Here is a 572,284-nt window from a genome sequence, read left to right on the forward strand (position 1 = left end):
GTGACATGGGTGTTGCACCGTGAAAGGCAGTGGCATTGTGACATTGGGTTGGTACTGTGACATGGGTCTGCACTGTGACATGGGCATGGCACTGTGACCTGGGGGTGGCATGTGACATGCGGGCGGTACTGTGACCAGGGGGTGGCACGGTAACTTGGCAGTGGCACTGTGACATCTGGTCGAAATGTGACATGGGTATGGTACTGTGACATGGGGGCTGCATTGTGACATGGCGGTGGCACTGTGACATTGGGGCGGCACTGTGACATGGGGACAGCAGTGTAACGGGTGTAGCACTGTGACACGGGGGCAGCATTGTAACATGGGGTGGCATTGTGACATGTGGGTGGCACTGTGACATGTGGACATTACTGTGACAGTGGGGTGGCACTGTGACATGGAGACGGCACTGTGACATAGAGATGGCACTGTGACATGTGGGTGGCACTGTGACATGGTTTTAGCACTGAGACATGGCAGTAGCATTGTGACGTTGGTTTGGCGCTGTGACATTGGGGTGGCACTGTGACATGGTGGCAGCGCTGTGAAATGGGGGAGGCATGGGGTCATTAGAGTTGCACCATGACATGGGGACGGCACTGTGACATGGGGAGGGCAGTGTGTCTTGGGGGTGGCACTGTGATATGATGACGGCACTGTGACATGGCGGTGGCACTGTGACATTGTGGTCACACTGTGACATAGGGATGGCACTGGGACATGGATATGGCACTGTGACATGGGGACGGCACTGGGTCATTATAGTTGCACCGTGACATGGGGACGGCAGGGTGACATAGGGATGGCACTGTCACATGGGTGTGGCACTGTGACATGGGGACAGCAGTTGGACATGGGAGTGGTACTGTGATGTCGCGGTCGAGACGGTCATGCGACAATTGATAATTAATTAAGAAGTAAAAGAAGTGGAATCGTTTATTGCTCTTTTACATCCTTTTTTATATCTTGTACAACTACCGCAAGCTCTAACATAATTGGCTAAGCCCATAGCAACGGTACACCCATAGCAACGGTACATGATTGGACAGCTTTCTTAAAGTTTTTACTTCTGAACATGACTCACGCAGTTCCTTATCTATGCTCAACAGTTTCACGTTTCTTGTTGCAGCTGTTCACTATCCTTGCTCCTTATCTGTGGTATGCTCTCCCGCATGCAGACTTCTCACGGGTACGGGATGATCTGGCCGAGGTCGAACCCCATCTGCTCTGCCAGGCGTTCAGCAGACCGCTGCCTACCCCGACAATTCCCCCTTCTTGTATTTGTGCTACAAATATTGCATGAGCAGCCTTCTGCAGGGCCCTTTGCACAAGACTGATGATACATGGCAACATTAGGAGCACAGTTATGACGACTAACAGGATCATTCCAGTAGTTCTGATTAAAGAGATTAGTCAGCCCGATAACTCCCATCCCTTAAGCAATTTTGTTAGTCAGTTAAGACCATTATTTTCTGTTAAGCGATGCACTCCATCTTTCAGCTGCTGAATACTGTTGAAAATAGATTCAGAATGATTAGACAAGTTCATACAACACATCCCTTCAAATTCGTCACAACCATGTCCTTGTGCTAAAAGCAAAAAGTCAGTCGCAGCCCTGTTCTGTAAAGTAGCATGCCTAACACTATCAACATCAGTTAAAAGACCACTTAAAGCTATAGAGGTAGCATTGGTTTGCTTGTTAAGCCAACAGCCTAATTTAGTCAAAGTTCTTAAAGCATGTGCAACACCAACAATCGGGGCTAAGAGAGCAGTTGCTATGATTTCGCCTGAATTCCAAAATTCAGCATTATCGTTGCACTGACTGTTAAATGAATGAACAGCTCTCCGGGCCCGGTTATGCCTCCGAGTCATGTTTATAAGCTGTGATAAACTTGGTGTCAGCAGGGTAAGGCGACCAAGACTACAAGGTCCGCCGTGCAGTGCTGATGGGATACCACTCCAAGCTCTGTCTCCACAAATCAGAAACACACCAGGGGGTAGTGCTAAAGGTATGCTAAAGGATAGGGAAGCTTCGGGTGCAATATAATTGCACCATGCTGTTGCATTGCGATAGAGAGTGCTGATTGCATTAACATTCTGGCCTTGACGAGTAGGATTAGCATAAGAATAATTAAAAAACACACATGCATCCGTCATAACAGATCCCAACAATTCTAACTCCTGAGGCTCCTGAGTAACTTGCGGGAGGTATGCATACACACCATCCCAATTGTTTGCACAGGTTTTTGGAGAGTCACAAAGAGACGCAACCGGCACTGGGTTCGGCCATGTGTCTACAGGTATTCTTACCAAGCATGTGGAAAATGGATTTTCAGGGGTTGCAGTGGCAAGACACAGGGTATCCTGTTGTGTCATGTTTGCCAAAGTTACCCATATATTTTGCTTTGGTTGCGGCACTACCCAGCCTTCACCCTGATGTAGACTCCAGTACAGGCCGAACACACCGAGCAGGAACCCAGCGAGGACCAGCATCTGTGGAGACACAAGCGTAACCCCTACCCCAGGTTAATAATTCACATGGTCCACTCCGTTGACCAGAAACTAAATCCTTTACATGTACTTTAACACCCTCTTTCACGTTCTGTTTCGAAAAAAGAGAGGAAAAATGTTGCAATATAGGAGGTGTGGAAGCAACATCTCCATAATGAAGGAAATTAAGAACATAAACTGCTTTATCTAAACATGCCTGAGGTGGTTCCCCAACCATTCCCCCTTTTTGTTTTTGAAGTTGCTTTTTCAGCGTGCCGTGTGTGCGCTCGATAATTGCTTGTCCTGTTGGGGAATGGGGGATTTTTGTAATATGAGTAATATCTCATAAATTAAAAAATGTTTGAATCTTCTGTGAAACGGATGTTGGATTATTATTTGTTTTAATTTGATGTGGTACTTTAAGGATAGAAAAAGTTTTCTGTAAATGTTGGATTATATTCTTATTTGTTTTTCCATTATGTGTTGTTGTCACTAAAGTATGTGAATAAGTATCAACAGAAACATGAACATATTTCTGTTGACTAAACTTAGGTATATGAGTAATATTAGTTTGTTAAATCTGTAAAGTTTGAATACTTTTGGGATTAGTATTAAAATACGCTGGAGTATGAGTTCTTTGATAATCAGGACAAGCAGCAACAATAGACTGAGTCTCAGAATGAGACAAACCAAACTGTTGTTGCAAAGCTTGAAAACTTTGATGAAAAAATTGATGTGATAGAATAGTTTGTTGTTTTATATTAGGAATAGTACTCAAAGTTATTGTAGAGATAAGAGTATCTGCTCTGGTATTACTTTTTGTGTAAAACTCAGGTAAGGTGGTATGGTTGTGGATGTGTATGATAAAATAGGGTTTTGTGTGTGACTGAATGTTTTTTTAGAGTTTTCTTAAAACTTCAAATAACATTTGATTGCTTGACAAAGTTAAGACTACTTTGTTCAGTCGGGAAACTAAGTTAGTTATATAAGTTGAATTAGTTATAATATTAATAGGAATAGAAAAGGTAGAAAAAACAAGGGTTATTGTATGTAATTCAACAATATGTGGAGAATCCTCTTGGTAAACAACTTTGTTATTTTAGATATCATTCTTATACTATACTACTGTTGTTTTACTAGGTTTTTTTTTTGATTTATCTGTAAATACGGTAAGGTCTTTGACAGGTTTTGGTTGGCTTAAGTGTTTTTGACTGAATGGTATTTTTTGAGTAAATTTTAGTAGTGGGTGTGATGGAAGATGATAAGACACTTGTTTTTGAAAGTTTGTTAAGGTTGTTTGTAACTCATACTTGTTTGTAAGGTATTCCTTAAAATATTAGTTTTGAATAGGTAAAACAATTGTACTTGGATTATGGCTTGTTAATTTCAAACAGTGTTTTCTAGTTTTTATAATTATATTAGTAATTAACTTAAATAATTTAGGAGTAGTTTTCTGTGGTTTAAGTGGTAAAAATATTTATTCTAAAATGTGTAAGGGGTTACTTTACTTAGGATTCTACTGTACTAGGGTATTAAATGGTATAGTTTTGTCAATTAGTATAAAGAATTGTATTAATTGAGACAGATTTATTCGAGAAACAGATTTTTTGTGTATAGATTGTTTCACAATATGAATTGTACTTAGTGTTTTTTTATTTAATGTTTTGGGTTCTGTTGGATTACTGGAATTACTTAACAATTCTAATAATGGTTGTAGCTGTGAATTGGTCAGTCCGAGGTAAGGTCTGATCCAATTCAAAGATCTTATTAATTTTTGTACATCATTGAGTGTCTTAACCTCGAGGTCAAGTTTTACAGGTTGGGGAATAATCTGATTGTTAGTAACTGTTATTTTTAAATATTTCTATTTTTTGTATTTTTTTAGGGGTAATAATTAATCTATACTGTTGTAATGATTTTCTAGTCAAATTTTTTATGTTACACAACTGCTCCTCGCTGTTTGATGTTAATAAAATGTTATTTATATAATGATAACAATAATTGGTGGGAAATTTCTTCCGTATAGGTGACAATGCTTGTGTCATAAACTATTGGTATATTGTTGGAGAATTTTTTATGCCCTGCGGCAACACTTTCTAGTGGTATTTTTGTATAGGTTTTGTATGATTAATAGAAGGTATAGAGAATGTAAATTTTTTTTTGTTCTGAGAAGTTAATGGTATTGTAAAAAACCAGTCTTTTAGATTTATAACTATGATTTTTTAATTGTGAGGGATCATGGTAGGTGAGGGCATACCTGGCTGCAGAGCCCCTATTGTGGTCATAACAGCATTAACTTGTTGCAGGTTATGTAAAAACTTCTATTTATTTGATTTCTTTTTGATTACAAATATAAGAGTGTTCCAAAGGGCTCTGAGAGGGTTTGATGTGTTCAGCAACCAACTGGTTTTGTATCAATTCTTGTAGGGTCTTTAACTTTTTAATTGGTAGAGGTTACTGATCTACTCACATAGGGTCAGTTGTTAACTAGGTTAATTCTAGTGTAGGTCGTTTAATGTTTTGTAGAATAGTGACTTCTGTTAAAAATTTGTAGTAATCTTTATCTTTTATTGTGACAAGCAATTTCGCCCCCATAAATTGAGAGGGGCAGCTGTCACATATGGTTTGATAGTTGTCTGTTGGTTTTCAGGATTGGTAACAAGAATTGGTGTGGTTGCTGTTTTAGCTTGTGTGGACCCCCCCAGTCTTAGTACTCCTGCTCTTGTATCTTCCGTTGGCCAGGTCGGTGGCCACAGGTAATCGGCAATGATAGTCATATCAGCTCCAGTATCCAGGAGTCTAGTAAGCCTTACTGTGGTCGGCGATCGGTCACGATTTGATAGTGTACACACCATGTGTGGTCGGGACGATGACAAAGTTTGTGATTAGTAGATTTGCGGAGGTCCTGTAGATCCGAAGCTGTTGTCTCCACGTAGGTGTTGTTCTGCTTTTGAAACAGAATTCAAAAATGGAACAAGTTGAGTAATGCGAGTACCTTTTGGTATTGTTATTGGTGGAAAAAGAGTTGAAACTATGGTACAAATCTGTCCTGTAAAATCTGTATCAATAACTCTAACATGTACTGTGAGTCCATTTAAAGTGTTACTGGATCTTCTAATTAACAATGCACTTAGTCCTTGCCCTATGGGCCCAACAGCCTCGAGTGGTACTTTAACGATCTCTTTAGTAGTTATTGTGACTGTGTCGGAGGTGGATACATCCAGCCCTGTGGAGCCTGCTGTGGCTGCTGACAGGCGTTCATAGAGAGGGGCTGTGGTGTCAGGGTATTTGCTGTCTGAGCGCGCCCTCTCGCGCTCTTCCTTCGGTTTCTTGAGATTGCATGCCCCTGTGCATGAAACTTTGATCGACACAGTTTAGTATAATGACTAAGTCTGTTATATCAGTTACAAATTATGACTGATTGAGATTGTTTCTCAGTAGCTTTATTTGGGTAAAATGTCTTAATATGCTCATCTTTTCCATACGTATGGCAGTGTCTTATTTTCATGGCAGTAGCCAATGCTGCCATCTTATGTTTTATGGTGCCGACTTTCGAACATGCTGTTATCATTTCTGGTACCGACGGATCTCTAGGGAGAGTTTGAATGATCTTTTGACAGTCTTTATTAGCATCATCTTTCGCTAATTGTTTACACATCATTTCTTGCAAAGTGTTATTCTGTACTTGTTTTTTTAAGGCTGCAGAAATTTTCTCCACAAATTGTAAAAATGGCTCTCTGGGTTCTTGACGAACGGTAATATATTTTGGTTTAGGAGTAGCTATTTCCATGGTTTTTTTCAAGGCTTCTAATCCTACTTTCTGTGTTTGCTCAAGTACAATCTGTGGCCAGGTTGCTTGCAACTGTGGGTTGCTAAAAGGACTTTTTCCCATTAATGTCTCTTTACTGACACCTAATTTGGGATCTGCTTGTGGTAGGCGCTGGTTAGTCATTGCAGTGGTTCTGGCCAGCTGCCTTTAATTATGAAAAAATACTTGTAGTTGAACAGGTTGAAATAGTATTTGTGCTAGATGGGTAATATTATAAGGATATAGCAAATCCGTGCTGATTATACGGATCAGTTGTATCACCTCTGGTGAATTTATTCCAAATTTCTGTGTCTTATTTTGGAGATCTTGTACGACTTTCCAACTAATCGGGTTATGATCATCATGCTGATTAGTACTAGGAGTAGCTTTAAAAACAGGGAAAGCCTGCGTTTGTAGTTGAACTGAATGGGAGGAGGACAGGAGGGAAGAACTAGGAGTGATTCGCTCTACTAAGTTCTAGTTACCACTCTCAGCTGCATATTTACGAACACCCTCCCAAAACTGCTCTGGGGATCTAGGAAGGACAGTCACAGTGGCTGGAGGAAGTGTCCATGGCGAAGCTTTTTGTTCTGTCTGTTTATCAGTCAGATTCAACGCTCGCAAACTGTCAGTAAGTTCTTTAGTGCCAGATTCATCACTCTCAGAGTCTCTGTCAGACTCACTACACACTGCTGGCTCCTCCGGGGGAGCTGATGGTGTCACGTTTATCGTATCAGAATCCTGCGAGGGGGAAGCTCCTCCAGGGTCTTCCTGTATCGGCACAGGGGGAGGTGGACAAGAATGCCCCCTGCTTTTTTCTGTCAATGGTTTTCGACCCGCTACTGCAGACAGTGTGGGATCACCATAACTGAGATCAGGACCAAATGAACTAGAGGCAGGAGTGGATTCTTTCTTTCCTTCAGCATTATGTTCCTTTTTCCACTCCTTCAGCGTCTCAGCACGCGCCATGTAGTTGCTAGCTCACATGCCTCTTTCTGTCCTTTTGAAACTTCATCCCACAGCTTTTTGCCTATTCTCTGCCACACAGTCACACTAAATGCAGTGGTTACGTTAGCTTCAAAGCCTTGCGTCTTACTCCGTATTAACATTTTCTTCAGGCTTTGTTCTGGGGTTTTAACCCCTTTTCTTTTTAAAAGGGCTTTCCAGACAGACAAAATTGTCTCCTCCTCTTTAGTTAATTGCTGCCCCATATTATATCTTAATAAGTTTTCCCTGGTGGCTTACTTTGTACGAAGGTGTCAAAATGTCAGGTCCGGACCAGGCAGAATCTCCTCTGCTCTCAGCTTCACCGGTCTCCGTCTCCGCTGCACCTCGCCCTGCAGCTCATAAAAAATCCCCTGTGTTCCACTTGTATCATATCACGTCGGGGTCACCAATTGTCGCGGTCGAGACGGTCATGCGACAATTGATAATTAATTAAGAAGTAAAAGAAGTGGAATCGTTTATTGCTCTTTTACATCCTTTTTTATATCTTCTACAACTACCGCAAGCTCTAACATAATTGGCTAAGCCCATAGCAACGGTACACCCATAGCAACGGTACATGATTGGACAGCTTTCTTAAAGTTTTTACTTCTGAACATGACTCACGCAGTTCCTTATCTATGTTCAACAGTTTCACGTTTCTTGTTGCAGCTGTTCACTATCCTTGCTCCTTATCTGTGGTATGCTCTCCCGCATGCAGACTTCTCACGGGTACGGGATGATCTGACCAAGGTCAAATTCCTTCTGCTCTGCCAGGCGTTCAGCAGACCGCTGCCTACCCCGACACTGTGACGTGGAGGTGTCACTGTAACATGGCGGTGGCACAGTGACATTCTGGTGGCACGGTGACACGGGTACGGTGCTGTCGCACTGGGGTAGCACTGTGACATGGGGCGGCACTGTGACATGGGAGTGGCATTGTGACAATGGGACAGCACTGGGTCATTAGAGTTGCACTGTGACATGGGGACGGCAGTGTGACATGTGGGTGGCATTATGACATGTGGGTGGCACTGTGACATGTGGGTGGCACTGTGACATGGGGACGGCCTTGCGACATCGGGGTGGTGCTGTGACATGGGGGTGTTACTGTGACATGGGGACGGCAGTGTGACATGGGGGTGGTGCTGTGACATGGGGATGGCACAGTTACATGGGGGTGTTACTGTGACCTGGATGTGGCACTGTGACATGGCAGTGACACTGTGACATTCTGGTGGCACTGTGAGATGGGGTGGCACTTTAACGTAGGGACAGCAGTGTGACATGGGGGTGGCAGTGTGACATGGGGGTGGCATATTGACAAGGGGCCTGCACTGTGGCAATGGGGCAGCACTGTGAGATGGGGGTGGCACTGTGAGATGGGCGTGGCACTGTGACATGGGTGTGGCACTGTGACATTGTGGTGGCACAGTTACATGGGGGTGACATTGTGACAGTGGGGTTGCACTGTGGCATGGGGACAATACAATGACATGGGGATAGCACTGTGACATGAGGACAGAACTGTGACATGAGGGCTGCATTGTGACATGGTGGTGGCACTGTGACACTGGGGTGGCACTGTGACATGGATGTGGCACTGTGACGTGGTGTTGCACAATGACATGGGATGGCACTGTGACATGGCGTGGCACTGTGACATGGGGACAGCACTGTGACATGGGGACAGCACTGGGACATGGATGTGGCACTGTGACATGTGATGGCACTGTGACATGGGGACGGCATTGTGACATGGGGTGGCACTGTGACATGGGAACGGCACTGGGTCATTGTAGTTGCACTGTGACATGGGGTCAGCAGTGTGACATGGGGGTGGTGCTGTGACATGGGGACAGCACTGTTACATGGGGGCGTTACTGTGACCTGGATGTGGCACTGTGACATTCTGGTGGCACTGTGACATGGGAGCGTCACTGGGACATGGGGGTGTCACTATGACATCGGGGTGGCACTGAGACATTGTGGTGGCACTATGACATGTGGACTGCACTGTGACATGGTGGTGTCACTATGAAATGGGGGTGGCACTGTGACATGGTGATGGTACTGGGCCATTATAGTTGCACTGTGACATGGATGTGGCACTGTGACATGGTGTTGCACGGTGACATGGGGATGGCACTGTTACATGTGGGTGGCACTGTGACATGGGTACGGCAGTGTGACATGGGGGTGGTGCTGTGACATGGGGATGGCACTGTTACATGGGGGTGTTACTGTGACCCTGATGTGGCACTGTGACATGGCGGTGACACTTTGACATTCTGGTGGCACTGTGACTTCATGTGGTACTGTGATATGGGAGTGGTACTGTGACGTGGGGGTGGCACAGTGACTTCCTGGTGGCACTGTGACATGGGTACGGTGCTGTGACACTGGGGTAGCACTGTGACATGGGGGCGGCACTGTGACATGGGGGTGGCATTGTGACAATGGGATGGCACTGGGTCATTAGAGTTGCACTGTGACATGGGGGCGGCACTGTGACATGGGGGCGGCACTGTGACATGGGGGTGGCACTGTGACATGGGGATGGTGCTGTGACACTGGGGTAGCACTGTGACACGAGGGCGGCACTGTGACATGGGGGTGGCAGTCTGACATGGGGGTGGCATATTGACAAGGGGCCTGCACTGTGACAATGGGGCGGCACCGTCAGATGGGGGTGGCACCATGACATGTGTGTGGCACTGAGACCTTGCGGTGGCATTGTCATATTCGGTTGGTAGTGTGACATGGGGACGGCACTGTGACATGGTGGTGGCAGTGTGACATGGGTGTTGATTTGCGGAGAAATCACTCTATAACTGTGGAGTTACAAAGTAGGTATGTTTATTCAGCGCCGGGCGCATGGGGGATCGCTCCACCACCAGCATGCGCACCGTTTGCAGCTCCCGTCCGGCTCGTGTGTTACAGAACAGTGCATGTTCATAGAACGCCTGGACATACACGGAGTCTACCCTGCCCCCCTCGCTCCTCATGGCAATCGGGTCTCCTCCCCTCGCGCCTGCGCCATGAGCTCTTCAACCTCCCGGCTGGGGTCGCAGCTTCCTGGGGAGGGGTCGTAAAGATGAAGTACCTCTTCTTCCTCGCTGATGAACTTTTCACCGTCGCTCTGCGCAGCCTCAGTTGTGCTCTGGCTTCTGTCCAGACTGCCAGGCCAGTTTGTGCTGGTGTTTGGGTAGTCTGTTGCTGGTGCCCACACCTTCAAGGACCGGGGTAGACTTCTCTTTGAGCTAGGGGTGAGTCGCCTAGCAACGTTATCAGCACCTGCTACGTCTTTGCGAGCAGCCCCATACGCCTCCTTTTGGTTTTGCGCAAGTCTTGCACCATCAATCTCAGACTGTTTAGACTCCGCGTCTCACTAGGAGGTGGTGCAATGTAGTACTTTGGGAAGGACAGGCCAGTGGCTGGGCTCTGGGGGATCTAAGAACCTGCAGATTACTCAGGGTTGATCCACCAAAGACTGTGGCTCACCAGCTGCTTCTCCAGTCAGGAAAGCCAAGAATCATCACACCCCACAGCCTTTTTAAATTGTTGGGTGGGGGGGTGTTGTTTGGGGGTTTTTGGGGGGTTTTTTAATCCTATCAGTGAAATTCATCTGGTGCCCAGATGTTTGCTGGCAGAGGTACATAGAACTGCCTAGTAAACAGGAATGGCCAAGAAGCAGCATGTCCACAGGCTATGTGGATCAAGGCAAAGGCTCGACTCCACACCGGCCAGGATCCCCATGCCCTAGGGGAGCTCTCAGTGAGCAGACCTGTTCCTCAGTCCCTTGTTCAATGGCTGTTTAAATATCACTTTCCACTGGACCGATGAGAGGTATCAGCTGCTTCTGCGTCTTCAGATGTCCTAGTATATGCCTCACAGTACCAGTGAAGAGCTAAAGTAGTGCAGGATAGTCCAGGTTGTTGGAGGTTGAGGTGAGTGCTAGCAGGATCCCTTTGGCTCAGCTGCAGCAAGATAAAATCTTGCTGCCCTTCCCAGAGCAAACCTTCTCATCCCGCATGTGCACTACCCCTGTCCTCCTCTGAAGACCACCTCTTGCTCCTCTGGTCTGTCTCCCACCCTCTGCAAGGCCTCCTCCCCCAAGGACCAGAGCAAGCACAGCAAGGGCAGGCTGCAGGCAAGGCCGCGAATGGGTGCATGGGGAGTGGGGAGCATTCATCAGTTCAGTTAGACCGATGAGCTAGTCCTGATAGCTCTCTCTTCAGAAAGTTCACATCTGCAAAACTGGCTCTTGAGGAAAAGCAGGACAGCAATTTTAAGTGCACTAAGAGACTTTTAAAAGCACAAGTTGTGTTTGGACATCCAAAGCTGCAAATGTTTTGATGATCTTCAGATTAATTGAAGGATGTTGCAGTCTGATTTAGTTTCTTCATTGCCCTGGTGACAAATTGCATATCTCTGTGATATGGGTGGGTACCTTTACGAACTTAATCCTAACTACCGCTAAGTAGGTGTGGGCAGTAATAGTGCCTAGCCCTTACCTCAGGGGGGCCAAGTAATCAGGACTTCACTGACGGGGAGCGGGGGTGATAAAATCGTATTATTTTGGGGCTGGGAAAGCTGACTTCTTAGGAGATTTATCCTGTCAAAAGCCTGGGGCTAAAGCCGGATCCTGTCTATAAGCTCCATTGCCAGCTCGTCAGTTCTGTGAAAAACAACCATAGAGCTGTCATGAATCCAGGGCATTTTGGGGATCTGGGCGAGTGTGGGGCAGGGGTCCTTGTATGGTTCTTATCTTAAATAGACTGTGTCAGGTACCGCTGGCATCAGGCCAGACACAGAATGCAAACCCAGGCATTGCAAACCCCTATGGACCCAAACGGCTGTTGTGCACTGCAACAGCTTCTTCCACGCAGTCCTGCAGAGAGGATGCTTTTAAAGCACATATGGACTCTGATCTTCCCAACTTCTAGGTGACCCCTTGGGGAACTTACAGAGAGTAGGGTTTAGGAAGGTTGTAGAAAACAGATCTGAATATTTCTGGGGGTAGCACAGCAGGGAGTAGAAGATACCACGGGGTTGGTTCAGCGTTGAGGTAGGTGCTCTAGTTGGAGGCTTTAAAATGCTGTTCTGAAATCTGGGAGCGGCCAAGTTCTCTGCTCTGAGGAAGGCTTGTTCCCATCACAGCTCTCTGATTCTTCTGGTGCTCACTTCTGTGCAGGTGTTCAGCATAAGTCTGGGAAAGCTGTGGTGGTATGGGACCTCTGATCATAATGTGCTACATAATCTGTGTTGTAAATTGGTTTCCAGTTCTGGATGCTCCTTTCTCAAATCATGCTAATGGTAAGTAGGGCAGTTGCATGTCCTGGTTCCTGGCTGATTTAGTATGAGCAGGGTTAAAAAAAAAAAAAAAAAAAAAGTGCTAATGTTAGGCAGTTGCATATTCTTCATACAAAACTACTTCTAGAGAGTCTTTCAGAATTTAGATAATTTCTTAACAAGAACTATGTCACTTCACAATGTGCTGTGTGAGTCTAGCATGTATCAGAATACATAATACTCATTCCAGCTGCAGGGCACTGTGGTGACAAGGAATATTAAGATTTTTTAAAAAAACCCCTTGATTAAAAATAACACTTATTGCAAGATCAAGAATTTCAGTGCTAGAAGGAGATCAGATCTTGGCCTTTGTTGAATTACCTAATTAACCTAATGCTCCAACATTTTCCAGTTTTTCCAATGTGATGGAAAACATTTTGTAAACTTGAAGGATTGTGGAAGAGAAATACTGGGCTTTCCAATTCAATTCTGTAATAGGGACAAATAATGAAGGAGAATCAGAAGAATGTTGTGGAATTTGTGTGTTAGAATTAGCCAGGCTTGGCCCCTTTCTCAAATTTGCTGCAATTGCATTAAATAGTTGAAGATGAAAAATGAGGTTGTCAGCCAAGACCCAAGTGCCCTGTCACATTGCAACCACTAAAATAGGTAAATAAACTTTGTATTAAATATGAAAGTGCAGTTTAACAGAGGACAGGAATACTCGGCTGGAGCAAAGTCCCTGACAAAGGAATTGCTCATTTTTCTTTTAACTGTATTTTTGTTCTTACACACAGAAAAATGTATGCATAGGCTTCCGGTGCGATCAGCTGGAGTATCACTGTGTGGAGCCCCAGATGAACATGCTGAAGGAGACAATGCTGAAGAGGGGGAAGCTGTGTGTCTTAGCCAGAGTCATAGAATCGTAGAATCATAGAATGGTTTGGGGTGGAAGAGACCTTAAAGATCACCTAGTTCCAACCCCCCTGCCATGGGCAGGGCCACCTTCCACTAGCCCAGGTTGCTCAAAGCCCCGTCCAACACTTCCAGGGAGGGGGCAGCCCCAACCTCTCTGGGCAACCTGCGCCAGGGCCTCACCACCCTCACAGTAAAAAATTTCTCCCTCTTATCTAATCTAAATCTGCCCTCTCTCAGTTTAAAACCGTTACCCCTTGTCCTAGCCCTACACTCCCTGACAGAGTCCCTCCCCACCTTTCCTGTAGCCCCTTTCAGTACTGGGAGGCCGCTATGAGGTCTCCCTGGAGCCTTCTCCAGGCTGAACACCCCCGACTCTCTCAGCCTGTCCTCATTAGGGAGGTGCTCCAGCTCCCAATCACCTTCTTGGCCTCCTCTGCACCTGCTCAAGCAGGTCCATGTCTTATGCTGGGGCCCCTGGAACTGAACACAGGACTCCAGGTGCGGTCTCACAAGAGTGGAATAGAGGAGGAGAATCAACCCGCTGACCACATTTTTCCTGATGCAGCCCGGGACACGGTTGGCTTTCTGGGCTGTGAGCGCACATTGCTGGCTCACAGTCAGTTTTCCATCCACTACTACCCCAAGTCCTTCTCCACGGGGAGGGCTGTTCTGAATCCACTCATCCCCAGGGGTACCCTCATACCCAGGGGTACTCGAGCCAGCATGTTGCTAGAAGCAAGCATCGTGTTTTCCAGCAGTGGTTCAGAGGGCTATGAAGGTTAATGGGCTAGTGTTAACTAGCACAGCTCCCTAGCTTTAGCAGTACTATGTTTGAGACTGGTTTCCTTAAGAAAGAAATCTTGCATGATCATTACATCTGTCTGGTCTTCCTTCCATTCCAAATAACTCCTGACCCTGGTTGACAAACTTTATTGATCTGATGAATTAGCAGCGTTCCCAGAGTTAATGAATTTCCTACAAATAGTGGGGAAATTACTGGCCAAAACCCCTCCTGATTGACTCAGAAGTTTAGTGCTGTGTTAAGTCAACTGGCCTAGATCAGCATCAAGGCAAGCTGCAGGCTGTGCCCTCTCCAGCTGAAATGGGAGATCAGCTACAAATGGCTTGTGAGACAAAGAGAGAAGCTGGGAGTATTGCAGTGGGGAAAAGTAGAAAAGTTAAAGGATGCAAATGTACTGGAATTAATTCCACTAACCGGCAAATTGGATTGTTAAAGAACTAGAAAAGGAAGGATAAAATTCCCTGTAAATGTTGTGCCTTTCCTGTTGCTGCATTGTCCAAATACCTTCTAGTCCTATGCGAAGTTGTACAGCTCGCTTGTGTGACTTGTTCTGTCTTCAAGTATGTCCTTTCCACCTGCTGTCTCAGGCCGGCCTGCTCCCTGTGTCCCTGGTACACGAGCTGAAAAAAGCTGATGTCCACATTAGGTGGCCTGGTGGGAGAAAGGTGAATCCATGGTGACAGCAAGGGCAGTCCAGAAATGCAGCTGCACAACTTGGTGCATTGCTTTGGTGATGGTTGAAGCTTGTCTTGTTCAGGGGCCCCGAGTTGTGCATTCAGCTTGAGTGGAGCGTCTCCTTTGCAACTATCCATTCGCACCACGCCCAGTGCCACCAGCGATGATGCAAACACAATAGAAACTTGGACCTATAGAAGAGTGCACCCATGCTATCAGTTTTGTTGTGGCTATCCTTGCTCTTTCACAGAGCATCCAAATTCTGTTAAAATGAACTTGTGCTGAAGGACCACGTCGTGGAGAGAAGGGTCTGAAGACGTGGTCTGGCAGTGTCTGTCAAAATCAGTGAAGCCCTGCTGGGACAAAGGTGCGGATGCTCTAGATGTATGATGCTCTAGATGCTCTTGATCCCCGCCCCCCAAAAAAAAAAAAAAAAAAAAAGGATGCGTGTGAATACCTTCTAGACACTGTTTATCAGCAGTGAGACAGAGCTTGGATCCACATGGGTTAAAAGGCCACATGGTCACTACAAGTTCCAGAGAAGACAGATACACTGCAGGACCCCCTGTGGCAAACACAGCAGCTGCTTGGTGCATGGAGTCTTGGCACAGTCATCTTTGCTGTCCCCAACAGGTATATGCACGTATGGAGCTGAGAAGGATGCTGGGAGTCTGCCCAGAGCTGAACTTGGCCTGGTTACACTCTGTAAGGTCGGTACACACTGAACTAGGCAAGAGGGCAGTGGCAATTTACCCAGCAGTAAGTGCTTAGGTATTTGGGACCTCTACCTGTGCAGAGCGAGAGGGGACTAAAGGCATCAGAGTCAGGAGGGTAACCCCTCTACCCCTCTTCTGGGGGTCGTTTTCCAGCAGGAGACTGGGGGGGGGGGGGCATATGATAGCATGAAGATGTGCCTAGGAGGCCATATGGAAGGAAAAGTGACACAGCAACTGGGAGGGGTGTGGCTGGAAATGCAAAGTTAGGCACAAGGCATGGTGGTGGATCTGCCTCATTGCTCTCACACCCTGGTCACTTCTGTTGCATTTTGTTGTGGGATGCAGCAGGAGTTTGCCAGCCTTGAGGCACAGTGGAGTAGGAGGATGACTCATACCTAAAGTATGATAAATTTTGAATTAAAAATTTAAGTCACAGTTGGACATTTGGATTAAAAAAACCCAGAAACTGTTTCAAACTATCTGTGACGGAAGATGTACTGAGAGATACCGCTAGCTGCTCTGTGATTAATATTGATTGCAACTGTTTGAATCTGTAACTTGCTAATTGTGGCTGGCTGTTACCTACCCCTTTTGGTGTGAGTGAGGTGGCCTGCTCTGGAGGCTGGCTCAGGGGATGATGCAGTTGCACCTTTAGTTGGTGCAAGTGGCAACAAGTACTGCACATGGTTGTCATTCCTGCACTAACCCAGCGCCTTGCTACACTGTGGTGTCTCATCCAGAGATGCTCTTTTGTGAGAGTCTGTCAGTCCTCCAAGTTAGGAGATGTCGGAGGGATAAGATGTTTCTCTCCTGCTTTAACAAGACCTGTGCTTCCGTCTCTCAGACAGCTTTTAGGAACTTCAATCTTAGCCCCTCATCTCAGAGTATATAGAGCACATCAACAAAGATTTGGGTTCAGATTTGATGATGTCTTAGGTGTTTCATGAAGAAATATCAAGAGCTGAGTAAGTCCTTCTGACCAAACACTGTTAAAATTTGGTTATTGTATGGATATGTATTATAGGGAGGAAAAGCAGAGAAATGGCAACATTTCAGTTTGGCAGATAAGACTAACATCAAAGCTATGCAAATTCAGATTGGATGCTGAACACACATCTTTCATACTGAGTAACTGTTGGGGTAAAGCGTCCACCAAAAACTCCTTCAGCTCTTGATGTCTTTGCATTACAACTAGGTACCTTCCTTCTGGCAAGTTATTTGTTTTAGCACAGGCACAGTTGGATGATGGCCCGTGGTTTGTTATAGAAAAGGTCAAACTTGATGATCTCTCTGTCTGTTCTGGAATTAAAAATCTTACGGATAAATAAGACTTTTTCTTCAAGTTTTGTTTGCAAGTAAAAAATCTTTAGTGTTAATTAGCATTAGTTTCTTCCCTTTTAGTATCTTCCTTCTGGTATTTTCATGAAAGATTAATCTTTTATGAACAGTATTAAAATAGAGCTGTTAGCATCCTCAGTGATAGCCATCTTTTAAAATTAAACCTACAAAATACTAAAATCTTCCTTGAGAAATAAAAGGAGCAAATAAAGAGCTGCAGCCATACTGACCACTGGTTGTACTCAACAGCAATTTTACTATTCGGCTGTTCAATTTTCTGTCAAAGAGATTTTTATTGTGTGAGTATGCATATCGTGAGGCTGCTGTACAACTTGGGGCCACAAAACTTTGTAGCAGGTAACCAGTAAGGCAAACCAACAAAATGTACCTTTCTGCAATGAAAAACACACATGGTGAGGTTCAAGGGAATTTCAGTTATGATGGGTATTGCCGAGGAATATATATGACATGGGACACACTGGAAATTACTGGAAAACTACCAAAAAGATTCACTTGTGTTGAAGTGTTATTAAGTATGAACAGGCCCATGCTGAAGTCTGTTTGAAAACCTAGGCCGTATGCTGGGTATTGTCAAATCTCAGACTGGTAATCTCTGTTTCATTATAGCAGGCGAGGCTTTCAAAAGATCTCCAGGATTAGGCAACGGGCCCCTCCTGAAAGTAATAGCCAGCATACCCAATTAGCCCAGACCTCCTCTGCAAGGGTGGTTTAGCCCTTTCTCTCAATCATCTCTACTCAATCTATTATTCCAGCCAGGCATCTCTTAATCTTTTTGAAAAAATTCGCTACACCCAGTCACAGGTACTAACATACTTACTGACAACATGGGAATGTGTGTACAAGAGTGAGGGATGCTAAGTGGTCAGTTTGACGCTTGTCATCTGTCTGGGGTACCTTCATCTAACCTCCCATGAGTCTGTAGAGTGCTGTCACTCAGGTTATCACTTCCAGGTCTAGAATAAACCTAGTTTGGAGGGGGAAACTGCCAATTCTTGGGGTCTTGGGCATGCACCCTTCTGCATAAATAGTACTTTTCAAGTGGAGTTGGAGATAAATGCTCTCCGATGATTTGAACAGGTCTGAGCTGTCCATCTGAGTCCTGTGGGGAGGTGGCGGGGATGAGTGTAACCGCTTGTTTGGGCTCTGTTACCCAGGCATTCAGTTTGAATCTCAAATTCCAAAGCACTGCTGATTACTTACACTCTCAGCATGGGTGCTTTTGCTTTGGGGGATTTAGTGAAATGTCATTTCTAGAAATTGAGGGGAGAAGGGTGTTAAATGTCTCTCTAAGGCATCAATCACTGAGGCCTGTTGTTCCCAGAGCATGTGGGCGTGGTACATCAGTACTGACAGGGGCTCCTAAAATGCTTTCCTGCCCAGCTAATCCTCAGTCTATGCTTGCTCTTAAGACTATTGTTGCACAAGGCCCATAATGCTTAGACTGATTTTTAAACAAAACAGCTGGAAGTGGCACACGGGGACAAACTCCTTAAAACTAGCGGTGCAATTATGGTGGAGTTGCTGCTTGCACACTGAATACATCCCTCTTGCTCTGAATGATTGTGGTATTTGTGCCGGAGTACTGGAGCCCAACTTGTAATTCCTGCCTCCCCTCCCTTTCTTTCCTGAGGTGGGCTGGGAAAGGAAGGCACGCTGAGTTAGGTAGGACACATTTTCTTGTGTGCTTCTCAGTCTGGATGATTTCCTCTTTCAGCTCAAAGTTAGGTGTCCTGATTGTTCTTCAGTTTCTTAGGATAACTGAATTTACCCTGTTCCATCAAAGCAATGAACTCAAGCTGACTCCTTCAAACAGCCTGCACCTTTGGTAGGGAGAATTACATTCAGGCTGTCTTGTGCCGTGCTTAGGAGTGAGGTATTATTCTCAAAATAGGGGTATGGAGTTAATTATAAAAATCAAAGAGTTGAGCAAGGCTGTTTTTCAAAAGATTGTGCTGTCAGCTGTGCAGGAGGCTTTCTTGTTTCACACAGAGGCAATGCAGCAATAAGGGTTTTTTTCTTATTATGCACAGTGGGTTAGCTTTATTGTTATACACTGCTTGCTAATTCTATTGAGTTATTCTCCTCCTTAGTTCATCTATTGGAGGAAGTGTCACCGAAATCGGGGATAAAAATAACTTATCGACACCAATGTGATGTAGATAAGCAGACACTTCTTTATTGACGGGCGGACGTGTAGGGGAGTGCTCTCACCAACAACACGTGCCAGGCACCAGGGTCATGCACCTTATGTAGAACTCACTCATACATATTCATTAAGTCTTCATACATAAGCATACAATTTCTAAGTAACCATTAACATATTCTCCTCCCATTTCCGATTCTGCGCAGTAAAGGTTAGAAATGTCCAGAAATGGCTCTGGGGTGTAATGTGAGTAGGTGGTCCATGGGTCGGTGGTCGCGATCTCCCCCGGCTGGAATTACCTTCTGCTTAAGGACACAGTTTTCTTGGCAGGTACCTGCCAGCTGTTACGGTCACTGCCCTCAGTTCCCATTAATCCTGGACCTTGACAGCTACTTGCATTCTTCTAGTCCTATGTATGTATTATAAATCAGTTTACAAATCGCCTCATGTTTTGTTACCTGGGTTCTAACCGTTCTTACTAAACAACTATGACCAATCCCTTCGGCCTTGGTACGGGGCTGTACAGGGGATTTTAGAGTAGCAGTCGGTTGCTAGATTCAAAATACAATAAATGTAAAATGATTTTTACTAAAATATCCCTTAAGTCTATACTTACATTAAAATTAAACATAATTTAATTTCAGTTGATAATAAAATCAGTAACAATGGCACAGTGCAACCACAATGTCACAGTGCCACTGCCACGTCACAGTGCCGTCCCCATGGCACAGTGCCTTCCCGTGACACAGTGCCATCACCTTGTCACAATGCCACTGCCATGTCACGGTGGCACCCTCATGTTACTGTGCCATCCCGATGTCACAATGCCACCCCCGTGACACACTGCCGTCCCCATGTCAGAGTGCCACCGCCATGTCACAGTGCCGTCCCCATGTTACAATGCCAACCCCATGTCACAGTACCACCACCATGTCACAGTGCCACCCCCATGTCACAGTGCCGACCCCATGTCACAGATACACCGCCACATAATAGTGACGCTCGCCTGTCACAGATCCAACCCCATGTCACAGTGTCACACTGAAGTCACAGTGCCACACCCATGTCACGGTACCATTCCCATGTCACAGCGCCACCCCCTTTCACAGTGACGTCCACATGTCACAGTGCCACCAGAATGTCACAGTGGCACCACCATGTCACAGTGCCAACACCAGGTCAGTGTACCGTCCCCATATCCCAGTGCCACACCCATGTCACAGTGCCACACCCATGTCACTGTGCCATTCCCATGTCACACTACCAAACCAATGTGACAATGCCACCGCCAGGTCACAGTGCCACACACATCACAGAGTCACCTCCATCTGAAAGTGCCACCCCATTGTCACAGTGCAGGCCCCTTGTCAATATGCCATCCCCATGTCACACTGCCACCCCCATGCCAAACTGCCACCCCAATCTCACACTGCTGTCCCTATGTCACAGCGCCATCCCCATGTCACAGCGCCACACCCATGTCACAGTGGCCTCCCCATGTCACAGTGCCGTCGCCATGTTACCCTGAAGCCCCATGTCACAATGCCACCCTCATGTCACAGAGCCACCACCATGTTACAGAGCCACCACCATGTCACACTGCCATCCCCATGTCACAGAGCCATCCCCATTTCACAGTGTCACACTAAAGTCACGGTGCAGCCTCCATGTCACAGTGCCACCCACATGTCACATTGCCGCACCCATGTCACAGTGCCGTCCCCATGGCAAAGTGATGCCACCATGTCACAGTGACACGAACATGTCACAGTGCCAAGCCGAAGTCACAGTGCCACCCCCATGTCACAGTGCAGTCCCCCTGTCATAGTGCCACCACAATGTCACAGTGCCACTCCTATTTCACACTGCTACCCCCATTTCATAGTGACACCTCCATGTCACAATGTTGCCCCCATGTCACATTGCTGTACCAATGTCACAGTGCCGCCCCCATGTCACAGTGCCGCCCCCACGTCACAGTGCCAACCCAATTTCACACTGTCATCCCCATGTCACAGTGCCACTGCTTGTCACTGTTCTATTTTCCTGTCACAATGCCACCTCAATGTCACAGAGCCATCCCCATTTCACAGTGTCACACTAAACTCATGGTGCCGTCTCCATCTCACCGTGCCGCCCCATGTCACAGTGCCGTCCCCATGTCACAGTGACACCCACATGTCACAGTGCCTTCTCCATGTAAGTGCCGTCCCAATGTCATAGTGCCATCCACATGACACAGTTCCGTCACCATGTCACAGTGCCACTACCACGTCACAGAGCCATCCCCATGTCACAGTGCCACCACCATGTCACAATGCAGCCCTAATGTCACAGTGCCGCTCCCATGTCACAGTGTCGCTCCATGTGACAGTGCCCTGCCCATGTCACACTGTCATCCCCATGTCACAGTGTCGTCCCCGTGTCAGTGCCGCCCCCATGTCACTGTGCCATTCCCATGTCACACTACCAACCCACTGTGACAATGCCGCCACCAGGTCTCAGTGCCACACACGTCACAGAGCCACCCCCAGCTCAGAGTGCCGCCCCACTGTCACAGAGTAGGCCCCTTGTCAATATGCCACACCCATGTCAAAGTGCCACCCCGATGTCACACTGCTATCCCTATGTCACAGTGCCATCCCCATGTCACAGTGCCACCACAATGTCACAGTGCCACCATGATATCACAGTGCCGTCCCCATGTCACAGTGCTGTCCCCATGTCACAGTGCTGTCCCCATGTCACAGTGCCACGCCCATGTCACAGTGCCATCCCTATGTAACAATGCCGCCTCTATGTCACAGTGCCACCAACGTGTCACAGTGATGTGCCCATGTCACAGTGGAATTCTAATGACCCAGTTCCGTCCCCATGTCACAGTGCTGTCCCCACGTAATAGTGCAGTCCCCATGTCACAGTGCCACACACATGTCACAGTGCCAACCCACTGTCACGGTGCCATCCCCATGTCACAGTGCCACCAGAATGTCACAGTGCCAACCCACTGTCACGGTGCCATCCCCATGTCACAGTGCCACCAGAATGTCACAGTGCCAACCCACTGTCACGGTGCCATCCCCATGTCACAGTGCCACCAGAATGTCACAGTGCCACACCCATGTCAAAGTGCTGTCCCCATGTCACAGTACCGTCATGACACAGTGCCACGCCATGTCACAGTACAGTCCCCATGTCAAAGTGCCACCCTCGTGGCACCGTGCCGCCCTAATGTTACAGTCCTGTCCCCATGTCACAGTGCTGTCCCCATGTCAAAGTGCCATCCACACGTCACAGCGCCACCCCAATGTCACAGTGCCATTCCCATGTAACAGTGCCGCCTCCATGTCACAGTGCCACCAATGTGTCACACTGCTGTCCCCATGCCACAGTGGAATTCTAATGACCCAGTGCCGTCCCCATGTCACAGTGCCACCCCCATGTCACAGTGCTGCCCCAGGCCACAGTGCCACCCCAATGTCACAATGCAGCCCCCGTGTCACAGTTCTGTCCTCATATCAAAGTGCCATCCCCATGTCACAGTACCATCCCCATGTCACAGCGCAACCCCACTGTCACAGTGACATCCACATGTCACAGAGCCACCCTCATGTCACTGTGCCACCACAATGTCACAATGCCACACCCATATCAGAGTGCTGTCTCCACGTCACAGTGCCATCCCCATGTCATAGTGCCACCCCCATGCCATAGTGCTGCCCCCATGTCACAGTGCCACCCACCTGTCACAGTGCAGTCCTAATGTCACAACCCCACCGCCGTGTCACAATGCCACCCCTCTGACGCAGTCATCCCCATGTCACAGTTCCACTCCATTGTCCCAGTGCCACTCCAATGTCCCAGTGCCGTCCCCATGTCACAGTGCAACCACAATGTCACAGTGCCACTGCCACGTCACAGTACCGCCCCAATGTAACAGTGCCACTCCAATGTCACAGTGCCACCACCATGTCACAATGCAGCCCCCATGTCACAGTTCTGTCCTCATGTCACAGTGCCACCCCCATGTCGAAGTACCTTACCCATTTCACAGTGCAACCCCACTGTCACAGTGACAGCCACATGTCACAGTGCCGCCCCCATGCAATAGTTCCACCCACATGTCACAGTGCCGTCCTAATGTCACAATGCCACCGCCATGTCACAATGCCACCGCCATGTCACAGTGCTGTTCCCATGTCACAGTGCCTTCCCCATGTCACAGTGCCAATCCAATGTCACAGTGCCATCCCCATGTCACAGTGCCTTCCCCATGTCACAGTGCCAATCCAATGTCACAGTGCCGCACCCATGACACAGTGCCATCCCCATGTCACAAAACCACTGCCATGTCACAGTGGCACCCACAGGTCACACTGCCATCCCCATGTCACAGTACCGCCCCCATGACACCGTGCCACCCCACTGTCACAGTGACGTCCACATGCCACAGTGCCACCCCCAAGTCACAGTGCCACATCCAGGTCACAGTAACTCCCCCATGTAACAGTGCCGTCCCCATGTCACAGCACCACCCCCATGTCACACTGCCCTCCCCATGTCACAGTGCCACCCCCATGCCAAAGTGCCATCCCAATTTCACAGTGCCACCCACATGTCACAATGCCAGCACCATGTCACAGTGCCGTCCCCATGTCATAGGGCCGTCCCCATTTCACAGTGCCACCCCTGTGTCACAGTGCCGACCCGATGTCACAATGCCACGGTCATGTCGCAGTGCCACCCCCGTGTCACAGTGCCACCCCCATGGCACAGTGCTGTACCCATGTCACAGTGCCACCGCCGTATCATAGTGACGCCCCCATGCGACAGTGCCGCCCCCATGAAACAGTGCCATTTCCATGTCACAGTGCCGACCAAATGTCACAATGACACTGACATGTCACTGTACCACCACCATGTCACAGTGCCTTCCCCATGTCACAGTGATGCCCCCGTGTCACAGTGATGCCCCCAATTCACAGTGACGCCTCCATGTCACAGTGCCGTCCCCATGTCACAGTGCCAACCCAATGTCACAAAGCCATCGCCATGTCTCAATGCCACCGCCATGTCACAGTGCCGTCCCCATGTCACAGTGTGACCCCTGTGTCATAATGCCACCACCATGTCACAATGCCACCCCACTGTTACAGAGTTGCCCCATGTTACAGTGCACTGCCCATGTCATGCTGCCACCACCATGCCACAGTGCCGTCCCCATGTCACAGTGACACCCACATGTCACAGTGCCACCTACATGTCACAGTGCTACTCCCATGTCATAATGTCACCGCCATGTCACAGTGCCAACCCCATGTCACAGTGCCACCGCCGTATCATAGTGGCGCCCCCATGTGACAGTACCGTCCCCATGTCACGGTGCAACTCTAATGACCCAGTGCCGTCCCACTCTCACAATGCCACGCCCATGTCACAGTGCCGCCCCCGTGTCACAGTGCTACCCCAGTGTCACAGCACCGTACCCATGTCACAGTGCCACCAGAAAGTCACTGTGCCACCGACATGTTAGTGACACCCCCATGTCACAGTACCACTCCCATGTCCCAGTGTCGTCCCCATGTCCCAGTGCCGCCCCCTTGTCACAAGGCTGTCCCCATGTCACAAGGCTGTCCCCATGTCACAAGGCTGTCCCCATATCTCAGTGTCACCCCCATGTCACATTTCTGCTCCCATTTCACAGTGCCACTTCCATGTCACAGTGTCGCCCCCATGTCACAATGCTGCCCTCATGTCACAGCGCCACTCCTTGTCACTGAGCTATTTTCATATCACAGTGCCACCCCAACGTCACAGAGCCATCCCCATTTCACAGTGTCACACTAAAGTCACCGTGCCACTCCCATGTCTCAGTGCCACTCCCATGTCACCGTGCCACCCACATGTCACCATGATGCCCCCATGGCACAGTGCCTAGTCCATGTCACAGTGCCACACTCATGTCACAGTGCCGTCCCCATGTAAGAGTGCTACTCCATGTCATTGTGCCGTCCCCATGTCACTGTGCCACGTCACAATGCCGCCCACATGTCACAGTGCCACTCGTTGTCACTGTTCTATTTTCATGTCACAGTGCCACCCCAATGTCACAGTGCCGAACCAACGTCACAATGCTACTGCCATGTCTCAGTGCCAAAACCGTCACAGTGCCATCTCCACCCCACTGTCACAGTATCGTCCACATGTCACAGTGCCACCCACATGTCACAATGCCACCGTCACAATGCCACCCCATGTTACAATGCTGTCCTCGTGTCACAGTGCCACACCCATTATACTGCCGTCCCCATGTCACAGTGTCACCCCATGTCACAATGCCACCGCCATGTCCCAGTGCCTTCCCCATGTCACAGTGACGCCCCCGTGTCACAGTGCTGCCCCCAATTCACAGTGCCATCCCCATGTCACAGTGCCGACCCAATGTCACAAAGCCATCGCCATGTCACAGTGCCACCCCCAAGTCACACTGCCGTCCCCATGTCACAGTGCGACCCCCGTGTCATAATGCCACCGCCATGTCACAGTGCCACCCCACTGTTACAGTGTCACCCCATGTTACAGTGCACTGCCCATGTCACGCTGCCACCACCATGCCACAGTGCCGTCCCCATGTCACAGTGACACCCACATGTCACAGTGCCACCCCCATGTCACAGTGCCACTGCCATATTACAGTGACACCTCCAAGTCACAGTACCACCCCCATGGCACAGTGCCACCCCCATGTCACAGTACTGTCCCCATGTCAAGGTGCCGGCCCTGTGTCACAGTGCCACCCACATGTCACAATGCAGCCCCCATGTCACAGTTCTGTCCTCATATCAAACTGCCACCCCCATGTCACAGTACCGTCCCCACGTCACAGAGCAACCCCACTGTCACAGTGACATCCACATGTCACAGAGCCACCCCCATGTCACTGTGACACCACAATGTCACAATGCCACAGCCATATCACAGTGCCGTCCCCATGTCACAGTACCAACCCAATGTGACAATGCAACCACCAGGTCACAGTGCCACACCCATGTCACAGTGCAACTCGTGCAATAACGTTTCACAGTGCCACCCCATGTCACAATGCCACAGTAAAGTCACCGTTTCGCCCCCATGTCACCGTGCCACCCTCATGTCACACTGCTGTCCCCATGACACAGTGCCGTCCCCATGTCACAGTACTGACCCCATGTCACAGTGCCACCACAATGTCACAGTTCAGTACCCATGTCACAGTGCCGTCCCCATTACACAGTACCGTTCCTATGAAACAGCGCCACCCCATGTCACTGTGCCATCCACATGTCACAGTGCTGTCCTAATGTCACAATGCCACCGCCATGTGACAATGCCACCGCCATGTGACAATGCCATCCCCATGTCACAGTGCCACGCCCATATCATAATGCCACCACCATGTCACAGTGCCACCCCTCTGTCACAGTGTCATCCCCATGTCACAGTGAAACCACAATGTCCCAGTGCCGTCCTCATGGCACAGTGCAACCACAATGTCACAGTGCCACTGCCACGTCACAGTGCCGTCCCCATGGCACAGTGCCTTCCCGTGACACAGTGCCATCCCCTTGTCACAATGCCACTTCCATGTCACGGTGGCACCCTCATGTTACTGTGCCATCCCGGTCACAGTGCCACCGCCGTATCAAAGTGACGCTGCCATACGATAGTACCGTCCACATGTCACAGTGACGGCCCTGTGACACACTGCCGTCCCCATGTCAGAGTGCCACCGCCATGTCACAGTGCCGTCCCCATGTTACAATGCCAACCCCATGTCACAGTACCACCACCATGTCACAGTGCCACCCCCATGTCACAGTGCCGACCCCATGTCACAGATACACCGCCACATAATAGTGACGCTCGCCTGTCACAGATCCAACCCCATGTCACAGTGTCACACTGAAGTCACAGTGCCACACCCATGTCACGGTACCATTCCCATGTCACAGCGCCACCCCCTTTCACAGTGACGTCCACATGTCACAGTGCCACCAGAATGTCACAGTGGCACCACCATGTCACAGTGCCAACACCAGGTCAGTGTACCGTCCCCATATCCCAGTGCCACACCCATGTCACAGTGCCACACCCATGTCACTGTGCCATTCCCATGTCACACTACCAAACCAATGTGACAATGCCACCGCCAGGTCACAGTGCCACACACATCACAGAGTCACCTCCATCTGAAAGTGCCACCCCATTGTCACAGTGCAGGCCCCTTGTCAATATGCCATCCCCATGTCACACTGCCACCCCCATGCCAAACTGCCACCCCAATCTCACACTGCTGTCCCTATGTCACAGCGCCGTCCCCATGTCACAGTGCCACACCCATGTCACTGTGGCCTCCCCATGTCACAGTGCCGTCCCCATGTTACCCTGAAGCCCCATGTCACAATGCCACCCTCATGTCACAGAGCCACCACCATGTTACAGAGCCACCACCATGTCACACTGCCATCCCCATGTCACAGAGCCATCCCCATTTCACAGTGTCACACTAAAGTCACGGTGCAGCCTCCATGTCACAGTGCCACCCACATGTCACAGTGCCGCACCCATGTCACAGTGCCGTCCCCATGGCAAAGTGATGCCACCATGTCACAGTGCCACGAACATGTCACAGTGCCAAGCCGAAGTCACAGTGCCACCCCCATGTCACAGTGCAGTCCCCCTGTCATAGTGCCACCACAATGTCACAGTGCCACTCCTATTTCACACTGCTACCCCCATTTCATAGTGACACCTCCATGTCACAATGTTGCCCCCATGTCACATTGCTGTACCAATGTCACAGTGCCGCCCCCATGTCACAGTGCCGCCCCCATGTCACAGTGCCACCACAATGTCTCACAGTGCCACTCCCATGTCACAGTGCCATCCCATGTCACAGTGCAACCACAATGTCACAGTGCCACTGCCATGTCACAGTGCCGTCCCCATGGCACAGTGCCTTCCCGTGACACAGTGCCATCCCCATGTCACAATGCCACTGCCATGTCACAGTGGAACCCTCATGTTACAGTGGCGTCCCCATGTCAAAGTGCCACCGCCGTATCATAGTGACGCTGCCATGTGATAGTACTGTCCACATGTCACAGTGACGGCCCCGTGACACACTGCCGTCCCCATGTCAGAGTGCCACCACCATGACAAGGTGCCGGCCCCATGTCACAGTGCCGCCCCAGCGTCACAGTGCCATCCACGTGTCACAGTGCCATCCACGTGTCACAGTGCCACCTCAATTTCAAAGTGCCACCCCAATGTCACAATGCAGCCCCCATGTAACAGTGCTGCCTCCATGTCACAGTCCACCAGCGTGTCACACTGCTTTCCCCATGTCACAGTGGAATTCTAATGACCTGGTGCCGTCCCCATGTCACAGTGCCATCCCCATGTCACAGTGCTGTCCACACCTAATAGTGCAGTCCCCATGTCACAGTGCTGCACCCATGTCACAGTGCCAACCCACTGTCAGGGTGACGTCCACATATCACAGTGCCATCCCCATGTCACAGTGCCGCACCCATGTCACAGTACAGTCCCCATGTCACTGCCACAACCATGTCACAGTGCCGTCCCCATGTCACAGTGACACCCACATGTCACAGTGCCTTCTCCATGTAACAGTGCCGTCCCAATGTCATAGTGCCATCCACATGACACAGTTCCGTCACCATGTCACAGTGCCACTACCACGTCACAGAGCCATCCCCATGTCACAGAGCCACCACCATGTCACAATGCAGCCCTAATGTCACAGTGCCGCTCCCATGTCACAGTGTCGCTCCATGTGACAGTGCCCTGCCCATGTCACACTGTCATCCCCATGTCACAGTGTCGTCCCCGTGTCAGTGCCGCCCCCATGTCACTGTGCCATTCCCATGTCACACTACCAACCCACTGTGACAATGCCGCCACCAGGTCTCAGTGCCACACACGTCACAGAGCCACCCCCAGCTCAGAGTGCCGCCCCACTGTCACAATGTAGGCCCCTTGTCAATATGCCACACCCATGTCAAAGTGCCACCCCGATGTCACACTGCTATCCCTATGTCACAGTGCCATCCCCATGTCACAGTGCCACCACAATGTCACAGTGCCACCACAATGTCACAGTGCCGTCCCCATGTCACAGTGCTGTCCCCATGTCACAGTGCCACGCCCATGTCACAGTGCCATCCCTATTTAACAATGCCATCCCTATGTAACAATGCCGCCTCTATGTCACAGTGCCACCAACGTGTCACAGTGATGTGCCCATGTCACAGTGGAATTCTAATGACCCAGTTCCGTCCCCATGTCACAGTGCTGTCCCCACGTAATAGTGCAGTCCCCATGTCACAGTGCCACACACATGTCACAGTGCCAACCCACTGTCACGGTGCCATCCCCATGTCACAGTGCCACCAGAATGTCACAGTGCCAACCCACTGTCACGGTGCCATCCCCATGTCAAAGTGCTGTCCCCATGTCAAAGTGCTGTCCCCATGTCACAGTACCATCATGACACAGTGCCACGCCATGTCACAGTACAGTCCCCATGTCAAAGTGCCACCCTCGTGGCACCGTGCCGCCCCAATGTCACAGTGCCACCCTAATGTTACAGTCCTGTCCCCATGTCAAAGTGCCATCCACATGTCACAGTGCCACCCCAATGTCACAATGCAGCCCCCGTGTCACAGTTCTGTCCTCATATCAAAGTGCCACCCCCATGTCACAGTACCATCCCCATGTCACAGCGCAACCCCACTGTCACAGTGACATCCACATGTCACAGAGCCACCCTCATGTCACTGTGCCACCACAATGTCACAATGCCACACCCATATCAGAGTGCTGTCTCCACGTCACAGTGCCATCCCCATGTCATAGTGCCACCCCAATGCCATAGTGCTGCCCCCATGTCACAGTGCTGCCCCCATGTCACAGTGCAGTCCTAATGTCACAACCCCACCGCCGTGTCACAATGCCACCCCTCTGACGCAGTCATCCCCATGTCACAGTTCCACTCCATTGTCCCAGTGCCACTCCAATGTCCCAGTGCCGTCCCCATGTCACAGTGCAACCACAATGTCACAGTGCCACTGCCACGTCACAGTACCGCCCCAATGTAACAGTGCCACTCCAATGTCACAGTGCCACCACCATGTCACAATGCAGCCCCCATGTCACAGTTCTGTCCTCATGTCACAGTGCCACCCCCATGTCGAAGTACCTTACCCATTTCACAGTGCAACCCCACTGTCACAGTGACATCCACATGTCACAGTGCCGCCCCCATGCAATAGTTCCACCCACATGTCACAGTGCCGTCCTAATGTCACAATGCCACCGCCGTGTCACAATGCCACCACCATGTCACACTGACCTCCCCATGTCACACTGACCTCCCCATGTCACAGTGCCACCCCCATGTCATAATGCCACCACCATGTCACAGTGCCACCCCTCTGTCACAATGTCATCCCCATGTCATAGTTCCACTCCATTGTCCCAGGGCCACTCCAATGTCCCAGTGCCGTCCCCATGTCACAGTGCCACCTCCGTATCATAGTGACGCTGCCATATGATAGTACCGTCCACATGTCACAGTGCCGCTCCCGTGACACACTGCTGTCCCCATGTCAGAGTGCCACCACCATGCCACAGTGCCGTCCCCATGTCACAGTGCCACTGCTTGTCACTGTTCTATTTTCCTGTCACAATGCCACCTCAATGTCACAGAGCCATCCCCATTTCACAGTGCCACACCCATGTCACAGTGCCGTCCCCATGTCACAGTGCAGTCCCCATGTCACAGTGCAGTCCCCATGTCACAGTGCAGTCCCCATTTCATAGTCACACGTCCATATCACAATGTTGCCCACACGTCACAGTGCTGTACCAATGTCAAAGTGCCACCCACATGTCACCCCATGTCACAGTGCCGCCACCATGTCACAGTGCCTTCCCCATGTCACAATGCAGTCCCCATGTCACAGTGCCGCCACCATGTCACAGTGCCACCCCCATGTCACAATGCCGCCCCCATGTCAGAGTTGCACCACCATGTCACAGTGCAACCACCATGTCACAGTGCCATCCCAATGTCACAGTGCCATCCCAATGTCAATGTGGCGTCCCCATGGCACACTGCCTTCCCATGTCACAGTGCCGCCCCAGTGTCACAGTGCCACCCTAATGTCACAGTGCCACACCCATGTCACAGCAACGTCCACATGTCACAGTGCCACCCCCATGTTACACTGCCGTCTCCATGTCACAGTGGCACCCCCATGTCACAATGCCACCGCCATGTCACAGTGCTGTTCCCATGACACAGTGCCATCCCCATGTCACAGTGCCAATCCAATGTCACAAAACCACTGTCATGTCACAGTGGCACCCACAGGTCACACTGCCATCCCCATGTCACAGTACCGCCCCCATGACACCATGCCACCCCACTGTCACAGTGACGTCCACATGCCACAGTGCCACCCCCAAGTCACAGTGCCACATCCAGGTCACAGTAACTCCCCCATGTAACAGTGCCGTCCCCATGTCACAGCACCACCCCCATGTCACACTGCCCTCCCCATGTCACAGTGCCACCCCCATGCCAAAGTGCCATCCCAATTTCACAGTGCCACCCACATGTCACAATGCCAGCACCATGTCACAGTGCCGTCCCCATGTCATAGGGCCGTCCCCATTTCACAGTGCCACCCCTGTGTCACAGTGCCGACCCGATGTCACAATGCCACGGTCATGTCGCAGTGCCACCCCCGTGTCACAGTGCCACCCCCATGGCACAGTGCTGTACCCATGTCACAGTGCCACCGCCGTATCATAGTGACGCTGCCATGTGATAGTACCGTCCACATGTCACAGTGCCATTTCCATGTCACAGTGCCGACCAAATGTCACAATGACACCGACATGTCACTGTACCACCACCATGTCACAGTGATGCCCCCGTGTCACAGTGCTGCCCCCAATTCACAGTGACGCCTCCATGTCACAGTGCCGTCCCCATGTCACAGTGCCGACCCAATGTCACAGTGCCATCGCCATGTCTCAATGCCACCGCCATGTCTCAATGCCGTCCCCAAGTCACATTGCCGTCCCCATGTCACAGTGCGACCCCTGTGTCATAATGCCACCACCATGTCACACTGCTACCCCCATTTCATAGTGACACCTCCATATCACAATGTTGCCCACACGTCACAGTGCTGTACCAATGTCAAAGTGCCACCCACATGTCACCCCATGTCACAGTGCCGCCACCATGTCACAGTGCCACCCCCATGTCACAATGCAGTTCCCATGTCACAATGCCGCCCCCATGTCAGAGTGCCACCACCATGTCACAGTGCAACCACCATGTCACAGTGCCATCCCAATGTCAATGTGGCGTCCCCATGGCACACTGCCTTCCCATGTCACAGTGCCGTCCCAGTGTCACAGTGCTGTCCACATGTAACAGTAACGTCCCCATGTCACAGTGCCACCACAATGTCACAGTGCCGTCCCCATGTAAGAGCGCCACTCCATGTCATTGTGCCGACCCCATGTCAAAATGCCACCCCCATGCCATAGTGCCGCCCCCATGTCACAGTGGCACCCACATGTCACAGTGCCATCCTTATGTCACAACGCCACCGCTATGTCACACCGACATCCCCATGTCACAGTGCCATCCCATATCACAATGTCACCACCATGTCACCGTGCCGCCCCCATGTCACAGAGTCACCCCCATGTCACAGTGCCGTCCCCATGTCACAGTGCCGCTCCCGTGTCACAGTGCCGCCCTACGTCACAATGCCACCCCCATTTCAATGTACCTTCCCCGTGCCACAATGGCAGCCACGTCACCGTGCCATGTCAATGTCACAGTGCCATCCCCATGTCACTGTGTCACCCCATGTCACTGTGCCACCCCAAATGTCTCAGTGTGCAGTGCTAAGGTTTGGACTACCAGCCCAAACCAGAGTTGACCTATAGATGAATCCTGTACATTTTGTAACTGAAACCATTGCGCTAGTAGGTGTTGTACTCAGTTATAACAACGCACTTATGCTGGTGTAAAAAGTGATAAAGCATGGAAGTACTGAAGCCTGAACAACAGGCCCCAAGCCGAAGCTGCTAGCTTAGTGTGTAGTCATGAACACAGTATGTAAACTCGCTAGTGAGAGACGCGGCTTAGACAGAATATAGTCAGCAGTGAGGGGAGAACGTTTCCCATTTTCCTTTCTCAGCCTTCGGCAAGAACCCAGGTATCTGGCCTTGTAAAAACTCCCTTGGTTTCCCCCCCTGAGCCCTGGCCAGGCTTTGGGTGGAATCCAACAGGAGGATGAAACCAGAAATTTCCCGCTCAGAACAGAGGTGCCAGCTGTTGTGGCCTGTCGATCTCTGGTATCTAAGGCCGGGCCCGTTTGCAGCGACTCTGGCAGCCTCAGCTACGGGTGGAGGCACCGCGTAGGATTTCCCCCTTGCCGGGACAGGCTCTGCCAACCCTCGCTGTGAGCGGGGCTGCCCAGCCACTGCGGGGCTGGGGGATGGCAACGTGTGCGAGGGGTGATGTGTTTTTCTTAACCTCCGTTCTCTCTCTCGTGTAGTAATGATTTAATGCATTACCCTGTTTTTTCCTGTTTGCTGCTTTAAGTGCACTATTCTGCTTTTTCTCACTGCGTGTTTTCTGTATTACACTGTTACATTGGTTATCGCCAGTAAAATACGCCTGCTCTTTTCACTCTGGTGTCTGGGTTGAATTGGTATCCGTAATCAGCAGAACAATGCCCAAGTGGAAACCAGCAAGGAGTGGTGTCTCTCCAGGGTCCACACTGGGACCGATGCAGTTTCATATCGATGGAATGGATAGTGGCGTCGAGTGCGCCCTCAGCCAGGTGGCAGGTGACACCTGCTACCACGGGACTGGTTTTTTAGCCCATTTACATTTACCCATCGCTTTGAAGCTCCCCAAGGGTCGGCTGGTGGTTCTTGCTCTGTGTAGGCACCATTTTCGGTGATACACTGTTTTAAACGGGTAAAGCACAGCAGAACACACTATTTACAACCTGCTGAGAATCATCCCCCAGGCATAGCAGGAACAAGGGCAAAGCTTGTCTATTTACAATGTGTTTGACTTACAGCACTGTTAAACATTCACCACCACCAGACATTTCACTAGACTGAAGGCTGACAGCAGTGTACCCGGACAGACCTTTCTGGATGCCCCTGGGTAGAAATCCTAAAGACTTTCTTTGGGCTTCCGTCCTTAAAGAGCTACAAAAAGCTTTTTAAATGAAGTAGAACAAATAAAAAATCAAACAAAAAACAACAGGTAAATCCCTGAGACACTAGTGAGGAACAAAAAGTCTCCCATTAAGTCCGCTACCCTTCACAAAACAGACAGAAGAGATTCTTGCGAAGAAACCGCGGATGGAAGATAACCCTGATAACTGCAGCACAAGTGACCAATGTGGAAACGGCAGCACCGACCCTTCTCCTGCTCTTCCTATGAGCTCCTCACCGGTTACATGAAGCGGCAAAACCAAGGATGACTGAACAGATCTGGGCAGAAGTTTGCCCCCCAATTCAAAACGATCAAGAAGTCTATTTGAAATATGGATTCACATCCACTGTCATGGGTGATGAACCTCGCCCTAAGCACACGGTTGTGCTTTGACACAGGAGTTAAGGACAGTCTGAAGTCACTGCCACAAGCAGACATTCAAAACCAAAGCATACAGAAAACACAAACAAACCTCTACCATTTTTTCAGCCATGCCTCAAGTCCCACAACACTCAACACAGGACCCTTGTCCTCCTGTGTGGCTGGTGTCTTCCCATGGCTCTTCCCCAAGGCAGGAGAAATGACCATCTATTTGGAAGTCTGCACAAGTTCAGAAGTACACTCAGCTCTCCGACAGTCATTACCTGTGGGCCAGAAGTCCTCCCGCAGCCCAGAAGCGACCATTCATCATCTGGCAGTCATTCTGCATGAACCTATCTAAAACAGTCCAATGCTCACCAGAAAGGAGTTGGACCACAGCAGAAGTGACACTGGCCACCAACCTGGACAGGTGTATTAGACCAGAAATGGTGGTTACAAGACAAAAAATGCAAAATAAACCACCAGAAGAGAAAAAAAAAAAAAACAAACAAAAACTAGAAGACACACCATGCACAAACCAGAGGCCCCTATCCAAACCCTAAAAAGAAAATAATCTACAATAGGACTCTCCAAAAACCACCCAGAACTAGGGTGCTAAGCTAAGGCAAGACCCCCAAACAACCGAGGAATCCAGGACCAAAAAGCCTAGATTTTGTCCCTAAAAATAACACAGTTTAATGCTATCCCACCTACACTCTGGCATCCCATAACGCTAATACCCCATAACCCTAGCTCTCTATAAGCCTACAACCCCACAACCCTCTGTGTTGGTTTAGGCCCTGCTGGGACCGGAGACCACGTGGCCGTTGTCCCTCCCCCACCCTTGGACACAAGTAGGGCACAAACCCCAGGTTAAAAGAAGAAGAAATTTAATACAACGGTGTAATAAGCAATCTGAACAACAACAGTAGCAATGATAACAACAATAAACAGTAATAACAGAAAACAAAAGATATACGGAGAAATACCGCAAGGATATAGCTTTTCTGCGACCAAAGCCACAAAGGAAAAAGTTCCCGAGCTGCCGTGGACTGAGGTCAGCATGGTATGAATAACCCGGCTGGAGATCCCTTCCCCCTCTCTGCTGGGGAAACTTAACCCTATCCCACCTGAACCAGGACACCCTAGCACCCAGTAACACTAGCTCTCCCTAAAACTGGTGTGCGATAACCCTGGAAAACCGTTAGGCCGGCACTGTACAACCCCAGCACCCAACTACCGCGAAGTCCCCACAATAAAGGCAATCAGCAGCTGCTGTCCCTGAGCAGCCAAGAAGCCCTCTTTTCACTGGGTGGGGACACCTGCCCCAGGCGTCACCACTGGCGGAGGCCAGTCGGGTGTCACCACCGGGGTCTGACAGCTTCTGGCCAGCAGACCCGCTGCCGGTGTCCCTGCTCACCCAGCCGGGACGCTGCTATTGAGCCTGTTTGTCTCATGACACGGCTCACCCGCGATACGTGAGCGCACAAGGCAAAGACAACCACCCTTTGCGGGGGAACGTGACCAGCGCAGCATGTACCCTCACGGCTACAGAGCTCAGCGGGCAACAGCTTTCCTCTACAAGCGTGCAAGATTCACAGTACTTGCACATTTCCGCATCAGGAGAAAACCTTCTGGGCCAAAAAGCTTTTTGCTGAAGCAAAGGGTGGAAAAAAGACACTTCCTATAATAGCCGATATCCTGATAGAGACACAACTTTTGTTTTCAGAAAGAAGTTTCACTCTGCACCCAGGCAAAAGTCAGCTGAAACTGGTACCTGCTGGCCTTCTGTCTGTCGTTCCTCCGATTGAAAAATGGCAATGATGAACAAGGCAGCCTGCTGAGTTCCTAACCAGACCAATCCTAACAAAGTAGGGCAGCCCCAAATAGGGAGATAGCTGTAAACTTCACTCACCCTAAAAGCTGTGGAGAAAGTCACAAACCATCTCCCATTCTGCAAGTCAAATTCTTGACTATTTTCTCACTGCTGCTGATTTAACTGTAAATTGCTTCAAAATAACACTTATAATTCTTAACTTTTTATACCAGTAAGTTCTTGGTGCCATAAGAGAAACATTGTACTGAGAAGGCACCAGAAACATACTGCAATGTTTACATATATACAGTTTGCCTTCCCTTAGATGAGGTTATTTTGTAATTTGAAACCTTAGTGGAAAGATTTTTGCTTTTATCCTGATCAGACGTTTAAGTGCCACCCCCCTGCTACAGCTGCAGCAGAAGTATTCAAGCAGTTTCAGCACCAAATTAAACTTTCACTTTCCAATTAGCTGTTATTTTTTCCCCTTCCTCTTAATTTTTATATTTAAACAAACAGTTGAAGTATTTGCTTACTTGGGGAAAAACAGTGCTCTCCTTCCCCCGTTACGATAAGCTACTGATCTGAAGGGCAGGAGGCTGAGACCCCCAAGAAGATATTTAGAAGAGTGGGAAGAATTTGAGAGTCATAAGTTGGATGTTCTTTGGCTGGTCAAAACTGAGGAGGGGGAAGAAGACCTACAGGGAGCTCAAGGGAAGCACAAGAGAGCATCTGGGAGCCAACTGTGTGACGGGGGCATAAGGCAGCTGCACTGCCGTGTGTCAGGCACAGCGTTTTCAAGAACTGTAGAGGAGAGAACGCCCCTGACAAGAGCGCAGCTTGTCTGACGTGGTGGCCCTGCCGGTCCTTCACGTCCCAGAAAGATGAACTGTCCCTGGGAGAACTGGCGAGGAGAGCTGCGGGGATCGCTGGGACGTGGGAGGTGGTCATGCGTGATGACGTCAGGAGTGCGGGATTGGCTCGGGCCAGGAAAGCAAGTGGGAGAAGAGTGGGGTGACTCCTGTAAATGCAGAAGAGGGAAATAACACTGAGGGACAAGAGTTACTAAGCTAGAAGGGTGTGAGCACCAGAAAAAATGTGTACTGCCTAGCCCTGAGTAACTTTAAGCTGCAAACTGGAAGAAAACTCTTTAATGCTTAGAAGATTTGGGTTCTGCAACAGCCTTCCAAGGGAAATAAAGAAAGGGGGAAGCAACCAGCCAACCCCTTATGGCTCACTATGGAGCTCAGTAATCTTTTGATGGGACTGGAGATCTCTTCCAATCTGCAGGCACTGCCTTTCAAGAGACGTGTTCCCTCTTCACTTTTTTGTTTTTTGAAACACCGAACCATTGCTGATCAAGTGTTTTGGTGGGAAAAGGTGATATGCTGACAGGATTGTTTCACTTGTGAATGGCGCTTAGGTACCAGTTCAGATAATGTGGTTTCATATAGCAAGAATTATACTTTGTAAGCAGTTAACAAGTATGGGAAGGACTTTACCATGTTTGAACTCTTCTACCATTACCGCTCGTGTTGATGCAGATCCCTTGCGTGTAGAGTTCTGCTGTGGAGAGCCTGGGGCGAGGATCCACATTACACGGGATCGGTCTGAGGGGTTCACCTGGGATGTTAAAACAATGGTGCTTCGCATCAACTTAGGTTGGAAAAAAGTTTAAGGCTTCTGAATTCAATGTTTACAAGCCCTAGGGTCCTATAGTGGTAAACTAAGATTGCTGTCTTTTGGTTGTTTCAGCAATACAGGATTTGGCCATTCCCCATGTTAGAAAAGCCAGCAACTGTCCATCTAAAACTCTGCCATGTAATTCAGGGTAGGACTGAATGTTGTCAACACAAATCTTATATGAAGAACTACCTCTAGAACTGTTACTTCTTTCTGAAATTTAAAATAAACAATAGCTCTTATGATTTTGAAAAAAAAAAAAAACCAAAGAAAAACACCAAGAACTTGTTCACAAGAGCAGAGGCCAAAGCATTTGGATAGAGCAGACATGTTCTTGCTACCAGCATGGTCCAGGAAACCCCACCAAGAAATCCCAGCAGGCTGGAGTAAATGCCATGTCCTAGAGCGGATACACTGCCGTTAGCCTGCAGTCTTTCCATACCCAAGGATATTCCTTCAAATCTGCAGCACCAACTTCACAATCTAGAGAATACTCAGTACACTTCAGCCTCAAAGTCAGTTGTTACTGCAGTGCAACGAAGCCAAAACTGTTGGTCCTTAACAGTGATGAGAAAAAGAATCCTTACCACACCACTTCCCAAAACACTGCTACTCTGAAATTTGCCTACACTGCTACAGCTACGGCTTCACTCCAACTTCCCTTAAGAAAAAAAATTCCACCATGCTTCTAGCACTTGCTCTAGCCACATGCGCAAACAATGCTTTCTTATTCCTTATGGATCAAGCTTTTATACTTAACTTGGCTTTTGTATCACCTGACGTCAGGTTCCTGATAAGCAATAAAGCACCTTGTGTTGTAGGCACTCCCCTCTTCTCCCCATTCTACCCCCATTAAAAACCACACCCACTCTACTCCGTGGACAGACTCTGAATCTAAACTAAAACCCAGGTTTTTGTTTGAAAACTGTCACTGAAATGGCTATCCAAAGCTGAAGTACTTCAAACGGTCGTATTTTTTCAGTGTGAGGTGCCTCTGAGAAGCTTAAAGATTATGAACAATCACCTTACTCACCTTTTGCCCGCCGTTTAATTGCACGGAGCACGAGCCAGAAGTTCTCTTCACTTGGCACTAGATGTAGCATTTCATTGGCAACTCTAAGAAAAAAGTTAAGTACAGAAGTTCCTAGTAACAGGTACAGATCCGTCTGATGCTATGCCGGATCAGTAGCTTAAAATTTATCATTCAAATCTATGAAATCAAGTTTGGATCACTCACTTTGTACTACGTTAAAAATTACAGATTACACCTCTCATTCAGTATCCCTTCAGGTAACTGGTGCCCTCCACCGCTTTGTCATTATTTATAGACTCTCCCCAACCATTTTTAATAAGGCCTTTCTAGAGGATTCTGAAAGCCAGGTTTCTTTCAACAGCCAGGAACAATTAAACCAGTCACTGTTAAATAGTGAACAAGTTAGGCTTCAGGTAGTTTAAATATCTTTTGGGGTTTTTTTTATGAAGTATCACACATTCTTCTCTATCAAGTGCTCTACCTATTCATCTGAAGCAGTTTCTGTGGCAAGCTGGAACAATGCTGATCAAGGAAACATGAAATACAGGTCTATCTCAACAGACAACTCCTTGAAACATCTAAATGTAAGACCACTCACCACCTCCTCAGATCTCAAGTACACAGGAGATCAGTTTATGCACCTTGTACAGAAACTTGAGATGTGGAATGTGCATTCTAGACCAATTTCAGTAACACTTTCTTTTTAAAGACGTGTAAATACGTTCACCATTTAAGGTCCGTACACATCTCATATCCAGGCTTCTCAGATGGCAGTCATCTCCGAGATCAAGATTAATCAGAAACAGTTTGCACAGACGGTCTTGCAAGCACCAGATCAATCTTAAGAGGAAAAAAAGTGTCAACCGTGAGTTAGAATGCTGCTCTCTTTGTGAACAGCACGCTAGTGGGGAACAGTTAGTCAAGTCTAAAAAAGAGTGGTTAACATTTCTATTTAGAACTATACGACTACAGATACATCTCCCAAGAGATTTATTTGCCAAAAAACCTCAAGAAAATTGCTAGAAGTCCCATATTTTATTTACAAAACCTTCATTGTATCCCCCCTTTCTTTTTAAGCTAGGTAAAAGAAGGGTTTTTTTAAACTGAAGACTCCTCTAAACTTAGAATTTCCATTAAAAGGGAACTTAAAATTAATCACAGAATAAAGACGTAAGTTCAATCACCTCAGCTGTACTTCAGCAAAGGAGAGAGCATTTTCTCTACGCAGCAAGCCCTTTTGATCCTGAAGCATCTGCTTCTTGAGGCAAGAAAGTTATTCTGTGAATGTCTGCACCAGACAAAGGCCAGAAGAAGGGCACAGAATAAGTGTCTTCATGAGAGTGATACCAAGCAGTAACTTGCTTAGGTACTACAACACGCAGGTCTCCATTCACTGTACAAGATGTGTTCAAGAAACAAGGATTCCTGCAGCTGACAAACCCAGGCAGGAGTCAAATGAGTATTTTACTTTTTATTTTCCAGATTGCTTGTCTCACGGCCACTTCATTTTTGATTTGCAGCAAAGCATTTAGTCTGCTGACATGATTCACGCAGTGAACTACACCACACTCATCCCTCTGTAGAAATCCAGCTTGTCAGAGCTGGGAGGAGTTAGCAAGGACACTGCCTTTGCTCCCACTCTGCACAGTCCTTGTGAGGTAGGTGCTGTTCAAGCAAGCTACCCTGCTCTACATCGCAGGTTTAGAAAGGGGTGTCCCGGATGGTCCCACGCCTGCCAGGCTTCCTGGGGGCTTATTTTCCTATAAGCTCCCATTTTACTGCAGCGTCTTCTCCTGGGACAGGCTGTGGTCAGGCCGTTCAATTACGGTTTCCTAAGTACACTCTAAGGTACAAATAACCTTGTGAAATAGCACGGTCACAGCTCCCTGGAGAAGTTATCCTATTCCAAAGGAAGAAAAGAAATATTTCGCACTTAAAGAAAAAAAGCAAAACACTTACCTCAACACCATCAAACTTGACAACTGGTACATATGCATCTTCAACTGGCTGTAAAGGAACAAATAACTGTGTAAGAAAACATTTTTTGCTCCTTTCATGTTCTTCCTAAACTGCGATAAACTACAGAATTTACACTGCTAAACTACTCAGTATCAACACTGAGCTGCTTCTGAACCAAAAAAAATGTTAGTAAGCTGCAAGCAGTATGGCCAGTCTAATACTGGCTTTAAAAAGTGACTTAGCCAAGAGACTCAGAGGCTGATCCTGTGCTGTAATGAACCAGCAGTGCACAGTGAGCCACCAGTGCCAGTGCTGGTAAGGTACTTCCCTTGGCAGTGAGGGAGAAAAGAGATTGCTGTAGCTATCTTACTGCTGGTTAACATCCAGAGAAATCTAAAAAGTTCTGTCCACATTTGACAGCATGCCCTAGCCTTCCTTATTTTGATTTTCTACTGTGCCTGAGGTGCTGTCAGGTACCTTATGGGACAGTTTTCAGTGCTGCAGACCCTTGTCAGAACTGTGCCACAGCCCGCTGAGAGCCTGTTCTCAGGTGACAAGTCACTTCAGCAAAGGCTCATTTGCTGTGCACATGAAGTCTTTCAAAGTGCCAGCACGAGGAAGACCAGGCTAAGAGAAACACTTCTCAGGAGTTCAGTTTCACACACAAGGTGTGCAACAGATGCACCTGAGGGTGATTTTACAAAGCAGTTTGTACGTTCACAGCGCAGCCCCTACTCACTCGATGTCAAGCTGACAGCGTGCGGCCCTTCCGCAACGTCTTGGGCCGAGCGGCCAGAGGAACGTGACCAGGGGAGAAGGAATTAGAGGTTCTAAAGAACATCCAGAGGGGACACCATGGCAAAGGCGCTGACAGAAGCCCTTCCACATCACCTTCAGCTTCCTTAGTTTTCAGGCTGCCCCTTCCTCTTCCTGCCCCTTACTAGACCTAAGATTAAAGCAAGGCTCCTAGGGACAACCTTGCTTTCTGATACAGTTGACCCATTCTCAAACCATGGGCAGGGAAGAAGTGTACCACAAAGATCCTTATGTGACGTACAGTCACTGGGGAAAGGAACCAAAAGCTTGACTTCTCACGCTGCAGGAAACACTATTTTAGAAGGTGCTCAGAAACAACGGCTTCTAAATTTTGGCTTGTAAGACATCCACTACCAACATGAGGCTTTAACATGAATATTCTTTTTGTAGAAGTTGCACAATTGTCAATGAGAGAGCTCAGTCGCTCTTAAGATTTTTTTATTTCCTCCTCATGTTTTAGTTTTTCAAAGAATGACTGAAAAGAATCTGATCTTTCTACATGCCTAGGAGCAACAGAAACAGCATCTTTGTCAGCACCTGCAAAGAGATTCCATTTCTTCTGTTACTGCTGGAGGTCACTTTCAAACATTAGAACTATCACCAGACAACGAAAGTTCCACCTTTAGTGTGTACTCCGAGCCAGTAAGATCCAAATGTAAATATTTTGCCGCCAACTTTTGCTACTGCTGAAGGGGGGAGACTCTGTGGGTAGAAGAGAAAGAGTTTACTTTCGAAGGTAAGATACACATTGATCTATGTGCAAGTTCAGGCAGCATACAAGTTATTTAAAAGACTACAACCGCCTCCATAAACAATGTATTCTCACTCCCTGCTGAACTGTTAGTCTAATAGACTGCTACTGTTTCTGAAATGAGTGCTTGCAACTCAAAAAAAAAAAAGAGTAATGTAGCAGTCCTTTCATTAATTCACAGAAATTAAGACCCATTATTAGTCTTCCCCACAGCAGACACACATAAATTAACACAATCAAAGAGCTATACAAAGGGCAAATCTAGGGTAATCACTTCAAACTAGACTGGGTGCTGCAGGCTGTTTGGGGCAAGATTAGTGCCACTGACCATCTGTCTCACCCCACAATACGCTCTTTCAGCTTTGTTAATTGCTACAAGTCAGCGGATAGAGCCACTTCACACATCTATCCAGGGCCCCGAAGATTTCAACATCTTGAAGTGTCTTTTATACCCTATTTCAATGGCAGTTACTACAGCCCCACTCAATACTTAAGAAGTTAAAAGTTGGACTTCAATATCAATCCTAGTAGTATTGCATTTGAAAGAAATAAAAAGGCTTCAGCTGTTTGATAAGAACATAAAAAGAAACCCTTACCTTGCTCTCACCAAGTTTCTGAAATCCATTCATTGACTAAATTATTCACTTTACCAAGAACCACCAGCTTGTAAAGAAAACTCATGTTAAGCTTGCCCTAAAACCCCAAGAGGTTAAGAAATGTGACAGCCTTGTTACACCTGTGATTCAGTTCTTCTCCACCTTTCAATACACCAGATGGCTTCATTGCTTCAACTAGCTTCTGAATGTGGATGCAGTTTCTCTCCTTAGGAGGAGCCAAGCTAATCGGAGAAGTAATTCCATAGTGCCTCTGAGGCTGCTTCTGCACCTTAGAATTACTGTGGGAAAAAAATAAAATACTGAAGACTTCACAGAAGAAAAAAAAAAAAACAAACAACCCAATCTTAGTGGAAAACATCCTTCGGTTTACAGGTTTCCAAATCAACATCTGTTCCAGCATTAATATAAATGAGAAAAAAATTGTCCTGTTTATGATCTTTAGACAACTTGTGATACAGAGAAAAGATTACTTGTTTTGAGATGTATTTACTTCTAGAAAACCACTTAGCAACTTATTTACTTACTTATAGCAAGCTGTAGTATTACTTTTAGTATTTTTAAAATATTGCTAAGAATCCTGCTTGCCCACACTGTTCTGTGGAATTTTACCAAGGACTACTGTGTTCATCAAAACAAAGCAGTTCACTGTGAAAATCTACCAAGGACTACAATGTCCAGCAAAATATTATACTTTTGGCCTTGAGGAAGAGGTGGCTCTAACTAGTTGGAATCTTAGTAAGGAGTAAAGATAGCCATATACAAACGGTAGAAGTTCTATTGGTTCTCTTGGATAAGATAGAAGGAATAAACCTTCTGAAAAACAGAAATTGGCCAAGGGAATCTGCGCATGCACCAGGGAAAAAACAAGGTGAGAAAGACTATGAGCCTTCCACCCAAAGACGCCCACCAGGAGGCAACGTGCAGGTGCAAAGATGACGTACACTGTTGACATCGGCCTTTCTAACTAACCCAGCCTCACTCATGCATGTGGATGTGTGTGTTATGTAACCCAATGAATATGGATATCCACACTCTATCAGTTTTTGGTAAAATGTGCCGTGGGTGTGCAAGCTCTGTGGAGAGATCCCCTTGCACCCCGGCGCCGGAGTAAACAGACCTCCTGTGTAACTCTGTTCGAGTTGTAGAGTCTTTTTTCTGCGAACCACTTGACCTAACTTAGAAGTCACAACTACTTTTTCAAAAATATCTGTGGATGTAAGAAAAGATCTAAGTTGCTACCAACTTATTTGCATTGCTCTAGACAGTTAGAACTGATCACCAGGAAATGAAGAGGTTTGAAATCCATTAAGGGTGACACTACACACAGCAGAAGTTTTGGACACATTTCAGTTTTGTATCAGATTTGATTTAAGGATATTCCCATCAGCTTCCTGCTAACATTAAATAAGACCATTTAACACTGGCTTCTTTTAGTTAAATGTATTTGCTGCGCTTCTGATTCTGGAAGGGCATTGCAGTTAACTGTAGAGGAAGGACATAGAACCAAGTGGTCTGTTAAAGAGCTCATGCAGTAAGTTCAGCATTGCCTTGTTTTTGTTTATGGAAGAGTATGAGTGAAAATATCAACCAGTCTGCACCTAATTTTGCTAGGAGAGCCTCATGCACTTAACACAGTGTTCAACTTTTATCATTCAGAGGCTTAGCTGTACATACACCTGTTTGATCTAAACCCAGGAGAGGTACGTCAGCATACGAAGCAGCATGAATTAAGCTCCGTATGCAGAGGGTGCTCTAACCTGGCTTAGCTAGCTCACTGCCCACTTAGGCTGAGCAGGACACCAGGCACCTGGGTTTGGAGCCCCTGGAACTCCAGTCACAGCAAGGCATAATTTGTGCCTCCAACCCTCTGCTTGCCCTGCGTGTTTAGACTTCTTTGCAGTCAGAAGCAGCACAGGACTGACATGACAGGACAACATTAAATTAAAGGCAGCATTCCCGTTTTTTTTACACCACAGAACCCTTGCTTTAGAAAGGGAAAAACGGAGAAGAAAACCCTGCTTTGCATCACCAGCTGAAACCAGGAGAGAGAAAGGAGCGGGTCAGGAGGGAAGCACTGTACTGAACGGATCAAGGCTCTCTACAGAAACACCAGTAGCCAAAGGGGGAAGACGCACTAAAAGGTCTGTACAACTCATCACAGTTGTCAGATTCTACATCCAGACCCTAAGGCTAAAGGGATTAACGATGCCTTTATTCAACTGGCTCTTTTTCTACTTCACAGCCAACGAGCCTCAAATATTAGATGGGTCAGTCACAGAATCATAGAATGGTTCGACCTGGAATGGACCTTAAAGCCCATCCAGTCCCACCCCCCTGCCCCGGGCAGAGACACCTTCCACTAGCCCAGGCTGCCCAAAGCCCCGTCCAACCTGGCCTTGAACCCTGCCAGGGAGGGGGCAGCCACAGCTGCTCTGGGCAGCCTGTGCCAGGGCCTCACCCCCCTCACAGGGAAGAATTTATTTCTTAAATTTAACCTAAACCTGCCCTCTTTCGGGTTAAAACTCTCACCCCTCATCCTCTCACTACACTCCCTGATAGAGAGTCACTCACAGGAACCCCTTCCCTGCTACCGACCCCCCCACCCCAGACCCAACACACCTGTGACGGGTTTTAACATCGATACAAGCTGCTGATTCTTGGTTTGTTGATCAAAGATCTGCTGGCATCAGAAACATTCAAAGCAATCTCCTGCTTCAGCTGCGATGAAGAATTATGCTTCAGCCGTACAAATGAGCTAAGAGGAAGTGCAATACAACCCCTTTTCTGTGCAAACCTCAGCAAAGCCCAACTCTGACCCCATCTGCACATTTTTACAGTGGAACCGTCCTGACTCTTCCACCCAAAGAGAGTGACTATGGAAATTAATGCAGCAGGATAGAGAAACACCGGGATTGACTCAGGCACTGTGAAAACAAGGAGCCTGGAGCTGAATTCACCGAGGAGACAGGAACTGCGAGACGGCAACTACAGTGCCGCTGAAAAAACGTTATTCAAGACAAAATATGCACTAGCCCAAGCGTCAAGGTCCACAAACGAGTAGCACTGCACACACAGTCACCAGCTCTTCCCTGAGCGACTCCAGGGCAGTGAGAAACAAGCACACGGAATCAAACGCAGCCTGACCTACCCCTACCGACCACAGACCGCTCCTCGGTGTCACCGCTCCGGGCGCTTGGGAAGGACATTTGCGTGTCCGCCCCTCGGTTCACTGCCGCAGGTTCAGGATACACCGGCTGGAAGGGGAAAGGGGAAGGGCACGCACTTCCCTTTGCTCAGGCAGCCCCGCAAAACCGGCCCCGCAGGTCAGGTACTTGCAGAAGCCTTTTCAGCATCCAACTGTCAGCCTCCTCAGGGAAAAAAGCGGTGGTTTTGAGAGGAATGACAGAATTCTCCCTGGCACAGTAACCCGATCAGAACACTCAGGGCGCGCCGCATTCCCCCGTTCGGGCCGGACACGTACCCCGACCCCAGCGCAGAGCCCCGCCGGAGCAGCCCGCAGCCAGCCCCGCCGCCGGGAGGGGGCCGGGTCCCCACGGCGCGGAGCCCGCACCCAGAACCGCTCCGGGCCCCGGGCCGCACACCCGGGGCCGAGCCCAGAGCCCCCAGCCGCGCCCCGCCTGCCCCTGGCCGGGGCCGGGCACCTCTGGAGAGGAGCTTTCCGCGGCGGGGGCAGGGTCCGCCCGGGGCCCCGCCCGGCCCCGCCGGGGCTGCGCGGGAAAAGCCCCTCGGGCGGACGCGCCGCCGCCCGCGCCTCTCCTCCGGGGCGCGGACCCGCGGCTGCCGGCGGCGGGACCGTCCGACCCCGCTCCCCGCCAGCGGCACTGGCAGGCGGCGCTCGCCGGAGCAGGAGCCGCGGGAAACTCTCCTGGGCGGCCGCTGCCCCGCCGGGCCCTCGGCGCGGGGAGCCCGGCGCTGGGGGAGCCTTTGCAGCGGGGCCGGGCCGAGCCCGCCGAAGGGCCCCGCCAGCAGCCCTGTCCTGGCTCCCGCCGGGGGACGCTCCCGGGCCCGGGCCGCCCTCCGCTCCGAGCGGGGCGAGAGGAGAGAGCCGTCACCCTCCGGCCAGCTCCTCCTCACCGGGGTGGTCCCGAGGAGCCGGACAGGCGTCGCCGGACTAACGGTGGGACTGGGAGATCTTCAAGGTCCCTTCCAGCCTGGGTGATTCTGTGACTCCGGCGGGTACCGGGAGCCCTTCGCACAGGCCGTTAATGGCGGCGGGGTTTGAGCACTCGCCGCAGCTCACTGCCGTGGGGATCGTGGGCCGACAGAGTCCGTCACAAGCCGGGCTCTAACGCCACCGAAAGACCCTGGGCTTCTCCGCACCGTGGCGTTTAGATGACAGTGCCCTGCTGACATCCCAGCCTGCAGAAGGTTTAAGGTAAAACCATAATGCTTCTGTAAAGTTGAAGGTGTCTTTGGAAAAAAGCTTGCTTCCCGACTGCCTTGATGTCTTGTCATACCAGAGCCTTTCTCTGAGATTGGCACGTACATCGCTTCTGTACTTTTCTGGGTCTGTAGTGCTTTTGTTGAAAAAAAAAATTTCTCTTGCAAGATACTTTGAAGAAACACAAACTGAACTTTTGTTCTGAAGTTTCAACAAGCTAGCAAAGCCAACATTTGCTTTTCAGACACAAAGGTACTTTCAGCAGGACAGACTTACCTAACCGAATAAAACACCGTCATAGTGTGGAAATATAAAAATTACTATTTATTTGTTGAATATTTGCGTGACAGTACTTATGCTAACGTTTCAAAGTCTTTGAAAATCAGATGCTTCTGTAAGAAGTTGTGGTGGTAAAGCCAAAAAAGAAGAAAGTTTTCAAGCAGATTTCTTGAGAGATTTGTTTTAAACCTCTGGTCATGCTTTTTATATTTGCAGGAGTTCATTATGGCTTTTAACACTTTATGGTCCTCACAGCACTACTGTGATCCTAGAATCGGGAAGAGCTGTTGTTTGTATGTTGCTTCCTGTGCTTTTCTCTCAAGTTGATACCATCTATTTGGTGTGAGGAAAGCACCGGCCTTTATTTTTTCCATTCTAGATGGCTAATTATCCCATTAAAAAAAAAAAAAAAAATCTGTTTCTGCTGCGTGCTTTGGTGTTGCAAGGCTGGCTGTGTTTGCCTACAGATGGGATGGAAGGTTTTTCACGGGGAGGTGATGCCTTTCTTTAAATCATCTACAACCTTTAGGAGGAAATTAACAGCTCTCCAAGCACAGAAGATTTTCCTCAGGTGCAATTCTAATGTTAAGTGGAAATGAAGACCGGTCAAGCTTATCTTGAATCTTATGCTTCAATCACGTAAACTATTGAGGAGAAAAGGCAGGGGGTGCCTGAGATACAAGGGCTGTTAGCGATGGTTGAAGTGAGATGGCCAGGTGGTGAGTTTATACTCCTGACTAGATCTCAAACAGAGAGTTTTTTTTTTTTTTTTTTTTCTGGAGAAGGGACAGTTCTGAAGTGCCATGAGAGCAGTAGTTCAGCAGAAACACTGTTGAACTTTTTCTCGAGTTTGAATTCTAGTTTCTGGTATTATCTTTCTTTATTTGAGAGTGTTTCTTGAAGGACAGAACTGAGAGGACAGATTGTGCTGGCTACTCTGTGAGTAATATGTTTGCGTAGAAAACAAGGTTCTTTTGGTTTTTTTTCGCCAGCTATTTACATAAAATTCTGTCTAAGATGTCACTGCTGTGTTCCACCTCCATTGTTTCCACAATATTATGTGTAGCAGTGGTTAAAACCTATTATGTTTCAGAATGTGTAAGATTTGGGAGGATTTTTTCAAGGTAATGCTTTCCTCTGCTGTGTGTATGAACTTTAAAACAGTTCTGTGTAGTGTCTGGCTTATAGAAAAGCCCAATAACCAATTAAATACTGTTAGTTGGGCCTCTCTTTTTTGGTGTGCATATGTGCTATCCAGATAGCATATTGAAAAAGTGAAATCTGTGTTCTTAGAATCATATAGGGTGGGGGAGTGTTTTGGGTTTGTTTGCTTAGTGTTGTAAACTGCCGGTATGTTCTAAAGGAATATTTCTAATACAAATGAGGTGATACCTGAGTATTTCTAGTCTGTTAGAGGGTATCACTGATTTTATGGAGATGTGCTTTATAAATATATATACATCAGCTCTGTGTTCTCATATGTTACGTTCCGTGCATCTTGTATTTTAAGCTTGTCTGTAGAGTTAATGGTAGGGTGATATGTTTTAGAAAACACTTAGAGCGTGTGTTTGATAAACTTGTGAAATTCAACAGTCTAAATGTTTATTCTTGGCTAAAAGTAATTGTTTATGTACTCGCTGTGGACTTTGCTGTCGCTGTTTCTTACCTTTTTCAGGTGCTGCCCCTGTATGCCACAGGGGATACTTGCTTGGAAATGCCTGTCCCTTTTCAGTAGAAGATGGCAATCTTGTCCTATTTTTCCTCTCTTACAAACTCTTCCTGTCTATTCAGAGCGGGCTAAGGAGCTTTCTGCTCAGTGCACAATTCCTGTAAGTTGTTTAGGCTAATCTTTTAAATTTAAGTCTTTGCTGTGTCAATTTTTGGCTCGCTAAGTCACTAGAAGTGTCTGATCATGTGGCTGTGAGGTCAGAAATACTGACCCAAGGGAAGAATTGTGAGGAGAGAGGAGGAGGAGATGATTTCTTTCGATATCCCCAAGGTAAATCCTGTACCTTGTACAGACCAGATCCTTCTCTCTTACTTAAAGTGTATCTCCATAGAGTAGTTCTGTGGCAATTAAATTGGTGTAACCCAGGCCGAGGGGATTTTTCTCCTTTGGCTGAGCGTCTGTGCTGACTTGGTGCTGAGCTAGACGGGTTTCCTGACTGTTGGAGTATGTGCAGGCTCCTAACGCTGCTGGAGATGCAGGGAGAAGCAGAGCCACAGACACAGCTGTGGAGGGGAGAGGTGGGATGAGAGACAGCAGTCTGGATTTACATTGGTTTACAGTGCACCCAGACACTTGCATCCTTTTCCAGTATATCAGTTAGTTTAAGAAAGCTTCTAATCTCTGTCTACAGTTTCTCCGCTGTTATTCTCCTCCTGCAGTTGTGTGCCCTGTGAAATGGGTACAGCTGGGTGTGCGTGTCTGCCTGTCCCAGCTGCACGCAGGCCCCTGTAACCGCGTCGGTGAATGCGAATCCTGGTGAAGTACTTGGAGCTGCTATATTGGCGAGATAGCTTGAAGGTTTTCTGATGGGGCCAATACGACTATTAGCTCTGTAGGATCAGCTCTTACCCATAGAGGGATGCACATTAATATTACCGCAGGTAAATATTTTGATGATGCCTGTGTCACAGGCTGAACTCTGTATTTTAGGGGTATGGGGAAGATTATATGCTCAGATCTGGGCTTTAACACCCGTCCCATCTATCAGCTGACCTTCCGGCACTGTTGGTTGTGTTTGTTTGAGATAGTTCCTTTACTAAGTGGGGTGTCTCCGAGGGGCTGATATTTATGAGGGAGTGTGTACGCTAACAGTAAGCAATGTGCTGCTGTGAATGGAAAAAGTGTGATATTTTAGTCTGTCGTTTTCTTAGCGTGTAGCTTTTTCTCAGATGAATTGTGTTGCAAGCTTTTAAAAAGAAAAACTTCATCCGGAAGGATTTTTATCGTACTGTATTTGGCAAAGTGCTTCATGACTCTTGTTAGAATGTTAGAATATTAAAATGTAATGATTAAAGGAGAGTGAAACTTTAAACAGATTTTTGAAGGCAGTTTTGAGGAACTTTTTGTATATGCATGAGAAGTCATGTACCAGCTATTGTACCTGAACCTTTCTGCATCAATATACAAAATCTACTGAAAGGTGAAACTGCTGCAGAGCAAATATTGGTGTGATATTCAAATATTATCCCCAGAACAGAGAAAAACTTGTCAAAATTATTTTCATCAGACTTCGGATTTTTCTTACAGATGTGGAGGATCTTATCTGTGTAAGGTACCCTATTTCACTAGAGAGATTTTTGTCAGCAGTAGTTTGTATATATGCATGTAGGCCCTGAAGAATATCAGCTAACAATAACCTGAAATTCCGTACTGGAAAGCTGCCTTTTGTAGTCAGTGTTCTCAGGATTTACCGATACATCGCATTGTGTGGGCAGGTATATGGTAGGAGATAACAGTGAACAGCAGAAGGTGGGGTTGCTGTAGACAGGTTTCAGGTGGGTGGATTTAAACAAATAGTGGTTGGAGGGTTTTTTAGTTGGTTGCTTGTGGTTTTGTTTTCTTCCTTTTATCTTTGAATCTCATCAGTTTACTTAAGGGACATAATTCTATAGAATGTTGGTGTTGGTAACCTAACAAGCTGCTCAGAAAAGCGAATGCATAAGCCATTCATATTTTAAGTTGGTCCAGACTGTCGCTGCTGGAACACTAAGCTTGCCTCGGGGGGCATGACTGGCACTGTGGTGCTCTGTCTGTCTCTGGCTGGCTGGCTGCTGATGGCTCTTAGCTCCTGCGGCCACTTGCAGGGGGCTCCTGGCTTCCCTGCAGTCACCTGGTAGGATTTCAAGCGGCCACTGCATGCTGAGCCAGCAAAACAGTACCTCTGCTCTGCTGCTTTCCCCGGGAGGTCTTGAATGTTTGTGCCCCTCCCTTAGTGGAAAATCAGTCACAGCTCATCACCGGGGCAACGCCACCAAAAGACTCGAGAGAAACTTGCACGGGCTTGTAGGGCAGGTACAGTATCCTCAGGAGGCGGACAGGTTTCACTTCAAACTGAAGCTAAGGTTAATGATGGTGTTACCAGCTTCTAAAGCAGGTTAGTTAATGGGAACTAGCTGCAGGCTTGCTGGAGCAGCGCTAATCTGGCTGCTCGCAATGAAGTGTCTGTCTCTGATCATTTTCTCTCGGCAGGCTGAAAAAGAGCCCCAGTATGAGTGCTTAGTCTACAATCCCGTTGATTTTGCTTTAGGTTTGTCTTTAGCTGTTGGAGATTAATGAATCAAAATGGTGTCTGAGTTTACAACCAGTTCTCATCACTTAGCAGTGTTATTTCTAGCTGTTCTCTGCTTGGCTCCCCTGAGCCCATCAGCTGAAGGACTCTGCTCTTCTGCCCTGGGGGAGTGGGGTGCAGCCTTCAGCGTCTAGGAACTAGTGAGATGATAGCAGAGGGTGTTGAAGCCTTTTTTGCTTTTCCAACTGTGTAAGTACTATTACTGTGTATTTGTTGGAACCATGTCCAAATCTGCCAGTGGCCTTTCCCCTTGTCTTGTTTTTGCCCATATCACAGTCTTCCCTGAGCTCAGAAGAGGAGCCTCCCTTGATTCCACCAGCAGCCATCAGACACAGTGACAGTATGTCGGAGGTATTCACTGATGGGGAAGTGCAGACAGCACCTTAGATGCTTGATAGCAAACCACAAGCAAAGGCTCTGCTGAGGAAGGTCTGTGTGTGCTGGCGTTTGGATAAGCAGCTGCCATATGGATCACAGGTTTCTTCAGTTTCTTGGGGTTTCACTCGAAGGGGAAAGCTAAGGTGGTAAGTTTGAGTGTCTCTCTGAAGTGTTCCTCTCCTGTAGACAGCCTAGATATTTTGGTTCTGTAAAGGTTTGATTTGAACTCTGGTTCCTCCAGAGGTTTTACACACAGAAAATTCTTTGCCACTGCAGTTTACCATTAAGGTGTTTCCTTTGGGGGAAGAAGGTTGAGTGGAAAGTGCACTTGTTCTAGAGAAACAGTGTTCAATCAAAAGAACAGTGATCTCTGCTAGCTAACACCTGAAGAAGGAAAAAACCTTTTGTGGTAGGTGTTGGTTTAGAAGTCTCTTGGGTCAGAAATAGTTGCCGGGAAGGTATTGCCCAAATTTAATGGGATATGCCTCCTGTAGTAGTTCTTTTTTTTTTTTCTTTTTTTTTTTTTTTTTTAATACTGCCTTCATTTTATAGGTAATATTTGTTTTATAGGAAGTGTTGAAGAGGGGGAACTTGTTAATGTTTAAAAACGGTTTTTCTCTGACCTGAATGGTAGTTTCTACAGATGAATGTGTTGTATCTTTTTTTTTGAATAGCTTTAAACAGAGAGCAGAAACGATTACTTTTTTCTTGATAGAGGAAGAGAATTAACCTGTTTAGTTTTATTTTGGGTGTGGACCCAACTCCTTGGACAGCTGCTGTTGTGTAGCGCTGGTATTTGTTCTGATTCGAAAGTGGCTGTAAGACTGGCTGTGGGCATTAAAGCCTGATCCTAATACCCCCGATGCGCTCTCTCTTCTCATGCTGAGGAGTCTTTTCCATTAATTGATTGATTTTGTGCAGAGACTGCGTCTAGTTCTATTGCTTGCAGGGAAACTCTAAAGAGAGGAATGGATACTGATAATTGCTGGAACACCTCAATGCTGTGTGAGAGCTGGGAGAAGTGTTCCTATCCATTGACTTTGTAGTAAGACCTTGCTGAAGTTTTTGCTCGCCTTTTTACACGACAGCACGATGCTTAGCTTCATGCAGAAACTTAACATCTGTCAAAAAATAGTCAGTTTGAATTGTCAACTTGGGCCCAGGGCAGGGAGCTCTCAGCTGGCCAGCTTTACGTAGCTGGTCTCCTGTGCTTGAGGAGGCAGAGGCTCACCCCTTCAGCTGGCAAGGCGCTAGGGAGGTTGTGTAGGTGTGCTTGTTTTTAACCTGTTCTTGATAGTGCCCATTGTTTGAAGGGAAACAAAATAAAACAAATAATTCTGCTCTAACATAAAACACAAGTGAAAGATCCTGATCCTTTTAATAATTGTTCCTTTGATGGCCGTGTGGCTAGGCAGCGCATCCCAACATGGATAAGCATTGTCTGGGTGGAGCTGTGCTCTTGTGGAGACCTGCTGTCTGTTTGTTCACAGTCACTATTTTCCCATAGTCTGTGTGTTCCCATAGTCCTTACCCTGAAAAGGGGAGGGAGAAATGGAAAGGTAAAGACACTCTCCTGATGTTCTCTGTATGCTTGCTTCCATTCTGGTCTTCCCATCTGATATTTCTCTATTTGTGCTGTTCTTCCTGGGTAACTATGAAGGGGCAACTCACAGGGGATACATGAGCTCTATTACAGAATGACAAAGGGGATGAGAGCTTTGAAATATGATACAGTGTGACATAAAGACTGTTTTGGCTTTTCCACTGTATCTGTATCTTCAAATTTAGAGGAAAAAATGCTTAAAATTAACTAAAGCCTACCCCCATATTCTGAAGCAAAAATGTAATTTAGAGTAGTTGGAAAGGAGCTGTAAAAGAAGAGTACAGTCATCACCTGATCTCATCTTCTTTTAGAGAGCTTTGTGATTTTTGACACCTGTACCCAGCCTGGTGTGTTGTTCACGGGGCTTCTTTGTTGTAGTTGATAAAGTAAGCCATAAATAATTGTTCTGTTCTGTTTGAACAGTTGCCCAGTCAGGGAATTGGCATGTGCAAGGTAAGCAAGGAATAGTGCTGACTTTCTCATAAACAAGTCGTTTGGTTTTGTGTTTTTGTTGTTTTTCTTTTTAAAAAACCCCACCTAACTAAAAGAGAAGATGAAGCATAGGAGAATGACAAGTAATGGGCTGAAAAATTTGGAAAAGATGAGCATTACAGAACAGTTATGTAGCTTATGTGAGTATCCTTTGGGCCTTCTCGCCTATCAGTGTTTGTCCATGTGGTAATGCATAGCCATTTTTGCCTTGACGACTGGCAGACAAACGTATGGGACAGAATCAATATCCCATACGAAAGTGCTTCCAATGATGTTAAAATCGTTCTAACGCATCTGTGATGTATTCTGTCAGCTACAGGTAAAACTTGAGTGAGAGAATAGAAAGCGAGAGTGAGAGCAACAAAAATGAACAGTGGAGAAGACGAGCGTGGTGTTCATGCAACTGCTTGTAAGTCAGGCAGTTGAGGGGCTGCCTTCGGGAATGTACTGCCTGGGGTGGGTGTTCCAGGGTGTGGGGAAACACGGACAGGTTTTGAGCGGCTGAATACAGGGTCTATTCTCAGGTACATCAAGTCTACTAAAACACAAAGGGCTTCCAGGTGGTATAAGTGTAATTTACTCCTTTTTAAAGTTTTCTTTATGCTGTGAGAAAAGAAGAAAATGTCAATAGTGCAAATAAACCACAGTCTGTGGGAGATCGCAGTTCTTACTGTATATCTAGCAGTCACATTTATGACTTTATTGTACTTTCACCCACCTGGTTTGTCTTAAATAATGTATATTTGGTCTTTTTCTATTAATAAATTTCATTTTAGTCTGAAAGATCTTCTTTTGCTTGCTGTCTGCAGCAATGTAATGAAAGGGAGGTGTTCAGAGGGAAGACTGCTGTGAAGATTTCAGATGTACTGTGATACTGTCTTCTGAGATGATTGAAAATTGATGCAGTAGGAATTTATTGCCAGACAAGTTTTCCATCTGTGAAGCTCTTGTTTAATCGATGATAACTAGATACGGTAATCCCCTTCTGGGATGGCTCCGTCCACTCTTTGAAGAGAAGTTTCTAGGCAGTGTTCTTAGCTATTTTGTATGGGAATATTTAATTATTTCAGATATTTAGGAAATAATACTACTTTCTTCAAGGTTGCTTTTAATTATGCTCTCATCTGCCAAACTTCAGGAATATTTTATCCTAGTGTGAAACCAGGGACAAGCATGAGCTCAAAAAGTCCTTCTTTAAGGCTCAGTATTACATGATTTGCTGTATCACCTGAGCAAATGACCAGCACTTAAAGAGGTGAAATAGTTACACAGCTAAAATCATACACATCTTGAGAAATAAAAGAATTCTGGTCATTTCAACATGGCCATGAAAATAGTGTGCCATCTTAAGATAACTGAGAGAACAGAAAACTGGCTGAGGAAAAAAACCCCACGTCCAGTTACAACTGTTGGGGGGAAGTGGAGGGAATGGTGGTCTGTGTGTGCCTGTGAATTTGCCAGGCAGTCCCCATAACTGCAAGTATGCTTTTTGTTAAACTCCTGGTTCCTTCCCTTGGGGGATGACCAGCAGGTTCTTAATGTTTCTGGGAACTGTTGCATAATGTATACGGGTAATGACACTGAATGTGCTCTGCAGTCTGGAGAAACACAATTTGTTGCAACGATCATAGAAAGAAGGGGGTACAGTTGAGCAGAAATTTTGTGAATCATCATCATCAGGTTGAGTTAGGTTTTGGTGACAGGTATACTGTGTCTGTGTCGCTTCAGCGGGGTGCTGCTGAAATGCAGGCTCTTGTATAAACTTGAGGCTTATGCAGGGCTTTCTAGTGGGCACGAGATCTTTCTACATGCGCCACCCTGTATGAAGTGGACTCTGCTGTGTCATTCTACATTCTCTCACCTTTCTTTTGCATGTGGTCCTCCTGGCTATGCCATGTATTTTGAGGTCAGCTGCCTGAGGAGCACAGTAAGAGAAGAGCTCAGCTCTGAAGCTCAGGGCTGTGGTCTTGTAGCAGCAAAACCGCAGTGATCTTGCTGCTGTGAGAATTGTTCTCGATGCGGCATCCACGTGTGCAGCAGTATCTATGAATTGTCTGCTTTGGCTTTAGGGTTTTTTCAATGCTCATAATTTCTTGAGGAAAAAAACCCAGGAAGTAACATTAATTTTTTGAAACATAATGTGATTAGGCGTTTAGATGTTTGAGATGTGTGATCTGCACCCCTAGTTAGTGGTGCCTGCAGGAAGCACCTACTGGCCAAATACTTGGTTCCTAACTGTGCTGTGCAAATCTTGTTATCATGCAATGGTCCGAGGTAGAATGCTGCTTCTGAGCGAAGGTCCCTCTGAAAGGCTGGGTCTAAAGTGATAATGTAGGCACGGATCTGGAACTGTTACTCTGCAGCATAATAGTTGTACTCTCAGGTGCCTCAAATACCACATACAACAGTAGCATGTTTCTATCGTTATTTTCATCTGTAAGAAAAACAGACTGGGAAAAGCAAAGGAAGTTTAAATGATCTAAACTCTTTCCAGACTGGAAAGATGAAAGGAGACTCCCAGCATGGGAACACCTCTTTTCAAAGACTGTTTCCTTGAGGAGAAGGTGCAGGAGGGAACAGAAATGCCTTTTGGAAACGGTGTAGGATGAGGGGAGAAGTAGGGTGATATCATCACTGTATTTCAAGAGACAAAAAATAACTCTTTAGCGATTTTTGAATAGAAGTTGTTCTTCTCCCCCGAGTTGGACATGAAGAAGCATAACAAGCCTCCTGCAGCCTTTTCTCTTAATTTAAAGGCATTGCAGAACCCTGCAGCGAGGCTTTGGCCCTGGAGAGCTGGAATAAAGCGCTGGCTACTGAAGGTTTGCTCTGAGGCCTTGTTCGAGCCCGTTCCTGTGACCGCACTGACCCCTAGTGACTGCAGAGACAGTCAAATAATTTAGAGATTCAGTTTTAAAAAATAAATATATATCTTTACAGAACGTCTTGCTTTACAAGGGAGCTTTTATCAGCAAATGTCTTCATTAGGAGGAAATTGTCAAAATCTTTCTATTTAAGCAATCTCTAAATTCTCAGGGAAGTTTTATCCAGTTTTTATTTTACAACAACCAATTTTTTTCTCATTTGGGTGTTGACTTGAGATGGGTTGTGCTACCTTAATAAATAGCTTCATTAAAATATCAGTGCTGCTAAGATGCTGGGGGTTAATGGTTTAAATTTAGCCGTGTAAGTTTGTTCAGGAATGCTGGATCTCAGGCTGGAAGCTTTGCAAACGTGTAGTACAATACAGGTGATACCACTGTTAATTTGTTTGCGATCTGATATGACGCACCTACAGCAGATGTCTGATGACCATCTGGAAAACATTAGTATATTTTAACAGGTGTAAGGTGAGAACAAGAAATCATTTCTTTCCCTTGGGCCTTTCAGCTCAGCAGCAGACGATGCACATGCATATGTAATGCCAAGGCAAGTTCAGCTCTTCTTCAGTAGCCCTCTGCCTCTGATGTTTGGATTGTTATCTCGGGACTCATTTTCAAGTAGTGTGAGTTTCAACGAGTGTGAGGGATTTGTCATGCAGTGAGTATGTGAAAAAACAGATACACAATCTTTAGGGCCCCACTGCATGAAATGTACGATATCTTAAATTTTCTTTGACTCCTCTTTGGGGCTCTAATGACAGAGACAATCAGACAGAAGAGCATTAAGAAATATAATAGGGGATGCACCCATGATCTGGAAAACATGTATGTGTCTTGAATATTTTTGTGGATCTTAGTGCTGTTGAGGCTGACAAAAAGAAATCTTAGATAAGGATTTGATGACACAACGATCCATGTCTGTTCCTCTGATTTAAGTCAAGAGTAGTTAACACCTCACAGGAACTGCTAATATCTCATTGACCAATGTATTTATTGTCCAGTGGTGAGGTACTGGTTAGTACCTATGACTTCCTGGACTGAGCAATTGATGACTCAAGAGAACAGGATTTGTAATTTCTCTCCAGGAAGGTCTAGTGCAGAGGCAGGAGATAATGTACTGAGGTTGTGATTCCACAACCCAGGACGAGCCAAGTATCGTGCCCCATGGCCATGTCCTTCTCCTGCTGCTTTTCTCTCTCTTCGCTGGGCCTCTCGCGCAGCCCGATCCTGTGCTGGGCATGTCGGCACGTAAAGATGCTGGAAAGTTATTTCCTTTGGGCTTTGGCTTGTTGGGGTGGCTTTTCGGGGTAGGGTGGTGGGTGTAATTGCATCAGGAGGCGCTAGTTCTTCATGATCCCGGTTTGGAAAGGCACTGGGCTTGTATAAAGCGTCTTTTCAGATGCTGGTTTTCTGAGATGCCATTTAAAAGGAAAGGAGGACAGTGTAGCTCATGCTACAGCCATTCAGACGCTGGGAGCCCCAAGTTGTGCGGCAGCGAATGGGCCTGCGACTCTGGCCCAGCAGCCCCTGCACCTCCCGTCGGTGGAAAAGTCACCCCCTTTTGGTCCTTTGAGCTCTTAGAGGGTTTTCCCAAAGAAGCCAGCTCGATTTCCTCATTTCCACTGTCAGACAAAAGGGATGTTCACCTGAGAACTTGTTGCTGCGCTCGTAGATAAGGGCTAGGCCAGGCCTTGTCTAACTGGGCACAGTATCCCTCTGCGTGAGATTTTAAATTGCCTCAGGCAGACAACGTAGAAGGTGTTGCCGTGAGGCGTCGGGTCCTGCAGTTGGAAACGGCGATGTCTAATTAGAGGGGAGGAAACATTTTCAAGATGCTTAGTCCTTGATTTCCAAAAAGTGTTTCTTGTCTGTTTTTTGACATGTTCTAACTCTCAGCTAACCCAGATGCTCTAGATTTTTCTATTCTTCTCTCAGATAAGGAAAGCGAGACCTAACTGCATGCATGTTTACAATCACTATAGCCTCTATAAATTTCACAGGATCCCAGAATCGTTCAGGTTGAAAAAAACCCCTTGGGGTCATCGAGTCCAACCCTCAGCCCCACTATGGTGCAAAGTTCTCCCCTGCACCACAGCCCCCAGCGTCTCATCGGAACGACCCTTCAACCCCTCCAGGGATGGTGACTCCAGCCCTGCCCTGGGCAGCCTCTTCCACTGTCTGAGCACTCTTTCTGGGAAACCTGTTCTCCAAACGTCCAGTGTAAACCTCCCTGTTGCAGTTGAAAGCCATTCCCTCTTGTTCTATGGCTCATGACCAGTGAGAAGGGACCAGCACCAGCCTCTGTACAGTGTCCTTTCAGGGAGTTGCAGAGAGTGCTGAGGTCTGCCCTCAGCCTTCTCCTCCTCAAAGTAAACAGTCCCCATTAAATTACTAAATAGAAAAAAAAGGACATCATGACCCCCTGAGGTTTCTGCAAGATATTCTCTGTAAAGTAGGGTAGAGAGCTGTATGAGAGCTGTATTTCTGGGAGAAGGATAGAATTATTTCAGCTCAAAGGCACCCTGGAATGCCCATGTTCTAAACATGCCCATGTTCTAAACAGTCACAATGAAGAAGAAGCTCCAAGGAGGAAAAACACTTGGACATTCCCAGTTACAAGTGCCACCCGGATAAGTGCTGGATCCCAGTGCTACAGAAAGGAGTCTAAAGGGCTCTCCCCCCAAACTGATGATGCTCTAAGAATGACCAAAGGTCCGGTAAACGCGAAAAGGGAAAACGCCTGCGACAAAGCTAGACGTCACATCTAGGTAACAGCTGGGCGTGAGGTTGGCTTCTTCAGAAGGCAAAGTTAAAGTATCCTCCTTTTCAGCCTTCCTCTCACTTTGATCTTGGTCTTTCCCCCATCTTTGCTCCTTTAGTTCAAGATGTGTGTAAAGCCTCTTTCAGTTCATTCGGGGAGTTTTGTTGTGAAGCTCGTTTGGTTCATAACACAGTTCTGCTGCCCTGCTCAGATGTCAGAATCTCAAGAGGAAACTCAGACTGAGCCCCCAAATGTCTGGCAGAGAGCTAAAGGGTCTAGAAATCTGGCTTTGGCACCAAACCAGCTACTTTGTAGAATGCATCGCTCTTGTTGTTTACATGAAAAGTTCTCTGAAACTGCTAAGTGAAGCCAACTTATTTATTCATTCTAGGAATTATGCATTATTATTATTATCATAGTCTGTAAAAATAATGTCATCTGTCAGATTTTCCTAACAAATTTAAACGTAATCCATCTATTGAAGGCTGTTGGGAATGTTCTTGTGTACACATGATTTTTCAGACTTTGTAAGATAATCATCTTTGGATTTTCCACTTGCTAATTCCCTTGTTCTTGTAAATTGAAGTCCTCGCTGCTTCTTTTTCCTGCGTGGAGGCTGGTGGTCTCCTTTTCTATGGACTTGCACATCGTCTTGGCTCTGCGGTCAAAAGAGAGAGACAGAACATTATGTGCGTAATTTCCTAGAATAAAACAACATGCTCTCTCAGAAACCTTTTCAGAAGGACACTTTCAACACTTGTAGAAGCAAGAGGAAAGGAAATAATTTCATCCTAATCTAATTGACCCTCGTTTCCAAAGGTTCCGTTCTTTTTCCTCTAAAACCTTCCCAAGCAGATGCTTGAGAAGCGTGTGGTGGTTGCACAAAGCAAGCAGAAATGGTGGCAAGGCTGGCGAGGGATTCCCGAAGGTGGGTTGAGGTGCTTTGCATCCCTGTGGTGCCTCAGCAGGATCTGCATCTCCGACCGGAGTCAGAATGGCCTAATGCTGCGTGTGGAAGTGCCCTGGGTCAGCTCGGGGCAGCGCTGACAGCGGGGCCGTCCGGGGGGGTCTGAAACAGTGGTGGGCTGGGACCTGGTGCTTTTACTGGAAGGAGGGAATTGTATCAAGCAGTTACCTGAAGGGTGGTTTTCAAGGGAGAGCTCGTTTTTCCATCGGGATTTCTTTTCCTCCCAGCTGTTGAGTTAGAGGCTCCTGATGCAGATTTGTCTGTAGAAAACACACAGACATTGTTTCTTAATGACAGCTGCAATGGCAGGAAAGACTCTCTGAGCCTGAGAGGTGAATTCAGTAGGGGGTGAGCTGACGGACCAGGGAGTGCATGGGGTGAATCCCACACCACCTCTGAAATAGCAGCTAGTATTCAGTGCAGACTCCCTCTGTGGTCGTTTAAAGATCATCTGTAACCTCGTGGCGTTCCCAGGGGGCTCACGGGACCTTCCCAGTGGGGCGATCCCGCCGTGGACATCCTTGACCCGAACAAAGGGGATGTTCCTGTGTTGAAAATCTGCCCCAAGGCATCAATTGCTTTTAGATGAAAGGAGTGCCTAAGCCAATCTCCTGTTCTATCCCTGCTTGTGACGGAAGCACCAGGCGCAAGGCAGCTTTGTGTTTTTGTGCCGGGCAGTTGGTTTTGCATCCGAGTACGCTGCCTAAGGACTAACCCTGTTCTGTAAAAGGGGCTTAAAAATGAATATTATTAATACTCCGGTGTTGTGTTAATTCCATCTTAATTCCATTAATTCAAACTGTTCGATTCCACAGTAATCCTAAAGTTGTCAGGGTGTACGCTACATGTAAGTATTACCGTAGTTTTGCACTTGGCTCCCAGGTCTTGTCTTTGTGTGGAGCTGATTCTTTTGCTCGGGGCCTTTTAGACCACGTGACTCGGGCCCTGCTGAAGAGAAAGGTAACAAAAATGCTGATGGTTGCTCTTAGGACAAAAATGCTGATCGAGAAAGCAAAAGATGTACATTCAGGGTTCCATCCAAAAGAGATTGCCAGGAAGATACAAGACCGGGAATCCCCCCTGTAGGCTTCTTGTCAAGTTTATGACCTAGCAGGTGCTATCAAGAGGACAGTTGAGTGTTTCACAGATGGAAAAGAGGTGAAGGGAAAGATCACCCTGAATGAATGGCAGGAAGAACGAATTCAGTCCTCTGTCCAGCATAAATCATGTGAACAAAGTGAACATGAATCGCAAAAATGTATGCTACCCTTAAATTGATAGCAGGAGTTTGCTGACGAGATAAAAGAGGCTGTAAAAAGTGGGGATCGGTATATTTGTGCCCCGTGGCCCATCCCTGCATCTGACGCTGTTTGTGGGGCAGAGGACTGCTTTCTGCTCGGAAGGTGCTAAATTAGTGTTCGTGCCTATTGTGTCTGACAAATTGTAAAGCTTTCTAAAGCTTCACCTTTCTGTCTGTGGATCCTGCGGCAGTCTGTTGGTGAACGTGATGCCGGATCAAATTTACTCCTGCCCATATTCAGGCATAAATAAGTGAGTTTTCACCTGCAGGGACCGATGGAAAGCAGCACAATCCAGACAGGCACATTTGAGGCATTTTAAGAGATCAGTGTAAGCAGGAGCCCACCTGTAGCTTCACTGAACTTTGGCGCTGGCTTGGCAGCGAAGGCAGGGGAGACGATGTACGCAGACAGTGGTGGTCCTGCAGAGTCGAAAGAAGACTTTCTTCTTGTTTCTGTACAGACATAAAGATGAGAAGAATCAGTTTGACTGCCCTTCCTTTAACCTCTTTGCTGGTAACTTGGTTTTACTCTGGGGTTTGAAGCATGAATTCCTCAAAGTGAAAAAGCAAACAAAACTGTTGCACTGTTCTTCAAGAACTGACATCCTGGCTGGAAAACAAGATGAAAAAGTTGTTCTTTGTGGGTAGCCCAGTCCAAAAGCATTGTTATGTTATTTACCCCATGATGCTCAGCAATGAGAATGGCAGTGCCGTTCCCTGTGCTTACCCACAAGCAGGTAAACCCTTCTTCCTCTTGCCTTTCCAGGTGATGGCAATACGATTCCCACCACACTGAATAACGCAAAAAGAGAAGGAGGGCCTTCAGGAAACACAGTAGCGATTGAGAATATTGGCAGCACAGACGGCAGAGCCTTTGAAAATGGAGGGAATCTCCTTTGGCACTGGCTCCCAGCTCTGGGAGCTCGTGATTAGGTTAGTGCAATTGCCGTTAACCTCTCATGTTGTCTGCTTCTTTCTCTTTGGTTAGTTCTTTGGATCCCGCCGAGTGTAACTCGCGCACCTGGCGCGTGACTGCCGTGCTCTCTGATGAAACACCATCATGCCCAGGTTAAAGAAGACCACGGCTCCAAAGGAAGGCACCGGCCTCAGCCACCTGTTGGTTCTTTGGCTTCTCGCTTTTCAGGAATGGTATTTATGCATCCTACCCGATGGAATATGTGGCGTATTGAAAGGTGCGTGTGTCATCCTTGTACCTACAACCTCAAGAGAACTCACTTGAAGAAATGCTCTGGGGAAGCACCTCTCTCCTTTTCTCTGACTGCATCTCATTAGAAATACAAAAAAAGAAGATTTTGTCCCTGACACTAATGTGATTTTCGCCCCCCCCAATTGAAAGTAGCAGGTGATATTTCTGTGCAGCAATTTCTGATGACTGATCTACTGGTGAGTCCGGTGTGTTTTAAAAGTCAGAACATAATGCTTCCTCCTCAAATGGAATTATACTCTTGCTTATCCAGTAAAAGATCTAATACAGATTTTTTTTTTTTTTTCCAGTCATGCCACTTGCTCAGGAATGAAGGAGAAACAAAATACAGGAGGTAAATATTTCTGAATTGGTATTTCTTTGTCCTGCCTCCTGTTGGATAAAGCCTAGCCTTCCAACCAAAATGGAACTCGTTTCTTACTATCTCTTAGAAGGCACTTGAAGGGGGGATTTATTTAATCTGAGTTTAGTTGGAGAAAAGCTTGATGTGTGGCTGCGTTTCAGCATCTAGAGACCCAAGACAGGCAGCAGAGAGCACAGAGCACCTCTGGGAAAGGGACTCGTCTGCCCTTTCTTTGGCTCTGTCTGACGATGCAATAAAGAGCCCCGTAAGAGTGCCTGCACGGCCTGATGGGGAATGGAAACGGCCTTCCTACCTTAGGGCGGCTAAAACTAGGCTACACAAATCTTGATCCTGAAGAAAAACTCGATGCAAGACCTAAGTAGTGTATCTCCGGAAAGTACACATAGGGTTAATAGCCCATTTCTACCTTTTCCACCTACACTCCATACAGTGACAGGAGAGAGAGAGATGGGGGGGGAAATTCCTGTCTTTTATTGACACTAAATCTAAAAAGTGGGGAGGAGGGGCAAACTCTGTGATAGCTTCTCCCTGTAACAGTAATTTAAAAAGTGGTAACTATTGTGCAAGAAGTTAAAAAGTACTTGCCTTTCTGCAAGTCTGGGTGGGTGGCTTCCACGGGGGACAGCTCTTTTTCCTGAGGCGAAGACACGGTTGTTGTTGAGGGGTGTTCGTGAGGGGGCTGAATCCTGTAATACTCTCCTAAACACAGCCCAGGAGGGAAAAAAAAAACCAACAAAGTTCACTCTCTTGTCAGAAGTGCTGTTTAGGCAAGAGTGACTAAGTTTGTATTTACCAGATTTATAGCATATTTCCTTTATTGCCCTTTCCTCTTCAATCTCTTCAGCAGTCTTGGGCACCCAGTCAGGAACATCTGTAGGAAATATTTTCCAAGGGTTACTAGACAGCTCTACAAAGACCTTTGGCAATTGGTAATAACCAGCCACCATAAGGAATTTCACTTTGGTCAGAGCCCTTCTTTCTTCCTGACTGCAGGCTCTGCTTCTGGCCAGAAAATGGGTTCCTTGCTATGAGGTATTTGCAAGCGCAGTGGACTTGCAGTCACAACACCTATTAAGAAGCGTTTGTTGATGTAAACTGATTCAAAGCCATCTTCAGTACTCATGATCCTTCTTTTCCCCCCCCCCAAAGGAAATGTTGTGATGAAACATGTCAGCGGGGAGTGCTTGTCAGAAACCCTCTGCGCAGAGTTCCTCTCCTGCAGTGTCTGCCAGCGGAGCTGGCGAAGGGCGTGCTCCTTGGCTGTCTCAGGTAAGGCTGCTAAGATGCGCAAAGCTCCGTGTCTTGTATTGTTGAGGTTCCTGTGGGTTCCTGGGACTGAACGCGAGTTAGGAAGCATGAGCAGGCAGCCCTGCCAGGCAGCCTGCAGGGCAGGGGAAAGTGAAGAGCAGCTTGGGGCTGCCTGAGAAGGAGCACAGCGGTTTGCGGAGCGCGCACGTGAGAGTAGGTCGCGCTCCCGCTCTCTGGGAACGTGCAATTCGTCCCTTCCCTGTGAATCTGGCATCTCTGAGTGAGATACATCCAACAGTTTAACTACATTTTAAAAAACGAAAAACTAAATCTCTCTCTCTGTACGTATAGAAACATAGACACAGACATTCAGTTTCTGTGGAGAGTGTTGTATGGATTCTCTTTGCTGGATTTAAGGATAACTTTCTGCAATAACATGAGGCTGCCTACAGAGTTGAGGAAAGCAGTTGAAGGAATTATTTAAGTGGGAGTCAGAGCACTGTCTTTTGTGAACAAACCTGTGACTTCAGCTCTATTTAATGGGAAAAAGAGGAATTATCCTGCTGTTGAACTGTACAGCCAGGCATTGCCCGGGAGTTAGGGAATGTTGCCTCGCTCCCACCTGGTGACTACCGGTTCCAATAACTTGGGGATTAGCTGGAAACTATTTCAAAAACCTGTCAACAACTCTTTTCTACAATTGTAACGGTTATTCGAGTAAATGAGCTGGGAGGTGTCAAACCCCCTCCCCCCCCATTCTACTTCCTTGTAAAAGAAAGAAAAAACTTGTTTACAGTTCTCCTCCTCTTCCTCGTCATCTTCGTCATCCTGGAGGTTTATGATGAGCGGTGGGTGAATTGGCAGTCGAGTGTTGTGTTGATTTCTGTGGGGTTGCTGATGAGGGCCTGGATGCAGAATCCCTTGGTGGGCAGCCTGTTGCAGTGGGGCATCTGCAGAAAAGAACATGGTGTTTCTTTTGTTAGGAGGGAACTAGGATATCAAATGAGGGTTGAGAGCAGCAGGTACAGTTCTGAAACCCTTCTGACACTGAAGGCCTCATTACACAGGGAGGTTGTGCCTTCTAGGGAAAGCCTTCTGCGGAGGTTGGCAAAAGAGCATCTTCCAGCTGCAGGAAGCAGGGAAAAACACAGGTGCCGGCTCCTGCGAACGGAGGGATGAGGCCCTGCTGAACGAAGGCTTTTGAGAAGAGGAACGTTTGGATCATTCTGCAGTCTCTGAGAAAGGCTGGGTATCTCTTCCAGCTGGGGGAGGGATGAATTTCTGTCAGTAACCTTCCTTCTTCCAGTGCCTTTGCAGTTATTGACAACCAGGGAACCCTGTGATTAGTGGTACCCGGGCTGCAGGGAGTCCGTGAGTTTAGGACCCCACCTGTGAGAATATTTGAAACAGGCTGAAGAACAGGCAGGCCTGTCTCCCTGCCCGTGGCATCAGTTCTGAAGCATTTAGCAGCGCTAAGCACAGGTTTACCCATTTGTAGCTTGGAGACCTTTCCTTTCTATCAGCATTTTCTGAATCACACCTCTCTTTCCTGAGTACAACGTGTTGATTTTGAGAAAGACCATGAAGTTCCTGAAGGTAATTTACACTGAATCAGAGGAAACTCATCAAAGATACTCTTTTCCTTAGAAATGTCTGTCTACCCGTGATGTTGGCAGCAGCGTGTGGGTGAGATGCAACCCATTTTCCTAACACTCCTGCAGATCAGATTGGTTGTATCTCATGCAAGAGAAGGTAAGATAGAGCACTTTGACTTGACAGAGCCTTTGTCGGTGTCCAGGCTAGGGTATCATTAGCTCCGGGGACTGTAAGGCAAATCCACCTTGACTGAGTTGAAGGAGATTACAGGAGCACAAAGCACCTGCTTCTGACTGGAGGTCTTTCTGGGCTTCTCTTCCGACACCTGTCTCCAGCTCTGGAGAGGAGGTCCCAGAACAACTCTCTTTTAGTCTGCTTGTTTGTGCTTCTGTGGCAAATCATGCTGACTTGCCTTCGGGCCTGCTCCCGCCCAGTTTCTGACATCTGTCTTGGTTCCCCGCCCTGGACTCTTCCCCTGTTCCAGGTTCCAGCTGCCTACCAGGACTGCCAGTAGGCAAGAGCTCCTCTTAGAAGAGACTGAGGGAAACTTGTGAGGGTGTTCTTTTCCATCACTACTCTGATGACATTGGTACTGCCTTGCAAACTGTGACTGTATTTCAGTAGCCCACGTCCAGTGTTCAAGCCTGAAAAACGCTTTCAGAGCGCTGAACTGGACATCCGTCTGCACACAGAGGACTGTCATCTGACGTTATCTATACAAGGGGTGTCTCATCCGTGTGACGTGTTGTGCTCCATCCACAGCTATTGCTACTGGTGGCCCTGCCAACCTCCCCCCCCGCCACACACGCTACTTTTCATTTCTCTCAAACGATTACCTGCCTACTGGCCATTTTCACTGCTGGAGAGATTTCATCTAGCCAATGCCCCAGTAAAGCAACGTTTTTACTGCGTGGATCTCAGCAACCTAAAGTGCCCCTTCACCTTTCACGTAACTGGCAGCTACGAAGATTTGTAACGTGGCAGCTAAAAAACCCAATGTGGCGACCCCATTCAAACGCCAGGGCAATTCCCTGCCTTGCCTTGGCCTTGCTGCGATAGCAGATCTTACCTGACTGATTTGCCAGGGTGCATTTCTTGACCTTACTCTAGGTTATGGAAGCACTGGAAGGACATTTTTGCGTACTTCCTTAGTCGAGTGAACAAATGGTTGGTAAGGTATTTTTACTCACTGTTAGTGGGTGGCAAAAAAAGTCCGTTGATACATCGAGGTTTGCTGTGATGGAAAGCACAGCTGATCCTCAGGCAGCCTCGGGGTTGTTTTTCCCAGAAACAGGAGATGTTGTGGTACTTTTGCTGCAGGAGAAAAAGAGTTTTCAGGTGTTGTAAATGGCACAATAAAAATGGCCTAAATGGTTTAGTACGTGGTGTACTGAGCTTCATCCCAGCTGAGAGCTGAAAATGCCAGGTTGAGGGTTAATTCTGAATGCGTTTCTGTGTCGTTTTTTGAAGGAAAGCAAAGTCCCCCTTGAAGATGCTTGTGTATTTGAAGGTAAGTTTCACTCGGGTGCAGGCATTAACACTGGGTCTAGGAGCAGCATCTCCAAATCCGGCCACTTTTGGACTGTAGCCAGCACAAGCGGGCCATGCCCTGAGACAGGCTGGGGTCTGGGGCCAAAGCCCGTCTCCCAGGCGTGAATGCCTCAATCCCTGATGCTGAAGCGGATGCAATAACCAAGAGCCCTACAGCCACCCTTGGGTTTTTACTCGGTGGAATAGAACAGTATGTCTTTGGAGGACGGACCCGTTTTGAAGGTCTTTCTTTTAAGGAAGTGACTTTACGGGGATCCAGGCAGTTGCTGTGAGCAGAAGCTATAACCATGCCAGGTTTTTTTCAGAATCAGTGTCATGTCACTTTGTTAAGCAAGCGCTGGGTGATCTTTATGCACGATTTTTAACTTTTACGTCTTCCTTGAGTATCTGAACCCAGCTCACGGGAGGAATTGTCTGTAGCTTAGGTTATCTTTAGCTCTTAGCACTTGCAAAAATCAGCAGTTTGATCTACAGGTGCTGCCGTGACCCAGAGAGAGGGACATACCAACTTCAGACTTGAGATAGTAAGGCTCCCTTTCAGCACGGTCTATCAAGAGAATCAAGGTTACAAAGCCCTGTAAAATCTCCAGCATTTACCTGTGCGTAGGGGGGATGAAAACGGAAGTAGGGGTCATTCCCAAGTGCTCCCATTTTCACCTCTTAGGCTGCTTCTCCTCTGTGCTGCTAACGGCAGGCAATCTTATCCTGAAAGCAGTAGTTCCTCTCAAAAACTGGACCTTTGGAAGCTGGTCTCTGCTTCTTTCTTGAAACAGAAACTCCAGCCAGCAGTGAAAGAGGCTTGAAGGGAGGAGGTGGTACCCTCTGCAGGCTTGTGGAACCAGCCAAGGCAGTTGCTAGGGGCTTTAGAATGTTACCCTCCAGCGGTTGCCAAGGGCACCTCCAGCGTGTGCCGTTAGCACCATGGCCCTCTGTAACCTGTCCAGCTTGAATCCCTTCCTTTTTCTCCCTTGCTCCCCAGTAAAGTCGCAAAATCGGAGCCTTTCAGAGAGTCTCCCGTTCTGGTGTTTCTTTAACGTCAAAGGGAACAAACCCATTTGGCGGGGCTTAAATAGTGCCCCACTTCTTGCCGTAGGAACTCACAGTGTCTTGGAAACAAATCTTTGATACCACAAAGTATTATTACATGTATTATTTGTCTCTTTTTTTAACCCAAATCCTTGCACCCAGTGTTTCTCTTGCTCTCCCTCCCTCTCTCTTTGGATTGAGAATGTTGCTATTCCCTGTTAGTACAGGGTTAGCTGTTAGCTGCTTCCACTGTTGGGGTGCAGAGCTGCTTCTTGCTTCTGCGATGTCCACTGGCAGGGCTAAAGCAGAAAGAAGAGCGTACACCTGTGTCCCTAACGAACACCCGTGGTCCCGTTCAGGTCCTAGGTTGCCCCTGCACAAAAAGTAGCGAGGGGGGGGAAATGGAGTTTTAGCGTGGGAACAGGGTGAGGCATCCTGTTCTCCTCAGGCCGTGGGGTCCCGTTTACCCCACTGACTGCCATCCGTGACTGGGAGATGAACGCTTGAGAGCACTGTTAGGGCGAAACCTGGGAACTTAGGAGTAAGAAGTCAAAGCAAGGGCAGAAAGGGAAAGGCTCCACAACCTCCAAAGAGAGGTTAAAGAGTAATAGGATAGAGATGGAGCCCAAGAGAAGGGAGGGAGATAAACGGCAGAATTCAAGCCAGAGACTAGTGGTTCATAGCATTGAAGCAAAATTTGGGAAAGCAGGTGATGGGCATGAACGATGAACTGTCAGTGGGCAGCAGCAGCAGGCACGGGCAGGATGTGTTAACCCTGCCGAGAGCTTTCCACACAGGGGCTCTTTGTAGCTGGACAGCTGTGCCTGAAGGAGGCACAGAAGAAGGTACGGTCAGGAAGAATTAACTGCGTATGGTGTTTGCGTGACACGGTTTTGATAGCGGAGGGGCTACAGGGGCGGCTTCTGTGAGAAGGGGCCAGAAGCTTCCCCGGTGTCCGGCAGAGGCAATGGCAGGCAGCTCCAGGATGGACCCGCTGCCGGCCAGGGCTGAGCCCATCAGCGCCGGTGGGAGCGCCTCTGGGATGACCTATTTGAGAAGGGGGGAAAACTGCTGGGCGGCAGCAGCCGGAGAGAGGAGCGAGAATCTGTGAGAGAAGCAGCTCTGCAGACACCAAGGCGGGTGTCTTTCCCTTGAGCTGGGCCTCTCGCGCAGCCCGATCCTGTGCTGGGCATGTCGGCACGTTAAGATGCTAGAAAATTATTTCCTTTGGGCTTTGGCTTGTTGGGGTGGCTTTTCGGGGTAGGGTGGTGGTTGCAATTGTCCTTCAGCTAACGTCATACTGAATTCGCCTCTCAGGCTCAGAGAGTCTTCCCTGCCATTGCCGCTGTCATCAAGAAACAATGTCTGTGTGTTTACTACAGACCAATCTACATCAGGAGCCTCTAACTCAACAACTTGGTACTACCCTGATACTCCTAGGAGGATACAGGGGAAATGAATCCTTTTGAAAGTCATTTGTGTGTCTTTCTGACAAAACCAGATGAACCAGGATCTTTCTGAGGATTGTACTGATGCTCATAACCACAGCCCAGATATCTCTGTGGATTCCATCTCGTACATTTGCAGGAGGCTGAGTTCGTGCCACTGCCTCTGTTTTAAGTAATTCCCGTTCAGGGGTCTGTTGCCTGGCTGTGGGGTTTTTCTCATACCCAGATAAACTGCGCCTGTCACTGACCTCACAGCAAGCCTCATCTGATCTGTGAAATGGCCTGCTCCAAGCCACAGTGTTGTCTGGGGCAGAGGCTGCTCAGGACACAGCGGCCAGTTACAGACCACACAAGGGCAGCCAAGAAACCCAAGTGAAAGGAGTTTTTGCATGCAGGTTCCTAGGTCAGGCAGGTGCCGGCTTGACAGATAGCTGTCTCTTGTCATGTATATCTGTGTTTCCCTACAGCTGCAGGCTGGTGTGTCTCTTCTGTTCCAGTTTGGGGCTGGAAGACTTCACTGAAGTCTGTTACACCTGGTGTGGAGTTAGCCACAAGGAAGCATCACAGCTGCAGGTGATACAGATATTGTGCCACTTTCATTAATAGGCGTTTTTATCCTGAAGTCATGTTCTCGTTCTCTAGTAGTGCTGTTGATATAAAGCCACCCTAATCTAGGAAGAAGCGAGCACAAGCTCTAAGCATACAAAACTCTTACTGACCTGACCACATCCACTGCAAGGGTCATACCATGTATTTCTGCTGATGGGAAAGCTGGCACTCTTGATGGACTTCATTTAACTACTGTAAGGTGGTGTGTAACACATCTAATTTACAGTATCCACTGCTGTCAGACTCTATATACAGCCGTGTTGTAATCTTGGAAACAAAGTTCTGTTCATTCTCTATCAAATAATTACCTATAAATTTCTTTAAAATGGCTCTTCGGTGCATGTTCCCATTTTCTCTCACAAGTGTGTGTTTGACTCGGGGAGATTCTAAGCCGCTATGAGTCTTTACAGTTGCATTTATTTGAAGTGAAGAATCGATTTTCCTCAGATGAGTTGGACCTTTATTCTAGGAACACAGGAGTGAAGACTTCCAGCATCTGAACATCAGAGCAGACGGCTGTTGTAACTTGGATGGAGGGGGAAGGAAGGACTGAATACAATAGAGATCTCTGCTTGTGGATTTGTTGTAAATTTGAAATGGAACATGGAAATGGTGGTGTGTACTTATGCCCTACTCAGCCTCTTCTCACGGCGCTTAAGGTCCCGGCTTCTGCAGTCACTTCTTTGGACCCAAGTCGTGTGAGAGAAGTTATGGTGTATGTATGAGTGGAGTCAGAGGTGACTTTTGTGGATGGCTGTGTCAGAAATGAGAAGTAGGAATTCTGCTGGGGTGTCTGAAGAGCTGTTAGGAGGCATGTGCCGAGTGGTGTGGTTGGCAAGACTGCTGCAACTCGTCTCCCTCCTTGAGAAGCTGAGGCATCACTAGTCTGCAGTGGTTTGTCTCTGCAACAGGCTTCTCAAGAGTGTGTGAGAAAGAGAAGGATGGGGTGTTCTTGTGTTGGTGATATTGGAGGGGTTTACATCTCTAAGCCGGTTTTGTTCATGTCAGAAAATAAAAGCACAGCCTTGCTACTCTGCCCCAGGTAAGCCACTCCTCCCTTACGAGGTGGCTGGGTGTGATGAGCAAAAGGGAGGATGGAACTTTCTTGGTAATTTGTGGAAATTACCTGCAGCTTCCTTACTCGGTATCATTTTCCCTGGGGAAATTATTTGGGAATTACTGTGGTTCACTCGGATCAGTACTTTGTATTTGTGAGTAACTGGAAGCTTGTGTTTCTGAGAAAGGGACAAAACCCCTCTGAGGACAGTTATCGAGCAACTGTACAGATGTGAGGCTTTTTTCTTAACTAGACCACTTCGTGATGGTGCTGTGCTTTGCAGCATGTACTTTCTTCCATTAAAAATTTGTAGCAAGTGTTTAGGGATATTTCTTCTCTTCCTGAAAATAATTGCATTAGAATTCATATTTCTGCGCTACTGCAGTGGCACTACTGTTGTTGCTCCCTGTTCCTGTTTGTGGCTTATGGTGGAGGGTGCTGCACAGGCAGGTTGCTATCACTGGTCTGCTGTGTCTCTGCTCTTGGCCGGTCTGTGCTACCCAGTGCAGGTGTGAGCTTCTGTTGCTTCAAATGTGAGAGGAAAGAAAAAAATAAAAGAAGATGCAAAAGATAAAAGCAACTCTACCAGCAGCACGTGTAGGTTTTTTGGGGCCTTCTATAGCTGATTGAGACCCCTGGCTGTTCCGTGGTAGTGCGTTTCCCATTACATACTTCTAAAGATCCAAAAGGTTTGATTAACAACATATTCATTATATATTTTTCCATTAGCACTGACAGAGCTAGTTCTGCAGATGCACACGAGCCAGCTTTCCTCTCCCCCAGATGAAACGACTGGGCGCAGACATCCCCTCCCGTGCTAGGAAGGGGTCTGTGCCTCCTGCCTGCGGGGAAACCCGCCGAGGTGTTGGTGGAACCGACCTCGGGCCGTTGTTGTCTTGTCTCCCGCCGAGGCCCCATCCCAGATCCATGCCCCCGCTCTCTAGGGTGGCTGCGCACCCTCACGGCATTTCGGGGATGTGGGAGCCGTGGCCGTCGGGCAGGAGATGGCCCACGGTGCTCTGTGGCCTTTCCCCAGCGCCGGCCGGCGCAAAGAGAAGAGCGTAAGAAATGGACGTCCGCAGAGAGGAGTGACCCGGCCCATGCGGGGCCCTTGTAGCTTTGGAAAATCGGTAGCTATGCGTTTGTAAAGTCAGGCTGCTTTTCCTCTTTCCTTTTTTCTTGACTGCATGCATGCAAGATGCCTGTTGGTAGAAAACTGGATTAGGCAACGTTGTAAATGGGGTCAAACCATTTGATTTGGCTCCAGTCCTGAATTCAAGATTTAGCTGGCCCAGCAGGCACACGTGGATCTGAGCAGGGATACCTGAATTTGTCTAGCAGATGTAGGCAACTGTGCATGCTGTACTGCATGTGTGTCCTGCATCAGCAGGGGACAGTCATTCAAAATTGTTAACAGGCTAATTTGTAAAAATAATCGTGTGTTATAAAAGCAAACAGAAGAGGCTTTACCTTTGGAAGGATTAATAATTATAAAGCAGTGGCTGAGTTTTCTGCAGTGAATTGTCTTAGAAGCAAACTAAGCGAGCATGGATAAAGCTTACCCTTCTTGAGTATGCTTACCCATTACTGAGAAATGTTTTACATAATTTTAGGAGTATAATTATATCTGTTATTTCCTGGAGTAAACAAGTTCTCAGTAAGACTTTAACAAAAAATCAAAACGGGAAAAGTACCATATCACTCCAGTCTAGTAATGAATAATAGCGGGGTATTCCTTTGCTCTGTTGTTAAAGGAGTTAATGCTTAGATTCAGTGTTTATTAAAGCAAGTTCCTAGTTGCTTGTTAGACCCTCTGCTTTTCTGGAATGTTTTCATTTCCAAGAGAGTTGCTCCATGTGGAAACAACTGGCTTAATTGCAGGTGGACCAGAGAATGGCACCCTGCTGCAGAATTGTTGTGTACAAACACTCCTTAGGAAACAAATATAACGGAAATTTAGACTGAAGTTGTGCGTTGTTTTCCATTCTAATGAAACTTTGTGACATTTGATTTTTTTTTTTTTTTGGGGGTGATATTTTTCCTCTTCTCTGTCAGATCCTGCAGCGCATCTTCTCAGTGGCTTACCTGTTTCTGTGGCATCACTCTGCAATGATTTCTTTGTGTATTTTTATTTCAGAAAAGTCTACACAGAAATATTTACTATATTTCATAGAATACTGCAGTAATACCCCATGCAGCTCTGTAAATATGCAGCTTTATATATACACTCAACTTAATGTATGCAACACTTAAAAATGTTGCTATTGTTGCTGTGTTACTTATCAGCCCAATAACTCCAGGTGTAGCAGAACAAACTCTCTAATAAAACATTCTCTGCTGCTGTTTTACTTCCACGGCAACAGCTCAACCTGCAAAGATCACCCATCCTGAGCTACCAGCTGGAGACTCTTGCATTTTCAATATACTTGCTATCACTATCTGTTATTCCAGGAGATGACAATTCTGAGGGCGAAGGATTCATTTTCAACCATGAGCATCCTCTGGTGAACTGAGTTGCTGGGGTCATTCTTTGACTCAGACAGAACATTCTATGTGAGACGTGATACAAGTCTCCCTTCACCTCGCTGAGCACGTCAGAAATGTCAAACGGAGCAACCTGTCTCTTTGGAAACAGCCGCCTGTCCCCCGCGCAGCTCGGACAGGCCCAGCAGCCGTGCCCCCACTGCGGTGTGCTCAGGGGCTCTGGACACAGCCGCCCCCACGGCAGCGAGTTTTGGTCTCGGCCTGTTCTGAGACCTCAGAACCATTGAGGATCCAGATACTTGAGCGCGGCTGCAGAGGGGACCAGAAGGGCCCTGCAGCCCTTGGCACTGATGCTCCCAGATCTAAGGACGTGTCTTTTTGGGAGAAACTCTGTCTTCACAGAATCACAGAATCATTCAGGTTGAAAAAAACCCCTTGGGGTCATCGAGTCCAACCCTCAGCCCCACTGTGGTGCAAAGTTCTCCCCTGCACCACAGCCCCCAGCGTCTCGTCGGAACGACCCTTCAACCCCTCCAGGGATGGTGACTCCAGCCCTGCCCTGGGCAGCCTCTTCCACTGTCTGAGCACTCTTTCTGGGAAACCTGTTCTCCAAACGTCCAGTGTAAACCTCCCTGTTGCAGTTGAAAGCCATTCCCTCTTGTTCTATGGCTCATGACCAGTGAGAAGGGACCAGCACCAGCCTCTGTACAGTGTCCTTTCAGGGAGTTGCAGAGAGTGCTGAGGTCTGCCCTCAGCCTTCTCCTCCTCAAAGTAAACGGTCCCAGCTCCTTCAGTCGCTCCTCGCAGGATTTATTCTCCAGGCCCTTCACCAGCTTCGTTGCCCTCCTCTGCGCTCGTTCCAGCCCCTCAAGATTTCTCTCATATTGAGGTGCCCAGAACTGGACACAATACTCCAGGTGTGGCCTCACCAAACAGGGTGTCTTCATGCTGTTGTTAATGGTGGCTGTGTATCCATCACTGTGTGAGAAGGGAGCTCTGAGCCGGTGCTGTTGTCCATGGGGCAGCTCTCTGGGCTCCCTGCTAAATGGCACCAACCTGCGCTGGAGCCGTGTCACCACAGCTGTGCTGCCGCTCTTCCTTCTGTCAGGGTAACAGGATCACAGAGGTGTATTTTTCTTAGCTTCAGGTACCCCGTAGCTTTATCCTTCATTGCACTAACTAATTGTATACCCCGGGTATTTCAGTCCTTAGGTGTTTTTCAAACCAACTTCATTGGGCAGAAAATGCATGCATACTTTCCCTTGGATTATTTAACAAGAAACTGCTGATGTGTATATAACCTACAAAATGTCATTTCTTGGCACCATCAGGCAGATAACTTCAGCTTGCTCTCTACTTACTGAAACCTCTGCCTTTGTGGTTCCCCAAACCAGTACAGGTAGCTGGATTTTTTTGGCTCAGTGGGCTGAGTTACTGCAGAGCAGCATAGGAGCTGGGAGAGTTTCTATTTGTTTCCTTATGTGTGGTCTTGGTTCCATATGCATACAGGGAAATTGGTCCATATCTGGAGACATGATTTTTTTGGAAATAACAAATTTTACTGTCTGTCAAATATCCAGTGGCTCGCACTCATCTTCATAACAGCAAAAAGCTCGGTGTTTGTCTCCCATAGAAGAGGATGATCTTTAAATCTTCAGCACAAAACCCACATAGATAAATAGTTGTTTATTCTTTGAGAAGATTTAAAAAATTATACTAGATAGTAATTTTTAATGAAATCTCCTCTCTGCAATATGGAATTGTTTATAGAAGAATTGATGCAAGCAGTTATGTAGCAGAAAGTGCTGAGTGTGTTCAAGAACCGTATTTGTGGAAACCTGAAGATTGTCTTGAGCAGTCAAATGAGGAAAAGTGTAATTGACCTTAATTTAGAGTGGCTGGGGCCATGCTTGGTTGACAGCAGATCTGATACTGAAATGGGACACTGTTGTGACATCCTTGGATTAAAAGTATGTAGGGGGGGGGTGGTGGGGGAGAGGAAAGGACCATCCGTATTCCCCTTGGAGGAAGCAGGGGGGGAAGCAGGGCACAGGTGGGTACTTTTCCTGAGACAGTGGGAGGCTGATGATGAGCTGGCAGCCTGCAATGCAGGATGATGAAGTGGAAGCTTAGAGATGAGTGATCCTGGTACACCTCTTTCTTATCCAGACTGACAGCGTCCTGTCATACCACATGCAGTGCAAACCGGTAGCATTTGTGGGATGTTGAACATTATCCCTAAACCTGCTAAAGTCAGTGGGATCATAAACATTGAACTGTAGTGTTTAAATTAATTAAAAGAGAATCAATAATGACTGGAAATACTCTTCAGAGAATGTCCTGGTGATGTCTCGTCAGAAGGCTGCCAGCATTTTCAGAGGTTAACATACCCACCAGAGCAGTGTGCATGTATGTACGTGCCGGAGTTTTAGATTCCCAGTTGTTGCTTTACGCTTTACGGTGCTACGGAGCTTGGGGTTTTGGAAGAAGTAGACTCCTGCCGTGGGCTTTACAGACCAAATCCTCTCCGAGTGACCTGTAACTAAACACTGTGCAATGTTCTTGCAATCTAATGTATTGTAACCTACCTGACGGTTGTGAAAAGTTTATTTTGCCATTGTGAATAGCTATGGTAGAGAACTCATTGCTACAGTACACCACAGTGGTTATGTATCTGTATGGATGAGGAGATCTTCTGTAGTTAGGAAAGTAAGTATCCATGGTGAACATAACCCCAGGGCCTGGACAAACAAAAAACCAAAAATTCTGTGGTATATCAAGATGTGGATGAGGGAATCCAAAACGTTCAGGGACAAAAATCATTTGGTCTGCAATTAATAGGGGACCTTGTAAACTTCTCTGCTGTGAAAAATGCAAGACAATTCCGTAAGTAAAATGTGCAGTGCATAAATGGTTATGTGATCTCTCGGTACCCTTCGGTAACTTCTTCAGATATTTGTGCCATTGACCGAGAAGCGCCGTAATGGAAGGACCTAGGAAGAAATCTTCCGTAGGCTTGTCCCTTTTGCTTTGGTATTATTTTTTCTTGGTTTGCTTGATAACCTTCCCTAACTGCTTAAAACAGGAGACTTATTAGTAGACTTGGGGGAACTATTAAGCAATAATTAAACAATTCACGCTTCAAGTGTGAAATTACAGGTCCTTACTGGTGGCACCTCATGGCACATAAAAGCCACTGCTGGCTCTGTCTGCTCTGTCTTGATACAGGAATGTAATGGCATTGTGTCGGCTGGGCAGTCTGCAGGCTGCCTTCCTCCTCTCTGCTCTGTAGACTGACAGGCCGCCTCCTACAGGGACAGGGAGTAGAGGCATCAAAGGAGGAGAGAAACCCTGCGCTGAAGTAACCTGTTCTCAGGAATTGTTTCATTGCATTCAGTGGGGCAGAAGTGCTAGAAAAATCTGGGGCTCATGCTTGAGAGCACCAGCAGTAGGTTCTCACACGTGATTTGACTTTGATTGGGATGACAGACTTGTTCTGTGTTGTACAGATTTCTGTCAGTCTTTGGTAGGTGATGTGTGCCAGAATTACCAGGAGGTGGTTCTCAATACCTTAAATTACATCAGTAACACAGGAAAAATGATGGCACTGATCAAAAGCCTCCGAATACAGAAATTATTAGGAACGCCCCCCTCTGTGTGTGTGTGTGTAGTTTGTACATTGTGAGCGTATCTTTGTCATTGATGAAATGACATCTGTGAACTTTGTTTCTTTAAGCTGTTCTCACATAAAATGAAGTGCTCATGTAAAACGTACATTTCTGTCCTTAATTCTTTATTTTTTCTCTTCTTACTTGCATTACAAGGTACAGGAACTAGCTAAGCCAACTTTTGTATGGGATTTAAACTTCTGAATTTCAAAAGGGAGACCACATCTCCTGATTTGTTTTAATCACAAGAAATAGTGCTTCTATAACTATGTGAGAGATGATAGTGTAGCAGAAAAAATTGAATGATTTTACAGTACTGATCGTTCTATAAATGTGTTTTGACTACAGTAGCCAAGGGTTTTTTGGCTAACTTTTGACATGCTATAGTTGTTTCTGGAGGTGCTGGGGAGAAGAAAGGAATGTGAAGGGGAAAACAGGAGAGAAGATGAGTGTAGAATGTGAAAATTTGCATACAGGTTAAAAAAGTTGCTTTGCAACAAAAACTCTTTAGAAACTTGCTTTCTTTTAAAACATCCCCCAGTAGTTCTACCAAGATTTCTGAAGAGAAAAGGTACAACGAGTAAGCGTTTTCTTCCACTTCTGTGTAAAAGAATAACCCATGCCTAACTTCCACAGGAATACAAGTAAAATCTGAGTAGATCTGGACTTCAGAAATTTTGTAGCAACACGGTAGAGCTGTGAGAGGACAGGCTCACCCCACGCTTTTAACACCTCGCCCGCCCACAGCCTGCAGGCAGGCAGAGCCAGAGATGACCAGAACCAAGATGGTCCATATAGTGAGACAGCTGGGCACAGGTGGAATAAGGTTTTCTTTCCCGCGTGCATTACCTATTTTGAAAAACATAAACTCTTCCCTCCTCCTTAATGCTTTCTTTCAGCACTCTCTGCTAGCTACTCACTTGGCCATGTCAAGGCAGCTACAGCTGTGCTTTTTGGAGCAGTCGGGAGGCTGTGTTTTCGGAATGGAAGATTCTGTTATTTTTGTAAAACCTTGTTGGGGGAAACATTATGACATGTCTCCAGTGTAAAAGTTCTCCAAATTACGCTGTGGGTTTGATCACAAGATTTTCTCAAGCCTGGGCTGAGCATCCCTCAAGCCAGGCCACAGTCTGATGTTTTCCCTGCTTGCTCTTCGTGCAACAGCACTAACCACTTGTTGGGTGATGATGTTATCAAGCGTGTAGCCAGCAGGCATGAAGGAAGTGTTTACACACCTCTCTCCAGCACTTCTGAGGCCATATTTGTAGCAACGTGTCCAGCCTTGGACTCCTCAGTACCAGAAAACTATTGACGCACTGGAGTGAGTCGAGCCACCGCAACGATGGGGGCAGGGGTGCACGGGACATGAGAAGAGGCTCTGGGAGCTGGGTTTGCTTAGTCTAAAGAGCAGAAAGCTCAGGTGGGGTCTGACAGCTGATTTCAACTACCTAACGAGAGGTTACAGAGAAGACAGAGCCAAGCTCCTCTTGGAGCTGCACGGCGATCACGAGAGGCAACGGACAGAAGCTGCAACATGGAAAATGCCAATTGGGTTGTAAGAAACTCTTTAACTGTGAGGGAGGTCAAACACTAGAACCAGGGCCTACAGAAGTTGTGGTATGTCCATCACTGCAGGTATTCAGAACTCCTCTGGGCAAGTTCATGACCAACTTTATCGAAATATGAAGTTGGATCTAACATCAAAATTGGTCCAACTCTGCAAGGTGAAAGGAGATACTGAAACTGCTTAACCAAATGACCTCCAGGAGTCCCCTCCAACCTCAATTAATTCATGCCTCTTCCACAGGCATGTCATTGCTTGCTGTCGTTATTGAAAACTAACAAGCCCGAAGTCTTCCACCTTGACTTGCTTCTGGAGTCTAGGAGAACAAGCCCAAATCTGACATTTCTGCTGATGGTTACAGACAATGCTGTGGCAAATCCAGTTGTGTCAGAAGTAGATGTGATTGTAACAGGGCTGTTGTAGCACCGCTTTGTCTGGAAGCAGTGAGAGCAACATCTTTGTTGCTTCAGTCTCTTTTATGCTGCTATGTGCAAGTCCTAATGCTATGGTGTCCTGGTATTCTGGAGCAAAACCAAACCTTCATTGATACGAGGGCATGGTGGTTTTTTTTCTGTGCAGAAGCCACTGTTGAGGAAACTCCAGGTCATAGCACTCAGAGTAGCTGTGTTGTCTTGAGGTATGAATATTTTTCTTCATCCCCTGATTTTCCAGATGAGCCAGTTGAATCTCAGTGGTCTCTCATCGTGGTTGCACCTGACAACTAGGGAAACAGTGAACACTGAGGTTGAGCCCTTTAGCCATTTTTTCCCCTCCAGTCTCCAAAGTCCTTAGTTCCTGGACTGAAATGAAATGTGGGTTCCTGCATGCCAGAAGGGGTTGTTTTACCCGGGTTTTGTGGAGGAGGAAAGGAAGAGGTTCTGAATAGGGATTTAAAATGCACTCAGAATAGCCGTTGCTTGCAGTAGAAGGAATTGGATGCTTCAGTCATTTTGACCTTAGGAAGTAGAGTATGAGGAGGATTTACTCCTGTGTAGAATACTTTTGATTTGTTCACTCTGCATAGATATATAAAGGATATAAAACTGTTCTTAAAACTTTGGTTTGAGGGGTTACAGGGGATAATATGTAATAACCAAATAGATCAGTCTCCCTGGGGACCATTTGCATTAATGAACCACCTGCTACCCTTACCTCCATGAAGTATCATGGGCAGCATCGTGCTCTTTCTGTCGTGCAGCAATAACGGGATATTCAGGTGTCTTTGTAACAGGAGCGTATTTGACTCATTTTTGCTTGTTACTTCTCCCTCCCCAGTGACCGCCTCTTGTCTCAGGCAAGCCGGTCCTGTTGGTTATTATCAATGTGACCAGAGGTGGAAGTAACCAAGATGTCTCAGGTCTCCTTGGCAATATGGTGAGCACGGTACAATGACGTGATTCATTCACAGAGCAGGTGAGTGTGGAGTTGTGAATGCTTTGTTTACGTGGCATTGCAGCATCCAGTCACGTACAGCAGGTTGCTGCTACTTGTGTTGCCTTAAGCATCTCCTTCTGTTTAAAAAAACCTCCACAAACCCAACAACAACAAAGGAAAACCTTAATTCTTTACGGATTCTTACAAGGTCTGAGGCATCTGATCATCCCCTTGCCTCGACAGAGAAGTACGCACACTCGCTGTGCTCAGAGAGGATTATCCTGATGAATTTGCCTATCTGCAGTTGTGCTATGCTGTCCTCAAACACTGTTTCCCTTTCCGAGCAGGGCAAGCAGAAGTGAAGGATTCTTACACCCGTTTAAACAGGATGGAAGTTAATTCTGATTTCTGGGAAGTTATTTTGACTTTACACTGTCTTACCAAGGAGGGAATCAGTCCCAGTCTCACCGCAGTACAGTGACACAGGGAGATCATTGGTTGTGGCAGGGAAAACTTGTTTGTCTATGCATACTGCGCTGAAGCTTAAACTGTGCTTTGGTTTGGTTTCTTTGGCAGCAGGAGATGCTTAGTTATCAAGGGGGCCGTGGCAGGGGAAAAAGGGCCAAACCTTGCAGTCTTGTCCATGTTGGTTTGTATGAATAGAGGCTGTACCTCCTGGTAGTATCAAATTCAGCTTTTTTGTTTTAGCAAAAGGTTAGTTGGGAAGAATATAGCCTCACACAAGACTTCTCTCTGCAGTGCACAAGAACGACAGACCCAGACTTTTATTAAACAGGAAATAGTTGTCTGTTGAAAAATGTCTTCTGCTTAAACACATGATTCTTTACTACTACTTTATCCTGAGGCTCTCCCTTGCCCAGTTTCATCAGTCAGAATGTCTTTTCCAGATGGCAGCTGTTTAATGGTGTGTCAGGTCTTGTGGCTGCAGTGGTCTTTAGTCTTTTAAAGTAAAAGCCAAGTCAGTTACTTAATTCCTTCCTTGTCCCAGTGCATGAATCCTCACAGCATGGCTTTTCTTTAGTAGCAGCTCGCAGGCCAGGTAATAACTGGTAGAAATCTCTGATGCGTTTGTCACTCTTGGCTCGGATGCGTGTGTTTTCAAGGGGAAGCCATCATATGAACGGTTTAAACTACCATTTTCCTGTTTTCCTTCCCCCACCCTCATCCATTCACTGTCGTTGGCCCCTCATTTTGAAAATACTGATAATCAAATTAATAAACCAAGGTAATTAAATCATGAATTCTTTCCCCCCATACCAGCTGTTCTACCATGTTCTTCTTCCTATAGGTGCTCATAAACAGGCAAAACTTCCTGCTATATTAAATATCCATATTGTTGGCGAAAGGCAAAAATCTTGTTGTTTGCTACTACCTGAATATATTAGTCATTAATGAAGAAAGTCAGGTGCTTGCAGGACAGCTGGTGCTCTGCATAGTTGTACTTGCTGGCAGCTATCCCTTTTCTTTCTCTTGATATTGTGCAAAATGAAGTAATGAAAAGGTTAAAGAAGATTCCTCAGCTCTGAGAAGTGATAAACTAGCATTGCAGGAGACTGAGAACAGGATAGAAACTGTAAAGTTTCTCCATGCAGCCTCGTCAATGTCAAATTTCCCCCTCCTCCTCCACCCCCTTGCCATGTTATGTATTTTTTTGAACTATTTGCGTACATAAAGCCTGTTGCTAGGCTCCTGTTGCTCTGGGGAGATTTGTGCCTGCTTATAAAAAGCAGGGCAAGTGTGGCTGGTTCTTGGGGATGAAGCGGGTGCAGGAGGGAGTGCTTGCACAGGCATGTCAGCAGCCGTGAGCTGGGGCTGTCCCCTCTCCGTGGGCACAAGCTGGGGCTGTCCCCTCTCCGTGGGCACAAGCTGGCTCCCGTCTGAGCTGGGGAGCTGTGACAGCGTGGCTGGCAGCTGCTGAGAGGAGGGATGTCTGCCCTGGCACCCCACTGGAGGAGAGGAAAATGTGTCGGGGAAAGTCAGAGAGGCAAGTTAAGGCCTTTTCCTGAGAAGAGAGAATAGCTGAACTTGTGCGATGTGGATGAGGGAGGCTGGGTGTTTAAAAGGTGTTCAGACACCTCACAAAGACGACTCAGACTTTCTCAGTTAACCTCACCTGGTCTTGGGGAGGGCTGAGGGGTCAGCAGGGTTGAGTGTTCAGGCCATATCCTCTCTAGCGATGAGCAGGGTCTGGTGATTCCTCCTCTGACTTCGGGCACCCATTTTGAACATCCCTATCCCCCATCTGTAAATTAGTTAGTAATTCCGGTTTCTTCTGTCTAAAATTCTTCGAGTGGGCAGTGGTATTTCGGTGTGTTGCAATTAAACAGCTGAAGAGAGACTGGTGAAACCTGAAAGTGACCTTTTGCTAATGGTCCTCGAGAGTGTTGGAAAGGATTTGTTTGCTTAGACCGTGATCACTCCCTTGTTAGCAGCTTCAACCTATTGAGTTTAATTTGTCTATAGATGTTATTCTCTTGGCTTTATTTAGTTTGGATGGAAGATGATGAGGGCGGGGAGAAGCTAGATGGGCTACTTCATACCTTTACATCTTCTTGGTTTTTCCCATATGCCAGGGTTTTCCATGCTCTGCAGAGAACATTGAAGTTAAAGTACAAGAAACAGAAGGACAGAGTAAGAGAACTCTGTTTGAAACCTGATTTGGCTGAGATTAAAAGGGAGAGGAAATATGGTTGTCTCTTTGTCTATAAATACCTTTTTTAAACGTGTGTACCTGCTGGGATCTTGGATCACGTTCCAAATAGTCTCGGCATTTCTCCGCGCCAGGAAAGCGCTGTTATCCCTCTTGTACAGGTAAGGGCTGTATGTCGGACTCTCTGGTCTGTACCACCCAGGCTTGGATTTTTGCACTGAGAGTTGGAGAGCCTTTTCACTTGTGTCTCTTGATTTTAAATGCTCTCAAAAAGGTCAGTAACCCTTTCAGGTAGTCAATTACATGGTTCAAGACAGAGAAGAATTAGACCCAGAAAGCTTGTCTGGCCAATTCAACGGTGATTTAACGGAGTGGGGAAGAGGAGAGGCAGGAGGCTGGGCAGTGGATATTCCTCCCTTGGCCATGAGCACACAGTATGGTATGGGGATTTGCCATGCTGGTGTGGCAAACGTCATGAAACCCTAATTCCTTCTTCCACTTGGCTCTGCTTTTAGCCTGTGTCCAGCTCAGCTGGGGAGAAACCCCAGGGCTCTTAACACCCCCCCTTCATAGCCTAATACTCCACCCTAGGTGGGAATCCAGGCCTGTTGCTTGTGAAGGGTGGAGAGACAGTGTTCGTACTGGAAAACTCAGCAGCTGGCACCCCTGAGTTTCATTCCCAGTGCTGCCCCAAGCTCCTCCAGCTGGTTACTCACTCCTTTTGTACCTGTGGAGGGCCCTGCGCAGAGTAAGGCACTTCTGCTGGGAAGGGAACGTCAGCTCTGGGTTCAAGGAAAAGGGGTAGCATGAACACAGGAGAACCTAACCTGCTTGCTCTTCTCCAGAGAGATGTAAGAGCTTCTAGTAATAGTCCTCTCCTACTGAGATTTGATTTTTTTCTTGCCTCATTGCCAAGTTTACACTTTAATTCTGTTTAGTAAAAAAGCCCCATATGTAAACTCGACCTTGGGGACTTCTATGTTGATAACAATGGCTTGTTTGTGTGCATTATGTTTAGCTTCCACTGTAAGGGATGGGGTCAAACAATCTGCAGACAAGGGGATGGATGAGAGAAAGGTCCTGCTTCGTATTAAATTCTGCAGTCAGAGTCAGAACTTTCCATTTATAAACTTTGTTGGTAATCTCAGCAGTCCTTAAGACACAGTGAAGCTGAAGACCACAGATTGACTCCGCAGAACCCAGCCAGTGTCTGTTCCTGTTAATGCCTTACCCTTTTTGAGGGTCCTGTGGCAATCAGATATGTGCTCAGGTTAGATTATTCACGCCGTATGCTGTTGGACCCTGAAATAACTTGATTTGATGCATTAAATATATAATCATGTATTAAAGTTCCTAATCAGATAAAAATCTGCAGGAAATTAAGTAGTAAACACTTTATGCACCTTTTTTTCTGTTACAAAAACTTAACAACAAAATGTACCACATCCTCCCTTTTGTAATGACCGTTCTTGCTTGGGGTTTGTTCTTGCAAGGTGTTGATTGCTCTGGCTGTCATCCAGCAAGACTTAAGCATGTCATTTAACTTTAAGGATGTAAGTAGTCCCACTTTATTGAAACCATTTGAGTGATTAAAGGTACGCAGGTGGATAAGTGCTTTGCTGGATGGAAGCCAGAATGCACAGAATCTTCCAAGATCAAATCCTTAATTATTAAATTGATTTAGAGCAGTTCTTGTATCCAAGGCAACAGTGACAATGAGATGGTCATGTATTAAACTCTCTATACATCTCAGAGGAATTTTGTTAGTTAAATTATGCTCAAATATGGGTGGACATGGTCTGCTGTAGTATGTTCTCCTCAAACAGGCAAAATCTGGCTCGATAATAGCGTGCTGGTGAATACAAATGGAGTAAATCAGTCATGCTATAGGTCCTCTATGTAAATGTGTATGGGGTCTTTTTGTTTGCTTACTGACTTAACTCAAAAACCAGTCTTCATATTACCTCTTCTTCCCTCAATCATTAGGTAATTTGTGTGGATGATTAGCAGGTTTTTTTCATCAGATAGACATTGCTCACCCTCATATGTTATCTGAGAGCTTTTGAAATACGTGTTTCTTTTGTCTCTCCTTCGTGGATTTCATTTAAATGGGGAAGACTGTTTTCTAGCTCTTTTATTCCACAATTTCATTTACCTGTTAATATGCTAAACTATTAAGTAGTCCAGAACTCTTAAAATATTGAAAGACAAGTAAAAAACCCTCCCCCTCCTTATTCTATTTATGTTTAAAGAAGCTCTTGATTCTGGAACCTGTCTCATTAATTTTTTTCAATACCTAAAACTAGGATATCACTAACATCATAGCTCAGACAAACCAGTTCAGACTGAATCAGTTCTTCAGTATTTTCATTCAAAAACTCAGTTGCTTTACAACAGCTGAAACACAGTTTACATCAATGGCCGAGGCACAGAAGAATGCATCCCAGGGTCTTTCATAGGGAAGGAAAGATGGGGGGAAAATTGACGTTTTCCGCAGTCCTGTTTGGTTTTGCATGGTCTTTCCACCATCAGTAAGATGAAGAATAATCTTGTTTAGGGTGAATACGTTGCAAGAATTTACTGTATCTCCTGAGGTTTCTGTAGTGCCAGGTAGCTGTTGATTTACGTCAGTGATGGGTCATTTGTAATCATACACTATGATCTGTGTTTATTTCCAGTTTGCTTTGATACTGTGTCGTATCTTGTGTGACTACATGTGCTGTAGAAATAGCAGACCTATATTTTTTTAAAAAACTAGTAGTGAAGAGAGCAGTCGGTTTCCAGTAAGAATGTCCTTTTGTGTCATTTTGTGATTTTAGGAAACAGAAAAAATGTGAACCTCAGAATACCTCATTTGTGATGCCACAGGGGAGTTCACAGTTTGAGAAACCTGGGCATCAGTTAAAACAGTGCAGATAATATCAGACTGTAAGCTTCTGGAAAACTCCAGGTGGTAAAGGTGTGATGAATTCTTCATCATGTGAAGATAAGTACAAAGATAAAGCTATTTTTCCATGTTTGTGGTCCTACATCACCCTAATTTTAAATTCATTTTTGGTTTAATAGAATATATTCCTACAGAACTTCTACAAACTGTCTTCACTTTGTAGCATTTACTTTGCAAGTAAACCCTGAAGTCCTCATTCTTCCATGCTTTGCACATGGAGCAATGATTCCTGTCGCTGCAGAGGAAAGGCATTTAACCCACACTGGTGTAAATGGTCAGTGTCATGGACAAGGAGGCTGGTTTCTTGCATCTTCCTCTTTGTGTTGGTTCTGCCTGTTTATTGCAAACTTTATAAGAATCGTCTCCCGCTTTGAACTGCTGCAAACTTGATTGCACCCAGGTTTCACCAATGAGAGGGGACCATTAGCAAATTAAAGGAGCAGATGCACATAAAGTAGTTCTGCTTGGGGGCTAATGTAAATACAGTTGAATAATATGAAGCAAGTGTGGTGTTCCTTATCTCTAGCAAATGTTGTGATTTGGTCTGGGCTTAAAATGTTTTGTAGATTAGCTGTCAGCTAGAAATATGCTAAAAACCAAAACAACCTCCCACATCATGAATGAAGAGAGCTGTGTTGGTAGAAGTTCTTGGACGGACATAATTATATTGGCAAAGGGAAGGAGGAAAGATCCCTTTGGTATCATCTGGTCCATCTGCGGAGCTGGCAAAAGAATTAGAGGTGTAGATTACACCTGTATAAACTCCCTCTCCCAGTTTGCCGGTAAACTGGATGGGTAAAACTCAATGTTTGTCAGTGTGGGCTCTTCCGCAGTTATTTATTATCTGATAAAACCCAGCATGTGATCCTTGCACAGCGTTTTGCAAGCTGGCAGTGTTAGGACCGTTCTGTCCATAGCTGTGTGTCTCACACCCCAGATCTGTCTGATGCACTGCTGCTATCGCAGGGCAGCAGGATTTTCTCTTGGAAGCCTGGCACAGTGGCCATGCTGCCGATGCCGCCTGCTGCGGTGGGCGGAGGAAGCAAGCAGTCAATTCAATGTGAATGATAGAGCAAGCTTCAATTCTATTGAAAGAAATCACACCTTATATAAGCACTAACTATAATTATGCACACTAATCATAAATCTATTGGATACCTCTAAAAGGTTACATTATAATATCCCAGCCCCTTGTGGCATTTCAGGTATGTCACAACATCCTCCTTCTTCTGGCCTATTTCCTTCCCAAAGCTGTTTACCATCATAATCAAGGCCGTTCTGTACCTCAGTTTCTCCCTTTGTTAACATAACAGTCCTTTGTTAGCATAACTGTACCCTGGGTTTTTCCTTTGTTTACCTCAGATGGCTGCAGTCAGCTCCTGCACAGACCCATGGCCTTGTTCTGCAAGCCATTCTCCAACAATTCCCCCTTCTTCTTTTTGTGCAGGCTGCACAAGCATAAATTTACTAATATTTCCCATTATACAACTATATGCTATTTTAATAATTACTACAATCAATAATACTATTCCTAGTCACTGCAATAAATTGTCAAAGGTACCCTATGAAGTACAAAGCATCCCATACTATCCACATGCAAGGGATATGACTAAATACTACAAAATAAACAGTAAGGAAAATACGGTACTAACATTCAGATCCGCAATTGCTAGGGAACCTCGAATGCAGTGAGAATTCAGAGTGCCCTTCCTCACAAACTGGAAGTTCTATGCGATGGGTCCATCCGTAGGTGAGGCATCCAACATCGCTGCAAGCAGGTCCGGCCTCTAAATCAACAGGCCAAAATAACTGGCAGTTTTCTTTGAGCGGGAACATCTGATTTCATCCTCCCGTTGGGTTCCACCTGGAGCCTGGCCAGCACTCCAGGGGGAAACCAAGGGAGTTTCTAATAAGGTTAAACACCTGAGTTCTTAATATTGCTAAACAAAGAAAGTTGAATACACACATTCTTACAGCATTTCATCCTTATTAATAACTGCATTTCATCTAAACTACATCTTTCACTAGTGACTAGTAAGCCTATATATCTCATTAAGGAGTTGCAATTACTGTTAGTTGCCAATTCTTTTAAGAGAAAATGCTGTAGTGTTTGTTCTGTAGCAAACATTACCCAGACATTCTGCTTAAATTATCAGTCGAAGAGATTGCAAACAGTTGGTACAGGGGCACCCACAGCACCCACAGCTGGATCCTGAGTGCTGGCTGCCTCTCACCCTCAGGTGTGGTTGCACACACCTTGTCAGTAATCACCAGGGACTGTGACCTGTGACCTCTTCCCCAGGTTATTAAAGGAAATGGTCCTTCCCAGTTACCCCTTTCTACTTTTTTGTTACCATTTGAGCTTTGCTTTGGACTTCTTGTTGATCTGGTATCTGATGAGAAATGACACAATATTGGTGGCACCTGTGAGACAGAGGAATGTTTAAAAGGTTCATGACATATAATGCCTTATTTAGCCTTTCGTGAGGTGTAGATTGATACTGTGCATCTCCCCTTTTTTGTTGTTCTACAGACACTTTAGCTTTAGTGAGAGTACATTTTACTAGTAGTCAATCGTGTCACTTTCTGAGCCCAAAATATTTAAGGAATAGCTGCTGATCCAAATCCTGAGTAATTGCGGCTTTTCGGCATACTATTAGGGGGAGCTGCAGTAAAGTAAGCAAGCTGAACAATTTTTGACCCTTTTGTTACAGAACACAGGGGTTCAGCCCATAATTCTCATTTCCCTCTTCATAACCAGCATCTACGACCCATGTAAGATTGTAGATGACCTTTTGACAATATTTCTGTCAGGCAGATGGTTCAGAGGTGCACTCTCCCCGCAGAGCACGCACCTGAATTCAAGACAACAGTTAACACGGAATGACTGCCTCCTGCTAGAGGAGGTATTTTACCTGTAACACTGAGAACACTGAGCCCGAACAGACAGCAGCACCGATGACTCTCTGCAGCTGGGTTGCGTCTCACACACACGGAACAATTACACAACCACACCAAGAGGCCCCTGACACTTATTACTGACACACATAAAATGACAAGTACTACAATCTTGAGAACATCATTAAGAATATTTAAAGCCGTTGCTGCATGACGGCGTCAGCACCTTCTCTGTGGAAAAACTGCCGCTTTAGTCGGGGGCGGGGGGGCCGAGTGCGCGGTGCCGGGCTGGGCCGCAGGCGGTCACTCCGCGGCGGGGGGGCCCGGGGGAGCCCCGGGCCGCCGCCACCAACTCCATACTGCGCACCCCGACCACTGCCAGACCCCGCGGACTCCTCCGATGCCGCCTCATTCCCCTTCTGACGGCATCAGGTGCCCTTCAGGTGTGCTCAGCTCTGGCCGCGCAGCTCTCGGTTCAGCCCCCGCTGCCCGCCGCGGACCCGGCGGCGTGACTGGCAAAGTAAACAGGTTTTTTCCTGAGCTAACGGGACGGGAGCCGCTAGGGGCGCAGGCATCGGGGGCGGATTGTCAGAATGAGATGCCGCTGCGATCCCTAAAGTCTCTCGGATTTGTTTCCAGAGGGTGCTGTAGCTGCTCACTGCTTTTGCTGATCTTCCTCCATCACTGATTGAATCCCAAAGCTGTTTCCCTGTAGATTCCCAAGTAGATACAAGTCCCTTTTCTAGGCTCCACCTTAAACCTTCCAGAGTGAATATCTTCCCCCTCATAGAGAGGACACACTGGAGGAGTTTCACCACTGCCTGTTCGTCCTTGGCAAGGTAGCCCCATTGCTCCCCGGCCGCCGCCTTTCGCGGGTCTGTTATCTTCAATCTCTCCCTCTATCTCTCCCTTTTAAAGTTAGAGTGTGCTGCTTCTCACCTTCAGACACCGGGGCAGTGTCTGGATATGTCGACCGGCTTTCTCCCCCTCAGACTGCACTCCGACGAGTCCTCCTCAGTGAAGACTTTGTACCAATCTTGAGGCCCCCACCCAGGGACGCCACTTGCGGGAGAGCTGAGCACGCACACGCCCAATGGGATCAAGCAATGCCCGTTTATTACAACTCAGAAAGCCCTTTTATAACGTTCTCCCGCACACGTGAGTAACATGCAGTACAAGTCCTCGAGATGGGACAGTTAACTTAGCCCGCGCTTTAAACCTTCTTACGATTGGATAAAAAGTGCCACATCAGCCTTGCCAGGCTGCCTGCCTTGTGGAACCTCCTCTTCCGTCCCAACCCCTGCCGGGGGTTGTTTGTCTCGTCGAGTTTCTCCCCCCTCATTCAGGGTTACGTCCTTATCGCATTCTTGCTCGGCTGAGGCTCTTATCGGTCTTGTTCTCACGCAGGATTGCTCACATGGCCATTCTCTCGCAGAAAGCTCTCTAGAATCCCAACAGTACCTGGTATTCCTGGAAACTGACAGCAGTCCAGGAGGCTCTCTAGGTCTTAAAATAGAATAGAATCGTTACAATAGGTGGTACTTGCAAAGTAAGTCCAACAAACATGACTTCTTTTAAGTGCGCTCAATTATTCTCCACTGGATGGTATGAAATCTATTTATTCATACAACATGTTTTATAAATTGAAACATATTTAATGTAGTAATTCCATGTATCTGATGCAATTAATTAAAAAAAAATCCACACCTTTCAGATAACTCAGCAACATACTTGTTTCGTCCACCTAGCTGAATAACTTGGCATGCCAAGGGCTATCTAGTTGTTCTGGAGTGTAAAGGAAGACTCGTTACTATAGGTTTTGTGGGTCTAGAATCAAAGCTTCAGTTACGAAACTTGTATCCTTTTCAGTAACAAGCACCTTTTGTTTGACATACTCTTTTCTCGAGGAATCATTCACCCTTTCTAAACCTCCAAAATAGTAAGAAATACAAAGTCATTTTTATTTCCAGCTCAGTACAGGAACTGCCCTAACTGTAATGCTTGGATCCACTACTCTTGGATCACACTGTTGTGAGCGCCCAATTTTCACTCATCTTTAGAGTCAAAGTTTTTGTATTTAGCTTATGTCTGCCTTGGGTGGGTATGCTTTGTGATAGAGTACAGTAGAATAACTGTTGTGGCTGTAGTAAGCTAGACTATTCAGTTCATCTCCCTTTGAGTCCAGTGCCATGTGTCTCAGACTGTGGCTTGTGCTGACTGCATAGCACAGCCCAGGGATCGATAAAACACCGCAGGAAATAAACACATTTCTACTAACAGCTGTAGTTAAATATACAGGCAAATGAGTACAACATTTTTCTGACAAATCAAAAGGTGAAAATGATATCCAGTTTCCCACTGTAATTCAAACACAACAGGATAAATGTGATTGTGTGACCAAAGCTTTTTAACAGGAGTTCACTGGAGGACAGGGACTACTGAGGTCTTGATCAGACAAGAAAGGCCCCGTATCTCTCCTTATGACCATCACAAAAAGCTTCAAGATTCCTTTGATAAAAGTATTTCTGAGCCTCAGTGTGGACCCACTCTCAGTGAAAGCATTTTGTTCTTAGCTTCTGTCCTGTTCAGCGTACGCTTTTGTTTCAGCTTACTTGTATGCCTTTCATCAACTAATTGAGGGAACCTAGTTAGAATAGGTTGATACTTGGAAGTTAGTTTGCTTGAGCAGGTTGAACTAGATGACCTCAACCAATTTCTTCCAACATGAATTACCTTGTGATACTAACTTTGGTGAAAGAAATCATGGCCCAGTCATCTTTTCAGACAGCTCCGATTATTACTTATGCAGTCATTTGCAAGATCAAAAATAGGAACTGTTGCTATTAAAAAAAATCCCAGCAACAAATTGCATTTACTTTCTTCAGTAACATCTGAATGTAAATCACATACAGTTAACTATGCTGACTGAAACCTCTCTCACTGAAAATTAATTCTGAGACCAAAATTCTAACCCAGTTATGTTTTAACTCTGCTAACAAAAAAAAAAAAAAAAAAAGTGTACGAATGGTAGTTGCTTTGTTACCCCTTACCCACATTTGGCAGTTTGGTTTTAAATCTAGACTTGACAGCTAACAGCATGCTAGAAACAGACCTAACTCGTTAAAATATTATTCAGAAACTTTCACAGCTGCTATGACAGCAGAGAAACACCCAGAAGTCATCTAACCCAACATATTATTTAGTTCAATTTAGAGATGTTACCATCTGCATAGCACTGTTTCTGTTCTACGTAGATCTGTGCCAAATTCAGCCACACGTCACTGGTATCTGCTGTTGCCTCTCTCACTTGGGCAAAAACTTCATGAGCTTCACAGAAATATCCTTTATGTGCCAAGACAGCTCCTAAGGGGAGAGTAATATTTACAGTGTAAGCTTCCAGGTTCATGTACTATGTACTCTTACCAAAGAAAACAAAATATTGACGGAATGAGGTTCCCCATTAAAAACTAAGTGGCATAAGTTGCACATGAAAGCCATTTTTTCCTGTGCTCCACTACATAGCATTCAGGCCCTGCAAAAACAATTCTGTACTAAAGCATGAAACATAAGAATATCATCACCTCTGAAGGAAAATTAGTCTAATATTCACGTATGCCATCAGCAGCATACACATTCGTTGGATCACTTCTGAGTACTTGTGTGTAGATCTCTAATGCACCATCTTGATGACGCTTCTCCCGCAGAATGAAGTACCTCAGTTGATCCCTCATGTCTATAATGGGGTATTAAAAGATGTACCCAGAAGTTTGACAGCCTACAAGATGCCAAACAGGCATCAAGGAAAGGCTCTGAGTAGCTAAGAGCCTGCAAAAGTTAAATAAATAAAACACACACAGGACAGACAGACGCCCATTACCTTTTCTCTGTCCCTTGCGGGTTGATGTAGCGTCTGGAACCAGATGTTGCCAAGAGCCAGCATGGCGTAAGTATCATTTTGTGTGGAGGGCTGTTTCAATATCCTTTCAAATTCCTTCTGTACTGGACTCCATTCTTGTTTAGCCAGATGAAGATTGCCAATGAGAGACCAAGCATCTGGATGGTCCTAAATAAAAATGCAATTTGCAAAAGTATTATTTTCCCTTGCAAGGTTACTTTTTCAAGAATAAAATGCTGTTTTCTTAACTAGAATTTTAGAAAAGAACAACAAAACACACAGACAGCAGATTGCAGTAGTTTTTTTCTTCTTCCCCTAGTTTATATGAACAAAATCAAAACGTAACAAAAGGAAAACAAAATTTGAAGGTAGTATTTCAAGTGTTTTAACTGTAAACACTTAAAGGGTTACAAACCAGATTTATCCAAAGTACTTCTTTAAACCACTCAGAAGCCTCATAAAAATTCCCTTTATCCCTAGCCATAGCTCCCAAGCGCAAGTAGCCTAAAAATAGAAATGGAAAAGAAAATAAAAATCAGGAAACAGGTTGAAGTTATCTCAAACAAAGAAAATATTGGCCATGCATGAATTTCAAAAGCAGTCTTTTTCTTGGTGTGCCAAGGACAGCAAACATCGAGACACCATTCATACCCTATTCACCGTGAGACACACCCTGTGAAGAGGAATGTCCATCCACAGTGCTGATACAGAAATCGTAGATTTCTGACAGTTAAAGTAATGTGAATGTTTTTCATTAGTTTCATAACTTAAAGACGACTGAGAAACCTCAAAGAATGGAGGAACTCTCTCTTATCACTTTAAACGGCTCTCCCGTCTCCACAGCCTTTAGGAAGAGTATCAGTTAGCAGGCAACAGCAGAAAACAAACAGGGAAAAGGCTGTAGATGAGGCTGGGGCACGCTGTGTGCTGCAGCTTGCTGAGCGAGGGCTACCACCCTGCCTTTGCAGAAGATACCACAGGTCAGCTACTTGAGGGCAAGAGGAAAAGCAATGTTTTGCGGAGAAATCACTCTATAACTGTGGAGTTATAAAGTGGGTATGTTTATTCAGCGCCGGGCGCATGGGGGATCGCTCCACCACCAGCATGCGCACCGTTTGCAGCTCCCGTCCGGCTCGTGTGTTACAGAACAGTGCATGTTCATAGAACGCCTGTACATACACGGAGTCTACCCCGCCCCCCTCGCTCCTCATGGCAATCGGGTCTCCTCCCCTCGCGCCTGGGCAGTGAGCTCCTTTGGCCTTGTTCGGTGGTCGCAGATTTACGGGCGAGGGTCACATAGATGAAGTATCTCCTCTTCCTCGCTGATGAACTTTTCACCTCGTCGTTCTGCGCAGTCTCAGTTGTTTCCCTGGGCCCTGGCCAAACCGCCAGGCCCGTTTGTGCTAGAATCTAGGATGATTTGTTGCTGGAACATACAACTTCAAGGACCATAAGAAACTTCTCTTTGGGCTAGGGGATAGTCGCCTGGCAACATTATCAGCACCTGGTATGTCTTTTGTGAACAGTCCCATACGCCTCCCCTTGTTTTTGTGCAGGCCTTGCACCATCAGTTTAAGATTGTTTAGACTCCCCGTCTCAGCAGAATGAGGAAGAAAACCAGGATGTGCCATAGAAGCTGTGCTAACACCCTCAACAGCTCTTCTTCCCTGGAGGAGGGCCAAGGTCCGAGATAAAATGATTCTCCCAGAGGGTCTCTGCTTCCACCCACACAGGCAGGGTTGCAAAGCCTGGGTGTATCAAGTGGATGGCCTTGATTGCACACGAGGGCTGAGGTACTAAGGCTTTGTTAGGGGTGGGGCGCAAGTAAGCAAAGGCATGCAAGTCTAGATAAGCTAATTTTGCTAGATTTTTGGAGTACAGTATGATTTACCAAGAATTAGAAGGCTTAAAGCTGAATATTAGACTATAAGGATGATGCAGGCCTTCAAAAAAGGAAAAGGTAGGGAAATAGCATGTAGGTAAGCCCCAAAACTACTCTGAAAAGAAGCAAAGACAGATATAAGGTGACCTGAAGACACTGTAAATGGGAAGAATTTTTGATATTAAAAGGAGGACTGTGAAACTAAAGTACCAAATGTTTCTTACAATCAGCGTAATTGGGATGGTCTCTTAAAATGTTTTTATAGAGATTTTCTGCTTCATGAAATTCAGACATCGCCTCAGATTCTGGCAAGGTTATAGTTCGCTGTTACAGTGATAGCGTTGTAATAATGCTCATCATGTTCAGCTTCTGCTTTTGCACGATCCAGCAATGCCGAAAAGTATTTCTAAAGTATAAAAAGAAAAAAGGAATAAAGCACTCCAGAATATTCTTAAAGGCAACCTTCTAGGTGATCAAGAAACTCAGTTCAGACTTTGAGTAGTTAGATACCTTTGCTTCTCCTAGGTTTCCCAGCCTGAAGTGCAGGGGTTGCAGGGGGGATCTGAGATTCCTGGGGGTCCCAGGGGTACCTGTCCTCCCCCTGCAGGTGCTGCTGCCCCAGGGGTACCCCGAGAGCCTCAGCCCCGACCCCCTCCAGTACCAGTGCTGGGACGCCGTGGGGGTGGGGGACGGTGCCTCCACATCACTGGGGCCACCCTCACCTGGGTGCTGCAGGGTGAGTTCCCCCAATCCCAAACCCCCCCTTTTCACCCCAAAATGGCCCTTGGTCTCCAGATCGATGTTTGACCACCGAATTCCCCAGTTTTACGCCAGAATTTCTGTTTGACCTGATTCGCGGAAACAGACTCTACAACTCAGAGAGATTTATAAAGCACCAGTCTGCCGCTGGGGTGCAAGGGGATTTCTGCACAAAGCTTGCACCATAACAGCACATTTTACCTGAAACTTATGGAGTGTGGATATCCATATTCATTGGGTTACATAACACAAACACCCGTATGCATAAGTGAGGCTGGGTGAGGTCTAGAGGCTGGTGTCAGCAGCTGATGTTCTCTTTGCACCTGCCCGTTGCCTCCTGGTGGGCGTCTCTGGGGGTCTGTTGGAGGAAGGCTCACAGTCCTCCTCACCTTGTACTTTTCCCCGGAGCATGCGCAGATTCTCTTGACCATTTTCTTGAATAATTAGTGTTTTCCAGCTGGTTTATTCATTCTGTCTTAACTAAGAGAACCAGTGGGACTTCTGTCGTCCGTACCTGGCTATCTTTACTCATTACCAGGACCCGACAAGTTAGAGCACTCCTGTTCCCCAAGGACAAAACCATAATATTTTGCTGAACACAGCGGTTCTTGGTAGATTTTCACAGTTTTGATGGACACAGTAGTCCTTGGGAAAATTCAGGGCAAGCAAGATTCTTAGTAATATTCAAAAATACTGTAAGTAATGCTATAACTTGCTATAAGTAAATAAATAAACTGCTAAGCATTGTGCTATAAGTAAATAAGTCTCAAAGCAAGTAATCATTTCTCTGTATCCATTGAGCCAACTTTATTCCCTTCTTTCTCAGAAGAAAACAAGTACAAACCCTGCTTGGATTAGAGAGGATTATGAGCTGCCTGTTTGGGAGTTCATGATTGGGACTTCATGATGATGCAGCTGGGTAAGTGATCTCACTGCAGTTATTTGGTAGGAAACCTTTTGACAGCATCTAAAAGGCTTTGAGTGTTGCAGTCAGTCCCTTCGCTGAACGCTGGAGTTCTTCCTTCATGGGTTAAAACGGGGGAAGGGAACGCTCCCATGGACGGTGTAAGGTGTCTGTGCCAGCACTGCCCTCCTCGCCCTGGGGCCTCACTGCAGCCCTTGTCTTTGCCTTTGCTGCAGCTCCGTGTCCCCTGCAAGACACCAGCTGTGCCCAGTTACTCTGTGGGTTTGATCTGGTGAGTGCAGCGCTTGATGCCAGGACCGATGTTTCTGATGTGCCTGTGTCACCCCCAGGGCTCTGGTCCTGGTGTCCAGAAGCTGGCAGTGCCTGTGCTGGGGCTTTGTGATCCCCTCTCCACGCCCTGGGCTGCCCCACATGTGTCCTCTTGGAGTCAGAAACGCAGGCAGCCCGCAGAGCCAAGTGTGAGCTGGGAATGATGGCTGCAAGCTGAGCTTACTGGTGACAGCTGGACATTGTGCAGGAAAGCAGAGGGAGGTCATGGGGCAGGGAGAGTGTTGGCAAGGGAAGAGGGGCTTGTGGGTCCCTGAGGGAGCAGAGGTGGGTATGTCCCAGCCCAGGAATGGAGAGGGGGCAGCGATATAAACCCCATAGCTCCTCTGACTCCATGGTCCTGAGCATGCACAGTGGTGAAATTTCAGCTTCTGGGCTCTCTTTTTGAAAGCGTGGGTGTTCCCTGGGGGCGATGGCTGATGCTTCATTTTGTGGCTGGCTTGAAAGTCTTCTTGGAACCGATGAGGCCGGTCACTGCAAAGGAGCCTGGAGGAGACTTGGTCCTCCTGCACTTCCCTGTCTCAGCTGCACCCGTGTACCTGGGCAGGGAGCTCCATGAGAGAGGGGTCTGTCTGAGGACTTTTCCATCTCCAGGCATGGTGAGGCCCAGGAGTGGGTCAGAGAGTGGAACGGGGTCAGCGAGGGACTGTCTGTAGCCGCTGCTGCGAGCCGGGGTGACGCACCCGGGGCTGCGGCTGTGCTGGAGCCGGGCGGTGTGCTGGAGGCGGTCTCAGGGCCTTGGCTGTGCTCACTGGGGGCTTTGGGCACTGAGCATCCCTGTGCCCTCTGCCCCCATGTCACAGAGCTGCCCCCCCAGCCCCCATCCCTGCCGTTGCCATGGTGGTGTTGGGGCTGGCTGTGATGCCCAGTTGCCCTGGCAACGGGGGCATCAGCCAGTCTGGCAGTGGGGATACCAGCCAGTCTGGCAGTGGGGATCCTCCCGTGAGTGTGTCCCCACAGCCCCCGCGGAGTGAGAGAGGTGAGGGATGCTGCGGGGCGGTGTCTGCGTCCCCTCCACGGCCAAAAGCCGGAGGGTGGCTCTGGGTGCCGGTGCTGCCCGGGTGGCTCAGCTGCGGGCGGGGCGGCTTGGGAGCTTGGCGGAGCAGGGACCGGGGCTGCGGGGGAGCTCGGGGAGGCACTGACACCCCCTGCCCCACGCCGCGGGGCTGGGGGCATCCCTTGTGCGAGAGGGGGGTACCTGGGGCAGGGGAGTGCCCGGGGCAGGGGCCCTCGGTCCTGCATTTGAAACCCGTAGGTGATTTTCTGAGCAGCAGCTCCTGCGTACATCCAGGGAAAGGACCGGTGGGCTTGGCAGTGCTGGGTCTACAGCTGCCCTCGATGATCTTAAAGGTCTTTTCCAGCTTAAACGGTTCTTTGAACTGTGGTCCGGATGCCAGAAAAAGAGTAAATAAAAAGGGAGATGCAAAGTTGCCAAGCCAGAATAGCAGAGATCGGATGCTGGGAAGGGGAAAATGGTACTGTAATGACTTAAGGCAGGAGCCACAGCAGTAAATGATAGTATGTGGAGCTGGGGACTCTCCATCAGGCTCCTGGAAGGGACCCTTGGTGCATCTCACTGTCAGCTGACAGCTGAAGTTCATTAAATGACAGGAAGGTGTAACACTGGGTTCCTATTCATCCTCTCAACTATGGCAGAGCTTTTGTAATAAATTGCAGGATGACAGTACCAAAGTGATAAAATTCAGAGGGTCTGGAATATCAAGGTGACAGGTGAGGCTTCCTGGGTAGCGAGATTTGATTTAGAAAGCACTCAGCCACTTAGCAGTGGGCTGGAGGGCCAAGAGATTCATCCTGGAAATTCTCCTCCTTTCCTGGCTCCCTTGAGATGCTGTTTATATGGTAATTATAGCTAAGCAGGGGATTCCTAGGCAAGAAACGTGACCTTTCTGCTTAATCCTGAACAGGGCAAGATGATGTAACTGAACAAAATTGTTCAACAGCATCCTGAGTCTCACTTGTAACAGATCTCGTGTCTTCCTCTTCCAGCAAAGTGTAGTAGAAAGGCAAATTAACCAACTACTCCAGAGGGAGATGGTTGATCTTTGTGGAAGGAAGAAGACAGAGGACTGATTGTGCATACTGAAGCAAGATTCAGACACACCCAGTCTGTGACCCCACAAGAGCAGCTGGGTGTAGTGTATTGTAGGGCAGAGTGTGCCCATCTATCCCCAGCCTTTAAGTCTGGAGGGCGATCAGTTGGTACCAGACAGCTCTGAGGCTGGCGCTGCTGCTCCGGCACGAGTGACGTGGGGTCCCTTGAAACGAGAGCTCTGGCACGTGGCGCAGTGAGAGGCACAGGGTCTGTCCAGGCCTGGAGCTGTGCCTCTGCATGGAACTGGCCTCTTTGTTCTTCATGTCCTTTAAGCACTTTGCTGTTTATTCTTAATTTCCCGTCCCTGTCAGCACAGTCTCATCAGAGCTCTGTTCAGTTTTATTGTCCTAAGGGAAGCTGTCAGACACATGCACAAAGGATTTGGGTGCCTTAGGGCCATATCAAAGTGCTCACACCAGCTGCATCCTCAGCACAGCTTTTGCCAAGCCCCCTCGGGCCCTGAAGGCCTTTAATCCCAGCTCTTGCTGCAGCATGGCCTTGTGTCCATAGGACAGGGCTGTGCTCTGGGGTTTCTTGCAAACACAAAAGGAACTGGCAACCTTGTCCTTTCCTGGAACTGTAAAGGTCCCAGTCCTTCGGACATGTGCAACACTGCAGCTGTTCTGGAGTAAAGGAGTGAGGTTACTGCCTTGCTTGCAGGGTGTGTGTCAAACTCGAGGGGAAGGGAATGTTAATCTTTGCATAGGTGGTGTGGAACAGAAGGAAGCGGGAGGGAATATGATCTGTGATTCTACTCAATGTCAGGATGTAAAAAATTGTAGAGCTGTGTTTGAGGGTGCTGGACTTTCACGTCCCAGAAGATAAGTGGGAAAATCCATCTGTTCCTTGATCCAGTTAGCCAGAAAGGGAGGGAAAATGATTTCTAGTCCAGAGTAGTGCTTACTAAATGTTGTACGTGTTTATCTCTGATTTTTGTTGGTTTGCAAAGTAGGAAAGTGGTCTGATTTTGTTAACACTGGGCACAGCAGCGATCCCTGGGTTTAAGGCTGTTCATAATATTCTGAGCACTTCGTAAGGTCCGTCACAAAGTCACGTCGGGTCAGCTGCTCTCGTGAAGTGAAGCAGCTGAGTGACGTTTATCTTCCTTCTGTTCCCACCAAAAAAATGTCAAGAGTAACAAAGGAGAGTTTGGCTATTAATAGCGATTTAGTTCATCATCCCTGTAAATGGGGTTCCAAAAGTCATGGAAGCGGGGGGAAGGTGAGAAGTGCCAGCAGGCCCTGGTGTGTGTTTGTGGCCCGACCGTGGCTCATTTTCCTCTGTGCTCTTGCCAGGCAGCCAAGCCGTCCTGTTTTCCTGGTTGCAGAAGCATCTCTGGCCTTGAAATGAACACAAGGGATTTGAGGCAAGCTCAGCAAGGCCTGACCTCCTCTTATCCCCGAGCCAGCCCCTGCACAAAGGCACTGGGCAGAGGCACTGGGGTGCAGTGCATCTGCCTGAGCAGAGCCCAGGGGGCTGGAGCTGCTGGGTGAGGGCGTGGGGGGAGCCGGGGTCCGGTCAGGAGTTAGTGCTGTGCCTGTCGGGCTGCGCTTCGCAGGGTTAATTTATGACACGGCGTCCCCGAGAGGGACAGGGGTGGTTGTGCTGGTTTGTGCATCGGTGTTTGCCTGTGGCAGGGCTAGGGGCAGGCTGGGAGCTGTGAGGTGGCAGCAAAGCAGCTGAGCTGGTGGAACTGGGATCCGGGTTAGGAGCAAGCGGGGAGAGGGAAGCAGCTCCTCCCTACGGAGTGGAGCGGGGTGCTGGCACTGCTGTGGGTTGTGTGTGAGTGGCTTTGCAGGTGCTTTTGCCCCCCTGAGTGTTCCCCAGTGGTATGTGGCTCTCTCCGCAGCAGAGTTAATTAACCCTACACTGCCCGTGGGCTCACTCTCTTCAAGCTGGGAGAAGCCCTTTGGGTTCTGCCGGGACTGTCTGTAGCCGCTGCTGCGAGCCGGGGTGACGCACCCGGGGCTGCGGCTGTGCTGGAGCCGGGCGGTGTGCTGGAGGCGGTCTCAGGGCCTTGGCTGTGCTCACTGGGGGCTTTGGGCACTGAGCATCCCTGTGCCCTCTGCCCCCATGTCACAGAGCTGCCCCCCCAGCCCCCACCCCCCATCCCTGCCGTTGCCATGGTGGTGTTGGGGCTGGCTGTGATGCCCAGTTGCCCTGGCAACGGGGGCAACAGCCAGTCTGGCAGTGGGGATACCAGCCAGTCTGGCAGTGGGGATCCTCCCGTGAGTGTGTCCCCACAGCCCCCGCGGAGTGAGAGAGGTGAGGGATGCTGCGGGGCGGTGTCTGCGTCCCCTCCACGGCCAAAAGCCGGAGGGTGGCTCTGGGTGCCGGTGCTGCCCGGGTGGCTCAGCTGCGGGCGGGGCGGCTTGGGAGCTTGGCGGAGCAGGGACCGGGGCTGCGGGGGAGCTCGGGGAGGCACTGACACCCCCTGCCCCACGCCGCGGGGCTGGGGGCATCCCTTGTGCGAGAGGGGGGTACCTGGGGCAGGGGAGTGCCCGGGGCAGGGGCCCTCGGTCCTGCATTTGAAACCCGTAGGTGATTTTCTGAGCAGCAGCTCCTGCGTACATCCAGGGAAAGGACCGGTGGGCTTGGCAGTGCTGGGTCTACAGCTGCCCTCGATGATCTTAAAGGTCTTTTCCAGCTTAAACGGTTCTTTGAACTGTGGTCCGGATGCCAGAAAAAGAGTAAATAAAAAGGGAGATGCAAAGTTGCCAAGCCAGAATAGCAGAGATCGGATGCTGGCAAGGGGAAAATGGTACTGTAAAGACTTAAGGCAGGAGCCACAGCAGTAAATGATAGTATGTGGAGCTGGGGACTCTCCATCAGGCTCCTGGAAGGGACCCTTGGTGCATCTCACTGTCAGCTGACAGCTGAAGTTCATGAAAACAAATAGTTGTGGCTCTTGGGACTGCACCCACAGCTAAAGTCTGTTTTGGCTCAGGGAGTTTTTTTATGGAGTTTGACTTCTATGAATCTTAACTCTGCCACTTACCTATGGTCTAATCACGAAACAGTGTGAGGCAGCCTTATGTTCTCCACTTAGGAAGGATGCCACAGCCTGGAGACACAGGTGTATCCTTTGGGTCTGCCGTGAATGGGATTCTGGATTTTTAAAGTCTCACTGTTACTCCTTCCAGATTTTCCTAGTCGTGGCCACTGGCAAGATTCATCAGTCCATGGGATCCCCCAAAATGGCTGATGGACTCCAGAGAAAGGTGGCAGTACGCTGTTATCCGAAGCTGGTCAGAGAGGCAGAGCGGCGTGTGCCTGTAAGTACCTGCTGGGGGCCGGGTAGGAGCTGGGCTAAGGCTCCTTAGGGAAGCTGCCCCTGCCCCTCCTCTGCCTTGCCCTCCCGTTGTCAGGGCGCTGTGGAGCCAGGCACCACTCCCCACCTCTTTGCTGCCGTACTTCTGTTGGAGGGGGCTGTCATGGTGCGGGGGGGTGGGCTGTGTTGCTTCAGGGGAAGTCCAGGGTCTTGCCTGAAGGTGCCAGTGGAGCCGAGATAAAGGAATGTACTGGGCCTTGCACGGGAACAGCTGAAGCACAAATGTGCTGCCTGCCCTCCTCTTTGCTGTGTGGGCAGTAACATCTCCTGTCACAGGGGCATACCTGCCAGTGCTGCCCTGGCCACACCGCTGGGCTGCTGGGCATGTGGTGGGCTGCTCAAACCGCCCGGAGTCTTGAGAGGACACGGCTGTCCCAGATAGAATAGCTTCCAAAAGAGTTGTTTTATGGCATCCCGTGTCCTGTGTGGAGCACAGATGCAGCCCTGCAAACAGCAGTGGGGATTCAGGGCGATTCCTCCTTGCCACCCACAACTGTCCCGTTTGCTGGCTGGAGCTCCCTTCACTGGAGGTGACCCAGTGCTGAGGCTCTGTCAAGGAGACATCTCTGTATCCTCCTGTGGAGGGGTCTGTGAGGCCAGAACAGAGAGGAAGCAAGTGCTGATGGAAAAGAAATAACGAAAACTTGGACCCATTCCTCTCCACCTCTGTCTTGGCACAACACTGCTCGTCTGCTTTCCTCTGACTCACCCAGCAGTGCCATCTCCACCTGCGAGTTGGTGTGAGCACTGTGCAAGGGTGGAGTTAGGGGATTTCTGATAACTCCTCCCCGCTCTCTTCAAAGGTCTCTGGCTCAATCCAGCAAAACTCAAGAGGGGACAAATACCCAAAAAGCAGAAATCCCCGAACGTGTCACATCACCTCATGAAGGAGATGCTAAAGGGACAGAGCCACTTGCTTGGAGCGTGTGTATTCAGCTCTATATCGTTAACTTACTGATGTTAAATATTTCAGCAGGTAATTTACAGGACTTCCAGGACTATCCTAGTGGCTGTGATCACAAATTACTGATCAGTGGTACTTGAACACAAAAATCCTTCCTGCAGAAAAGAAAAAAAAGTAAATCCTTTCTGCTGGTGTTTTGCATTTCAGCTGACTCCCTCTGCCTTCCTGAAGGAGATGTCTCTTACCACGCAGCAGAGGCTGGCCAGCACCCGGGAGATGAGGCGGCCCCGGATTACCCAGCTTCTAGACATGGGAGAAGCCTCCCATCACAAGGTAGCCTTTTCCTGCCCTTTTCCGTGCTGTTTGATGTGACATTTGAAGAGGGTGTGTGTTTGTGACAGGCGTGCCTCTGGCTCATCTGAATACCTCAGCGCCTAGGGCCTGTTGTCTTTTCAAACTGCTGGTGGTGGTGGAGTTCCTTCTGCTGGGGAAAGGTAGAACGTTTTTCCCTGGTGAGAGGTTGGAGGTCCTGATCTGTGCTAAATCAATATAAATAACCTCTGCTGAAGTTGGTGGGTTTTGCTGGAGTTTAGCTGATACTGGGGGAAGGCAGGGGCAGGCCACAAGGGCCCGAGCTTCCCATTTTCCATCCTCCTGGTGAAATAGCCACCTCGTGCTTTGGTGTAGTCACTGTCAAATGCTTGGGGTCATGGGACTCCTTTGACGGTGGCAGCATTGGCCTTTGAAGGCTGAGGGCCTATAGTGATTACTTGTTTTGCTTTGTAAAAAGATTTAACAAAACCAAGTGCATGAATGTTTTGGGTTGGAACAATGCGTGGGACCTTTACAGGGTGTGAGATTTTGCAGGCTGCCAGATATACAGATATCTCCTGTAAATTCTTGGGTTTCGCTTGCTCCATGAGTGCTGGTGGCTCTTCAGGAAGGGCTCTGGAGCTGTGTGACCACGTCAGCACAGGGCTCTGCTGGCAGTAAGCGCTGCCTTGCCTTCTGGAGAAGGAAACCTGGAGGAACACCTGCCAAAAGAGCTTCTTAGCTTGAGCCTGCTTAGTGTGGTCCAGAAACTTGATCAGCTCAGAACAGAGGTGGGGGGCTGTTTCCCTAGCGTGAGCTGTGCGGATGTACTCACCGAGAGACTGTACTCCACTGGAGATCGGTGTAGGATTCTGTCGTGAATCTTTCTGCCAGCAGCTGACCCTCCTCTCACCGCTCTGTCTTGCCTCTCCAGTTCTCAGCAGTTGACCTGGACCAGAGCTTGTTTCAGCCTTTTCCTTCAGAGGTGGTATTTCAGAACTACGTCCCCTTCGAGGTCTATGAAGTGCCACTGATTCTGAGGAACACTGACAAGGTAAGTGCTGGGATGCAGAGGTTTAACACTGTGCTGGGAGAGCCGTGTAATTCCTGTGGTTTACAGCATAACAAGTTATCTGCTGCAGCACAGCACACCCAGAATAACATGTCTCACCACCTTTATTTTGCAAGACGGTGGAAGTCTTCCCATGCTGGGAATCCTCCCCCTGATTTTGGCCACGCATCGGTGGTATCTAACGCAAAGGAGCTTTTCTAGTCAGCGTCCTTCCCCTTGAAAGCCCTGCATTGATGGGGATGTTGAGGGTTGTACAGTTGTTACCTTCTCTCCTGCTTTCTCTCGAGTGTGCACCGTGTGCTGGTGGCTCCCTGGTTAGTCTCGGTTTCTGGCAGGGCACCTCTGCCTCTCGCAGCCTGTTCAGCTGCCTCTGTGCAGCTCGCTGTCAAAGCCCAGGGCTTGAGCCTTCTCCACTTCGTGCTGGAGGAGGTTATGGTTAGTGGCATTAGCACTCCAGGAAGGGTGTTTTGAAGCAGCAGGGGAAACGGACTGATCTAGCAGAAGCGGTGGGAGGCCTTCGGCATCACTTTAGGCTCCTGCTAAGCTTAATGCAGTTCTGCTCAGTTTTCTCTTAGCAGCGTGGCTCTCTGCTTTCCCTTTGGAGAACCGCAGCACATCCAGAGTAATATTCTCTTGAAGGTCTCCACCTTTACTTGAAAAAGTTGTGATCATTTTGAGATTTCCCAGAAAAGTTGAGAAGGGAGAAGTTGAAAAATGTCAGCCATGTTGTTGCACTATAAGGAGGAAAATTTGAATTTCAGCAGGGGAAATGTTTGCTTGAATGAGGCACGTTCCAAGAGCAGCTAGTGGGAAAAGACAGGAGAGAGGAAAGGAGCTGAGTGGGAAAGTGCTCTGGGAGAGAGCATCGTACACACAAGGGTTTCTCTTGACACGTAAGAGTGAGTGTGCTGGAAGCAGAGAAAGTTCCGAAAAAGAAAGGTGTAATTAAAGATACTGTTCTGTAATGAAGAAGAAGATGTGTATGTGAGAGGAGGGCAGGATGGGCAGATGGACGTGTACTTGAGAGCACGTGAATTAATCCCCCTCCAAATCTACCGGTCTTGTGTGAAAACAAACAAGGGGACAAAAAAATCTGTCAGGGCATGTTGCAGGTGGGGGAACAGCAAGAGAAGTCAAAGTATATTCCGAGGCAACGGGTTTTGACAGGGACATGGTTGAAAATGGAAGACCCTTTGGCAAAGACAGTTTCAGGGTGGTCCGTCAGTTATTCCTGGAGAGTCCTGCCCCGTTCCTGGCCTGGTTTAGCTTGGGAGTACTGGAAAGAGCAGCGTGGGTGCCCCTGTCCAAGGGACACCCTTCATGGGGTCCACACTGATTCTGGGCACTCTTTGCTGTAGGTATCCTCTTTCCTAGTTTAAATGTGCCTCAGTTTCTCTTGGTTCCTATGGCTCTGCTTTGTTCCCATTAAGTTTTTGGGCTTCAGCTGCTCCGTTATCCAGAGGCACTTCAAAATATTTGTCGTTGCCAAGTACCAGCCAACAGGCAAACAGTCAGTTTGCTCTGTTCATGCTTCCTCAAGTGGAAAACAACATCTGCATCCGCATTTCTGCTATTCCCAGTAAAAAATAATAAACTTGTGCAGCTGTACCTTGTGATTTGTATGCCGTGTAAAGGGGAGGCAATGTGTGAGCTGTTGATTTTTTCCAAAAGGAATTAGTTTTGAAGCTAGTAAGTCCTCAGCCATTGGACAGCTCTGGTGGAAAAGCAAGATCAGCTTTAAGGGAAATCCTTGGCGTATTGAAGTACACAAACATAGAGATGATAATCCCAAGAGAGGTGCTTATATTCTAATTTTGTTGGCTTTTGGTGATGTCCAGCAACACTGTACTCTGTCTCAAAGTTTTCTCACCAGTTTCACAGATCCCTCCAAATCACGCTGACCTGTACTGCTTGGTCGCCTGAGGTTGTCTGATCCATAAAAAATCCAGCTAACAGCAAAGTGTATATTCCAGATAGAGGCTCTGTAGTCATTCAAATAGAGAAGTGCTCTGCTGTATAGTGACTGCTCTTCCCTGTGTGTTGTAAAATTGCTTTTCTGTCTTCAGGCTGCTCCTCACCACTCTCAGCGATGTTCTCGGTGGCTTTTGCTGAAGGTCTTAGCTCATCTCCCAAGGGTCTTGGTGACCAAAATGTTTGTCTGCAGTGTAAAATGTTCTCCTGGGTCTTGCTGTCCCAGGGCACTGCTGGGAGCAAAGGGTGTTTGGAGATGTCAGGACTGCCTTGGCCGTGGGTTATCGGGCTCGAGCGGGTGGTGAAGAAAGAACCTCCATTTTGCCCAGGCCTCACATGGGTTATTTATCAGTGAAGCTGCTTGTCAGTCAAAATTGCCTGTTTTAGACTTCCTGAGACGAGATTTGGTGCTCAGGCGTTGACATCAGTGTGTTAGAAAACACCTCTTTGCTGTGTCTGTGCTTGTGGTATCCCAGAGGGCAGAAACCTGCAGCAGGGTACCTGCCTGGACTCCTGGCTGTGGGGAGGAGTGCCCAGAAATCTGCCTTGCCTGCACTGGCAGCTGCCTGGCTACAGGCACCAGGCAGCAAGAGCCTCCAGAGAGCCGAGAGTGGCTTTTAACAACGAAACCACACCGTGAGTCAGTGCTGGTCACGTATCTCAAGGCAGAAAATGCCTCTGAAGGCCATAATTGATAGGCCCAGCCTGGGGGGCTGTGTGGCTTTCCATCATTTTTGGCAAGTTGACCGCTCTCTTCTTCTGCATCAGCCTTTCCCTGTAGTGTATTTGGCTTCTCCCTTGCTTCTTTACAGCCCGCTCTAAGTTCCCTTAAGCCATCTCCTTGTTTCTTGTCTCGTTGTCTTCCTATGTTCCTCCTTTTGCTCTCCAGGTTTCCTTTTATTCCCAGTAAGGCCACAGTGTCTGTGGTCTCCTCTTGCTGGTCTGCCTGCGTGACTGTAGCAGTGCAGCTTGATTGCCCCACTCAAACCCAGTATGTTAGAAGTGAATTTCTTCCTCCCCCCAGTATAGCAGGTGCTGTTTTGCCTTCGGGTATTTCATCCCCCTCCAGAGGCGTGACTGCTTGGGTGTGTGCAGGCAGAAGCCCGCAGGTTCTTTGGGCTGGTTGATATGCTATTGTGCCCTGGCAGAATGGATTCCATCCCGGTGTATTCCTCTGTAAGGAACTGAAGGCATTGATGCCTCAAACATTCATCGACACAGAAAACCTCCAGGACCAGCTGTGGCCTTTGGATTAGTCTAAGGAATGTCACCTGAGGGAGCGGGAGTGTATGGAAGGCCGCACCCCCCCACTCCCTTGTAGTTGTGTTGACAAATGCCTTATGTGGACCTCAGAGGGGGGAAACTGAGTGAAACCAAAAGTTTCCCCTCGAGCACCAAGGCCGCTCATCACTGGCCGCACTGTGTAAGCCCGGTACGTGTGGCTCCATTGTGTCAGCCAGACACCATGCTGGCCTTGCTAACGGCCTCGTGCCGTCGCCATTGAAGAGGCGGCAAGGCCTGACAAGAGGTGAGCATTTCTGCCCCAGAAGCAGAAGTGTGCTAACCAGCTGGTAAGATGAACTGAAAAGGGGACAGAAACTTTGTTGTGTCTGCACCCACCAGCCAAGACGGTCGGACCTGAGACAGTGCTGGATCCAGGGGTGCTGATCCGCATTCCTCTCCCTCTCCCTCTCCCTCTCCCTTTGTAAGACACCACATTGCTTATTATCCTTTTCCAAGTTTAAATTGTTTTCTACCGCAAGTAAAACATTTTAACCGGTCGCTTGGTGTCGTTTCACCTTAATTTAACCCAAGGGGATCACAGAACTGTTGCGACTCTCTGGGCTTCCAGTCTGGGTTGTGACAACCTTAAGAGTTAGAAGTGCTTTGGAAAAGTGGTTAAGGAGGGATGTCCCCAGGGCACGGCCAGGTATTTTCTCCTCATGTGTCCGTATGAGTGGCAAAATCATAGTTTCCTGTCTTCCCTGCAGGTTCCTCGGCTGGTGAAAGTTGTCTTGGAGCCGTCGCCTTACTTCAAGTTGACCAGCCCCAGTGGTGTGTGCTGTAAAGTAGCACCTGGCATGTGCTCAACTTTCCGCGTCCTGTTCACCCCGGAGGAGAACGAGGTGAGACTGGAGGTCCAGAGAGGTCGGTGCCTTCAGTGTAAGCTGAACCTGCTGGGCTGGATTCAGAACAGGGCATCTGCTGTGGGTTTTGAGGACTGTCCTGGTTCCAGTGGGGTTGTCCTGGATCTAGAACCAGGGGAAACTCCTTCCCCATGGGGAAGATTATGCTCTCATAGGCTGGAGGCTCTTACATGTTTCAGATCACTTTTGTCCTTCAGTGATGGAACATTTAATGTCATGTCTGCTGGTTTGAGGGATAAGAGAGTGCCGTCTGTAGTGGGGCGGCCTCCCGAGGTGTTGGTTTCTGGTATCTGTCCACTGCTGTGTGATTATGGGTTTGCTCCACTAACGGTAGATACAGAGGTGTGTTTAAAAGTGACTTGTTACTTGGAGGACCTAAAGTGAGCCTGATCAGAGGGAGGACTGCCACCCGTGGAAACTGGAGTCACCTTAATGCCTCGCGTGTTGGCCACGGTAGCGAGACAGCAGAACATTCTGTCTGAAGTCATGGCGGATTTTACGCACTGGTTATAGCCCACAGCCTGCTGTGGGGTCTGCTCCAGGCTGTGGTCGGGCAGTCTGCAGCTGGTCTGTTAGGATGCTGTTAGCTGCTGCAGCAGGGACTGACGGGCTGTGCTTTCCCTCCCTGCGCTTCCCTGAGTGTTCGTGAGGGAAGATGCATGTGGAACTATAGGAAAATGGCAGGGTGGGGTATTGATGTTTGACCATCTCATCCCAACAGTAGGGGTTTAATTATTGTGGAAAATACTAGAGGAACAAATAGATCCAGAGAGCTTTTCTGTTTCCCATCGGGCAGCCACTTCCCTGCCTCACCCTGGACTGGAGCAAAGATGGTGCTTTTCCATCCCCTCTGTTTTCAAGCCTTGCAGCTGGGCTGTCCCTGAGGACACTTGTCTGTCTGCGATGCAGCTGGGAGGCTGGGGCAGAGGGAGCGCTGTGCAGGTGGCAGGGAGCCAGCCTGGCACAGGCACACTGAGCTCTAGATGTCCCTAACTCGGCAGGAGGCTGTTGGGCTGCAGGTGGCTTTGAGACATCTGCCTGAACGAGCACACAGGGGAATAAACGGGCAGGTCCAAGCTGCAGGCAGACACGTTACCCAGAGCCTGCGCTGTGGCCGTCACGCGTGTTACTGTGGCTGCTCTGTCAGCTGGCACCTCTTCCACGCCAAACACGCCGTGCCTTTGCTTAGAGGTTTGCACGTCAGTGCTGTGGCCCTGGCAGGTCTGATTCTCAGTGCTGTGATGTGAAGGGTCCATACTGTTATCTGGAGGCTTGTTGGTGCAGAAGAATTTAATACCTGGCATGGATGGGAGGAAGCACTGCAGGGAAACAAGGACAGGCAGGCTGAGTCCTTTCACCACCATCCTGCTACCTCTTAGCACTGTCCTTCGCATGGCTTTTTTGGAGAGACGAGGCCAGGGGACAGCTTTGAGCCAGCAGATGTTTCTGCACCGGGCCAGCGGTGCAAGATCTCTTTGGGCGTACCTGCTTCTTCATCTTTCACTTGCTCCTTAGATATAATTTAACACTTTGTCCTATCCTCAAACAGCACGGATATAGAAAACTGAAGAGAAAATGCCCTGTGGTCCCTACCTCCCCACGCTTGTGAAATAATCTGTTCCTTTGGAGGGATGAGAAATTATTTCACATCATTAATATTTAGGGTTAAAATTCTGTTGTCCTAGGGCAGTTCTCCAAACTACTCAAGTGACACAAGAGCTTAATCTCATTGAGGTAGGCTTTGCAAAGTACACCGGTGTCTTCAAACTCTGATTTATTCATATTAATTAGTGTACTTTTGGGGGGTGGCAGAGGTATATTGGTGCCCGTGAAGGGCAAAGTGCTGCTCTTCGAGTTTAGAGAGGCAGCAGAGCAACACGTGAACATCACCACAAATACAAGTGGGGTGAGAGAGCCCTCAAGAACCCCCATGTCCAATACTTTGTCCCTTGTCTTGCCCTTGAACTGGCGAGTGTATGGAGCAGGGAGCTCTGCCAGCAGAGCTTCAGCGACACTCCGGTGGTTTCTGGTGCACTGGGGGTTGTGCAGGGCATGGGGAGAGGGATGCCTGCTGCTCAGCGAGGAGCACGTGGGGATTTATACAGCTGAATCAGAATTTTGTACGAATTGAGCATTTTGTCTCATACTTGATGGAGTGTGGGCCAGCGAAGCACCAGAGTGCCGTAGCTCAGCTAGAAACGCATCCACAGCGCAGCCAGGAGGTGCACGGCGCCTTGAAAACCCCTCAGCAAAGAGGCTTTGGGAAATGGTTCTGCAGAGCCGCCTGCGTTGGGCTGGCAGTGGCTTGCACGCAGAACACCTGTGTGTTAGTTGTGGAAGGCTGAGGAGCGCTGCCTTTGAAGAGGCTCTGCCCCTCTGCTGCTCCATCACCTGCAGGGAGGGCGGATAACCCCGTGAGCTGGGACGCAGGTACAAACCCCTCTGCCAGGGCTGGGCACTCCTGCTGTGGAGCTGGTTTGAATCTGTTCTTCCCCGGGGTAAGTCTGACTTCAGCAAAGTCACTCCTGATTCAAGGGAGTAAAATTGCAGCGAAGCCCTAAATAAAAGGACCACGTGAGTTGTTAGTGGCTGAAATGCCACGTGCCATATAGCGCTTGCTTGAAAAATGAGCAATTTCCTATTGTCTTGCAGTCATTTGGGAATGTGCCACAGGATGGGACTGTCAGAAGGTAAATAAAGAGCTGACATGTCTCTGTTTATTGGCACTCTCCTTAGAAATAAGAAATGCTAATTTTTCTGTGGGTCAGCGTTTCCAGGTAGTTACTCTTGCTGCTTCTGTCGTACACATTTCGGGTTTAGGGCTTCAGCTGCGTTATGGTCTGACAGTCTCTGCCTAATTGGAAACCATCGTGGAACTGACTGGCAATAGACAGGAATACCTACCTTTGTGTGTGTCCTTCGGCTTATTAATAGATTATCTTAAAGGAAGAAGGAAGCAAGAAGCATATGAATACATAGCACAGCTTATTCTGTTTTGTCCTCTCGCTCTTTTTGCTGTAGCAATACAATATATTCAAGCAATACACGTTCAGTCTGTAAGGTTTGCCAAATTCACTACTGTTGCTCAGTGGAGACTGAATTAATGCTCGTTAATGTGAATTATGACAGGCTGATGAGTTATTGCATTACTGAAATTAGAATTCAGTCGGGCGCTGTTAGATGTTTGGTAGCACACTGAAGCTATTCCAGGTATCCTTCTAAGATGACTTTTGAGGGGAGGAAACGGGCAGAAAATCAAGGCAAATGGCCCTGTGCAAAATGAACCTGGAGCCAAGTGACCAATTTCAAAGCCTGCTGTGAATTGGTGGCTGAGGAAGGCAGGAGAAGGGCCACCCTTTCTCATGGGAAGCTGTCTTCATCCTCCAGTCTCTCCTCTCTTAATGGCCCTTCTTTTCCAGCCTTTATGATATCCTGGTTTCAGCAGGGAGCTTTCCCTGCGGGACTTGCTACGTTACTTCGTGCTACAAGGATCTCTTCTTTGCAGTTGTCTGATGCAATGGGTTCAGTGAGGTATTTAGGGTTGGTTTCACAGCAAAACCGCCCCCTGCGTTTGCTGGTGTGCTGGGCAGTGAAGGTTGCTGTCACTGTGACAGTAATTAACGTTAACCTGAGCTTGCAAAGAGCCTGAACTGACACCTCTGAGACACAAGCGGTTCTTTAATTTCATTGGGTGAAATTCAAATGCCAGTGGTGATACTTCGCAGGCCAGAGCTTATAACTTATTGCTTCTCGAAGGTGAATAGGAGAAGAGGAACCATCGTACAGTGACAGGTGTTTTCCTTGAAACTGGGAGAGGAGTTGTATGAAGGATGAAGTTGTATTTTCATGAAAATCTGTAGACTGAATCTGGTGGGTCTAAAAAGAAACTTTAAAGTGTGGAAGCGATGCAACCCCTCTCTCACCCAGGCATGTTTGTTTAGAAACCTGGGTTGAAACCGTCTAAGGGTTTGCAGTTGCAAAGTAAAACAAGGCTGTGAATTGGTCCCAGCTGTACCCGTAGACTGTAAGTAAATGCCTAGCAGAGCTGGTAAGGCAGGGCAGTGCTGCAGTGGAGATCTGCAGCCCCCATCTCCTCCCACGGGAGGGTTATTCAGCTTGCAGATGCTCACAGGACTGTGGGTTCACAGCAGCCTGCACAGCCAGCTTCTGCCTGGCACCCCTCTTCCCTTGGCTTTCCCCCGGTTTGGCCTGAGGCTTTGTTCAGCTTGGTGCAAGGTCCCATTCTGGTGGGTCACGGAGCGTGGCTGAAGGTCAGGGCACTCTGAAGAGCTGAGTCCAGCCTTGTACGGGACGCAGCGTCCCAGGGCGTCCCTGGAGAGGGGGCTCGGCACGCAACGTGCCTGTGCGTGAATGGCGAGAGGCAGTTTGCTCTCTCAAGGTCATGGTTGTCTCTGAGGCCAAATCCTTGTTGCTTTAGCCTTGCCTTCATGTACCTGAGATTAGGCACAGGAAGAACTCTTTAAGTCTAGTGTAGAGCTGGAATAGGCTGCTGAGGGCAGGGGTGGAATTGTTAGTGCTTTTAAGTACTTGTCAGGCATCTTGCAGGAGTAGATTGGGTGTAGAGCTGAGCCAGTTCTGCGGTTGGGAGATGGATCAGCTAGCTTTTTAAGGGTGTGTGACCCCAGCCTTGTCCCTATATTGCTCTGGGAAAGGGTAGGAATTACACACTTACCCTAAACTCACCTGACATTAAAACAATTCCCATGTCCAGCTTGTTAAATATTTCACCAAAGACTGAGTGTTGGTCGTGCACGTGGCAAAGTCCTTTTGAAAAGGCACCTGAGCATCCCCTCCCTGGCCAGCATCAGTGAGGTCACTGTGTTGCTGGGATTGGAGTTAGTACTGTGGCACAGTGGGTGCTTAGTGGAGCCTTTGATCATCTGCGGTGGGGATGATCACGGGTTCTTGTTACTGCTGTAATCCCTTCCATGAAATTGCTCTATGTTGGTGCCTCACATGAATCAAAGTATCAGAAAATTTCGTCAGGTTCTGCCAGCTTGCTGTGAAAGCAGGTGAATCAATGGGATTGTTTCTTCTGTGCAAGTTAGCAGCCTTGTTCACACTACAGGAATGAAAGGTCCCTAAGGTAAAAAGCCCTTTGACGTTCCTGGATGCTACTGTTAGAGTCATAGAAACCAGCAGTTTTTCTTCTGCCGTGGGATGGTACAAAATGCACTGTGCTGAGATTGTTTCTTTCCCTGCAGGATTATTTCCACCAGCTCACCTGCATCACAGAAAGGGAAAAGTTTATTGTGCCAATCCGAGCTGTAGGTGCCCGAGCTATCCTGGACTTCCCTGACCAGCTGAACTTCTCCGTCTGTCCAGTCAAGTACAGCTCCCAGAAAACTCTGCTGGTTCGCAACGTGGGTAACCGGGAGGCTCGCTACCGCATCAGCACTGAGAGGTAAAGGAGCTCATCTTCTTTGTGCAAAACACTGTTGCATGATAACACGGTTGGTAACAACAAGGAACCAGAGCATCTGAGCTGCTGTATTGCGGCTGTAGCTGCAAACGGGCAGGACATGTGGGTTTTGCTGTTGCTTGTAGTGTTTTAAGTATGATGGAACCTGTGATAAAACTCTGCGTGCTGCAGCGAGGTTTTGTACTGCAGTGGTGTCTCCAACAGAGCATCTCGCAAGACCGATTCCATTAGACTGAAAGAGCACATGACAGAAGGCAACCTGGCTGCCCTTGGGCTGTGTAAGGTGCTGTGTGGCAGGCAACAGCTCTAGGAGCTCGGTTCCTGTAGACCGAACACAGTGTTAAGAGATGGGCAAGCTGTGAGCTGGGGAGAGAGACATTTACGAATTTACCAGCAGCTGTGTCTTTATATGCAAGTGCCATTAGAAATTGTAGATCAAAGCACTTGGTATTGAGGCCCTGACAAAGGCCAGGAACTTTGTTTTCCAGTAGGTTTGGTCTGGTCCGTGAGACCAAATATTAAGTAGAATGAGCTTTTAGGTGGAGATGAGCAGACACTGGCTTAAAAACTGCACCACAGCCCCAAAGCAGCATGCTAGTGAGGGCACAGGCAAAAGATGCAGCCAGTGTCTGGTGCATGGGTTGGGGGCCTTTTCTTCTAGAGCTTTATCTCTCCCAGATTTCCTGGAGAGTGCTCGAATCTGTAAGTATCCAGCTTGCAACCTCCTGATCCCGAGTGCCTTCTGAAGTGGTTCCATACCAGTGTCGGCCAAAGACAGCCATGCTCTGGGAGGCTGCGAGCACGTGGTGTTCCGGTGGTCCCGAATCAAATGCCTGACATGAGTTGTGTTGTGGACAGCCTGTCCTGCTCCTTCTGGTCTCAGAAGACAGCCCCCGGTTTCCCAGTTGGCTGAATGGGAGAGGGTGATGCAGCTGCAGGGAAACTGGTTCAGCTGGCTGGTAATTCGTGGTGAGTTGCTTGGTCCCGGAGGTCTTGGTGTAGGAGCTGAGGTCAAGAATGCAGCAAAGACCAGCGGTCTGACTTGGTGCACCTGAGCTGCTTCAACTTCTTCTCCAGGAAAACAGGGCTCAAAAGGCCAGTCTTTACTTTTCTCTTGTGAAACATGAGGGTTCAAGAGGAGCTTCCACCAAACCCTGGCAAGGCTATTTAAGCAGGCTTCTAGGATGCTATTTAAGGAGGCTGCTTCTTTTCCCTGTGGAAACACGTAGGCAGGAACTTGTAAATCACTGCACAGTTTTCCTCTGGGATTTCCAGATCTAGCTGTTGCCACCAAAATAAATACTCAGTAAAATCTCAGTAATCATCTTTTTGCAATGGACTCTCCAACTCTCCTGTTGAGTGATACAGCACGTCGAGTCCTCCTTGATACGGATTTTAAGAGTTTCTGAGCTTGAGCAAATATTTCCGCCCAGATTTGCAATAAAGAAATGGGAGGCATTGCAAATGTTTTATTTCAAACTGCACACAAAAAAGTTCTGAACAACTGGACTGCATGTGTACAGGGATGGGAAGCTGATATGATTTCCCTTGTCAGCTGAGGGCATCTGCCATCTCTTCCATTTCATGATAAACTCTTGAAAGCTGCTTTGAAATTTCAAACAGACGATTTAAATCTTTGAATATAAGTAGCATTTTATTCTAATTAAGTTGCCCTGACTTTCATTCAGATTTCTTTTTAAATACTCTTAAAAGAGTATTTAAAAATACATGCTTGCATGTGAGAGGAGGAGGATTAGTGGAGTAGAAGGGAGTGAGAGATCTGTCTAAGCTTATAGATCCATCAAGTGACCTCTGTGTCCTTTATTCTCTATCTAAAGAATTTAAACTTGTGTTTTCTGGCCTGAGCATATTCAGGCTCTTGCCCGTTCACAAGTCAGCTGCAGATGCCACCATTTCCTAGTCCATCGTGCTGCTCCTATCACGTTTCCTCGCAGCTTTTCTCTGGATTTCCTTCTCTGTGGCATCAAGCATAACCTGTCTGCCTTCACCTTCAGTGCATTTCTCAGCCCATCTCCAGTCCTAACCTTTCCCCTCAGCTCTTGCATCTGGTCACTTCGTGATGACTTTCCCTGCCTGTTACTCATTTATTAAAGGCTTTGATGTTTTCTGTTGTGCATTTCCCTCCAGGGAAGAGCTCTTAAGTGAAGCCATGGGGCCAATTCAGCATCCTTCTGCTGTTCCCGTTTGGAGCTCTCCCTTGCCATGGTTTCTACCAGAAGCATGGCCGCGTATTTGATCACTTTTCATGGAGGGAGAAAACCACCAAAGCACTCCCTGTTATGCAGTCTGGCTTCGTGCTCTCCTCCCTCTGCGTGTCCATACCCAGCTCTTAGCTGCATAGCATGGTAATAGAAAGTAATAATAGTATAAATAGAGAAAGTCTCTTCCTGTTGTCTCATTGTTAAGGCAGGATAACCAGTTTCTGCTTCATGACATTCACAGAGATAAATGTCATTCCAGTACATCCGAGTTGAAAAGGGTGTCTGGAAGCAGATCTCAGTGCAGCACTGCCTTCTCCTGACATTGCTGACGTTGTGCTGTGCCATGCTATGGGGCTAGAGGGGATCAGTCTGAGATAAGATCCATTTAGGAACGTCCCCACCAAGCTCTGAAGGCTCAGGAAATTATCCTGCGAGACACAGTGCCTCGAGCCCCCTTGTATCCCTCCCTGTAGTACCCATACGCTACATGGAGGCGTGAGACTGGCGAGTTCCCGTAGGACGTGCAAAGGCCATCCAAGGACATGAAAATTGAGCCTAGGTGCAGTGAAAGAGGGAAATACAGACCTTGCGTGATGCTGACAGGATTTTTTAGCACAGAGATGGAGTCTTGGATGCTTTGACTGTAGCAGACTGGGTTTACTGGAAAAGATATATTGCTTGAGTTTGGTTGTTATACCGTTACTATAAAATAATATATGCCGAGATGAAACTACCTTTTTTTTTTTTTTTTTTTTTCCCTGCAATAGATCTTAGTAGACAGAAGAGGCAATTCAATCACCAGTAATTTTACTGTCTTCCTTGGGTTTGGAGGTAGCTTGTAATGAAATCTATTTTCCCAAACTCAAATGACTTTATAAGGCCCCAGTAGACCAAAGAAAGGTTGGCTGCAGGAGATAAACATGCCACGGCACTTGAAGTATATTGCAGCCTCCTTGCACACTGCGTGTGCCAAAGGTGTGGTTCAGGAGAACAGGCAGCATGGTAGTTTGAGAGCCTGGGCCACAGAACTGCCAGCTTTATTCACTTGTCAGTCGTATTTCTCAGTTCTGTCAGGAGTATTTGGCCTTTGGTATCATCACGGGATGCCCAGCTGTCAAGATGGGGAGCTGTTGCCTGGTGAAAGTCAGCAAGATGTAAATGCCAAAACATATCATGATGAAATTGCTTACGAATCTAGTGTTGCTTTCTTTCTAAAGGGCAATAACAGGCAAGATCTCGGCAAGTACTGATGGGCAGGTCTCTCCTAAGTTGGTGTGGCTAGATATGTTTATACAAGCGGCATAAGGGACTGCAAGGTGCCATTGGGAGATCTGGACATGTGAAAGTCTAGATGTACAACAAAGCAAACCTACAAATGGACATAGTTACAAAGCATGTCAGAAGAAAACGAGCTATTAAAAAGCCTCCAAACCTTATCTTTTCTGTCTTTCAGGAGCAGTAGTGATTCATTAAAAGGGTAGATCTAACAGGATGCAAATTATCCCAAAGAACAGCTCACATTTAATGGGTAAAAAGCCAATGTCTATCCCGCTAGTGCCATCTCTCAGCAGTGGTTTTCATTTGGCTGTGACAGTGTGTCAGGGATGTCTCCTTAGCATCTCGTCTGTAGGCTGCAGACAACAGCTTAGTGATGGTGACTGAAATTCAGGGGAGTTAAGTTAAACCATGGAGCTTGCATCTTTGGGTCTTGGAGAACCAGGTCCATGTGAGGGGTAATGAGCTCCCACTACAGCAGGAAGAGTTGTCTCATGGGTACGGCGTGGGGTAGGATGTAGGACAGGTAGTATCTGATTTGTGCTCCATTTCTCAGCCCTGAGAACTGAGTCCTGAACTTGGCTGGATCCTCCTTTCACAATTTGAAAAGATGAAGGTATCTTCGGGAGGGTTATTCCCATCCATCTGAGGGCAGGAGTATGTAGACATGGGGAAGGAGCAGGAAGGTGATAGGATGGGAGGTAGTGCTGAAGTGTTGCCCAGGATCCCCCTTAACTGGCAGCTTTTCTGTTCTGGCAACATGTCTGAAAGAAAAACAAAAAACAAAACCAAAGAAACTCCAAAATCTCTGCCTTTCCCACACCAGGCAATGATCTCACCCAAGCCCTGGCAGAGACCTGCAGCAGTCCTGTCAGTGACCATCAGTGCGGGTGCAGGACCGTGTAGAACAGCCCGGTTCTGAGGCTGGTGGTGCCTTGTCTTTCCTCCTCTCTCCAGAGTCTCAGGCCCAGCACACAAACATTGCAGGCCCCGTGCTTCGGTGGCAATGCTCCCGTGGTTGTAATGGGAGCAGGTCAGGCCCCTAATTGCAGTGACATCTCCTTAATGAGCAGAAACTCCAGCAATTTCATCAGCTGTCACTACTTATATGAACAAAGTTCAGCTTGCGCATGGCTCCAGTTGTTCTCAGTATTTTTGTGTGTGTTGCATTCTCTAATGATGGTAAAACTCTCCAGAGCATGTTTTTAAGGTGACAAATTGACCACCAGCAAAGCACTAAAAGCAATAACTTTTTGTTTTCTAAGTGGGGCTGTAGAAGAGCCATGAAGCCCAGCTGCAGAAGCATGTTACACCTGGCTTGTCCCTTTGCATTAAAGCACTGAGGTTTGTGTCTGTCAGCCAAGAGCCGTTTACCTGGTGACAAATCATAATTGCTCATATTAAATCCAAAGTACCCCAACACATTTTCATAATTCTTTCCAATGCATTGCACAGAACTTGCCTGGTGGGCCAAGCAAACAGTTACCGAGCTTGGATGACAACCCCGAGTCCCGGATTGCAGTGCTTGTGAATACACAGAAAAACCCCTGTTAAACCCACCTTGATGTGCTCCTGGTAATGGCACTTCATGTAGCCGGGGGTTTAACGGTTCAGGCTGTACAAGGGATCCTCCTGCCGTGTCTTGTTTCCACGTCCTTGTATCGCTCTAATCCGCGTTTGCACTTATTCAGCTTTTTCTGATTGTTCCTTTTCTTAGAGCAGCTTTCACTGTAATGCTGACGAAATGCACCCTTTCTTAGGCTAAACTAGGATGTTTTCAAGGTAAAAAATTGAATTCTGCAAATTAAATCATATTTATTCTCTGGTCTTCAGAAAGACACTTATTCTCCCTCCTGTGTGATTGCTAGGCTGCAGTCTCACTGGGACAGGTAGTGCCCTGACATTTGCATCTCCTGAGGTGGAGTTTATAGGTGGCAGGAAAAGAGAGATTCCCGCGGAAGTCAGTGTCAGGTTGTGCAGGCAGATCGCTCTCACCCTCTCTGTGCTCCTCAGAACCCATCCTCTGGCTGTGCTGCCAGCAGTCGGACTCCTGAGCCTCCCTGCAGAGATGGGGATGCAGAGTATGGGGGAGGTGAGGTCGTTTGACACCACAGGATGTTCGGAGAGCCGGATCTCTTCAGAAGTGAGAGTCTGTAGCGCCATTTCTGATCCTCTATGTTCTGTTTTTTCTGCTGGCTGTGGTTTGTTTGCTTCCTGCTTGCCCAATGAGCTGAAGTGGAGTAGGCTGCAAAAGGAGTGTGGTCCCCGGATCGCCCACAGTAGCCCTGATGTGTCTCTTTCTCTGCGTTGCAGCCCCTTCTCTGTGGATCCCTCCATCGGGACTCTTGGGATTGGTGATGCCGTGCAAGTGACAGTGGAGTTTCACCCGCTGAAGACCGGGGATCATTCCGGTTCCCTGGTAGTTCACTATGACACAGGTAAGTGCTGGGCACTGCGTGGTGCACGCTCTCTGCATCCTTCAGAACAGAGCCCCTTCTAGGCAGAATAACGTTAAACTTGCTTTGCAAACTACTTCTAAAAGTTTTTCTTTCAAAACCTCTGCACGTCTCAGTGCTTAGAAGGGAGCAGTTAAAGGGCAAAGGCTGAGCCTGTTCTGTGTGTCCTGTGTGGCTGTGTGCTGGTCCATCCCTGCTGTCAGCACGGTGTTCTCCCCCCAGCACGCCCCATGACAGTCACCTACCATCATTGCCCGATGTCGCAGCCACCTTAATTCCCTCTCCAGGTGTACCTCCCCTGTCCTTTACCTCGGGGAAAAAGTGACAAATAGTGTCACTTTAAGAGTAGGTGGGAAAAACTCAAGAAAAGGTGTGATGTTAAAAGGCTTCTGTCTGCCTTGGTTCAGCAGAGGTATCTCGTGATGCTGTTCAAGAGACTTCTTCAGTTGCCTGAACGCATTTGGTGTGCATTTTCTCTTGCCTGAAAGAGAGGTTTGTTTTGTCCCTGTTCCTGAACTTCATTCCTGGGAAGTGTCATGTCCTCACCTAGGTGCGACTGCGATGCTTTAGCCCAGCAATGAGCGTTTTATTGTCTTGAGTTTGTAGAAGTTCTGTAAATTCTCTTATATCTTCCAAATGCTCTTTGCAGCCTTCTGAGTTATCACAGCTTTGTTTAATATTTTTCAGTCAGTGACACATTCACAGAAAATCTATGCTCACTCAGAGAAGCTCATTGGTTTGGGTAACACTTTCTTGACAGAACAACTGACATTTCAGAGAACGACAAAAGGTGCCTCATTTGTATGCGTTTAGGGAACCTATAGGATAAACTTCAGAGGGATAGATCTTTTCCTGGGTTGGATGAGGGCTAACAGGGCGGTGGGGTTTATACCATGTGAAATGGAAAGTGCAATTGAAGAATCCAGGGCCGGGATCTTCACAGCTTGCTTGGAAAACCTGAGCCTTGTTCTTACACCTGATCCCTCCATGGGTAATCTTTGCCAAAGTGCTTTTCATGGACAGGCCACGGGGACCAAACTATCTGCTGGCTCTGGGGTGGGCAACCTCCCCGTAACATGGTGCAGCTGCCTGGGAGATGAAGGCAGGATTTGTTCCTGCCTGTCAATACGGCGCTGCAGTTATTTTTTAATAAACCACAGACTGAGAAGGAGAGCAAGGAATAATTAAGGGATTATTTCTCACACTTTGCAGCATACAAAGAAGTAAAAGGCTGCTGAGATTAATTGCTGAAGTGAAACCAAAGCGTTTAATCAATCGGTCTTAAAAGCCGCTTGTTTTAGGCGTAGTGCAGAGCACCAGACCGTGTGACCCAGCCTGGCGGGGAGAGCCCTGGCTGCTTTGTCCTGCGCTGTCAGACTCCCTGCGACTCGCATACAAAAAGCAGCTGGGCTGCTCTTTCAGAGCTGCCAACAGACTGTTTCTTATGAAGCGGAGGCACTAAGAGCAAAATATCAGTGTAGGGTGTTGGGAGGCGTTTTCCTTGCCTTACTGTGTGTCTGTATGGACTTGCTCACAAGTGGCAGTAGTTCTCAGTGAATCCCACTGGTTTTAGTGTGACTGATGCAGGATCAGGTGCGTGTTGCCTGGCTTTAATTTTAATTCAGATCTGTCCCTAGCATTGCTTAAGGAGACACGAAGCTCTTCCCTTTGCCTGCTATTTGGCTGATTAGAATTGTGCCTCCTTTACACTGTCCTGGTTAGGAGTGCAGGTGCTGTCCCCTGGACAGGCTGTCCGCGTGGTGGTAATTGTGTTGCTACAAACTTTACAGGTGAGTGTGAAGAAAATGTCTTTGCTGCTAAGAGCATAATGATTTACAGTGAAAATTTGATCTTCACTGCTTTACATGTCCCAGCTCCTCCATTTCCCCCATGTACATGGGTCTGGGTGTGAAAAAGCCCAGCTCATACTCCATCTGGGAACGTAAACGTGTTGGGATGCTGAATCCTTTTCCTTGGCTGAGCAGGCTTACTTCGGTAACGAGGCCACCCATGCAGGGGCTTGGCGCTGTGTTAGTGGTCCCTGTACACATGCAGGACACTCATGAAATCCCAGCCCTGGCTGTTTATTGCTGTTTGAGGCTGAACAAGTAATGGTAGCGTGGACGTGCCGGCACCTCTGAACATCTCAGCTACCACGAGGATAAAGCATCTGAGAAAACACTGCCTTGTTGTGATAGTCATCTGTGGTTTGGCTTTGGAGAAAGCAACCACCTTTGCAGAGCTCTGCTCTCTTTCCTCTAAGAACCGCCTTTCGACCAAGGGTCTTGTCATCTGTCTTGCAAGGCTGGCATTGCAGTCACTGAGTTCTAGGAACTCGTTTGAAAATGAAATGAAAATCCTATTGATTTAGTCTGTAGACCAAGTCTTTTCCTTCCTCTTTTTTCTCCTTTGTAAATTCACTGATGCATGTGGACAGGCAGCAGGGTTTAACTGAGGTTTAGCCCTTGTTGTGCTGCATTTTCTGTTCCTGAGATCGCTCAGACAAGTTGCTGAGTGTTCTCAATTTGAACTGACTTCAGCCGGAATGGAGGAGGCTCAGTACTTGCCTGAGCAAACTCCCTACCTCGGTACATCCTTGACTCGTCCCTGTATTGTGCAGGATACCAGGGTGGGAATACTAAAACCAGTTTCTGGCTTTAATCTTAGTCTTGTGCCAGTGTTTACAGGGGCTCTGGTGCTTCTGTGAGTAGCGTTAAGCTACTGTTGAGCTAAATTCATGGCAACAGACGGTGAGCTTCTGACGCCCACCGCTGTGTGCCACTGCCACTCCAGTCTGCAGCTGTTCATCTTCATGCACTTCTCCGTTCCTTCCACACCAGGAAGATTTACGGTAGCTGCTTAGAGGTGCTAAGAGGTGGGGAAATCTTCCGCTTCCTAAGCAACAGCCCCTTTTGAATCCAGAGCTTCCCTGTAGTGCTCTAACTGCTGTAATTCTTTTTTATTTTGTGTTTAGTGCTGGCAGATGGTTAGAAACTGACATTATTCTGTGAGTTTTTAAAGAAGATCTTGTTTCCCATGTTAGATCCTAAGGTGTAAGCCAGACTGATGGTGTACAAGAGGCTTCTCTAGATTTTCCTTGGGCTATGAGGCATTAAAAAACTTTGCAAGGGGATTTTTCTTTCCGCCTGTCGTAGGTGGTGAGTGCATGTTGTGCTTTTTTTTCCTTCTCTTGTGAGAATTCCCAGCAGTATGGCTGGTTTCTGTCAGACTTTTATGTTCTCGTACATCTGCTTCAAAGTGAGTGGAGGGAGTCGTATATTGTAGGCAAAAAAGGTGTAAATAGGAGTTTGTGCAATTATATGTTGACTTTGCATCCTAACAGTAGCAGCACTGCAACAGACGGAGGGTTGGTAACTAATACTTTATACAGCCGATTGGTTATATGCTCTTATAGTTCAAATCACTTAGATTGATGGGTGAGTCTAGCTGGTCTCCAGAGTGTTTGTTTCTATCAAAACAGGTAATAGGTAACAACTGTTTCCTGTCTTTGTTTCCCCTTTCCTAGAGCTGCTTGTAATAATGAATTTTTCTCATGCTGTTATTGGTAAGGTTGTTCTGCTCCTTGCAGAGTATGGCCCCTCTCCAGGGCCTTGTGTTTCAGGAGAGCTGATTTGTCACTTTGAGGGTAGATGAAGGGGAGTGAAGTTTGTGCTTCATTTGCTTGAGGTTTCTTTGCACAGCTTTGTAGCTCCACAACTACATAACACCCCTCTGAAGAAAACCCCTGCTCCAGCAACCCATGGAGCTGACTGCGTGAGCACAGACTGGGATGTATGTACTAGGAGGGTGGCTTGGAAGTTAGAAATCTCCTTCTGGCTGTTTTGTTCATCCTCAGGCATGCACAGAAACAGACATCTGCGTGACGCTGCATCCCCCATTTTTAGCACGTGAAAGATTTCTGGAAGAATGTGGTTTTCATCTCTCTGCAGGTCATCCTTGACCACAGCTTGTCTACTCTTATCACCAGTGGGAATCACTGACGTGTTCTAAGTGTCATTACCGGTGGAGGTGTTTCAGGACAGAACTGAACATTCATTAGCTCCTTTCCTTGTGGATCGATCAGCATCTGCTGAGAAGCAGAAGAACAGCTTGAAGGGTGACTGATTTATTAGGTGGTCTATTGAGCATGTCTTTGCCAGGCAATCAGAATGAAAGTTCCTGCACCATTTTCCCCATGGCCAAAAGCAATGTTTCAGCCAGTCGGGTACCCCAGCGTGTCGTTACTGTGGTAGCAATAACGATTAAAAATAGCCAGCGGCATCCTGGGTACGCGGCAGTGGTCTTCCATCCTCTGACGGTTTCATCGTCCTTTTCAAAACATTCTGCAAAGCTCCTTCATGCTGGGCAGGACAAAGCCTCCGTGCTGGCTTCTGGATATTCCTGTGCCGGAGTATTTCATCCTGGAACCAGGCAAACAGTTCTTGCTAAGCACAGTGCAGAGGGGTGCTGGGGAATGCGGTGGGTGCTTGGTCACAGAAGGATGCACGGCGGGAGCCTGACTGCAGGGAGATGGCTCAGCGTGCAGGAGAGCTGTCTGAAGAGCCTGCAGCCTGTCCTGTGGAGCACTGCTGCCTGGTCACTGCTTTCCACCTCCCTTTTCATCTCCATCTGTTGTCTTATGGCTCCTTGCAGGGCCTCTGGGGTAGAGACCCTCTGCTTTCACTGTGCTGCGTGGGCTCAGTGGGTGCTTTGCTGAGGCCGGGGCCACGCTGGGGACTCTGGCCGTTACAGCAACAACTGTGGGCACGGTCATGAGGAGGATGCTCTGAGCTTTGTTGTAGCCTGGGAGTGGTTCTTTAGAGACACCTGTGTTGCCAGCAGCAGTTATTTAGTGGTGAGGTTTATAAAGGAGGTCTGGAGTAAATAACGTGATGGTTTAATGACGTCTGAAGGCAGCTCCTGAACACCGCCTCGGAGAAGCACTTGCAAATGACTGTCGCTGCTCCATGCTTCGCTCTGGGGCTGGAGATACAGGCGTGGGGACGGACAGACGCCTTTCTCAGGCCGGCGGAGACTCGGCGCATCCTGTAGGTGAAGCCATCAGCTTCCCAAGAGCGAAACAGCTCGGAGGAGCGCTCCTGACTCTGATCTGGTGGTAGCTCTGTGGGAGACGCAGCAAAAAGCACATGGTGGGGCGGCTGGATCAGGCTGTAGGTGACTTCTCCAGCTTTCCAGAGATCGCTCGGCCTGGTGAGGTGACTCGCTTCTCCGGCGGTGAAGTGGTAACGGAGACCTCTGCACGCTGCTTGAAAAACAAGAATATGCCGGCAGTGGAGGCAGCTGGGTATGATAGCAGGAGCAGAAGAATTACTTCTCATAGGTCGATATGGGGGTACAGTCACATCCTTTTGAGTGAAGAGCTCTCCTTTCATTGCTTGCTTGTATTTTCAGTGAAAAAGCAGCAGCAGGAAGGCACTGTCTTCTGACAGACTGGGCAAATGAAATTACACTTGCTTTCCATGCTACCTAAATATTCCAAATGTGACTGTCATTCACTTCTAAAAGATTTACAATCCAAATTCAGAGAGCGAATCTCAGAGAGAAACCCAGGGATAGAGGAAGAATATGTCGTGGTGAAGACAAAATGCATCAGGGTGCTGTTTTGTTTCTCTTCAGTCTAATCGACCTGGCTACCAGCTTCCTAATGTTTAGAGCAGTATCAATGAAGGAAAGTACCAGCTCTTGGACACTAGGAATGTGTTCTTCATCAAACCTGAAATTTGTTTCGAAATCTTGTTCAAGGGCTTGCTCATCTATCCTTTCTGTTTAAGCTCAGTTTGTACTGCTCTGAAAATTACTCCCTCTTGTACCAGGATGCTTATGTAGTATTAGAAGAATTCAGAAAGATGCTTTAGCTCTTCTGTAAATTCTCTGTCTGTTTTCCTGCACAACAGGAGTCCCACAGATTTCTCACTTCAAGATAGTGAAAAGTTATCGTGGTGTGCTGATACCTGTGTCTGTAGCCATGTGGATGGATGCTGGGATAAAACACAGAGGTGTTTCTGCTGTGTCAAAGAGCACCACTCAGGAGTGCACAACCCGAAGCATCTGTTCTGCTGCTCTGTAAAAAGTCTAGCGTTTAATTTCAAGTTCAGGCATTGCTTTGTTCAGGTTGCAGAGTGAAAGCTGTGTCCTGCCACCTGTAGGAAATGTATCAGAAGCATGTAAGAATGAGAGAGTTGACAGTCTGCAATAAGATCACGTTGTGTAAATAATGATAGGGCAGACACATCTAGATTCAGTAGATGCGCTTTCATGGCAGCCAAGCATCCCAAACCACACGCCATGGACACTGCCCTGCCAAGTGAAATGCCTAGTGCTATGTCGCTGTTACAGTACAGAGGCGTTTATTGAAAAACAGCCAAGAGTCTTAAATGAAACGTCACATCTGATTTTGACACCCAAGACATGAAGCCTGCAGCCGCCCGTGGCCGACCCTGGCCGGTCCGCTCTCCGTGTCAGCTCATGGGCCTGGCAGACAGATCCGTGGCTTCCTCCTGACTCGCTGGCAGCTGTGCGCGCTCTCCTGGACCCGGCGATTTGTGGGTGTCTGTATTCAGCACGATGCCAAATGCTCTCGGTGGTAGAAGGTGCTCCGGCAAACCCTCCAGCCTTCAGAAGAGTCCTCGGTGCCTGCAGCCAGGAGCGCAAGGGTGGCTGCGTCCCCAGCAACTCCCCCCGAGAGCAGCAGTAGGGGATGTTTAGCAAATTGTGTAGAAACAGGCGGCGCACATGCTTTCTCCCTCGCGGGCTCCGGAGTTAGCATTTTTCTGTGCTGGAGGCTTTATTCTCATCTCTGTTGAATAGCTTCTGATGCCTTTATCTTCTAAGAATTTGTCCGGTTTCTCCCTGGATTTGCAGCTGTTAGCCTCTACAGCCTCCTGTGGCAGTGTGTTCCAAAGGAAGGAATACTCCCTGGAAAAGGACTGCCACTTTTGTGTAATTTCTGTCTAATAACATTATTTCAGGCCCTCAGGTTCCTGTTTTATGACAAATAGTGACAATTTTTTCCTTATTCACATTTCCCAGGCCATCCATGCTTTTACAAACCTCTCCCATCTATTGCCCGTATGATTTCTAGGATGAGGAGTTGTAGTCAATCTTCTTATAAAAGCTGCTTCATACTTGAAATTGTTCTTTCTGTCCTTCTCTATTTAGCTTGAGATGCTTCAGCTTGTTTTTTTGAGATCAGAACTATACCCAGTATTTCGAGACGCACGTGGCCATGGGTTTAGGCAGGGAGACGATGATAATTTTCATGGTGTTTATTTTGCAGTAGTTTGTCATCTTGATCGTTGTAGAGCGCTGGCTCGTGTTTCCATAAACCCAAGCTCGAGGCACTGTGCATGTCTCCCATTTCTTGGCTCCTGGCTCCTTTGCTTGCCAATATATGCCAAGGATTCAGTGGAGGGAGAGGCAGTGCTCATAAAGCATACCCGCCTCTGTAACTCTCCTGAACATCAGTCATTTCTGTATGCCAAGTTGTCCATTATAGAAAGCAGATTGTCAAGTCACTGTAAACATTGCTGCTGTCCTTGCAGCATAACTCTCATCTCTGACCACAAATCCCTACCACTCCATACTCCCTTAAGAGCGGAGAAATTGAGGCTATACAGGCATGAAGGCTGGGTTCTCTGTGTGTGGAGATGAGTGAATGACTCTGGAGAACTAGTGTTTTAAGGGTGAGTCAATCCCCAGTGCCCCCCCAAAAGAGGGGGCTCCTTTTTTTTTTTTTTTTTTTTTTTCTCTGGAATGAATGTGATTCTGCTGTGTTGTGTCTGGCTTCGGATTTCAGGAGTGCACCCAGCACCCATCCAGCGCTCTCCCTGTGTTGTTGCACGGTAGCGCTTTAAAGGCAGGTCCGTTGGCTGGCTGCCTTGCTGTGACCTGTGCAGGGAGGAGGAGGCTCTGCCTTTGCAGAGGGATGCTCTCCAGGCTACGGCCAGGCTGCTGCACTTGTCCGTTGGGGCTGGCTCTGAGGCTTTAAGCGCCACTCCACAGAAATGCCGTTTCTAGAGAGCGTGTCTGACGTTTGCTGTTTGAGTCTCACCTGGGAAACACTTGCCTGCAAGAGGAAGAGTGAGCTCGGTACTGAAGTTTGATCTCAGTTGACTGCCAGGAGTTACTTGGCTGGGAAGAAGGAAGGTTTGAAAACTCTGGAAAGGAGGGAGCCTTTGGTGGGAGTCTGTTTGGGAGGGTGACGTGCTGGCAGGTCCTCCAGCAAGGCCCCAGTCGTTGGTCAGTTGGTGTGCACAGCCAGGGACACTCTCCTCTTCAGCGGGCTCTGAGGTGGAAAGCAAAGATGCCCTCGCTCTGGTCGTTGAACGGCTTGGGAAGACGCAGCGTAGACTTGCAGACTCGGGCATAAGCAGCAGGGTCCCGGCTGAGGAAATGGGCTTGCAGGGCTGTAATGGGCAGGTCGGGGTGGGCCGTGCCCCACCAGTCTCGTCTTGACACGTGTTCACAAACCCACAGCAAGTGAGGGCGCTGCTTCTGCAACACAGTGAAGCTCTCTTCTGTGTCCCATCCTGCCCTGGGCTGTCACTTGTTCCTCTGAACCTCCCTTTCCTGCCTGCGTGCCCCCAGGCATCTTTGGGTGTCAGCAACAAGGGACCAGGAGAGACACAACGCTGGGCGAGCCCTGACTGAGGTGGGACTCCTCAGAGTCACCTGAACGACTTGGATGCAGAATTCTCTATGACTCGAGTGGGATGGCAACCCAAAGGCCACCTGGGCACATCGGAAAAATCTCACTGTAAATACTGTCACCTTGGGGATAGATCTCTACAAATGCACCCAGAAATAAGGTGCTGACGGTGGTGCCATCCTCATTCTGTACACGGGCAGCTGTCAGGATGTGATGAATGTGCTGATCTGTGGAACTGCCAATACAGCTAAAAGCTGTAAGAGTTTATTCTGTTACTGGTGGTTTGCTTTGTTCCTCGTACTTCCATCAGCAAGTGAGATGAGCAAAGACTCCCCTGTGCTTTTTTCCAGGTGAAGATATTCACACCAGCCTCTCTGGGGCAGCTGTAGATGTCAACATCGGTCTGGCCAGGAGCTCCCTGACAGTTGAGAAGACTTACCTCACACTGTCAAACCACAGATCTGTAGTCATCCACAATCGGAGTGAAATCAAGGTCCACTTCCAGTGGAAGGCTTTTTCAACTCAGGAAGAGGAGGATCATCAGAGGCTGAGGTTCGTTTGAAAGATTCATTTCAGTAAGATACACTGCCCAAGGGTAAAACTAACATGTGGCCTCAAGAGGTGTGGTGCATTGAATGGTTTAGGGCAAGTAAACCATCTATGGCATCAGGTTAGGTGTCCCTGGGCTTTAGGGTAATGGAGCTCAGTGCCTCGCATTCCAGCTCCATCCATAGTCCAGCTGAGGATGGCGTTTTGTGGAGGAAAGGTTGATTGCAGTGACTGGATTCCCTCAGAGAGCAAATTTGCATTTTAGGGAGCCCCAAACCACTGATATCCAGAGACCCCTGGGTTATGGGGGGTCCATGAGGCTGAGGAAAGTGTCAGCACTCGTTCCCTGGGACTGCACTGAGTAGCAGCACTTAACATAGCTGCAGGTAGCATAACTGTTGTGATATTCACTGCAGCTTCTTCCACTCCAGCTTTGGTAAGGTGGCAGGCTCCTTCTCCAGGAATGTGCAGGGTCAGGTGCTGTGTTGGCCCAGCAAGTTGAGGCCGTCCTGCTGTAGGATGTTGAATTGCCTTGCACTGTCCCGGTTTCCAGCACAACGAGGTGTTTCTACCCTTCCTCAGAGACTGGGGAGAATTTGGAGGTGAAGGGTTCTGCAGGGAAGGCAGGGCAGCACGGGACAGAGCGCGTTTGGGCTGCAGCAGCCTGTGTCTTCATGGTGCTGAGAGATGGGGCAGGTTCTTCCAAGGGTGTCTGTGGTGAAGCTTTGACATTCCCCTTTCAGGCAGCAGAGACACACTTATAGCCCGGGGGGATGAACTGGAAATGACACTTAAAAGTTTGGGTGATTAAGGGAATCCTTGTGGGACTTTCCAGACTTGCGTGGATGTAGGTGTGTAGGAGTTAGCTCACAGCTGATCAGGAAAGTGCCTTAAACTGGAGCACTTTTTAAAGGCTTCTGAGCCAATAAAGTTCAACATAATTAGGTCAGAAATGCCTTGAAGGCCAAAACTAGTTTTCCACTGTTCTCTATTTTTAATTACACAGTGTGTGACTTCCATGCAAGCTGAATGTGTTGAAAGAAAACCTCATTGCCTTCTCTGGGCCCTTGCCTGGACCCTTCCTTTACCGCTCTCTCCTCACCTGCCTGTCTCAGATTGGACCCTGAGTGATCCTCTTTCCCCTCAGAAGCAACCGGGCTTCCCCACAGTTCACTTCAACCTGATTCATTTCCAATTACATTTGATCTCATGCCAGTTTATGTCCTGAGTCTGACCAGGACGTTCTGTTCTTCCTCCTTGCAATCCCAGGGATGGTCATAGCTCCAGGGCCACTGTCCTGCTGCCAGAGAAGCCTTAGAGATCTCGGAGCAGAGAGGACTTTTTCCATGAGAGGAGGCAGTGCAGGACCCTGCTCTGGGCTGTGACCCCAGAAGACCTGGATCCTTAGGTGGTGTATCCAGGGGTTTGCTGTGTCTCCCTCCTGCAGGACTTTCTGGGATGTAATGGTGGAATTATTGTCCGCTGATGGAGGCTGAGCTGGGGGTTGCTCATCGGTGGCGGGAAGCCCTCCTCACGCGCAGGGCTGTAGGTCAGCCGTGGAGAAACATTCCCCACTGCACCCCAGGGGGGGCGAGCCAAAGCAAGTGCTTTTGGTGCTGGTGCCAGCCTTTGCCCCAGGCTCTGTCTGTGTACAGCTAGTAACATCCGTGACCGTATTTCCGTTGGAACTGTATTTGAATTTAGCTGGGTGATGGTTGCTATCCTGGTTTTACTACATTGCCTTGATCTGCTGCTACACATGGAGCCTTCCACTCATCCCCCCAGAGTGGTCACCTGCTGGTTCTTCATGGCCGGGGACTGGAGTGTGCAGAGGGGACAGCGATGTGCCAGCTAGGAAGCAACTGCTCTGTAGCAGCGCTCCCTTATCTCTTGGTTGTGATCTTTAAACTCTAGAATGATTTCTGCTACAGCTGCCAAGTAAGGGAGAGATGAACTGCGTCATAGCCCTACAGAGATGGCCAAAAAGAGGAAAAAGATAAGGTGGTTCAAGGCCAGACGCAAGGGTTTGGATTCAGAGATGCTGGTCCAGACTTCTTTAGTGGGTGATGCCAGGAAAAGTGCCTTCCCCTCTCAGGGCCTCTGTTTCCATGCACATATAGACATTGGTCTCACCGAAGTGATGCAATGCCTGAATTCATTGGTTTGCTTTTACAGTGCTCTGGGATCCTCTGGTGAGAAGTGGTATAGGGCACAGAGAGCACATTTAGCTTGCTTACCCCTGCAGGTCCAAAGGGGAAGGAAAAAGGAGTGATGCCAGTGGCCTGCAGCTGAAACCCAGCTGCGTCTCCCCCTGCCAGTGAAGCCCTGCAGTGGGTGCTCCTGCATCCTGATCTGGCTCCCCCAGGCAGCTCTGTGGTAGGAAAAGCCAGTTGGGGTGGTCGGTGGATTCTCCATCAGTTGTGGCAGAGGCTTTGAGCCAGGAGGCTCTCGAGGGCTGCTGGCTTTCAGAAACCTCTTCTGAGCTTGTAAGAGTGGAGTAAACCTGCGTGCCGTGGTGGCGGCCAGCAAGTGATAATCTGACCCGTGGGGGACCCCGTGGCTTGGGGTCAGCCCCTCGCTGAGCTGCTGCTGATCCTCCCCGAGCGCTTTGCTGCCCCTGCGCTCACACGAGTCTCTGCAAATATGTTGCTCATTAAATGATCTGCTTGGTTTGTCTCTCCCTGTGGCTGCAGGCTGCAGAGGCGGAAAGGGGGCAAGATGGACCGTTGTCTGAGGGAGTGCAGGGTGGACTCTGCTCTTGGAGAACGCCTTCCCCTTCTCTCCCGCCCCTTCCATAACCAGTGGGCAAAGGTGCAAGGAGACTCCATGCTTTTCTCCGACGATGTGTTCAGCCTTGAGCCAATGGTAAGTGATAGCTGAGAACCTCCCTTCCTTCTCCTCCCTGGCTGAGGTCACTTGGCAGGTCCCTGTGTCAGCTGGCTTGATGGGCCAAGAGATAACACCAGGTTTCTAGGGAGGCTGCGAGAGCTTGTTGGAAAAAGCATCTCTGTGGGCTCCTGGCAGAGCGAGAGGCTGCCTAAAGCTGAGCTCTGCTGCAAGGGCTATAAATTAAGGGCGCTTGGTAAGTGTCCTTACACTGTTGAGAGCCATCGATAACGATGAGTGAGGGCACAGCTTACACATAGTGTGTGGGGATTAACAAAGGACATTAGAGCGCTCTCGGTTCACATATTGACCTGAGGAATGAAATGGTCCTCTGTGGAAAGGAGGCCAAGTTCAACCCAAGTTTGATCAGAGAGATACCAATCTCTTCATATAACCTGGATGGATACCACGGCTCAATCTCCCTTCCAGTGTCATCTGTGAGCCTGGACACAAGGCTGGCAGGTTTAAACGGACTTCCTGAGTTTCATGGCGCATAGGTACAGACATTTTATTGCCTCTTCTGTTTATGCAAGCAAAACCCCATATCCTGCAATCGGCCAGATCCCTGGTTCTGAGTATTTGCATGGTCTGAGATGAAGAATGCCCACTGTCCGAGCAATGTAAAATCCCTTTTCGTCTTGGAGTAAATCCTAGGATAATCTCAACCTCTTCTTCCTTTTAAAATAGGTGAAACTAATTTTTTTTTTTTTTTTTTCAAGGAAGGGGATCATCTCCTCTTCTTAGTTGTTCCTATATCCCATATAAGGCTGAGAGCCACCAATGTTGGCACAGCGGCAGTTTCACACCACTGTAGCTGACAGCAGCATGATGTGACCAAGAGATTGTGTCAGAGCAGTGGGAATGTTGTAGAGAGAGGGAGCTGATCAGCTGAGCATTAGGACCAGCCTGTGGTGTGTCAGAGCTGATTCTGGAGTGTGCCGCAGGGCTCCTGCTGCTTTACAGTCAGACTGTCTCTACAAGTAGCTTAACCTGCTCTTAAGCTCCTGAATGCTTTGAGGTGAGGTCCAGAAGTCTGGCTGCCCACAGCGCCGAGTCCTGGCGCTCCATGTAGTGACATACGGACATAAAGTGTAGCCTGGCCTCAAGTCTCGAGGGGAAACCTTTCCTGAACGGAATGTTACACAGGTTGCTCTAGGACTGACTATAAGTGGGCTACCACATGAGTCTCTCCCCTTCTGTTTTGTCCAGCATTACCAACCTTTTGATTTCCATGAATCCCATTATTGATGGAACAATCAATTTCACATTCACTTTTGCTCATGCCTATCTTTCCCCCTGGCATATGGGTGTCTTTACATCAAATGGTAGTAAGCATTTTCTACTTTTATTAAATGTAGAATCTAAAACTCTACTGCTGCTGGCTTCCACAACCTTCTTTGCGGTGACAGCCCTGTAACTTTTAGCCTGGACAGACACCCTTCGTGCACTGCCATGTAAATCTGCTGGAGAGGCCCCCCAGAGATGGGACCTTATGTCAGTGGACCGTTAGCTGCCAGTATTTTCAGGTGCTGCAGTCTGTAGAAGCTGCAGCAGGTCGCTTCAGTCTGTATAGGGTTTACTCGCTGATGGAAATAACAGAAAAGAGGAGGTGTGATTTTGGAATTACCATGTGGATGAGAACATTCTGAGCAGTTGCCCAAGCTTGTGGGAAACAAGCTGATACGCAGCTCTGACTTTCTGAGCACATCTCAAATTTGGTTTATTTTTGCATCTACACATGATGTGTCAGCAGGGGCAGCTGTAGTAGAGGCCCAGGTGGCTCCCAAGGGACAAAGTCCTTGCTGTTTGCTGCATCCTCCCTGCCCCAGCTTGTCTGTAAGTCCCAATGGAGACCCGTGGGAGCTGACTCCTTGGAAATGGCAACCAGAGGAGAGGGAGGATGAGGACTTACTGCTACACTGACCTTGACAAGTCCTCACTGTCCTGTCCTTGCCTGGTAGTGACTCCTCAGTGTCACGTGTGAACTCTGGGCTGATGGAGGTGGTCGACAGCATGTCCAGGTTACGAAGGTGCTACTGTTGTTGATCCAGAGGTTGGGCCAGGAGGTGACAGTGGTGTTTGTTGCTGCAAACCTGCACCTCAGCTGGGGAACCAAGCTGGTCCCCATCCACATGAGAAGCTACTGCAGAGCACTTTGTTTTTTGGCGGAAGGCACCATCTCCAGTGGAGCTGTGGTCCATCCCACAGTTCCCTGTGGGCTCTGTTATTTATGGAAAGAGGCAGATGTTAGCTGTGGCACTGCCTTTCTCCTAAGTGCCCTGAGCTGAGAGGATGCACTTTGAGTGTCATTTTAGTACTTCTGTTGCCAGCTCTGTCTTGTTTTCTTTGACTGCTTTGAGTGTGATTTCCTTCCATGGATTGCCTTCCCCCTCTGCAAAGCAAAGCAGGTGATTTGACCAGCAGTTGGTGGTGCCTGGCTTTTCAAGACCAGCTTTTTCTGACTCCGACTGGTGGAGATCTAGCAGATCCTCATTATTTAGGGGCTGAGGGAGGAGAGATAGGATCTGCCATGTATTTACGGTTGGGCTCTTGCAGAGAGATCACTTGTGTAGCTGTGAGTGCCGGTGTGCCATCCCCTCCTGTATCACCATGCTTTATGCTGTAGCAAAGCCAGGGTAGGACAGCTGGAGTGGTGGTGCTGTACCATCGTACATCCACCGTCTGTATTTTATGCCACCTGCCAGTTGCAGCCTGTCTGAGGCCAGAAGTGTTTCAGCCAGAAGTGTTGCAATACCATGTTCACAGCACTGCATAGTTTTACATCTGTCCTGGTTACCATCCACGGTGGCTCTCCATGCTCTGACTCCGCTGCCCTCCTATAGAGAACACGTCGCCCAGGCACGGGGCTCGCTCCTGAGGTGCCCCGAGGCTCGGACGCGTGTAGCAGTAGCCTGCAAGGGTGGGTAATGAAGCATTTCCTTCCAAGCAGCAGTTCTTTTTTCCCCTGTGGGGTCGCAGGAATGCAAGGAACCTCTTCAACAGCCCATTTTAATTTCCCAGGAGAAATAACTCACAGTATTTTCTGTGAGTTATTTCACAGTTCTTCCCTCTGTTCTGTTGACTCTGAGCAGGCTGTGCCTTAGGGAATTCTTTGCAGCTGCAGCCCAATAACTCACCATGTCATAGCTCTTCCATTGTTGTGGGGGCTGTCCTTTGAGCTATAAGGGCTAATTCGATGGGAAGTATTATAGTTACTTAATATTTATGCTGCAGGAGTGCCAGAGGCTCCACTCCGTTCAAGGCTCTTCTGGACAAAGCAGCGAGGATACCCAGCAGCATGCAGAATCAAAGCCTCGCTTTGCTGATAGAAAAAGAACTCTGTTCGTCTCCTTCTATAAGCTGATATTTTCCTTCCTTTGTCGAGTGTTATCACAGTTGTCAGAGGTGCCTCTATTTATGTCAACAAACACACAAGGAACATTGGTAATGCTAGGGGTTCAGGGGATGTAAGTGGTGTCTCACTTGCAAGAAGTGAGAGCCTTTAGAACCCAGGCATGCCTCCAAAACTGTGCGACAAGGCTCCCTGGGACTGAGCGCCAGTGCCAGGACTCTCTGGGCGAGAAGCAGAGAGAGAAGACCCCGAGGAAGCAGCAGAGAGCTGCAGACACACTGGTAGCATGGCCCAGACTTAAATCCCTGAGCAAGAGCATGACACGGAAAAGAGCCTGTTGGTTGAAAGAGGTGTGGAGCTGTAAGCAAATCCCATCTCTTCTTCTCTGAGCCTGTGTTCAGGGACACAGGAGCGTGTGCACCTCGCAGAGAGAAACAGGGTGCATCTGTCTCTCAACTCCTTTCCCAGATCATCCGTCAGCTGGAGGAGCCTGCGTGCTGGCTGGCTGCTCACGGCTCGGGGCAGAAGCAGCCGCCAGCGGGCAGGAGCCTGTTCTTCTTCTATCCCCAGGCAGGAGGGCTCGTTCTGCTTGGTGCTGCGTGCCCCACTCACCGCAGTACGTTAAATACTTAGGGGCGTGTACAGGTGAAGGGTATAAGAGGCAGCACCTTTGTAACTAAGAATGGGAAATTCTCTTTGATTTGTTAAATCTCTCCTGACCTGAGTAAAAGTCGTCATGTAGCCATAGTGCTACAGAGATACATGGGAAGGTTTGGAGGCGAGAGGGACCTTTTTCTTAAACTGGCTGGCATCTCTGGAGAAATCCTACTGGATTCACTGGAGCGTGAGCCAGTTTGGTGGCTTCATTATAGCCCTAATTTAACAAAATGCCTCTACCAGATGCCAGTAAAGGTAAGAGACTTAGAAAGTTCTTTTGAAGCTGCTTCCAAACCCCCCTAAATTTTGTTGATAAGTGTTGCTTGTTCCCTGCTCTTCACTGATGCTCTACATAAAGGCTACAGGGCTGTGGTTGAAAACAAGAAATGTGACATTTGAAGCTAAGTGGTTTGCTGTCTTCTTCTGTTTCAGGAGGGAGATATCTGGCCAAATTCTTCAGCTGAAGTTAACGTGATCTTTAGACCCCGAGAAGCCAGAGTCTATCAACAAACGGTCTACTGCGACATCTCAGGTACGGCTCCTTTCTCCTGCTTCTGTTCCCCACCGTGGAGGCACAAGTAGTCTTGCAGCCCCCTCGGTTCTCGTCTAGTTGGTAGGAAGGGTCAGTGGTCAGCAGGGTGCTGGCACGTGCCCACTGCCCCTGCGGTTTCCAGGCGGTCTCCTGTCCAAGGCCAGCCCTCAGGATGTGTGGCTACAAGCCTGGATCACTGATCCCAGAACAACCAAGGCAGTGAAGGGATAAGTTCTCATGCCGTGAGTTTGCCAGCATTTGCTCTGCTGCCAGGTGCCTGTAGAGGCCAAAGAGCTCCAGAGCTAAGCTTCAGTGGGCGAGCACCACGTCCCTGTAGACCATTTGCCTCCAGGAGGAGTCTTTATTACACGGATGCATCATCAGACTCCTGAGGCGGTAGGAGCTGAGTTACAAATGTGCTTCCAGAGCCTGGATCCCCTCTCACTACCCCGACACTGCCAGACCTTGGGTGGCTGAGCCCTGCTGAGCGCGGGCTGTCTGCAGAAGGACACCTCTGGCCAGCACGTGAGAATTGTCACCTTGTGGCTCTGAGTCTGTGGTGCCTCCGGGTACGCTGCGCAGGGCTTGCTGTGCTCAGCGGGGTGAGCGCCCTCCCTGGAAATCAGAGTCCGAGCAGTCTGCTAGGCAAGCTTTATGCTCATCCTGTCTGACAGAAGTGCCATCGCGTCTTTTGCTGGGAGCAGTTATCTCTGGCCCACGTGAGCTGCACCTTCTGTGCCCTGGGAGAGGTGATGGCCTTGCTGTGCTAGCACGGGGCAGGGAGTGCCTGCAGCAGGCTGCGGGGTTCGGGTCACCTCATCCTTCCTCTCTGTCTCTGCGTGGTGCTGCTTAAGGTGTTTTTCAAGACTGGGAGAGCGCTGTCAGGCTTCCTTCCAGGGAACGTGATGGTTTTTCCCCGTCTGAGAGGAAGAGGTGTGAGGCCCGTGGTCCTCCAGCAGCCAGGCGCCTGTTCTGGAGTGTGCTGAAGTCACTAACCCAGCTGCTTTGTCGCTTTACTTACTGCCCTAAGCTGGGGGATACAAATGTCACAAAACAGCTTTTTATTTATACTGTAATTGTGCAGGGTTTACTTGGCAAATGCCCCCTACAGTCATTACCCAGGGCTTGTGTTCACAAAGTGTCTTCCTGCCTCCCAGCTGCAGCTGCTAGAGCTGTGGAAGGAAAGGATCGATTTAAAAAGTTGCGCCTGAGGGATTCCTCGCTCAGTGCTGTGCTTCTGGCTCTGGGATTTTTGCTCTTGTGATGGGGGTGTCCATCATTTTGCTGCAGGCATCTCCAGGGGTTGTGCCAGGAGAGCGTTTTTGTTGCAGAGAAATAGGAAGACTACTTACATGCAACCCTTGAGCTGGTCTGAGAGTTACAGGAAACAGAGATGAGCAAATGATCTGTTTAGAAAGAGAAGCCTGCTCTTGAAAAGGTCCTGATGGACCCTTGGGAGAACTGAACTCCCCCACTGGCTCCTTGGAAGAGAACCTCAAGGAGGTCATTGAAATGATGCACCTAGCCCCCTCCCTTACTAACCAGAGCTGACCCCCTGTATTATCGGGGTGGAAACTGTCCCAGAGTCAAGGTCCCTGAGTGCAAGGAGAGTTTAAAGAAGAGAACAGTGATCTTTAACTAGAGAGTCAGTTACCTTTGCTTCTTGATTCCTCTAAGAAGCGTGACTGCCTTCCTCATGCACTGGCATGCCAGTCACAACGCCTTTGGAGGATGGTTTGCAGAGGGTGTGTGTCCCTTGCTGGGAACGCTTGGGAGCTTTTCCCAGTGCAGCCCCATGAGTTGTGCAGCTGGATCTCATGCCCCTCTGGAAAGGGGCTTTGCTGGCCTCCACTTTTTTGGAGGTGCCTCCTTGAATTGCCAAGCAGATGCTTCTGCATGCAGTGATTTACAGAACTAATCAGCACTGTGCAACTTGCCAAGCTGGCAGTTAAGAAGTGGTTTGAAATTTGCCCTCGTCAAATATTGAATCTCAAAATGAACTTTCTTAGTTATTCATGCAAATAAAGCTGTGGCTCTTGAGTGCTGGAAGGAAGCACATGGTGGGGGCTCAGACACCTAAAATTCAGTTTTAGGTTTGTCTGCACACAGAACTGAACTGGGTTACACCTTGCAAGACCCTTTCTTAAGCCACTCCTGCAGGGAGCAGCAGAATCCCACGTGATGATCAGTCCCTTAGCTTGTGACAGAACTGTCCTGCATCATGTAACACTATTGATGTGGTCAGATGAGAATCGTGTTCAAAACCAGTCACAAGGGACGGGGACAGTCTGTGAGCAAGCAACTGAGTGTCAGAAAGCAGCAGAAGTTAAGGACTTTGGCAGCAGAGCCCCGTGCTGTTGGGCCACCTAGACCCCTATTTATTTGGAAGCGAGGCAGCAGCGCCACCCTGTGCACCTTGTGACCCGCCGCTGCGTTATTCCTGCTGAGATCCCAGTGCTCGCTCCACAGCACCAGGGGTGGGTTTGGGACTGAGGACAAGGCTGTAGCCCCTCCATGCCCTTGGCCTGTGTGCTCGGGGACGTGTTCCGGTGGGAGCGTCCCAGGGCCACAGCCCAGCTGTAGCCAGGCCTTGGGCAAAGGCTGGATGCTCCTGGAAGCCCCAGGGAGCAGGAGGACATACTCTCTCTTTTTCCCTCTCAGCTCTCCTGAATGCTGCCTGCAGTTGAGTCTGCTCCTCCTCCTTTGGGAAAAGCCCGCTCTGCGGTTCACCTGGAAGGAGGAAGAGCAACATTTCTGGGATTTCCTAAAGTTTTAAGTTCAGCGTAGGGGTAGAAGAAAGGATGGTTTCCAGAGACCACCTGGAGAGGGTGAGGGCCTGCTGCGGAAGGGGAAGAACCGCCACTGATTTTTTGATTGCAGTGGCCAGGGAGTGTGTGTCTCAGCATGATCATGGACAAAAGCTTGTCACTTGGAAATCTTTGCCATTACCTAAGAGCTTTGATTATTTAGACCTAGAGTTTTTAATGAAAATCAAGCCACATGTGATGCAAGGTGGAGTGATCTTCTGACAGGTAGCACCCAGTACCGCCTCTCTTATGGTGTCTGGGAAATAGAAATACACAGCCTTCCAATTAATGCCTGAGCTGTGCAACCTGTCATCTCTGCTGTCAGCTGGGCTTTGTCTGGAACCACTTGAAAAATGTTGAATTCGACAAAAGCTCCCACGCTCTTCCTTTCTGGCTTGGACATTATCAAAGGTCCTCATTCCATGGTTGCAAGATCAGAAAGTCAGCAATCACTGAAAGGGCTGTTCCCAGGGAGAGTTTTTTCAAGTTGTGATCGAGTCACTGTGTTGTCCCACCTGGGCTGCTCTTTGCAATAGGAAGTAGTTTTGGACATTCTGGAACAACTATGCAGCAGATTAAAAAAAAAAAATAAAAAAAATCAACCTTCAGTCCCTAATTTTTAATGAATGGTGAGCATTACACAAAAGGAGAGAGGAATATTTCTGCACAAAAGCTACACTGAAGGTTAGATACAACTTCTGGGCCTTTCTTTTCCCCTTGTGCTACTTGCTTTCTGTGCAGAGTAGGATGGGATGGCAGGGAGACCCAAGCCCAAATTGGAGCCAGGGTTCAGGCACTTGAGGCTGCTGCAGTGGTTCAGAACAGCCTTCGGACTGCAGGATCCCACCCTGTCATCTTAGCATCTTCTTTTGGAAGAAAATTATCATCTTGGAGTTTAGCTATAAGCCTTGCCGTCTCGGTTCCCTTTGCAGCAAGGGCTGTGTGTATCAGCAGTATGTTCATGGCTTCTCTGACCTCAGCAGTGAGGTTTTCCATACCTGTTCAGCATGCCTCAGGTAAGGTGTCTTTACAAAGCTGAGCTCTCGGTATCACGGTGGGCACAGGCAAGTGCTGCTCTCTGGAGATCACAAAGCCCTGTCGTATTTAGGTGCCGCTGCAGGAGGTGAGCCCTGGAGCCCCGGGCACGGAGCTGTGTGTCAGTGCTGGGATGCTCTGCCTGCTCTAGGCAGCTCTCAGACGTGCACAGCGCCGTTAGCAGGGAGCTTCGCCTTGCCTGGGCTCGTACTTGTCGGCTCCTGTGCTCTTGTCTCCGATTGCATCAGTACAGATGGCAGATCTTCAGTTCTGTTTCATGAGCTTTGTGCCTTCACTGAATGGATTTCAGAGCTCATCTAAGAACACGGGAAGAAATTCAGATTGTGTTTTAAACTCAGCATCGCTAGCTGATGGCTAAATGAGAAACCAGCCCGAGGGGTTGGTTAGAAATTAGAAGCCAGCCCCAAGGCATATCTCCTGAGGGCAGGGAAGAGTCCTGTGTCTCCTCCTGGAGCACCTAGAGCTGTTCCCATCCAGCCCAGAGTCAGGGAGGAGCACTGAGGCAGCCTGGACAGTCCGGGATAGCAGAGGCAATTACTGTACTGAAGTGGAAATCTCTCCGCAGGCCGCGAGACCAGGCTGCCCCTGCGCATCACAGGGGAAGGCGTAGGGCCTCGGCTCCGCTTCAGCTGTGAGCGGCTGGACATTGGGAAGGTGTTTGTTGGATTAAACCACAGCTATGAGGTGAGTAGTCGGGATTCTGAGGGGCTGGGGGGGATTGTGATGGCTCCCGGGGCAGCAGTGAGCCTCGTGGGCCTGTGGGATTTCTGGCAACTCGGGTCATTGTCAGCAGGGACTGTTTGACATACTAGTCAAGTCTGGGGGCTTTCCCAGATTCTGGATACTTCTGATGGGATCTGAAAGGTGCCTATGCTGTTTGTGAAGTCTTAATCCGTGCTTTTTGGCAACCTTCCTTGGGGATCAGCTGGGAGGCTTCATGTGAAAAAATACCCCCTTGACAGATGAAAGCAACACTGGGACAAAAAGATAAATATTCAGAGGTTTTTGTTTCAGCCCTGGATGCAATGCACCTTTGTACTCGGGCTGTTAAAAAGCAGCTGGAACAAATGTACTGAGTTTGAGCTCCAGGCCATTGCAGCCAGCTTTCGGGTCAGTGCGTGCTGCCGGTCCTGGGAGCTGGAGGAAATCTGTCCAGCCTCTGGCTCAGAGCTGGGTCTGGCCGCGGAACTGGGGGTGCTTCCCCTTGCTGACCAGTCTCTCGCCACTCTTCATGAAGATTTGCTGCATCTCTATGAAGAGCAAAGCATTTCTGGAGATGAGGCAAAGGAACTTTCTACGTATTTGCCTCCCCTGCCAATGGTGTCTTCTGCAAAAAAATGAGATAGGGCAACTGAAAGAGGTAGGAAATGAGGCAATACTTTCAAAAGCTTGACTGGGCAGGGAAGGATGCATTAAGGTGTTTTCTTACCAAAATATTGTGCTCTCTATGCATTTTTAATGGTGATACTTTATTGATTATCTTTTTATTATTTTCATTACTTGAGAAAATGTGACTGAGTAGATGATACTGCTAGTGCTGTGCTGACTGAAGGTAAACCTCAGCTCAGCACAGGATCCCTGAGTGCAATTTGTAACTGAGGTGTAAAAGACGTGAGAGGAGAGAGTAGTTTCCAGGTTAGCCTTGCAGAGCTTGAATACGTGAATATCTTTAACAGCAGCTGCAAAATTAAAAAATGCTTCTGTCTCAATTTTTCTACCAGGTTTTACAAGGACAAAACTTAGGGAAAAGAAATCCGAAGCAGATAGTTAATTCCATGGAAATGGCAGGATTTGACCCTGCAGCAATCAGAAACTTTACTGCTTTGCTTTGGGTGGGTGTGTCGGTGACTGGCAGCAGCTGTGGGCATTGCTCGCCCAACGTGAGAAGAGCTGAATCTCAACAAGTGCTGCGGGATTATGTCACTTGTTTGAGGCAGTAGATCTCTCGAGTGTTCAACAAAATACGGCTTAGTTTTAAATTTGTAGTTTATTCTGATAGTGGTAAAGTCTTAGGTGGTGGCTGTGAATGTTTAGGAAAGAGAAATTCTTTGGAGTAGACGGAGCTGCTGTGCACCGCACGCTCATCCTTTCCTGACACGTCTGTCTGAGCAAAGACTAAGAAAGTCTCCCATTAAAGACAAAATAAGAATCCTAAATGACATACCGTAGGAGAGCTGGGGAGTGCTTCTGAAGTTGGTGATAGTGCTGCCCTGAGGTGTCTTCTCCATGCAGTAAACTTGTTGGCTGCAATGTGTTGTGCCCTCGGCAGGATCGAACTCGTCGGGAGCAGAATCAGCTGTGTGATGATTCACTAGTAAAGCTGCAAGTGCCCTTCGTTGCTCTTAGGGACAGGTCTGAATCGCCTTGGTGATGCTGAGCGGCTCCTCTGCGCTGCAAGTCGAAGTGGGCTGCTCTGTGTCAGTGGAATAAACCCCGAGTGACTGTGTCTATGAAGCTGTCACTGCTTTGCATGAAAAACCCAAAGGCAGAGCTTGTCCTGTTGCATTTTGTTTGGCTTCTGCCAAGCAGAAGGACACAGCATCTTCTGCATTTTACAGATGTTAATTGGTTAATCAGAAAACAAATCAGCCTTCTGTAAGAAAGGAAGATTCCTTATGTATTTCCCTTTTGCTTTCTTGCTGCTGCAGGTGGTCCTGTTTAACAAAGGAGCCATCGACGCTGCCTTCAACTTGGTCCCTCCAGCTACAGCTCTGGGCTCCTGCTTCACCTTCCTCCCCCAGGAGGGCATCATTTCTCCAGACGGGCTCCAGGTCGTCCGGATCTCCTTCAGTTCCACCGTCCTGGGGAAGTTCACAGAAGAATTCAGCTTCAGTGTGACTGGATCCCCTGAGCCTGTGACCTTGACGATCAGGTGAGGAGGGTTATAGGAGCTTGGTGTATGCATCTGTAGCTGTTGGGTAATCATCTCCCACCTACCTCATTTTAGGATGAAACAGAGAAAAAAAGGTGTTGTCTAAGGTCTTAGTCTTGGCTTGGATCCTAGCATCCTCACGCTAAGAGTCAAGGCTCTTTAACCTTGACTCCAGTCTGAACATTGCAGTTGCAGCAGCAAATGAAGCGTAATTATCTGCGAGAGGAAATCGTAGAATTGTAGAATAGTTTGTGTTGGAAGGGACCTTTAAAGATCATTTAGTCCAACGCCTCTGCAATGCGCAGGGACATCATCATCTCGATCAGGTTGTTCAGAGCCCCGTCCAGGCTGACCTTGGATGTTTCCAGGGATGGGGCATCTACCACTGCTCTGGGCACCCTGTGCCAGTGTCTTACCACCCTCACTGTAAAAAATTTTTTCCTTTGTATCTAGTCTGAATCTTCCCTCTTTAAGTTTGAAACCATTACCCCTTGTCCTATCGTGACAGGCCCTACTAAAAACCCAGTCAAAATCTTTCTTACCAGCCCCCCTGAAGTACTGGAAGGCCACAGTAAGGTCTCCCCGGAGCCTTCTCCAGGCTGAACAACCCCAACTCTCTGGGCCTGTCCTCGCAGGAAAGGCGTGCCATCCCTCTGATCCCTCTGGTGGCTTCCTCTGGGCCCGCTCCAACAGGTCCATGTCTTCCGTGTGCTGAGGAGCCCAGAGCTGGACACAGCCCTGCAGGGGGGTCTCACCAGAGTGGAGCAGAGGGGCAGGATCAGCTCCCTCGAGCTGCTGCCACCTGTGACCATGCCTCCTGTGCCCGTTTATCTTTCAAAGTCTTGGGTTCCTCTGGGAAGCAGCTTTGCCTTCATGGTTTGGGCGGGTGGCTCTGTGACTTTGCAGGACGCTGTTTGCACAGAATTTGGCAGCAGCAGGTTCCAACACGTGTCTGTGTGAGAGCCCCGGGGCTTTAAGTGACTACCTGTGCTGGAAAACAGTTTGCCTGGAGGCTGTACAGGAAAGGTGTGGAGATGCCTGCTGCCCAGTCCGGGTACCCAGGAGCTGGAGTGACTCCTTCCTACAGGTAGCTCATTCCCCCTTGGGCCACGTCAGACAGCGGGATGGCATCAGCTTTGGGCAGTAGCTGGTCTGGGCCACCCCCCTGAACACACAGCACGGCCAGCAGGGCTTTGGGGATGGGCCAGCCTGGGTGGCTGCAGCCAGAGGCAGTGTTTTTAAAATCCTCTGTTAATAATCCATCCCAAATGGGCAGCAGCAGCCTCAGCATCACCTCTCATGCTCATGGGTTGGGACAGGCTGTCCTCTTGTGCAGCCAGCGCTGTGGTGGTGCCTCCTCTCTGCAGCCAGAGCAGTGCTGACGGGGCAGACGGGGAGCTCTGCGGCTGGTGCCAGGGCAAGAGATAATCCTCACCAAGCAAAAGGGAGAAGGGGGAAAAAAGCTGATGATAGGAGAGGCAAAGCTCACTTGTCAGGACCGCAGCAGCATGCAAACTTGTCCCAGCTGGTCTTTAACCGCGGGCTGGTGGGATGACGTGGTGTAGGCAGGAAAGCTGGTGCTGGGAGCCCTGGAGCTGTGGGGCTGGCTGTGCCTCCTCGGCAACCAGCCTCCTGGGCTGCCGCTGCTGGGAGGCTCTAGACGAAGGCAGTAAAGCAATGGGAGGACTCTGCGGTCGACTTTACCAATAAAATGAGGGAAATGGATAAAAAAGAACAGAAAGGTTATTACTTTGCAAGAGAAGAGTGGTGAATAGGTCTGTTGAGCTCAGTAGAGAAAGAATTACATTGGCTTTGTGTTTGGAGGGAAAGTGCTGCTTTTTTTTGGAAATCAAAAGGGAACATTTCACAATCAAATAATTTATTCTCCTCTGTTCATCCCCCAAACTGGTCACAGGGTGTTATTGCATGAGCAGCTTTCTCCTTGAGCAAGGGCAGGTTTTGCTGGTAAGGATGCATTTATCCCTTGGATACTGCCTGGAGAGCGCCCGCTGCCTCTGCCTCACAGTGGCCTTGCTCCTGGGGAAGGAAGGAAGGAGCTGTCAGAGGGACGGTTGTGTTTTGGCTTCCCCACAGCCAAATGAAGTGGTCCTTTTTTGCCCAGTGATGCCCTGACTCTCAGTGCCCATCATGCCCTCCCCTTCTCTGTGGCCACTCTCTGCCCTGTTTGGCCAGCACTCCCCTGGGCTCGGTGTAGACCTTCTGTCTCAGTGAAAGAGGATTGCTGGTCCTTTTTTATTCATTTCTTCCCCATCCTTGTACTCCTCCTCCCTGGATGGTGGCTCCCATGCAGCCCATCTGATGGCAGCCCAGCACACCCGCCTGCTCCCATGCAGCTGTCTCTCAGCAGCAATTCCCATTGCAGTCCTCTCCTCCCTGAGATGGCATCTGCCTCCTTGAGCTCTGTCTTGCTTTTCAAGGATCCCTCTCCAGCCCTTCTGTCATTCCCCAACCCCACAGCCCAAACTGTTTGTTTTCAAATGCCCTTGAGATGTCCACCCACCAGGTCCAGCTGAGCCTCCCTCTTCGGAAGGTTTTGTGCACTGGATTTCATCCTCCATGGAGAAAAGCTTCTGGTTCTTTCGAACAGAGGAAAGCTGGCTGGTGGGGCACTGGGATGCAAAGGAAGGAACGGGGATGAGAGTTCAAGCAGTTCCATTCCCACCTTGTGTTGTTATTCTTCCTGCTCTGCCAGGACCCTGATCTCCCTTCACACATGCGTTACCTAATGCTACTGTAAAACACAGTTGTTGTCAAAACCACTGCCTATTCCCCCCTTCTCTTGCAAGCTGTACTGTTACCAGCTCTGGGCTGGCTCCTTGCCTGAGCCTTCTGGGCAGTCATTCCAGTTTAACTTCCCAGAGCACAGATTCGGTGCACTCAGGAGAAGGGGCAGTCATTTCCCCACTCGCCTGGCAAGGCTCATCCTTGGCAGTTTCCTTATGTCATCCCCAGTCGTGGCTGGTTTGGAGGTATTTTTCCATCGTCTCCTGGCAAATGCTGTGATGGAAAGCATATCTGCTCCCTTTGCTCCATCTGGAGTAAGCTGTTAGAGCTTGGGAGGTCAAGTCTGGTTATGTGAGGTCCCTGGAGAGGGAACTTCGCCATCAGCAGGGGTTTGGTACCAGGCTTATTCTTAGGAGCTGATTCAACTGCAAGAATCTAGAAGTAGCGTTGGATTGAAACTCCTGAAAGTCAGTTTTTGAGTGCTCTTTGACTATGCGGTCAGAAGGTGTCAAGACCATAGGTGATTACTCGTTACATGGAAACCAACCTTAGGAGGTGCTGGATGCTTGTTTCCTTGGTGTTTGGAAAGGGATGCTGGAAATGGGACAGCAGGGATGGACGCAGGTCCCTCCCGCGGGCTGCTGGGGTCTGTTCATGTGCAGAACCTGTGGATAATGACAGTGGCAGTCCTGTGAGTAAAATGAGAAGGCACTGTTCACTGTGGCCCTTGATTTTTAACTGAGGCAGAGCTGGCATTGATTGTCATCAACCATGAAGTCAATGTTTGTTGTGCAGCTTCGAGTACGGATTTCAGTGGATGTGAGTGAGTTTTGGAGTTTGGAGCCTGTCTGCTGAGTTGAGGGACGGGCGAGGTGGTGCCCTTGGGTGTGTCAGCTGGTGCACTGGTGACAAGCTGATACTTCCCTCCAAGATCGAACTGTCCTCTGCGTAGAACTGTTGCTGCTCTTCTCAGTGGATGTTTGGGGCTCCCCTGGATTCATGTGTCCTGCATGTGTAATGATTGTGCGCATCAGGTCTTCTGAGAAAGGTGTTCATATACTCTGTGGAAACACCAGTTCCAGCTAAGAAATACCAAAGCAGGGAACCCGTGGCTGGGAAGGCTCGTTACAGTGAGTCCCCTTTTGTGTGGACACCTCTGTCCATCACATGCCGGGTGGGGAAACCGAGGCACAGAGCCATCGCTTGTTCCGGGACCTTCCTGGGGCCAGCGGCAGCCTGGGGGCACACCCTGCCGCGGTGCCCTGAGCCTCAGCAGCAGCTGTCGGGTGCTGACCACTTTGCTTTGGGTGCCTGCTGTCCACATGGGTGCTGTGCTGAGCACGGGGGTGACAGGTTGATTTGAAACCCACCGTGGTTCTGAGAGCAGCTTTTACCCACCCGAGCGGTACGGAAAGCTGAGCGCTTTGCCATTCTCTCTAACCGAGCCAACATCTCCTCTGCCTGTCTTTGTCCTTGCAGGGGCTGCGTCATCGGACCGACTTTTCATTTCGACGTCCCTGCCCTCCACTTCGGTGATGTCTCCTTCGGTGAGTGTGCCCTGGGCTTGGTCCACGGGTTGAGAGCTCTGGGAATTACCAAAATGGAGCATTTTAACATAAGACCATCTGTCACTTGTGCTCCTCCATAGCAGCCTTCAGGGTGTTAAAGCCAGGGCTGCTGGTTGCTGAGGCAGTCCTGTGCCATCGTGAGATCAGTAGGACCAAAGGGATAGAAAGTCAGTATTTTTTGGTGTCCTTGTAGTCTGTTCAGCCCCAACCTCTCAATCCTTGACAGCAGAATGACTGTGAAAGTCCTTGTCCCAGAGGGCCCAGGGGACGGGACTGCAGCAGAAGGGAGTTTAAGGCACATACTGGCCTGTAGCTGCTCTGGGTCAATGTTCCTGTTGCAAGGCAGGGATACCATTTACCCCCCTGACCTTTAGTGCCAGATGTTAATTAGCGCTGTGAGGGCCCCTCGTTGTCACCCACCAGGTAACATGCCCAAGCAGTAGCTCTGAATCAGGCACTGATGTCCTCGGACCACGGGCTCCTCCTTCCCCACCACAGGCCCAGCTCTGCTGACAGAGCCTGGGGCTGAGCATCCAGAGCGTCCCCGTTGAAATGCAGCTTCTGGTTCTCCATCTCAGGCTCACAAAAGGCTTTTGACTGAGATGATCGACAGTTTAAATGTGAAATCCATTGTGGATTGATTGAAGGGCCATTATCATTCTGTGCCCAGGATGCCTCTGTGTTTTCATGCTGTTCATGGACTTTTTAAGAAGACTCATTGCCTTTCCTGAGCTGCTTCTCCCCTCCCTTCATCACCACTCTGCTACTTCTTTATTTCCTTTTGAATAAAACAAGAAGAAACACACCAGACAGAAATGTGGAGATGTAACAGGAGATTCATCCTCCCTAATGTAATTTCATTAATAAGGGCTTTTCAGCTGAAGGCAGCTATTGTATTGTGCTGCTGACTGTTGACCTGCATCTGGCGACTTTGGTCTCATTTGGAACTGTGAAGTCTGTGTTTGTCCTTTTTGTGCCCCTCCTGCCTCCCTGCTGGAGTAACTGCTGGAGGTGGGCAGTGGTCACTGTGGTTGGACATGGAGAACCCCCCCGCTGTGGCTGCAGTTGGTTTTCCTCCCCGTCTGTATTCAAACGACGCTTGGTGAGCAGGCCACGGGAGATGTCTCCTTCTCGCAGAGCTGGCCAGCCGAGCCAGATGTCCAGGCCAGAGCAGGCTGTGGGCTGATGTCCTGTCTCTGCAGAACACCCCCCCAGGTGTGGCTGTGTCACTGCTTTTCCATGAGGGAAGGCGAGTATCACAGCTCAAGTGATGCCGACCTGTGCGGGGCAGTGTCCGGTGTGGAAGCCGTGTCCCGTTTGTTAGGTGGGGTGGAACATGGCTCCTGCTGATTTCTGAGCAAGCATCAGGTTTGCCTCCAGTGCGGGGCCATGAGTTGTCACGTGCTCAGTCTGGTAGCCCCAGGCAGGAGATGCCTTAAGGGTCCTGCCTCGAGAAACTGCGTTAGAGTGCTTTGCGTCATGCTGTTGTTCCCAGTTTCATCCTTCCCTCCTTTTACTGCAGCTTCTCCTCGATGACAATACCCTGCTTTTATATACTGAAAACTGTGGGAGTGTTCCCAGAGTCAACAGGGCATTGAATTTTGAGAATAAATGGTCTATCTGGATGGACACTTGTAAGTGAGAACTAATTGGTGCAGGTTTGGGGGCAGGCGAGAGAGCTCCTCACAGCTAGAGAGAGAGAAACTTCTGGGGTTCAGCATCGCCAAGAGTGGCCATTTCCAAGGAAGCAATCTCTGCGATCAGCGTAAAAGGGAGCTTAAGTGACAATTAATTCCTGGCGTAACTTCTCAGTTAGCTGTACTTCAGATTGAAAAGAGCTAAACTCCAAGCCCGGTTTTATCGTAACAGGCTATTCACATCAGGAATCACGGGACAGTTGGTGCATAAATTCATATTTGTGTTATTTTCCTAGGCTTTCCTCACACCTTGTCATGTCGCCTCACCAACAACTCCTTGGTGCCCCTCACCTTCAACCTTCGCATTCCTGGGGACGGCTTGGGAGAGCCCAGTGTCAGCAGTCTTGCTCAGATCACAGAAAACACTCGCCTACTCCAGAGAAAGGGAGCCCAGCGTCAACTCAGGCCAAGAGAATTCAGCATAAAGCCCCGCAGAGGGACCATCCGCCCCCTGGGATTCCTGGATATCCAGGTATGGGAAGAAGCGGGTGGAGCTGGAGCTTCACTGAGGGATGGGAGGGCTTTAGCACCGCTAGCTCTGAGCGTAACGCGGGGGGGATATCTGCACTGGTGTGGGGCTTTTGTTAGCTGGGTTACTCTGGGGCTTTTCTGGAGGACCACTGCTTTGTTCCCAGAATGGTCAGCTGAAGATCATGTCCCGTATGGTCAAGTGCAGAAGCCATTCATCTGTTTCTGAGAGCTGCTTGGAGCAGTTTCTTTGATTTAAAGTGGGCGAAGGAAGGGTGAGGACAGAAGGTGGCTGTTAAAAAGAGAGATGTCATTGTATAAAGCACTTTGCTTTTCTTCCCGGTCTTATTTATCCCCTCCTGATGAGCAGAATGAGTTGTATTCACTGCCGTGATCTCCAGTGGGGACGGAAAAATCTCTGGCAGCCATGAACTGACAGCACCTGCTGGGCTGCATTTTGCCCTCAGCTTCCCAGTGTAAAGCTGAATCTGTTGAATTCAACAGATTGCCTCTGCATTTATGCTGTTGTAGTTGAGATTAAAAATTAGTCCTTTAATTTTAATACAGTGGGGAGTAGAGCATTAATCTAATCGTGGTTACATGTGCCCTGGTAAGCGCAAGGTGTATTTAACAACGCAGATTTGTCACAAGACTTTTGTTACTCCCAGCAACTGTGCTCTGTCTGTGGACCAGCAGAAGAGTTAGGGCAAAATCCTCCCTTTCCTGCCCGTGGAACGAGAACCAGAGGACAGCACAGGTGGACGGTGGCTTTTGGGAGTGATGAAGTGTTCGATGCTCTTCTCTTCCACCAGGTCACCCTGTGCTCCAACACTCTGCAGAGCTACGAGCTGGCTCTGGTGGTGGACGTGTGCGGTGTTGGCAGGGCGGTGTCGGCGCTGCTCCTCACAGCCAGGTATCGGCGCTTTCCTTGCAGCTCGTCGTCTCTCCTCGTGCATCCAGCACCACGCTGCCTTGCACGTGGTTTGCTGGCTCCATCTCCCAGTGACAAGTGTTGCTTAATGACGTAGTTCTGCCCAGCTAGATGTGAGATGGGCAGTGTTCTGAAAGCAGCACCTGCGCTCCACGGACAGGCGTGGCCCTGAGCCTTTTTCTAAAGGGAACAGTCATTCTATTCATTATTGGCCTGGGTTTTGGTGCTTGAGGTGTAACAAATTTCCAAAGGGCCATCTTTCCTCCTTCCTGCAAGTGGCGGACTTGTGCTGGGTTGCAGCCAAAACACAACATCCATTTGGGCCGCAGCGAGCAGCCTGCTAGAGCTGGTGTCTGGGTCACTTAACGAAGGCGCATGGGAAGGGGAAAGGGGCTTATGGCAGGACTGGTGAGGGGAAGCTCAAAGCAAGATCTTATGAAGGGGAAAATAGTCCTTGATGTGGAAGGTGAGCTCAGGTTTCTCTGCTTCCCTCTGGTTCTTTTGAGCATTAATGTTCTCAGACTTAAGCCAAAAGTTGTTCTTGCTGCCGCCAGATTCAGCCCTGTTGTGCTGCGGTGGGTGTCGGTTTAATTCCAAGAGGGATGAGTTCACTGTGCTGTTCCCTCTCCCAGGCAGAGTCATCCAGTCAGTGCCTGGGCTGCAGTTTTGTAAAACAAGTGCAAATGGGGACAGAGAGTGCACGGCGCCGTGGGGTGCAGGAGCTGGGAGAGGGTGATCCCCCACTGCCTGAGGCAGGGGGTGGCTTGTGCCCTCCATCGCGGGGCAAAGGGCTGAGTTCTCAGGCAGGGCAACAGCGGTGTGGGAGAGGAGGCAGTCGTTCTCACTGAGACACTGGGGTCTTGTGCCCTTTGAGCCTTGGTGAGCACTCGGGGGGAAGGCTGCCCCAGAGCTCACGCCTTGCCGGGACTGTTGGGAGGGTCCTTGCAAGCCTCCTGGGACAAAGAGCGGGCAGAGCTGATCAGGGAGCTCTGGCACAGGGCACCGTGCGCTGCCCGGGCACCTGGCAGCCTCTGCGAGGCCGAGTGCCGGGGTTTGCCCCAGCTTTACAGGCGGTGGTGGAGTCAGAAGCAGTTAAAGGCCATTTATCGCTGTAGGGGTATTAAGTGTCTATTTGACAAATGTGCTATGCTCTGTTTCACGCTACTTGGGGCGTAAACGAACTCCACATTCTCTCGTATCTCTAATTCCCTTTCGGTCCTCTCTTTGCCTAGATGCGTGGTTCCTGCGCTGCGAGTGCTCAACCCTGTCATGATGTTCGGACGGTGCTCTCTAAAATACCCTTACCAGCAGATGCTGACCCTTGTGAATGACGGCGATCTCCCAGGCTGCTACAGGGTTCTTCCTCAGGTTTGGCATTGCATCCGCCTCCTGCCCTCAGACGTTACCAAGGGTTTATTAGGGAAAAAAAGGGTTTTGGATAAGGCCTTGCTGGTTTATATTGAAACCTAAAGGTTGCTGAGAAAAGGAAGCTACCTGAATATAAACTTCAGGAAGCACTTAAACAGGAACCTACCTGAATATAAACGTCAGGAAGCAGTTTAAACTTTTTAGGAAGCAGTTTATATTCTAGTCTTTGGGGTGCTTTCATGCAGGAGAACTTAGAGGGTTGTGAAAAGCTTCTGCAAGGAGGCTGCCAGCACAGGAGTGGGTGTTTGTGGGTGCAGCAGGTTTTGGACCCTCTGAGGATGCTAAGCCCATACAAGTCTTGTATCTTGCTTTGTACTTTTCTGCTTTCTCCTAGGGGTTTTTGAAAATGTGTGTGAATTGCCATTGTGGTAGATGTTGAGGAGTTCAAAGTTTCCCCCAAGGTCACTCCTGTGTGTTGCGTTTGACTCTGTCCCTTACAGGAGCACAAGGAGGACGCTTCTGTGTGGTACTCCAGCCCCGTGCCGTGGGGGATTGTCCAGCCTCGCAGCTCCGTGGAGGTCCCGTTGACGCTGGAGGCCCAGGTGACGGGAGAGCAGGACACTGTTGCTCATGTTGCAGTGTTTGGGAGTGACGGATCCCCTCTGGTGAGTTCTGGGGGACGTGGGCCTTGGTGCGACTCCTCTTGGTGGGGTGTGAAGCCTCAGGCAGGGTTGCTAACTCCGGGGATCCTTCCCGGGAAAACAAGAACTTGTAATATATGCTGGTGCGGACAAGGAAAGAAGGGGTTTGTGGCATACGCAACAGCTAATGTCTGTGAAACAAAGAGCTTCACAGTCAGAATTATGACGGTTCAGCAGGGATTCTTTATTCGCAGCGCTGGGCAGCGCTGGGGATCGCTCCACCACAAGTGCCACAGCTACTAGCAAAGCTCTCTGACTAATATACAGAATTCATTTACGTAGTAAATGAGCGTGCATTGTAAAAATAGACTGAGGGTCTTCTCCCCCCTGGTGGTCCACATCGTCTTCCTCACACTGCCCGCTGGCTGAACTTGAGGTTTCCCGTGTCCATGCATGGTCATGGAGTGACCTCACCATCCTTCAGCTCCTGTTTGTTCCGAGGGGGTTGGTGTAAACCCGCTCCCAGTCGCTTTTCCTGACACTGGCGTCTTCTCAGGCGCTTGTCTTGCGTTCTTAGGTCCCTGTTATCAGGGATGTACTCAGGGAGTTTACCAGGCTGTCCAAGGCCTGTTTTGTCTCCACTAGGCAAGGGTTTACAGGTTTCAAGATGTTTTACAAGTGGGTGAGATGTCAGAGGGTAGTTAGGAAAAGAGTATACATGAAATAGTATACATTGCAGTACAATACAGGAAAAATAAAAGCTAGTGAAACACAAGTGATGGTTAACGTTAAAACTAAGCATCCTACTTTACTGGTTCCTATCCATTAACAAGGTCAGGAGGTCTTGTAATCTCAAGTAGACTTGCAGCCACTCCCCTTCACCTAGAGAAGAGGAAGGATGGTATCATCCCAGGTGGTAATCTAAGTGTCTGACACAGCATTTAATTACAGCTAGGTCAGACAGGATAAGAAGGCCAGTCTGAAGCCCAGAACAACCCCTGGGTCTCGTACTCTGCTGTGCGATTAGATGAAGAGCTCTGGTGCTTCGTTAGGCCTTTTGTTCAGGAGCACACAGGGGCATCCCTGAATCCTGCTAACGCAAGCGCTGTGTAAGAGGCCGTGCTGAAAGTCAGGCCCATCGCGTCTGAGAAACGCCCGTCATAGCTCTTTGCTGAGGGCCCCAGCCAAAGACTCATGAGTCTCCAGGCCGCTTGCACCTGGAGCACAGAGACACTTTTTTTTCTGCCAAGCTTGGAAATGGATGAGGCAAAGCATTCCTGGACTAAAGCTTCCTGAAGGCTGATGTTCACAGTCAGGCATACACAACAGCAGCAATGACCACAAAATGTAGGCAAGAGAATGTTGTCTGTAGTGTCCTGGCTTCATCTAGCTGAAATCAAGATCAAATACAGTTAATTAAGCTTTAATTTAAAAGGATATCAACTTTTGAAGCAGCTGTTTTAAAATGTCTTCTCATCTCTGAGCATGAAAGAGGATGTCAGAGGGTTCCTGTGAGCCTTAAGCTTTCTGTAACAGAAAGAAAGGCTGACATTTTGGAAGTAGTTACAGGGATTTAAACTTTTAATGAAACAAGTGGAAATGATGCTGCTAAATCTCCTGAATGCCTCCTGAATGTTTTTACTGATGTGAGGAGGTGGTTTAGCAAAGGGATCCACATTCCTTCCCCAGTAGTCTGTGACAGTTCTTCAAGAACAGAACTTTTGGGTCTCAGACTGTCAAAAGGAAAAAATACTGCTTGTATTATTAATAATTAATGCCCATTATCCGTATAATACCAGGAATAGACGTAAGTGCAGATCAGAGCAACTAACTTGTGTGATCTCTACTCTGAAGGGCCTGCTTTGCCTCTGGCTGGTGCTGGCTTTCACAGGCGTAGCTTTGGGACTAAAGCCACTGTCCCAGTGTGCTGTGCAGCAGCAGGAGTCAGGGAGGGTGCTCTGGGGCAAGACTGAGCAGTAGAAGGAGTGGGAGCAGGCACAAGGTAGAGGAAGGAGAGTTACCAGTGCGGAGGATGTGTGAAAAAGCAAGCATGGGAAACAGGGTTTCTTTATCCCCTGATAAAGGGAGCTTGTGTCTTTCAGATGGGATCAGTCCAGGTCCCACACTGGCTCCAGGCCTTTGGTTTCAGTTTTACAACACTGAAAACTTCAAACAGCCGTAATTATCCCCCAGTCTAGGAGTACCCTTAGAGCCGTTTAATCATTTTAAACTTTCTCTCTTCTTTTTTTTGATCTTTCCTACCTGCTTTCTGGAGCAGAAAATCCATCTAGTGAGCACTGGAGAAGGACCAGTTGTCTACGTGCATCCAAGCAAAATAAATTTTGGCAGTATCCAAGTTCTGCAAGATGCCTCCCGAACTCTCCACCTCTCCAATCAGAGTGTCATCCCTGCATCCTTCAGGGCAACGATGGTAAGTGTCTGTGGAGCTATTTTCCAACAAAAATGACTGACGAGCAACCTGTGACTTAATTATTATATGCAACATTTGCATATCACTAGATGATTGAGAAAGCAATGTATTCCATCACAATGCAGCAAGAGGAGCCTGGTCTGGGGGCAGTTTTAGCTGGGGGACCCCTGAGTAAAACAGAAAATTTGCGTAGATGCTTGAGCAGAAATGAGTCTGGATCAGTGTTGCAAGTTCTCCCTTTATTTTGTGGAAGGTATTTAGCTCTAAGACTCATGTGTTTGGAGCTCTGAGACCAAGAGAACGCCGTGGCCCTTTGCTCCTGAAAGGGCATGGGTTTCCACACAGTTTCCCTGTTAGATCTGCATTTGCTTTGTGCCGAACTGCTGGTAATGACAGAGACTAGGGTGTGAGGTCTGGCCTCAAACTGCTCGCAGTGAGGTGAGTTTCACACCTGCTGGGTGTCAAACCAGCTGGGTTGTTGCACAAGAACGTACGTGTAATGGTGGTGTACCCACGGTGGAGTCCGTCGCGTTGCAGAGCACCTCTGGAGACTGGCTGCAGAGAAAGGCTCTTTAATCCTGGAGGCTGCGTAGGGTGAGAAGCTGCACGGCCCAGGGAGGGTGGGTTGCTCCTGGCAGGGGGAGCAGGGCTGATGCAGCCAGCGCGGGCTCGTGCGCTGAGGCCGGGTGGGGTGTGCTCCCCACTGGAGGGGGGATCTGTGAGGGGCTTGAAAGCAGGGTTCGGAGGGGGTTTGTTCTTCTCCGTGCCAGGTGGGTCAGGCTCCTGGGGCTGGTTAGCCCAGGCCTGGCACTGTGGACTGGGTGTTGTGGATGGAGCATCAGGCAGTGTGTGAGAGTACAGGCTCAGCCTCCTGGGCCGAGGACGGGGCTGAATTTCCCTCACGCGGCTTTTCCAGCTGTTTGGGGGATAAAGGTAACCTCAAAGTGGGGGATTCCCAGGGCAGCTTGCTTTGATTCCACAATGAAAACCTGCTTTCCATCTCTGCAGAGAGCAAGCCACCTGGGGTGGGTGGTGCTGGTGTGTGAAGGACGGGGTTTGCGTGCTCATAGCAGGCCCTGACCCGCAGAGCTGCTCCGGCACTGCTGTCCGGCCTCACGCCTGCCCTCCCTCCCCGGGCAGCCTGTGTGTCCCGGGGGGCTCGCAGGGTGTCTCTGCCTCTGCATTGCCTCAGGGCCCTAAGGCGTGGGGCTGGGCAATGAGTCCTATCCTGCTTCGCTGCCATCTCTGCAAATATTGTGGCTAATCGATAAATAGAACAATAATAGCAGGGGGGTCAGGGATGGTTTCTTGCCCTGCAGTAAGGGTGGGCTCTGCTGCTCCGTAGTCCCCCCTGCTGACCCCACAGGCTTGACTTACCCCACGGTGAGCATCTCGGCTTCTCAGGACAGCTGCTGCTATCACGGAGGTGTTCAAGGGAGCAGGTCCCGAGAACCTGCTCGATCAGTCGTTTCAGCAAGGGCTCTTCAGACTCTTCATCCCCCCGATGCTGAGCTCCAGGGGAGCAGCACTGCGGCAGGCGAGGTGTGCTCCAGCTGCTCCCTGCCCCCAGCAGCTGCCTCCTTTGGTGCTGCTTTGCTGCCTCAGTTGGTGTTTCGCCCTTTGCTGCTGCCTTAGGCTGCCTGGCCGTTTATTGAGGGGAAGAAGAGAGGACTGAATAATTTTGGAGATAAGATCTGAGATGCAGTCAGGTGCCAGGGTGAACTGCACACGTACCTCTGAGAGCAGAGGCAGTCCCTTAGCCTTGCTGGTGGGTGACTTGGGCATCCTGCATCCAGTTGTGCCCCTGAGCCCAAGTCTTGTGTTCTCTAAGACAGAAAAGCTGCTGCTTTGATTTCCTGCCTGGAGATTGCTGCAGGACGGTGAGCTGTGATTTCCCTGTCTCCTGTTTGATGGCTGATCTCAAAACCGTGGCTGTTTGCAGTTAGGGCTTAGAGATCACGGTCCCTGATCAAAGGAAGGAGCTATGATTGAAATTTTCACAGCAGCATTGCATCAGCAATGTTACAGCACGCTGACTGGCAGCTCAACAAACCGAACAAGATTAATAAAGGGACAGCAACAGGGCAAGTATAAGTTTAGTATCTTGTTCGAAACAGGAAAGGAAAATGCTGTAATGCAGATGGCCATGGTGCCACCTTGGTGGTGGTATTAACCATCACCTGCAAATTGCTGTTCCTGTCAAGTCAAGATTTCTTCTTGCTCTATGGGAGAAAAGAGCATTATCTGAGCAAGGCAAGATGCTTTTTTTGTGGGTAACAGTGCTGTGCCCTTCAAATGATATCTGTAATGCTATTTAGAAATGAGTGTTGAATTAACTTTCCAGGATATGGGCAACACTGGCCCTGAATATGGGGTCTCTTCCAAGGTGAGCAGAACTTTTGAAGATAAGATGCTGTCCTGGTTCAGCTAGGATAGGGTTAAGTTTTCCCCAGCAGAGAGGGGGAAGGAATCTCCAGCCAGGTTATTCATACCATGCTGACCTCAGGTCCAGGCGCGGGAGCGTGGGAATTCTTTTTCCTTTGTGGCTTTGGTGGCGGGGAGCACGGGGCTGTCTGTAACCATTGCGGTATTTCTCTGTATATCTTTTGTCTTGTTTACTGTTATTACTGTTTATTGTTGTTATCATAGCTACTGTTGTTGTTCAGATTGTTTATTACACTGCTGTATTAAATTTCTTCTTATCTCAACCCGGGGTTTGTGCCCTACTTGTATCCGAGGGTGGGGGAGTGACAACAGCAACGTGGTCTCCGGTCCCGGCAGGGCCTAAACCATCACAGCCTTTTTGGCGCACCAACGTGGGGCACAAGAGGGTTGAAATAAGAATCAAAAAAGGGACAGACCCTGACCAGAGTGTGCTAGAGCAATCTGTTGGGTGCAATTTTTCTGTTTGTATTTGTACGGTTTGATAAGACAATGTTTTCAATGCTGGCCCACTTGCTTGCGTGGTGGAGCTGGATTATTCCTTATATCCACTGTGTGTTCCCAGTGCTGGTGTTTGTTATCAGTGGAAAATGTGTAAAGGGTCTTATTTTGCTGTACTGGCTCCTGACTGCTTATAATGTGTTTGTATCGCTGGGGGGGGGCGGGCCGGTACCTGTTTGCCGTTTGGGCTTTTGTTAGGGGTCTCACCCCCTCTGTGGGTGAGCCAGGGGAAGAGATCCTCTCGGTTTTTGAGAGTTTCAGTTATCCTTGGAGCCTGCAGGGCAGTGTGATTGCAGCACAATGCTTTCTGAATGCCTGCCAGGTCTTGTTTTGGCCATGCGGCGCTTCTCTAACAATAGCAGTGCCTGGAAACCTGCTCTGTGGTCAGATGATAGTGAGTGGCAAGGGGTGTGGGAAAAGATGGGCGAAGGCCTGAGTCGGTGGGCACCCCCAATGCTTCGGAACTTCACTCCTGAGCAAATGCAGAGCCCTGAGAAGCTGATGGAGTGCTTAGAAAGGGTGTGTTACCAAACTGGCAAAACCCAGGAGACACAAATCGCTGCAATGTGTTGGGGACTTGCCCATGCCTACCGTGTCCTCTTTAATACCACCCACTGCCCTCAGGGGGGAGAAAAGGCTACAGAACCTGAGAGTGAAGTTACTGGTACAGTATCCAGGCCGGGGGAACAGGCAGAACCAGTGTCAGTCGCCTCCACCAGCACAGCGACTGGGCCAGAGAGCCAGGCAGTGCCAGTGTCAGTCGCCCCGATACAGAAAACAAAATATACCAGAATGTCAGCTGGCAAAGTGGGGGATGGGGATGAGCCAGGCCCAGCACGGGAACAGATGCACAGGCTTAACTCTTTCCAGAGCTGTCTCACCAGAGCCTCATGGTGCTCCAAAAGCTCACCTTTTAGTTTAGGTTTTAAAGGCCATGTTTTGCTAATACAGCAGTACCAATTTGCTGATTTCCAGCCAGTTTGGTCTTGCCAGAGCTGGAGGGAACCATTCGTTGTAGCCACCTGTGCCTGGAAACACACGGCATCAGTCATGAGCAGGGGTCACGGCCAGGAGCGTCAGTCTTGCCCTGGTGACAGGTTGTACCAAAACCTGAGGAAGGTGGAAGGCTGCGTCCCTCCCAGTGTCGCACAGGCTTAGGCCCAGCAGGCTTAAGTCCAGAGCATGTGGCTCTTAGAAAGGGGAGCAGAGGTGTGGAGGAGACCTTGGAAAAGGTGCCTGAAACCTGGCCACAGGGGGCAGTTTGGTTTTTATCACGTAAGGTATCTTCTATGAGTTCATGCCCTTTCAGAATTGCTGTTTTTAGTAATGGAAGAAATTATTATCCTGCTTGTCTAGGGAAATTAAACTTGTCGTATCATGCTGTACCTGTTGGCTAAATGAATTAAAGAAGGGTAGACTCTTCAAGGCAGTTATGCTCCGAGAAGCAAGAGTGACTCAGGAGGGTGCTTTTCCCAAAGGAAAAGCAGGAGGAGTTTGGTTATCAAACCAGGTGGCCCTGATCTCCCCAGCCCAGCGAGGAAGCGCAGATGGGATCTGGAGGGGTGAGCTCTGGACCAGGGACACAAATGGAGACAAGTTTAGTTAGCTCGCTCAGCAGTCTGCTATTGGCTGAACCAAGCTTGACAAGTTAGGCTCTGTTGTCAGTGGCAGTGAGTGCCACACTACTTTTTTTTTTTAGAGGCTCTGCCTTTTGATTTCATAAAACATCCCCTTGATGGTGCTCTGGGGCAGAGGCTAAACCAAAGTGGTCCCCATCCGTGCTTTCGCCGAGGAGATGCTGGTGCTGAGGTGCCAGGAGGCGGCTGGTGGTTGGTGGGAGCATCCAGCCAGCCTCGTGCCCTGACCTCCACCTCCTGCTGGGGCTCGGGGCCGTCTGGGGCTCTCTTCTGCCACTGGCAGTTTGTGCGGATAAAGAGTAGCTTTGAAATGAAGAACGCAGGGTCCCCCACCTCAGGACTGCTGAAACACCCGGGAGGAGGCTCTGTGCACAACTGATGTGGGACGGGGTTTTATTTCCCCTTCATGTGCAGCCTCCGTGAGGAGCGATGGGTCGGCTGACAAAGGTGTGAATGCTCCCTTGCTAGGGCTGTGGCTTGGTAAAGTACAGCTGCATTTTAATACTGAGTTCTGCTTCCACTTTCACTTGTGCAAGGCCAGAATGACCAGATCACTTAATTAACTAGCTTTATGCAGCTTCAAGAGAACTGAGTGTGGTGGCTCCTCAGTCGTCCCTTAGGGCATCCATCCCATCCCAGCCATCAATGCCATTCCATCCATCCATCCATCCATCCATCCATCTCTTAGATGCACAGTGGTGTCTTATATCCAAATTCTGGCAGCTCTTATTCGCAGTGGAAATGTGTCCTGGGAGAAGCTAATGATCTCAGCATTGAGCTTCTTGAGTAAGTGATTGATCCCCACCCTTGCCCAGCACTCAGGGACTCTGTGCAAGCTCCTGCAGGGACAGAAATAGCCACTGTTTTTGTCTATCCAGTGCACAGGGCTGCTGGGTTGTGTTCTGGAGCATTCAAGGATAAGCGAGTAGCAGGGACGTTATCAGAAGTTAGATCGTGGTCTTCAAAGTGGGGGGAATTTTTAGCGTGGCTCCAAGAGATTCCTTGTCTCTGGGACGCAGCCTGGATCCACGCAGGCAGAAGCTGACCTGGAAGCCTGAGTGAGTCTGGCCCGGCAGAGCCTTTTGGTCCCGGCAGGTCTCCTGTTCAGTGGTGCACTGTGCTGCCCCGTGCTGCCCCTTGGACCCACACCAAATGCTAACGGAAAGAATGAGGACACGATGCCATTCCTGCTCCTCTGGAGTGGGCTGTTGGCCCTGGCTCACCCTGGGAAATTCAAAGTCTGGCTCCATCGAGACAGCCTGTCATTATTCCTCAGTCATAGTTTCTTGGGTACAATTTACTGCCTGGCTTGTTGCCAAGCTTTGATAAATGAGCTTTGCCAGATAGCAGACATGCAGGTTCACCTCTGGGGTGGAGCTATCAGGTCTCCTTTTCCAGTGAGCTACCATGAATCAGAGGGCAAAGAAAAGCTAACAGCCACCGGCTTGGTGTGAACGCCTTGGCTGGGTAGCCCTCGGCTGGTGGCAGCGCAGGGGATCCTCTGAGGCTAGTGATGGGCTGCGCACGGGATGCAGGGGCAGCAGAGGAGGGGTGGTGGGATCCTGTGTGAGGCCCCAGAGTTTACCCTGTGCCAGCAACCTTCCTTCATCCCATTCTCATCTTGCTTTTTTAAAGACTTCCTTTTGCAGCTCTAGAGGACAAATTAAATGGAGCAGAGTTGATTGATTTTGCCAGCACTTGGAATAATGTTGATGCCTTTGGCATGCTCCACCTGGGACGCAGGCGTGCAGACCCGACCTGCTCTCCATGCAGGGCACAGCCAGCCTAAGGAGCTATCCTAGCTGGGGCATCCTACACACGCTGCTGGGACGCTGCCTGTCAGCAAGTTTTTGCTTCCCTGGCCGCAGAAAGTCTTACCCTTGCTAGCAGAGGTCGCTTTGGGGGGTTATTTAAAATGCTTCCCAAGACTTCAAAGTGCTGCTTGGTTTTCTGACACTCTTCTCCCTTGGGCTGGCTGGTGTCCTGTTAGAGCTGAGTGCTGCCAGCCTGATGGATGGGAACTCGAGCTAACCTCATCTGGATCGAGCATTTGCTTGGATCGTGTCAGGCCTCCAAGCACACTGTTGCTTTCCATTAAAAAATAAAAAAGGCGGGGGGAAACCTCTTCTCTTACAATACTGCAGGGTTTTGGGCGAGTAGTGCCTGTCACCCCAAACACGGCACTGAAGTGTGGGGTGCAGGCACCACCACCACCGTGATGGACACTTGGAAGCTGTACATCTGCCTCCCTGTGCATTTCCCGCTGGCCAGGGAGCACGGTGTGTGTTTCCTCTCTGCAGGCTTGCTCCCTGGGAACGTGGTTTTAGAGGGGCTGGGGTCCAGCACCTTCACTGCCGCAGCTGTGGAGGGAGGTCCATGAGAAACCAGAGGGAAGAGAGTGCTTGGAAGCTCGGGCCATGCCTACAGGGCACGTGCCTTCCAGTTTGCTTTCTGCTTATTGCTTTAGTGCCCTGCTATGAACAGTTATAGAATTTTCCAAAGCAGAAGGCACTGGGGCACCTCACTGCAGCTGGTGATCAGTGGGAACCGAGTGCTTCAGTTCTTCGGGGGCTGTTGAGAAGCACTGAGTAACTCTTGGGAAAGAAGACGTTGGTGTCAGGGGTTTGATCAGCCGGTTTTGCAGAGTTACTCTTCAGGCTCTCAGCAGTATCCCCCAGCCGTGTGGCTGCTGCAGTGGGATTTGAGCAGTCCTGGCTTCCTCTGGCCTTGAGCCTTTATGCCAGCCCAGCCACCATTGTCAGGAAGCCAGGAGAGGTGAAGTAGCTTCCCTTGGCGTGCACTCCGAAAGAGAGACTGGATGAGGAATAACCTCCTCCTGAGGATGAGCATCCCTTGGGTTGGGCAACACTGGGTTAATGAAGTGAGTCTGTTAAAGGAAGGTAAAATACAGGTTGTAGAAGCTCCTGCATAGTTGTTGTTTCCAGCTTGGATTTAAGGAAATGGAGCCTCTCTGGTTTTTATCCTCGTATCTTCAGCCCTTCCTTTTCCTGCACCCCACAAGAGCCCAGGGTCCGTGGTTTCCATGCTAAGTTAGTGTTCGGCTTGTCTTACAGGCTCGTGAGTGCTCGTGCTGGAGGATTGAACCCAGTGAAGGAGTGATTCCTCCTGAGACAGAGGTGTCAGTAGCTGTCGTAGCAAGCTTGGATGACACGGAGAAATTCAAGGACGAGGTGAACCTGTTCATCGAGAACAGCCACACCTACGTGATCCCCGTCCGGGCTGTTGGCACTGGCACCACGATTGTCACTGACAAACCCTTTGCGCCGGAGCTCAACTTGGGACCCCACTTCAGGTAGGGTATCTCTCAGCTTCTGCCGTGGGCTCAGCAAGGGGCAGTTTTGCTTCAGGCTGGTTGTTCTTCAGCGCTCAAGGTCCTGGCTCTGTTTTCCTGAAGCCCCAGGGCTTCCTTTAGAAACCTTCTGTGGCCATTTGAAAGTTGTTAGATACCCTCAAAAGCCACCAAAATGGAAACCAGTTGTTAAATTGTCACTGACTTGTCTTTAGTTATAATACATCTATTTCCTCACTTGAACAAAAAGAGATTTGGAGGAAAACAGCAGGTCCTGGAAGCCTCTGGGTGGAAGATGCTACATTACAAGTATAAACACATTTCCCTTTGCAATCATGTTGATTGTTTTTCCCTTCCCTGTGGAGTATCATCTCGCAACAGCGGAACGCCTTTGTGGTAGCTTGTTAGCAGGTCCTTGACTAAATTAATGGTGCTGTTTTGTATGCCCTCTGCCCAGCGGTCCTGAGGAGCAGCAGAATTCCTTTGCCCCGTGTCATCCCTCATTTGCTCGCCTTCCCCGTCTCCCCTGCCGGGCTGCTCTTCATCAGACGTAGTCGCTCTTCCCTCGTCTCTCCCACCGGCTTTCCTCGGCGTCACCGCCGCAGCGGAGCCTGAGGCGCGGGCAGGCGAGGGTGGCACTGGACCAGCTCTGGAAGGGAGAGGAGGAGAAGTCCACTGAGTTTGGGCAGGATAAATGGAAGGTGTTAATTAAAGAGCTTGGCTCAAAGGAGGGGGTTCACTGGTCCTAACGCCTCTATCTGACCAGGCCTGTTCCTGTAAATGGGAGAAAAATAAGCCTTTTCAAAGTGCTGCCTGCTTTGTGTTGGACACCTCTTAGGATGAGAAGAACAGTCTTTTTGAGGTGCCTGTTCCTTTCCCTGGCTGCAGAGTGTCCACAGCGGTCCAATCCCTAAATTTGGGGGTAGAAAAAGCAGGTTGATCCTACTCTTTAGGATAGATTTTGGGGGGTTAGATATGCATGCACAAGCCACCCACATACGCAGGGACATTGCAGGGGGTTGGTGCTTGTCCAGCGTGTCCTGTGCTCTGTGCAGCCACAGACTGGCTACCCAACGGAGTGGGCGATGTCAGTGTGGTTTGTGTCACGGTCCTCTGCCCCCCTTCACGTCTTGCTCTGCAGACTCTGGAGTTGTTGCCTTTGCTGTCGGCTGCAGAGCTGCCCCAGGTGAGCTGAGACGGGACCCAGGTAACATCTCAGATGAGTTGGGCTTTCCCAGAGCCACAAATTCTGCATCCACCCAGAGCTTCTCCAAGCTTTCGTCTGTGCTGTCCACCACAGAAACCATTTCACACTAAGCTTGTACGCATCATGTTTTAACAGTCTGTTTCAGCGGCTGGTTTGTTCTATTCTTGGCTCAGGTCTGTGCATTTAGCTGCCTGGGGCAGGCATGCATTTTGTAAGCCGTGTATTCTGTCCTTTTCAAAAAACCAGTAACTGTTCCAGGAACAATTCACGTCCTGGTCATGCTCAGATTTATAGAGGGTAAAATAATTACTCCAGATGAGCCTGCAGTTAGTGTTTCCTTACATGAAGAAATCAATTTCCCTTGAGTATTCATTTTGGTTTATATCTAGCTCTAGTTACTCATCTCTCATCGTTGCTCCATCCCCTCAGCAGCCAGACCTGGTCTTGCTGCCATGTTTGATTTGGGGAAACTTCTGTTGATCCTGTGTTCTCACAGTGCATTATCTTCCTAAACCACAACACCAGCTGCACTGTTCAGGCAAAGGACGATGTGTTGGGGGTGATGAGGTTGGATGCTCCCTAAGGGGCTGGGGGTGCCAGGGCAGGGGCCCCGCCAGCGAGGCAGGGGGTGCCCAGGTCACCGGAGGGTCTCTAGGCTGGTGATGCTCTGTCTGCAGCAGCTGAGATGATGATCTTCATGCAGCTCTTCCTTGCTGTACGCAAACAGAGCAGCTGCTGGATGCTGATAAACTTAGGGGCAACCAAGGTCTGGCTTTTGCTGAAGCTTTGAGCTAGGTCAGCCTTTTTGGAGGTGCTTTTATTGCTGCGTGTGCAGTCGGGTAACGCCATCAGGGTGCTGAAGCCGGGTGACCACTGGGAGATAGCAGCTCCCATGACTTTTTCCATCTCTTTTCCCTTCCAGCCTGGATCCCTGCTGTTACCGCTTCAAGGTAACAAACAAAGGACGGCGCACCCGTTGGCTCTACTGGTCAACAGCAGGTTCTGGCTCGTTTCGCCGGCGTCATCGTGTCCCTGCTGTCAGCACCACCGAGGGCCAAGGTTCCTCCCAGAGCCCCAGACCTGCCTGCCCTGGGTTTAAGGTTCAGCCACTGAGGGTGGAGCTGATGCCGGGCAAGACTACGGAGATGGTGCTGGAATGCTTCTCCAGCACTCCTCAGGTGAGGTCCCCCCCGAGGGCTGAGCCTTCCCCATCAGGAGCAAGTGCTTTCAAGAAACTGTTCTAACAGCACGAGCTACCATGGCAGCACCAGCTTTCCTTGCTGGCCACTGTCAGTTCCTAAGGCTTTTTCATGTTTCCATGGCTACTGTAAACCCAACCTGCTGATACCAAAACACGGACTGAAGGAGATATTGCTCCTTCGGGGGCAAATGGCAGGTTACAAGGTGTCATGTGCTGAGGCAGAAAGGAAGGGCAGAGAAAATAAGTTACGCTTAGACTAGGAGCACAGGCAGAAAGTAAATAACAAAGTGCAAAGTAATGTATTTGGGGGAAGCAGTGAGTAAAACAAAACACCTGTGAAGGGAGGGAGTGTCTGGGAGTAGCATCATTTTTCCCCCGTAGACAAGCATGGGCAGAGGGCTCGTCTAGCACTGAGTCCTGGAGCAGAAAAATGAACACAGTGTGTCAGCTGTAGCGATCGGGTGATGTTCATCCACGTGGGAAACTGTTTGCAGGGATCGTTACAATTGACAGCTTGACTTTGTCAGTATTTCCATAACGGCTCACCTCAGTCTCTCAGCCAGTCCCAGGGTCCCAAGGGCAGCCAGGTCTCGCAGCACCCTTGGATGGCAGCTCAGGGGGAGATTTCAGCAGGGTCACGGGGTGTTCTCCTCCCTGGACTCTTATTTCCAGGGGAAATCCTACTCTGCAGAGAAACTTCCAGCTAACCCTGGTGTGCATTCCCTCTCTCCAAGACTGCTGGGCACAGATGTTTAGGCAAATGTGGAATAAATCTGCATCAAGCTCCTGCTGATACTTGTGTTTTGAAAGGTGTTTTAAAGGGCTGCCTTGGTAGGTAGCTTGAGGAATACTTGATTACTCACCTAGTTGACTGCGATGGGACTGTCCCTGTGCAGTTCGGAGCCCAAAGGTTTTGTTGAAGCAGGGAAAAGAAAGGAAATAAAGTGATCAGGGTGCTGGAGAGGCTGTCCTGCCGGGAAAGCTGAAAGAGGATCTGTGAGCTGAGCTGTGGCTACCTGGCTCCTGCAGTCAAAGCCAAGACCCTGGGAGTGGGCTTTCCACCTTCCTCGGGTCTTGAGAACTTAATACTCTTGATGTCGGTCAGAAGCCCAACTCCCTGCATCGCACATGCAGCACAGATGGTTTTGAGTCTGTAGGCTCTGAGGAGGAGTTGTGGTGTTGTAGCAGAGGGAAGAGTGAGAAATGAAGGGAGGATTTTGGGGAACTGAAACCATGAGAAATCAGGAAAAAGTCTTAAGAGCATCCAGCTTAAGCAGAGGGTTTTCATGTAAACTGCAAGACCTCTCTTTCCTGGGGAGGTTTCTTTTAAAACCAGCTCTAGGAGGGCACAGTACCTGCTAGGAATGGGTGGCCCCCTCTTTACCTGAAGGCAGTCTGGCTGTTTGGGTTTTTCCCATGGATCCTGTCCTCTAAGCTTCCAAGGGAGGGTTTGCTAGCATTGGCCCTTCTGTCACCTGTTTCCCTTAATATAGTTTCATTTAAAAAATTTTTTTTTTAATAAGTCCCTACAGCTTTCTGTAAGTATTATGCCTGGCAGTGGGACAAATCAAACCAGTAATAATTTGGGGCAGGGACTGTTACAATTGTAGGCAGCACATGACTCACGAGGGCTTTTTGTGGATAGTGGGGTGTGGCATTACGGACGTTTGAGAGCAGAATAAATGGGATGCAGCATAAAAAGAAAAGGGGGCTGTTGAGGAGCCCAGTGGCTGTAACTTGATGGCGGTAACAGGGTCTGTGGTTGGGTGGGCAGCAAATACAGTGCGTTTTGGGGACGCCCTGCTGGGCCCCGCTGGGTGACGGGTGACTCCTCCGTGCAGGTGGTGAAGGAGCGGCTGCTGTGCCACGCCGTCGTGGGGAGCAAGGCAGAGAAGGCTCCGATAATGGAAGTGGATGTCACCTGCGAGTTCATCGCTCCCGTCCTGAAAATGTCCTCCAGGGAAATCACTTTCCGGGTGGAGAAGGTAAGTCTCTGGATTTCATCCTGGCACTGAAGAGCATGGCTGGTGACTGAAAGCCTGGTGGGGCGTGTGCTTGTGTTCGAAGGAGGAAGTTAAATGGCTTCTCCAAGTCCCTGGGGCTTTGACTATTGAGCTGAGCGGGACCAAGATTTTGCCATTAACACTGAGATCAATATTTCGCCCCTCTGGGATCGGGAGCAGTCCCACCAGCTGTATTCTGCCTTTTTGATGTGGAGACAGAGTTGAGCTGCTGAGCCAAGGGCACAGGGCGAGATGTGTGGGACCCACGAGAACAGCGTGGGCTTTGCACAGCCACCTCGTGTGCTGGGGCTGAGGTGGGCGAGCAGAGTGCTGCAGCTGAGCGATGCTAAACCCCCTCCTCACCCTTCCTGAGGGGCTTCGTAAAGTAAGCGAGGGTGTTTTCAGAGATGGGACTGGTTTTTAACTTCACCCAAGTAAAACAGAGAGAACAGCTGCTCTGCCGAGGGGGATCATGGCTACTTCTAGAGAGACACCAGTTCCTGTACTCGGGGTGAAGGGAGGCTTCTGGGGATCCTCCGAGGCACGGTGATGTCTGAACACCGATCCTGTAAGGAAGCTGAGAAGAACTGAGATTCCTGTCAGCTCTTCAGGCTGATGAGAAAAACCTGTCATTTTGTCTGTTTGCCTTCTCTGCTCTTGGCATGGATGGTAGCCCTTTGCAATTCCCCAAGCTTCACCTTCTTCAAAGGACCCGCAGACATCCTTCAGCTGCAGTGATGATAACGCCAGCGCAAAGCAGGTGCCCCTTAGCCTCTGGATCCTGACTCCTGCATCACCTTCCCTCTCCCTTGAGGTGTCTGAAAAAGAGAAGATACTTCATTATTTAGTTTCTGTGTTTTCAGGCCTCTCCTCTGGTTCCCAGGCTTCCAGAGAAGCACAAAATCCTGTGAGCAGGCAGTTCAGGTTTAATTAGAAGCTTTTCAGCTATCCCTGATGTCTGCCTGTGGTCTGCTTGATGCCATGTGCTCGGATTTATTGAGTGTTATGACACTGCAGCTGTTTGATATCAATACATCCAGAACAAGTTGCCCAAACACTGTCTAGTTTATATAAACCATGCAGGAAGCCCAGAGCAATGCATAAACAGGAAGAAATAGCTTAGGCAGAGCCGAGCTTTGAGGCTACAGACAGCTTGTCACTGGAGCAGGGGCAGCAGGACACCCGTTGCAGCCCGACTGTTGAGGTTTCTCCTGGCTGTATGTGCCTGTAGATGCTCAAAGCCAACCTTAGGCTGCTGCAGGCTCTCTGCTATGGGCCAAATCCTGCTCGCTTTTCTCCTCTGACCAGCATCACTGCTCTTATGAGGCTACTAGAGCTGACAAGGTTGTAAGAAATGACTATGTGAGTGAAAATCATCTTGTGCCATTCTTCTCGAGAGGATAGAAAATGGAGACAAGTGCTCTGGGTTCACTTTCTGCTATTGGTCTTGTTCATGCAGCTGCCTCCTCTCAGGGTCCTATTCCCTCCTCTGTGTGCCAGAGTGTTTCCCTGTCCCCGGGGGATGCTGTGGTTTCTAAACATGGAAGGATCTGATATACTTAGAGAAAAACCACCTAGAAGGATAGAAACTAACAAAAATAGTAAATAGAGGTGTATGCACTTCTGGGGTTGAAAAACTTGAAATGCATCAGAAAGGGAAGGACTTCCGTGGCTACTTCATGTTGTTTTTTCCCCTTGTGTCCTGTTTCTGTAGCAACCTGGTGATGTCCTAACTCTGCAGCACCAGCCTCTGTCTTTAAGAAACGCCTCGGCCCTGCCACTCAGCGTCGTCCTGGCCTTAGAGCAGCCCTTCTTAATCTGTGACGCGGAGCGGCAGCCCCTCTCTGCAGACGCTCAGGTGAGCAGCCGTGGGCCCTCCCGCTGTGGGGTTTGAAGAGGGGGGTGTGGTGGTACGTTTCTGTTGGGAGGTCCTCTAGCAGAGAAGTTTATTCTTTAGACTCAGCAGTAGACTGGCCTGAACTAAGTCAGATTTGAAGCAAGCTGCTGAAGGAAACGAAATATCATCTGAACTGGGGAGATACATCCTGGCTCTAAGACGTGAGGAGAGGGGAGCAGGCAGCTAGGCCTGGGCAAGCCGTGTATAACGGTGTCTCTTGGAAGTCACTGAGCTCTCCAGCAGCCATTCTCAGACACCCTCCAGAGCAGCTGGCTTTCCTCAGGGGCAGCCCTGCCTCCAGGAAGGCTGAGGAGGCTCCTCCAGCCGCTGCCTGGCCTCTGCCCTGTTGTTGGAGGAAGGGGCTGGACATGGGCTCTGCTAAACGTTGTAGGCACGGCCACCACTTCTGTGCTGTGCCAGTGACTAGCCCCTGCAAGGGCGAGGCTGCAGTGCCATGCTGCTTGTGCTGGGAGGGCAAAGCAGTTCCTCTAGAGCTGGGGCAAAAGGCCCTGGTGTGCCAAATGCTGATTTAGTTGTGTATTTAGCACATCGCTCCTGGGGGTCCCGAATTCAGCAGCAGAATATTTATTTTCCTCGTGTATTGATGCAGAGCACAGTGAGATGAGCCTGAGATAGTCTCAGACAGAGCGTGGTGGGGCTTGCAGTCAGGCACACACTGTGAAGAAAACACAGGATGAACTGAGAAGCCTATGCTGGGGTCAGACGTTGAACATTTCCACGTTTCGTGCTGCCAGACCTTGGGACTTCATCACACTGGTGATTAATACTCTCCATTTCCTTGCAGCCCATGAAGCTGGAGATAGGGGAGGAACTTCTTCTCTCCATCAGATTTAACCCTGCTTATAAAGAGGATTTGTGTAGCCGGGTAGTGGAGAAGGTTCTAAAGATACAGTTTCTGGAGCATCCTCATGAGGAGCAGGTCACCATTCGGGGAGAAGTCTACTTCCCAAATCTCCGTATCCAGCCCACGGCCCTGGACTTCGGCTGCATCTTGAATGACACCAAAGATGTGCGTTACATCGAGCTGACCAACTGCAGCCCGCTTCTTGTCCAGTACCACTGGTCCTTCCTGATGGACAGCTGCGTGAGCCAGATGAGGTATGTGCCCCTTTGCTCTCTCCTTGAAGCTCTTCTCCTTCCTCGTGTCCTGTTTGTGCTTTGCAAAGACCAAGGCTGTTTGCCTGTGATCTGACAAATTGCTTTCAACTTTCCCTGGGGGAGTAACACCTCCCAGCCGTGGTCGGGTTTAGGTGCTCAGGGAATAAGTGATCACCAGTTTGACGCTGGGAAGGAAACAACGTTCTCCAGCCAAGCTGGGGCTGTGAGATGCTACCAACACTTCCTGCATTGTCCATAACCTAGAGTCCTGCTTTATTTCTGGAGCTACAAACCCATACCTAGGCACTGGGACAAGCAGATATATGATTTTTCTTCCCTGCCAACCCTATGTGTTGTCATTTTACACTAAGAACCTACACAGTCTCTTGCTGCTGCTTTACTGTAGCCCCCATACTGGTTCCCCTGGGAAGGAAGGCTGGGGTTGGAAAGCTGCTTTCTCAGACCTTTGTGGCCTGAGGCGAACACCACACTGGTGCAGTGAGTTTTCATCTGTTGAACTGCACATCACATTCCCCAAACAGCCATTTAGTGTCTTACAGGGAAAGGGCAGGTTCTGCTGCAGCTGTGGGTGCAGCTGTAGGCGTTGGTGGGAGCACTTGTCTGAACGTCCTGGGAAGCAGGGCCAGCCCGCGCTGGGCTGTGGTTTACAAGCTCCCTTCCCCGGAGCACCGATCGCTGCTGCTTCGGCGCTCCTCAGGGATCAACGGGCTGTTCAGCCGTGTCTCTGCCGGAGTTTCTCAGCGGGTCTTTCCACGCTGCCCCGCGTGTGTGGGGTGTCCCGTGCCGGGCTCCGTGGGTGCCCCGCACGGCGCTGGGCTCTGTCGGGGTTAGGGCGCAGCAGGCTCCGGGCTCTATCCCTGCTCCTGCCTTACGTGCTTGGAGAAAGCCTCGGGCGTTGCTGCTTGCTTGTGCTGACCTGCAGCTGCGGGTGGTGTCAGGGGAAATATTCCGGGTTAGCACCTGGTGGAGCTGCAGAAGTTCTCGCCTTGGCCCTCTGGGTGGGGGAGGCCCAGTCTGCAGCTGTGGGTGCTTTCAGGAGGGCACTGGCGGCTCTGCACTGGCTTGTTGCTCTCCGGATCTGCCCCTTTGTGTCTCAGGCTCACCTTTTTGCACAGTCTGTGTGTCTCTTCCTTTCCTGCTGTGATTTTTACCTCCCTACAAGGTTTTCACCCGTGTCCTCTTCCATTTCTCCTTGCAACCAGTTGCCAGCTGCCTGTGCCGCCGCTACAGCAGCGTCATCCCTAGGCAGCCCCGTATGCTGACCTGCTCCATCCTGGTTTGGGAGCTGCTGGCTCAGACCCGTTACTGAATTCACACCCGCAGTGCCCAGCCGGGGGCCGCATCCTGCCGAGGAGCTGCTCGTGCAGGCTTCCCTCCCTCCCACTGCAGGTCCACAATCAAAGTCATGTTATTTTCCAGGTTCAGCCCTCCGGTACCGAAATTTTTCACCAAACCCCAACCACCAAAAAAGGAGGGAGCCTGGTCAGAGCGCTCGGTGTCTGCAGGGAGCAGCTGCAGGGATGGAGGTGTGGAGGAGCCAGCTGAAGCCCTGGGAGCCGCAGGGGATCCTGCCCAAGAGCCAGCAGGTGCAGATGACTCCCTGGAAGCAAAGGTAGATTTTCTTGTACACCTACCGCTTGCGTTGCCTCCCCCATCTTGCCACTGAAAAGCCGTACTTGTGCCAGTCCCCCTTTTTGCTGCCCTGCTGTCATGTGCCCTGAGGGTGGGCTGGGCAGCAGGGCCAGCGGCTGGACATGGGGCTTCTGGGGAGGGAGAAATCGGGTAGTTTTGCTTGGAGAAGCCCACTGAGATCCTACAGACCTATGCTGAGTTTGGGGGTTTTTAGCTCGTTTTTACACTGTAAAATGAGCCTTTTATCTGCATCATGATGTGAAGGCTTCCAGTTTCCTTCCTGTATCAAGCTGTGCCAAGTACTGTGATCTCCAGGTACCACCTTCTCACCCCCAGCTGGAGCTGCATGTTTTTATGTCTCTGCCTTCACCCGAGACCTGCAGTATCGCAGGGATGGCCACAGAGCCATCTTTGATAAAATGAGACTTTTCAAGGTCATTGTCTCTTCCTCCTGGCATGAAAAATGGCCTTTGGTCTGCTGACCTTCCTGGTGAACCTCGGTGCTTTGGAGCTTGATGTCCGTGCTAGTGGGAACTGGCGCCTTGTTCTGCATCGTGTGGGACAGAGGCTGCTCCTGGGGCAATAAAAGAGGATGCAAGAAAGCATGGGAAGTTCTGAAAGCACTGGCGTTGACATTAAGGTCAAGGAGAGGGGTTGCACCTGCTCACATCCAAACTTCGGTCATTTTAACATTATAAGGGCACATTTTTTCTGGATCAGGAGAAATGATACCCCGTAGACGTAAAGAATGGCGTGGCTGAATGTTTTTGGATAGAAGCGTGGAATCTTCTTTATTTCCTGCTTTGTTGCCATGTATGCAGAAACAAACCAGAGAAAATCCAGTAGATGTGGCTAAGTAGGATCCAAAAGGCTTCAAAGGATACGCCTGGATTGCAGCTTCCCCTTCTGCTTGTGTGACTGTGTCAAGGCAATACCCACATAACCTCCCTGGGGAGGCGGGAGACCATAGGCCTAGGAAAGGTGCGGGTTAGAATCTTTGGAATAGGCACTTGGCAAAGCTTTGCTAGGCTTGAAAATGTGGAGATGAGAGAAAGAGCATTGAATCTTCTGATTCTGAGCTTCATCTACCGGGGAGATGTAGCCTCTGATTAGGTGTAAAGATGTCCCATAAAAATTCTTGCAGATTCTGCTGATGCCAAGGCCCCAGCACAAAGCCCTTCTTCACGTTACTGAAGAAGCAGGTATTGCCACACTTCCAAAGCACTCACAAAGCCCTCGCTAATTAAATAGGGGATGAGGTTCCTTTTGAAAGATGGCACCGCTGAGGTCAAACACCAGCTCTCAGCTGCTGGGAGACAGAAGAACATCTCTGCCGCCTTCTTCAGGAAGGTGTCATTCAAGAGAGTGACCTGGTGGAGATCCTCAGCTCTCCAGCACTGATGGGTGCGCGAGATGAAACCTAAGCACTCTCTGAAATGGGATACTTGTGCCAAGCCCTTATTTTCCTGGTTTGATACTTCTCGCTTGCAGCTGTGCTCCTGCTTTTGTCCTGAAGAACCTAACCTGTCGAGGCATGGGGTTGTGGGCACGTTCCCTGGGCAGGAGTGAGCGAAGCTGGTCTGGCACAAGGGTGCAAAATGCCCTTGAGGTCTCTGCCAGGACTGAGGGCTGGGTGCACTCAGCTTCCCCATGCACGCTTGCGCGTAGGAAGCGCAGGCGGAGCCCGTGTCTCACCTGTGGGTGGGCTTGGACCCACTCAACGGATGGCACGGACATACCCGTACTTGATTTGCACCCAGGTCCCATCTCAGCTGCTCCTGGCTGGGTGAGGTGGCGGAGCCTGCAGCAGAGTGCTCTCGCCCAGACCAGCCAGGTGCTCGCTGCAGCCCATGGTGCTTGTTTTGCAGGTGCTGCCATCCCCTGCTGAGGAGCTGGAAGGGGCTGTGGAGACACAGGGCCTGGTGGGGATCAACAGACTGATGCAGTCTGTGGAGGCAGGGCCCGTCAGCTTGGGAATGGAGGAGGTAAGTGGGAATCCATCTTGTGCCACGTTTCCGGTGTGGCAAGCAGTTCTGTAGCCCCCCCTCCCCACTGGTGGCCCTCGATGCTGCTCGCAGAGTGGCCTCGCGTCCCTCCAAGCCCATCGCACAGCGCTGCTGAAGCAACCGGTCACTGGAGAGGCCACGCAGGACGTGTCGTAGGGCTGACCTGTGCAGCAGCTATGGAGGGCATTCTTCATCTTGTTGCCAATCAAGTGGTCAACAGGAAATTTCTGTGGTAGCTTTTGCTGTAGCATCTTGAGAGCGCGCAGCATGCGAATCGGAGAGAGTGAAAAACATCAGATGAGCTGGGCTGGAGTCCTCCCCCCAGCTCTGAGAGCTTTCACCTCTGAATACGGTGTTTTGCTTAGGGCAGTAAAAGGTGCTTTTAAAGGCAAGTTCTGCAGTGGAGAGAATTTCTTGCTGCCAGGCGACATCCCAAATTACTTTTAATATGTAGTGTATTAATTAATGAGGGAGCATGGGAGAAGGTTTTCCCCGTGGCCCCTCCACTGGTAAGTGGAATGGGTACAGGATGAGATTAGGATGATTTTGCCTGTGTTTGAGGAAGAGCCCCCTCCAGCCACGTCTGTACTTTGCTCCAAGCCGTGGCTGCTCTTCTGCATCAATTTCCATGCTTGACATCTTGATCTCTCCTCGCCTACCTCCAGGTTTTCGATGTCCTGCCGCTTTGCGGTGTGCTGCAGCCAGGCAAGAGCCAGCGGGTCATGTTCACCTTCTTTGGCCACACAAATATCGTCGCCCACGTCACGGCGCTGTGCAGGGTGGAGGGAGGCCCGACCTATGAGATCGCGCTGAGCGGGGAGGCTTCGCTCATCAACTACCTCCTAGACGTCACGGAGATCGACTGCGGGCTGCAGGTACCGCACGCTTCTCTTGGCAGAGGTCCTTGCCGTGAAACCATCACCGGCGTGTTGCTGCCACCTAGGGCTGGGGCTCTCTCCCCTTCCCAACTACTTTGTTGGCTCTATGGCTTGGAAGTACAACCTTGGAGTGATATGTTCTGCATCCAAGCTGGTTTTTAATAACCATGTCCGCCCCCCTCCATCTGGTAATTCCTCCTCCTCAAGGTAACTAACGCCGCCTCCTGGGGCAGGCAGGGTCCCAGTGGTGATCTCCAGAGGGACGTGCCCCAAGACGTCCATCTGCTGATCCGCTCCTAAAGCCTGAGGTCCCAGGAGGTGCTCTCTTTTAATGTTCTTGATTAATCAGCAAAATAAACCAGGGAGGAAGTTAACTTGGGCTTCCCAGTCACTGTAGCTGGAGAGAATGTCCTAGAATAATCCCCACTTCTTTTCGGTCAAAAACCCCACAGATATTTCCAGCTGTTGGCCCTGTCTCCCATTTTGCTGTCACTGCAGGTGCTTTTTCTTCTGCAGTGTCTTGATGGCACCTCCTTTGTCCCAGCTGGGTGTGAGATGACACACCATGAGGTGCAGAGAGCTTGTCTCCTCTTTGCTTTCCTTATGACTGATCTCTGTGGTTGGCATTGCCCCTCTGCGTGCCACCATCAGTGTCTGTTCCTGCGTAGGGCTAAGGGGTGCCCTGTGGCGGTGGCTTACCCAGGTTAACCAGGGAGACTCAAGTACCCGTATCTCCTCTGCCTCTGCTTTTCTCCTGCGTTGAGTTCATTTGCTCACACCCCAGTGAATGCAGAAGGAGGTTCCCAGTATCAGGCCTGTGCCTTCATCTTGCCACTCCTCTGTCCTCTCTCCAGCTGTTTAACAAAGTCACCGAAGCAGAGGTCACCCTGCAGAACAGAGGGAAGATGGGCTTCAACTACGTGGTGCTAAGTCCCGGCGTGGGGACCGCAGAGAGCCCCCTGCCCGGCGTGCCCCTGGTCCTGCCCAGCACGGTGAGTACGGAGGTGGCGCCTGGACCCTGGCTGTGGGTCAGGCTGCCCAGGAGGGGGTTGTGGGGGAAAAACACAAAATTAAAAAAAAGAAAGCAACCCACAAAAGCAGACGGGAGAGACAGGGCTGTAAGCAGCTGCTGCTGGGGGGCAGGGGTGGTCCAGCAAGCACGGTCCTAACGGCCCCCCTTCACGGCCTTTGCCGGCGGGTGACCCTGCCGTCACACAGCAGCCACTGGCCGGAGGCACCAGCGCTTCGGTGGCTCTGGGGACCCCAACTGCTGAGCGCTCCGGCTGTGCGGGCACCGGGGCCGCGCTGTGCCGGCTCTCCTGGGGGTCACCGTGCCCAGGCTGTGTGATCGGACAGGGCTTAGCCCTTGTCCCTGCCTGTAGCACACCCTGCCAGGCCCCTGCCAGCACTGAGCGGGACTTAAATCCTCTCTCACTTGGGCATGAAGCTGCTTTGGCAGAACTGTAGCAGCCCCTGTGCCGGTCCCCCACTCCCCCAGCTTTGCTGCTCTGCAGGAGCTCTGTGGGGCAGTGAGGGGGCCAGGCAGGAGCAGGGCTGGAACAGCGAGGAGAGGAGTTTGCAGCATCCCACCGTCCGAACTTCTCAGTCCTGCGTGGCTGTCTTTGGGCTGGAGCAGCATTCCTGTCTAGTCCCTTTTTGCAGTGGGAAGAGGGAGCCAAACGGCGTTCACATTTCCTCATGCCTGTCTCCTACAAGGGGTGGCACACTGACGCCCTCTTCCTGCCAGCTTCCCAAGACCCAGCTCTGCTTGGCCCCGCGCAGTCGGTCGCTGTAACAGCCCCGCCGGCGCTGGCAGCTTGGCAGGGCTGGCTTTCGCTGCAGCTGTGTTCTGCGCTGCACCAGGGGCTCAGGGCACCAAGTGGCAGGATCTGTCCCGCTCAGCAGCTTCTCCCTGCAGCGTGAAGGGGAGCGGGGAGCCGAGGGTCCAGCCCAGCGTGCAGAGGGCGAGCCGAGGGAAGCTGCGGCTGTGTCCCGTCACCCAGGGCTGTGTTGCTGTCCGCTTGCATTTGCTCTCAGCCTGGCTGGCGTGAGCCTAGCCTGGGGCTGGGGCAGCCTTTCTGGAAGCCCGGAGAGGAGGTGCCCTGCCTGGCAACACCTTGCCTAGATGTCATCCTAGTCTCTGCTCCTGCCTTTCCGGAGATGCATGTTTGCAGGTCACCATGAGTCCGAATAGGCTCACGCACCCCGGTGTAACCGCACAGGCAGGAGGTGTTTGGTTGGGATCATTGTAAGGGGTCAGGCCCTTCAACACCAGCCTGGGAACCGCTGGTGTGCTGTGGCAGGAGCTGCTGGCCATGCTGAGAGTGTGGGCACTTCCCTTATTTTGTATAGGGGCTGCTAAAAGAGCTTTTATTTCTTCAGTCTGGCTCTTGCTAGCAGAGGGTAAACACCATTAGGGGCAGAGCTGTGCTCATGCTGAGCAGGGGGTGGTCTGTGGGTCTGTCCTGGGGGAATGCATCCCTACGGGCCCTCCGAAGGACCTGGTGTAGGAGACCTCAGCTTCTGTGATTCTGTGAAAGCGAGAAGGCGATGCTGTCTGATACTTTGTTATGTACGAGAACCTGCCTTCTCTTCTCGGCATGTCTGTCGTCTGAGCCGTCCCTCCACCAAACCCTCTCTGGTGCATTCCCTCCCTCTTCTCCCACACCCTGCAGGGTTACGTTGGACCTGGCAAGGAGCAAGTCCTGAAAGTCTACTACCTGCCAGGAGTGCCTGGAGCCTTCCGCAGGACTTTCCAGATCCAAGTGGGTCACCTGGAGCCCGAAGAAATCTCCCTGAAGGGAGAGGGGAGCTTTCCCAGGATCTACTTGGACCTGCCCAGGAACATCAAAGGTGAGCACGGCCTGTCTGCTCCCCAGGAGGGGCCCCTGTTTCTCCCCCATGTCAGATGCCCGTAGGGCAGCTCAAACTGCCTCCACCAAGCCTGGAGGTTTCAGGGCTGTCAGACCAACACTCAACACCCCGGTTGCTTCCTGAAGCTCTGGCAGATGAGCCCGTGTGGGCTTTGCCCCAGGAACCATCCTGCAGAGCTTGCCAGCGGGTCGGAGTCCTGGGAAGGTGATGGCTAGACAGAAATGCTCTGGAAAGCTGAGCACAGGCTGGCAGGGATTTTGTCAGGGTTGGATTTGCAGCACATTGCAGGGGATGAGATGCTCCCATGTGGGGAGGAAGATGGGTGGGAATGAACATCAGGGTTGATAGAGGAGAAGCATCTACTTTCCATACATTGCTTGGGGAGGGTGTTTCTGGGAGAGGCCAGAGTCAGGGGAGTGGGGCTTCCCAGCTTTGAGGGGAATGGCTCTGTGCCCCGCTTCTATTTGTGGATGTTTTCTTCCTTCAGGAAATGAAAAATATGAGAAGGTCCTCAAGGAGGTGATAGAAAAGATGGAGGAAGATGGCCAGAGAGAGGAAGCAGCAGTTCTGGGGGCGGCTGTGGCTGCGGAGCCACCCCCAGATCCCTTGGACGCCGTGGTGAGAATGGCTGCTGCCCCATTTGACGCGTGCCACCCTCCCCCGGTGTCACTGGGTCCCTGGCAGCCCGCAGCAGGCTTCCCGGGGCCCTGCTGGCACTTGGGACCTCCCTGCCCACACCTGCCCATGATCCTGCACAGCTCAGCAGTGCCCCCGGGGCTGCCCCAGGGAGAGATCCTGAAGACCCTGCTCAAGTGATGAAATTTATGGCACTTCGTGATGGGATGTAGGTCATCACTGGGGGATTTGCTGCTCACAACCCAAGCCCTGCCAGGTTTACAGAGCTTAATAGCAGCAGCCTGACTGTGCTCTGGGACTGTGCTGCCAGTGCTGATCTCTCAGAGACAGCAGCCTTATCATGACTCCCTTTACAAGAGAGCTCTTGTCCGAGCTGCTTTGGCACTGGCTGGGGGCAGGCAAAGACTTGAAGCTCTGGAAGGTTCCTGGCTTGTCTGTCTGTCTGGCCAGATCAGCTTTTGTACCAGTGACTGGGCAGGCGAAGTTGCTGGAGTTCGTTGCCCTTGAGATGAGGCCCTGCCTGAGAGAGCAGGAGGTGTCACAGACACTGAGCAGCGAGACAGAAGGACCCCATCACCCCTCCAACACGAGCAGGGGGGAGCCTTGGGAAGGACCGTTGCTAACCAGCCGCTGCCTTTCCTTCCCTCAGCTGGACCCTGGGCTGCAGATGCAGATGGAGCAGCTGCTGATGGAAGAACACGCCCTGGAGCAGCAGAAAGCTCTCACCTCTGGTCCCCCAGAGGCCACTGCCTTTGACCAGCGCGCTCGTCAGAGGCTTCTCAAGTTAGTAGGGGCTCCCGTACCCTGTCTCCAGGTGCCCCGAGGGTAGCACCCAGCAGTGCACCCCTGCTCCTGAGAGCTGGGGGTAGTGGGGACTCCAGAAAGGGTCTGATCCTGGTAGCTTTGCCGTGCTCCCTGTGAGCAGCTGAGTGTCCTCACTGCCACAGAGCCACCCTGAGCTTTGGAGGTGCTCAGCTCCCCACAGGCGCTGGGTCCTGCTCTTAGGGCTGAGGGGGCCAGTGCAGAGCATCAGGCCCTTCCAGAGAGCACCAGCACCGTCCCTGCTGACCAGATCTGAAAGAGGCAACTCAAATCTTTGTTCCGGCTAACAGACCACACTGAGCAAAAAGAGTAGGGAACCGCAGAGGCTGACACACCCTTGACAAATCCGGTGGCTCGCATGCTGGTGGGACTGCAGGGCTTACCTCGGTATCTTCCCTCTGCTCCTCCATGAGGAGGCACGGGCACGGTAGGCTCCAGTTCGGGAAGATGCTCTGCAAAACAGATCACGTATGTGCTTTCCCGAGTGAGATTGCTCTGGGAAAGGCCCCTCCCGTGAATCTTGCAGGTGTTGATTACCGCATTTGTCCGTGCTGCTTTGGGGACAGATGTGGTTGCAGAGCAGTGAAGATTTCCTGTGCAGGCGAATCCCATGACAAGGTCCTGAAGCACTTTCAGGCTGGGGCTGCACATGGGGCATAGCAGTTTCACTGAGACCGGTGGAGGTCCACTGGACTTACCTACAGTGGCTTCCCGTAGCAGAGGAGCTGTGATAAATGATACTCATTTTAAACTAATTTTATTTTAAGGCCCCACTGGTAGCTGATAAAACCTAGGTCCTATGCTCCTCGTGACTTACCAAAGTCTTATTACCAGGTGGTCAGGCCTTGGATTTCATGGTCTTGAGTTGAGTTTTTACAACAGTGAATCCAGAAATATTTTATTTGCATCTTTCATGCTCTTGGAAATGCAGCCAGGCTGTGGTTTAAGGATTGTCCTTACTCCTCCTTTCAGAGCTGAGCTGCCCGAGTACCTCCTGGACTTTGGGTACGTGATTCTCGGTAACACCCCCACGCACGTCGTGAGGATCACCAACACCGGGCAGTTCCCTGTGTCCTTCTGCGCTGACAGACAGGTCCTGCGTGACACAGGTAACCAGTGCTGGAGAGCCTTCACGTGGGCTCGAAGGAGCTGTCTCTGACAGTTTAGCTTAAGCCACTGGACATGGGGAGGTTTTATGAGTGCTTGTATGTATAACTTTTTCCTCCTTGGGACCTGCTGCCTGGTGCTTTAGAGCCTGAGTTCTCCAGGCCAGCAGCACTCAGAGACCCGGCCCGCCTGGGCCTGCCCTAACGCTTCCCTGCAGGGGCTGGGTGGGCTGATCACCTTGGTCACCTCTCAGCATCTTCTGCTCTTGGCTACCATGAGCATCGTCTGATGGGCACTCCGTGAGCTTGTGTTGCAAACAGATGGACCCTTTGTGGTTTGGAAGTGCTTTGTTTAAAGTTCATCATGCCATAGCACTTCTGTTCAGCCTTTAGTGAGGAGACAGCCTGTGAGGTCCTCTGTTGTATCAAAACAGGCTTCCGAAACAGGCCGTGACGGTGCCTGGCCGTGTCTGAAGGGTGATCAGGTGCCTCCTCTAAATCGTTTTTCAGAGAGCACCATGGCATGGGGGAATCTTAGTTGGAAATTCTCCTTTGGAGAGGTCTGTGCATCCTTCCCTGGGATCCCTAGTGAAGGAATGGCTGGAGCTCCTCAACTGAGATGTTTCCTTTTTACCATGTGGGTCTTGGATTCTGGCTGTGAAAACCCTTTCTCCTTGTGCGGTGACAAGGGAGAAGGAGTGGCAGTCTTCTCCACAGGTACAAAGGGGAACTTCACAGAGCTGCCAGCCAGGACATACGGCCTTAACGTGCTTGTGACACGTTCATGTCGATTGTGTATCTCAGCTGCTTTATTTTCGTCTGTTCAAGGTTTCAGTGTGGAGCTGGACCGCGTGAAGCACCTGCCCTGCTGCGAGAGCAAGACATTTGAAGTGTGCTTTGACCCACAGAGTGCCAACCTGCCGCTGGGAGAGGTGGACGTGCTCCTGCCCATCAAGGTACCTGCGGCGTGCTTCCTCGCCCCGCTGTGCCCGTGCACCTCTCGGGGCAGGTCGGGGACAGCAGCAGATGTCACCGGGGCTCTCAGCTGGATGCTCTGTCCTTCCCTAGGTAGCAGGAGGCCCCACGTTCCACGTCCGCCTCCGTGCCAGCGTGGCCATGCCAGCCGTCTGCGTCTCCAGGGACAGGCTGGAGTTCTCCACTCTGCAGTGTGGGCAGTGCCAGGAGGAAACCATCCAGCTCCACAATCAGGTCCAGGTCCCCTGTAACTGGCTCATCACTATAAATGAGCCTGTTAAGAAGGTAAAGCACAGACCATGTGTAACACGTACCTTCTCGGTTGGGTTGTCTTTGCCTCTCTTGCCCTTTCTGCCCTGTGGCTGCGTGAGCACTTGGGCTGCGGCTCGTCTGAGGAAGCTTTGGAGGTACAGAGCAAGGCTGGCTCACCTGGACCTGGGCATTAGCTGGTGCTTCACTTCTCTGCCACCTTCCCCTGTTCCTCCTCTTCTGAGGACGGTGCCTCCCCATCTGCCTGCCCTGCCGACGTGTTTTCCCTCCAGTTCAGGCCAGGGGTGGCCTCGGCTGGTTTGGCTGTGGGTGCCCTCAGCACCGTGACGGTGTCTCAGAGCACTGCGGGGACCGAGGGTCTGTCCTCGCAGACCGAGGAGACCTCACACAATTGTTTTCTGGCTCAGGTGGACAAGCATTGGCCAGCGGGGCTGCATCAGAAGGTGCCCCAGAAGTCGAAAGCCCAGCCATGTGTCTTCGAGGCGCTGCCCTCGGCTGGAACCCTCGCTCCGGGACAGCGATGCCACGTCCGAGTGAGGTTTTCGCCCACCGAAGAGGTGAGATGGGCGAGTGTCACCCCCAGGAGATCTGGCAGGACAGTGTGGTAACGAGAGCCCAGCACGGGGAGGAGGAGACGGCGTCTGCCTCCACAGAGAGCTTTCTGCAAGCCCTGTACCCACTGTGCCTCAGTGTCCCCTGCAGCACACTCTTCTGAGAGGGGCTTTGAAATCCCCCTGGGGAGCTTGCTCAGAGAGCATCAGGGCACGCTGGGCTGGCTGCCTCTTGGTGCATGGGGGCAAATCTGCCTGTTTGCCCTCGTCTCCCCCTTGCAGGCGCCTGTTTGAGGCTGCAGCGCCCTGGTGCAGAGCAGCTGGCGCGCTCACAGGGGATAACCCTGCAAGGGCCAGTCTAGGCAAGTCCTGCTGCTGGTACCAGCAGGCAAAACAGCCACCGGGCACCTTCCTGGGCACGGCAGGACAGTCGCCTGGAGTGGCTGCTGCCAGCAGTCCCTGTGGCTCTGGCTCAGCCTGCCTGCGCGTTCCCAGGCACTCTGGGAGTCAGCTGCAATGACGGGGCGTTCCCAAAGGCAGTTTGCCTGTGGCCACCGTGGCTTGGAAACTGGCAGTGGGTAACAGGATGGACACAGGTGCTTCCGTGCCTGGGAACAGTCCCAGGGATGTTTTAATTGCTGTAGAGGTGTAACCATCTTGTGTCTGGCATTGACCAGAGCCAAACACTGAGCAGAGAAGTCGACCCTTATTTCTAGCCAGTGAGAGCTCACCTGCCTCATTCATCGAGCTGATGTTTGCCTGATGCAGCAGTGCCAGGACTGTGTCTGGGCAACGTAACCCTGAGGACCTTTCTCATGAGCATCACACTCCCTTGTGACTAGGTGAAAACATCTGATAGTGCGTTTTAGATTCATCTGACACCAAAATAGCCAGTTAGACTTCACATTAGGATTCATCCCAGTTCCTCAGAGCCAGCATGCAGATGCTGTAGCCCCTGCTGGAAGTAAACATCTGTTTTCCATTCCCCTTAGAGGTACTGGTGACACCCCTGCCCTGGGGAAAGAGTTGAATTTGAGGCCCTGTCACTTGGGACTTCATGGAGGAGCTTTCTGTGCCTCTCTCTTTTCAGAAGTCCTACAGAAGTGAGATGAAGATTACTGTTTGCCAGAGCAGCCAGAACCTCCAGCTGCAGGTCTCGGGGAGTGGGCTGGAGCCACGGCTGGAGTTCAGCCCCCCAGTGCTCGAGCTGGGACCGTTGCTGCCGCACAGCCGTGGAGCAGAGGGGACGGTGGTGGTGAAGAACCCATGCGAGTTCCCCATCGAGTTTTACTCGCTGGAGTTCGACCAGCAGTACCTTGCTGAGGAGCAGGTGAGAGGGAAGCTCTGGTCCCCATGTGCACGCTCCCGTAGCTTCACAGTGCTCCAGCGTTCCCGGGTTCGTGCCAGGGAGATGGAGACAGTTCCCAGGGCAAAGCCTGGTGGCATTTCAGGGTTAGCCAGCTCTGCTGGCAGACTGTGGAGGGGCCTGGATAGTCCGTGTTGTTAGAAACACGTCCTGCATATGTCTTCTCTTCCCTACATGCACAGGCCCTGCAGATGCTTAAAGATTATGACTGCCGTAACACCTTATTGCTGCCTCCACGTGCCCCGGGTGAGAAGCTGCCCCCAGAGGTGCTGGAGTACTATCAGGAGCAGAAGAGGCTGCAGGATGAGGAGTCCAAGACTGGGGAACCAGCAGGCCAGGACAACGGTGAGGGTTTGGCATTGGCTGTCCTGAGTGTGGACACAGCGGGGAGTCCAGCCCGCACACCCTGAGCTCCCCACGGGAAGCCCAGGCTTTCAGCAGCCACCCATTCCCCAGCTTGGTGGAGGAATTCCAGCGTGAAAGTCTGTGCCTTGTAACACGCAAACTTTGAAGATGTCCAGTCTCTGTCAGATCAAGGAAGAAAGTCCTCTGCTGGGATCATTCACGCTGTCTCATCCCAGAGCTCATCCGTTTTCTCCTCCGTGTTTGATGAAAGCCAGTCCAACGAGGTGGACTCTAAATCTGAACACAGAGGAGAGGGAAGGTGTTGAGAAAAGACAGGGGATGGGTATTGTTGCAGACGGGACAGGGACAAGTGAGAGGCCAGAGAGGTTCTCCCCAGTTTTGCCAAATGAGCACCTTTTTGCCCCAGGAGCTGCTGGGATCAGGGTGATGCTGTTCCCTTTCCTAGGCAGGGCAGCGCGCTCTCTGTCCTGCGTGACACTGCAAGCCGAGATGGCTTTTGGTGACCTCCTAAGGGCAAAGGTGGGAGCTCTTTGCAAATGTGTTATGATGAATTCAGAGCCCAGCTACATCTCCTGGAGTAATATTCCTAAAGCATCCAGCTTTTGGATAGTCGCTCAATGTGCAAATGGAGCCTCTCCCTTGGGACAGTGTAAAATGCCTGGTTCTGCCTGTCCGCCCCTTACTCAGCAGGACCTGGGACCACGTTGACAGGTGACGGGACATTTGGCCCAGTCCTGTTAGGTATTGCCAAAGGCTTGTTCTTTCCTCTTTCTGCCAGCCCATTTCCTATACTCTGAAGAGGCACCTTGACCACCATCTAGGGCAGACCCTGATCTGCACAAGCCTAAAGGAGGGGCATGGTGAGACCTCGGTGTGGTGTTGGTTTCAGCAGAGTCTTCTCTCCCAGGATCTGAGGGGATGGGGAGGATGATCAGGGTCATAGGTAGGCAGGAGGCTGACTTTTCTATCTGGTTCCGCACAGCAGAGCATGGGCAGAGCGTCACCAGCAGCAGGGCGGCCGCGGGAGAAGTGACCGACAGCCCTGTGCATAGGGCCATCGCCCGCCACCTTGGCATCGATATCTCTGCAGAGGGGCGCGCGGCCCGAGACCGCAGAGGGATCGTCGTCATCGTCCATGGGGCACCCCTGACAGGTAGGTGAGCCGAGCCCGTGGCTGCAAGGAGGGCGGGGGGAGCAGGAGAGACACGTCCTGGTGGCCCGTGCTGCTTGATTGACCACTTGAAGCGAAGCGAGGTAAGCCACAGCCCTGCTGGTACATGAAATGGTCCCAGGCCTTCACCAGCTGGGGCAAGTGCTGTGGCTCACCCCGTGTCCACAGAGCCAGGCTATCCTCCCCCCACACAGGGTGGCCGTGTCCCCGTTGCTTGGTGGGAGCACGGTGCCTAGTGCCCAGGTTGCCTCATGGGCGCGGTCCCTCACCCACACTGACCCCCAGCCCGTGCCCAGACGTTGCCTGAGGCAGCGCCGGCCAGCGCAGGGGTGGCGGGACCGGGCTCGAAACAACGTCCTGGCCCAGGGTTGAGGTCCCCACGAGGGACAAAGCGCTCAGCTGGGTGTGAGGTGGAGGTGATCCGCCTGGCTCTAGAGGACAACGCTTCCAGCCGTGCTCAGCTCCCTCCCTCGTGGTCTCCCCTAAAGGGGCACTTGATTTCCCACTGTCCTTGAAACTTTGAAATCCTGTCTGGGGACTTTCTAGAGCCTGTCCCTGAAAATGCTTCACGTGCAAGTGTCACCAAGCAGTCTTCCTCTCTCTCAAGGAAAGACAGCGGCAGCGGTTGCCCTGTCCAAATACTACGGCGCTGCCTGCTTGTCCATCGACGCCGTGGTGACAGAAGCCATCTCGGACAGGAGCAGCTCGGCAGGGCTGCGCGCCCGGGAGCTGTGCATCGGGGCTGCCATCGAGCAGAGCTGCAAGGAGGCAGAGGGTGCCGGTAAGGAGACACGCTGGACCCAGAGCAGCGCTTCAGAAACCCACCCTGACCGTCCGCTTCTGCTTGCTCCAGAGAGGGAGTCTGACAGCCCTTGGGTCTCTTAGGGAACATGGGTGCAGCGTGCAGAAATGCAAAGCCATTTCATAAAGCATTTCATGTTATTAAAGAAAATAATCTCTGTTTTAAGGGCTCAGACAGGGGCACTTTTACTGCCTCTGGGCTTCTCAGCACATACTCCTTTTCCTAGGAGTGGTGAAGCACACCTGAATTTTTCTCAGGGTTTTTTTACATTTCCTCAAAGCTGAATCCAGCTGACTCCTCGTGGCCATCAGGCAGAACTGATGCCCACTTGAACAAGGAAGAAGCCCTCTGAAGCTGCTCGTGAAGCACTAGACAACTGACTTTGAGTGTGGCTTCAGAAACGTGAGAGGAAGGGAAGAATAACCTCCCAGAGTTTCAGATGAGACTCTTTTCTCCAGAGGTTTCCCTATACACGCTGTCAGGTCACACAGCTCGTGCATGTGGTGCTGTTCTGCACCTGAGACCAGAGACTTTTAGAAAACCTGGTTGGGCAGTTGGTGCCCCGAGCTCTGCAGGGTGAGGCCAGACCCTGGTTCTGGTGGGGGAAGTTTTGCATTGCTCAGCTTTGAATCTGGTTGGGTTGGGAGCTGGCGGAAGGAAGAAGGGTCTGGGCCCCAGGTGGGGTTAGCCCATGCGGAGGATTTGGCTCCAGTGGAGATGGGGATGCAGCTGGGGCAGGGCTGCATGTTACCGTCTCCACGTGAGAGTGCAGGATGGGCGCAAGGTACAGAAATGATGCTCCTGGAGGATGGAGCCTTGGCTTGATCCGTAGGAGAGCTACTGTGCGGCGTCACCTGCGTGCACATTTGTGAGGAGGGATGCGGAGCTGTGCCTTAAAAACTCTCTGGCTTTAAAATCCAGTATCAGGTGGTGTGCTTTACCATGCTAAAAAGAGAATCAGGGCAGGAGCTGCTTCTGGAGATGGGTGCTGCTAGTGCCCGGCAGGCTGGGGGACGAGGGCCGTGTCCCTGCCAGGGCACAGGGCTGTGTCCGTTGGGGTGGAAGGTGCCTGCTTGCTCCCCACTGAGCGTCTGTCCCCTCCGCAGGTCACAACGCAGATGAGTCCCTCGGCGAGCAGTTCCACGCCAAGGCCAAGCGCAGCCTAGAGACGAGCCGGTCCAGCTCTGTGGACAAAGTCAGCCGGCAGTCCGTCAGCTCCCAAGGCCAGGTGAGCGCTGCGGCAGGCGAGAAGAGGGATGGCCCCACAGCCCGATCCCAGAAGCAGCATCTGATGGATCTGACAGGCTCCCAGGTGAAGCACGGCCTGCACTGGTTGATGCCTGGGACCTTTCTGTTGCCTCTGAGAAGTGAAGGGGCCGCTTCCAGTGGAGGCTCTGCGTCACCCAGAGCCTGGTGCGGGGGTCTGTAGTGCAGAGAGCCAGCTGGGCAGGCTGGGCATGGCTCGGGCTGGGAATGAAACCCTGGCAGAAACACTCTACGGCATCTCAGCCGTTTGTTGGCAAAGTGCAGTCCTGGCTAATGTGGCTGCAGCCGTGGGCAAAGCTGCGGGATGCTGCGCTGGGGGCTTGCGAGCTTGGGTCTCTGCTGGCCACGCACGCACCCTCCAGCGTGCTCCCCCGGAGCTGCTGGCCTGCAGTTTTGTTCTAGTCTCCTGCTAGTGAGAAACCCCAGCTCCAAGCTCATCAGCTGGAATTGTTTGGGGGTTTCCAAAGCGGTTGATTTTTCTGGTGGCGTTCAACATTGCAAGGCTCATCAAGTTCTCACCTCTCTCCCCGTCCCTGCTTTCCTGCGCAGCGATCGCTGAGCATCGGTAGCAGCACATCAGAAGAGCTGGGCTTTAGGAGCTGCGTGCTGCCCGAGGACCTGCTGGTGGCCATCCTCTCTGACAGGCTGCAGGTACGTGGGGTGGGGGCGTTCTTGCTAGGGAGAGACAGGCAGCGAGGTACAATTCAGAGAGGAGGAGGAGGGCTGTGCCTGCTCTTGGAGGAGTCCTGGGCTGTGTGCAGGGATCCGTGGGTGAAGCTGCAGATGCCATGAGCTGGCAGAGCGCGGGAGAAGATCAGAGCTTGTCTGAGCTGCTGCACTTGGAACTGGGATGGCTGGTGATCTCTGACGACAGGCTTTAGTGACTGGCTGAGAGCCCAATGCGTGCGACAGCTGACTTTCTCTTCCTTTTTGGCTTTATCTGCAGCTGAGCGACTGCTACCAGGGAGTGGTGTTTGATGGCCTGGAGACCCTCTTTGCATGCAACACGGCGTCTGCTCTCCTCTGCCTGCTCAAAGCTGTCAGAAATCGGCCTTACATCTATTTTGTGAACCTGTTCCAGGATTATGCTTCTTGGAAAGCCAGGGAGATGGCCGCAAAAGAGCAGGAAGGTGAGACTCTTCGTCTCCGTAACTCTGACATGTTCTCTCTCAAGCCTTCAACCTTACCCGTGTGTATCTGGGTTACCAGCAGAACTTGTAAGAGGGGTTTTTATTAATCCTTCCACCTTCTGCCTCGGTGTAGCCAGCACTCAGCTCACAGTTGCTTAAAATACAGCAATGCTGAGGCTGACCTCAGTCTCTAACATTAAAGCTTGGGCACAAGTGTAAGCTGCTGTGGCTCAATAACTAACCACCGGCCAGCCGTCCACGGCGCTGGGGCGTGTGAGCCAGGCAAGGCACGGGAACTCACTGAGCAGCGATAGTTTGGGGGCTTGTCTGAATTTTGAAGCGGGGATGTGAGCTCGCCAGTATCTCCTGGCAGGATGATAGGCTGGGTCGGGACAGAGTTGTGAATCCTGGCAGCTCACCCAGAGCAGCAAGCTCTGCTTGCAGGCACTGACGGTTTCTCCTCTGGTCTGTGCTGAAGGACGGGAGCGGGAAGAAGCTGCCAGGAGGGAGAAAGCCCGCCTCTGGGAGATGGACGAGGACGAGTATGATGCCCTCACCGAGGAGGAGAAAATTCAGTTTGATAACAGTATACTGCAAGTCAAGCGTGAGAGGAAGAAGAGGTGTGTAAGCCTTCTATGGGTGCCTCCCCAGGATAGCGTCCCCGAAGGGTTTCCCTGCTCCGGAGACCTTGGTTGAGCTCAGAGGGGTTACCAAGGTCAAAAGCATTAATTACCAGCAGCACAAGGACTGCCAGTTCCACCTCCCTGGTTCCCAGCAGAGGAGGCACCTTCCTCCGGTGAGATGAGAACATCCTCTCTCCGCTTTAGTGGTGAGCCCTTCGGCTTGGACACAGGCTGCAGGGAGCTGGGCTCTGTGCTTGCCTTGCCACTGTGCTTACAGGTGTCTCTAGTTAATGATGTTCATTCTCATCTTCTTCATCGCCCTTCTTCTCCAAACCAGAGGGGTTGTGGTGTGGGTTGGTGTGAGGCACAGCTGTGCTGGCTTGGTTTAGATCCCAGTCCTGGTGTAGGTGAGGCCCTTGCACTGCTGAGCTCCCAGGGTTTTCCTTTACTGAGTGACACCAGCCATAAAGCTGGTTTCTCCTAGGCTCAGCTTCAGCTGCAGCAGCAGGTGAGCCTGGGGGAAGCTCTGATCCCGCAAAGCAGCCCTGTTCAGGAGGATACACAGGATAAGCTTATGGCTCTCTTAACTCCTGCCTGAAACTTGGGGAGGGACTTGCTTAAAGCGAGCCTGTGTGTCAGCACTTCTTTCAGCCCCAGCTGAAGTTTGTTCCCCTGGATCAGCCAGTCTTTGGCAGCATTGCTGGAGGTGTCCAGGTGGGCCTTACTGGAGAAGTAATGCAATTTAGACCTTGTGACAGCAAAGCCTAGATTTGGCTGGCCCTGGAGGTCCCCTCCCGCCTTCCCTCACTTTGGATGTCCCAGCCTCCCCAGGTTGAGGGAAGTCCACAGAGCTGGTCTAACGGTTGTGCCTGGCCTCAGGGTCAGTGAATGAAGTGCGGGACCAGCTGGGATTGCAACGAGCCCAGATTTCTGGCGGTGACTCTTGGGGATGTTTTGTTTGTCTTGCTGAAGGGAGATGGAGCAGCTGGCTCAAGAGCTTGAGGAAAAGCACCGGTGGGAGCTAGAACACTTGAGGGAGGAAGAAGATCTGAAGAAGTCATCTAAGTGGGCCAAGAGAAAGCCTGGGAAAGATAATGCTGCAAGGAAGAAAAGCCAGCCTGGAGTCGGGCAGGTGGGTGGTTGTGTTTATGGAGATGAGTAAAAGCCCTGGGGCCCCTCCTGCTGAGCCGAACCATTCCTGGCGCAGCCAGCAGCCACCCGCAGTGCTGGGGATGAGCACCTGGCCGTCGGTAACACACGGGGCTGTGCTGGGAAACAGCAGCCAGTGTTTGATCCTGCTGCTGCTTCGCCAGGGCTATTTTTGGCTGGGTTTGTTGGGTAGAGCTGCTCTTCTAGGGTCATGCTGCCTTTGAGTCATGGCTTCACATAACTCCGAGCCCTAGATAATTTTAGTCCAGCATTTCTCCCCGTTCTGCATGTGACTTACACCTCTGAGCCCTGACCCGCCAGGGATGTGGTGTCTTTTGCTACCTGTCTGGCAGGAGATACCACCAGGCCCTCTAGGTATTCATTAGCAGCCAGACTTCCCAAAGTGTCAGCCAGACATAGGGATGGATGCTCAGCACACCAGAAACGTGCCCGGAGGACTGCACAGGAGTAAGGAGGTGTCTTAAGTTTGGGTCGGGGAAGCTGTTCTGTTTCTCAGCTGGTTTGCAGGACTCCTCATCAGTCTGACGCTGGGGAGTTTAGTTTCAGTTGAGCTCAACTGGGTACCAGCTGCGCTCTGAATTGGGATTTGTAGAGCACCTAGCACAAGCCTCAGATGAGACATGGGGTGCTATTGCAAAGATCGCAGCTGTCCTACAGCATTTGAGTTGGTGCTTGGAAATGCTCACCGCTTTTTCCTGCTCCTCCTGCCCAGAATACGAACGCATCCACCAGAAACACCAGAGCATCCATTGGCAACCTGTCCAAAGTCACCGAGGGGGGAGAGAGGAAGGGATCTGCAAAGGAGCACCCGGACTCTCTTGCAAATGACAAGGAAGATAAGAAAAAGCAGAGCGAGGCTCCCCTGGCAGATGTCTGCTCAGCAGAGGTTGTACAACCTGCGGACCCGGAACAGGGAGAAACTAAAACCGAGGCGCAGAGCGACAGCGAGAACTTGGCCCTGAGGTTCAAGATCTACGAGGCATCGCAGAAGGATGTCACACATATTTTGTCATCCTGGGACAGGGCTCAGGGTATCCTGCTGTCCCCTCTGAACCAGGAGGTGGTACAGCAGCAAGTCCAAGGCCAGCGCCGTTGCAGGAGCCGAAAGGACAGAGAGAAGGAGCACCAGGAGAGGCTGGAGAAGGAGCGTCTGGAAAAACTGAAGGCTCTTGAGGACTCCAAGTTACCTGGGCTGGAAGGGGAAGGTGCAGAAGGGTCATCCAGAGGCCAGGACGTTGGGGTGCCCTGCCTGGACATCCAGGTGCTGAGCTCTGCAGATGTGACGAGGGCGATCCTGGAGAGTGGCAAGCTGCCAGCGGCAGAGCAGGTAAAGCCCTGTGAGGCTCAGATGCTGAGCCTGCCGTGGTCTGGGCCCTGGTGCATTGTGTCCCGCCAGGTGACAACAGCACAGAGCCTTGTCCAGGCCACTGATGATGTTCCACGATGGCTTCACAGCAGCCACGTGGCTGGGGAAGTTCTTGCCATCCCTCAGGTCGGGCAGAAGAGCGGGGGGCTCTCATCCTCTCTGTTCAGAGAGTTTCCCAGTCTGGAAATCACTTAAAATGGTCCCAGGGCAGGGCAGCTCCTGGTCATTGTTTCCTTCAGCCGAGTCACTCAGATTTCTCTCTAGGTCCCACTTGTAGGTCCTGGCACTGCTCTGGAGCCTGCCCACCCTGCTGGGCATAAAAAATCACTGTACTCCATCTACATAAAAAAAAACCATTGCCAAAAGCTCAGTGTCTTTCAGGGAGTGTGAGGATGAAGGCGACGGGAGCATAAACAGGGTTTTCTCTTACGCTTTAGATCCTGGATGACTTGGGACTGGGTCCCTCGGGGCCTCCCATTCCACCTACGGCTTTCTACTCCGTGATCCGCTACCCGGAGAAGCGGATGGTCCCTGCAGCAGGAGAAGCCCTCGAGCACTTCGCCTTTGTCGTGCCTGAAGGTGCCACTGCAGAAGAAGAAAAGAAGAACACCAGAAGTCTCTTGGATGTGCCTGCAGTGGAGGTGCCAGGGCAGGGTCCAGGCTGGGTGGGGGCATGGGGGGCGGGTGGAATGGAAAAGGATCACTGTGGAAGGGCAGTGAAGACATGACAGGGCCCCATGTCTGCAGGCATCCCTCCTGTCTGTCTGAAAGAGACAGCTCTGCTTGAAACATGGGACAGTTCTGTAAGATGAGAGGAAAAAAAAATCAGCTAAACCCTTCAACTTCCCTTGAGGAGAGGGTCCTGGGCAAGGAGGGGTGTTGTAGGCAAAACAAAGTCCCATAAGGAAGACCAGATCCATGGGCAGAGGTGGTTGGTGGTTTATTCTCTCTCCCGTCTGTTAACAAACCTGCAGCTTTCTCTCTGGGATGGGGGCGTCTCAGGGCAGGTCTCACCTCTCTCCCTTTCCTCTCTGCCTCGGTGTGAAGGTGTCAGAGGAGCAGGTCACGCCAAGCAGGGGCCAGTCGGGGAAGGAGAAAGCCGCGGGCAGGCCGGAGGCTGTGAGGAGGAAGCGGAGCTCCAGCCGGGCGAGGTCTCCAGGCAGGAGAGGTCTCCAGGCGCCGGGCACGGGAGCACCCACGCAGCGCCCCGGGGCACGCCAAAGCGACATGGACACGGCCCCATCCCCGGGGAGATCCGTCAGGTGAGCCGTGAGGGAGGAGGCGATCCCTCTGCTTCACATCCATCTTGCCAGCGGGGTCCATCGTCCCCAGCCCCACAGGGACCCTCTGCTGGGGCCTCCACGGGATGGCGAGTCCGTGAGCCGCCTCCTTCTCTCGTTTGCTCGTTAGCAATGTCTGAAGCCTCCTCTTTCATTGCCAGGCTGAGCAGCTGCCGGTGGATAGTGCCTGCCCACGGCGAGGTGGAACTGAGGGTCCAGTTCAGCTCCACGGTGCCGGGGCAGTTTGATCAGACGCTGCATTTTGAGGTGCTGGGGACGAACCGACAGTACCAGGTGCACTGCAGGGGTACCTGCCTGTATCCCACCATCAGCCAGGACCCCCACGGTAAGGCTGGGGCATGGGAGCCTCCCACACTGCTCCTCCCTGAACTCAGAGCCAGGGCTGCCCCTTGTGCCCCAGCGACCTTCTGGCTCGGGCAGAGCATGCTGCCTGAGCCGCCCAGTGTCTCTTCCCGTGCTTGGAGCTGGGAACCAGTACTGGTACTATGGGAGACCTGGGCTGGTCTGAGGGATCAGAATGTAAGTTTGATACTGACTTTGAGCAGATAACCACGTACCCTTAAGAGACGTGAAAGTCCCGAGAAGAGCTGAGAAGATCAAGGAACTGCCAGACCAGAACTGCCTGACCGCAAGGAGAGGAAGGTCATCGAGGCTGCAACAGAGAAGAGGGCATCCAGCCGTGAACTGTTAGTCTCCACCAAAACCAGTCGTACATGGACACAAACGCTGCATAAAGTCATTAAAAGGCTTGTTGGAACAATAAAGGAGCCATTTTGCACAATTCGGTGTTTGTCGTGTCCATCTCAACGACAAATGGTGGCCCCGATGTGATCCCAACACCGAGGAAATAAATAACGGCGGCAGGAAGAGCTGCGGAGATGGAGCCCAGCCAAGCGCAGCGGCGGGGAGAGCTGCACAGTCCCGACAACCTTTTGGAATTTGACACCGTCCAGGTGAGCGGCTGGGAACAAAGCGATGGGTGCCATCCTCTCTAAGGAGGAGGGTATGATTCTGACAATGTGGAAGTTGGTGCTTCAGCGCAGGGGAGTCAAATTGGATGATGTAGCGCTCCAAAAAATGTTGTCGTGAATCAAAGCGCAAGGGTATGAAGCTGGCACTGCCACTGCATTTAGTGTGAGCAAATGGGAAGAACTGGGACAGAAACTGCTGGAGTGTGCCTCTCGCGGTCATAAGAATGCAACCAACCTCCTTACAACCTGGAGGTTTTTAAAAGAGCCTTTAAAAGACTTTAAGGCGGAGAAAGCAAGCTCAGGGGAAACACCTTATAATCCAGGGGTGTCCTCGGGCCGGGTCCTGGTGGCGAGAGGTCAAGATACGGACCTAGCGGGGGGAGCCCGTCCCAAACGTAGACGCGGTTGAGGGCGAGGGGATTGTGTGAGGACTCCGATGAGGAAGCACAAGATGAGTTGTTTCCTCCACAAAGACGGAATGAGCAGAAAGCCCCTCAGGCAGTGCCCCCTCCACCTCCCATCGTGGAGCCCTCTGCTGCCACCTCCCTCTGACGAGGGGAAAGCCCTGCGCACTTTGCTTATCTGGTGCAAAAGGAATGGGGTCCCTGCTGATGCACGGTCTGCTCTTGATCTGGAAACATGGAAGGGGGCAGGGAGCGCCTTATTCGAGGCGGCCGTAAGGAAGAACACCATCGCTGTGTCATCTTCAACTGCATGGCGACTGGTACAGGAATTCCTGAAACAGTTAAAAACTGATCGGGCTGTGGCGGCAGCTGCATGGCATGGAGCCAAGGACGTTATCCAGGGAGGGGGGGTGGGGCGAGGGGTTTTTAACTGTGGTAACATAACGCTTTTCACTGTCCCACTGTGTCTGTTAAGCATTGTTAGTGTTTGAATTCAGGTGCTATTCCTGTTTTCTTCCCCTAACAAGTCTGTCTTTTGCCCTGACTCATGGGTGCTCGAGCCACCCCTCTCTGTCATTATCTCCATTCCTGAGCTCTTTGCTTCATTTCTCCTTCCCAGCACTGCGGGGAAGGGGTGAGTGAGCGGCTGCGTGGTGCGCAGTTGCCCTCTGGGCTCAAACCAGGGCAAAATTTAAGGATGGTGTCCACCTAAACAGGCCAGAAAGTGAAAATCCCCCAGGAGCTATGGCGATTTGATGTAGCGTTTTTAAATGGTTGGAAATGGCTCGGGACATGGTGTTCGATTTGTCGAGATTTGTAACACTGGTGTAACAGGGGGTTTGTGCAGCGTGAGCGTATCGAGTCCCAGAAGGTTTTGTCCTGCTCTCAAAGCTAAAGAAGAATTTTCCTGCTTCCATGGGAGCAGATGATTTTTGAGAGCTCTTTCTAGTTCGTTAACCGTGAGTCTGGGAACTGATGTTCTGATTCAGCATCTCCACCCAGAGTCATGGGGGGTTCCTCATGCAGTGGGTGAAGCGGTGGAGGGTCAGATCTACACACGGGTCAGGGGCTGCATTGGCCCCCCGCCTCCCGCTGCAGGGATGAGCCCAGGCAGAGGCGCTGTGAAACGCACATCGAACCTTTAATGAAGTGAGAAACAGAGAGATGGGAGAGGGCTGGGGCTGGGGCGGTCGGGCGCAGGCTGCGTGCGGCGGGGATCCGGCTCCACGTCTTCTCTGCCCGCCTGTCGGAAGGGGTCGGGGGGCGGCGGCACTCTGTCCGTGGTGTCCCTCAGGTTCTGGCTCGCTTGCCGGGCACGTGGTCGGCATCGGATGCTCTCCGCTTGCTGCTGCCTGCTGCTGCCTGCCGCCACGCTGTGCCTGTCCGGCTTCGCCTGCCGCGGGGTTTTGGAGTGTTTTCCCACCCGTTGCTCCACCATCTTCCTCCTCTTGGGTGGGATGTTGTCCCGCAAGGGTTTTTCTTGCTTTTTGATGTTTAAGACTCCTTTAAGGAGCTGCTGGACTATGAGATCTGTAATTTTTTGGTTTCTGCTGTCATTTAAATCAACCACCTTAATTCCACATTCCATTTTTTAATTTTTTATTTCTAAAAGCATTGTGTACGAGTAGGAGCAAAATGCTGAGCATGGCTGAGTCCTAAATCTATTTGTAGCTGTGACCTAATCAAAGCAGAAGACCCAAGCTCCTAGAAGTGGCTCCTCTTCCTCCCTCCTGCCACCACCCCAGGGCATATTCTCTGCAAACAAAGTCATACCTCGGTAAATGAAAGGGCTGCTGTGCATTGGCTACGCCCCACTCCTCCCATTCACGGAGGTGATGTCGGATTACTTAGTTGAGAAAAAACTGCCAGCACTGACCATTATCTGCTGAAGTAATTTAAATTAAGCCCAGGATATTGCCACGAAAGATTGTGCCTCCCTTGTTCCTGCCTCGGTTTCTGCAAACTGCCCTGTCTGTAGTGAGACAAGAATGTTCTCAGTGGAATGGTAAATCACCTGTCGTGGTAGTTCGGGCAGAAACTGAATGCTTACATTCCAGAACACACTTTTATAGTACTGATTGTACTCTCCTGTTGGTAGACTCAATAGAAAAATAAAATCTGAGAACTATTTCAAGTTTAATAAGAAGTAGCAGAATGGTAGAAATGGGAATTAAATCTTACTGGAGTTCAGTCATCTAATATCCAGCACAGGTTTGTCTTTTAATATGCATTAATATCACCCCTCAAAAAATTATTCCCAAATCGTAGCAGCAGCTATACCAGCAAAGTTAAAGCCAGCAAGTTTTGGTTCTCCATCAGATTCAATAAAATAAGATAGGAGGTGTGAAATTCAGTATCGAGATAGAGAAATCAAATAACAAAGACAATCTCATTTATCCAACAACATGAGTAGAGGGCTTGGGCCTTAGGTGATATTCAGTCAAAACAGCATTCCATGACACCCTGCCTTTTTTTTTCTTTTTTTTTTTTTTTAATCTTTTTCCTTAAGCAGGAGCTTTGTCTCTCTGCAATCCAAAAATATTCCAGCTGCAGTAGTCCTGTGTTGAGGTAGGGGTATTAGCTGTCTTTTTCTATCTGCCAATCCGCAGAGGTGTGGCGCTCAGATCACAGCTAATCCATGCAGGAGATTATGACCTTCGCGGGAACAAAAGCACAGACGCCAATATGGTGGTTGCTTCTTGTTCGATTTATTAACTGCACAATTGCTTTATATATGCCTTCCCGTACATCGCGAGATCTTTACTTCCCTATTCTTTCTGTACATCGTGAGATCTTCCGAGCGCCTCTCCCTACACTTCCCCCTCCCCATGCTATATAGCTATATTTGTAATAATTGAAGACTTGTTGTTCTATTTCTTCATGTGCAAGGGTGGGTTTTTTGGTGTTGGTTTTTTTGGTGTTGGGTTTTTTTTCCATTCTTTCTCTGTATTAACCACAGCTGCTGCATGCTTCTCTGTAGTGCTTGCCCATATGTTGGGTCTGGGCGAGATGGTTCGTCTAGCAGAAGATCCAAGTAGCCAAAAGCCACAGAAAATCTGCAAAAACTTTAAGAAGAAATGGTTATTTCAGGTTTTATACATCGGGCAGGTATCCATTTAATTAAACCATCTTTTTCCACTGCTGCATACCCACGCCCAAACACTCTCAGTGACCAGCCTGATTCCCACTCTATCGCTCCCGGTTCCTTGACCTGAACCAAAGGATAATTTTTTGTCTCCTGGGTTGGCATAAAGTGTTTCCACAGGGGAGGTGTGGACTCGTTGCCTCTACAAAATGATTTAAAGCATAAAGGGCGTGGGACAATAAAGTCTGTTGCCGGTCTATGGGTATTGTCCCCTTATGACCTTCCCCCTCCCCAAGCTGTTGTAGTTTGGATTTTAGGGTGCGATGCGCACGTTCCACTATTGCTTGCTCTTGACTGCTGTAAGGAAGGCCGTGTACTAACTTGACGTCCCATAACGCACACCATTCTTTCGTACGTCTCGCGATGAAACAAGGGCCGTTATCTGTTTTAATCTCTTGTGGCTTCCCTAATAAGGCGATGACGCCCTCCCAATGAGCAATAATGTGTCTGGCTGTTTGTTTGCAAGCCATCGTGGCTAATATTGTAGAACTCAAGGTGTGAATGGTTACTATGAGGTATTTATTTGGTTTTAATAGGTCAAATTCTGTTATGTCAGTTTGCCATATCTGACTGGGGAAGATACCCCTTGGATTGACCCCTGCTTCCCACAGTGGGCCCTTTTGACAGTAGGGACAAAGTGCCACTATGTTTTTTGCCTGTGACAGAGAAATATGACATGTTTTTTGCTAAGGCTTTTGCTCCGAGGTGTAGAAAGGCGTGTAAATGCTTTGCAGCATCTAGTGACCATACACCCCGTGCCGCCTGGTCAACCTTATGATTGCCTTCTATAATTGGACCAGGTAAGGATTGGTGACTGTTCACATGTGTAAGAAAGGCCTGTCCTACGTGTTGTTGTAGAGCGTCATAAAGCAAAGTCGATACTTCCGTCTGCACAAATCCTACGGTTACCATTTTGTGTACAAGTTTATAAACAGAGAGAGAGTCTGTAACAATATTAATTGGATTCTCTGTTTCCTGCTGGAGTGCCGTCTGGACCGCTTTGGCTTCCAACCATTGTACTGATTTATTAGTCTGAGTCCACAACCTCTTTTCCCAGTGTCCTTCAGCTTTCCATACGACTGCAGCTGTTTGTGATTGCGATGAGGCATCTGTAAGGTATGTTGTACCGTTAAGAGGGCGCACGACTAGAGGTAGTGTAAGTTGTAGCTGAAGTGTCTTCAGGTGTGTAACCCATTGTAGACCCTTTCCAGTTGTCATGGACCCTGGAAAGTCAAAGATGGCACGTTGTAAGTCTTCCGAACGTGTAACCATGTCGTCCCACACTTGCTGCTTCCAGGGGATGAGTATTGTGTCAGGTTCCTTCCCAAAGTGTTGAAGGGTCATGTTGCGTAGGCGTCCTATGAGGTCCGCTACAACAGCGACTGTGGTAACAAAGGCGGCCTTGTTGGTATTTTGACAAGCCCAGGCTAAAGGCACGGGTTTGCCATCCCAGCCAGACTGTCTGATGATACCAACCATGTGTCAGATCGGCTTTTCGTCCACCAAACTATATACATCCCCAGGCCTGACCTCGCATGCTATTCCCAGCTACTGGGGGAAGAGAGCCTCTCAGCTCTAACTCCAATCAAACAGGTCTGAGATGGGTCGGCAGCAGTTGCTAAGCCCAGGCAAAATGCCTGCTGTCCTGATTGATTTTTCCCTGCCACCTTGGCACAGCTCAGCAGTTTCTTATCTATCTTCTGAGGCCTGCTCTTCATCAAAGCCTAGCTGTTTGTCAGAGGCTGTGTAAGGCCGATGCCTCCCAGATCTCCCCTTTCTTGGTTTTTGCAACGGCACCTGCAAGACGTTTGAGAGCTGTATCAATTAAAGGTTAGACAAACTTCAAAAACACAGCATACTTACAATAGTTCCACAGAAGGCTGAAACAGTACAGCAGTTACAATTACTAGTTAAAAGAGTAGGCTAATTTCAGTACTGATAAATAAGAGATATGACTAAATACTACAAAATAAACAGTAAGGAAAGTACGGAATAGCACACTTAATAGAAGTACTAACATTCAGATCTGCAATCGCTGGGGAACCCTGGGTGCAGCGAGAATTCAGAGTGCCCTTCCTCACAAACTGGAAACCCTACGCGATGTGTCCATCCGTAGGTGAGGCATCCAACATCGCTGCAAGCAGGTCCGGCCTCTAAATCAACAGGCCAAAATAACTGGCAGTTTTCTTTGAGCGGGAACATCTGATTTCATCCTCCCGTTGGGTTCCACCCAGAGCCTGGCCAGCACTCCAGGGGGAAACCAAGGGAGTTTCTAATAAGGTTAAACACCTGAGTTCTTAATTCTTAATATTGCTAAACAAAGAAAGTTGAATACACATTCTTACAGCATTTCATCCTTATTAATAACTGCATTTCATCTAAACTACATCTTTCACTAGTGACTAGTAAGCCTATATATCTCATTAAGGAGTTGCAATTACTGTCAGCATCTTCTCTTAAAAGAATTGGCATCTGTAGTGTAGTTTGTTCTGCTGCAGTAGCAAACATTACCCAGACATTCTGCTTCAATGACCAGTCGAAGAGACCACAAACTGTCGGCACAGGGGCACCCACAGCACCCACAGCTGGATCCTGAGTGCTGGCTGCCTCTCACCCTCAGGTGTGGTTGCACACACCTTGCTGGTGACCATTGGAGACGAGACCTGTGGAGACACAAGCATAACCTCTTCCCCAGGTTATTAAAAGATATGGTCCTCCTCAGTTACTACTTTCTAAGTTTTTTGTTAACACTTGAGACTTGCTCTGGACCTCTTGTTGATCTGGTATCTTGCATCTTCCCCCTTTTGTTGTTGTTGTTGTTGTAACAGACGCTTTAGCTTGCTAGATGTATGCTCCACCGTGGCCTGACCGGTCGGTGAGTGGGGAATGCTGGTCAGGTGCTTGACCCCCCACTGTATGGCAGGATGCAAACAGTGCTCCAGAACAGGCATCAGCAGACACATGTACATATTTTAACATTTCAAATGCAGCGGAGTGAGTGACATCAGATTGGCATAATTCTGAGGAGGTGAGTCCCCAAGGGTCGACACCACTTCCCTGCTGAGGAGATGGAGTCTGTCTGGTATTCAGGGCAAGTTGCAGTGATGTCTTTAGCCTGATGCCTTGACAAAGAAAACTGGTTTTGATTTTGCTCTGGCATTCTGGTGGAAAAAAGGCATGTGTTTTTCATCCCACTGAAACAGCGGAGCATATGGCTGACCTGGAGCCAAGATCTCTCTCCCTTTTTGTTTTTGCAAAAGTGCTTTCAAGGTTTGGCGTGCTCTTTCTACGGTGGCTTGTCCCGTGGGGGAATGCAGTATACCTGCGATGCTTGTCTGTTTGAGATGGCGTTAGCTATACGGTGGAGATCTTGTTTTGCTTTCTCTGTAAGTACTCTGGGTGATGTCAGTGAAGGATCTTTTCACAAAATATCAAACAAGCTATGCAGATCATCATGAGTTAGGCCCACACGGCTGTATCCAATTTATGGTTCCTACAGTTTCTGTAAATCTTTTTTAAAGTCTTAACATCAGTTTTAAGCTGTTGCAGGACAATAGTCTGTTCACAAATCCTTCAGCCCAGGTACTGCCTGGTGATGATATCTGTACCTTTTCAAGCGCTATTTGCAACACCATTTGAGATAGCGAGTGCTTGGTTAAAGCCAGAGCCTTTTCCATGATCTCCTGTGTTACTGCTGCTGTAAGGATGTCATCCATATAATGATATGTAACAGCTTGGGGGACCTGGTGGGACTTTTATGTCTTATGGTAAAATAATGCAGTGGTATTGTTTTGCAGGTTCACTAACATCAATAGTGGGAATAGAAAAGGTAATTGTAGGTGCATCGTTCGGATGCAAGGGAATGATAAAAGAAATCAATCCTTTAGATCAATTACTACAAGATGCCAGTTTCAGGTAATCGTTGTTGAGGAGGGCATTCATGGTTGTAAAGTATTTTTATCCTGTGTGGTATCACTAATATGCTGGAGATCATATAAAAGTCACTATTTACCACTTTTCTTTAAAATAAGAAACTTAATCATCCCTGAATTAAGTCATTAAGGTGGCATGACTTTTTCCTTGGCAAGGGCCACTGACCCACCCACACCGGTGACTCCATTTCCCAGGTGAGTTTCAGGGTGGGTTTCAGGGTGGGTTGTGCTGCAGTGGTGATTAAGACAAATTTGATCCAGTTGGAGTTCCCCATTGAGCCACACAGTCACAACCCCAAAACGTAATAGGGGTTTCCAATATAAATGGATGAATATTTGCTACCCAGCTTTCTGGGCCTCTTACATGAGTGAGATCCTTGCTTTGAATTGTTACAGCATGACACCAACCCTGAAAAGCATTTGAGGTACCGGAGCCAACAGCCAGTCTGCTCACAGATATTACGGTCACATCTGCGCCAGTATCTAAAATGCCTGTCAGCTCGACAGATTTTTTAGCTTTAACGAGAGTACATTTTACCAGAAGTCAACCTTGTGTCACTGTCTGAGTCCAGAAATATTTAAGGGGTACCTGCTGATCCAAATCCCGAGTCATCGCGGCTTCTCGGCGTAGTAGTAGGGGGAGCCACAGTAAAATTAACAAGCTGAACAATTTTTGACCGTTTTGTTACAGAGCACAGGGGTACAGACCATAGTTTTGATTTTTCTCTTTATAACCAGCATCTACGACCCCTGGTAAAAAAACCAACCCCTGTCAGGTGGTAGATGATCTTTCAAGAATATTTCCATTAGGCAGGTGGTTCAGAGGTGCACTCTCCCCGCAGAGCACGCACCTGAATTCAAGACAACAATCAACACAGAATGACTGCCTCCTGTTAGAGGAGGTATTTCACCTGTAACACTGAGAACACTGAGCCCGAACAGACAGCAGCACCGATGACTCCGCAGCTGCAGCTGGGCTGCGTCTCACACACGCAGAACAATCACACAACCACACCAGGAAGTCCCCCACACTCCTTACTGACACAACAGAGAATGACAAACATTACAAATACGAAGACTCCATTAAGAACATATAAAGCCTGTGCTGCATGACAGCGTCAGCACCTGCTCTGTGAAAAACTCGTTGCTTTTGTCGCGAGGAGGGGGGGGGCGGGCCCAGCCGCAGGCGGCCGCTCCGCGGCGCAGGGGGCTCGGGGGGGCCCCGGGCTGCCGTTGCCATCTCCATACTGCGCACCCCGACCGCTGCTGGACCCCGCGGACTCCTCCGACTGAGTAGTCTCCTCTGAGAAGCGTTGCAGTCCCCTGTGTGCATCCTTAGATGCACGTTGTTCGGCTTGGGTGGCTTTCATCAATGCATTTGCTTATCCCAAGTCACCAAGTGCTCTGGATTTCCCAATTTTGCCTGCTCTGTTAAATCAGCTTTTATCAGAGGCCAGAGCTCTGACTTCATGCAATCCATCGGCTCGGCCAAAATGCCGAGCTTTAATAACCTTTGTAGCATAGCTCTTAAAGCGCTCGACTTCATGGAAGTCTTATATTGCATTCCCCATGTTTTAAGTACCTTGATTGTGGCCTCCATGGCGCGCCGTGGAGTCTCCCGTCCTGCGTGGAGCTCCGTCACCTCCTGCCGTGTGCCGCCGACCGCCACCGGTCCGCACACCGAAATCACCACTGCCATCACGTCGGGGTCACCATTTGTTGTGGTAAGGCATCAGCTGTCTTTTTCTACCTGCCAATCCACAGACACGTGGCGCTCAGATCACCGCTAACCCTTGCGGGAGGTTAAAACCTTCGCGGGAACAAAAGCACAGACGCCAATATGTGGGTTGACTACTTGTTCAACTGATTAGCTGCGCAATTGCTTTATATATGCTCCTTAAAGGCATCCACCTTAAGCATGGCTGTGTTTTGGTAGCATTCTTCTTTGGCATGTTGATTGGTTCCCTATTCCCGTACATCGCGAGGTCTTCCGAGCGCCTCTCCCTGCAGACCGATGAGCTACACAGCATCTTGAACTAACAGTGCAGCAGCATCCTGGTACCCACTGAAGCATTTGCAAGCCAAACCCCCTGAATTTATGTGGCTCTGCATGCAAACTTTGGGTGTATTACTGCAGGAATTGCTGCAGAGATTTCAGGCAACAGCGTAGAGATTCTGGACGCCCCTGCGTTGTGCTTATAAGCGTGGCCTTGTTTGGGGGGGTGATTTAGATATGTCTGCTTAGTGCTGTCTTGTCACTGCACCCTCTGTTTCTGGTTGGATGGCAGCCTCTCCTCGCGTTGTAATGCTGCCCTGAAATGAGAGGACAGGTGCTGCTAGCATCGTAGACCATGTGAATACCTACATGTGGGGATAAGAAAGAACGGCACTGCTGTTCCAGCACTGACAATGAACCAGGCCGATTGGCTTTCTGATCCTTCAGCTGCAAACATTGCAGAAACAACGGGGAGAGAGGTGAATGTTTGGGAATGAGGAATGTGTGCTGTAACAGCGGAGGGGCCTTCAAAAACGCATAACTCGCCTCGTAGTATGTTCTTCGAGGTAAATGGATGAAGAAATTGCTGTGTGGTAATCTAAAGGGTTTCCTTGGCCTTCCCCACCCTCAGGAGCGGCTGTGTTCGCGGGGCTGGTGGTGTTCTAGCGGTGGGGGAAGCGTGAGCCTTTCTACTTGCCCATAAATTCCACAGCCGCCTTTGAATTGCCCCTGCTCATGGGGCACTTTGAAGTATGGATTGTTTGTTAACTGTATCAGTGGCTGCGTGTCTGATTCGTGACATGATGAGTGGCATGCCGATACAGTTCAGTGAGCATGTGGAACCTCAGCAAGTTTTCAACTGTAATAAACATTTCCTAAAATATTGCAGCATTTTCAAGATTATCTTAAAGCAAATTCTGGCAATTAACACCGTTTTCTTTTGGTTTTTTTTTTCTTTTCTTTTTTTTTTTCTTTCTGTCACAGGGCTCCTAAATCACACAAAATCTTAGAAACTGCTTTCAGGTGACATTTCTACTACTATTTTTACTCAATATAGCCTACGTAACACATGGAGTATTTTGGTACTTTCATGGCTAAGTATGGTAGATATCTGAACACAGTGCTGGGGCTTCCACAAAGGAAGCTATTCCAAGGACTGTGCTGCTGACTGTTTTGTTGTTTCTTTGTCAGACGACTGTTTTCACTTAAGTAAACTTGCACTTCAGACTGTCTAGACTCTCACTGTTCTTTCTAAGAAGCTAAAGTACTGGTACCCGGTATTTGGTACCTATTTGTATTACTAGGGATATACAGATCGGCTAAAGTTGCCTTCCTGTTTTGATGGTTATTTATTTAAGAACACAAAACTGCAGTACAGGTCCAGCTAATACCAGATTTTGACTCCTGTAACAATCCTGTCGTGACTGGTGTGATTCCCATTTTATATCTGACTAAACTCTATTGATTGTCACGTTCTGCCACTTCACCCCAAATCAATACTACTTAGAACTCTTCTTTTTTCTCATCCATAACCCTGCAGAGAATGACTGTTTATTACATTCTGACTTTCTCAAAAGTGGATCTAGCAGAAAATTTGCAAATGAACAAACCTTTCAGCTGTCAATATATCTCATTCCTCCCTGATGTATTTAACTCTGCTGATACCAAATCTTGCATACTTCAGCTTGTGACCTTCATCTAATCATCTTTGTTCATCTTGCTTTTTGCGATAATTCCATAGTGTAGGAAAAAAAAAAAAAAAAAGCAGAAGAAAGAAAATAAGGAAGTAGGAGCAGGGTGGGGAAGGCTCATAAGAGGAGAAATGTGGATGGAACTGATGACAAGTTATTCTGGGCTTTTAAGGCACTGTACAGAGTTCACTGTCAAACCTGTAGTATGGAGATAATAGCTGTGAGAAGATATTTTTACCCATATTTCAAATTCCTGGAGTTATATTAAAACTCTGTGTGTGTGTGTAGGAATTCTGAAGGGAGAGGGAGACAAACAATTCATTCAGTTTTAAGATTTGTTCAGTGGCTGTAGAATTTTGTCCTTGTACACGGAGGTCTCCTGGGCGTGTGTCTGCCGTACTGTCCCAGGGCAGCGGGGTGAGCTCTGTCCTTGTGCAGTGTCTCTGCAGGGCCCCGTGGGGAGGCTCAGGGCTGACACGCGCAGCTCCGTGGGCTCGGCCGGGGCCGTGGGCTCTCGCCTCGTCTGGCCTCCTGGCCTCAGGCAGGGTCAGATCTTCTCGTGTTCTTCTTACAAGGTGTTTGTTCAATCTTCTTAAAAAGTCCCCACCTCTCCTGTAAGCACCCTCTGCCAGCGCTTTATCAGCCTTTACACTGGACAGTTTTCTCTGAGCTCTAACCTGGAGCATCCCTGCTGCTGTTGGAATCTGCTGTTTCCCACCTTGCTCAGGGCCGACGTTCAGCAGAGCTGCTGCTCCTCAGCTTCCCGGCTTTGTGCTGTGTTCCGCCGCTTTGGTCCTCTGCTGCAGAAATGCAGACCCCAGCTCCTCCCAAGACTGGACGGCTCCGTTGGCTCCAAACTTCTCCTAAGTGCCCATCGCACTTTCTCGGTTGCTGGTGGATCAGCCCGTGAGCTGGCCCCCGTGGAGCCGAGTGCCCAGCAGCCTCCTCGGTGCTGGGCAGAGCGGAGGGGCGGCCGCTCGTGCCTCGGAGGCTCTGCTCCGGCTCGGACGCCCCGGGGACCTTTGCTGTCATTTAATGAGACAGGGTGTGCATCCAGCTTCTGATTCCCTGCAGCTCCCAGGCTGTTCCTGCAGGGCTGCTCCTGGGCCAGCTGTTCCCATCCCGTGTTACTGCCGCTTTTTGGCGTTGCAGGCAATGTGCTGGGTCCCTGGTCGCATTTCCTGCAGGCAACATCCCTTCACGTCGGTGTGGGCTTTTAAGATGGGAAGTGTTGTGCATCGTGCGTGATGGTAAAGAAATCTGGCATCTGGTGAAGCCTTCAGACATTATTTTGAACGTTAGTGATACCATGCAGAATAGTGGTGGGCTTTTTTCTAGACCAAAGCTGAATTTTTACTGCTCTGTGATTTTATTGCATTTGGTTGGTGTCTTGGCTATGCCTCGCTTACAGTTCCTAACCACAGCCTTTGGATGTAGTGGCTGCTAAACCCACATCCTTCAGGTTTCTGAGGGCGGGGGACTTGTTTCCTTGGGGTAATAAACGTTTGTGTGTGTGCTGATGGGGCAGGCCCACCATAGGGCTGACTTTTTGTCAACCCCCAGTTGTTTTTGGCAAGAGAAGCCAGCCAAAGATTCCCCATAATTCCAAAGATTCCCCCTAACTGCCTTGCATACACTTTGGGGATCATAAAGAAGGTTTTCTGAAAAATCAGAATGTTTTCTGATGCCCTCTCACTCAGGCTGTAATTAATGTATTTTACTCCCTCCCTCTCAGTGTGTCTGCTTTGCTTGTCAAGCAAAATAGACACTTCAGCCTCGAGTTCTCTGTATATTTGAGGAAATCATCAGTGATTTGGCAGGATTGTTTTTAACCTCCAGCTTATCGGAGAAGCTCAGTAATTGGGAAGGAACAGATTTTTCACACTGTGATCCGATCTTATTCTCAGTCCCAGCTCTGCCCCATACAATCTCCGTTCCCTCTCTGCAGACTTAGGTCAGCAGTTCAGTCCCATTTTGTCAGTGGATTGCCAGTGGCAGGGCCAGTGACACCGTCGGACGGCAGCGCCTCGTCTGTCTTGGTGGCACATCCTTCTGCCTGCAGCCTGGCGAGGGGTGGCCGTGTTTGAGAGATTAATCTGAAATCGGTTCCTTAGCACCCTGCAAGGAGGTTTATCCCTGATTCACCAGGAGATTTGGAGACTGGGGTTAACATCGCTTCTGTTTCGCTCCCTCGCTCCCAGAATCTTTGATCTCTGTGTTAGGGATGACTGCAGCTTTAGAAGGATGAATTAATTACGCTTTGCTTGATTTTCTCATCTGTAAGGGAGAGAAGTGATGTATTTCACAGGCATGTTATGAGGTAGCTTGAGAACCTCTCAAAGGAAATATTACAGGAGTGAGAAATAGGGATTTTAACCAAGTATAAACTAAAGTTTGCCAAAGCAGAAGGCTCTTTAACATTCACTATTTTTATTTGTTATGTGGATTAATAATTAAATATCCTTACCAGAAAGAGGAAGATGTTGTCGCTTTTGACTTTTACAGCTCTTCTGAATTTTTTTCTACAGCGTTGATCGTGTACTCCATTTTTTTCCCAAATATTGTCTACCTCTGTGATTCAATTTTCGTACAACAAAATATACATTGTTAAAAGCAGAACACCTTGCAGTCATGCTGTGCATTTCAGTGAGGTTTTAGACATGAAAAGGGCAACCAAGTGTGGCCAGAATTCATATTTGCTATATCCCACTGCAAATGTGAATGAAAAAGTGGGCTGCGCTTCGTGGTGAACATGACTTAGTCAGAAACTGAGCTCGAGGGATAAAGCACTGTGGTGTGTACAGTTTGATTCAGTAAGTGTAAAAATTTGCTCTGCTCGCGTATTAAGGGGACCGAAGGTCCATGTATCTTACCAAATTCAGCAACTTAACTGTGACAGCAACACCTCCTCCCTTGGTTTTACCAAGTCTCAGCTACTTTCTTCGATGTGGCACAAGCACAGCGTGATGAAACCAGTCCCAGGCTGTCCATCGACTGGATTTCACACCGGAGCGGTTCATAGCAGCAGTTTTTAACGTCCACACTCACCCTCTGGCTGCCTCAGCCCATTGTTTCTCTTGACATCAAGTTTAGCTGCCGGGCTTTTCCTGAACAGCCGGGCTGCTGATGGGGTTTATCCGAATCTGGGTGTTTCTTTCTCCACGTGCTGAAAGCAGTGGAAGAGGTTCTTGGTGCCGTCTGTGCTCATGGAGCTCCTGCAGGGAAAACGTGTCAGACGTGTTTCCACGCTCGTGATGGATGACCCCTGAATCGTATCAGCTTTTAAATTGGGTAGAGTCCGTCCTGGGTTGCTCTTCTGCTCCTCATGAAGGGATTATACACAGCTTTTGCTCTGTCAGGAAGTTCCGGAATTTATCAGGAACATTTCTGTATTAAACAAGCCTTGTCTTTGTCAATATGACCAACTGTAGAAAGTAGTATATAGGGCTTTTCTGCCAGCATCACTACTTACTTTTGAAAAGTATGTGTCATTAAACTCATAATTTGACAAATCATCATGTTAGGTTAATAGTAACAATCGTGGTTAAAATCTGACTCTTTTCATACAGTCCTTCTCATCCATAGAATTCAAAGCACTTTATAAAGGACAGTAAGGTTTTTTATGGGGAAATGACTATAGAAAGATGAAATGACTTAAAGACACATTTCATGTAAGAAACTGAGCTTGTCATAGACAGTGACTATGAGCCAGCACGGTGCACTTGCAGCCCAGAAAGCCAACCGTGTCCTGAGCTGCATCAAGAGAATTGTGGCCAGCAGGTCAAGGGAGGGGATTCTCTCCCCTGCTCAGCTCTGGCGAGACCCCCCTGCAGTGCTGTGTCCAGCTCTGGGCCCCCAGAAGGGGTCCCGCAGCTCAAGAGGGTCCAGAGGAGGCCTCAAAGATGCTCAGGGGGCTGGAGCACCCCCCTGTGAGGACAGGCTGAGAGAGGGGGGGTTCAGCTGGAGAAGAGAAGGCTCCGGGGAGACCCTAGAGCGGCCTCCCAGGGCTGAAAGGGGCTGCAGGGAAGGGGGGAGGGACTCTTGGTCAGGGGGTAGGGATAGGATAAGGGTAATGGTTTTAAACTGAGAGAGGGGAGATTTAGATTAGATCTGAGGAAGAAATTCTTCCCTGTGAGGGGGGTGAGGCCCTGGCACAGGTTGCCCAGAGCAGCTGTGGCTGCCCCCTCCCTGGCAGGGTTCAAGGCCAGGTTGGACGGGGCTTTGGGCAACCTGGGCTACTGGAAGGTGTCTCTGCCCGGGGCAGGGGGGTGGGACTGGATGGGCTTTAAGGTCCCTTCCAACACAAACCATCCTGCAGTTCTCTGAAGGGGCAGTGATGGGTTTGCCAGGTCTGCGTGTAATTCTGCATCTGGGTCTGTTGTGATCTCCTGGGCTGACTGGAGCTGGGTTTGGTCCCGGCTCTGGCTTTCTCCGAGGGCCGGCAGTGGGGCCTCTCGCTGGGTTGGAATGACGGTGACACTGGAGATTCATGGGTTTGTAAATACTCCGAAAAAAGGCAATACAGGCGATCTCGTGAAACTGCAACCAGATTCTCAGCCAGTGAGGAGCGTTCAAGCCCCTATCACCGTGTTTTCCCGGTGTTACTCCACGGGCTTTTCAGGAGAAAGCGCAGGCTGTGTGCAGTGAGGATTGCTGCGATTGCCACCGGAGGCACCCCTGGAGAAATGGCTGTTAGTGGAAGGGGCGGCTCGTCACGGCACAAATTGGCTTCATACACAAGAACAGCCTACCAAGCCTCCAAGCAATTATTCCTCTCGTGGGGTGTGTTCTAGCTGATTTGTAGAAGGGAAAAAAAACCCACACAACAGAAACCACCATACGGACTTATCATGTCATGTTTAAGTGTAGGTTGAAGAGGTGAAATTTATCAAAGTAGAGAAGAAACAGGAGGGAAGATGTTGTCTGGGCTTGCTGCCGCGTCACCCACGCGCGGGGTAGCCGCGCTGTGGCTGCTGCCAGGCTGCGTGGTGCTGCTGGCGTCTGGGCAGGTTGTGAGCGACCCATCTGTCGACAGCCTCGCGGACGGCGTCGTCTCGTGTCCCGCCGCGCTCGGCCTGCTCGACGAGGAGACTGAGCTCGGGGATGGAGAGGTCGAGCAGCTCCGTGGACACCCGGGTCACCTCTGCGAAGTGTCGGAGGATGAACGCGTCGGCTGCGTCTCGCAGGTCGGGACAGAAGTAATACCCTGTGAGCCTCCAGATGCCGATGCAGTTTTCCAAGCAGAGCTGGGATTTGAGGAACTCGCAGCACAGCCCAACGATGCCCATGACATTGAACTGGCCTGCTGCGATGAGCAAACTCTGCACGTTGTCGACCGTGACCGGCGCTGTCCCGGTGTAGGCATAGTTGATGATGAGGCTCATCATGTCAGGTGAAGTGCCGGAGATTTTATATACTGGCTTCTCGGCGCTGTTCCACCCGCTGCTGAACAAAGCCCTGCAAAACCAAAGCAGTGGGGGGGAAGGGGGTGAAAACCAGCTTTGCTGGGTTAAGCCCAGACCCCTTGATCCCCTGGGCTGCCTTCCCCGGGCACCAGCGTGGGCACCCGCAGTAGCCATGCCGGGAGGCCGGGCAGGGGGTTAGTGCCCGTTTGAGGAGCTGGGGCTGTAAAAAGGAGCCACAGCCTCGAGCTGCGGCCAGAGAGCGACAGGGCGAGGGTCCCCTCGCGTCAGCAAGAGCAGCAGCGAGTAACGTCCTGTGGGGCAGGAAAACCTCCTGGCACCGAGGGCAGGTGAGCCCGGCCAGCCACGCTGCCAGCCCTGCACCGCCTCGGGGCTCGTCAGGCACCGCCCCGGAGCTGCTGGTAGGCGCTGGGCTGGGGGTGAGTTCTGGTGCTCAGGGAGGGACCAGGACCAGGGGAACTGCTGGGCGAGAGTTTAGTGCTGGTGGGAGCGCTGGAGATACCGCCAGGCGCTGTGAGCCAGGCCAGGAGCTGCCGTCTGTCCCCATGCCCTCCTGCGTCCAGCACCGACCTGAAATAGTCGCTGCAGCTACATAGGATGGTCTCGTGAGCCTCCAACTCGACACCGTCCACGCTGATGACCACGTCACAGCCCTTCCCCTCCAGGCAGCGATCGCTGAAGCTGGGGGAAGCCATCTCCCTCGCCCGCCTCTCCGGGCGTGAGGACGAAGAGCCGGCGGGCGCTGAGCTGTCACCCCTGCTGCAGCCCAAGGCAGTGCCAGGTGCTGCTCCCTGTGGTGCTGCGGAGCGTTGTTGTGGCCCCCCAGCATCACCCTGGAAACCCTGCCCGGTGGTTCTGGAACCACCCCGGTATGATGTCACCCCCTCACAACGTCACGGACGCGGGGGAGCGGGGCCGGCCGTGAGCTCCTCCGCGGTGATGGGGTCCTGGTCCTGCCGGGCCTGGCTCCATGGCTGCCCTCGGCCTTTGCTCGACCACAGCCCCGGTGACCCGGGACCCCCATTCCCCTCATTTCTGCCCCATTTCTCCCTTAACCCCTCATGGGTTAAAGCCTCCTGGGTGGAGCCTTCCCGGGGCGGGGTCTGCTGTGCTGGGGCGTGGCCTGTCTCCACCTGCAGCTGTGGGATCTCTCCCCGGTGGGTGGAGCGGCTCAGAGGGTGTGGCCTGTTGGTGGGTGGGGCCATCCCCAGAGCCCCGCCCATTATTATTGAGCTGTGGCTGAGGGGGCCTCTGAGGGGGCACAGCTTTCCCCTATAAGGGTGTGGCCTCTCCAGGGGTGTGTCCCACCTCGGGGCGGGGCTTTCCCCACTCTCCCTTGCCATAGTGACGAGAAAGGGAGTTCTCTTGAGGGTGTGGCACCTTCGGGGGTGTGGCCCAGGAGGGGGCGTGGCCTATTCAGGAGTGGCGTGGGCGGGTCCAGGGGCATCATGGTGACATGTGGGTGACACGGTGACATGGGAGTGGCACTGAGACATGGGAGTGGCACAGTGACTTTAGTGTGGCACTGTGAAATGGGGATGGCTCTGTGACATTGAGGTGGCATTGTGACAGGAAAATAGAACAGTGACAAGCAGTGGCACTGTGACATGGGGACGGCACTGTGGCATGGTGGTGGCACTCTGACATGGGGACAGCAGTGTGTCACCGGGGCAGCACTGTGACATGTGGACGGTACTATCATATGGCAGAGTCACTATGATACGGCGGTGGCACTGTGACATGGGGATGGCACTGGGACATGGGAGTGGCCCTGGGACAATGGAGTGGAACTATGACATGGGGATGACATTGTGACAGAGGGGTGGCACTGTGACATGGTGGTGGCACTGTGACATGGGGTCGGCACTGTGACATGGGGAGGTCAGTGTGACATGGGGAGGTCAGGGTGACATGGTGGTGGCATTGTGACATGGCGGTGGCATTGTGACATTAGGACGGCACTGTGACATGTGGGTGGAACTATTGCATGGGGGCGGCACTGTGACATGTGAATGTCACTGTGACAGTGGGGTTGCACTGTGAAATGGGTAAGGTACTTCGACATGGGGGTGGCACTGTGACATGAGGACAGAACTGTGACATGGGGGCTGCATTGTGACATGGTGGTGGCACTGTGACATGGGGATGGCTCTGTGACGTGGTAGTGGCACTGTGACATGGTGACGGAACTGTGTCATGTGGATGGCACTATGACATTGGGACGGCACTGTTACATGGAGAAGGCACTGTGACATGTGGGTGTCACTGTGACATTGGGACGGCACTGTGACATGGTTGTGGCAGCGACATGGGGACTGTACTGTGACATTGTGGTGGCACTGTGACATGGGTGCGGCACTGTGACATGGGGATGGCACTGTGATATGTGGATGTCACCCTGACAGTGGGTTGGCACTGTGACATGGGTGCAGCACTGTGACATGGGGACTGCACTATTAGGTGGGGACAGCACTGTGACATGGGGATGGCACTGTGACATGGGGACGGCACCAGGTCATTAGAATTCCACTGTGACATGGGGAAAGCAGTGTGACACGATGGTGGACTGTGACATGGAGGCAGCATTGTGACATGGGCGCGGCATTGTGACATGGGGGTGGCTCTGTGACATGTGGATGGCTCTGTGACATGGGGGCTGCATTGTGACATTGGGGTGGCACTTTGAAATTGGGGCGGCACTGTGACACTGGGGCGGCACTGTGACATGGGGCCGGCACCTTGTCATGGGGGTGGCACTCTGACATGGGGACGGCAGTGTGTCACGGGGCCGTCACTGTGACATGTGGACGGTACTATCACATGGCAGCGTCACTATGATACGGCGGTGGCACTTTGACATGGGGACGCCACTGTAACATGAGGGTTCCACTGTGACATGGCAGTGGCATTGTGACATGGGGATGGCACTGTGTCACGGGAAGGCACTGTGCCATGGGGACGGCACTGTGACATTGTGGTTGCACTGTGACATGGGATGGCACTGTGACATGAAAATAGCTCAGTGACAAGGAGTGGCACTGTGACATGAGGGCAGCATTGTGACATGGGGGCGACACTGTGACATGGAAGTGGCACTGTGAAATGGGAGCAGAAATGTGACATGGGGGTGACACTGAGATATGGGGTCAGCACTGTGACATGGGGACAGCCTTGTGACATGGGGGCGGCACTGGGACATGGGGACAGCAGTTGGACATGGGAGTGGTACTGTGATGTGGGGGTGTCACTGTAACATGTCGGTGGCACAGTGACTTTCTGGTGGCACTGTGACATGGGTACGGTGCTGTGACACTGGAGTAGCACTGTGACACGGGGGCGGCACTGTGACATGGGCGTGGCATTGTGAGAGTGGGATGGCACTGGGTCATTAGAGTTGCACCGTGACATGGGGACGGTACTGTCACATGGGGGCGCCACTATGATACGGCGGTGGCACTGTGACATGGGGTTGGCACTGTGACATGGGGTTGGCACTGTGACATGGCGGTGGCATTATGACATGGGAGTAGCACTGTGACATGTAGGTGGCACTGTGACATGTGGGTGTCACTGTGACATGGGGACGGCACTGGCATGGTGGTGGCAGCATGACATGGGCAGTGCACTGTAACATGGGGCGACACTGTAACAGTGGGGTGGCACTGTGACATGGTGGTGGCATTATGACACAGGGGTCACACTGTGACATGGGGATGGCAGTGTGACTTGGGGGTGGCACTGTGACATGGCGGTGGCATTGAGACATGGCAATGGCTTTGTGACATGGGGACGGCACTGTGACATGGGGACAGCACTGTGACATGGCGGTGGCACAGTGACATGTCGGTGTCATTGTGACATTTGGTCGGCACTGTTTCATGGGGGCGGCACTGTCGCATGGAGGCGTCACTATGATACGGCGGTGGCACTGTGACATGGGTACAGCACTGTGCCATGGGGGTGGCACTGCGACATGACCGTGGCATTGTGACATCGGGTCGGCACTGTGACACAGGGGTGGCACTGTGAAATGGGGACGGCCCTATGACATGGGGACGGCACTGTGACATGGTGCTGGCATTGTGACATGTGGGTGGCACTGTGAAATTGGGATGGCACTTTGGCATGGGGGTGGCACTGTGACATGGGGAGGGCAGTGTGACATGGGGGTGGTGCTGTGACATGGGGACGGCACTGTTACATGGGGGAGTTACTGTGACCTGGATGTGGCACTGTGACTTGGGGGTGGCACTGTGGCATGTGGACGTCACTGTGACAGTGGGGTGGCACGGTGTCATGGGGGTGGTACTGTGACATGGGGATAGCAGTGTGACCTGTGGGTGCCACTGTGACATGGCAGTGGTTTTGTGACATGGGGATGGCACTGTGACATTGGATTGGCACTGTGACATGGGGACGGCACTGTGACATGGGAACAGCACTGTGACATGGCGGTGGCATTGTGACATGGGGGTGCCACTGTGACATGGGGACGGCAGTGTAACATGGGGGTGGCACTGTGACATGTGGACGTTACTGTGACATGGGTGTGGCACTGTGACATGCGTGTCGCACTGTGACATTAGGGTGGCACTGTGACATTGGGGTGGCACGGTTTCACGAGGATGGCACTTTGACATGGGGATGGCACTGTGACATGGCGTGGCACTGTGACATGGGTATGGCACTGTGACTTGGGTACGGCACTGTGACATGGGTGTTGCACCGTGAAAGGCAGTGGCATTGTGACATTGGGTTGGTACTGTGACATGGGTCTGCACTGTGACATGGGCATGGCACTGTGACCTGGGGGTGGCATGTGACATGCGGGCGGTACTGTGACCAGGGGGTGGCACTGTAACTTGGCAGTGGCACTGTGACATCTGGTCGAAATGTGACATGGGTATGGTACTGTGACATGGGGGCTGCATTGTGACATGGCGGTGGCACTGTGACATTGGGGCGGCACTGTGACATGGGGACAGCAGTGTAACGGGTGTAGCACTGTGACACGGGGGCAGCATTGTAACATGGGGTGGCATTGTGACATGTGGACATTACTGTGACAGTGGGGTGGCACTGTGACATGAAGACGGTACTGTGACATAGAGATGGCACTGTGACATGGGGATGGCACTGTGACATGGGGACGGCACTGTGATATGGGTGTGGCATTGTGACATTGTGGTGTCACAGTGACATGGGGGTGGCTCTGTGACATGTGGATGTCACTGTGACAGTGGGGTTGCACTGTGACGTGGGGACGGTACTGTGACATGGGGGTGGCAGTTTGATATGAGGACAGAACTGTGACATGGGGGCTGCATTGTGACATGTGGGTGGCACTGTGACACAGGGCCGGCACCTTGACATGGGGACAGCACTGTGACATGGGGGTGGCACTGTGCCATGGGGGTGGTACTGTGACTTGGAGGTGTCACTGTAATATGGCAGTGGCACCGTGACATTCTGGTGGCACTGTGACATGGGTACGGCACTGTGACATGGGTACGGCACTGTGACATTGGGGTGGCACTGTGACATGGGGATGGCAGTGTGACATGGGGACAGTACTGTGACATGATGGTGGCACTCTGACATGGGGACAGCAGTGTGTCACCGGGGCAGCACTGTGACATGGGGACGGTACTATCATATGGCAGCGTCACTTTGATACGGCGGTGGCACTGTGATCTGGGGGTGGCATGTGACATGCGGGCGGTACTGTGACCAGGGGGTGGCACTGTAACTTGGCAGTGGCACCGTGACATCTGGTCGAAATGTGACATGGGTATGGTACTGTGACATGGGGGCTGCATTGTGACATGGTGGTGGCACTGTGACATTGGGGCGGCACTGTGACATGGGGACGGCACTGGGACATGGCGGTGGCAGCGTGACATGGGCAGTGCACTGTAACATGGGGCGACACTTTAACAGTGGGGTAGCACTGTGACCTGGCGGTGGCATTATGACACGGGGGTCGCACTGTGACATGGGGACGGCAGTGTGACTTGGGGGTGGCACTGTGACATGGCGATGGCTTTGTGACATTGGGTCGGCACTGTGACATGGGGGCAGCACTGTGACACGGGGGCGTCACAGTGACATGGGGAAGGCACTGGGACATGGCGGTGGCATTGTGACATGGGGTGGCACTGTGACATGGGGACGGCAGTATAATTGGTGTGGCACTGTGACACGAGGACAGCATTGTAACATGGGGGTGGCATTGTGACATGGTGGCATTGTGACATGTGGGTGGCACTGTGACATGTGGACGATACTGTGACAGTGGGGTGGAGATGGCACTGTGACGGTTTTGGCACTGAGACATGGCAGTAGCATTGTGACGTTGGTTCGGCACTGTGACATTGGGGTGACATGAAAATAGAACAGTGACAACGAGTGGCACTGTGACATGTGGGCGGCATTGTGACGTGGCACAGTGACATGGGGACGGCACAATGACATGGAGTAGCACTCTTACATGGGGATGGCACTGTGCCATGGGGGCATCATGGTGACATGTGGGTGGCACGGTGACATGGGAGTGGCACTGAGACATGGGAGTGGCACGGTGACTTTAGTGTGACACTGTGAAATGGGGATGGCTCTGTGACGTTGGGGTGGCACTGTGACATGAAAATAGCTCAGTGACAAGGAGTGGCACTGTGACATGAGGGCAGCATTGTGACATGGGGGCGACACTGACATATGGGGTCAGCACTGTGACATGGGGACAGCCTTGTGACATGGGGGCGGCGCTGTGACAAGGGGACGGTACTGGGACATGGGGAGGGGTCAGCACTGTGACATGGGGACAGCCTTGTGACATGGGGGCGGCACTGTGACAAGGGGACGGCACTGGGACATGGGGAAAGCATGGGAGTGGTACTGTGATGTGAGGGTGTCACTGTAACATGTTGGTGGCACAGTGACTTTCTGGTGGCACTGTGACATGGGTACGGTGCTGTGACACTGGAGTAGCACTGTGACACGGGGGCGGCACTGTGACATGGGCGTGGCATTGTGAGAGTGGGACGGCACTGGGTCATTAGAGTTGCACCGTGACATGGGGACGGTACTGTCACATGGGGGCGCCACTATGATACGGCGGTGGCACTGTGACATGGGGTTGGCACTGTGACATGGCGGTGGCATTATGACATGGGAGTAGCACTGTGACATGTAGGTGGCACTGTGACATGTGGGTGTCACTGTGACATGGGGACGGCACTGTGGCATGGTGGTGGCAGCATGACATGGGCAGTGCACTGTAACATGGGGCGACACTGTAACAGTGGGGTGGCACTGTGACATGGTGGTGGCATTATGACACATGGGTCACACTGTGACATGGGGACGGCAGTGTGACTTGGGGGTGGCACTGTGACATGGCGGTGGCATTGAGACATGGCAATGGCTTTGTGACATTGGGTTGGCACTGTGACATGGGGACGGCACTGTGACATGGAGGCGTCACTGTGAATCCCAATTCAGCACTGTGACAACGGGGGGCGTCACTGTGACATGGGGACGGCACTGTGACATGGGGAAGGCACTGTGACATGGCGGTGGCACAGTGACATGTCGGTGTCATTGTGACATTTGGTCGGCCCTGTTTCATGGGGGCGGCACTGTCGCATGGGGGCGTCACTATGATACGGCGGAGGCACTGTGACATGGGTACAGCACTGTGCCATGGGGGTGGCACTGTGACACGGGGGTGGCACTGCGACATGACCGTGGCATTGTGACATCGGGTCGGCACTGTGACACAGGGGTGGCACTGTGAAATGGGGACGGCCCTATGACATGGGGACGGCACTGTGACATGGTGCTGGCATTGTGACATGTGGGTGGCACTGTGAAATTGGGATGGCACTTTGGCATGGGGGTGGCACTGTGACATGGGGAGGGCAGTGTGACATGGGGGTGGTGCTGTGACATGGGGACGGCACTGTTACATGGGGGAGTTACTGTGACCCGGATGTGGCACTGTGACTTGGGGGTGGCACTGTGGCATGTGGACGTCACTGTGAAGGTGGGGTGGCACGTGTCATGGGGGCGGTACTGTGACATGGGGATAGCAGTGTGACCTGTGGGTGCCACTGTGACATGGCAGTGGTTTTGTGACATGGGGATGACACTGTGACATGGGAACAGCACTGTGACATGGGGACGGCAGTGTAACATGGGGGTGGCACTGTGACATGTGGACATTACTGTGACATGGGTGTGGCACTGTGACATGGGGATGGCACTGTGACATGGGAACAGCACTGTGACATGGGGACGGCAGTGTAACATGTGGGTGTCACTGTGACATGGGGACGGCACTGGCATGGTGGTGGCAGCATGACATGGGCAGTGCACTGTAACATGGGGCGACACTGTAACAGTGGGGTGGCACTGTGACATGGTGGTGGCATTATGACACAGGGTTCACACTGTGACATGGGGACGGCAGTGTGACTTGGGGGTGGCACTGTGACATGGCGGTGGCATTGAGACATGGCAATGGCTTTGTGACATGGGGACGGCACTGTGACATGGGGACAGCACTGTGACATGGCGGTGGCACAGTGACATGTCGGTGTCATTGTGACATTTGGTCGGCACTGTTTCATGGGGGCGGCACTGTCGCATGGGGGTGTCAGTATGATACGGCGGTGGCACTGTGACATGGGTACAGCACTGTGCCATGGGGGTGGCACTGTGACACGGGGGTGGCACTGCGACATGACCGTGGCATTGTGACATCGGGTCGGCACTGTGACACAGGGGTGGCACTGTGAAATGGGGACGGCCCTATGACATGGGGACGGCACTGTGACATGGTGCTGGCATTGTGACATGTGGGTGGCACTGTGAAATTGGGATGGCACTTTGGCATGGGGGTGGCACTGTGACATGGGGAGGGCAGTGTGACATGGGGGTGGTGCTGTGACATGGGGACGGCACTGTTACATGGGGGAGTTACTGTGACCTGGATGTGGCACTGTGACTTGGGGGTGGCACTGTGGCATGTGGACGTCACTGTGACAGTGGGGTGGCACGGTGTCATGGGGGCGGTACTGTGACATGGGGATGGCAGTGTGACCTGTGGGTGCCACTGTGACATGGCAGTGGTTTTGTGACATGGGGATGGCACTGTGACATTGGATTGGCACTGTGACATGGGGATGGCACTGTGACATGGGAACAGCACTGTGACATGGCGGTGGCATTGTGACATGGGGGTGCCACTGTGACATGGGGACGGCAGTGTAACATGGGGGTGGCACTGTGACATGTGGACGTTACTGTGGCATGGGTGTGGCACTGTGACATGCGTGTCGCACTGTGACATTAGGGTGGCACTGTGACATTGGGGTGGCACGGTTTCACGAGGATGGCGCTTTGACATGGGGACGGCACAGTGACATGGCGTGGCACTGTGACATGGGTACGGCACTGTGACATGGGTGTTGCACCATGAAAGGCAGTGGCATTGTGACATTGGGTTGGTACTGTGACATGGGTCTGCACTGTGACATGGGCATGGCACTGTGACCTGGGGGTGGCATGTGGCATGCGGGCGGTACTGTGACCAGGGGGTGGCACTGTAACTTGGCAGTGGCACTGTGACATCTGGTCGAAATGTGACATGGGTATGGTACTGTGACATGGGGGCTGCATTGTGACATGGCGGTGGCACTGTGACATTGGGGCGGCACTGTGACATGGGGACAGCAGTGTAACGGGTGTAGCACTGTGACACGGGGGCAGCATTGTAACATGGGGTGGCATTGTGACATGTGGGTGGCACTGTGACATGGTGGCAGCGCTGTGAAATGGGGGAGGCATTGTGTCATTAGAGTTGCACCATGACATGGGGACGGCACTGTGACATGGGGAGGGCAGTGTGTCTTGGGGGTGGCACTGTGATATGATGACGGCACTGTGACATGGCGGTGGCACTGTGACATTGTGGTCACACTGTGACATAGGGATGGCACTGGGACATGGATATGGCACTGTGACATGGGGATGGCACTGGGTCATTATAGTTGCACTGTGACATGGGGACGGCAGGGTGACATAGGGATGGCACTGTGACATGGGTGTTGCACTGTGACATGGGGACAGCAGTTGGACATGGGAGTGGTACTGTGACGTGGGGGTGTCACTGTAACATGGCGGTGGCACAGTGACATTCTGGTGGCACTGTGACACGGGTACGGTGCTGTCGCACTGGGGTAGCACTGTGACATGGGAGTGGCATTGTGACAATGGGACAGCACTGGGTCATTAGAGTTGCACTGTGACATGGGGACGGCACTGTGACATGTGGGTCGCACTGTGACATGGGGACGGCATGGCAACATGGGGGTGGTGCTGTGACGTGGGGGCGTTACTGTGACATGGGGACTGCAGTGTGACATGGGGGTGGTGCTGTGACATGGGGATGGCACAGTTACATGGGGGCGTTACTGTGACCTGGATGTGGCACTGTGACATGGCAGTGACACTGTGACATTCTGGTGGCACTGTGAGATGGGGTGGCACTGTAACATAGGGACAGCAGTGTGACATGGGGGTGGCAGTGTGACATGGGGGAGGCATATTGACAAGGGGCCTGCACTGTGGCAATGGGGCAGCACTGTCACATGGGTGTGGCACTGTGACATGGGTGTGGCACTGTGACATTGTGGTGGCACAGTTACATGGGGTGACATTGTGACAGTGGGGTTGCACTGTGACATGGGGACGATACAATGACATGGGGACGGCACTGTGACATGGTGGTGGCAGTGTGACATCGGCAGGGCACTGTGACATGGTGGTGGCACTGTGACATGGTGGTGGCAGTGTGACATCGGCAGGGCACTGTGACATGGTGGTGGCACTGTGACATGGTGGTGGCACTGTGACATGGTGGTGGCAGTGTGACATGGGTGTTGATTTGCGGAGAAATCACTCTATAACTGTGGAGTTATAAAGTGGGTATGTTTATTCAGCGCCGGGCGCATGGGGGGTCGCTCCACCACCAGCATGCGCACCGTTTGCAGCTCCCGTCCGGCTCATGTGTTACAGAACAGTGCATGTTCATAGAACGCCTGGACATACACGGAGTCTACCCCGCCCCCCTCGCTCCTCATGGCAATCGGGTCTCCTCCCCTCGCGCCTGCGCCATGAGCTCTTCAACCTCCCGGCTGGGGTCGCAGCTTCCTGGGGAGGGGTCGTAAAGATGAAGTACCTCTTCTTCCTCGCTGATGAACTTTTCACCGTCGCTCTGCGCAGCCTCAGTTGTGCTCTGGCTTCTGTCCAGACTGCCAGGCCAGTTTGTGCTGGTGTTTGGGTAGTCTGTTGCTGGTGCCCACACCTTCAAGGACCAGGGTAGACTTCTCTTTGAGCTAGGGGTGAGTCGCCTAGCAACGTTATCGGCACCTGCTACGTCTTTGCGAGCAGCCCCATACGCCTCCTTTTGGTTTTGCGCAAGTCTTGCACCATCAATCTCAGACTGTTTAGACTCCGCGTCTCACTAGGAGGTGGTGCAATGTAGTACTTTGGGAAGGACAGGCCAGTGGCTGGGCTCTGGGGGATCTAAGAACCTGCAGATTACTCAGGGTTGATCCACCAAAGACTGTGGCTCGCCAGCTGCTTCTCCAGTCAGGAAAGCCAAGAATCATCACACCCCGCAGCCTTTTTAAATTGTTGGGTGGGGGGGTGTTGTTTGGGGGTTTTTGGGGTTTTTTTTAATCCTATCAGTGAAATTCATCTGGTGCCCAGATGTTTGCTGGCAGAGGTACATAGAACTGCCTAGTAAGGAGGAATGGCCAAGAAGCAGCATGTCCACAGGCTATGTGGATCAAGGCAAAGGCTCGACTCCACACCGGCCAGGATCCCCATGCCCTAGGGGAGCTCTCAGTGAGCAGACCTGTTCCTCAGTCCCTTGTTCAATGGCTGTTTAAATATCACTTTCCACTGGACCGATGAGAGGTATCAGCTGCTTCTGAGTCTTCAGATGTCCTAGTATATGCCTCACAGTACCAGTGAAGAGCTAAAGTAGTGCAGGATAGTCCAGGTTGTTGGAGGTTGAGGTGAGTGCTAGCAGGATCCCTTTGGCTCAGCTGCAGCAAGATAAAATCTTGCTGCCCTTCCCAGAGCAAACCTTCTCATCGCGCATGTGCAGAGGAGAAGCACTACCCCTGTCCTCCTCTGAAGACCACCTCTTGCTCCTCTGGTCTGTCTCCCACCCTCTGCAAGGCCTCCTCCCCCAAGGACCAGAGCAAGCACAGCAAGGGCAGGCTGCAGGCAAGGCCGCGAATGGGTGCATGGGGAGTGGGGAGCATTCTGTCAGTTCAGTTAGACCAATGAGCTAGTCCTGATAGCTCTCTCTTCAGAAAGTTCACATCTGCAAAACTGGCTCTTGAGGAAAAGCAGGACAGCAATTTTAAGTGCACTAAGAGACTTTTAAAAGCACAAGTTGTGTTTGGACATCCAAAGCTGCAAATGTTTTGATGATCTTCAGATTAATTGAAGGATGTTGCAGTCTGATTTAGTTTCTTCATTGCCCTGGTGACAAATTGCATATCTCTGTGATATGGGTGGGTACCTTTACGAACTTAATCCTAACTACCGCTAAGTAGGTGTGGGCAGTAATAGTGCCTAGCCCTTACCTCAGGGGGGCCAAGTAATCAGGACTTCACTGACGGGGAGCGGGGGTGATAAAATCGTATTATTTTGGGGCTGGGAAAGCTGACTTCTTAGGAGATTTATCCTGTCAAAAGCCTGGGGCTAAAGCCGGATCCTGTCTATAAGCTCCATTGCCAGCTCGTCAGTTCTGTGAAAAACAACCATAGAGCTGTCATGAATCCAGGGCATTTTGGGGATCTGGGCGAGTGTGGGGCAGGGGTCCTTGTATGGTTCTTATCTTAAATAGACTGTGTCAGGTACCGCTGGCATCAGGCCAGACACAGAATGCAAACCCAGGCATTGCAAACCCCTATGGACCCAAACGGCTGTTGTGCACTGCAACAGCTTCTTCCACGCAGTCCTGCAGAGAGGATGCTTTTAAAGCACATATGGACTCTGATCTTCCCAACTTCTAGGTGACCCCTTGGGGAACTTACAGAGAGTAGGGTTTAGGAAGGTTGTAGAAAACAGATCTGAATATTTCTGGTGGTAGCACAGCAGGGAGTAGAAGATACCACGGGGTTGGTTCAGCGTTGAGGTAGGTGCTCTAGTTGGAGGCTTTAAAATGCTGTTCTGAAATCTGGGAGCGGCCAAGTTCTCTGCTCTGAGGAAGGCTTGTTCCCATCACAGCTCTCTGATTCTTCTGGTGCTCACTTCTGTGCAGGTGTTCAGCGTAAGTCTGGGAAAGCTGTGGTGGTATGGGACCTCTGATCATAATGTGCTACATAATCTGTGTTGTAAATTGGTTTCCAGTTCTGGATGCTCCTTTCTCAAATCATGCTAATGGTAAGTAGGGCAGTTGCATGTCCTGGTTCCTGGCTGATTTAGTATGAGCAGGGTTAAAAAAAAAAAAAAAAAAAAAGTGCTAATGTTAGGCAGTTGCATATTCTTCATACAAAACTACTTCTAGAGAGTCTTTCAGAATTTAGATAATTTCTTAACAAGAACTATGTCACTTCACAATGTGCTGTGTGAGTCTAGCATGTATCAGAATACATAATACTCATTCCAGCTGCAGGGCACTGTGGTGACAAGGAATATTAAGATTTTTAAAAAAAAACCCTTGATTAAAAATAACACTTATTGCAAGATCAAGAATTTCAGTGCTAGAAGGAGATCAGATCTTGGCCTTTGTTGAATTACCTAATTAACCTAATGCTCCAACATTTTCCAGTTTTTCCAATGTGATGGAAAACATTTTGTAAACTTGAAGGATTGTGGAAGAGAAATACTGGGCTTTCCAATTCAATTCTGTAATAGGGACAAATAATGAAGGAGAATCAGAAGAATGTTGTGGAATTTGTGTGTTAGAATTAGCCAGGCTTGGCCCCTTTCTCAAATTTGCTGCAATTGCATTAAATAGTTGAAGATGAAAAATGAGGTTGTCAGCCAAGACCCAAGTGCCCTGTCACATTGCAACCACTAAAATAGGTAAATAAACTTTGTATTAAATATGAAAGTGCAGTTTAACAGAGGACAGGAATACTCGGCTGGAGCAAAGTCCCTGACAAAGGAATTGCTCATTTTTCTTTTAACTGTATTTTTGTTCTTACACACAGAAAAATGTATGCATAGGCTTCCGGTGCGATCAGCTGGAGTATCACTGTGTGGAGCCCCAGATGAACATGCTGAAGGAGACAATGCTGAAGAGGGGGAAGCTGTGTGTCTTAGCCAGAGTCATAGAATCGTAGAATCATAGAATGGTTTGGGGTGGAAGAGACCTTAAAGATCACCTAGTTCCAACCCCCCTGCCATGGGCAGGGCCACCTTCCACTAGCCCAGGTTGCTCAAAGCCCCGTCCAACACTTCCAGGGAGGGGGCAGCCCCAACCTCTCTGGGCAACCTGCGCCAGGGCCTCACCACCCTCACAGTAAAAAATTTCTTCCTCTTATCTAATCTAAATCTGCCCTCTCTCAGTTTAAAACCGTTACCCCTTGTCCTAGCCCTACACTCCCTGACAAAGAGTCCCTCCCCACCTTTCCTGTAGCCCCTTTCAGTACTGGGAGGCCGCTATGAGGTCTCCCTGGAGCCTTCTCCAGGCTGAACACCCCCGACTCTCTCAGCCTGTCCTCATTAGGGAGGTGCTCCAGCTCCCAATCACCTTCTTGGCCTCCTCTGCACCTGCTCAAGCAGGTCCATGTCTTATGCTGGGGCCCCTGGAACTGAACACAGGACTCCAGGTGCGGTCTCACAAGAGTGGAATAGAGGAGGAGAATCAACCCGCTGACCACATTTTTCCTGATGCAGCCCGGGACACGGTTGGCTTTCTGGGCTGTGAGCGCACATTGCTGGCTCACAGTCAGTTTTCCATCCACTACTACCCCAAGTCCTTCTCCACGGGGAGGGCTGTTCTGAATCCACTCATCCCCAGGGGTACCCTCATACCCAGGGGTACTCGAGCCAGCATGTTGCTAGAAGCAAGCATCGTGTTTTCCAGCAGTGGTTCAGAGGGCTATGAAGGTTAATGGGCTAGTGTTAACTAGCACAGCTCCCTAGCTTTAGCAGTACTATGTTTGAGACTGGTTTCCTTAAGAAAGAAATCTTGCATGATCATTACATCTGTCTGGTCTTCCTTCCATTCCAAATAACTCCTGACCCTGGTTGACAAACTTTATTGATCTGATGAATTAGCAGCGTTCCCAGAGTTAATGAATTTCCTACAAATAGTGGGGAAATTACTGGCCAAAACCCCTCCTGATTGACTCAGAAGTTTAGTGCTGTGTTAAGTCAACTGGCCTAGATCAGCATCAAGGCAAGCTGCAGGCTGTGCCCTCTCCAGCTGAAATGGGAGATCAGCTACAAATGGCTTGTGAGACAAAGAGAGAAGCTGGGAGTATTGCAGTGGGGAAAAGTAGAAAAGTTAAAGGATGCAAATGTACTGGAATTAATTCCACTAACCGGCAAATTGGATTGTTAAAGAACTAGAAAAGGAAGGATAAAATTCCCTGTAAATGTTGTGCCTTTCCTGTTGCTGCATTGTCCAAATACCTTCTAGTCCTATGCGAAGTTGTACAGCTCGCTTGTGTGACTTGTTCTGTCTTCAAGTATGTCCTTTCCACCTGCTGTCTCAGGCCGGCCTGCTCCCTGTGTCCCTGGTACACGAGCTGAAAAAAGCTGATGTCCACATTAGGTGGCCTGGTGGGAGAAAGGTGAATCCATGGTGACAGCAAGGGCAGTCCAGAAATGCAGCTGCACAACTTGGTGCATTGCTTTGGTGATGGTTGAAGCTTGTCTTGTTCAGGGGCCCCGAGTTGTGCATTCAGCTTGAGTGGAGCGTCTCCTTTGCAACTATCCATTCGCACCACGCCCAGTGCCACCAGAGATGATGCAAACACAATAGAAACTTGGACCTATAGAAGAGTGCACCCATGCTATCAGTTTTGTTGTGGCTATCCTTGCTCTTTCACAGAGCATCCAAATTCTGTTAAAATGAACTTGTGCTGAAGGACCACGTCGTGGAGAGAAGGGTCTGAAGACGTGGTCTGGCAGTGTCTGTCAAAATCAGTGAAGCCCTGCTGGGACAAAGGTGCGGATGCTCTAGATGTATGATGCTCTAGATGCTCTTGATCCCCGCCCCCCAAAAAAAAAAAAAAAAAAAAAGGATGCGTGTGAATACCTTCTAGACACTGTTTATCAGCAGTGAGACAGAGCTTGGATCCACATGGGTTAAAAGGCCACATGGTCACTACAAGTTCCAGAGAAGACAGATACACTGCAGGACCCCCTGTGGCAAACACAGCAGCTGCTTGGTGCATGGAGTCTTGGCACAGTCATCTTTGCTGTCCCCAACAGGTATATGCACGTATGGAGCTGAGAAGGATGCTGGGAGTCTGCCCAGAGCTGAACTTGGCCTGGTTACACTCTGTAAGGTCGGTACACACTGAACTAGGCAAGAGGGCAGTGGCAATTTACCCAGCAGTAAGTGCTTAGGTATTTGGGACCTCTACCTGTGCAGAGCGAGAGGGGACTAAAGGCATCAGAGTCAGGAGGGTAACCCCTCTACCCCTCTTCTGGGGGTCGTTTTCCAGCAGGAGACTGGGGGGGGGGGGGCATATGATAGCATGAAGATGTGCCTAGGAGGCCATATGGAAGGAAAAGTGACACAGCAACTGGGAGGGGTGTGGCTGGAAATGCAAAGTTAGGCACAAGGCATGGTGGTGGATCTGCCTCATTGCTCTCACACCCTGGTCACTTCTGTTGCATTTTGTTGTGGGATGCAGCAGGAGTTTGCCAGCCTTGAGGCACAGTGGAGTAGGAGGATGACTCATACCTAAAGTATGATAAATTTTGAATTAAAAATTTAAGTCACAGTTGGACATTTGGATTAAAAAAACCCAGAAACTGTTTCAAACTATCTGTGACGGAAGATGTACTGAGAGATACCGCTAGCTGCTCTGTGATTAATATTGATTGCAACTGTTTGAATCTGTAACTTGCTAATTGTGGCTGGCTGTTACCTACCCCTTTTGGTGTGAGTGAGGTGGCCTGCTCTGGAGGCTGGCTCAGGGGATGATGCAGTTGCACCTTTAGTTGGTGCAAGTGGCAACAAGTACTGCACATGGTTGTCATTCCTGCACTAACCCAGCGCCTTGCTACACTGTGGTGTCTCATCCAGAGATGCTCTTTTGTGAGAGTCTGTCAGTCCTCCAAGTTAGGAGATGTCGGAGGGATAAGATGTTTCTCTCCTGCTTTAACAAGACCTGTGCTTCCGTCTCTCAGACAGCTTTTAGGAACTTCAATCTTAGCCCCTCATCTCAGAGTATATAGAGCACATCAACAAAGATTTGGGTTCAGATTTGATGATGTCTTAGGTGTTTCATGAAGAAATATCAAGAGCTGAGTAAGTCCTTCTGACCAAACACTGTTAAAATTTGGTTATTGTATGGATATGTATTATAGGGAGGAAAAGCAGAGAAATGGCAACATTTCAGTTTGGCAGATAAGACTAACATCAAAGCTATGCAAATTCAGATTGGATGCTGAACACACATCTTTCATACTGAGTGACTGTTGGGGTAAAGCGTCCACCAAAAACTCCTTCAGCTCTTGATGTCTTTGCATTACAACTAGGTACCTTCCTTCTGGCAAGTTATTTGTTTTAGCACAGGCACAGTTGGATGATGGCCCGTGGTTTGTTATAGAAAAGGTCAAACTTGATGATCTCTCTGTCTGTTCTGGAATTAAAAATCTTACGGATAAATAAGACTTTTTCTTCAAGTTTTGTTTGCAAGTAAAAAATCTTTAGTGTTAATTAGCATTAGTTTCTTCCCTTTTAGTATCTTCCTTCTGGTATTTTCATGAAAGATTAATCTTTTATGAACAGTATTAAAATAGAGCTGTTAGCATCCTCAGTGATAGCCATCTTTTAAAATTAAACCTACAAAATACTAAAATCTTCCTTGAGAAATAAAAGGAGCAAATAAAGAGCTGCAGCCATACTGACCACTGGTTGTACTCAACAGCAATTTTACTATTCGGCTGTTCAATTTTCTGTCAAAGAGATTTTTATTGTGTGAGTATGCATATCGTGAGGCTGCTGTACAACTTGGGGCCACAAAACTTTGTAGCAGGTAACCAGTAAGGCAAACCAACAAAATGTACCTTTCTGCAATGAAAAACACACATGGTGAGGTTCAAGGGAATTTCAGTTATGATGGGTATTGCCGAGGAATATATATGACATGGGACACACTGGAAATTACTGGAAAACTACCAAAAAGATTCACTTGTGTTGAAGTGTTATTAAGTATGAACAGGCCCATGCTGAAGTCTGTTTGAAAACCTAGGCCGTATGCTGGGTATTGTCAAATCTCAGACTGGTAATCTCTGTTTCATTATAGCAGGCGAGGCTTTCAAAAGATCTCCAGGATTAGGCAACGGGCCCCTCCTGAAAGTAATAGCCAGCATACCCAATTAGCCCAGACCTCCTCTGCAAGGGTGGTTTAGCCCTTTCTCTCAATCATCTCTACTCAATCTATTATTCCAGCCAGGCATCTCTTAATCTTTTTGAAAAAATTCGCTACACCCAGTCACAGGTACTAACATACTTACTGACAACATGGGAATGTGTGTACAAGAGTGAGGGATGCTAAGTGGTCAGTTTGACGCTTGTCATCTGTCTGGGGTACCTTCATCTAACCTCCCATGAGTCTGTAGAGTGCTGTCACTCAGGTTATCACTTCCAGGTCTAGAATAAACCTAGTTTGGAGGGGGAAACTGCCAATTCTTGGGGTCTTGGGCATGCACCCTTCTGCATAAATAGTACTTTTCAAGTGGAGTTGGAGATAAATGCTCTCCGATGATTTGAACAGGTCTGAGCTGTCCATCTGAGTCCTGTGGGGAGGTGGCGGGGATGAGTGTAACCGCTTGTTTGGGCTCTGTTACCCAGGCATTCAGTTTGAATCTCAAATTCCAAAGCACTGCTGATTACTTACACTCTCAGCATGGGTGCTTTTGCTTTGGGGGATTTAGTGAAATGTCATTTCTAGAAATTGAGGGGAGAAGGGTGTTAAATGTCTCTCTAAGGCATCAATCACTGAGGCCTGTTGTTCCCAGAGCATGTGGGCGTGGTACATCAGTACTGACAGGGGCTCCTAAAATGCTTTCCTGCCCAGCTAATCCTCAGTCTATGCTTGCTCTTAAGACTATTGTTGCACAAGGCCCATAATGCTTAGACTGATTTTTAAACAAAACAGCTGGAAGTGGCACACGGGGACAAACTCCTTAAAACTAGCGGTGCAATTATGGTGGAGTTGCTGCTTGCACACTGAATACATCCCTCTTGCTCTGAATGATTGTGGTATTTGTGCCGGAGTACTGGAGCCCAACTTGTAATTCCTGCCTCCCCTCCCTTTCTTTCCTGAGGTGGGCTGGGAAAGGAAGGCACGCTGAGTTAGGTAGGACACATTTTCTTGTGTGCTTCTCAGTCTGGATGATTTCCTCTTTCAGCTCAAAGTTAGGTGTCCTGATTGTTCTTCAGTTTCTTAGGATAACTGAATTTACCCTGTTCCATCAAAGCAATGAACTCAAGCTGACTCCTTCAAACAGCCTGCACCTTTGGTAGGGAGAATTACATTCAGGCTGTCTTGTGCCGTGCTTAGGAGTGAGGTATTATTCTCAAAATAGGGGTATGGAGTTAATTATAAAAATCAAAGAGTTGAGCAAGGCTGTTTTTCAAAAGATTGTGCTGTCAGCTGTGCAGGAGGCTTTCTTGTTTCACACAGAGGCAATGCAGCAATAAGGGTTTTTTTCTTATTATGCACAGTGGGTTAGCTTTATTGTTATACACTGCTTACTAATTCTGTTGAGTTATTCTCCTCCTTAGTTCATCTATTGGAGGAAGTGTCACCGAAATCGGGGATAAAAATAACTTATCGACACCAATGTGATGTAGATAAGCAGACACTTCTTTATTGACGGGCGGACGTGTAGGGGAGTGCTCTCACCAACAACACGTGCCAGGCACCAGGGTCGTACATCTTATATAGAACTTACTCATACATATTCATTAAGTACACATACATAATTATACAATTTCTAAGTAACCATTAACATATTCTCCTCCCATTTCCGATTCTGCGCAGTAGAGGTTAGAAATGTCCAGAAATGGGTCTGGGGTGTAATGTGAGTAGGTGGTCCATGGGTCGGTGGTCGCGATCTCCCCCGGCTGGAATTACCTTCTGCTTAAGGACACAGTTTTCTTGGCAGGTACCTGCCAGCTGTTACGGTCACTGCCCTCAGTTCCCATTAATCCTGGACCTTGACAGCTACTTGCATTCTTCTAGTCCTATGTATGTATTATAAATCAGATTACAAATCGCCTCATGTTTTGTTACCTGGGTTCTAACCGTTCTTACTAAACAACTATGACCAATCCCTTCGGCCTTGGTACGGGGCTGTACAGGGGATTTTAGAGTAGCAGTCGGTTGCTAGATTCAAAATACAATAAATGTAAAATGATTTTTACTAAAATATCCCTTAATTCTATACTTACATTAAAATTAAACATAATTTAATTTCAGTTGATAATAAAATCAGTAACAATGGCACAGTGCAACCACAATGTCACAGTGCCACTGCCACGTCACAGTGCCGTCCCCATGGCACAGTGCCTTCCCGTGACACAGTGCCATCCCCTTGTCACAATGCCACTGCCATGTCACGGTGGCACCCTCATGTTACTGTGCCATCCCGATGTCACAATGCCACCCCCGTGACACACTGCCGTCCCCATGTCAGAGTGCCACCGCCATGTCACAGTGCCGTCCCCATGTTACAATGCCAACCCCATGTCACAGTACCACCACCATGTCACAGTGCCACCCCCATGTCACAGTGCCGACCCCATGTCACAAATACACCGCCACATAATAGTGACGCTCGCCTGTCACAGATCCAACCCCATGTCACAGTGTCACACTGAAGTCACAGTGCCACACCCATGTCACGGTACCATTCCCATGTCACAGCGCCACCCCCTTTCACAGTGACGTCCACATGTCACAGTGCCACCAGAATGTCACAGTGGCACCACCATGTCACAGTGCCAACACCAGGTCAGTGTACCGTCCCCATATCCCAGTGCCACACCCATGTCACAGTGCCACACCCATGTCACACTACCAAACCAATGTGACAATGCCACCGCCAGGTCACAGTGCCACACACATCACAGAGTCACCTCCATCTGAAAGTGCCACCCCATTGTCACAGTGCAGGCCCCTTGTCAATATGCCATCCCCATGTCACACTGCCACCCCCATGCCAAACTGCCACCCCAATCTCACACTGCTGTCCCTATGTCACAGCGCCGTCCCCATGTCACAGCGCCACACCCATGTCACAGTGGCCTCCCCATGTCACAGTGCCGTCGCCATGTTACCCTGAAGCCCCATGTCACAATGCCACCCTCATGTCACAGAGCCACCACCATGTTACAGAGCCACCACCATGTCACACTGCCATCCCCATGTCACAGAGCCATCCCCATGTCACAGTGTCACACTAAAGTCACGGTGCAGCCTCCATGTCACAGTGCCACCCACATGTCACATTGCCGCACCCATGTCACAGTGCCGTCCCCATGGCAAAGTGATGCCACCATGTCACAGTGCCACGAACATGTCACAGTGCCAAGCCGAAGTCACAGTGCCACCCCCATGTCACAGTGCAGTCCCCCTGTCATAGTGCCACCACAATGTCACAGTGCCACTCCTATTTCACACTGCTACCCCCATTTCATAGTGACACCTCCATGTCACAATGTTGCCCCCATGTCACATTGCTGTACCAATGTCACAGTGCCGCCCCCATGTCACAGTGCCGCCCCCACGTCACAGTGCCAACCCAATTTCACACTGTCATCCCCATGTCACAGTGCCACTGCTTGTCACTGTTCTATTTTCCTGTCACAATGCCACCTCAATGTCACAGAGCCATCCCCATTTCACAGTGTCACACTAAACTCATGGTGCCGTCTCCATCTCACCGTGCCGCCCCATGTCACAGTGCCGTCCCCATGTCACAGTGACACCCACATGTCACAGTGCCTTCTCCATGTAAGTGCCGTCCCAATGTCATAGTGCCATCCACATGACACAGTTCCGTCACCATGTCACAGTGCCACTACCACGTCACAGAGCCATCCCCATGTCACAGTGCCACCACCATGTCACAATGCAGCCCTAATGTCACAGTGCCGCTCCCATGTCACAGTGTCGCTCCATGTGACAGTGCCCTGCCCATGTCACAATGTCATCCCCATGTCAGTGTCGTCCCCGTGTCAGTGCCGCCCCCATGTCACTGTGCCATTCCCATGTCACACTACCAACCCACTGTGACAATGCCGCCACCAGGTCTCAGTGCCACACACGTCACAGAGCCACCCCCAGCTCAGAGTGCCGCCCCACTGTCACAATGTAGGCCCCTTGTCAATATGCCACCCCCATGTCAAAGTGCCACCCCGATGTCACACTGCTATCCCTATGTCACAGTGCCATCCCCATGTCACAGTGCCACCACAATGTCACAGTGCCACCATGATATCACAGTGCCACCATGATATCACAGTGCCGTCCCCATGTCACAGTGCTGTCCCCATGTCACAGTGCTGTCCCCATGTCACAGTGCCACGCCCATGTCACAGTGCCACGCCCATGTCACAGTGCCATCCCTATGTAACAATGCCGCCTCTATGTCACAGTGCCACCAACGTGTCACAGTGATGTGCCCATGTCACAGTGGAATTCTAATGACCCAGTTCCGTCCCCATGTCACAGTGCTGTCCCCACGTAATAGTGCAGTCCCCATGTCACAGTGCCACACACATGTCACAGTGCCAACCCACTGTCACGGTGCCATCCCCATGTCACAGTGCCACCAGAATGTCACAGTGCCAACCCACTGTCACGGTGCCATCCCCATGTCACAGTGCCACCAGAATGTCACAGTGCCACACCCATGTCAAAGTGCTGTCCCCATGTCACAGTACCGTCATGACACAGTGCCACGCCATGTCACAGTACAGTCCCCATGTCAAAGTGCCACCCTCGTGGCACCGTGCCGCCCTAATGTTACAGTCCTGTCCCCATGTCACAGTGCTGTCCCCATGTCAAAGTGCCATCCACACGTCACAGCGCCACCCCAATGTCACAGTGCCATTCCCATGTAACAGTGCCGCCTCCATGTCACAGTGCCACCAATGTGTCACACTGCTGTCCCCATGCCACAGTGGAATTCTAATGACCCAGTGCCGTCCCCATGTCACAGTGCCACCCCCATGTCACAGTGCTGCCCCAGGCCACAGTGCCACCCCAATGTCACAATGCAGCCCCCGTGTCACAGTTCTGTCCTCATATCAAAGTGCCATCCCCATGTCACAGTACCATCCCCATGTCACAGCGCAACCCCACTGTCACAGTGACATCCACATGTCACAGAGCCACCCTCATGTCACTGTGCCACCACAATGTCACAATGCCACACCCATATCAGAGTGCTGTCTCCACGTCACAGTGCCATCCCCATGTCATAGTGCCACCCCCATGCCATAGTGCTGCCCCCATGTCACAGTGCCACCCACCTGTCACAGTGCAGTCCTAATGTCACAACCCCACCGCCGTGTCACAATGCCACCCCTCTGACGCAGTCATCCCCATGTCACAGTTCCACTCCATTGTCCCAGTGCCACTCCAATGTCCCAGTGCCGTCCCCATGTCACAGTGCAACCACAATGTCACAATGCAGCCCCCATGTCACAGTTCTGTCCTCATGTCACAGTGCCACCCCCATGTCGAAGTACCTTACCCATTTCACAGTGCAACCCCACTGTCACAGTGACATCCACATGTCACAGTGCCGCCCCCATGCAATAGTTCCACCCACATGTCACAGTGCCGTCCTAATGTCACAATGCCACCGCCATGTCACAATGCCACTACCATGTCACACTGACCTCCCCATGTCACACTGACCTCCCCATGTCACAGTGCCACCCCCATGTCGTAATGCCACCCCCATGTCACAGTGCCACCCCTCTGTCACAATGTCATCCTCATGTCATAGTTCCACTCCATTGTCCCAGGACCACTCCAATGTCCCAGTGCCGTCCCCATGTCACAGTGCCACCGCCGTATGATAGTACCGTCCACATGTCACAGTGCCGCTCCCGTGACACACTGCTGTCCCCATGTCAGAGTGCCACCACCATGCCACAGTGCCGTCCCCATGTCACAGTGCCACTGCTTGTCACTGTTCTATTTTCCTGTCACAATGCCACCTCAATGTCACAGAGCCATCCCCATTTCACAGTGCCACACCCATGTCACAGTGCCGTCCCCATGTCACAGTGCCACCCTCATGTCACAGTGCAGTCCCCATGTCATAGTGCCACCATAATGTCACAGTGCCACTCCTATTTCACACTGCTACCCCCATTTCATAGTGACACCTCCATGTCACAATGTTGCCCACACGTCACAGTGCTGTACCAATGTCAAAGTGCCACCCACATGTCACCCCATGTCACAGTGCCGCCACCATGTCACAGTGCCACCCCCATGTCACAATGCAGTTCCCATGTCACAATGCCACCCCCATGTCAGAGTGCCACCACCATGTCACAGTGCCATCCCAATGTCAATGTGGCGTCCCCATGGCACACTGCCTTCCCATGTCACAGTGCCGCCCCAGTGTCACAGTGCTGTCCACATGTAACAGTAACGTCCCCATGTCACAGTGCCACCACAATGTCACAGTGCCGTCCCCATGTAAGAGCGCCACTCCATGTCATTGTGCCGACCCCATGTCAAAATGCCACCCCCATGCCATAGTGCCGCCCCCATGTCACAGTGGCACCCACATGTCACAGTGCCATCCTTATGTCACAATGCCACCGCTATGTCACACCGACATCCCCATGTCACAGTGCCACCCCATGTCACAATGCCACCGCCATGTCACAGTGCTGTTCCCATGACACAGTGCCATCCCCATGTCACAGTGCCTTCCCCATGTCACAGTGCCAATCCAATGTCACAGTGCCGCACCCATGACACAGTGCCATCCCCATGTCACAAAACCACTGCCATGTCACAGTGGCACCCACAGGTCACACTGCCATCCCCATGTCACAGTACCGCCCCCATGACACCATGCCACCCCACTGTCACAGTGACGTCCACATGCCACAGTGCCACCCCCAAGTCACAGTGCCACATCCAGGTCACAGTAACTCCCCCATGTAACAGTGCCGTCCCCATGTCACAGCACCACCCCCATGTCACACTGCCCTCCCCATGTCACAGTGCCACCCCCATGCCAAAGTGCCATCCCAATTTCACAGTGCCACCCACATGTCACAATGCCAGCACCATGTCACAGTGCCGTCCCCATGTCATAGGGCCGTCCCCATTTCACAGTGCCACCCCTGTGTCACAGTGCCGACCCGATGTCACAATGCCACGGTCATGTCGCAGTGCCACCCCCGTGTCACAGTGCCACCCCCATGGCACAGTGCTGTACCCATGTCACAGTGCCACCGCCGTATCATAGTGACGCCCCCATGCGACAGTGCCGCCCCCATGAAACAGTGCCGACCAAATGTCACAATGACACCGACGTGTCACTGTACCACCGCCATGTCACAGTGCCTTCCCCATGTCACAGTGCCGTCCCCATGTCACAGTGCTGTCCTTATGTCACAATGCCACCGCCATGTCACACTGACATCCCCATGTCACAGTGCCACCCCATATCACAATGTCACCACCATGTCACCGTGCCGCCCCCATGTCACAGAGTCACCCCCATGTCACAGTGCCGTCCCCGTGTCACAGAGCCACCCTACGTCACAATGCCACCCCCATTTCAATGTACCTTCCCTGTGCCACAATGGCAGCCACGTCACCGTGCCATGTCAATGTCACAGTGCCATCCCCATGTCACTGTGTCACCCCATGTCACTGTGCCACCCCAAATGTCTCAGTGTGCAGTGCTAAGGTTTGGACTCCCAGCCCAAACCAGAGTCGACCTATAGATGAATCCTGTACATTTTATACCTGAAACCATTGCGCTAGTAGGTGTTGTACTCAGTTATAACAACGCACTTATGCTGGTGTAAAAAGTGATAAAGCATGGAAGTACTGAAGCCTGAACAACAGGCCCCAAGCCGAAGCTGCTAGCTTAGTGTGTAGTCATGAACACAGTATGTAAACTCGCTAGTGAGAGACGCGGCTTAGACAGAATATAGTCAGCAGTGAGGGGAGAATGTTTCCCATTTTCCTTTCTCAGCCTTCGGCAAGAACCCAGGTATCTGGCCTTGTAAAAACTCCCTTGGTTTCCCCCCTGAGCCCTGGCCAGGCTTTGGGTGGAATCCAACAGGAGGATGAAACCAGAAATTTCCCGCTCAGCACAGAGGTGCCAGCTGTTGTGGCCTGTCGATCTCTGGTATCTAAGGCCGGGCCCGTTTGCAGCGACTCTGGCAGCCTCAGCTACGGGTGGAGGCACCGCGTAGGATTTCCCCCTTGCCGGGACAGGCTCTGCCAACCCTCGCTGTGACCGGGGCTGCCCAGCCACTGCGGGGCTGGGGGATGGCAACGTGTGCGAGGGGTGATGTGTTTTTCTTAATCTCCGTTCTCTCTCTCGTGTAGTAATGATTTAATGCATTACCCTGTTTTTTCCTGTTTGCTGCTTTAAGTGCACTATTCTGCTTTTTCTCACTGCGTGTTTTCTGTATTACACTGTTACATTGGTTATCGCCAGTAAAATACGCCTGCTCTTTTCACTCTGGTGTCTGGGTTGAATTGGTATCCGTAATCAGCAGAACAATGCCCAAGTGGAAACCAGCAAGGAGTGGTGTCTCTCCAGGGTCCACACTGGGACCGATGCAGTTTCATATCGATGGAATGGATAGTGGCGTCGAGTGCGCCCTCAGCCAGGTGGCAGGTGACACCTGCTACCACGGGACTGGTTTTTTAGCCCATTTACATTTACCCATCGCTTTGAAGCTCCCCAAGGGTCGGCTGGTGGTTCTTGCTCTGTGTAGGCACCATTTTCGGTGATACACTGTTTTAAACGGGTAAAGCACAGCAGAACACACTATTTACAACCTGCTGAGAATCATCCCCCAGGCATAGCAGGAACAAGGGCAAAGCTTGTCTATTTACAATGTGTTTGACTTACAGCACTGTTAAACATTCACCACCACCAGACATTTCACTAGACTGAAGGCTGACAGCAGTGTACCCGGACAGACCTTTCTGGATGCCCCTGGGTAGAAATCCTAAAGACTTTCTTTGGGCTTCCGTCCTTAAAGAGCTACAAAAAGCTTTTTAAATGAAGTAGAACAAATAAAAAATCAAACAAAAAACAACAGGTAAATCCCTGAGACACTAGTGAGGAACAAAAAGTCTCCCATTAAGTCCGCTACCCTTCACAAAACAGACAGAAGAGATTCTTGCGAAGAAACCGCGGATGGAAGATAACCCTGATAAGTGCAGCACAAGTGACCAACGTGGAAACGGCAGCACCGACCCTTCTCCTGCTCTTCCTATGAGCTCCTCACCGGTTACATGAAGCGGCAAAACCAAGGATGACTGAACAGATCTGGGCAGAAGTTTGCCCCCCAATTCAAAACGATCAAGAAGTCTATTTGAAATATGGATTCACATCCACTGTCATGGGTGATGAACCTCGCCCTAAGCACACGGTTGTGCTTTGACACAGGAGTTAAGGACAGTCTGAAGTCACTGCCACAAGCAGACATTCAAAACCAAAGCATACAGAAAACACAAACAAACCTCTACCATTTTTTCAGCCATGCCTCAAGTCCCACAACACTCAACACAGGACCCTTGTCCTCCTGTGTGGCTGGTGTCTTCCCATGGCTCTTCCCCAAGGCAGGAGAAATGACCATCTATTTGGAAGTCTGCACAAATTCAGAAGTACACTCAGCTCTCCGACAGTCATTACCTGTGGGCCAGAAGTCCTCCCGCAGCCCAGAAGCGACCATTCATCATCTGGCAGTCATTCTGCATGAACCTATCTAAAACAGTCCAATGCTCACCAGAAAGGAGTTGGACCACAGCAGAAGTGACACTGGCCACCAACCTGGACAGGTGTATTAGACCAGAAATGGTGGTTACAAGACAAAAAATGCAAAATAAACCACCAGAAGAGAAAAAACAAAACAAAACAAAAAACAACTAGAAGACACACCATGCACAAACCAGAGGCCCCTATCCAAACCCTAAAAAGAAAATAATCTACAATAGGACTCTCCAAAAACCACCCAGAACTAGGGTGGTAAGCTAAGGCAAGAGACCCCCAAACAACCGAGGAATCCAGGACCAAAAAGCCTAGATTTTGTCCCTAAAAATAACACAGTTTAATGCTATCCCACCTACACTCTGGCATCCCATAACGCTAATACCCCATAACCCTAGCTCTCTATAAGCCTACAACCCCACAACCCTCTGTGTTGGTTTAGGCCCTGCTGGGACCGGAGACCACGTGGCTGTTGTCCCTCCCCCACCCTTGGACACAAGTAGGGCACAAACCCCAGGTTAAAAGAAGAAGAAATTTAATACAACGGTGTAATAAGCAATCTGAACAACAACAGTAGCAATGATAACAACAATAAACAGTAATAACAGAAAACAAAAGATATACGGAGAAATACCGCAAGGATATAGCTTTTCTGCGACCAAAGCCACAAAGGAAAAAGTTCCCGAGCTGCCGTGGACCTGAGGTCAGCATGGTATGAATAACCCGGCTGGAGATCCCTTCCCCCTCTCTGCTGGGGAAACTTAACCCTATCCCACCTGAACCAGGACACCCTAGCACCCAGTAACACTAGCTCTCCCTAAAACTGGTGTGCGATAACCCTGGAAAACCGTTAGGCCGGCACTGTACAACCCCAGCACCCAACTACCGCGAAGTCCCCACAATAAAGGCAATCAGCAGCTGCTGTCCCTGAGCAGCCAAGAAGCCCTCTTTTCACTGGGTGGGGACACCTGCCCCAGGCGTCACCACTGGCGGAGGCCAGTCGGGTGTCACCACCGGGGTCTGACAGCTTCTGGCCAGCAGACCCGCTGCCGGTGTCCCTGCTCACCCAGCCGGGACGCTGCTATTGAGCCTGTTTGTCTCATGACACGGCTCACCCGCGATACGTGAGCGCACAAGGCAAAGACAACCACCCTTTGCGGGGGAACGTGACCAGCGCAGCATGTACCCTCACGGCTACAGAGCTCAGCGGGCAACAGCTTTCCTCTACAAGCGTGCAAGATTCACAGTACTTGCACATTTCCGCATCAGGAGAAAACCTTCTGGGCCAAAAAGCTTTTTGCTGAAGCAAAGGGTGGAAAAAAGACACTTCCTATAATAGCCGATATCCTGATAGAGACACAACTTTTGTTTTCAGAAAGAAGTTTCACTCTGCACCCAGGCAAAAGTCAGCTGAAACTGGTACCTGCTGGCCTTCTGTCTGTCGTTCCTCCGATTGAAAAATGGCAATGATGAACAAGGCAGCCTGCTGAGTTCCTAACCAGACCAATCCTAACAAAGTAGGGCAGCCCCAAATAGGGAGATAGCTGTAAACTTCACTCACCCTAAAAGCTGTGGAGAAAGTCACAAACCATCTCCCATTCTGCAAGTCAAATTCTTGACTATTTTCTCACTGCTGCTGATTTAACTGTAAATTGCTTCAAAATAACACTTATAATTCTTAACTTTTTATACCAGTAAGTTCTTGGTGCCATAAGAGAAACATTGTACTGAGAAGGCACCAGAAACATACAGCAATGTTTACATATATACAGTTTGCCTTCCCTTAGATGAGGTTATTTTGTAATTTGAAACCTTAGTGGAAAGATTTTTGCTTTTATCCTGATCAGACGTTTAAGTGCCACCCCCCTGCTACAGCTGCAGCAGAAGTATTCAAGCAGTTTCAGCACCAAATTAAACTTTCACTTTCCAATTAGCTGTTATTTTTTTCCCTTCCTCTTAATTTTTATATTTAAACAAACAGTTGAAGTATTTGCTTACTTGGGGAAAAACAGTGCTCTCCTTCCCCCGTTACGATAAGCTACTGATCTGAAGGGCAGGAGGCTGAGACCCCCAAGAAGATATTTAGAAGAGTGGGAAGAATTTGAGAGTCATAAGTTGGATGTTCTTTGGCTGGTCAAAACTGAGGAGGGGGAAGAAGACCTACAGGGAGCTCAAGGGAAGCACAAGAGAGCATCTGGGAGCCAACTGTGTGACGGGGGCATAAGGCAGCTGCACTGCCGTGTGTCAGGCACAGCGTTTTCAAGAACTGTAGAGGAGAGAACGCCCCTGACAAGAGCGCAGCTTGTCTGACGTGGTGGCCCTGCCGGTCCTTCACGTCCCAGAAAGATGAACTGTCCCTGGGAGAACTGGCGAGGAGAGCTGCGGGGATCGCTGGGACGTGGGAGGTGGTCATGCGTGATGACGTCAGGAGTGCGGGATTGGCTCGGGCCAGGAAAGCAAGTGGGAGAAGAGTGGGGTGACTCCTGTAAATGCAGAAGAGGGAAATAACACTGAGGGACAAGAGTTACTAAGCTAGAAGGGTGTGAGCACCAGAAAAAATGTGTACTGCCTAGCCCTGAGTAACTTTAAGCTGCAAACTGGAAGAAAACTCTTTAATGCTTAGAAGATTTGGGTTCTGCAACAGCCTTCCAAGGGAAATAAAGAAAGGGGGAAGCAACCAGCCAACCCCTTATGGCTCACTATGGAGCTCAGTAATCTTTTGATGGGACTGGAGATCTCTTCCAATCTGCAGGCACTGCCTTTCAAGAGACGTGTTCCCTCTTCACTTTTTTGTTTTTTGAAACACCGAACCATTGCTGATCAAGTGTTTTGGTGGGAAAAGGTGATATGCTGACAGGATTGTTTCACTTGTGAATGGCGCTTAGGTACCAGTTCAGATAATGTGGTTTCATATAGCAAGAATTATACTTTGTAAGCAGTTAACAAGTATGGGAAGGACTTTACCATGTTTGAACTCTTCTACCATTACCGCTCGTGTTGATGCAGATCCCTTGCGTGTAGAGTTCTGCTGTGGAGAGCCTGGGGCGAGGATCCACATTACACGGGATCGGTCTGAGGGGTTCACCTGGGATGTTAAAACAATGGTGCTTCGCATCAACTTAGGTTGGAAAAAAGTTTAAGGCTTCTGAATTCAATGTTTACAAGCCCTAGGGTCCTATAGTGGTAAACTAAGATTGCTGTCTTTTGGTTGTTTCAGCAATACAGGATTTGGCCATTCCCCATGTTAGAAAAGCCAGCAACTGTCCATCTAAAACTCTGCCATGTAATTCAGGGTAGGACTGAATGTTGTCAACACAAATCTTATATGAAGAACTACCTCTAGAACTGTTACTTCTTTCTGAAATTTAAAATAAACAATAGCTCTTATGATTTTGAAAAAAAAAAAAAACCAAAGAAAAACACCAAGAACTTGTTCACAAGAGCAGAGGCCAAAGCATTTGGATAGAGCAGACATGTTCTTGCTACCAGCATGGTCCAGGAAACCCCACCAAGAAATCCCAGCAGGCTGGAGTAAATGCCATGTCCTAGAGCGGATACACTGCCGTTAGCCTGCAGTCTTTCCATACCCAAGGATATTCCTTCAAATCTGCAGCACCAACTTCACAATCTAGAGAATAGTCAGTACACTTCAGCCTCAAAGTCAGTTGTTACTGCAGTGCAACGAAGCCAAAACTGTTGGTCCTTAACAGTGATGAGAAAAAGAATCCTTACCACACCACTTCCCAAAACACTGCTACTCTGAAATTTGCCTACACTGCTACAGCTACGGCTTCACTCCAACTTCCCTTAAGAAAAAAAATTCCACCATGCTTCTAGCACTTGCTCTAGCCACATGCGCAAACAATGCTTTCTTATTCCTTATGGATCAAGCTTTTATACTTAACTTGGCTTTTGTATCACCTGACGTCAGGTTCCTGATAAGCAATAAAGCACCTTGTGTTGTAGGCACTCCCCTCTTCTCCCCATTCTACCCCCATTAAAAACCACACCCACTCTACTCCGTGGACAGACTCTGAATCTAAACTAAAACCCAGGTTTTTGTTTGAAAACTGTCACTGAAATGGCTATCCAAAGCTGAAGTACTTCAAACGGTCGTATTTTTTCAGTGTGAGGTGCCTCTGAGAAGCTTAAAGATTATGAACAATCACCTTACTCACCTTTTGCCCGCCGTTTAATTGCACGGAGCACGAGCCAGAAGTTCTCTTCACTTGGCACTAGATGTAGCATTTCATTGGCAACTCTAAGAAAAAAGTTAAGTACAGAAGTTCCTAGTAACAGGTACAGATCCGTCTGATGCTATGCCGGATCAGTAGCTTAAAATTTATCATTCAAATCTATGAAATCAAGTTTGGATCACTCACTTTGTACTACGTTAAAAATTACAGATTACACCTCTCATTCAGTATCCCTTCAGGTAACTGGTGCCCTCCACCGCTTTGTCATTATTTATAGACTCTCCCCAACCATTTTTAATAAGGCCTTTCTAGAGGATTCTGAAAGCCAGGTTTCTTTCAACAGCCAGGAACAATTAAACCAGTCACTGTTAAATAGTGAACAAGTTAGGCTTCAGGTAGTTTAAATATCTTTTGGGGTTTTTTTTATGAAGTATCACACATTCTTCTCTATCAAGTGCTCTACCTATTCATCTGAAGCAGTTTCTGTGGCAAGCTGGAACAATGCTGATCAAGGAAACATGAAATACAGGTCTATCTCAACAGACAACTCCTTGAAACATCTAAATGTAAGACCACTCACCACCTCCTCAGATCTCAAGTACACAGGAGATCAGTTTATGCACCTTGTACAGAAACTTGAGATGTGGAATGTGCATTCTAGACCAATTTCAGTAACACTTTCTTTTTAAAGACGTGTAAATACGTTCACCATTTAAGGTCCGTACACATCTCATATCCAGGCTTCTCAGATGGCAGTCATCTCCGAGATCAAGATTAATCAGAAACAGTTTGCACAGACGGTCTTGCAAGCACCAGATCAATCTTAAGAGGAAAAAAAGTGTCAACCGTGAGTTAGAATGCTGCTCTCTTTGTGAACAGCACGCTAGTGGGGAACAGTTAGTCAAGTCTAAAAAAGAGTGGTTAACATTTCTATTTAGAACTATACGACTACAGATACATCTCCCAAGAGATTTATTTGCCAAAAAACCTCAAGAAAATTGCTAGAAGTCCCATATTTTATTTACAAAACCTTCATTGTATCCCCCCTTTCTTTTTAAGCTAGGTAAAAGAAGGGTTTTTTTAAACTGAAGACTCCTCTAAACTTAGAATTTCCATTAAAAGGGAACTTAAAATTAATCACAGAATAAAGACGTAAGTTCAATCACCTCAGCTGTACTTCAGCAAAGGAGAGAGCATTTTCTCTACGCAGCAAGCCCTTTTGATCCTGAAGCATCTGCTTCTTGAGGCAAGAAAGTTATTCTGTGAATGTCTGCACCAGACAAAGGCCAGAAGAAGGGCACAGAATAAGTGTCTTCATGAGAGTGATACCAAGCAGTAACTTGCTTAGGTACTACAACACGCAGGTCTCCATTCACTGTACAAGATGTGTTCAAGAAACAAGGATTCCTGCAGCTGACAAACCCAGGCAGGAGTCAAATGAGTATTTTACTTTTTATTTTCCAGATTGCTTGTCTCACGGCCACTTCATTTTTGATTTGCAGCAAAGCATTTAGTCTGCTGACATGATTCACGCAGTGAACTACACCACACTCATCCCTCTGTAGAAATCCAGCTTGTCAGAGCTGGGAGGAGTTAGCAAGGACACTGCCTTTGCTCCCACTCTGCACAGTCCTTGTGAGGTAGGTGCTGTTCAAGCAAGCTACCCTGCTCTACATCGCAGGTTTAGAAAGGGGTGTCCCGGATGGTCCCACGCCTGCCAGGCTTCCTGGGGGCTTATTTTCCTATAAGCTCCCATTTTACTGCAGCGTCTTCTCCTGGGACAGGCTGTGGTCAGGCCGTTCAATTACGGTTTCCTAAGTACACTCTAAGGTACAAATAACCTTGTGAAATAGCACGGTCACAGCTCCCTGGAGAAGTTATCCTATTCCAAAGGAAGAAAAGAAATATTTCGCACTTAAAGAAAAAAAGCAAAACACTTACCTCAACACCATCAAACTTGACAACTGGTACATATGCATCTTCAACTGGCTGTAAAGGAACAAATAACTGTGTAAGAAAACATTTTTTGCTCCTTTCATGTTCTTCCTAAACTGCGATAAACTACAGAATTTACACTGCTAAACTACTCAGTATCAACACTGAGCTGCTTCTGAACCAAAAAAAATGTTAGTAAGCTGCAAGCAGTATGGCCAGTCTAATACTGGCTTTAAAAAGTGACTTAGCCAAGAGACTCAGAGGCTGATCCTGTGCTGTAATGAACCAGCAGTGCACAGTGAGCCACCAGTGCCAGTGCTGGTAAGGTACTTCCCTTGGCAGTGAGGGAGAAAAGAGATTGCTGTAGCTATCTTACTGCTGGTTAACATCCAGAGAAATCTAAAAAGTTCTGTCCACATTTGACAGCATGCCCTAGCCTTCCTTATTTTGATTTTCTACTGTGCCTGAGGTGCTGTCAGGTACCTTATGGGACAGTTTTCAGTGCTGCAGACCCTTGTCAGAACTGTGCCACAGCCCGCTGAGAGCCTGTTCTCAGGTGACAAGTCACTTCAGCAAAGGCTCATTTGCTGTGCACATGAAGTCTTTCAAAGTGCCAGCACGAGGAAGACCAGGCTAAGAGAAACACTTCTCAGGAGTTCAGTTTCACACACAAGGTGTGCAACAGATGCACCTGAGGGTGATTTTACAAAGCAGTTTGTACGTTCACAGCGCAGCCCCTACTCACTCGATGTCAAGCTGACAGCGTGCGGCCCTTCCGCAACGTCTTGGGCCGAGCGGCCAGAGGAACGTGACCAGGGGAGAAGGAATTAGAGGTTCTAAAGAACATCCAGAGGGGACACCATGGCAAAGGCGCTGACAGAAGCCCTTCCACATCACCTTCAGCTTCCTTAGTTTTCAGGCTGCCCCTTCCTCTTCCTGCCCCTTACTAGACCTAAGATTAAAGCAAGGCTCCTAGGGACAACCTTGCTTTCTGATACAGTTGACCCATTCTCAAACCATGGGCAGGGAAGAAGTGTACCACAAAGATCCTTATGTGACGTACAGTCACTGGGGAAAGGAACCAAAAGCTTGACTTCTCACGCTGCAGGAAACACTATTTTAGAAGGTGCTCAGAAACAACGGCTTCTAAATTTTGGCTTGTAAGACATCCACTACCAACATGAGGCTTTAACATGAATATTCTTTTTGTAGAAGTTGCACAATTGTCAATGAGAGAGCTCAGTCGCTCTTAAGATTTTTTTATTTCCTCCTCATGTTTTAGTTTTTCAAAGAATGACTGAAAAGAATCTGATCTTTCTACATGCCTAGGAGCAACAGAAACAGCATCTTTGTCAGCACCTGCAAAGAGATTCCATTTCTTCTGTTACTGCTGGAGGTCACTTTCAAACATTAGAACTATCACCAGACAACGAAAGTTCCACCTTTAGTGTGTACTCCGAGCCAGTAAGATCCAAATGTAAATATTTTGCCGCCAACTTTTGCTACTGCTGAAGGGGGGAGACTCTGTGGGTAGAAGAGAAAGAGTTTACTTTCGAAGGTAAGATACACATTGATCTATGTGCAAGTTCAGGCAGCATACAAGTTATTTAAAAAACTACAACCGCCTCCATAAACAATGTATTCTCACTCCCTGCTGAACTGTTAGTCTAATAGACTGCTACTGTTTCTGAAATGAGTGCTTGCAACTCAAAAAAAAAAAAGAGTAATGTAGCAGTCCTTTCATTAATTCACAGAAATTAAGACCCATTATTAGTCTTCCCCACAGCAGACACACATAAATTAACACAATCAAAGAGCTATACAAAGGGCAAATCTAGGGTAATCACTTCAAACTAGACTGGGTGCTGCAGGCTGTTTGGGGCAAGATTAGTGCCACTGACCATCTGTCTCACCCCACAATACGCTCTTTCAGCTTTGTTAATTGCTACAAGTCAGCGGATAGAGCCACTTCACACATCTATCCAGGGCCCCGAAGATTTCAACATCTTGAAGTATCTTTTATACCCTATTTCAATGGCAGTTACTACAGCCCCACTCAATACTTAAGAAGTTAAAAGTTGGACTTCAATATCAATCCTAGTAGTATTGCATTTGAAAGAAATAAAAAGGCTTCAGCTGTTTGATAAGAACATAAAAAGAAACCCTTACCTTGCTCTCACCAAGTTTCTGAAATCCATTCATTGACTAAATTATTCACTTTACCAAGAACCACCAGCTTGTAAAGAAAACTCATGTTAAGCTTGCCCTAAAACCCCAAGAGGTTAAGAAATGTGACAGCCTTGTTACACCTGTGATTCAGTTCTTCTCCACCTTTCAATACACCAGATGGCTTCATTGCTTCAACTAGCTTCTGAATGTGGATGCAGTTTCTCTCCTTAGGAGGAGCCAAGCTAATCGGAGAAGTAATTCCATAGTGCCTCTGAGGCTGCTTCTGCACCTTAGAATTACTGTGGGAAAAAAATAAAATACTGAAGACTTCACAGAAGAAAAAAAAAAAAACAAACAACCCAATCTTAGTGGAAAACATCCTTCGGTTTACAGGTTTCCAAATCAACATCTGTTCCAGCATTAATATAAATGAGAAAAAAATTGTCCTGTTTATGATCTTTAGACAACTTGTGATACAGAGAAAAGATTACTTGTTTTGAGATGTATTTACTTCTAGAAAACCACTTAGCAACTTATTTACTTACTTATAGCAAGCTGTAGTATTACTTTTAGTATTTTTAAAATATTGCTAAGAATCCTGCTTGCCCACACTGTTCTGTGGAATTTTACCAAGGACTACTGTGTTCATCAAAACAAAGCAGTTCACTGTGAAAATCTACCAAGGACTACAATGTCCAGCAAAATATTATACTTTTGGCCTTGAGGAAGAGGTGGCTCTAACTAGTTGGAATCTTAGTAAGGAGTAAAGATAGCCATATACAAACGGTAGAAGTTCTATTGGTTCTCTTGGATAAGATAGAAGGAATAAACCTTCTGAAAAACAGAAATTGGCCAAGGGAATCTGCGCATGCACCAGGGAAAAAACAAGGTGAGAAAGACTATGAGCCTTCCACCCAAAGACGCCCACCAGGAGGCAACGTGCAGGTGCAAAGATGACGTACACTGTTGACATCGGCCTTTCTAACTAACCCAGCCTCACTCATGCATGTGGATGTGTGTGTTATGTAACCCAATGAATATGGATATCCACACTCTATCAGTTTTTGGTAAAATGTGCCGTGGGTGTGCAAGCTCTGTGGAGAGATCCCCTTGCACCCCGGCGCCGGAGTAAACAGACCTCCTGTGTAACTCTGTTCGAGTTGTAGAGTCTTTTTTCTGCGAACCACTTGACCTAACTTAGAAGTCACAACTACTTTTTCAAAAATATCTGTGGATGTAAGAAAAGATCTAAGTTGCTACCAACTTATTTGCATTGCTCTAGACAGTTAGAACTGATCACCAGGAAATGAAGAGGTTTGAAATCCATTAAGGGTGACACTACACACAGCAGAAGTTTTGGACACATTTCAGTTTTGTATCAGATTTGATTTAAGGATATTCCCATCAGCTTCCTGCTAACATTAAATAAGACCATTTAACACTGGCTTCTTTTAGTTAAATGTATTTGCTGCGCTTCTGATTCTGGAAGGGCATTGCAGTTAACTGTAGAGGAAGGACATAGAACCAAGTGGTCTGTTAAAGAGCTCATGCAGTAAGTTCAGCATTGCCTTGTTTTTGTTTATGGAAGAGTATGAGTGAAAATATCAACCAGTCTGCACCTAATTTTGCTAGGAGAGCCTCATGCACTTAACACAGTGTTCAACTTTTATCATTCAGAGGCTTAGCTGTACATACACCTGTTTGATCTAAACCCAGGAGAGGTACGTCAGCATACGAAGCAGCATGAATTAAGCTCCGTATGCAGAGGGTGCTCTAACCTGGCTTAGCTAGCTCACTGCCCACTTAGGCTGAGCAGGACACCAGGCACCTGGGTTTGGAGCCCCTGGAACTCCAGTCACAGCAAGGCATAATTTGTGCCTCCAACCCTCTGCTTGCCCTGCGTGTTTAGACTTCTTTGCAGTCAGAAGCAGCACAGGACTGACATGACAGGACAACATTAAATTAAAGGCAGCATTCCCGTTTTTTTTACACCACAGAACCCTTGCTTTAGAAAGGGAAAAACGGAGAAGAAAACCCTGCTTTGCATCACCAGCTGAAACCAGGAGAGAGAAAGGAGCGGGTCAGGAGGGAAGCACTGTACTGAACGGATCAAGGCTCTCTACAGAAACACCAGTAGCCAAAGGGGGAAGACGCACTAAAAGGTCTGTACAACTCATCACAGTTGTCAGATTCTACATCCAGACCCTAAGGCTAAAGGGATTAACGATGCCTTTATTCAACTGGCTCTTTTTCTACTTCACAGCCAACGAGCCTCAAATATTAGATGGGTCAGTCACAGAATCATAGAATGGTTCGACCTGGAATGGACCTTAAAGCCCATCCAGTCCCACCCCCCTGCCCCGGGCAGAGACACCTTCCACTAGCCCAGGCTGCCCAAAGCCCCGTCCAACCTGGCCTTGAACCCTGCCAGGGAGGGGGCAGCCACAGCTGCTCTGGGCAGCCTGTGCCAGGGCCTCACCCCCCTCACAGGGAAGAATTTATTTCTTAAATTTAACCTAAACCTGCCCTCTTTCGGGTTAAAACTCTCACCCCTCATCCTCTCACTACACTCCCTGATAGAGAGTCACTCACAGGAACCCCTTCCCTGCTACCGACCCCCCCACCCCAGACCCAACACACCTGTGACGGGTTTTAACATCGATACAAGCTGCTGATTCTTGGTTTGTTGATCAAAGATCTGCTGGCATCAGAAACATTCAAAGCAATCTCCTGCTTCAGCTGCGATGAAGAATTATGCTTCAGCCGTACAAATGAGCTAAGAGGAAGTGCAATACAACCCCTTTTCTGTGCAAACCTCAGCAAAGCCCAACTCTGACCCCATCTGCACATTTTTACAGTGGAACCGTCCTGACTCTTCCACCCAAAGAGAGTGACTATGGAAATTAATGCAGCAGGATAGAGAAACACCGGGATTGACTCAGGCACTGTGAAAACAAGGAGCCTGGAGCTGAATTCACCGAGGAGACAGGAACTGCGAGACGGCAACTACAGTGCCGCTGAAAAAACGTTATTCAAGACAAAATATGCACTAGCCCAAGCGTCAAGGTCCACAAACGAGTAGCACTGCACACACAGTCACCAGCTCTTCCCTGAGCGACTCCAGGGCAGTGAGAAACAAGCACACGGAATCAAACGCAGCCTGACCTACCCCTACCGACCACAGACCGCTCCTCGGTGTCACCGCTCCGGGCGCTTGGGAAGGACATTTGCGTGTCCGCCCCTCGGTTCACTGCCGCAGGTTCAGGATACACCGGCTGGAAGGGGAAAGGGGAAGGGCACGCACTTCCCTTTGCTCAGGCAGCCCCGCAAAACCGGCCCCGCAGGTCAGGTACTTGCAGAAGCCTTTTCAGCATCCAACTGTCAGCCTCCTCAGGGAAAAAAGCGGTGGTTTTGAGAGGAATGACAGAATTCTCCCTGGCACAGTAACCCGATCAGAACACTCAGGGCGCGCCGCATTCCCCCGTTCGGGCCGGACACGTACCCCGACCCCAGCGCAGAGCCCCGCCGGAGCAGCCCGCAGCCAGCCCCGCCGCCGGGAGGGGGCCGGGTCCCCACGGCGCGGAGCCCGCACCCAGAACCGCTCCGGGCCCCGGGCCGCACACCCGGGGCCGAGCCCAGAGCCCCCAGCCGCGCCCCGCCTGCCCCTGGCCGGGGCCGGGCACCTCTGGAGAGGAGCTTTCCGCGGCGGGGGCAGGGTCCGCCCGGGGCCCCGCCCGGCCCCGCCGGGGCTGCGCGGGAAAAGCCCCTCGGGCGGACGCGCCGCCGCCCGCGCCTCTCTTCCGGGGCGCGGACCCGCGGCTGCCGGCGGCGGGATCGTCCGACCCCGCTCCCCGCCAGCGGCACTGGCAGGCGGCGCTCGCCGGAGCAGGAGCCGCGGGAAACTCTCCTGGGCGGCCGCTGCCCCGCCGGGCCCTCGGCGCGGGGAGCCCGGCGCTGGGGGAGCCTTTGCAGCGGGGCCGGGCCGAGCCCGCCGAAGGGCCCCGCCAGCAGCCCTGTCCTGGCTCCCGCCGGGGGACGCTCCCGGGCCCGGGCCGCCCTCCGCTCCGAGCGGGGCGAGAGGAGAGAGCCGTCACCCTCCGGTCAGCTCCTCCTCACCGGGGTGGTCCCGAGGAGCCGGACAGGCGTCGCCGGACTAACGGTGGGACTGGGAGATCTTCAAGGTCCCTTCCAGCCTGGGTGATTCTGTGACTCCGGCGGGTACCGGGAGCCCTTCGCACAGGCGGTTAATGGCGGCGGGGTTTGAGCACTCGCCGCAGCTCACTGCCGTGGGGATCGTGGGCCGACAGAGTCCGTCACAAGCCGGGCTCTAACGCCACCGAAAGACCCTGGGCTTCTCCGCACCGTGGCGTTTAGATGACAGTGCCCTGCTGACATCCCAGCCTGCAGAAGGTTTAAGGTAAAACCATAATGCTTCTGTAAAGTTGAAGGTGTCTTTGGAAAAAAGCTTGCTTCCCGACTGCCTTGATGTCTTGTCATACCAGAGCCTTTCTCTGAGATTGGCACGTACATCGCTTCTGTACTTTTCTGGGTCTGTAGTGCTTTTGTTGAAAAAAAAAATTTCTCTTGCAAGATACTTTGAAGAAACACAAACTGAACTTTTGTTCTGAAGTTTCAACAAGCTAACAAAGCCAACATTTGCTTTTCAGACACAAAGGTACTTTCAGCAGGACAGACTTACCTAACCGAATAAAACACCGTCATAGTGTGGAAATATAAAAATTACTATTTATTTGTTGAATATTTGCGTGACAGTACTTATGCTAACGTTTCAAAGTCTTTGAAAATCAGATGCTTCTGTAAGAAGTTGTGGTGGTAAAGCCAAAAAAGAAGAAAGTTTTCAAGCAGATTTCTTGAGAGATTTGTTTTAAACCTCTGGCCATGCTTTTTATATTTGCAGGAGTTCATTATGGCTTTTAACACTTTATGGTCCTCACAGCACTACTGTGATCCTAGAATCGGGAAGAGCTGTTGTTTGTATGTTGCTTCCTGTGCTTTTCTCTCAAGTTGATACCATCTATTTGGTGTGAGGAAAGCACCGGCCTTTATTTTTTCCTTTCTAGATGGCTAATTATCCCATTAAAAAAAAAAAAAAATAAAATCTGTTTCTGCTGCGTGCTTTGGTGTTGCAAGGCTGGCTGTGTTTGCCTACAGATGGGATGGAAGGTTTTTCACGGGGAGGTGATGCCTTTCTTTAAATCATCTACAACTTTTAGGAGGAAATTAACAGCTCTCCAAGCACAGAAGATTTTCCTCAGGTGCAATTCTAATGTTAAGTGGAAATGAAGACCGGTCAAGCTTATCTTGAATCTTATGCTTCAATCACGTAAACTATTGAGGAGAAAAGGCAGGGGGTGCCTGAGATACAAGGGCTGTTAGCGATGGTTGAAGTGAGATGGCCAGGTGGTGAGTTTATACTCCTGACTAGATCTCAAACAAAGAGGTTTTTTTTTTTTTTTTTTTCTGGAGAAGGGACAGTTCTGAAGTGCCATGAGAGCAGTAGTTCAGCAGAAACACTGTTGAACTTTTTCTCGAGTTTGAATTCTAGTTTCTGGTATTATCTTTCTTTATTTGAGAGTGTTTCTTGAAGGACAGAACTGAGAGGACAGATTGTGCTGGCTACTCTGTGAGTAATATGTTTGCGTAGAAAACAAGGTTCTTTTGTTTTTTCTCGCCAGCTATTTACATAAAATTCTGTCTAAGATGTCACTGCTGTGTTCCACCTCCATTGTTTGCACAATATTATGTGTAGCAGTGGTTAAAACCTATTATGTTTCAGAATGTGTAAGATTTGGGAGGATTTTTTCAAGGTAATGCTTTCCTCTGCTGTGTGTATGAACTTTAAAACAGTTCTGTGTAGTGTCTGGCTTATAGAAAAGCCCAATAACCAATTAAATACTGTTAGTTGGGCCTCTCTTTTTTGGTGTGCATATGTGCTATCCAGATAGCATATTGAAAAAGTGAAATCTGTGTTCTTAGAATCATATAGGGTGGGGGAGTGTTTTGGGTTTGTTTGCTTAGTGTTGTAAACTGCCGGTATGTTCTAAAGGAATATTTCTAATACAAATGAGGTGATACCTGAGTATTTCTAGTCTGTTAGAGGGTATCACTGATTTTATGGAGATGTGCTTTATAAATATATATACATCAGCTCTGTGTTCTCATATGTTACGTTCCGTGCATCTTGTATTTTAAGCTTGTCTGTAGAGTTAATGGTAGGGTGATATGTTTTAGAAAACACTTAGAGCGTGTGTTTGATAAACTTGTGAAATTCAACAGTCTAAATGTTTATTCTTGGCTAAAAGTAATTGTTTATGTACTCGCTGTGGACTTTGCTGTCGCTGTTTCTTACCTTTTTCAGGTGCTGCCCCTGTATGCCACAGGGGATACTTGCTTGTAAATGCCTGTCCCTTTTCAGTAGAAGATGGCAATCTTGTCCTATTTTTCCTCTCTTACAAACTCTTCCTGTCTATTCAGAGCGGGCTAAGGAGCTTTCTGCTCAGTGCACAATTCCTGTAAGTTGTTTAGGCTAATCTTTTAAATTTAAGTCTTTGCTGTGTCAATTTTTGGCTCGCTAAGTCACTAGAAGTGTCTGATCATGTGGCTGTGAGGTCAGAAATACTGACCCAAGGGAAGAATTGTGAGGAGAGAGGAGGAGGAGATGATTTCTTTCGATATCCCCAAGGTAAATCCTGTACCTTGTACAGACCAGATCCTTCTCTCTTACTTAAAGTGTATCTTCATAGAGTAGTTCTGTGGCAATTAAATTGGTCTAACCCAGGCCGAGGGGATTTTTCTCCTTTGGCTGAGGGTCTGTTCTGACTTGGTGCTGAGCTAGACGGGTTTCCTGACTGTTGGAGTATGTGCAGGCTCCTAACGCTGCTGGAGATGCAGGGAGAAGCAGAGCCACAGACACAGCTGTGGAGGGGAGAGGTGGGATGAGAGACAGCAGTCTGGATTTACATTGGTTTACAGTGCACCCAGACACTTGCATCCTTTTCCAGTATATCAGTTAGTTTAAGAAAGCTTCTAATCTCTGTCTACAGTTTCTCCGCTGTTATTCTCCTCCTGCAGTTGTGTGCCCTGTGAAATGGGTACAGCTGGGTGTGCGTGTCTGCCTGTCCCAGCTGCACGCAGGCCCCTGTAACCGCGTCGGTGAATGCGAATCCTGGTGAAGTACTTGGAGCTGCTATATTGGCGAGATAGCTTGAAGGTTTTCTGATGGGGCCAATACGACTATTAGCTCTGTAGGATCAGCTCTTACCCATAGAGGGATGCACATTAATATTACCGCAGGTAAATATTTTGATGATGCCTGTGTCACAGGCTGAACTCTGTATTTTAGGGGTATGGGGAAGATTATATGCTCAGATCTGGGCTTTAACACCCGTCCCATCTATCAGCTGACCTTCCGGCACTGTTGGTTGTGTTTGTTTGAGATAGTTCCTTTACTAAGTGGGGTGTCTCCGAGGGGCTGATATTTATGAGGGAGTGTGTACGCTAACAGTAAGCAATGTGCTGCTGTGAATGGAAAAAGTGTGATATTTTAGTCTGTCGTTTTCTTAGCGTGTAGCTTTTTCTCAGATGAATTGTGTTGCAAGCTTTTAAAAAGAAAAACTTCATCCGGAAGGATTTTTATCGTACTGTATTTGGCAAAGTGCTTCATGACTCTTGTTAGAATGTTAGAATATTAAAATGTAATGATTAAAGGAGAGTGAAACTTTAAACAGATTTTTGAAGGCAGTTTTGAGGAACTTTTTGTATATGCATGAGAAGTCATGTACCAGCTATTGTACCTGAACCTTTCTGCATCAATATACAAAATCTACTGAAAGGTGAAACTGCTGCAGAGCAAATATTGGTGTGATATTCAAATATTATCCCCAGAACAGAGAAAAACTTGTCAAAATTATTTTCATCAGACTTTGGATTTTTCTTACAGATGTGGAGGATCTTATCTGTGTAAGGTACCCTATTTCACTAGAGAGATTTTTGTCAGCAATAATTTGTATATATGCATGTAGGCCCTGAAGAATATCAGCTAACAATAACCTGAAATTCCGTACTGGAAAGCTGCCTTTTGTAGTCAGTGTTCTCAGGATTTACCGATACATCGCATTGTGTGGGCAGGTATATGGTAGGAGATAACAGTGAACAGCAGAAGGTGGGGTTGCTGTAGACAGGTTTCAGGTGGGTGGATTTAAACAAATAGTGGTTGGAGGGTTTTTTAGTTGGTTGCTTGTGGTTTTGTTTTCTTCCTTTTATCTTTGAATCTCATCAGTTTACTTAAGGGACATAATTCTATAGAATGTTGGTGTTGGTAACCTAACAAGCTGCTCAGAAAAGCGAATGCATAAGCCATTCATATTTTAAGTTGGTCCAGACTGTCGCTGCTGGAACACTAAGCTTGCCTCGGGGGGCATGACTGGCACTGTGGTGCTCTGTCTGTCTCTGGCTGGCTGCTGATGGCTCTTAGCTCCTGCGGCCACTTGCAGGGGGCTCCTGGCTTCCCTGCAGTCACCTGGTAGGATTTCAAGCGGCCACTGCATGCTGAGCCAGCAAAACAGTACCTCTGCTCTGCTGCTTTCCCCGGGAGGTCTTGAATGTTTGTGCCCCTCCCTTAGTGGAAAATCAGTCACAGCTCATCACCGGGGCAACGCCACCAAAAGACTCGAGAGAAACTTGCACGGGCTTGTAGGGCAGGTACAGTATCCTCAGGAGGCGGACAGGTTTCACTTCAAACTGAAGCTAAGGTTAATGATGGTGTTACCAGCTTCTAAAGCAGGTTAGTTAATGGGAACTAGCTGCAGGCTTGCTGGAGCAGCGCTAATCTGGCTGCTCGCAGTGAAGTGTCTGTCTCTGATCATTTTCTCTCGGCAGGCTGAAAAATAGCCCCAGTATGAGTGCTTAGTCTACAATCCCGTTGATTTTGCTTTAGGTTTGTCTTTAGCTGTTGGAGATTAATGAATCAAAATGGTGTCTGAGTTTACAACCAGTTCTCATCACTTAGCAGTGTTATTTCTAGCTGTTCTCTCCTTGGCTCCCCTGAGCCCATCAGCTGAAGGACTCTGCTCTTCTGCCGTGTGGGAGTGGGGTGCAGCCTTCAGCGTCTAGGAACTAGTGAGATGATAGCAGAGGGTGTTGAAGCCTTTTTTGCTTTTCCAACTGTGTAAGTACTATTACTGTGTATTTGTTGGAACCATGTCCAAATCTGCCAGTGGCCTTTCCCCTTGTCTTGTTTTTGCCCATATCACAGTCTTCCCTGAGCTCAGAAGAGGAGCCTCCCTTGATTCCACCAGCAGCCATCAGACACAGTGACAGTATGTCGGAGGTATTCACTGATGGGGAAGTGCAGACAGCACCTTAGATGCTTGATAGCAAACCACAAGCAAAGGCTCTGCTGAGGAAGGTCTGTGTGTGCTGGCGTTTGGATAAGCAGCTGCCATATGGATCACAGGTTTCTTCAGTTTCTTGGGGTTTCACTCGAAGGGGAAAGCTAAGGTGGTAAGTTTGAGTGTCTCTCTGAAGTGTTCCTCTCCTGTAGACAGCCTAGATATTTTGGTTCTGTAAAGGTTTGATTTGAACTCTGGTTCCTCCAGAGGTTTTACACACAGAAAATTCTTTGCCACTGCAGTTTACCATTAAGGTGTTTCCTTTTGGGGAAGAAGGTTGAGTGGAAAGTGCACTTGTTCTAGAGAAACAGTGTTCAATCAAAAGAACAGTGATCTCTGCTAGCTAACACCTGAAGAAGGAAAAAACCTTTTGTGGTAGGTGTTGGTTTAGAAGTCTCTTGGGTCAGAAATAGTTGCCGGGAAGGTATTGCCCAAATTTAATGGGATATGCCTCCTGTAGTAGTTCTTTTTTTTTCTTTTTTTTTTTTTTTTAATACTGCCTTCATTTTATAGGTAATATTTGTTTTATAGGAAGTGTTGAAGAGGGGGAACTTGTTAATGTTTAAAAACAGTTTTTCTCTGACCTGAATGGTAGTTTCTACAGATGAATGTGTTGTATCTTTTTTTTATGAATAGCTTTAAACAGAGAGCAGAAACGATTACTTTTTTCTTGATAGAGGAAGAGAATTAACCTGTTTAGTTTTATTTTGGGTGTGGACCCAACTCCTTGGACAGCTGCTGTTGTGTAGCGCTGGTATTTGTTCTGATTCGAAAGTGGCTGTAAGACTGGCTGTGGGCATTAAAGCCTGATCCTAATACCCCCGATGCGCTCTCTCTTCTCATGCTGAGGAGTCTTTTCCATTAATTGATTGATTTTGTGCAGAGACTGCGTCTAGTTCTATTGCTTGCAGGGAAACTCTAAAGAGAGGAATGGATACTGATAACTGCTGGAACACCTCAATGCTGTGTGAGAGCTGGGAGAAGTGTTCCTATCCATTGACTTTGTAGTAAGACCTTGCTGAAGTTTTTGCTCGCCTTTTTACACGACAGCACGATGCTCAGCTTCATGCAGAAACTTAACATCTGTCAAAAAATAGTCAGTTTGAATTGTCAACTTGGGCCCAGGGCAGGGAGCTCTCAGCTGGCCAGCTTTATGTAGCTGGTCTCCTGTGCTTGAGGAGGCAGAGGCTCACCCCTTCAGCTGGCAAGGCGCTAGGGAGGTTGTGTAGGTGTACTTGTTTTTAACCTGTTCTTGATAGTGCCCATTGTTTGAAGGGAAACAAAATAAAACAAATAATTCTGCTCTAACATAAAACACAAGTGAAAGATCCTGATCCTTTTAATAATTGTTCCTTTGATGGCCGTGTGGCTAGGCAGCGCATCCCAACGTGGATAAGCATTGTCTGGGTGGAGCTGTGCTCTTGTGGAGACCTGCTGTCTGTTTGTTCACAGTCACTATTTTCCCATAGTCTGTGTGTTCCCATAGTCCTTACCCTGAAAAGGGGAGGGAGAAATGGAAAGGTAAAGACACTCTCCTGATGTTCTCTGTATGCTTGCTTCCATTCTGGTCTTCCCATCTGATATTTCTCTATTTGTGCTGTTCTTCCTGGGTAACTATGAAGGGGCAACTCACAGGGGATACATGAGCTCTATTACAGAATGACAAAGGGGATGAGAGCTTTGAAATATGATACAGTGTGACATAAAGACTGTTTTGGCTTTTCCACTGTATCTGTATCTTCAAATTTAGAGGAAAAAATGCTTAAAATTAACTAAAGCCTACCCCCATATTCTGAAGCAAAAATGTAATTTAGAGTAGTTGGAAAGGAGCTGTAAAAGAAGAGTACAGTCATCGCCTGATCTCATCTTCTTTTAGAGAGCTTTGTGATTTTTGACACCTGTACCCAGCCTGGTGTGTTGTTCACGGGGCTTCTTTGTTGTAGTTGATAAAGTAAGCCATAAATAATTGTTCTTTTCTGTTTGAACAGTTGCCCAGTCAGGGAATTGGCATGTGCAAGGTAAGCAAGGAATAGTGCTGACTTTCTCATAAACAAGTCGTTTGGTTTTGTGTTTTTGTTGTTTTTCTTTTTAAAAAAACCCACCTAACTAAAAGAGAAGATGAAGCATAGGAGAATGACAAGTAATGGGCTGAAAAATTTGGAAAAGATGAGCATTACAGAACAGTTATGTAGCTTATGTGAGTATCCTTTGGGCCTTCTCGCCTATCAGTGTTTGTCCATGTGGTAATGCATAGCCATTTTTGCCTTGACGACTGGCAGACAAACGTATGGGACAGAATCAATATCCCATACGAAAGTGCTTCCAATGATGTTAAAATCGTTCTAACGCATCTGTGATGTATTCTGTCAGCTACAGGTAAAACTTGAGTGAGAGAATAGAAAGCGAGAGTGAGAGCAACAAAAATGAACAGTGGAGAAGACGAGCGTGGTGTTCATGCAACTGCTTGTAAGTCAGGCAGTTGAGGGGCTGCCTTCGGGAATGTACTGCCTGGGGTGGGTGTTCCAGGGTGTGGGGAAACACGGACAGGTTTTGAGCGGCTGAATACAGGGTCTATTCTCAGGTACATCAAGTCTACTAAAACACAAAGGGCTTCCAGGTGGTATAAATGTAATTTACTCCTTTTTAAAGTTTTCTTTATGCTGTGAGAAAAGAAGAAAATGTCAATAGTGCAAATAAGCAACAGTCTGTGGGAGATCACAGTTCTTACTGTATATCTAGCAGTCACATTTATGACTTTATTGTACTTTCACCCACCTGGTTTGTCTTAAATAATGTATATTTGGTCTTTTTCTATTAATAAATTTCATTTTAGTCTGAAAGATCTTCTTTTGCTTGCTGTCTGCAGCAATGTAATGAAAGGGAGGTGTTCAGAGGGAAGACTGCTGTGAAGATTTCAGATGTACTGTGATACTGTCTTCTGAGATGATTGAAAATTGATGCAGTAGGAATTTATTGCCAGACAAGTTTTCCATCTGTGAAGCTCTTGTTTAATCGATGATAACTAGATACGGTAATCCCCTTCTGGGATGGCTCCGTCCACTCTTTGAAGAGAAGTTTCTAGGCAGTGTTCTTAGCTATTTTGTATGGGAATATTTAATTATTTCAGATATTTAGGAAATAATACTACTTTCTTCAAGGTTGCTTTTAATTATGCTCTCATCTGCCAAACTTCAGGAATATTTTATCCTAGTGTGAAACCAGGGACAAGCATGAGCTCAAAAAGTCCTTCTTTGAGGCTCAGTATTACATGATTTGCTGTATCACCTGAGCAAATGACCAGCACTTAAAGAGGTGAAATAGTTACACAGCTAAAATCATACACATCTTGAGAAATAAAAGAATTCTGGTCATTTCAACATGGCCATGAAAATAGTGTGCCATCTTAAGATAACTGAGAGAACAGAAAACCGGCTGAGGAAAAAAACCCCATGTCCAGTTACAACTGTTGGGGGGAAGTGGAGGGAATGGTGGTCTGTGTGTGCCTGTGAATTTGCCAGGCAGTCCCCATAACTGCAAGTATGCTTTTTGTTAAACTCCTGGTTCCTTCCCTTGGGGGATGACCAGCAGGTTCTTAATGTTTCTGGGAACTGTTGCATAATGTATACGGGTAATGACACTGAATGTGCTCTGCAGTCTGGAGAAACACAATTTGTTGCAAGGATCGTAGAAAGCAGGGGGTACAGTTGAGCAGAAATTTTGTGAATCATCATCATCAGGTTGAGTTAGGTTTTGGTGACAGGTATACTGTGTCTGTGTCGCTTCAGCGGGGTGCTGCTGAAATGCAGGTTCTTGTATAAACTTGAGGCTTATGCAGGGCTTTCTAGTGGGCACGAGATCTTTCTACATGCGCCACCCTGTATGAAGTGGACTCTGCTGTGTCATTCTACATTCTCTCACCTTTCTTTTGCATGGGGTCCTCCTGGCTATGCCATGTATTTTGAGGTCAGCTGCCTGAGGAGCACAGTAAGAGAAGAGCTCAGCTCTGAAGCTCAGGGCTGTGGTCTTGTAGCAGCAAAACCGCAGTGATCTTGCTGCTGTGAGAATTGTTCTCGATGCGGCATCCACGTGTGCAGCAGTATCTATGAATTGTCTGCTTTGGCTTTAGGGTTTTTTCAATGCTCATAATTTCTTGAGGAAAAAAACCCAGGAAGTAACATTAATTTTTTGAAACATAATGTGATTAGGCGTTTAGATGTTTATGAGATGTGTGATCTGCACCCCTAGTTAGTGGTGCCTGCAGGAAGCACCTACTGGCCAAATACTTGGTTCCTAACTGTGCTGTGCAAATCTTGTTATCATGCAATGGTCCGAGGTAGAATGCTGCTTCTGAGCGAAGGTCCCTCTGAAAGGCTGGGTCTAAAGTGATAATGTAGGCACGGATCTGGAACTGTTACTCTGCAGCATAATAGTTGTACTCTCAGGTGCCTCAAATACCACATACAACAGTAGCATGTTTCTATCGTTATTTTCATCTGTAAGAAAAACAGACTGGGAAAAGCAAAGGAAGTTTAAATGATCTAAACTCTTTCCAGACTGGAAAGATGAAAGGAGACTCCCAGCATGGGAACACCTCTTTTCAAAGACTGTTTCCTTGAGGAGAAGGTGCAGGAGGGAACAGAAATGCCTTTTGGAAACGGTGTAGGATGAGGGGAGAAGTAGGGTGATATCATCACTGTATTTCAAGAGACAAAAAATAACTATTTAGCGATTTTTGAATAGAAGTTGTTCTTCTCCCCCGAGTTGGACATGAAGAAGCATAACAAGCCTCCTGCAGCCTTTTCTCTTAATTTAAAGGCATTGCAGAACCCTGCAGCGAGGCTTTGGCCCTGGAGAGCTGGAATAAAGCGCTGGCTACTGAAGGTTTGCTCTGAGGCCTTGTTCGAGCCCGTTCCTGTGACCGCACTGACCCCTAGTGACTGCAGAGACAGTCAAATAATTTAGAGATTCAGTTTTAAAAAATAAATATATATCTTTACAGAACGTCTTGCTTTACAAGGGAGCTTTTATCAGCAAATGTCTTCATTAGGAGGAAATTGTCAAAATCTTTCTATTTAAGCAATCTCTAAATTCTCAGGGAAGTTTTATCCAGTTTTTATTTTACAACAACCAATTTTTTTCTCATTTGGGTGTTGACTTGAGATGGGTTGTGCTACCTTAATAAATAGCTTCATTAAAATATCAGTGCTGCTAAGATGCTGGGGGTTAATGGTTTAAATTTAGCCGTGTAAGTTTGTTCAGGAATGCTGGATCTCAGGCTGGAAGCTTTGCAAACGTGTAGTACAGTACAGGTGATACCACTGTTAATTTGTTTGCGATCTGATATGACGCACCTACAGCAGATGTCTGATGACCATCTGGAAAACATTAGTATATTTTAACAGGTGTAAGGTGAGAACAAGAAATCATTTCTTTCCCTTGGGCCTTTCAGCTCAGCAGCAGATGATGTACATGCATATGTAATGCCAAGGCAAGTTCAGCTCTTCTTCAGTAGCCCTCTGCCTCTGATGTTTGGATTGTTATCTCGGGACTCATTTTCAAGTAGTGTGAGTTTCAACGAGTGTGAGGGATTTGTCATGCAGTGAGTATGTGAAAAAACAGATACACAATCTTTAGGGCCCCACTGCATGAAAGTACGGTATCTTAAATTTTCTTTGACTCCTCTTTGGGGCTCTAATGACAGAGACAATCAGACAGAAGAGCATTAAGAAATATAATAGGGGATGCACCCATGATCTGGAAAACATGTATGTGTCTTGAATATTTTTGTGGATCTTAGTGCTGTTGAGGCTGACAAAAAGAAATCTTAGATAAGGATTTGATGACACAACGATCCATGTCTGTTCCTCTGATTTAAGTCAAGAGTAGTTAACACCTCACAGGAACTGCTAATAATCTCATTGACCAATGTATTTATTGTCCAGTGGTGAGGTACTGGTTAGTACCTATGACTTCCTGGACTGAGCAATTGATGACTCAAGAGAACAGGATTTGTAATTTCTCTCCAGGAAGCTCTAGTGCAGAGGCAGGAGATAATGTACTGAGGTTGTGATTCCACAACCCAGGACGAGCCAAGTATCGTGCCCCATGGCCATGTCCTTCTCCTGCTGCTTTTCTCTCTCTTCGCTGGGCCTCTCGCGCAGCCCGATCCTGTGCTGGGCATGTCGGCACGTAAAGATGCTGGAAAGTTATTTCCTTTGGGCTTTGGCTTGTTGGGGTGGCTTTTCGGGGTAGGGTGGTGGGTGTAATTGCATCAGGAGGTGCTAGTTCTTCATGATCCCGGTTTGGAAAGGCACTGGGCTTGTATAAAGCGTCTTTTCAGATGCTGGTTTTCTGAGATGCCATTTAAAAGGAAAGGAGGACAGTGTAGCTCATGCTACAGCCATTCAGACGCTGGGAGCCCCAAGTTGTGCGGCAGCGAATGGGCCTGCGACTCTGGCCCAGCAGCCCCTGCACCTCCCGTCGGTGGAAAAGTCACCCCCTTTTGGTCCTTTGAGCTCTTAGAGGGTTTTCCCAAAGAAGCCAGCTCGATTTCCTCATTTCCACTGTCAGACAAAAGGGATGTTCACCTGAGAACTTGTTGCTGCGCTCGTAGATAAGGGCTAGGCCAGGCCTTGTCTAACTGGGCACAGTATCCCTCTGCGTGAGATTTTAAATTGCCTCAGGCAGACAACGTAGAAGGTGTTGCCGTGAGGCGTCGGGTCCTGCAGTTGGAAACGGCGATGTCTAATTAGAGGGGAGGAAACATTTTCAAGATGCTTAGTCCTTGATTTCCAAAAAGTGTTTCTTGTCTGTTTTTTGACATGTTCTAACTCTCAGCTAACCCAGATGCTCTAGATTTTTCTATTCTTCTCTCAGATAAGGAAAGCGAGACCTAACTGCATGCATGTTTACAATCACTATAGCCTCTATAAATTTCACAGGATCCCAGAATCGTTCAGGTTGAAAAAAACCCCTTGGGGTCATCGAGTCCAACCCTCAGCCCCACTATGGTGCAAAGTTCTCCCCTGCACCACAGCCCCCAGCGTCTCATCGGAACGACCCTTCAACCCCTCCAGGGATGGTGACTCCAGCCCTGCCCTGGGCAGCCTCTTCCACTGTCTGAGCACTCTTTCTGGGAAACCTGTTCTCCAAACGTCCAGTGTAAACCTCCCTGTTGCAGTTGAAAGCCATTCCCTCTTGTTCTATGGCTCATGACCAGTGAGAAGGGACCAGCACCAGCCTCTGTACAGTGTCCTTTCAGGGAGTTGCAGAGAGTGCTGAGGTCTGCCCTCAGCCTTCTCCTCCTCAAAGTAAACAGTCCCCATTAAATTACTAAATAGAAAAAAAAGGACATCATGACCCCCTGAGGTTTCTGCAAGATATTCTCTGTAAAGTAGGGTAGAGAGCTGTATGAGAGCTGTATTTCTGGGAGAAGGATAGAATTATTTCAGCTCAAAGGCACCCTGGAATGCCCATGTTCTAAACATGCCCATGTTCTAAACAGTCACAATGAAGAAGAAGCTCCAAGGAGGAAAAACACTTGGACATTCCCAGTTACAAGTGCCACCCGGATAAGTGCTGGATCCCAGTGCTACAGAAAGGAGTCTGAAGGGCTCTCCCCCCAAACTGATGATGTTCTAAGAATGACCAAAGGTCGGTAAACGCGAAAAGGGAAAACGCCTGCGACAAAGCTAGACGTCACATCTAGGTAACAGCTGGGCGTGAGGTTGGCTTCTTCAGAAGGCAAAATTAAAGTATCCTCCTTTTCAGCCTTCCTCTCACTTTGATCTTGGTCTTTCCCCCATCTTTGCTCCTTTAGTTCAAGATGTGTGTAAAGCCTCTTTCAGTTCATTCGGGGAGTTTTGTTGTGAAGCTCGTTTGGTTCATAACACAGTTCTGCTGCCCTGCTCAGATGTCAGAATCTCAAGAGGAAACTCAGACTGAGCCCCCAAATGTCTGGCAGAGAGCTAAAGGGTCTAGAAATCTGGCTTTGGCACCAAACCAGCTACTTTGTAGAATGCATCGCTCTTGTTGTTTACATGAAAAGTTCTCTGAAACTGCTAAGTGAAGCCAACTTATTTATTCATTCTAGGAATTATGCATTATTATTATTATCATAGTCTGTAAAAATAATGTCATCTGTCAGATTTTCCTAACAAATTTAAACGTAATCCATCTATTGAAGGCTGTTGGGAATGTTCTTGTGTACACATGATTTTTCAGACTTTGTAAGATAATAATCTTTGGATTTTCCACTTGCTAATTCCCTTGTTCTTGTAAATTGAAGTCCTCGCTGCTTCTTTTTCCTGCGTGGAGGCTGGTGGTCTCCTTTTCTATGGACTTGCACATCGTCTTGGCTCTGCGGTCAAAAGAGAGAGACAGAACATTATGTGCGTAATTTCCTAGAATAAAACAACATGCTCTCTCAGAAACCTTTTCAGAAGGACACTTTCAACACTTGTAGAAGCAAGAGGAAAGGAAATAATTTCATCCTAATCTAATTGACCCTCGTTTCCAAAGGTTCCGTTCTTTTTCCTCTAAAACCTTCCCAAGCAGATGCTTGAGAAGCGTGTGGTGGTTGCACAAAGCAAGCAGAAATGGTGGCAAGGCTGGCGAGGGATTCCCGAAGGTGGGTTGAGGTGCTTTGCATCCCTGTGGTGCCTCAGCAGGATCTGCATCTCCGACCGGAGTCAGAATGGCCTAATGCTGCGTGTGGAAGTGCCCTGGGTCAGCTCGGGGCAGCGCTGACAGCGGGGCCGTCCGGGGGGGGCTGAAACAGTGGTGGGCTGGGACCTGGTGCTTTTACTGGAAGGAGGGAATTGTATCAAGCAGTTACCTGAAGGGTGGTTTTCAAGGGAGAGCTCGTTTTTCCATCGGGATTTCTTTTCCTCCCAGCTGTTGAGTTAGAGGCTCCTGATGCAGATTTGTCTGTAGAAAACACACAGACATTGTTTCTTAATGACAGCTGCAATGGCAGGAAAGACTCTCTGAGCCTGAGAGGTGAATTCAGTAGGGGGTGAGCTGACGGACCAGGGAGTGCATGGGGTGAATCCCACACCACCTCTGAAATAGCAGCTAGTATTCAGTGCAGACTCCCTCTGTGGTCGTTTAAAGATCATCTGTAACCTCGTGGCGTTCCCAGGGGGCTCACGGGACCTTCCCAGTGGGGCGATCCCGCCGTGGACATCCTTGACCCGAACAAAGGGGATGTTCCTGTGTTGAAAATCTGCCCCAAGGCATCAATTGCTTTTAGATGAAAGGAGTGCCTAAGCCAATCTCCTGTTCTATCCCTGCTTGTGACGGAAGCACCAGGCGCAAGGCAGCTTTGTGTTTTTGTGCCGGGCAGTTGGTTTTGCATCCGAGTACGCTGCCTAAGGACTAACCCTGTTCTGTAAAAGGGGCTTAAAAATGAATATTATTAATACTCCGGTGTTGTGTTAATTCCATCTTAATTCCATTAATTCAAACTGTTCGATTCCACAGTAATCCTAAAGTTGTCAGGGTGTACGCTACATGTAAGTATTACCGTAGTTTTGCACTTGGCTCCCAGGTCTTGTCTTTGTGTGGAGCTGATTCTTTTGCTCGGGGCCTTTTAGACCACGTGACTCGGGCCCTGCTGAAGAGAAAGGTAACAAAAATGCTGATGGTTGCTCTTAGGACAAAAATGCTGATCGAGAAAGCAAAAGATGTACATTCAGGGTTCCATCCAAAAGAGATTGCCAGGAAGATACAAGACCGGGAATCCCCCCTGTAGGCTTCTTGTCAAGTTTATGACCTAGCAGGTGCTATCAAGAGGACAGTTGAGTGTTTCACAGATGGAAAAGAGGTGAAGGGAAAGATCACCCTGAATGAATGGCAGGAAGAACGAATTCAGTCCTCTGTCCAGCATAAATCATGTGAACAAAGTGAACATGAATCGCAAAAATGTATGCTACCCTTAAATTGATAGCAGGAGTTTGCTGACGAGATAAAAGAGGCTGTAAAAAGTGGGGATCGGTATATTTGTGCCCCGTGGCCCATCCCTGCATCTGACGCTGTTTGTGGGGCAGAGGACTGCTTTCTGCTCGGAAGGTGCTAAATTAGTGTTCGTGCCTATTGTGTCTGACAAATTGTAAAGCTTTCTAAAGCTTCACCTTTCTGTCTGTGGATCCTGCGGCAGTCTGTTGGTGAACGTGATGCCGGATCAAATTTACTCCTGCCCATATTCAGGCATAAATAAGTGAGTTTTCACCTGCAGGGACCGATGGAAAGCAGCACAATCCAGACAGGCACATTTGAGGCATTTTAAGAGATCAGTGTAAGCAGGAGCCCACCTGTAGCTTCACTGAACTTTGGCGCTGGCTTGGCAGTGAAGGCAGGGGAGACGATGTACGCAGATAGTGGTGGTCCTGCAGAGTCGAAAGAAGACTTTCTTCTTGTTTCTGTACAGACATAAAGATGAGAAGAATCAGTTTGACTGCCCTTCCTTTAACCTCTTTGCTGGTAACTTGGTTTTACTCTGGGGTTTGAAGCATGAATTCCTCAAAGTGAAAAAGCAAACAAAACTGTTGCACTGTTCTTCAAGAACTGACATCCTGGCTGGAAAACAAGATGAAAAAGTTGTTCTTTGTGGGTAGCCCAGTCCAAAAGCATTGTTATGTTATTTACCCCATGATGCTCAGCAATGAGAATGGCAGTGCCGTTCCCTGTGCTTACCCACAAGCAGGTAAACCCTTCTTCCTCTTGCCTTTCCAGGTGATGGCAATACGATTCCCACCACACTGAATAACGCAAAAAGAGAAGGAGGGCCTTCAGGAAACACAGTAGCGATTGAGAATATTGGCAGCACAGACGGCAGAGCCTTTGAAAATGGAGGGAATCTCCTTTGGCACTGGCTCCCAGCTCTGGGAGCTCGTGATTAGGTTAGTGCAATTGCCGTTAACCTCTCATGTTGTCTGCTTCTTTCTCTTTGGTTAGTTCTTTGGATCCCGCCGAGTGTAACTCGCGCACCTGGCGCGTGACTGCCGTGCTCTCTGATGAAACACCATCATGCCCAGGTTAAAGAAGACCACGGCTCCAAAGGAAGGCACCGGCCTCAGCCACCTGTTGGTTCTTTGGCTTCTCGCTTTTCAGGAATGGTATTTATGCATCCTACCCGATGGAATATGTGGCGTATTGAAAGGTGCGTGTGTCATCCTTGTACCTACAACCTCAAGAGAACTCACTTGAAGAAGTGCTCTGGGGAAGCACCTCTCTCCTTTTCTCTGACTGCATCTCATTAGAAATACAAAAAAAGAAGATTTTGTCCCTGACACTAATGTGATTTTCGCCCCCCCCAATTGAAAGTAGCAGGTGATATTTCTGTGCAGCAATTTCTGATGACTGATCTACTGGTGAGTCCGGTGTGTTTTAAAAGTCAGAACATAATGCTTCCTCCTCAAATGGAATTATACTCTTGCTTATCCAGTAAAAGATCTAATACAGATTTTTTTTTTTTTTCCAGTCATGCCACTTGCTCAGGAATGAAGGAGAAACAAAATACAGGAGGTAAATATTTCTGAATTGGTATTTCTTTGTCCTGCCTCCTGTTGGATAAAGCCTAGCCTTCCAACCAAAATGGAACTCGTTTCTTACTATCTCTTAGAAGGCACTTGAAGGGGGGATTTATTTAATCTGAGTTTAGTTGGAGAAAAGCTTGATGTGTGGCTGCGTTTCAGCATCTAGAGACCCAAGACAGGCAGCAGAGAGCACAGAGCACCTCTGGGAAAGGGACTCGTCTGCCCTTTCTTTGGCACTGTCTGACGATGCAATAAAGAGCCCCGTAAGAGTGCCTGCACGGCCTGATGGGGAATGGAAACGGCCTTCCTACCTTAGGGCGGCTAAAACTAGGCTACACAAATCTTGATCCTGAAGAAAAACTCGATGCAAGACCTAAGTAGTGTATCTCCGGAAAGTACACATAGGGTTAATAGCCCATTTCTACCTTTTCCACCTACACTCCATACAGTGACAGGAGAGAGAGAGATGGGGGGGGAAATTCCTGTCTTTTATTGACACTAAATCTAAAAAGTGGGGAGGAGGGGCAAACTCTGTGATAGCTTCTCCCTGTAACAGTAATTTAAAAAGTGGTAACTATTGTGCAAGAAGTTGAAAAGTACTTGCCTTTCTGCAAGTCTGGGTGGGTGGCTTCCACGGGGGACAGCTCTTTTTCCTGAGGCGAAGACACGGTTGTTGTTGAGGGGTGTTCGTGAGGGGGCTGAATCCTGTAATACTCTCCTAAACACAGCCCAGGAGGGAAAAAAAAAACCAACAAAGTTCACTCTCTTGTCAGAAGTGCTGTTTAGGCAAGAGTGACTAAGTTTGTATTTACCAGATTTATAGCATATTTCCTTTATTGCCCTTTCCTCTTCGATCTCTTCAGCAGTCTTGGGCACCCAGTCAGGAACATCTGTAGGAAATATTTTCCAAGGGTTACTAGACAGCTCTACAAAGACGTTTGGCAATTGGTAATAACCAGCCACCATAAGGAATTTCACTTTGGTCAGAGCCCTTCTTTCTTCCTGACTGCAGGCTCTGCTTCTGGCCAGAAAATGGGTTCCTTGCTATGAGGTATTTGCAAGCGCAGTGGACTTGCAGTCACAACACCTATTAAGAAGCGTTTGTTGATGTAAACTGATTCAAAGCCATCTTCAGTACTCATGATCCTTCTTTCCCCCCCCCAAAGGAAATGTTGTGATGAAACATGTCAGCGGGGAGTGCTTGTCAGAAACCCTCTGCGCAGAGTTCCTCTCCTGCAGTGTCTGCCAGCGGAGCTGGCGAAGGGCGTGCTCCTTGGCTGTCTCAGGTAAGGCTGCTAAGATGCGCAAAGCTCCGTGTCTTGTATTGTTGAGGTTCCTGTGGCTTCCTGGGACTGAACGCGAGATAGGAAGCATGAGCAGGCAGCCCTGCCAGGCAGCCTGCAGGGCAGGGGAAAGTGAAGAGCAGCTTGGGGCTGCCTGAGAAGGAGCACAGCGGTTTGCGGAGCGCGCACGTGAGAGTAGGTCGCACTCCCGCTCTCTGGGAACGTGCAATTCGTCCCTTCCCTGTGAATCTGGCATCTCTGAGTGAGATACATCCAACAGTTTAACTACATTTTAAAAACTGAAAAACTAAATCTCTCTCTCTGTACGTATAGAAACATAGACACAGACATTCAGTTTCTGTGGAGAGTGTTGTATGGATTCTCTTTGCTGGATTTAAGGATAACTTTCTGCAATAACATGAGACTGCCTACAGAGTTGAGGAAAGCAGTTGAAGGAATTATTTAAGTGGGAGTCAGAGCACTGTCTTTTGTGAACAAACCTGTGACTTCAGCTCTATTTAATGGGAAAAAGAGGAATTATCCTGCTGTTGAACTGTACAGCCAGGCATTGCCCGGGAGTTAGGGAATGTTGCCTCGCTCCCACCTGGTGACTACCGGTTCCAATAACTTGGGGATTAGCTGGAAACTATTTCAAAAACCTGTCAACAACTCTTTTCTACAATTGTAACGGTTATTCAAGTAAATGAGCTGGGAGGTGTCAAACCCCCTCCCCCCCCCTTCTACTTCCTTGTAAAAGAAAGAAAAAACTTGTTTACAGTTCTCCTCCTCTTCCTCGTCATCTTTGTCATCCTGGAGGTTTATGATGAGCGGTGGGTGAATTGGCAGTCGAGTGTTGTGTTGATTTCTGTGGGGTTGCTGATGAGGGCCTGGATGCAGAATCCCTTGGTGGGCAGCCTGTTGCAGTGGGGCATCTGCAGAAAAGAACATGGTGTTTCTTTTGTTAGGAGGGAACTAGGATATCAAATGAGGGTTGAGAGCAGCAGGTACAGTTCTGAAACCCTTCTGACACTGAAGGCCTCATTACACAGGGAGGTTGTGCCTTCTAGGGAAAGCCTTCTGCGGAGGTTGGCAAAAGAGCATCTTCCAGCTGCAGGAAGCAGGGAAAAACACAGGTGCCGGCTCCTGCGAACGGAGGGATGAGGCCCTGCTGAACGAAGGCTTTTGAGAAGAGGAACGTTTGGATCATTCTGCAGTCTCTGAGAAAGGCTGGGTATCTCTTCCAGCTGGGGGAGGGATGAATTTCTGTCAGTAACCTTCCTTCTTCCAGTGCCTTTGCAGTTATTGACAACCAGGGAACCCTGTGATTAGTGGTACCCGGGCTGCAGGGAGTCCGTGAGTTTAGGACCCCACCTGTGAGAATATTTGAAACAGGCTGAAGAACAGGCAGGCCTGTCTCCCTGCCCGTGGCATCAGTTCTGAAGCATTTAGCAGCGCTAAGCACAGGTTTACCCATTTGTAGCTTGGAGACCTTTCCTTTCTATCAGCATTTTCTGAATCACACCTCTCTTTCCTGAGTACAACGTGTTGATTTTGAGAAAGACCATGAAGTTCCTGAAGGTAATTTACACTGAATCAGAGGAAACTCATCAAAGATACTCTTTTCCTTAGAAATGTCTGTCTACCCGTGATGTTGGCAGCAGCGTGTGGGTGAGATGCAACCCATTTTCCTAACACTCCTGCAGATCAGATTGGTTGTATCTCATGCAAGAGAAGGTAAGATAGAGCACTTTGACTTGATAGAGCCTTTGTCGGTGTCCAGGCTAGGGTATCATTAGCTCCGGGGACTGTAAGGCAAATCCACCTTGACTGAGTTGAAGGAGATTACAGGAGCACAAAGCACCTGCTTCTGACTGGAGGTCTTTCTGGGCTTCTCTTCCGACACCTGTCTCCAGCTCTGGAGAGGAGGTCCCAGAACAACTCTCTTTTAGTCTGCTTGTTTGTGCTTCTGTGGCAAATCATGCTGACTTGCCTTCGGGCCTGCTCCCGCCCAGTTTCTGACATCTGTCTTGGTTCCCCGCCCTGGACTCTTCCCCTGTTCCAGGTTCCAGCTGCCTACCAGGACTGCCAGTAGGCAAGAGCTCCTCTTAGAAGAGACTGAGGGAAACTCGTGAGGGTGTTCTTTTCCATCACTACTCTGATGACATTGGTACTGCCTTGCAAACTGTGACTGTATTTCAGTAGCCCACGTCCAGTGTTCAAGCCTGAAAAACGCTTTCAGAGCGCTGAACTGGACATCCGTCTGCACACAGAGGACTGTCATCTGACGTTATCTATACAAGGGGTGTCTCATCCGTGTGACGTGTTGTGCTCCATCCACAGCTATTGCTACTGGTGGCCCTGCCAACCTCCCCCCCCGCCACACACGCTACTTTTCATTTCTCTCAAACGATTACCTGCCTACTGGCCATTTTCACTGCTGGAGAGATTTCATCTAGCCAATGCCCCAGTAAAGCAACGTTTTTACTGCGTGGATCTCAGCAACCTAAAGTGCCCCTTCACCTTTCACGTAACTGGCAGCTACGAAGATTTGTAACGTGGCAGCTAAAAAACCCAATGTGGCGACCCCATTCAAACGCCAGGGCAATTCCCTGCCTTGCCTTGGCCTTGCTGCGATAGCAGATCTTACCTGACTGATTTGCCAGGGTGCATTTCTTGACCTTACTCTAGGTTATGGAAGCACTGGAAGGACATTTTTGCGTATTTTTCCTTAGTCGAGTGAACAAATGGGTGGTAAGGTATTTTTACTCACTGTTAGTGGGTGGCAAAAAAAGTCCGTTGATACATCGAGGTTTGCTGTGATGGAAAGCACAGCTGATCCTCAGGCAGCCTCGGGGTTGTTTTTCCCAGAAACAGGAGATGTTGTGGTACTTTTGCTGCAGGAGAAAAAGAGTTTTCAGGTGTTGTAAATGGCACAATAAAAATGGCCTAAATGGTTTAGTACGTGGTGTACTGAGCTTCATCCCAGCTGAGAGCTGAAAATGCCAGGTTGAGGGTTAATTCTGAATGCGTTTCTGTGTCGTTTTTTGAAGGAAAGCAAAGTCCCCCTTGAAGATGCTTGTGTATTTGAAGGTAAGTTTCACTCGGGTGCAGGCATTAACACTGGGTCTAGGAGCAGCATCTCCAAATCCGGCCACTTTTGGACTGTAGCCAGCACAAGCGGGCCATGCCCTGAGACAGGCTGGGGTCTGGGGCCAAAGCCCGTCTCCCAGGCGTGAACGCCTCAATCCCTGATGCTGAAGCGGATGCAATAACCAAGAGCCCTACAGCCACCCTTGGGTTTTTACTCGGTGGAATAGAACAGTATGTCTTTGGAGGACGGACCCGTTTTGAAGGTCTTTCTTTTAAGGAAGTGACTTTACGGGGATCCAGGCAGTTGCTGTGAGCAGAAGCTATAACCATGCCAGGTTTTTTTCAGAATCAGTGTCATGTCACTTTGTTAAGCAAGCGCTGGGTGATCTTTATGCACGATTTTTAACTTTTACGTCTTCCTTGAGTATCTGAACCCAGCTCACAGGAGGAATTGTCTGTAGCTTAGGTTATCTTAGCTCTTAGCACTTGCAAAAATCAGCAGTTTGATCTACAGGTGCTGCCGTGACCCAGAGAGAGGGACATACCAACTTCAGACTTGAGATAGTAAGGCTCCCTTTCAGCACGGTCTATCAAGAGAATCAAGGTTACAAAGCCCTGTAAAATCTCCAGCATTTACCTGTGCGTAGGGGGGATGAAAACGGAAGTAGGGGTCATTCCCAAGTGCTCCCATTTTCGCCTCTTAGGCTGCTTCTCCTCTGTGCTGCTAACGGCAGGCAATCTTATCCTGAAAGCAGTAGTTCCTCTCAAAAACTGGACCTTTGGAAGCTGGTCTCTGCTTCTTTCTTGAAACAGAAACTCCAGCCAGCAGTGAAAGAGGCTTGAAGGGAGGAGGTGGTACCCTCTGCAGGCTTGTGGAACCAGCCAAGGCAGTTGCTAGGGGCTTTAGAATGTTACCCTCCAGCGGTTGCCAAGGGCACCTCCAGCGTGTGCCGTTAGCACCATGGCCCTCTGTAACCTGTCCAGCTTGAATCCCTTCCTTTTTCTCCCTTGCTCCCCAGTAAAGTCACAAAATCGGAGCCTTTCAGAGAGTCTCCCGTTCTGGTGTTTCTTTAACGTCAAAGGGAACAAACCCATTTGGCGGGGCTTAAATAGTGCCCCACTTCTTGCCGTAGGAACTCACAGTGTCTTGGAAACAAATCTTTGATACCACAAAGTATTATTACATGTATTATTTGTCTCTTTTTTTTAACCCAAATCCTTGCACCCAGTGTTTCTCTTACTCTCCCTCCCTCTCTCTTTGGATTGAGGATGTTGCTGTTCCCTGTTAGTACAGGGTTAGCTGTTAGCTGCTTCCACTGTTGGGGTGCAGAGCTGCTTCTTGCTTCTGCGATGTCCACTGGCAGGGCTAAAGCAGAAAGAAGAGCGTACACCTGTGTCCCTAACGAACACCCGTGGTCCCGTTCAGGTCCTAGGTTGCCCCTGCACAAAAAGTAGCGAGGGGGGGGAAATGGAGTTTTAGCCTGGGAACAGGGTGAGGCATCCTGTTCTCCTCAGGCCGTGGGGTCCCGTTTACCCCACTGACTGCCGTCCGTGACTGGGAGATGAACGCCTGAGAGCACTGTTAGGGCGAAACCTGGGAACTTAGGAGTAAGAAGTCAAAGCAAGGGCAGAAAGGGAAAGGCTCCACAACCTCCAAAGAGAGGTTAAAGAGTAATAGGATAGAGATGGAGCCCAAGAGAAGGGAGGGAGATAAACGGCAGAATTCAAGACAGAGACTAGTGGTTCATAGCATCGAAGCAAAATTTGGGAAAGCAGGTGATGGCCATGAACGATGAACTGTCAGTGGGCAGCAGCAGCAGGCACGGGCAGGATGTGTTAACCCTGCCGAGAGCTTTCCACACAGGGGCTCTTTGTAGCTGGACAGCTGTGCCTGAAGGAGGCACAGAAGAAGGTACGGTCAGGAAGAATTAACTGCGTATGGTGTTTGCGTGACGTGGTTTTGATAGCGGAGGGGCTACAGGGGCGGCTTCTGTGAGAAGGGGCCAGAAGCTTCCCCGGTGTCCGGCAGAGGCAATGGCAGGCAGCTCCAGGATGGACCCGCTGCCGGCCAGGGCTGAGCCCATCAGCGCCGGTGGGAGCGCCTCTGGGATGACCTATTTGAGAAGGGGGGAAAACTGCTGGGCGGCAGCAGCCGGAGAGAGGAGCGAGAATCTGTGAGAGAAGCAGCTCTGCAGACACCAAGGCGGGTGTCTTTCCCTTGAGCTGGGCCTCTCGCGCAGCCCGATCCTGTGCTGGGCATGTCGGCACGTTAAGATGCTAGAAGATGATTTCCTTTGGGCTTTGGCTTGTTGGGGTGGCTTTTCGGGGTAGGGTGGTGGTTGCAATTGTCCTTCAGCTAACGTCATACTGAATTCGCCTCTCAGGCTCAGAGAGTCTTCCCTGCCATTGCCGCTGTCATCAAGAAACAATGTCTGTGTGTTTACTACAGACCAATCTACATCAGGAGCCTCTAACTCAACAACTTGGTACTACCCTGATACTCCTAGGAGGATACAGGGGAAATGAATCCTTTTGAAAGTCATTTGTGTGTCTTTCTGAAGTAGTGATTGATCGTGGCTCAAAATATTTGACTATGAAGTGTATTGAAGTCATGAAGATACAAAACCAGATGAACCAGGATATTTCTGAGGATTGTACTGATGCTCATAACCACAGCCCAGATATCTCTGTGGATTCCATCTCGTACATTTGCAGGAGGCTGAGTTCGTGCCACTGCCTCTGTTTTAAGTAATTCCCCTTCAGGGGTCTGTTGCCTGGCTGTGGGGTTTTTCTCATACCCAGATAAACTGCGCCTGTCACTGACCTCACAGCAAGCCTCATCTGATCTGTGAAATGGCCTGCTCCAAGCCACAGTGTTGTCTGGGGCAGAGGCTGCTCAGGACACAGCGGCCAGTTACAGACCACACAAGGGCAGCCAAGAAACCCAAGTGAAAGGAGTTTTTGCATGCAGGTTCCTAGGTCAGGCAGGTGCCGGCTTGACAGATAGCTGTCTCTTGTCATGTATATCTGTGTTTCCCTACAGCTGCAGGCTGGTGTGTCTCTTCTGTTCCAGTTTGGGGCTGGAAGACTTCACTGAAGCCTGTTACACCTGGTGTGGAGTTAGCCACAAGGAAGCATCACAGCTGCAGGTGATACAGATATTGTGGCACTTTCATTAATAGGCGTTTTTATCCTGAAGTCATGTTCTCGTTCTCTAGTAGTGCTGTTGATATAAAGCCACCCTAATCTAGGAAGAAGCGAGCACAAGCTCTAAGCATACAAAACTCTTACTGACCTGACCACATCCACTGCAAGGGTCATACCATGTATTTCTGCTGATGGGAAAGCTGGCACTCTTGATGGACTTCATTTAACTACTGTAAGGTGGTGTGTAACACATCTAATTTACAGTATCCACTGCTGTCAGACTCTATATACAGCCGTGTTGTAATCTTGGAAACAAAGTTCTGTTCATTCTCTATCAAATAATTACCTATAAATTTCTTTAAAATGGCTCTTCGGTGCATGTTCCCATTTTCTCTCACAAGTGTGTGTTTGACTCGGGGAGATTCTAAGCCGCTATGAGTCTTTACAGTTGCATTTATTTGAAGTGAAGAATCGATTTTCCTCAGATGAGTTGGACCTTTATTCTAGGAACACAGGAGTGAGGACTTCCAGCATCTGAACATCAGAGCAGACGGCTGTTGTAACTTGGATGGAGGGGGAAGGAAGGACTGAATACAATAGAGATCTCTGCTTGTGGATTTGTTGTAAATTTGAAATGGAACATGGAAATGGTGGTGTGTACTTATGCCCTACTCAGCCTCTTCTCACGGTGCTTAAGGTCCCGGCTTCTGCAGTCACTTCTTTGGACCCAAGTCGTGTGAGAGAAGTTATGGTGTATGTATGAGTGGAGTCAGAGGTGACTTTTGTGGATGGCTGTGTCAGAAATGAGAAGTAGGAATTCTGCTGGGGTGTCTGAAGAGCTGTTAGGAGGCATGTGCCGAGTGGTGTGGTTGGCAAGACTGCTGCAACTCGTCTTCCTCCTTGAGAAGCTGAGGCATCACTAGTCTGCAGTGGTTTGTCTCTGCAACAGGCTTCTCAAGAGTGTGTGAGAAAGAGAAGGATGGGGTGTTCTTGTGTTGGTGATATTGGAGGGGTTTACATCTCTAAGCCGGTTTTGTTCATGTCAGAAAATAAAAGCACAGCCTTGCTACTCTGCCCCAGGTAAGCCACTCCTCCCTTATGAGGTGGCTGGGTGTGATGAGCAAAAGGGAGGATGGAACTTTCTTGGTAATTTGTGGAAATTACCTGCAGCTTCCTTACTCGGTATCATTTTCCCTGGGGAAATTATTTGGGAATTACTGTGGTTCACTCAGATCAGTACTTTGTATTTGTGAGTAACTGGAAGCTTGTGTTTCTGAGAAGGGGACAAAACCCCTCTGAGGACAGTTATCGAGCAACTGTACAGATGTGAGGCTTTTTTCTTAACTAGACCACTTCGTGATGGTGCTGTGCTTTGCAGCATGTACTTTCTTCCATTAAAAATTTGTAGCAAGTGTTTAGGGTTATTTCTTCTCATCCTGAAAAATAATTGCATTAGAATTCATATTTCTGCGCTACTGCAGTGGCACTACTGTTGTTGCTCCCTATTCCTGTTTGTGGCTTATGGTGGAGGGTGCTGCACAGGCAGGTTGCTATCACTGGTCTGCTGTGTCTCTGCTCTTGGCCGGTCTGTGCTACCCAGTGCAGGTGTGAGCTTCTGTTGCTTCAAATGTGAGAGGAAAGAAAAAAATAAAAGAAGATGCAAAAGATAAAAGCAACTCTACCAGCAGCACATGTAGGTTTTTTGGGGCCTTCTATAGCTGATTGAGACCCCTGGCTGTTCCGTGGTAGTGCGTTTCCCATTACATACTTCTAAAGATCCAAAAGGTTTGATTAACAACATATTCATTATATATTTTTCCATTAGCACTGACAGAGCTAGTTCTGCAGATGCACACGAGCCAGCTTTCCTCTCCCCCAGATGAAACGACTGGGCGCAGACATCCCCTCCCGTGCTAGGAAGGGGTCTGTGCCTCCTGCCTGCGGGGAAACCCGCCGAGGTGTTGGTGGAACCGACCTCGGGCCGTTGTTGTCTTGTCTCCCGCCGAGGCCCCATCCCAGATCCATGCCCCCGCTCTCTAGGGTGGCTGCGCACCCTCACGGCATTTCGGGGATGTGGGAGCCGTGGCCGTCGGGCAGGAGATGGCCCACGGTGCTCTGTGGCCTTTCCCCAGCGCCGGCCGGCGCAAAGAGAAGAGCGTAAGAAATGGACGTCCACAGAGAGGAGTGACCCGGCCCATGCGGGGCCCTTGTAGCTTTGGAAAATCGGTAGCTATGCGTTTGTAAAGTCAGGCTGCTTTTCCTCTTTCCTTTTTTCTTGACTGCATGCATGCAAGATGCCTGTTGGTAGAAAACTGGATTAGGCAACGTTGTAAATGGGGTCAAACCATTTGATTTGGCTCCAGTCCTGAATTCAAGATTTAGCTGGCCCAGCAGGCACACGTGGATCTGAGCAGGGATACCTGAATTTGTCTAGCAGATGTAGGCAACTGTGCATGCTGTACTGCATGTGTGTCCTGCATCAGCAGGGGACAGTCATTCAAAATTGTTAACAGGCTAATTTGTAAAAATAATCGTGTGTTATAAAAGCAAACAGAAGAGGCTTTACCTTTGGAAGGATTAATAATTATAAAGCAGTGGCTGAGTTTTCTGCAGTGAATTGTCTTAGAAGCAAACTAAGCGAGCATGGATAAAGCTTACCCTTCTTGAGTATGCTTACCCATTACTGAGAAATGTTTTACATAATTTTAGGAGTATAATTATATCTGTTATTTCCTGGAGTAAACAAGTTCTCAGTAAGACTTTAACAAAAAATCAAAATGGGAAAAGTACCATATCACTCCAGTCTAGTAATGAATAATAGCGGGGTATTCCTTTGCTCTGTTGTTAAAGGAGTTAATGCTTAGATTCAGTGTTTATTAAAGCAAGTTCCTAGTTGCTTGTTAGACCCTCTGCTTTTCTGGAATGTTTTCATTTCTAAGAGAGTTGCTCCATGTGGAAACAACTGGCTTAATTGCAGGTGGACCAGAGAATGGCACCCTGCTGCAGAATTGTTGTGTACAAACACTCCTTAGGAAACAAATATAACGGAAATTTAGACTGAAGTTGTGCGTTGTTTTCCATTCTAATGAAACTTTGTGACATTTGATTTTTTTTTTTTTTTTGGTGATATTTTTCCTCTTCTCTGTCAGATCCTGCAGCGCATCTTCTCAGTGGCTTACCTGTTTCTGTGGCATCACTCTGCAATGATTTCTTTGTGTATTTTTATTTCAGAAAAGTCTACACAGAAATATTTACTATATTTCATAGAATACTGCAGTAATACCCCATGCAGCTCTGTAAATATGCAGCTTTATATATACACTCAACTTAATGTATGCAACACTTAAAAATGTTGCTATTGTTGCTGTGTTACTTATCAGCCCAATAACTCCAGGTGTAGCAGAACAAACTCTCTAATAAAACATTCTCTGCTGCTGTTTTACTTCCACGGCAACAGCTCAACCTGCAAAGATCACCCATCCTGAGCTACCAGCTGGAGACTCTTGCATTTTCAATATACTTGCTATCACTATCTGTTATTCCAGGAGATGACAATTCTGAGGGCGAAGGATTCATTTTCAACCATGAGCATCCTCTGGTGAACTGAGTTGCTGGGGTCATTCTTTGACTCAGACAGAACATTCTATGTGAGACGTGATACAAGTCTCCCTTCACCTCGCTGAGCACGTCAGAAATGTCAAACAGAGCAACCTGTCTCTTTGGAAACAGCCGCCTGTCCCCCGCGCAGCTCGGACAGGCCCAGCAGCGGTGGCCCCACCGCGGTGTGCTCAGGGGCTCTGGACACAGCCGCCCCCACGGCAGCGAGTTTTGGTCTCGGCCTGTTCTGAGACCTCAGAACCATTGAGGATCCAGATACTTGAGCGCGGCTGCAGAGGGGACCAGAAGGGCCCTGCAGCCCTTGGCACTGATGCTCGCAGATCTAAGGACGTGGCTTTTTGGGAGAAACTCTGTCTTCACAGAATCACAGAATCATTCAGGTTGAAAAAACCCCTTGGGGTCATCGAGTCCAACCCTCAGCCCCACTATGGTGCAAAGTTCTCCCCTGCACCACAGCCCCCAGCGTCTCATCGGAACGACCCTTCAACCCCTCCAGGGATGGTGACTCCAGCCCTGCCCTGGGCAGCCTCTTCCACTGTCTGAGCACTCTTTCTGGGAAACCTGTTCTCCAAACGTCCAGTGTAAACCTCCCTGTTGCAGTTGAAAGCCATTCCCTCTTGTTCTATGGCTCATGACCAGTGAGAAGGGACCAGCACCAGCCTCTGTACAGTGTCCTTTCAGGGAGTTGCAGAGAGTGCTGAGGTCTGCCCTCAGCCTTCTCCTCCTCAAAGTAAACAGTCCCAGCTCCTTCAGTCGCTCCTCGCAGGATTTATTCTCCAGGCCCTTCACCAGCTTCGTTGCCCTCCTCTGCGCTCGTTCCAGCCCCTCAAGATTTCTCTCATATTGAGGTGCCCAAAACTGGACACAATACTCCAGGTGTGGCCTCACCAAACAGGGTGTCTTCATGCTGTTGTTAATGGTGGCTGTGTATCCATCACTGTGTGAGAAGGGAGCTCTGAGCCGGTGCTGTTGTCCATGGGGCAGCTCTCTGGGCTCCCTGCTAAATGGCACCAACCTGCGCTGGAGCCGTGTCACCACAGCTGCGCTGCCGCTCTTCCTTCTGTCAGGGTAACAGGATCACAGAGGTGTATTTTTCTTAGCTTCAGGTACACCTCTTTCTTATCCAGACTGACAGCGTCCTGTCATACCACATGCAGTGCGAACTGGTAGCATTTGTGGGATGTTGAACATTATCCCTAAACCTGCTAAAGTCAGTGGGATCATAAACATTGAACTGTAGTGTTTAAATTAATTAAAAGAGAATCAATAATGACTGGAAATACTCTTCAGAGAATGTCCTGGTGATGTCTCGTCAGAAGGCTGCCAGCATTTTCAGAGGTTAACATACCCACCAGAGCAGTGTGCATGTATGTACGTGCCGGAGTTTTAGATTCCCAGTTGTTGCTTTACGCTTTACGGTGCTACGGAGCTTGGGGTTTTGGAAGAAGTAGACTCCTGCCGTGGGCTTTACAGACCAAATCCTCTCCGAGTGACCTGTAACTAAACACTGTGCAATGTTCTTGCAATCTAATGTATTGTAACCTACCTGACGGTTGTGAAAAGTTTATTTTGCCATTGTGAATAGCTATGGTAGAGAACTCATTGCTACAGTACACCACAGTGGTTATGTATCTGTATGGATGAGGAGATCTTCTGTAGTTAGGAAAGTAAGTATCCATGGTGAACATAACCCCAGGGCCTGGACAAACAAAAAACCAAAAATTCTGTGGTATATCAAGATGTGGATGAGGGAATCCAAAACGTTCAGGGACAAAAATCATTTGGTCTGCAATTAATAGGGGACCTTGTAAACTTCTCTGCTGTGAAAAATGCAAGACAATTCCGTAAGTAAAATGTGCAGTGCATAAATGGTTATGTGATCTCTCGGTACCCTTCGGTAACTTCTTCAGATATTTGTGCCATTGACCGAGAAGCGCCGTAATGGAAGGACCTAGGAAGAAATCTTCCGTAGGCTTGTCCCTTTTGCTTTGGTATTATTTTTTCTTGGTTTGCTTGATAACCTTCCCTAACTGCTTAAAACAGGAGACTTATTAGTAGACTTGGGGGAACTATTAAGCAATAATTAAACAATTCACGCTTCAAGTGTGAAATTACAGGTCCTTACTGGTGGCACCTCATGGCACATAAAAGCCACTGCTGGCTCTGTCTGCTCTGTCTTGATACAGGAATGTAATGGCATTGTGTCGGCTGGGCAGTCTGCAGGCTGCCTTCCTCCTCTCTGCTCTGTAGACTGACAGGCCACCTCCTACAGGGACAGGGAGTAGAGGCATCAAAGGAGGAGAGAAACCCTGCGCTGAAGTAACCTGTTCTCAGGAATTGTTTCATTGCATTCAGTGGGGCAGAAGTGCTAGAAAAATCTGGGGCTCATGCTTGAGAGCACCAGCAGTAGGTTCTCACACGTGATTTGACTTTGATTGGGATGACAGACTTGTTCTGTGTTGTACAGATTTCTGTCAGTCTTTGGTAGGTGATGTGTGCCAGAATTACCAGGAGGTGGTTCTCAATACCTTAAATTACATCAGTAACACAGGAAAAATGATGGCACTGATCAAAAGCCTCCGAATACAGAAATTATTAGGAACGCCCCCCTCTGTGTGTGTGTGTGTAGTTTGTACATTGTGAGCGTATCTTTGTCATTGATGAAATGACATCTGTGAACTTTGTTTCTTTAAGCTGTTCTCACATAAAATGAAGTGCTCATGTAAAACGTACATTTCTGTCCTTAATTCTTTATTTTTTTCTCTTCTTACTTGCATTACAAGGTACAGGAACTAGCTAAGCCAACTTTTGTATGGGATTTAAACTTCTGAATTTCAAAAGGGAGACCACATCTCCTGATTTGTTTTAATCACAAGAAATAGTGCTTCTATAACTATGTGAGAGATGATAGTGTAGCAGAAAAAATTGAATGATTTTACAGTACTGATCGTTCTATAAATGTGTTTTGACTACAGTAGCCAAGGGTTTTTTGGCTAACTTTTGACATGCTATAGTTGTTTCTGGAGGTGCTGGGGAGAAGAAAGGAATGTGAAGGGGAAAACAGGAGAGAAGATGAGTGTAGAATGTGAAAATTTGCATACAGGTTAAAAAAGTTGCTTTGCAACAAAAACTCTTTAGAAACTTGCTTTCTTTTAAAACATCCCCCAGTAGTTCTACCAAGATTTCTGAAGAGAAAAGGTACAACGAGTAAGCGTTTTCTTCCACTTCTGTGTAAAAGAATAACCCATGCCTAACTTCCACAGGAATACAAGTAAAATCTGAGTAGATCTGGACTTCAGAAATTTTGTAGCAACACGGTAGAGCTGTGAGAGGACAGGCTCACCCCACGCTTTTAACACCTCGCCCGCCCACAGCCTGCAGGCAGGCAGAGCCAGAGATGACCAGAACCAAGATGGTCCATATAGTGAGACAGCTGGGCACAGGTGGAATAAGGTTTTCTTTCCCGCGTGCATTACCTATTTTGAAAAACATAAACTCTTCCCTCCTCCTTAATGCTTTCTTTCAGCACTCTCTGCTAGCTACTCACTTGGCCATGTCAAGGCAGCTACAACTGTGCTTTTTGGAGCAGTCGGGAGGCTGTGTTTTCGGAATGGAAGATTCTGTTATTTTTGTAAAACCTTGTTGGGGGAAACATTATGACATGTCTCCAGTGTAAAAGTTCTCCAAATTACGCTGTGGGTTTGATCACAAGATTTTCTCAAGCCTGGGCTGAGCATCCCTCAAGCCAGGCCACAGTCTGATGTTTTCCCTGCTTGCTCTTCGTGCAACAGCACTAACCACTTGTTGGGTGATGATGTTATCAAGCGTGTAGCCAGCAGGCATGAAGGAAGTGTTTACACACCTCTCTCCAGCACTTCTGAGGCCATATTTGTAGCAACGTGTCCAGCCTTGGACTCCTCAGTACCAGAAAACTATTGACGCACTGGAGTGAGTCGAGCCACCGCAACGATGGGGGCAGGGGTGCACGGGACATGAGAAGAGGCTCTGGGAGCTGGGTTTGCTTAGTCTAAAGAGCAGAAAGCTCAGGTGGGGTCTGACAGCTGATTTCAACTACCTAACGAGAGGTTACAGAGAAGACAGAGCCAAGCTCCTCTTGGAGCTGCACGGCGATCACGAGAGGCAACGGACAGAAGCTGCAACATGGAAAATGCCAATTGGGTTGTAAGAAACTCTTTAACTGTGAGGGAGGTCAAACACTAGAACCAGGGCCTACAGAAGTTGTGGTATGTCCATCACTGCAGGTATTCAGAACTCATCTGGGCAAGTTCATGACCAACTTTATCGAAATATGAAGTTGGATCTAACATCAAAATTGGTCCAACTCTGCAAGGTGAAAGGAGATACTGAAACTGCTTAACCAAATGACCTCCAGGAGTCCCTTCCAACCTCAATTAATTCATGCCTCTTCCACAGGCATGTCATTGCTTGCTGTCGTTATTGAAAACTAACAAGCCCGAAGTCTTCCACCTTGACTTGCTTCTGGAGTCTAGGAGAACAAGCCCAAATCTGACATTTCTGCTGATGGTTACAGACAATGCTGTGGCAAATCCAGTTGTGTCAGAAGTAGATGTGATTGTAACAGGGCTGTTGTAGCACCGCTTTGTCTGGAAGCAGTGAGAGCAAGATCTTTGTTGCTTCAGTCTCTTTTATGCTGCTATGTGCAAGTCCTAATGCTATGGTGTCCTGGTATTCTGGAGCAAAACCAAACCTTCATTGATACGAGGGCATGGTGGTTTTTTTTCTGTGCAGAAGCCACTGTTGAGGAAACTCCAGGTCATAGCACTCAGAGTAGCTGTGTTGTCTTGAGGTATGAATATTTTTCTTCATCCCCTGATTTTCCAGATGAGCCAGTTGAATCTCAGTGGTCTCTCATCGTGGTTGCACCTGACAACTAGGGAAACAGTGAACACTGAGGTTGAGCCCTTTAGCCATTTTTTCCCCTCCAGTCTCCAAAGTCCTTAGTTCCTGGACTGAAATGAAATGTGGGTTCCTGCATGCCAGAAGGGGTTGTTTTACCCGGGTTTTGTGGAGGAGGAAAGGAAGAGGTTCTGAATAGGGATTTAAAATGCACTCAGAATAGCCGTTGCTTGCAGTAGAAGGAATTGGATGCTTCAGTCATTTTAACCTTAGGAAGTAGAGTATGAGGAGGATTTACTCCTGTGTAGAATACTTTTGATTTGTTCACTCTGCATAGATATATAAAGGATATAAAACTGTTCTTAAAACTTTGGTTTGAGGGGTTACAGGGGATAATATGTAATAACCAAATAGATCAGTCTCCCTGGGGACCATTTGCATTAATGAACCACCTGCTACCCTTACCTCCATGAAGTATCATGGGCAGCATCGTGCTCTTTCTGTCGTGCAGCAATAACGGGATATTCAGGTGTCTTTGTAACAGGAGCGTATTTGACTCATTTTTGCTTGTTACTTCTCCCTCCCCAGTGACCGCCTCTTGTCTCAGGCAAGCCGGTCCTGTTGGTTATTATCAATGTGACCAGAGGTGGAAGTAACCAAGATGTCTCAGGTTGGCAATATGGTGAGCACGGTACGATGATGTGATTCATTCACAGAGCAGGTGAGTGTGGAGTTGTGAATGCTTTGTTTACGTGACATTGCAGCATCCAGTCACGTACAGCAGGTTGCTGCTACTTGTATTGCCTTAAGCATCTCCTGTTTAAAAAAACCTCCACAAACCCAACAACAACAAAGGAAAACCTTAATTCTTTACGGATTCTTACAAGGTCTGAGGCATCTGATCATCCCCTTGCCTCGACAGAGAAGTACGCACACTCGCTGTGCTCAGAGAGGATTATCCTGATGAATTTGCCTATCTGCAGTTGTGCTATGCTGTCCTCAAACACTGTTTCCCTTTCCGAGCAGGGCAAGCAGAAGTGAAGGATTCTTACACCCGTTTAAACAGGATGGAAGTTAATTCTGATTTCTGGGAAGTTATTTTGACTTTACACTGTCTTACCAAGGAGGGAATCAGTCCCAGTCTCACCGCAGTACAGTGACACAGGGAGATCATTGGTTGTGGCAGGGAAAACTTGTTTGTCTATGCATACTGCGCTGAAGCTTAAACTGTGCTTTGGTTTGGTTTCTTTGGCAGCAGGAGATGCTTAGTTATCAAGGGGGCCGTGGCAGGGGAAAAAGGGCCAAACCTTGCAGTCTTGTCCATGTTGGCTTGTATGAATAGAGGCTGTACCTCCTGGTAGTATCAAATTCAGCTTTTTTGTTTTAGCAAAAGGTTAGTTGGGAAGAATATAGCCTCACACAAGACTTCTCTCTGCAGTGCACAAGAACGACAGACCCAGACTTTTATTAAACAGGAAATAGTTGTCTGTTGAAAAATGTCTTCTGCTTAAACACATGATTCTTTACTACTACTTTATCCTGAGGCTCTCCCTTGCCCAGTTTCATCAGTCAGAATGTCTTTTCCAGATGGCAGCTGTTTAATGGTGTGTCAGGTCTTGTGGCTGCAGTGGTCTTTAGTCTTTTAAAGTAAAAGCCAAGTCAGTTACTTAATTCCTTCCTTGTCCCAGTGCATGAATCCTCACAGCATGGCTTTTCTTTAGTAGCAGCTCGCAGGCCAGGTAATAACTGGTAGAAATCTCTGATGCGTTTGTCACTCTTGGCTCGGATGCGTGTGTTTTCAAGGGGAAGCCATCACATGAATGGCTTAAACTACCATTTTCCTGTTTTCCTTCCCCCACCCTCATCCATTCACTGTCGTTGGCCCCTCTTTTTGAAAATACTGATAATCAAATTAATAAACCGAGGTAATTAAATCATGAATTCTTTCCCCCAATACCAGCTGTTCTACCAGGTTCTTCTTCCTATAGGTGCTCATAAACAGGCAAAACTTCCTACTATATTAAATATCCATATTGTTGGCAAAAGGCAAAAATCTTGTTGTTTGCTACTACCTGAATATATTAGTCATTAATGAAGAAAGTCAGGTGCTTGCAGGACAGCTGGTGCTCTGCATAGTTGTACTTGCTGGCAGCTATCCCTTTTCTTTCTCTTGATATTGTGCAAAATGAAGTAATGAAAAGGTTAAAGAAGATTCCTCAGCTCTGAGAAGTGATAAACTAGCATTGCAGGAGACTGAGAACAGGATAGAAACTGTAAAGTTTCTCCATGCAGCCTCGTCAATGTCGAATTTCCCCCTCCTCCTCCACCCCCTTGCCATGTTATGTATTTTTTTGAACTATTTGCGTACATAAAGCCTGTTGCTAGGCTCCTGTTGCTCTGGGGAGATTTGTGCCTGCTTATAAAAAGCAGGGCAAGTGTGGCTGGTTCTTGGGGATGAAGCGGGTGCAGGAGGGAGTGCTTGCACAGGCATGTCAGCAGCCGTGAGCTGGGGCTGTCCCCTCTCCGTGGGCACAAGCTGGGGCTGTCCCCTCTCCGTGGGCACAAGCTGGCTCCCGTCTGAGCTGGGGAGCTGTGACAGCATGGCTGGCAGCTGCTGAGAGGAGGGATGTCTGCCCTGGCACCCCACTGGAGGAGAGGAAAATGTGTCGGGGAAAGTCAGAGAGGCAAGTTAAGGCCTTTTCCTGAGAAGAGAGAATAGCTGAACTTGTGCGATGTGGATGAGGGAGGCTGGGCGTTTAAAAGGTGTTCAGACACCTCACAAAGACGACTCAGACTTTCTCAGTTAACCTCACCTGGTCTTGGGGAGGGCTGAGGGGTCAGCAGGGTTGAGTGTTCAGGCCATATCCTCTCTAGCGATGAGCAGGGTCTGGTGATTCCTCCTCTGACTTCGGGCACCCATTTTGAACATCCCTATCCCCCATCTGTAAATTAGTTAGTAATTCCGGTTTCTTCTGTCTAAAATTCTTCGAGTGGGCAGTGGTATTTCGGTGTGTTGCAATTAAACAGCTGAAGAGAGACTGGTGAAACCTGAAAGTGACCTTTTGCTAATGGTCCTCGAGAGTGTTGGAAAGGATTTGTTTGCTTAGACTGTGATCACTCCCTTGTGAGCAGCTTCAACCTATTGAGTTTAATTTGTCTATAGATGTTATTCTCTTGGCTTTATTTAGTTTGGATGGAAGATGATGAGGGCGGGGAGAAGCTAGATGGGCTACTTCATACCTTTACATCTTCTTGGTTTTTCCCATATGCCAGGGTTTTCCACGCTCTGCAGAGAACATTGAAGTTAAAGTACAAGAAACAGAAGGACAGAGTAAGAGAACTCTGTCTGAAACCTGATTTGGCTGAGATTAAAAGGGAGAGGAAATATGGTTGTCTCTTTGTCTATAAATACCTTTTTTAAACGTGTGTACCTGCTGGGATCTTGGATCACGTTCCAAATACTCTCGGCATTTCTCCGTGCCAGGAAAGCGCTGTTATCCCTCTTGTACAGGTAAGGGCTGTATGTCGGACTCTCTGGTCTGTACCACCCAGGCTTGGATTTTTGCACTGAGAGTTGGAGAGCCTTTTCACTTGTGTCTCTTGATTTTAAATGCTCTCAAAAAGGTCAGTAACCCTTTCAGGTAGTCAATTACATGGTTCAAGACAGAGAAGAATTAGACCCAGAAAGCTTGTCTGGCCAATTCAACGGTGATTTAACGGAGTGGGGAAGAGGAGAGGCAGGAGGCTGGGCAGTGGATATTCCTCCCTTGGCCATGAGCACACAGTATGGTATGGGGATTTGCCATGCTGGTGTGGCAAACGTCATGAAACCCTAATTCCTTCTTCCACTTGGCTCTGCTTTTAGCCTGTGTCCAGCTCAGCTGGGGAGAAACCCCAGGGCTCTTAACACCCGACCTTCATAGCCTAATACTCCACCCTAGGTGGGAATCCAGGCCTGTTGCTTGTGAAGGGTGGAGAGACAGTGTTCGTACTGGAAAACTCAGCAGCTGGCACCCCTGAGTTTCATTCCCAGTGCTGCCCCAAGCTCCTCCAGCTGGTTACTCACTCCTTTTGTACCTGTGGAGGGCCCTGCGCAGAGTAAGGCACTTCTGCTGGGAAGGGAACGTCAGCTCTGGGTTCAAGGAAAAGGGGTAGCATGAACACAGGAGAACCTAACCTGCTTGCTCTTCTCCAGAGAGATGTAAGAGCTTCTAGTAATAGTCCTCTCCTACTGAGATTTGATTTTTTTCTTGCCTCATTGCCAAGTTTACACTTTAATTCTGTTTAGTAAAAAAGCCCCATGTGTAAACTCGACCTTGGGGACTTCTATGTTGATAACAATGGCTTGTTTGTGTGCATTATGTTTAGCTTCCACTGTAAGGGATGGGGTCAAACAATCTGCAGAGAAGGGGATGGATGAGAGAAAGGTCCTGCTTCGTATTAAATTCTGCAGTCAGAGTCAGAACTTTCCATTTATAAACTTTGTTGGTAATCTCAGCAGTCCTTAAGACACAGTGAAGCTGAAGACCACAGATTGACTCCGCAGAACCCAGCCAGTGTCTGTTCCTGTTAATGCCTTACCCTTTTTGAGGGTCCTGTGGCAATCAGATATGTGCTCAGGTTAGATTATTCACGCCGTATGCTGTTGGACCCTGAAATAACTTTGATTTTATGCATTAAATATATAATCATGTATTAAAGTTCCTAATCAGATAAAAATCTGCAGGAAATTAAGTAGTAAACACTTTATGCACCTTTTTTTCTGTTACAAAAACTTAACAACAAAATGTACCACATCCTCCCTTTTGTAATGACCGTTCTTGCTTGGGGTTTGTTCTTGCAAGGTGTTGATTGCTCTGGCTGTCATCCAGCAAGACTTCAGCATGTCATTTAACTTTAAGGATGTAAGTAGTCCCACTTTATTGAAACCATTTGAGTGATTAAAGGTACGCAGGTGGATAAGTGCTTTGCTGGATGGAAGCCAGAATGCACAGAATCTTCCAAGATCAAATCCTTAATTATTAAATTGATTTAGAGCAGTTCTTGTATCCAAGGCAACAATGAGATGGTCATGTATTAAACTCTCTATACATCTCAGAGGAATTTTGTTAGTTAAATTATGCTCAAATATGGGTGGACATGGTCTGCTGTAGTATGTTCTCCTCAAACAGGCAAAATCTGGCTCGATAATAGCGTGCTGGTGAATACAAATGGAGTAAATCAGTCATGCTATAGGGCCTCTATGTAAATGTGTATGGGGTCTTTTTGTTTGCTTACTGACTTAACTCAAAAACCAGTCTTCATATTACCTCTTCTTCCCTCAATCATTAGGTAATTTGTCTGGATGATTAGCAGGTTTTTTTCATCAGATAGACATTGCTCACCCTCATATGTTATCTGAGAGCTTTTGAAATACGTGTTTCTTTTGTCTCTCCTTCGTGGATTTCATTTAAATGGGGAAGACCGTTTTCTAGCTCTTTTATTCCACAATTTCATTTACCTGTTAATATGCTAAACTATTAAGTAGTCCAGAACTCTTAAAATATTGAAAGACGAGTAAAAAACCCTCCCCCTCCTTGTTCTATTTATGTTTAAAGAAGCTCTTGATTCTGGAACCTGTCTCATTAATTTTTTTCAATACCTAAAACTAGGATATCACTAACATCATAGCTCAGACAAACCAGTTCAGACTGAATCAGTTCTTCAGTATTTTCATTCAAAAACTCAGTTGCTTTACAACAGCTGAAACACAGTTTACATCAATGGCCGAGGCACAGAAGAATGCATCCCAGGGTCTTTCATAGGGAAGGAAAGATGGGGGGAAAATTGACGTTTTCCGCAGTCCTGTTTGGTTTTGCATGGTCTTTCCACCATCAGTAAGATGAAGAATAATCTTGTTTAGGGTGAATACGTTGCAAGAATTTACTGTATCTCCTGAGGTTTCTGTAGTGCCAGGTAGCTGTTGATTTACGTCAGTGATGGGTCATTTGTAATCATACACTATGATCTGTGTTTATTTCCAGTTTGCTTTGATACTGTGTTGTATCCTGTGTGACTACATGTGCTGTAGAAATAGCAGACCTATATTTTTTAAAAAAACTAGTAGTGAAGAGAGCAATCGGTTTCCAGTAAGAATGTCCTTTTGTGTCATGTTGTGATTTTAGGAAACAGAAAAAATGTGAACTTCAGAATACCTCATTTGTGATGCCACAGGGGAGTTCACAGTTTGAGAAACCTGGGCATCAGTTAAAACAGTGCAGATAGTATCAGACTGTAAGCTTCTGGAAAACTCCAGGTGGTAAAGGTGTGATGAATTCTTCATCATGTGAAGATAAGTACAAAGATAAAGCTATTTTTCCATGTTTGTGGTCCTACATCACCCTAATTTTAAATTCATTTTTGGTTTAATAGAATATATTCCTACAGAACTTCTACAAACTGTCTTCACTTTGTAGCATTTACTTTGCAAGTAAACCCTGAAGTCCTCATTCTTCCATGCTTTGCACATGGAGCAATGATTCCTGTCGCTGCAGAGGAAAGGCATTTAACCCACACTGGTGTAAATGGTCAGTGTCATGGACAAGGAGGCTGGTTTCTTGCATCTTCCTCTTTGTGTTGGTTCTGCCTGTTTATTGCAAACTTTATAAGAATCGTCTCCCGCTTTGAACTGCTGCAAACTTGATTGCACCCAGGTTTCACCAATGAGAGGGGACCATTAGCAAATTTAAGGAGCAGATGCACATAAAGTAGTTCTGCTTGGGGGCTAATGTAAATACAGTTGAATAATATGAAGCAAGTGTGGTGTTCCTTATCTCTAGCAAATGTTGTGATTTGGTCTGGGCTTAAAATGTTTTGTAGATTAGCTGTCAGCTAGAAATATGCTAAAACCAAAACAACCTCCCACATCATGAATGAAGAGAGCTGTGTTGGTAGAAGTTCTTGAACGGACATAATTATATTGGCAAAGGGAAGGAGGAAAGATCCCTTTGGTATCATCTGGTCCATCTGCGGAGCTGGCAAAAGAATTAGAGGTGTAGATTACACCTGTATAAACTCCCTCTCCCAGTTTGCCGGTAAACTGGATGGGTAAAACTCAATGTTTGTCAGTGTGGGCTCTTCCGCAGTTATTTATTATCTGATAAAACCCAGCATGTGATCCTTGCACAGCGTTTTGCAAGCTGGCAGTGTTAGGACCGTTCTGTCCATAGCTGTGTGTCTCACACCCCAGATCTGTCTGATGCACTGCTGCTCTCGCAGGGCAGCAGGATTTTCTCTTGGAAGCCTGGCACAGTGGCCATGCTGCCGATGCCGCCTGCTGCGGTGGGCGGAGGAAGCAAGCAGTCAATTCAATGTGAATGATAGAGCAAGCTTCAATTCTATTGAAAGAAATCACACCTTATATAAGCACTAACTATAATTATACACACTAATCATAAATCTATTGGATACCTCTAAAAGGTTACATTATAATATCCCAGCCCCTTGTGGCATTTCAGGTATGTCACAACATCCTCCTTCTGGCCTATTTCCTTCCCAAAGCTGTTTATCATCATAATCAAGGCCATTGTGTACCTCAGTTTCTGTCTTTGTTAACATAACAGTCCTTTGTTAGCATAACTGTACCCTGGGTTTTTCCTTTGTTTACCTCAGATGGCTGCAGTCAGCTCCTGCACAGACCCATGGCCTTGTTCTGCAAGCCATTCTCCAACAATTCCCCCTTCTTCTTTTTGTGCAGGCTGCACAAGCATAAATTTATTAATATTTCTCATTATACAACTATATGCTATTTTAATAATTACTACAATCAATAATACTATTCCTAGTCACTGCAATAAATTGTCAAAGGTACCCTATGAAGTACAAAGCATCCCATACTATCCACATGCAAGGGATATGACTAAATACTACAAAATAAACAGTAAGGAAGGTACGGTACTAACATTCAGATCCGCAATTGCTAGGGAACCCCGAATGCAGTGAGAATTCAGAGTGCCCTTCCTCACAAACTGGAAACCCTATGCGATGGGTCCATCTGTAGGTGAGGCATCCAACATCACTGCAAGCAGGTCCGGCCTCTAAATCAACAGGCCAAAATAACTGGCACTTTTCTTTGAGCGGAAACATCTGATTTCATCCTCCTGTTGGGTTCCACCCAGAGCCTGGCCAGCACTCCAGGGGGAAACCAAGGGAGTTTCTAATAAGGTTAAACACTTGAGCTCTTAATTCTTAATATTGCTAAACAATGAAAGTTGAATACACATTCTTACAGCATTTCATCCTTATTAATAACTATATTTTATCTAAACTACATCTTTCACTAGTGACTAGTAAGCCTAGATATTTCATTAACGAGTTGCAATTACTGTCAGCATCTTCTCTTAAAAGAATTGGCAACTGTAGTGTAGTTTGTTCTGCTGCAGTAGCAAACATTACCCAGACATTCTGCTTGAATGACCAGTCGAAGAGATCACAAGCTGTCGGCACAGGGGCACCCACAGCACCCACAGCTGGATCCTGAGTGCTGGCTGCCTCTCACCCTCAGGTGTGGTTGCACACACCTTGCTGGTGACCATTGGAGACGAGACCTGTGGAGACACAAGCATAACCTCTTCCCCAGGTTATTAAAGGAAATGGTCCTTCCCAGTTACCCCTTTCTAGGTTTTTGTTCGCTTGAGCTTTACTTTGGACTTCTTGTTGATCTGGTATTTGTGATGAAAAACGACACAATATTGGTGGCACCTGTAATACAGGGGAGATGTTTAAAAGGTTTGAAGAGATGGAGTCTGTCTGGTATTCAGGGCAAGTTTTAAAGAAAATTGGTTTTGTATTGCCCTGGCATTCTGGTGGAAAAAAGGCATGTGTTTTTCATCCCACTGAAACAGCGGAGCATATGGCTGACCTGGAGCCAAGATCTCTCCCCCCTTTTTGTTTTTGCAAAAGCACTTGTGCTCTTTCTACAATGGCTTGTCCTGTGGGGGAATGCAGTGTACTTGTGATGCTTGTTAGCTATGCGGTGAAGATCTTGTTTTGCTTTCTCTGTAAGTACTCTGGGTGATGTCAGTGAAGGATCTTTTCACAAAATATCAAATAAGCTATGCAGATCATCATGAGTTAGGCCCACAACGGCTGTAAGCAATTTATGGTTCCTAACAGTGTCTGTAAATCTTTTAAAGTCTTAATAACAGTTTTAAGTTGTTGCAGGACAATACACACAGGTGATTCGGTTCACAAGGTGAGTGTCAGGGTGGGTTTCAGGGTGGGTTGTGCTACAGTGGTGATTAAGACAAATTTAATCCAATTTGAGTTCCCCATTGAGTCATACAGTCATGACCCCAAAATGCAATAGGGGTTTCCAATATAAATGGATGAATATTTGCTACCCAGCTTTCTGGGCCCCTTACATGTGAATGAGATCCTTGCTTTAAATCGTTACAGCATGACACCAACCCTGAAAAGCATTTCAGTTACCGGAGCCAACAGCCAGTCTGCTCACAGATATTATGGTCACATCTGCACCAGTATCTAAAATGCCTGTCAGCTCGACAGATTTTTTAGTTTTAACGAGAGTACATTTTACCAGAAGTTAACCTTGTGTCACATCTAAGTCCAAAAAATATTTAAGGGGTACCTGCTGATCCAAATCCTGAGTAACTGCGGCTTCTTGGTATACTATTAGGGGGAGCCACAGTAAAATTAACAAGTACAGACCATAATTTTGATTTTTCTCTTCATAATCAGCATCTACGACCCCTGGTAAAACAAACAACCCCTGTCAGGTTGCAGATGATTTTTTAACAATATTTCCATTAGGCAGATGGTTCAGAGGTGCACTCTCCCCGCAGAGCACGCACCTAAATTCAAGACAACAATCAACACAGAATGACTGCCTCCCGTTAGAGGAGGTATTTCACCTGTAACTCTGAGAACACTGAGCCCGAACAGACAGCAGCACCGATGCCCCAGCGGGCGGGCACTAGGACCCTGCAGTTCCTGGCCGGCCGCTTCCCTGGGCGGAGAACTCCGCAGCGGCCGCGGCTCACACACACACACAATCACACACGCACACACACAATCACACAACTACACAAAGGAGCTCCTGACAGTTAATACTGACACAACATAAAGTGACAGCTATCACCAACACGAGGACTCCGTTAAGAACACTAAGCCTGTGCCGCATCCCCCTGCCGCTTTTGGCGGGGGGTGCCGAGCGCGCAGTGCCGGGCTCAGCCGCAGGCGGCCGCTCCACGGGGGGGTCAGGGAGGCTGCGGGCCGCCGCCGCCAGCTCCGAATGTTAAGCATGGAGATCCACACGGTCGGTTTTCCAGGTAGAGTGCTGTGCCGGAGTGAATGCTGTTTTTCTCTTAAAAGTGTTAGCCAATTTTTATGGGGCCAGTCGATATCCCTGAGCCATCGCCTCCCGTACAGCTGTTGTAGTCTGAGTTTTTGCAGCCCGTTCTTATTAATGCTTTTCTCTAAATCTTTAATAACAGAAAAATGCCTTTTTTCCCAATGTGGCTGATGACCCAGCTCATAGCTCACAGGAGTAAGAATCTTTCTTGCCATGTCCATATTCCGTTGTGCCAAGGTTTTTTCGCCTCACTTTTACCTACGGATCATCCTCAGTTAAGGGAGGACAGAGGACAGATTCTTTTTCAGGATTTACAGTGTCAGGGTCTAAAAGATTATCACAGCATTCTGCTTCTTTAAACAATAAATTTGGCTCTTTAAAGTGTCCCTTAGCCTTGCCTAGACTAATCAGCGCAGCTAAGTCTTTTATCAGACCCATTCCTCGCTTTTCTAAAAAGCAAAAAGTTTTTGGGCTACCTCACGTGTAATATTCCTGCCTGGGCAAATTTCCTTAATTTCCTGTCCTGAATCGTGTAGCTTGACGACCTTCTTTAATATCCGATCAAGTAGCTACCGACCAGTGCTGGCTTTTCCTAGGTTTCCCCAAATTCAGCCTTATTCCTGTAATTCCTTGTGGCCTTTCCTGGTTATCCCACTGCGGCCTTTCCGGGGTAGCCCTTCTCGGGTGGCAATATCTCCTGAAGCAATAATTTGGATCAGCTGCTCCGATGTCAGTCTTACGATCCTGGCGCTTTGGAGATGGCACGCATCCGCTGCTCTTTCTTAGCGATCTTGTCGCCTTCCTGCTCCGAGTCCGTCCGCCGCTTCCCGGGTTCCGTGTTCGGTGCGCCACTTGCGGAGGAAGCAAGCAGCCGATTCAGTGTGAATGATAGAGCAAGCTTCAACTTTATTGAAAGAAATCACACTTATATAAGCACTCTACAATAATCATGCATACTACTCGCTAATCTATTGGATACATGTAAAAGGTTACATTATAATATCCCAACGCTTTGTGGCATTTCAGGTATGTCACAACATCCTCCTTCTAACTTGCTTTCTTTCTCAAGGTTGTTTTTTTACCATCAAGGCCATGGTGTACCTCAGTTTCTGTCTTTGTTAACATAACAGTCCTTGTTAGTGTAACTGTACCCTGAGTTTTTTCCTTTGTTTACCTCAGATGGCTGCAGTCAGCTCCTGCACAGACCCATGGCCTTGCTCTCTGCAAGCCGTTCTCCAACACCACGCATCCCTCTGTTTGTTTTTGAGCGATCCAGACCCCTTTTATTGTTCGGTCCATCGTTTTCACAAAACACTTCCACACAGAGCTTAACATCATTAAAAGATTACAATGACAATCAAAACTGTGATTCCATATAAAACCAAACCGTTTAACCATCTAGTAATTGGTAACCTTTTAGCCGAATCATTATTAAATACTCTTCCTACTTCAAGATGTAAACTCATTGTGTAAGCATCACTACAAAACCAAGTGTCATTTACTGGTACTGCTGAAGGAGTCATATTTTGCCATCCTAGCTAGACTGTCTGATTATACCAGCCATGTGTCAGAGTTGTATAAGGCCGATGCCTCCTAGATCTCCCCTTTCTTGGTTTTGTGGTGGCACCTGCAAGGCTTGTTTGAGAGCTGTATCCATCAGGGCTTAGACAAACTTCAAAACATAGCGTACTTAGAATAGTTCCACAGAAGGCTAAAAGAATATAGCAGTTACAATTACTAGTTAAAAAGAGTAGGCTAATTTCACTACCCATAATTAAGGGTTATGACTAAATACTATAAAAAATAAACAGTAAGGAAAATACAGAGTAGCACACTTTATTAGGTGTACTAACATTCAGATCCGCAATTGCTAGGGAACCCCGAATGCAGTGAGAATTCAGAGTGCCCTTCCTCACAAACTGGAAGCCCTACATGATACGTCCATCCGTAGGTGAGGCATCCAACATCGCTGCAAGCAGGTCCAGCCTCTAAACCAACTGGCCAAAATAACTGGCAACTTTCTTTGAGCGGAAACATCTGATTTCATCCTCCCGTTGGGTTCCACCCAGAGCCTGGCCAGCACTCCAGGGGGAAACCAAGGGAGTTTCTAATAAGGTTAAACACCTGAGTTCTTAATATTGCTAAACAAAGAAAGTTGAATACACACATTCTTACAGCATTTCATCCTTATTAATAACTGCATTTCATCTAAACTACATCTTTCACTAGTGACTAGTAAGCCTATATATCTCATTAAGGAGTTGCAATTACTGTTAGCATTTTCTCTTAAAAGAATTGGCAACTGTAGTGTTTGTTCTGTAGCAAACATTACCCAGACATTCTGCTTAAATTATCAGTCGAAGAGATTGCAAACAGTTGGTACAGGGGCACCCACAGCACCCACAGCTGGATCCTGAGTGCTGGCTGCCTCTCACCCTCAGGTGTGGTTGCACACACCTTGTCAGTAATCACCAGGGACTGTGACCTGTGCAGACACCAGCATCACCTCTTCCCCAGGTTATTAAAGGAAATGGTCCTTCCCAGTTACCCCTTTCTACTTTTTTGTTACCACTTGAGCTTTGCTTTGGACTTCTTGTTGATCTGGTATCTGATGAGAAATGACACAATATTGGTGGCACCTGTGAGACAGAGGAATGTTTATAAGGTTCATGACATATAATGCCTTATTTAGCCTTTCGTGAGGTGTAGATTGATACTGTGCATCTCCCCTTTTTTGTTGTTCTAACAGATGCTTTAGCTTTAGTGAGAGTACATTTTACTAGTAGTCAATTGTGTCACTTTCTGAGCCCAAAATATTTAAGGAATAGCTGCTGATCCAAATCCTGAGTAATTGCGGCTTTTCGGCATACTATTAGGGGGAATTGCAGTAAAGTAAGCAAGCTGAACAATTTTTGACCCTTTTGTTACAGAACACAGGGGTTCAGCCCATAATTCTCATTTTCCTCTTCATAACCAGCATCTACAACCCATGTAAGATTGTAGATGAACTTTTGACAATATTTCCGTCAGGCAGGTGGTTCAGAGGTGCACTCTCCCCGCAGAGCACGCACCTGAATTCAAGACAACAGTTAACACGGAATGACTGCCTCCTGCTAGAGGAGGTATTTCACCTGGAACACTGAGAACACTGAGCCCGAACAGACAGCAGCACCGATGACTCTCTGCAGCTGGGTCGCGTCTCACACACACGGAACAATTACACAACCACACCAAGAGGCCCCTGACACTTATTACTGACACACATAAAATGACAAGTACTACAATCTTGAGAACATCATTAAGAATATTTAAAGCCGTTGCTGCATGACGGCGTCAGCACCTTCTCTGTGGAAAAACTGCCGCTTTAGTCGGGGGCGGGGGGGCCGAGTGCGCGGTGCCGGGCTGGGCCGCAGGCGGTCACTCCGCGGCGGGGGGGCTCGGGGGAGCCCCGGGCCGCCGCCACCAACTCCATACTGCGCACCCCGACCACTGCCAGACCCCGCGGACTCCTCCGATGCCGCCTCATTCCCCTTCTGACGGCATCAGGTGCCCTTCAGGTGTGCTCAGCTCTGGCCGCGCAGCTCTCGGTTCAGCCCCCGCTGCCCGCCGCGGACCCGGCGGCGTGACTGGCAAAGTAAACAGGTTTTTTCCTGAGCTAACGCAACGGGAGCCGCTAGGGGCGCAGGCATCGGGGGCGGATTGTCAGAATGAGATGCCGCTGCGATCCCTAAAGTCTCTCGGATTTGTTTCCAGAGGGTGCTGTAGCTGCTCACTGCTTTTGCTGATCTTCCTCCATCACTGATTGAATCCCAAAGCTGTTTCCCTGTAGATTCCCAAGTAGATACAAGTCCCTTTTCTAGGCTCCACCTTAAACCTTCCAGAGTGAATATCTTCCCCCTCATAGAGAGGACACACTGGAGGAGTTTCACCACTGCCTGTTCGTCCTTGGCAAGGTAGCCCCATTGCTCCCCGGCCGCCGCCTTTCGCGGGTCTGTTATCTTCAATCTCTCCCTCTATCTCTCCCTTTTAAAGTTAGAGTGTGCTGCTTCTCACCTTCAGACACCGGGGCAGTGTCTGGATATGTCGACCGGCTTTCTCCCCCTCAGACTGCACTCCGACGAGTCCTCCTCAGTGAAGACTTTGTGCCAATCTTGAGGCCCCCACCCAGGGACGCCACTTGCGGGAGAGCTGAGCACGCACACGCCCAATGGGATCAAGCAATGCCCGTTTATTACAACTCAGAAAGCCCTTTTATAACGTTCTCCCGCACACGTGAGTAACATGCAGTACAAGTCCTCGAGATTGGACAGGTAACTTAGCCCGCGCTTTAAACCTTCTTACGATTGGATAAAAAGTGCCCCATCAGCCTTGCCAGGCTGCCTGCCTTGTGGAACCTCCTCTTCCGTCCCAACCCCTGCCGGGGGTTGTTTGTCTCGTCGAGTTTCTCCCCCCTCATTCAGGGTTACGTCCTTATCGCATTCTTGCTCGGCTGAGGCTCTTATCGGTCTTGTTCTCACGCAGGATTGCTCACATGGCCATTCTCTCTCAGAAAGCTCTCTAGAATCCCAACAGTACCTGGTATTCCTGGAAACTGACAGCAGTCCAGGAGGCTCTCTAGGTCTTAAAATAGAATAGAATCGTTACAATAGGTGGTACTTGCAAAGTAAGTCCAACAAACATGACTTCTTTTAAGTGCGCTCAATTATTCTCCGCTGGATGGTATGAAATCTATTTATTCATACAAGATATTTTATAAATTGAAACCTATTTAATGTAGTAATTCCATGTATCTGATGCAATTAATTAAAAAAAAATCCACACCTTTCAGATAACTCAGCAACATACTTGTTTCGTCCACCTAGCTGAATAACTTGGCATGCCAAGGGCTATCTAGTTGTTCTGGAGTGTAAAGGAAGACTCGTTACTATAGGTTTTGTGGGTCTAGAATCAAAGCTTCAGTTACGAAACTTGTATCCTTTTCAGTAACAAGCACCTTTTGTTTGACATACTCTTTTCTCGAGGAATCATTCACCCTTTCTAAACCTCCAAAATAGTAAGAAATACAAAGTCATTTTTATTTCCAGCTCAGTACAGGAACTGCCCTAACTGTAATGCTTGGATCCACTACTCTTGGATCACACTGTTGTGAGCGCCCAATTTTCACTCATCTTTAGAGTCAAAGTTTTTGTATTTAGCTTATGTCTGCCTTGGGTGGGTATGCTTTGTGATAGAGTACAGTAGAATAACTGTTGTGGCTGTAGTAAGCTAGACTATTCAGTTCATCTCCCTTTGAGTCCAGTGCCATGTGTCTCAGACTGTGGCTTGTGCTGACTGCATAGCACAGCCCAGGGATCGATAAAACACCGCAGGAAATAAACACATTTCTACTAACAGCTGTAGTTAAATATACAGGCAAATGAGTACAACGTTTTTCTGACAAATCAAAAGGTGAAAATGATACCCAGCTTCCCACTGTAATTCAAACACAACAGAATAAATGTGATTGTGTGACCAAAGCTTTTTAACAGGAGTTCACTGGAGGACAGGGACTACTGAGGTCTTGATCAGACAAGAAAGGCCCCGTATCTCTTCCTTGTGACCGTCACAAAAAGCTTCAAGATTCCTTTGATAAAAGTATTTCTGAGCCTCAGTGTGGACCCACTCTCAGTGAAAGCATTTTGTTCTGAGCTTCTGTCCTGTTCAGCGTACGCTTTTGTTTCAGCTTACTTGTATGCCTTTCATCAACTAATTGAGGGAACCTAGTTAGAATAGGTTGATACTTGGAAGTTAGTTTGCTTGAGCAGGTTGAACTAGATGACCTCAACCAATTTCTTCCAACATGAATTACCTTGTGATACTAACTTTGGTGAAAGAAATCATGGCCCAGTCATCTTTTCAGACAGCTCCGATTATTACTTATGCAGTCATTTGCAAGATCAAAAATAGGAACTGTTGCTATTAAAAAAAATCCCAGCAACAAATTGCATTTACTTTCTTCAGTAACATCTGAATGTAAATCACATACAGTTAACTATGCTGACTGAAACCTCTCTCACTGAAAATTAATTCTGAGACCAAAATTCTAACCCAGTTATATTTTAACTCTGCTAACAAAAAAAAAAAAAAAAGTGTACGAATGGTAGTTGCTTTGTTACCCCTTACCCACATTTGGCAGTTTGGTTTTAAATCTAGACTTGACAGCTAACAACATGCTAGAAACAGACCTAACTCGTTAAAATATTATTCAGAAACTTTCACAGCTGCTATGACAGCAGAGAAACACCCAGAAGTCATCTAACCCAACATATTATTTAGTTCAATTTAGAGATGTTACCATCTGCACAGCACTGTTTCTGTTCTACGTAGATATGTGCCAAATTCAGCCACACGTCACTGGTATCTGCTGTTGCCTCTCTCACTTGGGCAAAAACTTCATGAGCTTCACAGAAATATCCTTTATGTGCCAAGACAGCTCCTAAGGGGAGAGTAATATTTACAGTGTAAGCTTCCAGGTTCATGTACTATGTACTCTTACCAAAGAAAACAAAATATTGACGGAATGAGGTTCCCCATTAAAAACTAAGTGGCATAAGTTGCACATGAAAGCCATTTTTTCCTGTGCTCCACTACATAGCATTCAGGCCCTGCAAAAACAATTCTGTACTAAAGCATGAAACATAAGAATATCATCACCTCTGAAGGAAAATTAGTCTAATATTCACGTATGCCATCAGCAGCATACACATTCGTTGGATCACTTCTGAGTACTTGTGTGTAGATCTCTAATGCACCGTCTTGATGACGCTTCTCCCGCAGAATGAAGTACCTCAGTTGATCCCTCATGTCTATAATGGGGTATTAAAAGATGTACCCAGAAGTTTGACAGCCTACAAGATGCCAAACAGGCATCAAGGAAAGGCTCTGAGTAGCTAAGAGCCTGCAAAAGTTAAATAAATAAAACACACACAGGGCAGACAGACGCCCATTACCTTTTCTCTGTCCCTTGCGGGTTGATGTAGCGTCTGGAACCAGATGTTGCCAAGAGCCAGCATGGCGTAAGTATCATTTTGTGTGGAGGGCTGTTTCAATATCCTTTCAAATTCCTTCTGTACTGGACTCCATTCTTGTTTAGCCAGATGAAGATTGCCAATGAGAGACCAAGCATCTGGATGGTCCTAAATAAAAATGCAATTTGCAAAAGTATTATTTTCCCTTGCAAGGTTACTTTTTCAAGAATAAAATGCTGTTTTCTTAACTAGAATTTTAGAAAAGAACAACAAAACACACAGACAGCAGATTGCAGTAGTTTTTTCTTCTTCCCCTAGTTTATGTGAACAAAATCAAAACGTAACAAAAGGAAAACAAAATTTGAAGGTAGTATTTCAAGTGTTTTAACTGTAAACACTTAAAGGGTTACAAACCAGATTTATCCAAAGTACTTCTTTAAACCACTCAGAAGCCTCATAAAAATTCCCTTTATCCCTAGCCATAGCTCCCAAGCGCAAATAGCCTAGAAATAGAAAGGGAAAAGAAAATAAAAATCAGGAAACAGGTTGAAGTTATCTCAAACAAAGAAAATATTGGCCATGCATGAATTTCAAAAGCAGTCTTTTTCTTGGTGTGCCAAGGACAGCAAACATCGAGACACCATTCATACCCTATTCACCGTGAGACACACCCTGTGAAGAGGAATGTCCATCCACAGTGCTGATACAGAAATCGTAGATTTCTGACAGTTAAAGTAATGTGAATGTTTTTCATTAGTTTCATAACTTAAAGACGACTGAGAAACCTCAAAGAATGGAGGAACTCTCTCTTATCACTTTAAACGGCTCTCCCGTCTCCACAGCCTTTAGGAAGAGTATCAGTTAGCAGGCAACAGCAGAAAACAAACAGGGAAAAGGCTGTAGATGAGGCTGGGGCACGCTGTGTGCTGCAGCTTGCTGAGCGAGGGCTACCACCCTGCCTTTGCAGAAGATACCACAGGTCAGCTACTTGAGGGCAAGAGGAAAAGCAATGTTTTGCGGAGAAATCACTCTATAACTGTGGAGTTATAAAGTGGGTATGTTTATTCAGCGCCGGGCGCATGGGGGATCGCTCCACCACCAGCATGCGCACCGTTTGCAGCTCCCGTCCGGCTCGTGTGTTACAGAACAGTGCATGTTCATAGAACGCCTGTACATACACGGAGTCTACCCCGCCCCCCTCGCTCCTCATGGCAATCGGGTCTCCTCCCCTCGCGCCTGGGCAGTGAGCTCCTTTGGCCTTGTTCGGTGGTCGCAGATTTACGGGCGAGGGTCACATAGATGAAGTATCTCCTCTTCCTCGCTGATGAACTTTTCACCTCGTCGTTCTGCGCAGTCTCAGTTGTTTCCCTGGGCCCTGGCCAAACCGCCAGGCCCGTTTGTGCTAGAATCTAGGATGATTTGTTGCTGGAACATACAACTTCAAGGACCATAAGAAACTTCTCTTTGGGCTAGGGGATAGTCGCCTGGCAACATTATCAGCACCTGGTATGTCTTTTGTGAACAGTCCCATACGCCTCCCCTTGTTTTTGTGCAGGCCTTGCACCATCAGTTTAAGATTGTTTAGACTCCCCGTCTCAGCAGAATGAGGAAGAAAACCAGGATGTGCCATAGAAGCTGTGCTAACACCCTCAACAGCTCTTCTTCCCTGGAGGAGGGCCAAGGTCCGAGATAAAATGATTCTCCCAGAGGGTCTCTGCTTCCACCCACACAGGTAGGGTTGCAAAGCCTGGGTGTATCAAGTGGATGGCCTTGATTGCACACGAGGGCTGAGGTACTAAGGCTTTGTTAGGGGTGGGGCGCAAGTAAGCAAAGGCATGCAAGTCTAGATAAGCTAATTTTGCTAGATTTTTGGAGTACAGTATGATTTACCAAGAATTAGAAGGCTTAAAGCTGAATATTAGACTATAAGGATGATGCAGGCCTTCAAAAAAGGAAAAGGTAGGGAAATAGCATGTAGGTAAGCCCCAAAACTACTCTGAAAAGAAGCAAAGACAGATATAAGGTGACCTGAAGACACTGTAAATGGGAAGAATTTTTGATATTAAAAGGAGGACTGTGAAACTAAAGTACCAAATGTTTCTTACAATCAGCGTAATTGGGATGGTCTCTTAAAATGTTTTTATAGAGATTTTCTGCTTCATGAAATTCAGACATCGCCTCAGATTCTGGGAAGGTTATAGTTCGCTGTTACAGTGATAGCGTTGTAATAATGCTCATCATGTTCAGCTTCTGCTTTTGCACGATCCAGCAATGCCGAAAAGTATTTCTAAAGTATAAAAAGAAAAAAGGAATAAAGCACTCCAGAATATTATTAAAGGCAACTTTCTAGGTGATCAAGAATCTCAGTTCAAACTTTGAGTAGTTACATACCTTTGCTTCTCCTAGGTTTCCCAGCCTGAAGTGCAGGGGTTGCAGGGGGGATCTGAGATTCCTGGGGGTCCCAGGGGTACCTGTCCTCCCCCTGCAGGTGCTGCTGCCCCAGGGGTACCCCGAGAGCCTCAGCCCTGACCCCCTCCAGTACCAGTGCTGGGACGCCGTGGGGGTGGGGGACGGTGCCTCCACATCACTGGGGCCACCCTCACCTGGGTGCTGCAGGGTGAGTTCCCCCAATCCCAAACCCCCCCTTTTCACCCCAAAATGGCCCTTGGTCTCCAGATCGATGTTTGACCACCGAATTCCCCAGTTTTACGCCAGAATTTCTGTTTGACCTGATTCGCGGAAACAGACTCTACAACTCAGAGAGATTTATAAAGCACCAGTCTGCCGCCGGGGTGCAAGGGGATTTCTGCACAAAGCTTGCACCATAACAGCACATTTTACCTGAAACTTATGGAGTGTGGATATCCATATTCATTGGGTTACATAACACAAACACCCGTATGCATAAGTGAGGCTGGGTGAGGTCTAGAGGCTGGTGTCAGCAGCTGATGTTCTCTTTGCACCTGCCCGTTGCCTCCTGGTGGGCGTCTCTGGGGGTCTGTTGGAGGAAGGCTCACAGTCCTCCTCACCTTGTACTTTTCCCCGGAGCATGCGCAGATTCTCTTGACCATTTTCTTGAATAATTAGTGTTTTCCAGCTGGTTTATTCATTCTGTCTTAACTAAGAGAACCAGTGGGACTTCTGTCGTCCGTACCTGGCTATCTTTACTCATTACCAGGACCCGACAAGTTAGAGCACTCCTGTTCCCCAAGGACAAAACCATAATATTTTGCTGAACACAGCGGTTCTTGGTAGATTTTCACAGTTTTGATGGACACAGTAGTCCTTGGGAAAATTCAGGGCAAGCAAGATTCTTAGTAATATTCAAAAATACTGTAAGTAATGCTATAACTTGCTATAAGTAAATAAATAAACTGCTAAGCATTGTGCTATAAGTAAATAAGTCTCAAAGCAAGTAATCATTTCTCTGTATCCATTGAGCCAACTTTATTCCCTTCTTTCTCAGAAGAAAACAAGTACAAACCCTGCTTGGATTAGAGAGGATTATGAGCTGCCTGTTTGGGAGTTCATGATTGGGACTTCATGATGATGCAGCTGGGTAAGTGATCTCACTGCAGTTATTTGGTAGGAAACCTTTTGACAGCATCTAAAAGGCTTTGAGTGTTGCAGTCAGTCCCTTCGCTGAACGCTGGAGTTCTTCCTTCATGGGTTAAAACGGGGGAAGGGAACGCTCCCATGGACGGTGTAAGGTGTCTGTGCCAGCACTGCCCTCCTCGCCCTGGGGCCTCACTGCAGCCTTTGTCTTTGCCTTTGCTGCAGCTCCGTGCCCCCTGCAAGACACCAGCTGTGCCCAGTTACTCTGTGGGTTTGATCTGGTGAGTGCAGCGCTTGATGCCAGGACCGATGTTTCTGATGTGCCTGTGTCACCCCCAGGGCTCTGGTCCTGGTGTCCAGAAGCTGGCAGTGCCTGTGCTGGGGCTTTGTGATCCCCTCTCCACGCCCTGGGCTGCCCCACATGTGTCCTCTTGGAGTCAGAAACGCAGGCAGCCAGCAGAGCCAAGTGTGAGCTGGGAATGATGGCTGCAAGCTGAGCTTACTGGTGACAGCTGGACATTGTGCAGGAAAGCAGAGGGAGGTCATGGGGCAGGGAGAGTGTTGGCAAGGGAAGAGGGGCTTGTGGGTCCCTGAGGGAGCAGAGGTGGGTATGTCCCAGCCCAGGAATGGAGAGGGGGCAGCGATATAAACCCCATAGCTCCTCTGACTCCATGGTCCTGAGCATGCACAGTGGTGAAATTTCAGCTTCTGGGCTCTCTTTTTGAAAGCGTGGGTGTTCCCTGGGGGCGATGGCTGATGCTTCATTTTGTGGCTGGCTTGAAAGTCTTCTTGGAACCGATGAGGCCGGTCACTGCAAAGGAGCCTGGAGGAGACTTGGTCCTCCTGCACTTCCCTGTCTCAGCTGCACCCGTGTACCTGGGCAGGGAGCTCCATGAGAGAGGGGTCTGTCTGAGGACTTTTCCATCTCCAGGCATGGTGAGGCCCAGGAGTGGGTCAGAGAGTGGAACGGGGTCAGCGAGGGACTGTCTGTAGCCGCTGCTGCGAGCCGGGGTGACGCACCCGGGGCTGCGGCTGTGCTGGAGCCGGGCGGTGTGCTGGAGGCGGTCTCAGGGCCTTGGCTGTGCTCACTGGGGGCTTTGGGCACTGAGCATCCCTGTGCCCTCTGCCCCCATGTCACAGAGCTGCCCCCCCAGCCCCCACCCCCCATCCCTGCCGTTGCCATGGTGGTGTTGGGGCTGGCTGTGATGCCCAGTTGCCCTGGCAACGGGGGCATCAGCCAGTCTGGCAGTGGGGATACCAGCCAGTCTGGCAGTGGGGATCCTCCCGTGAGTGTGTCCCCACAGCCCCCGCGGAGTGAGAGAGGTGAGGGATGCTGCGGGGCGGTGTCTGCGTCCCCTCCACGGCCAAAAGCCGGAGGGTGGCTCTGGGTGCCGGTGCTGCCCGGGTGGCTCAGCTGCGGGCGGGGCGGCTTGGGAGCTTGGCGGAGCAGGGACCGGGGCTGCGGGGGAGCTCGGGGAGGCACTGACACCCCCTGCCCCACGCCGCGGGGCTGGGGGCATCCCTTGTGCGAGAGGGGGGTACCTGGGGCAGGGGAGTGCCCGGGGCAGGGGCCCTCGGTCCTGCATTTGAAACCCGTAGGTGATTTTCTGAGCAGCAGCTCCTGCGTACATCCAGGGAAAGGACCGGTGGGCTTGGCAGTGCTGGGTCTACAGCTGCCCTCGATGATCTTAAAGGTCTTTTCCAGCTTAAACGGTTCTTTGAACTGTGGTCCGGATGCCAGAAAAAGAGTAAATAAAAAGGGAGATGCAAAGTTGCCAAGCCAGAATAGCAGAGATCGGATGCTGGGAAGGGGAAAATGGTACTGTAATGACTTAAGGCAGGAGCCACAGCAGTAAATGATAGTATGTGGAGCTGGGGACTCTCCATCAGGCTCCTGGAAGGGACCCTTGGTGCATCTCACTGTCAGCTGACAGCTGAAGTTCATTAAATGACAGGAAGGTGTAACACTGGGTTCCTATTCATCCTCTCAACTATGGCAGAGCTTTTGTAATAAATTGCAGGATGACAGTACCAAAGTGATAAAATTCAGAGGGTCTGGAATATCAAGGTGACAGGTGAGGCTTCCTGGGTAGCGAGATTTGATTTAGAAAGCACTCAGCCACTTAGCAGTGGGCTGGAGGGCCAAGAGATTCATCCTGGAAATTCTCCTCCTTTCCTGGCTCCCTTGAGATGCTGTTTATATGGTAATTATAGCTAAGCAGGGGATTCCTAGGCAAGAAACGTGACCTTTCTGCTTAATCCTGAACAGGGCAAGATGATGTAACTGAACAAAATTGTTCAACAGCATCCTGAGTCTCACTTGTAACAGATCTCGTGTCTTCCTCTTCCAGCAAAGTGTAGTAGAAAGGCAAATTAACCAACTACTCCAGAGGGAGATGGTTGATCTTTGTGGAAGGAAGAAGACAGAGGATTGATTGTGCATACTGAAGCAAGATTCAGACACACCCAGTCTGTGACCCCACAAGAGCAGCTGGGTGTAGTGTATTGTAGGGCAGAGTGTGCCCATCTATCCCCAGCCTTTAAGTCTGGAGGGCGATCAGTTGGTACCAGACAGCTCTGAGGCTGGCGCTGCTGCTCCGGCACGAGTGACGTGGGGTCCCTTGAAACGAGAGCTCTGGCACGTGGCGCAGTGAGAGGCACAGGGTCTGTCCAGGCCTGGAGCTGTGCCTCTGCATGAACTGGCCTCTTTGTTCTTCATGTCCTTTAAGCACTTTGCTGTTTATTCTTAATTTCCCGTCCCTGTCAGCACAGTCTCATCAGAGCTCTGTTCAGTTTTATTGTCCTAAGGGAAGCTGTCAGACACATGCACAAAGGATTTGGGTGCCTTAGGGCCATATCAAAGTGCTCACGTCAGCTGCATCCTCAGCACAGCTTTTGCCAAGCCCCCTCGGGCCCTGAAGGCCTTTAATCCCAGCTCTTGCTGCAGCATGGCCTTGTGTCCATAGGACAGGGCTGTGCTCTGGGGTTTCTTGCAAACACAAAAGGAACTGGCAGCCTTGTCCTTTCCTGGAACTGTAAAGGCCCAGTCCTTCGGACATGTGCAACACTGCAGCTGTTCTGGAGTAAAGGAGTGAGGTTACTGCCTTGCTTGCAGGGTGTGTGTCAAACTCGAGGGGAAGGGAATGTTAATCTTTGCATAGGTGGTGTGGAACAGAAGGAAGCGGGAGGGAATATGATCTGTGATTCTACTCAATGTCAGGATGTAAAAAATTGTAGAGCTGTGTTTGAGGGTGCTGGACTTTCACGTCCCAGAAGATAAGTGGGAAAATCCATCTGTTCCTTGATCCAGTTAGCCAGAAAGGGAGGGAAAATGATTTCTAGTCCAGAGTAGTGCTTACTAAATGTTGTACGTGTTTATCTCTGATTTTTGTTGGTTTGCAAAGTAGGAAAGTGGTCTGATTTTGTTAACACTGGGCACAGCAGCGATCCCTGGGTTTAAGGCTGTTCATAATATTCTGAGCACTTCGTAAGGTCCGTCACAAAGTCACGTCGGGTCAGCTGCTCTCGTGAAGTGAAGCAGCTGAGTGACGTTTATCTTCCTTCTGTTCCCACCAAAAAAATGTCAAGAGTAACAAAGGAGAGTTTGGCTATTAATAGCGATTTAGTTCATCATCCCTGTAAATGGGGTTCCAAAAGTCATGGAAGCGGGGGGAAGGTGAGAAGTGCCAGCAGGCCCTGGTGTGTGTTTGTGGCCCGACCGTGGCTCATTTTCCTCTGTGCTCTTGCCAGGCAGCCAAGCCGTCCTGTTTTCCTGGTTGCAGAAGCATCTCTGGCCTTGAAATGAACACAAGGGATTTGAGGCAAGCTCAGCAAGGCCTGACCTCCTCTTATCCCCGAGCCAGCCCCTGCACAAGGGCACTGGGCAGAGGCACTGGGGTGCAGTGCATCTGCCTGAGCAGAGCCCAGGGGGCTGGAGCTGCTGGGTGAGGGCGTGGGGGGAGCCGGGGTCCGGTCAGGAGTTAGTGCTGTGCCTGTCGGGCTGCGCTTCGCAGGGTTAATTTATGACACGGCGTCCCCGAGAGGGACAGGGGTGGTTGTGCTGGTTTGTGCATCGGTGTTTGCCTGTGGCAGGGCTAGGGGCAGGCTGGGAGCTGTGAGGTGGCAGCAAAGCAGCTGAGCTGGTGGAACTGGGATCCGGGTTAGGAGCAAGCGGGGAGAGGGAAGCAGCTCCTCCCTAAGGAGTGGAGCGGGGTGCTGGCACTGCTGTGGGTTGTGTGTGAGTGGCTTTGCAGGTGCTTTTGCCCCTCTGAGTGTTCCCCAGTGGTATGTGGCTCTCTCCGCAGCAGAGTTCATTAACCCTACACTGCCCGTGGGCTCACTCTCTTCAAGCTGGGAGAAGCCCTTTGGGTTCTGCCGGGACTGTCTGTAGCCGCTGCTGCGAGCCGGGGTGACGCACCCGGGGCTGCGGCTGTGCTGGAGCCGGGCGGGGTGCTGGAGGCGGTCTCAGGGCCTTGGCTGTGCTCACTGGGGGCTTTGGGCACTGAGCATCCCTGTGCCCTCTGCCCCCATGTCACAGAGCTGCCCCCCCAGCCCCCACCCCCCATCCCTGCCGTTGCCATGGTGGTGTTGGGGCTGGCTGTGATGCCCAGTTGCCCTGGCAACGGGGGCATCAGCCAGTCTGGCAGTGGGGATACCAGCCAGTCTGGCAGTGGGGATCCTCCCGTGAGTGTGTCCCCACAGCCCCCGCGGAGTGAGAGAGGTGAGGGATGCTGCGGGGCGGTGTCTGCGTCCCCTCCACGGCCAAAAGCCGGAGGGTGGCTCTGGGTGCCGGTGCTGCCCGGGTGGCTCAGCTGCGGGCGGGGCGGCTTGGGAGCTTGGCGGAGCAGGGACCGGGGCTGCGGGGGAGCTCGGGGAGGCACTGACACCCCCTGCCCCACGCCGCGGGGCTGGGGGCATCCCTTGTGCGAGAGGGGGGTACCTGGGGCAGGGGAGTGCCCGGGGCAGGGGCCCTCGGTCCTGCATTTGAAACCCGTAGGTGATTTTCTGAGCAGCAGCTCCTGCGTACATCCAGGGAAAGGACCGGTGGGCTTGGCAGTGCTGGGTCTACAGCTGCCCTCGATGATCTTAAAGGTCTTTTCCAGCTTAAACGGTTCTTTGAACTGTGGTCCGGATGCCAGAAAAAGAGTAAATAAAAAGGGAGATGCAAAGTTGCCAAGCCAGAATAGCAGAGATCGGATGCTGGCAAGGGGAAAACGGTACTGTAAAGACTTAAGGCAGGAGCCACAGCAGTAAATGATAGTATGTGGAGCTGGGGACTCTCCATCAGGCTCCTGGAAGGGACCCTTGGTGCATCTCACTGTCAGCTGACAGCTGAAGTTCATGAAAACAAATAGTTGTGGCTCTTGGGACTGCACCCACAGCTAAAGTCTGTTTTGGCTCAGGGAGTTTTTTTATGGAGTTTGACTTCTATGAATCTTAACTCTGCCACTTACCTATGGTCTAATCACGAAACAGTGTGAGGCAGCCTTATGTTCTCCACTTAGGAAGGATGCCACAGCCTGGAGACACAGGTGTATCCTTTGGGTCTGCCGTGAATGGGATTCTGGATTTTTAAAGTCTCACTGTTACTCCTTCCAGATTTTCCTAGTCGTGGCCACTGGCAAGATTCATCAGTCCATGGGATCCCCCAAAATGGCTGATGGACTCCAGAGAAAGGTGGCAGTACGCTGTTATCCGAAGCTGGTCAGAGAGGCAGAGCGGCGTGTGCCTGTAAGTACCTGCTGGGGGCCGGGTAGGAGCTGGGCTAAGGCTCCTTAGGGAAGCTGCCCCTGCCCCTCCTCTGCCTTGCCCTCCCGTTGTCAGGGCGCTGTGGAGCCAGGCACCACTCCCCACCTCTTTGCTGCCGTACTTCTGTTGGAGGGGGCTGTCATGGTGCGGGGGGGTGGGCTGTGTTGCTTCAGGGGAAGTCCAGGGTCTTGCCTGAAGGTGCCAGTGGAGCCGAGATAAAGGAATGTACTGGGCCTTGCACGGGAACAGCTGAAGCACAAATGTGCTGCCTTCCCTCCTCTTTGCTGTGTGGGCAGTAACATCTCCTGTCACAGGGGCATACCTGCCAGTGCTGCCCTGGCCACACCGCTGGGCTGCTGGGCATGTGGTGGGCTGCTCAAACCGCCCGGAGTCTTGAGAGGACACGGCTGTCCCAGATAGAATAGCTTCCAAAAGAGTTGTTTTATGGCATCCCGTGTCCTGTGTGGAGCACAGATGCAGCCCTGCAAACAGCAGTGGGGATTCAGGGCGATTCCTCCTTGCCACCCACAACTGTCCCGTTTGCTGGCTGGAGCTCCCTTCACTGGAGGTGACCCAGTGCTGAGGCTCTGTCAAGGTGTATTGGGTCTGGCTGAACTGGAATCAGTTTTCCCCTATAGCAGCCCTCACGGTGCTGTGGTTTATGCTGGGAGCTGCAGGGTGTTGATAGCACCCTGGTGTTGTGGCTGCTGCTGAGCAGTGCTTACACAGCACCAAGGCTCTTTCTGATATTTTCCCCAGTGGGACGGGGTGGGCAAGATCTTGGGAGGGGACACAGCCAGGACAGCTGACCCAAACCGACCAAAGGGATATTCCATACCATATGACGTCTGCTCAGTATAAAGCTGGGAGAAAGGAGGAAGGGGGTGGGGGTCACCCTTGGTCCTCCGAGGCAACCACTACGTGTATTGGAGCCCTGCTTCCTGAGAAGGCCCGACATCACCTCTTCATGGGAAGTAGAGAATAAATCTGTTTGCTTTTGCTTCCGCGCGCGGACTTTTGCTTTGCTTTGCTTATATTAAAACTGCTTTTGTTTCACCCACAAGGGTTAGTTTATCTTCTTTCCCCTCTTTACCCTGTTGAGAAAACAAAGGGAAGGGGGGGGGGGAAGTGATAGAGCGACTTGGTGGATACCTGGCATTTAGCCAGAGTCAAACCATCACACAAGGAGACATCTCTGTATCCTCCTGTGGAGGGGTCTGTGAGGCCAGAACAGAGAGGAAGCAAGTGCTGATGGAAAAGAAATAACGAAAACTTGGACCCATTCCTCTCCACCTCTGTCTTGGCACAACACTGCTCTTCTGCTTTCCTCTGACTCACCCAGCAGTGCCATCTCCACCTGCGAGTTGGTGTGAGCACTGTGCAAGGGTGGAGTTAGGGGATTTCTGATAACTCCTCCCCGCTCTCTTCAAAGGTCTCTGGCTCAATCCAGCAAAACTCAAGAGGGGACAAATACCCAAAAAGCAGAAATCCCCGAACGTGTCACATCACCTCATGAAGGAGATGCTAAAGGGACAGAGCCACTTGCTTGGAGCGTGTGTATTCAGCTCTATATCGTTAACTTACTGATGTTAAATATTTCAGCAGGTAATTTACAGGACTTCCAGGACTATCCTAGTGGCTGTGATCACAAATTATTGATCAGTGGTACTTGAACACAAAAATCCTTCCTGCAGAAAAGAAAAAAAAGTAAATCCTTTCTGCTGGTGTTTTGCATTTCAGCTGACTCCCTCTGCCTTCCTGAAGGAGATGTCTCTGACCACCCAGCAGAGGCTGGCCAGCACCCGGGAGATGAGGCGGCCCCGGATTACCCAGCTTCTAGACATGGGAGAAGCCTCCCATCACAAGGTAGCCTTTTCCTGCCCTTTTCCGTGCTGTTTGATGTGACATTTGAAGAGGGTGTGTGTTTGTGACAGGCGTGCCTCTGGCTCATCTGAATACCTCAGCGCCTAGGGCCTGTTGTCTTTTCAAACTGCTGGTGGTGGTGGAGTTCCTTCTGCTGGGGAAAGGTAGAACGTTTTTCCCTGGTGAGAGGTTGGAAGTCCTGATCTGTGCTAAATCAATATAAATAACCTCTGCTGAAGTTGGTGGGTTTTGCTGGAGTTTAGCTGATACTGGGGGAAGGCAGGGGCAGGCCACAAGGGCCCGAGCTTCCCATTTTCCATCCTCCTGGTGAAATAGCCACCTCGTGCTTTGGTGTAGTCACTGTCAAATGCTTGGGGTCATGGGACTCCTTTGACGGTGGCAGCATTGGCCTTTGAAGGCTGAGGGCCTATAGTGATTACTTGTTTTGCTTTGTAAAAAGATTTAACAAAACCAAGTGCATGAATGTTTTGGGTTGGAACAATGCGTGGGACCTTTACAGGGTGTGAGATTTTGCAGGCTGCCAGATATACAGATATCTCCTGTAAATTCTTGGGTTTCGCTTGCTCCATGAGTGCTGGTGGCTCTTCAGGAAGGGCTCTGGAGCTGTGTGACCACGTCAGCACAGGGCTCTGCTGGCAGTAAGCGCTGCCTTGCCTTCTGGAGAAGGAAACCTGGAGGAACACCTGCCAAAAGAGCTTCTTAGCTTGAGCCTGCTTAGTGTGGTCCAGAAACTTTTGATCAGCTCAGAACAGAGGTGGGGGGCTGTTTCCCTAGCGTGAGCTGTGCGGATGTACTCACCGAGAGACTGTACTCCACTGGAGATCGGTGTAGGATTCTGTCGTGAATCTTTCTGCCAGCAGCTGACCCTCCTCTCACCGCTCTGTCTTGCCTCTCCAGTTCTCAGCAGTTGACCTGGACCAGAGCTTGTTTCAGCCTTTTCCTTCAGAGGTGGTATTTCAGAACTACGTCCCCTTCGAGGTCTATGAAGTGCCACTGATTCTGAGGAACACTGACAAGGTAAGTGCTGGGATGCAGAGGTTTAACACTGTGCTGGGAGAGCCGTGTAATTCCTGTGGTTTACAGCATAACAAGTTATCTGCTGCAGCACAGCACACCCAGAATAACATGTCTCACCACCTTTATTTTGCAAGACGGTGGAAGTCTTCCCATGCTGGGAATCCTCCCCCTGATTTTGGCCACGCATCGGTGGTATCTAACGCAAAGGAGCTTTTCTAGTCAGCGTCCTTCCCCTTGAAAGCCCTGCATTGATGGGGATGTTGGGGGTTGTACAGTTGTTACCTTCTCTCCTGCTTTCTCTCGAGTGTGCACCGTGTGCTGGTGGCTCCCTGGTTAGTCTCGGTTTCTGGCAGGGCACCTCTGCCTCTCGCAGCCTGTTCAGCTGCCTCTGTGCAGCTCGCTGTCAAAGCCCAGGGCTTGAGCCTTCTCCACTTCGTGCTGGAGGAGGTTATGGTTAGTGGCATTAGCACTCCAGGAAGGGTGTTTTGAAGCAGCAGGGGAAACGGACTGATCTAGCAGAAGCGGTGGGAGGCCTTCGGCATCACTTTAGGCTCCTGCTAAGCTTAATGCAGTTCTGCTCAGTTTTCTCTTAGCAGCGTGGCTCTCTGCTTTCCCTTTGGAGAACCGCAGCACATCCAGAGTAATATTCTCTTGAAGGTCTCCACCTTTACTTGAAAAAGTTGTGATCATTTTGAGATTTCCCAGAAAAGTTGAGAAGGGAGAAGTTGAAAAATGTCAGCCATGTTGTTGCACTATAAGGAGGAAAATTTGAATTTCAGCAGGGGAAATGTTTGCTTGAATGAGGCACGTTCCAAGAGCAGCTAGTGGGAAAAGACAGGAGAGAGGAAAGGAGCTGAGTGGGAAAGTGCTCTGGGAGAGAGCATCGTACACACAAGGGTTTCTCTTGACACGTAAGAGTGAGTGTGCTGGAAGCAGAGAAAGTTCCGAAAAAGAAAGGTGTAATTAAAGATACTGTTCTGTAATGAAGAAGAAGATGTGTATGTGAGAGGAGGGCAGGATGGGCAGATGGACGTGTACTTGAGAGCACGTGAATTAATCCCCCTCCAAATCTACCGGTCTTGTGTGAAAACAAACAAGGGGACAAAAAAATCTGTCAGGGCATGTTGCAGGTGGGGGAACAGCAAGAGAAGTCAAAGTATATTCCGAGGCAACGGGTTTTGACAGGGACATGGTTGAAAATGGAAGACCCTTTGGCAAAGACAGTTTCAGGGTGGTCCGTCAGTTATTCCTGGAGAGTCCTGCCCCGTTCCTGGCCTGGTTTAGCTTGGGAGTACTGGAAAGAGCAGCGTGGGTGCCCCTGTCCAAGGGACACCCTTCATGGGGTCCACACTGATTCTGGGCACTCTTTGCTGTAGGTATCCTCTTTCCTAGTTTAAATGTGCCTCAGTTTCTCTTGGTTCCTATGGCTCTGCTTTGTTCCCATTAAGTTTTTGGGCTTCAGCTGCTCCGTTATCCAGAGGCACTTCAAAATATTTGTCGTTGCCAAGTACCAGCCAACAGGCAAACAGTCAGTTTGCTCTGTTCATGCTTCCTCAAGTGGAAAACAACATCTGCATCCGCATTTCTGCTATTCCCAGTAAAAAATAATAAACTTGTGCAGCTGTACCTTGTGATTTGTATGCCGTGTAAAGGGGAGGCAATGTGTGAGCTGTTGATTTTTTCCAAAAGGAATTAGTTTTGAAGCTAGTAAGTCCTCAGCCATTGGACAGCTCTGGTGGAAAAGCAAGATCAGCTTTAAGGGAAATCCTTGGCGTATTGAAGTACACAAACATAGAGATGATAATCCCAAGAGAGGTGCTTATATTCTAATTTTGTTGGCTTTTGGTGATGTCCAGCAACACTGTACTCTGTCTCAAAGTTTTCTCACCAGTTTCACAGATCCCTCCAAATCACGCTGACCTGTACTGCTTGGTCGCCTGAGGTTGTCTGATCCATAAAAATCCAGCTAACAGCAAAGTGTATATTCCAGATAGAGGCTCTGTAGTCATTCAAATAGAGAAGTGCTCTGCTGTATAGTTACTGCTCTTCCCTGTGTGTTGTAAAATTGCTTTTCTGTCTTCAGGCTGCTCCTCACCACTCTCAGCGATGTTCTCGGTGGCTTTTGCTGAAGGTCTTAGCTCATCTCCCAAGGGTCTTGGTGACCAAAATGTTTGTCTGCAGTGTAAAATGTTCTCCTGGGTCTTGCTGTCCCAGGGCACTGCTGGGAGCAAAGGGTGTTTGGAGATGTCAGGACTGCCTTGGCCGTGGGTTATCGGGCTCGAGCGGGTGGTGAAGAAAGAACCTCCATTTTGCCCAGGCCTCACATGGGTTATTTATCAGTGAAGCTGCTTGTCAGTCAAAATTGCCTGTTTTAGACTTCCTGAGACGAGATTTGGTGCTCAGGCGTTGACATCAGTGTGTTAGAAAACACCTCTTTGCTGTGTCTGTGCTTGTGGTATCCCAGAGGGCAGAAACCTGCAGCAGGGTACCTGCCTGGACTCCTGGCTGTGGGGAGGAGTGCCCAGAAATCTGCCTTGCCTGCACTGGCAGCTGCCTGGCTACAGGCACCAGGCAGCAAGAGCCTCCAGAGAGCCGAGAGTGGCTTTTAACAACGAAACCACACCGTGAGTCAGTGCTGGTCACGTATCTCAAGGCAGAAAATGCCTCTGAAGGCCATAATTGATAGGCCCAGCCTGGGGGGCTGTGTGGCTTTCCATCATTTTTGGCAAGTTGACCGCTCTCTTCTTCTGCATCAGCCTTTCCCTGTAGTGTATTTGGCTTCTCCCTTGCTTCTTTACAGCCCGCTCTAAGTTCCCTTAAGCCATCTCCTTGTTTCTTGTCTCGTTGTCTTCCTATGTTCCTCCTTTTGCTCTCCAGGTTTCCTTTTATTCCCAGTAAGGCCACAGTGTCTGTGGTCTCCTCTTGCTGGTCTGCCTGCGTGACTGTAGCAGTGCAGCTTGATTGCCCCACTCAAACCCAGTATGTTAGAAGTGAATTTCTTCCTCCCCCCAGTATAGCAGGTGCTGTTTTGCCTTTGGGTATTTCATCCCCCTCCAGAGGCGTGACTGCTTGGGTGTGTGCAGGCAGAAGCCCGCAGGTTCTTTGGGCTGGTTGATATGCTATTGTGCCCTGGCAGAATGGATTCCATCCCGGTGTATTCCTCTGTAAGGAACTGAAGGCATTGATGCCTCAAACATTCATCGACACAGAAAACCTCCAGGACCAGCTGTGGCCTTTGGATTAGTCTAAGGAATGTCACCTGAGGGAGCGGGAGTGTATGGAAGGCCGCACCCCCCCACTCCCTTGTAGTTGTGTTGACAAATGCCTTATGTGGACCTCAGAGGGGGGAAACTGAGTGAAACCAAAAGTTTCCCCTCAAGCACAAAGACCGCTCATCACTGGCCGCACTGTGTAAGCCCGGTACGTGTGGCTCCATTGTGTCAGCCAGACACCATGCTGGCCTTGCTAACGGCCTCGTGCCGTCGCCATTGAAGAGGCGGCAAGGCCTGACAAGAGGTGAGCATTTCTGCCCCAGAAGCAGAAGTGTGCTAACCAGCTGGTAAGATGAACTGAAAAGGGGACAGAAACTTTGTTGCGTCTGCACCCACCAGCCAAGACGGTCGGACCTGAGACAGTGCTGGATCCAGGGGTGCTGATCCGCATTCCTCTCCCTCTCCCTCTCCCTTTGTAAGACACCACATTGCTTATTATCCTTTTCCAAGTTTAAATTGTTTTCTACCGCAAGTAAAACATTTTAACCGGTCGCTTGGTGTCGTTTCACCTTAATTTAACCCAAGGGGATCACAGAACTGTTGCGACTCTCTGGGCTTCCAGTCTGGGTTGTGACAACCTTAAGAGTTAGAAGTGCTTTGGAAAAGTGGTTAAGGAGGGATGTCCCCAGGGCACGGCCAGGTATTTTCTCCTCATGTGTCCGTATGAGTGGCAAAATCATAGTTTCCTGTCTTCCCTGCAGGTTCCTCGGCTGGTGAAAGTTGTCTTGGAGCCGTCGCCTTACTTCAAGTTGACCAGCCCCAGTGGTGTGTGCTGTAAAGTAGCACCTGGCATGTGCTCAACTTTCCGCGTCCTGTTCACCCCGGAGGAGAACGAGGTGAGGCTGGAGGTCCAGAGAGGTCGGTGCCTTCAGTGTAAGCTGAACCTGCTGGGCTGGATTCAGAACAGGGCATCTGCTGTGGGTTTTGAGGACTGTCCTGGTTCCAGTGGGGTTGTCCTGGATCTAGAACCAGGGGAAACTCCTTCCCCATGGGGAAGATTATGCTCTCATAGGCTGGAGGCTCTTACATGTTTCAGATCACTTTTGTCCTTCAGTGATGGAACATTTAATGTCATGTCTGCTGGTTTGAGAGATAAGAGAGTGCCGTCTGTAGTGGGGCGGCCTCCCGAGGTGTTGGTTTCTGGTATCTGTCCACTGCTGTGTGATTATGGGTTTGCTCCACTAACGGTAGATACAGAGGTGTGTTTAAAAGTGACTTGTTACTTGGAGGACCTAAAGTGAGCCTGATCAGAGGGAGGACTGCCACCCGTGGAAACTGGAGTCACCTTAATGCCTCGCGTGTTGGCCACGGTAGCGAGACAGCAGAACATTCTGTCTGAAGTCATGGCGGATTTTACGCACTGGTTATAGCCCACAGCCTGCTGTGGGGTCTGCTCCAGGCTGTGGTCGGGCAGTCTGCAGCTGGTCTGTTAGGATGCTGTTAGCTGCTGCAGCAGGGACTGACGGGCTGTGCTTTCCCTCCCTGCGCTTCCCTGAGTGTTCGTGAGGGAAGATGCATGTGGAACTATAGGAAAATGGCAGGGTGGGGTATTGATGTTTGACCATCTCATCCCAACAGTAGGGGTTTAATTATTGTGGAAAATACTAGAGGAACAAATAGATCCAGAGAGCTTTTCTGTTTCCCATCGGGCAGCCACTTCCCTGCCTCACCCTGGACTGGAGCAGAGATGGTGCTTTTCCATCCCCTCTGTTTTCAAGCCTTGCAGCTGGGCTGTCCCTGAGGACACTTGTCTGTCTGCGATGCAGCTGGGAGGCTGGGGCAGAGGGAGCGCTGTGCAGGTGGCAGGGAGCCAGCCTGGCACAGGCACACTGAGCTCTAGATGTCCCTAACTCGGCAGGAGGCTGTTGGGCTGCAGGTGGCTTTGAGACATCTGCCTGAACGAGCACACAGGGGAATAAACGGGCAGGTACAAGCTGCAGGCAGACACGTTACCCAGAGCCTGCGCTGTGGCCGTCACGCGTGTTACTGTGGCTGCTCTGTCAGCTGGCACCTCTTCCACGCCAAACACGCCGTGCCTTTGCTTAGAGGTTTGCACGTCAGTGCTGTGGCCCTGGCAGGTCTGATTCTCAGTGCTGTGATGTGAAGGGTCCATACTGTTATCTGGAGGCTTGTTGGTGCAGAAGAATTTAATACCTGGCATGGATGGGAGGAAGCACTGCAGGGAAACAAGGACAGGCAGGCTGAGTCCTTTCACCACCATCCTGCTACCTCTTAGCACTGTCCTTCGCATGGCTTTGTTGGAGAGACGAGGCCAGGGGACAGCTTTGAGCCAGCAGATGTTTCTGCACCGGGCCAGCGGTGCAAGATCTCTTTGGGCGTACCTGCTTCTTCATCTTTCACTTGCTCCTTAGATATAATTTAACACTTTGTCCTATCCTCAAACAGCACGGATATAGAAAACTGAAGAGAAAATGCCCTGTGGTCCCTAGCTCCCCACGCTTGTGAAATAATCTGTTCCTTTGGAGGGATGAGAAATAATTTCACATCATTAATATTTAGGGTTAAAATTCTGTTGTCCTAGGGCAGTTCTCCAAACTACTCAAGTGACACAAGAGCTTAATCTCATTGAGGTAGGCTTTGCAAAGTACACCGGTGTCTTCAAACTCTGATTTATTCATATTAATTAGTGTACTTTTGGGGGGTGGCAGAGGTATATTGGTGCCCGTGAAGGGCAAAGTGCTGCTCTTCGAGTTTAGAGAGGCAGCAGAGCAACACGTGAACATCACCACAAATACAAGTGGGGTGAGAGAGCCCTCAAGAACCCCCATGTCCAATACTTTGTCCCTTGTCTTGCCCTTGAACTGGCGAGTGTATGGAGCAGGGAGCTCTGCCAGCAGAGCTTCAGCGACACTCCGGTGGTTTCTGGTGCACTGGGGGTTGTGCAGGGCATGGGGAGAGGGATGCCTGCTGCTCAGCGAGGAGCACGTGGGGATTTATACAGCTGAATCAGAATTTTGTACGAATTGAGCATTTTGTCTCATACTTGATGGAGTGTGGGCCAGCGAAGCACCAGAGTGCCGTAGCTCAGCTAGAAACGCATCCACAGCGCAGCCAGGAGGTGCACGGCGCCTTGAAAACCCCTCAGCAAAGAGGCTTTGGGAAATGGTTCTGCAGAGCCGCCTGCGTTGGGCTGGCAGTGGCTTGCACGCAGAACACCTGTGTGTTAGTTGTGGAAGGCTGAGGAGCGCTGCCTTTGAAGAGGCTCTGCCCCTCTGCTGCTCCATCACCTGCAGGGAGGGCGGATAACCCCGTGAGCTGGGACGCAGGTACAAACCCCTCTGCCAGGGCTGGGCACTCCTGCTGTGGAGCTGGTTTGAATCTGTTCTTCCCCGGGGTAAGTCTGACTTCAGCAAAGTCACTCCTGATTCAAGGGAGTAAAATTGCAGCGAAGCCCTAAATAAAAGGACCACGTGAGTTGTTAGTGGCTGAAATGCCACGTGCCATATAGCGCTTGCTTGAAAAATGAGCAATTTCCTATTGTCTTGCAGTCATTTGGGAATGTGCCACAGGATGGGACTGTCAGAAGGTAAATAAAGAGCTGACATGTCTCTGTTTATTGGCACTCTCCTTAGAAATAAGAAATGCTAATTTTTCTGTGGGTCAGCGTTTCCAGGTAGTTACTCTTGCTGCTTCTGTCGTACACATTTCGGGTTTAGGGCTTCAGCTGCGTTATGGTCTGACAGTCTCTGCCTAATTGGAAACCATCGTGGCACTGACTGGCAATAGACAGGAATACCTACCTTTGTGTGTGTCCTTCGGCTTATTAATAGATTATCTTAAAGGAAGAAGGAAGCAAGAAGCATATGAATACATAGCACAGCTTATTCTGTTTTGTCCTCTCGCTCTTTTTGCTGTAGCAATACAATATATTCAAGCAATACACGTTCAGTCTGTAAGGTTTGCCAAATTCACTACTGTTGCTCAGTGGAGACTGAATTAATGCTCGTTAATGTGAATTATGACAGGCTGATGAGTTATTGCATTACTGAAATTAGAATTCAGTCGGGCGCTGTTAGATGTTTGGTAGCACACTGAAGCTATTCCAAGTATCCTTCTAAGATGACTTTTGAGGGGAGGAAACGGGCAGAAAATCAAGGCAAATGGCCCTGTGCAAAATGAACCTGGAGCCAAGTGACCAATTTCAAAGCCTGCTGTGAATTGGTGGCTGAGGAAGGCAGGAGAAGGGCCACCCTTTCTCATGGGAAGCTGTCTTCATCCTCCAGTCTCTCCTCTCTTAATGGCCCTTCTTTTCCAGCCTTTATGATATCCTGGTTTCAGCAGGGAGCTTTCCCTGCGGGACTTGCTACGTTACTTCGTGCTACAAGGATCTCTTCTTTGCAGTTGTCTGATGCAATGGGTTCAGTGAGGTATTTAGGGTTGGTTTCACAGCAAAACTGCCCCCTGCGTTTGCTGGTGTGCTGGGCAGTGAAGGTTGCTGTCACTGTGACAGTAATTAACGTTAACCTGAGCTTGCAAAGAGCCTGAACTGACACCTCTGAGACACAAGCGGTTCTTTAATTTCATTGGGTGAAATTCAAATGCCAGTGGTGATACTTCGCAGGCCAGAGCTTATAACTTATTGCTTCTCGAAGGTGAATAGGAGAAGAGGAACCATCGTACAGTGACAGGTGTTTTCCTTGAAACTGGGAGAGGAGTTGTATGAAGGATGAAGTTGTATTTTCATGAAAATCTGTAGACTGAATCTGGTGGGTCTAAAAAGAAACTTTAAAGTGTGGAAGCGATGCAACCCCTCTCTCACCCAGGCATGTTTGTTTAGAAACCTGGGTTGAAACCGTCTAAGGGTTTGCAGTTGCAAAGTAAAACAAGGCTGTGAATTGGTCCCAGCTGTACCCGTAGACTGTAAGTAAATGCCTAGCAGAGCTGGTAAGGCAGGGCAGTGCTGCAGTGGAGATCTGCAGCCCCCATCTCCTCCCACGGGAGGGTTATTCAGCTTGCAGATGCTCACAGGACTGTGGGTTCACAGCAGCCTGCACAGCCAGCTTCTGCCTGGCACCCCTCTTCCCTTGGCTTTCCCCCGGTTTGGCCTGAGGCTTTGTTCAGCTTGGTGCAAGGTCCCATTCTGGTGGGTCACGGAGCGTGGCTGAAGGTCAGGGCACTCTGAAGAGCTGAGTCCAGCCTTGTACGGGATGCAGCGTCCCAGGGCGTCCCTGGAGAGGGGGCTCGGCACGCAACGTGCCTGTGCGTGAATGGCGAGAGGCAGTTTGCTCTCTCAAGGTCATGGTTGTCTCTGAGGCCAAATCCTTGTTGCTTTAGCCTTGCCTTCATGTACCTGAGATTAGGCACAGGAAGAACTCTTTAAGTCTAGTGTAGAGCTGGAATAGGCTGCTGAGGGCAGGGGTGGAATTGTTAGTGCTTTTAAGTACTTGTCAGGCATCTTGCAGGAGTAGATTGGGTGTAGAGCTGAGCCAGTTCTGCGGTTGGGAGATGGATCAGCTAGCTTTTTAAGGGTGTGTGACCCCAGCCTTGTCCCTATATTGCTCTGGGAAAGGGTAGGAATTACACACTTACCCTAAACTCACCTGACATTAAAACAATTCCCATGTCCAGCTTGTTAAATATTTCACCAAAGACTGAGTGTTGGTCGTGCACGTGGCAAAGTCCTTTTGAAAAGGCACCTGAGCATCCCCTCCCTGGCCAGCATCAGTGAGGTCACTGTGTTGCTGGGATTGGAGTTAGTACTGTGGCACAGTGGGTGCTTAGTGGAGCCTTTGATCATCTGCGGTGGGGATGATCACGGGTTCTTGTTACTGCTGTAATCCCTTCCATGAAATTGCTCTATGTTGGTGCCTCACATGAATCAAAGTATCAGAAAATTTCGTCAGGTTCTGCCAGCTTGCTGTGAAAGCAGGTGAATCAATGGGATTGTTTCTTCTGTGCAAGTTAGCAGCCTTGTTCACACTACAGGAATGAAAGGTCCCTAAGGTAAAAAGCCCTTTGACGTTCCTGGATGCTACTGTTAGAGTCATAGAAACCAGCAGTTTTTCTTCTGCCGTGGGATGGTACAAAATGCACTGTGCTGAGATTGTTTCTTTCCCTGCAGGATTATTTCCACCAGCTCACCTGCATCACAGAAAGGGAAAAGTTTATTGTGCCAATCCGAGCTGTAGGTGCCCGAGCTATCCTGGACTTCCCTGACCAGCTGAACTTCTCCGTCTGTCCAGTCAAGTACAGCTCCCAGAAAACTCTGCTGGTTCGCAACGTGGGTAACCGGGAGGCTCGCTACCGCATCAGCACTGAGAGGTAAAGGAGCTCATCTTCTTTGTGCAAAACACTGTTGCATGATAACACGGTTGGTAACAACAAGGAACCAGAGCATCTGAGCTGCTGTATTGCGGCTGTAGCTGCAAACGGGCAGGACATGTGGGTTTTGCTGTTGCTTGTAGTGTTTTAAGTATGATGGAACCTGTGATAAAACTCTGCGTGCTGCAGCGAGGTTTTGTACTGCAGTGGTGTCTCCAACAGAGCATCTCGCAAGACCGATTCCATTAGACTGAAAGAGCACATGACAGAAGGCAACCTGGCTGCCCTTGGGCTGTGTAAGGTGCTGCGTGGCAGGCGACAGCTCTAGGAGCTCGGTTCCTGTAGACCGAACACAGTGTTAAGAGATGGGCAAGCTGTGAGCTGGGGAGAGACATTTACGAATTTACCAGCAGCTGTGTCTTTATATGCAAGTGCCATTAGAAATCGTAGATCAAAGCACTTGGTATTGAGGCCCTGACAAAGGCCAGGAACTTTGTTTTCCAGTAGGTTTGGTCTGGTCCGTGAGACCAAATGTTAAGTAGAATGAGCTTTTAGGTGGAGATGAGCAGACACTGGCTTAAAAACTGCACCACAGCCCCAAAGCAGCATGCTAATGAGGGCACAGGCAAAAGATGCAGCCAGTGTCTGGTGCATGGGTTGGGGGCCTTTCCTTCTAGAGCTTTATCTCTCCCAGATTTCCTGGAGAGTGCTCGAATCTGTAAGTATCCAGCTTGCAACCTCCTGATCCCGAGTGCCTTCTGAAGTGGTTCCATACCAGTGTCGGCCAAAGACAGCCATGCTCTGGGAGGCTGCGAGCACGTGGTGTTCCGGTGGTCCCGAATCAAATGCCTGACATGAGTTGTGTTGTGGACAGCCTGTCCTGCTCCTTCTGGTCTCAGAAGACAGCCCCCGGTTTCCCAGTTGGCTGAATGGGAGAGGGTGATGCAACTGCAGGGAAACTGGTTCAGTTGGCTGGTAATTCGTGGTGAGTTGCTTGGTCCCGGAGGTCTTGGTGTAGGAGTTGAGGTCAAGAATGCAGCAAAGACCAGCGGTCTGACTTGGTGCACCTGAGCTGCTTCAACTTCTTCTCCAGGAAAACAGGGCTCAAAAGGCCAGTCTTTACTTTTCTCTTGTGAAACATGAGGGTTCAAGAGGAGCTTCCACCAAACCCTGGCAAGGCTATTTAAGCAGGCTTCTAGGATGCTATTTAAGGAGGCTGCTTCTTTGCCCTGTGGAAACACGTAGGCAGGAACTTGTAAATCACTGCACAGTTTTCCTCTGGGATTTCCAGATCTAGCTGTTGCCACCAAAATAAATACTCAGTAAAATCTCAGTAATCATCTTTTTGCAATGGACTCTCCAACTCTCCTATTGAGTGATACAGCACGTCGAGTCCTCCTTGATACGGATTTTAAGAGTTTCTGAGCTTGAGCAAATATTTCCGCCCAGATTTGCAATAAAGAAATGGGAGGCATTGCAAATGTTTTATTTCAAGCTGCACACAAAAAAATTCTGAACAACTGGACTGCATGTGTACAGGGATGGGAAGCTGATATGATTTCCCTTGTCAGCTGAGGGCATCTGCCATCTCTTCCATTTCATGATAAACTTTTGAAAGCTGCTTTGAAATTTCAAACAGACGATTTAAATCTTTGAATATAAGTAGCATTTTATTCTAATTAAGTTGCCCTGACTTTCATTCAGATTTCTTTTTAAATACTCTTAAAAGAGTATTTAAAAATACATGCTTGCATGTGAGAGGAGGAGGATTAGTGGAGTAGAAGGGAGTGAGAGATCTGTCTAAGCTTATAGATCCATCAAGTGACCTCTGTGTCCTTTATTCTCTATCTAAAGAATTTAAACTTGTGTTTTCTGGCCTGAGCATATTCAGGCTCTTGCCCATTCACAAGTCAGCTGCAGATGCCACCATTTCCTAGTCCATCGTGCTGCTCCTATCACGTTTCCTCGCAGCTTTTCTCTGGATTTCCTTCTCTGTGGCATCAAGCATAACCTGTCTGCCTTCACCTTCAGTGCATTTCTCAGCCCATCTCCAGTCCTAACCTTTCCCCTCAGCTCTTGCATCTGGTCACTTCGTGATGACTTTCCCTGCCTGTTAGTCATTTATTAAAGGCTTTGATGTTTTCTGTTGTGCATTTCCCTCCAGGGAAGAGCTCTTAAGTGAAGCCATGGGGCCAATTCAGCATCCTTCTGCTGTTCCCGTTTGGAGCTCTCCCTTGCCATGGTTTCTACCAGAAGCATGGCCGCGTATTTGATCACTTTTCATGGAGGGAGAAAACCACCAAAGCACTCCCTGTTATGCAGTCTGGCTTCGTGCTCTCCTCCCTCTGCGTGTCCATACCCAGCTCTTAGCTGCATAGCATGGTAATAGAAAGTAATAATAGTATAAATAGAGAAAGTCTCTTCCTGTTGTCTCATTGTTAAGGCAGGATAACCAGTTTCTGCTTCATGACATTCACAGAGATAAATGTCATTCCAGTACATCCGAGTTGAAAAGGGTGTCTGGAAGCAGATCTCAGTGCAGCACTGCCTTCTCCTGACATTGCTGACGTTGTGCTGTGCCATGCTATGGGGCTAGAGGGGATCAGTCTGAGATAAGATCCATTTAGGAATGTCCCCACCAAGCTCTGAAGGCTCAGGAAATTATCCTGCGAGGCACAGTGCCTCGAGCCCCCTTGTATCCCTCCCTGTAGTACCCATACGCTACATGGAGGCGTGAGACTGGCGAGTTCCCGTAGGACGTGCAAAGGCCATCCAAGGACATGAAAATTGAGCCTAGGTGCAGTGAAAGAGGGAAATACAGACCTTGCGTGATGCTGACAGGATTTTTTAGCACAGAGATGGAGTCTTGGATGCTTTGACTGTAGCAGACTGGGTTTACTGGAAAAGATATATTGCTTGAGTTTGGTTGTTATACCGTTACTATAAAATAATATATGCCAAGATGAAACTACCTTTTTTTTTTTTTTTTTTCCCTGCAATAGATCTTAGTAGACAGAAGAGGCAATTCAATCACCAGTAATTTTACTGTCTTCCTTGGGTTTGGAGGTAGCTTGTAATGAAATCTATTTTCCCAAACTCAAATGACTTTATAAGGCCCCAGTAGACCAAAGAAAGGTTGGCTGCAGGAGATAAACATGCCACGGCACTTGAAGTATATTGCAGCCTCCTTGCACACTGCGTGTGCCAAAGGTGTGGTTCAGGAGAACAGGCAGCATGGTAGTTTGAGAGCCTGGGCCACAGAACTGCCAGCTTTATTCACTTGTCAGTCGTATTTCTCAGTTCTGTCAGGAGTATTTGGCCTTTGGTATCATCACGGGATGCCCAGCTGTCAAGATGGGGAGCTGTTGCCTGGTGAAAGTCAGCAAGATGTAAATGCCAAAACATATCATGATGAAATTGCTTACGAATCTAGTGTTGCTTTCTTTCTGAAGGGCAATAACAGGCAAGATCTCGGCAAGTACTGATGGGCAGGTCTCTCCTAAGTTGGTGTGGCTAGATATGTTTATACAAGCGGCATAAGGGACTGCAAGGTGCCATTGGGAGATCTGGACATGTGAAAGTCTAGATGTCGTACAACAAAGCAAACCTACAAATGGACATAGTTACAAAGCATGTCAGAAGAAAACGAGCTATTAAAAAGCCTCCAAACCTTATCTTTTCTGTCTTTCAGGAGCAGTAGTGATTCATTAAAAGGGTAGATCTAACAGGATGCAAATTATCCCAAAGAACAGCTCACATTTAATGGGTAAAAAGCCAATGTCTATCCCGCTAGTGCCATCTCTCAGCAGTGGTTTTCATTTGGCTGTGACAGTGTGTCAGGGATGTCTCCTTAGCATCTCGTCTGTAGGCTGCAGACAACAGCTTAGTGATGGTGACTGAAATTCAGGGGAGTTAAGTTAAACCATGGAGCTTGCATCTTTGGGTCTTGGAGAACCAGGTCCATGTGAGGGGTAATGAGCTCCCACTACAGCAGGAAGAGTTGTCTCAGGGGTACGGCGTGGGGTAGGATGTAGGACAGGCAGTATCTGATTTGTGCTCCATTTCTCAGCCCTGAGAACTGAGTCCTGAACTTGGCTGGATCCTCCTTTCACAATTTGAAAAGATGAAGGTATCTTCGGGAGGGTTATTCCCATCCATCTGAGGGCAGGAGTATGTAGACATGGGGAAGGAGCAGGAAGGTGATAGGATGGGAGGTAGTGCTGAAGTGTTGCCCAGGATCCCCCTTAACTGGCAGCTTTTCTGTTCTGGCAACATGTCTGAAAGAAAAACAAAAAACAAAACCAAAGAAACTCCAAAATCTCTGCCTTTCCCACACCAGGCAATGATCTCACCCAAGCCCTGGCAGAGACCTGCAGCAGTCCTGTCAGTGACCATCAGTGCGGGTGCAGGACCGTGTAGAACAGCCCGGTTCTGAGGCTGGTGGTGCCTTGTCTTTCCTCCTCTCTCCAGAGTCTCAGGCCCAGCACACAAACATTGCAGGCCCCGTGCTTCGGTGGCAATGCTCCCGTGGTTGTAATGGGAGCAGGTCAGGCCCCTAATTGCAGTGACATCTCCTTAATGAGCAGAAACTCCAGCAATTTCATCAGCTGTCACTACTTATATGAACAAAGTTCAGCTTGCGCATGGCTCCAGTTGTTCTCAGTATTTTTGTGTGTGTTGCATTCTCTAATGATGGTAAAACTCTCCAGAGCATGTTTTTAAGGTGACAAATTGACCACCAGCAAAGCACTAAAAGCAATAACTTTTTGTTTTCTAAGTGGGGCTGTAGAAGAGCCATGAAGCCCAGCTGCAGAAGCATGTTACACCTGGCTTGTCCCTTTGCATTAAAGCACTGAGGTTTGTGTCTGTCAGCCAAGAGCCGTTTACCTGGTGACAAATCATAATTGCTCATATTAAATCCAAAGTACCCCAACACATTTTCATAATTCTTTCCAATGCATTGCACAGAACTTGCCTGGTGGGCCAAGCAAACAGTTACCGAGCTTGGATGACAACCCAGAGTCCCAGATTGCAGTGCTTGTGAATACACAGAAAAACCCCTGTTAAACCCGCCTTGATGTGCTCCTGGTAATGGCACTTCATGTAGCCGGGGGTTTAACGGTTCAGGCTGTACAAGGGATCCTCCTGCCGTGTCTTGTTTCCACGTCCTTGTATCGCTCTAATCCGCGTTTGCACTTATTCAGCTTTTTCTGATTGTTCCTTTTCTTAGAGCAGCTTTCACTGTAATGCTGACGAAATGCACCCTTTCTTAGGCTAAACTAGGATGTTTTCAAGGTAAAAAATTGAATTCTGCAAATTAAATCATATTTATTCTCTGGTCTTCAGAAAGACACTTATTCTCCCTCCTGTGTGATTGCTAGGCTGCAGTCTCACTGGGACAGGTAGTGCCCTGACATTTGCATCTCCTGAGGTGGAGTTTATAGGTGGCAGGAAAAGAGAGATTCCCGCGGAAGTCAGTGTCAGGTTGTGCAGGCAGATCGCTCTCACCCTCTCTGTGCTCCTCAGAACCCATCCTCTGGCTGTGCTGCCAGCAGTCGGACTCCTGAGCCTCCCTGCAGAGATGGGGATGCAGAGTATGGGGGAGGTGAGGTCGTTTGACACCACAGGATGTTCGGAGAGCCGGATCTCTTCAGAAGTGAGAGTCTGTAGCGCCATTTCTGATCCTCTATGTTCTGTTTTTTCTGCTGGCTGTGGTTTGTTTGCTTCCTGCTTGCCCAATGAGCTGAAGTGGAGTAGGCTGCAAAAGGAGTGTGGTCCCCGGATCGCCCACAGTAGCCCTGATGTGTCTCTTTCTCTGCGTTGCAGCCCCTTCTCTGTGGATCCCTCCATCGGGACTCTTGGGATTGGTGATGCCGTGCAAGTGACAGTGGAGTTTCACCCGCTGAAGACCGGGGATCATTCCGGTTCCCTGGTAGTTCACTATGACACAGGTAAGTGCTGGGCACTGCGTGGTGCACGCTCTCTGCATCCTTCAGAACAGAGCCCCTTCTAGGCAGAATAACGTTAAACTTGCTTTGCAAACTACTTCTAAAAGTTTTTCTTTCAAAACCTCTGCACGTCTCCGTGCTTAGAAGGGAGCAGTTAAAGGGCAAAGGCTGAGCCTGTTCTGTGTGTCCTGTGTGGCTGTGTGCTGGTCCATCCCTGCTGTCAGCACGGTGTTCTCCCCCCAGCACGCCCCATGACAGTCACCTACCATCATTGCCCGATGTCGCAGCCACCTTAATTCCCTCTCCAGGTGTACCTCCCCTGTCCTTTACCTCGGGGAAAAAGTGACAAATAGTGTCACTTTAAGAGTAGGTGGGAAAAACTCAAGAAAAGGTGTGATGTTAAAAGGCTTCTGTCTGCCTTGGTTCAGCAGAGGTATCTCGTGATGCTGTTCAAGACACTTCTTCAGTTGCCTGAACGCATTTGGTGTGCATTTTCTCTTGCCTGAAAGAGAGGTTTGTTTTGTCCCTGTTCCTGAACTTCATTCCTGGGAAGTGTCATGTCCTCACCTAGGTGCGACTGCGATGCTTTAGCCCAGCAATGAGCGTTTTATTGTCTTGAGTTTGTAGAAGTTCTGTAAATTCTCTTATATCTTCCAAATGCTCTTTGCAGCCTTCTGAGTTATCACAGCTTTGTTTAATATTTTTCAGTCAGTGACACATTCACAGAAAATCTATGCTCACTCAGAGAAGCTCATTGGTTTGGGTAACACTTTCTTGACAGAACAACTGACATTTCAGAGAACGACAAAAGGTGCCTCATTTGTATGCGTTTAGGGAACCTATAGGATAAACTTCAGAGGGATAGATCTTTTCCTGGGTTGGATGAGGGCTAACAGGGCGGTGGGGTTTATACCATGTGAAATGGAAAGTGCAATTGAAGAATCCAGGGCCGGGATCTTCACAGCTTGCTTGGAAAACCTGAGCCTTGTTCTTACACCTGATCCCTCCATGGGTAATCTTTGCCAAAGTGCTTTTCATGGACAGGCCACGGGGACCAAACTATCTGCTGGCTCTGGGGTGGGCAACCTCCCCGTAACATGGTGCAGCTGCCTGGGAGATGAAGGCAGGATTTGTTCCTGCCTGTCAATACGGCGCTGCAGTTATTTTTTAATAAACCACAGACTGAGAAGGAGAGCAAGGAATAATTAAGGGATTATTTCTCACACTTTGCAGCATACAAAGAAGTAAAAGGCTGCTGAGATTAATTGCTGAAGTGAAACCAAAGCGTTTAATCAATCGGTCTTAAAAGCCGCTTGTTTTAGGCGTAGTGCAGAGCACCAGACCGTGTGACCCAGCCTGGCGGGGAGAGCCCTGGCTGCTTTGTCCTGCGCTGTCAGACTCCCTGCGACTCGCATACAAAAAGCAGCTGGGCTGCTCTTTCAGAGCTGCCAACATACTGTTTCTTATGAAGCGGAGGCACTAAGAGCAAAATATCAGTGTAGGGTGTTGGGAGGCGTTTTCCTTGCCTTACTGTGTGTCTGTATGGACTTGCTCACAAGTGGCAGTAGTTCTCAGTGAATCCCACTGGTTTTAGTGTGACTGATGCAGGATCAGGTGCGTGTTGCCTGGCTTTAATTTTAATTCAGATCTGTCCCTAGCATTGCTTAAGGAGACACGAAGCTCTTCCCTTTGCCTGCTATTTGGCTGATTAGAATTGTGCCTCCTTTACACTGTCCTGGTTAGGAGTGCAGGTGCTGTCCCCTGGACAGGCTGTCCGCGTGGTGGTAATTGTGTTGCTACAAACTTTACAGGTGAGTGTGAAGAAAATGTCTTTGCTGCTAAGAGCATAATGATTTACAGTGAAAATTTGATCTTCACTGCTTTACATGTCCCAGCTCCTCCATTTCCCCCATGTACATGGGTCTGGGTGTGAAAAAGCCCAGCTCATACTCCATCTGGGAACGTAAACGTGTTGGGATGCTGAATCCTTTTCCTTGGCTGAGCAGGCTTACTTCGGTAACGAGGCCACCCATGCAGGGGCTTGGCGCTGTGTTAGTGGTCCCTGTACACATGCAGGACACTCATGAAATCCCAGCCCTGGCTGTTTATTGCTGTTTGAGGCTGAACAAGTAATGGTAGCGTGGACGTGCCGGCACCTCTGAACATCTCAGCTACCACGAGGATAAAGCATCTGAGAAAACACTGCCTTGTTGTGATAGTCATCTGTGGTTTGGCTTTGGAGAAAGCAACCACCTTTGCAGAGCTCTGCTCTCTTTCCTCTAAGAACCCCCTTTCGACCAAGGGTCTTGTCATCTGTCTTGCAAGGCTGGCATTGCAGTCACTGAGTTCTAGGAACTCGTTTGAAAATGAAATGAAAATCCTATTGATTTAGTCTGTAGACCAAGTCTTTTCCTTCCTCTTTTTTCTCCTTTGTAAATTCACTGATGCATGTGGACAGGCAGCAGGGTTTAACTGAGGTTTAGCCCTTGTTGTGCTGCATTTTCTGTTCCTGAGATCGCTCAGACAAGTTGCTGAGTGTTCTCAATTTGAACTGACTTCAGCCGGAATGGAGGAGGCTCAGTACTTGCCTGAGCAAACTCCCTACCTCGGTACATCCTTGACTCGTCCCTGTATTGTGCAGGATACCAGGGTGGGAATACTAAAACCAGTTTCTGGCTTTAATCTTAGTCTTGTGCCAGTGTTTACAGGGGCTCTGGTGCTTCTGTGAGTAGCGTTAAGCTACTGTTGAGCTAAATTCATGGCAACAGACGGTGAGCTTCTGACGCCCACCGCTGTGTGCCACTGCCACTCCAGTCTGCAGCTGTTCATCTTCATGCACTTCTCCGTTCCTTCCACACCAGGAAGATTTACGGTAGCTGCTTAGAGGTGCTAAGAGGTGGGGAAATCTTCCGCTTCCTAAGCAAGAGCCCCTTTTGAATCCAAAGCTTCCCTGTAGTGCTCTAACTGCTGTAATTCTTTTTTATTTTGTGTTTAGTGCTGGCAGATGGTTAGAAACTGACATTATTCTGTGAGTTTTTAAAGAAGATCTTGTTTCCCATGTTAGATCCTAAGGTGTAAGCCAGACTGATGGTGTACAAGAGGCTTCTCTAGATTTTCCTTGGGCTATGAGGCATTAAAAAACTTTGCAAGGGGATTTTTCTTTCCTCCTGTCGTAGGTGGTGAGTGCATGTTGTGCTTTTTTTTCCTTCTCTTGTGAGAATTCCCAGCAGTATGGCTGGTTTCTGTCAGACTTTTATGTTCTCGTACATCTGCTTCAAAGTGAGTGGAGGGAGTCGTATATTGTAGGCAAAAAAGGTGTAAATAGGAGTTTGTGCAATTATATGTTGACTTTGCATCCTAACAGTAGCAGCACTGCAACAGACGGAGGGTTGGTAACTAATACTTTATACAGCCGATTGGTTATATGCTCTTATAGTTCAAACCACTTAGATTGATGGGTGAGTCTAGCTGGTCTCCAGAGTGTTTGTTTCTATCAAAACAGGTAATAGGTAACAACTGTTTCCTGTCTTTGTTTCCCCTTTCCTAGAGCTGCTTGTAATAATGAATTTTTCTCATGCTGTTATTGGTAAGGTTGTTCTGCTCCTTGCAGAGTATGGCCCCTCTCCAGGGCCTTGTGTTTCAGGAGAGCTGATTTGTCACTTTGAGGGTAGATGAAGGGGAATGAAGTTTGTGCTTCATTTGCTTGAGGTTTCTTTGCACAGCTTTGTAGCTCCACAACTACATAACACCCCTCTGAAGAAAACCCCTGCTCCAGCAACCCATGGAGCTGACTGCGTGAGCACAGACTGGGATGTATGTACTAGGAGGGTGGCTTGGAAGTTAGAAATCTCCTTCTGGCTGTTTTGTTCATCCTCAGGCATGCACAGAAACAGACATCTGCGTGACGCTGCATCCCCCATTTTTAGCACGTGAAAGATTTCTGGAAGAATGTGGTTTTCATCTCTCTGCAGGTCATCCTTGACCACAGCTTGTCTACTCTTATCACCAGTGGGAATCACTGACGTGTTCTAAGTGTCATTACCGGTGGAGGTGTTTCAGGACAGAACTGAACATTCATTAGCTCCTTTCCTTGTGGATCGATCAGCATCTGCTGAGAAGCAGAAGAACAGCTTGAAGGGTGACTGATTTATTAGGTGGTCTATTTAGCATGTCTTTGCCAGGCAATCAGAATGAAAGTTCCTGCACCATTTTCCCCATGGCCAAAAGCAATGTTTCAGCCAGTCGAGTACCCCAGCGTGTCGTTACTGTGGTAGCAATAACGATTAAAAATAGCCCGCGGCATCCTGGGTACGCGGCAGTGGTCTTCCATCCTCTGACGGTTTCATCGTCCTTTTCAAAACATTCTGCAAAGCTCCTTCATGCTGGGCAGGACAAAGCCTCCGTGCTGGCTTCTGGATATTCCTGTGCCGGAGTATTTCATCCTGGAACCAGGCAAACAGTTCTTGCTAAGCACAGTGCAGAGGGGTGCTGGGGAATGCGGTGGGTGCTCGGTCACAGAAGGATGCACGGCGGGAGCCTGACTGCAGGGAGATGGCTCAGCGTGCAGGAGAGCTGTCTGAAGAGCCTGCAGCCTGTCCTGTGGAGCACTGCTGCCTGGTCACTGCGTTCCACCTCCCTTTTCATCCCCATCTGTTGTCTTATGGCTCCTTGCAGGGCCTCTGGGGTAGAGACCCTCTGCTTTCACTGTGCTGCGTGGGCTCAGTGGGTGCTTTGCTGAGGCCGGGGCCACACTGGGGACTCTGGCCGTTACAGCAACAACTGTGGGCACGGTCATGAGGAGGATGCTCTGAGCTTTGTTGTAGCCTGGGAGTGGTTCTTTAGAGACACCTGTGTTGCCAGCAGCAGTTATTTAGTGGTGAGGTTTATAAAGGAGGTCTGGAGTAAATAACGTGATGGTTTAATGACGTCTGAAGGCAGCTCCTGAACACCGCCTCGGAGAAGCACTTGCAAATGACTGTCGCTGCTCCATGCTTCGCTCTGGGGCTGGAGATACAGGCGTGGGGACGGACAGACGCCTTTCTCAGGCCGGCGGAGACTCGGCGCATCCTGTAGGTGAAGCCATCAGCTTCCCAAGAGCGAAACAGCTCAGAGGAACGCTCCTGACTCTGATCTGGTGGTAGCTCTGTGGGAGACGCAGCAAAAAGCACATGGTGGGGCGGCTGGATCAGGCTGTAGGTGACTTCTCCAGCTTTCCAGAGATCGCTCGGCCTGGTGAGGTGACTCGCTTCTCCGGCGGTGAAGTGGTAACGGAGACCTCTGCACGCTGCTTGAAAAACAAGAATATGCCGGCAGTGGAGGCAGCTGGGTATGATAGCAGGAGCAGAAGAATTACTTCTCATAGGTCGATATGGGGGTACAGTCACATCCTTTTGAGTGAAGAGCTCTCCTTTCATTGCTTGCTTGTATTTTCAGTGAAAAAGCAGCAGCAGGAAGGCACTGTCTTCTGACAGACTGGGCAAATGAAATTACACTTGCTTTCCATGCTACCTAAATATTCCAAATGTGACTGTCATTCACTCCTAAAAGATTTACAATCCAAATTCAGAGAGCGAATCTCAGAGAGAAACCCAGGGATAGAGGAAGAATATGTCGTGGTGAAGACAAAATGCATCAGGGTGCTGTTTTGTTTCTCTTCAGTCTAATTGACCTGGCTACCAGCTTCCTAATGTTTAGAGCAGTAATCAATGAAGGAAAGTACCAGCTCTTGGACACTAGGAATGTGTTCTTCATCAAACCCGAAATTTGTTTCGAAATCTTGTTCAAGGTCTTGCTCATCTATCCTTTCTGTTTAAGCTCAGTTTGTACTGCTCTGAAAATTACTCCCTCTTGTACCAGGATGCTTGTGTAGTATTAGAAGAATTCAGAAAGATGCTTTAGCTCTTCTGTAAATTCTCTCTTTGTCTGTTTTCCTGCACAACAGGAGTCCCACAGATTTCTCACTTCAAGATAGTGAAAAGTTATCGTGGTGTGCTGATACCTGTGTCTGTAGCCATGTGGATGGATGCTGGGGTAAAACACAGAGGTGTTTCTGCTGTGTCAAAGAGCACCACTCAGGAGTGCACAACCCGAAGCATCTGTTCTGCTGCTCTGTAAAAAGTCTAGCGTTTAATTTCAAGTTCAGGCATTGCTTTGTTCAGGTTGCAGAGTGAAAGCTGTGTCCTGCCACCTGTAGGAAATGTATCAGAAGCATGTAAGAATGAGAGAGTTGACAGTCTGCAATAAGATCACGTTGTGTAAATAATGATAGGGCAGACACATCTAGATTCAGTAGATGCGCTTTCATGGCAGCCAAGCATCCCAAACCACACGCCATGGACACTGCCCTGCCAAGTGAAATGCCTAGTGCTATGTCGCTGTTACAGTACAGAGGGGTTTATTGAAAAACAGCCAAGAGTCTTAAATGAAACGTCACATCTGATTTTGACACCCAAGACATGAAGCCTGCAGCCGCCCGTGGCCGACCCTGGCCGGTCCGCTCTCCGTGTCAGCTCATGGGCCTGGCAGACAGATCCGTGGCTTCCTCCTGACTCGCTGGCAGCTGTGCGCACTCTCCTGGACCCGGCGATTTGTGGGTGTCTGTATTCAGCACGATGCCAAATGCTCTCGGTGGTAGAAGGTGCTCCGGCAAACCCTCCAGCCTTCAGAAGAGTCCTCGGTGCCTGCAGCCAGGAGCGCAAGGGTGGCTGCGTCCCCAGCAACTCCCCGCGAGAGCAGCAGTAGGGAATGTTTAGCAAATTGTGTAGAAACAGGCGGCGCACATGCTTTCTCCCTCGCGGGCTCCGGAGTTAGCATTTTTCTGTGCTGGAGGCTTTATTCTCATCTCTGTTGAATAGCTTCTGATGCCTTTATCTTCTAAGAATTTGTCCGGTTTCTCCCTGGATTTGCAGCTGTTAGCCTCTACAGCCTCCTGTGGCAGTGTGTTCCAAAGGAAGGAATACTCCCTGGAAAAGGACTGCCACTTTTGTGTAATTTCTGTCTAATAACATTATTTCAGGCCCTCAGGTTCCTGTTTTATGACAAATAGTGACAATTTTTTCCTTATTCACATTTCCCAGGCCATCCATGCTTTTACAAACCTCTCCCATCTATTGCCCGTATGATTTCTAGGATGAGGAGTCGTAGTCAATCTTCTTATAAAAGCTGCTTCATACTTGAAATTGTTCTTTCTGTCCTTCTCTATTTAGCTTGAGATGCTTCAGCTTGTTTTTTTGAGATCAGAACTATACCCAGTATTTCGAGACGCACGTGGCCATGGGTTTAGGCAGGGAGACGATGATAATTTTCATGGTGTTTATTTTGCAGTAGTTTGTCATCTTGATCGTTGTAGAGCGCTGGCTCGTGTTTCCATAAACCCAAGCTCGAGGCACTGTGCATGTCTCCCATTTCTTGGCTCCTGGCTCCTTTGCTTGCCAATATATGCCAAGGATTCAGTGGAGGGAGAGGCAGTGCTCATAAAGCATACCCGCCTCTGTAACTCTCCTGAACATCAGTCATTTCTGTATGCCAAGTTGTCCATTATAGAAAGCAGATTGTCAAGTCACTGTAAACATTGCTGCTGTCCTTGCAGCATAACTCTCATCTCTGACCACAAATCCCTACCACTCCATACTCCCTTAAGAGCGGAGAAATTGAGGCTATACAGGCATGAAGGCTGGGTTCTCTGTGTGTGGAGATGAGTGAATGACTCTGGAGAACTAGTGTTTTAAGGGTGAGTCAATCCCCAGTGCCCCCCCAAAAGAGGGGGCTACTTTTTTTTTTTTTTTTTTTTCCCTGGAATGAATGTGATTCTGCTGTGTTGTGTCTGGCTTCGGATTTCAGGAGTGCACCCAGCACACATCCAGCGCTCTCCCTGTGTTGTTGCACAGTAGCGCTTTAAAGGCAGGTCCGTTGGCTGGCTGCCTTGCTGTGACCTGTGCAGGGAGGAGGAGGCTCTGCCTTTGCAGAGGGATGCTCTCCAGGCTACGGCCAGGCTGCTGCACTTGTCCGTTGGGGCTGGCTCTGAGGCTTTAAGCGCCACTCCACAGAAATGCCGTTTCTAGAGAGCGTGTCTGACGTTTGCTGTTTGAGTCTCACCTGGGAAACACTTGCCTGCAAGAGGAAGAGTGAGCTCGGTACTGAAGTTTGATCTCAGTTGACTGCCAGGAGTTACTTGGCTGGGAAGAAGGAAGGTTTGAAAACTCTGGAAAGGAGGGAGCCTTTGGTGGGAGTCTGTTTGGGAGGGTGACGTGCTGGCAGGTCCTCCAGCAAGGCCCCAGTCGTTGGTCAGTTGATGTGCACAGCCAGGGACACTCTCCTCTTCAGCGGGCTCTGAGGTGGAAAGCAAAGATGCCCTCGCTCTGGTCGTTGAACGGCTTGGGAAGACGCAGCGTAGACTTGCAGACTCGGGCATAAGCAGCAGGGTCCCGGCTGAGGAAATGGGCTTGCAGGGCTGTAATGGGCAGGTCGGGGTGGGCCGTGCCCCACCAGTCTCGTCTTGACACGTGTTCACAAACCCACAGCAAGTGAGGGCGCTGCTTCTGCAACACAGTGAAGCTCTCTTCTGTGTCCCATCCTGCCCTGGGCTGTCACTTGTTCCTCTGAACCTCCCTTTCCTGCCTGCGTGCCCCCAGGCATCTTTGGGTGTCAGCAACAAGGGACCAGGAGAGACACAACGCTGGGCGAGCCCTGACTGAGGTGGGACTCCTCAGAGTCACCTGAACGACTTGGATGCAGAATTCTCTATGACTCGAGTGGGATGGCAACCCAAAGGCCACCTGGGCACATCGGAAAAATCTCACTGTACATACTGTCACCTTGGGGATAGATCTCTACAAATGCACCCAGAAATAAGGTGCTGACGGTGGTGCCATCCTCATTCTGTACACGGGCAGCTGTCAGGATGTGATGAATGTGCTGATCTGTGGAACTGCCAATACAGCTAAAAGCTGTAAGAGTTTGTTACTGGTGGTTTGCTTTGTTCCTCGTACTTCCATCAGCAAGTGAGATGAGCAAAGACTCCCCTGTGCTTTTTTCCAGGTGAAGATATTCACACCAGCCTCTCTGGGGCAGCTGTAGATGTCAACATCGGTCTGGCCAGGAGCTCCCTGACAGTTGAGAAGACTTACCTCACACTGTCAAACCACAGATCTGTAGTCATCCACAATCGGAGTGAAATCAAGGTTCACTTCCAGTGGAAGGCTTTTTCAACTCAGGAAGAGGAGGATCATCAGAGGCTGAGGTTCGTTTGAAAGATTCATTTCAGTAAGATACACTGCCCAAGGGTAAAACTAACATGTGGCCTCAAGAGGTGTGGTGCATTGAATGGTTTAGGGCAAGTAAACCATCTATGGCATCAGGTTAGGTGTCCCTGGGCTTTAGGGTAATGGAGCTCAGTGCCTCGCATTCCAGCTCCATCCATAGTCCAGCTGAGGATGGCGTTTTGTGGAGGAAAGGTTGATTGCAGTGACTGGATTCCCTCAGAGAGCAAATTTGCATTTTAGGGAGCCCCAAACCACTGATATCCAGAGACCCCTGGGTTATGGGGCGTCCATGAGGCTGAGGAAAGTGTCAGCACTCGTTCCCTGGGACTGCACTGAGTAGCAGCACTTAACATAGCTGCAGGTAGCATAACTGTTGTGATATTCACTGCAGCTTCTTCCACTCCAGCTTTGGTAAGGTGGCAGGCTCCTTCTCCAGGAATGTGCAGGGTCAGGTGCTGTGCTGGCCCAGCAAGTTGAGGCCGTCCTGCTGTAGGATGTTGAATTGCCTTGCACTGTCCCGGTTTCCAGCACAACGAGGTGTTTCTACCCTTCCTCAGAGACTGGGGAGAATTTGGAGGTGAAGGGTTCCGCAGGGAAGGCAGGGCAGCACGGGACAGAGCGCGTTTGGGCTGCAGCAGCCTGTGTCTTCATGGTGCTGAGAGATGGGGCAGGTTCTTCCAAGGGTGTCTGTGGTGAAGCTTTGACATTCCCCTTTCAGGCAGCAGAGACACACTTATAGCCCGGGGGGATGAACTGGAAATGACACTTAAAAGTTTGGGTGATTAAGGGAATCCTTGTGGGACTTTCCAGACTTGCGTGGATGTAGGTGTGTAGGAGTTAGCTCACAGCTGATCAGGAAAGTGCCTTAAACTGGAGCACTTTTTAAAGGCTTCTGAGCCAATAAAGTTCAACATAATTAGGTCAGAAATGCCTTGAAGGCCAAAACTAGTTTTCCACTGTTCTCTATTTTTAATTACACAGTGTGTGACTTCCATGCAAGCTGAATGTGTTGAAAGAAAACCTCGTTGCCTTCTCTGGGCCCTTGCCTGGACCCTTCCTTTACCGCTCTCTCCTCACCTGCCTGTCTCAGATTGGACCCTGAGTGATCCTCTTTCCCCTCAGAAGCAACCGGGCTTCCCCACAGTTCACTTCAACCTGATTCATTTCCAATTACATTTGATCTCATGCCAGTTTATGTCCTGAGTCTGACCGGGACGTTCTGTTCTTCCTCCTTGCAATCCCAGGGATGGTCATAGCTCCAGGGCCACTGTCCTGCTGCCAGAGAAGCTTTAGAGATCTCGGAGCAGAGAGGACTTTTTCCATGAGAGGAGGCAGTGCAGGACCCTGCTCTGGGCTGTGACCCCAGAAGACCTGGATCCTTAGGTGGTGTATCCAGGGGTTTGCTGTGTCTCCCTCCTGCAGGACTTTCTGGGATGTAATGGTGGAATTATTGTCCGCTGATGGAGGCTGAGCTGGGGGTTGCTCATCGGTGGCGGGAAGCCCTCCTCACGCGCAGGGCTGTAGGTCAGCCGTGGAGAAACATTCCCCACTGCACCCCAGGGGGGGCGAGCCAAAGCAAGTGCTTTTGGTGCTGGTGCCAGCCTTTGCCCCAGGCTCTGTCTGTGTACAGCTAGTAACATCCGTGACCGTATTTCCGTTGGAACTGTATTTGAATTTAGCTGGGTGATGGTTGCTATCCTGGTTTTACTACATTGCCTTGATCTGCTGCTACACATGGAGCCTTCCACTCATCCCCCCAGAGTGGTCACCTGCTGGTTCTTCATGGCCGGGGACTGGAGTGTGCAGAGGGGACAGCGATGTGCCAGCTAGGAAGCAACTGCTCTGTAGCAGCGCTCCCTTATCTCTTGGTTGTGATCTTTAAACTCTAGAATGATTTCTGCTACAGCTGCCAAGTAAGGGAGAGATGAACTGCGTCATAGCCCTACAGAGATGGCCAAAAAGAGGAAAAAGATAAGGTGGTTCAAGGCCAGACGCAAGGGTTTGGATTCAGAGATGCTGGTCCAGACTTCTTTAGTGGGTGATGCCAGGAAAAGTGCCTTCCCCTCTCAGGGCCTCTGTTTCCATGCACATATAGACATTGGTCTCACCGAAGTGATGCAATGCCTGAATTCATTGGTTTGCCTTTACAGTGCTCTGGGATCCTCTGGTGAGAAGTGGTATAGGGCACAGAGAGCACATTTAGCTTGCTTACCCCTGCAGGTCCAAAGGGGAAGGAAAAAGGAGTGATGCCAGTGGCCTGCAGCTGAAACCCAGCTGCGTCTCCCCCTGCCAGTGAAGCCCTGCAGTGGGTGCTCCTGCATCCTGATCTGGCTCCCCCAGGCAGCTCTGTGGTAGGAAAAGCCAGTTGGGGTGGTCGGTGGATTCTCCATCAGTTGTGGCAGAGGCTTTGAGCCAGGAGGCTCTCGAGGGCTGCTGGCTTTCAGAAACCTCTTCTGAGCTTGTAAGAGTGGAGTAAACCTGCGTGCCGTGGTGGCGGCCAGCAAGTGATAATCTGACCCGTGGGGGACCCCGTGGCTTGGGGTCAGCCCCTCGCTGAGCTGCTGCTGATCCTCCCCGAGCGCTTTGCTGCCCCTGCGCTCACACGAGTCTCTGCAAATATGTTGCTCATTAAATGATCTGCTTGGTTTGTCTCTCCCCGTGGCTGCAGGCTGCAGAGGCGGAAAGGGGGCAAGATGGACCGTTGTCTGAGGGAGTGCAGGGTGGACTCTGCTCTTGGAGAACGCCTTCCCCTTCTCTCCTGCCCCTTCCAGAACCAGCGGGCAAAGGTGCAAGGAGACTCCATGCTTTTCTCCGACGATGTGTTCAGCCTTGAGCCAATGGTAAGTGATAGCTGAGAACCTCCCTTCCTTCTCCTCCCTGGCTGAGGTCACTTGGCAGGTCCCTGTGTCAGCTGGCTTGATGGGCCAAGAGATAACACCAGGTTTCTAGGGAGGCTGCGAGAGCTTGTTGGAAAAAGCATCTCTGTGGGCTCCTGGCAGAGCGAGAGGCTGCCTAAAGCTGAGCTCTGCTGCAAGGGCTATAAATTAAGGGCGCTTGGTAAGTGTCCTTACACTGTTGAGAGCCATCGATAACGATGAGTGAGGGCACAGCTTACACATAGTGTGTGGGGATTAACAAAGGACATTAGAGCGCTCTCGGTTCACATATTGACCTGAGGAATGAAATGGTCCTCTGTGGAAAGGAGGCCAAGTTCAACCCAAGTTTGATCAGAGAGATACCAATCTCTTCATATAACCTGGATGGATACCACGGCTCAATCTCCCTTCCAGTGTCATCTGTGAGCCTGGACACAAGGCTGGCAGGTTTAAACGGACTTCCTGAGTTTCATGGCGCATAGGTACAGACATTTTATTGCCTCTTCTGTTTATGCAAGCAAAACCCCATATCCTGCAATCGGCCAGATCCCTGGTTCTGAGTATTTGCATGGTCTGAGATGAAGAATGCCCACTGTCCGAGCAATGTAAAATCCCTTTTCATCTTGGAGTAAATCCTAGGATAATCTCAACCTCTTCTTCCTTTTAAACTTTTTTTTTTTTTTTTTTTTTGTTCAAGGAAGGGGATCATCTCCTCTTCTTAGTTGTTCCTATATCCCATATAAGGCTGAGAGCCACCAATGTTGGCACAGCGGCAGTTTCACACCACAGTAGCTGACAGCAGCATGATGTGACCAAGAGATTGTGTCAGAGCAGTGGGAATGTTGTAGAGAGAGGGAGCTGATCAGCTGAGCATTAGGACCAGCCTGTGGTGTGTCAGAGCTGATTTTGGAGTGTGCCTCAGGGCTCCTGCTGCTTTACAGTCAGACTGTCTCTACAAGTAGCTTAACCTGCTCTTAAGCTCCTGAATGCTTTGAGGTGAGGTCCAGAAGTCTGGCTGCCCACAGCGCCGAGTCCTGGCGCTCCATGTAGTGACATACGGACATAAAGTGTAGCCTGGCCTCAAGTCTCGAGGGGAAACCTTTCCTGAACGGAATGTTACACAGGTTGCTCTAGGACTGACTATAAGTGGGCTACCACATGAGTCTCTCCCCTTCTGTTTTGTCCAGCATTACCAACCTTTTGATTTCCATGAATCCCATTATTGATGGAACAATCAATTTCACATTCACTTTTGCTCATGCCTATCTTTCCCCCTGGCATATGGGTGTCTTTACATCAAATGGTAGTAAGCATTTTCTACTTTTATTAAATGTAGAATCTAAAACTCTACTGCTGCTGGCTTCCACAACCTTCTTTGCGGTGACAGCCCTGTAACTTTTAGCCTGGACAGACACCCTTCGTGCACTGCCATGTAAATCTGCTGGAGAGGCCCCCCAGAGATGGGACCTTATGTCAGTGGACCGTTAGCTGCCAGTATTTTCAGGTGCTGCAGTCTGTAGAAGCTGCAGCAGGTCGCTTCAGTCTGTATAGGGTTTACTCGCTGATGGAAATAACAGAAAAGAGGAGGTGTGATTTTGGAATTACCATGTGGATGAGAACATTCTGAGCAGTTGCCCAAGCCTGTGGGAAACAAGCTGATACGCAGCTCTGACTTTCTGAGCACATCTCAAATTTGGTTTATTTTTGCATCTACACATGATGTGTCAGCAGGGGCAGCTGTGGTAGAGGCCCAGGTGGCTCCCAAGGGACAAAGTCCTTGCTGTTTGCTGCATCCTCCCTGCCCCAGCTTGTCTGTAAGTCCCATTGGAGACCTGTGGGAGCTGACTCCTTGGAAATGGCAACCAGAGGAGAGGGAGGACGAGGACTTACTGCTACACTGACCTTGACAAGTCCTCACTGTCCTGTCCTTGCCTGGTAGTGACTCCTCAGTGCCACGTGTGAACTCTGGGCTGATGGAGGTGGTCGACAGCATGTCCAGGTTACGAAGGTGCTACTGTTGTTGATCTAGAGGTTGGGCCAGGAGGTGACAGTGGTGTTTGTTGCTGCAAACCTGCACCTCAGCTGGGGAACCAAGCTGGTCCCCATCCACATGAGAAGCTACTGCAGAGCACTTTGGTTTTTGGCGGAAGGCACCATCTCCAGTGGAGCTGTGGTCCATCCCACAGTTCCCTGTGGGCTCTGTTATTTATGGAAAGAGGCAGATGTTAGCTGTGGCACTGCCTTTCTCCTAAGTGCCCTGAGCTGAGAGGATGCACTTTGAGTGTCATTTTAGTACTTCTGTTGCCAGCTCTGTCTTGTTTTCTTTGACTGCTTTGAGTGTGATTTCCTTCCATGGATTGCCTTCCCCCTCTGCAAAGCAAAGCAGGTGATTTGACCAGCAGTTGGTGGTGCCTGGCTTTTCAAGACCAGCTTTTTCTGACTCCGACTGGTGGAGATCTAGCAGATCCTCATTATTTAGGGGCTGAGGGAGGAGAGATAGGATCTGCCATGTATTTACGGTTGGGCTCTTGCAGAGAGATCACTTGTGTAGCTGTGAGTCCCGGTGTGCCATCCCCTCGTGTATCACCGTGCTTTATGCTGTAGCAAAGCCAGGGTAGGACAGCTGGAGTGGTGGTGCTGTACCATCGTACATCCACCGTCTGTATTTTATGCCACCTGCCAGCTGCAGCCTGTCTGAGGCCAGAAGTGTTTCAGCCAGAAGTGTTGCAATACCATGTTCACAGCACTGCATAGTTTTACATCTGTCCTGGTTACCATCCACGGTGGCTCTCCATGCTCTGACTCCGCTGCCCTCCTATAGAGAACACGTCGCCCAGGCACGGGGCTCGCTCCTGAGGTGCCCCGAGGCTCGGACGCGTGTAGCAGTAGCCTGCAAGGGTGGGTAATGAAGCATTTCCTTCCAAGCAGCAGTTCTTTTTTCCCCTGTGGGGTCGCAGGAATGCAAGGAACCTCTTCAACAGCCCATTTTAATTTCCCAGGAGAAATAACTCACAGTATTTTCTGTGAGCTATTTCACAGTTCTTCCCTCTGTTCTGTTGACTCTGAGCAGGCTGTGCCTTAGGGAATTCTTTGCAGCTGCAGCCCAATAACTCCCCATGTCATAGCTCTTCCATTGTTGTGGGGGCTGTCCTTTGAGCTATAAGGGCTAATTCGATGGGAAGTATTATAGTTACTTAATATTTATGCTGCAGGAGTGCCAGAGGCTCCACTCCGTTCAAGGCTCTTCTGGACAAAGCAGCGAGGATACCCAGCAGCATGCAGAATCAAAGCCTCGCTTTGCTGATAGAAAAAGAACTCTGTTCGTCTCCTTCTATAAGCTGATATTTTCCTTCCTTTGTCGAGTGTTATCACAGTTGTCAGAGGTGCCTCTATTTATGTCAACAAACACACAAGGAAAATTGGTAATGCTAGGGGTTCAGGGGATGTGAGTGGTGTCTCACTTGCAAGAAGTGAGAGCCTTTAGAAACCAGGCATGCCTCCGAAACTGTGCGACAAGGCTCCCTGGGACTGAGCGCCAGTGCCAGGACTCTCTGGGCGAGAAGCAGAGAGAGAAGACCCCGAGGAAGCAGCAGAGAGCTGCAGACACACTGGTAGCATGGCCCAGACTTAAATCCCTGAGCAAGAGCATGACACGGAAAAGAGCCTGTTGGTTGAAAGAGGTGTGGAGCTGTAAGCAAACCCCATCTCTTCTTCTCTGAGCCTGTGTTCAGGGACACAGGAGCGTGTGCACCTCGCAGAGAGAAACAGGGTGCATCTGTCTCTCAACTCCTTTCCCAGATCATCCGTCAGCTGGAGGAGCCTGCGTGCTGGCTGGCTGCTCACGGCTCGGGGCAGAAGCAGCCGCCAGCGGGCAGGAGCCTGTTCTTCTTCTATCCCCAGGCAGGAGGGCTCGTTCTGCTTGGTGCTGCGTGCCCCACTCACCGCAGTACGTTAAATACTTAGGGGCGTGTACAGGTGAAGGGTATAAGAGGCAGCACCTTTGTAACTAAGAATGGGAAATTCTCTTTGATTTGTTAAATCTCTCCTGACCTGAGTAAAAGTCGTCATGTAGCCATAGTGCTACAGAGATACATGGGAAGGTTTGGAGGCGAGAGGGACCTTTTTCTTAAACTGGCTGGCATCTCTGGAGAAATCCTACTGGATTCACTGGAGCGTGAGCCAGTTTGGTGGCTTCATTATAGCCCTAATTTAACAAAATGCCTCTACCAGATGCCAGTAAAGGTAAGAGACTTAGAAAGTTCTTTTGAAGCTGCTTCCAAACCCCCCTAAATTTTGTTGATAAGTGTTGCTTGTTCCCTGCTCTTCACTGATGCTCTACATAAAGGCTACAGGGCTGTGGTTGAAAACAAGAAATGTGACATTTGAAGCTAAGTGGTTTGCTGTCTTCTTCTGTTTCAGGAGGGAGATATCTGGCCAAATTCTTCAGCTGAAGTTAACGTGATCTTTAGACCCCGAGAAGCCAGAGTCTATCAACAAACGGTCTACTGCGACATCTCAGGTACGGCTCCTTTCTCCTGCTTCTGTTCCCCACCGTGGAGGCGCAAGTAGTCTTGCAGCCCCCTCGGTTCTCGTCTAGTTGGTAGGAAGGGTCAGTGGTCAGCAGGGTGCTGGCACGTGCCCACTGCCCCTGCGGTTTCCAGGCGGTCTCCTGTCCAAGGCCAGCCCTCAGGATGTGTGGCTACAAGCCTGGATCACTGATCCCAGAACAACCAAGGCAGTGAAGGGATAAGTTCTCATGCCGTGAGTTTGCCAGCATTTGCTCTGCTGCCAGGTGCCTGTAGAGGCCAAAGAGCTCCAGAGCTAAGCTTCAGTGGGCGAGCACCACGTCCCCGTAGAGCATTTGCCTCCAGGAGGAGTCTTTATTACACGGATGCATCATCAGACTCCTGAGGCGGTAGGAGCTGAGTTACAAATGTGCTTCCAGAGCCTGGATCCCCTCTCACTACCCCGACACTGCCAGACCTTGGGTGGCTGAGCCCTGCTGAGCGCGGGCTGTCTGCAGAAGGACACCTCTGGCCAGCACGTGAGAATTGTCACCTTGTGGCTCTGAGTCTGTGGTGCCTCCGGGTACGCTGCGCAGGGCTTGCTGTGCTCAGCGGGGTGAGCGCCCTCCCTGGAAATCAGAGTCCGAGCAGTCTGCTAGGCAAGCTTTATGCTCATCCTGTCTGACAGAAGTGCCATCGCGTCTTTTGCTGGGAGCAGTTATCTCTGGCCCACGTGAGCTGCACCTTCTGTGCCCTGGGAGAGGTGATGGCCTTGCTGTGCTAGCACGGGGCAGGGAGTGCCTGCAGCAGGCTGCGGGGTTCGGGTCACCTCATCCTTCCTCTCTGTCTCTGCGTGGTGCTGCTTAAGGTGTTTTTCAAGACTGGGAGAGCGCTGTCAGGCTTCCATCCAGGGAACGTGATGGTTTTTCCCCGTCTGAGAGGAAGAGGCATGAGGCCCGTGGTCCTCCAGCAGCCAGGCGCCTGTTCTGGAGTGTGCTGAAGTCACTAACCCAGCTGCTTTGTCGCTTTACTTACTGCCCTAAGCTGGGGGATACAAATGTCACAAAACAGCTTTTTATTTATACTGTAATTGTGCAGGGTTTACTTGGCAAATGCCCCCTACAGTCATTACCCAGGGCTTGTGTTCACAAAGTGTCTTCCTGCCTCCCAGCTGCAGCTGCTAGAGCTGTGGAAGGAAAGGATCGATTTAAAAAGTTGCGCCTGAGGGATTCCTCGCTCAGTGCTGTGCTTCTGGCTCTGGGATTTTTGCTCTTGTGATGGGGGTGTCCATCATTTTGCTGCAGGCATCTCCAGGGGTTGTGCCAGGAGAGCGTTTTTGTTGCAGAGAAATAGGAAGACTACTTACATGCAACCCTTGAGCTGGTCTGAGAGTTACAGGAAACAGAGATGAGCAAATGATCTGTTTAGAAAGAGAAGCCTGCTCTTGAAAAGGTCCTGATGGACCCTTGGGAGAACTGAACTCCCCCACTGGCTCCTTGGAAGAGAACCTCAAGGAGGTCATTGAAATGATGCACCTAGCCCCCTCCCTTACTAACCAGAGCTGACCCCCTGTATTATCGGGGTGGAAACTGTCCCAGAGTCAAGGTCCCTGAGTGCAAGGAGAGTTTAAAGAAGAGAACAGTGATCTTTAACTAGAGAGTCAGTTACCTTTGCTTCTTGATTCCTCTAAGAAGCGTGACTGCCTTCCTCATGCACTGGCATGCCAGTCACAACGCCTTTGGAGGATGGTTTGCAGAGGGTGTGTGTCCCTTGCTGGGAACGCTTGGGAGCTTTTCCCAGTGCAGCCCCATGAGTTGTGCAGCTGGATCTCATGCCCCTCTGGAAAGGGGCTTTGCTGGCCTCCACTTTTTTGGAGGTGCCTCCTTGAATTGCCAAGCAGATGCTTCTGCATGCAGTGATTTACAGAACTAATCAGCACTGTGCAACTTGCCAAGCTGGCAGTTAAGAAGTGGTTTGAAATTTGCCCTCGTCAAATATTGAATCTCAAAATGAACTTCCTTAGTTATTCATGCAAATAAAGCTGTGGCTCTTGAGTGCTGGAAGGAAGCACATGGTGGGGGCTCAGACACCTAAAATTCAGTTTTAGGTTTGTCTGCACACAGAACTGAACTGGGTTACACCTTGCAAGACCCTTTCTTAAGCCACTCCTGCAGGGAGCAGCAGAATCCCACGTGATGATCAGTCCCTTAGCTTCTGACAGAACTGTCCTGCATCATGTAACACTATTGATGTGGTCAGATGAGAATCGTGTTCAAAACCAGTCACAAGGGACGGGGACAGTCTGTGAGCAAGCAACTGAGTGTCAGAAAGCAGCAGAAGTTAAGGCCTTTGGCAGCAGAGCCCCGTGCTGTTGGGCCACCTAGACCCCTATTTATTTGGAAGCGAGGCAGCAGCGCCACCCTGTGCACCCTGTGACCCGCCGCTGCGTTATTCCTGCTGAGATCCCAGTGCTCGCTCCACAGCACCAGGGGTGGGTTTGGGACTGAGGACAAGGCTGTAGCCCCTCCATGCCCTTGACTGTGTGCTCGGGGACGTGTTCCGGTGGGAGCGTCCCAGGGCCACAGCCCAGCTGTAGCCAGGCCTTGGGCAAAGGCTGGATGCTCCTGGAAGCCCCAGGGAGCAGGAGGACATACTCTCTCTTTTTCCCTCTCAGCTCTCCTGAATGCTGCCTGCAGTTGAGTCTGCTCCTCCTCCTTTGGGAAAAGCCCGCTCTGTGGTTCACCTGGAAGGAGGAAGAGCAACATTTCTGGGATTTCCTAAAGTTTTAAGTTCAGCGTAGGGGTAGAAGAAAGGATGGTTTCCAGAGACCACCTGGAGAGGGTGAGGGCCTACTGCGGAAGGGGAAGAACCGCCACTGATTTTTTGATTGCAGTGGCCAGGGAGTGTGTGTCTCAGCATGATCATGGACAAAAGCTTGTCACTTGGAAATCTTTGCCATTACCTAAGAGCTTTGATTATTTAGACCTCGAGTTTTTAATGAAAATTAAGCCACATGTGATGCAAGGTGGAGTGATCTTCTGACAGGTAGCACACAGTACTGCCTCTCTTATGGTGTCTGGGAAATAGAAATACACAGCCTTCCAATTAATGCCTGAGCTGTGCAACCTGTCACGTCTGCTGTCAGCTGGGCTTTGTCTGGAACCACTTAAAAAATGTTGAATTCGACAAAAGCTCCCACGCTCTTCCTTTCTGGCTTGGACATTATCAAAGGTCCTCATTCCATGGTTGCAAGATCAGAAAGTCAGCAATCACTGAAAGGGCTGTTCCCAGGGAGAGTTTTTTCAAGTTGTGATCGAGTCACTGTGTTGTCCCACCTGGGCTGCTCTTTGCAATAGGAAGTAGTTTTGGACATTCTGGAACAACTATGCAGCAGATTAAAAAAAAAAAAAAAAAAAAAAAATCAACCTTCAATCCCTAATTTTTAATGAATGGTGAGCATTACACAAAAGGAGAGAGGAATATTTCTGCACAAAAGCTACACTGAAGGTTAGATACAACTTCTGGGCCTTTCTTTTCCCCTTGTGCTACTTGCTTTCTGTGCAGAGTAGGATGGGATGGCAGGGAGACCCAAGCCCAAACTGGAGCCAGGGTTCAGGCACTTGAGGCTGCTGCAGTGGTTCAGAACAGCCTTCGGACTGCAGGATCCCACCCTGTCATCTTAGCATCTTCTTTTGGAAGAAAATGATCATCTTGGAGTTTAGCTATAAGCCTTGCCGTCTCGGTTCCCTTTGCAGCAAGGGCTGTGTGTATTAGCAGTATGTTCATGGCTTCTCTGACCTCAGCAGTGAGGTTTTCCATACCTGTTCAGCATGCCTCAGGTAAGGTGTCTTTACAAAGCTGAGCTCTCGGTATCACGGTGGGCACAGGCAAGTGCTGCTCTCTGGAGATCACAAAGCCCTGTCGTATTTAGGTGCCGCTGCAGGAGGTGAGCCCTGGAGCCCCGGGCACGGAGCTGTGTGTCAGTGCTGGGATGCTCTGCCTGCTCTAGGCAGCTCTCAGACGTGCACAGCGCCGTTAGCAGGGAGCTTCGCCTTGCCTGGGCTCGTACTTGTCGGCTCCTGTGCTCTTGTCTCCGATTGCATCAGTACAGATGGCAGATCTTCAGTTCTGTTTCATGAGCTTTGTGCCTTCACTGAATGGATTTCAGAGCTCATCTAAGAACACGGGAAGAAATTCAGATTGTGTTTTAAACTCAGCATCGCTAGCTGATGGCTAAATGAGAAACCAGCCCGAGGGGTTGGTTAGAAATTAGAAGCCAGCCCCAAGGCATATCTCCTGAGGGCAGGGAAGAGTCCTGTGTCTCCTCCTGGAGCACCTAGAGCTGTTCCCATCCAGGCCAGAGTCAGGGAGGAGCACTGAGGCAGCCTGGACAGTCCGGGATAGCAGAGGCAATTACTGTACTGAAGTGGAAATCTCTCCGCAGGCCGCGAGACCAGGCTGCCCCTGCGCATCACAGGGGAAGGCGTAGGGCCTCGGCTCCGCTTCAGCTGTGAGCGGCTGGACATTGGGAAGGTGTTTGTTGGATTAAACCACAGCTATGAGGTGAGTAGTCGGGATTCTGAGGGGCTGGGGGGGATCGTGATGGCTCCCGGGGCAGCAGTGAGCCTCGTGGGCCTGTGGGATTTCTGGCAACTCGGGTCATTGTCAGCAGGGACTGTTTGACATACTAGTCAAGTCTGGGGGCTTTCCCAGATTCTGGATACTTCTGATGGGATCTGAAAGGTGCCTATGCTGTTTGTGAAGTCTTAATCCGTGCTTTTTGGCAACCTTCCTTGGGGATCAGCTGGGAGGCTTCATGTGAAAAAATACCCCCTTGACAGATGAAAGCAACACTGGGACAAAAAGATAAATATTCAGAGGCTTTTGTTTCAGCCCTGGATGCAATGCACCTTTGTACTCGGGCTGTTAAAAAGCAGCTGGAACAAATGTACTGAGTTTGAGCTCCAGGCCATTGCAGCCAGCTTTCGGGTCAGTGCGTGCTGCCGGTCCTGGGAGCTGGAGGAAATCTGTCCAGCCTCTGGCTCAGAGCTGGGTCTGGCCGCGGAACTGGGGGTGCTTCCCCTTGCTGACCAGTCTCTCGCCACTCTTCATGAAGATTTGCTGCATCTCTATGAAGAGCAAAGCATTTCTGGAGATGAGGCAAAGGAACTTTCTACGTATTTGCCTCCCCTGCCAATGGTGTCTTCTGCAAAAAAATGAGATAGGGCAACTGAAAGAGGTAGGAAATGAGGCAATACTTTCAAAAGCTTGACTGGGCAGGGAAGGATGCATTAAGGTGTTTTCTTACCAAAATATTGTGCTCTCTATGCATTTTTAATGGTGATACTTTATTGATTATCTTTTTATTATTTTCATTACTTGAGAAAACATGACTAAGTAGATGATACTGCTAGTGCTGTGCTGACTGAAGGTAAACCTCAGCTCAGCACAGGATCCCTGAGTGCAATTTGTAACTGAGGTGTAAAAGACGTGAGAGGAGAGAGTAGTTTCCAGGTTACCCTTGCAGAGCTTGAATACGTGAATATCTTTAACAGCAGCTGCAAAATTAAAAAATGCTTCTGTCTCAATTTTTCTACCAGGTTTTACAAGGACAAAACTTAGGGAAAAGAAATCCGAAGCAGATAGTTAATTCCATGGAAATGGCAGGATTTGACCCTGCAGCAATCAGAAACTTTACTGCTTTGCTTTGGGTGGGTGTGTTGGTGACTGGCAGCAGCTGTGGGCATTGCTCGCCCAACGTGAGAAGAGCTGAATCTCAACAAGTGCTGCGGGATTATGTCACTTGTTTGAGGCAGTAGATCTCTCGAGTGTTCAACAAAATACGGCTTAGTTTTAAATTTGTAGTTTATTCTGATAATGGTAAAGTCTTAGGTGGTGGCTGTGAATGTTTAGGAAAGAGAAATTCTTTGGAGTAGACGGAGCTGCTGTGCACCGCACGCTCATCCTTTCCTGACACGTCTGTCTGAGCAAAGACTAAGAAAGTCTCCCATTAAAGACAAAATAAGAATCCTAAATGACATACCGTAGGAGAGCTGGGGAGTGCTTCTGAAGTTGGTGATAGTGCTGCCCTGAGGTGTCTTCTCCATGCAGTAAACTTGTTGGCTGCAACGTGTTGTGCCCTCGGCAGGATCGAACTCGTCGGGAGCAGAATCAGCTGTGTGATGATTCACTAGTAAAGCTGCAAGTGCCCTTCGTTGCTCTTAGGGACAGGTCTGAATCGGCTTGGTGATGCTGAGCGGCTCCTCTGCGCTGCAAGTCGAAGTGGGCTGCTCTGTGTCAGTGGAATAAACCCCGAGTGACTGTGTCTATGAAGCTGTCACTGCTTTGCATGAAAAACCCAAAGGCAGAACTTGTCCTGTTGCATTTTCTTTGGCTTCTGCGAAGCAGAAGGACACAGCATCTTCTGCATTTTACAGATCTTAATTGGTTAATCAGAAAACAAATCAGCCTTCTGTAAGAAAGGAAGATTCCTTATGTATTTCCCTTTTGCTTTCTTGCTGCTGCAGGTGGTCCTGTTTAACAAAGGAGCCATCGACGCTGCCTTCAACTTGGTCCCTCCAGCTACAGCTCTGGGCTCCTGCTTCACCTTCCTCCCCCAGGAGGGCATCATTTCTCCAGACGGGCTCCAGGTCATCCGGATCTCCTTCAGTTCCACCGTCCTGGGGAAGTTCACAGAAGAATTCAGCTTCAGTGTGACTGGATCCCCTGAGCCTGTGACCTTGACGATCAGGTGAGGAGGGTTATAGGAGCTTGGTGTATGCATCTGTAGCTGTTGGGTAATCATCTCCCACCTACCTCATTTTAGGATGAAACAGAGAAAAAAAGGTGTTGTCTAAGGTCTTAGTCTTGGCTTGGATCCTAGCATCCTCACGCTAAGAGTCAAGGCTTTTTAACCTTACTCCAGTCTGAACATTGCAGTTGCAGCAGCAAATGAAGCGTAATTATCTGCGAGAGGAAATCGCAGAATTGTAGAATAGTTTGTGTTGGAAGGGACCTTTAAAGATCATTTAGTCCAACGCCTCTGCAATGCGCAGGGACATCATCATCTCGATCAGGTTGTTCAGAGCCCCGTCCAGGCTGACCTTGGATGTTTCCAGGGATGGGGCATCTACCACTGCTCTGGGCACCCTGTGCCAGTGTCTCACCACCCTCACTGTAAAAATTTTTTCCTTTATATCTAGTCTGAGTCTTCCCTCTTTAAGTTTGAAACCATTACCCCTTGTCCTATCGTGACAGGCCCTACTAAAAACCCAGTCAAAATCTTTCTTACCAGCCCCCCTGAAGTACTGGAAGGCCACAGTAAGGTCTCCCCGGAGCCTTCTCCAGGCTGAACAACCCCAACTCTCTGGGCCTGTCCTCGCAGGAAAGGCGTGCCATCCCTCTGATCCCTCTGGTGGCTTCCTCTGGGCCCGCTCCAACAGGTCCATGTCTTCCGTGTGCTGAGGAGCCCAGAGCTGGACACAGCCCTGCAGGGGGGTCTCACCAGAGTGGAGCAGAGGGGCAGGATCAGCTCCCTCGAGCTGCTGCCACCTGTGACCATGCCTCCTGTGCCCGTTTATCTTTCAAAGTCTTGGGTTCCTCTGGGAAGCAGCTTTGCCTTCATGGTTTGGGCGGGTGGCTCTGTGACTTTGCAGGACGCTGTTTGCACAGAATTTGGCAGCAGCAGGTTCCAACACGTGTCTGTGTGAGAGCCCCGGGGCTTTAAGTGACTACCTGTGCTGGAAAACAGTTTGCCTGGAGGCTGTACAGGAAAGGTGTGGAGATGCCTGCTGCCCAGTCCGGGTACCCAGGAGCTGGAGTGACTCCTTCCTACAGGTAGCTCATTCCCCTTGGGCCACGTCAGACAGCGGGATGGCATCAGCTTTGGGCAGTAGCTGGTCTGGGCCACCCCCCTGAACACACAGCACGGCCAGCAGGGCTTTGGGGATGGGCCAGCCTGGGTGGCTGCAGCCAGAGGCAGTGTTTTTAAAATCCTCTGTTAATAATCCATCCCAAATGGGCAGCAGCAGCCTCAGCATCACCTCTCATGCTCATGGGTTGGGACAGGCTGTCCTCTTGTGCAGCCAGCGCTGTGGTGGTGCCTCCTCTCTGCAGCCAGAGCAGTGCTGACGGGGCAGACGGGGAGCTCTGCGGCTGGTGCCAGGGCAAGAGATAATCCTCACCAAGCAAAAGGGAGAAGGGGGAAAAAAGCTGATGATAGGAGAGGCAAAGCTCACTTGTCAGGACCGCAGCAGCATGCAAACTTGTCCCAGCTGGTCTTTAACCGCGGGCTGGTGGGGTGACGTGGTGTAGGCAGGAAAGCTGGTGCTGGGAGCCCTGGAGCTGTGGGGCTGGCTGTGCCTCCTCGGCAACCAGCCTCCTGGGCTGCTGCTGCTGGGAGGCTCTAGACGAAGGCAGTAAAGCAATGGGAGGACTCTGCGGTCGACTTTACCAATAAAATGAGGGAAATGGATAAAAAAGAACAGAAAGGTTATTACTTTGCAAGAGAAGAGTGGTGAATAGGTCTGTTGAGCTCAGTAGAGAAAGAATTACATTGGCTTTGTGTTTGGAGGGAAAGTGCTGCTTTTTTTTGGAAATCAAAAGGGAACATTTCACAATCAAATAATTTATTCTCCTCTGTTCCTCCCCCAAACTGGTCACAGGGTGTTATTGCATGAGCAGCTTTCTCCTTGAGCAAGGGCAGGTTTTGCTGGTAAGGATGCATTTATCCCTTGGATACTGCCTGGACAGCGCCCGCTGCCTCTGCCTCACAGTGGCCTTGCTCCTGGGGAAGGAAGGAAGGAGCTGTCAGAGGGACGGTTGTGTTTTGGCTTCCCCACAGCCAAATGAAGTGGTCCTTTTTTGCCCAGTGATGCCCTGACTCTCAGTGCCCATCATGCCCTCCCCTTCTCTGTGGCCACTCTCTGCCCTATTTGGCCAGCACTCCCCTGGGCTCAGTGTAGACCTTCTGTCTCAGTGAAAGAGGATTGCTGGTCCTTTTTTATTAATTTCTTCCCCATCCTTGTACTCCTCCTCCCTGGATGGTGGCTCCCATGCAGCCCATCTGATGGCAGCCCAGCACACCCGCCTGCTCCCATGCAGCTGTCTCTCAGCAGCAATTCCCATTGCAGTCCTCTCCTCCCTGAGATGGCATCTGCCTCCTTGAGCTCTGTCTTGCTTTTCAAGGATCCCTCTCCAGCCCTTCTGTCATTCTCCAGCCCCACAGCTCAAACTGTTTGTTTTCAGATGCCCTTGAGATGTCCACCCACCAGGTCCAGCTGAGCCTCCCTCTTCGGAAGGTTTTGTGCACTGGATTTCATCCTCCATGGAGAAAAGCTTCTGGTTCTTTCGAACAGAGGAAAGCTGGCTGGTGGGGCACTGGGATGCAAAGGAAGGAACGGGGATGAGAGTTCAAGCAGTTCCATTCCCACCTTGTGTTGTTATTCTTCCTGCTCTGCCAGGACCCTGATCTCCCTTCACACATGCGTTACCTAATGCTACTGTAAAACACAGTTGTTGTCAAAACCACTGCCTATTCCCCCCTTCTCTTGCAAGCTGTACTGTTACCAGCTCTGGGCTGGCTCCTTGCCTGAGCCTTCTGGGCAGTCATTCCAGTTTAACTTCCCAGAGCACAGATTCGGTGCACTCAGGAGAAGGGGCAGTCATTTCCCCACTTGCCTGGCAAGGCTCATCCTTGGCAGTTTCCTTATGTCATCCCCAGTCGTGGCTGGTTTGGAGGTGTTTTTCCATCGTCTCCTGGCAAATGCTGTGATGGAAAGCATATCTGCTCCCTTTGCTCCATCTGGAGTAAGCTGTTAGAGCTTGGGAGGTCAAGTCTGGTTATGTGAGGTCCCTGGAGAGGGAACTTCGCCATCAGCAGGGGTTTGGTACCAGGCTTATTCTTAGGAGCTGATTCAACTGCAAGAATCTAGAAGTAGCATTGGATTGAAACTCCTGAAAGTCAGTTTTTGAGTGCTCTTTGACTATGCGGTCAGAAGGCGTCAAGACCATAGGTGATTACTCGTTACATGGAAACCAACCTTAGGAGGTGCTGGATGCTTGTTTCCTTGGTGTTTGGAAAGGGATGCTGGAAATGGGACAGCAGGGATGGACGCAGGTCCCTCCCGCGGGCTGCTGGGGTCTGTTCATGTGCAGAACCTGTGGATAATGACAGTGGCAGTCCTGTGAGTAAAATGAGAAGGCACTGTTCACTGTGGCCCTTGATTTTTAACTGAGGCAGAGCTGGCATTGATTGTCATCAACCATGAAGTCAATTAATGTTTGTTGTGCAGCTTCGAGTACGGATTTCAGTGGATGTGAGTGAGTTTTGGAGTTTGGAGCCTGTCTGCTGAGTTGAGGGACGGGCGAGGTGGTGCCCTTGGGTGTGTCAGCTGGTGCACTGGTGACAAGCTGATACTTCCCTCCAAGATCGAACTGTCCTCTGCGTAGAACTGTTGCTGCTCTTCTCAATGGATGTTTGGGGCTCCCCTGGATTCATGTGTCCTGCATGTGTAATGATTGTGTGGATCAGGTCTTCTGAGAAAGGTGTTCATATACTCCATGGAAACGCCAGTTCCAGCTAAGAAATACCAAAGCAGGGAACCCGTGGCTGGGAAGGCTCGTTACAGTGAGTCCCCTTTTGTGTGGACACCTCTGTCCATCACATGCCGGGTGGGGAAACCGAGGCACAGAGCCATCGCTTGTTCCGGGACCTTCCTGGGGCCAGCGGCAGCCTGGGGGCACACCCTGCCGCGGTGCCCTGAGCCTCAGCAGCAGCTGTCGGGTGCTGACCACTTTGCTTTGGGTGCCTGCTGTCCACATGGGTGCTGTGCTGAGCACGGGGGTGACAGGTTGATTTGAAACCCACCGTGGTTCTGAGAGCAGCTTTTACCCACCCGAGCGGTACGGAAAGCTGAGCGCTTTGCCATTCTCTCTAACCGAGCCAACATCTCCTCTGCCTGTCTTTGTCCTTGCAGGGGCTGCGTCATCGGACCGACTTTTCATTTCGACGTCCCTGCCCTCCACTTCGGTGATGTCTCCTTCGGTGAGTGTGCCCTGGGCTTGGTCCACGGGTTGAGAGCTCTGGGAATTACCAAAATGGAGCATTTTAACATAAGACCATCTGTCACTTGTGCTCCTCCATAGCAGCCTTCAGGGTGTTAAAGCCAGGGCTGCTGGTTGCTGAGGCAGTCCTGTGCCATCGTGAGATCAGTAGGACCAAAGGGATAGAAAGTCAGTATTTTTTGGTGTCCTTGTAGTCTGTTCAGCCCCAACCTCTCAATCCTTGACAGCAGAATGACTGTGAAAGTCCTTGTCCCAGAGGGCCCAGGGGACGGGACTGCAGCAGAAGGGAGTTTAAGGCACATACTGGCCTGTAGCTGCTCTGGGTCAATGTTCCTGTGGCAAGGCAGGGATACCATTTACCCCCCTGACCTTTAGTGCCAGATGTTAATTAGCGCTGTGAGGGCCCCTCGTTGTCACCCACCAGGTAACATGCCCAAGCAGTAGCTCTGAATCAGGCACTGATGTCCTCGGACCATGGGCTCCTCCTTCCCCACCACAGGCCCAGCTCTGCTGACAGAGCCTGGGGCTGAGCATCCAGAGCGTCCCCGCTGAAATGCAGCTTCTGGTTCTCCATCTCAGTCTCACAAAAGGCTTTTGACTGAGATGATCGACAGTTTAAATGTGAAATCCATTGTGGATTGATTGAAGGGCCATTATCATTCTGTGCCCAGGATGCCTCTGTGTTTTCATGCTGTTCATGGACTTTTTAAGAAGACTCATTGCCTTTCCTGAGCTGCTTCTCCCCTCCCTCCATCACCACTCTGCTACTTCTTTATTTCCTTTTGAATAAAACAAGAAGAAACACACCAGACAGAAATGCGGAGATGTAACAGGAGATTCATCCTCCCTAATGTAATTTCATTAATAAGGGCTTTTCAGCTGAAGGCAGCTATTGTGTTGTGCTGCTGACTGTTGACCTGCATCTGGCGACTTTGGTCTCATTTGGAACTGTGAAGTCTGTGTTTGTCCTTTTTGTGCCCCTCCTGCCTCCCTGCTGGAGTAACTGCTGGAGGTGGGCAGTGGTCACTGTGGTTGGACACGGAGAACCCCCCCGCTGTGGCTGCAGTTGGTTTTCCTCCCCGTCTGTATTCAAACGACGCTTGGTGAGCAGGCCACGGGAGATGTCTCCTTCTCGCAGAGCTGGCCAGCCGAGCCAGATGTCCAGGCCAGAGCAGGCTGTGGGCTGATGTCCTGTCTCTGCAGAACACCCCCCCAGGTGTGGCTGTGTCACTGCTTTTCCGTGAGGGAAGGCGAGTATCACAGCTCAAGTGATGCCGACCTGTGCGGGGCAGTGTGCAGTGTGGAAGCCGTGTCCCGTTTGTTAGGTGGGGTGGAACATGGCTCCTGCTGATTTCTGAGCAAGCATCAGGTTTGCCTCCAGTGCGGGGCCATGAGTTGTCACGTGCTCAGTCTGGTAGCCCCAGGCAGGAGATGCCTTAAGGGTCCTGCCTCGAGAAACTGCGTTAGAGTGCTTTGCGTCATGCTGTTGTTCCCAGTTTCATCCTTCCCTCCTTTTACTGCAGCTTCTCCTCGATGACAATACCCTGCTTTTATATACTGAAAACTGTGGGAGTGTTCCCAGAGTCAACAGGGCATTGAATTTTGAGAATAAATGGTCTATCTGGATGGACACTTGTAAGTGAGAACTAATTGGTGCAGGTTTGGGGGCAGGCGAGAGAGCTCCTCACAGCTAGAGAGAGAGAAACTTCTGGGGTTCAGCATCGCCAAGAGTGGCCATTTCCAAGGAAGCAATCTCTGCGATCAGCGTAAAAGGGAGCTTAAGTGACAATTAATTCCTGGCGTAACTTCTCAGTTAGCTGTACTTCAGATTGAAAAGAGCTAAACTCCAAGCCCGGTTTTATCGTAACAGGCTATTCACATCAGGAATCATGGGACAGTTGGTGCATAAATTCATATTTGTGTTATTTTCCTAGGCTTTCCTCACACCTTGTCATGTCGCCTCACCAACAACTCCTTGGTGCCCCTCACCTTCAACCTTCGCATTCCTGGGGACGTCTTGGGAGAGCCCAGTGTCAGCAGTCTTGCTCAGATCACAGAAAACACTCGCCTACTCCAGAGAAAGGGAGCCCAGCGTCAACTCAGGCCAAGAGAATTCAGCATAAAGCCCCGCAGAGGGACCATCCGCCCCCTGGGATTCCTGGATATCCAGGTATGGGAAGAAGCGGGTGGAGCTGGAGCTTCACTGAGGGATGGGAGGGCTTTAGCACCGCTAGCTCTGAGCGTAACGCGGGGGGGATATCTGCACTGGTGTGGGGCTTTTGTTAGCTGGGTTACTCTGGGGCTTTTCTGGAGGACCACTGCTTTGTTCCCAGAATGGTCAGCTGAAGATCATGTCCCGTATGGTCAAGTGCAGAAGCCATTCATCTGTTTCTGAGAGCTGCTTGGAGCAGTTTCTTTGATTTAAAGTGGGCGAAGGAAGGGTGAGGACAGAAGGTGGCTGTTAAAAAGAGAGATGTCATTGTATAAAGCACTTTGCTTTTCTTCCCGGTCTTATTTGTCCCCTCCTGATGAGCAGAATGAGTTGTATTCACTGCCGTGATCTCCAGTGGGGACTGAAAAATCTCTGGCAGCCATGAACTGACAGCACCTGCTGGGCTGCATTTTGCCCTCAGCTTCCCAGTGTAAAGCTGAATCTGTTGAATTCAACAGATTGCCTCTGCATTTATGCTGTTGTAGTTGAGATTAAAAATTAGTCCTTTTATTTTAATACAGTGGGGAGTAGAGCATTAATCTAATCGTGGTTACATGTGCCCTGGTAAGCGCAAGGTGTATTTAACAACGCAGATTTGTCACAAGACTTTTGTTACTCCCAGCAACTGTGCTCTGTCTGTGGACCAGCAGAAGAGTTAGGGCAAAATCCTCCCTTTCCTGCCCGTGGAACGAGAACCGGAGGACAGCACAGGTGGACGGTGGCTTTGGGAGTGATGAAGTGTTCGATGCTCTTCTCTTCCACCAGGTCACCCTGTGCTCCAACACTCTGCAGAGCTACGAGCTGGCTCTGGTGGTGGACGTGTGCGGTGTTGGCAGGGCGGTGTCGGCGCTGCTCCTCACAGCCAGGTATCGGCGCTTTCCTTGCAGCTCGTCGTCTCTCCTCGTGCATCCAGCACCACGCTGCCTTGCACGTGGTTTGCTGGCTCCATCTCCCAGTGACAAGTGTTGCTTAATGACGTAGTTCTGCCCAGCTAGATGTGAGATGGGCAGTGTTCTGAAAGCAGCACCTGCGCTCCACGGACAGGCGTGGCCCTGAGCCTTTTTCTAAAGGGAACAGTCATTCTATTCATTATTGGCCTGGGTTTTGGTGCTTGAGGTGTAACAAATTTCCAAAGGGCCATCTTTCCTCCTTCCTGCAAGTGGCGGACTTGTGCTGGGTTGCAGCCAAAACACAACATCCATTTGGGCCGCAGCGAGCAGCCTGCTGAGAGCTGGTGTCTGGGTCACTTAACGAAGGCGCATGGGAAGGGGAAAGGGGCTTATGGCAGGACTGGTGAGGGGAAGCTCAAAGCAAGATCTTATGAAGGGGAAAATAGTCCTTGATGTGGAAGGTGAGCTCAGGTTTCTCTGCTTCCCTCTGGTTCTTTTGAGCATTAATGTTCTCAGACTTAAGCCAAAAGTTGTTCTTGCTGCCGCCAGATTCAGCCCTGTTGTGCTGCGGTGGGTGTCGGTTTAATTCCAAGAGGGATGAGTTCACTGTGCTGTTCCCTCTCCCAGGCAGAGTCATCCAGTCAGTGCCTGAGCTGCAGTTTTGTAAAACAAGTGCAAATGGGGACAGAGAGTGCACGGCGCCGTGGGGTGCAGGAGCTGGGAGAGGGTGATCCCCCACTGCCTGAGGCAGGGGGTGGCTTGTGCCCTCCATCGCGGGGCAAAGGGCTGAGTTCTCAGGCAGGGCAACAGCGGTGTGGGAGAGGAGGCAGTCGTTCTCACTGAGACACTGGGGTCTTGTGCCCTTTGAGCCTTGGTGAGCACTCGGGGGGAAGGCTGCCCCAGAGCTCACGCCTTGCCGGGACTGTTGGGAGGGTCCTTGCAAGCCTCCTGGGACAAAGAGCGGGCAGAGCTGATCAGGGAGCTCTGGCACAGGGCACCGTGCGCTGCCCGGGCACCTGGCAGCCTCTGCGAGGCCGAGTGCCGGGGTTTGCCCCAGCTTTACAGGCGGTGGTGGAGTCAGAAGCAGTTAAAGGCCATTTATCGCTGTAGGGGTATTAAGTGTCTATTTGACAAATGTGCTACGCTCTGTTTCATGCTACTTGGGGAGTAAACGAACTCCACATTCTCTCGTATCTCTAATTCCCTTTTGGTCCTCTCTTTGCCTAGATGCGTGGTTCCTGCGCTGCGAGTGCTCAACCCTGTCATGATGTTCGGACGGTGCTCTCTAAAATACCCTTACCAGCAGATGCTGACCCTTGTGAATGACGGCGATCTCCCAGGCTGCTACAGGGTTCTTCCTCAGGTTTGGCATTGCATCCGCCTCCTGCCCTCAGACGTTACCAAGGGTTTATTAGGGACAAAAAGGGTTTTGGATAAGGCCTTGCTGGTTTATATTGAAACCTAAAGGTTGCTGAGAAAAGGAAGCTACCTGAATATAAACTTCAGGAAGCACTTAAACAGGAACCTACCTGAATATAAACGTCAGGAAGCAGTTTAAACTTTTTAGGAAGCAGTTTATATTCTAGTCTTTGGGGTGCTTTCATGCAGGAGAACTTAGAGGGTTGTGAAAAGCTTCTGCAAGGAGGCTGCCAGCACAGGAGTGGGTGTTTGTGGGTGCAGCAGGTTTTGGACCCTCTGAGGATGCTAAGCCCATACAAGTCTTGTATCTTGCTTTGTACTTTTCTGCTTTCTCCTAGGGGTTTTTGAAAATGTGTGTGAATTGCCATTGTGGTAGATGTTGAGGAGTTCAAAGTTTCCCCCAAGGTCACTCCTGTGTGTTGCGTTTGACTCTGTCCCTTACAGGAGCACAAGGAGGACGCTTCTGTGTGGTACTCCAGCCCCGTGCCGTGGGGGATTGTCCAGCCTCGCAGCTCCGTGGAGGTCCCGTTGACGCTGGAGGCCCAGGTGACGGGAGAGCAGGACACTGTTGCTCATGTTGCAGTGCTTGGGAGTGACGGATCCCCTCTGGTGAGTTCTGGGGGACGTGGGCCTTGGTGCGACTCCTCTTGGTGGGGTGTGAAGCCTCAGGCAGGGTTGCTAACTCCGGGGATCCTTCCCGGGAAAACAAGAACTTGTAATATATGCTGGTGCGGACAAGGAAAGAAGGGGTTTGTGGCATACGCAACAGCTAATGTCTGTGAAACAAAGAGCTTCACAGTCAGAATTATGACGGTTCAGCAGGGATTCTTTATTCGCAGCGCTGGGCAGCGCTGGGGATCGCTCCACCACAAGTGCCGCAGCTACTAGCAAAGCTCTCTGACTAATATACAGAATTCATTTACGTAGTAAATGAGAGTGCATTGTAAAAATAGACTGAGGGTCTTCTCCCCCCTGGTGGTCCACATCGTCTTCCTCACACTGCCCGCTGGCTGAACTTGAGGTTTCCCATGTCCATGCATGGTCATGGAGTGACCTCACCATCCTTCAGCTCCTGTTTGTTCCGAGGGGGTTGGTGTAAACCCGCTCCCAGTCGCTTTTCCTGACACTGGCGTCTTCTCAGGCGCTTGTCTTGCGTTCTTAGGTCCCTGTTATCAGGGATGTACTCAGGGAGTTTACCAGGCTGTCTAAGGCCTGTTTTGTCTCCACTAGGCAAGGGTTTACAGGTTTCAAGATGTTTTACAAGTGGGTGAGATGTCAGAGGGTAGTTAGGAAAAGAGTATACATGAAATAGTATACATTGCAGTACGATACAGGAAAAATAAAAGCTAGTGAAACACAAGTGGTGGTTAACGTTAAAACTAAGCATCCTACTTTACTGGTTCCTATCCATTAACAAGGTCAGGAGGTCTTGTAATCTCAAGTAGACTTGCAGCCACTCCCCTTCACCTAGAGAAGAGGAAGGATGGTATCATCCCAGGTGGTAATCTAAGTGTCTGACACAGCATTTAATTACAGCTAGGTCAGACAGGATAAGAAGGCCAGTCTGAAGCCCAGAACAACCCCTGGGTCTCGTACTCTGCTGTGCGATTAGATGAAGAGCTCTGGTGCTTCGTTAGGCCTTTTGTTCAGGAGCACACAGGGACATCCCTGAATCCTGCTAACGCAAGCGCTGTGTAAGAGGCCGTGCTGGAAGTCAGGCCCATCGCGTCTGAGAAACGCCCGTCATAGCTCTTTGCTGAGGGCCCCAGCCAAAGACTCATGAGTCTCCACGCCGCTTGCACCTGGAGCACAGAGACACTTTTTTTTCTGCCAAGCTTGGAAATGGATGAGGCAAAGCATTCCTGGACTAAAGCTTCCTGAAGGCTGATGTTCACAGTCAGGCATACACAACAGCAGCAATGACCACAAAATGTAGGCAAGAGAATGTTGTCTGTAGTGTCCTGGCTTCATCTAGCTGAAATCAAGATCAAATACAGTTAATTAAGCTTTAATTTAAAAGGATATCAACTTTTGAAGCAGCTGTTTTAAAATGTCTTCTCATCTCTGAGCATGAAAGAGGATGTCAGAGGGTTCCTGTGAGCCTTAAGCTTTCTGTAACAGAAAGAAAGGCTGACATTTTGGAAGTAGTTACAGGGATTTAAACTTTTAATGAAACAAGTGGAAATGATGCTGCTAAATCTCCTGAATGCCTCCTGAATGTTTTTACTGATGTGAGGAGGTGGTTTAGCAAAGGGATCCACATTCCTTCCCCAGTAGTCTGTGACAGTTCTTCAAGAAGAGAACTTTTGGGTCTCAGACTGTCAAAAGGAAAAAATACTGCTTGTATTATTAATAATTAATGCCCATTATCCGTATAATACCAGGAATAGACGTAAGTGCAGATCAGAGCAACTAACTTGTGTGATCTCTACTCTGAAGGGCCTGCTTTGCCTCTGGCTGGTGCTGGCTTTCACAGGCGTAGCTTTGGGACTAAAGCCACTGTCCCAGTGTGCTGTGCAGCAGCAGGAGTCAGGGAGGGTGCTCTGGGGCAAGACTGAGCAGTAGAAGGAGTGGGAGCAGGCACAAGGTAGAGGAAGGAGAGTTACCAGTGCGGAGGAGGTGTGAAAAAGCAAGCATGGGAAACAGGGTTTCTTTATCCCCTGATAACGGGAGCTTGTGTCTTTCAGATGGGATCAGTCCAGGTCCCACACTGGCTCCAGGCCTTTGGTTTCAGTTTTACAGCACTGAAAACTTCGAACAGCCGTAATTATCCCCCAGTCTAGGAGTACCCTTAGAGCCGTTTAACCATTTTAAACTTTCTCTCTTCTTTTTTTTGATCTTTCCTACCTGCTTTCTGGAGCAGAAAATCCATCTAGTGAGCACTGGAGAAGGACCAGTTGTCTACGTGCATCCAAGCAAAATAAATTTTGGCAGTATCCAAGTTCTGCAAGATGCCTCCCGAACTCTCCACCTCTCCAATCAGAGTGTCATCCCTGCATCCTTCAGGGCAACGATGGTAAGTGTCTGTGGAGCTATTTTCCAACAAAAATGACTGACGAGCAACCTGTGACTTAATTATTATATGCAACATTTGCATATCACTAGATGACTGAGAAAGCAATGTATTCCATCACAATGCAGCAAGAGGAGCCTGGTCTGGGGGCAGTTTTAGCTGGGGGACCCCTGAGTAAGACAGAAAATTTGCGTAGATGCTTGAGCAGAAATGAGTCTGGATCAGTGTTGCAAGTTCTCCCTTTATTTTGTGGAAGGTATTTAGCTCTAAGACTCATGTGTTTGGAGCTCTGAGACCAAGAGAACGCCGTGGCCCTTTGCTCCTGAAAGGGCATGGGTTTCCACACGGTTTCCCTGTTAGATCTGCACTTGCTTTGTGCCGAACTGCTGGTAATGACAGAGACTAGGGTGTGAGGTCTGGCCTCAAACTGCTCGCAGTGAGGTGAGTTTCACACCTGCTGGGTGTCAAACCAGCTGGGTTGTTGCACAAGAACGTACGTGTAATGGTGGTGTACCCACGGTGGAGTCCGTCGCGTTGCAGAGCACCTCTGGAGACTGGCTGCAGAGAAAGGCTCTTTAATCCTGGAGGCTGCGTAGGGTGAGAAGCTGCACGGCCCAGGGAGGGTGGGTTGCTCCTGGCAGGGGGAGCAGGGCTGATGCAGCCAGCGCGGGCTCGTGCGCTGAGGCCGGGTGGGGTGTGCTCCCCACTGGAGGGGGGATCTGTGAGGGGCTTGAAAGCAGGGTTCGGAGGGGGTTTGTTCTTCTCCGTGCCAGGTGGGTCAGGCTCCTGGGGCTGGTTAGCCCAGGCCTGGCACTGTGGACTGGGTGTTGTGGATGGAGCATCAGGCAGTGTGTGAGAGTACAGGCTCAGCCTCCTGGGCCGAGGACGGGGCTGAATTTCCCTCACGCGGCTTTTCCAGCTGTTTGGGGGATAAACGTAACCTCAAAGTGGGGGATTCCCAGGGCAGCTTGCTTTGATTCCACAATGAAAACCTGCTTTCCATCTCTGCAGAGAGCAAGCCACCTGGGGTGGGTGGTGCTGGTGTGTGAAGGACGGGGTTTGCGTGCTCATAGCAGGCCCTGACCCGCAGAGCTGCTCCGGCACTGCTGTCCGGCCTCACGCCTGCCCTCCCTCCCCGGGCAGCCTGTGTGTCCCGGGGGGCTCGCAGGGTGTCTCTGCCTCTGCATTGCCTCAGGGCCCTAAGGCGTGGGGCTGGGCAATGAGTCCTATCCTGCTTCGCTGCCATCTCTGCAAATATTGTGGCTAATCGATAAATAGAACAATAATAGCAGGGGGGTCAGGGATGGTTTCTTGCCCTGCAGTAAGGGTGGGCTCTGCTGCTCCGTAGTCCCCCCTGCTGACCCCACAGGCTTGACTTACCCCACGGTGAGCATCTCGGCTTCTCAGGACAGCTGCTGCTATCACGGAGGTGTTCAAGGGAGCAGGTCCTGAGAACCTGCTCGATCAGTCGTTTCAGCAAGGGCTCTTCAGACTCTTCATCCCCCAATGCTGAGCTCCAGGGGAGCAGCACTGCGGCAGGCGAGGTGTGCTCCACCTGCTCCCTGCCCCCAGCAGCTGCCTCCTTTGGTGCTGCTTTGCTGCCTCAGTTGGTGTTTTGCCCTTTGCTGCTGCCTTAGGCTGCCTGGCCGTTTATTGAGGGGAAGAAGAGAGGACTGAATAATTTTGGAGATAAGATCTGAGATGCAGTCAGGTGCCAGGGTGAACTGCACACGTACCTCTGAGAGCAGAGGCAGTCCCTTAGCCTTGCTGGTGGGTGACTTGGGCATCCTGCATCCAGTTGTGCCCCTGAGCCCAAGTCTTGTGTTCTCTAAGACAGAAAAGCTGCTGCTTTGATTTCCTGCCTGGAGATTGCTGCAGGACGGTGAGCTGTGATTTCCCTGTCTCCTGTTTGATGGCTGATCTCAAAACCGTGGCTGTTTGCAGTTAGGCTTAGAGATCACGGTCCCTGCTCAAAGGAAGGAGCTATGATTGAAATTTTCACAGCAGCATTGCATCAGCAATGTTACAGCACGCTGACTGGCAGCTCAACAAACCGAACAAGATTAATAAAGGGACAGCAACAGGGCAAGTATAAGTTTAGTATCTTGTTCGAAACAGGAAAGGAAAATGCTGTCATGCAGATGGCCATGGTGCCACCTTGGTGGTGGTATTAACCATCACCTGCAAATTGCTGTTCCTGTCAAGTCAAGATTTCTTCTTGCTCTATGGGAGAAAAGAGCATTATCTGAGCAAGGCAAGATGCTTTTTTTGTGGGTAACAGTGCTGTGCCCTTCAAATGATATCTGTAATGCTATTTAGAAATGAGTGTTGAATTAACTTTCCAGGATATGGGCAACACTGGCCCTGAATATGGGGTCTCTTCCAAGGTGAGCAGAACTTTTGAAGATAAGATGCTGTCCTGGTTCAGCTAGGATAGGGTTAAGTTTTCCCCAGCAGAGAGGGGGAAGGAATCTCCAGCCAGGTTATTCATACCATGCTGACCTCAGGTCCAGGCGTGGGAGCGTGGGAATTCTTTTTCCTTTGTGGCTTTGGTGGCGGGGAGCACGGGGCTGTCTGTAACCATTGCGGTATTTCTCTGTATATCTTTTGTCTTGTTTACTGTTATTACTGTTTATTGTTGTTATCATAGCTACTGTTGTTGTTCAGATTGTTTATTACACTGCTGTATTAAATTTCTTCTTATCTCAACCCGGGGTTTGTGCCCTACTTGTATCCGAGGGTGGGGGAGTGACAACAGCAACGTGGTCTCCGGTCCCGGCAGGGCCTAAACCAACACAGCCTTTTTGGCGTACCAACGTGGGGCACAAGAGGGTTGAAATAAGAATCAAAAAGGGACAGACCCTGACCAGAGTGTGCTAGAGCAATCTGTTGGGTGCAATTTTTCTGTTTGTATTTGTACGGTTTGATAAGACAATGTTTTCAATGCTGGCCCACTTGCTTGCGTGGTGGAGCTGGATTATTCCTTATATCCACTGTGTGTTCCCAGTGCTGGTGTTTGTTATCAGTGGAAAATGTGTAAAAGGTCTTATTTTGCTGTACTGGCTCCTGACTGCTTATAATGTGTTTGTATCGCTGGGGGGGGGCGGGCCGGTACCTGTTTGCCGTTTGGGCTTTTGTTAGGGGTCTCACCCCCTCTGTGGGTGAGCCAGGGGAAGAGATCCTCTCGGTTTTTGAGAGTTTCAGTTATCCTTGGAGCCTGCAGGGCAGTGTGATTGCAGCACAATGCTTTCTGAATGCCTGCCAGGTCTTGTTTTGGCCATGCGGCGCTTCTCTAACAATAGCAGTGCCCGGAAACCTGCTCTGTGGTCAGATGATAGTGAGTGGCAAGGGGTGTGGGAAAAGATGGGCGAAGGCCTGAGTCGGTGGGCACCCCCAATGCTTCGGAACTTCACTCCTGAGCAAATGCAGAGCCCTGAGAAGCTGATGGAGTGCTTAGAAAGGGTGTGTTACCAAACTGGCAAAACCCAGGAGACACAAATCGCTGCAATGTGTTGGGGACTTGCCCATGCCTACCGTGTCCTCTTTAATACCACCCACTGCCCTCAGGGGGGAGAAAAGGCTACAGAACCTGAGAGTGAAGTTACTGGTACAGTATCCGGGCCGGGGGAACAGGCAGAACCAGTGTCAGTCGCCTCCACCAGCACAGCGACTGGGCCAGAGAGCCAGGCAGTGCCAGTGTCAGTCGCCCCGATACAGAAAACAAAATATACCAGAATGTCAGCTGGCAAAGTGGGGGATGGGGATGAGCCAGGCCCAGCACGGGAACAGATGCACAGGCTTAACTCTTTCCAGAGCTGTCTCACCAGAGCCTCATGGTGCTCCAAAAGCTCACCTTTTAGTTTAGGTTTTAAAGGCCATGTTTTGCTAATACAGCAGTACCAGTTTGCTGATTTCCAGCCAGTTTGGTCTTGCCAGAGCTGGAGGGAACCATTCGTTGTAGCCACCTGTGCCTGGAAACACACGGCATCAGTCATGAGCAGGGGTCACGGCCAGGAGCGTCAGTCTTGCCCTGGTGACAGGTTGTACCAAAACCTGAGGAAGGTGGAAGGCTGCGTCCCTCCCAGTGTCGCACAGGCTTAGGTCCAGCAGGCTTAAGTCCAGAGCATGTGGCTCTTAGAAAGGGGAGCAGAGGTGTGGAGGAGACCTTGGAAAAGGTGCCTGAAACCTGGCCACAGGGGGGAGTTTGGTTTTTATCACGTAAGGTATCTTCTATGAGTTCATGCCCTTTCAGAATTGCTGTTTTTAGTAATGGAAGAAATTATTATCCTGCTTGTCTAGGGAAATTAAACTTGTCGTATCATGCTGTACCTGTTGGCTAAATGAATTAAAGAAGGGTAGAATCTTCAAGGCAGTTATGCTCCGAGAAGCAAGAGTGACTCAGGAGGGTGCTTTTCCCAAAGGAAAAGCAGGAGGAGTTTGGTTATCAAACCAGGTGGCCCTGATCTCCCCAGCCCAGCGAGGAAGCGCAGATGGGATCTGGAGGGGTGAGCTCTGGACCAGGGACACAAATGGAGACAAGTTTAGTTAGCTCGCTCAGCAGTCTGCTATTGGCTGAACCAAGCTTGACAAGTTAGGCTCTGTTGTCAGTGGCAGTGAGTGCCACACTACTTTTTTTTTTTAGAGGCTCTGCCTTTTGATTTCATAAAACATCCCCTTGATGGTGCTCTGGGGCAGAGGCTAAACCAAAGTGGTCCCCATCCGTGCTTTCGCCGAGGAGATGCTGGTGCTGAGGTGCCAGGAGGCGGCTGGTGGTTGGTGGGAGCATCCAGCCAGCCTCGTGCCCTGACCTCCACCTCCTGCTGGGGCTCGGGGCCGTCTGGGGCTCTCTTCTGCCACTGGCAGTTTGTGCGGGTAAAGAGTAGCTTTGAAATGAAGAACGCAGGGTCCCCCACCTCAGGACTGCTGAAACACCCGGGAGGAGGCTCTGTGCACAACTGATGTGGGACGGGGTTTTATTTCCCCTTCATGTGCAGCCTCCGTGAGGAGCGATGGGTCGGCTGACAAAGGTGTGAATGCTCCCTTGCTAGGGCTGTGGCTTGGTAAAGTACAGCTGCATTTTAATACTGAGTTCTGCTTCCACTTTCACTTGTGCAAGGCCAGAATGACCAGATCACTTAATTAACTAGCTTTATGCAGCTTCAAGAGAACTGAGTGTGGTGGCTCCTCAGTCGTCCCTTAGGGCATCCATCCCATCCCAGCCATCAATGCCATTCCATCCATCCATCCATCCATCCATCTCTTAGATGCACAGTGGTGTCTTATATCCAAATTCTGGCAGCTCTTATTCGCAGTGGAAATGTGTCCTGGGAGAAGCTAATGATCTCAGCATTGAGCTTCTTGAGTAAGTGATTGATCCCCACCCTTGCCCAGCACTCAGGGACTCTGTGCAAGCTCCTGCAGGGACAGAAATAGCCACTGTTTTTGTCTGTCCAGTGCACAGGGCTGCTGGGTTGTGTTCTGGAGCATTCAAGGATAAGCGAGTAGCAGGGACGTTATCAGAAGTTAGATCGTGGTCTTCAAAGTGGGGGGAATTTTTAGCGTGGCTCCAAGAGATTCCTTGTCTCTGGGACGCAGCCTGGATCCACGCAGGCAGAAGCTGACCTGGAAGCCTGAGTGAGTCTGGCCCGGCAGAGCCTTTTGGTCCCGGCAGGTCTCCTGTTCAGTGGTGCACTGTGCTGCCCCGTGCTGCCCCTTGGACCCACACCAAATGCTAACGGAAAGAATGAGGACCCGATGCCATTCCTGCTCCTCTGGAGTGGGCTGTTGGCCCTGGCTCACCCTGGGAAATTCAAAGTCTGGCTCCATCGAGACAGCCTGTCATTATTCCTCAGTCATAGTTTCTTGGGTACAATTTACTGCCTGGCTTGTTGCCAAGCTTTGATAAATGAGCTTTGCCAGATAGCAGACATGCAGGTTCACCTCTGGGGTGGAGCTATCAGGTCTCCTTTTCCAGTGAGCTACCATGAATCAGAGGGCAAAGAAAAGCTAACAGCCACCGGCTTGGTGTGAACGCCTTGGCTGGGTAGCCCTCGGCTGGTGGCAGCGCAGGGGATCCTCTGAGGCTAGTGATGGGCTGCGCACGGGATGCAGGGGCAGCAGAGGAGGGGTGGTGGGATCCTGTGTGAGGCCCCAGAGTTTACCCTGTGCCAGCAACCTTCCTTCATCCCATTCTCATCTTGCTTTTTTAAAGACTTCCTTTTGCAGCTCTAGAGGACAAATTAAATGGAGCAGAGTTGATTGATTTTGCCAGCACTTGGAATAATGTTGATGCCTTTGGCATGCTCCACCTGGGACGCAGGCGTGCAGACCCGACCTGCTCTCCATGCAGGGCACAGCCAGCCTAAGGAGCTATCCTAGCTGGGGCATCCTACACACGCTGCTGGGACGCTGCCTGTCAGCAAGTTTTTGCTTCCCTGGCCGCAGAAAGTCTTACCCTTGCTAGCAGAGGTCGCTTTGGGGGGTTATTTAAAATGCTTCCCAAGACTTCAAAGTGCTGCTTGGTTTTCTGACACTCTTCTCCCTTGGGCTGGCTGGTGTCCTGTTAGAGCTGAGTGCTGCCAGCCTGATGGATGGGAACTCGAGCTAACCTCATCTGGATCGAGCATTTGCTTGGATCGTGTCAGGCCTCCAAGCACACTGTTGCTTTCCATTAAAAAATAAAAAAGGCGGGGGGAAACCTCTTCTCTTACAATACTGCAGGGTTTTGGGCGAGTAGTGCCTGTCACCCCAAACACGGCACTGAAGTGTGGGGTGCAGGCACCACCACCACCGTGATGGACACTTGGAAGCTGTACATCTGCCTCCCTGTGCATTTCCCGCTGGCCAGGGAGCACGGTGTGTGTTTCCTCTCTGCAGGCTTGCTCCCTGGGAACGTGGTTTTAGAGGGGCTGGGGTCCAGCACCTTCACTGCCGCAGCTGTGGAGGGAGGTCCATGAGAAACCAGAGGGAAGAGAGTGCTTGGAAGCTCGGGCCATGCCTACAGGGCACGTGCCTTCCAGTTTGCTTTCTGCTTATTGCTTTAGTGCCCTGCTATGAACATTTATAGCTGAATTTTCCAAAGCAGAAGGCACTGGGGCACCTCACTGCAGCTGGTGATCAGTGGGAACCGAGTGCTTCAGTTCTTCGGGGGCTGTTGAGAAGCACTGAGTAACTCTTGGGAAAGAAGACGTTGGTGTCAGGGGTTTGATCAGCCGGTTTTGCAGAGTTACTCTTCAGGCTCTCAGCAGTATCCCCCAGCCGTGTGGCTGCTGCAGTGGGATTTGAGCAGTCCTGGCTTCCTCTGGCCTTGAGCCTTTATGCCAGCCCAGCCACCATTGTCAGGAAGCCAGGAGAGGTGAAGTAGCTTCCCTTGGCGTGTGCTCCGAAAGAGAGACTGGAGGAAGAATAACCTCCTCCTGAGGATGAGCATCCCTTGGGTTGGGCAACACTGGGTTAATGAAGTGAGTCTGTTAAAGGAAGGTAAAATACAGGTTGTAGAAGCTCCTGCATAGTTGTTGTTTCCAGCTTGGATTTAAGGAAATGGAGCCTCTCTGGTTTTTATCCTCGTATCTTCAGTCCGTCCTTTTCCTGCACCCCACAAGAGCCCAGGGTCCGTGGTTTCCATGCTAAGTTAGTGTTCGGCTTGTCTTACAGGCTCGTGAGTGCTCGTGCTGGAGGATTGAACCCAGTGAAGGAGTGATTCCTCCTGAGACAGAGGTGTCAGTAGCTGTCATAGCAAGCTTGGATGACACGGAGAAATTCAAGGACGAGGTGAACCTGTTCATCGAGAACAGCCACACCTACGTGATCCCCGTCCGGGCTGTTGGCACTGGCACCACGATTGTCACTGACAAACTCTTTGCGCCGGAGCTCAACTTGGGACCCCACTTCAGGTAGGGTATCTCTCAGCTTCTGCCGTGGGCTCAGCAAGGGGCAGTTTTGCTGTAGTCCTTCAGGCTGGTTGTTCTTCAGCGCTCAAGGTCCTGGCTCTGTTTTCCTGAAGCCCCAGGGCTTCCTTTAGAAACCTTCTGTGGCCATTTGAAAGTTGTTAGATACCCTCAAAAGCCACCAAAATGGAAACCAGTTGTTAAATTGTCACTGACTTGTCTTTAGTTATAATACATCTATTTCCTCACTTGAACAAAAAGAGATTTGGAGGAAAACAGCAGGTCCTGGAAGCCTCTGGGTGGAAGATGCTACATTACAAGTATAAACACATTTCCCTTGCAATCATGTTGATTGTTTTTCCCTTCCCTGTGGAGTATCATCTCGCAACAGCGGAACGCCTTTGTGGTAGCTTGTTAGCAGGTCCTTGACTAAATTAATGGTGCTGTTTTGTATGCCCTCTGCCCAGCGGTCCTGAGGAGCAGCAGAATTCCTTTGCCCCGTGTCATCCCTCATTTGCTCGCCTTCCCCGTCTCCCCTGCCGGGCTGCTCTTCATCAGACGTAGTCGCTCTTCCCTCGTCTCTCCCACCGGCTTTCCTCGGCGTCACCGCCGCAGCGGAGCCTGAGGCGCGGGCAGGCGAGGGTGGCACTGGACCAGCTCTGGAAGGGAGAGGAGGAGAAGTCCACTGAGTTTGGCAGGATAAATGGAAGGTGTTAATTAAAGAGCTTGGCTCAAAGGAGGAGGTTCACTGGTCCTAACGCCTCTATCTGACCAGGCCTGTTCCTGTAAATGGGAGAAAAATAAGCCTTTTCAAAGTGCTGCCTGCTTTGTGTTGGACACCTCTTAGGATGAGAAGAACAGTCTTTTTGAGGTGCCTGTTCCTTTCCCTGGCTGCAGAGTGTCCACAGCGGTCCAATCCCTAAATTTGGGGGTAGAAAAAGCAGGTTGATCCTACTCTTTAGGATAGATTTTGGGGGGTTAGATATGCATGCACAAGCCACCCACATACGCAGGGACATTGCAGGGGGTTGGTGCTTGTCCAGCGTGTCCTGTGCTCTGTGCAGCCACAGACTGGCTACCCAACGGAGTGGGCGATGTCAGTGTGGTTTGTGTCACGGTCCTCTGCCCCCCTTCACGTCTTGCTCTGCAGACTCTGGAGTTGTTGCCTTTGCTGTCGGCTGCAGAGCTGCCCCAGGTGAGCTGAGACGGGACCCAGGTAACATCTCAGATGAGTTGGGCTTTCCCAGAGCCACAAATTCTGCATCCACCCAGAGCTTCTCCAAGCTTTCGTCTGTGCTGTCCACCACAGAAACCATTTCACACTAAGCTTGTACGCATCATGTTTTAACAGTCTGTTTCAGCGGCTGGTTTGTTCTATTCTTGGCTCAGGTCTGTGCATTTAGCTGCCTGGGGCAGGCATGCATTTTGTAAGCCGTGTATTCTGTCCTTTTCAAAAAACCAGTAACTGTTCCAGGAACAATTCACGTCCTGGTCATGCTCAGATTTATAGAGGGTAAAATAATTACTCCAGATGAGCCTGCAGTTAGTGTTTCCTTACATGAAGAAATCAATTTCCCTTGAGTATTCATTTTGGTTTATATCTAGCTCTAGTTATTCATCTCTCATCGTTGCTCCATCCCCTCAGCAGCCAGACCTGGTCTTGCTGCCATGTTTGATTTGGGGAAACTTCTGTTGATCCTGTGTTCTCACAGTGCATTATCTTCCTAAACCACAACAGCAGCTGCACTGTTCAGGCAAAGGATGATGTGTTGGGGGTGATGAGGTTGGATGCTCCCTAAGGGGCTGGGGGTGCCAGGGCAGGGGCCCCGCCAGCGAGGCAGGGGGTGCCCAGGTCACCGGAGGGTCTCTAGGCTGGTGATGCTCTGTCTGCAGCAGCTGAGATGATGATCTTCATGCAGCTCTTCCTTGCTGTACGCAAACAGAGCAGCTGCTGGATGCTGATAAACTTAGGGGCAACCAAGGTCTGGCTTTTGCTGAAGCTTTGAGCTAGGTCAGCCTTTTTGGAGGTGCTTTTATTGCTGCGTGTGCAGTCGGGTAACGCCATCAGGGTGCTGAAGCCGGGTGACCGCTGGGAGATAGCAGCTCCCATGACTTTTTCCATCTCTTTTCCCTTCCAGCCTGGATCCCTGCTGTTACCGCTTCAAGGTAACAAACAAAGGACGGCGCACCCGTTGGCTCTACTGGTCAACAGCAGGTTCTGGCTCGTTTCGCCGGCGTCATCGTGTCCCTGCTGTCAGCACCACCGAGGGCCAAGGTTCCTCCCAGAGCCCCAGACCTGCCTGCCCTAGGTTTAAGGTTCAGCCACTGAGGGTGGAGCTGATGCCGGGCAAGACTACGGAGATGGTGCTGGAATGCTTCTCCAGCACTCCTCAGGTGAGGTCCCCCCCGAGGGCTGAGCCTTCCCCATCAGGAGCAAGTGCTTTCAAGAAACTGTTCTAACAGCACGAGCTACCATGGCAGCACCAGCTTTCCTTGCTGGCCACTGTCAGTTCCTAAGGCTTTTTCATGTTTCCATGGCTACTGTAAACCCAACCTGCTGATACCAAAACACGGACTGAAGGAGATATTGCTCCTTTGGGGGCAAATGGCAGGTTACAAGGTGTCATGTGCTGAGGCAGAAAGGAAGGGCAGAGAAAATAAGTTACGCTTAGACTAGGAGCACAGGCAGAAAGTAAATAACAAAGTGCAAAGTAATGTATTTGGGGGAAGCAGTGAGTAAAACAAAACACCTGTGAAGGGAGGGAGTGTCTGGGAGTAGCATCATTTTTCCTCCGTAGACAAGCATGGGCAGCGGGCTCGTCTAGCACTGAGTCCTGGAGCAGAAAAATGAACACAGTGTGTCAGCTGTAGCGATCGGGTGATGTTCATCCACGTGGGAAACTGTTTGCAGGGATCGTTACAATTGACAGCTTGACTTTGTCAGTATTTCCATAACGGCTCACCTCAGTCTCTCAGCCAGTCCCAGGGTCCCAAGGGCAGCCAGGTCTCGCAGCACCCTTGGATGGCAGCTCAGGGGGAGATTTCAGCAGGGTCACGGGGTGTTCTCCTCCCTGGACTCTTATTTCCAGGGGAAATCCTACTCTGCAGAGAAACTTCCAGCTAACCCTGGTGTGCATTCCCTCTCTCCAAGACTGCTGGGCACAGATGTTTAGGCAAATGTGGAATAAATCTGCATCAAGCTCCTGCTGATACTTGTGTTTTGAAAGGTGTTTTAAAGGGCTGCCTTGGTAGGTAGCTTGAGGAATACTTGATTACTCAGCTAGTTGACTGCGATGGGACTGTCCCTGTGCAGTTCGGAGCCCAAAGGTTTTGCTGAAGCAGGGAAAAGAAAGGAAATAAAGTGATCAGGGTGCTGGAGAGGCTGTCCTGCCGGGAAAGCTGAAAGAGGATCTGTGAGCTGAGCTGTGGCTACCTGGCTCCTGCAGTCAAAGCCAAGACCCTGGGAGTGGGCTTTCCACCTTCCTCGGGTCTTGAGAACTTAATACTCTTGATGTCGGTCAGAAGCCCAACTCCTGCATCGCACATGCAGCACAGATGGTTTTGAGTCTGTAGGCTCTGAGGAGGAGTTGTGGTGTTGTAGCAGAGGGAAGAGTGAGAAATGAAGGGAGGATTTTGGGGAACTGAAACCATGAGAAATCAGGAAAAAGTCTTAAGAGCATCCAGCTTAAGCAGAGGGTTTTCATGTAAACTGCAAGACCTCTCTTTCCTGGGGAGGTTTCTTTTAAAACCAGCTCTAGGAGGGCACAGTACCTGCTAGGAATGGGTGGCCCCCTCTTTACCTGAAGGCAGTCTGGCTGTTTGGGTTTTTCCCATGGATCCTGTCCTCTAAGCTTCCAAGGGAGGGTTTGCTAGCATTGGCCCTTCTGTCACCTGTTTCCCTTAATATAGTTTCATTTAAAAAATTTTTTTTTTAATAAGTCCCTACAGCTTTCTGTAAGTATTATGCCTGGCAGTGGGACAAATCAAACCAGTAATAATTTGGGGCAGGGACTGTTACAATTGTAGGCAGCACATGACTCACGAGGGCTTTTTGTGGATAGTGGGGTGTGGCATTACGGACGTTTGAGAGCAGAATAAATGGGATGCAGCATAAAAAGAAAAGGGGGCTGTTGAGGAGCCCAGTGGCTGTAACTTGATGGCGGTAACAGGGTCTGTGGTTGGGTGGGCAGCAAATACAGTGCGTTTTGGGGACGCCCTGCTGGGCCCCGCTGGGTGACGGGTGACTCCTCCGTGCAGGTGGTGAAGGAGCGGCTGCTGTGCCACGCCGTCGTGGGGAGCAAGGCAGAGAAGGCTCCGATAATGGAAGTGGATGTCACCTGCGAGTTCATCGCTCCCGTCCTGAAAATGTCCTCCAGGGAAATCACTTTCCGGGTGGAGAAGGTAAGTCTCTGGATTTCATCCTGGCACTGAAGAGCATGGCTGGTGACTGAAAGCCTGGTGGGGCGTGTGCTTGTGTTCGAAGGAGGAAGTTAAATGGCTTCTCCAAGTCCCTGGGGCTTTGACTATTGAGCTGAGCGGGACCAAGATTTTGCCATTAACACTGAGATAAATATTTCGCCCCTCTGGGATCGGGAGCAGTCCCACCAGCTGTATTCTGCCTTTTTGATGTGGAGACAGAGTTGAGCTGCTGAGCCGAGGGCACAGGGCGAGATGTGTGGGACCCACGAGAACAGCGTGGGCTTTGCACAGCCACCTCGTGTGCTGGGGCTGAGGTGGGCGAGCAGAGTGCTGCAGCTGAGCGATGCTAAACCCCCTCCTCACCCTTCCTGAGGGGCTTCGTAAAGTAAGCGAGGGTGTTTTCAGAGATGGGACTGGTTTTTAACTTCACCCAAGTAAAACAGAGAGAACAGCTGCTCTGCCGAGGGGGATCATGGCTACTTCTAGAGAGACACCAGTTCCTGTACTCGGGGTGAAGGGAGGCTTCTGGGGATCCTCCGAGGCACGGTGATGTCTGAACACCGATCCTGTAGGGAAGCTGAGAAGAACTGAGATTCCTGTCAGCTCTTCAGGCTGATGAGAAAAACCTGTCATTTTGTCTGTTTGCCTTCTCTGCTCTTGGCATGGATGGTAGCCCTTTGCAATTCCCCAAGCTTCACCTTCTTCAAAGGACCCGCAGACATCCTTCAGCTGCAGTGATGATAACGCCAGCGCAAAGCAGGTGCCCCTTAGCCTCTGGATCCTGACTCCTGCATCACCTTCCCTCTCCCTTGAGGTGTCTGAAAAAGAGAAGATACTTCATTATTTAGTTTCTGTGTTTTCAGGCCTCTCCTCTGGTTCCCAGGCTTCCAGAGAAGCACAAAATCCTGTGAGCAGGCAGTTCAGGTTTAATTAGAAGCTTTTCAGCTATCCCTGATGTCTGCCTGTGGTCTGCTTGATGCCATGTGCTCGGATTTATTGAGTGTTATGACACTGCAGCTGTTTGATATCAATACATCCAGAACAAGTTGCCCAAACACTGTCTAGTTTATATAAACCATGCAGGAAGCCCAGAGCAATGCATAAACAGGAAGAAATAGCTTAGGCAGAGCCGAGCTTTGAGGCTACAGACAGCTTGTCACTGGAGCAGGGGCAGCAGGACACCCGTTGCAGCCCGACTGTTGAGGTTTCTCCTGGCTGTATGTGCCTGTAGATGCTCAAAGCCAACCTTAGGCTGCTGCAGGCTCTCTGCTATGGGCCAAATCCTGCTCGCTTTTCTCCTCTGACCAGCATCACTGCTCTTATGAGGCTACTAGAGCTGACAAGGTTGTAAGAAATGACTATGTGAGTGAAAATCATCTTGTGCCGTTCTTCTCGAGAGGATAGAAAATGGAGACAAGTGCTCTGGGTTCACTTTCTGCGATTGGTCTTATTCATGCAGCTGCCTCCTCTCGGGGTCCTATTCCCTCCTCTGTGTGCCAGAGTGTTTCCCTGTCCCCGGGGGATGCTGTGGTTTCTAAACACGGAAGGATCTGATATACTTAGAGAAAAACCACCTAGAAGGATAGAAACTAACAAAAATAGTAAATAGAGGTGTATGCACTTCTGGGGTTGAAAAACTTGAAATGCATCAGAAAGGGAAGGACTTCCGTGGCTACTTCATGTTGTTTTTTCCCCTTGTGTCCTGTTTCTGTAGCAACCTGGTGATGTCCTAACTCTGCAGCACCAGTCTCTGTCTTTAAGAAACGCCTCGGCCCTGCCACTCAGCGTCGTCCTGGCCTTAGAGCAGCCCTTCTTAATCTGTGACGCGGAGCGGCAGCCCCTCTCTGCAGACGCTCAGGTGAGCAGCCGTGGGCCCTCCCGCTGTGGGGTTTGAAGAGGGGGGTGTGGTGGTACGTTTCTGTTGGGAGGTCCTCTAGCAGAGAAGTTTATTCTTTAGACTCAGCAGTAGACTGGCCTGAACTAAGTCAGATTGGAAGCAAGCTGCTGAAGGAAACGAAATATCATCTGAACTGGGGAAATACATCCTGGCTCTAAGACGTGAGGAGAGGGGAGCAGGCAGCTAGGCCTGGGCAAGCCGTGTATAACGGTGTCTCTTGGAAGTCACTGAGCTCTCCAGCAGCCATTCTCAGACACCCTCCAGAGCAGCTGGCTTTCCTCAGGGGCAGCCCTGCCTCCAGGAAGGCTGAGGAGGCTCCTCCAGCCGCTGCCTGGCCCCTGCCCTGTTGTTGGAGGAAGGGGTTGGACGTGGGCTCTGCTAAACGTTGTAGGCACGGCCACCGCTTCTGTGCTGTGCCAGTGACTAGCCCCTGCAAGGGCGAGGCTGCAGTGCCATGCTGCTTGTGCTGGGAGGGCAAAGCAGTTCCTCTAGAGCTGGGGCAAAAGGCCCTGGTGTGCCAAATGCTGATTTAGTTGTGTATTTAGCACATCGCTCCTGGGGGTCCCGAATTCAGCAGCAGAATATTTATTTTCCTCGTGTATTGATGCAGAGCACAGTGAGATGAGCCTGAGATAGTCTCAGACAGAGCGTGGTGGGGCTTGCAGTCAGGCACACACTGTGAAGAAAACACAGGATGAACTGAGAAGCCTATGCTGGGGTCAGATGTTGAACATTTCCACGTTTCGTGCTGCCAGACCTTGGGACTTCATCACACTGGTGATTAATACTCTTCATTTCCTTGCAGCCCATGAAGCTGGAGATAGGGGAGGAACTTCTTCTCTCCATCAGATTTAACCCTGCTTATAAAGAGGATTTGTGTAGCCGGGTAGTGGAGAAGGTTCTAAAGATACAGTTTCTGGAGCATCCTCATGAGGAGCAGGTCACCATTCGGGGAGAAGTCTACTTCCCAAATCTCCGTATCCAGCCCACGGCCCTGGACTTCGGCTGCATCTTGAATGACACCAGAGATGTGCGTTACATCGAGCTGACCAACTGCAGCCCGCTTCTTGTCCAGTACCACTGGTCCTTCCTGATGGACAGCTGCATGAGCCAGATGAGGTATGTGCCCCTTTGCTCTCTCCTTGAAGCTCTTCTCCTTCCTCGTGTCCTGTTTGTGCTTTGCAAAGACCAAGGCTGTTTGCCTGTGATCTGACAAATTGCTTTCAACTTTCCCTGGGGGAGTAACACCTCCCAGCCGTGGTCGGGCTTAGGTGCTCAGGGAATAAGTGATCACCAGTTTGACGCTGGGAAGGAAACAACGTTCTCCAGCCAAGCTGGGGCTGTGAGATGCTACCAACACTTCCTGCATTGTCCATAACCTAGAGTCCTGCTTTATTTCTGGAGCTACAAACCCATACCTAGGCACTGGGACAGGCAGATATATGATTTTTCTTCCCTGCCAACCCTATGTGTTGTCATTTTACACTAAGAACCTACAAGTCTCTTGCTGCTGCTTTACTGTAGCCCCCATACTGGTTCCCCTGGGAAGGAAGGCTGGGGTTGGAAAGCTGCTTTCTCAGACCTTTGTGGCCTGAGGCGAACACCACACTGGTGCAGTGAGTTTTCATCTGTTGAACTGCACATCACATTCCCCAAACAGCCATTTAGTGTCTTACAGGGAAAGGGCAGGTTCTGCTGCAGCTGTGGGTGCAGCTGTAGGCGTTGGTGGGAGCACTTGTCTGAACGTCCTGGGAAGCAGGGCCAGCCCGCGCTGGGCTGTGGTTTACAAGCTCCCTTCCCCGGAGCACCGATCGCTGCTGCTTCGGCGCTCCTCAGGGATCAACGGGCTGTTCAGCCGTGTCTCTGCCGGAGTTTCTCAGCGGGTCTTTCCACGCTGCCCCGCGTGTGTGGGGTGTCCCGTGCCGGGCTCCGTGGGTGCCCCGCACGGCGCTGGGCTCTGTCGGGGTTAGGGCGCAGCAGGCTCCGGGCTCTATCCCTGCTCCTGCCTTACGTGCTTGGAGAAAGCCTCGGGCGTTGCTGCTTGCTTGTGCTGACCTGCAGCTGCGGGTGGTGTCAGGGGAAATATTCCGGGTTAGCACCTGGTGGAGCTGCAGAAGTTCTCGCCTTGGCCCTCTGGGTGGGGGAGGCCCAGTCTGCAGCTGTGGGTGCTTTCAGGAGGGCACTGGCGGCTCTGCACTGGCTTGTTGCTCTCCGGATCTGCCCCTTTGTGTCTCAGGCTCACCTTTTTGCACAGTCTGTGTGTCTCTTCCTTTCCTGCTGTGATTTTTACCTCCCTACAAGGTTTTCACCCGTGTCCTCTTCCATTTCTCCTTGCAACCAGTTGCCAGCTGCCTGTGCCGCCGCTACAGCAGCGTCATCCCTAGGCAGCCCCGTATGCTGACCTGCTCCATCCTGGTTTGGGAGCTGCTGGCTCAGACCCGTTACTGAATTCACACCCACAGTGCCCAGCCGGGGGCCGCATCCTGCCGAGGAGCTGCTCGTGCAGGCTTCCCTCCCTCCCACTGCAGGTCCACAATCAAAGTCATGTTATTTTCCAGGTTCAGCCCTCCGGTACCGAAATTTTTCACCAAACCCCAACCACCAAAAAAGGAGGGAGCCTGGTCAGAGCGCTCGGTGTCTGCAGGGAGCAGCTGCAGGGGTGGAGGTGTGGAGGAGCCAGCTGAAGCCCTGGGAGCCGCGGGGGATCCTGCCCAAGAGCCAGCAGGTGCAGATGACTCCCTGGAAGCAAAGGTAGATTTTCTTGTACACCTACCGCTTGCGTTGCCTCCCCCATCTTGCCACTGAAAAGCCGTACTTGTGCCAGTCCCCCTTTTTGCTGCCCTGCTCTCATGTGCCCTGAGGGTGGGCTGGGCAGCAGGGCCAGCGGCTGGACATGGGGCTTCTGGGGAGGGAGAAATCGGGTAGTTTTGCTTGGAGAAGCCCACTGAGATCCTACAGACCTATGCTGAGTTTGGGGTTTTTTAGCTCGTTTTTACACTGTAAAATGAGCCTTTTATCTGCATCATGATGTGAAGGCTTCCAGTTTCCTTCCTGTATCAAGCTGTGCCAAGTACTGTGATCTCCAGGTACCACCTTCTCACCCCCAGCTGGAGCCGCCTGTTTTTATGTCTCTGCCTTCACCCGAGACCTGCAGTATCGCAGGGATGGCCACAGAGCTATCTTTGATAAAATGAGACTTTTCAAGGTCATTGTCTCTTCCTCCTGGCATGAAAAATGGCCTTTGGTCTGCTGACCTTCCTGGTGAACCTCGGTGCTTTGGAGCTTGATGTCCGTGCTAGTGGGAACTGGCGCCTTGTTCTGCATCGTGTGGGACAGAGGCTGCTCCTGGGGCAATAAAAGAGGATGCAAGAAAGCATGGGAAGTTCTGAAAGCACTGGCGTTGACATTAAGGTCAAGGAGAGGGGTTGCACCTGCTCACATCCAAACTTCGGTCATTTTAACATTATAACGGCACATTTTTTCTGGATCAGGAGAAATGATACCCCGTAGACGTAAAGAATGGCGTGGCTGAATGTTTTTGGATAGAAGGGTGGAATCTTCTTTATTTCCTGCTTTGTTGCCATGTATGCAGAAACAAACCAGAGAAAATCCAGTAGGTGTGGCTAAGTAGGATCCAAAAGGCTTCAAAGGATACGCCTGGATTGCAGCTTCCCCTTCTGCTTGTGTGACTGTGTCAAGGCAATACCCACATAACCTCCCTGGGGAGGCGGGAGACCATAGGCCTAGGAAAGGTGCGGGTTAGAATCTTTGGGAATAGGCACTTGGCAAAGCTTTGCTAGGCTTGAAAATGTGGAGATGAGAGAAAGAGCATTGAATCTTCTGATTCTGAGCTTCATCTACCGGGGAGATGTAGCCTCTGATTAGGTGTAAAGATGTCCCATAAAAATTCTTGCAGATTCTGCTGATGCCAAGGCCCCAGCACAAAGCCCTTCTTCACGTTACTGAAGAAGCAGGTATTGCCACACTTCCAAAGCACTCACAAAGCCCTCGCTTATTAAATAGGGGATGAGGTTCCTTTTGAAAGATGGCACCGCTGAGGTCAAACACCAGCTCTCAGCTGCTGGGAGACAGAAGAACATCTCTGCCGCCTTCTTCAGGAAGGTGTCATTCAAGAGAGTGACCTGGGGGAGATCCTCAGCTCTCCAGCACTGATGGGTGCGCGAGATGAAACCTAAGCGCTCTCTGAAATGGGATACTTGTGCCAAGCCCTTATTTTCCTGGTTTGATACTTCTCGCTTGCAGCTGTGCTCCTGCTTTTGTCCTGAAGAACCTAACCTGTCGAGGCATGGGGTTCTGGGCACGTTCCCTGGGCAGGAGTGAGCGAAGCTGGTCTGGCACAAGGGTGCAAAATGCCCTTGAGGTCTCTGCCAGGACTGAGGGCTGGGTGCACTCAGCTTCCCCATGCACGCTTGCGCGTAGGAAGCGCAGGCGGAGCCCGTGTCTCACCTGTGGGTGGGCTTGGACCCACTCAACGGATGGCACGGACATACCCGTACTTGATTTGCACCCAGGTCCCATCTCAGCTGCTCCTGGCTGGGTGAGGTGGCGGAGCCTGCAGCAGAGTGCTCTCGCCCAGACCAGCCAGGTGCTCGCTGCAGCCCATGGTGCTTGTTTTGCAGGTGCTGCCATCCCCTGCTGAGGAGCTGGAAGGGGCTGTGGAGACACAGGGCCTGGTGGGGATCAACAGACTGATGCAGTCTGTGGCGGCAGAGCCCGTCAGCTTGGGAATGGAGGAGGTAAGTGGGAATCCATCTTGTGCCACGTTTCCGGTGTGGCAAGCAGTTCTGTAGCCCCCCCTCCCCACTGGTGGCCCTCGATGCTGCTCGCAGAGTGGCCTCGCGTCCCTCCAAGCCCATCGCACAGCGCTGCTGAAGCAACCGGTCACTGGAGAGGCCACGCAGGACGTGTCGTAGGGCTGACCTGTGCAGCAGCTATGGAGGGCATTCTTCATCTTGTTGCCAATCAAGTGGTCAACAGGAAATTTCTGCGGTAGCTTTTGCTGTAGCATCTTGAGAGCGTGCAGCATGCGAATCGGAGAGAGTGAAAAACATCAGATGAGCTGGGCTGGAGTCCTCCCCCCAGCTCTGAGAGCTTTCACCTCTGAATACGGTGTTTTGCTTAGGGCAGTAAAAGGTGCTTTTAAAGGCAAGTTCTGCAGTGGAGAGAATTTCTTGCTGCCAGGCGACATCCCAAATTACTTTTAATATGTAGTGTATTAATTAATGAGGGAGCATGGGAGAAGGTTTTCCCCGTGGCCCCTCCACTGCTAAGTGGAATGGGTACAGGATGAGATTAGGATGATTTTGCCTGTGTTTGAGGAAGAGCCCCCTCCAGCCACGTCTGTACTTTGCTCCAAGCCGTGGCTGCTCTTCTGCATCAATTTCCATGCTTGACATCTTGATCTCTCCTCGCCTACCTCCAGGTTTTCGATGTCCTGCCGCTTTGCGGTGTGCTGCAGCCAGGCAAGAGCCAGCGGGTCATGTTCACCTTCTTTGGCCACACAAATATCGTCGCCCACGTCACGGCGCTGTGCAGGGTGGAGGGAGGCCCGACCTATGAGATCGCGCTGAGCGGGGAGGCTTCGCTCATCAACTACCTCCTAGACGTCACGGAGATCGACTGCGGGCTGCAGGTACCGCACGCTTCTCTTGGCAGAGGTCCTTGCCGTGAAACCATCACCGGCGTGTTGCTGCCACCTAGGGCTGGGGCTCTCTCCCCTTCCCAACTACTTTGTTGGCTCTATGGCTTGGAAGTACAACCTTGGAGTGATATGTGCTGCATCCAATCTGGTTTTTAATAACCATGTCCGCCCCCCTCCATCTGGGAATTCCTCCTCCTCAAGGTAACTAACGCCGCCTCCTGGGGCAGGCAGGGTCCCAGTGGTGATCTCCAGAGGGACGTGCCCCAAGACGTCCATCTGCTGATCCGCTCCTAAAGCCTGAGGTCCCAGGAGGTGCTCTCTTTTAATGTTCTTGATTAATCAGCAAAATAAACCAGGGAGGAAGTTAACTTGGGCTTCCCAGTCACTGTAGCTGGAGAGAATGTCCTAGAATAATCCCCACTTCTTTTCGGTCAAAAACCCCACAGATATTTCCAGCTGTTGGCCCTGTCTCCCATTTTGCTGTCACTGCAGGTGCTTTTTCTTCTGCAGTGTCTTGATGGCACCTCCTTTGTCCCAGCTGGGTGTGAGATGACACACCATGAGGTGCAGAGAGCTTGTCTCCTCTTTGCTTTCCTTATGACTGATCTCTGTGGTTGGCATTGCCCCTCTGCGTGCCACCATCAGTGTCTGTTCCTGCGTAGGGCTAAGGGGTGCCCTGTGGCGGTGGCTTACCCAGGTTAACCAGGGAGACTCAAGTACCCGTATCTCCTCTGCCTCTGCTTTTCTCCTGCGTTGAGTTCATTTGCTCACACCCCAGTGAATGCAGAAGGAGGTTCCCAGTATCAGGCCTGTGCCTTCATCTTGCCACTCCTCTGTCCTCTCTCCAGCTGTTTAACAAAGTCACCGAAGCAGAGGTCACCCTGCAGAACAGAGGGAAGATGGGCTTCAACTACGTGGTGCTAAGTCCCGGCGTGGGGACCGCAGAGAGCCCCCTGCCCGGCGTGCCCCTGGTCCTGCCCAGCACGGTGAGTACGGAGGTGGCGCCTGGACCCTGGCTGTGGGTCAGGCTGCCCAGGAGGGGGTTGTGGGGGAAAAACACAAAATTAAAAAAAAGAAAGCAACCCACAAAAGCAGACAGGAGAGACAGGGCTGTAAGCAGCTGCTGCTGGGGGGCAGGGGTGGTCCAGCAAGCACGGTCCTAACGGCCCCCCTTCACGGCCTTTGCCGGCGGGTGACCCTGCCGTCACACAGCAGCCACTGGCCGGAGGCACCAGCGCTTCGGTGGCTCTGGGGACCCCAACTGCTGAGCGCTCCGGCTGTGCGGGCACCGGGGCCGCGCTGTGCCGGCTCTCCTGGGGGTCACCGTGCCCAGGCTGTGTGATCGGACAGGGCTTAGCCCTTGTCCCTGCCTGTAGCACACCCTGCCAGGCCCCTGCCAGCACTGAGCGGGACTTAAATCCTCTCTCACTTGGGCATGAAGCTGCTTTGGCAGAACTGTAGCAGCCCCTGTGCCGGTCCCCCACTCCCCCAGCTTTGCTGCTCTGCAGGAGCTATGTGGGGCAGTGAGGGGGCCAGGCAGGAGCAGGGCTGGAACAGCGAGGAGAGGAGTTTGCAGCATCCCACCGTCCGAACTTCTCAGTCCTGCGTGGCTGTCTTTGGGCTGGAGCAGCATTCCTGTCTAGTCCCTTTTTGCAGTGGGAAGAGGAAGCCAAACGGCGTTCACATTTCCTCATGCCTGTCTCCTACAAGGGGTGGCACACTGACGCCCTCTTCCTGCCAGCTTCCCAAGACCCAGCTCTGCTTGGCCCCGCGCAGTCGGTCGCTGTAACAGCCCCGCCGGCGCTGGCAGCTTGGCAGGGCTGGCTTTCGCTGCAGCTGTGTTCTGCGCTGCACCAGGGGCTCAGGGCACCAAGTGGCAGGATCTGTCCCGCTCAGCAGCTTCTCCCTGCAGCGTGAAGGGGAGCGGGGAGCCGAGGGTCCAGCCCAGCGTGCAGAGGGCGAGCCGAGGGAAGCTGCGGCTGTGTCCCGTCACCCAGGGCTGTGTTGCTGTCCGCTTGCATTTGCTCTCAGCCTGGCTGGCGTGAGCCTAGCCTGGGGCTGGGGCAGCCTTTCTGGAAGCCCAGAGAGGAGGTGCCCTGCCTGGCAACACCTTGCCTAGATGTCATCCTAGTCTCTGCTCCTGCCTTTCCGGAGATGCATGTTTGCAGGTCACCATGAGTCCGAATAGGCTCACGCACCCTGGTGTAACCGCACAGGCAGGAGGTGTTTGGTTGGGATCATTATAAGGGGTCAGGCCCTTCAACACCAGCCTGGGAACCGCTGGTGTGCTGTGGCAGGAGCTGCTGGCCATGCTGAGAGTGTGGGCACTTCCCTTATTTTGTATAGTGGCTGCTAAAAGAGCTTTTATTTCTTCAGTCTGGCTCTTGCTAGCAGAGGGTAAACACCATTAGGGGCAGAGCTGTGCTCATGCTGAGCAGGGGGTGGTCTGTGGGTCTGTCCTGGGGGAATGCATCCCTACGGGCCCTCCGAAGGACCTGGTGTAGGAGACCTCAGCTTCTGTGATTCTGTGAAAGCGAGAAGGCGATGCTGTCTGATACTTTGTTATGTACGAGAACCTGCCTTCTCTTCTCGGCATGTCTGTCGTCTGAGCCGTCCCTCCACCAAACCCTCTCTGGTGCATTCCCTCCCTCTTCTCCCACACCCTGCAGGGTTACGTTGGACCTGGCAAGGAGCAAGTCCTGAAAGTCTACTACCTGCCAGGAGTGCCTGGAGCCTTCCGCAGGACTTTCCAGATCCAAGTGGGTCACCTGGAGCCCGAAGAAATCTCCCTGAAGGGAGAGGGGAGCTTTCCCAGGATCTACTTGGACCTGCCCAGGAACATCAAAGGTGAGCACGGCCTGTCTGCTCCCCAGGAGGGGCCCCTGTTTCTCCCCCATGTCAGATGCCCGTAGGGCAGCTCAAACTGCCTCCACCAAGCCTGGAGGTTTCAGGGCTGTCAGACCAACACTCAACACCCCGGTTGCTTCCTGAAGCTCTGGCAGATGAGCCCGTGTGGGCTTTGCCCCAGGAACCATCCTGCAGAGCTTGCCAGCAGGTCGGAGTCCTGGGAAGGTGATGGCTAGACAGAAATGCTCTGGAAAGCTGAGCACAGGCTGGCAGGGATTTTGTCAGGGTTGGATTTGCAGCACATTGCAGGGGATGAGATGCTCCCATGTGGGGAGGAAGATGGGTGGGAATGAACATCAGGGTTGATAGAGGAGAAGCAGCATGGACTTTCCATACATTGCTTGGGGAGGGTGTTTCTGGGAGAGGCCAGAGTCAGGGGAGTGGGGCTTCCCAGCTTTGAGGGGAATGGCTCTGTGCCCCGCTTCTATTTGTGGATGTTTTCTTCCTTCAGGAAATGAAAAATATGAGAAGGTCCTCAAGGAGGTGATAGAAAAGATGGAGGAAGATGGCCAGAGAGAGGAAGCAGCAGTTCTGGGGGCGGCTGTGGCTGCGGAGCCACCCCCAGATCCCTTGGACGCCGTGGTGAGAATGGCTGCTGCCCCGTTTGACGCGTGCCACCCTCCCCCGGTGTCACTGGGTCCCCTGCAGCCCGCAGCAGGCTTCCCGGGGCCCTGCTGGCACTTGGGACCTCCCTGCCCACACCTGCCCATGATCCTGCACAGCTCAGCAGTGCCCCCGGGGCTGCCCCAGGGAGAGATCCTGAAGACCCTGCTCAAGTGATGGAATTTATGGCACTTCGTGATGGGATGTAGGTCATCACTGGGGGATTTGCTGCTCACAACCCAAGCCCTGCCAGGTTTACAGAGCTTAATAGCAGCAGCCTGACTGTGCTCTGGGACTGTGCTGCCAGTGCTGATCTCTCAGAGACAGCAGCCTTATCGTGGCTCCCTTTACAAGAGAGCTCTTGTCCGAGCTGCTTTGACACTGGCTGGGGGCAGGCAAAGACTTGAAGCTCTGGAAGGTTCCTGGCTTGTCTGTCTGTCTGGCCAGATCAGCTTTTGTACCAGTGACTGGGCAGGCGAAGTTGCTGGAGTTCATTGCCCTTGAGATGAGGCCCTGCCTGAGAGAGCAGGAGGTGTCACAGACACTGAGCAGCGAGACAGAAGGACCCCATCACCCCTCCAACACGAGCAGGGGGGAGCCTTGGGAAGGACCGTTGCTAACCAGCCGCTGCCTTTCCTTCCCTCAGCTGGACCCTGGGCTGCAGATGCAGATGGAGCAGCTGCTGATGGAAGAACACGCCCTGGAGCAGCAGAAAGCTCTCACCTCTGGTCCCCCAGAGGCCACTGCCTTTGACCAGCGCGCTCGTCAGAGGCTTCTCAAGTTAGTAGGGGCTCCCGTACCCTGTCTCCAGGTGCCCCGAGGGTAGCACCCAGCAGTGCACCCCTGCTCCTGAGAGCTGGGGGTAGTGGGGACTCCAGAAAGGGTCTGATCCTGGCGGCTTTGCCGTGCTCCCTGTGAGCAGCTGAGTGTCCTCACTGCCACAGAGCCACCCTGAGCTTTGGAGGTGCTCAGCTCCCCACAGGCGCTGGGTCCTGCTCTTAGGGCTGAGGGGGCCAGTGCAGAGCATCAGGCCCTTCCAGAGAGCACCAGCACCGTCCCTGCTGACCAGATCTGAAAGAGGCAACTCAAATCTTTGTTCCGGCTAACAGACCACACTGAGCAAAAAGAGTAGGGAACCGCAGAGGCTGACACACCCTTGACAAATCCGGTGGCTCGCATGCTGGTGGGACTGCAGGGCTTACCTCGGTATCTTCCCTCTGCTCCTCCATGAGGAGGCACGGGCACGGTAGGCTCCAGTTCGGGAAGATGCTCTGCAAAACAGATCACGTATGTGCTTTCCCGAGTGAGATTGCTCTGGGAAAGGCCCCTCCCGTGAATCTTGCAGGTGTTGATTACCGCATTTGTCCGTGCTGCTTTGGGGACAGATGTGGTTGCAGAGCAGTGAAGATTTCCTGTGCAGGCGAATCCCATGACAAGGTCCTGAAGCACTTTCAGGCTGGGGCTGCACATGGGGCATAGCAGTTTCACTGAGACCGGTGGAGGTCCACTGGACTTACCTACAGTGGCTTCCCGTAGCAGAGGAGCTGTGATAAATGATACTCATTTTAAACTAATTTTATTTTAAGGCCCCACTGGTAGCTGATAAAACCTAGGTCCTATGCTCCTCGTGACTTACCAAAGTCTTATTACCAGGTGGTCAGGCCTTGGATTTCATGGTCTTGAGTTGAGTTTTTACAACAGTGAATCCAGAAATATTTTATTTGCATCTTTCATGCTCTTGGAAATGCAGCCAGGCTGTGGTTTAAGGATTGTCCTTACTCCTCCTTTCAGAGCTGAGCTGCCCGAGTACCTCCTGGACTTTGGGTACGTGATTCTCGGTAACACCCCCATGCACGTCGTGAGGATCACCAACACCGGGCAGTTCCCTGTGTCCTTCTGCGCTGACAGACAGGTCCTGCGTGACACAGGTAACCAGTGCTGGAGAGCCTTCACGTGGGCTCGAAGGAGCTGTCTCTGACAGTTTAGCTTAAGCCACTGGACATGGGGAGGTTTTATGAGTGCTTGTATGTATAACTTTTTCCTCCTTGGGACCTGCTGCCTGGTGCTTTAGAGCCTGAGTTCTCCAGGCCAGCAGCACTCAGAGACCCGGCCCGCCTGGGCCTGCCCTAACGCTTCCCTGCAGGGGCTGGGTGGGCTGATCACCTTGGTCACCTCTCAGCATCTTCTGCTCTTGGCTACCATGAGCATCGTCTGATGGGCACTCCGTGAGCTTGTGTTGCAAACAGATGGACCCTTTGTGGTTTGGAAGTGCTTTGTTTAAAGTTCATCATGCCATAGCACTTCTGTTCAGCCTTTAGTGAGGAGACAGCCTGTGAGGTCCTCTGTTGTATCAAAACAGGCTTCCGAAACAGGCCGTGACGGTGCCTCGCCGTGTCTGAAGGGTGATCAGGTGCCTCCTCTAAATCGTTTTTCAGAGAGCACCATGGCATGGGGGAATCTTAGTTGGAAATTCTCCTTTGGAGAGGTCTGTGCATCCTTCCCTGGGATCCCTAGTGAAGGAATGGCTGGAGCTCCTCAACAGAGATGTTTCCTTTTTACCATGTGGGTCTTGGATTCTGGCTGTGAAAACCCTTTCTCCTTGTGCGGTGACAAGGGAGAAGGAGTGGCAGTCTTCTCCACAGGTACAAAGGGAAACTTCACAGAGCTGCCAGCCAGGACATACGGCCTTAACGTGCTTGTGACACGTTCATGTCGATTGTGTATCTCAGCTGCTTTATTTTCGTCTGTTCAAGGTTTCAATGTGGAGCTGGACCGCGTGAAGCACCTGCCCTGCTGCGAGAGCAAGACATTTGAAGTGTGCTTTGACCCACAGAGTGCCAACCTGCCGCTGGGAGAGGTGGACGTGCTCCTGCCCATCAAGGTACCTGCGGCGTGCTTCCTTGCCCCGCTGTGCCCGTACACCTCTCGGGGCAGGTCGGGGACAGCAGCAGATGTCACCGGGGCTCTCAGCTGGATGCTCTGTCCTTCCCTAGGTAGCAGGAGGCCCCACGTTCCACGTCCGCCTCCGTGCCAGCGTGGCCATGCCAGCCGTCTGCGTCTCCAGGGACAGGCTGGAGTTCTCCACTCTGCAGTGTGGGCAGTGCCAGGAGGAAACCATCCAGCTCCACAATCAGGTCCAGGTCCCCTGTAACTGGCTCATCACTATAAATGAGCCTGTTAAGAAGGTAAAGCACAGACCATGTGTAACACGTACCTTCTCGGTTGGGTTGTCTTTGCCTCTCTTGCCCTTTCTGCCCCTGTGGCTGCGTGAGCACTTGGGCTGCGGCTCGTCTGAGGAAGCTTTGGAGGTACAGAGCAAGGCTGGCTCACCTGGACCTGGGCATTAGCTGGTGCTTCACTTCTCTGCCACCTTCCCCTGTTCCTCCTCTTCTGAGGACGGTGCCTCCCCATCTGCCTGCCCTGCCGACGTGTTTTCCCTCCAGTTCAGGCCAGGGGTGGCCTCGGCTGGTTTGGCTGTGGGTGCCCTCAGCACCGTGACGGTGTCTCAGAGCACTGCGGGGACCGAGGGTCTGTCCTCGCAGACCGAGGAGACCTCACACAATTGTTTTCTGTGCTCAGGTGGACAAGCATTGGCCAGCGGGGCTGCATCAGAAGGTGCCCCAGAAGTTGAAAGCCCAGCCGTGTGTCTTCGAGGCGCTGCCCTCGGCTGGAACCCTCGCTCCGGGACAGCGATGCCACGTCCGAGTGAGGTTTTCGCCCACCGAAGAGGTGAGATGGGCGAGTGTCACCCCCAGGAGGTCTGGCAGGACAGTGTGGTAACGAGAGCCCAGCACGGGGAGGAGGAGACGGCGTCTGCCTCCACAGAGAGCTTTCTGCAAGCCCTGTACCCACTGTGCCTCAGTGTCCCCTGCAGCACACTCTTCTGAGAGGGGCTTTGAAATCCCCCTGGGGAGCTTGCTCAGAGAGCATCAGGGCACGCTGGGCTGGCTGCCTCTTGGTGCATGGGGGGAAATCTGCCTGTTTGCCCTCGTCTCCCCCTTGCAGGCGCCTGTTTGAGGCTGCAGCGCCCTGGTGCAGAGCAGCTGGCGCGCTCACAGGGGATAACCCTGCAGGGGCCAGTCTAGGCAAGTCCTGCTGCTGGTACCAGCAGGCAAAACAGCCACCGGGCACCTTCCTGGGCACGGCAGGACAGTCGCCTGGAGTGGCTGCTGCCAGCAGTCCCTGTGGCTCTGGCTCAGCCTGCCTGCGCGTTCCCAGGCACTCTGGGAGTCAGCTGCAATGACGGGGCGTTCCCAAAGGCAGTTTGCCTGTGGCCACCGTGGCTTGGAAACTGGCAGTGGGTAACAGGATGGACACAAGTTCTTCCGTGCCTGGGAACAGTCCCAGGGATGTTTTAATTGCTGTAGAGGTGTAACCATCTTGTGTCTGGCTTTGACCAGAGCCAAACACTGAGCAGAGAAGTCGACCCTTATTTCTAGCCAGTGAGAGCTCACCTGCCTCATTCATCGAGCTGATGTTTGCCTGATGCAGCAGTGCCAGGACTGTGTCTGGGCAACGTAACCCTCAGGACCTTTCTCATGAGCATCACACTCCCTTGTGACTAGGTGAAAACATCTGATAGTGTGTTTTAGATTCATCTGACACCAAAATAGCCAGTTAGACTTCACATTAGGATTCATCCCAGTTCCTCAGAGCCAGCATGCAGATGCTGTAGCCCCTGCTGGAAGTAAACATCTGTTTTCCATTCCCCTTAGAGGTACTGGTGACACCCCTGCCCTGGGGAAAGAGTTGAATTTGAGGCCCTGTCACTTGGGACTTCATGGAGGAGCTTTCTGTGCCTCTCTCTTTTCAGAAGTCCTACAGAAGTGAGATGAAGATTACTGTTTGCCAGAGCAGCCAGAACCTCCAGCTGCAGGTCTCGGGGCGTGGGCTGGAGCCACGGCTGGAGTTCAGCCCCCCAGTGCTCGAGCTGGGACCGTTGCTGCCGCACAGCCGTGGAGCAGAGGGGACGGTGGTGGTGAAGAACCCATGCGAGTTCCCCATCGAGTTTTACTCGCTGGAGTTCGACCAGCAGTACCTTGCTGAGGAGCAGGTGAGAGGGAAGCTCTGGTCCCCATGTGCACGCTCCCGTAGCTTCACAGTGCTCCAGCGTTCCCGGGTTCGTGCCAGGGAGATGGAGACAGTTCCCAGGGCAAAGCCTGGTGGCATTTCAGGGTTAGCCAGCTCTGCTGGCAGACTGTGGAGGGGCCTGGATAGTCCGTGTTGTTAGAAACACGTCCTGCATATGTCTTCTCTTCCCTACATGCACAGGCCCTGCAGATGCTTAAAGATTATGACTGCCGTAACACCTTATTGCTGCCTCCACGTGCCCCGGGTGAGAAGCTGCCCCCAGAGGTGCTGGAGTACTATCAGGAGCAGAAGAGGCTGCAGGATGAGGAGTCCAAGACTGGGGAACCAGCAGGCCAGGACAACGGTGAGGGTTTGGCATTGGCTGTCCTGAGTGTGGACACAGCGGGGAGTCCAGCCCGCACACCCCGAGCTCTCCACGGGAAGCCCAGGCTTTCCGCAGCCACCCATTCCCCAGCTTGGTGGAGGAATTCCAGCGTGAAAGTCTGTGCCTTGTAACACGCAAACTTTGAAGATGTCCAGTCTCTGTCAGATCAAGGAAGAAAGTCCTCTGCTGGGATCATTCACGCTGTCTCATCCCAGAGCTCATCCGTTTTCTCCTCCGTGTTTGATGAAAGCCAGTCCAACGAGGTGGACTCTAAATCTGAACACAGAGGAGAGGGAAGGTGTTGAGAAAAGACAGGGGATGGGTATTGTTGCAGACGGGACAGGGACAAGTGAGAGGCCAGAGAGGTTCTCCCCAGTTTTGCCAAATGAGCACCTTTTTGCCCCAGGAGCTGCTGGGATCAGGGTGATGCTGTTCCCTTTCCTAGGCAGGGCAGCGCGCTCTCTGTCCTGCGTGACACTGCAAGCCGAGATGGCTTTTGGTGACCTCCTAAGGGCAAAGATGGGAGCTCTTTGCAAATGTGTTATGATGAATTCAGAGCCCAGCTACATCTCCTGGAGTAATATTCCTAAAGCATCCAGCTTTTGGATAATCGCTCAATGTGCAAATGGAGCCTCTCCCTTGGGACAGTGTAAAATGCCTGGTTCTGCCTGTCCGCCCCTTACTCAGCAGGACCTGGGACCACGTTGACAGGTGACGGGACATTTGGCCCAGTCCTGTTAGGTATTGCCAAAGGCTTGTTCTTTCCTCTTTCTGCCAGCCCATTTCCTATACTCTGAAGAGGCACCTTGACCACCATCTAGGGCAGACCCTGATCTGCACAAGCCTAAAGGAGGGGCATGGTGAGACCTCGGTGTGGTGTTGGTTTCAGCAGAGTCTTCTCTCCCAGGATCTGAGGGGATGGGGAGGATGATCAGGGTCATAGGTAGGCAGGAGGCTGACTTTTCTATCTGGTTCCGCACAGCGGAGCATGGGCAGAGCGTCACCAGCAGCAGGGCGGCCGCGGGAGAAGTGACCGACAGCCCTGTGCATAGGGCCATCGCCCGCCACCTTGGCATCGATATCTCTGCAGAGGGGCGCGCGGCCCGAGACCGCAGAGGGATCGTCGTCATCGTCCATGGGGCACCCCTGACAGGTAGGTGAGCCGAGCCCGTGGCTGCAAGGAGGGCGGGGGGAGCAGGAGAGACACGTCCTGGTGGCCCGTGCTGCTTGATTGACCACTTGAAGCGAAGCGAGGTAAGCCACAGCCCTGCTGGTACGTGAAATGGTCCCAGGCCTTCACCAGCTGGGGCAAGTGCTGTGGCTCACCCCGTGTCCACAGAGCCAGGCTATCCTCCCCCCACACAGGGTGGCCGTGTCCCCGTTGCTTGGTGGGAGCACGGTGCCTAGTGCCCAGGTTGCCTCATGGGTGCGGTCCCTCGCCCACACTGACCCCCAGCCCGTGCCCAGACGTTGCCTGAGGCAGCGCCGGCCAGCGCAGGGGTGGCGGGACCGGGCTCGAAACAACGTCCTGGCCCAGGGTTGAGGTCCCCACGAGGGACAAAGCGCTCAGCTGGGTGTGAGGTGGAGGTGATCCGCCTGGCTCTAGAGGACAACGCTTCCAGCCGTGCTCAGCTCCCTCCCTCGTGGTCTCCCCTAAAGGGGCACTTGATTTCCCACTGTCCTTGAAACTTTGAAATCCTGTCTGGGGACTTTCTAGAGCCTGTCCCTGAAAATGCTTCACGTGCAAGTGTCACCAAGCAGTCTTCCTCTCTCTCAAGGAAAGACAGCGGCAGCGGTTGCCCTGTCCAAATACTACGGCGCTGCCTGCTTGTCCATCGACGCCGTGGTGACAGAAGCCATCTCGGACAGGAGCAGCTCGGCAGGGCTGCGCGCCCGGGAGCTGTGCACCGGGGCTGCCATCGAGCAGAGCTGCAAGGAGGCAGAGGGTGCCGGTAAGGAGACACGCTGGACCCAGAGCAGCGCTTCAGAAACCCACCCTGACCGTCCGCTTCTGCTTGCTCCAGAGAGGGAGTCTGACAGCCCTTGGGTCTCTTAGGGAACATGGGTGCAGCGTGCAGAAATGCAAAGCCATTTCATAAAGCATTTCATGTTATTAAAGAAAATAATCTCTGTTTTAAGGGCTCAGACAGGGGCACTTTTACTGCCTCTGGGCTTCTCAGCACATACTCCTTTTCCTAGGAGTGGTGAAGCACACCTGAATTTTTCTCAGGGTTTTTTTACATTTCCTCAAAGCTGAATCCAGCTGACTCCTCGTGGCCATCAGGCAGAACTGATGCCCACTTGAACAAGGAAGAAGCCCTCTGAAGCTGCTCGTGAAGCACTAGACAACTGACTTTGAGTGTGGCTTCAGAAACGTGAGAGGAAGGGAAGAATAACCTCCCAGAGTTTCAGATGAGACTCTTTTCTCCAGAGGTTTCCCTATACACGCTGTCAGGTCACACAGCTCGTGCATGTGGTGCTGTTCTGCACCTGAGACCAGAGACTTTTAGAAAACCTGGTTGGGCAGTTGGTGCCCCGAGCTCTGCAGGGTGAGGCCAGACCCTGGTTCTGGTGGGGGAAGTTTTGCATTGCTCAGCTTTGAATCTGGTTGGGTTGGGAGCTGGCGGAAGGAAGAAGGGTCTGGGCCCCAGGTGGGGTTAGCCCATGCGGAGGATTTGGCTCCAGTGGAGATGGGGATGCAGCTGGGGCAGGGCTGCATGTTACCGTCTCCACGTGAGAGTGCAGGATGGGTGCAAGGTACAGAAATGATGCTCCTGGAGGATGGAGCCTTGGCTTGATCCGTAGGGGAGCTACTGTGCGGCGTCACCTGCGTGCACATTTGTGAGGAGGGATGCGGAGCTGTGCCTTAAAAACTCTCTGGCTTTAAAATCCAGTATCAGGTGGTGTGCTTTACCATGCTGAAAAGAGAAGCAGGGCAGGAGCTGCTTCTGGAGATGGGTGCTGCTAGTGCCCGGCAGGCTGGGGGACGAGGGCCGTGTCCCTGCCAGGGCGCAGGGCTGTGCCCGTTGGGGTGGAAGGTGCCTGCTTGCTCCCCACTGAGCGTCTGTCCCCTCCGCAGGTCACAACGCAGATGAGCCCCTCGGCGAGCAGTTCCACGCCAAGGCCAAGCGCAGCCTAGAGACGAGCCGGTCCAGCTCTGTGGACAAAGTCAGCCGGCAGTCCGTCAGCTCCCAAGGCCAGGTGAGCGCTGCGGCAGGCGAGAAGAGGGATGGCCCCACAGCCCGATCCCAGAAGCAGCATCTGATGGATCTGACAGGCTCCCAGGTGAAGCACGGCCTGCACTGGTTGATGCCTGGGACCTTTCTGTTGCCTCTGAGAAGTGAAGGGGCCGCTTCCAGTGGAGGCTCTGCGTCACCCAGAGCCTGGTGCGGGGGTCTGTAGTGCAGAGAGCCAGCTGGGCAGGCTGGGCATGGCTCGGGCTGGGAATGAAACCCTGGCAGAAACACTCTACGGCATCTCAGCCGTTGGTTGGCAAAGTGCAGTCCTGGCTAATGTGGCTGCAGCCGTGGGCAAAGCTGCTGGATGCTGCGCTGGGGGCTTGCGAGCTTGGGTCTCTGCTGGCCACGCACGCACCCTCCAGCGTGCTCCCCCGGAGCTGCTGGCCTGCAGTTTTGTTCTAGTCTCCTGCTAGTGAGAAACCCCAGCTCCAAGCTCAGCAGTTGGAATTGTTTGGGGGTTTCCAAAGCGGTTGATTTTTCTGGTGGCGTTCAACATTGCAAGGCTCATCAAGTTCTCGCCTCTCTCCCCATCCCTGCTTTCCTGCGCAGCGATCGCTGAGCATCGATAGCAGCACATCAGAAGAGCTGGGCTTTAGGAGCTGCGTGCTGCCCGAGGACCTGCTGGTGGCCATCCTCTCTGACAGGCTGCAGGTACGTGGGGTGGGGGCGTTCTTGCTAGGGAGAGACAGGCAGCGAGGTACAATTCAGAGAGGAGGAGGAGGGCTGTGCCTGCTCTTGGAGGAGTCCTGGGCTGCGTGCAGGGATCCGTGGGTGAAGCTGCAGATGCCATGAGCTGGCAGAGCACGGGGGAAGATCAGAGCTTGTCTGAGCTGCTGCACTTGGAACTGTGATGGCTGGTGATCTCTGACGACAGGCTTTAGTGACTGGCTGAGAGCCCAATGCGTGCGACAGCTGACTTTCTCTTCCTTTTTGGCTTTATCTGCAGCTGAGCGACTGCTACCAGGGAGTGGTGTTTGATGGCCTGGAGACCCTCTTTGCACGCAACACGGCGTCTGCTCTCCTCTGCCTGCTCAAAGCTGTCAGAAATCGGCCTTACATCTATTTTGTGAACCTGTTCCAGGATTATGCTTCTTGGAAAGCCAGGGAGATGGCCGCAAAAGAGCAGGAAGGTGAGACTCTTCGTCTCCGTAACTCTGACATGTTCTCTCTCAAGCCTTCAACCTTACCCGTGTGTATCTGGGTTACCAGCAGAACTTGTAAGAGGGGTTTTTATTAATCCTTCCACCTTCTGCCTCGGTGTAGCCAGCACTCAGCTCACAGTTGCTTAAAATACAGCAATGCTGAGGCTGACCTCAGTCTCTAACATTAAAGCTTGGGCACAAGTGTAAGCTGCTGTGGCTCAATAACTAACCACCGGCCAGCCGTCCACGGCGCTGGGGCGTGTGAGCCAGGCAAGGCACGGGAACTCACTGAGCAGCGATAGTTTGGGGGCTTGTCTGAATTTTGAAGCGGGGATGTGAGCTCGCCAGTATCTCCTGGCAGGATGATAGGCTGGGTCGGGACAGAGTTGTGAATCCTGGCAGCTCACCCAGAGCAGCAAGCTCTGCTTGCAGGCACTGACGGTTTCTTCTCTGGTCTGTGCTGAAGGACGGGAGCGGGAAGAAGCTGCCAGGAGGGAGAAAGCCCGCCTCTGGGAGATGGACGAGGACGAGTATGATGCCCTCACCGAGGAGGAGAAAATTCAGTTTGATAACAGTATACTGCAAGTCAAGCGTGAGAGGAAGAAGAGGTCTGTAAGCCTTCTATGGGTGCCTCCCCAAGATAGCGTCCCCGAAGGGTTTCCCTGCTCCGGAGACCTTGGTTGAGCTCAGAGGGGTTACCAAGGCCAAAAGCATTAATTACCAGCAGCACAAGGACTGCCAGTTCCACCTCCCTGGTTCCCAGCAGAGGAGGCACCTTCCTCCGGTGAGATGAGAACATCCTCTCTCCGCTTTAGTGGTGAGCCCTTCGGCTTGGACACAGGCTGCAGGGAGCTGGGCTCTGTGCTTGCCTTGCCACTGTGCTTACAGGTGTCTCTAGTTAATGATGTTCATTCTCATCTTCTTCATCGCCCTTCTTCTCCAAACCAGAGGGGTTGTGGTGTGGGTTGGTGTGAGGCACAGCTGTGCTGGCTTGGTTTAGATCCCAGTCCTGGTGTAGGTGAGGCCCTTGCACTGCTGAGCTCCCAGGGTTTTCCTTTACTGAGTGACACCAGCCATAAAGCTGGTTTCTCCTAGGCTCAGCTTCAGCTGCAGCAGCAGGTGAGCCTGGGGGAAGCTCTGATCCCGCAGAGCAGCCCTGTTCAGGAGGATACACAGGATAAGCTTATGGCTCTCTTAACTCCTGCCTGAAACTTGGGGAGGGACTTGCTTAAAGCGAGCCTGTGTGTCAGCACTTCTTTCAGCCCCAGCTGAAGTTTGTTTCCCTGGATCAGCCAGTCTTTGGCAGCATTGCTGGAGGTGTCCAGGTGGACCTTACTGGAGAAGTAATGCAATTTAGACCTTGTGACAGCAAAGCCTAGATTTGGCTGGCCCTGGAGGTCCCCTCCCGCCTTCCCTCACTTTGGATGTCCCAGCCTCCCCAGGTTGAGGGAAGTCCACAGAGCTGGTCTAAGGGTTGTGCCTGGCCTCAGGGTCAGTGAATGAAGTGCGGGACCAGCTGGGATTGCAACGAGCCCAGATTTCTGGCGGTGACTCTTGGGGATGTTTTGTTTGTCTTGCTGAAGGGAGATGGAGCAGCTGGCTCAAGAGCTTGAGGAAAAGCACCGGTGGGAGCTAGAACACTTGAGGGAGGAAGAAGATCTGAAGAAGTCATCTAAGTGGGCCAAGAGAAAGCCTGGGAAAGATAATGCTGCAAGGAAGAAAAGCCAGCCTGGAGTCGGGCAGGTGGGTGGTTGTGTTTATAGAGATGAGTAAAAGCCCTGGGGCCCCTCCTGCTGAGCCGAACCATTCCTGGCGCAGCCAGCAGCCACCCGCAGTGCTGGGGATGAGCACCTGGCCGTCGGTAACACACGGGGCTGTGCTGGGAAACAGCAGCCAGTGTTTGATCCTGCTGCTGCTTCGCCAGGGCTATTTTTGGCTGGGTTTGTTGGGTAGAGCTGCTCTTCTAGGGTCATGCTGCCTTTGAGTCATGGCTTCACATAACTCCGAGCCCTAGATAGTTTTAGTCCAGCATTTCTCCCCGTTCTGCATGTGACTTACACCTCTGAGCCCTGACCCGCCTGGGATGTGGTGTCTTTTGCTACCTGTCTGGCAGGAGATACCACCAGGCCCTCTAGGTATTCATTAGCAGCCAGACTTCCCAAAGTGTCAGCCAGACATAGGGATGGATGCTCAGCACACCAGAAACGTGCCCGGAGGACTGCACAGGAGTAAGGAGGTGTCTTAAGTTTGGGTCGGGGAAGCTGTTCTGTTTCTCAGCTGGTTTGCAGGACTCCTCATCAGTCTGACGCTGGGGAGTTTAGTTTCAGTTGAGCTCAACTGGGTACCAGCTGCGCTCTGAATTGGGATTTGTAGAGCACCTAGCACAAGCCTCAGATGAGACATGGGGTGCTATTGCAAAGATCGCCGCTGTCCTACAGCATTTGAGTTGGTGCTTGGAAATGCTCACCGCTTTTTCCTGCTCCTCCTGCCCAGAATACGAATGCATCCACCAGAAACACCAGAGCATCCCTTGGCAACCTGTCCGAAGTCACCGAGGGGGGAGAGAGGAAGGGATCTGCAAAGGAGCACCCGGACTCTCTTGCAAATGACAAGGAAGATAAGAAAAAGCAGAGCGAGGCTCCCCTGGCAGATGTCTGCTCAGCAGAGGTTGTACAACCTGCGGACCTGGAACAGGGAGAAACTAAAACCGAGGCGCAGAGCGACAGCGAGAACTTGGCCCTGAGGTTCAAGATCTACGAGGCATCGCAGAAGGATGTCACACATATTTTGTCATCCTGGGACAGGGCTCAGGGTATCCTGCTGTCCCCTCTGAACCAGGAGGTGGTACAGCAGCAAGTCCAAGGCCAGCGCCGTTGCAGGAGCCGAAAGGACAGAGAGAAGGAGCACCAGGAGAGGCTGGAGAAGGAGCGTCTGGAAAAACTGAAGGCTCTTGAGGACTCCAAGTTATCTGGGCTGGAAGGGGAAGGTGCAGAAGGGTCATCCAGAGGCCAGGACGTTGGGGTGCCCTGCCTGGACATCCAGGTGCTGAGCTCTGCAGATGTGACGAGGGCGATCCTGGAGAGTGGCAAGCTGCCAGCGGCAGAGCAGGTAAAGCCCTGTGAGGCTCAGATGCTGAGCCTGCCGTGGTCTGGGCCCTGGTGCATTGTGTCCCGCCAGGTGACAACAGCACAGAGCCTTGTCCAGGCCACTGATGATGTTCCACGATGGCTTCACAGCAGCCACGTGGCTGGGGAAGTTCTTGCCATCCCTCAGGTCGGGCAGAAGAGCGGGGGGCTCTCATCCTCTCTGTTCAGAGAGTTTCCCAGTCTGGAAATCACTTAAAATGGTCCCAGGGCAGGGCAGCTCCTGGTCATTGTTTCCTTCAGCCGAGTCACTCAGATTTCTCTCTAGGTCCCACTTGTAGGTCCTGGCACTGCTCTGGAGCCTGCCCACCCTGCTGGGCATAAAAAATCACTGTACTCCATCTACATAAAAAAAAACCATTGCCAAAAGCTCAGTGTCTTTCAGGGAGTGTGAGGATGAAGGCGACGGGAGCATAAACAGGGTTTTCTCTTATGCTTTAGATCCTGGATGACTTGGGACTGGGTCCCTCGGGGCCTCCCATTCCACCTACGGCTTTCTACTCCGTGATCCGCTACCCGGAGAAGCGGATGGTCCCTGCAGCAGGAGAAGCCCTCGAGCACTTCGCCTTTGTCGTGCCTGAAGGTGCCACTGCAGAAGAAGAAAAGAAGAACACCAGAAGTCTCTTGGATGTGCCTGCAGTGGAGGTGCCAGGGCAGGGTCCAGGCTGGGTGGGGGCATGGGGGGCGGGTGGAATGGAAAAGGATCACTGTGGAAGGGCAGTGAAGACATGACAGGGCCCCATGTCTGCAGGCATCCCTCCTGTCTGTCTGAAAGAGACAGCTCTGCTTGAAACATGGGGCAGTTCTGTAAGATGAGAGGAAAAAAAAATCAGCTAAACCCTTCAACTTCCCTTGAGGAGAGGGTCCTGGGCAAGGAGGGGTGTTGTAGGCAAAACAAAGTCCCATAAGGAAGACCAAATCCATGGGCAGAGGTGGTTGGTGGTTTATTCTCTCTCCCGTCTGTTAACAAACCTGCAGCTTTCTCTCTGGGATGGGGGCGTCTCAGGGCAGGTCTCACCTCTCTCCCTTTCCTCTCTGCCTCGGTGTGAAGGTGTCAGAGGAGCAGGTCACGCCAAGCAGGGGCCAGTCGGGGAAGGAGAAAGCCGCGGGCAGGCCGGAGGCTGTGAGGAGGAAGCGGAGCTCCAGCCGGGCGAGGTCTCCAGGCAGGAGAGGTCTCCAGGCGCCGGGCACGGGAGCACCCACGCAGCGCCCCGGGGCACACCAAAGCGACATGGACACGGCCCCATCCCCGGGGAGATCCGTCAGGTGAGCCGTGAGGGAGGAGGTGATCCCTCTGCTTCACGTCCATCTTGCCAGCGGGGTCCATCGTCCCCAGCCCCACAGGGACCCTCTGCCGGGGCCTCCACGGGATGGCGAGTCCGTGAGCCGCCTCCTTCTCTCGTTTGCTCGTTAGCAATGTCTGAAGCCTCCTCTTTCATTGCCAGGCTGAGCAGCTGCCGGTGGATAGTGCCTGCCCACGGCGAGGTGGAACTGAGGGTCCAGTTCAGCTCCACGGTGCCGGGGCAGTTTGATCAGACGCTGCATTTTGAGGTGCTGGGGACGAACCGACAGTACCAGGTGCACTGCAGGGGTACCTGCCTGTATCCCACCATCAGCCAGGACCCCCACGGTAAGGCTGGGGCATGGGAGCCTCCCACACTGCTCCTCCCTGAACTCAGAGCCAGGGCCGCCCCTTGTGCCCCAGTGACCTTCTGGCTCGGGCAGAGCATGCTGCCTGAGCCGCCCAGTGTCTCTTCCCGTGCTTGGAGCTGGGAACCAGTACTGGTACTATGGGAGACCTGGGCTGGTCTGAGGGATCAGAATGTAAGTTTGATACTGACTTTGAGCAGATAACCACGTACCCTTAAGAGACGTGAAAGTCCCGAGAAGAGCTGAGAAGATCAAGGAACTGCCAGACCAGAACTGCCTGACCGCAAGGAGAGGAAGGTCATCGAGGCTGCAACAGAGAAGAGGGCATCCAGCCGTGAACTGTTAGTCTCCACCAAAACCAGTCGTACATGGACACAAACGCTGCATAAAGTCATTAAAAGGCTTGTTGGAACAATAAAGTAGCCATTTTGCACAATTCGGTGTTTGTCGTGTCCATCTCAACAACGACAAATGGTGGCCCCGATGTGATCCCAACACCGAGGAAATAAATAACGGCGGCAGGAAGAGCTGCGGAGATGGAGCCCAGCCAAGCGCAGCGGCGGGGAGAGCTGCACAGTCCCGACAACCTTTTGGAATTTGACACCGTCCAGGTGAGCGGCTGGGAACAAAGCGATGGGTGCCATCCTCTCTAAGGAGGAGGGTATGATTCTGACAATGTGGAAGTTGGTGCTTCAGCGCAGGGGAGTCAAATTGGATGATGTAGCGCTCCAAAAAATGTTGTCGTGAATCAAAGCGCAAGGGTATGAAGCTGGCACTGCCACTGCATTTAGTGTGAGCAAATGGGAAGAACTGGGACAGAAACTGCTGGAGTGTGCCTCTCGCGGTAATAAGAATGCAACCAACCTCCTTACAACCTGGAGGTTTTTAAAAGAGCCTTTAAAAGACTTTAAGGCGGAGAAAGCAAGCTCAGGGGAAACACCTTATAATCCAGGGGTGTCCTCGGGCCGGGTCCTGGTGGCGAGAGGTCAAGATATGGACCGAGCGGGGGGAGCCCGTCCCAAACGTAGACGCGGTTGAGGGCGAGGGGATTGTGTGAGGACTCTGATGAGGAAGCACAAGATGAGTTGTTTCCTCCACAAAGACGGAATGAGCAGAAAGCCCCTCAGGCAGTGCCCCCTCCACCTCCCATCGTGGAGCCCTCTGCTGCCACCTCCCTCTGACGAGGGGAAAGCCCTGCGCACTTTGCTTATCTGGTGCAAAAGGAATGGGGTCCCTGCTGATGCACGGTCTGCTCTTGATCTGGAAACATGGAAAGGGGCAGGGAGCGCCTTATTCGAGGCGGCCGTAAGGAAGAACACCATCGCTGTGTCATCTTCAACTGCATGGCGACTGGTACAGGAATTCCTGAAACAGTTAAAAACTGATCGGGCTGTGGCGGCAGCTGCATGGCATGGAGCCAAGGACGTTATCCAGGGAGGGGGGGGTGGGGCGAGGGGTTTTTAACTGTGGTAACATAACGCTTTTCACTGTCCCACTGTGTCTGTTAAGCATTGTTAGTGTTTGAATTCAGGTGCTATTCCTGTTTTCTTCCCCTAACAAGTCTGTCTTTTGCCCTGACTCATGGGTGCTCGAGCCACCCCTCTCTGTCATTATCTCCATTCCTGAGCTCTTTGCTTCATTTCTCCTTCCCAGCTCTGCGGGGAAGGGGTGAGTGAGCGGCTGCGTGGTGCGCAGTTGCCCTCTGGGCTCAAACCAGGGCAAAATTTAAGGATGGTGTCCACCTAAACAGGCCAGAAAGTGAAAATCCCCCAGGAGCTATGGCGATTTGATATAGCGTTTTTAAATGGTTGGAAATGGCCCGGGACATGGTGTTCGATTTGTCGAGATTTGTAACACTGGTGTAACAGGGGGTTTGTGCAGCGTGAGCGTATCGAGTCCCAGAAGGTTTTGTCCTGCTCTCAAAGCTAAAGAAGAATTTTCCTGCTTCCATGGGAGCAGATGATTTTTGAGAGCTCTTTCTAGTTCGTTAACCGTGAGTCTGGGAACTGATGTTCTGATTCAGCATCTCCACCCAGAGTCATGGGGGGTTCCTCATGCAGTGGGTGAAGCGGTGGAGGGTCAGATCTACACACGGGTCAGGGGCTGCATTGGCCCCCCGCCTCCCGCTGCAGGGATGAGCCCAGGCAGAGGCGCTGTGAAACGCACATCGAACCTTTAATGAAGTGAGAAACAGAGAGATGGGAGAGGGCTGGGGCTGGGGCGGGCGGGCGCAGGCTGCGTGCGGCGGGGATCCGGCTCCACGTCTTCTCTGCCCGCCTGTCGGAAGGGGTCGGGGGGCGGCGGCACTCTGTCCGTGGTGTCCCTCAGGTTCTGGCTCGCTTGCCGGGCACGTGGTCGGCATCGGATGCTCTCCGCTTGCTGCTGCCTGCTGCTGCCTGCCGCCACGCTGTGCCTGTCCGGCTTCGCCTGCCGCGGGGTTTTGGAGTGTTTTCCCACCCGTTGCTCCACCATCTTCCTCCTCTTGGGTGGGATGTTGTCCCGCAAGGGTTTTTCTTGCTTTTTGATGTTTAAGACTCCTTTAAGGAGCTGCTGGACTATGAGATCTGTAATTTTTTGGTTTCTGCTGTCATTTAAATCAACCACCTTAATTCCACATTCCATTTTTTAATTTTTTATTTCTAAAAGCATTGTGTACGAGTAGGAGCAAAATGCTGAGCATGGCTGAGTCCTAAATCTATTTGTAGCTGTGACCTAATCAAAGCAGAAGACCCAAGCTCCTAGAAGTGGCTCCTCTTCCTCCCTCCTGCCACCACCCCAGGGCATATTCTCTGCAAACAAAGTCATACCTCGGTAAATGAAAGGGCTGCTGTGCATTGGCTACGCCCCACTCCTCCCATTCACGGAGGTGATGTCGGATTACTTAGTTGAGAAAAAACTGCCAGCACTGACCATTATCTGCTGAAGTAATTTAAATTAAGCCCAGGATATTGCCACGAAAGATTGTGCCTCCCTTGTTCCTGCCTCGGTTTCTGCAAACTGCCCTGTCTGTAGTGAGACAAGAATGTTCTCAGTGGAATGGTAAATCACCTGTCGTGGTAGTTCGGGCAGAAACTGAATGCTTACATTCCAGAACACACTTTTATAGTACTGATTGTACTCTCCTGTTGGTAGACTCAATAGAAAAATAAAATCTGACAACTATTTCAAGTTTAATAAGAAGTAACAGAACGGTAGAAATGGGAATTAAATCTTACTGGAGTTCAGTCATCTAATATCCAGCACAGGTTTGTCTTTTAATATGCATTAATATCACCCCTCAAAAAATTATTCCCAAATCGTAGCAGCAGCTATACCAGCAAAGTTAAAACCAGCAAGTTTTGGTTCTCCATCAGATTCAATAAAATAAGATAGGAGGTGTGAAATTCAGTATCGAGATAGAGAAATCAAATAACAAAGACAATCTCATTTATCCAACAACATGAGTAGAGGGCTTGGGCCTTAGGTGATATTCAGTCAAAACAGCATTCCATGACACCCTGCCTTTATTTTTCTTTTCTTTTTTTTTTTTTTTAATCTTTTTCCTTAAGCAGGAGCTTTGTCTCTCTGCAATCCAAAAATATTCCAGCTGCAGTAGTCCTGTGTTGAGGTAGGGGTATTAGCTGTCTTTTTCTATCTGCCAATCCGCAGAGGTGTGGCGCTCAGATCACAGCTAATCCATGCAGGAGATTATGACCTTCGCGGGAACAAAAGCACAGACGCCAATATGGTGGTTGCTTCTTGTTCGATTTATTAACTGCACAATTGCTTTATATATGCCTTCCCGTACATCGCGAGATCTTTACTTCCCTATTCTTTCTGTACCTCGTGAGATCTTCCGAGCGCCTCTCCCTACACTTCCCCCTCCCCATGCTATATAGCTATATTTGTAATAATTGAAGACTTGTTGTTCTATTTCTTCATGTGCAAGGGTGGGTTTTTTGGTGTCGTTTTTTTCGGTGTTGGTTTTTTTGGTGTTGGGTTTTTTTTCCATTCTTTCTCTGTATTAACCACAGCTGCTGCATGCTTCTCTGTAGTGCTTGCCCATATGTTGGGTCTGGGCGAGATGGTTCGTCTAGCAGAAGATCCAAGTAGCCAAAAGCCACAGAAAATCTGCAAAAACTTTAAGAAGAAATGGTTATTTCAGGTTTTATACATCGGGCAGGTATCCATTTAATTAAACCATCTTTTTCCACTGCTGCATACCCACGCCCAAACACTCTCAGTGACCAGCCTGATTCCCACTCTATCGCTCCCGGTTCCTTGACCTGAACCAAAGGATAATTTTTTGTCTCCTGGGTTGGCATAAAGTGTTTCCACAGGGGAGGTGTGGACTCGTCGCCTCTACAAAATGATTTAAAGCATAAAGGGCGTGGGACAATAAAGTCTGTTGCCGGTCTATGGGTATTGTCCCCTTATGACCTTCCCCCTCCCCAAGCTGTTGTAGTTTGGATTTTAGGGTGCGATGCGCACGTTCCACTATTGCTTGCTCTTGACTGCTGTAAGGAAGGCCGTGTACTAACTTGACGTCCCATAATGCACACCATTCTTTCGTACGTCTCGCGATGAAACAAGGGCCGTTATCTGTTTTAATCTCTTGTGGCTTCCCTAATAAGGCGATGACGCCCTCCCAATGAGCAATAATGTGTCTGGCTGTTTGTTTGCAAGCCATCGTGGCTAATATTGTAGAACTCAAGGTGTGAATGGTTACTATGAGGTATTTATTTGGTTTTAATAGGTCAAATTCTGTTATGTCAGTTTGCCATATCTGACTGGGGAAGATACCCCTTGGATTGACCCCTGCTTCCCACAGTGGGCCCTTTTGACAGTAGGGACAAAGTGCCACTATGTTTTTTGCCTGTGACAGAGAAATATGACATGTTTTTTGCTAAGGCTTTTGCTCCGAGGTGTAGAAAGGCGTGTAAATGCTTTGCAGCATCTAGTGACCATACACCCCGTGCCGCCTGGTCAACCTTATGATTGCCTTCTATAATTGGACCAGGTAAGGATTGGTGACTGTTCACATGTGTAAGAAAGGCCTGTCCTACGTGTTGTTGTAGAGCGTCATAAAGCAAAGTCGATACTTCCGTCTGCACAAATCCTACGGTTACCATTTTGTGTACAAGTTTATAAACAGAGAGAGAGTCTGTAACAATATTAATTGGATTCTCTGTTTCCTGCTGGAGTGCCGTCTGGACCGCTTTGGCTTCCAACCATTGTACTGATTTATTAGTCTGAGTCCACAACCTCTTTTCCCAGTGTCCTTCAGCTTTCCATACGACTGCAGCTGTTTGTGATTGCGATGAGGCATCTGTAAGGTATGTTGTACCGTTAAGAGGGCGCACGACTAGAGGTAGTGTAAGTTGTAGCTGAAGTGTCTTCAGGTGTGTAACCCATTGTAGACCCTTTCCAGTTGTCATGGACCCTGGAAAGTCAAAGATGGCACGTTGTAAGTCTTCCGAACGTGTAACCATGTCGTCCCACACTTGCTGCTTCCAGGGGATGAGTATTGTGTCAGGTTCCTTCCCAAAGTGTTGAAGGGTCATGTTGCGTAAGCGTCCTATGAGGTCCGCTACAACAGCGACTGTGGTAACAAAGGCGGCCTTGTTGGTATTTTGACAAGCCCAGGCTAAAGGCACGGGTTTGCCATCCCAGCCAGACTGTCTGATGATACCAACCATGTGTCAGATCGGCTTTTCGTCCACCAAACTATATACATCCCCAGGCCTGACCTCGCATGCTATTCCCAGCTACTGGGGGAAGAGAGCCTCTCAGCTCTAACTCCAATCAAACAGGTCTGAGATGGGTCGGCAGCAGTTGCTAAGCCCAGGCAAAATGCCTGCTGTCCTGATTGATTTTTCCCTGCCACCTTGGCACAGCTCAGCAGTTTCTTATCTATCTTCTGAGGCCTGCTCTTCATCAAAGCCTAGCTGTTTGTCAGAGGCTGTGTAAGGCCGATGCCTCCCAGATCTCCCCTTTCTTGGTTTTTGCAACGGCACCTGCAAGACGTTTGAGAGCTGTATCAATTAAAGGTTAGACAAACTTCAAAAACACAGCATACTTACAATAGTTCCACAGAAGGCTGAACCAGTACAGCAGTTACAATTACTAGTTAAAAGAGTAGGCTAATTTCAGTACTGATAAATAAGAGATATGACTAAATACTACAAAATAAACAGTAAGGAAAGTACGGAATAGCACACTTAATAGAAGTACTAACATTCAGATCCACAATTGCTAGGGAACCCCGAATGCAGTGAGAATTCAGAGTGCCCTTCCTCACAAACTGGAAACCCTACGCGATGTGTCCATCCGTAGGTGAGGCATCCAACGTCGCTGCAAGCAGGTCCGGCCTCTAAACCAACTGGCCAAAATAACTGGCAGTTTTCTTTGAGCGGGAACATCTGATTTCATCCTCCCGTTGGGTTCCACCCAGAGCCTGGCCAGCACTCCGGGGGGGAAACCAAGGGAGTTTCTAATAAGGTTAAACACTTGAGCTCTTAATTCTTAATATTGCTAAACAAAGAAAGTTGAATACACACATTCTTACAGCATTTCATCCTTATTAATAACTGCATTTCATCTAAACTACATCTTTCACTAGTGACTAGTAAGCCTATATATCTCATTAAGGAGTTGCAATTACTGTCAGCATCTTCTCTTAAAAGAATTGGCAACTGTAGTGTAGTTTGTTCTGCTGCAGTAGCAAACATTACCCAGACATTCTGCTTCAATGACCAGTCGAAGAGACCGCAAACTGTCGGCACAGGGGCACCCACAGCACCCACAGCTGGATCCTGAGTGCTGGCTGCCTCTCACCCTCAGGTGTGGTTGCACACACCTTGCTGGTGACCATTGGAGACGAGACCTGTGGAGACACAAGCATAACCTCTTCCCCAGGTTATTAAAAGATATGGTCCTCCTCAGTTACTACTTTCTAAGTTTTTTGTTAACACTTGAGACTTGCTCTGGACCTCTTGTTGATCTGGTATCTTGCATCTTCCCCCTTTTGTTGTTGTTGTTGTTGTAACAGACGCTTTAGCTTGCTAGATGTATGCTCCACCATGGCCTGACCGGTCGGTGAGTGGGGAATGCTGGTCAGGTGCTTGACCCCCCACTGTATGGCAGGATGCAAACAGTGCTCCAGAACAGGCATCAGCAGACACATGTACATATTTTAACATTTCAAATGCAGCGGAGTGAGTGACATCAGATTGGCATAATTCTGAGGAGGTGAGTCCCCAAGGGTCGACACCACTTCCCTGCTGAGGAGATGGAGTCTGTCTGGTATTCAGGGCAAGTTGCAGTGATGTCTTTAGCCTGATGCCTTGACAAAGAAAACTGGTTTTGATTTTGCTCTGGCATTCTGGTGGAAAAAAGGCATGTGTTTTTCATCCCACTGAAACAGCGGAGCATATGGCTGACCTGGAGCCAAGATCTCTCTCCCTTTTTGTTTTTGCAAAAGTGCTTTCAAGGTTTGGCGTGCTCTTTCTACGGTGGCTTGTCCCGTGGGGGAATGCAGTGTACCTGCGATGCTTGTCTGTTTGAGATGGCGTTAGCTATACGGTGGAGATCTTGTTTTGCTTTCTCTGTAAGTACTCTGGGTGATGTCAGTGAAGGATCTTTTCACAAAATATCAAACAAGCTATGCAGATCATCATGAGTTAGGCCCACACGGCTGTATCCAATTTATGGTTCCTACAGTTTCTGTAAATCTTTTTTAAAGTCTTAACATCAGTTTTAAGCTGTTGCAGGACAATAGTCTGTTCACAAATCCTTCAGCCCAGGTACTGCCTGGTGATGATATCTGTACCTTTTCAAGCGGTATTTGCAACACCATTTGAGATAGTGAGTGCTTGGTTAAAGCCAGAGCCTTTTCCATGATCTCCTGTGTTACTGCTGCTGTAAGGATGTCATCCATATAATGATATGTAACAGCTTGGGGGACCTGGTGGGACTTTTATGTCTTATGGTAAAATAATGCAGTGGTATTGTTTTGCAGGTTCACTAACATCAATAGTGGGAATAGAAAAGGTAATTGTAGGTGCATCGTTCGGATGCAAGGGAATGATAAAAGAAATCAATCCTTTAGATCAATTACTACAAGATGCCAGTTTCAGGTAATCGTTGTTGAGGAGGGCATTCATGGTTGTAAAGTATTTTTATCCTGTGTGGTATCACTAATATGCTGGAGATCATGTAAAAGTCACTATTTACCACTTTTCTTTAAAATAAGAAACTTAATCATCCCTGAATTAAGTCATTAAGGTGGCATGACTTTTTCCTTGGCAAGGGCCACTGACCCACCCACACCGGTGACTCCATTTCCCAGGTGAGTTTCAGGGTGGGTTTCAGGGTGGGTTGTGCTGCAGTGGTGATTAAGACAAATTTGATCCAGTTGGAGTTCCCCATTGAGCCACACAGTCACAACCCCAAAACGTAATAGGGGTTTCCAATATAAATGGATGAATATTTGCTACCCAGCTTTCTGGGCCTCTTACATGAATGAGATCCTTGTTTGAATTGTTACAGCATGACACCAACCCTGAAAAGCATTTCAGTTACCGGAGCCAACAGCCAGTCTGCTCACAGATATTACGGTCACATCTGCGCCAGTATCTAAAATGCCTGTCAGCTCGACAGATTTTTTAGCTTTAACGAGAGTACATTTTACCAGAAGTCAACCTTGTGTCACTGTCTGAGTCCAGAAATATTTAAGGGGTACCTGCTGACCCAAATCCCGAGTCATCGCGGCTTCTCGGCATAGTAGTAGGGGGAGCCACAGTAAAATTAACAAGCTGAACAATTTTTGACCGTTTTGTTACAGAGCACAGGGGTACAGACCATAGTTTTGATTTTTCTCTTTATAACCAGCATCTACGACCCCTGGTAAAAAAACCAACCCCTGTCAGGTGGTAGATGATCTTTCAAGAATATTTCCATTAGGCAGGTGGTTCAGAGGTGCACTCTCCCCGCAGAGCACGCACCTAAATTCAAGACAACAACCAACACAGAATGACTGCCTCCTGCTAGAGGAGGTATTTCACCTGTAACTCTGAGAACACTGAGCCCGAACAGACAGCAGCACCGATGACTCCGCAGCTGCAGCTGGGCTGCGTCTCACACACGCAGAACAATCACACAACCACACCAGGAAGTCCCCCACACTCCTTACTGACACAACAGAGAATGACAAACATTACAAATACGAAGACTCCATTAAGAACATATAAAGCCTGTGCTGCATGACAGCGTCAGCACCTTCTCTGTGAAAAACTCGTTGCTTTTGTCGCGAGGAGGGGGGGGGCGGGCTCAGCCGCAGGCGGCCGCTCCGCGGCGCAGGGGGCTCGGGGGGGCCCCGGGCTGCCGTTGCCATCTCCATACTGCGCACCCCGACCGCTGCTGGACCCCGTGGACTCCTCCGACTGAGTAGTCTCCTCTGAGAAGCGTTGCAGTCCCCTGTGTGCATCCTTAGATGCACGTTGTTCGGCTTGGGTGGCTTTCATCAATGCATTTGCTTATCCCAAGTCACCAAGTGCTGTGGATTTCCCAATTTTGCCTGCTCTGTTAAATCAGCTTTTATCAGAGGCCAGAGCTCTGACTTCATGCAATCCATCGGCTCGGCCAAAATGCCGAGCTTTAATAACCTTTGTAGCATAGCTCTTAAAGCGCTCGACTTCATGGAAGTCTTATATTGCATTCCCCATGTTTTAAGTACCTTGATTGTGGCCTCCATGGCGCGCCGTGGAGTCTCCCGTCCTGCGTGGAGCTCCGTCACCTCCTGCCGTGTGCCGCCGACCGCCACCGGTCCGCACACCGAAATCACCACTGCCATCACGTCGGGGTCACCATTTGTTGTGGTAAGGCATCAGCTGTCTTTTTCTACCTGCCAATCCACAGACACGGGGCGCTCAGATCACCGCTAACCCTTGCAGGAGGTTAAAACCTTCGCGGGAACAAAAGCACAGACGCCAATATGTGGGTTGACTACTTGTTCAACTGATTAGCTGCGCAATTGCTTTATATATGCTCCTTAAAGGCATCCACCTTAAGCATGGCTGTGTTTTGGTAGCATTCTTCTTTGGCATGTTGATTGGTTCCCTATTCCCGTACATCGCGAGGTCTTCCGAGCGCCTCTCCCTGCAGACCGATGAGCTACAGAGCATCTTGAACTAACAGTGCAGCAGCATCCTGGTACCCACTGAAGCATTTGCAAGCCAAACCCCCTGAATTTATGTGGCTCTGCATGCAAACTTTGGGCGTATTACTGCAGGAATTGCTGCAGAGATTTCAGGCAACAGCGTAGAGATTCTGGACGCCCCTGCGTTGTGCTTATAAGCATGGCCTTGTTTGGGGGGGTGATTTAGATATGTCTGCTTAGTGCTGTCTTGTCACTGCACCCTCTGTTTCTGGTTGGATGGCAGCCTCTCCTCGTGTTGTAATGCTGCCCTGAAATGAGAGGACAGGTGCTGCTAGCATCGTAGACCAAGTGAATACCTACATGTGGGGATAAGAAAGAACGGCACTGCTGTTCCAGCACTGACAATGAACCAGGCCGATTGGCTTTCTGATCCTTCAGCTGCAAACATTGCAGAAACAACGGGGAGAGAGGTGAATGTTTGGGAATGAGGAATGTGTGCTGTAACAGCGGACGGGCCTTCAAAAACGCCTAACTCGCCTCGTAGTATGTTCTTCGAGGTAAATGGATGAAGAAATTGCTGTGTGGTAATCTAAAGGGTTTCCTTGGCCTTCCCCACCCTCAGGAGCGGCTGTGTTCGCGGGGCTGGTGGTGTTCTAGCGGTGGGGGAAGCGTGAGCCTTTCTACTTGCCCATAAATTCCACAGCCGCCTTTGAATTGCCCCTGCTCATGGGACACTTTGAAGTATGGATTGTTTGTTAACTGTATCAGTGGCTGCGTGTCTGATTCGTGACATGATGAGTGGCATGCCGATACAGATCAGTGAGCATGTGGAACCTCAGCAAGTTTTCAACTGTAATAAACATTTCCTAAAATATTGCAGCATTTTCAAGATTATCTTAAAGCAAATTCTGGCAATTAACACCGTTTTCTTTTGGTTTTTTTTTTCTTTTCTTTTTTTTTTTCTTTCTGTCACAGGGCTCCTAAATCACACAAAATCTTAGAAACTGCTTTCAGGTGACATTTCTACTACTATTTTTACTCAATATAGCCTACGTAACACATGGAGTATTTTGGTACTTTCATGGCTAAGTATGGTAGATATCTGAACACAGTGCTGGGGCTTCCACAAAGGAAGCTATTCCAAGGACTGTGCTGCTGACTGTTTTGTTGTTTCTTTGTCAGATGACTGTTTTCACTTAAGTAAACTTGCACTTCAGACTGTCTAGACTCTCACTGTTCTTTCTAAGAAGCTAAAGTACTGGTACCCGGTATTTGGTACCTATTTGTATTACTAGGGATATACAGATCAGCTAAAGTTGCCTTCCTGTTTTGATGGTTAATTATCTAAGAACACAAAACTGCAGTACAGGTCCAGCTAATACCAGATTTTGACTCCTTTAACAATCCTGTCATGACTGGTGTGATTCCTATTTTATATCTGACTAAACTCTATTGATTGTCACGTTCGCCACTTCACCCCAAATCAATACTACTTAGAACTCTTCTTTTTTCTCATCCATAACCCTGCAGAGAATGACTGTTTATTACATTCTGACTTTCTCAAAAGTGGATCTAGCAGAAAATTTGCAAATGAACAAACCCTTCAGCTGTCAATATATCTCATTCCTCCCTGATGTATTTAACTCTGCTGATACCAAATCTTGCATACTTCAGCTTGTGACCTTCATCTAATCATCTTTGTTCATCTTGCTTTTTGCGATAATTCCATAGTGTAGGAAAAAAAAAAAAGCAGAAGAAAGAAAATAAGGAAGTAGGAGCAGGGTGGGGAAGGCTCATAAGAGGAGAAATGTGGATGGAGCTGATGACAAGTTATTCTGGAGCTTTAAGGCACTGTACAGAGTTCACTGTCAAACCTGTAGTATGGAGATAATAGCTGTGAGAAGATATTTTTACCCATATTTCAAATTCCTGGAGTTATATTAAAACTCTGTGTGTGTGTGTAGGAATTCTGAAGGGAGAGGGAGACAAACGGTTCATTCAGCTTTGAGATTTGTTCAGTGGCTGTAGAATTTTGTCCTTGTACACGGAGGTCTCCTGGGCGTGCGTCTGCCGTACTGTCCCAGGGCAGCGGGGTGAGCTCTGTCCTTGTGCAGTGTCTCTGCAGGGCCCCGTGGGGAGGCTCAGGGCTGACACGCACAGCTCCGTGGGCTCGGCCGGGGCCGTGGGCTCTCGCCTCGTCTGGCCTCCTGGCCTCAGGCAGGGTCAGATCTGCTCGTGTTCTTCTTACAAGGTGTTTGTTCAATCTTCTTAAAAAGTCCCCACCTCTCCTGTAAGCACCCTCTGCCAGCGCTTTATCAGCCTTTACACTGGACAGTTTTCTCTGAGCTCTAACCTGGAGCATCCCTGCTGCTGTTGGAATCTGCTGTTTCCCACCTTGCTCAGGGCCGACGTTCAGCAGAGCTGCTGCTCCTCAGCTTCCCGGCTTTGTGCTGTGTTCCGCCGCTTTGGTCCTCTGCTGCAGAAATGCAGACCCCAGCTCCTCCCAAGACTGGACGGCTCCGTTGGCTCCAAACTTCTCCTAAGTGCCCATCGCACTTTCTCGGTTGCTGGTGGATCAGCCCGTGAGCTGGCCCCCGTGGAGCCGAGTGCCCAGCAGCCTCCTCGGTGCTGGGCAGAGCGGAGGGGCGGCCGCTCGTGCCTCGGAGGCTCTGCTCCGGCTCGGACGCCCCGGGGACCTTTGCTGTCATTTAATGAGACAGGGTGTGCATCCAGCTTCTGATTCCCTGCAGCTCCCAGGCTGTTCCTGCAGGGCTGCTCCTGGGCCAGCTGTTCCCATCCCGTGTTACTGCCGCTTTTTGGCGCTGCAGGCAATGTGCTGGGTCCCTGGTCGCATTTCCTGCAGGCAACATCCCTTCACGTCGGTGTGGGCTTTTAAGATGGGAAGTGTTGTGCATCGTGCGTGATGATAAAGAAATCTGGCATCTGGTGAAGCCTTCAGACATTATTTTGAACGTTAGTGATACCATGCAGAATAGTGGTGGGCTTTTTTCTAGACCAAAGCTGAATTTTTACTGCTCTGTGATTTTATTGCATTTGGTTGGTGTCTTGGCTATGCCTCGCTTACAGTTCCTAACCACAGCCTTTGGATGTAGTGGCTGCTAAACCCACATCCTTCAGGTTTCTGAGGGCGGGGGACTTGTTTCCTTGGGGTAATAAACGTTTGTGTGTGTGCTGATGGGGCAGGCCCACCATAGGGCTGACTTTTTGTCAACCCCCAGTTGTTTTTGGCAAGAGAAGCCAGCCAAAGATTCCCCATAATTCCAAAGATTCCCCCTAACTGCCTTGCATACACTTAGGGGATCATAAAGAAGGTTTTCTGAAAAATCAGAATGTTTTCTGATGCCCTCTCACTCAGGCTGTAATTAATGTATTTTACTCCCTCCCTCTCAGTGTGTCTGCTTTGCTTGTCAAGCAAAATAGACACTTCAGCCTCGAGTTCTCTGTATATTTGATGAAATCATCAGTGATTTGGCAGGATTGTTTTTAACCTCCAGCTTATCGGAGAAGCTCAGTAATTGGGAAGGAACAGATTTTTCACACTGTGATCCGATCTTTTTCTCAGTCCCAGCTCTGCCTCATACAACCTCCGTTCCCTCTGCAGACTTAGGTCAGCAGTTCAGTCCCATTTTGTCAGTGGATTGCAAGTGGCAGGGCCAGTGACACCGTCGGACGGCAGCGCCTCGTCTGTCTTGGTGGCACATCCTTCTGCCTGCAGCCTGGCGAGGGGTGGCCGTGTTTGAGAGATTAATCTGAAATCGGTTCCTTAGCACCCTGCAAGGAGGTTTATCCCTGATTCACCAGGAGATTTGGAGACCGGGGTTAACATCGCTTCTGTTTCGCTCCCTCGCTCCCAGAATCTTTGATCTCTGTGTTAGGGATGACTGCAGCTTTAGAAGGATGAATTAATTACGCTTTGCTTGATTTTCTCATCTGTAAGGGAGAGAAGTGATGTATTTCACAGGCATGTTATGAGGTCGCTCGAGAACCTCTCAAAGGAAATATTACAGGAGTGAGAAATAGGGATTTTAACCAAGTATAAACTAAAGTTTGCCAAAGCAGAAGGCTCTTTAACATTCACTATTTTTATTTGTTATGTGGATTAATAATTAAATATCCTTACCAGAAAGAGGAAGATGTTGTCGCTTTTGACTTTTACAGCTCTTCTGAATGTTTTTCTACAGCATTGATCGTGTACTCCATTTTTTTCCCAAATATTGTCTACCTCTGTGATTCAATTTTCGTACAACAAAATATACATTGTTAAAAGCAGAACACCTTGCAGTCATGCTGTGCATTTCAGTGAGGTTTTAGACATGAAAAGGGCAACCAAGTGTGGCCAGAATTCATATTTGCTATATCCCACTGCAAATGTGAATGAAAAAGTGGGCTGCACTTCGTGGTGAACATGACTTAGTCAGAAACTGAGCTCGAGGGATAAAGCAGTGTGGTGTGTACAGTTTGATTCAGTAAGTGTAAAAATTTGCTCTGCTCGCGTATTAAGGGGACCGAAGGTCCATGTATCTTACCAAATTCAGCAACTTAACTGTGACAGCAACACCTCCTCCCTTGGTTTTACCAAGTCTCAGCTACTTTCTTCGATGTGGCACAAGCACAGCGTGATGAAACCAGTCCCAGGCTGTCCATCGACTGGATTTCACACCGGAGCGGTTCATAGCAGCAGTTTTTAACGTCCACACTCACCCTCTGGCTGCCTCAGCCCATTGTTTCTCTTGACATCAAGTTTAGCCGCCGGGCTTTTCCTGAACAGCCGGGCTGCTGATGGGGTTTATCCGAATCTGGGTGTTTCTTTCTCCACGTGCTGAAAGCAGTGGAAGAGGTTCTTGGTGCCGTCTGTGCTCATGGAGCTCCTGCAGGGAAAACGTGTCAGACGTGTTTCCACGCTCGTGATGGATGACCCCTGAATCGTATCAGCTTTTAAATTGGGTAGAGTCCGTCCTGGGTTGCTCTTCTGCTCCTCATGAAGGGATTATACACAGCTTTTGCTCTGTCAGGAAGTTCCGGAATTTATCAGGAACATTTCTGTATTAAACAAGCCTTGTCTTTGTCAATATGACCAACTGTAGAAAGTAGTATATAGGGCTTTTCTGCCAGCATCCCTACTTACTTTTGAAAAGTATGTGTCATTAAACTCATAATTTGACAAATCATCATGTTAGGTTAATAGTAACAATCGTGGTTAAAATCTGACTCTTTTCATACAGTCCTTCTCATCCATAGAATTCAAAGCACTTTATAAAGGACAGTAAGGTTTTTTATGGGGAAATGACTATAGAAAGATGAAATGACTTAAAGACACATTTCATGTAAGAAACTGAGCTTGTCATAGACAGTGACTATGAGCCAGCACGGTGCACTTGCAGCCCAGAAAGCCAACCGTGTCCTGAGCTGCATCAAGAGAATTGTGGCCAGCAGGTCAAGGGAGGGGATTCTCTCCCCTGCTCAGCTCTGGTGAGACCCCCCTGCAGTGCTGTGTCCAGCTCTGGGCCCCCAGAAGGGGTCCCGCAGCTCAAGAGGGTCCAGAGGAGGCCTCAAAGATGCTCAGGGGGCTGGAGCACCCCCCTGTGAGGACAGGCTGAGAGAGGGGGGGTTCAGCTGGAGAAGAGAAGGCTCCGGGGAGACCCTAGAGCGGCCTCCCAGGGCTGAAAGGGGCTGCAGGGAAGGGGGGAGGGACTCTTGGTCAGGGGGTAGGGATAGGATAAGGGTAATGGTTTTAAACTGAGAGAGGGGAGGTTTAGATTAGATCTGAGGAAGAAATTCTTCCCTGTGAGGGTGGTGAGGCCCTGGCACAGGCTGCCCAGAGCAGCTGTGGCTGCCCCCTCCCTGGCAGGGTTCAAGGCCAGGTTGGACGGGGCTTTGGGCAACCTGGGCTACTGGAAGGTGTCTCTGCCCGGGGTAGGGGGGTGGGACTGGATGGGCTTTAAGGTCCCTTCCAACACAAACCATCCTGCAGTTCTCTGAAGGGGCGGTGATGGGTTTGCCAGGTCTGCGTGTAATTCTGCATCTGGGTCTGTTGTGATCTCCTGGGCTGACTGGAGCTGGGTTTGGTCCCGGCTCCGGCTTTCTCCGAGGGCCGGCAGTGGGGCCTCTCGCTGGGTTGGAATGACGGTGACACTGGAGATTCATGGGTTTGTAAATACTCAAAAAAAAGGCAATACAGGCGATCTCGTGAAACTGCAACCAGATTCTCAGCCAGTGAGGAGCGTTCAAGCCCCTATCACCGTGTTTTCCTGGTGTTACTCCACGGGCTTTTCAGGAGAAAGCGCAGGCTGTGTGCAGTGAGGATTGCTGCGATTGCTACTGGAGGCACCCCTGGAGAAATGGCTGTTAGTGGAAGGGGCGGCTCGTCACGGCACAAATTGGCTTCATACACAAGAACAGCCTACCAAGCCTCCAAGCAATTATTCCTCTCGTGGGGTGTGTTCTAGCTGATTTGTAGAAGGGAAAAAAAACCCACACAACAGAAACCACCATACGGACTTATCATGTCATGTTTAAGTGTAGGTTGAAGAGGTGAAATTTATCAAAGTAGAGAAGAAACAGGAGGGAAGATGTTGTCTGGGCTTGCTGCCGCGTCACCCACGCGCGGGGTAGCCGCGCTGTGGCTGCTGCCAGGCTGCGTGGTGCTGCTGGCGTCTGGGCAGGTTGTGAGCGACCCATCTGTCGACAGCCTCGCGGACGGCGTCGTCTCGTGTCCCGCCGCGCTCGGCCTGCTCGACGAGGAGACTGAGCTCGGGGATGGAGAGGTCGAGCAGCTCCGTGGACACCCGGGTCACCTCTGCGAAGTGTCGGAGGATGAACGCGTCGGCTGCGTCTCGCAGGTCGGGACAGAAGTAATACCCTGTGAGCCTCCAGATGCCGATGCAGTTTTCCAAGCAGAGCTGGGATTTGAGGAACTCGCAGCACAGCCCAACGATGCCCATGACATTGAACTGGCCTGCTGCGATGAGCAAACTCTGCACGTTGTCGACCGTGACCGGCGCTGTCCCGGTGTAGGCATAGTTGATGATGAGGCTCATCATGTCAGGTGAAGTGCCGGAGATTTTATATACTGGCTTCTCGGCGCTGTTCCACCCGCTGCTGAACAAAGCCCTGCAAAACCAAAGCAGCGGGGGGGAAGGGGGTGAAAACCAGATTTGCTGGGTTAAGCCCAGACCCCTTGATCCCCTGGGCTGCCTTCCCCGGGCACCAGTGTGGGCACCCGCAGTAGCCATGCCGGGAGGCCGGGCAGGGGGTTAGTGCCCGTTTGAGGAGCTGGGGCTGTAAAAAGGAGCCACAGCCTCGAGCTGCGGCCAGAGAGCGACAGGGCGAGGGTCCCCTCGCTTCAGCAAGAGCAGCAGCGAGTAACGTCCTGTGGGGCAGGAAAACCTCCTGGCACCGAGGGCAGGTGAGCCCGGCCAGCCACGCTGCCAGCCCTGCACCGCCTCGGGGCTCGTCAGGCACCGCCCCGGAGCTGCTGGTAGGCGCTGGGCTGGGGGTGAGTTCTGGTGCTCAGGGAGGGACCAGGACCACGGGAACTGCTGGGCGAGAGTTTAGTGCTGGTGGGAGCGCTGGAGATACCGCCAGGCGCTGTGAGCCAGGCCAGGAGCTGCCGTCTGTCCCCATGCCCTCCTGCGTCCAGCACCGACCTGAAATAGTCGCTGCAGCTACATAGGATGGTCTCGTGAGCCTCAAACTCGACACCGTCCACGCTGATGACCACGTCACAGCCCTTCCCCTCCAGGCAGCGATCGCTGAAGCTGGGGGAAGCCATCTCCCTCGCCCGCCTCTCCGGGCGTGAGGATGAAGAGCCGGCGGGCGCTGAGCTGTCACCCCTGCTGCAGCCCAAGGCAGTGCCAGGTGCTGCTCCCTGTGGTGCTGCGGAGCGTTGTTGTGGCCCCCCAGCATCACCCTGGAAACCCTGCCCCGTGGTTCTGGAACCACCCCGGTATGATGTCACCCCCTCACAACGTCACGGACGCGGGGGAGCGGGGCCGGCCGTGAGCCCCTCCGCGGTGATGGGGTCCTGGTCCTGCCGGGCCCTGGCTCCATGGCTGCCCTCGGCCTTTGCTCGACCACAGCCCCGGTGACCCGGGACCCCCATTCCCCCCATTTCTGCCCCATTTCTCCCTTAACCCCTCATGGGTTAAAGCCTCCTGGGTGGAGCCTTCCCGGGGCGGGGTCTGCTGTGCTGGGGCGTGGCCTGTCTCCACCTGCAGCTGTGGGATCTCTCCCCGGTGGGTGGAGCGGCTCAGAGGGTGTGGCCTGTTGGTGGGTGGGGCCATCCCCAGAGCCCCGCCCATTATTATTGAGCTGTGGCTGAGGGGGCCTCTGAGGGGGGCACAGCTTTCCCCTGTAGGGGTGTGGCCTCTCCAGGGGTGTGTCCCACCTCGTGGCGGGGCTTTCCCCACTCTCCCTTGCCATAGTGACGAGAAAGGGAGTTCTCTTGAGGGTGTGGCACCTTCGGGGGCGTGGCCCAGGAGGGGGCGTGGCCTATTCAGTAGTGGCGTGGGCGGGTCCAGGGGCGCTGCTGTTCCATGAGATGTGCGGGGCCCTTGCCAAGCTGAGCAATGGGCGCAAGACAGCCAAGCTTGGGGGGGTTCATGTGGGCATTTATGGGGGACTTTGGCAGCATCCCAGGGTTCCTGGGCGGGTCATAGACGGTGTCAAGGGGTGCTGGGAGGGTCTTCAGAGGTGTCCTGGGGGCCCTTGAAAGGATCCTGGGGGTGTTATGGGGGTCCTGGGGGCCTTAGAAGGGTCCTGGGGGTGTTATGTGCTCCCGAGGGGAACTTAGAGTGGTTCTGGGAGGTCAGATGTGGGTCCTGAGTGCTCCTGGTGTTTCATAGATGTCCTGAGGGGTATCACAGGGGTTCTGGGGGTGTCTTCGTGAATTGTAGGGGTCTTAGGAGGCACCCAGGGTTGGGGGCAGGGCTTGGGGAGAACACTGAGGACCTGATGTCACTGATTTGCCACCAATCAGAACTAATAATGTTTGGTTCCAGTATGAATACAGAAATATTTTAGTAGGGTTACATGTTTACATTTATCTTGCATTTTGCACATCTAACCAGCAACCAATGCTACTACAAACGCCTCTGTATAGCCCTGTACCAAGGCCGAAGAATTGGTCAGTAATCATTTACTAGGTTCACCTAGATACTGCTTAGGGATTAGATTTAGAATTGAAAATAATTCTGTTTGAAGTCGTTAGAGATGTCTAGACACAGAAGTAATTTATTACCTAGAATACATTGGATAATGTCTCAGATGTACCACAACTCGAGATTAATGAGAACTGGGGAGAATGAACTGTCACAGTTTACAGATCTCTGCCAAGGAACAGTGAAACTGGGTAATGGGTAATTCCGGCAGGGGGAGATCCCGACCACCGACTCATGGGCCACCGACCCAAATCACACCCCAGACTCATTTCTAGAGATTTCTAAGCTTTAGTGCGCAGAATCGGAAGTAGGAGGGGAGTATGATAATGATTTCCAGTAATTCTTGTGTTTATGTATGAATACTTAATGAATATGTATGGGTGAATAATACATAAACTGTATGATTCTTGTGACTGGTGTGCGTTGTTGGTGAGAGCACTCACCCGCGCACCCGGCCGTCAATAAAGAAGTGTCTGCTTATCTGCATCACATTGGTGTCGGAAAGTTTCTATCCCGGCTCTTCGGTGACACTGAGAGTGCCCTGGGGACATACTGGGTGTCCTGGGGGCAACTGGGTGCCCCACAGGATAATGGGGTTGCTGTAGAGCACACAGGGGGTGCGGATCTTGGGAGCCAGCAGGGGCTCCTGGCGGGTTTTGGGGGGGTCCTCTTACACCCCCCCATGACCTGCCCCGGGTCTGTATTGACAAGCTGTTGGACAAATGGTCAGGCTCCATTGAGATGGGGGTGATGGCACACAACCCCAACAGCCTCAAATACCTCACCACTGTGACCAACCTCCTCTCCAGTGACCCCCCCACACACCAGGATACCCCCCCAGACACCTGTGTCCCCTCAGAGTGGGGCTGGTGTTCTGCTGATTACGGATACCAATTATACTCCGACACCAGGGTGAAAAGAGCAGGCGTATTTTACTGGTGATAACAGTGTAATACAGAAAACACGCAGTGAGAAAAAGCAGAATAGTGCACTTAAAGCAGCAAACAGGAAAAAACAGGGTAATGCATTAAATCATTACTACACGAGAGAGAGAACGGAGGTTAAGAAAAACACATCACCCCTCGCACACGTTACCATCCCCCAGCCCCGCAGTGGCTGGGCAGCCCCGGTCACAGCGAGGGTTGGCAGAGCCTGTCCCGGCAAGGGGGAAATCCTACGCGGTGCCTCCACCCGTAGCTGAGGCTGCCAGAGTCGCTGCAAACGGGCCCGGCCTTAGATACCAGAGATCGACAGGCCACAACAGCTGGCACCTCTGTTCTGAGCGGGAAATTTCTGATTTCATCCTCCTGTTGGATTCCACCCAAAGCCTGGCCAGGGCTCAGGGGGGAAACCAAGGGAGTTTTTACAAGGCCAGATACCTGGGTTCTTGCAGAAGGCTGAGAAAGGAAAATGGGAAACATTCTCCCCTCACTGCTGACTATATTCTGTCTAAGCTGCGTCTCTCACTAGCGAGTTTAGATACTGTGTTCATGACTACACACTAGGCTAGCAGCTTCGGCTTGGGGCCTGTTGTTCAGGCTTCAGTACTTCCATGCTTTATCACTTTTTACATCAGCATAAGTGCGTTGTTATAACTGAGTACAACACCTACTAGCGCAATGGCTTCAGTTATAAAATGTACAGGATTCATCTATAGGTTGACTCTGGTTTGGGCCGGTTGTCCAAGCCTTAGCACTTCAGCTGGGGACTCCCCAGGTGCCTGGTTCCTCCCAAGACCCCCCCCTCTGACATTCTGTGTGTGTGTCCCCAGCACCATCGTAACGAGTGGCTGCAGGATCCTGGCCAATGGGCAGTGAACTCCAGTTCATCCTCGATGAGCTGCAGGCTTTAGTCCCCTGCCATTTACAATCCACACCACCCTCAGCTGGTGTGTGGCCCAGGAGAGGGGTTGGAATCACACCAAGCGCCAGGCGGCCCAGCAAGCGTGGGGGGGAATTACCACAGCTGCTTCTCCCCTCTCGTACAGACTGATGAGGACAAAGCCCGCCCATCTTGTCCAATAGTTACTATAGTGTTCACAGTCACGTTCTTGGAGAGGCTTGGAAAAAACCACGCCTGAGTTAAGGCCGAGCACACAAGCATTTCCATAGCAGTTTTAGATAGGACCAGGTACCCTGAACGTATTATTATATTGGATAAGAAAAGGGGATCCTGTGTTCATGGAGGTGCTGGGAATGCCACAGCATGGCCTGGAAACACGGAGGAACGATGGTCATTGGCACTAGGAGTCAGCAGGGGTCCAGCAGGAGAAAGCCTGCTCGCCCCACCTAATAACCTTCCGTGGTGAAATGACCGGCTGGGGAGACGAGAGGAGTGTGGTGGCCACTGTCCACCCCGCCGTGAGGAAGGCTTTCCGCAGCGTTTGCCAGAACAGCCCCGTGGAGACGCTGAAGCAGCGTGGGCTGGCTGAGGAGAGGGGGAGGTGGGTAGAAAGTGCCTGAAGAGCCAAGCCCAGGGGTGGTGAGCGGCGGCACCAAGTCCAGCTGGAGCCAGCGGGGAAGCCCAAGGCAAGAGGCATGGCCAGCAGGTGGAGAGAGGGGGGGTCCTTCCCTCCGCTCCGTCCTGCGCTGGGCTCCCCAGGGCAGGAGAGGAGGGGCCATGCTGGAGAGAACCCCCAGCCCAGGGCCCCTCCACTGTCCGCTGGGGTCGGGCTGTTGGTCAGTCGGAGCCGACAGCCCCAGCGCCGGCAGCAGCACAACTGGATTCCCAAAACTCAAGATGCATGCGAGCTTATTAAAATTTGATCTTTTTTCTGTAAGTCTTCCTTATTTGCAACTTCACCATTGTTTCCTAACCACCAAGGTACAGAAAACACAGAATTTAACTTACTCATCTTTGTGCACAAACATCTTTCTATACAGACAGACCTACATGGCAGTCTTGAGGCTAGGTTTTGCATAGAGTCACGCACTGAAACAGAGCTGTAAGTGAACCAGTGCTGACACAGACAGCTTGTCCTAAAAACATAAAGCGCTTGATTTGTTAAGCTTCCTCGCCTTCAAAAGCATCCTGGCATATGGCAAAGAGACTGAAATACGAACATCTATCTTCTCCACTCCAGTGCAGCAACCAGAGGAGTAAGTGGCACGCTGTCTCTGCAGATGGCTTTATTTAGAGACCCCAGGGGCAGAGAGAGCGCCCGAATGTGTAAAATGTTCCAGCAAAGCCATTAGAAGCAGCTGGCAAAGTAACTGTAAGTTGTAATGCCCACTATTGAAAGGACCTGTATTTTTAAGAGATTTATCTTAATTCCTCTTAAAACCTTTAACTCACAGCTACATCTCCAGTTCCAGTCTTTACCAGCATAAGCCGTATATTTCCAGGAATCACTACTGCCGCTTCTCTTCTATTTAATATGGGGTTGTTCCTGCAAGATGGGTTTTCTACACTAGGAGAGAAAACCACGCTGCTCACGTGCACTGACAAACGTAAGAAAAAGAAGCTGCAAAGAAGTGATGAAGTCTTGCTTTAGCATTTCAGGCTTTTCTTCAGCTCATGCCCCTAAAAATTACCCATTCTGAGGGCAAAGTCTCCCAGTGGGAAGCATACTCGATCCACAGTGTCATGCCCACAGCTGGGTTTGGGCTCTAGTTCCTGGCCTTTGACTTATTACTCATTTACTATGACTATCCATGAGACTCTTGACGTGGATTTACTATATATTTTCACAGAATCAGCTAGGTTGGAAAAGCCCTTGAAGATCATCCAGTCCAACCGTTAACCTAGCACTGACAGATCCCAACTACACCAGATCCCTCAGCGCTATGTCGCTATTTTGCATCAAACAGTAACTGGGTAAAGGCGAATATAATCCCGGGGGCAAGGAACAGGACCCAGCCCTCTCCTCCACACAGACTGCTCTGCTCCTTGGGTGGCAGGAGCTGCTCCCACACGCTCTCCCTCTGCCCATGTCTCCGACTCTCCAGTACCATGAGGTCTGCAGTCAGTGGAGGAAGCTGAGGATGCTCCGCGGGTCTGTGGTTCAGGAACTCTTAGGAGAGGGGTGGATTTGAACTCCTTGGGTCTAAGGAGGGCACTGAACTTGGGTATTTCCCCCAAGCTCTAACTGCTCAGCTGTGACACGAAACAGGGGGTAGCACTAGCAGAGGCCATATTTCCAAGGAATGAGACGTGCAGGTTACCTGCACTGACAGAGAAGGTCTGGCTCCAGTTCAGAGTGAAGCCGACGGCCGCACGTGGGCACACCCAGGACGACAAGCAGGTGCCCAGTCTGGGAGACAGGCGCTCCTCTGCATCTCCTGGGGACGGGACAGGCTGTGCTCCTGCCTGGCACGCTCTCTGCTGTGGATCTCGGATTGCAGCACCCAACCGCCCCCTCTTATTTTCGATACTCTTCAGCCATCAAGCGCTGCGGCGGGAGCTGCGCTCCCAGAATGACGGTGAGAAACGGAGCACAGCAATGCCCGGCATCGCCAACCCTGAGGGTACCAACAGGCAGCCCCTCCCCGTCCCTCCGCGCTGCCCGGTGAAGCCGTCGCTCCCCACTCGTGGGCAGACGCCCCCCCAACGCCTGCCTGTGCTCCCTCATCAGACAGAGCGGTTAATCACAGCTCACGGTAAGAGCGGGGAACTCGGGCAGCTGGCAAAGATGCCGTCAGGGCAGACGTGGAGCAAAACTTCCAGTGTGAGTCTCCGTCAGTGGTTCAAACCTGCTGGGCGAGGAGACTTCCAGCTCAAAACCAGACAGACAACTTCGGACAAGAACTGCAGTGTGGATCCTGCTTCCCTGCCTTTAGATCTAAACTTGATTTTACTCTTGCCCCTCAGTTCATACTGCTGGTTGTCTGATCTAAACTAATTCTTTCTCTTGATTTTCGCTCATCTAGCTTGCTTACTCTTCTCACTTTGGAAGAAGGTTTGTTATCAAATAGTCAAAATTTAGCTCATGAAGCAGTTTTCTGATCCCATCTAAGTACTACTGTTTTGGTAGTAATGGGAACTGCATTAATGCAAATTATATATGCAGATCCCAAAATAAATACAGAATGTGACTTGTGTTTGCTGTGAAATCAACGATTCAAGCTCTTCTCTGAAATCAACGATTCAAGCTCTTCTCTAAACACAGACACTACAAACTAATTCCCGAGAGCGGCTGAGAGCTGTCATGTAGATTCTGTATATCACGATTCTCTCAGCTTGGGTGTTTCTTAATTGTTTTCAATGCATGGATTTATAGAGCAGCCACAGGCAGAGGTTGGAACAGACAAAGAGCATTACAAGAATTTTTGTTTCCTGCTTTATAGACCTTTAGGAGATTCTTCATACAGAAATCAGCTCAACCTAAATATTTTTCTGTGCTTCTATACACAGTTTGAGCTGTTCTAACACCACCTTAAAACTGGCTCCCATCAATTGTCTCTCCTCAGCCTGAAATGACCTTTGTCAGGGGGAACGGATGTTCACAGAGTAGAAGGGAACAGTCTGGGCAACATATCTTCCTCCTCAAACAAAAAGGCTCTTTCAATAAGAGGTGGAAAGATGCTACTTTGCTACACCAACCTCATCAGGAACATTGAATCTGGAGATTCAACAAATAGTCGTATAACATGATACTCAACCTGCATAAGAGCTTTAGAAAACTGATGTGTAAATCCACCTACAGACTTCTCTTACGCAGAACAGACACTTATCTTTTCTAAGGAAGCACGTAGGGTCACCTCAGAAGACTTTTCCTATACCTGGCACTATTGTGTGTTCTGCTTGAAGAGAAATGGATGGCAATACATTTCAAGCGCCTTGGGGAAGCGATGTTCACCTTGCAGTGCCTGGAGGCTGGATTTATGAACAGATGCCAGGCCCACGGCTCCAAAGGGAGCATTTTGGAAGCAGCACTCCCCCTCTCTGCCAGCTCACTTGGGCAATCCCCGTCTCAACCAGCAAAGCTTCTCAGCTGTGGGAAACGCTTGTTCCTGGGCTTGCCCTAGGAGCAGGCCGGCTTTAAAAGTGCTGAACAGCTCGGCGCCTGGCTCCTCTCCAGGGACCGGGGTGAGTGTTTCACACTACACCAAGGGCATCAGGGTCCACGCAGAAGCAGCCCAAGGAAAGCTCCCTTCTGCTGTCTGCTTCACTGGGGAAGGGATCCACCTGGGATTTGCAGGACCACATTTAACTTTGAACTGGGAGGAGGCTGCACATCATCTCCCCATCGCACCACCTGGGACACGCATCCAGCAGTAAGAACCGGAGGAAGAAACAGGGTTCCCAGCCTCTCAGCTTATCGTGGCCCTCTCCAGCTCCTCCGTAAATCCACCCCCTTTAGGACACCTGCCTGTCGTCACTACCCGCTGCTACATGGTGGGATCCCAACAGGCCTGAATTTCCCACAGCTCCCGCCTCCATCAGGAGACCCCTACCCAACCCCTGCAGCCAACACCTGAGAAAACTAAGCTCTACAATCTAAAGTTTTGGGCAAAGTCGATCTAGCTGCTCGTCCAGGTGCTGGATTCGGGTTTATTTTCTTCATTGTGGTTTATTTATTGGAACAGGGACTGGACATGCATTTCTCCCTTCTCCTAGCTGTGGCAACTGAGACACAGACTCTCCATGAAGTGCAAAAGGAAAGACCCTTTATTATTACAATAGGACATATTTATGCTATGGTTAAAGCTTTTACTCCACAATTAGCAAATCAGCAATTCGACAGCTCTCAGCCTTTTCTCCTGTCAGCACAGGACCACTCTCACAGGGGCTGTGCAGACCAATCCCCTGCTCGCTCAGGCGCTGTTCACGCGGCGGGAACTTCCCACAGTTCAGGATTTTCCCACAGCTCAGTGTTGCCGCTGTCTGTTGTTTTTCCCTGCCACCCGGGCACAACTCAGCAGTTTCTGATCTTTCTCCCAAGGCCTGTTTCTCATCAAAGCCTTGCTGCTTCTCAGGGGCTGCGCAGAGCTGACAGGCCGATGTCGACTTGCCTCTCTCCCACACCTAGATAAAATTGTAAAGGAATACAAAAAGGTTCCTTTGAGCACATAATACCATAGAATGGGACTGTCAAGTCTGGTTTGTGTCTGTTCTGCCTGCTACATTGCTATATGCACATATGAGAAAGAAAAAATAACACAAACCTCTCTCAGTGGGGTCAATTAGAAGAGTCGCTCTCACTAGCGATGTGCAAGGCCGAGTCAAACAGCTCGGCCGAGACCTGCTCATCAAATGCCCACGGTGCCCACGGCGCGGAGGGCTCCTCCTGGGCCTGCAGCGGCGGTGTCTGCCGGCCTTCGCACGGTTCCTGCCAATAGGATGCCACCTGTCAAACATTCAGACTCCAGCCGCCACTTCTCTGACCTGGAAGAACAACTCAAACAACAGAACGACCGAGGACACGAGTCTGTGCAGCATCTGGTCCCTCCAGCCTCTACTTCTGCAAAAAGCATTCCCAGGAGGAAGTGCTGGAGAGCAGGCGTGCGTTCAGCCTGGGCAGCAGCAAAACCCCCACGGGCTGGAGGGGAACTTCCTCCTCGAGGTACTGGCTTTCTTTGTGGTAGATCTGAAAGGCAAGTGCCTTGCGACTGGCCAGACTAAGCCTTTCCTGCTGCCTCAGCATGCCCTGATCTCCAGACACATGGCGTTACTGGGACTGCAAATAAAGATGACAGTTAGCATGGGGCAAGCGGAAAGTGCTCCAGGATTTTCTGCACTTTCTAGCATTCCTATTTTCTACCCTGTTTGTTGTAACAAACAGGATATTCTGTATATCCTTATAAGGCAAGAGTGAAAAAAAAAATGTGTAAGGTTGAGTTACAGTGAATAATACAGGTATACCTTTCCAGCTTACTGCTGATGGGGAATTACTCCTATCATCCATTGACTACCTGGAAATCACGGCTGCATTGCGCTGCCACTTAGGTTATAAGGTAGGAGGATGAATTTTTGAATTTCAGAGCCTTGCAAGTATTTGTTTAGGGTGTTACCATCATGAACACAGCTAAGCTAACTGCTTGACTTACAACTGTATGAGGTATGGAAAAAGCTTGCTCTCAGGCTTGTCCTCTTGATGAGCCATCTAACAAGGCAAAGTCCCAGAGCACAGCTGCTTCAAAGAAACAGTCTGCTGCCTTGGTTTGCCCCAGAAACTGCAGATATGGGTTGTTTTGCTACAGGGTTCGTGAGCCTGGCTTTGCCTCTCCTCCTTCAGCTTGCCAGGCCATGGCTCCTCCTTCTTCTGCCAGGCTGCAGAGCAAAGCGGGTGGTTGCTCAAGGAGCACGTCTGCCTGACACACCATCTCCACCTTTATTCTGTGGTCCCCAGGCTCATCAGAACACAACTCTGGAAAGCAAAAGCATAAGGAAAGACACGTGTTGGGGTCTGTTGAGCTTCAGAAGTCACGACTCTGCCTTTTGATTCAGTAGGACAAACTACATCCCAACACCGTGCTGCAGAGTGACTCCTGTGAAGTAAGATGGCAAAAACCTACAGCCCAACTGACGAGGGACATGGTCGTGATTGCTGACCCTCTGACACCGTGTGCTCTGCCAGCCCTGCTGCCCTCCTCAGGAAGGACTCCTGGCAGCAGGCGTCACTCAGCAGATGTCAGACACTGCAGCCCAGAGCACCGGGTCTCACCGTGAAGAACACGCAGCTCTCTTCCTCCCCCTGTCAGAACTGCCCTGGAGGTGACACCACATCTGAAATGTGGGCACTTGGTCTGAATGGTACCTGTCCCCTACAAGACAGCTAAGAGACCCTGCTCAGAAAAGAAGGGCTACAGAGAACACAACACAATCTACATTAGTCAGGTGGTAAGAGAACAAAACTCCCACCGCAGACCACCTAGTTCTGTGCCAACGGAGAGGAGCCTCAGTGCCGCTGGGCAGCAGGCTCAGCAGGGCCCAGCAGTGGCACCGGTCACAAACCTCAGGCCACATCTGATGAGCATCTGGAAAAAACAAAGAAAGAAGCCCTGGCCTGTGTGCCAGGTTGTGCACTGAAACCTGAAGAAAGGTCAGTTAACCTCTGGAAAGGCCACCCTAATTCACCCTGTTTGTTGACATTCAAAGCAGTGAATTCCAAGATGTTATAAGGGCAATGGCTAGAGAACCACCACCCAAGGGGATGCTCCCAACTGCACCATGAACTGCCTGTTCCAGGTGTATCTGGATCGATGGGCTTTGAGTTGGCCATGAAATCAAGACCTTTACAGCATTCCACCTGTCTGCACAGCAGCGTGTGCTCTGACCTCCTCAGGCTCAGGTGCTTTTGGCTCCAGCTGCTCCCGCACTTGCTCCTCGGCCAGGGCTCTCCTGAGATCTTCTCCGTGCCTTGGAGTCTGAGGACAGTGATATGGGATACTCTGGCCAGGTGGGAAGAAAAAAAATAAATCCATCCCAGATTACTTTCTGTATGAAAGTGGTACTCCTTCTGCCCACAGGTAAACGAAGATGATCACCTCTCACCCCACAGACGTGCAGTTCAGGGCCCTGACCCCCAGGAGGGAGTCGTGGGCTCCGTGCACCATGGGGGTGTTTGCTCCCCAGGCCTGTGCTGCACCCAGCTCCTCGGGACCGGCCCCACAGGGCCCTGCCCCAGCACCCTTCTCGGCTGCCGCGTGGGCCAGAACAGCCACAGCCGGGCACAGGGCACCGGCGTGAGCACAGGGAACACAGCCTGCCCCTCTGTGCTCTCACCCCGGCACTGGAGGTTTCCGCCCCAACTCCTCCAGGGAGGAAGAGGCCTGTGTCTTGATGGCTTCCCATCCCAGAAAGGCCGACCCTCCCGCCCATACACAATGCCAAGGAGGAGAAATGTAGCCACTGCTTACTTTTGCCTGGCACTGAAGCAAAGCCTTGACGGTCGAGGCAGTTAACATCACCGGCTAGAGAAGAGAACAAAGGCCAAGTGGGAGAAACTCCTCTGATGGTCCATGCTAGAAAGCAGAGTCACTGCCTTGACCCAGCTGGAACAACAAAGACACTTCCAGATCCACTGAGGCCCAAGACTTCCATGAGTAGACCAGTCGAGGGCAGTGGGATCACCTGCATCTCCTGGGCTCTACTCCTTTGCCCGTGCACAGGGAATGGACAAAGGAAGAGCTCTGTATCACTGAACCTGGCTTTGCTGTCTCCCCTGCAGCCCCTCCAGCACCATTTACATCAGAAGAAATCCAGGCACAAAAGGAGCAAGTGGTGGCAGCAGGATTGGCTCGGTGTCACTTTACCAACAAGTAAAGCTGAGTAAGTCGGCCAGCGCTGCCCCACAGCTGCCCCAGCAGTGGGGGTACCTCTCCCCCAGCTCTCGAGCTCCCTTTCAGCTCAGCTGGAGCATCCCACTGACGGCCACGCTGGCGCCAAAGGCTTGCTACTGCAGCGGGGCTCACCTGAGGATGGCATCCGGCCAGAGCTCTTGCCTCTGGGGAAAGAGCTCTTTCCTTCCTCCAGAGCTCTTTTCCGGGGCTGCAGCACAGGGCTGGCACCAGCTGGGGCTCTGCTGCGAGAAAAAGGCAGGGGTGACCCTGGAGTCCCACCCACGTACCCGGTCCTGGGACACGGCAACCTGCCCCTCCGCCCATCACCATCACGGGACCCGGAAAGCAGCACCGCCAGCCCTGGCGTGGACCTGAGCCGTCTCTTGACAGAGGAGTCTCTAACCAGCGGCCTAGAAAGAGGGCAAATTTCACAGAATTAAGCTGTGCTCAAGTTTTTGCAGGCAGTATGGTTTTTTGAGCTGCCTGGTGGTGCTGTTGCCGGGGAACACTCAAGACGCAGGCAGGGGGTGGAACGTGCGCAGCGAGAGCGAGCGATGGTTTGTGCAGCTGTTCAGTGGGTTCAGCCTTTAAATGTGACCAGCCTGGTACGCCTGGTTCCTTTTTCCTTTTCAGACTGTATTTAGAGCTTACATCATACTTTTTAAAAAGCAAAACAAACAAGCAGACAAAGGAAAAAAAAATAGGCAATTTTTCTTCCCCAACTGGGCTTTTTTTCCCTGGCCCTGGCCACTTTGCAGCATGATGATTGGCACCAATATTAGTGCACAGGACTGGGCCCAGGGCAGGGCTTTGGCAGGCAGCACCTTCCTGAGGCTCCCAGTAACGCAGTTCAGGGGGAGCGCTCGAGAAATGGGGGCACTCACCCATAATTGCTCTTTCTGGTCTCTCCCCATCGCTGTCTGTCCGGATCCCTGCCCCCATTTTTTAGTCCCTCCCTCTCCGTCTTTAGCCCATCGCTATTTTGTCTTTCTCTTTCTTTCTCTGTCTGACTCCCTGTCTGCAGTTTCTCATTCCTCCCTGTCTGTCCTATAGCCTGTTGCTACTTTTTCATTTCTCCACACCTCCTTCTCCCTCTCCTCTTTTTTTCTGTCTCCATGTCCTGCTCTCCTGCAGCCTGGCCCCTCTCTCTTGCCTGTCTCCCCTGCTCAGCTGCCTGGGCCTTCTCTCTGGGCCTCTGTCCTGCTCCCCAACCCCTTCTGCTCTTCCTCCATCTCCATCCCGGAGGCCATCGCTGTTCTGTCCTTCTCTGCCCCTTGTCCTGACCCACACCCTGTTTCTCAGTCTCTAGGGACAGTTTCCATCTTCTCTTGCTCCGTGCAGTGCTCTGTGTCCCTGCCTCTCCCTTGCTCTTCCCTCTCACCCTTTCCCCTCCATCCCTCTCTTCTGCTCCCCGTCCCACGTCTCTGTCACTCCACTCTCCTGGTGCCTTTGCTGTCTCTCGCCCCCCGGCCCGCTCACTCGCCCAGCCTGTGTCTGTCCGTCCCTCTGTCCTCCTTCCTGCCCTTCTGCTCTCGCTGACCCTCCGTCCTGAGGCCCATCACTCTCTTTCTTCCTGCACCCGCTGTCCCCTTCCCCTCCTCCCGCTCTGCCCCTCTGCCCGGCTCCTCACCAGCATTTCTCCTTCCCTCACTCCCTGCCCAGCTCCCCCCACTCTCCTCGTCCCCCTGCCCGTTCCCATCCCTCTGCCCGCCGCCCGTCCCTCTCTAGCAGCCCAACGCCCGTCCCACCTCTCTCCGCCGCTCTGTCCCTCCTTCTTCTTCTTCTTCTCCTTCCTCTTGTCCTTCAACTCTTCCCCCGCCTCTCCCCTGCTCCACCGGCCGGAGCAGCCCGGGGAGGCGGCCATGGGGCTGGGGGGCGGGGCCGGGCCGGGGGACGGTGTCCCCGCAGGGTCAGACCGCGGGAACCGGCGCCCCGGGGCATGCTGGGAGCTGCAGGCCTGGGCACGGGGCTGCCAGGCAGCCATGTTGGCTCCCGGGGCATGCTGGGAGCTGCAGGCCTGGGCACGGGGCTGCCGGGCAGCCATGTTGGCTCCCGGGGCATGCTGGGAGCTGCAGGCCTGGGCTGCCGGGCAGCCATGTTGGCTCCCGGGGCATGCTGGGAGCTGCAGGCCTGGGCTGCCGGGCAGCCATGTTGGCTCCCGGGGCATGCTGGGAGCTGCAGGCCTGGGCACGGGGCTGCCGGGCAGCCATGTTGGCTCCCGGGGCATGCTGGGAGCTGCAGGCCTGGGCTGCCGGGCGGCCATGTTGGCTCCCGGGAGGTGCAGCCTCTGCTCCAGCTGCGGCCTGGCTGAGGTCAGTACTGGGGTCACCCGTGAGGAGTGAGGCCCCTGGGCAGGGGTCGGGGTTTCTCCTGCCCGCTGGATGCCTGGGGGGTGTGTGTGTGCGCTCCCGGTCAGCTGGAGGCAGGCCCGGCCAGCGCAGGCCCAGGAGTAATGTGAGAGCTGGGGAGGGGAGGGGGAGGAGACAGACCCCCTGGGCACAGGCACCGGGCAGCCCCGCCCCCAGAGCCCCCGGGAGACCCCCAGCACCTTGAGTTACTACACTCATAGGAGTAGTGTGTTTTTCTGTTAACTCTTACAGGGCCTTTGTTGTCCTTCAGTGTTCATTCCCCTGTGTGCAAAAAAGGGAATCTTACACACGGAGCTGAATCAGTTTAATCCGTATTTGTGCAAAGATGGGGGCTAGGTTCAATTCCACAAAGCTGGCATGCTACACAAAGGAACTGCTGCGTATTTATCTTGTTACATGATTAGTAAAAACCTGTCTAAGATTACACTCATGGGTCCGTAATTACTATTCCATCTGCTGTTGGTTAGTTATAGTTAAATTACCCTCGCTTGCTGTGTAAATTAGCACACATGCTCTTTACAGGCGTGGGGGGGGCAATTCTTTCTGGTCTTGAATTGAGTCAGTGGTCACAGTCTCCCCCCCGCCCCCCCCCGCCACCTTAGCCTTTCCCCCCAGTTATTGCTGATTCTTGCTGAATTCATGCTTCTCAGACAATCATCCAAGCATCTGGCATCTTCTGGGACAGGATGTTCCCCTCTTAACACTCCTTTAGCTGTTCTTCAAAGGTAGAGCTGTTAGCCAGGCACCCACTGTTCATGCAAAGTTGGGGAAACTCACTCCCTTATCTCCTGGTTCCTTCTTTTCATGGCAAGAGTCTTAAATCAGAAACTGCCCCTGTCATTCTTCTATTTACAAGGTCAGAATGAGCAGAGAAGACAATTTCCTAGAGACATCAGGGAGGCCAGGCTGTGAGCTCTGCTGCTCCCCGGCTGCACCCTGGCTTTCAGCCTGGGGCTCGGGGCCACCCAGCTCACAGCCTGTCGGCCAGCGCCTCGCCCAGGGGGTGACAGATGCGGGTGTCCAACACCAGCCCAGACAAACACCGCCGTTGCTGCGGGGCTGGGCTGTGCCCCGGTTTGTGACGGCCAGCCTTACTGCTCAGGGCAGGACTGAAGCAGAAACGGGGCTGTGAGAAGGGCTCAGGACCAGGGCCCTGGCCATGTAACCCCCAGAAAGGGTTGGCACCCCAAAGATCGGGACATAATCTGCCACTTTTTGGTTTTACCCTGATTTGCAACAGTGCCAATGGAAGTGCCTGAGACCATTTTAAAGTAGTTTCTTGACTTATTTTATTAATTTGCCTTTTTAGAGTCAGAATCGTTCTTTCTACCTTTCCGCTGGACTGTGGCCTCCATGGTGTGTTGATTAGCAGAAAAAACTCTACAACTCAAATAGAGTTATAAAGCAGGTGTGTTTACTCTGGCCGGGGTGCAAGGGGATTTCTCCACAAAGTGATACAGAGAAATGATTATTGTTTTGAGATTTATTTACTTATTTATAGCAAGTTATAGTATTACTTATAGTATTTTTTTTAATATTGCTAAGAATCCTGCTTGCCCGGACTGATTTGTGGAATGTTGCCAAGCGTCCCTGGGGGGCGGCAGGGGGGTTGGGGCAGCCCCCAGAGAGCCCCCCCACATCTGCCCAAGGCAGTGATTCGTGGAAAAAAGACTCTACAACTCGAACAGAGTTACACAGGAGGTCTGTTTACTCCGGCGCCGGGGTGCAAGGGGATCTCTCCACAGAGCTTGCACACCCACGGCACATTTTACCAAAAACTGATAGAGTGTGGATATCCGTATTCATTGGATTACATAACACACACATACATATGCATGAGTGAGGCTGGGTTAGTTAGAAAGGCCGATGTCAACAGTTCATGTCATCTTTGCACCTGCACATTGCCTCCTGGTGGGCGGCTCCGGGGGGCTTTGGGAGGAAGGCTCGTAGTCTTTCTCACTTTGTTTTTTCCCCGGAACATGCGCAGATTCTCTTGGCCAATTTCTTGAATAACAAGAGTGTTTTTCAGACGATTTACTTTCCGTCTTATCTAAGAGAACCAATAGAACTTCTACCATCCCTATATGGCTATCTTTACTCATCAGCAAAATTCCAGCTAGTTAGAGCCACCTCTTCCTCAAGGCCAAAAGTATAATATTTTGCTGGACATTGTAGTCCTTGGTAGATTTTCACAGTGAACTGCTTTGTTTTGATGAACACAGCAGTCCTTGGTAAAATTCCACAGAACAGTCTGGGCAAGCAGGATTCTTAGCAATATTGAAAAAAATACTATAACTAGCTATAAGCAAGTAAATAAGTTGCTAAGCAGTTTTCTGTAAGTAAATAAATCTCAAAACGACTAACAATTTCTCTGTATCACCCGGCCCCCCCAAGACAAGTGTCAGCACCTGGACAGAGCGCGGCTGCAGCGTGGCAACCTGTGCTTGGTACGGTGGGGGGGACCCCAAAATGCAAGAGGAAGACACCCAAAATGGGGGCGGGGGGAACAATGACAGCGTGAGGGGGGGCACTTAAAATATGGGGGAACTGGGTATGGGGGCAGTGGGAGGGGGAGTGGTGGGATGTGGAGGTGCGGTGGGGGTTTGGGGGCTACCCCGACCCTCCCTGTCCCCCCCAGGCGCTGCGCGTCTTCAGCTGTTGTTTTCGCGGGTGGGTTCAGATTTTCTCTTGGTGGGGGTGTGTGTGTTTTATTTTGTTTATCCCCCCGCGCCTCCGCTCCTGCCTCGTGGTTCTGGATGACACCGACCCCCCCTCCCCGCTTTCCGCCCGCAGCAGCTTTGCCGCCCGGGGGAGGCAGGCGGGAGCCTGTAGGACCCAGCGGAGTCCCCGCGGGCTCCGGTCCCGGCGGCGGCTGCTCCTGCCGGGGCTGCCCCGGCGCAGCGCGGGGAGACCAGGTCTACCCAGGCCGGCCCCGCCCCCGCCGTGCCCCGCCCCAGCCGTGCCCCGCCCCCGCCGTGCCCCGCCCCCGCCGTGCCGCCACGGCAACAGGCGCCGCCCCCCCCGCGCGGCGAAGCCGTTGGCTCCCGGGTGTGGGGGGGCCGCGGCTGCCGGGACCCCCGCCCGCTCCCGGCTGGACAAAGGGGAGCCCCTGCGCCGCCTGAGGGCGGGGGGAGTCTCCTCACCTCTGCGGAGCCCCAGCTCTGCCGCAGGTACTGTGGCTGCCCCCCGCCCCGACCGGCTCCTGCGCAGGGCCGGGGGGTCTGAGGGAGGACGTGGGGCTGACGGCGTGTGGGGGGCAGGGCTGGGGGGTGTGGGGGCGCCTGTGTGTGACAGGGTCGGGATGGGGGAGGTGTGGGGCCTTTTCCGTGTGAGGGGGGTGTGAGCTGTGGGGCTGCCGGCGTGTAACGGTGGGGTCTGGTCGGGGGCAGCGCTGAGGTAGCTCCTCTGGCAGTGGGGGGGGCGCGGGGGGAGCTGTGGAGACCCCCCCGGGGCGGTGTGGGGGTGCTGGCTGGGCGGAGCTGGGGAGGCTGTCTGCGTGTGACAGCGGGGATGTGCAGGGGCAGCTCCGAGGGTCCCTGTGCGTGGCGGGGGAAGCTGTGGCAGTTATGTGTACAGTGTGACAGGTCTGCGGGGAGGTGCCGTGGGGCGGGGGAAGCTGGGGCTGTGCGTGGCAGAGGGGGTGGCGTAGGGGGAAGCCGGGGAGTGTGGGGCAGGGGGAGGTGTGGGGCACCTCCCTGTGTGGCCCTGGGGTCAGCGCCTGCCGGGCTGTCAGGGTGAGGCCTCCCCTCCTGCCTGTGCCCGAGCAGCAGAGGGCAGGGACGTGGGAGGACACCGTTCAGTCTGGAGGTGAAAACCCCCCAGCCAGCCCTCCTCAGTGAGTAGAACAGGATCCGATGTGCCTTTGGGTTCAGTGCCCTGAGAGTGCAGCTTCTGCAGGAGGTCGTAGTTCAGTGAGAGAGGTTGGGAGCGTGAGGATGTCACCGAAGAGCAGGGATAGAAACTTATCGACACCAATGTGATGCAGATAAGCAGACACTTCTTTATTGACGGCCGGGTGTGCGGGTGAGTGCTCTCACCAACAACGCACACCAGTCACAAGAATCATACAGTTTATGTATTATTCACCCATACATATTCATTAAGTATTCATACATAAACACAAGAATTCCTGGAAATCATTATCATACGCCCCTCCTACTTCCGATTCTGCGCACTAAAGCTTAGAAATCTCTAGAAATGAGTCTGGGGTGTGATTTGGGTCGGTGGCCCATGAGTCGGTGGTCGGGATCTCCCCCTGCCGGAATTACCCATTACCCAGTTTCACTGATCCTTGGCAGAGATCTGTAAACTGTGACAGTTCATTCTCCCCAGTTCTCATTAACCTCGAGTTGTGGTACATCTGAGACATTAGCCAATGTATTCTAGGTAATAAATTACTTCTGTGTCTAGACATCTCTAACGACTTCAAACAGAATTATTTTCAATTCTAAATCTAATTCCCTAAGCAGTATCTAGGTGAACCTAGTAAATGATTACTGACCAATTCTTCGGCCTTGGTACAGGGCTATACAGAGGCGTTTGTAGTCGCATTGGTTGCTGGTTAGATGTGCAAAATGCAAGATAAATGTAAACATGTAACCCTACTAAAATATTTCTGTATTCATACTGGAATCAAACATTATTAGTTCTGATTGGTGGCAAATCAGTGACAGGGATGGGGAGAGAATTTCTGCTTGGGGTTGCTCCCTTTGTCAGTGTGGGAAGGGAAGTCTTGAAGCTGAAACTGTGTGAAAAAACCTGTCAAGAAAACTATCAGGCAACGTGTTCTTGTAGAATTCTACCAGTAACCCTGAATTCACTATTTCACTGTTGAATTGTTGTACTAGTACGGAGGTAGTGATGTGTATGAGAAGTATTTGTCCCAGAAAACACATGATATCTGTTACCCTCTACTGAGGAATTACGGGACAAGCTTTCAAGTGAGTGGCAAGCATGACCAGCAGCATATTTTGGAGACAGGACTAGCAGAAAAAGTAACCGTTAGATGTACCAAATGTCCAGAACATGGCTATACAGATTTAAAAAAAAATAAAAATTACACTGACTTGCTTGGAGGAGTATGGGTCTGCTACATGGGATATCAGGTCCCTGGAGCAGGGCTCAGAACAGTCTAGGACATGTCTAGGAGGAATCTTGCGCAGATCCCAGAGAACAGAGCAAACTTTCAGGGATAAAAACCTCTGTTTAGTTTCTCTGGAGAACGCTGGGGCTGCCACCCAGGCTTAGACACCCCTAAAGAAGAGCTGAAAAGACTCCCAAGACATGATTGGAGGAAAAGTGGGAGGATCCTGGAAAAAAAATCTTATCTTACATGAGAAAAAGCATCTGGGTATCTTCTCTGGAGGAGTCTGGAGCTGCTACCCAGGATTAGGCCTCCCTAAAGCAGAGTTGAAAAGACTCCAGGCCGTTCCTGGGAGGGATCTTGGTTGGATTGTGGAGGTGGGAGAGTTTGTCAGAAGGTAGGAAATATCTCAGGTGGCATCCTTGGAGGAGTGTGAGGGTGCTTCCTTGGATCTGATATCCCTGCAGCAGTGTGCAGGAGAGTCTGGGGCATGTCTGGGAGGAATCCTGGTCACATCCCAGAGAGGAGAGTGAATTATCAGGGAGAAAAATCATCTGGGTCCCTTCCTTGGAGGAGTCTGTGGTTACTACCCAGGATTAGGCTTGCGAAATCCCCGCGAAAAAACACCAGAACGTGCCTGTGAGGAAGCGTGGGATGATACTGAAGCCAAAATCTTTCTTTACAGGAGAAAACAGATCTCGGTTGTCTCCTCTGGAGGTGTCAGGGGCTGCTGCCTGCGATGTGATGGCCCTAAACCAAAGAGAGAAGAGAGCAGGAGATGCCTGTCAGAAGATCTGGGTGGAATCTGGAGAGGAGGTGTTTCCAGAAGGTAAAAAACATTTTCTGTGGCCTCCTTGGAGACTTCTTGGGCTGTACTTGGGATCTCAGGGCCCTGTATCCGTGTCAGGTCAGTGTGTGACATGTCTGGGAGGAAGGTTGGTCAGATCCCTGAGAAGAGCGTGTGTTATGAGGGAGAAAAAAACGTCTGGGTATCATCCTTGGAGGAGTCTGGGGCTGCTACCTGGCGTCTCAGGCCACTGCAGCGGCTCTTAGGACAGTCTGGGACATGTCTGGGAGGAATCTTGGTGAGATCCCAGAGAATAGACCATTCTTCAGGGAGAAAATCGGTCTGGGTATCTTCCTTGGAGGAGTCTGGGGCTGCTACCCAGGATTAGGCCTCCCTAAAGCAGAGTTGAAAAGACTCCAGGCTGTTCCTGGGAGGGATCTTGGTTGGATTGTGGAGGTGGGAGAGTTTGTCAGAAGGTAGGAAATATCTCAGGTGGCATCCTTGGAGGAGTGTGAGGGTGCTTCCTTGGATCTGATATCCCTGCAGCAGTGTGCAGGAGAGTCTGGGGCATGTCTGGGAGGAATCCTGGTCACATCCCAGAGAGGAGAGTGAATTATCAGGGAGAAAAATCATCTGGGTCCCTTCCTTGGAGGAGTCTGTGGTTACTACCCAGGATTAGGCTTGCGAAATCCCCGCGAAAAAACACCAGAACGTGCCTGTGAGGAAGCGTGGGATGATACTGAAGCCAAAATCTTTCTTTACAGGAGAAAACAGATCTCGGTTGTCTCCTCTGGAGGTGTCAGGGGCTGCTGCCTGCGATGTGATGGCCCTAAACCAAAGAGAGAAGAGAGCAGGAGATGCCTGTCAGAAGATCTGGGTGGAATCTGGAGAGGAGGTGTTTCCAGAAGGTAAAAAACATTTTCTGTGGCCTCCTTGGAGACTTCTTGGGCTGTACTTGGGATCTCAGGGCCCTGTATCCGTGTCAGGTCAGTGTGTGACATGTCTGAGAGGAAGGTTGGTCAGATCCCTGAGAAGAGCGTGTGTTATGAGGGAGAAAAAAACGTCTGGGTATCATCCTTGGAGGAGTCTGGGGCTGCTACCTGGCGTCTCAGGCCACTGCAGCGGCTCTTAGGACAGTCTGGGACATGTCTGGGAGGAATCTTGGTGAGATCCCAGAGAATAGACCATTCTTCAGGGAGAAAATCGGTCTGGGTATCTTCCTTGGAGGAGTCTGGGGCTGCTACCCAGGATTAGGCCTCCCTAAAGCAGAGTTGAAAAGACTCCAGGCTGTTCCTGGGAGGGATCTTGGTTGGATTGTGGACGTGGGAGAGTTTGTCAGAAGGTAAGAAATATCTCAGGTGGCTTCCTTGGAGGAGTGTGAGGGTGCTTCCTTGGATCTGATATCCCTGCAGCAGGGTCTGGGGCATGTCTGGGAGGAATCCTGGTCAGATCCCAGACAGGAGAGTGAATTATCAGGGAGAAAAATCATCTGGGTACCTTCCTTGGAGGAGTCTGGGTTTGCTACCCAGCATTAGGCTTGTTGAATTTCCACGAAAAGATACCAGAAATGTGGCTGGGGGGAAGCGTGGGATGATGCTGAAGCCAAAATCTTTCTTTCCAGGAGAAAACAGATCTCGGTTGTCTCCTTTGGAGGTGTCAGGGGCTGCTGCCTGCGATGTGATGGCCCTAAACCAAAGAGAGAAGAGAGCAGGAGATGCCTGTCAGAAGATCTGGGTGGAAGCTGGAGAGGAGATGTCTCCAGAAGGTAAAAAACATTTCCCGTGGCCTCCTTGGAGACTTCTTGGGCTGTACCTGGGATCTCAGGGCCCTGTATCAGTGTCAGGTCAGTGTGTGACATGTCTGGGAGGAAGGTTGATCAGATCCCTGAGAAGAGCGTGTGTTATGAGGGAGAAAAAAACGTCTGGGTATCATCCTTGGAGGAGTCTGGGGCTGCTACCTGGCGTCTCAGGCCACTGCAGCGGCTCTTAGGACAGTCTGGGACATGTCTGGGAGGAATCTTGTTCAGATCCCAGAGAATAGACCATTCTTCAGGGAGAAAATCGGTCTGGGTATCTTCCTTGGAGGAGTCTGGGGCTGCTACCCAGGATTAGGCCTCCCTAAAGCAGAGTTGAAAAGACTCCAGGCTGTTCCTGGGAGGGATCTTGGTCGGATTGTGGAGGTGGGAGAGTTTGTCAGAAGGTAGGAAATATCTCAGGTGGCATCCTTGGAGGAGTGTGAGGGTGCTTCCTTGGATCTGATATCCCTGCAGCAGTGTGCAGGAGAGTCTGGGGCATGTCTGGGAGGAATCCTGGTCAGATCCCAGAGAGGAGAGTGAATTATCAGGGAGAAAAATCGTTTGGGCACCTTCCTTGGAGGAGTCTGGGGTTGCTACCCAGGATTAGGCTTACAAAATACCTGCGAAAAGACACCAGAACGTGCCTGTGAGGAAGCGTGGGATGATGTTGAAGCCAAAATCTTTCTTTCCAGGAGAAAACAGATCTCGGTTGTCTCCTTTGGAGGTGTCAGGGGCTGCTGCCTGCGATGTGATGGCCCTAAACCAAAGAGAGAAGAGAGCAGGAGATGCTTGTCAGAAGATCTGGGTGGAAGCTGGAGAGGAGGTGTCTCCAGAAGGAAAAAAACATTTCCTGTGGCCTCCTTGGAGACTTCTTGGGCTGTACTTGGGATCTCAGGGCCCTGTATCCGTGTCAGGTCAGTGTGTGACATGTCTGGGAGGAAGGTTAGTCAGATACCTGAGAAGAGCGTGTGTTATGAGGGAGAAAAAAACGTCTGGGTATCATCCTTGGAGGAGTCTGGGGCTGCTACCTGGGGTCTGAGGGCACTGTAGCAGTTCTTAGGACAGTCTGGGACATGTCTGGGAGGAATCTTGTTCAGATCCCAGAGAATAGACCATTCTTCAGGGAGAAAATCCGTCTGGGTATCTTCCTTGGAGGAGTCTGGGGCTGCTACCCAGGATTAGGCCTCCCTAAAGCAGAGTTGAAAAGACTCCAGGCCGTTCCTGGGAGGGATCTTGGTTGGATTGTGGAGGTGGGAGAGTTTGTCAGAAGGTAAGAAATATCTCAAGTGGCATCCTTGGAGGAGTGTGAGGGTGCTTCCTTGGATCTGATATCCCTGCAGCAGGGTGCAGGAGAGTCTGGGGCATGTCTGGGAGGAATCCTGGTCAAATCCCAGAGAGGAGAGTGAATTATCAGGGAGAAATTCATCTGGGTACCTTCCTTGGAGGAGTCTGGGGTTGCTACCCAGGATTAGGCTTGCGAAATCCCCGCGAAAAGACACCAGAACGTGCCTGTGACGAAGCGTGGGATGATGCTGAAGCCAAAATCTTTCTTTACAGGTGAAAACAGATCTCGGTTGTCTCCTTTGGAGGTGTCAGGGGCTGCTGCCTGCGATGTGATGGCCCTAAACCAAAGAGAGAAGAGAGCAGGAGATGCCTGTCAGAAGATCTGGGTGGAAGCTGGAGATGAGGTGTCTCCAGAAGGTAAAAAACATTTCCTGTGGCCTCCTTGGATAATTCTTGGGCTGTACCTGGGATTTCAGGGCCTTTTATCAGTGTCAGGTCAGTGTGTGACATGTCTGGGAGGAATCTTGGTCAGATCCCTGAGAAGAGCGTGTGTTATCAGGGTGGAAAAAAATTCTGGTTATCTTCCTTTGATGAGTCTGTGGCTGCTATCTGGCATCTCAGGCCACTGCAGCAGCTCTTAGCAGTGTATGGGGTATATCAGTGAGGAATCTCCAGAGGATTTTAGGAAGAAGCCAGCCTGTCAGGAGCCAGGACTTGCCACCCTATCGACTCGATCAGATAAAACCTTCATTGTGAGTCACGCTTGGATACGAAGCACTCCAGGGCAGTGCATCCTCAGAGCATGCCTTCCTCTTTGCTTCCCTTGTTACCATGCCTTTTATAACTTTGGAGTTTAGTGGTGGTTTTTTTCCTTTTTCTAAGTTTCCAGCCTGCCTCCCCTGCAGGATACAACCAATCTCAGTGTGCACAGGTTAACGTGCTTTGAAAATGATCCCAAGCTCCTGCTCACAGCAGGGCTGGCTTCTACCAGGCGTAGCGTGTTCACAGATGGGGAAGAAAGGTAGGGGACATTTTCCTGTTGCCAGAACTTGTCATATCAGTAACTTATCCTGACTCTAGCGTAAGTAGCTGTTTAGTTCACCGCTTTCACAGTGCTTGTGCGAGGAACTTGGACGTGCTGGAATGCAAGGTTTTGGTTTCAGAAGGCACATTTTGCCACTGCTTTAATTCTTTACCAGTATGAGACAAAGACTTGTGAAAAAATCATGCAATAAATAGAAGACACGCATGCACTGAGGCATTTACCTTGCTAACTATTTATTTGCAATGTGGGAAAAGCACTTTTTTCCCCTTTAAATAATCTGTCTAGTGGTAGTTTGTTGTAGTCTCAGAGAAGAAACAATTGTCTGGTTTCTGGTTCCATGTTTCATCTGCCTTTGACATGCTCCCTGTTCTTTAGAAGCTCTCTCAAGGGTTTTGTCCCAGGCTTCTTTTTTTCTTCTCTTTTCGTTTCAAAAAACTTTCTTCCCTCTAATCATATCCAGTGCCTGAAATCTTTTTCTTTTTCTTGTTCTTTTCTTCCTCAGGATGATGCCTTGGAATGAACCAGTTATACGTTACCCGATAAAGTAGAATAGTTTGGGTCCTCTCATAGTCAGGTGGTGGGAAGAGAATTTACTCTGCTGTTGATCTCTCAGACAGAGGATGAGTATACAAGCATGATGTGTCGGAACAACTTCCAAGAGCTGAGCCCCTCTTTCCTTCTTTCTGTGACCATGTGGTTGTGCTGTGATTGTTAGTTTCTTCGGTGTGATTTTCTGATTCCTCTTCATAGCTCTTAGGAATTGCCACACGATTTCTCTGTGAATCCAGACAGGGAGGTGCAAATGGGGCAGCTGCAGAGTTCTTTCCGTGACACTATCAGGAATTACAGGAGAGTATTTCCTGCAGCAGCCCTGTAGACCTGGAGAAGTGCAGGACTTGCGTCCCGTCTGCTTGGAGCAAAGGGAAGTGAGGTCTCTTGCAGCTGAAGCACCTTTCCCTTCCCTATTTCCCTTCCCTCCCAAGGAGACCGTTATTTGCCGGAAAGGTCCGGACTCTTTCAGCTCTAAAGCCACCTTCGAGGACAGCCATCACAAAGGTTCCAAGCGCTAACAGGATTTTACTGTATTTTTCTCGGCCCGTTTCTGAGCAGAGGCTCACAAGCATTAACGTGGTGCACACGTGTAGCCAGGCGCGGGCTGAGGCGATCCTCGGTTTAGCTTGAAAAACCTTCCCTGGAAGCCTGGCAAAGGGAAGGGAGGGCCACAGAAAGTCACGACTGCCCTGCGTCGTGTGGAGGGGCAGAGGCATGAATGTTCTGGTTAAGAGGAATCTTTGCCAGGAAGAGGAAAGCAGGTAAGTGACGGATGCAGCAAGAAGGTGCTCTTGAGAGCAAACTGCAAAGTTTGAAGAACGTGATTTTTCTCTCTTTTAGGGGGAATGGACTATTTTCACATGATTTTCATCTTGGCATCCAAAAATCCCCAAACGTTCCTGCACCTAGTTTAGAATTGTTTTTTAAAAGATGTTTTTAAATTTTGATAATTATCTTTTTCTATTTTTAAAATTATATTTAAATATTTTTGTATTCTGTTTTGCATATCTTATCATTATTTTTATAACGATTTGAATGGCTATTTTTCTTTGAATTTTTGCTCTTTTTTATTGTTGTGATAGGGGTTTTTTAATTCTTTTTATCCTTAGTTTGCTCTCGTGTTTCTAACTTCTTTGTTTCAGTCTGTAAGAAAGAACTATGATCAATGCCACCTTTGACTTTGGATGACAAAGTGGCAGCAGGAAAGCAGGCCCTGAGGTAGTCCCTGTGTCCTGAAGAGCGAGAATCTGAAGAATGAGGAGCAGGACCAATGCCAGCCTTTGAAAAGAGGAGGAGCTCTCGAGCAGGAGGTGCGTGGTATTTTCCAAAGTATTACACTTGGCAAGGCTTGTGAACTCTTTTCACATGAATTTTCAACTTGGCATCCAAAAAACCCCCAGATGTTCCTGCACCTTCTTTGAAATTCTTTTTGTAATTATTTTTATCATTATTTTTATAGTGTTATTTTTAGAATGATATATTTATATTTTTATAATTGTATTTTTGGAATTATTTTATCCCTATTTTTATAACACTTTGAATGTCTATTTTTAGGATTATTTTTGCTCTTGATTTGTTATTCTTGGCTTTTTATATTCTTTTTCTCATTAGTTTTCCTCAATTGTTTGTTTCAGTCTGTAAGGACAGACTGTGATCAGAACCACGTAACTGGCAGCAGGAAAGCAGGCCGGGTAGTGCCTGTTTCCTGAAGAGGGAGCATCAGAAGGAGGAGGAGCAGGACCGATGCCAGCCTTTGAAAAGAGGAGGAGCTCTCGAGCAGGAGGTGCGTGGTATTTTCCAAAGTATTACACTTGGCAAGGCTTGTGAAGTCTTCTCACATGAATTCTCATCTTGGCACCCAAAAAACCCAAAAAAAGTTCCTGTCCCTTATAATTATTTTTATCATGTTATGTTTAAAATGTTATTTTTATAATTTTTGTAATTGTATTATTATAATTGTATTTTTGGAATTATTTTATACCTTTTTTTATAAGTCTTTGGGTATTTTTTTGGTATTTCTCATTAGTTTTACTCTCGAGTTTCTGAATTCCTTTTTTTCATTCTGTAAGGTCAGACAGTGATCGATGCCGCGTTTGACTTTGGATGACAAAGTGGCAGCAGGAAAGCAGGCCGGGTAGTGCCTGTTTCCTGAAGAGGGAGCCTCTGAAGGAGGAGCAGGACCGATGCCAGCCTTTGAAAAGAGGAGGAGCTCTCGAGCAGGAGGTGCGTGGTATTTTCCAAAGTATTACACTTGGCAAGGCTTGTGAAGTCTTCTCACATGAATTCTCATCTTGGCACCCAAAAAACCCAAAAAAAGTTCCTGTCCCTTATAATTATTTTTATCATGTTATGTTTAAAATGTTATTTTTATAATTTTTGTAATTGTATTATTATAATTGTATTTTTGGAATTATTTTATACCTTTTTTTATAAGTCTTTGGGTATTTTTTTGGTATTTCTCATTAGTTTTACTCTCGAGTTTCTGAATTCCTTTTTTTCATTCTGTAAGGTCAGACAGTGATCGATGCCGCGTTTGACTTTGGATGACAAAGTGGCAGCAGGAAAGCAGGCCGGGTAGTGCCTGTTTCCTGAAGAGGGAGCCTCTGAAGGAGGAGGAGCAGGACCGATGCCAGCCTTTGAAAAGAGGAGGAGCTCTCGAGCAGGAGGTGCGTGGTATTTTCCAAAGTATTACACTTGGCAAGGCTTGTGAAGTCTTTTCACATGAATTCTCCTCTTGGCATCCAAAAACCCCCCAAAGGTTCCTGCACCTAATTTCAGAGGAGCCCTGACGTGGGACTGTGCTCAGTGCTACAGAGGACAAGCAGCAAGCCCTGGTGGGCACCCTAGGGCCCACCCTGGGAGTCCAGAAAGGTTCCTCCCCCCGGATGCGGGGCACGAGGGCCATCTTGGTGGAGCAGGAGCAGCAGGCACCTGGCCAGCATGGCCCAAAGGAGCCCTGGCCAGGGGCCGTGCTCAGCGCTGCAGAGGAAGGCAAAAAACCCCCGGGGACACTGGCTAGCCCACCGTGGGGGAAAAAAAGCCTTCCCCCCCCAGCTGCAGGGCACGAGAGGCCACCTTTGTGGTGCACGAGCAGCAGGCAGTGACCCGGCCAAAAGGGACCGGAGGAGCCCTGACAAGTGGTCATGCTCAGTGCTGCAGAGGAAGGCAAAAAACCCCCGGGGGCCAGCGCCAATGTGCCCCGGGGGAAAATTCCTTCCTGACCCCAGCAATGGCGATCGGCTACTCCCTGAGCAGGTGAGCAAGACCTGCCTCCGCGTCCCACAGGCTGGTCACGCCTCCCAGGAGATGCCCAAGCCCTGTTCTCCCGCAGCCTGGAGCCATCTCAGGGGCTTCCAGTAGTGGTCAGATGCTCCCGGCCTGATCGACCTTGGGGGCAAGAATCTTTCCTGTGCCTGTCTAGCGGGCGCTCCAAAGCACTGGGAGCCCTGGCAACATCCCTGCATCCATCCCATTGCTTACGGCTGCTGCCCCTGGCTCCGCAGGGGAGGAGGCCGGCGAGCTCTGCAGTGCTCCTCACGGCGGCACTCCCTGGGTCTGGCCACGGCTCTCCGGCGGAAACGGCCTGAGAGCCTGGGGCACCTCCAGCGGCTGGTGGTTCTTCTCCTCTCCTGAGGGACTTGCATCTGCTCCCGGAAGGCTTGAAGCAGGATTTCCATCCATCCATCCATCCATCCATCCATCCATCCATCCATCCATCCAACGAGATTTGTGGTGGCCCTGCCAGGAGCTGGCCTTGCGTGAGAGAAGCTCCAGCAGCCTCGACCAGGCTGCAGTCTTCTTCCCTCAGCCCCCTGCCATTAATCCCATCCTCTCCTCAAGGGCTTCCTCTCGGATGTCCCCGGGGCAGCTCTGGCAGCTGGACACTGCCGGGTGCCCCCTTTTTTACTGCCCCGGCGCACGGCGACTGCTGCGTTGCCAGGGGTGGCATTGTGACATGGGGCTGGTTGGCATTGTGCCATGGGGGTAGCGCTGTGACCTGGGGGTGACTGACAGGGCCCCCCATGCGCATCCCCGCCCAGCCCCCTTTGGAGGAAGCCTTTGGGGTGCTGGCCCCGAGGCAGTCGCTGTGCCCAGGAGGCCCCGGGGCTGTCCCTGCCCTTGGTGGCCATGCGCTGGGCACAGCTGAAACCACCTGCAATGGTGGGGGGGTGAAGTTCCTGATGCGCTTATTCAGCTGCTTTTTGAGGTTTTCTTTTAAATTAATAAACGGCACGATCCAAAACAATCCTCCAGCACATGCCTGGTCCTGAATCGGTCTGCAAAAGTAGTGAAATGAGGGCAGAAAGCTGCCAGGCTCTGTCGACTCAGTGAAAGCATCCCGACATTTTGATGCCAGCCAGGTGTGAAGAGACAGGCCCTCGCCCTTGTGCAGACGTGGCTCTGCTGGAGCAGCAGGCAGAGGGAGGCTAGAGACGAGTTCCCTTGCCAGGAGTGCCCCCTCTCCAGAGGCTGTTAGGGAGAAGACAGCCTGTCAGGAGCCAGGACTTGCAGCCCTATCTACTCGATCAGCTAAAACCTACCTTGTGAGTCACGCTTGGAAACGAAGCACTCCAAGGCAGTGCATCCTCAGAGCATGCCTTCCTCTTTGCATGGGCCCTGCCAGGCCGAGAGGTGCTGAAATAGCACATCCTGAGAGAATGAACTCTGGCTGCACTAATGGCATTCCCCTAGAGTGCTGGTAAAGAAATGCATGCTAATGTCCACCCTCAAGCTCCCCGCGTGCAGCTTGGAAGCATTCCCACACAGCCTCTCCCTGGACACCAGGGAGAAGAGCTCAGCACCTCCCCCTGCCCTTGCTCTCCTCAGGAAGCTGTAGAGAGCAATGAGGTCCCCCCTCAGCCTCCTCCTCCCCAAGCTAGACAAACGCCAAGTCCCCAGCTGCTCCTCACCGGACATTCCTTCCAGGCCTTTCACCAGCTTGGTTGCCCTCCTCTGGACACATTCAAGGACCTTCACATCCTTCTCAGATGGTGGGGCCCAGAACTGACGGCAGCACTCGAGGTGAGGCCGCACCAACGCTGACCACAGCGGGATAATCCCCTCTTTTGCCCGGCTGCTTCTGCCGTCTTTGATGCAGCCCCGGGTGCCGTTTGCCCTCTTGGCTGCCAGGGCGCACGCTGCTGGCTGGCACTGAGCCTGCCGTCAGCCAGCGCCCCTGCATCCCTTTCTGCAGGGATGCTCTCCAGCACCTCCAGCGGTTGGTGGTTCTTCTCCTCTCCTGAGGGACTTGCATCTGCTCCCGGAAGGCTTGAAGCAGGATTTCCATCCATCCAATGACATTTGAAGATGGCCCTGCTAGGAATGTCTCTCAGGAAGTGGTTGCTGGATTGAATTTTTGTCCTCACTTGGCCTCTCACTCTCTTTTTGCCATCTCCCTGAAGAGATTGTCCGCTGACATGAAATTTGCTCCGACATTGTTTGGCAAAGTGCCCTATTTTTCCACAGTGGCTTCACGTTAGTCCTCTGGAATTGCTGGCGGAATTTCTTGGAGGGTTTTTTTTGGCAGGGCTATTTGTTTTAACATGTCCCTCCTGCCCACATCCAAAACCCTGGAGAGCGGATTTAGCCTTCATGGCCGTAGCTAGTGCTGCCATTTTATGCTCCACAGTGCCAAATTTAGAGCAGGCAGCAACCACCTCAGGTATAGAGGGATCTCCAGCCATGGCTTCCATAATTTTTTGGCAGTCTTCATTAGCATTATCTTTTGCGAGTTGCTTACACAACATCTGCCACAGTCCATTATCGTCTTCTTGTTTTTCTAAAGCAGCAGAAATTTTTTCAACCAACTGCAAAAAGGTTCTCTGTGTCCCTGCCAGATAAGTAACATATTTCTGCTTGGAGCTGCTAGCTCCATGTTTCTTTTTAAGGCATTTAATTCCGGATTGTTCTAAAATAAGCGGGTGCCATGTCCCTGTAATTGAGGATTAGTAAACGGTCCTTCTCCTAGTAAAGCATCTTCACAAACGCCAAGCTGTGGTTCATCCAGTGGCAGTCCCGTATTATTAGTCTCAACGGCTCGAGCCATTTGCCTCCAGTTAGACTGAACGACCATAAGCTGTATAGGCAGAAATAACACTTGTGGAAGATGAGTAATACCATAAGGACATAACAAGTCATTACTGATGATTCTACTTAACTGCGTAACCTCAGGAGAGTTAATACCAAACTGTGCTGATTTTGTTTGCAAATCTTGCACCACCTTCCACGAGATAGGATTGTGTTCCTCATGTTGATTAGTGCCAGCCGCTGCCTTATAAACAGGAAATGTTCTTGGGGCCCCGGTACCACTGTGAGTTTTCTGATGACAGGGGTCGAGTTTCTCAACTAGATCCTAGTTTTCCACTTCGGCCGCTTTCTGTCTCACCTGCACCCAAAGCCGAGCAGGGTGACGAGGCGTAACAGTCACAATAGCTGGGGGCAAAGTCCATGGGAGGGCGGATTTGCTGACTCGGTCGGGGTCTGCAATCTTAATGCTGCAGTTGCATTTTGTACTGCGCCTGCTCCTCCCTCCTCCTCCTCCTCATCGGTACTGTTCCCCCAAGAAACACAAAGGGATCTGAGAGGGGTTCACTGTTGATTCTGTTTCTATCTCTTCCTCCACAGGGGGTGCAGTAAGTTCTGTAAAGTTAGAGCTTTGTTTCATCATCTGTAACTGCTGACTAGGGGCCTGATATCGACTAGGTGGAGGCAGAGGAGGTCGTCATGAATGATGTTTGACAGAGCCTGTGCAGGGTTTTTTGCCTGCTACAGAGGACACGGCGGAACAATCTTTAACTTGAGTGGGCTACATCGAGCATTTATCCTCGTGATTTGGTAAAGGAACATGCATATGATTAATGGAAGAGAAGTGAGGTAACTGGAACTCCTCTTTTCCCACAGAGTGGGTACTGGGTACAGTAGGTTTGCCTTTATCAGCAAATTCTTCTGGCTGCTGAGCGGGGATTTTATGATTAAACCCCTGGGAATAGTCTTTTGATGACTTCCAGGTGTTCACAACTTTAATCTGATCGGCAGGTTATGGATTACTAGAGGATTTGTTTAGTTTCTTATTTAGATCTTTAGTTGAAGAATTAGGCAAATCAGGCTCTGCAGGGAGTTGTAACGCTCCCAGTTGCTCTGTTACAGTTTCTATGTCAGAGTCTTGATCAGAGCATTTTTCGTTCACAGAGCATGTTTCTTTTGTCTCAGCAGTTCCTGCCTGTAGGTCCCTTTCCTTACTGTCCCGTTCTGCTTTTCATTCTTTTAGAGTCTCACTCAGCAGTTGCCAAGTAGTAACCAATTCTGCTGCTTCTTTTGACCCTTTAGAAATTTCATCCCATAATTTTTGCCCTACTGCCTGCCATGCTGATATACTAAATGCTGTGGCAGCTGTTGCTTCAAATCCGTGCCTTTTACTCCAAGCGAGCATTCACCTTAGCCCGTGTTCACTAGTCTTAACACCCTTACATTTAAGTAATGCTTTCCATGTGGTCAGTGTTTTTGCCTCTTCTTTTGTTAAATGCTGTCCCATGGCTATAGTCCCTTTCCCAGTGGCTCGCCTTCCTAGGTGTCGAAGTTCAGGTCCGGATCAAGCAGATTCCCACGGCTCTCGGCTTCACTGGGCTCTGTCTCCACTGCACGTTGTCCTGCAGCCCACTTGTGCTAAGTTGCAAATCCCAAATCACGTCCTTCCAAGTCTCAATCTTGTTGCGCGTCGTCGTGGTGCATCAGGCTCACCAGATGTCACTGTAGAGACAAAGTGACACACACGCTCACATGGGTAAGTGGCCAGATTTTTTATTACTAAAAGCATGCGGTTTTATATATTTCAGGTGCCACAGTGTCACAATATAGTTGGTCAAAAAGCTGTTTTTAACATTCTCATTGGATAACCTTTGTCAGTTTCCTCCCTGCTTACTTCATCCTGCTGTGTAGTCAGCAGCTCCTTGACAGTTATTTGCTTGAAGCAAAGCTTCCCTTTCTCAAGGGTACACCAGAATCTTGTCAAGGTCAAATTCTTCTTCAATCAGGTTGTTAGCAGACCAGCTGCCTTTCTCAACAAGTGGAAGGATGATGGTGGATTGTGGGATGGTGGGTTATGGGAAGGTGAATTGTGGGATGGTGGATGGTGGGAAGTTGGATGGTGAATTGTGAGATGGTGGATCATGGATGGTGTTGGTGGGAAGGTGGATAGTTGGAAGGAAGATGGTGGGGGGTAGATTGTCAGGTGGTGGATGGTTGGGAGGTGGATGCTGGAGGGTGGATACTGGGAAGGTGGATGGTGGATTGTGGGATGCTTAATGGTGGACTGTGGGATTATGGATGGCGGACGGCAGATGGTGGATTGTGGGAAGGTGGATGAAAAATGGTAGATTGTGGCATGGTGGATTGTGGGATGGTGTATGGTCGATTGTGGGATGCTGGATGGTATAAGGTGGCAAGGTGGATGGTAAATATTGGGTGGTGGATTGTGAGATGGTGGATGGTGGCTTGTGGATGGTATATTGTTGCGTGGTAGATGGTGGATGGTGTATTGTGGGATGGTGGATCGTGCATGGTGGATTGCGTGATGGTAGATGGTGGACAGGGGGAAGGGGGATGGTGGATGTTGCATGGTGGGAAGGTGGATGGTTTGTGTTGTTTGGTGTGAAGGTAGGTGGTGAGTGGTGGGAAGATGGATGGTGGATGCTGGATGGGTGATTGCGTGGTCATGGATGGTGGATGTTGGGTGGTGAGAAGGTGGATGGTGGACGAAAGATGGTGGATTGTCGCATGGTGGATGATGGAAACACGGATGGTGTACTTGGCTGGGGAGCACAACCCTCTTAAGAACCAACCCCTACACCTAAGGGACAACAAGGGACTATGGGATACCTGGCAGTTCGATTATATTGGTGCTTTCTGGCTCTCTGAGGGAAAATGCTATGTATTGGTGGGGGTGCAAATCATGTTGGGCCTAACCCAAGCAGAAGCTGTATCTTGAGGAAGTGCAGAAAATATGGTGAAGGGGTTAAAACATTGGTTCAGCTGCTTGCCTAAACTCAGCTGAACATATCAGACATTGGGAGTCAATTTACTGCTGGGGTGGTTCAAGAGTGGACTTGAGATGAAGGAATCCAATGGATTTTCCATATTTCATGCTATCCCCGTGTGAATGGGATTTTGGAACACACCAATGGACTTCTAAAGCAGGCCCTAAAACCCCACAAACAGGGATGGTCACAACAGGTTCCAGATGTGGTAATAAGGGTAAACAGCCCGTGGGGAATTAATGGATGCCCACGATTTACTGCGTTCTGTCCTAAGCCTCCATCCGTACTCGCCGGGAAAAAAGAGACTCAAGACCCTGCAAACCCGCTCCATTATCCTGGACAACCTGCTCTAGTAGGCTTGGTGGGGCAAGTACCCCTAACCCTAAAAACTCCCATCAGTATTTGATCATGGGTGACTACTGATGCCCATGGGAAAGAATACCATATCAATACCACGTGGATTGTCCCTTCTTTCTAACTATTATTGTTTTGTAATGTAAATATTTGTTTTATAGAGCGTTGATCCTAGATGACAGGGGACCTATGTTACTTTTAGCTTTTCCAATAGTTACAGGCATTATTGACTAGTTGTTATTTGTAATTCGCCTTCATTATTATCTGGAAAAGATGTTTTGGGAAGCCTGGTGTTCAATCTTTGTCCTTGCAGTGGTGGGACCATGGGGAGACTCCTCCAGTCTATCCTGGGACCTAATAGGAGGATTCATGGACATTTGGAACATAACATTACCAACGTCTGTCAGAGATGGCTTGAAATTCACCATAAACCCGGTCAGTCTCACTGCACTGGTTCTGCAGATTTAACCCAGGTGTTCCAAAACGTCACGGGAATTGATGAGGCTCCGTCAAATGTCATGTGGGAGAAATTGTGGAATCATACCTGCTGGGTGTGAAATAAATCATTGCCAACCAATTACAATCAACAGTGGTATCTATATCCAGGAAATTTTACAGGTACATTTAATGAGTCCACTTATTAGAAGGCTAACCTGGAGTTGTGCCTTAATTTACCTTATTGGGAATCGCCTCCCAATTAGAAAAGCCTGTGAGTCACCCATGACTGCGCACTGGTGCTGGCAAATACCAAACAGGTTTGGGGATCTAACCAGTTACAGTGCTAGCGCGTATAACTGTATGTGGTCCTAACAACACCACACGCACCAACAGCAAGATGAAGTAATCAAAAACTAGCTGGAGGGGTCTGATTCCACAAATTAAGCATTAATGAGTTGTTCCTGAGTATTAAGTTATATTCCCATTTAAATCCTTATAGACCTGCTAATGTGACTGTATAACCTCAAATAGTTTTAGAAAATTTAACTTAGCAATTATATGTACTAAATAACTGAACAAGATATGCCTTCAGGGAATTAAAGGTGGAGACCCAACAAGCATCTAGGATGGTGCTGCAGAATCTGGCTGGCATTGCTGAAGGAACACGGACTGTGCGGTGTGCTGAGTCTGACTGGGGGAGAACGCTGCATCCCCATCCACAACGCCACCACCTCTACAGAGGAGACCTGTGCCAAGATGAAGGAGATCGTCAACAGGACCAGAGAACTTCTTCGACCGACAGACTGGTTTGATGGATGGAACCCTGGGTCATGGGTCACATCACTGGGATCCTCAGGACTCACGGGGTGGGGAAGATGGCTGGTAAATATCGGTGTTATGATATTAGGTAGTTTTTGTTTTTAATAGTATGCCTTGCAGCAGTTAGATATATGCTCTCTCACCTTCTGTCTTCTTTTTCCCTTTACCTTTTTAAGATCACAATGGTCAAAGAACAACTTTTAAATGTCTTCAGAGGGAAATGAGAGGTGGAGTTTGTTAAAGATAGTGAGAAATTTAATACCAACATGCAGGTGACTATTTGAAGATCGGACGTTTAAGCGTCCGTTGGGGTCAGTAATCATCTAAAATGGCACCTTCGTTTAGTTGGTTGAAAGGTTCTTTAGACTCCATTGACTGTATCGGCTAAGACCTCATATAACTTCATACACTTCAAGGCTCAATTAAGCTGCCCACTAATAAGTAACGAGTGGCAACTGAGATACCTTAGTATATTTAACATTCAGAGGAGGCTGGCAGGTATGAAACATGGGCACTAAAGGTGTGCCAGGTTGAGGTTACCTGGGTAAATGGAACTAGATTCCTTTGGGTGGGCAAATGAACCAAAACCCAACTTCAGATAAGATAAATCCCAGCCAGAATAAACATCTGATTTATTCTGACTTTAAGATGAATCCCATGCTATGTGTTTCTCAAAGATGATTTGAATTACAACAAGGACTAGCTCCACTCCTTTACCTAAACCTGTTTTTCATGCCATCACAAACTGTTTCTCCTTAGGATGCGAAGCTTCTTGTATGGTTGTATCATCTGATTATACTACACTTCATCAATGATTTAACTTCTTTTATTTAAAGCACCCCCTTCAATCTCACCTAGAAATGTTATCCAATCTTTTGCTGAGGGGAAATTATAATTTTTGTTTTATTTTTACTTTTTTAATAAAATAATTTTATTATTATTTTTGTTACTTTTTTGTTGTATTGCTGTATTTTACAAGGAACCACATCACTAAATTTCATACTATTCATAGCTGTACTCCCAGTAAGAAAGGGATGATGTCCATGACTTTGTGAGCACACTGCTAGTCCTTTCATATATACTAAGGAGTTGAGAATGTGTAAAGTGTCCCAAAGTTAATTTGCTTCTTCAGCTTCCTAGGTGTGGTAAAATACCTGCTCATAACAGAATGTGGTTTCTGTGGCGATTTTAAAGATGCATGGATGTCAATACAAACACTAGTTGTTGAAAAAGTATATACTTAAGTGTCTTTTTTTCTGATTTTTTTCTTATATTTTTATTTTAACATTAGACCAATTGGATCCCATATGCCATTGGCTATACTGATTAAGTGAATCCAACATATAAATCCTTTATGTGATCTACCCCCTGGAGACTCATTATTCTGAGTGCTGGCATTTTGGAAAAGGAGAACTAAAGAAAAATGAAATCATAGCAGGAACCAAAAGCTTTCCTGTGAGGGAATCATTGTGTGCTCAAGGCCAATCACTGCAAGCCATGCGTAGGGGGAAATCAGCTGACTCCAGTTTTAGGAGTGCAAAATACCGTAGCTAAAGATTTCTGAGTCACAACGCTCAAATGGGACAAAATCAAGTCTTCTAAGGATGAAACTTTCTCGTAGGTCTTCCAGCTGAAGTCGTAGTTATCAGAGCACTAGTATTTGCCCTAAAAAGTAAATACTCCAGGAAAACAGGAGGGCCATCAACCTCTACGATTAAACACAGAATTCTTTTGTTATCTGTGTAAAACATATCAGTGTGAGACTACTCCCTTCAACAAACATATTTGGCCTATGGAAGGAGAACTGTGGAATACCTCAATTTACATTAATCTTGGATGAAAACCTTATAAGAGAGACTCAGTCCCCAGGAATGCCTGTGTCAGGCTTCTGCTCTGAACTGCTTTGTGGAAGGGCATCTCTCCTTTTCTGCTGACTATGGGGTACCTACGGAGATCCTTCCCTTACATAACGTAACTGAAGTTTGACAAAGTGGATGCCGCAAAGTATATTCCCTAAATGCTGCCCTGAGGAACACGTGTAAGTAACTGCCCAATCTAAGCTACCACGCATCTGCGAAACAGCAGTCCCTTCAGACTCTTTGGAGCAGAAGTGTTTTCTGTTTCACAAAGAGTATCTGACAGGTTAATCATGAGAAAAGATCAAATATAAAACATATTTTAAAACCACCATCAACTTTGGCTATGAAAACTACTACAGGGAGACTCTTCTTTATTTCTACTCCCTCCCTACCCTTCTTTATCTTTCCTTTTCTAATATGAAAGATCTCCCCTCTCCAAAAGAGATTAGATACGTTTATACTTGTACTGAGCTTTCTGCTACAGCCACTAAGAACCAGATATTAATGCTTTTACACTGAATTTTACCACTGATTTCATGCTCTTAAGCTTTAGAAAAAAGAAAAAAAAAAGCCCCAACAACCAACAAGCCAACATATGTTCTCATTTTAAACATTTCAGGACTGGAACATTGATTCCACTATTTGAATAAAAGCTCTTTAAGTAATAAACTGTTATTACAAAGTTTACCATTAAGAGGCCCTGAATTTTCTCTGAGATATTATTAAGGAAAATAACAACAGCACTCCCATTGCTAAATCTGCAGCTTTTGATGCAAATATTAACCAGCAAATCAAATTAAAGAGAAGCAGAATGTAGGTGAAGGTGAATGCACAAAACACAGGCTTTTCTGTATTGTTAGTTTATCCTTAGAATTGCTTTTCAGGCAGGCATGAAAATGGTGGAAATTTTATTTGTTTTTGCACTGAGGCAGTGTTTCCTCTATCCAGTTTGTTGGGGGTAGTTGGGGGAAGACCAGAGGAATAGACATAATTTTTAATTAGGGGGGAAAAAGGTTCTGTCTTTATACTGATATGTGGTTGTCTTTGAGATGAAAGGTCATTCTTTGAAAAATTATTTGGATTAACTGAATCATTTGGTGAAATAATGTTAACTTCATAGTTTTCTTTCAGCTGAATAAACATACAATTTAAAAGTAAAGAGTAGAGGTTTCTGACATTCTAAAATCAAAACCAGGTGTTTCTTTAATTTAGAATAAGCTCCAAAAATTTTTGGTTTGCAATCTTTGAGGACTTTCAAACCTTTAGATTTGAAGAGATCAAGAAGACTTTTAAATCTAAATGAAACATTATGCAACTTTTCATACGTGGAAAAAAATTATCAGGTATATTCACATTTGACTTTGACTTTAAAACCAACACTTTTCCCAGTTTTTCAGTAATGAAAACTGAACACAGTTATTTACATGGCTATATTTGCACACACTGAATAAATACCACTGGGCATAATATCAAATTTTCTTCTCAAGTCCTAAGAACAGTTGCCAATGATCAGGCCTAGCATAAAGGACACAGCCAGCATAAAGATGAACCAATCACCAAATTGTATTTGATACAAAAGGGTCAGTACATGGGTGAGCGCTGGGGGTACAAACAAGTCAGATTATACACAATCGACATCAATCCCACTGACCCCAACAACGACACCGCACGACCAACAACGGGTGGGATAAATGGTGAAATGCAGTCTTCCATAGAAGGGACGGGAGACAACTGAGTCGACAAGCCAAACACATCAGACCAAGGCAGCCACACACTGAATCTCTACACAGCCCGCGTTTACAAGAGCCAGAGCTGAGTGGAGCCCAGTCCCAGGGAGGCGGGAGGTCCTTCCCCAACAGGGAACTCTGCACAGGGCATCCCCCTCACAGACAGACACTGCCCCTCCTGCAATGGTCCCAGCTGTTATCCCTCAGTGGGACACCTGACCTTTGGTCACCCAATGCAGACACCCGGGGCTCCTTTACCCAACGGCTCTGTCTGCCAGGCCGGCACCACCCTGGGGGGAAGCCTAAAGGCAAACTCACCCCCCTTTGGGAAGGGCTGTGGGAGTCACCCAGATGTCAGCCTTAATTTGGGGCTTGGGGTTGACACCCCAGCGTTTCAACAGTACATCTGACCTCTGCCTGCCTGTAGGGCTCTCACACAGAAATGCTTGTGCATCTTCATGATTATTGGAAATAGTCACAGATTTGGGAATGAGCTGGCTCACACTGAGCTCGGTGACTTTTGCTTCTCTGCGTAATGTTGCTGCTTCAGAGAATGGAGGGAATGTGCCCCTGACACAGGTCAGCACACAGCCAGGGGCAAACCTCCTTCACTGGGAAAGGTCAGTTTGCTCCAGCCCGAGGAGATGCTACTCTGGATTATCTTCCAGTATGGGTGAGTGCTCTGAATATGCATTTCTGCGAACCTGCACCTCCACAAGCCCACTGCATCCTGCCTCATTAAGGGCCCTCAGAGAACATCTGCAAGCACACTAGGAGCCTCTGAGAAAGATGTCAAAGAAATTCCAGCGTCAAAGAGCTGTCAGGTTTGGGGTCTGAACTGGACATTACTATGAGGAAGGCTAAAATTCCCTCAACCGGGAAGGCTAAGTGCTTCTAGGAACCAAAAGACTAATTAAAAGCAGGAAAGAAATAAAAAAAATGTTTATGGATTTCTGTCTCATTCTGTGCAGAGATATTTTTAGAACTGTGATTTAGACTTTAGTACTTATATTTTTCATAGTTTTTCTTTGAAATGTAGTTCTGTGAAACACACCTAGGATACTCAACTCTGGTGAGGGGACCTCAAGTACCCAGCCTTGCTCCCATTAACTTCTCGTCTTGTGCTTTCCACTAAAAGACCAGAGCTCTGCCCTCAGCTTAGAAAGCTCAGCCCCGGCGGTACAGTGCTCCTGCAAGCCAAACAGTATCTCCACTCCTTGGAGACATCAATTATCCCTTGCAAAGCTGGGGGAAAAAAAAAAAAAAAAAGACCTGTAGCTGCAATACTTTAACAAGATTTTTTGAAAGAGCAAACCCCCTTTTATTCTTGCCAAGACGTGCTTCACACCCCAAAGCATTTTCTTGTGGTATTTCCTTTGATTTCTGCCTCTTTGCTGACCCTCTCGCTCTTTGGCTGTGTGACACCAGACGGAACTGTGGATCTGCTGAAGGCACCAGGCTCCACCTCTCCTTCTGCCCGCAGAGGGCATCCAAGCTCTTCGCAGGTCCTGTCCTAGAAAAGGTTGATTCAGTCTTGTGCGTCAGGGATTTGGAGAAGTCAGAAGTCAGAAAGGCAACGGGTTTGGTTCAGTCCCTCTGAATGACGATGGTCTCGGGGGAGGAATTTTCTAAACTGAGTCTTGAGCAATCCATATTTTTTCAAGTAGGCAGAGATGGAGACAAGCAAAAGGTGAAAGCAAAGAGATTGTGAACGTAATGTATTTGTGATAAACATGGCTTTGGGATGCTTTCCCAAGCTTAAAAATGCGAGAGGGGAAAGCCAAGACAGGATGGCTCAAACCAGGGCTTTCCAGAAGCTGCATCTTTGCAGAAGTGTGGGAGGCAGACAGATCCCTCCTCTTTGCTTCCCACCACTAGCATGGCAGGGCTCAGCCCTGAACTGCCATCCTGATGCCTCTGATACTCCATCCTCTCTTTTTTTTGTCACCTTCCACCAAACTACAGAGCCAACTCATGCAACTCTGTGGTTCACCCTCAGCTCCTTCACCTGTGTACAAGATTTCGAGAAATTCCAGGTACTCTCCCAGCCAGATATTGAGCCATCCCAGAATTGCCCCATTTCACGAGGAAATGTGTTTACCTGACCACAGCTGCTTATCACTCAGCTCCATTTCTAGTCTCCCTACCATGCAGTTAATAATAAAAGATAAAACAATGGAGCAGCTTCAGCAAAGCAGACACAAGGTGATCAAAGCTTCCAGGTACTGTTCTAATAACAACCCGCATGGTGATAATAATATACAAAATGACAGTTCTACAGCAATGTTTAAAGTTTATTTCCTATCTCCAAAGTAAATTAGACAGATGCATTTCTTTCTATCAGATGACAAAATCACCGTGAAAAAATTTAATGGCAGATGACCCAACTAAGCCATTCACTTTGTGTAGTTATCTAGTACATAGTTAAACAACTGTCAGTGCAATGAACTTCTCAATCATCTTCTCAGATCCACCCCTTTATAACCTGTAGTGCTGGTTTGCATTGACTTTCACTTGACTGAGGCAGGAGGAAGAAAAGCCACACAAGTGGCAAACTCCTAGACGAGAGTATTCTTGCACAATGTAGAAAAATTCAGATACTGCAGGAAGAGAGAGGTAATAAATCTGTAAGCCAGATGGGAACTAGTGACCAGGAACCATGATGGGACCCCCTTGTTTTAGCAGCAAAAGATGACAGGCATTTACAATTTGAGCTAGAGGAAACATTCACAGGCTTCCACACAGTAAATGTGGTTTATTCCCTGTGTTCCAGAAGTAATTTTCCTTTACACAGGCACTCCTTGAAAGTACTTCTATTGCTATAAGGTGAATAATGTGGTTATAAACTGGTGAACCGAGACACAGAAACCCAGTCTAGATTCCAAAACAGTAGTTTCCAAATGCACTAGTGAATTCGGCAAATGTTTGAAAACAAATTCCTCCTAATCTAGTCTATTCAGTAGTGCGTTCCCATATAAATACTGGGTTTCAGTAACACTTGTGGAAAGTATCAACAAAGCTTATGTCCCAGCTTACTCACGTTGGTTGACAGGAGTCTTCATCAAGCTTCCTTCTTCAGACTGTGAGAACTGTGACATTAATCATCAGGGTGGTTTGCTGATTAAGGATACCGATTAAACTCAGACACCAGAGTGAAAGAAAGTAGGCGTATTTTACCCAAAATAACTAAATAAAGTAACAAAATAATAGAGAAAACATACAGTAAGAAAAGACAGAATAGTGCACTCAAACAAACAGGAAAATACAGGGTAATGCATCAAATCATGACTAGCTGAGAGCGAGAGAATAGTGATTAAGAAAAACACATCACCCCTCGCACATGTTCCCATCCCCCAGCCCCGCAGTGGCTGGGCAGCCCCGGTCACAGCGAGGGTTGGCAGAGCCTGTCCCGGCAAGGGGGAAATCCTACGCGGTGCCTCCACCCGTAGCTGAGGCTGCCAGAGTCGCTGTGAGCGGGCCCAGCCTTGTATACCAAAAATCAGCAAGCCAGAGGAGCTGGCACCTTTGTGTTGAGCAGAACATCTGGTTTCATTCTCACATTAGATTCCCCCAGAGGCTCAAGGGAGAAGCTCAGGGAGTTTCCCTGCTTATCTAATTTATTTCTGTTCTTTTTAGAACAAGGCCACATGTCTGGTCCCAAGGCTGGACAGCTGGCTTCATGGCTTTGTTAACTTGCTTCTACGCAAAGAAGAAGAAAGATACATGTGGGATAGACATGTTTTCATTACATTCATCATCAGTAATGGGTCTATGATACCTAAGCTACATCTTTCACTAGTGAGCACACGTATCTTGTTCATGACTACACTCTAAGTGAGCAGCTTTGGCTCAGGGCCTGTTGTTCAGGCTTCAATACTTCAACGCTTCAGCACTTTTTACATCAGTATAGGTGGTTTGTTATAACCTAGTACAAGGCCTACTAGCACAGTGGTTATCAGTTACAAAATATACAGGATTCATCTACAGGTCAACCCTGGCTTGGGCCTGTTGTCCAAGCCTTAGCACTTCACAGGGTCTACTGTGAAGTCAATCATTCTGTTGCCTCCCAAAGTAGGTGAATGTGTCCTCCATGTTTTCTGAGCTCCTGTGCTTTTTGTGGTCCCTGTTCTGCCGTTGGCCAGGACAGCATCACTGGAGTTGGTGACCTAAAGCAGACGAGTTGTCCTAGCTTAATTCACTACGGGTCACCTTCTGCCATACCCGCTTTTTGTCCCTTTTCAGGTTCCCTAGGAAGGATACAGAGACACACGGATCCACGTGGAGATCTGGCTATGGCAGAAAACTCACTGAGCAGAATCTCCTTTCCTTTCAAACTAAATCGATAAATCACCCTCAGAACTTACTCTTCCTATAACTTTTCATCTCAAAAGCAGAATCTGCAACTTCGAATTGTGACACCTTCCTTATGCAGGATAGAGGTTTTGTCCATGTAACAAATGAGACTCTAATTGTTGGGGTTTCCTCGTCTTTGCACAGATCTTCCTTACAGAAATATTGGAAGGTATCGAAAAAATAGGGACCAGTATGTTTTAGTTCGGGTTCGTTCTCATGAAATTTCCACCATAGTCTTCCAAATGTCAACACAGGGATTTCCACCTGTGTAGGGAGGTGGGAGTTGCTCTTTATTGTTATTCTGTTTCATAACATTAGGCTTCTATCTGTTCTTTATTCTCTTGCACTGCAGCTGTTTCCAAGTGTTTTTCCCCCCAGTCATTGCCATGGAGTATAGCTCATACCTTTTGGTCCACACATTTTCAGTCCCAGTAGTACTTTTTGTGAGAGATGCTATCATGCACCTAATCCTGGACTGCTGCATTTTTTACTTCTGAGGAGATATGGCCACGTTATTAATTTATGTACGTGAGTGACGCTCTGTTATGTTCCTGTTCTGCCAGAAGGCAAACCCATTGTCATGAGTTGGTTTAAAACATTTTCACTGGACGTACAAAATTGATGGGCTGAACCACGAAAGATGTTAATTAACTCCGAGGAGTTTTTGCTACATATTGCTGACAACCCGATTGTCACATATGCTAAAAGAATACACAAACCTGCAACTTCTTTTGCAAGACAAACTGTCCCCACTGGTCTGTCTCTCTCCCCTAATAAGTATCTGAGTGCTCAGAGAAGCAACAGAAGTAAACAACAATTCATCAGTCCTCTGCTGAGAAACCTTGTATGTAAGTCACTGCAGAAGAAAAGGAACTTCAAAGCTCCTCAGTTTGTACCTCTGTGTGGTAGAAAATCAACTTAAAGCCTCTTAGAGTACACCTTTATTAGATATTGGTTGTGATTATGGGTTTCTCACAGGAAGAAGGAAATAAAAAAACTTTATTGTGAAAAACAATACATGGTACTAGGAGTGCCAAGACACCTGGAGATCAAAATAATCTGTGTGAGACAATCCTTTCCTTACACCTTTGATGCCCCTAGTAAGGAGACCGAAGAAGTCACATTGACATTCACAGAGTCTTTGTATGTAAGAATGGAAGAACTAAATGAGTCTAGGATGTGTAAGAGGAATCTTGGCAGATAGACCTCTCTGCTGAAGATAGGCATTTAAAAAAAAAAAAAGTTTTTGTCAAAACAAGCTTTAATTTTTAGTTAGTAGCAAAGTGATAAGAGTAATTCCTCAGTAATTGGCATGGCTAGGTCATAGAAACATCAACTGTTACCTACACCCAAACTGAGTTAGGTGAGCCCTTCTGTTCAAGTTTTTGAGTTTCATGGAAATTAACTTATCTTGAGACCTAAACAGCAGAGAAGAGCAGATTTGGGACCCATGGTGGGATATGTACTGATCACAGAAGCTGGGTGTATTTCATATAGTTCGCTTTGCCGATCAGCACAGTTCCTATCTGTAAATTACTCTGGGTCTCTGCTGAGCTGGTGCGGGAGAGCTGAGCACGCACACGACCAATGGGATCAAGCAATGCCCGTTTATTACAACTCAGAAAGCCCTTTTATAACGTTCTCCCGCACACGTGAGTAACATGCAGTACAAGTCCTCGAGATTGGACAGGTAACTTAGCCCGCGCTTTAAACCTTCTTACGATTGGATAAAAAGTGCCACATCAGCCTTGCCAGGCTGCCTGCCTTGTGGAACCTCCTCTTCCGTCCCAACCCCTGCCGGGGGTTGTTTGTCTCGTCGAGTTTCTCCCCCCTCATTCAGGGTTACGTCCTTATCGCATTCTTGCTCGGCTGAGGCTCTTATCCGTCTTGTTCTCACGCAGGATTGCTCACATGGCCATTCTCTCGCAGAAAGCCCTCTAGAATCCCAACAAACTGGTACTTCAGTCTACGTCCTTCAGTAATGCACTAGAAAGGATCAATGCAAATACACACCACTTTCTCCTTCTGCGATGCATTATAAAGTCATTTTACTTCCTCTGTGACCCTATCATGCCCTTTCAAAGGACAACACCTAAAACACCAAGTGAATTGGAATCAATTTATTTCAAAGAGTCATGTCTGAGTTGACTAAGTCTGGGAGTTTCAAAGGACCCTAAATAAACAAAGAATACATTTTCCTTGGTATTTCAACTGGGACTTTTACAGGATTTGGAAATTTCAGACTCTCAGTGATTGAAGATATGATCCACCCCACCTTCTACACTTCAAAAAACACTGGAATTATCTCTTGTGTTATTTAATTTAAGAAATGTACTAACACTATAGTCATTGCCTGCAAAACTATCCACTATACTATGGATATTTTTGTTGAGGAAATTCTCTCACTGGTTTGCTTTAAACTGTAGATGAGGATGCTGTCTATACCCTAAAAGAAAGGAGGGTAACCTGGCTGGCAGTGCAATTCCATTAGATATTCTTGCAGGTAGATAGATTTCTCATCCTGGAAGTCTTCAGTTTTTGAAACAGGTTTTCCAGCTCTGGGGATGAAAGAGAATGAAGTCTGTTAAAATAGTGCATATTTAATAGCCATGTTTAATTCTGCATATTAGAGCTTTTTGTTTGCTTTAATTGATTCCATATCATCCACAGGTTAGAATATAAAATTTTGATGACTATAGTATTATATATAGTACTTACATGTCTGTATTGTCTAATTTTTTTCTTTTCAGAGACCTCTTTTCAAAATTGTTTTCAGCCTAACTACTTGATTGAAGGACTAATTTCTCTCCAGGTCTAATCAGTTTCTAACAAAACGTTAAGAGGTGTGTGCACTTGTAGGGGGATTTTTTAATTATTTTTTTTTCTAGAAACACACAGGGGCAGCAAGATTTCATTTGAATCCTACAACACAACAAAGAGAACTGAAATATTAATAACTCATGGAATTTATATTGCACTGTTCATTTTCAAAGCACTTGGCAAACATTGTGGCTAATTAAATTCATAATACTACTGTGGAGTTATGGAGTAAGTATTGTGTGCTGAGGACATGCGAGGGTATATGAAGTCAAGATTAGGAGAATGCTGCTGAAGGAGGACAGAGCCCCAGGCCTGAGCTTGCAGCACTAACATGTCCTTCTTTGTCCCAGAAGTCAATCGGGATCAGCAGTCAGGAAAATTATTTTGCAGTTCAGTGTATTGTGGCCAGTTAGCTTAAATAATAACAGCACTTCAGAGGTGTGTGGTAGGTGCCAAACAGCCTTGAACACAATCTATCAGTAATACTGAAACTAATGATTTTGCAATTAAGATTAAATAAGGACTGAAGATGAGAGATGCGATGGGAAGGTCCATGTTTTGGCTTCCCTGTCCAAGTTATGCATGACACTGCCTTTGATCACCAGGGCTTTGGGAAGCAAAAATCAGGTTCCCAAAGGTATTTAGGTATGTAAGGGCTAGGTACCTAAGAACATTCAACACTCTTTCAAACATAGTTTAGCTGTTAAAATCCTTTCCATGAGCTGTAACTGATAATAATGTTTTATGTGGGTTCAAAAAGTGACTGTACAATTTCAGTCCTGAAAAGGCTATTAAATATGGAGTTGCTGCCAGGGCTCAGTAAGTCTGAGTCACAAATCGCTGGAAGATGGAGGAATACGCTGGGAATGTATCATTGCATAAATTCCCGGCTTTGATATTGTTCTGTACCCATGCACTATGGACTGAATGACAAAGAGAGACTAAGAGGTGAAGCTATTTTTCTCATTCCTGAAAAAAATCTATGACTACAGTTCTTATACTGAATGACTGAAATCATAATTCGGCTGAAAAACAGATACCAGAGCATCTGCAGCTCATTACACCAAATTGACAAATTTAGCTCATGTAAGCTGGCATGATGGTCTGGGCCTTCCATCTGGAATATACAGTCCTGGATCTCCTATTTTACCATAGCTCATCCAGGCATAAAAATCTGCACAGAGTACAGGAGGAGGATATGCAATGAAAGCCTAAAGTTTCCTGTGAAGAGTTTCAGAGTTCTTTCATTTCAGTGCCCGGGAAGCTGATGGAGCAGCTCATCCTGAGCACCATCCACAACACATGCGGGACACCCAGATGCTCAGGCCCAGTCAGCATGGGTTTATGAAAGGCAGGTCCTGCCTGACAAACCTGATCTCCTCCTACAACAGGAGCACCTGCTTATTGGATGAGGGAAAGGCTGTGGATGTAGTTTACCTTGACTTTAGCAAGGCCTTTGACACTGTTTCCCACAGCATTCTCCTGGAGAAACTGGCTGCTCGAGGCTTGGATGGGCACACGCTTTGCTGGGTAAAAAACTGTCTGGCTGGCCGGGCCCAGAGAGCTGTGGTGAAGGGAGTGAAATCCAGCTGGCGGCCGGTCACGAGTGGTGTCCCCCAGGGCTGGGTGTTGGGGCCACTCCTGTTTAACATCTTCATTGATGACCTAGACGAGGGGATCGAGTGCCCCCTCGGTCAGTTTGCAGATGGCACCAAGTTGGGTGGGACAAGGTGGCCCTGGGACAGCCCCCCTCTCCTCCTTCACAACTCCAGGCACCTACTGCAACTGGCCAAGGGGTCAGAGATCCTGCTTCCTTCCGATGCATGAGACCACAAGAGTGAGAAAGGCTGAGGTGCTGGGCTGCAGGCACAGGAAGGATTGTTCCTCCCTGCAAGAAACATGACGCAGGAAATTCGACAGGTTTGTAGTTGGTCGTGACATCATCATGGGTTTTTTTGTGCAACAGCACATGGATAACCCGTAAAATAACACATACACAGGCTAGTGAATACGCTTCATGAAAAACAGCAACTGTATCTACTCACCTGTATATCACCAAGCCTATACGGCTAATGATAAAGTCATTTTCCTTAGTGTTTAAGCGATTAACCTTCAGGGCTTATGTTCTGGATTTACTGCATTTTCTTACCATGTCTTTGAACCAGGTCTGTCGAGTTGAAGAGTCACAGTTCCCCCTCTGGCCACCCAGCAGCTCCTCAGGGCAAAGAAGCACATGGTAAAGTGAGCAGACCAAGTTATTTACCTGACAAGCATCAAGATATATTTGCCCTTGTTTCACCCAATTTGCAGGGTGCTCATGGACTTCTGAATTTCAGGGGTGTTCTCCATTATGCAACAAGGAGCAGTCCGCACTCATCTGCCACGGATTCATGGCAGTATGAACATTTCTCATTACTAACGCCTTGCCAGGCAGCACCTCCCACTCCCATCTCCCAAAGCACTCCTTGGTTTCCAAGTCAACTTGTTCAGCTCAGAGAGCTCTGAAACGGAGGATACTGAAGGGTCGCTACTGCAGTGAGGAGTCAAAATTTGAGAATAAGGTGTTTAAGGAATGGAACCATCAATAACAGGATCCACAGTGTGCACCTGCTGCAAAAGGCTTGTGTTTGGCGTCTCAGATGCGACACCTCTCCAGGCAGAATGCAACACCCAAAGTGCTTCTTAAATCATCAGACATGCAGATGTCTGACCTGGGCCAGACTTAACAATAAGATTATACAAGCAGGACCTATTTTCATGGCAGCACACAAGTGTGAAACTAAAGGAAAGAGGGACCTTTTGAGCTACTCCATGCAGATTCATACCACACAGATGTGCCACCTGGATGAAATGAAAAGGGCAGTAGAGAAAAGCCACCATCTCCAGGGCAGAGGTCAGGCTTTGAAAGGTCAGGCTGGGAAAGGGTATTGTAGGGGACAGGATATGTGGGCTGCTCTGAGACACGGACCTCACTCGTGGTGGAAAAGATGGGCAAAATAGGGTTTGGAAAATGTTGATGATCAAAGGAAAAAAACCGTGATTGCTTGGGCTGGGGTGCCCACCAGTGCCCTCATGCAAGAGCTGACTGAATTGACCAGGCGGTGGGAGCTGGGGAATGAACACGAGGCAATGCTCAATCCGGGCCCGTCAGCGCAGCTCCCTGCAGCGATGCAGCAGAGCTACTCAGCTCCCCAAACCTGTGGTGTATCACCTTTGGGCAGACAGCAGTGTTCAGAAGCACAACACAGAGCCTTCCGATGTCTTCCAAGAGCTCTACGGTTTGAAGCTACAAGTTCAGCCAATCACCTTGTCTCAAGCCAGTTCTCTGTCACAAATCAGTCCATCTCACCTCTGCAGAGACCAGCCGGGGAGCTCCTGACCTGCCCAGAGAATTAATCATTAATTACACTGGGGAAGCACACAGGCACAGCCCTGACATCCAACAACAGCGGAATGGTAATTTCTCATCCTGATATCAGAGTTATAATATAAAGGGCGCAGATCTTCCCACACTAGGGATGCCACATTTCCTGCAGAATGGTGACTAGGGACAGAAGATGGCACTCAGACATCGGTAGATAAGTCAATCATTGTACATACTCTAACTAAAACCAGAGCGCTCTGCCAATAGAAAAAGACATATCCAGGACGAGTCTGAACAGCCCTCATTAGTCCACTGCCTACAAACAAGAAGAGGAACAAACATTTTAAGGTCATAGCAGACCTCTGCTAAAGGCACTTTATGGTTTAACCCCAGTCAGCAACTAAGCACCACACAGCTACTCGCTCGCTTCTCCACCTGCGCACCTGCTTGCTGGCAGAGCATGGGTAAATGAAAAATCCTTCACTTAGGATAAGCACTACTTAACAACAACTAAAACATCAGTGTGTTATCAATGTTATTCTCACACTAAATGTAAAACACAGCACTGTACCAGCTACTAAGAAGAAAATTATCTATCCCAGCTGAAACCAGGACAGACATAAAGACACTTCCCATCAAAAACCATTTCTATAGAGATGAAAACTTGTCAAAGGTTCAGTAGTGTGTTCTCCTGGTGTGAGAAGCTGATACTAAGAATCTACTAAGAAAGCATAGTAAAGAAATAATTTTAGGAATTAAACAGTGGTTTCACATAGCTAGACACTCCAAAGGCCGCACAAATACAGAGAGTTAATCAGATATAAAATCGTTAACAACACACAAGAAGCATGGGATGAATAATTCTCTATCATCCTAATGACCCAATGCTTCTTTCCTGCTGCACCTAGATTTTTTCCTTACGGGGCAATGACCACTTAACCTCAACAGTGACAGCTTGACACTGAAACACCAGACGAATGGCAGCCAGCCGGGGTACTAACTAGGCTGGTGTTTGCATACGTGACAGTACTGGATTTTGATGTCAGCACTGCCATTAAGACTCTAAACTCTGCTGCAGCCCGCTAGGCAGAAGTGTAAGTGGTATCAGCTTGATACCAGACCCTAATATCAAGGCAATGGCATCCATGATCAAAAGAGATCAGACCATCGAAGAAGGGAACTGTAACTCATAACCCAGTCTTCTGAGGTTCATCCAAATGTGACCTGAGGCCTGGCTGTGACCTTGTCTTCACTTCTGTCAGAAACACTTCTTGTAAATAGAGCACAAACTAAAGTAAGCGAGACAGGTAAATGAAAAAAAAAAAAAAAAGAAGGAAAGAAACTATGGAGTCAGAAATAGTCACCTAAAGACTCAAAAATAACAAGAAAAGGTATAAAACCCTCAGCAAAAAGCAGAGGGTCAGAAGATGGACACCTGGTAAGATGAAGGATTGGCCCACTCTGAGAGACAATGGTGGGCACCACCTCCCCACCTCACCCACAACTGCCTGGCCAGCAGAGACTCACCACGTACCTGCGCTGGGCTGGCAAGCACATCAATGCTTAGCCCAGCAGCCTGCTACTCCCAGCTGATCCCTCTGTGGCTTAGCCAGAACAGAAGATAATTGTCACACAGTCACAAACTATGTATACTGCTGCTTTCCAGTGTCTACACATGGTGGAAGATGCCCATTAAAAATTACCTGAAGAGCTGAGGTCTTTGGTCACAAAGTATTCCCGCTCCCATGGGTCTTTTCCACCTCTGTGCCAGAGCTTACCACCTCCTACAGTTGTGCTTTGTCACAACAGGGAAGTGATCCGTGTTAAGAACAGCTGCTAGAAAATGTGGGGGAGAAGAGTAATCAGTCAGGGTCATGTCCCATAGGTCTACCAGCACATAGAGTAGGGAGGCAAACAAACAGCAGGAACCACTGGTTAGATGTCAGAAGGGTGGTCTCTTCATCCACCAGTCTATCAGATGTGAGCACAGGAGTCTCTCTCAAGATGTGATGAATCACCTGCCTTTGATCCTGCTCCCACAAACACCAGTGGAAGCAGTAGCGCGCTACGCTGGAATCACAGTTCAGCTTGTGAGCAGAAGTTTAGAGCAACAGTAGACTTTTCTATAGTGCTTTTGACAATTTCTCCTCAACCCAAAGCTACCTTCTGCTGAAGGCATGCTGAGTTCTAAAGCCAGGTAGGCAAATGATAATCCAGACGGTGTGATCATGAAATACTCAAGGATACAGTTTCTAAGCTTCAAATTCACTTGCCATCTGCTTTGCTGCTTCTTTCACCAGAAGTGCCCAGTATTTTAAAGCTGGCAAAGAAACTGTATTTATACATCAGCTGCAGGCTGTAATGGTTTCTGCCCCCTAAAAAATTAAGGAGGGAGGGGACAGCATGCAAGGGAGAGAAGTAAGATTTTTAGAACCGCTTCAGGGACTTTTGGGACCTACTCATCCAAATGCAACTCATTTTGATAGATAACTGGTTTGCAACAAGTAATTATGGGGGTAAAAAGAATGAAGCATCCAGTTCCCATTAACTTTTCCAGGACTTGAACCTGTTCTGCCTGTCATTGACTATCTACCCCAAATATCTAAGAGTTGGAGGGGGCTTTGTGTGTTTTTTCTTCTTTAAGGAAGAGTCACAGCTTCTCTACTCCCCAGAAAACTTCCAGTATTTTTTCCCAAAGTCTTCAAACAATGAATATGCACTTAAACTTGTTTATATGAGTAGTTCCAAGATTTAAGCTTGCGTGCCAAGGTTGGGAAGCCGAAGGATGCATAAACAGCATCTCTTCCCTCCTCCATAAGCTGCTCTCATAATAAGATAATGAACATTGAACTTGACAAAACCTGTTACATAAGTTGTCTGAAAGTAAATACCCGATATTACTTTAACCCATGAAACCCTCAAGGGGTTCTGATGTTCTAAACATTCATTGTCACTTTTAATTCGCATCCTCAAAGTTCAAACGCTTTACAGCTCCAATCCCCCATCATTCTTCAAGCCCTATCTCTGGAATCACTTGAACGCATGGAAAACGCATCTCTGCCACCAGAGCTGGCCTTCCAGTCCCACAGAGGTGTGGCCTAACAGCAGGATCCGCAAGCACTTGCACAAGGCAGATACTGCTAATGCGTAACAGCCTTGGGAAACCACAACAAACAAACAAGAGAATGTTGAACAAAAAGTGAAAAGCTTTTTTTTTTTTTTTTAACACAGAAGAGTCATTGGCATTTTATTTTACCTTCACATGCAGAGGAAGGATTATCTGAAATAATTAAAAACTAAGTCGCTATTTTTTTTGTTCAACATGTGTTTTTGTCCTCCAGCTGAACTGGTAATCTGAAAGGAAAAGGAAATAATATATTGCTCGCCTCTCCTTGCAACCTTGGTTTCACAATTTCCTCCAGTTTCGCTTAAAAGCCTGAACAATAAATTGACCCAACCCCAGCCTACGCTACCTCCCACCACTCTTCCAAAGATGGATCTGTGTCCAGCTTTTATCGTAGCAAAGTAATTTTTGAAGAAGAAAAGAGACAGGGATAGGGAAAAGAAAGAGATAAAACCTGAAAGATATTTCTCTTCTTACAAGTAGAATAAAAAAAATAGCATGGGCAAATGTAACTGCTTCAGTTAGTCTTTCCCATCATAAATGCTACTTTTATTTCAAGATTTTGCAGAAGCTGCCTACAGTACAGCATGTTTGTGCTGGATTTTGCTGTGGAACAGTAACATGAAAAAGATTAGTAGCTACTTGCAACAGGGCAGGTGGCTGGGCTGTTCTGGCAACCTGTGCAGTCCAGAGCTGGTCTGGCATGCATGGGATGAACGGAACTGCAGGGGACAGCCCTGAAGCAATAGCAGAAGCAACATAGCAGGATGCCCAGCCCACAGAGACCCCAGAGCACCCACAGCCACCCGGCCCCTCCCCAGCCTCCTTATAGTCCTCTGGCCACATCTGTGCCTGCAGAGTCATCTTAGCAGCAGATCCATAGTGAAACGGGCCCATGTCCCTGTGCTAACATGGAATGGCTGGAATGGTGATTTATGGTCGTGGTTACCCGGAGCACCATGGGTAAAACAGCTTTTATTTTATCTGTTATGTGCATTTGCTGCCTTGATGTTTTGCCCTGTATCATTCCTTGCTTTGTTCAGTTAATTCAACATGTTGTATCCAACATGCAATTTACATCTACTGCCTCACCTGATGGTGTAAAACAGATTCGTGCTGTTTGCCAATCAAAGTCTACTGCTGTATTAATCATTTAAACCTTATATATATCTCTACACGTGTATCCTTGTTCATATTTAGGATAGGTGCTTTGAGGCCTAAACAACACATGCGCTCTGGGCTGGGGGCGTGGAGATCCATTTTCTTGCTGTGTAGACAGACCCCCAACTCAGGCGAACTAGACCACCATTTTGAAGCTCCGTAATTTTTTGCAATCTATAGCAACCATGGATATGGACTGCATTTCTGCATTAGCTTTAATCCTCGTTTTATCGGCTATTGCCTTGTTTGTTATTGTAATGTTTCTTTTTTGCCGTTGCAAATGTGATTTTTGTAAATTATCTTCGTCTTCCTCTGTCGCTTCACCCGAGCAACAACCGCTGCATTCCTCTGCTGATTCCCCTGCGTCTCCTCTTCAGTCGTCTTCTCCTGCCGCTGTTCCTGAACCCCAACCATCCTGTTCTTCCGCCGCTTTACCCGTATCTCAACTGCCTTCGTGCTCTTTTGATGATCTTCTTGAATCTCGAGTCTAGTTTGTAAGATGTCTTTGTTTTATAAAGTTAATTAGTTTTAATATTGTTAGAAATAATAGTATTGTTTATTTGTTTTGGTTTAAATTTAAAATAGAATTTTCCAGGCTCGGATGACGCATGCGCTTTGGGATAAGGGAAGCCCTTTTTCCCTCTGCGCATACTGATCCTGATTCTAGCAGACCGGAGCAGCAGAACACGTGCACTTGCAGGGCCCTGAACATTTTGTGGTATTTTTTGTTTGCAATGGATTGCTTTTTAGCATTACTTTTAATTCATGTTGCCCTTTCTGTCTTGCTGGCTATTATCTTGCTTATTATTGTCATACTTCTGTTTTGTCCCTGTAAGTGCTTTCCATGGAGACTGTCGCTGCATCCCTCTGTGGATTCAGAGCCTTAAAATTAGTTTATAAGATGTTCTAGTTTTATAATGTTAATTGGTTTAAATATGTTAAAATTGTTAGATAAAAATTTTTAAGTATTGTTAAAAATATATGTTTGTTAGATAAAAATGTTCACTGTTAAAAATATTGATAAAAATACATACTTGTTAGACTAAAAAATGTTTATTGTTGTTAAAAATAGTGTTAAAAGATGTTTGTCTGTTGTTGTTAAGAATAGTGTTTAAAAATGTTTATAAAAAAAAAAAAAAGTTGTTGTATTGCGCACTTTTCTAGCTTTTCTCTCTCCTCTTTCTGTACTGTTATCTTTCACACCATCACGAAGACAGCGATGTTGAGCCACGGGGCGGTGTAAGGAACTTTTTGGACTTTTAGCATATCTCAACATCGCTGTCTCCACGACGACCCCTTCCTGACTCAGCATAAAGGGGCACATCTTGAAGGAAACACAGAGTCCCTGACAAAAACCACATCCGCCCTAGACGAGACCCCCATCGAGCTGCGCCTACGCGTGAGCCGGGTGGAGGGGAAACCGCGGCGAGACAGATCGGCCCCTCGCCAGCACGACCACCATGGACACCCGGGCATGCGCGCACGGAGGACCACGGGGTGGCACCTACAACAACGAGCCCCGTGGAAATGGGCGGACAAACTGTGGGGACGGGGACTATAAAAAAGACAGACTGAGTACTCCTTGGAAGAGGGAAACCAACTAGAAGAGGGGAACCAACTAGAAGAGGGGAACCAACTCGGAGCCAGGAACGTGGAGCATCATCGGACCGACAGAACATCGCCGGGTCCCCAGTCGTGGTGGTGGTAATTAGTTGCGCCTCTACCGTGTTCTTGCTTAGGGATTCCGACCTTTTCCTTTCTTTTCCTCTCTGTCCTATCTCTCTTATTAGTTGTTACAGAAAATAAAGTTTATAAGGTTATGCAGCGTCTGACCTCGTTTGTGTCTTAATCTCACTCTCGGGATTGTTTAAGAACCCTCCCCGATATCGGATCGGAACAGGTATCCAACAGCGCGTCATCAGCTGGGGGAGAGGGGCGGGTAGAAGGTCTGTGCAGTGAGAAAGCGATCACATGCACTCAGCTGTGGGGGAAGTGTCCAGGCAGGGATGACTAATATCTGTGCATTAAGGAGAAAATATACACAGAGAAGCATGATCTGAACACGTACTAATCACACACGCTTTTTTTTTTTTTTTTTCCCAGTGAAGAACCAGCTAACTGAAAGCATCTGATGAAACCAGTCATTTCAGAGATGAGCTACGTGGCATGGGAAGAACATCAATTTGTGGGTTTTGGTGCCTTAAATCAACCCAGTTACCAGAGCCAGCCCTTCCCCAGCAGCCCAGAAAGCAGATGCACCTCATCGATGGAGGATTCCTCTATGAGACGGGGGGCATCTGCTGACAGGAGCCCGTGAGTAGCCATCACAAAAATCCTGACTCTACTTTTGCACTGACATGGTTCGTAGAAAAACTACATGTGTAGCAGCCTTTGTCCTTTATCCTGAAAAACTTCCAGCAGCACTATAAAAAGTAACAGAGAGATGAACTAGGATGCACCGAGAGTGTCCAGACATAACACAGTCTTCAGACTTGAACCAAACAGCAACCAGCCTCTGATATGGGCCGGGGACTTGCTGTCCATAAGCCAAACCTCTCGCCTGCCAGAGGTGCTGGTTTATACAGGGAACGCAGTACAAAAACTCCAGCATGGAAATGACACAGTGAAGGGCATGCCCGCGTCATGAGGTGATAATCTGCGCTGATCTAACCACTGAAGCGAAGAGGAACATCCAGCATTTTGGAACACTTACCTGGCCTAAGTGGGGGGGGATGACACATGCTGCCGGGGAGGGCACCAGCCCACGAGAGCCTCTGCAAGAGTCACTGGTCTTTTCTCCCCCCATTTTTTAAAAAAATATAGAACTATAATATATAAATATATCTAATGTATATAAATCCAGAGAGAAGGAGCAGCAGCACGGAGGTGGCTGCTGGGTGGGGGGGGGGGCTGTTTCCCTGTGGCTCCCCATCCCAGCATCCCTGCAGCAGGGCAGGAGAAGGAAGAGGGCGGGGGGGGGGGGGGGAGCAAATAAAAAAATAAACGGATGGAGGCAACTGTTGGCACCCCAGATCATGGCCACCGGCATGGAGCCGCTGGTCCCCCCATCCCTGGCTCTGGATTTCCTGGACACTTGTTGCAGCGCCCAGAGCAAACATGCCTCTTCTCTTCCCCGGATTCTTACACAGACCCCCCCGGACCCCCCCCCAACCCCATCCTCCCTCCCTTGGCACCCCCAGGGCATAGGGGGATTTATCAAGGTGATGCCCCCACCCTGTCCCTGCAACTGCCATTCATGGCCCTTCCCCAGAGAGGGGGGAGCTGGAGGGAGGATTTTTTAGTTTTCAAATCAATCTTGCTAAAAAAAAAAAAAAAAACAAACCCAAAAACAGCAACAAAAAAACAGGTTGAAGGTTTTTTATAAATTTAAAAATAATTTTTTAAAAAAACCACTTATTTAACCCCAGCTGTCCCTGCCTTTTCTCTTTGCTGGAGAACATCCCTGGGACTGAGAATGGGCTTGAGCACCCCCCCAAGCTGCAGCATTACCAGTGGGGACAGGCCCCCCCCAGGAGGCTGCGCCAAGTCCCTTGTGCTGCCCGCACCCTGCCCGCACCCTGCCCGCACCCTGCCTGCACTGCCACCGCTGCCCTCCCCAAAGAGGGGCGGAGGGAAGGGGAGACCCCGGAGCCATGGGGGGGCCATGTGAGCACAGCAAGGACCCCCATGTCCTGGGGTGCGGCCCAGCCCCCATCCTGCACCCTCACAAAACACTGCCGTTTGCAACCCACCCCCCTCCCCAGCCCCATCACCCAGGCATGTGATGAGCCCCCCAGGCCTCAGCCCTGCAGGGACCCCTGCCATAGGAGGGCTGCCAGGCCTTCAGGCAAACCCTGCTTGGGGGGAGGGAGGTGAGCATGACCTTTTTTCAGTGTCCCCCACGGCCCGAGGACATGGGTGGGGGCTCGCTGGCCACCAACTCCTTCCCCCCCTCCCCGGGCCCAGGCGCTGCCCAGCCCCAGGCCCCGACCTCCACCCCCCTTCTAACGGCTCCAAACAACACAGCAGCCCCGCGTTTGTGCTGAAGTATCCAAACGGGATTAAAATTGAGTAAGAACACGGCACCTCCCCCATCGCCACACTGCACACACACCAAGCGACTGGGGTAAAAAACCCCAAAAAACGAGAATGGGAATGCAGCAGCTCCGGAGATGGCAGCAAGGGCTGGGGGGGGCTCAAGGCACAGCAGCAAATCATCCCCCAGGGAAAGGGGAGACCCCCAACATTGCCCAACCTCAGAAGAAAAAAGGAACAAAAATGCCCCAGGGGGGCTACTCTCCTGCTCCAGCAGCGCAGGCAGCACCCAAAAAGGGACATGGGGCTGGGTGCTCGTGTGGGGGGGTGGGGGGTGTTTATAGGGCACAGCGGGGTCCCAGCAGCAGCGAATGGGACAGTGGGTGGGAGAGGGGCTGAGCTGGGGGACACACAGACACACACACGTGCACGCAGCAAAGGGCTCAGCCCCAGCTGGGCCAAATCCTGCAAATGCGTTTTTAAGCCCATCAATGCCTGACCCCCCCTCCTGGGGTGCGGGATGGTCCTTTGCTGGCTCTACTCCAGTGCCCACCAGTTTGCTCTGAGTGCTCCCAGTTATCCCACTGGAGGTGGCACTGAGGGAATCCCAGATCCTGATGGAGCCACCTGGGCACCCAAAGCAGGTATTCAGCACCTAGTTTTCCCCTGAAAAACCAAACCCCCCAGGGGAAACATCCCCGGCCGGGGGGGGCGCTCAGGTGCCTGGAGACTGCAGTGGGGTGGGCAGGGATGGGGTCTGCCATTGTTGGGGGGAGGTTTGGGTGCTTCCTCGCCCGAATTTAGGGAGAAGTAGGGGAGCAGTTTTTCCACAGGGCAGCCCCCAGCACACACCATGGCGGGGTGAGGGGATGCTCCTCAGGTGCCTGGTCCCCCCAGGCTGCCTCTGGGGTTCCCCTCAGGGTTTCCCACCCTCCCACTCACCTGAGAGGTGCCACCCGCTTGGTGTCTGTCCCCCCCCTCCATGTCACTGCGTGTGTGCATGGGGGAGTTGGGGCTGTCCCCGGCACTTTACACTTTGTGCTGGGACAGCCCCGGCTCCCCCATACACACAGCCACATGTCCCCAGCTGTGACACCCCCAGGTCCCCCCACCATGTTGCTTCCAGGGACTGCAGTTTCCCTGCCCGGTACCTCTCCATTTGTGACATGACTTATGCCAGGTCTCAGCATGGCATGGGCCTTTCTCCCATCTGATGGTGAGGGGTGGCAGAAAGGGGCTGGGGAAAAGTAGCCCCAAGCAATGGGAGTGGCAGGAGAGAAAGGAGGGGATATGTGTCCCCAGGGCTGGGGGCAGAGAGGGGTTATGGTGCTTCACTCCGGAGGTGGAAATCATCAGCTGCCCCGAGCCCGGCAGCAGTGGGGTCAGTGCCTTCCTCCTTCCATCAATGGCAGCATTGGAAGAGGAACAAGGGGGTGACAACCCATGAGCAGATAAGGAAACCTGCTCAGTGATGCTCATCCCGCAGGATAAGAATAGCAAACCAGCGGGCTTGGGGTGGGATTGGCTTTTGGCGTGAAGCCATGTCCTGCTGCCACCCTTCCCACCGCGGTCCCCATCTCCCACTGTGGTCACCATATCCAACCACAGTCCCTGTTATAATCAGACGAAGCCAATTTTCATTTAAAAAAGAAGATATTTTTATTTGGGTTCAATCAATTTTGGGTGAGAGGCAATAGGCAAAGCAGCGCTGGGTGCATGGAGAGCCGCAGCTCTGCCACACGCACCCCGAATTTCAAAAAACCCCGCGTTCTTATACTCTTGTGTCATCGTCTTTAACCAGTCTTTCTCATCAGATGATTGTCCTGCTCTTTTTCATTGGATCATTTGGGTTGCTGGGGTGCATGTCCTCCTCCTATTGGGTCTTTTGAAAGTTTCGAAACCTTGGTCTCTTGGCGCGCTTTTCTCCTATTGGATTTTTTTTTTTAAAAACCTCATGATCTCATCCTTTTGGCGGGCTTTTTTTTTTTTTTTTTTTTTTTTTCTCAAACAGAAATTACTTATCAGTTCTTGGTGGAGTTTTTTTTAAGGCATAGTTACATTGTTCCCATCTAATGTTAGGTGGGGTTTGGGAGACACGGTTGTTCCAATCTGAATGGCCCATTTTACATTTAATTGTCTAACATTTACAGGTCGTTCAAGTGTACCGTACCCGCCTTGCCCAGCCCAGCAGATTAGTTACAATAGTTTTTATTACAACACCCACCCTGCTTAATTTAGCAAATTAGTTACAATAAATTATTACAGCTGTAATAAAATTTCCCTGCACTTTTACAGAATCTTTAAGGATAATCAGTAGATGCATGTTTCCACTTACTCTTTTGAATACTTATTTTCAGAATATTTTTGGTAAGTCAGAACAACAGAACCAAAACAAGGCCAGTTCTGAGCCCTATGACCACTTCTTCAATGCTTTGTCTTTCTTTTTTTGCCATGTTTTACAAAATCAGGTTTTTTTTATTCTAGATCTATGCTTTTAGGATTCTACTGCAATTGCTTGGAGGAAAAAAAAGCTACAAAAATTCTACCACATTCTTTTCTTTCTTAAATATAAGTTCATCTTTTCTATTCATGTGATGTCATTAGTGTAAGGTCTATCAACCAGAGTGATGACGTGATACAATAACAAGCTTATCACAGAATCACTCAGGTTGGAAAAGCCCCTCAGGATCATCGAGTCCAACCCTCAGCCCGACTCTACAAAGTTCTCCCTACCCCACATCCCCCCACAGCTCATCCCAACGGACCTTAAACACACCCAGGGATGGGGACTCCCCCCTCCCTGGGCAGCCTGTTCCACTCTCTGACCACTCTTTCTGGGAAACATTTTTCCCTCATGTCCAGTCTGACCCTCCCGTTGCAGTTTAAAGCCATTCCCTCTTGTTCTGTCACTAATTCCCTGTGGGAAGAGCCCAGCCCCAGCCTCTCTGCAATGTCCTGTCAGGAGCTGTAGAGAGGGATGAGGGCTCCCCTCAGCCTCCTCCTCCTCACACTGAACACTCCCAGCTCCTTCCCTGGCTCCTCACAGGATTGATTCTCCAGCCCTTCCCCAGCCTCGTTGCCCTCCTCTGCCCTCGCTCCAGCCCCTCAAGATCTCTCTGGGATTGAGGTGCCCAAACCTGGACACAACCCTCCAGGTGTGGCCTCCCCAGTGCAGGGTACAGCCACCCCTCCCTGAGCCTGTAGCCATGCAGGGGGTTGTTGTGGCCCAAGGGCAGGACCTGGCACTTGCCCTTGTTGAAGCTCATCCCGTTGACGTTGGCCACCGATCCGATCTATCCAGGTCTCTCTGCAGAGCCTCCCTGTCCTCATGCAGATCGACACTCCCGCTGCACTTGGTGTCACCTGCAAACACAGCGTGTTCAGAAGCAGTGCTGGGAAGGAGCAGCTTGCTTTCTTTATGCCTTGTGAAGCACTGAAGGACAAGCTGGTCTCCTCACCACTGCCAGGCCAGCGGGTGCAGCTCCCTGCAGCACTCGGGCTGTGCCCAGAGGTGCTGGGGCAGCCTGAAGGCACCAGCTCTGCTGGGCCAGGAATTTACAGTGTGAGCAGGCATCGAGAAAAAAGGCTATGGAATGTGGCTTTGCCTGCTCTGGGCAGTTGCTTTCACAGGCTTAATACAACCATGCAACAGACACAACTGCAGTGAGCCAGCAGTGTGACCCGGTGCCCAAGGAGGCCAATGGCATCCTGGCTTGTGTCAGCACCAGCCTGGCCAGCAGGGACAGGGAAGGGATCTGAGCCCTGGGCTCGGCACTGGTGAGGCCGCCCCTTGCTGAGTGGGTTCAGTTTTGGGCCCCTCACCCCAAAAAGGCCATTGAATGACTCGAGCGTGTCCAGAGAAGGGCAACGGAGCTGGGGCAGGGTCTGGAGCACAGGTCTGCTGGGGAGCGGCTGGGGGAACTGGGGGGGTTCAGTCTGGAGAAGAGGAGGCTGAGGGGAGACCTCCTGGCCCTCTGCAACTCCCTGCCAGGAGGGGGCAGAGAGGGGGGATGAGTCTCTGGAGCCAAGGCCCCAGCGCCAGGCCCCGAGGGAATGGCCTCAAGCTGCCCAGGGCAGGGTCAGGCTGGCTCTGTGGAAGGATTTCTGTGCAGAAGGGGCTGTTGGGCGTTGGAATGGGCTGCCCAGGGCAGGGGGGGAGTCCCCGGGATCCCTGGAGGGGTTGAAGAGTCGGGCTGAGCCAGCGCTGAGGGATCTGGGGGAGTTGGGAACGGTCAGGGGGAGGGTCATGGTTGGGCTGGAGGAGCTTCAAGGGCTTTTCCAACCAAGATGCATAAAAACCTAAAGACAGTACTTAGGACTACAAGTAGCTCCCAGGTCACCATAGACCAAGAAGCCAAAGCTACAAATTTTGTGGTGAAAGAGGAAAAAATATTTATGCATGGTACGAGACAGAGACGGATAAGGGTAGGAGAGAGGCGCAGGAAAGCAGAAGACAGCACTGAGCCCAAAGGAAGGTGACCTGTCAGAGTACCGTGTCTGAGGACACTACCAGTGCTTTGTGACTGGAAACACTCAACAGACTTAGGATGGGTTTGCCTGAGTCGTGGTGCTGCCAAAAATCCTGTAACAATTTGGACAGACACATTTCAGTTCCCTCTCTACAAATACAGGCTGGGAGTTTCTTGCTGCACTGACACTTCAGGTCTCCTCTACTGTTTGCTGCAGCCGTCTGCCATCACTCAGCCCTGCTGCGACCACTTCAAACGTTTTTGTGGGAATGAACCCACGTACCTGAGCAGAAGTCAATGTCACAGGACCGTGACTCACCACCAGGGGCTCAATAAAGCTGTGTAACACACGAACGTGAGCAACTGCAGTGAAGCAAGAGCAGAAGCTAGATGGCAGTGTCGGCACAGGCTCTGGGGCACAGGCAAGCTGCTGCTCGTACTTCACACAGTGGGCTCCAGCTGTGGCTCCTCTATCGACAGGAATCAGTTCTGGAGCTCCTTTCTCATCAGCTGAAGAGAAAATGCTTTAGCACCTCTGAAACTTCAGCCTCAAAGTTGGTACTCAGAGTTCACGGGGGAGAGCAAGAGCCAAAAAGACTCAAGAGTTCCCCAAGCAGAAAGACCATACCCTTTCCTTCAATAGTAAAAAGGTGGTTTTCCCCCCCAAGTCACATTTCTGCATGTCAGTAGATCGTCCATTTTTACAGTGACACACCACCAAAGGAACCTGTCACTAGAAGAAATGGCTATTTACATGCAAGTGAGATAAAAAGAGAGGTGGAGGGCTCTGTCACAGATACTGGAAGAGACGAATGCTTAAATTGAGAAAGACCTTCAGACCATGTGTTGCCCCAAGCAGCCTTTAATGAATTTTATTGTGGTTCAGTGACCCTGGTTTGCTTTTAACGGTTCATTTGGCAAGTTGTTGCTGCAGCAATTTCTAATAATAATGTCACAAGAACCTTTTAACCAGGTACAGCTTTGTGACTATACAGGGCTGCTCTGAAAGTGAATTTTGGACTTGGTAAGATGGAAAAACATCTGCAATAAGTTCCTTTGGCTCCTTCCTCCGTGGTGCACATCACACAGGGGAACAGGAGGACAACAGTCACTCTGAGGAAAAGCAGAAGGAGTTTTCTTCCACCCAGATGAGGATTATTTTGAAATTATAACAGCAGCTGAGAGCCAGACATGGACAGCATTTACTTCCTTCACACTTTGGGCGTTACTGATCATAGTCAACACAACAATGTATTTCTTCCCAACATACTAGTTTTTTGGTAGAGTTATTTTCCCAGCCCTCTACTCCACATGATATTATATATCATTATAGATAATTATATATATGTATATATATATATATAATGATATATATTAATTATATATCATTATATGATATATAATGACTCTATCCTTGTGCTGTGCTGATTCAAGTAGAAAACTAAACAAAATTACTAAAATAATGAAGCAATGAACCATAATTGACTATATATATATATATATATGTTATTTTTTATCATGAACCAAAACCTCAGTGACTGCAATAAAGCTCAAAAGAAAAATTTAAACCCAAACTACTGAAATAATTCACTAGCTATGCATCTTGATAACCATACCTTATCTTTAGTTCACCATCTGCAGTCATCCTGCTGTCACTCCACCTTTCTGTAGAGGCTCTCAGGCACAGGAGAACACGCACTGTCTTCTGTGTCGTCAGATGTAGCTGTGGGTGGCCAAGACATTTCACAGCAGGTAGGAATGCCTAATGCAAGAAGAAATTTGTACTGTAGGAAAAGGGAAAGGAATTGAAAAGGAGACTTCCCCTAGGAGATTAAATCCCAGGTCCATACAAACAGCTCACCATGACTTGGGGCCAGTAATCCTATCCTAGTCAATAAAAGCAATGCCATTGAAAAGATCATACCCTGCGTAACCTGTAGCAGGCTTCAGGTCAGTGGCAGACATGAAGTTTGTACAACTCTGATAGTTTTTTCCAGGGATTTCAATGGGACTATTCACATACAAAAGCACACGCTCAGCTGCCAGAATCTGGACACACAGCTGGTTAATCCCGTCCAGCTGCAAACAAGCTCCGGACTAAAATCCTTGCAGGGCTGATACTTATTAATCAGTATTTGTGCATCTCTCTGTGGTACCTTCTAATCGTATCTCTTAAGCCCCATCCCCTAGCCCCGTGTGCAGGCCCAGGCCCAGGGCTGAGCTCTCCCTGAGCACCGTGTCTCTGCAGGAGGGGCTGGCACTGTCCCCTGCCACCCTGCCCCCAGCAGCGGCCCAGCCCCTGGCAGCCGGCAGAGAGCAGCTGGGCTCTGGCTGCAGCAAACCCCTGCAAGCTGGAGGCTTACAGCATTTGTATTCCAAAGGACTGCGGACACATACTGTATGAAATTCACAACCGAATGCACTTGTCCATTATCATCCCATCACTGATTAAAGAAGAAAGTGCATGACTTCACATCAACCACCTCTGCCCCGGTCATGCTGAGCTCTCCTCTGCACAGAGAGGAGCCCTTTGGGTATTTCACCTCAACAGAACTCAACTAAACAGTTAACACTTCAGTCCTTGTTTCCATCTCTGTGCAGACAGACGGCACCTATTAGGAGTTATATGCCAATCTAAAAGGTGGTCACTTAAACTACTATGCTTTGCTTCAGGCATGCAGCATCCAGCCACAGCCTACAGATTTTATCAGCTGCAACCAGGAGGGTTTTGCCTCAGTAGAGAACTGAGAGATTTGGTCTAGTGGTGAAAGTGTCAGCTTCATAATAAACCCCTTCACAACTGCAGTTCATTAGGCCTCGATCCAAAGCACGGAGCAGGGAGTGACTTCCAGGAGGTCTGTCAGCACTGCTGTGTTGGGGGCATGTGTCATCCCAACACTCAGGTAGCCAAGCTTGTGTGGGGGTGTAAAAGACAGCACGCATCCCATGGAGCTTACAGTCTTCTGTAGAGCTGCTGCAAATACAACAGGTGAAGGGAAATAAAGTCATGACTATTTCCCTGAGTGGGAGCTGAGGAGAGAAAAGCTGGTAAGAAAGCTGGCTGAGCTCACAAGCCAGCTGAGAGACAGCAATTGCCTGCAGTCCTCCTGAGGGCCCCGCGCCAGAGCATCTTTCCAGGCTAGACAGGGTTTTAAAGAGCCTTTGAAAAAAACAGCTAGTATATACTTTTTACTAAAGCCTTCTGAAACTCTGCGGAAACAGCCACAGCCATTATGGGAACGGTGGGCTACAAAGGGATGACAGTGGAGGAGTGCAGAGATTAACAAAAAACCCTGTAGTGTCACAGCAGACTGCTCCAGATTGACAGGTGATGAGCCTGAGGTTTAAAAACTTGATGCAATAGTTATCTGATGGCTGCCACTGCAACTGGAAAAGCAAAGAAATAAATTTGTTCCCTTGAAATCTACAGTCATCTGCCTCTGTTTGCAGAAGAGCTTTTTGCACTGTGTGTCCAGGACACAAATGCTCGCGATCACGCCGTCCAGCTCTCACAGGAGTGGGCCCAGCAGAGGTGGAGCAGGATAAGCTGATCACAGCTTAGGACAGTTTTGCTCCTGAACCAGCAGTCTGTAGCAGGAGAGTCGTCCTGCTGGCCCAAGACCAGTATAACCATTCTCTCAAAACCACCGAGACATTTTCCTTTTTCTCAAGAACTTCTGCAGATTTTTTTTACAACTGTCAGCTCACCTGCACTTGACGGAGAAAGGGGCAAACTTCACCTTCTGCACATACTTGTTCTGCACCCGGGTTGAGCAGTCTGTGAACCCTGGGTTACTGCAGCCACTGACGTTTCTGTCAGTCCCGGCTCTCTCCAGGTGCGCTCTCTGCCCCCACTGAGTCTTCTCCTCTAACATTTTCCTTGCCTTTCATTTTGAGCCTGGAGTAACAGGAGAGCAAGACAGACAGAGGGACAGTACTAGTCTGAGGGGTAGGATAGGAGGGGAGACAACTCCCCCCAGCAGGCAACGGCAAACTGCCTTCCTGGGGATGAAGCAGCCCAGCAGGGAGGGGTATCCTTCCATCCCCCGGAGGCTGCACAGCACAGTGACTGCGTGGGGACAACAGCCATGTCTCACAGGGGACTGATTTGTATCTTTCCTCACAGAGATTTTTTTCCTTCTGAACCGTCCATAATTCTTCCTTCCAGAAAAAAAGAAAAAAAAGGAAAAAAAATCGTATTGCACAGGAAATTTTGTTTCTGGATAAAAAGAAGGGGTTTACAACACATGTTAGCACAGATTTGAGAATTCAGAAACAATTACTTCATTACTTTTCCAGATACTACAGGGCATATTTATAGCACAAAGTCTGTGTACAAATATGTAATTAATCTGCTTTATAAAACAGTTGTATCTCAGATCACTAATTCTTCATTTGAATGGATAATAAATATAATTTTCAATTTTCTCAAAATGGTAAAAGCTCAGAAAAAACACAATTTCTTAACACGGACCTCAGTAGAATTTCATATAAACTCCTGGTTGTATTTTCCGTGCAAGATTCACCCACAGTTAGTCTGATTGCTCTGTCAGTTTTTCTTCAGATAAATTCAGATTAGGAAATCATTATTCAACAGGAAGGAAGATATAAAACTACATTTCAAAACTGTTGTGCTCATACTGCAACCTGTCACTGGCCAACACCTCTCTCTGAGCCACATTAATGTTGGTAATAAATACTAACTGGCTCCTTCTGGGAAACGAGTACCCAACACTTACTGGAAGAACGCACACTTCTAGTTTGGGAAGCAATTTTAGAGAGAGCTTAGTAGGATTCCTCTGTTACTGCTTAATAAGCACATGTTCTTTTATTGCTTCTTTTGGGTTAAACATAGCTCAGCTGTCATCTCTTGCTGTTGAAGTCAGATAATGAAATGGTAAGTGATGCTTTAGAAACCCGTATAAAACTTCAGTGCTGCATTAAATGGACAATGTCAAGTCCTAAATAAATGTGAGTTACAATCAGAGAAGAGCAAGCTATGCCTACAGCCTGCTGATAATTTACATTTTCACAAACACATTTTTCAGTGCTTCTTTCCCAGGCCCAGATGAAAAAAGCGTAAGCCTGATGGTATGTGTAGGAATGCAGAGAACTGTCAGCACGAGATCAGGCAGCTCTCCCCATCCCTGCCAGGGGACAAGGGACTTCTGAAACCTCTTACCTCTGAGAAAATGAGGCCCCCTCCACCAGCTGAAGTTTGACTCCCTTTCCTGACACAACCAACTCAGCACACACAGTCATGCCTTTGAAAAGAATTAGAAAAAACCTGTTCCTTACTTTGCTGCATTTATAACAAGTTTAAGCACATCCTGCCACAAATTTAAACTTAAAAACTCAAACTGAAGTCAGGTTTTTGCTAAGTTCACACAGTGTTCCTTTGAAAAGAGGGAAGTTTTGAAGTGCAAGTAACAAGGACAGAGGCTGCAAGCTCTTACTCTACAGCGCAGCAGGCATCATATTTAGTCTCACTCTTAACAGAGGTGATGATGTCTTTTGTAGCTTTTAAAAGCCTTGAACGAAGCATTCAAGCAGCACACAGAACTAACATGGCAATTAAAAGCCACAAGAGAGCACCTACTTTATACCCCATGGTTACAAATCTCTATTTAAAGACCTCGTTCTCCTCTCACACCTGCACGGACAAACTGAATTACTCTGGTATGAACCTGGTTAGGCCAACACATGAGAACCCAGACAGGCCTTGGGTCTCCTCACACGAGCCATCCAAGAGTGAGGAATCTAGCCTAAATTAGCCAGCTGGGTTTCCCACCACATCCCAGGCCATCTAATTTTTGCTGGATGATCTGGTGTCTTGGTTTTCACCAAGCTGGCTTATGGCAGGCAGCTCAATGAATTACTGCTTGCTTCTCTGATTTCTTGGGAGTGCCTTAAAAATGTGAATCAGGCATTAGGGCAAGAGCTATAATGGGATCCTGCCACACCAGAGCAATGCTAACTCCAAAACCTATCAGTGATTTCGGTGTAAGCAGTGCTGGGAAAGCGTGTGTTGATCACTGTCTGAATTTGGGACATCTCTACTTTTTCTCCCTGAAACTGCCCAGCTCTGCGAGTACAGAAGCTGCAGGGCAAGAGGGCTGTATTGTAACAGGCAAAGACAATGGACTACTTCTTGCACAGGCTCAGTGCAGAGGTTTTATGTTGTCCAAGACAAAAGCTTTTGCTAAAAAAGTGATCTGAATTAATGAATTTTTCAGAAGGAACACAAGGCAGAGACACGCCATTGGGATGGGGCAGCCTCCAAGTCAAATACAGGAAGTGAGTTTCTCCTGAACATCTCACCTCTTTGCTGATCTTCATCTTTCCACGGCTTCCAAGATGTGTGAAACTAATTTAATCAACTTTAAACTATGTCCTTTATTAATCAGAACATGTAGAGAAAGAATTTAACCCGTGCATGGTGTGAGGGTACAGACATTTGTCCTATTCACGTCTAATGCCTTTTGTTTTTGAGAAGAATATTTGACACATGAAGTATAATCAGCAACTTGGCTCTCCAGTTTGCCTTCTTGACTTGCTTCTGGTGCCTCACCCTGAGGGTTATGCATCAGTCAGTGTATTTCATATCCTCCTCCTGGCCTTGAAAAAAGGCAACCAGCCACAAAGCTGTCTAAATGCTGCAAAATTTCAGGTGAGCCTCACTGTTCAAAGACAAACTCATCAATTACTTTACAATGAGAACAAAGGTAACAAAGAATCAAGAAGGTATTTTTAGCACTAACCAAGCCCAATATATTCCAACATGCTTAAGTACCTACACGGCCATATTTTATCGAATATGTTCGGTTTCCTGAACAGAGACTCAAAAATCCACCCCCTTGCTTTTTTTTACCCTTTCATCAGGGGCTGCTGATGTTACAGTAGGACTGTAAGTTGACTAAAAAGGCATGTCCTGGGCTTCTTGCTCTCATCCCACACCTCTCCTTCCCAGCACTGACTGCAGATCCATACTCTCCCAAACCCTCCTGTGCATGAGGGGTGAGTTGCATTTGCCACTAACCATCCACAAGGGACAGCTGGCATGTGACCTGGGTATCTCTAAATAAAACTTGTGAGGACACGGGCAAATTCCATGTGAGGCGAGATCTTCTGCTCTGTTTTTTCACCAAGAGGAGACCAACACTATAACAAACTCTGATTTTGTTCATCTCTGAAGACTGGGCAGCATCCCCATACCACCCTCACGAATTAGAGAAAGAATGGAGTAGTATTTAAATAGCAGGTAGAACCACAACTCTGCCTAAGAAAAGACACTTTCCAGTGGCTCAGCCTTGCTTGCTGAGCTGATCTGCCAGGCTGCACCATCTGCCAGAGCAGGCAACGAGATCCAGTCATGCAGTGAAGAGATTAATTCACATCAGTTACACTACCTATTGTACAGCTCATTAAATCAGCCAGGCTGTGCCATCCAGCACCCCTGATGGTCTTAATCTACTCTCTCACCCTGGCCCTGGGGTCATCAGTGGGCAGCTGTGACTATGAGTGATGGAAAAGACATTTTCCCAGGAGAGTGTCTGTTTCCTGGAACTCAGGCATCACTGATTATTTTCCCTGTGTTGTCCATTCCAATCTTTCCTTTACAATCTTCTTATCCCCTAGACGGGCTATGCAGCTTTTTAGTGACTTGAAATCAAGGTATGAAATCAGTAATATTCTGATTACAGGCAAGTTCTGGAGTAAACACCTGTGGGGTATAACGACACCACGTTAGCACCGTATCGATCTACGATCTGCTGTTGTCTCTGCACAGGTAGAAGCCAATTCATCTAAGAGGTCACATTTTGTTTCCTTATTCCTGCAAAGCCTTGAAGTGTGTTACACTGGGAAGACAGAAGGACTTTCAGGAATGCCAAAGCAATTGTACGTGGTTTTCAGAAATTATAACTTCTTCAAACATGAGTCTTTTCAAAGAAAATTGACCCAGCAGGTACACAAATCTCAGCTAACAGAAAGCCCATGACCTCCACCACATTTTAAGGTTCCCATTTGGCTAGTGGGGTCATTTCTGTTAAGAGGCACCTTGGAGCATGAGTCACACCCTGACCTGCAAAGGACCGGTCACTTTACTCACTGGGATGAGGAGTCTTTCCAGGCAGAGCACGCCACATGTGCGTCTCCCATCTCTGTTCTTAGCACTCAGCCAAGGGTGCCCACAGGGCCCCCACCTGCAGGACAAATTAGAGGGGCTTTTTTTTTTTCTTTTCTTTCCTCCGGTTTCCCTTCAGCCTCAAGGACTGGACTTGTACCACCATCTCAGTTTGATGTGAGCTGCAGGCAGCTGTCAGATGGCAACATTGCTCACTAATATGTGAATGGGAATTGAGTCAGCAACTTGGGAAGTAAAGGTTTAGCTTCTGTAACTGCTCCTTTAAACCACCCAGTCCCTAGAACCTAGGGAGCTGTTTTGCCTTTAAAAATAACCATGTTCTGGGAAGGAAGAACACACACATCATCCCCTCCAGCAAGGCAAACCTGTCTGATGCCAGCGCTTCAACCATTTCAAACACTGTGCTTCAAACAGCAAAAGTCACTTACCAACATACTCCGAGAGGAGCACAACAAAGAATGGAGTCACCAGGTCACTGATTCCCAGCCAGCTGGGTGTCGAGTTGCTCAGATAAACAGGATTCTTGAAAGATCTAGCGAAGAATGAGGGAAAGCAGGTACCTGCATCAGTCCTGCACAAAGGAAAGGCAGAAAAGTGTAACTGCTAAGCTCAGGGAGCAGAGATCATGTGCTGACAGGCTTCTCTGCAGCAACACGGGTGAGACTGAGAAGCGTGCAAGTCCTCGGAGAGGCTCTGGTATGATCCACAGATCCCCCACACAGGCCAGCCCACATTTCACCAAACAAAGCAGCCCAGGCTCCTCAGAGCCTCTGTTTGAAGAAGTGCAGACCAGGCTTTGCAAGATGCAGGTGGCTTAAGAGCCTTCCACCCCTAGGGCAGGGTTGCCCTTTAGCAGTGCAGCACACCCTGCTGAGCATCAGGTGGAAAGCCAAGGCTGTGATCAGCACAGTTCTCCTGGCAAAACATCACGGGTCAGGATAGTCCCCAATAGAGCAGCCTCCCCCCAACAGCCGGCGTGTTATTTCCAGACTGCCCCAGCCCCAGGACACCGTGCTCTGACATAGACACACACGCTGAGCTTCTTTCTGAAGAGGACAGATGCTCCTCACACCTCCTGGCCACCTCGCAACCCCCCCCCTGCCCGTGTTTCTCACATCCTGCTTCACACAAAAGAGGTTTCTTAGCACACAACTCATCTCCTCTGGTTCAAACACCTTGAATTTGTCTCAAAAGCAAAGACTCAGGTCTTCTACCAGTTTTTGGCTACATCTCGCCACAAAAGAGCTGATCTCATCACTCCTGAGCTCCAGGTCTGATTTCAGAAACATGGGACAAAGTTTCAGCAGGTATTCGCATCAGGAGCTGTCAGCCAGGGAAGTTTCCCTGCAAAACCAACTCACTCGTGGCAGTGCTGGTCTAACCCCCCACACCCCCCATGGCAAACGTGGGGCAGGAGCTTCGCTCCCCCTCTTACCTCCTGGATGAGCAGCTGCTGGAAGAGGAGGATTAGCGCGCTGGTCCTTGGAATGTCCATGTGGGTCTGGAAGAGAGGGTGGGTCACACACACCAGCTGTGCTTTCCAGGGGCACAGTAACTCCTCGTGGGCTAACAGAGGGGAATCCACCCCTCAGTGTCCCCCCAGGCAAGAGCTGCACTTGCTGACAAGCACAGTGAAGGCTGCAGGTGACGGCTGCACTGAGAAAAATCAGAAAAACAGCTTAATCTCCAGTCTCCTCTGCTCAGGCACGGGCAGGTACCCTGAGCTGGGAAAGAGCTGGGGTCTGAATTCTAGTTATGAGGTCGATTTAGCGAAGGCTTAAACTACTGCCTGTAAGAAGACAGACAGAAACATGGTGTCCTGTCCCCAAGGAGAAGACTCCCGATAGCTACAGCTAGAGGAAGTCCCTGCATGCCCTCAACCACACGGACAAGCGGCAGCAAGAGGGAGGGAAGGGACATAACCAAGGCAGAAAGCCAGGCAACAGGCAGAGGGCTCGTACCTGTCAGTAGGTGTCTTGATGGTGCTTCTTGTCCTGGGAATCGCAACACTGCTGGATGAAGCTGAAGCACTCCTCCCGCTTGCGCTGCCGGGTCAGCTTTCACTGCTCCGTGTTTGCAGGGAGATAACCCTGTGGCAGGAAAAGCTGTGTCAGGGCAAAGCCCCTTCCCTCAGCACAAACCGCCCCCTGAAATCCTGCCGGTCAGCTGTGCGCCTGGAAGCATCAGGCACAGACTCAGGAGCTGGGGAAAGAGCTTTCATGGGTTTTGGCTTTCCCAGCCCCTGATGCCTTTACTGATCTTGGAGCAACCCACCTTCATGGGATTCAGTTTCCCAAAACAAGAGGGAACCACACAGACTGGTTCCCAGCACCAGTCTGGGCTTTGTGCTCAGAGAGGATGTAGCAACTACACTCCCCCACAAAAAAAAAACCCTACAGCTCACCCGTAGGCTGGGCACAGATACAAAATGAGCAAAACTGGTTATGGGACACAACGAAGGTCTAGCAGCGCGTGTCCCTGGCTCGGCACAGTCCCCCCAGACCCCTGTGTCACAGCTCCGAGTACTCACTGAGAGGAGACGCCACGTCACGGGCCAGACCTCTCCGGGCACACCGGGCCAGCTGCATTTCCTCAGCTCATCTGCAAAGGGACAGTGGTGGCAGTGGGTTAGATCCTAGGCACGTCCAGGTACCACTACACCCAGAAGGAGAGGAAAGCCCAGTCTGCTCCTGCGGGCTCTGGAGACACTCCAGCCTCCAGGAAGGCTCCACATCAGCGATGACGGGGGACGTGTGTCTGCAGCAAGGGGAGGAGAGACATTTACAGCTCAGTCTGGGCACAGGACTGGTGGCTGCAGGGGCTCCAATCCTCCAGAGCCTCAGTTCTCATGCAGAGCCCAACAGTCCCCAGTGATCACAACCATCATTTGTGAGATGGAGAAAGACTGGAAGCGGACAGGCAGCTGGTGGAGGACATAACCACCTGCCAACAGAGCAGTTTGTGCCACTATCCCGCTTGGAGCAACTGCAGGTAGTCCTTTCATCCATGCCAGAGCAGACCTGACTGAGACCTGAAGCAGGCAGCAGGCCCCCTCTGCCTTTCCCTTCCCACCCACAGGCACCCCCGTTTTGCCACACTCACCCACGTCCGTGCTGTGGCTGGAAAGGAGCTGCCAAAACTTCTCCGGGCGGGTTTTCTCCCTCAGCATCTCGGGGGAAGCACCTAAAGCGTTCTGGTCAGAGATTCGGGCGATGAGTAGAATGACAGGCCGAAGGGGAAGGGACTGCTGCTTCTGAAGGGGTCCACACACAGGCCTCCTCTGCCAGGAGCAGATGCTGCGGTGAGGTGGGGACAGAGTCTGCACCTCTCCAACCCCACCTCGCTCTTCTGGCCACTGTCAGAGACCTGCCGCTGCAGACTGCACCCCTCTCTTCCCCAGTCCCAGCAAACAGAGCACCGCTGGCCCACTCTGGTGGATCAGCTGGTTCACAGGCATCTGCTGTGGCTCTTCCATCATTTCCCCCCATTTCTCCCTCACTCTCTTCCTCCTGCATCAGACACCTGGCTGCCAGGGGATCAGAATTCCCTCTTCCCATGGGAAGCCATGGGCAGAAGGGCACAGGAGATGAGGCAGAAGGAGCTGTGGGAATCCCACAAGAACCAGCCTTCAGATCTGTTCTGCTCACCGCTGATCTGAAGAGTGATCAGGCTAATTGCTAGCACAGAGAGGAGGTGATGGGCTGCCAATGCCACCTGCTGGCAGCAGGGACCTGCTGGGTAACTTCCACAGCACAGGCAGCCAGCCACCTGCCACGAGCAGGGGCTGACGCTGCCCAGTTCTCTGCCCAAACTGCCCCGACCTGGGGTCAGCAGGACCTCATCCAGACCTTGACCAAGAGCAGCACACTGGGCCACAAAGAAAGCAGACAGTGAGCAACTCCACGCAAGAGCTTAACACAACTCCACAATCCGCCAGCACCCAGAACACGGGATCCGCTGGGCCTGTACGCAGGATACTGAGCAGCAGAGGAGACTGAGGCATTAAGGCCAGGCCTCCAGAAATGGTTCCCTGGAGTACAGGATACTACAAGGAGGCGAAAGGCTCTGTTGAGCCTACCGGCTGTGCCACAGCCTCTCGTCTCTAACACGCGAGTAGCAGCAAGGGGCTGAGTTCAGCAGCCAGTCAGCGGAGCGCCAGAGCACGAGGCTGCTGCTGGGGACGGCTCTTACCAGCTGTCCTGGAGAGCTGGGCCTCGCTGCTGGACTTGGCAACCTTGCAGTTGGTGGGCACGTCGCTGAGAGCAGATTGGGCCCGCTCGGGTTTCACCTGCAGCTTGCTGTGGTTCTCCAGAACCTGGGCTCCTGTGGCCTTGGCCACTTTTAGAGTTCAGAGTTTGCAAAGAAGAGGAGGAAGAGAAGTCTTCATCTTCATCACCACCGATGTCCCAGGAATCACTGGTGTTGTGGAAAACTCACAGAAGCTGGAGGCCTTCTTGCTTTTCATAGGCAGCATGTTGGAGTGGCCCCTGATGAAGCTGGGAGATAGCAAGAAACAGTATCAGAGCCATGCTGTCAGACCACTCTATTTTCTTCCCTTCCCTACGTCCTCACTCCAACCAGCCAGTCCATTCTTACAGTTTCCCCATTCCTCCTCCCAAACCCACAGAACATGCTAAGACTCTCTGCGCTGCCTGCTGGCAGGAGGCAGAGCCCGAGCTGGTACGATGGCAGGGCACAGAGGCCACAGTGCCAGCACACAGCTGGAGAGGTGCCAGGCTTCCCAGCTCAGAAGGGCAAAGGGGAGAGAAGTACGACTCCTCCAGCTCTGCCTCCCCCCAACCTAGAGAAAACTGGTAGATTAACACCCAAAAAAAGTCCAGTGACCTGGGGAGAGGCATGTCAGGAGTTAGAGCCAGTCTGCGCTCGCGGATGCTCCCGATACAGCTGCGATGGCTCCCAGCAGACAGGCCAGCCTGGTTCTTCTCTCAGGCACAAAAGGAGCCTTTGCATTTACCGTTCAGCTACAGGAGTCAAAGTCCACCACCTGAAGCATCACAGAAAAGGGGGAACCTTCACCACTACACAGCACAAGATAGAGACAAGGAGGCGGTTCAGATCAGCTCTGCCTTCTCCTGCCGGGAAGGGGCTGTGGTTCTCCAGCCTCACAGCTGCCAGGCAGCTTTACCTCCCCTTCCCTTAGTTCTTCTGTCTCCAAAGGGGAGCAGAGGGCTCAGACACCATTGCTAAAAAATACGCCTGTCTCCTTTGATGTGGCTGGTACAATGTGGATTTCTGGCCACAAAGGACACCAGCACATGAGCTTTCCCCGCGAGCTTTCGCAGAGCTCAAGGCAGCTCCACATGCCACTGCTGCCTTTCTCGGCAGGAACATCACAGTGCCAGAGGGTGCTGGGGACCTCCACCCACTGCGGGACTGAGCAAAAACCCTGCAAAGCCTTGTGGCCTGCATCTAGAAGATAAACACTTACTTTTTGGTGAGCCGGGGATCCAGCAGAGGATACTGTGCTCCACAGACAGGTTGAATGCTGCAGAAAAGGGAAAGAAAAAGACAACAATGCAAAAAGTCACACAGCACCCAGAAATAATCTCCTCAGCCTACTCTGGGGTTGCACTTCTTTCCTGTTGTTGGGAGGTGAATACAGACCAAAGGCAGCCTCAACAATCTTCTGTCTTCAAAGCCTTAGATCCAAAGCGCCACATTTGGCTGAAGATTTGTTCTTTGCAGCAGCAAAGAGACCCTAAGCTCAGGCTGGAGAGACCCTAAGAGTTAGGGTCTCTCCAGCCTGAGCTGGGATTAAAGATCTGCTCTTTTTGCACCACCAATTCGCTCTGAGTGACCACATGTCTCAGTCCCTGTGCTGATTAACACTGATGTTAATTCTTTTTTTCCTTCAAGGGGATTTCCAGGTTTGGGAATTCACATTTCCAAGCCCTGCAGGACAGGGAAGGACTCCAGCCAGTGACAGCGGGGCTCACTTGTGTCGCCCAAGCCCTGTCATAGCTGTCCCTGGGAAGGACGGGCATGTGGGGGATTTCGAGGTGGCAGCAAGGCTCCTGGGCAGCAGCCAGTTAGGAGCAGGGGAGAACTTTGCCAAAACCTTGACTTGGAGTGTATTGTCTAGGCAGGACTGGCTGCCTCCCAGGCAGGTTCACCAGGTTTGAGCTTTCCAAGCCGAAGCCTGAAGTCATCCACTGAAGAAGAGAGATGCTGTCTAAGACCACCAGCTGGGAGCAGGGCCGTGACCTCCGGGAGGGACGGGAGCAATCAGGAGACGAAACAACCTAGGGAGAGCACAACATTTGCTTCCCCGTGAGCAGGAGAGGAGGAACACATAGTGCTCATTGCTTTCCCTTTGCTTGCCACAGGACTGGACTGTCCCACCAACCTGAGGGAGCCGGCGCAGTGACAAAGAACCGAGTGAAAGCACATTAGAAAGAGAGATTTAACTGGCCCAGCAGAATTTAGATCCAACTAAGCATTTCAGACTGTGTCTGCACAGCAGGAGGGGAAGGGAAATGAGAGCAGCCGTGAGGAGCACCAGACAGGAACAGCACTTGTGAAAGCCTCCCCAGAGAGGCGAGTGCCCTGTGCCCATGGGAGCCTTGCTCCAGAGGCCTTGTAGGGAGCATCTCCTTCATCCCCACCAGCCTCTTCTTCCTAAGCACCACTGGAATCAGACATGTCACTTGTTTCTCCCGTCCCCAGACATGTCACTTGTTTCTCCCGTCCCCGGGTGAGTGCAGATGCCTCGGCAGGAACAGGGACATCCCAGCCAGAGGAACCACAGCAGGGGAGGTGCACACAGAGAGGCCCCACAGTCCCTCGTATCGAGCAGAGGTGGACCAGGAGTGACACCCCGCAGGGAGGATAACAAGGGGCACACATGTTGGCAGGGGCACCTGTCTGGGACAGAGTTGCTCCGACCCAAGGTGAAATCTCTAAGGGCTTCGGGAAGGGGTGAGATCTCTTCAGTATCTGTGGAAAGGAGGGCGTACAGCCCTGGCTCTGAGGCCACCCCAGGGGTCCTTCGAGGCCCTGACCCCCCCACCCTGCTTCCCATGGGGCAGAGGGTGCACACAGGGGTCCCCCCAAGGACCTGCCCTGCCCTACAGATGAGGGGACGACCCTGGCACTACCCTTGTCTGATACAAGGGCATTTCCTCCAGCACAGTTCCCCTGCCCCACAGCCCGGGGTGCCCCCGGCACCCCCCTTACTGCAGAGGGGAACCCCAGGGCCCCCAGCCAGCTCCCCTGGCCCACAGCCGGGGTGGGTGCCCCCGGTACACCCCACCCTTGCAGGGGGTACCCCAGGGGCCCCAGCCCCACGGCCAGGCAGGGTGCTCCTGGCAGCCCCTTCCCGAGACAAGGGGCTGCTCCAGCTCGCCCACCAACGCCCCCCGCTGGGGAGGGGAGCCGCGGCCCTTGCAGCCCTTCCCCGGAGGAGCTGGGGGTCGGGCCGGGCCGGCGCTCACCTGTCCGGCGGCTTGGCGCTCCGCTGCCAGAGCTGCTGCTGCCACGGGAGGCAGGGAGGCAGGGAGGGGCGGGCCCGGCAGCGAGCGGGCGGGCGATGGAGCCCCCCGGCCGGCCAGGCCCCGCGGGCCGCCTCACCGCCACCCGCCCGCAGCGCCCGGCGGCGCCATCTTGGACCCGGGCGGACAGAGCTGTGGGCCGGCCAATGGCGAGCGGGTGGCGGGAGTGACGTCAGAAGAGGGGCGGAGCCCACGGGGCGGAGGGTCCTCGTGAGGCGGGGGAGACCGTCGGGGCGAAGGACCCATCCCATGGCGGGGGGAGCGGCCGCGGGAGCGGGGCCGGCGGTAGGCTGAGGAGGGGGGCCGGCCGGGTTAGACACCGCCCGGGGAAGGGGCGAGAGCGCTCGCGGGGCGGGGCGGGGAGGCGCCCAGCGAGCCCCGGGGCGAAACCATGGGGAGAGGGCGGGAGGAAGCGGCTCCAACCTCCCGCGGGGCCGCAGGAGGGAGCTGGCGGACAGAGCCGGGCGCGGGCGGGGGTCACGGCTCTGGGGGGAGGCGGCGCCCGTCCGGGTCCCTGCGGCACCCCGGGGTGGCGCCGCCGGCACCCGCGGCTGTCCTGGTCCCCTCAAGGGTTCAAAGCCCTTTGGGGCAATTTCCAGCCCCCAGCCGAGCCCCGGTGCCAAAATGTCCCCTGGTAAGGACAGCCGCGGAGGGGGAGGAGCCGCCATTATGGGGCAAGCCATGAGGCACAAGCAGTCGCCTCCTGAATAAACGGGGATAAACTCTTTTAAGACTTTGTTTGGAAACACCCTGCTAGAGCAGCGGGAGAGTGACCTCCCCGCCTTGGCGAGGGAAGGTGGCTCACTGTCTTCTCGCGGCCCTCATCCTGCCCCTCTCCCCAGAAGGAGAGAAACCCCCCAGAGGATGGGGTACAGGGACTGAAATCCAAGTCCTCGGCATCCTCAGCTGTGCCTCGATTGCCGTCAGGTCTCAGCTGGTGACAGCAGAGCCAACCTGGGCGCAACTGAGCCAAATGTATGTGTTTTGGGGGGATCTGCTCGCACCCACGCGCACATATTGGGATGCTACAGCGAGTGATTTACTACGAGTAGTAGCCTGGCACCGAGATCCCGGCTGCCGTGGCACACGCGTGCCGCGCGGGTGGCAGCACGGGGGCGGTTTCCCTTGGGGTCGGTGCTGGTGGCTCACGAGGCCGTGCGTGTGTGCCGGGGGCCCGGCCCTGCCTGCCCGTTTCAAGGAGCTGGGGCAAGAGGAAGACTTTTGGCAGGGGTTGGCCTGAAATGACATTTTGCCGCTTCTGTTTTTCTCACAGCTTTTGTAGTGGGGTGAGATCGCCGTCCCTGCAGCCGTTCAAAGGCACACGTGCCTGCGTGTCATTTCTGGTTAACTGAAGCGGCCGCTTCAATTTGAAACAGGAGCAGCTGCTCCATTTTTTGGCTTGTTTAACCCCCTCTGAACTGTAATAAACACAGGGATTAAGGACACAAAACATATTACCCTGGAGAAAGAGGACCAAAAGCTTGGAAAAGGATGAAAGAATCACACCAATTATTCCTTTAAAAAATATGTTTCCTTAGCTGAAGCTGCTAAATTTGACTCAACTGGAAAGGTTTTGCAGTTCTTGTCTGGTTGTTGTTGTTTTTTTGTTTTCAGTGAATAAAGTGGTTTTTTCCTCCTAAAAACCCCCACCAACTCTCAGGCCGAGTGATGCAGTTTCGATGTGTCACACAGGCAGGGTTTGTGCAGATCCCACTCTCAGGAAGGTCGGTGTAAACCCCAAAACATGGACTCTAGCCTTGAGCAGGGCTACAGGTGCCTGAAACCAGCACCTGGCTGCCCCCACTGTCACAGCACAGGTTCATTTTTCAGAGGAGGGATGTGAAGGGACAGATTTCACCACAGGTTCATGCTGAGGGGGGTGCAGGGCTTTAGTCTTGACTCCTGGAGGACTAAATCCCCGGCCTGGGGAATGTGGGGACAACAGGGGTTTAAAGCTGGGAGCTCCTCTGCGGCTGGCCCCAGCCTAAGGAGGGATAGGGCAGGGAAAGGCAGGTGAGCCCAAGCTCCCCCACAAAAGGTGGGACAGCAAGCAAGTTGGGGCACTGTGCCTCAGTTTCCCCACCTGCCCTGTGGCGGTGGTGCTATTGCCCCACAGACCAATGGCAAAAAGCCTTTGGAGACCGACTTCCACCAGGATTCATTAGTGGGGAGCGGAGCCGCAGGACACCTGGTTTGCTGATAATTCACCCCATCCTAAGGCAGGTGTTCAAAATAGCTCCTGTGACTCCCTGTGCTGAGAAGGGCCAAAGGGCTTCAGACGCCACCTCAGGGGCAGCTGGATGTTTTCCTTGCAGCAGGACATGGGGTGAGATGCCACCTCCGAGTCTCCAGCTCTTCGGGTCCCTGTGGCGAGCCCGGCCCCCGCTCCCCAGGGCGTTTTTCCTCCTCAGTGCTCATCTGCATTTTTATAGCCGTGGCAGGGGTTTGGCTGTTGCTCATCACTCATTCCCAGACAGGGACGTGCAAAATGGAACCATCCCTGTTGCTGTGGCTGCAGGCTGCCCTGGCCAGTCCTTTCTGCATCACCAAGCACCTTTGCTGGGGATGGATGGGTACAGGAAGCCACAGGTGTGATGAGTGCTGGCCCTTTGCAAGTCCTGAGCCATCCACGGCACTCTGGTGCTCCCAGAACGGAAGGTCCAACAGTCTGAAATCTCATCCTGCTCCTGCTTCATCGGTTTTTTCTGCTTTCCAAAATGTGGGTCCTTCCCCTGCTGACAGTGGGGAGCAATAAAACGTTACGAAATAGAGGTGGGAGTGCAGTGCTGGCTGAATTTAAAAAAAAAAAAAAAAAGGCAAACCAAACTGAGTTAAGGCTTTCTGCTGAAGGTGGAGGCACAGCAGTGACACAGAACACCAGGTCACCCCACGAGGCTGGGACGTAGCTCTAGGACCAGGACCCCCCCATGGCACAGCAGCCCCCCGGCTTGGACAGCAGTGCTGGCAAGAGCCAGGTGAGCGAGGGAGAGGGACTGCTGCCTGGGCACGGGGGCTTTAAGCAAGAAAGCCCTGGGGCAAGCCAAGGAAAGGATGGTCCTGTTGTCTGAGATACGGTGGACTTGCACAGTAACCTGCACAAGGGGAAACGTGCCCCTTCCTTGGGGCAGACACAGCCCTGCGGGCGCAGCGCAGCAGGTGCGCCATGAGGTCGAGCAGGAACAGGGCTTCAGAATTCAGCACATTAAAAAAAAAATCCCAAGTGAAAACAAAAACCCAAAACAACACCCCCAAAGCCGAAGCACCGCAGAGCTGGGCAGTGGGGTCTGACAGTCCGGAGGGTAAAAGCTCGAGCGAAGCCTTACCGCCGCTGACTGACGGCGACCGACTTCTCGTAATCTCAAGACCAACTGCCTCTCGCTCCGCGTTCGCCGCAGCCGAGCTGGAGGTAGCACAGCCCGCCGGCGGCTTCCTTCACCCCCCGGCACCCAACACCCGCTCCGCGCCAACAGAGCTGGAGCAGCAGGATCTGCCCGACTGAAATTTAATTTGGCTGACAACACCCGGCCTTTCACAAGGTCGCTTTGAGGGTTGTTTCCTTGCCGTGCCCAGCACACGCTCCGCACCGACCTGCGGGTGAACGGAAACGCAAAGGGCTGCACAGCCCCTGCGATCCCTCCAGACCTGCCAGGAGCGGTCGGCCCTGGAAACACCCCGCAGAGTCCAGCCTTCCCGGTGGTGCTGGCGGCTGGCTGGTCCTGGCTGACGTGGCTCAGCGAGCCTTTGGGCGAGGCCTTCGGAGTTAGTCTCAGCTGGAGACAAGCGGGCGGTCCCTGCAGTAGCCCCGCAGTAGCCCCGCCACGGTGCGGCCATCGGTACCCGGCGCGCTCGCAGCATCCTTCATCCCGCCCCGCAGTAAAGGGATGTCTCCAGCACGTCAAGCAGTTTCTTTTTATTTAAAACCACATTAAAAAAATATAAGATTTCTGAATTCCCCTGTACAATATGAACTATTAAGAAAAAACCCACGGGCCAAAATATATAAAGACTTGACAGGGCGGGCAGCCCGGAGCAGGTCCCCCCTCCCCAGTCCCAAACAAGACACCCGCGGGGAAAAACAAAACACCTGGCAAGGGAACAACAGCAACCAGGACTATGTACAGAGACAGTTGGGGAGCAGGCAGCCGCTCCGCACCCCCCAGACAGAAACACCGCGCGTGGGGATGGACACGGGGCAGACACGGAGGGAAGGCCCGAACAGAAAACCGGGGGATCAGCAGCTGTGGGAGCAAGGTGTGGGTTGGAAACCCACGGGAATGATACATAAATAAATAAGTTATCCTGGCGGATAGAACTCTCTCTCTTTAATATACAAATCCATGAAAATAAATACAAACAAAAAGTGGAAAAAAGAAAAAAAAAGGTAAAACATCTCTGAGAGTCGGTCAGAAGATCAGCACTGTCTCAACATTGCATCAGGGACATGGACAGTGAGGTACCCAACAACGGCCGGCTTGGCCTTGCCGATCCCTGGAGTGGGATGCGGTGCAGTGGCTCCAGCATGCAGAACTGTGTGGCACGGCGAGTGCTGGGCTGTTCCTCTGAGCGCTGACCGGGCGGCGCAGGCACGGGGAAGCGAAGAAACCCAGACAATCCAGGCGAGGTGGAGGCACGGGAGATGAGGCATCGCCTGCTTGGTTCCCAGGTGTCCTCTGACACGTTTTATTTTTGAAAGGGGAAAAGGAATTATATACCCAGGCGACTCTGGGAAAAGCAGCGGTGTAGGAAAATTCAGGTATTTCCTCCAGCACAGTCCAGATCTCAGCTGAAGGCACTCGAGCACGGTGACAGGGGAGGAGGCAGCGATTCGGCCACAGTACCTGCCCTCCTCCCCAAGTCTTTCTCCCGTTGAAGCTTCTCTTTGCAATAAGGTCTCCGATCCTCTCACCATCCTGAATTCTGGTGCTCAGGAAGATGTTTGGGAGCCACCAAAACCAGATGGTTTGCAATAAGGTCTCCTCTCTGCACCAGTGACAGAACCAATAAAAAAAAAAAAAAAAAAAAAAATATTGCTGGCAAGACCAGCAAATGAGACAGGGTCATTCAGATGGAGCCCAGGAGAGCTGGGCTGGATGGTGGCCACCAGCACTTGGAAGATCAGGTCTCAGCCCAGCTTCGGGACAGGATGTGCGTGGTCCCCACGATCCCTGCTCAGGCTACGGTGGTGAGGAAGCCTGGTCTTCTTGGCTTCTTATGGCCAGGAGAGGCCCGGAGCTGTTACCGGCCAGGGTCCCGGGCCAAAGCGTGCAGGCGGGGTGGCTGCCATCTCCTAGGGGTGGTGAGTGCCTTGCAGCCAGGAGTGGTTGAAAATGTCCTCCAGGGATGGTCTATCAGAGGGCCGCAAGGACAAACACCACCTGATGAGATGCTGGCACTCTGGGGAGAGAAACCAGATGCCGCCGGTCAGAGAAGGCTCCTGTCCAACTTCCCCCACCGTCTGCAGTGCCCAGGCCATGCTGGCTGTGCTCAGAGCTACCCCCAAACCTCCCGATCCAGGAGCTGCTTTGGAGGAGAGCAGGATGGCAGGACACGTGCCACCTCCCCCAGCTGACCCCGGGACATCACCCTCCTCCACAGCCCTAAGAGCGGGGATGCTCGTGCGCCCGGTGCCATCTCCCAAACCCGCTGCCCGCCACGACGCCGGGTACCCACCGAGGGAGATCGGCTGGTGGAAGAAGAGCTGGCCCCTGACGATGTCCTCATCCTGCTCGAAGGGGACGTCCCCGCAGACCAAGTCATAGAGCAGGATGCCCAGGGACCAGACTGTTGCTGAACGGCCGTGGTAGCAGTGGTAGCAGACCCACTCCGGCGGGCTGTACTCTCGTGTTCCTGCGGGAGACAGGCGGAGCTCGTCAGGCGGATGCTGCCCGCTCCCGGATCCTCACCCGAGCGTCCTCGGGGACACGGGGGCTGCACTGGTGGGGAGGGGGATGACGCACGGTGTGGCCCGCCACCCCCTCACCAACACGGCACTCTTGTTTACAAACTTTGGGTTGTAAAAAACAGTCGCCGGTGCTGGAAGAGGGCAGCATGGGCCCGGGGAAGGCCCGACTGTTATGTTAAAAAAAAAAAAAAAAAAAAATCCCCCACGGGTGGGAAAAAACCATGCCTTCCCCCCCTGCCTTAGACAAAGAAAAAAGTGTTAACAAAGCCAAGGCAAACAAGGGGAGGGGAGCAGCCCAAACCCTTCCACGCCTGCAAACCAAACCGGTGGCCAGCACACGGAATTGCAACACCCCCACCCCCCTTCTGCTACCCCCATGGGTGTTTGTTTTTGTCAGGCTGGCTCCCCCCACCCCAGCCCCGGGCAGGGTGGGCGGCAGCGGCTGGGAGCCGGCTCCCGTTTCACGACATCTCCCCCGCCCCGTGCCAAAACCCAACTTGGCAGCCGGATGAGTAATGAATTCTGCCCCCCCCACCTCCAAAGGGGGAACCGGTGCCCGGCCAGGCCGGGCCGTGCAGTGCCGGGAGCAGCCCCCGGGTGTGGGCTCACCGGCAAACTCGGTGTAGGCCGCGTCCTGGAGGAAAGTGCCACAGCCGAAGTCGATGAGCTTCAGCTCACCGGTGGCCAGGTCGATGATGATATTTTCCTCCTTGATGTCCCGGTGCAGGACACCGCAGGCGTCGCAGTGCCGCACCGCTCCAGCACCTGCCGGAACAGCCCCCGCGCCACCTCCTCCGACAAGGATCCCCTCTGGATGGTGAAGTCGAAGAGATCCTGCGCGAGCTCCGGACGCTCCATCACCAGGACGAAGCCGTCCGGCAGCTCGAACCAGTCGAGGAGGTGGATGACGCCGCGGAAGCCGGAGGAGCCCACGGCGTTCAGCAGCACGATCTCCATCGGGACTCGAGTGCCGCTGGGCTGCGGGGGGCCGCGGGGCCGTCAGAGGGACGGGGCGGGGGGCTGTCAGAGGGACGGGGCGGGGCGCCAGCAGCCCCCGCCCGGGATGCCCCAGTGCCCCCACCCGACCCCACCGGTGCCCGGGCATCCCCCTGCCAAGGGGCTGCTCCAGGGCCCCCCGCCCGGCCCCCCCGGTACCGGGCAGCCCCTCCCCGGGATGCTCCGCGTCCCCCCGCGACTCCACGCCCGCTCCCCCCGCGGTGTTGCCGTTTCCACCCTCTCGGGCCTCCCCTTATCCCCCCCCTGCGATGCCCTGGTTTCTCCCGGCAGCCCCGGTCGCTCACCAGCTCACCCCACGCCGCGACGCGTTCCCGGGACACGTGTTTGATGGCCACCTGCAAGCCACGGGGAGCGGCGGGATGAGCCTCCTCCTCCCGCTTCTCCTCCCCCCGCCCCGCCGCCGTCCCGCCGCTTACCGGGCTGCCGTCGGAGAGGCGGGTGCCCGAGTACACGGAGCCGTAGCCGCCGCTCCCCAGTAGCGGCCCCTGCCGGTACAGCTCCTCCAGCCGCCCCTTCTCCTTCCCTGCGGGCCAGACCGGGCCGTCACCGCTCCGCCCCGGCCGCCCGACGGCCCCCGCCCACCCGGCCCTGCCCGGCCCGCTCCGACCTGGCGCCGCTGCGGCCGCGCGTCGCTCCCCGCCGCTCCCGGAACGGAGACGGGCCGCCGAGGCGATCTCCGGCACCACGGACCCCTCGCCCCGTGCCGGGGCAGGGCTCGGCCGCTCCCGACCCGTGCCGGGCACCGGGGGCTCGGGGCCGGTGGCCGGGCTGCCGAGCGGCTGCGGGCGGGCGGGGGAGCCCGGGGAAGAGGAGGCGGGGACAGGGCTGGCGGGGTGGGGCAGGGCGGCGGCGGCCTCGGCCCTGCGGCTCCACGCTGGCCCCGGCGGGAGCGGGGTCCGGGCCCAGGCCGGGCAGAGCCGCGGGGCGGCGCCGCGCCAGGCCCAGCCGCGCCGGCCCATCCAGCGGCGCCACCGCCAATAGGGCGAGAGCCGCGGGGCGGGGACGGGCCGGGGGGGCCCGGCGCGGCGGGAAGGGGACGGGGCCGGGGGCGCGGGGGGGGGCCCGGGGCCGAGAAACGCTGCGGGAGCCGAAGCGCCGCTGCTGCCCATCGCTGCTCCGCTGCGCGACTGCGGGCCGGTTGCTCGCGGAGCCCCGGCGCGTTCTGCCGCTGCCGACGCTCGCAGGATGCCGACCGGCGGGGGGGGGGGGGGGGTAGGGGACAGGCTCGGCCGGGCCTGGCCCTGCCGCCCGCCCTGACCGGCCGCTCCCTCTGCCGGGCCGGCAGCACCGCCCGCCTGGCAGCCACCGAGCTCCTCTGCCTCCCGCACCCGCGCCGAGAGCCCCACGGGTTACTGCCTCCTCCTCCACTTCACGGTGGGTTTCCTGCCCCCTCACAACTCCCCGGTGGGGCCCGTCCCGCCCGCGCTGCCCTTACTGCACCGCCAGCAAACCGCTGCCGGAACTCTCCCTCTTCTAGCAAAAGGGGCAACTCCAGCTGGGGACTCTTGACCAACAATCCTTCCCTAATTCCCCCTTCTTTTCCCCCCAGAAGTCACTGTCTGTGATGCTTCCCCGAGTTCCAGAGATAAGATAAATCCTCTCCTGGATGGGCTCTCTGATTCCTGGAGAGGAGGGTGCGGCACATCGGGGCCAGGCAGAGGACAGGAAAAGTTGATGGGGGACACAGAGCGCTGGGACGGGGACGGAGACACACACACACACAGACAGACACACACACACAGACAGACACACACAGACACACACACACAGACACACACACACACAGACACACACCCCGCAGCACACGGAATGCACCCACTCACCCCCCGCACGCACCCACCCCGCGTGCACCCGCCCCTGCGCCCACCCGCGAGCTCCCAGCGAGCACCCAGCGACGCGCCCGCTCGCAGAACGCCCCTCCTACGGGGCACACAGAAACCGTGCCCTCCTCTCCCCGCCGCAGCTTTTCCAGCTCTTTCTTGGGGGTTTTCCCCACTTCTCATATACCTTCTCCCAGCGGCGCTACCCCCGACGCTGACGGGCTCAGCCTTGGCCAGCAGCGGGGCCGGAGAAGCTTCCAGCAGCTTCTCACAGGAGCTGCCCCTGTAGCCCCTCACCTTCTACCAACCCCCCCCCAACCCGACCCAGACCCAAACTGCACCTCCCCTATCGCCCCGCTGTTAAGGGATGCTGGTGCTAAAAAGAGGGTTCTTTGAATAGACCTTATGAAATAGATTATAGAAAAACATCTCAAGAAGCAAACGTGCTGAAGTTACCAACTTAGACGAGAGATGCCAGACTGCTCAGTCGCTCCCATCCGCTGGCAAAGAGGCACCGCTGGGCTCAAACAGCTGCCCGATGTTGTCCCAGCTGGAGAGGTCATCTTCTGCCTCTTCACCCCGGGGATGCTGCAGCAGGGACGGGGCCATCAAGGTTTCAAACTCGGGGGGGTTCTGGCTGGATTCGGTGAGGACCTGCTCCTGCCCCTGGGCGCAGCCCACGGGCTGCCCCTCTCCTCTCAAGCCCAGGTTGCCTGTCAAGGGTTGTTCGGGGGCGTGAGCTCCAGATCCTCAAAAAGGGAGAATTCCCCGTGGCGGCTGGTGTCAAAGGTGCCTTCCCAGGCCAAGTCCCCTTCCAGTGACCCCAGCTCAGGCTGCTCACCCGGCTCAGCAAGGCAGAGCTGGAAAGCCGAGGCGCCTTCGCCACTTGCTGGAGCGAGGGCTGCTTGCGCCTGTGCCCTGCTGGGTTGGAGTTCAGGCTGCCAGTGACTTCTTCAAACCCTTCCAGCAGCTGCTGTGACTCCACGCTGACAGTGAGGATGTTCTTGGAGGCCTCCGCAGGACAAAAAGCCACCTGCCTTTTAACAGCCATCCTCGGGGTCCTAGCCAAGCCTCAAGTAGTCGGGCTTTTGACTATTTAGAAACAAATCAAATGCCAGTTAAGTAACGAGGGGTTCTTGGAACTGTGTATCTAAGACCGGCTCCTTTGAAGGACATTGTCTAAACCAGTATTCCTACAAATGCTCACGATGCACACTGTAGAAGTGCACCACTGACCCCTTTTCAAAGGTACGGAAATCGGTACTAAGACTACAACATTTAAAAGCACAATAAACATTTGGCTAATTGGGTTTATCACTCCCACAGATAGAGGCTTAACTGCTCACAATAATAAATACCAAAGTCTTTGCTAACTGGCAGTGACCTACCAACCTTTTTCTCACTTGGAGAGTCTGGAATGTAAAAGGAGGATCTAAAGGAGCTGTAATACAATGGCATTTCCAATATCTTGCTCTTACTGAGCTGCATATGATTTCAAATTAGGTGAAAGATTTCTCTCTGCCAGATGCTGTATTTGCAAAGTTAAGTTCTAAGCCAACAAGAACCAGTGTAGGTCAAGGTTGAATGCCCGGCAATAAAATTAATGCATCTTCCCCGTGTATGTTAGTGATACTGGACTAGTAAAATGGTAGCATAAAACTCAAATTTCTTTTCAGTCACGGAAATGGTAAGAACAGCTAATTTGGACCCAGTATGTTACTGAACTGATTTCACGTGCATGCATATAGTATCTGATTTTGTAGACAGCATTGTATTAAATCACAAACGGTTTATATTAATCTAATTAAAACTGCTAGTTAACTTGATTTTGTCTTTTGCTATTAAAGTAATTATACTTACAGCAGCATTTAGATATCAATTTACATACACTGAGCCCTAATTTTATTCTCAAGTCATAACCAAAGCGAAGAATTACTTTCAATTGACTGACATGTGCAAACCCACACAGCTCTGTGGAAATCAAACCAGCAAGCAAAAGCACTCAAAAACACTTTACAAAAGTCTGGTTCTTCCCCCTCCCACCATACATTTTCTAGACTTTGTTTTGGTTTGGTTTTATTACTAAGGACAAATGCAAGAAAATACAATCTTTCTTCCTTAGACCTCATTACCTCTCACTTTTTCTACACTTGGAGAGGAAAACCAAATACCTTTCAAGATTTTGTAATGAGGACTTGGCTGATCTGAAGTGGTAAGGCAACAAAATGTTTTAAGAGGAGCAAAGCATTCCAGAACAACACTGTCAAGGTGAAAACAGTTAATACTGAGTTAACGCAAAGACCCGGCCTGGTGCTCATTCTGTTCCCAAGGTGTGCAGACAGGACATCTCTGATTCCTACTGAAATTTCAACTGTGCTGCAAGTGAAAACTCTACAAATTTAAGACAACAGATACTGTCCTCCACTTGTCTGTTCAATCAAATGTGGCAGCACAGAACACAAACTCAGACAATGCAAAATAAATCCTGTTGGATATACTGCCACTGTTCATCAGCTTGTTCTCAAAAGCCCCACGCTGCAGCACTCTGTTTCAAGAGCAGACTGCACACTAACCCAACAGACTCTTTTTCTTAGCTGTCTGCTCACTGTGAGGAGAAATTCCTAAATTCCAGGTCTGGAGCTCGGTGTTCAATGCCCAGACTCTGCATGGACAGAAGAGCAACATCTAATCCCCTTGGGCACCTGTGTCTCACAGCACTCTTCTATGTTCCTCTAGGAAATCACTGCCTGCAAGTTCCTTCACGGAGTTATAAATGCTGAAGTGTTTGGATTTCCAGCTCTCAAGCATTTATACCACGATGGGTCCCTTATGTTTGTCTCTCTGCAAATGTAACCACTGAAATGAACTAAAGACAAACCACAACTGCCATGACAGGATTAAAAAAAAAAAAAAAAGTGAAACAATAAGCAAAACTAGCTTTCAGTAGACACTGGGGAAAAATGCAAGTGTAACTCCACGTGGAACATTATATTCTGTGGAAATCTCAAAAATCCTTTGAAATTCTGGATTTAATCAACACCCTATCTGTCTTAGATTATTTAGATCATAGCAAAGTAGAGCAAACAATTGTTCCCCACATGTAAGTTCCTAGGAATGTTTTCCCACTGCCGATTTATTTACAAAGCAATCCTATTCCCCTTAAAATTTAATGTATCTGTAAACAACATTGCACCAAAATAAGCACAGAGCCTGCAACAATGAGCACAACCTGCAACAATGCATCAGCGGGCAGCTACTGATCAGCATCATCTTCTCCAGTTCAAGTGCTGCACAGGGACACCGACGGCCTAGGAAATGCACTCTCACACTGAAGCACCAGCCACAAATGCACAATTAAAACCATGTTTTCATCATTAGATTCAGATTAAAAGCTGCCTTATGGAAAGCTTATTTAAAAGCCAGCACATAACTGAGTTTCATTTTAAACATCTACATCTGTAGATATTTGCCTCAGATGACAACTTTCCTCTTTGCCGGGTTTTTTCTTAGGACATGTAACATCCTGATTTATTTATAATCACAGCAGCAAATGGGTATTTCTGAACGTGTTCTAGCAGTATAATTTCCAGACTAAGGTTTGTCGAGTGCTTGTAGATGCAGAGTGTGGATATACACACTGTTTGGTTCTTCTTAGACTTGTCCATCCCACACTTATAATAACAGAAAGCAACCTTCTCAGTAATCTTTAGCAAATACAGAACAAATTAACTCCAAGTGTGCCAGCAAACACAGACGCCCCAATCCTAGACCAGCTTTCAGCTGCTCAGTTCCAGTTTCCCAGCTGTCAAGACTGGTGAGCCTCAAACCTTACTATTCTCTAAGAAATACCAGAGAATATTTATCACATGGAAGTTTCTGGTTGAGTACATCCACACAGAAAAAGTACTGTGAGAAGAAAAATGAAATGACGGGAAAAATGACTGTGAAAAATAACAGTGATAAATTAGGAAAAGGATTGTTCTGTGGAAATCCTATTTCCAAACCACGGAAGTATGGGGGAAGAAAAAGGAAAAAAGAAAAGAACTGAAATATGCCATCTTGGATGTCAGTTTGCAGACTACAGTGGGAAAGAGGACAACTTATTACTTATTTATTATTATTTATAACCTTAGAACGGTTTGGGTTGGAAGGGACCTTAAAGATCATCTAGTCCAAGGCCCTGCCATGGGCACAGACATCTTTCGCCAGACCAGGTTGCCCAAAGCCCCGTCTAACCCGGCCTTGAACCCTTCCAGGGAGGGGGCAGCCACAGCTGCTCTGGGAAACCTGTGCCAGGGCCTCACCCCCCTCGTGGTAAAAACAATGTACGCTCCTTCTGTCCAGTCTGAACGTACTCCTTCAGTTTTAACCCGCTGCCCTCTGTTCTGGCACTACAGGCCCTGGCAAAATGTCTCTCTCCATCTTTCATAAAACTTCCCTTTATATAGAGAGAGGCCGCTCTAAGCTCTCCCCAGAGCCTTCTCTTCTCCAGCTGAACCCCCCAACTCCCTCAGCCTGTCCTCACAGGGGGTGCTCCAGCCCCCCAAGCATCTTTGTGGCCTCGCCTGGCTCCGCTCGAGCAGGTCCGTGTCCTTCTGCTGTTGGTGTCCCCAGAGCTGGACCCAGCCCTGCAGGGGGGTCTTGCCAGAATGGAATAGAGGGGGAGAATCCCCCCCCCTCGCCCTGCTGGCCATGCTTCTTGTTACGCAGGCCAGGAGATGATTGTTGTCCTGGCTGCCAGCTCATGTCCAATTTTTTGCCCACCAATATCCCAAAGTCCCTCTGCACAGGGCTGCTCTCAGCCCAGCCATCCCCCAGTCCGTACTGGTATTGCCTCAACCCAGGTGTAGGACCCTGCACTTGGCATAATGCCTGATGCACATGTGAAAATATGTAATTGTTTGCTAAACTCAGACAGAATTTTTATGAAGACCTTCAAAAAACCAAAATAGCAAAGTAGAGATTTTGTAAAGAAACACCTAATACGCAAAGTTTTGTATTTTTGAAGTTAGACTTTGGCGGGGGGGGGGGGGGAAATGTTTAAGGTAGCTGTAATCAAAATTCATTCAAAATAAGAACTTGTCTCAGATGACACGAATACCACCGTAGTATCTGTAATATATTCACATTTACGCTTGAGCTCAGGAAAGTCACCAAATACCCTTAAAGCAAAAAACACACAACATTCAAGTGTGGCTCAGTTTACTTCCCTTGATAAACTGTATCGTGGGCTAGCAAAGTATAATATCCCACTTTAAAAGTTCAGGTTAAATCTACCTTTCGTGATTCTGACTTCAAAAAGCATGAAAACTTGTATGAAATATTGCACCATGGAAACTGGTTCAAACATTTAAATTCAAACAGAAAACTAGTTTTAGCAAAGCAAGAAAAAAATCATTCTTAAGAGTGTGATTGACGTTTAGCATTTTGCTCTACAGCTCTATTTTTCTTAATAAAAACCCCAGACCAAACAGCAATGTTAAACTCTATTCCCCGTGTATGTGCAGCCTGAATCCTCCCAGGAAGCCCTCGGCGATGGGAAGAGCTACTTGGGGCAGCGATTTAGCTACAGGAGCCATTTAACTCCGGAGCCCTGATGCAGTTTTAGCACAGTCTTTCTTCATGCACAAACCCCATCGATGCTGCTGAAACATCCAACTGTGAGCTGCTTCCTTTCGGCACTGAAGTGACACCTGACAAGTCTGACACAACAGACACTCGATAACCAGCTTCTCAGTGACTCTCGTTCTTGGGAATTTTAGTGGCACCTTTTAGAAAAGGGTTTTTCCTATTAGCTTTACCAGACAGCTTCAGGTGCTCTTACCTGTGCCTTCTGCTCTGAGCTAAGCAACATCTGAGCTCATTTTTACTTGACATTTATTACCCTCTTAAATAGTGTCATACTTAATTCCACCACTCCTGGACTCTGACAGAACTCCGTGCTTTCTATAGTGCAAGGAGAATATCAAACAATTTTGAAGTAGGTTTTCTTTCCCCATAAAATATCAGCAAGGTCACAGCCCCCCAAACCCACCTTCAGAAGCTTCTGACATTTTTAAGTTTTCATTTAACTCAAGAAAAGGAAAGAAAACACAAAGCTGCTGGAAATGATGAAGAATACTACACTCTGGTTATATTTTTCCACACTGTTTAAAAGAAGATCTGCAATGTAGAGCAATGTGAATGTTACCTAAAGATGAAAACCAGGTTTTTCAACAGCAGAAAGACTGACCATCATCAGGTAAGAGAGAAACTGAAATTCACATCCAGGGAAAGATGCTCAGAAGACTGAAGACTTAGTATTAGGTTTCAGTGAAACAGTAAATCAGTCTGGAAAGTTCTGGCAGCTACACTTCTCCAGAATTTGAGGAAAAAAGAGTGGTGCAAAATCGATAAATATCGTGGTTTCACATAAAAGAGGGACTCCTACTGCCAGTGTTACTGAAGAGAAGAATGCTTATCACAAGATGGTCAGCAGAACAGATTTTCACCTGCTATATATTAAAGCATTAATTCCAAGCACTTTGAGGACTTCAGGTAAAGCCTTTTGTACAAAAGAAAATTTTTAGTCATGTTTCCAAGAGCATACTTTTGAGAAATTGAGATAAAAGGCATACATGAACATCACCATGATTCCATACTATGAAATACCTGTTGAAATTTATCGCTTATATTTGTATTGAGGAAACCACTAAGGCTTGTAGCCCATGTCAAAAATAAAATCAAATGGAAGGAAAACACCCTTCTTGTTGTCATATGAAAAAATCACCACTCAGAAATCCCATGGGCAAAATTCTGATTATGTTGACTGAGGAGGGGGTGAAAGGGGCAAGAAAAAAACTAATCAAGCCATAAAGCTGTAAGACTTTGTCAGCTTTTCTCCTAAATGACTGCTCTCCCTTTCCTGAAATATAAAGAGAAGATGCTACTATGCATAATAGGACCCTGCATATCAATCCATTACTTTATTAAACTGCCGTATCTGATACAGGGTGTTCCACAGCAAGCCACAGCTCAGTGGTGGTGTTAAGTAATGTACAGGGAAGGATGACTTAACATAGATCGCAAATATTCAATATCCCCAACTTCAGAAAGTGAAAAAAAAATATCAAAATAAAAACATGCCTCTTAAAATGGTTCTGAAGTTCGACTCTGATCCACAGCCCATACTGTTAAAGAGTGGTACAGACCACGAAGAAAGCGTCAGCAAGGAACAATTCAACAAAAACTGTTGGCAGTAAGGCTCACTCTGGCAGAAACTACTGCAGGAATCTATCGCCCAGGATGTCATTTATCTAAGAAAAGTGAACAAACACCCCATCTGATTTGGCAGGCTAGATGGGGTCAATGCTTCAGTCAAGCCAAACTGGTCCGGTCTGTCCTTAAGTCCCAGCTCTGGTGTCCACCCAGCTCGGTGCTGGGCCAAGGGCACAACACGCAGCATCGCTGCTCTCTAGGCCAAATTCTTGTTTTCTCGAGACACCGACACAGCGTGTGAGAGGGCAGAGCACACCTCTGCACAGGCCGGCTGCCCTCCACAGCCCAGGGCAAGAGAACTGCGGCGCCTCCACCGGCACCCCCCTGTCTCACAGGGGAGATGCAGCAGCGCGTGTCTGCACCTGCCAGGGCCCGCAACAGGACGACCAACAGCTCACCTGGAATTTCAGTTAGGCCACGTATTTCACCTCTCTGACAGCTAGATTAGTCCGCCAAGCAATCTGGGGGGAAAAAATAATCTTTTTTTTTTTTGCATTGTATCTTTCCCTGATTTTCACTCCACTTCTTTGTTTTAAACCAGCAAATGAACCTGAATGACCCTGTAACAAGTAATACTGCAAGTGCTGCAGACAGCCGGAAAAGCCCTAACATATACAGATTGTAATACAGCCTTCCAGCGTGTGATAACATGTGCATCTATATATTTTAATTACATTTATGACGTAAGATGAGAGAATTCGCGTTAACTGAAACTTAAATGACCCAGTGAGATTCATGCCAACTGTTTTACTGTGCAGACCCCTAAGATGCAGGAGCTGGCATAACCACCCGACCTCAGAACTGCCAGTCAAGTCCCTTTTTTAATCCACTGCTTTATGCCATCTTTTCACTATTTGCAGTGTGAAGCTGGTCTTACCATCTCCAAATTTTTTGTTGCAGTTTATGGACAGCACAGAAGTAGCTTTAAAGACACGGGGCGGTGCTGCCTGTGCCCTGGTGCTCGCACACTGTGAGGTTGCTGCTCTCCCAGCCGCTGCAGACTCCACAGCTGAACGCTTCCTCGGTACCATCTCGGCACGTCTGACCTTTCTGCTGGGAGACCCCGTCACGCTGCATAACATGTTCAACACCATCTCATCCTCGTCCTGAAAAGGTATTAAGTAACTCGAGGTGCGGTAATACTCACATGCTTTGAAGCACACTTCTGTCAGAAGGTGAACTACATTTAATTTGGGGGACACAGCAGAATGCTTGGAAATTCCAGCACCTGAGTAAGTTCATCTCCATGGGTGCCAGACACAGAGCAGCCGTTATTTCTGGAACAGTCAGCCTTGAGCATGCATCCCCATGAGAGCTCCATCTTGTCAAAGCAGCATTAGCAGTGCGATACCGAATTATCCACACACTGGGGTATGGACACAGGGTTACGGCCTGAAACAGGAATAATCAAATGATGGGAGTGAAGATATTTCCATAGGACAGTGCACTACTCCACTGCTACTGCATTATGTACATCACTTTTGTAGAAAAAAAAAAGAGTAATATATATTCAAATACATAAAAAATATTAAATATTACATCTAATATAATTTTAATGTATAAATAGATATACCTCCAGTAACTATTGATCTGCTTGTATGGATAAGTAGAGTACCTAGCAAGTGAAGTACATCACTTCGATAAACATTACACCCTTTAAAAGGTGAAAAAATTCTCCAATTGAATGTTCTTTATAACACCTTCCCTGTGCTTTGCTCTGTCTCTCCCAGTCCCCCCCCCCCATCCTTTTCTCCCCTAAAGATGCACGATCCAGACACCTGCCTTTCCCCTCACCTCGCCTCCTGCTCAGCGTTTCTGACCCCCCTCTCCAGTCAAACTGCCACCTTCGCTGCCAGCTGAGGTCTGCATGGAGAAAATAAAACACCTCCTCCTCCCCACAGAGCTTCTGAGGATGGGAAAGGAACGTGAACATAAACCAGACGGAAAGCGGCTGAAGGCGGGGAAGTTCACCCATTCTATCGGCTGCTCAGAGCAGGGCTGGAGGAGGTGTCACTGTGCAGGGGAAGGCAGCGCCGAGGGACACGCTGGGAGAGCAGCGCCGGCACGGCAGAACCTGGGCAATCCTTCTCACCTGGAAGGAGAAGACCCCTGGCAGAAATCAATCAAAGTCCAAGGTCACACCTCGTGACACCAGTACACTCCAACCCAAAGTGTGAAGGCTCTACTCTGTAAAAAAAGAAGGAAACTGTGTACCTAAAAATTCCATCCCTTCAATGTTATAGTACTACACTTTAAAATAAAAAACCTAAACAAACTGTTACCTGGCTAACCACAGTATTCCAGAGGAATCTAAAGATCACTACAAGGAAGATCTCAGTTTCTGTTTAGCATAAAACTGGGAGCATCTCTGAAAAACAGACTGTTGTGTTTAATTCCTGCATAACTTAATAGAGAGATACATAGGGCAGGCACCTATAATGTGTCTCTGACCACAGGAAATACAACAGCTTCAGAATTATGTGACTGTTCACAGAAGCTTCTCAGAAATAGTTGCACTTCATTTCCATTTTTCTTAAATCACCAACAGCATTTTCAAATGCTTATCAGCAGCTACTTTATCTATCCATTTTAATTGAAAAGAACTTAATTAAAAGCTTCCAGAAGTCCTTCTAAAGGGTTCAATTTTTCCAGCTTTCATCAGTTTCGTAGGACTAAAGTAACAACATTTTACACCCGCTAAACCAGAATTTAATGCTACACTTTTTGGATTTCATTTTCTTCGCTAGATCCTTTTCTGTACTGCTCCTCCCTTCTCTCCTTACAACCTTCCATTATTTTTCTCTCCTTTTTCCACATTTTCTGCATTTTCTGTTCCTTTTCCCCCATCCTTCCCTCTCTCCATCCTACTATTTCATTGTTTATAAAATACCTTTAAAGGCTGCGAGAAGGGACAGAGGTGAACTGTCAAGAATGGAAAAGTTGCAGCCAAAAATTGGTACTAGCTTCTAATTATTTTCTCTCTGTTCTTGTTCCCATTTGACCCCATCCCAGGCACAGATGTGCCAGGCCCTGGGGAGATGAGGGACTGTGATAAGCGGTCTGCAGTGATGCTACTCCGTTCTTATTGAAAAGTATCCAAATGTAGATAAATAAATCCAGTTTCTAAGGAAACTAAGATATCTCCAACACATGCTCTAAACATCAGTGTCTTCCCAGACTCAACCTTCCAGTTCTTTACGCTGCATCTCCTGGGACAGCAAAGCAAACAATGATTAAACTATTTTGTGAACAAAGATTTCTTCTCACCCGATATAAACATCAGGAAAAAAAACCCCAACCCAGTAACCAGAAAAGTGACCGTTCACAGATTAATATTCATGTGTGAATTTACATTAATGTTCTACATTAATCTCATTTTGTTTAGACAGAGTAAACTAATACATTTTACAGTATATTTTCACAAGTAGTTTTCAGTGGAAAACTTGGTAAAAAATTAAAAAGTACTGGAGGCCTGACTTTAGCAGGTCCCAGGCTTCACCAACAGCCTTTCACATCCTGGGCTAAGGACAGGATTGTCCTATTCTACATTGCCAGGACAACTCTCATACTGCCACCTTATTATTGGCCCAGGTTTTTAATACAGAGATACACTTATGAACTAAATCTGCCTTTCTGTAGGAAAAGCAAATGAATCTCCGAGAGCCCAAAGAAACCCAAACCCCACATAAGCCAATGTATCCATCGAAATCCTGAACATAAGACAAAATTAATCTGCATCACATCGACAGTTTCCAGACTGGACAGAACAACTGTTGCAGGCTTGTGTGAAAGACTGTACTAACGCTCACTGAGTGCACAGGCTAAGGAATTACACACCTTCTGAACAATCACACCCTGCCCTACAAGGAGCTTTATGATGCTGAGCTATAGGAGACTAACTGACACGAACAGAGGTTTAACAAACACCTTCACAGCTGAACTCACACGCTTCTCCTCACATTCATCATCACAGGCACCTTACACAAAGCAACAAATATTTACATTTGTGCAAAATAACACAGAAGCAGCTCGTGAGCCCCCACAGCAGGGAGCAGCACTAGAACCCAGAGGCTCTCAGTTCTCAGGGAGCCAGACAGCGCTGTGGCACAAGCACAAGTTCAGTGCCAAGATGCTGCTCAAGAACACGCTCTGCACTGCTGACATCTGGGATCTGACCAAGCATCACCTCACCTCACACACTCACCAGGGTATCTCCTGACTAGAAGCACCACTATCCTACCCAAGGAAATAACTGTTACCAGTTTACAAGAAAATCTATTCAAGCTCTCCATGAAACAGCGTGATTCCTCCAGCTCCTATCACAGACTGGTACACACAGTAGGTCAGGTAACAGACAAAAGGCCTCCCCAACAGATGGAGATTTGCCCGTTCTTTAGAGTTCAGCTACCTATTACTAATTTAAAACAATTAATTTGTTGCTTTTAAAATACGTTAAGCACACCAAAACACACAAACAAGCAAAAAAGAATGTTAACGGGGAAAAACCTCGGTTTGACCTTTACCAGTAAACCCAGCGCCACCCACTGACACCGTGTTTCTGGAGCCCTGTCCCCTGTGTGCCGCCTGGAGCTCCGCACAGCAGCGGGGCTCTTCTCAACCCCGGGCTCTGCCCAGGGACACGAGAAATCACAGCGCTGCCAACTCACAGCAAAGGCTCCAGGCTCTCGCCTCTGAGGCAAAACCTTTCACATCCGCACTTACGCATTTCATACAAAGTCCACCAGCAATGCAAAAAAGCTCCGTCTACCAGAAAAACAACCCCTGGCTGCTCTCGGTACGTGTGCGGCCGGCCATGTGTTATCAAGAGCAGAAACCCAGGGTCTGGAGCATCGCTTCACCGTGGGTATATCCCAGACACACCCGATCCCAGAGATCCTGGCACCACTGCCCGGGGTTCCTCCTGCACCAAAAAGAGTTCTGACACTTCTACGCATTCCCTTCCCATCTACCCCCAGCAGCAGCCGGGGCATCAATTCTGGTTTCTCGAGCCGTTACACTCTTCCCTTGATTAAAGCGTTTTATAGCAGCCATCGCGGGCCAGACTCTAACCCAGATCTCCGGGAACCTCGGCAGATGGGTCTGGAGGGGAACGCCCGGTACCGCCGGGAGTCCGACAGCGGCGTTCCCTCGAGACAGCTCACCTCCAGCTTTCCAAAACCCCCGAAAACACCCACAGTCCCGCTCAGACTGGGAAGGAGCGGGAAAACGAATCCTTTGTTCAACCTCACTATTGCCCAAAGTGCAATTTCCACACAGACTTGGTGCCCAGAAACCCCCATTTTATTCTCATTTTCTTAACTGTCCTTCGCAGCTTCCGATTCGTCCCTCGTGCATTTTCTCTCTCTCCCACGAACACGCGTAGACCCTCAGGAGATCAACACGCAGAGACACACGCGCACAGACACAGACACACACAGACACATACCCAGACACACACACGCCCGGAGGAACCGCTGTCCCGGGACCGAGTGGCTGCACCTGGCCCCGTCGGCCCCGCGCGGTCCCTCCGGCAGCGCCGCGCAGCTCCGAGCGCCGCAGCGCCGACACCGAGACGCGACGAGCGGGGCGAGCGGCTGGCAGCGGCCTCGGGGCGACGGAGCCGCTTCCCGCCGGCCCCGCCCGAGCGCGGTGGAGGCGGCACGTCCCCAGCGCGGGGCCGCGGAGCCGCTCCCGCGGGCGCCCTCGGCGCGGAGCCCGGCGCCGGCTCCGGGGGCAGCGGCGGGGCCGCGCCGGCGCCGAGAGCCCCTGCCGAGAGCCGCCGCCGCCGCCCGGCGCCGGCCCCGCGCCTCGCTCCGTACCGCTCCGCGCCCCCCCGCGCACGGACCGGCCGCCCCCCCGGCCCGTCCCGCCCCCCCGAGCGCAGCCTGACCGCGGGCGCGTGCCGCTGCGGGTCGGGTCACGGTGGCGCGTGCAGCCCGGGGGCGCCTGCGCGGGGGGGCCGCGCCCCGTGCCCGCCGGTGCGCCTGCGTGGGAGCGTCCGCGCGCTCGCGCCCGGCTCCTCGCGGGGCTCCGCGCCCGCCCGGCCCCGGCGCCTCCCCCCCTCCAGCCGCCGGGCACTCTCTGGGGCTGGACCGTCTCCTTCCAAGCGTACTCCTGCACAGCGGCGGGACGCCAAGGCCCAGAAGTGGTGGCCGCGAAGCAGCGATGTTGAGACAGAGTCCAGACAGTCCCTTACACCCCCAAATACCCCCAAATCCCCAAATCCCCTCAGAAACCCTGCTATAATCCCAAACCACCCATATCCTTCTGAAATACCACTTACACCCCGATAACCCCCAAACCACCCCATATCCCCCCAAATCACCCCAAAATTCCCCCATATAGTCCCATATCCAACATATCACCCCAAAAGCCCCGTATCCCCCAAATCATCCCAAAACACACCCATATCACCCATATTACCCCAAAACCACACGTATCCCACCAAATCACCCCAACCACTCCATATCCCCTAAATCATCCCCAAAACTTCCTCATATTCCCCCAAATCTCCCCATGTCACCCCAAACCCACTAATCCCCCCAAACATCCTCTATATCCCACAAACCACCTCAAAAACCCCCCATGCCTGAAATCACGCCCAAAACCTCCCCATACGCCCCCCAATCTCCCCTAAATCCCCCATATCACCACAAATAATCCCAAATCACCTCAAACCTGCCAATATCCCCCCAAACTCCCCCATATCCTCTCAAATCAGCCCAAAACCCACCCATATCCCCCAAACCCCCCATATACCCCCAAATCACCCCCATATTCTCCCCAATACCCATATCCCCGCAAATCACCCCAAAACATCCCCATATACCACCATATCCCCCGTATCACACCAAAACCCTCCATAATCCCCCAAATCACCCCAAAACACCCCCATATCTCCCATATTACCCAAACCCCACCCATATCCTGCCAAACCACCCCAAACCCCCCATATCCCCTAAATCACCCGCAAAACCACCCCATATCCCCCCAAATCACCCCTCATATACCCCCAACCCCATCATAACCCCTCATATCACCCCGAACTACCTCATATCCCTCCAAATCACCTCAAAACTTCACCATATACCCCTATATCCCACATATCACCTCAAAATCCCCCATAACCCCTCAAACCACCCCAAAACCTCCCCATATCCCCTAAAACACCACCAAAACCTCCTCAAATCCCCCCATATCACCCCCAAAACCACTATACCCCCAAAACATCCTCTAGATGACCCAAATCACCCCATATCCCCATAATCACCCCCAAAACCTCTTCCAGATCCCCCCAGACCCCCCATATCCTCCCTAATCACCCCAAATCCTCATTATATCACCAAATCCCCACAAATCACCTCAAAACCTCCCCATATCCCACCAAACCCCATATCCCCTCAGATCACCCCCCCAAAAAATCATATTCTCCCAAATCACCCCCATATCTTCCCAAACCTTCACCATAAACACCCAAATCACCACAAAAACATCCCATATAACCCATATCCCCATATTACCCCAAAACAACCCAGATCCGGCCAAATCCATCCCAAACACCCCATATCCCCTAAATCACCCCCCCAAACCTCCCCATATACCAAACCCCAAACCCAGAGTCCAGCCCAGAGCCTGGGAATATGCTCGGCTCTGGGCTGGGCTAGGGGATTGGCTCTGGGCTCTGGGCTCGGCTCTGGGCTCGAGGCTCGTGTCTGAGCTCTGCGTAGCTCGGCTCTGGGCTGGCCTAGGGTATCGGCTCTGGGATCTGGGCTCGGCTTGGCACTTGGCGAGGCGAGGCTTGGGACCGGTCTCTGGGCTCGTCTCGTCTCGTCTCTGGGCTCATCTCCTCTCGGCTTTGGGCTAGGCTAAGGCATCGGCTCTGGTCTTGTGTCGGCTCGAGGCTCGTCTCGGGGACGGGTGCTGGCTCGGATCTGCACTGGGCTCGGGGATCGGTTCGAGGCGTGTTTTGGCGCCGGTCTCTGGGTTCGGCTTGGGTCTGGGCTGGGCTCGGGTATCGGCTCTTGGCTTGGCTCGGCTCGAGGCTCATCTCGGGGACAGGCACTGGGCTCTGCTCGGCTCGGCTCTGGGCTGGGCTAAGGGCGCGGCTCGAGGCTCGGCTCTGGGCCGGGCTAAGGGCTCGGCTCGAGGCTCGGCTCTGGGCTGGGCTCAGGGCTCAGCTCTGGGATCGGCTCGTCTTGGCTTGAGGCTTGGTTCGGGGCCAGGCTCTGGGCTCATCTCGTCTTGACTCTGGGCTGGGCTCAGGGATCGCATCTGGGCTCTGGGCTAGGATCGGCTAAACGTCCGGCTCTGGGCTTGGCGCGGCTCGGCTCTGAGCTGGTCTTGGGGCTCGGCTCTGAGCTGGGCTCGGGGCTCGGCTCGAGGCTTGGTTCTGGGCTCGGCTCGACTTGGCTCTAGGCTGGGCTCGGGGCTCGACTCTGGGTTCAGCTCGGCTCGGCTCGGCTCGGGGCTCGGTTCGACTCTGAGCTGGGCTTGGCTCGATACTCGGCTCGTGGCTCGCCTCTGGATTCAGCTCGGCTCGTGGCCGGGCTCTGGCCTCGGCTCGGGGATCGTCTCGAGACTCAGCTCTGGGCTGGCTCGCCTTGGCTCTGGGCTGGGCTCAGGGATCGGCTCTGTGCTCTGGGTTCGGCTAGGCTCGAGTCTCGGGTCAGGGCTCGGCTCAAGGTTTGGCTCTGGGCTTGGCCTGGCTTGGCTCTGGGCGGGACTCGGGGATTGGATCTGGACTCGGCTTGGCTCGGCTCTAGGCAGGGCTCAGGGCTCGGCTCGGTGTTCGGCTCAGCTTGGGGCTGGGCTCTGGGCTAGACTCGCCTCGGCTCGTCTCTGGACTGGTCTCTGGGCTCGGCTCTGGGCTCGGCTCGGCTAAGCTCTGAGCCGGGCTTGGGTCTCGGCTCTGGACTAGGCTCAGCTTGGCTCTAGGCTGGGCTCGGGGCTTGGATCTCGGTTCGGCTCGGCTAGGGGCCGGGCTCTGGGCTCGCCTCGGCACTTGGCTCGGGGCTGGGCTCTGGGCTTGGCTCGGCTCAGCTCTGGACTAGGCTCGGCTCGGCTCTAGGCTGGGCTTGGGGCTCGGATCTCGGTTCGGCTTGGCTAGGGGCCGGGCTCTGGGCTCGCCTCGGCACTTGGCTCGGGGCTGGGCTCTGGGCTGGGCTCTGTGCTCGGCTCGGCTTGGCTCTGGGGTAGGCTCTGGGCTGGGCTCGGGGATCGGCTCTTTCTCGGCACTGCTCTTGATAGTAGCTCTGTTTGGGCTTGACTCGGGGATGGGCATAGTGCTCTAGCATGGGCTCTGGGATTGGCTCGGCTAGGCTCTGGGCTGGTCTAGGGTATTGGCTCTGGGCTCTGGGCCCGGCTCGGCTTGAGGCTTGGGTCGGGGCTCGGCTCGAGGTTCGGCTCTGATTGGCTCGGCTCGGCTCTGGGCTGGACTCTGGGCTGGGATCGGGGATTGGCTCGAGGCTCGGTTCTGTGCTCGGTTCTGGAGACGGCTCGGCTAGGCTCTAGGCTCGTTTCTGGGCTGGGCTCTGGGCTCTGCTCGACTCGACTCTGGGCTGGGCTCAGGTATTGCCTCTGGACTTGGCTCGGCTCGGTTAGGGAATCAGCTCTGGGCTCGGCTTGGCTCTCGTGCTCGGCTCGGCTCGAGACTCGGCTTGAGACTTGGCTCTCAGCTCGTTTAGTCTAGGCTTGCTGGGCTCGGGGATCAGCTCTGGGCTGGCTCGACTCGGCTCTGGGCTGGGCTCAGGGCTCGGCTCTGGGCTCGGCTCGGCTCTAGGCTGGACTCGGGGCTCGGCTCTGTCTTCGGCTCAGCTCAGGGCCGGACTCTGTGCTCGCCTTGCCTCGTCTCGTCTCTGGGCTGGGCTCTAGGCTCGGCTCCGGGCCGGCTCTGGGCTCGGCGTGGTCTTTGGCTAAACTGGTCTCTGGGCTCGGCTCGTCTCGTCTCTGGGCTCATCTTCTCTCGGCTTTGGGCTAGGCTAAGGCATCGGCTCTGGTCTTGTGTCGGCTCGAGGCTCGTCTCGGGGACAGGTGCTGGCTCGGTTCGGCTCAGATCTGTGCTGGGCTCGGGGATCACTTCGATGCGTGTTTCGGCGCCGGTCTCTGGGTTCGGCTTGGCTCTGGGCTGGGCTCCGGTATCGGCTCTTGGCTCGGCTCGGCTAGAGGCTTGTATCGGGGACAGGCGCTCGGCTCTGGGCTGGGCTCAGGGATCGGCTCTGTGCTCTGGGATCGGCTCGGATCGAGTCTCGTGTCGGACGGCAGAGAATTCCCGGCTAGCAGCTTCCCTGTGGCGGGGAAGTGCAAACGTACACGTTTTCGGCTGATATCGCGTTTTCCGGCGAAAACGCACACCACGGCTCTTTCTGAGAAAAAGCAAGCACGGAGGACGAGAATCGCTTTTGTCCTGAGTAGCGTACCGGGCAGCGGGTAAAACGAGGCAGAGAATTCCCGGCTAGCAGCTTCCCTGAGGCGGGGAACTTGAAACGTACATGTTTTCAGCCGAAAACTCGTTTTCGGCGAAAACGCACACCACGGCTCTTTCTGAGAAAAAGCAAGCACGGAGGACGAGAATCGATTTTGCCCTGCGTAGCGTTCCGGGCAGCGGGTAGAACCAGGCAGAGAATTCCCGGCTAGCAGCTTCCCTGTGGCCGGGAAGTGCAAACGTACACGTTTTCGGCCGAAAACGCGTTTTCGGCGAAAACGCACACCACGGCTCTTTCTGAGAAAAAGCAAGCACGGAGGACGAGAATCGCTTTTGCCCTGCGTAGCGTTCCGGGCAGCGGGTAGAACCAGGCAGAGAATTCCCGGCTAGCAGCTTCCCTGTGGCGGGGAAGTGCAAACGTACACGTTTTCGGCCGAAAACGCGTTTTCCGGCGAAAACGCACACCACGGCTCTTTCTGAGAAAAAGCAAGCACGGAGGACGAGAATCGCTTTTGCCCTGCGTAGCGTTCCGGGCAGCGGGTAGAACCAGGCAGAGAATTCCCGGCTAGCAGCTTCCCTGTGGCCGGGAAGTGCAAACGTACACGTTTTCTGCCGAAAACCCGTTTTCGGCGAAAAACCACACCACGGCTCTTTCTGAGAAAAAGCAAGCACGGAGGACGAGAATCGCTTTTGCCCTGCGTAGCGTTCCGGGCAGCGGGTAGAACCAGGCAGAGACTTCCCGGCTAGCAGCTTCCCTGTGGCCAAGAAGTGCAAACGTACACGTTTTCGGCCGAAAACACGTTTTCCGGCGAAAACGCACACCACGGCTCTTTCTGAGAAAAAGCAAGCACGGAGGACGAGAATCGCTTTTGCCCTGCGTAGCGTTCCGGGCAGCGGGTAGAACCAGGCAGAGAATTCCCGGCTAGCAGCTTCCCTGTGGCCGGGAAATGCAAACGTACACGTTTTCGGCCGAAAACGCATTTTCCAGCGAAAACGCACACCACGGCTCTTTCTGAGAAAAAGCAAGCACGGAGGACGAGAACCGCTTTTGCCCTGCGTAGCGTTCCGGGCAGCGGGTAGAACCAGGCAGAGAATTCCCGGCTAGCACCTTCCCTGTGGCGGGGAAGTGCAAACGTACACGTTTTCGGCCGTAAACGCGTTTTCGTCGAAAAAGCACACCACGGCTCTTTCTGAGAAAAAGCAAGCACGGAGGACGAGAATCGCTTTTGCCCTGCGTAGCGTTCCGGGCAGCGGGTAGAACCAGGCAGAGAATTCCCGGCTAGCAGCTTCCCTGTGGCCGGGAAGTGCAAACGTACACGTTTTCGGCCGAAAAGGCGTTTTCCGGCGAAAACGCACACCACGGCTCTTTCTGAGAAAAAGCAAGCACGGAGGACGAGAATCGCTTTTGCCCTGCGTAGCGTTCCGGGCAGCGGGTAGAACCAGGCAGAGAATTCCCAGCTAGCAGCTTCCCAGTGGCGGGGAAGTGCAAACGTACACGTTTTCGGCCGAAAACGCGTTTTCCAGCGAAAACGCACACCACGGCTCTTTCTGAGAAAAAGCAAGCACGGAGGACGAGAATCGCTTTTGCCCTGCGTAGCGTTCCGGGCAGCGGGTAGAACCAGGCAGAGAATTCCCGGCTAGCAGCTTCCCTGTGGCGGGGAAGTGCAAACGTACACGTTTTCGGCCAAAAACGCGTTTTCGGCGAAAAAGCACACCACGGCTCTTTCTGAGAAAAAGCAAGCACGGAGGACGAGAATCGCTTTTGCCCTCCGTAGCGTTCAGTGCAGCGGGTAGAACCAGGCAGAGAATTCACGGCTAGCAGTTTCCCTGTGACGGGGAAGTGCAAACGTACACGTTTCGGCCGAAAACACTTTTTCCGGCGAAAACGCACACCACGGCTCTTTCTGAGAAAAAGCAAGCACGGAGGACGAGAATCGCTTTTGCCCTGCGTAGCGTTCCGGGCAGCGGGTAGAACCAGGCAGAGAATTCCCGGCTAGCAGCTTCCCTGTGGCGGGGAAGTGCAAACGTACACGTTTTCGGCTGAAAACGCGTTTTCCGGCGAAAACGAACACCACGGCTCTTTCTGAGAAAAAGCAAGCACGGAGGACGAGAATCGCTTTTGCCCTGCGTAGCGTTCCGGGCAGCGGGTAGAACCAGGCAGAGAATTCCCGGCTAGCAGCTTCCCTGTGGCCGGGAAGTGCAAACGTAAACGTTTTCGGCCGAAAACGCGTTTTCGGCGAAAAAGCACACCACGGCTCTTTCTGAGAAAAAGCAAGCACGGAGGACGAGAATCGCTTTTGCCCTGCGTAGCGTTCCGGGCAGCGGGCAGAACCAGGCAGAGAATTCCCGGCTAGCAGCTTCCCTGTGGCCGGGAAGTGCAAACGTACTCGTTTTCGGCCGAAAACGCGTTTTCCGGCGAAAATGCACACCACGGCTCTTTCTGAGAAAAAGCAAGCACGGAGGACGAGAATCGCTTTTGCCCTGCGTAGCGTTCCGGGCAGCGGGTAGAACCAGGCAGAGAATTCCCGGCTAGCAGCTTCCCTGTGGCGGGGAAGTGCAAACGTACACGTTTTCGGCCGAAAACGCGTTTTCCGGCGAAAACGCACACCACGGCTCTTTCTGAGAAAAAGCAAGCACGGAGGACGAGAATCGCTTTTGCCCTGCGTAGCGTTCCGGGCAGCGGGTAGAACCAGGCAGAGAATTCCCGGCTAGCAGCTTCCCTGTGGCCGGGAAGTGCAAACGTACACGTTTTCGGCCGAAAACACGTTTTCCGGCGAAAACGCACACCACGGCTCTTTCTGAGAAAAAGCAAGCACGGAGGACGAGAATCGCTTTTGCCCTGCGTAGCATTCCGGGCAGCGGGTAGAACCAGGCAGAGAATTCCCGGCTAGCAGCTTCCCTGTGGCGGGGCAGTGCAAACGTACTCGTTTTCGGCCGAAAACGCGTTTTCCGGCGAAAACGCACACCACGGCTCTTTCTGAGAAAAAGCAAGCACGGAGGACGAGAATCGCTTTTGCCCTGCGTAGCGTTCCGGGCAGCGGGTAGAACCAGGCAGAGAATTCCCGGCTAGCAGCTTCCCTGTGGCGGGGAAGTGCAAACGTACACTTTTTCGGCCGAAAACGCGTTTTCCGGCAAAAACGCACACCACGGCTCTTTCTGAGAAAAAGCAAGCACGGAGGACGAGAATCGCTTTTGCCCTGCGTAGCGTTCCGGGCAGCGGGTAGAACCAGGCAGAGAATTCCCGGCTAGCAGCTTCCCTGTGGCGGGGAAGTGCAAACGTACACGTTTTCGGCCGAAAACACGTTTTCCGGCGAAAACGCACACCACGGCTCTTTCTGAGAAAAAGCAAGCACGGAGGACGAGAATCGCTTTTGCCCTGCGTAGCGTTCCGGGCAGCGGGTAGAACCAGGCAGAGAATTCCCGGCTAGCAGCTTCCCTGTGGCCGGGAAGTGCAAACGTACACGTTTTCTGCCGAAAACCCGTTTTCGGCGAAAAACCACACCACGGCTCTTTCTGAGAAAAAGCAAGCACGGAGGACGAGAACCGCTTTTGCCCTGCGTAGCGTTCCGGGCAGCCGGTAGAACCAGGCAGAGAATTCCTGGCTAGCAGCTTCCCTGTGGCCGAGAAGTGCAAACGTACACGTTTTCGGCCGAAAACGCGTTTTCCGGCGAAAACGCACACCACGGCTCTTTCTGAGAAAAAGCAAGCACGGAGGACGAGAATCGCTTTTGCCCTGCGTAGCGTTCCGGGCAGCGGGTAGAACCAGGCAGAGAATTCCCGGCTAGCAGCTTCCCTGTGGCGGGGAAGTGCAAACGTACACGTTTTCGGCCGAAAACGCGTTTTCCGGCGAAAACGCACACCACGGCTCTTTCTGAGAAAAAGCAAGCACGGAGGACGAGAATACCTTTTGCCCTGCGTAGCTTTCCGGGCAGCGGGTAGAACCAGGCAGAGAATTCCCGGCTAGCAGCTTCCCTGTTGACGGGAAGTGCAAACGTACACGTTTTCGGCCGAAAACGCGTTTTCCGGCGAAAACGCACACCACGGCTCTTTCTGAGAAAAAGCAAGCACGGAGGACGAGAATCGCTTTTGCCCTGCGTAGCGTTCCGGGCAGCGGGTAGAACCAGGCAGAGAATTCCCGGCTAGCAGCTTCCCTGTGGCCGGGAAATGCAAACGTACACGTTTTCGGCCGAAAACGCATTTTCCAGCGAAAACGCACACCACGGCTCTTTCTGAGAAAAAGCAAGCACGGAGGACGAGAACCGCTTTTGCCCTGCGTAGCGTTCCGGGCAGCGGGTAGAACCAGGCAGAGAATTCCCGGCTAGCAGCTTCCCTGTGGCGGGGAAGTGCAAACATACACGTTTTCGGCCGAAAACGCGTTTTCCCGCGAAAACGCACACCACGGCTCTTTCTGAGAAAAAGCAAGCACGGAGGACGAGAATCGCTTTTGCCCTGCGTAGCGTTCCGGGCAGCGGGTAGAACCAGGCAGAGAATTCCCGGCTAGCAGCTTCCCTGTGGCGGGGAAGTGCAAACGTACACGTTTTCGGCCGAAAACGCGTTTTCCGGCGAAAACGCACACCACGGCTCTTTCTGAGAAAAAGCAAGCACGGAGGACGAGAATAGCTTTTGCCCTGCGTAGCGTTCCGGGCAGCGGGTAGAACCAGGCAGAGAATTCCCGGCTAGCAGCTTCCCTGTGGCAGGGAAGTGCAAACGTACACGTTTTCGGCCGAAAACACGTTTTCCGGCGAAAACGCACACCATGGCTCTTTCTGAGAAAAAGCAAGCACGGAGGACGAGAATCGCTTTTGCCCTGCGTAGCGTTCCGGGCAGCGGGTAGAACCAGGCAGAGAATTCCCGGCTAGCAGCTTCCCTGTGGCGGGGAAGTGCAAACGTACACGGTTTCAGCCGAAAAGGCGTTTTCCGGCGAAAACGCACACCACGGCTCTTTCTGAGAAAAAGCAAGCACGGAGGACGAGAATCGCTTTTGCCCTGCGTAGCGTTCCGGGCAGCGGGTAGAACCAGGCAGAGAATTCCCGGCTAGCAGCTTCCCTGTGGCCGGGAAGTGCAAACGTACACGTTTTCGGCCGAAAACGCGTTTTCGGCGAAAAAGCACACCACGGCTCTTTCTGAGAAAAAGCAAGCACGGAAGACGAGAATCGCTTTTGCCCTGCGTAGCGTTCCGGGCAGCGGGCAGAACCAGGCAGAGAATTCCCGGCTAGCAGCTTCCCTGTGGCCGGGAAGTGCAAACGTACTCGTTTTCGGCCGAAAACGCGTTTTCCGGCGAAAATGCACACCACGGCTCTTTCTGAGAAAAAGCAAGCACGGAGGACGAGAATCGCTTTTGCCCTGCGTAGCGTTCCGGGCAGCGGGTAGAACCAGGCAGAGAATTCCCGGCTAGCATCTTCCCTGTGGCCGGGAAGTGCAAACGTACACGTTTTCGGCCGAAAACGCGTTTTCCGGCGAAAACGCACACCACGGCTCTTTCTGAGAAAAAGCAAGCACGGAGGACGAGAATCGCTTTTGCCCTGCGTAGCGTTCCGGGCAGCGGGTAGAACCAGGCAGAGAATTCCCGGCTAGCAGCTTCCCTGTGGCGGGGCAGTGCAAACGTACTCGTTTTCGGCCGAAAACGCGTTTTCCGGCGAAAACGCACACCACGGCTCTTTCTGAGAAAAAGCAAGCACGGAGGACGAGAATCGCTTTTGCCCTGCGTAGCGTTCCGGGCAGCGGGTAGAACCAGGCAGAGAATTCCCGGCTAGCAGCTTCCCTGTGGCCGGGAAGTGCAAACGTACACGTTTTCGGCCGAAAACACGTTTTCCGGCGAAAACGCACACCACGGCTCTTTCTGAGAAAAAGCAAGCACGGAGGACGAGAATCGCTTTTGCCCTGCGTAGCGTTCCGGGCAGCGGGTAGAACCAGGCAGAGAATTCCCGGCTAGCAGCTTCCCTGTGGCAGGGAAGTGCAAACGTACACGTTTTCGGCCGAAAACGCGTTTTCCGGCGAAAACGCACACCACGGCTCTTTCTGAGAAAAAGCAAGCACGGAGGACGAGAATCGCTTTTGCCCTGCGTAGCGTTCCGGGCAGCGGGTAGAACCAGGCAGAGAATTCCCGGCTAGCAGCTTCCCTGTGGCCGGGAAGTGCAAACGTACACGTTTTCTGCCGAAAACGCGTTTTCGGCGAAAAACCACACCACGGCTCTTTCTGAGAAAAAGCAAGCACGGAGGACGAGAATCGCTTTTGCCCTGCGTAGCGTTCCGGGCAGCGGGTAGAACCAGGCAGAGAATTCCCGGCTAGCAGCTTCCCTGTGGCGGGGAAGTGCAAACGTACACGTTTTCGGCCGAAAACGCGTTTTCCGGCGAAAACGCACACCACGGCTCTTTCTGAGAAAAAGCAAGCACGGAGGACGAGAACCGCTTTTGCCCTGCGTAGCGTTACGGGCAGCGGGTAGAACCAGGCAGAGAATTCCCGGCTAGCAGCTTCCCTGTGGCCGGGAAGTGCAAACGTACACGTTTTCGGCCGAAAACGCGTTTTCCGGCGAAAACGCACACCACGGCTCTTTCTGAGAAAAAGCAAGCACGGAGGACGAGAATCGCTTTTGCCCTGCGTAGCGTTCCGGGCAGCGGGTAGAACCAGGCAGAGAATTCCCGGCTAGCAGCTTCCCTGTGGCGGGGAAGTGCAAATGTACACGTTTTCGGCCGAAAACGCGTTTTCCGGCGAAAACGCACACCATGGCTCTTTCTGAGAAAAAGCAAGCACGGAGGACGAGAATCGCTTTTGCCCTGCGTAGCGTTCCGGGCAGCGGGTAGAACCAGGCAGAGAATTCCCGGCTAGCAGCTTCCCTGTGGCGGGGAAGTGCAAACGTACACGGTTTCGGCCGAAAAGGCGTTTTCCGGCGAAAACGCACACCACGGCTCTTTCTGAGAAAAAGCAAGCACGGAGGACGAGAATCGCTTTTGCCCTGCGTAGCGTTCCGGGCAGCGGGTAGAACCAGGCAGAGAATTCCCGGCTAGCAGCTTCCCTGTGGCCGGGAAGTGCAAACGTACACGTTTTCGGCCGAAAACGCGTTTTCGGCGAAAAAGCACACCACGGCTCTTTCTGAGAAAAAGCAAGCACGGAGGACGAGAATCGCTTTTGCCCTGCGTAGCGTTCCGGGCAGCGGGCAGAACCAGGCAGAGAATTCCCGGCTAGCAGCTTCCCTGTGGCCGGGAAGTGCAAACGTACTCGTTTTCGGCCGAAAACGCGTTTTCCGGCGAAAATGCACACCACGGCTCTTTCTGAGAAAAAGCAAGCACGGAGGACGAGAATCGCTTTTGCCCTGCGTAGCGTTCCGGGCAGCGGGTAGAACCAGGCAGAGAATTCCCGGCTAGCACCTTCCCTGTGGCGGGGAAGTGCAAACGTACACGTTTTCGGCCGAAAACGCGTTTTCCGGCGAAAACGCACACCACGGCTCTTTCTGAGAAAAAGCAAGCACGGAGGACGAGAATCGCTTTTGCCCTGCGTAGCGTTCCGGGCAGCGGGTAGAACCAGGCAGAGAATTCCCGGCTAGCATCTTCCCTGTGGCCGGGAAGTGCAAACGTACACGTTTTCGGCCGAAAACGCGTTTTCCGGCGAAAACGCACACCACGGCTCTTTCTGAGAAAAAGCAAGCACGGAGGACGAGAATCGCTTTTGCCCTGCGTAGCATTCCGGGCAGCGGGTAGAACCAGGCAGAGAATTCCCGGCTAGCAGCTTCCCTGTGGCGGGGCAGTGCAAACGTACTCGTTTTCAGCCGAAAACGCGTTTTCCGGCGAAAACGCACACCACGGCTCTTTCTGAGAAAAAGCAAGCACGGAGGACGAGAATACCTTTTGCCCTGCGTAGCGTTCCGGGCAGCGGGTAGAACCAGGCAGAGAATTCCCGGCTAGCAGCTTCCCTGTGGCGGGGAAGTGCAAACGTACGCGTTTTCGGCCGAAAACGCGTTTTCCGGCGAAAACGCACACCACGGCTCTTTCTGAGAAAAAGCAAGCACGGAGGACGAGAATCGCTTTTGCCCTGCGTAGCGTTCCGGGCAGCGGGTAGAACCAGGCAGAGAATTCCCGGCTAGCAGCTTCCCTGTGGCGGGGAAGTGCAAACGTACACGTTTTTGGCCGAAAACGCGTTTTCCGGCGAAAACGCACACCACGGCTCTTTCTGAGAAAAAGCAAGCACAGAGGACGAGAATCGCTTTTGCCCTGCATAGCGTTCCGGGCAGCGGGTAGAACCAGGCAGAGAATTCCCGGCTAGCAGCTTCCCTGTGGCGGGGAAGTGCAAACGTACACGTTTTCGGCTGAAAACGCGTTTTCCGGCGAAAACGCACACCACGGCTCTTTCTGAGAAAAAGCAAGCACGGAGGACGAGAATCGCTTTTGCCCTGCGTAGCGTTCCGGGCAGCGGGTAGAACCAGGCAGAGAATTCACGGCTAGCATCTTCCCTGTGGCCGGGAAGTGCAAACATACACGTTTTCGGCCGAAAACACGTTTTCCGGCGAAAACGCACACCACGGCTCTTTCTGAGAAAAAGCAAGCACGGAGGACGAGAATCGCTTTTGCCCTGCGTAGCGTTCCGGGCAGCGGGTAGAACCAGGCAGAGAATTCCCGGCTAGCAGCTTCCCTGTGGCGGGGAAGTGCAAACGTACACGTTTTCGGCCGAAAACGCGTTTTCCGGCGAAAACGCACACCACGGCTCTTTCTGAGAAAAAGCAAGCACGGAGGACGAGAATCGCTTTTGCCCTGCGTAGCGTTCCGGGCAGAGGGTAGAACCAGGCAGAGAATTCCCGGCTAGCAGCTTCCCTGTGGCGGGGAAGTGCAAACGTACACGTTTTCGGCCGAAAACGCGTTTTCCGGCCAAAACGCACACCACGGCTCTTTCTGAGAAAAAGCAAGCACGGAGGACGAGAATCGCTTTTGCCCTGCGTAGCGTTCCGGGCAGCGGGTAGAACCAGGCAGAGAATTCCCGGCTAGCAGCTTCCCTGTGGCGGGGAAGTGCAAACGTACACGTTTTCGGCCGAAAACGCGTTTTCCGGCGAAAACGCACACCACGGCTCTTTCTGAGAAAAAGCAAGCACGGAGGACGAGAATCGCTTTTGCCCTGCGTAGCGTTCCGGGCAGCGGGTAGAACCAGGCAGAGAATTCCCGGCTAGCAGCTTCCCTGTGGCGGGGAAGTGCAAACGTACACGTTTTCGGCCGAAAACGCGTTTTCCGGCGAAAACGCACACCACGGCTCTTTCTGAGAAAAAGCAAGCACGGAGGACGAGAATCGCTTTTGCCCTGCGTAGCGTTCCGGGCAGCGGGTAGAATCAGGCAGAGAATTCCCGGCTAGCAGCTTCCCTGTGGCGGGGAAGTGCAAACGTACACGTTTTCGGCCGAAAACGCGTTTTCCGGCGAAAACGCACACCACGGCTCTTTCTGAGAAAAAGCAAGCACGGAGGACGAGAATCGCTTTTGCCCTGCGTAGCGTTCCGGGCAGCGGGTAGAACCAGGCAGAGAATTCCCGGCTAGCAGCTTCCCTGTGGCGGGGAAGTGCAAACGTACACGTTTTCGGCCGAAAACGCGTTTTCCGGCGAAAACGCACACCACGGCTCTTTCTGAGAAAAAGCAAGCACGGAGGACGAGAATCGCTTTTGCCCTGCGTAGCGTTCCGGGCAGCGGGTAGAACCAGGCAGAGAATTCCCGGCTAGCAGCTTCCCTGTGGCGGGGAAGTGCAAACGTACACGTTTTCGGCCGAAAACGCGTTTTCCGGCGAAAACGCACACCACGGCTCTTTCTGAGAAAAAGCAAGCACGGAGGACGAGAATCGCTTTTGCCCTGCGTAGCGTTCCGGGCAGCGGCTAGAACCAGGCAGAGAATTCACGGCTAGCATCTTCCCTGTGGCCGGGAAGTGCAAACGTACACGTTTTCGGCCGAAAACACGTTTTCCGGCGAAAACGCACACCACGGCTCTTTCTGAGAAAAAGCAAGCACGGAGGACGAGAATCGCTTTTGCCCTGCGTAGCGTTCCGGGCAGCGGGTAGAACCAGGCAGAGAATTCCCGGCTAGCAGCTTCCCTGTGGCGGGGAAGTGCAAACGTACACGTTTTCGGCCGAAAACGCGTTTTCCGGCGAAAACGCACACCACGGCTCTTTCTGAGAAAAAGCAAGCACGGAGGACGAGAATCGCTTTTGCCCTGCGTAGCGTTCCGGGCAGCGGGTAGAACCAGGCAGAGAATTCCCGGCTAGCAGCTTCCCTGTGGCGGGGAAGTGCAAACGTACACGTTTTCGGCCGAAAACGCGTTTTCCGGCGAAAACGCACACCACGGCTCTTTCTGAGAAAAAGCAAGCACGGAGGACGAGAATCGCTTTTGCCCTGCGTAGCGTTCCGGGCAGCGGGTAGAACCAGGCAGAGAATTCCCGGCTAGCAGCTTCCCTGTGGCGGGGAAGTGCAAACGTACACGTTTTCGGCCGAAAACGCGTTTTCCGGCGAAAACGCACACCACGGCTCTTTCTGAGAAAAAGCAAGCACGGAGGACGAGAATCGCTTTTGCCCTGCGTAGCGTTCCGGGCAGCGGGTAGAACCAGGCAGAGAATTCCCGGCTAGCAGCTTCCCTGTGGCGGGGAAGTGCAAACGTACACGTTTTCGGCCGAAAACGCGTTTTCCGGCGAAAACGCACACCACGGCTCTTTCTGAGAAAAAGCAAGCACGGAGGACGAGAATCGCTTTTGCCCTGCGTAGCGTTCCGGGCAGCGGGTAGAACCAGGCAGAGAATTCCCGGCTAGCAGCTTCCCTGTGGCGGGGAAGTGCAAACGTACACGTTTTCGGCCGAAAACGCGTTTTCCGGCGAAAACGCACACCACGGCTCTTTCTGAGAAAAAGCAAGCACGGAGGACGAGAATCGCTTTTGCCCTGCGTAGCGTTCCGGGCAGCGGGTAGAACCAGGCAGAGAATTCACGGCTAGCATCTTCCCTGTGGCCGGGAAGTGCAAACGTACACGTTTTCGGCCGAAAACACGTTTTCCGGCGAAAACGCACACCACGGCTCTTTCTGAGAAAAAGCAAGCACGGAGGACGAGAATCGCTTTTGCCCTGCGTAGCGTTCCGGGCAGCGGGTAGAACCAGGCAGAGAATTCCCGGCTAGCAGCTTCCCTGTGGCGGGGAAGTGCAAACGTACACGTTTTCGGCCGAAAACGCGTTTTCCGGCGAAAACGCACACCACGGCTCTTTCTGAGAAAAAGCAAGCACGGAGGACGAGAATCGCTTTTGCCCTGCGTAGCGTTCCGGGCAGCGGGTAGAACCAGGCAGAGAATTCCCGGCTAGCAGCTTCCCTGTGGCGGGGAAGTGCAAACGTACACGTTTTCGGCCAAAAACGCGTTTTCCGGCGAAAACGCACACCACGGCTCTTTCTGAGAAAAAGCAAGCACGGAGGACGAGAATCGCTTTTGCCCTGCGTAGCGTTCCGGGCAGCGGGTAGAACCAGGCAGAGAATTCCCGGCTAGCAGCTTCCCTGTGGCGGGGAAGTGCAAACGTACACGTTTTCGGCCGAAAACGCGTTTTCCGGCGAAAACGCACACCACGGCTCTTTCTGAGAAAAAGCAAGCACGGAGGACGAGAATCGCTTTTGCCCTGCGTAGCGTTCCGGGCAGCGGGTAGAACCAGGCAGAGAATTCCCGGCTAGCAGCTTCCCTGTGGCGGGGAAGTGCAAACGTACACGTTTTCGGCCGAAAACGCGTTTTCCGGCGAAAACGCACACCACGGCTCTTTCTGAGAAAAAGCAAGCACGGAGGACGAGAATCGCTTTTGCCCTGCGTAGCGTTCCGGGCAGCGGGTAGAACCAGGCAGAGAATTCCCGGCTAGCAGCTTCCCTGTGGCGGGGAAGTGCAAACGTACACGTTTTCGGCCGAAAACGCGTTTTCCGGCGAAAACGCACACCACGGCTCTTTCTGAGAAAAAGCAAGCACGGAGGACGAGAATCGCTTTTGCCCTGCGTAGCGTTCCGGGCAGCGGGTAGAACCAGGCAGAGAATTCCCGGCTAGCAGCTTCCCTGTGGCGGGGAAGTGCAAACGTACACGTTTTCGGCCGAAAACGCGTTTTCCGGCGAAAACGCACACCACGGCTCTTTCTGAGAAAAAGCAAGCACGGAGGACGAGAATCGCTTTTGCCCTGCGTAGCGTTCCGGGCAGCGGGTAGAACCAGGCAGAGAATTCACGGCTAGCATCTTCCCTGTGGCCGGGAAGTGCAAACGTACACGTTTTCGGCCGAAAACACGTTTTCCGGCGAAAACGCACACCACGGCTCTTTCTGAGAAAAAGCAAGCACGGAGGACGAGAATCGCTTTTGCCCTGCGTAGCGTTCCGGGCAGCGGGTAGAACCAGGCAGAGAATTCCCGGCTAGCAGCTTCCCTGTGGCGGGGAAGTGCAAACGTACACGTTTTCGGCCGAAAACGCGTTTTCCGGCGAAAACGCACACCACGGCTCTTTCTGAGAAAAAGCAAGCACGGAGGACGAGAATCGCTTTTGCCCTGCGTAGCGTTCCGGGCAGCGGGTAGAACCAGGCAGAGAATTCCCGGCTAGCAGCTTCCCTGTGGCGGGGAAGTGCAAACGTACACGTTTTCGGCCGAAAACGCGTTTTCCGGCCAAAACGCACACCACGGCTCTTTCTGAGAAAAAGCAAGCACGGAGGACGAGAATCGCTTTTGCCCTGCGTAGCGTTGCGGGCAGCGGGTAGAACCAGGCAGAGAATTCCCGGCTAGCAGCTTCCCTGTGGCGGGGAAGTGCAAACGTACACGTTTTCGGCCGAAAACGCGTTTTCCGGCGAAAACGCACACCACGGCTCTTTCTGAGAAAAAGCAAGCACGGAGGACGAGAATCGCTTTTGCCCTGCGTAGCGTTCCGGGCAGCGGGTAGAACCAGGCAGAGAATTCCCGGCTAGCAGCTTCCCTGTGGCGGGGAAGTGCAAACGTACACGTTTTCGGCCGAAAACGCGTTTTCCGGCGAAAACGCACACCACGGCTCTTTCTGAGAAAAAGCAAGCACGGAGGACGAGAATCGCTTTTGCCCTGCGTAGCGTTCCGGGCAGCGGGTAGAACCAGGCAGAGAATTCCCGGCTAGCAGCTTCCCTGTGGCGGGGAAGTGCAAACGTACACGTTTTCGGCCGAAAACGCGTTTTCCGGCGAAAACGCACACCACGGCTCTTTCTGAGAAAAAGCAAGCACGGAGGACGAGAATCGCTTTTGCCCTGCGTAGCGTTCCGGGCAGCGGGTAGAACCAGGCAGAGAATTCCCGGCTAGCAGCTTCCCTGTGGCGGGGAAGTGCAAACGTACACGTTTTCGGCCGAAAACGCGTTTTCCGGCGAAAACGCACACCACGGCTCTTTCTGAGAAAAAGCAAGCACGGAGGACGAGAATCGCTTTTGCCCTGCGTAGCGTTCCGGGCAGCGGGTAGAACCAGGCAGAGAATTCACGGCTAGCATCTTCCCTGTGGCCGGGAAGTGCAAACGTACACGTTTTCGGCCGAAAACACGTTTTCCGGCGAAAACGCACACCACGGCTCTTTCTGAGAAAAAGCAAGCACGGAGGACGAGAATCGCTTTTGCCCTGCGTAGCGTTCCGGGCAGCGGGTAGAACCAGGCAGAGAATTCCCGGCTAGCAGCTTCCCTGTGGCGGGGAAGTGCAAACGTACACGTTTTCGGCCGAAAACGCGTTTTCCGGCGAAAACGCACACCACGGCTCTTTCTGAGAAAAAGCAAGCACGGAGGACGAGAATCGCTTTTGCCCTGCGTAGCGTTCCGGGCAGCGGGTAGAACCAGGCAGAGAATTCCCGGCTAGCAGCTTCCCTGTGGCCGGGAAGTGCAAACGTACACGTTTTCGGCCGAAAACGCGTTTTCCGGCGAAAACGCACACCACGGCTCTTTCTGAGAAAAAGCAAGCACGGAGGACGAGAATCGCTTTTGCCCTGCGTAGCGTTCCGGGCAGCGGGTAGAACCAGGCAGAGAATTCCCGGCTAGCAGCTTCCCTGTGGCGGGGAAGTGCAAACGTACACGTTTTCGGCCGAAAACGCGTTTTCCGGCGAAAACGCACACCACGGCTCTTTCTGAGAAAAAGCAAGCACGGAGGACGAGAATCGCTTTTGCCCTGCGTAGCGTTCCGGGCAGCGGGTAGAACCAGGCAGAGAATTCCCGGCTAGCAGCTTCCCTGTGGCTGGGAAGTGCAAACGTACACGTTTTCGGCCAAAAACGCGTTTTCGGCGAAAAAGCACACCACGGCTCTTGCTGAGAAAAAGCAAGCACGGAGGACGAGAATCGCTTTTGCCCTGCGTAGCGTTCCGGGCAGAGGGTAGAACCAGGCACAGAATTCCCGGCTAGCAGCTTCCCTGTGGCGGGGAAGTGCAAATGTACACGTTTTCGGCCGAAAACGCGTTTTCCGGCGAAAACGCACACCACGGCTCTTTCTGAGAAAAAACAAGCACGGAGGACGAGAATCGCTTTTGCCCTGCGTAGCGTTCCGGGCAGCGGGTAGAAACAGGCAGAGAATTCCCAGCTAGCAGCTTCCCTGTGGCGGGTAAGTGCAAACGTACACGTTTTTGGCTGAAAACGCGTTTTCTGGCGAAAACGCACACCACGGCTCTTTCTGAGAAAAAGCAAGCACGGAGGACGAGAATCGCTTTTGCCCTGCGTAGCGTTCCGGGCAGCGGGTAGAACCAGGCAGACAATTCCCGGCTAGCATCTTCCCTGTGGCGGGGAAGTGCAAACGTACACGTTTTCGGCCGAAAACGCGTTTTCCGGCGAAAACGCACACCACGGCTCTTTCTGAGAAAAAGCAAGCACGGAGGACGAGAATCGCTTTTGCCCTGCGTAGCGTTCCGGGCAGCGGGTAGAACCAGGCAGAGAATTCACGGCTAGCAGCTTCCCTGTGGCGGGGAAGTGCAAACGTACACGTTTTCGGCCGAAAACGCGTTTTCCGGCAAAAACGCACACCACGGCTCTTTCTGAGAAAAAGCAAGCACGGAGGACGAGAATCGCTTTTGCCCTGCGTAGCGTTCCGGGCAGCGGGTAGAACCAGGCAGAGAATTCCTGGCTAGCAGCTTCCCTGTGGCGGGGAAGTTCAAACGTACACGTTTTCGGCCGAAAACGCGTTTTCCGGCGAAAAAGCACACCACGGCTCTTTCTGAGAAAAAGCAAGCACGGAGGACGAGAATCGCTTTTGCCCTGCGTAGCGTTCCGGGCAGCGGGTAGAACCAGGCAGAGAATTCCCGGCTAGCAGCTTCCCTGTGGCCGGGAAGTGCAAACGTACACGTTTTCGGCCGAAAACGCGTTTTCCGGCGAAAACGCACACCACGGCTCTTTCTGAGAAAAAGCAAGCACGGAGGACGAGAATCGCTTTTGCCCTGCGTAGCGTTCCGGGCAGCGGGTAGAACCAGGCAGAGAATTCCCGGCTAGCAGCTTCCCTGTGGCCGGGAAGTGCAAACGTACACGTTTTCGGCCGAAAACACGTTTTCCGGCGAAAACGCACACCACGGCTCTTTCTGAGAAAAAGCAAGCACGGAGGACGAGAATCGCTTTTGCCCTGCGTAGCGTTCCGGGCAGCGGGTAGAACCAGGCAGAGAATTCCCGGCTAGCAGCTTCCCTGTGGCGGGGCAGTGCAAACGTACACGTTTCGGCCGAAAACGCGTTTTCCGGCGAAAACGCACACCACGGCTCTTTCTGAGAAAAAGCAAGCACGGAGGACGAGAATCGCTTTTGCCCTGCGTAGCGTTCCGGGCAGCGGGTAGAACCAGGCAGAGAATTCCCGGCTAGCAGCTTCCCTGTGGCGGGGAAGTGCAAACGTACTCGTTTTCGGCCGAAAAAGCGTTTTCTGGCTAAAACGCACACCACGGCTCTTTCTGAGAAAAAGCAAGCACGGAGGACGAGAATCGCTTTTGCCCTGCGTAGCGTTCCGGGCAGCGGGTAGAACCAGGCAGAGAATTCCCGGCTAGCATCTTCCCTGTGGCCGGGAAGTGCAAACGTACACGTTTTCGGCCGAAAACGCGTTTTCCGGCGAAAACGCACACCACGGCTCTTTCTGAGAAAAAGCAAGCACGGAGGACGAGAATCGCTTTTGCCCTGCGTAGCGTTCCGGGCAGCGGGTAGAACCAGGCAGAGAATTCCCGGCTAGCAGCTTCCCTGTGGCGGGGAAGTGCAAACGTACACGTTTTCGGCCGAAAACGCGTTTTCCGGCGAAAACGCACACCACGGCTCTTTCTGAGAAAAAGCAAGCACGGAGGACGAGAATCGCTTTTGCCCTGCGTAGCGTTCCGGGCAGCGGGTAGAACCAGGCAGAGAATTCCCGGCTAGCAGCTTCCCTGTGGCCGGGAAGTGCAAACGTACACGTTTTCTGCCGAAAACCCGTTTTCGGCGAAAAACCACACCACGGCTCTTTCTGAGAAAAAGCAAGCACGGAGGACGAGAATCGCTTTTGCCCTGCGTAGCGTTCCGGGCAGCGGGTAGAACCAGGCAGAGACTTCCCGGCTAGCAGCTTCCCTGTGGCCAAGAAGTGCAAACGTACACGTTTTCGGCCGAAAACACGTTTTCCGGCGAAAACGCACACCACGGCTCTTTCTGAGAAAAAGCAAGCACGGAGGACGAGAATCGCTTTTGCCCTGCGTAGCGTTCCGGGCAGCGGGTAGAACCAGGCAGAGAATTCCCGGCTAGCAGCTTCCCTGTGGCCGGGAAATGCAAACTTACACGTTTTCGGCCGTAAACGCGTTTTCGTCGAAAAAGCACACCACGGCTCTTTCTGAGAAAAAGCAAGCACGGAGGACGAGAATCGCTTTTGCCCTGCGTAGCATTCCGGGCAGCGGGTAGAACCAGGCAGAGAATTCCCGGCTAGCAGCTTCCCTGTGGCCGGGAAGTGCAAACGTACACGTTTTCGGCCGAAAAGGCGTTTTCCGGCGAAAACGCACACCACGGCTCTTTCTGAGAAAAAGCAAGCACGGAGGACGAGAATCGCTTTTGCCCTGCGTAGCGTTCCGGGCAGCGGGTAGAACCAGGCAGAGAATTCCCAGCTAGCAGCTTCCCAGTGGCGGGGAAGTGCAAACGTACACGTTTTCGGCCGAAAACGCGTTTTCCAGCGAAAACGCACACCACGGCTCTTTCTGAGAAAAAGCAAGCACGGAGGACGAGAATCGCTTTTGCCCTCCGTAGCGTTCCGGGCAGCGGGTAGAACCAGGCAGAGAATTCCCGGCTAGCAGCTTCCCTGTGGCGGGGAAGTGCAAACGTACACGTTTTCGGCCAAAAACGCGTTTTCGGCGAAAAAGCACACCACGGCTCTTTCTGAGAAAAAGCAAGCACGGAGGACGAGAATCGCTTTTGCCCTCCGTAGCGTTCAGTGCAGCGGGTAGAACCAGGCAGAGAATTCACGGCTAGCAGTTTCCCTGTGACGGGGAAGTGCAAACGTACACGTTTCGGCCGAAAACACTTTTTCCGGCGAAAACGCACACCACGGCTCTTTCTGAGAAAAAGCAAGCACGGAGGACGAGAATCGCTTTTGCCCTGCGTAGCGTTCCGGGCAGCGGGTAGAACCAGGCAGAGAATTCCCGGCTAGCAGCTTCCCTGTGGCGGGGAAGTGCAAACGTACACGTTTTTGGCCGAAAACGCGTTTTCCGGCGAAAACGCACACCACGGCTCTTTCTGAGAAAAAGCAAGCACGGAGGACGAGAATCGCTTTTGCCCTGCATAGCGTTCCGGGCAGCGGGTAGAACCAGTCAGAGAATTCCCGGCTAGCAGCTTCCCTGTGGCCGGGAAGTGCAAACGTACACGTTTTCGGCTGAAAACGCGTTTTCCGGCGAAAACGCACACCACGGCTCTTTCTGAGAAAAAGCAAGCACGGAGGACGAGAATCGCTTTTGCCCTGCGTAGCGTTCCGGGCAGCGGGTAGAACCAGGCAGAGAATTCACGGCTAGCATCTTCCCTGTGGCCGGGAAGTGCAAACGTACACGTTTTCGGCCGAAAACACGTTTTCCGGCGAAAACGCACACCACGGCTCTTTCTGAGAAAAAGCAAGCACGGAGGACGAGAATCGCTTTTGCCCTGCGTAGCGTTCCGGGCAGCGGGTAGAACCAGGCAGAGAATTCCCGGCTAGCAGCTTCCCTGTGGCGGGGAAGTGCAAACGTACGCGTTTTCGGCCGAAAACGCGTTTTCCGGCCAAAACGCACACCACGGCTCTTTCTGAGAAAAAGCAAGCACGGAGGACGAGAATCGCTTTTGCCCTGCGTAGCGTTCCGGGCAGAGGGTAGAACCAGGCAGAGAATTCCCGGCTAGCAGCTTCCCTGTGGCGGGGAAGTGCAAACGTACACGTTTTCGGCCGAAAACGCGTTAACCGGCCAAAACGCACACCACGGCTCTTTCTGAGAAAAAGCAAGCACGGAGGACGAGAATCGCTTTTGCCCTGCGTAGCGTTCCGGGCAGCGGGTAGAACCAGGCAGAGAATTCCCGGCTAGCAGCTTCCCTGTGGCGGGGAAGTGCAAACGTACACGTTTTCGGCCGAAAACGCGTTTTCCGGCGAAAACGCACACCACGGCTCTTTCTGAGAAAAAGCAAGCACGGAGGACGAGAATCGCTTTTGCCCTGCGTAGCGTTCCGGGCAGCGGGTAGAACCAGGCAGAGAATTCCCGGCTAGCAGCTTCCCTGTGGCGGGGAAGTGCAAACGTACACGTTTTCGGCCGAAAACGCGTTTTCCGGCGAAAACGCACACCACGGCTCTTTCTGAGAAAAAGCAAGCACGGAGGACGAGAATCGCTTTTGCCCTGCGTAGCGTTCCGGGCAGCGGGTAGAACCAGGCAGAGAATTCCCGGCTAGCAGCTTCCCTGTGGCGGGGAAGTGCAAACGTACACGTTTTCGGCCGAAAACGCGTTTTCCGGCGAAAACGCACACCACGGCTCTTTCTGAGAAAAAGCAAGCACGGAGGACGAGAATCGCTTTTGCCCTGCGTAGCGTTCCGGGCAGCGGGTAGAACCAGGCAGAGAATTCCCGGCTAGCAGCTTCCCTGTGGCGGGGAAGTGCAAACGTACACGTTTTCGGCCGAAAACGCGTTTTCCGGCGAAAACGCACACCACGGCTCTTTCTGAGAAAAAGCAAGCACGGAGGACGAGAATCGCTTTTGCCCTGCGTAGCGTTCCGGGCAGCGGGTAGAACCAGGCAGAGAATTCCCGGCTAGCAGCTTCCCTGTGGCGGGGAAGTGCAAACGTACACGTTTTCGGCCGAAAACGCGTTTTCCGGCGAAAACGCACACCACGGCTCTTTCTGAGAAAAAGCAAGCACGGAGGACGAGAATCGCTTTTGCCCTGCGTAGCGTTCCGGGCAGCGGGTAGAACCAGGCAGAGAATTCACGGCTAGCATCTTCCCTGTGGCCGGGAAGTGCAAACGTACACGTTTTCGGCCGAAAACACGTTTTCCGGCGAAAACGCACACCACGGCTCTTTCTGAGAAAAAGCAAGCACGGAGGACGAGAATCGCTTTTGCCCTGCGTAGCGTTCCGGGCAGCGGGTAGAACCAGGCAGAGAATTCCCGGCTAGCAGCTTCCCTGTGGCGGGGAAGTGCAAACGTACGCGTTTTCGGCCGAAAACGCGTTTTCCGGCCAAAACGCACACCACGGCTCTTTCTGAGAAAAAGCAAGCACGGAGGACGAGAATCGCTTTTGCCCTGCGTAGCGTTCCGGGCAGAGGGTAGAACCAGGCAGAGAATTCCCGGCTAGCAGCTTCCCTGTGGCGGGGAAGTGCAAACGTACACGTTTTCGGCCGAAAACGCGTTAACCGGCCAAAACGCACACCACGGCTCTTTCTGAGAAAAAGCAAGCACGGAGGACGAGAATCGCTTTTGCCCTGCGTAGCGTTCCGGGCAGCGGGTAGAACCAGGCAGAGAATTCCCGGCTAGCAGCTTCCCTGTGGCGGGGAAGTGCAAACGTACACGTTTTCGGCCGAAAACGCGTTTTCCGGCGAAAACGCACACCACGGCTCTTTCTGAGAAAAAGCAAGCACGGAGGACGAGAATCGCTTTTGCCCTGCGTAGCGTTCCGGGCAGCGGGTAGAACCAGGCAGAGAATTCCCGGCTAGCAGCTTCCCTGTGGCGGGGAAGTGCAAACGTACACGTTTTCGGCCGAAAACGCGTTTTCCGGCGAAAACGCACACCACGGCTCTTTCTGAGAAAAAGCAAGCACGGAGGACGAGAATCGCTTTTGCCCTGCGTAGCGTTCCGGGCAGCGGGTAGAACCAGGCAGAGAATTCCCGGCTAGCAGCTTCCCTGTGGCGGGGAAGTGCAAACGTACACGTTTTCGGCCGAAAACGCGTTTTCCGGCGAAAACGCACACCACGGCTCTTTCTGAGAAAAAGCAAGCACGGAGGACGAGAATCGCTTTTGCCCTGCGTAGCGTTCCGGGCAGCGGGTAGAACCAGGCAGAGAATTCCCGGCTAGCAGCTTCCCTGTGGCGGGGAAGTGCAAACGTACACGTTTTCGGCCGAAAACGCGTTTTCCGGCGAAAACGCACACCACGGCTCTTTCTGAGAAAAAGCAAGCACGGAGGACGAGAATCGCTTTTGCCCTGCGTAGCGTTCCGGGCAGCGGGTAGAACCAGGCAGAGAATTCCCGGCTAGCAGCTTCCCTGTGGCGGGGAAGTGCAAACGTACACGTTTTCGGCCGAAAACGCGTTTTCCGGCGAAAACGCACACCACGGCTCTTTCTGAGAAAAAGCAAGCACGGAGGACGAGAATCGCTTTTGCCCTGCGTAGCGTTCCGGGCAGCGGGTAGAACCAGGCAGAGAATTCCCGGCTAGCAGCTTCCCTGTGGCGGGGAAGTGCAAACGTACACGTTTTCGGCCGAAAACGCGTTTTCCGGCGAAAACGCACACCACGGCTCTTTCTGAGAAAAAGCAAGCACGGAGGACGAGAATCGCTTTTGCCCTGCGTAGCGTTCCGGGCAGCGGGTAGAACCAGGCAGAGAATTCCCGGCTAGCATCTTCCCTGTGGCCGGGAAGTGCAAACGTACACGTTTTCGGCCGAAAACACGTTTTCCGGCGAAAACGCACACCACGGCTCTTTCTGAGAAAAAGCAAGCACGGAGGACGAGAATCGCTTTTGCCCTGCGTAGCGTTCCGGGCAGCGGGTAGAACCAGGCAGAGAATTCCCGGCTAGCAGCTTCCCTGTGGCGGGGAAGTGCAAACGTACACGTTTTCGGCCGAAAACGCGTTTTCCGGCGAAAACGCACACCACGGCTCTTTCTGAGAAAAAGCAAGCACGGAGGACGAGAATCGCTTTTGCCCTGCGTAGCGTTCCGGGCAGCGGGTAGAACCAGGCAGAGAATTCCCGGCTAGCAGCTTCCCTGTGGCGGGGAAGTGCAAACGTACACGTTTTCGGCCGAAAACGCGTTTTCCGGCCAAAACGCACACCACGGCTCTTTCTGAGAAAAAGCAAGCACGGAGGACGAGAATCGCTTTTGCCCTGCGTAGCGTTCCGGGCAGCGGGTAGAACCAGGCAGAGAATTCCCGGCTAGCAGCTTCCCTGTGGCGGGGAAGTGCAAACGTACACGTTTTCGGCCGAAAACGCGTTTTCCGGCGAAAACGCACACCACGGCTCTTTCTGAGAAAAAGCAAGCACGGAGGACGAGAATCGCTTTTGCCCTGCGTAGCGTTCCGGGCAGCGGGTAGAACCAGGCAGAGAATTCCCGGCTAGCAGCTTCCCTGTGGCGGGGAAGTGCAAACGTACACGTTTTCGGCCGAAAACGCGTTTTCCGGCGAAAACGCACACCACGGCTCTTTCTGAGAAAAAGCAAGCACGGAGGACGAGAATCGCTTTTGCCCTGCGTAGCGTTCCGGGCAGCGGGTAGAACCAGGCAGAGAATTCCCGGCTAGCAGCTTCCCTGTGGCGGGGAAGTGCAAACGTACACGTTTTCGGCCGAAAACGCGTTTTCCGGCGAAAACGCACACCACGGCTCTTTCTGAGAAAAAGCAAGCACGGAGGACGAGAATCGCTTTTGCCCTGCGTAGCGTTCCGGGCAGCGGGTAGAACCAGGCAGAGAATTCACGGCTAGCATCTTCCCTGTGGCCGGGAAGTGCAAACGTACACGTTTTCGGCCGAAAACACGTTTTCCGGCGAAAACGCACACCACGGCTCTTTCTGAGAAAAAGCAAGCACGGAGGACGAGAATCGCTTTTGCCCTGCGTAGCGTTCCGGGCAGCGGGTAGAACCAGGCAGAGAATTCCCGGCTAGCAGCTTCCCTGTGGCGGGGAAGTGCAAACGTACACGTTTTCGGCCGAAAACGCGTTTTCCGGCGAAAACGCACACCACGGCTCTTTCTGAGAAAAAGCAAGCACGGAGGACGAGAATCGCTTTTGCCCTGCGTAGCGTTCCGGGCAGCGGGTAGAACCAGGCAGAGAATTCCCGGCTAGCAGCTTCCCTGTGGCCGGGAAGTGCAAACGTACACGTTTTCGGCCGAAAACGCGTTTTCCGGCGAAAACGCACACCACGGCTCTTTCTGAGAAAAAGCAAGCACGGAGGACGAGAATCGCTTTTGCCCTGCGTAGCGTTCCGGGCAGCGGGTAGAACCAGGCAGAGAATTCCCGGCTAGCAGCTTCCCTGTGGCGGGGAAGTGCAAACGTACACGTTTTCGGCCGAAAACGCGTTTTCCGGCCAAAACGCACACCACGGCTCTTTCTGAGAAAAAGCAAGCACGGAGGACGAGAATCGCTTTTGCCCTGCGTAGCGTTCCGGGCAGCGGGTAGAACCAGGCAGAGAATTCCCGGCTAGCAGCTTCCCTGTGGCTGGGAAGTGCAAACGTACACGTTTTCGGCCAAAAACGCGTTTTCGGCGAAAAAGCACACCACGGCTCTTGCTGAGAAAAAGCAAGCACGGAGGACGAGAATCGCTTTTGCCCTGCGTAGCGTTCCGGGCAGAGGGTAGAACCAGGCACAGAATTCCCGGCTAGCAGCTTCCCTGTGGCGGGGAAGTGCAAATGTACACGTTTTCGGCCGAAAACGCGTTTTCCGGCGAAAACGCACACCACGGCTCTTTCTGAGAAAAAACAAGCACGGAGGACGAGAATCGCTTTTGCCCTGCGTAGCGTTCCGGGCAGCGGGTAGAAACAGGCAGAGAATTCCCAGCTAGCAGCTTCCCTGTGGCGGGTAAGTGCAAACGTACACGTTTTTGGCTGAAAACGCGTTTTCTGGCGAAAACGCACACCACGGCTCTTTCTGAGAAAAAGCAAGCACGGAGGACGAGAATCGCTTTTGCCCTGCGTAGCGTTCCGGGCAGCGGGTAGAACCAGGCAGACAATTCCCGGCTAGCATCTTCCCTGTGGCGGGGAAGTGCAAACGTACACGTTTTCGGCCGAAAACGCGTTTTCCGGCGAAAACGCACACCACGGCTCTTTCTGAGAAAAAGCAAGCACGGAGGACGAGAATCGCTTTTGCCCTGCGTAGCGTTCCGGGCAGCGGGTAGAACCAGGCAGAGAATTCACGGCTAGCAGCTTCCCTGTGGCGGGGAAGTGCAAACGTACACGTTTTCGGCCGAAAACGCGTTTTCCGGCAAAAACGCACACCACGGCTCTTTCTGAGAAAAAGCAAGCACGGAGGACGAGAATCGCTTTTGCCCTGCGTAGCGTTCCGGGCAGCGGGTAGAACCAGGCAGAGAATTCCTGGCTAGCAGCTTCCCTGTGGCGGGGAAGTTCAAACGTACACGTTTTCGGCCGAAAACGCGTTTTCCGGCGAAAAAGCACACCACGGCTCTTTCTGAGAAAAAGCAAGCACGGAGGACGAGAATCGCTTTTGCCCTGCGTAGCGTTCCGGGCAGCGGGTAGAACCAGGCAGAGAATTCCCGGCTAGCAGCTTCCCTGTGGCCGGGAAGTGCAAACGTACACGTTTTCGGCCGAAAACGCGTTTTCCGGCGAAAACGCACACCACGGCTCTTTCTGAGAAAAAGCAAGCACGGAGGACGAGAATCGCTTTTGCCCTGCGTAGCGTTCCGGGCAGCGGGTAGAACCAGGCAGAGAATTCCCGGCTAGCAGCTTCCCTGTGGCCGGGAAGTGCAAACGTACACGTTTTCGGCCGAAAACACGTTTTCCGGCGAAAACGCACACCACGGCTCTTTCTGAGAAAAAGCAAGCACGGAGGACGAGAATCGCTTTTGCCCTGCGTAGCGTTCCGGGCAGCGGGTAGAACCAGGCAGAGAATTCCCGGCTAGCAGCTTCCCTGTGGCGGGGCAGTGCAAACGTACACGTTTCGGCCGAAAACGCGTTTTCCGGCGAAAACGCACACCACGGCTCTTTCTGAGAAAAAGCAAGCACGGAGGACGAGAATCGCTTTTGCCCTGCGTAGCGTTCCGGGCAGCGGGTAGAACCAGGCAGAGAATTCCCGGCTAGCAGCTTCCCTGTGGCGGGGAAGTGCAAACGTACTCGTTTTCGGCCGAAAACGCGTTTTCTGGCTAAAACGCACACCACGGCTCTTTCTGAGAAAAAGCAAGCACGGAGGACGAGAATCGCTTTTGCCCTGCGTAGCGTTCCGGGCAGCGGGTAGAACCAGGCAGAGAATTCCCGGCTAGCATCTTCCCTGTGGCCGGGAAGTGCAAACGTACACGTTTTCGGCCGAAAACGCGTTTTCCGGCGAAAACGCACACCACGGCTCTTTCTGAGAAAAAGCAAGCACGGAGGACGAGAATCGCTTTTGCCCTGCGTAGCGTTCCGGGCAGCGGGTAGAACCAGGCAGAGAATTCCCGGCTAGCAGCTTCCCTGTGGCGGGGAAGTGCAAACGTACACGTTTTCGGCCGAAAACGCGTTTTCCGGCGAAAACGCACACCACGGCTCTTTCTGAGAAAAAGCAAGCACGGAGGACGAGAATCGCTTTTGCCCTGCGTAGCGTTCCGGGCAGCGGGTAGAACCAGGCAGAGAATTCCCGGCTAGCAGCTTCCCTGTGGCCGGGAAGTGCAAACGTACACGTTTTCTGCCGAAAACCCGTTTTCGGCGAAAAACCACACCACGGCTCTTTCTGAGAAAAAGCAAGCACGGAGGACGAGAATCGCTTTTGCCCTGCGTAGCGTTCCGGGCAGCGGGTAGAACCAGGCAGAGACTTCCCGGCTAGCAGCTTCCCTGTGGCCAAGAAGTGCAAACGTACACGTTTTCGGCCGAAAACACGTTTTCCGGCGAAAACGCACACCACGGCTCTTTCTGAGAAAAAGCAAGCACGGAGGACGAGAATCGCTTTTGCCCTGCGTAGCGTTCCGGGCAGCGGGTAGAACCAGGCAGAGAATTCCCGGCTAGCAGCTTCCCTGTGGCCGGGAAATGCAAACGTACACGTTTTCGGCCGAAAACGCATTTTCCAGCGAAAACGCACACCACGGCTCTTTCTGAGAAAAAGCAAGCACGGAGGACGAGAACCGCTTTTGCCCTGCGTAGCGTTCCGGGCAGCGGGTAGAACCAGGCAGAGAATTCCCGGCTAGCACCTTCCCTGTGGCGGGGAAGTGCAAACGTACACGTTTTCGGCCATAAACGCGTTTTCGTCGAAAAAGCACACCACGGCTCTTTCTGAGAAAAAGCAAGCACGGAGGACGAGAATCGCTTTTGCCCTGCGTAGCATTCCGGGCAGCGGGTAGAACCAGGCAGAGAATTCCCGGCTAGCAGCTTCCCTGTGGCCGGGAAGTGCAAACGTACACGTTTTCGGCCGAAAAGGCGTTTTCCGGCGAAAACGCACACCACGGCTCTTTCTGAGAAAAAGCAAGCACGGAGGACGAGAATCGCTTTTGCCCTGCGTAGCGTTCCGGGCAGCGGGTAGAACCAGGCAGAGAATTCCCAGCTAGCAGCTTCCCAGTGGCGGGGAAGTGCAAACGTACACGTTTTCGGCCGAAAACGCGTTTTCCAGCGAAAACGCACACCACGGCTCTTTCTGAGAAAAAGCAAGCACGGAGGACGAGAATCGCTTTTGCCCTCCGTAGCGTTCCGGGCAGCGGGTAGAACCAGGCAGAGAATTCCCGGCTAGCAGCTTCCCTGTGGCGGGGAAGTGCAAACGTACACGTTTTCGGCCAAAAACGCGTTTTCGGCGAAAAAGCACACCACGGCTCTTTCTGAGAAAAAGCAAGCACGGAGGACGAGAATCGCTTTTGCCCTCCGTAGCGTTCAGTGCAGCGGGTAGAACCAGGCAGAGAATTCACGGCTAGCAGTTTCCCTGTGACGGGGAAGTGCAAACGTACACGTTTCGGCCGAAAACACTTTTTCCGGCGAAAACGCACACCACGGCTCTTTCTGAGAAAAAGCAAGCACGGAGGACGAGAATCGCTTTTGCCCTGCGTAGCGTTCCGGGCAGCGGGTAGAACCAGGCAGAGAATTCCCGGCTAGCAGCTTCCCTGTGGCGGGGAAGTGCAAACGTACACGTTTTCGGCTGAAAACGCGTTTTCCGGCGAAAACGAACACCACGGCTCTTTCTGAGAAAAAGCAAGCACGGAGGACGAGAATCGCTTTTGCCCTGCGTAGCGTTCCGGGCAGCGGGTAGAACCAGGCAGAGAATTCCCGGCTAGCAGCTTCCCTGTGGCCGGGAAGTGCAAACGTAAACGTTTTCGGCCGAAAACGCGTTTTCGGCGAAAAAGCACACCACGGCTCTTTCTGAGAAAAAGCAAGCACGGAGGACGAGAATCGCTTTTGCCCTGCGTAGCGTTCCGGGCAGCGGGCAGAACCAGGCAGAGAATTCCCGGCTAGCAGCTTCCCTGTGGCCGGGAAGTGCAAACGTACTCGTTTTCGGCCGAAAACGCGTTTTCCGGCGAAAATGCACACCACGGCTCTTTCTGAGAAAAAGCAAGCACGGAGGACGAGAATCGCTTTTGCCCTGCGTAGCGTTCCGGGCAGCGGGTAGAACCAGGCAGAGAATTCCCGGCTAGCAGCTTCCCTGTGGCGGGGAAGTGCAAACGTACACGTTTTCGGCCGAAAACGCGTTTTCCGGCGAAAACGCACACCACGGCTCTTTCTGAGAAAAAGCAAGCACGGAGGACGAGAATCGCTTTTGCCCTGCGTAGCGTTCCGGGCAGCGGGTAGAACCAGGCAGAGAATTCCCGGCTAGCAGCTTCCCTGTGGCCGGGAAGTGCAAACGTACACGTTTTCGGCCGAAAACACGTTTTCCGGCGAAAACGCACACCACGGCTCTTTCTGAGAAAAAGCAAGCACGGAGAACGAGAATCGCTTTTGCCCTGCGTAGCATTCCGGGCAGCGGGTAGAACCAGGCAGAGAATTCCCGGCTAGCAGCTTCCCTGTGGCGGGGCAGTGCAAACGTACTCGTTTTCGGCCGAAAACGCGTTTTCCGGCGAAAACGCACACCACGGCTCTTTCTGAGAAAAAGCAAGCACGGAGGACGAGAATCGCTTTTGCCCTGCGTAGCGTTCCGGGCAGCGGGTAGAACCAGGCAGAGAATTCCCGGCTAGCAGCTTCCCTGTGGCGGGGAAGTGCAAACGTACACTTTTTCGGCCGAAAACGCGTTTTCCGGCAAAAACGCACACCACGGCTCTTTCTGAGAAAAAGCAAGCACGGAGGACGAGAATCGCTTTTGCCCTGCGTAGCGTTCCGGGCAGCGGGTAGAACCAGGCAGAGAATTCCCGGCTAGCAGCTTCCCTGTGGCGGGGAAGTGCAAACGTACACGTTTTCGGCCGAAAACACGTTTTCCGGCGAAAACGCACACCACGGCTCTTTCTGAGAAAAAGCAAGCACGGAGGACGAGAATCGCTTTTGCCCTGCGTAGCGTTCCGGGCAGCGGGTAGAACCAGGCAGAGAATTCCCGGCTAGCAGCTTCCCTGTGGCCGGGAAGTGCAAACGTACACGTTTTCTGCCGAAAACCCGTTTTCGGCGAAAAACCACACCACGGCTCTTTCTGAGAAAAAGCAAGCACGGAGGACGAGAATACCTTTTGCCCTGCGTAGCGTTCCGGGCAGCGGGTAGAACCAGGCAGAGAATTCCCGGCTAGCAGCTTCCCTGTGGCCGGGAAGTGCAAACGTACACGTTTTCGGCCGAAAACGCGTTTTCCGGCGAAAAAGCACACCACGGCTCTTTCTGAGAAAAAGCAAGCACGGAGGACGAGAACCGCTTTTGCCCTGCGTAGCGTTCCGGGCAGCCGGTAGAACCAGGCAGAGAATTCCTGGCTAGCAGCTTCCCTGTGGCCGAGAAGTGCAAACGTACACGTTTTCGGCCGAAAACGCGTTTTCCGGCGAAAACGCACACCACGGCTCTTTCTGAGAAAAAGCAAGCACGGAGGACGAGAATCGCTTTTGCCCTGCGTAGCGTTCCGGGCAGCGGGTAGAACCAGGCAGAGAATTCCCGGCTAGCAGCTTCCCTGTGGCGGGGAAGTGCAAACGTACACGTTTTCGGCCGAAAACGCGTTTTCCGGCGAAAACGCACACCACGGCTCTTTCTGAGAAAAAGCAAGCACGGAGGACGAGAATACCTTTTGCCCTGCGTAGCGTTCCGGGCAGCGGGTAGAACCAGGCAGAGAATTCCCGGCTAGCAGCTTCCCTGTTGACGGGAAGTGCAAACGTACACGTTTTCGGCCGAAAACGCGTTTTCCGGCGAAAACGCACACCACGGCTCTTTCTGAGAAAAAGCAAGCACGGAGGACGAGAATCGCTTTTGCCCTGCGTAGCGTTCCGGGCAGCGGGTAGAACCAGGCAGAGAATTCCCGGCTAGCAGCTTCCCTGTGGCCGGGAAATGCAAACGTACACGTTTTCGGCCGAAAACGCATTTTCCAGCGAAAACGCACACCACGGCTCTTTCTGAGAAAAAGCAAGCACGGAGGACGAGAACCGCTTTTGCCCTGCGTAGCGTTCCGGGCAGCGGGTAGAACCAGGCAGAGAATTCCCGGCTAGCAGCTTCCCTGTGGCGGGGAAGTGCAAACATACACGTTTTCGGCCGAAAACGCGTTTTCCCGCGAAAACGCACACCACGGCTCTTTCTGAGAAAAAGCAAGCACGGAGGACGAGAATCGCTTTTGCCCTGCGTAGCGTTCCGGGCAGCGGGTAGAACCAGGCAGAGAATTCCCGGCTAGCAGCTTCCCTGTGGCGGGGAAGTGCAAACGTACACGTTTTCGGCCGAAAACGCGTTTTCCGGCGAAAACGCACACCACGGCTCTTTCTGAGAAAAAGCAAGCACGGAGGACGAGAATAGCTTTTGCCCTGCGTAGCGTTCCGGGCAGCGGGTAGAACCAGGCAGAGAATTCCCGGCTAGCAGCTTCCCTGTGGCAGGGAAGTGCAAACGTACACGTTTTCGGCCGAAAACGCGTTTTCCGGCGAAAACGCACACCATGGCTCTTTCTGAGAAAAAGCAAGCACGGAGGACGAGAATCGCTTTTGCCCTGCGTAGCGTTCCGGGCAGCGGGTAGAACCAGGCAGAGAATTCCCGGCTAGCAGCTTCCCTGTGGCGGGGAAGTGCAAACGTACACGGTTTCGGCCGAAAAGGCGTTTTCCGGCGAAAACGCACACCACGGCTCTTTCTGAGAAAAAGCAAGCACGGAGGACGAGAATCGCTTTTGCCCTGCGTAGCGTTCCGGGCAGCGGGTAGAACCAGGCAGAGAATTCCCGGCTAGCATCTTCCCTGTGGCCGGGAAGTGCAAACGTACTCGTTTTCGGCCGAAAACGCGTTTTCCGGCGAAAATGCACACCACGGCTCTTTCTGAGAAAAAGCAAGCACGGAGGACGAGAATCGCTTTTGCCCTGCGTAGCGTTCCGGGCAGCGGGTAGAACCAGGCAGAGAATTCCCGGCTAGCATCTTCCCTGTGGCCGGGAAGTGCAAACGTACACGTTTTCGGCCGAAAACGCGTTTTCCGGCGAAAACGCACACCACGGCTCTTTCTGAGAAAAAGCAAGCACGGAGGACGAGAATCGCTTTTGCCCTGCGTAGCGTTCCGGGCAGCGGGTAGAACCAGGCAGAGAATTCCCGGCTAGCAGCTTCCCTGTGGCGGGGCAGTGCAAACGTACTCGTTTTCGGCCGAAAACGCGTTTTCCGGCGAAAACGCACACCACGGCTCTTTCTGAGAAAAAGCAAGCACGGAGGACGAGAATCGCTTTTGCCCTGCGTAGCGTTCCGGGCAGCGGGTAGAACCAGGCAGAGAATTCCCGGCTAGCAGCTTCCCTGTGGCCGGGAAGTGCAAACGTACACGTTTTCGGCCGAAAACACGTTTTCCGGCGAAAACGCACACCACGGCTCTTTCTGAGAAAAAGCAAGCACGGAGGACGAGAATCGCTTTTGCCCTGCGTAGCGTTCCGGGCAGCGGGTAGAACCAGGCAGAGAATTCCCGGCTAGCAGCTTCCCTGTGGCGGGGAAGTGCAAACGTACACGTTTTCGGCCGAAAACGCGTTTTCCGGCGAAAACGCACACCACGGCTCTTTCTGAGAAAAAGCAAGCACGGAGGACGAGAATCGCTTTTGCCCTGCGTAGCGTTCCGGGCAGCGGGTAGAACCAGGCAGAGAATTCCCGGCTAGCAGCTTCCCTGTGGCCGGGAAGTGCAAACGTACACGTTTTCTGCCGAAAACGCGTTTTCGGCGAAAAACCACTCCACGGCTCTTTCTGAGAAAAAGCAAGCACGGAGGACGAGAATCGCTTTTGCCCTGCGTAGCGTTCCGGGCAGCGGGTAGAACCAGGCAGAGAATTCCCGGCTAGCAGCTTCCCTGTGGCGGGGAAGTGCAAACGTACACGTTTTCGGCCGAAAACGCGTTTTCCGGCGAAAACGCACACCACGGCTCTTTCTGAGAAAAAGCAAGCACGGAGGACGAGAATCGCTTTTGCCCTGCGTAGCGTTACGGGCAGCGGGTAGAACCAGGCAGAGAATTCCCGGCTAGCAGCTTCCCTGTGGCCGGGAAGTGCAAACGTACACGTTTCGGCCGAAAACACTTTTTCCGGCGAAAACGCACACCACGGCTCTTTCTGAGAAAAAGCAAGCACGGAGGACGAGAATCGCTTTTGCCCTGCGTAGCGTTCCGGGCAGCGGGTAGAACCAGGCAGAGAATTCCCGGCTAGCAGCTTCCCTGTGGCGGGGAAGTGCAAATGTACACGTTTTCGGCCGAAAACGCGTTTTCCGGCGAAAACGCACACCATGGCTCTTTCTGAGAAAAAGCAAGCACGGAGGACGAGAATCGCTTTTGCCCTGCGTAGCGTTCCGGGCAGCGGGTAGAACCAGGCAGAGAATTCCCGGCTAGCAGCTTCCCTGTGGCGGGGAAGTGCAAACGTACACGGTTTCGGCCGAAAAGGCGTTTTCCGGCGAAAACGCACACCACGGCTCTTTCTGAGAAAAAGCAAGCACGGAGGACGAGAATCGCTTTTGCCCTGCGTAGCGTTCCGGGCAGCGGGTAGAACCAGGCAGAGAATTCCCGGCTAGCAGCTTCCCTGTGGCCGGGAAGTGCAAACGTACACGTTTTCGGCCGAAAACGCGTTTTCGGCGAAAAAGCACACCACGGCTCTTTCTGAGAAAAAGCAAGCACGGAGGACGAGAATCGCTTTTGCCCTGCGTAGCGTTCCGGGCAGCGGGCAGAACCAGGCAGAGAATTCCCGGCTAGCAGCTTCCCTGTGGCCGGGAAGTGCAAACGTACTCGTTTTCGGCCGAAAACGCGTTTTCCGGCGAAAATGCACACCACGGCTCTTTCTGAGAAAAAGCAAGCACGGAGGACGAGAATCGCTTTTGCCCTGCGTAGCGTTCCGGGCAGCGGGTAGAACCAGGCAGAGAATTCCCGGCTAGCATCTTCCCTGTGGCCGGGAAGTGCAAACGTACACGTTTTCGGCCGAAAACGCGTTTTCCGGCGAAAACGCACACCACGGCTCTTTCTGAGAAAAAGCAAGCACAGAGGACGAGAATCGCTTTTGCCCTGCATAGCGTTCCGGGCAGCGGGTAGAACCAGGCAGAGAATTCCCGGCTAGCAGCTTCCCTGTGGCCGGGAAGTGCAAACGTACACGTTTTCGGCTGAAAACGCGTTTTCCGGCGAAAACGCACACCACGGCTCTTTCTGAGAAAAAGCAAGCACGGAGGACGAGAATCGCTTTTGCCCTGCGTAGCGTTCCGGGCAGCGGGTAGAACCAGGCAGAGAATTCACGGCTAGCATCTTCCCTGTGGCCGGGAAGTGCAAACGTACACGTTTTCGGCCGAAAACACGTTTTCCGGCGAAAACGCACACCACGGCTCTTTCTGAGAAAAAGCAAGCACGGAGGACGAGAATCGCTTTTGCCCTGCGTAGCGTTCCGGGCAGCGGGTAGAACCAGGCAGAGAATTCCCGGCTAGCAGCTTCCCTGTGGCGGGGAAGTGCAAACGTACACGTTTTCGGCCGAAAACGCGTTTTCCGGCGAAAACGCACACCACGGCTCTTTCTGAGAAAAAGCAAGCACGGAGGACGAGAATCGCTTTTGCCCTGCGTAGCGTTCCGGGCAGCGGGTAGAACCAGGCAGAGAATTCCCGGCTAGCAGCTTCCCTGTGGCGGGGAAGTGCAAACGTACACGTTTTCGGCCGAAAACGCGTTTTCCGGCGAAAACGCACACCACGGCTCTTTCTGAGAAAAAGCAAGCACGGAGGACGAGAATCGCTTTTGCCCTGCGTAGCGTTCCGGGCAGCGGGTAGAACCAGGCAGAGAATTCCTGGCTAGCAGCTTCCCTGTGGCAGGGAAGTGCAAACGTACACGTTTTCGGCCGAAAACGCGTTTTCCGGCGAAAACGCACACCACGGCTCTTTCTGAGAAAAAGCAAGCACGGAGGACGAGAATCGCTTTTGCCCTGCGTAGCGTTCCGGGCAGCGGGTAGAACCAGGCAGAGAATTCCCGGCTAGCAGCTTCCCTGTGGCGGGGAAGTGCAAACGTACACGTTTTTGGCCGAAAACGCGTTTTCCGGCGAAAACGCACACCACGGCTCTTTCTGAGAAAAAGCAAGCACGGAGGACGAGAATCGCTTTTGCCCTGCATAGCGTTCCGGGCAGCGGGTAGAACCAGGCAGAGAATTCCCGGCTAGCAGCTTCCCTGTGGCCGGGAAGTGCAAACGTACACGTTTTCGGCCGAAAACACGTTTTCCGGCGAAAACGCACACCACGGCTCTTTCTGAGAAAAAGCAAGCACGGAGGACGAGAATCGCTTTTGCCCTGCGTAGCGTTCCGGGCAGCGGGTAGAACCAGGCAGAGAATTCCCGGCTAGCAGCTTCCCTGTGGCGGGGAAGTGCAAACGTACACGTTTTCGGCCGAAAACGCGTTTTCCGGCGAAAACGCACACCACGGCTCTTTCTGAGAAAAAGCAAGCACGGAGGACGAGAATCGCTTTTGCCCTGCGTAGCGTTCCGGGCATCGGGTAGAACCAGGCAGAGAATTCCCGGCTAGCAGCTTCCCTGTGGCGGGGAAGTGCAAACGTACACGTTTTCGGCCGAAAACGCGTTTTCCGGCCAAAACGCACACCACGGCTCTTTCTGAGAAAAAGCAAGCACGGAGGACGAGAATCGCTTTTGCCCTGCGTAGCGTTCCGGGCAGAGGGTAGAACCAGGCAGAGAATTCCCGGCTAGCAGCTTCCCTGTGGCGGGGAAGTGCAAACGTACACGTTTTCGGCCGAAAACGCGTTTTCCGGCCAAAACGCACACCACGGCTCTTTCTGAGAAAAAGCAAGCACGGAGGACGAGAATCGCTTTTGCCCTGCGTAGCGTTCCGGGCAGCGGGTAGAACCAGGCAGAGAATTCCCGGCTAGCAGCTTCCCTGTGGCGGGGAAGTGCAAACGTACACGTTTTCGGCCGAAAACGCGTTTTCCGGCGAAAACGCACACCACGGCTCTTTCTGAGAAAAAGCAAGCACGGAGGACGAGAATCGCTTTTGCCCTGCGTAGCGTTCCGGGCAGCGGGTAGAACCAGGCAGAGAATTCCCGGCTAGCAGCTTCCCTGTGGCGGGGAAGTGCAAACGTACACGTTTTCGGCCGAAAACGCGTTTTCCGGCGAAAACGCACACCACGGCTCTTTCTGAGAAAAAGCAAGCACGGAGGACGAGAATCGCTTTTGCCCTGCGTAGCGTTCCGGGCAGCGGGTAGAACCAGGCAGAGAATTCCCGGCTAGCAGCTTCCCTGTGGCGGGGAAGTGCAAACGTACACGTTTTCGGCCGAAAACTCGTTTTCCGGCGAAAACGCACACCACGGCTCTTTCTGAGAAAAAGCAAGCACGGAGGACGAGAATCGCTTTTGCCCTGCGTAGCGTTCCGGGCAGCGGGTAGAACCAGGCAGAGAATTCCCGGCTAGCAGCTTCCCTGTGGCGGGGAAGTGCAAACGTACACGTTTTCGGCCGAAAACGCGTTTTCCGGCGAAAACGCACACCACGGCTCTTTCTGAGAAAAAGCAAGCACGGAGGACGAGAATCGCTTTTGCCCTGCGTAGCGTTCCGGGCAGCGGGTAGAACCAGGCAGAGAATTCCCGGCTAGCAGCTTCCCTGTGGCGGGGAAGTGCAAACGTACACGTTTTCGGCCGAAAACGCGTTTTCCGGCGAAAACGCACACCACGGCTCTTTCTGAGAAAAAGCAAGCACGGAGGACGAGAATCGCTTTTGCCCTGCGTAGCGTTCCGGGCAGCGGGTAGAACCAGGCAGAGAATTCACGGCTAGCAGCTTCCCTGTGGCCGGGAAGTGCAAACGTACACGTTTTCGGCCGAAAACACGTTTTCCGGCGAAAACGCACACCACGGCTCTTTCTGAGAAAAAGCAAGCACGGAGGACGAGAATCGCTTTTGCCCTGCGTAGCGTTCCGGGCAGCGGGTAGAACCAGGCAGAGAATTCCCGGCTAGCAGCTTCCCTGTGGCGGGGAAGTGCAAACGTACACGTTTTCGGCCGAAAACGCGTTTTCCGGCGAAAACGCACACCACGGCTCTTTCTGAGAAAAAGCAAGCACGGAGGACGAGAATCGCTTTTGCCCTGCGTAGCGTTCCGGGCATCGGGTAGAACCAGGCAGAGAATTCCCGGCTAGCAGCTTCCCTGTTCCGGGGAAGTGCAAACGTACACGTTTTCGGCCGAAAACGCGTTTTCCGGCGAAAACGCACACCACGGCTCTTTCTGAGAAAAAGCAAGCACGGAGGACGAGAATCGCTTTTGCCCTGCGTAGCGTTCCGGGCAGAGGGTAGAACCAGGCAGAGAATTCCCGGCTAGCAGCTTCCCTGTGGCGGGGAAGTGCAAACGTACACGTTTTCGGCCGAAAACGCGTTTTCCGGCCAAAACGCACACCACGGCTCTTTCTGAGAAAAAGCAAGCACGGAGGACGAGAATCGCTTTTGCCCTGCGTAGCGTTCCGGGCAGCGGGTAGAACCAGGCAGAGAATTCCCGGCTAGCAGCTTCCCTGTGGCGGGGAAGTGCAAACGTACACGTTTTCGGCCGAAAACGCGTTTTCCGGCGAAAACGCACACCACGGCTCTTTCTGAGAAAAAGCAAGCACGGAGGACGAGAATCGCTTTTGCCCTGCGTAGCGTTCCGGGCAGCGGGTAGAACCAGGCAGAGAATTCCCGGCTAGCAGCTTCCCTGTGGCGGGGAAGTGCAAACGTACACGTTTTCGGCCGAAAACGCGTTTTCCGGCGAAAACGCACACCACGGCTCTTTCTGAGAAAAAGCAAGCACGGAGGACGAGAATCGCTTTTGCCCTGCGTAGCGTTCCGGGCAGCGGGTAGAACCAGGCAGAGAATTCCCGGCTAGCAGCTTCCCTGTGGCGGGGAAGTGCAAACGTACACGTTTTCGGCCGAAAACGCGTTTTCCGGCGAAAACGCACACCACGGCTCTTTCTGAGAAAAAGCAAGCACGGAGGACGAGAATCGCTTTTGCCCTGCGTAGCGTTCCGGGCAGCGGGTAGAACCAGGCAGAGAATTCCCGGCTAGCAGCTTCCCTGTGGCGGGGAAGTGCAAACGTACACGTTTTCGGCCGAAAACGCGTTTTCCGGCGAAAACGCACACCACGGCTCTTTCTGAGAAAAAGCAAGCACGGAGGACGAGAATCGCTTTTGCCCTGCGTAGCGTTCCGGGCAGCGGGTAGAACCAGGCAGAGAATTCACGGCTAGCATCTTCCCTGTGGCGGGGAAGTGCAAACGTACACGTTTTCGGCCGAAAACGCGTTTTCCGGCGAAAACGCACACCACGGCTCTTTCTGAGAAAAAGCAAGCACGGAGGACGAGAATCGCTTTTGCCCTGCGTAGCGTTCCGGGCAGCGGGTAGAACCAGGCAGAGAATTCCCGGCTAGCAGCTTCCCTGTGGCGGGGAAGTGCAAACGTACACGTTTTCGGCCGAAAACGCGTTTTCCGGCGAAAACGCACACCACGGCTCTTTCTGAGAAAAAGCAAGCACGGAGGACGAGAATCGCTTTTGCCCTGCGTAGCGTTCCGGGCAGAGGGTAGAACCAGGCAGAGAATTCCCGGCTAGCAGCTTCCCTGTGGCGGGGAAGTGCAAACGTACACGTTTTCGGCCGAAAACGCGTTTTCCGGCCAAAACGCACACCACGGCTCTTTCTGAGAAAAAGCAAGCACGGAGGACGAGAATCGCTTTTGCCCTGCGTAGCGTTCCGGGCAGCGGGTAGAACCAGGCAGAGAATTCCCGGCTAGCAGCTTCCCTGTGGCGGGGAAGTGCAAACGTACACGTTTTCGGCCGAAAACGCGTTTTCCGGCGAAAACGCACACCACGGCTCTTTCTGAGAAAAAGCAAGCACGGAGGACGAGAATCGCTTTTGCCCTGCGTAGCGTTCCGGGCAGCGGGTAGAACCAGGCAGAGAATTCCCGGCTAGCAGCTTCCCTGTGGCGGGGAAGTGCAAACGTACACGTTTTCGGCCGAAAACGCGTTTTCCGGCGAAAACGCACACCACGGCTCTTTCTGAGAAAAAGCAAGCACGGAGGACGAGAATCGCTTTTGCCCTGCGTAGCGTTCCGGGCAGCGGGTAGAACCAGGCAGAGAATTCCCGGCTAGCAGCTTCCCTGTGGCGGGGAAGTGCAAACGTACACGTTTTCGGCCGAAAACGCGTTTTCCGGCGAAAACGCACACCACGGCTCTTTCTGAGATAAAGCAAGCACGGAGGACGAGAATCGCTTTTGCCCTGCGTAGCGTTCCGGGCAGCGGGTAGAACCAGGCAGAGAATTCCCGGCTAGCAGCTTCCCTGTGGCGGGGAAGTGCAAACGTACACGTTTTCGGCCGAAAACGCGTTTTCCGGCGAAAACGCACACCACGGCTCTTTCTGAGAAAAAGCAAGCACGGAGGACGAGAATCGCTTTTGCCCTGCGTAGCGTTCCGGGCAGCGGGTAGAACCAGGCAGAGAATTCCCGGCTAGCAGCTTCCCTGTGGCCGGGAAGTGCAAACGTACACGTTTTCGGCCGAAAACGCGTTTTCCGGCGAAAACGCACACCACGGCTCTTTCTGAGAAAAAGCAAGCACGGAGGACGAGAATCGCTTTTGCCCTGCGTAGCGTTCCGGGCAGCGGGTAGAACCAGGCAGAGAATTCCCGGCTAGCAGCTTCCCTGTGGCGGGGAAGTGCAAACGTACACGTTTTCGGCCGAAAACGCGTTTTCCGGTGAAAACGCACACCACGGCTCTTTCTGAGAAAAAGCAAGCACGGAGGACGAGAATCGCTTTTGCCCTGCGTAGCGTTCCGGGCAGCGGGTAGAACCAGGCAGAGAATTCCCGGCTAGCAGCTTCCCTGTGGCTGGGAAGTGCAAACGTACACGTTTTCGGCCAAAAACGCGTTTTCGGCGAAAAAGCACACCACGGCTCTTGCTGAGAAAAAGCAAGCACGGAGGACGAGAATCGCTTTTGCCCTGCGTAGCGTTCCGGGCAGAGGGTAGAACCAGGCACAGAATTCCCGGCTAGCAGCTTCCCTGTGGCGGGGAAGTGCAAATGTACACGTTTTCGGCCGAAAACGCGTTTTCCGGCGAAAACGCACACCACGGCTCTTTCTGAGAAAAAACAAGCACGGAGGACGAGAATCGCTTTTGCCCTGCGTAGCGTTCCGGGCAGCGGGTAGAAACAGGCAGAGAATTCCCAGCTAGCAGCTTCCCTGTGGCGGGGAAGTGCAAACGTACACGTTTTTGGCTGAAAACGCGTTTTCTGGCGAAAACGCACACCACGGCTCTTTCTGAGAAAAAGCAAGCACGGAGGACGAGAATCGCTTTTGCCCTGCGTAGCGTTCCGGGCAGCGGGTAGAACCAGGCAGAGAATTCACGGCTAGCAGCTTCCCTGTGGCGGGGAAGTGCAAACGTACACGTTTTCGGCCGAAAACGCGTTTTCCGGCAAAAACGCACACCACGGCTCTTTCTGAGAAAAAGCAAGCACGGAGGACGAGAATCGCTTTTGCCCTGCGTAGCGTTCCGGGCAGCGGGTAGAACCAGGCAGAGAATTCCTGGCTAGCAGCTTCCCTGTGGCGGGGAAGTTCAAACGTACACGTTTTCGGCCGAAAACGCGTTTTCCGGCGAAAAAGCACACCACGGCTCTTTCTGAGAAAAAGCAAGCACGGAGGACGAGAATCGCTTTTGCCCTGCGTAGCGTTCCGGGCAGCGGGTAGAACCAGGCAGAGAATTCCCGGCTAGCAGCTTCCCTGTGGCCGGGAAGTGCAAACGTACACGTTTTCGGCCGAAAACGAGTTTTCCGGCGAAAACGCACACCACGGCTCTTTCTGAGAAAAAGCAAGCACGGAGGACGAGAATCGCTTTTGCCCTGCGTAGCGTTCCGGGCAGCGGGTAGAACCAGGCAGAGAATTCCCGGCTAGCAGCTTCCCTGTGGCCGGGAAGTGCAAACGTACACGTTTTCGGCCGAAAACACGTTTTCCGGCGAAAACGCACACCACGGCTCTTTCTGAGAAAAAGCAAGCACGGAGGACGAGAATCGCTTTTGCCCTGCGTAGCGTTCCGGGCAGCGGGTAGAACCAGGCAGAGAATTCCCGGCTAGCAGCTTCCCTGTGGCGGGGCAGTGCAAACGTACACGTTTCGGCCGAAAACGCGTTTTCCGGCGAAAACGCACACCACGGCTCTTTCTGAGAAAAAGCAAGCACGGAGGACGAGAATCGCTTTTGCCCTGCGTAGCGTTCCGGGCAGCGGGTAGAACCAGGCAGAGAATTCCCGGCTAGCAGCTTCCCTGTGGCGGGGAAGTGCAAACGTACTCGTTTTCGGCCGAAAACGCGTTTTCTGGCTAAAACGCACACCACGGCTCTTTCTGAGAAAAAGCAAGCACGGAGGACGAGAATCGCTTTTGCCCTGCATAGCGTTCCGGGCAGCGGGTAGAACCAGGCAGAGAATTCCCGGCTAGCATCTTCCCTGTGGCCGGGAAGTGCAAACGTACACGTTTTCGGCCGAAAACGCGTTTTCCGGCGAAAACGCACACCACGGCTCTTGCTGAGAAAAAGCAAGCACGGAGGACGAGAATCGCTTTTGCCCTGCGTAGCGTTCCGGGCAGCGGGTAGAACCAGGCAGAGAATTCCCGGCTAGCAGCTTCCCTGTGGCGGGGCAGTGCAAACGTACACGTTTCGGCCGAAAACGCGTTTTCCGGCGAAAACGCACACCACGGCTCTTTCTGAGAAAAAGCAAGCACGGAGGACGAGAATCGCTTTTGCCCTGCGTAGCGTTCCGGGCAGCGGGTAGAACCAGGCAGAGAATTCCCGGCTAGCAGCTTCCCTGTGGCGGGGAAGTGCAAACGTACTCGTTTTCGGCCGAAAACGCGTTTTCCGGCGAAAACGCACACCACGGCTCTTTCTGAGAAAAAGCAAGCACGGAGGACGAGAATCGCTTTTGCCCTGCGTAGCGTTCCGGGCAGCGGGTAGAACCAGGCAGAGAATTCCCGGCTAGCATCTTCCCTGTGGCCGGGAAGTGCAAACGTACACGTTTTCGGCCGAAAACTCGTTTTCCGGCGAAAACGCACACCACGGCTCTTGCTGAGAAAAAGCAAGCACGGAGGACGAGAATCGCTTTTGCCCTGCGTAGCGTTCCGGGCAGCGGGTAGAACCAGGCAGAGAATTCCCGGCTAGCAGCTTCCCTGTGGCCGGGAAGTGCAAACGTACACGTTTTCGGCCGAAAACGCGTTTTCCGGCGAAAACGCACACCACGGCTCTTTCTGAGAAAAAGCAAGCACGGAGGACGAGAATCGCTTTTGCCCTGCGTAGCGTTCCGGGCAGCGGCTAGAACCAGGCAGAGAATTCCCGGCTAGCAGCTTCCCTGTGGCCGGGAAGTGCAAACGTACACGTTTTCGGCCAAAAACGCGTTTTCCGGCGAAAACGCACACCACGGCTCTTTCTGAGAAAAAGCAAGCACGGAGGACGAGAACCGCTTTTGCCCTGCGTAGCGTTCTGGGCAGCGGGTAGAACCAGGCAGAGAATTCCCGGCTAGCAGCTTCCCTGTGGCGGGGAAGTGCAAACGTACACGTTTTCGGCCGAAAACGCGTTTTCCGGCGAAAACGCACACCACGGCTCTTTCTGAGAAAAAGCAAGCACGGAGGACGAGAATCGCTTTTGCCCTGCGTAGCGTTCCGGGCAGCGGCTAGAACCAGGCAGAGAATTCCCGGCTAGCAGCTTCCCTGTGGCGGGGAAGTGCAAACGTACACGTTTTTGGCCGAAAACGCCTTTTCCAGCGAAAACGCACACCACGGCTCTTTCTGAGAAAAAGCAAGCACGGAGGACGAGAATCGCTTTTGCCCTGCGTAGCGTTCCGGGCAGCGGGTAGAACCAGGCAGAGAATTCCCGGCTAGCAGCTTCCCTGTGGCGGGGAAGTGCAAACGTACACGTTTTCGGCCGAAAACGCTTTTTCCGGAGAAAACGCACACCACGGCTCTTTCTGAGAAAAAGCAAGCACGGAGGACGAGAATCGCTTTTGCCCTGCGTAGCGTTCCGGGCAGCGGGTAGAACCAGGCAGAGAATTCCCGGCTAGCAGCTTCCCTGTGGCCGGGAAGTGCAAACGTACACGTTTTCGGCCGAAAACGCGTTTTCCGGCGAAAACGCACACCACGGCTCTTTCTGAGAAAAAGCAAGCACGGAGGACGAGAATCGCTTTTGCCCTGCGTAGCGTTCCGGGCAGCGGGTAGAACCAGGCAGAGAATTCCCGGCTAGCAGCTTCCCTGTGGCGGGGAAGTGCAAACGTACACGTTTTCGGCCGAAAACGCGTTTTCCGGCGAAAACGCACACCACGGCTCTTTCTGAGAAAAAGCAAGCACGGAGGACGAGAACCGCTTTTGCCCTGCGTAGCGTTCCGGGCAGCGGGTAGAACCAGGCAGAGAATTCCCGGCTAGCAGCTTCCCTGTGGCCGGGAAGTGCAAACGTACACGTTTTCGGCCGAAAACGCGTTTTCCGGCGAAAACGCACACCACGGCTCTTTCTGAGAAAAAACAAGCACGGAGGACGAGAATCGCTTTTGCACTGCGTAGCGTTCCGGGCAGCGGGTAGAAACAGGCAGAGAATTCCCAGCTAGCAGCTTCCCTGTGGCGGGGAAGTGCAAACGTACACGTTTTTGGCTGAAAACGCGTTTTCTGGCGAAAACGCACACCACGGCTCTTTCTGAGAAAAAGCAAGCACGGAGGACGAGAATCGCTTTTGCCCTGCGTAGCGTTCCGGGCAGCGGGTAGAACCAGGCAGACAATTCCCGGCTAGCATCTTCCCTGTGGCGGGGAAGTGCAAACGTACACGTTTTCGGCCGAAAACGCGTTTTCCGGCGAAAACGCACACCACGGCTCTTTCTGAGAAAAAGCAAGCACGGAGGACGAGAATCGCTTTTGCCCTGCGTAGCGTTCCGGGCAGCGGGTAGAACCAGGCAGAGAATTCCCGGCTAGCAGCTTCCCTGTGGCGGGGAAGTGCAAACGTACACGTTTTCGGCCGAAAACGCGTTTTCCGGCGAAAACGCACACCACGGCTCTTTCTGAGAAAAAGCAAGCACGGAGGACGAGAATCGCTTTTGCCCTGCGTAGCGTTCCGGGCAGCGGGTAGAACCAGGCAGAGAATTCCCGGCTAGCAGCTTCCCTGTGGCCGGGAAGTGCAAACGTACACGTTTTCGGCCGAAAACGCGTTTTCCGGCGAAAACGCGTACCACGGCTCTTTCTGAGAAAAAGCAAGCACGGAGGACGAGAATCGCTTTTGCCCTGCGTAGCGTTCCGGGCAGCGGGTAGAACCAGGCAGAGAATTCCCGGCTAGCAGCTTCCCTGTGGCCGGGAAGTGCAAACGTACACGTTTTCGGCCGAAAACGCTTTTTCCGGAGAAAACGCACACCACGGCTCTTTCTGAGAAAAAGCAAGCACGGAGGACGAGAATCGCTTTTGCCCTGCGTAGCGTTCCGGGCAGCGGGTAGAACCAGGCAGAGAATTCCCGGCTAGCAGCTTCCCTGTGGCCGGGAAGTGCAAACGTACACGTTTTCGGCCGAAAACGCGTTTTCCGGCGAAAACGCACACCACGGCTCTTTCTGAGAAAAAGCAAGCACGGAGGACGAGAATCGCTTTTGCCCTGCGTAGCGTTCCGGGCAGCGGGTAGAACCAGGCAGAGAATTCCCGGCTAGCAGCTTCCCTGTGGCCGGGAAGTGCAAACGTACACGTTTTCGGCCGAAAACGCGTTTTCCGGCGAAAACGCACACCACGGCTCTTTCTGAGAAAAAGCAAGCACGGAGGACGAGAATCGCTTTTGCCCTGCGTAGCGTTCCGGGCAGCGGGTAGAACCAGGCAGAGAATTCCCGGCTAGCAGCTTCCCTGTGGCGGGGAAGTGCAAACGTACACGTTTTCGGCCGAAAACGCGTTTTCCGGCGAAAACGCACACCACGGCTCTTTCTGAGAAAAAGCAAGCACGGAGGACGAGAACCGCTTTTGCCCTGCGTAGCGTTCCGGGCAGCGGGTAGAACCAGGCAGAGAATTCCCGGCTAGCAGCTTCCCTGTGGCCGGGAAGTGCAAACGTACACGTTTTCGGCCGAAAACGCGTTTTCCGGCGAAAAAGCACACCACGGCTCTTTCTGAGAAAAAGCAAGCACGGAGGACGAGAATCGCTTTTGCCCTGCGTAGCGTTCCGGGCAGCGGGTAGAACCAGGCAGAGAATTCCCGGCTAGCACCTTCCCTGTGGCTGGGAAGTGCAAACGTACACGTTTTCGGCCGAAAACGCGTTTTCGGCGAAAAAGCACACCACGGCTCTTTCTGAGAAAAAGCAAGCACGGAGGACGAGAATCGCTTTTGCCCTGCGTAGCGTTCCGGGCAGAGGGTAGAACCAGGCAGAGAATTCCCGGCTAGCAGCTTCCCTGTGGCGGGGAAGTGCAAATGTACACGTTTTCGGCCGAAAACGCGTTTTCCGGCGAAAACGCACACCACGGCTCTTTCTGAGAAAAAACAAGCACGGAGGACGAGAATCGCTTTTGCACTGCGTAGCGTTCCGGGCAGCGGGTAGAAACAGGCAGAGAATTCCCAGCTAGCAGCTTCCCTGTGGCGGGGAAGTGCAAACGTACACGTTTTTGGCTGAAAACGCGTTTTCTGGCGAAAACGCACACCACGGCTCTTTCTGAGAAAAAGCAAGCACGGAGGACGAGAATCGCTTTTGCCCTGCGTAGCGTTCCGGGCAGCGGGTAGAACCAGGCAGACAATTCCCGGCTAGCATCTTCCCTGTGGCGGGGAAGTGCAAACGTACACGTTTTCGGCCGAAAACGCGTTTTCCGGCGAAAACGCACACCACGGCTCTTTCTGAGAAAAAGCAAGCACGGAGGACGAGAATCGCTTTTGCCCTGCGTAGCGTTCCGGGCAGCGGGTAGAACCAGGCAGAGAATTCCCGGCTAGCAGCTTCCCTGTGGCGGGGAAGTGCAAACGTACACGTTTTTGGCCGAAAACGCGTTTTCCGGCGAAAACGCACACCACGGCTCTTTCTGAGAAAAAGCAAGCACGGAGGACGAGAATCGCTTTTGCCCTGCGTAGCGTTCCGGGCAGCGGGTAGAACCAGGCAGAGAATTCCCAGCTAGCAGCTTCCCTGTGGCGGGGAAGTGCAAACGTACACGTTTTCGGCCGAAAACGCGTTTTCCGGCGAAAACGCACACCACGGCTCTTTCTGAGAAAAAGCAAGCACGGAGGACGAGATTCGCTTTTGCCCTGCGTAGCGTTCCGGGCAGCGGGTAGAACCAGGCAGAGAATTCCCGGCTAGCAGCTTCCCTGTGGCCGGGAAGTGCAAACGTACACGTTTTCGGCCGAAAACGCGTTTTCCGGCGAAAACGCACACCACGGCTCTTTCTGAGAAAAAGCAAGCACGGAGGACGAGAATCGCTTTTGCCCTGCGTAGCGTTCCGGGCAGCGGGTAGAACCAGGCAGAGAATTCCCGGCTAGCAGCTTCCCTGTGGCGGGGAAGTGCAAACGTACACGTTTTCGGCCGAAAACGCGTTTTCCGGCGAAAACGCACACCACGGCTCTTTCTGAGAAAAAGCAAGCACGGAGGACGAGATTCGCTTTTGCCCTGCGTAGCGTTCCGGGCAGCGGGTAGAACCAGGCAGAGAATTCCCGGCTAGCAGCTTCCCTGTGGCCAGGAAGTGCAAACGTACACGTTTTCGGCCGAAAACACGTTTTCCGGCGAAAACGCACACCACGGCTCTTTCTGAGAAAAAGCAAGCACGGAGGACGAGAATCGCTTTTGCCCTGCGTAGCGTTCCGGGCAGCGGGTAGAACCAGGCAGAGAATTCCCGGCTAGCAGCTTCCCTGTGGCGGGGAAGTGCAAACGTACACGTTTTCGGCCGAAAACGCGTTTTCCGGCGAAAAAGCACACCACGGCTCTTTCTGAGAAAAAGCAAGCACGGAGGACGAGAATCGCTTTTGCCCTGCGTAGCGTTCCGGGCAGCGGGTAGAACCAGGCAGAGAATTCCCGGCTAGCAGCTTCCCTGTGGCCGGGAAGTGCAAACGTACACGTTTTCGGCCGAAAACGCGTTTTCCGGCGAAAACGCACACCACGGCTCTTTCTGAGAAAAAGCAAGCACGGAGGACGAGAATCGCTTTTGCCCTGCGTAGCGTTCCGGGCAGAGGGTAGAACCAGGCAGAGAATTCCCGGCTAGCAGCTTCCCTGTGGCGGGGAAGTGCAAACGTACACGTTTTCGGCCGAAAACGCGTTTTCCGGCGAAAACGCACACCACGGCTCTTTCTGAGAAAAAGCAAGCACGGAGGACGAGATTCGCTTTTGCCCTGCGTAGCGTTCCGGGCAGCGGGTAGAACCAGGCAGAGAATTCCCGGCTAGCAGCTTCCCTGTGGCCGGGAAGTGCAAACGTACACGTTTTCGGCCGAAAACACGTTTTCCGGCGAAAACGCACACCACGGCTCTTTCTGAGAAAAAGCAAGCACGGAGGACGAGAATCGCTTTTGCCCTGCGTAGCGTTCCGGGCAGCGGGTAGAACCAGGCAGAGAATTCCCGGCTAGCACCTTCCCTGTGGCTGGGAAGTGCAAACGTACACGTTTTCGGCCAAAAACGCGTTTTCGGCGAAAAAGCACACCACGGCTCTTTCTGAGAAAAAGCAAGCACGGAGGACGAGAATCGCTTTTGCCCTGCGTAGCGTTCCGGGCAGAGGGTAGAACCAGGCAGAGAATTCCCGGCTAGCAGCTTCCCTGTGGCGGGGAAGTGCAAATGTACACGTTTTCGGCCGAAAACGCGTTTTCCGGCGAAAACGCACACCACGGCTCTTTCTGAGAAAAAGCAAGCACGGAGGACGAGAATCGCTTTTGCCCTGCGTAGCGTTCCGGGCATCGGGTAGAACCAGGCAGAGAATTCCCAGCTAGCAGCTTCCCTGTGGCGGGGAAGTGCAAACGTACACGTTTTTGGCTGAAAACGCGTTTTCTGGCGAAAACGCACACCACGGCTCTTTCTGAGAAAAAGCAAGCACGGAGGACGAGAATCGCTTTTGCCCTGCGTAGCGTTCCGGGCAGCGGGTAGAACCAGGCAGACAATTCCCGGCTAGCATCTTCCCTGTGGCGGGGAAGTGCAAACGTACACGTTTTCGGCCGAAAACGCGTTTTCCGGCGAAAACGCACACCACGGCTCTTTCTGAGAAAAAGCAAGCATGGAGGACGAGAATCGCTTTTGCCCTGCGTAGCGTTCCGGGCAGCGGGTAGAACCAGGCAGAGAATTCCCGGCTAGCAGCTTCCCTGTGGCTGGGAAGTGCAAACGTACACGTTTTCGGCCAAAAACGCGTTTTCCGGCGAAAACGCACACCACGGCTCTTTCTGAGAAAAAGCAAGCACGGAGGACGAGAATCTCTTTTACCCTGAGTACCGTTCCGGGCAGCAGGTAGAACCAGACAGAGAATACCCGGCTAGCAGCTTCCCTGTGGCGGGGAAGTGCAAACGTACACGTTTTCGGCCGAAAACGCGTTTTCCGGCGAAAACGCACACCACGGCTCTTTCTGAGAAAAAGCAAG

The 572,284-nt window shown here is 50.4% G+C and overlaps 2 protein-coding genes and 1 pseudogene across 2 annotated transcripts; 2 read left to right on the forward strand and 1 right to left on the reverse strand.

The window, feature by feature from the left end:
• The first annotated feature begins 98,897 nt into the window (after positions 1-98,897).
• LOC141954987 (hydrocephalus-inducing protein homolog) lies at positions 98,898-195,250 on the forward strand. Its single transcript, XM_074895065.1, is given in 51 exon segments — positions 98,898-99,035; positions 103,693-103,824; positions 104,992-105,117; positions 106,031-106,150; positions 110,131-110,265; positions 115,512-115,711; positions 121,540-121,664; positions 130,701-130,902; positions 133,593-133,764; positions 138,227-138,326; positions 142,755-142,873; positions 144,838-145,061; positions 149,286-149,353; positions 151,308-151,543; positions 152,352-152,452; positions 153,703-153,838; positions 154,339-154,503; positions 156,758-156,910; positions 164,565-164,803; positions 166,930-167,185; positions 169,050-169,193; positions 170,926-171,069; positions 171,914-172,227; positions 173,668-173,860; positions 175,549-175,577; positions 175,817-175,865; positions 176,552-176,761; positions 177,619-177,756; positions 179,440-179,617; positions 180,126-180,256; positions 180,924-181,057; positions 182,069-182,205; positions 183,031-183,158; positions 183,271-183,462; positions 183,855-184,004; positions 185,089-185,328; positions 185,547-185,709; positions 185,848-186,013; positions 186,015-186,052; positions 186,713-186,883; positions 187,509-187,682; positions 188,810-189,035; positions 189,482-189,620; positions 189,916-190,099; positions 190,578-190,719; positions 191,695-191,854; positions 192,605-193,219; positions 193,696-193,899; positions 194,306-194,520; positions 194,700-194,884; positions 195,105-195,250. Coding segments are annotated over 51 exon segments (8,586 nt in total).
• A 187-nt stretch (positions 195,251-195,437) lies between these two features.
• Positions 195,438-404,263, forward strand: LOC141954988 (hydrocephalus-inducing protein homolog). The gene is given in 50 exon segments (XM_074895066.1): positions 195,438-195,512; positions 312,123-312,254; positions 314,013-314,138; positions 315,054-315,173; positions 319,147-319,281; positions 324,528-324,727; positions 330,554-330,678; positions 339,712-339,913; positions 342,604-342,775; positions 347,231-347,330; positions 351,761-351,879; positions 353,844-354,067; positions 358,293-358,360; positions 360,315-360,550; positions 361,358-361,458; positions 362,710-362,845; positions 363,346-363,510; positions 365,765-365,917; positions 373,568-373,806; positions 375,939-376,194; positions 378,058-378,201; positions 379,934-380,077; positions 380,922-381,235; positions 382,675-382,867; positions 384,778-384,873; positions 385,560-385,769; positions 386,627-386,764; positions 388,448-388,625; positions 389,137-389,267; positions 389,935-390,068; positions 391,080-391,216; positions 392,042-392,169; positions 392,282-392,473; positions 392,868-393,017; positions 394,102-394,341; positions 394,560-394,722; positions 394,861-395,026; positions 395,028-395,065; positions 395,726-395,896; positions 396,522-396,695; positions 397,823-398,048; positions 398,495-398,633; positions 398,929-399,112; positions 399,591-399,732; positions 400,708-400,867; positions 401,618-402,232; positions 402,709-402,912; positions 403,319-403,533; positions 403,713-403,897; positions 404,118-404,263. Coding segments are annotated over 50 exon segments (8,541 nt in total).
• Positions 404,264-492,638: 88,375 nt separating this feature from the next.
• Positions 492,639-500,252, reverse strand: LOC141954989 (TBC1 domain family member 22B-like; annotated as a pseudogene).
• Positions 500,253-572,284: the final 72,032 nt, after the last annotated feature.

The sequence above is a fragment of the Athene noctua genome, unplaced genomic scaffold, assembly GCF_965140245.1.
Source record: "Athene noctua unplaced genomic scaffold, bAthNoc1.hap1.1 HAP1_HAP1_scaffold_50, whole genome shotgun sequence".
In the NCBI taxonomy this organism is placed as follows: domain Eukaryota; kingdom Metazoa; phylum Chordata; class Aves; order Strigiformes; family Strigidae; genus Athene; species Athene noctua.